The sequence below is a fragment of the Mesoplodon densirostris genome, chromosome 7 (assembly GCF_025265405.1).
Source record: "Mesoplodon densirostris isolate mMesDen1 chromosome 7, mMesDen1 primary haplotype, whole genome shotgun sequence".
Classification (NCBI taxonomy): domain Eukaryota; kingdom Metazoa; phylum Chordata; class Mammalia; order Artiodactyla; family Ziphiidae; genus Mesoplodon; species Mesoplodon densirostris.
Genome location: NC_082667.1, coordinates 33686254 through 34262969, shown reverse-complemented (window position 1 = coordinate 34262969; position 576716 = coordinate 33686254). Strand labels below are relative to the sequence as shown.

General features: G+C 36.1%; 1 protein-coding gene, 1 non-coding gene and 2 pseudogenes across 2 annotated transcripts; 3 read left to right on the top strand and 1 right to left on the bottom strand.

Moving 5' to 3' along the window:
* Window positions 1–90337: 90337 nt before the first annotated feature.
* LUZP2 (leucine zipper protein 2) lies at window positions 90338–565899 on the top strand (the record flags this gene model as incomplete). The annotated part of the gene is made up of 12 exons (XM_060105175.1): window positions 90338–90600; window positions 317712–317829; window positions 321575–321645; window positions 335508–335589; window positions 342219–342281; window positions 430809–430871; window positions 443856–443918; window positions 504541–504615; window positions 515424–515591; window positions 541340–541432; window positions 564954–565031; window positions 565801–565899. Coding segments are annotated over 12 exons (1236 nt in total), but the record flags the coding sequence as incomplete, so codon positions are not given.
* Window positions 415238–415361, bottom strand: LOC132494496 (small nucleolar RNA SNORA70; annotated as a pseudogene).
* LOC132493200 (NADH-ubiquinone oxidoreductase chain 5-like) lies at window positions 478153–480240 on the top strand (annotated as a pseudogene).
* LOC132494508 (small nucleolar RNA SNORA15) lies at window positions 489218–489301 on the top strand. Its single transcript, XR_009533087.1, has one exon. It is a non-coding gene; the product is annotated as a small nucleolar RNA SNORA15 (small nucleolar RNA).
* Window positions 565900–576716: the final 10817 nt, after the last annotated feature.

Here is a 576716-nt window from a genome sequence, read left to right as displayed (position 1 = left end):
TCTCCAGTACTTCTACACCAATCCATTCAGCAAACTATTGCTAGTCTAAAATGTCAGTTTGATCTTCCCTGCTTATAAGTTTTAGTTTTAGTTTTTTTTTTTTTTAATTTTTCACATTTGCCTACTGAATACTGCCTCATCTCCTTAATATGACAAGCAGGGCTTTTTGCAAACTGACCACAAACTTCCTTTACAACACTATCATACATTCCTTTAGGAATCTGCTCTACCCAAGTTAGAAGTGATACATTCTCTTCATACCAATTTGAAAAAATGTCTGAGCATCAAAGTCTAAATAACCACAATTAACTGCTTTTAGGTCTTTTCAAGTGAAAATGGTATTTTATTTTTTAAAAAAGTGGTTGATTTGGCTCGTAAATCAAACAAGCAAGTATGTGTTTTTCCTTGAGGCAACCATCGTACTCTTGTTTGCAGAAGTGTTTTATGCATACTTCCTGTTTAATTGCCCAAAATATAAAAAGGAGTTAAGATTTAATGCAATTAATAATTTCACTTCTTCTTCAGAGCAATTTAAGTGAAGAATATTATGGCTATTAATCGAATCTGGTGCCACTATCTAGATTCAGGCTGTAGCACCCAACAGTTTATCTTTTATTGTTTTTGCATCATAGTGCAGATATCAGCACAGAAAAAAAAGACAAATAAAATCTTAGTATTACTAAGAAAATAGTTTTTCTCAACAGACCCATTAAAAGATTTCCAGGGACCCCTAGGACTCCATGGACCACATTTTTATAACTGTTGCTGTAAACACTGAATTAAGGTCTTCAAGCTGCTTCTATTAATATCTTTCTCAGAAACCCCAGGTTGTTGCTAACAAAAGACAAGAAATCACTAGCTGAAGAGAAGAAAGGTGGAGCCAGGGACCTTATGTTCTGGTGTTCCATGTTGTTTGCTCAGAGCTTCAATCATGTGTCTTCTCTCCCATGTGTGACCCTGGACCTAGGCCAAGATGCTGCTCCTCTCTGGAGCTTTACTTCAAGCTTTCCATTTGTGTTTCCATAGTATTTTTATGTGGCATATGAGAGTTTCCATCATATTGCTTATAGCTATTAATTTGCATGTTTTTGTCCTTTAGTAGCAAGTGAGCTTCTGAAAAGTAGGAAGCGTGTTTTATTCATCTCAGCACCCCAGTACCTAGGGTTGGTACATAGTAGATGTTAAAAAAAAAAAAAGAATGAAACAGTTTAGTGACAGTGGAGTTTCGGGCTGTGGTTAAATTTTTATTGCAATAACTACTGATTGAAATAATAATGGTAGGCATCTTTTATGGAGGGCTTACTATTATATATTACCAGCATGGACTTAAGTGTTTTCCATATATCTCTTTTAATCCCTATACATTTTTTTTTACATTCATCAGTTATTATTCTCAGCTCCTCCTTATCTGTATTTTGTTGAAACAGACATTGAGGGCTAAAAGGACAAGTGAATTTTTTCCCTGAACTCCCCCCACTAGCACATATTGGAGTCAGTATTCAATAATATGACACTTATCTGAATGTTAGAGACTTCACATATAAGAAACAAAGCTTGTTTCTGGGGGCTTTATTGTGGACCTTATTTGTTTGTGTCATGACAACATCATCTGTGTATATTGATCTGAGAACATATGTCAGGATCAGATAATTTTTTTTTCCACCCAGGTAGCGAATTGCTAACTATTAGATGACTGAAATTTGGTTTACATGATGTCTTTATGGCTCTGACTTGTTTTTCTGTGATTTTTATTGAAATATATGTCTGTATGAAAACACTTTTCTCCTGATCCTATTAGCCTCTTTGTGCAAAACAAGTCTAAACTTTTGTCAAATAGCTTGTCTTACTGCATTTAGCTCAGGGACCTTACAGCTTAATGATCAGTGGCCAAGGCTGAGAAAGAGAAAAAACAGTTTTAGAAGCAGAATCACTCCTGATTACTGTGAAATAGGATTTGAATGGGCTTCTCCTCTCCAGAGACTATAATGTTCTTATTATCTAGATGCAGTTATCTCTGGTAGCAGACTTCCCCAAACTAAACTCAGCTTAGAGAGACAAATAAGCCAGGATTCCACATGTTGCTACATGTAATGGAAAACATTCCTTCTTAATGATGGGGATATCCAAATTCCTGATGCAGGAAGCAGTTTTCTAGCAGGGAGATATTTAGATAGGCAGATTTTTCATCAGGGGTGTATGTAGTAATCCTGGATTATAATAGTTTGGGAATAATATTGCCCTTAAGGTCAAAGTGAATTAGTCATCTCCCACTAGATTACACAGTGAATTTCTCTCTAGGCTACAAAATTCTCAGGAATGTTTATATGTTTATTTGTTTTTTGTCTTTTTTTTGTGGTATGCGGGCCTCTCACTGTTGTGGCCTCCCCTGCTGCGGAGCACAGGCCCAGCCGCTCCGCGGCACATGGGATCCTCCCGGACCGGGGCACGAACCCACGTCCCCTGCATCGGCAGGCGGACTCCCAACCAATGCACCAACAGGGAAGCCCTGTTTATTTGTTTCGTTTTGTTTTTCAAGCAGCATACCTCCTCACTATAGTACTGAATTCCATAACAAAGTTCCTTCTCTGTATTCTACCCTTCTAAAATGAGCACTCCTCCTATGTTCACCTCACCCTTCTCAGCTCAGGCACTGCCATGGTGATACATGATCAAGAGGGTATCTCATTTTTACCACCTCACACTGGTCAGAATGGCCATCATTAAAAGTCTACAAATAACAAATGTTGGAGAGAATGTGGAAAAAAAGGAACCCTCCTACACTGTTGGTGGGAATGTAAATTGATGCAGCCACTATGGAAAACAGTATGGAAGTTCTTCAAAAAACTAAAAATAGAGTTGCCATATGATCCAGCAATCCCTCTCCTGGGCATATATCCAGAGAAAACTCTAATTTGAAAGGATACATACACCCCTATGTTCATAGTAGCACTATTTACAATAGCCAAGACATGGAAGCAACCTAAATGTTCATAAACAGGTGAATGGATAAAGATGTGGTTCATATATATAATGGAATATTACTCAGCCATAAAAAAGAATGAGATAATGCCATTTGCAGCAACATGGATGGACCTAGAGATGATCATACTAAGTGAACTAAGTCAGAAAGAGAAAGACAAATACCATATGATATCACTTATATGTGGAATCTAAAATATGACACAAACAAACTTATCTACAAAACAGAAACAGACTCACAGACATAGAGAACAGATTTGTGATTGCCAAGGAGGAGGGGGGAAGGGGATGGATTCGGAGTTTGTGATTAGCAGATGCAAACTATTATATATAGAAGGGATAAACAACAAGGTCCTACTGTATAGCACAAGGAACTATATTCAATGTCCTGTGATAAACCATAATGGAAATGAATATGGAAAAGAATGTGTGTATATATATATATATATATATATATATATATATATATATATGTATAACTGAATCACTGCTGTACAGTAGAAATTACCACAACATTGTAAATCAACTATACTTCAATAAAATAAATTTTAAAAAGAGAGAGTGCATCTCATTTTGCTTTCAAAGCATTCAGTAGCTTTTTAACCATGACCCACAGGAAGACACACATTTTACATAATGATCCACATAAAAACGGAATTTCACAAAGGAACTTTTCTCTTACAAAGTGTATTGTACTTTGATATTCTCTTATATATTCTTTCTACAAGTTCATTAAATTGATTATGTGTACACTAATATGTCATGATCCTCAGTTTGAAAATGATAATCTATTCTAAAGTAGTGGCTCTCAAAGTGTAGAAAAATTAAAGAAAAACTATCTATCATTCATGAATAAAAATACACATTTACTATAAGAAAACCAATAGTGCACTGTTTCTAAAATTTTGCCATGCATCAGAATCACCTGGAAGACTTGTTCACACATTCACAGATTACTGGGCTCCATCCCTGGAAATCTGATACAGTAGATTGGTGAGCAATCCAATAATCTGCATTTTAAATAAGTTCTCAAGTAATGCTAATGCTGCTGGTTTGGGGGATACACTTTGAGAATCACTGGTCTGGGGGAAATCAAGGATTTCCTCCCACTGAGTGTTGATCTTATTCCATCTGTCCTCAGAATTCTAAGAATGCCCCCTTGTGGCAAGCCAAGGTAAAAGTTTGGAAGACAATGCATCCAAAATAGCAGTGATGAAAGCAGCAGAATTAACTGCTTAAAACATCCCCTCCATCTCCCTCAGGAAGGAGAACAATGACTATTGTAAACAGTAAAACATAGCGCTCAAAAGTCCAGAATTTAGTCAGATGAACCTGGGTTCAAAGCTAACACTTTAGTATATAATGTTGGGCAAGCTACTTAACTTTTCCAATTCAAAGACTTCTCATATATAAAGTAGCATAATGATAGCACTTTACATGTATTAATATTATTGTGAGAATTCAGTGCATTAATATATAAAGACTGGGGTATCCTGATGTACAGTTTAAGGTGTGAATAACTGTCCTCTATTTAACATTCTGAAGTGCAACATTTGAGCCCACTCAAACTCACATCTCCATTGTCAAGCATTCCACCTAATGCATCTTTCCCTAGATACATCCAGAAAGAAGTACTTACTATTCATGCCAAATAACGAGTGTGAATTCAGAACTCCAATATACCCCTTGTCTCTGCAGGATTCTAAAACTCCTCTTGCCGCCTGAAGTTTGTTGCTTCAGAACAAGCCATTGTGCTACACAAATCCTGGCTGATGTCAAAGCCAAAGGCTGATTGACACAGCTGATGCCAAGACATCCCCAGGGATCATCTTCTATTGCTGCAAACATGTCTCATTTATGTGGTTAGAACTGAGTCCCATGCCCGGGAACCTGCCAGTGCCACCAATGCAGGTGTCCACCCCAGGCTCCAGTGGTTATTTGAGGTGTACAATTAGGACAACCTTCCTCTCAGTGCTGTGCTTAGTCACAGATGTACAACAGTGACTTGGGCCTGAGCCTCCTGTGCATAGATCTTGTTTTTTTCTTTTATTGAGGTAGAGTTGATATACAATATTATATAAGTTACGGGTACACAATATAGTGATTCATAATTTCTAAAGGTTATACTCCATTTATAGTTATTAAAAAATATTGGCTAGAAATATTGGCTATATTCTCTGTTATACAATATATCCTTGTAGCTTATTTTATACATAATTGTTAGCTCTTTAGATGCACCCAATAATTTTCATGCACCACAATCACATAAACTAAAAATATTCATCCTTTAAAAACAAAACTAAAAGTCATCGAACACCAAAACAAAACTTTTTGCTTTTTAAAAAAAATACTAGGGCACATCTCTTTGATTAGTAATATTTGCCTATTTTCTCATTATCTGAAAATAATGAAAGGAAATTAAAACAATCAATTCCTGCCCTAAAGAAGCTCACTGTATAATTGAGGAGATAAACACATATTGAATTTCTTTGATCTAAAGAATTTTTCCCACATTCAAATATTTCTAAGATCTAGTGACATTTTAAATGTAGTAATGTTCATTTTTCTCTGAAAGTAAAACATTAATAAATCAGTGCCATACTTATAATCTGTGGCATTTCAGAATCAAAACCAGGAAAGTCAGAAACTATAATACAATAAAAGAGCGTGTGTAAATGTCTGGCCAGATATTTTTAGGTTATTATACAGCTAATGGGAGTCAATTTTGAGTAACAGAAATCTTGAGAATGGAAAATGTAGACACTGACTTCTACACACACACACACACACACACACACACACACACACACACACAATGTGCCCTAATACCACCACCAATATTATTGCTACCATCACCATCACAATTCATAATTATAAATCTTACAGTGTTTTTATGTGAAAGGTGTCTATTCCTCACCTCTAGGAACCAACAAACCTCAAAGCAATATTAATAAGCATAGAATAGTACTCAAGTATTTATAAATGGTAATATAAAAATGAATCTCAGCAAAATATCCATAAATTCCAACTTAAAATATTATAGCATGTTAATAAAACACAAAACCTGCTTCTGTATTATTTAAAAAAAAAGAATGTCTCTTTCTTGATACAAATAAATTAATGTGATGTGTAAAGTTTCAAAATTTAATCTTGAAATTTTAATTGCAGGACTGAGGATGAAAGAATATCTGTATATTTGGTTAGATTGGAAATTAAAAAACAAAAAACAGAAAACACAGCTTTACTTAGAAGCTTACATTTGCCTAGGAAATGATAGCAAAAAATGAATGATGTTGTCTGAGAAACAATGTCATTCATGAGCAAAGGGTGGCATCTGGACCTGCTTATAATCAGGCAGCTCTAAGCTCTGCAGTCAAACTGAAGCCTTCTGTGTGGTTTTAAATATCCACTTCCAAACACATACACAGTTTTAGAAATGCACAATGATTCTCTGAAATAGATGCCCAGAGTTTATCTGCACATTTTTAAAATCTGTGATATCAACCAGGAGAAAAGTTTCTAAGTACTGTAAAAGCATTTTCCTTTACAATGTACATTTTATTTCTGTCTCATTTAGTAATATAACAATCCCACTGTGTGTTGTTGAAAATGCTTATGAATGGTGCTCAGTTCTCTATTGGGATAACTCATTCACTATACATAAGCAGAGGCAAAATGCATTAGACTTATTTACAGAACTACAAAAATAAATCTATATAATACAGCATGAGACTTTAGGCTTGGCATTAAAATTTTCCAGCCTTTGGGTAGATCATTTAAACCACCTAAGTCTTGGTTTTTTCATATCTAAAATGGGATAACAATATCAACCACATAGGTTGTTACAAGTATTTAATAAATAATCTATGCAAAATGTTTTGTCTGGCACCTGTTAAGAGCTCAACAAATTGCACCAGCTTTATTATAGATACTCAAAATAGAGTAAAATATATACATGGTATGAATTAAATGATCTGCTTATCTAAAAATATGTACAGGAAAATCTCCATAAATAAAAATTATAAATGCCCAAAGAAAACATATTAGAGAATGATTACCCTTTTACAAATGAATTCACTAGAAGATTTATTTAAATATTACATTCCTTGAACTCACTTAAAATCTGATTTATAACACTTTGATTTGTATAGAACTTTTCAGGAACACACATCATACGAAGCATGGTATTTCTGTCTTTTCAAAATGTCAAAGTTCATATGCTTTATAGATCTGTAAATTCAAAGTTATCTTCTCCTGTGAATATGCCTATGTTTCAGAAGAACTTTTCATTTATAGGAACGGAAATTTTACAGTAAGTATCTGTTAGATGGATGAAATTTGACAACATCCAGCTATGTAAACTGTACACACGCGGCACACATACAATTGTTACTGTGGCTGGGGGTCTGGGGGAGGGGAACGGAGGAGGCAGACCAGAGTGAACAGAATTCCTTGTCTTTTACAGATTTGCAGCATGTCAGAGCATAAATGGAATTCCAGCTGGTGGAGTTCTCTGAGGGTTTCTTATTAAGGGACACTACAGAGATATTCACAAATAAAAAATGATTTTAGTTGTGTATGCATACAAGATTTGGCCAAAACTGGAGTTGATGTGAGGGAACAGTGTGATTTCAGAGTACTCAAGACTTCTAATTATCTTCTGGTTCTTCCTACTTTCACTTTCCCCATTTTCTCCACCTAAGAACTGAGGCCGGTATGGTGATGTACCAGGAAAAGAATGAAAGGGTTAGGAAGGAGAGAACGAGGGAGGGGTGAGGGAGAGAGAGAGGGAGAACAATGACTAATATTTCAGTACAACAACATAAACACAAAAAAAGCTGCCTTGGGAGTCTCTTAAGAGGAATCAGGGTAGCTTCACGGGCCACCTTTAAATTCTTAATACATTTATCTTTGAACTTGTCTTTTTCTGTCTATAGTCTGATGGAACAATGGAACATGCATGAGGACAGAGAAGATAGGCACAATATGTGTGACCCTGGTCTTGCTTCCTTGCTTCCACCTTTTGTGTATATCACTCATGATGCTCTATGAGCACAGAATTATGGGAGACCCATGAGTTTGGAGATACTCAAAGTCAGCACAAGGTCAGCATGTTATGTCTACTACCTAAGTCAGGGGTGGGGAGACTTGCTTCAGATCCAGAAAGAAGGCAATGGTGTTCTAAGAAACATGAATAACCAAGTAATCTGGTCACATTCTTTCTTACTCATCTAGTTTTCCTATACTAGTCAACCAGTGATCTCGAAAAGACAACAGAAAGAAAGAAAAGGGGAAAATAGGGCAACATGTAGTTCATTTTCTTTGCAGTCCTTTACTCATCAGTAAACTGAAGGTAGAGAGTATCAGCAGGACATGCATCAAAAGGTGAAATAAGAACTGAGTAAAGTTTGTGCATTTCCACTGCTATGGTAAGAATAAAACACATATGCATGTGGGAGCTCTGAAACACAAACTGTGTAATTTCAGTGATTCTGCACAAGAGTGAAGTATTATTTAGAACTTTTAAAAATAATTTTTAAAACATTAAAAAAGGGTTCTTATTTAAATCTCTTAATAGTTTAACATTAAAACATGTAAAATTATATCTAAAGCATTTAAAAATGTGAACAAATATAAAGCATTTAAAACTAACATTATACAAAATAAAGGTTAATGGTAAAATTCATGCTAATAATTTAAAGTTTTTGGTTTTTCCTTACTTAGAATATTATTAAATAATAATTAGAAACCACTATGACAGGTAGAGAAAGAGAGCGTGCATTGAAGAAAGGAAGACATTTCATATTTTAGTATCATTAACAGCATATTTTTGCTGCTTTGTGAACAATGAGCCTTACATTTTCATTTTGCACTAAGCCCTGCAACTTATGTAGCCAAGTCCGTATAGAGTTAATATAAAATCTAAAGGGAAGAGGAGAGCGTATTTTTCTTATATCAGCAGAAAGAGAGGAGTGCTATGCTGTAACCAGAAACACTTGTAAGGAAGCCTCTCTTATGACTTGGCTGGTTTAGTAAATCTCTGGATGTTCTTACACACAGGCAGCCAAATATGGTCCTCCTATCTGCCACATAACCTTCTCTACCTCTCACTGACATTAATTAGTCTCACAGATTTCCATATCTTACTACCAGGGTACCCTTTATGAATGTCACTGCTGCTGTAGTCCCAGGTCTGGAAAGACACAAGTTATCCTATAATAATAGTCTATTCATTTGACTCAAACCATTACTGTCAGTTTCATGTGAAGTTCTGACTTGAGTTCTGCTGGAAGGTGCTGTGAAATCACCCAGAGAATAGACATAAGACCAATACCCACTTGTCTCATCCAGGTCCAGGGTGAGGTCAACAAAATCAGGACATAGATTCATTGCCTGTTTACTGTATACTCTATTTAAACTTTATTAATAATCACAACCAAAAATCTTAAATGTGTGTCCTTGGCCACAGAAGGCAATCAGGGAAATAGCATGAGTTTTGAAGTCTTCCATAGTTTGGAATCAAGATTGAACCAATTACTTGACAAGTTAAGCACCCTCTGAATATACTTCCTCATTAATAATGTGTCAGTTGTATTGTATCCATATGTTATTTTTCTCACAAAAGACAGAAAGTTATAACTGAAGCAAACAATCAGTAGTAAAAGGGAAAAGATAATTAGCTGCTATGTGGATAGTTGCCATTCTTTTGGCAATTGAGAATTTGAATTCCTTTGCAACATTTAGGAACTCTCCTCTTTATGAAACAAAGCCCTCTATCAAAATACAAAATATTAGATATTTACTCTCCTGACCACTCCAGCAGTAAGGCTAACTGTGCTAACACTGTGTCTCCCAATCACAGGCATTCACCCCAAAATTTGAGTAATATGCTATTGACACAAAGGATTGAGGATTGTCCAGAATCTCTTCTGCTGAGGCTGGCATTAGCAGACTCAGGTAAACCAGGTTGCAGAACCATCAGGGGTGATCATTCCAAAGGCAGTGCCATTGTCCAATATCCATGGAGCAAGCTCTGGTGTCCTTTCCCAGGGGCAACAATAGTAATGCCTGCGCCAGGGCAGTACTGCACCATAATTTATAGCATTGTTCCTCTGCTGTATATATATACATACATATATATATATATATATATATATATATATATATATATATATATATATCCCTACTTTGGTTCTATGTATCTCCTAGAGAGTCTAAGAGCTGCCTGATAACCTGTGAATAAATTTTCTGTTTATATTAGCTAGAGTTGTTTTCTGTTGCTTCAATAACCCAAATTGATGTAGCAGCATATATTCCAAGAGGCCTTGACAAATGACACAGAGATAAATAATACTTCTTTTCTAAGTGAAGATTTCTATACTTTAGAAAGCCCAGCCAAATCGTATTGATGACTACACTCTGGAAGAAAAGCAATGGGTGTTTATTTAGTCTTACGTTAGAGAAATAACTACAGAGTGAATGTGCAAGATCACTTTTAAAGGAATAAGCTAGCTTAAGGGAAAGAGTGTCCTTTAAGTTTGTGTGGATTATATAAAAATCCTTATACAATATGGTATTGTTACTTCTGAAAGATGTAACAGTCCCAGGGCCAAGTTCATAGAAGACTCTCAGGAAAGGCTTTTTGACTTGACTCTATAAAGCACAGTATAAGGAAATGTCCTACGTATATTCTTCACATCTCATTTGCTGAACAAGAAGGCTGATATTTCTGATGATCTTTAAAAAGACACCAGGGAATTATATATTTGAAACTCTCTGATGCCTATGAGCCCTCTCCTTTACACAAGAGCATGTGTGTAATGAGTCAAAGAGGAATTGAAAGGGTATTGGGATTTTAGAAACAAGAATACACACATCTCTCTTAATCAAGGTAGAGTCACTAACTCCTTTGTTGGTAGAAAGAAATCCAATTACTACCAGTCTTGGTCATCCTAGCTTTTTCATTGGATTTATTTAACTTCCTTACTTGATCTTGCTCTGGTATCTGTTCCTCTTCCTGGATAGTTTGGTTTGCCTCTTATACCAAGACTCAAATGTACCTATTGGACTATATGTAAAACATTGTTTTCCCTTTGCTTAAAACTATGAGATTTCTCTGATTTGAAATAACACTTAGGGCTTTCCTTGTGGCGCAGTGGTTAGGAATCCGCCTGCCAATGCAGGGGACACAGGTTCAAGCCCTGGTCTGGGAAGATCCCACATGCCATAGAGCAACTAAGCCCTTGGGCCACAACTACTGAGCCTGCACTCTAGAGCCCGCGAGCCACAACTACTGAGCCTGTGCACTACAACTACTGAAACTTGAAACGTGCCTAGAGCCCGTGCTCTGCAACAAGAGAAGCCACTGCAATGAGAAGAGTAGCCCCTGCTCGCTGCAACTAGAGAACGCCTGCGCGCAGCAACGAAGACCCAACACAGCCAAAAATAATAAATAAATTTAAAAAGAAATTAAAAAATAATTTTAAAAAATAGAATACCACTTAGCCACAGGCATTTTTTTTTCCTTTGGACCTCAGATTTCTTCCCCCCCCCCGACCCAGCTCTGCCTCCCTAAGCATCAATCCATCAGCCAAGGTCTCACACCTCTCCAAGGTGCAAGGACGGAACCAAATCCCATACTTATCAATGGAAAGTTTTCATCTGCAAGAAACACCATCTCCAACTAAAACAGATCTAACAAAATAGATTCTGTGTCACTCAATGAGAAATCTACATTAGAAAGATTTAGTCTTGGTACAATCACTTAGCAATAATGTGAATAACTCAGAGGCATCACATTTTTCCACAATGTGTAAAGAAGATTGTCAATATATTTCTTCGTGGTCCCAATATTTCAGCTATATCTCCAGGTATTACATTCTCACAGGACAGCATCCCAAACAGGAAAGAAGGGAGCAGGGATTAAATGGGTTTCTCTCTGTGTGGCTTTCCATTTTTACCAAGAAGGGATATTTTTCTCAGAATATTCTAAAAAGTTCCCCCTTCATCTCACTGTGGAACCCATCGCCTCCATAAAATGAACGGTAAACACCCTGTGACAGAAACATTAGCAGCCAAACAAGAAAGAAAGTGTTAAATATCTTTTGGATACGTAGTCAGTGGTGGGTGTGATACCACGCCTTTTAGCAAGGTATAGAGAAGCAACTTCTAGCAAAAGTCTCAGCTTTAAAATCAGTTTAGGACCATAATTCAGATTTCAGTAAACAGGTTATATTTATTATGACTAACGCATAAACTGTACCATTCAGTGATGAAGGTGGAACCATTTAGTATCTGTGATAAATGTCTTTGCTTCTGTTTCCTTTCATCATATTTGAGCATGATGTAAGGCAGGGATGATTGCAGTAGCAGTGGAGCTGAGACATCCACGTGAAGGAGATGAATCACACCAGTGAATTTGTCTGCAGGATTTTGGATTACGACAGGTGAAGGAGTGAAAACTGCATGTAAAGACAGATGAGACAAAGGCAGATGTAAACATTGCTTTGTCTGAGTCACTCTGCTCTGAAGAGACTGTGGAGACATGGCCCGTGGCGATAAATGTTAAAGAAAAAAGAGAGATTCAGCTGAAAACTATTCTGACTGCACCACAGAAAGTGCTGCCTACTTGCTGGGATATGTTCTAAGATAGAAGGCTTTAGAATAGACATTTAAAACAGAATTTGTTACAGCATAAAAAGTCCTCAATCAATATCCATGGCTGTATAACATAGTTTGTAACTAAGTATCTGTGTTAAAGGAGTAGGTTTCCATTACAAAACAATTCCTACACACTAGAATCTTCTTCATGATCTTTTTACTCTTTCATCATATAATCTGCTCCAGAAAAATATCTTGAACTTGACTCATCAACCTTATTTTATCTTTAATAAGGGGATTTAAAAACCATCAATGTAAAATGACCCAGCCATGTCAGTCACAATCAATTGTAGGCAGTATAACTATTGCAGTAGTAATAAAATATACAGAAATCTTTCACTAACATATTATTTTACTGACTGGAGGAAATAACTAATATCAATCATTTCTTTTTAACCTCATGCTAAGGACCTTACCTCTCGTATATTATTTTTAATGGTTGTAGAAACCCTGTCTCAAAAATAACTGAACCAGCTTAATTTACTCAGGGCTATGCAGCTAGTGAGAGATCGAGCTGGTCTTTCAATTCTAGGTCTATCTTATTTCTAGTAGGTTGCTTTAGAGAAACCAGCATGTCCCATAATACCTGTTAGACTTTGGAACAATAACAGATAGATGTTTTCTTCTCAGGATGCCAGGCATAAGAAAGGAGAAAGGGAGAGGACTACAAAGAAAGAGTTACTGCTTCTGTCCTAAATGAAGGTCGAAGAAAGGACTAGGATTAAGGGTGATAAAATATTGTCTCCATAGCAGGTATAGAAGTCAGGATTATCTAGAGAAAAAAACAGAATAAATAGGATGTGTGTCTAAATATATAGATATAGGTATAGATATAGACATAGACACAGATACAGATATAGATGTATTTATTTAAGGTGTTGGCTCACAGGATTGTAGTGGCTGGCAAATCTGAAATCTGCAGGGCAGGCTGGCAGGCTAGAGACCCAGGAAGAGTTGATGTTTTAACTTGAGTCTAAAGGCAGAATTTCTTCTTCCTCAGAGATCTTCATCTTTTATTCTAAAAAAATTTAACTGACTGGATGAGGCCCACATTATGGAGAGTAATCTACTTTCCTCAAAAGTACTCAGAGTCTATTGATTTAAGTGTTAACCATATCTAAACAAATATCTCTACCACAACATCTAGATTGGCGCTCTACCAAAAACTGGGTACCTGGGGTACTATGGTCTATCCAAATTACTCATTAAATCAGGGAAGTGACAGTTGAAAAACGCTACACAGAACACTGAGAAAACATAAACTGAGACAAATTAAATTATCACCTAATACTTTCTTTTGCTAGTAAATATTAATATATTAATTATATATTGATCTATACTATATATAATTAATATAGTTTATAACGTCAATTTTTATCATTATATACAGTAATATCACTTTCCTTCAATCAAATTAATGCACAGAAACATCTCAAGCAGTATTAATTGAATAATTTAAAATTTAAATATCTAATACATGCCATGAGATATGCCAACACAAAAGGAGACAAAAGGAGTAAAAAAAGACATAGTCTCTGTTCTCAAGGGGCTAACAGTCTGAAGAAGGAAGCAAGGAAACAGAATGCCTGTATAAAAAACAATTAGATCTTCTTTACACTACTAATTTCATTGTCAAGGTCAGGGTTATTACATTCATTAAAGCTGGATGAATTAATCCCTGTCTGATAGGTTGATGAAAGTGAGCTCTGTACCTCCAAGAATATGTCTTCTTATGGATATTTTCCAGCACAAATAGGAATACTAACAAACGTTTTCAAATCAGTAATAACAACTTGTTGGGAACACAATGCATGCACATTAAGGATAAAATATAAACTGCAATGATCTTATAGCTTCAATGGAAGTTATTCTACTAATTATGGATTTACATTAAAGTTTTAAACATCCAAATGCCACATAGGTACTAAATAAAAATGTGGAAAGCACCTTACTCAGAGGATTAAATTAAAGTTATTGGATGTTCCCAGAGTCAGTGGGAAAGCAGGTACTTTTGACTTAGACCTGAGTTCAGGAGTCTGCTTTGTCACCATCAGTTGTGACCTTGAGAAAGTTACTTAAGCTGCAGAGTCCTAATCTATTTTTCCTGGTAATATAATCAACTGGTTGTTGGAGTTGTTGTAAAGATTAAATGTGATCACACATGTGAAAGTGCCAAGCAGCACCTGAGAACAGAATGCTCTTAGTAAGGACTGTTTCCTTATTTGTATTAGATTTGAAACTTAGGATAACACAGGAGAACAGCTCACAGGAGATTAGCTAATGAGACTTCCCATTATATTTTGCATCATTTATATCCTTTCTTTGGTATATAAATTGCTAATGTGATGTGAAATAAAATTGTTTCTATTCCCCACCTCCATCATTGCTGCTGACATACCCATACACAGATACACACAGACACAGACACACATACCCTCCATGTGCAATAGAGCATACAATTCTACATTATGAAATTATCATTGTTAGAGATTCCTACAGATTCTTGCCCTCACTTAAAGGTGTCTCATGTTATCCAAAAACAAAGTACACTTGAAATACACTGGTTTGTACAGGAATAACTAACTTAGAGGCTGTTGAAAATACCAGACTAGCAAAGTGAAGAAAGCAAACACAGACATGAATTGTGAGACTGACCTTTGTTCTTGTAGTTCTCTATCTCATTTCTCCAGCTTAAAGAAGACATTTGCCTCCATATGAGATGGAGTTGGAGAACACTGTGTCCTCTGAAGCTATCCAGTGATGAATGAATGTGCTTTCCATACCTTTGGCTTCATTCTGGAAAGCAAAACAAATTTTGATAAATGTTTCTTAGAACACCATATAAGAAAGGAGAGAGAGTGAGAGGCTAAATATCGAACTTGAGGGCTCTCAGCTTAGCTCACAGAACTTTAGAGATGGATGACATCTATTAGACCAAGCTTCTCTGTTTAGAGATGTAGTGACTGAATTATTCAGAGAACTTTAGGTTAAACTATTGTCAGAGAGGGGGCTTACTTTCTCTTCATTAATTTTAACCATAAAATCATAGATCCGATTTAGAAAAATTGTGAAAATAATTGTTTTGGGGAGTGTAAAAATAAAGCATGTGTTTTCTTAAATAAGGTACATTATTGTGCGTTCCCATATAGTCTTATGTCATTACACAGAAAAAAGTCTCCTACATTTAGGAATTAAACTTCTCTTTAATATTATGACACAAAAGTGTTGATAATATTGTTAAAGAAAAGGGTTAAATCAGATTTATATTTTTAAGTCCCAAGGTTGGAAACTTCCTAAACAAAAGTGTATAACATTAAATTATCTTCTAACCTGTTTCAATTTTATATATTAGCTTGTTACATGTAATTAAGCAATATTTGAATTATATAAAGTAATATGGTAAATATATAAAGTTAATTACAATATATCACTTAGATATGTAAAGTAACTTAAATATATAAAATAAGTTTCACATAATTGGTGTGTATAATAGTAATATAAACACCTGTGAGTACACTAACTTTAAGGATTTTTTCTGAGGCCTTACCTTGTTTTTTCGTTTGGAACACATTCCTTTGTTTCTTCATTTTGCTTAAGTCTCTGTGTTGGTTTTGACGCATTTGGTAAGAAGCCACCACTCCCAGTCTTGAAGGAGTGGCCTCGTATAGGAGATAAATCTTATCCTTCAACCTTGCCCCAGCTCATGGTTGTCCGTCATAACTTTGTGATTGTCCAAGCAGCCTATTTAATTTTTTTTTTTTTTTTTTTTTTTTTTTTTTTTTTGCGGTACGCGGGCCTCTCACTGTTGCAGCCTCTCCCGTTGTGGAGCTCAGGCTCTGGACGCGTAGGCCCAGCGGCCATGGCTCACGGGCCTAGCCGCTCCGCGGCATGTGGGATCTTCCCGGACCGGGGCACAAACCCATATCCCCTGCATCGGCAGGAGGACTCTCAACCACTGCGCCACCAGGGAAGCCCAACCTATTTAATTTTTATTGCCTCCCAGAAGGTGAGGGCATGCGAAGACCTAGCAGTGTCACAAAGAGGAAGATTTCAGTCAGCAACTTGATTCAGGCCAATTGAAGCCAGACCCTCAGGAAGCAGCTTTTTTTTTTTTTTTTTTTTTTTTTTTTTTTTTTGGCCACGCAGCGTAGTGCGTGGGATTTTAGTTCCCGCACGGAACGAACCTGCGCCGCCGCCTGCGTTGGAAGCCGGGAGTCTTAGCCACTGGACCACAGGGAAGTCCCAGGCAGCAGCTTTTAGAGTATGCCAATATATACAGTACTGCAGGACTGCCACCTGTGCCAGGCGATGTAGAGTTGTCTCCTGGTGGCAGTCACAGAAAAACGGGGCACCAGACGTAAAACTGGGCAGCAGACATGCGTAAAATCTTCCCTGGGGAGATCCTGGCGCCCTGGAGCACACAAAGATAGCGCCCTCCAGTCTCTGTCCGCTGAGAGCATCCCAGCGGGCCCCTAAGTGGATGTCAAATCAGACGCCTGCCTTCAGGCCAACACTCCTCGGCAAGTGAAGGAGCTTCTCCCACACAAAGTCTCTGTGCACCTTGATCTGCCGCTTCCACACCGGGCCGGACCAGGTGAGTCCCTGCGAGGGAGCCCTGTCAGAATCTTCTCAGATTGCTTACAGGTGTGTGGGTCTCGTGGGCACAAGTTCGCGTGGTTTTCAAAGCTAAATGTTTTGGGGGCCTGTTTCTCCGGTGTAGGTCTTAGAAATTGGCTGTGCCGGAAGTGGTGTTCAAACCCTTCGCTCCTCAGGGAGAAGCTCCGGTTTTGAGTCCCCTCCCGACTATGGGGCCAGTGGGTAGCTGCGCCAGGAGTGGGGTTTCTGGCAGGATTGTGTCCCAACCTCTCCCACCTGCTTCCATGTGGGCCTGCTCTTGCATAGGTCTTGCTGAGCCAGTTTTTAGCTTTTTTTTTTTTTTTTTTTTTTCAGAGAGATTTTTATTCCTTATGTAACTGTAGATTTGGAGTGTTCTTGGGAGGAGGTGAGTTCAGGACCCTCTTCCATCACCATCTTGAACCTGAACTTGTCTACCTTGAGAAATAGTATTCTTCCAGTATGCTCCCCAGTCCGATCTCATCGTCTTCTCTCCCCCATTCAAGAAGTAGCTGTTATCTTGAATTTGTTTTTTTTATTTTTTATCCTTCCTTTGCCTATTTGAAATAGATTTATCACACATAATGTCCATAAAAACAATATCGTTGAATTTGGCATGTCTTAAAATCTCCATAGAAATGGTTCTATAGTGTATATATTTATCTGTCTTGCTTTATTTAACATTACCCAACACTCTGTTCGAAAGATTCCTCCGCGTGTATGTGTTATATAACACGCAAATGTAAGTTGGCCACAGCCGCTCTCATACTATATTTGCCATCCAGAAAAAGTATTTTATGAACAATATTTTTCTACCTAAGCCAAATAAGGTGTATCAAAATATTTACTTATTGTCACTTTCTCTGTTCATGATCAATTTTGTAGCCTGAAATTCACAACAGTAAATGTTAATTTTGATTCTAAAGGTAGCATCTCCTCCTTCTCAGGCCCAATTGTAAAACAACATCGTTATTTACCTCCCAGGTATTTTGAAGAATAATTCTGACCAAGATTTATCAGCAAGAATAACAATAGTAGGGAATTTGAAATTAAAGTGAAGGGGCATAAATATCTGTGGAAGGTAGGGAAGGCTGGGCTCCAGGTAGAGAATTTTAAAGATGCTATCCAAATTTGAAAATATTATACTTAGCTTTGTGTAACTTAGGTCAGTAATTTTATTTCTTCCAAATTTTAGAATAATTTTATTTTATCACATATATATTGCACATACATAGAAGGTGAAGACAATAATTGGGACAATTTCTAAATGTATTGATTGAAAGGAGTTTTTTTCTGAAAGAATAGATAATAGAAAAATGTCTGTTGTGCATTATTAGTCACTAAAATCCTCTCTTTTTGTTTGGATGACACCACATTGACTGAATTCCATTACTATTTACTTTCTGTTCTAACATTCTAACCACTCCACAAGAATACATTCATATTCTGATTTCCTTTTAGATGTCAGGCACTGGGGGGTGTTCTTGCAGCAGGAAATAAGAAATAATGAAGATAGAAGTAGTCATTAATTGCCTTTGCAAAAAACCAAGCAGACACTGCCTTATGTGGGTTTCACTGGGACAAGTCATTTTTACACTTAGTTCACCTAAAAATCAAAAGAGAATACTCTAGAGTTAGAGCCTCAGCCCTGAAACATCAACGTGGCAGGTAAACTACTAATCTGCCAATCCTTAGAGTTATATTCTTGAAAATATGTGCCTGGTTTATAAGGAAAGAGTGCACTCTGTTGGGGACAGCGGGACACATTCTACAATGGAAGCCGGCTCCTGGCAGAACTTAAGACACTTTTGTCCTGAATAATTAAGCGCAGACTCCGAAATTGAATACCAACAATTTATTAAAAAAGAAAAATATTACAATTAACCAAGATGATCCTCCTTTGACTTTCCTAACTGTATTAAAGCTCTTTATACATCTGATTTAAATATAATTTCATTATGGTCATGTACTGCGTAGGGCAAGTCATGCAGTTTTGAATTAGTGGACTGTGCTTTACCTTACACTGTCCCATCCAGAGTTCCCATAATTTTCTTAGCTCTTTCCATCTTATCGGACACTCAAGTAATCTCAAACATTTGCTCTCTCACCACTGAAGGCTGCCCTTAGCACTTAAAAACATATTACAGGGCTTCCCTGGTGGCGCAGTGGTTGAGAGTCCGCCTGCCGATGCAGGGGACGCGGGTTCGTGCCCCGGTCTGGTCTGGGAAGATCCCACGTGCCGCGGAGCGGCTGGGCCGGTGAGCCATGGCCGCTGAGCCTGCGCGTCCAGAGCCTGTGCTCCGCAACGGGAGAGGCCACAGCAGTGAGAGGCCCGCGTAACGTAAAAAAAAAAAAAATATATATATATATATATATATATATATATATAATTACAGGCAGCAAAATGAATGAACTGCAGATAAAAAGAAGGCACTCTGTATTCAAGGTTTACCACTAAGAAGCCAGTAAGTGGGTGAGGACACTAATGATCTAGGCTTCAATAATAAGGATAATTCTATAACATAAATCCCATTCAACAGAGCCAGGCCAATCCAGGGTTTGGCAGGACAAAATTAACACATCTATAGCCAATCAGTTCAGCTCAGGGTATGAGAACATGATAAGGAAGGTGGGTTCCATTCTGAGGCCAGCAAGTTTTGTAAGTTTCCAGACAAGTAGAGAAACTGAAAAAGAGGACCACAGTTCTGGAAACAGATTCCAAATAAAAACTTCTGCTCTGAACTACCTCTCCAAGTAATAAAACCACTTTTTAAGATCTACTATTTTTAAATACTGACTACTAATTGTACTGCTATCATCAACCACTATTGTAAACATCATCTTAAGATGATGTTACTTTTTTAAGGTCCTAGTATATGCCAATCACCACAAGACTCACATCCCATATTCTATTTTTTCATAATCTGCAGAACTAGTTCACAAAGTATATATTATAATCCCAACTTTATAGGGAAATAAACTCGATTAGTTCATTAATTGTTTATTTCATTTAATTGACTTCACATCATTCTGATTTTATCTCACATGGTAACTGCTTAGGCTTGAAGAAAACACATGTTTATGCAGTCACAATGGTATTGCCTCATATGCTCCATGTCTAATTTCTTATATACTGTTTTTCTCTACCACATGCATCAATGTCTATCATATTTTTTATTCATGGCAATAGGTATTTTATGAAATTATTTTCAAACTGTTGGCTATTTCTCCCACAAGAATGTAATGTCCTTGAGGGGAGAGAATATGTTTGGTTGCTGCATGTTCAGAGACTAGAGCTGCGCTGGGCACATAGTTGGCACTCAGGAAATATTTGTTGAATTAATGAAGAAAAGAATATCTTGAATAATAATCTGGTAAGTGGCAAGCCAGGATACGAGCAAACTCAGGTTTTCCTGAGTGGCCAAAGCTTATATTTCCTTTTATTTTCTTTCTATTAATACTACATTTCACATTTTACAGCCTCTTAGGGTTATCAGGTTGTATATATTGTGACATCAAATTCCCCAATAATTGAGGAATTTTGTCTGTTTCAAACAAACCCAGCCCTTCAGGTATGAGAGAATTGCCACAAATTTTCACGTCTGTCACACAGTCACATCATCTGGGTGCATTTGATTCTTGAAAAATGTATATCCTCTTTGAGATCCACTAGATTGTAACCAAGATTAGACAATGCTAGACTCACAGAGGATATGTTAGTCTCCCCATCAGCACTTCAGTCACAATAATTCTTGAGAACTCCAGGGCTGGAGCTGAGTTCAGCTACCAGAAAGTTTAACATGGGGCTTTAGTTAACTATACCATTAATATCAACTGAAATGGTCAAATAATTATAAAAATAGATAAATGCAGGTTGCATTAAAAAATACTCTTTCTAAACCAACATTTTGAATTTATTACAGTTTGCAGAAGCCATCTGGGCAAATACTTTCATTCAGTCATATGTTTATTCCTTACATAAATATTTATTGAGCACCTACTATGTACTTTTTACAACACTGGGAACAGTGTGTAGTTGCAAATGCCAAATGTCAGAGGTAATGTTAATTCATATAATAGATTAATGAAACTGTCCAAACAAATCTTATTTAATTTTCTGTCTAATCTGGAAATAAAATTGTCATCAGTCTACAGCTGGTGTTCCATATCCACGGGTTCTGCATTCTATATACAGTTTGTTGAATGTGTGGATGCAGAACCCGAGATATGGAGGGAGAACTGTACTATGTAATTTTACATAAGCAACTTAAGCATCAGAGGATTTTGGTATCTGCCGTGGGCCTGAAACCAATCCCCTGTGGATACTGAGGAACAACTGTATATTAATGTACTTGCTTTGTGGATTTTGGTAATTCTTTTTTTCTTTTTTAACACCTTTATTGGAGTTTAATTGCTTTACAATGTTGTGTTAGTTTCTGCTGTATACCAAAGTGAATCAGCTATATGTGTACATGTATCCCCATATCCCCTCCCTCTTGTGTCTCCCTCCAACCCTCCCTATCCCACACCTTTAGGTGGTCACAAAGCACCAAGCTGATCTCCCTGTGCTATGCAGCTGCTTCTCACTAGCTACCTATTTTACATTTGTAGTGTATATATGTCCATGCCACTCTCTCACTTCGTCCCAGCTTACCCTTCCCCCTCCCCATGTCCTCAAGTCCATTCTCTACATCTGCGTCTTTATTCCTGTCCTGCCCCTAGGTTCGTCAGAACCATTTTTTTTTTTTTTTAGATTCCAGATATATGTGTTAGCATACAGTATTTCTTTTTCTCTTTCTGACTTACTTCACTCTGTATGACAGACTCTAGGTTCATCCACCTCACTACAAATAACTCAATTTCATTTCCTTTTATGGATGAGTAATATTCTCTGGTATATATATGCCACATCTTCCTTATGCATTCATCTGTCGATGGACACTTAGGTTGCTTCCATGTCCTGGCTATTGTAAATAGTGCTGCAATGAACATTGTGGTACATGTCTCTCTCTCTCTTTTTTTTTTTTTTTTTGAATTTTATTTTATTTTTTTATACAGCAGGTTCTTATTAGTTATCTATTTTATACATATTAGGATATATATGTCAATCCAAGTCTCCCAGTTCATCCCACACACACACACACCCCGCCACCTTCCCCCCGCTTGGTGTCCATACGTTTGTTCCCTGCATCTGTGTTTCTATTTCTGCCCTGCAAACTGGTTCATCTGTACCATTTTTCTAGGTTCCACATATATTACGTGTCTCTTTTTGAATTATGGTTTTCTCAGGGTATATGCCCAGTAGTGGGATTGCTGGGTTGTATGGTAGTTCTATTTTTAGTTTTTTAAGGAACCTCCATACTGTTCTCCATAGTGGCTGTTTCAATTTACATTCCCACCAACAGTGCAAGAGGGTTCCCTTTTCTACACACCCTCTCCAGCATTTATTGTTTGTAGATTTTTTGATGATGGCCATTCTGACCGGTGTGAGGTGATACCTCATTGTAGTTTTGATTTGCATTTCTCTAATGATTAGTGATGTTGAGCATCCTTTCATGTGTTTGTTGGCAATCTGTATATCTTCTTTGGAGAAATATCTATTTAGGTCTTCTGTGCATTTTTGGATTGGGTTGTTTGTTTTTTGATATTGAGCTGCATGAGCTGCCTATATAATTTGGAGATCAATTCTTTGTCAGTTGCTTCTTTTGCAGATATTTTCTCCCATTCTGAGGGTTGTCTTTTCTTCTTGCTTATGGTTTCCTTTGCTGTGCAAAAGCATTTAAATTTCATTAGGTCCCATTTGTTTATTTTTGTTTTTATTTCCATTTCTCTAGGAGGTGGGTCAAATAGGATCTTGCTGTGATTTATGTCACAGAATGTTCTGCTTATGTTTTCCTCTAAGAGTTTTGGTAACATTTGTGTCTGACATGATAATGTTGTTCAGTCATTTGTCCCATAACAATACCTGCAGGACTTACCAAAGTTCCTCCACTTCTGATTTGCTTGCTTGTACATTCTTCATTTATTTACAAAGTTGAACTTAAATCTGATTGTCCATTTTCCAGGCTCAGGCTATGCATTTAAGTCATCACTGCTTGCTCAACTTCAGTAAGATCTTTTGCTTATAGAACAGACCTAGGAATGTGGATAAGAATTAGTAAGCCTTGGTGATCTCTAAGTCTTTCTTATTATCCCGTCTTATTTGCTCTTGTAACTGTATCCTCTGAGGTCTTGAATTGTAACATCACCATCAATCTAGTTATTTGGGCTTGACCACAAAATCATTTTTACTTCTACCCCATCCAATAATCCTCGTATTTAAGAGAATCTATCATTAAAATTTATCTCAAGTCCTGTCCTTTATCTGCCTCCTTAAAGACTGCCTCAATCAGTCTTTCTAGAAATGTCCTGAAGCAAGGCATGGAAGACCCTTCATGACCTGGCTGTATCCTAACTTTTCACTCTCGTCTTTTGGAGTCACTTTCCTGTGACTCCTTCAAAATATCTGCTACCTCCCACCAAACTCCATCCCACCACACACACACACACACACACACACACACACACATACATACACAAGTACACACATACACTTTGTGCTCTCTTTACATTCATTTCCCCCATCTCCATAACTCCATGGCTATTTTCCTTTACTTAGGCTCTGTCTGATGAATTCCTATTCATGCCTTTAGACTGACACCCTGGCCCAGGTACCACTTCTCATGAGACTTTTTCTAAACTAAGTGGCTTTGTGGCAACCTGTATATTTGCCTATTACAAAAGTTACCACATTTATTTTGATCATTTTCTTTCCCCTTGGCCTCTTTTATGGCACAGACAGTGTGCTTTTCTTCATTGTGACACTATAATACTTAGAAGAAGGACTTGTGTATATCTGATAAATATCTCATGATTGAATTAGACTCTAACAAGAAGATGTCATAATTCCTTCAAGTAGATATTCTCTTCAGGTAATTCAATGTGAAATTAATTTTAATTTAAATGCTATCACAAAAAACAACAAATACATGCTATAATTTTCTACACAAAGCATATTTTTCTTATATTTTATTAGTGTGCCAGGGTGAAAATGAAAATATTTTAGGGAGTGTTTTACTACAGAAATATCAATGTTTTAAACAATGATGAAGCTTAACTTTTTGATTACCTTGTTACTTACTTAGAAGTTAAGTGCTTAAATACTGCTTACACCCAGGTGCAATATACTATTTAAAAATCTCTGTGATAAATAAGTGAAGAGAAAATTTAGTTCCAGGAAGGTGATATGAATCAGATCAATGGATAGAGTCACACTATATGACATAAGAATTTTATGGGCTTGAATTTACATTTCCAGTATGCAAAGTACTGTAAAATTATAAATTAACAAAGCACTCTAGATGAAATACCAAAGAAACTAGGAACAATTTTGAGCTCCAGGAATATTATGAATTTATATCCTTTTGTTTATGTGCATATAACTCACCAGGGAGGTATAGCTGCTTTGACTCTACAATCCACATATTCTAGGCAAATGATGTTTGGGAATTGAGGCTAAAGGCAGCAGCTACCGTTGCCTACCCTTAAATCCACTGCAAATCTGCTTTCCCTCACATTAAAAAAAAAAAAAACTGTTACTCTCCTGATTGCAATTGTTCAATGCTTCCTAAAATATAAATGAAAACTCCTTAGGTGGTATAGGAGGCTTTTCAAAAACCAGTTCCTAGTAACTGACTTAAATCATATCCTGGCACTCTACACCTCACATGTTATGCTTGAGCCATATTCTACTGCTTGTAGTGCCACAGTTTGCTGTGATTGCAGACCTCCATTTGTTACATGCTATTATACCTGCCTGACCTTGCTTGTCTACTCAGCAAATCAAATCTAACTTTGGAGTCCCCTCCCTGACATAGCCTATGCTCTTGCACTTATTTTAAAAGTCCATTATAGGGCTTCCCTGGTGGCACAGTGCTTGAGAGTCCGCCTGCCGATGCAGGGGACACGGGTTCGTGCCCCAGTCCGGGAAGATCCCACATGCCGTGGAGCGGCTGGGCCTGTGAGCCATGGCCGCTGACCCTGCCCGTCTGGAGCCTGTTGCTCTGCAACGGAAGAGGCCACAACAGTGAGAGGCCCGCGTACCGCAAAAAAAAAAAAAAAAAAAAAAAAGTCCATTATAATAATAATAATTATCCTTCATTATTATTTGAATATCACTTTTTTTTAAACAAGTGCCTACTACATGCTTCCTACCACACTAGAAACAAGGGATAGAGTGATGAACCAAAATATTTGTCTTCTCTGATCTCTGGGTGCATATAGATCCCATTCAGCCATTCTGTTTTCTACTTTCGGTACAGTATTCAATAAATGACATGAGATATTCAACACTTTATTATCAAATAGGCTTTGTGTTAGATGATTTTGCCCAATTGTAGCTAATGTAACTGTTCTGAGAATGTTTAATGTAGGCTACGCTAAGCTTTGCTGTTTGGTAGGTTGGATGCATTAAATACATTTTCGATTCATAACATTCTTAACCTACAGTGGGTTTATCAGGACCTAACACCATTATAAGTTGGGAAGATCTATAATATGATAGAGGAGGTGTGATATGAAATTATAAGGCAAAGAAACCAAACCAAATGAGAGATCGAGTAAATTTCTATGGAAATGATGTTTAAGTTGAGATCTAAAGTGAAAATAACTTATATAGAGACTTGAATTAATAAATAAAAATACCATTTTCCTCAATATTCTATATATTTCCTTATCTTTGTGAAAAACTAATATTTTATGGTTATCATAATTTACTTCTTAATGAAAAGTTGAAAAATATGTTTTTAAACCTGAGGGTTTATGGTCTTGTAAAGGTATAGTTCCACTGTACTGTAGGTTGAATGTGGGTCCTCCCTAAATTCATGTGTTGATCAAATGAGAAGAATGGTCTGTGAATAGACACATTAATATAATGGTTTTTATACATCTAATTTATGATAAACTTAGTTCCAGACTCCAAAGAAAGGCCCATGTGAGCATTATAGAATGTTCAGAGGGAAATATTTTAAAACTATCTATAAAGATCAACTTTAAGACTTTGAGATAGAGGAAGAAAGAACATCTTGAGGAAACCTTATCTTTGACCTTTCTCTTGGAGGAACAGTGTAACTCAAAAGGGACAGAATTTAGAATATATAAATATAAATATATACCCAAAGGAAATGACAAAAAGGAAGCTAGAAACTGTAAAATTTTTATTTGATGATCTTTTTTTCTACTCCTACTTTTCCAGTGTTAAAAATGTTGCCTTAATTAAGGGAACTATTCCATCCAAATATGAATTCTTCTAGATTGGTCATAACCATGAAAGAAATATGTCCTGGTTTGGTATGACTTGAACACATTTTAATAAACTTTGAATTTTTAAACATATTTCATTTTAAAAAATATGTATTTTTCCAGTCTGCCAGAGATGCAAATCAATCAGTGGTTAAATTAATTAAAATACCAATATTCTTAAATGCAATTACTCTAAGGCAGTTTGAAGCTATAGTAAAGAATTGCTTCGAGTGAGGCTACTTGTGTTTAACATGGAAAGACTCTCTACTTACAACAAGGGCACATAATTATAATTTCTTGACTTAATGCCTGTACCTTAGCACATAGAGGAATTCAGGTTTTTATAAAAATGTATATGAGAGCCTCCTATCCTGGGGGCGGCTAGTGGTTCATTACTAGACTCTGATTCTGCTTTCTATAATGAGTGCCTTCACTCATTTCCCTCCACAACATTTGAGTACAGTCTATGTGAGTTTTTTCCATCTCCTTTCTATACCTTGCCATATCTGTAGTAGATACTGAGGCATATATCCTCCTTGGTAAGTAGTGTAGAGTTCTCAGCCTCCTTATTGCTTAAAGAAAAATAATGACTCAAGAGAGTGTCAAGCCTACATGAATCTCTGGAGTTTTTAGTCTAATAGTTTCTTTGGCACTTGAATCTTAGTTTGACACTTAAAACTTATTTTAATTTTTTTCTTTTCCTTTTTATCTTATAATTATCTCCTTTTCTCTCAGTTTTTGGGGGATACTTTAAGACTGTCTAATATCTGTTGTATAGCTACACCTTTACTTTGACCTTTGGCCTGAGACACCTTAACTCTCAGTTCCTGAGGTCTCAGTTTCTCTCTACTTGGTCCTCTACATGGGGCTCCTAAGAGTCCTCATGGCAGGGTGGCTAGCTTCTCCCAGAACAAGCTGTCCAAGAGAAAAAGGCAGAGGGTGCTATTATTTGTATGAAGTAGCCTTGGGAGTCACACACATTGTTTCTACTGTTTGACATTACTGACACAGAGCTACCCTCAATTTAATGTGGTGGGACCACAAATAATGTGAATACCAGAGGCAAGAATAATTGGGGGCCAGCTTGGAGGGGAGCTGTCATAAGGACTGATTTTTATTCTGGAAGAGTTCTTGACAAGGACACCAGACATGGCCACTCTCTGGCCTGGTGATTCTGCTTCAGGAACATTGGCTGAGAATGTCTGAGTTGGAGTGAATTTGAATGCCAAGTGTGGGTTAGGAGTGTAGCTTTTGCAGGGTCATATACCAGCATCCTTACATCAGCAGTGAGGAGAATGTTAGCACTGGGGATTTGGACATATTAATGTGCCTCAAGGTGGCAGAAAAAAAGTATTGACTGGAGTTTGCTAACAAGAATCTGGTATTTGGAATATTAGGGGAGAGGATGGGTGACACCTTACTGTCCACCTAAAGGGAAGCTGATTGCTTTGACATCTTATCCATTTTATAGCCAACCCAAAGGAATTCTAAGATTACACATATTGAGAACCTTTTAATTTATTTTAGGCCTGAGATATCAGCCTTTCCATCAAGGAATCTAGGTTTAATAAAGCAAATAATATCATGATAAAGTTTTGCTTATTATAGGTACAGTGTTATATAGTAAAACCTTAACTTGCAATACTCACAGAATTCATGCAGTGAATGTTATTCCTATAAAATAGCAGGGTGTTTCTTCATCCTTTAATGCAATGAAACCTACTGAAGTCTTATGTATGACCTAAGTAGGGACTCCGATGATAGAAAGGACAAATAAATCTATAGAATTTATTTATTTTATTGTTTATTTACATTTAACCCCAGAAATATTATCAGAGTGTATTTTATTATGGTGATAGAGAAGGGATATATTTCATTACACGTTTACTTAGCTACATGGCAGATGGGGTATACATTTTTTTCCCCAGATTGCATTTTCCCCTTCCCTAAGGTAACTAATTCATACTATGACCTACTGTGTCAATATTTTCCAATGGCTTTTGTACCCTCCCCAAAGTCACAAAAGATATTTATGTCATTAAAATAAGCAATTCAGTAATTTCCCTGATCTCTCTTTATATTGATTCACAATGTAGTTATTTAAATACTTTTTATGTAAAATAAAACTCTTTGAAGACTCCATATGTTTATAATATAAAGATCAGATAAGAATGTTTATGACTTTTTCCAATAAATTATTGCTGCATTAAAAATCTCGCTTAAATGTAATGGCTTAATAGAATATCATTTATTTTTTGTTCATGGATCTGAATTTGGGGCTAGACTCAGAGGGGATAGTTCCTGAGTTCTATGCCACATCATTTGAGGTGGCGCAACTGACCTGACTCGCTCACCACAAGGCTGGCAAATTGGTGCTGGCTGTTGGTTCCTTTCCATCTGGGCCTCACCATGAGTTGCTTCTTCCATAGTATTGTATACATGGTCCAAGAGTAAATGTCCCAAAATACAGGGAGTGGAAGGTAATAGTCTCTTAAGGTCTTGGCCTAGAAACTTCCAGAGTAGTTTTACCAAATTCTATTTGTCAAGTAGTCACAGATCCCAGATTTTAGGGGAGAGGATACAGATCTACCCCACAAGGAGATCAGCATCAAGGAATTTGGGGAGCCATGTTATAAAGCTACCACATGATGCATTCATTTAGTCACTAAGATGGTTGTAACTACCCACTGTATTTGTTTTTAACTATTAAATCTTAAAATATTTCATTCTTAGAATAATGTTTTAAAGTTAATATGCATTTTGGGACATTAAATATTGGAAGAAAAATTAAAACTGATGTTGGATGCCATGGAATAATGAGAAATTTAGTAAGGATAATTCTGCAAATTTATAGCAGGATGATTCTATCAGTATTAGTTTCCTATTGCTACTGAAATGAAATGCCATAAACTCATTGGCTTATAACAACACAAATTTAGTACTTTACAGTTATGGAGGTTAGAAGTCCAAAATCAATCTCACTAGAATGTTAGTAGCTCTGCATTCCTTTCTAGAGTATCTGTTTCCTTGTCTTGTCCAGCATCTAGAGGTTGCTGGCATTCCCTGGCCTATGACCCCTTTTTATATCTTCAGGCCAGTACTGTATCATCCACAGATCTCTCTCTGTCTCTAACTATGATGCCTGCTTCTCTCATTCCCATCTCCTTTTCTAATTTTGGCCCTCCTGCCTTCCTTTTATAAGGACCTTTGGGATTACATTGGGTTCTACTGAATAATCCACCATGCCAAAGTCTTTAACTTATTCATACCTGCAAAGTCCATTTTGCCACGTAAGGTAACATAGTAAGAGGTTTGGGAGATTAAAATATGGACACCTTGGAAGTATGGGCATTGTGCTATCTAGCATACTGTTATTGTCCAAAATCATTCACTGAGGTAATCAGTTAAAAAATATTTAAAAAAATATTTTACCATATCAAACACTGATACTAAAAGTAGAAAATAAAGCAAATATTACAATTTATTTAGCCTTTAATCTTTTTTGAATTATGAACTTTTAATTTTTGTTACTGAAAAGAGTTTATAAATAAAAGCCTAAAAAAAATTCCTGAGTAACCTCATCAACTAGAAGCAAAACACACAAAAACACTAAAGAAAATTAGCTCATTTATTATTTTTTTCAGAAAATAAATTTTTTTCAAACATAAGCTAATGGAAGACATCAGGCCTTTTTTTTATTCAAAATTTTAATTATGGGAATTTTGTAAGTTTCCACTGCTCAGAAAAACTCTTGCTAGCAAACTTCTTTTTATTTAATTTATTTCCTGTCTACAAATGTTTATATGTCTATAGAGAGTCCCTAACTCTTCACATTTTATTTTTAATTTTGACTACTAGATTATCTGTTTCTCAAAGAAAGGTTTGGCACAAATCATAATTTGAGATTCAGGTTTTTGTTTTTGTAAGCTCACTGGGAGCAAACTCTCTTAAAACATATATATGTTTTATTTTACTTTCAGATTTTACATTCAAACATGTTTTCCAAAACATATTATTTACGTGAATGTGGTATTGTCTAGCACTAGAAGGGTCTTAACAATTATTAATATACTCCATGCTATGTCTGTTCTCTACTTAAATTTTCAGTGTATCTGAGTACTCTGTATGTACATAGATTCAGCATGTTTCACTTGAGGTAAAATTATAATATAGGCAGTTTATCATCTTCTCCTCTTCCCTGCCATCTCTGATAAATTTTCCTTAGAGCTCTCTGTATGATAAAGTATAAATGAACTCAACTGCTTAAATGTACATTTATCAGATATATTCTCATTTTAAGACAAATCAAAAACTGTAGTTAGTGGGTCTTAGTGAGACAAACAAGCACCTGCACAGTGATGTATTAGAATGTAAGAGGTAGGAGGCAGGACGTTTTAGGCATGGGCAGAGCCTAAGCCAACATCCAGGGCTCATGATACATCATAAAGGGACTTAAAACAACTTATCTGAATTAAAATTAAATGTTAAAAAATAATAAAATACTCAACAGAAAAGACAGAAAAGAGGAAGCTGACAATTTTTTAAATTGAAGTAACAAACAAAATAAGATCATTAATTAATCATTTTGTCAAATGTAAATGGTGTAAATACATCAGCTAAATGACAGAAAATGTCACATGAGAGTTCTTCTAAAAGGAGCAAACTTCATGCTGTCTACAAGAAATCTGCTTTAAATATAAAGTCATAGATGAGTTAAAACAAATGAATTAGGAAAAGACACACCATAAAAATACTAACCAAAGGAAAACTAGAGTGGCTATATTGATATTAAATAAAATAAACTTCAGAACAAGAAATATTACCTGGAATAAAGGCAGACATAATGTAATGATAAAACAGACAATTCCCAGAGGACATTGTGATCCTAAGTATGTATGCACCTAACAACAGAGTATCAAAATAGATGAAGCAAAACAGATAGAAATGAGTGAACAAATAGACAAATACACAATTTTATTTGGAGACTTCAGCATCCATATTTCAATAATAAATCAAAAAGTAGAGAGACATAAGAAAGCCTATAGAAGCAGAACATAAACAATCAATCTGACTTAATTGATACTGATAAAGCTCTACTCTTAACAATATCAGAGTACACATGTACACTTTTTTTTTCCAGTGCACATGATTCGTTCCATAAGGTAGACCATAATATTCATAATAAAATAAACCTTATCAAACTTAAATGAATTGAAATCATAAAAATACATTCTCTAACTATAACAGAATTAAACAAGAAATCAATAACAAGAATATAACTAGAAATTCCCACATACTTGGAAATTAAAGAACATAATTCTAGGACAGTAAGGTTCCTGGTTGGGGAACTAAGATCCTGCAAGCTGCATGGTGTGATAGATAGATAGATAGATAGATAGATAGATAGATAGATAGATAGATAAAATTTAAAAAAATAAAAAATGACTACTTGACAGTATCTTTTAAAAAAATCATACTCAAGTAAATAAGTTGATGAATTTATCAAAATCAAATTTTCTAATTTTCGAAAGACAATGTTAAGAAAAATAAAGGACATGCAACAGATTGGGAGAAATATTTGCAAATCAAACACCTGACAAACTATTTGTATGTGGACTATAAAAAGAACTCTCAAAACTCAATAAGGAGAAAACAAACTGCTCAATAACAAAAAAGCAAAGAAAAATTTTTTTCTTTTTTTTGAATTTTTTAATTTTTTTATACAGCAGGTTCTTATTAGTCATCAATTTTATACACATCAGTGTGTACATGTCAGTCCCAATCGCCCAATTCATCACACCACCATCCCCAACACCCCATGGCTTTCCAACCTTGGTGTCCATACGTTTGTTCTCTACATCTGTGTCTCAACTGCTGCCCTGCAAACCAGTTCATCTGTACCATTTTTCTAGGTTCCACATACATGCATTAATATACGATATTTGTTTTTCTCTTTCTGACTTACTTCACTCTGTATGACAGTCTCTAGATCCATCCACATCTCAACAAATGATCCAATTTCGTTCCTTTTTATGGCTGAGTAATATTCCATTGTATATATGTGCCACATCTTCTTTGTCTATTCATCTGTCGATGGGCATTTAGGTTGCTTCCATGACCTGGCTATTGTAAATAGTGCTGCAGTGAACACTGGGGTGCATGTGTCTCTTTGAATTATGGTTTTCTCTGGGTATATGCCCAGTAGTGGGATTGCTGGGTCGTATGATAGTTCTATTTTTAGTTTTTTAAGGGACCTCCACACTATTCTCCATAGTGGCTGTATCAAGTTACATTCCCACCAACAGTGCAAGAGGGTTCCCTTTTCTACACACCCTCTCCAGCATTTATTGTTTGTAGGTTTTTTGATGATGGCCATTCTGACCGGTGTGAGGTGATACCTCATTGTAGTTTTGATTTGCATTTCTCTAATAATTAGTGATGTTGAGCAGCTTTTCATGTGCTTCTTGGCCATCTGTTTGTCTTCCTTGGAGAAATGTCTATTTAGGTCTTCTGCCCATTTTTGGATTGGGTTGTTTGTTTCTTTAATATTGAGGTGTATGAGCTGTTTGTATATTTTGGAGATTAATCCTTTGTCCATTCGCAAATATTTTCTCCCATTCTGAAGGCTGTCTTTTTGTCTTGTTTATGGTTTCCTTTGCTGTACAAAAGCTTTTAAGTTTCATTAGGTCCCATTTGTTTATTTTTGTTTTTATTTCCATTACTCTAGGAGGTGGGTCAAATAGGATCTTGCTGTGATTTATGTCAAAGAGTGTTCTTCCTATGTTTTCCTCTAAGAGTTTTATACTGTCCAGTCTTACATTTAGGTCTCTAATCCATTTTGAGTTTATTTTTGTGTATGGTGTTAGGGAATGTTCTAATTTTATTCTTTTACATGTAGCTGTCCAGTTTTCCCAGCACCACTTATTGAAGAGACTGTCTTTTCCCCATTGTATATCTTTGCCTCCTTTGTCATAGATTAGTTGACCATAGGTGCATGGGTTTATCTCTGGGCTTTCTGTCCTGTTCCATTGATCTATGTTTCTGTTTTTGTGCCAGTACCATATTGCCTGGATTACTGTAGCTTTGTAGTATAGTCTGAAGTCAGGGAGTCTGACTCCTCCCGCTCCGTTTTTTTCCCTCAAGACTGCTTTGGCTATTCGGGGTCTTTTGTGTCTCCATACAAATTTTAAGATTTTTTGTTCTAGTTCTGCAAAAAATGCCTTTGATAATTTGATAGGGATTGCATTGAATCTGTAGATTGCCTTGGATAGTATAGTCATTTTCACAATATTGATTCTTCCAATACAAGAACATGGTATATCTCTACATCTGTTGGCAAATAAACACATGAAAATATACTACTACATATTTATTAGAAAATGTAAAAGCACAAATGAAAACAAAAGACAAAACGGACAAGTATTGACAAGGATGCATAGCATCTGAACTCTCTTATATGATGATGCTGGGAATGAAAAATGGTACAGCTCTTTTAGAAAACAGTATTTCTTTATGCAGTTAAACATATGCTTACTATGCTTCCAAGAAATCCCATTCTGAAGTATTTACCTAATAGAATTGAAAACTTATGCTCATACAAAAACATGTGTATGAAGGCTAATTCAATGTGTAGAGCAGTTCTATTCATAATCACCAAAATACTTGAAACAAGCCAAATGCTATTCCACTACTGAATGGATAAACAAAATGTAATACATCAGTAAAATAGAATTTGTTTGAACTATTTGAACTATAACTTATCATTCAAAAGAAATAAACTACTCATTCATGCAATGACATAGATGGATCTCAAAGAAGTTAAAAAAAAAGCCAGAATCCAAAGCCTGCACACTATGTGTCCATTTATATGATTTTTGGAATATCAAAGTTGTAGGAACAGAAAATAGATCAGTGGCTTCCTGCTTAGGTATGGGGATGAGGAGCTGACTAAGAAGGGGAAGGATTAGGGAGTTTTGGGGGGTGATGGAATATTCTGTACCTTGTTTGTCATGGTTACACAACTGCATACAATTATCTAAATTCAAAAAACTTGTACATTTAAAAGAGTGAACTGTGGTGTATGAAAAAAAATTAGTGGAAAAAAACACTGTATAAGCACCTCTGGAGATATTGATAACACAGTACCCTCAATCCACATTCACTCCTTAACTTCTACCCTATCTGATCCAAAGCAACCACAACCTAAAACTTAATGCATCAGATGAATGGCATGCTTCAGATAACAGATGCTAGTTTAAGAATGATGGAGGAGTAGAATGAAAGGAGCTGAGTATCAGATATACAAAATATAGTTCTACATATTAAAATTGGCCATAAGAAATTTAGAGAGAAGGATAGAACTGAAGTTCTTAAATGACATTGTTGTCTGAGCTTACATATAGATCTTCTAAGGTATCTCAACCCTTACCTTTCAGCTTATCATTTCTCCCTTTTATTCAGATTGCATGCTGAGTTTTATATGCATCACTGCTTAGATTTGGCATCTGTTTACTTGATTCTTGAAAACCTATTATATTTTAATTTAAAGATTCAAATTTCTACCCTGTAATCTGACATTCTGGGATTTCTAGGTTCCAAGCTTATGTTGATAGGGTGTAGGGGTTCCATTCCAAGCACAAGTCACTTCTGCCTTTATTTGGCTGTTTTTAACCTGTTGCTTAGGTGGGTTATAGCCTCAGCTGAATACTTCATTCATTCATTTTATCCAGCTCAGCAAAGCTCCTTTATGGATTTTCTTCTAAATGTGAACATGTATATATTTGACCAGTCTTCATTAGTCATTTTGTCATTAATCCAAATAAGTGTCCTTAGCTTTGGGTGGTAATTTTCAGGCTGGTAACTGTCTTAAGATAAAGATACTTTCGGCTGTGATCAGTGAGAGTGGTTGGCAGAAACTGAAGTCCTGCCTATCTCTGCTTCTTAATCACAGCAGAAAGGCCATTTGGGAATTTCGTTACCATCTACAACAATCTTATTTGAGCAAAAACTGCTGCTTAACATGTCTTGGACTGCAAAGAGTCAGAAGGAAAGAATTGATAGCAAGATACACGGTTAAGATCAATTAAACAACATAAAACATTTTATCTTAATAAATTAAAAATCTTATGACTATAAATTAGACAATGTTTTTACTTGCTTTTGTGTATAAGAAAAAGCAACTTTTTTAAAAGCCAAGGAGATAACATAATATTAGAATTTGTCTTTGTCTTTAAGTTATATGTAAAAGGAAAGCTAACAGAAAATGGCTTAAACAATGGAGGTAGTTAACCCAAGTGATTTGCAAATTTAGAAGTGTGGTAACAATCAACATCTGTTTGATCCAGTACCCTCAACTGGTGACATCCAAGGACCAAAGTTTGTTGTTTTGCTCTGCTCTACCTTGTTCAAGTGTCACCTTGCTCTCTTGTTTCTGTTGATGGCTAACGTCCGCTCCAGAAACAACATGCTTCTCTGCCTAGGTTCAGAAAGATTGCCAGAATCTCGTCTTCAAATATCAAATGAAAAGCCATGGTTTCAACCACAACCAAAAATCCTAGGTGCCTACTTCTGAGACAGTCATTGTGGCTATTGACTGACATGAACCAGGGTTATAAATCCCTAATGGAAACTAGCACTAGCAATAGCAAGGGAGATGGGACTTTATTGACTGGAAGGGCCCATAGTGTTCCAATCCTTGTAGCTAACAGTAGGTTTAGTCCCACCAATCATTATGTTTGCTATACTAAAATGAAGAAGGGTAGCTGAGTAGACAGATTGTTCACCACATCCAAAAGGACTTTCAGTAGGTTGTAGACAAGACTTTTTATTGGTGTAATAAATTAATTAAATTAATGATCATTGTAGTTTTGCCAGTTAGTAACAATATGGGCAAAACCCTTCATTATTCAACTTTTGTGTTCTCATTTTAGAAATGAACTTAGTAACTTCCTTACAGAGTTGTTATGAAAATTGAAAAAGATAATGCATGTAAAAATCCTTCAATTGAAATATGCTATTTTTGAAATAATTTTTTAAAAGTATCCAGACACTATTTTGTAAACTCATTTGCAATATAGCACAGCTTCAAATTTTGTTAAAATTGAAACATTCCCAAATACAAAAAGCTTATTTTTTAATGACAGAACTTTCAAACTGATGCGCTTTAAAGCCAGTACAATAAAATAGAAAAAATATCCAAATTAGTTTGCAGAAGAAGTTTTCTCCTTAAGTGCAGAGTGAAACAAAAATTCAAGAAATTTATATCTTTTTGGCAAGAACTGCACTTTTATTTTTCTTAGAAATAAATAATTGTGAAGGATGATCAAATAGAGAATTGCTTTAGAAAAACATATTAGTAGAAACTTGTGTGAAATGAGTATACTTATTTTTTTAAGCATCTCATTGCATATTTCCTTGCTTTTTCGGGGGGGTCAATTTTTCTTTAGTTTCTAAATTCCACATCTAAACTAAAAATTGGAAAATGCAAAGAAACCAAAACCAAAACAGACAAAAAAAGCCCAACTCCTAAAATGAAAAATTTATCTCTGAGAATAGGCAAATCATCATCATAATTGTCCTTTTTTTAAAACCAGTTTAAATAATCCTTAACTGAAGAGTCATATCAACAAAAATACATGAAATTTATCTCTACATACACTGCATATGAGTGTGTGTATACATCTACATACACGTATAAAGAGTCAAATAATCAGTCTAACCCTTAACAAATAAATAGTCCTTTAATCTTATGTTTTAAGAATTATGCATTTTAATTCATCTTCCCTTATAGAATTAATTTCAAAAATAGGAATAAATTTGCACTGGATATGAATCATGATATTTTAGAATAAAGGCAATTTATTAGCTTGGTTATTCAGGGAGATTTTCATAGACAAATACAAACAATCAAATATATTAAATATAAATAATTAACAGTATGCTCACTTCAATTTCTCATAATTTGATTTCTATCTCTAATTTCACAGCAACACTGATTACCAATAACTTTAAGAATGAACTTGAGAACAGGCAGTTCTTGGAACAATTAGAGAGCTTGATTAAACAGAGAATGGTGGAAGGTTTTTTTCCTTTGGCCTATGATGATATCTGAGATACCTGAAGACACTGAGCATAACAAGAAAAACATGCTTTAAGAGTCCAGGAAACAGCAATGCATGGCAAATGTACAGAAGCTCATAGTATGGGAAGTCAGTACTTCTGCCTTTTAAAAATTAAAAGTGATTTAAATATCAAATGTAAAATAAAGGAAACATGACTGTATTACTGAGAATCCATCTATTAGGCATAATGATTAAATCATTAAGAAAAGGAATTCCCCGCTAACTCACACTAGCCATGTGAATTTGGGCAACTTACTACTTAAACTACTTGCATTTCTGTTTTCTCACCTGAAAATGAAAAATAATGACCTACCTCATAGGTTCTCATGAAAATTACATGATATAACATGTATGAATAATCTCCCAATTTGGGCCTTGGAAAATCATAGGTGCTTACATAAATAGTAAAATTTTATTATGTTAGATTTAAAAACTGTAAGTGGGCTTCCCTGGTGGCGCAGTGGTTGAGAGTCCGCCTTCCGATGCAGGGGACACGGGTTCGTGCCCCGGTCTGGGAAGATCCCACATGCCGCGGAGCGGCTAGGCCCGTGAGCCATGGCTGCTGGGCCTGCATGTCCAGAGCCTGTGCTCCGCAACGGGAGAGGCCACAGCAGTGAGAAGCCCACGTAATGCAAAAAAAAAAAAAACAACTGTAAGTAACAGAGTAACATTTTGCTAAAAGTCAAAATTTTGTTTTAAAGAAAAAGACAAAAGAAAAAGACCTTGGGATAGGTACATCACAAAGTACTGTTCTTTAGTGTGCAGAAAACCAATTTTATATTTTTTGAACTTTTTTATGCATCAGGGCTCTATGTGGTTATAGGATATTTGAAAAGTTAAGAAAACAAACCTCTTTCCTCAGGGAGCTCACAGGCTAATCTATACACCAGAATTTTTGACTGGACTATTTGGTATAAAACGCTTTCACAGCACTTACCCAACCAGTTGATGGATATTTGCGATTGAACCACTCCTGTACTGAAGATTGTTTATTTTATTGACAGAGTAATCAATATAGGAGATCCAGTGTGTTCTTCTACACAGTTATAAAAGCTTTATTCATCTTATTCTTAATGAGGGTTATTTGTGGTATCTTTGACTGCATTTTTCTATTCAAAGGGGGAAAGAATGCTAACACACAGAAGATGGTTTGTAACTCTGGTGAGTCTTGGCACAATCCAAGTCTCATTTATATTATAATAAATCCTTAGAGCTAATTTTGCTCTGAAGATTTCTCATGTGGAGATGTAGCTCTTAATTATGTTGTTATGAGGCATCTTATGCTGGTGCTAATACACATTTGAAATTGTTGTATGTTGTTCACTGAAGTTACAATGCTCCTTCCAAATCTATATGATGTTAGATTTTCAGAAGCAAAATATTTTAAAATTTAAAAATTTTAAAATGAGTCCATATTTTAAAATGAAATGAAACAACTCTTGAAAAACTAGATAATAATTGTAGTGCCATACAGTACCAGAATGTATAAGGTTTGACATTTTTTCTACATTTTAACATGAGGTATATTTATAAAATTTGTGATTATTGAATTATTTACTTCCCCCAAATATCAATCTTCATTCTGTGCCTCAGTTACTCATCTGTAAAATGGGAAAAAGACTTACCTGTTTTCCTCATCAAAATTTTATAAAAATCAGATGAGTCTTTGCATTAACCTAATGTCAGACTAAGGTTTTCTAGTCCAGTGCTCTTTTTAACCCTAATAGATCTACAAAAGATTATCCTGCAGATTAGGTGGAGAGTGGCCCAGTAAGCCAGGTTTTTTTTTTTCCTTTTTGTTTATGGTTGGTCTCCTCCCAATGTAATCAAAAGTTTCACCAATAATTTCTTCCAGAAGTTTAAAAAGCTTTTTAAATTGTATTTGGCTCATATAAATCTTGGAGTGTATCTATGCATGATTTGAGTTAGAGATCTAATTTTACTTTTCTTCCATATTGATAAGTAATTTTAATAGTGCTGTTCACTAGAATGCATACTTTCCTGCTTATTTGTAATACGGCTTTCATATATAATTTTCCTTACACAGATAGGTCTTTTACTGGACTCCTTCTTCAGTTTTATCACTTAATTTGTCTATTCTTGTGCCTAACCATGCCATTTAAACTATTCTAGCTTTATTATAATCCCTAATATCATTAGATAAGTCCTTTTGTTATCTTCTTTAAAATTAACTTGTTTATTCTTGGGCTTCTACACTCCTATGAATGCTATGAGCAACTGGGTAGGAATTCTAATTGGAATTGCATTGAATTCTGAATTAATTTGGGGAAAATTGGCTTTTAGCCACGTTGAATCAGCACACATCTGAACATTATATATCTGTTTTTCATATTTTCTTTTATGTCCTTTATTCCTATTTTGTACTTTCCCCCAGTAAAGTCCTTTTAAAATTTTTATTGACAAAGATACATTTGTTTCTTGGACAATAAGTAGCAGCACATAGTTTAACACTTTATTCTGGATTTTGCCAGAAATCATATTTTTCACTTTTCACATTATATTTTTCAATTTTCAGCAACAATAACATTTGTTTTGAGATTTTGCCTAATATTAATATGTGTGTAAGAAGTTGTTGAGATTAAATCATGACATTTAGCTTCTTTTATAAAGTATTTTAAATAGGTAATATCTACAAATTGTAAAATAATGGTAAAAATTATGAAAGACAGGTAATAAAATGATTCCCTTCTCTGTTGCTTTACAATGTAGATTTTATTATTATTCAAGTCTGGTGAGGCCATCAGATCAGGAGAATACTGACATTAAAATGATTGTTACTCACAGGTCTCAGAGGGGATGCCATGCCACTGCACACGTGGCCATGTGGGGAGGCACCAGGGGTGGCCAGGAGGCAAAGGGAGTGAGAGTTAAAGATGGGCAAGAGCCTTTAATGTGGTTTCAGTAGGAAGAAATAGGAGAGGTAGGATAAATAGATTTAGGATTGGCTAGTTTGAATAATGTCTGGGGTCTCTGGGACAAAGGGGATATCCCTAGTTGCCTGGTACCTTGCCCTGAGGTTATTAGAACAGAATAGTGGCTCAGAATCTAAGAGTCTACTAGACTCTGTGCTTCTTTGATTTGTTTTACGAGTTAGTTTTGCAGAATATCATTAGATTGATACATTATGATTTATTTGATCATTCTTTTAAAGAAGGACACTTAGTCTGCTTTAATCTTGTATTATCACAAATAACACTATAAGAAATACATTTATTCATTTGTAATTAACAATGTATGATTATTTATTAGAAAAGATAAAAAGTGCTAAATTAAAGGGGCATGCATTTAGAATTATGATATATAGACACATTTTCCACATAGAGATCATACCAATTTGCACACTCACCAACATTTGTAAAAGCCTGTTTCCCTCACTCTCAGTGTCACACTAGCAAAGTACTTATCAAAGTTTTTATCTTGAGATAAACCATATTTCCTATATCTGTGTACCTATATAAGCATATATATAACACTACACTATATATAATTATTAATATAGTTATATATTTAATAACATTTTATTTAGGGGTTTTATAGTTTTGATAAATATATTTGCCTACTATATTCCCTTTCTCATATTCTCCCTTTATGGTTTCGATTTCAGTGCCCTACTGGTTTCATAAAATACTTTTAGGAATCTTCCCTCTTTTTAAATTCTTTGAATATATAACAGGGATTATCTCTTTCTTGAAGATACATTAGAAATTGCCTTAAAATTGTTGTGGCTTGTTCCTTAAGTTACAACATGTGGCTTATATGAATCCATGTGAGTCAGGATTTATGACTCTCACCCATGACTTTTATCTGTTTTCTATTTCGGAATTTTGCACGTAGTTTAAGTTCAAGACATTTTAATAATGCTGTAAGTCAAAGTTTAGAATTCCATGAGTTGTCCATTTATTTTATTACAAAAAAAAATGGTGCCCAAATTAGAGAAACGCCTTGCCCAAGAATAAATAGATTATAATTTTCTTAATAAGGAAACTCACAATCCCTCAGTTGTTCACACACACACACACACACACACACACATACATATACACACAAATAATGTTACTAAAAATCTCTTAGTGGCACTAAGTTTAAACCACTAAGCATATTTTCTTTGGAGTCCTCTTTCATGTATTTTTCTTTTTGTTAATTTGTTGGTTTCTGGGAGATAGATTATGCAACTGGATAGTATGGTTCTATCAGAAATATTTTACAAGATACCAAAGATGCAACATGTCACAAGTAAGCATATTCTCATTAACACATTAAAATTAAGTTTATGATCCTACCCTAGCTAGCTTTGCTCTCTGAACTTATCCCACTCCCCAGGGACTCAAGAGGAGGAACACCATTCCCCATAGGATGTATTAGTCACCATCACCCCATTTTGTTCTCAAGATTGAGTTCTTTATTTTGTTTTTAAGTGAGGAAGTAAAACCTCTGCTACAGATGACTGACAGCAGGAATGAGGGATGTTATCCTTTAATGCTCCCCTTCCTAAGTAAGTGGGCCTTCACTTCATTACAGGTCCATTGACATTATAATAGCTTAACCCAACAAAATTGCCACAGAGCTTACAAAATATTTTGCAAAATATAAAACAAAGTTTTCCCAGTCACAAAGTTTCACAAATAAACAAAACAACTTTTTAAGAATAATAATAATAAATTACCTGCATTTGTACTCTTGATATCCATTAGAAATAGCACAGTTCTAAAAGGATGTAAATTATTATTATTTTGATTTTTTTTTCTGTTTTTTACAGAGAAAGAAGTGAGACTCCTAGAGGTTTACAGGTTTACAGAAGTGCCATTTAGTGAAAGGCTGCTTTTTTTTTTTTTTTTAGCGAAGGCAATCCAACTTCAGCCAGGACAGTGACATCAGCACACTTAGGAAGCCTTGACCTGTGAATTACCTTTTATTTTTTATTAATTAATTTATTTATTTTTGGCTGTGTTGGGTCTTCGTTGCTGCACACGGGCTTCCTCTAGTTGCCACAAGCGGGGCTACTCTTCGTTGTGGTGCGTGGGCTTCTCATTGCAGTGGCTTCTCTTGTTGAGGAGCACGCGCCCTAGGCACGCAGGCTTCAGTAATTGTGGCTTGCAGGCTCTAGAGTGCAGGCTCAGTAGTTGTGGCACATGGGCTTAGTTGCTCTGTGGCACGTGGGATCTTCCCAGACCAGGGCTCGAACCTGTGTCCCTTGCATTGGCAGGCGGATTTTTAACCACTGAGCCACCAGGGAAGTCCAAGACTGCATTTTTTTGACCCTCTAGCTGGGCATTCCTCTGAGTTCGTCACACTTGCATTGTTATTATTGTTTTTTTTCCCAAATATAAGAAAGCAGGGTGCTTAGCTGCATTTATAATCAAACATCAGCTGAGAAAAATCTTCCCCTTTCTGACAGTTCTATCATAAATATTACCCCTGTACAACAAGAGAAGCTGAAAGAATAGTGAGGATACATCAGATATGATTAAGCTGTATATTTGAATACCTTCACTTCTCAAGTCTTATTCTAGAGTATGACACTATTTGTGGAAAGTTAATAGATACAAATTCATATTTAATGTGACGTGTCACAGTTTATTTATTTTTTGATGCTGAAATTATTTTCCTTAGACAGTGAGAATTTAGTAAGATATAAAAAGCAAAAGCTGTCCTTCCTTTGGAATTTCAATGGATTAATGTGTGGTTAAACAGTGAGTTAATTATGTAAGGATGCCAGAGATCATATTAATCAATGCATTTGTAGTACAGGAATTAAAAAAAAAAGAGTTACACCAGTGACAGTCAAATCCACTGACTTGGTTTAATTTTTAGAGCTGAGATTCAGAACAGTTTGGCAGCCAAATACTGCCTTTATAAGGACATTTTTCTGCCTACCGTTGTTTTAAGATGCCAAATTTCAAGGGCTGTTTGCAGGCTCCATTTAGGGGACAAGTACTTAATGCCCAAATTGGTTAATTGCACCCATTAATAATCAGCAAACATAATTAAATTATAATATACAAACGAGAAAGCTGAAAATGTGTCCTCATCACTTTCTCCTAGGACTTCCTACACTGGAAGTGACATTATTGTTATTTTAATAAGTAGAAATTAAATAATCTTTTCTTCTTCCCCATTTCCAGCAGCATAAGTTTTTTTTCTTTTGCAAAATTAATGACAAAGAGGAAGTGCTTGGCTCCAGTACCAAGGGATACCACTCCAGTGACTTTTAACAAAGAAGGACTGGCTAGACTAGAATGAGTGAAAACATCTTAGGCTATTCAGACCCAATGAGCCATGAACCCAAATGTGGTGCCACTTTGCTATTAGATGACAAAATCTCTCTTCCTTTTTTTTAGTTTCTTTCAAAAGTTGTTCTTTTCTATTTGATGAATACATGTTTGCAAATTATTTAATAGTTTAAATAAGTTATAGCAAGTATTAACAATGATGCATAATTTCTTGTCTAATTGAACTATATATGTAACATAAAACTGTGAGTTTTTTTCAGACAGTAAGATATCTTCAGAATCATCCAGCCAAAATCCCATGTTTTACAGAAACAGAAACTGAGGCTTAGCAATAAAAAGTGACTTCCCAAGTTCAAATATCTGGAACCTACAATCCTGCTAATTATGTACTGCTTTCTATTCCCTGACCATATATGTGCTTTAATTCCCTCTGTAGCTCTGCTACCCAGTTGCATATACCTAAAGTCCACTCTACCTCTTCCCCCAACACTATAATGTAGGCCATTTTAAATGTCCTTTTTAATAAAAGCTTTTCTTACCCCCCTTCTAATTCCAGTAGGATGTGATTTATCTTTCCTTTATTCCCCATAACTCTTTGTTATTTAACTTTCAGGATCTAAGATCCACTCACTTTTAGTATTGTTATTTGTTTACTTACCTTAATTCTTTTTTTCACCCTCCTTAGGCTATAAGTTCTTTGAAGGCAATTACTTTATTTACCTTTGATGTTCTCGATTACATCTAATATAACATCCGACATTTAAAACAATAAATAAATACATCTGGGGTTTTGGGTTTTTTATTGTTGTTGTTGTTTTTTGTTTGGTTGTTTGGATTTTGCTGCTACATTTTAAGTCAGGACCCTGACTTCTGACTGTCAAAGCAATGTAGCTTTTTTTCCCACTAATCCGACCGTATAGTAGGAAACACCACCAGACAAGTCAAACAGGGTTTATGACTATTGCAGTAGAGGAGAGAGACTAAACTCAATTCCTCCCTTGAAACAAAAGGCAGGATTGTTTTTAAGCACTAGGAAGACCTAGTGGAAAAGTAGGGTATTAGTGAGGATTTTGGTGAATGTGTTTAGGTTATCTGTTTGCTAAGAAGCTCCTATCTAACTTGGGTTTCCACACTCCTACAGAAACTGGGAGAGAGGAGTGCCTTTTTTTTTTTTTTTTTTTTGGTAGTTATATTTCAAAGGATGGCTCCCAGCTCCTTGAGAAAGACTTTGCTGTGTTTTAAAACTGGCAAGAGGCTGGGAGAAGTTTTACACTGCCAAGGAGAAGAGAAAGAATTTAGAGCTGCAAGTTTTCTAAAGTAAATGTTCCAAAAAAAGGAAGGTCTGTGGCCTCCAGTCAGGGAGAAACCTGTCTAAAGGTTAGTTAAGCTGAAGAGAAGGTTAAGGCCAGTGGTCACCATCAAGTGTGTTACATTAACTGTGATACTGTAATCATTTTTGATGCAAGTAATAGAAAAATCATGTCAAAATGGCTTAGTTAATAAAGCCATTTTATCCCTTCATATAAGCGGAAGTTCCAAGGCAGTGTGGGTCCAGGATTGGTTAACAGAGTAGCCTAAGGATGTCAGTAAAGACTGTTTATTTCTAATATCCTGCTCTGGTATGACCCCCATGCTGGCTAACTCCTTCTCATGGTCACAAAATTAGAACTGAATTTTCAGGCACTGCTTACAATGGCAACAATATATTCCAGATTAAAAAAACGTCTCTTAATCAGCTTCTAGGAAAGATCCTCTCATTGGCTAGAATTTGATCACATTTTCCTTCCTAATCTGAACCTAGAAGGATGAATCATAATCTCTTGATTGTTTTGGCATTATAAAGATTTACTCCTAAATTCTTTGAGGAAGAGTGGATTAAAGAAAATTTTTGTTTTTTATAAGAAAGAACACAGAAATGATTATTGGGTAAACAACCAACAGTGTTAAGAGAAGACACTAAAGAAAGCTATTAAGAGCTAAGACTCCTTTATTGTGAGAATCGGGGAGGAGGTATTAATCAAAGGGAACATAGTGTCACTTATGCATGATGAATTGGTCCTAGAGGTCTACTATACAACATAGTGCATATAATTAATAATACTGTAGTATATACTTAAAATTTTGTTAAAAGGATAAATCTTATGCTAAATATTCTTATTTAACAAAGAAGGGAAGAAACTTCTAGAGGTGATGATAAGTTTTGGGCATTTAACTCATCAAAATGTATATATTAAATATGTACAGCTTTTTTGTATGTCAATCATAGCTCATATATATTTTAAATATTTTTTTCTATTGAGTTGTCTGCATCTTTTTAGTTGATATAGAAGATTATTATATATCCTCTGTCAAGCTCTTTGATGACTATATATACTACAGAGTATCTTCATGCAATCTATGGCTTGTTTTTTATTTTTTAATGACATTTAAAAAAATGAACTTAATGTTTACATAATCCAATATTTTAAGTTTTTCTCTATATTAGTTAATGCTTTTCTAATATTGTTTAAGAAACTTTTGTCTACATCCAAATTTTGAAGATATTCTATACTATATTCTAAAAGTTTTGGTTTGTTTGTTTTTTATTAATCTACCTTTGACATTTAGGTTTAGATTTACAATTCCTCTACTATTGATTTTTGCCTATGGTATTGTATTAGTTTTCTGTAACTGATGTAACAGACTACCACAAATTTAATGCCTTAGATATACAAATTTATTATCTTATAGTTCCATAAGTCAGAAGTCTAGGTCTGGTCTCACTGGGCTACAGTGTACCAGCAGAGCTGCATTCCTTTCTGGAGACTGCAGGGGAGAGTCTGTTTTCTTTTCCTTTCCAGCTTCTAAAGTCTAATCTCATTTATTTGCTCATGACCCCCTTCCGTCTTCAAAGCCAGCAAAGGCAAGTTGAGTCCTCCCCATATTACATCACTTTGACCTCTTGTCTCTCTCCTTCCACTTTTAAAGATCTTTGTGATTACACTAGGTCCATTCAGAACTATAGGGTAATTTTTAATGTCAGCTGACTAGGCACCTTAATTTCATCCATAACCTTAATGCCCTTTGGCTAAGTCAGGCAACATATTCACATTTTCCAGGGTTAGGACGTGCACGTCTTTGGCTGACCATTTTCTGCCTCTCATAGGTACAAAATAGAGTTTAAGTTCCATGTTTTTCGCATATTAGTATTGAATTGACCCAATATCACTTTATTAAAGATGCATTGCATGGCTATATGGAAAATTAGGGGTTTGGTTCTTTTTCTTAACCTTCTTTTCTGTTCCAACCTGTCTATTCTTGTGTTGACATCATGTGATCTTAATTATTTCTCTTTTTTTAAAATAACTCTTTGTATCTGATAGCTCTGCAGCTAAGTTATTTTACTTCAAGATTATCTTGGCTTATCTTATGATTAAAAATATTTTAGATTGACATTGTCAACTTCCAAAAATTTCTAGGATTTTTATATATGTATTAAATTAAATTTTGGGGAAAACTGACATCTTTGTAATATTGACGTATTTAGATCTTCCTTACATTTCTTCAATAAAATTTGTATTTTTCAGCGCAGAGTCTTCTAAGTTAGTCTTCTAAGTGAGATTTATTCATTGCTGTTTGATGCTTTAGGATGTTACTTTTAAATTGTATCTTTGTTTTTCAAATTTCATTTTCTGTTTGTTGCTGATATATGAATTGCAATAAATGTATCTATACTGACCTTTTATTCAGTGATCTGAATATATTCATTTATTATTTTGAATAACTTCTCTATGGACAGCCAAACACCCTACTCTGATCTTAAGAAGTTTTTAGCTTAACTTTGTAGGCATTTTAAACAGGAAGCATGAGAATTAAGCAAGTGTTATAACTGGACACCTGAAAGGATAATCGATTCTCTAATATTTTCACCAAAAGCTCTGCTTTTGTATCTCAGCAGCTTCCCTCTACCCAAGTAAAGCTTGTATTCTCAGCCTCCTGTCCAAGACCAGAATCAACAAATACTCCCAGGGGAAAATTGCAGGTCTAGTTTTTGTTTTCTTTTGACAACTGCCAAACCGTTTTCCAAAATGAGAGTACCATTGTACATTCCTGCCAGCAACGTGTAAGTGATTCAGTTTCTCTGCATCCTGCTAGCATTTGATTTTTGTCAATTAATAAAAAAAATTTAATCATTCTGATAGGTATGTAGTGATATCTAATTATATTTTCATTTGACTTTCCCTAGTGGCTAGTGATATGGGACATTTTTTCATGTGTTTATTTACTGTTTATGTTTGTGGGTGAAATGTCTCTTCCTGTTATTTTGTCCATTTTCTGATTGGATTTTTTTGAGTTTTGAGAGTTCTTTCAATATTCTAGATACTTGTCCTTTGTGGTATGCATAGTTTGCAAATATTTTCCTGTAGTCTGTAGCTTGTCTTTTCACGACCTTTGCAGAGAGTTTTAGAGAAATAGTTATTTTTAAGATTTTGAGTAAAGTTCTACTTAACAATTTCTTTCTTTTATAAGTATCATACTATTGATGTCAAGGCTGAGAACTCTCTGCCTATCCCTAAATCCTGAAGATTTTATCCAATTTTTTCCCCAAAGTTTTATATATTATGGTTTATATATAAGTGGGGTGCATTCTATACCTCCTAGTGGGAATAAATCTCCTGGCTTCCTATTTTATCTTCTCTGACACCACACTGGCAGATGTTTTGGACACCTCCTCTAAGCTGGTTAGAATGAAAGTCTAGGCTTCCTACTCAATCTTGCCTAGCAGGGGGTGGAGGGGAGCCACCATTTTTTCTGTGGTATTCGACTAGACTAGAAGAGTTACTGTCCAAACATTTTCTTTCTTGCTCGGCTGCCTCTTTCCTGGTCTTGGCTAGAAAGAACATACTTTTGTTGGGCTTTTTGTGTGTGTGACTGTTGGCATTTCTGTGTTGCCAGCTTCTTCAGCTCCAGGTTAGGATATCTGAGGCAAAAAGAATACTCAATGCACTCTCCAATCTTTCGTTCCTTGGCTCACAACATCCCAGCCTGTCTTCTCTCCACTTTTTGTAGTCTTCTTGTATTGTTTTACATATAATGTACTTGGTGGGAGGAAAAGAAAAATGTATATCTTTTCTATTTTTCCAGGATCTTCCAATGGTATTTTAAACGTTATGTGTGTGTGTGTGTGTGTGTGTGTGTATTGTGTGTGTGTGTGTTCTATTTCCCAGGTATTACTTAGGTATTTGAGACCTGATGTATTGTTTTACGGCTTGGCAGTTGTATCATAGCACCTGAGTTTATGGTTGTGATGGATGCTATTGGTTTGACAATTTAGCCTTGCTACTTGGCAACTGTCAGAAAGGTGGTCCTCTGTAGTCACATCTTTGCTACCAGACACTGTTCTTAAGGCCATGACTAGACATTTGACTCAATTTGGGCCATTTGAAGTCCTAAGAGATTTAAATAAAATGCAAAGGTATATGGGAGGAGGATGAGTGCAGAGATCTATATAGAGAGATTAAAAAAGATAACAAGATTGTTTCCATATCTTCATGTAAAAAGAACTTTAGAACTGAGGGTAGCTGTATTCTTCCATGTGGGTGAAGAGGGCAGTCTCTAGAAAGAAAGAAAATGAAACCAATGCACAGGAAAACCAGGGCAAGAGACACACACAAAGCTCACTGCTTAGGTTGCATGATGTGATTAGATACTTGTTCCAGATCCTTCCAACAGCAGGCAACTTTTCTACCTCATTTTTCATGTTCCTTGTTCCATCCTTTTCCCACTATAACTACATTTAGTTTCTTCTATTAGTGCTCAAATAATAATAAATAATTCAATATCTTATACACATTGGATGCACATTTTTAAACTCTGTGGACATATATTCCATAGCTTCTCCTACTTTCACTTTGATATCTTTTCCTTTTATAGTGGCTCTTTCTTAGTTTATGTTGACAATAGAAGGGTAGCAGCATTATAGGTAGAGAACTAGTAGGAGAATATTTCAGTTTCTTTTTCCCACTTTTGTGAGTCTTCCACCCTGAAGACTCACAAAGTACATAATACTTATAAAATCTTGTCCATATCTGGAGTGACTAGCAGGTAACAGTACATTAAAATCCATCCATTACTTGGAAGCAATGGCAGACTGATGTTCATTCAGTTTGACAATACATATCAAATTGCCCACTTATTATGAGTGCAGTAACATTATAGACACTTTAGAGCTATGAAATATTTATATAGAAAAGCCGACTCATAATTTTAAATAGATGCACAAAGTATGTTTTGAGGACCTTATGACATTTGGAATTTATCATTATTTACTTCATTTGGAGGAGGGATGTTAAAGATATTTATCAAAAGTTATGAGAAAGGGTTCCTCTTCCTGTAAGTGTGGTGGTTCGTGAATTGATGGGGGAATTGCTCTTCTTCTGACACAAGATTTGGTGGAATTATCAGTAATAAGCTCATAAAAGTCATAGGTAAGATCTAGGATCTTTATTAATGTAAATCTAAGATGTTTTCTTAAATAAGAAAATACATTGCACAAAGGTACTTTTAAAACCTATTTAGAAAATTCTCTCTGTCTCTTTTTATTGTTTAAGAGAATCACATATCAGCAACATAACCTCATTGGATCTTCAGTATATTCGTTACTGTGATATTGTTTCCTTCTGGAAATTATTTATATTTTAAGGTATTATATTATACTTATATTTTAGGTTTCGAAAAGGGCTAGGAAAATGTCATTATCTAGAAATGAAGATGAGAGTCACATGTAATTTTAATTCTAATCATGATAACATGGCGTGCATCTCCTTTACTTTAATCTAATTTAGTTCACAAGACAAAGGATACACAGGTACAACTAACCAAACAACAATAATTTATGGAGCAGGAACTATGTGCCCAGCATGGTAAAATTAATTCTCTGTATTCACTGCCTCCCCTAATTCTCACAAACACCAGTGAAGAAAGGAGTACTGGCCATTTCACATATGAAGAATCCAACTGTTATAAAGAGGTTAAGCCACCTTGTCCACAGTCATGGACAGGAAACAGCAGAGCCAGGTTCTGAACTCAGATCCCACTACAAAATTTGTTGTGTTAATCAAATTGCTATATTGTCTCTTTGTGAGTGCCACAAAATATTTTTCTTCCCCCAACCCTTAGACTGTTTCCATTCTCAACAAAGAGAGCTTTCCCAGGAGTTAATTTGTGGTTCAAATTTCTAGCGTTTCTCTTTTTTAAAATTAATTAATTAATTAATTTATTTATTTATTTTTGGCTGCATTGGGTCTTTGTTGCTACACGTGGGCTTTCTCTAGTTGTGGCGAGCGGGGGCTACTCTTAGTTGTGGTGCGTGGGTTTCTCACTGCTGTGGCTTCTCTTGCTGTGGAGCATGGGCTCTAGGCGCACGGGCTTCAGTAGTTGTGGCACATGGGCTCAGTAGTTGTGGCTCACCAGCTCTAGAGCACAGGCTCAGTAGTTGTGGCCCACGGGCTTCGTTGCTCCATGGCAGGTGGGATCTTCCCAGACCAGGGCTTGAACCTGTGTCCCCTGCATTGACAGGCAGATTCTTAACCACTGCACCACCAGGGAAGTCCTAGTGTTTCTCTTTAATTCACAGTATCCTTCTGGAATTCTCTGTTTTCATTTTAGAAAAAAAAAATTAAAGGGTTTATGAATGATAAGAATATGACTAGTTTATCTCAGGCATTCATCAAGGATAGGGAATTGAATTTCCTCAAACGTTTAAGCCACCGTGCAATTTTAAAAATCGACTCCTTCATCCAATCTATAATTTTCATTCATACACGCTAAGCTTTAAAAGGCGCATTCTTTACGATCCTTGTATTTTGCATGCTTGGAATCTTAGCGGTATAGATTTCACCACTTTGTTTTAGAGGAAAAATTTAATAAAGACAGCAAGAACACACTCAATTCAGTTGAATACATACCAAATTTGCAAACAATATCCATGTAGCCCAGCAAACAGCAAGATACAGGCCCTGTACCCCCAAAGAAAAAATGTCCCAATAGTCTATTGGGATGACAAACTATTATTTCAAGTGTTACAAATACAAAAACTATTGTGTTTCAAAAGTGAATAAGATCACATCTGACAGAAAGATTGAGAGAGAACAAGCAGGAAGTCTCCACAGAGGAGATATTTGAGATGGGACTTGAAGGATGAGTGTGATTTCAGCCATAGTGAGAAGGTTCATAAGAGAAAATAAGATGCTCTTGGAAGAGGGATAATCATGAGGAAAGGTATAGATATAGGAAAGGCCATGGAATAAGGCATCAGGTACAGTAAATCTAGAGCAGATTACCAAGGTGACTAATGTAAAATCAAGTCATGTTGAATGTCAGACTGAAGCTTTTGCATATCATTTTATGGGAAGTATTGAGGAAATTTTGGGCATTAGTTCTTTTGTTTTGTTTGGAGATGGGGTAGTCCAACCTTACAGGAGTGAATGGTCACTTGCATAGGATAGTTAACCCAAGCTGAGGTGATGAAGCATTCTCTAGCCCGGCCATAAAACATATTACTTGACATTGATTTAGGGGGAATAGTAAATCAGGGGGAAGAACCAATGCCAAATGCCAGTTGTCTAGGAAGCAGAGAATATGTGTCTACCTAAAGGTTTAACAGAAATGGAAAGTGAAAGATCTGTTCTGGAGATAGGATAAAGTTAAGAGCCTTGGGTCTTGGCAAAGATTATATGGAAGGGACAGAGAAAACACATGCATTCATAAGCACTCTAACAAAACACTAAAAAGAAAACACATGTGTGAAGCTCTCTTTATTCTTAGAATCTCTCCTAAAATTAGTATTTATTACAATGAAATACATGGAAGTAATGGAGTTGGAATCTAACAGTACTCCAGGAATTGTTATAATGCCAAACTTCATAAAGACAGGATGATTCATGATCCAAGGCTGTGCTAGAGGTCAGAAATTTGTTGATATTTAATTTAGGACTCTGCATTATCATCACACAGGCACTTTGATACTACATGTCTTGGTTTAGCTTTTTTTCAGTTCCCACTGCAAAATAATAATCTCTCCAAACCTACATTTTGAATTCTAAAGGAATGGAATATATTGGGTCTATTTTGTACTCCTTCATGCCTACTGTCACTTCTGTCTCACAGGCCACCAACCAGTGAGAACTGTCAGAATCATTTTTGACTAGGAATAGTAAAGTCTCAAAAAATAATGATTTAAACAAAGCAAAAGTTTATTTCCTTCATGTTAAAGAAGTTTGGTGGTAAAACTGCCTGGAAGATGTGTCACGGAAGCAGTATCCTTCTTAATGTGGCTTCTATTTCTGGGATAACTTCAAAGCTGTGACGCTTTGGCCATTATGTTTACATTCTATGCATCAAGAGGAAGAAAGAAAGGGGAACCTTCTTAACTAGAAGGAATTTCGTGCATCTCTTGTTCATTCATCTAAGAAGGGAGAAAGATAATTGATATTGGGAGGCAAATAGTAGTCTCTGACTTAGTTTCATAATAGATTGGCTGATGGGTTAAATGCCCACCACTGATTCGAACTGTTGTAGTTGAGTCAAACCAGAGTAAAACCAGCTACAGACCTGCCTATGCTGCTCTCTCACTAAGGGACTTTCAGGTTTCCTTAGACAAAGACCATAAGCAAAAAAAAAAAAACAAAAAAAACCCCCAGCATTATGATTGGCCTGCCCAGGACAAGGAAGTCAGGTAAGGAGCAGGTCTGGGGTATAACAAGCTTACAGGGTACAACAGGGAAATTGATGAGATCAATTTTGTCCTCATTAAGTTTTTACTGATGGCGGGCACAACTGCCCATTACTCTGTTTCTGCAGGCCAAATAAAATTATTGCAAACTAAGCTATAATAACAATTATAACAGTAACTTGGAGTCTTTGCAATCATAGTCTAGTACACAAAGGGAACAGATGGCCTCTTATAATATGTGTAGGCACAGAATTGCTTTCACTTTCATTCTAGCCATAGGCTTTTCCTGCACTTTCACCTCTGAAATCACATTTAAGAACTCTACATTTACTTGCAAATGGTAAATGGTATTTTGTATGAAGGTTTCAGTCTTATTACTTCCCAATGCACACTTCTGCTTCACAAATAATATGACAGGGGTTAGGACCATGGCTTATCTGTGCCCTCATATGAGCTAAAACGGACAGTGAGTTTCCTGAGTCCAGAGGCAATTTCTTTTATTTTTTCCTTAGCAAGGGCTCTTGTCAGAGAGGCCAAATAGTCAAGACAGCCTGAAGTGAGGAGGTACCTGCCCCTCCCACATTAAAATTTGGAAACATTATCCCCAACCAGTGAGTCACATAGGAGGCTGTACCCAGAAACACACAGAAGCCATTGGAAGAAACTTCAAGATAACTTGGAAGACTTACCTTTGAGGATTTTTGTTTGGAGCCTATCTTTTAGGCTCCAAATTTTAAACAATTTTTATGTTTTATACACATACTTGCACACACATAGCACATACACACACACACACACGTCCTTCTCCTAATTGTGAGTTAATCCAAATACCACCCTACCTCTTATATTCAAAGCTCGACTTCTCCATCTTGTTGAATTTGACCTGGTGCCATATTTATTTCTTCTTGGTATTGTCATGTCTCTCACTGTAAACTTAGTATAACTTATTTTGCTCCTACTCACTCTGTAGCAAGCATTTTTGACTATACATTAGAAATAGTGTCTAGTACAAGTTCACTTTTTGTTATGGTGGATATTGTTTTTAGTTTTTTACATTTTTATTTGTGTTTATTTTTTAGACTCTTCATCCTCATAGCTTTTGTATATGCACAGAGAAAATAAGTTTGGGTTCATCCAACCATGTTGTAATTCAGATTTGTTTCATATGATGTTCTGTGACTAGGAACTGCTGGGTCAGGTAGACAGATGAGTGTGTTACTACTTGCAACTATGTCAAATAGTTCTTATAGTGTATCCATTTACTGTGTTTTGCGGTGAAGATTTTATTACATTTAAAATAAAGAATCACCTGAAAGGTGGTATAAATTTTCAGAAGCATTTATGGAGAAATGCTGTAGGGCGAGGAAAGTCTGTAGTTTATGTGGCTACTCTTAACATAGCCCCATGAGCTGAAGAAGCAGTAGTTCCTGCCACAGCTGTCTCTCCCTCACTCCCCAGCAACAATAATAAATAGCACGTAAGCTTTTATCTTAGACTCCATTTCCTGGAAACTTGGACAATTATCTCCCTAGGGCAGCATGAGTAAAGAAAAAGACATAACTAAAAAGTGTCCTCTAACCTTTCCCTTATCTGAGGTACCTGTCCATCTTCCACTTACCATTCATAAAAAACTCAACTGTCCTCTGTGTCTCCAGTGACTTATTAGATTCATCAACTGTTTCCTTCTCTGTTGTGTGGCATGAGAATTGCATTTAAGGGAAAGATCCAGCTGCCAATGCTAATTTAGCCAGAAATAGAAGCCCCTAGTTAAATATTATCTCTATTTCATTTTTAACCTTCCTTAAAGTTACCTCCTTTATTCCACCTGCTAAGAGCCAAATGGATCTGACCTGGCCTGAATTGCCATTCATTCTCAGTTAGCCATGACTAACAACAGCAATAAAAACATGTCTTCTCTTTGTGTTAAAACTCTGAACAACCAGTATGAAGACTCATTGCAATCAACCATGAAAGAAAGGATTTAAAGATGGAGAAGCCCATCAGCCCTTCTCAAGCCATAGGCAGACTTAGGAAGGATGTGTAGAGACATGAAATAAAAGATTGAAATTTATTCATTCAACAATTTTTTTAAAGTGCATCCTATTTGCCAGGCTTTTGAGCATCTGTAATTCAATAGATGCATAACATGAGTACTACATGTGTATAAGAGTAGTGATGGCTACAGAAGCTCTGGACTAGCAATAAAAAGGCACTGCTTTTAAGTTAAGTTCTGCCATTGACCTTGAACAAATCAACCATCGACTCAGGGACCCACTTGTCTCATCCATAAAATAAGAATGTTGAGCTGGATAAAACCCAGGAGTCTTCTCATCTAAAATACAGTGATACTAGTTCCTTTGTGTGACATTTTATTATTCATTTGCAAAATGAGAAGATTTGCAAGGGTGGCTTACTTCAGTGATGGTAAAAAATATGTTTTTCATATATACTGAGTGCTATATAAATGCAAAGCAGTTGTGGGCGGGTTTAGATATGTTTAATGCTTTGCTGTTAGCTTTCATAAAACCACTACAACATTTGAGCATCTGTTATATTTCTTGCTGTATATTTATATACTAGGAAAAAATAGAAAATAACCTGGTTAATAAACATGTACTTCCTAGAACTGGTCTAGAGCATTTGTTCATTTTTCCTGGAAAAAAAAGATTGAAAAATGGAAGTTAAAGCCTACTGTTACATTTCTGTTTGTTTGTTTTTGCTTTTTTTAAAAAAATTCATTTCTTATATTTTTTCTCTTTTCTTGCTGCCTTACTGAAGTCTTGTGGTGAAATAAGGCATCCTTTTCACTTTGTTGCAAGTGACTTTTTTTACTGTCCAGAGGCTGACTTTATCTTTTGCTCCTGAAAAATTTGCATCTTTCTCCCTTTACGCCTGTACTCTTGGTGTCAATTGATTCGTGCTATTGGGGGTTCTGAGATGACTTTGCAGGGAATAATGATATGGGCTGAAAATTCATTGAACATTGAATTACAGCTATTGAAAGTTCTGTCGAAGTGTTTTTAGGTCTTGTGCTAAGAACATCTGTTTTCTGCTGCAACCTCCACCACTAGATTCTCATGTACTTAGACAGTTTTTTAACACTTCTCAGTCTCAAATATCTTACTAAAAAAATTAAAATCCTAACTCTTTTGTTTTTTGGGATGTTAGGAAAAAGTAGTAAGTACTTAACAGATCACTTCATATGTTGTAGATGATCAGTAAATATAAAGTTGCTCCCCCTCCCTCAGCATTCTCAATCCCCTTGCCATGTGTTTCACTTTTTATTATTATCACCTGTGAAGCATAAAGCTAAATATGTATCAAACACATAATTATTGACTTGCGTATTGTCTGTTTCTTCCACTAAGTTTCCAGGAACGTGGATATGTCTTGTTCATTGATATAGTTCCAGTCTCTCTGACAGTGTATAGAACAAAGTAAATTTTAAATGTTCATTTGTTAAATAAAAGGTGATCTATATATGTATCACGGTTATGGTTATTATCAAGATTACCATAAAAAGTATCAAAAAGTTAGAATCTATGCTGACTTACACGTAAAACAAAAATTAATGAGGAACAAAAAGGCACTGTCAGCTCTTGTGTTCTCAGTGTTTCATACTAACTGGCATTATAATTTTAAGCCAGTTTCAGAGTTGCTATGTGGAGAAGATCAAACTAGATAAAAAGGGGGAGGCAATATTTTCTAGTTTTCCACTGTTTTTTCTCTATAACCCTACTGGTATATAAAAGTATTCAATTACTGAATTTTAGAGCTGGCAGGGACCATGGAATCCTCAAGCCATTATCATTTTCATCAGTACGCTTAACCATTCACATATTGATGGAGCACTTATGTCTAGTGGAAAAAAGCTAGTCAGAGAAAGCCTGTCTCTTCCTCTTTGTCCTTTTAAGGTTTGCACTGTAAAAGACACAGATAAGGTTTGCACTGTTATCACACACACATGCATTTATTGTGTGTCTATAAGTCTGTTTGGAGCCAGACATCTTGCTATATGTTTGAGACAAAGAGATAAAATAAACTGTCCCTTTATACAAAAGTTTATTGTCTGGAGAAGGGGTCAAACACATAAACCAAAAATCATTACATAGACTAATATAAGCAATAACAAATAAATAATAATAGGGAGGCAGGAGAACAAGGTGTGGTGACTAGCAACAGCACAGTGGATTATGTAATATATGAGCATAATCTTAAAATGCATGTAAGATTTAATTAGATACACAAAGGGGAAAGGGTGATCAGTCAGAAAAACCTGAATGGTAAAGATAGAAAGGTGAGACTTGGCATGTGTTTGGTGATCCACAAGGGGTTCTATAAGCATGAGAGGTAGGGAATTCTGGTAAGTCATAGGTCGTAAGGCTGGAGAAGTAGGCAGGGTTAACTAGCTGAATCATCTAGCGTGTCAGGCAGAATTCCAGCTTTATATTATATTTCAGGCTCTGAAGCCAGGTAGCATGGTAATGTGATAAAGCAATATGGAGGATGGAATGGAGAAAAGGAAAGTATGTTAGTGACCTAGACTTCTAAAAGAAAGAGCAGGTGATTCAAAAACTAAAACCACAGACAAAATAACATTTGGAATTAAGTATACAAATTTTAAAGACTGTATCTTGGAAGTAGAATATGAAACGTGGTGGGTGATAGGATACGTTGCCAAGATCCACCTTCCAGAATGAAGGTGTAATATCCCAGCTGCTGGCTGACAGATCTCAGTTGTCAACTTCTTTGGGGATTGCCTTTAGGGTTGAAGTGAGTTTTGTTGCCCATTGAGCTTGCTACCCTAGGTCTACATCCACAGACCGAATGAATTTGGAGTATAAAAGTCGAACCCTCTTAACCCAATACTGAAAAAACTCTGAAAAGCTTTGAAGGGTCACACCAGCTTCAGAACTCCCCATAGGGAGTTTGGGATTGACATGTACACACTGCTATATTTAAAATTCATAACCAACAAGGACCTACTGTATAGCACAGGGAACTCTGCTCAATGTTATCTGGCAGCCTGGATGGGAGGGGAGTTTGGGGGAGAATGGATACTTGCGTATGTATGGCTGAGTCCCTTTGCTGTGTGCCTGAAACTATCACAACATTGTTAATTGGCTATACTCCCATATAAAACAAAAAGTTAAAAAAAAAAAAGAACTCCTCGTAAGATCCCAGTGAACCACATCATAGCTCCAGTTCTCCCTCTGCTGAACATGGCTTACTCCCCTTCCTTTAACAAATGTAACATTTCCTTTAATCAGTCTCTTGCACAGTGACTTTCATCTCAGAGACAAGTTTCCAGTACCGAGCAGGAAATGTAAAATTTTATTTTCCATATTTTACGTTTTATGAAATGTTTCTTTTCTTCCACTAAACTCGATTTACTTTCAGAACCAAATATTTCTATTACTCATTATAACTTAATTTACTTTTTATAATAGGTACTCATGTCAACCATCCAGCAACAAAATTTAAAATGTTGTTGCAATCAAATTGCTGTTTAATCAGCTCACAGAATGAAAAAGCTGTATCTTATACCACATAGGAATAGCAATAATCCCATATAAAGATGTTTAATTTCATAAGCATCACTCTTTTAAAAAAATTCAAGTGTGATGGGACAGGCTAGAAAACAGTTACAAAAATCCAGAGAGAACAATGGATGACAAGAGTCCTAACAGGATGTGTGGCCTTTGGTAGAGGGACAGGGACACAGTCAACACTCGGAGGATACCACAGGTGGAACTCAGTGAATAAAAAGTTCAAACATTCTTCTTGTCACTTGGGTTATCTTTCTTATTCCTTCAGTTAAATACAACCAGAAGCAAAGGGGCAAGAAAAACTGCTGACATAACATCAGCCTTCTTTTCATCAGAGCATGATGGAAAAGAATGGAACATGGATTTAAGGGAGAAACAGAAAATATCAAGCACAAGTCACAAAAAGCTAAAGTGATGGATTTTTTTTGGAAGAGATCTGTAGTAATGAAACAGATGAAATAGATGGTAAGCAACCCCCTAGTGTTTTTAACTCTTCCTTAACACAATGACCACTCAGTACTATAATGAGGTACCCAATCAATATTTGATGGATGATTAAATTAATGAATAAATAGTTCCATTTTCCTTCATCATAGCTCCAGGCTCCAATTCTTATTATGGACTTGATATGAACTTAATATGGACTTGGTTTTGGGTTACATATCTTCTAATTATGACAGTTGGCTGGTTGATATCTCTGTCTCTCCCATCCAGGACTGATTTCATCTGTCCTTTATCCACATTTCCATTCAATTGCTATGTCTTGCATTTGATATTTTAAATAGCTCTTTCACCTGTTTACTTCTCTAAATTCCTCCTGTCACTGTCCTATTTCACACCACCATAATATTTTCCCTGGCAGACAGACTCCATATTTGACTCCTGTAAATAGTTTAATTATGCACCAATCTGTACTCCACACGGCAATCCTAGTAATTTTCCAAATTTGATCATAATATTTTCCATTTAACATCTTTCAGTGGTTTCCTTTATGGTAAGATAGTAGAGGACTATTGCAGTTCTCTGCAATCTGGCTTTTGATTTATTCTTAAGTCACATATCTCATCATTCTCCATTATCTTTTCTGATTCTCTCTGATTTTGCCAAGCTGAACTTACTTGATTTCTTCAACAAAACATGCTCTCTCTTATTTCTGCTGCATGTGGATGTCCTTCTTCCTGGAACAAGCCCCACTTCCATCTCCATCCATCCACAGTTTCCAGATAAACTTGTTATTGCCTATGTGATGTCTGTCTTTTCTGAGAGATTTTAAGTTCCATGGTCTCTCTTACTGTCTCACCTCCTCTGTCTCTTTTTCTTCCCCCCTCCTTTCTTACTCCTATTTCCCAAAATTAGTGCAGTACCTGGTATATAACTTTTACTTTTTTAGTTAATAAATATTTGTGGAATAAATTATGTCTTCCTAGAGAGGGATTTACATTATTTTTTATAAATGTATTGAAATATATTTTAATTCCAAGGAACTAATAAAAAACATAAAAATAGAGATGGTATTTAGTGAGCAAACTTGACCTCTTAACATTCATCTACAGTAAATGTTACAAAGAAGCATCAACTGCTTGAACTAATTTTCAGATATTGATATCTAAACTATACTGACAACTAAAGTAATTTGTATATATTAGGAAACACAAATACTCTTGTGAATAATACAAGTACTATACATTTAAACTGTTTTCACAGAACTTCTATCATCCTAAACCATCTGTATACCATAGAAGATACTTTGCTTCTCCTTTTACAAATTCATTATTTCAACAAATTTTCATTGAGCAACAAATATTGCCATACCAGATATTATTCTAGATAGTGGAGATAAAATCCTGATCAAAAAGAACAATGATCCTGCTATTACAAAGTTAATATATTAATTTAGGGATATAATCAAGAAACTCAAAAACTAAAACATAGTAGCTGAGATGTGGATAAATAATGGCAGAAAATAGATCAGAGTAAATGTATCAGACAAGTCCTAGTCAAATGAAACAAATGACATCCTTTATGTAAAAAAGAAAATAATGTAAAGAATAACTAGGTAAATATTCTTAATTACTGAAAGAGATAAAAGAAAATTCTAAAGTGTAGCAAGAGTTGCTATAAAAAGCACCTGCTACCACTGGGGCTGAGGAAAAATTGAAACTTTGAGGAAGGTCCCCACAAGATTGATATTAAGACCACTAAAGAGGTGGTCAACCTGCTGCTCAAATACATTGCCTACTGCCACAGTAAAGAGGAAACTTTCTGAGGTCATCCAGGATCAGGAAGAAGAGCCCACTACCACAGGAAATGCTAAAAAGACTATTCTGAAATTGTCACTGTAGAAAAAAACAGAAACATGAAGAAAGAAACAGTAGTCCTTTCTTCCTCTATTCTTGCCTTCTATTCCAGTGCCTCCTATTGTCAGAACTTGACAGAGAGCCAGCTGGCAAAAGAAAAATATAGTTTTTGGCAACCAACTTCCGTAGCAAAAAAGTAGGTCATAAAAGGATGGGTGTGGGGTTAAGAGGCAATAAATTAATAAGTAGCATGACTCCCTGTTAATGTGGGATTTCAGCAAAGGTCTGCATGAAGTAAGGAATCCAGCTATAGGTTTCACTGGAGAAAAAAGATTGCAGGCAGAGGAAAGAACAATTTCAAAGAACCAGAAGTTAGATCACATTTGATAGGTTTGATGAAGAGCAAGGAAGTCAGCATTGCTGGAAGGGACACAGATGAGTTCATAAAGACAACAAGGGAACAGATCGTGGACAGGACAGACTCTTGCTTTGAGTGAGGTGAGAATTGAGCACCAGAGGGTTCTGATCAGCAGAATGATGTAATCTTAATTTATTTTAAAAGGATCACTTTAGCTTCTGTGTCGAGAAATGATTATGGGTGGTTATGAAGAGAACTAGAAAATAAAATAACCAAGTGTGAGAAATGAAGATGGTTTGGTTTGAAGTGGTTATAGTGGAGGTCATAAGAAGCTGTTGAATAGAGGATGGAAGGAAAAGTTGGCAGAGTACAATGATGAATATGTAGGGGAAATATGTGAGAGGAAGAGAGAAATAAATAATGATATTTTTTTCTTGACCTGCTGAAGGGATGCCATAGAACTGTGATGAGGAAGCTAGTAAGAGTTCCAGTTTTGGAGTATGGAAACATCAGGAGTTCAGTTTTAGATATTTTAGTTGTGTTGTGCCTGTTGGACATCCAAATGGGATGTCACACAGGCTCTAAGATATATTGTGTGCAGAAGAGTGGTCCAACCTAGAATCTATTTAAAGTCATTGACTTAGAGACATTATGTAATCTATGACGTTAATATCGCCTAGGGATCAAGTGTAAATAAAAAAAGGAAAGTTTGGAGAGTAAGCTCAGGGACGTGATAATATTTACAGGTTGGGTATATGAGGAGAAACCAACAAAGAATTTGAGACATGTTGGTCAATGAGGTCAGATGAGAACCAAAGAAACACTGGTATTACAGAAACCATGTAAAAAGTTATTAAGGAAAAATGGTCAAACATGGCAGATAGGGAAGTAAGAGAAGGATTAAAAATTGACCATTGTATCCTTTTGCTACGCACATTATTATTTTCTTTAACTATAATTTGTGCTTTCCCTATATCCAAGTTAACAACCAGTTAGATGCAATCTTTTCCTTGCAAATGATCACAAAGTCAGATTTTAAATGGCTGCATGATTACTCAGCTAGAGACTGCATTTTCCAACTTCTCTTGCTTTGTGACTATGTACAGCCCATGGGATTTAATGTAAGTGATGTGTTTCTATTTCAAGGTCAGGTTCTTAGAGATTCTTTTCCTCATCTTTCCTGCTGTTTTGGAAGTCATAATTACTGGAGCAACCTTGAAATCCATGTGTTGAGAATAGATGCCCACCAGCCCTGAATTATTCATTCTGTAAATTGTGAGAGATAAATAAAACGTTATTATATTAATCCACTGTATTTGGTGGTCATTCTATTATGGTAGCTTAGCATGTATCTCATGTAAGTAGCAATTTTTGAGCTTCAGAAGTTTAAATCCTAGAGAATAATGAATCATTATTCAAGTGACTGCTAAAGGAAGGTCAGAAATAAAGAGTTTATTGAAAGCCTGTCACCAGGGATCTAAAATGAGATCAGGGTCTATCCTAACACCCCAGCCCCCATACCCCAATGAAAACCCATTAATTATTTTAAATATTCCCATCGTCAGAGGCATCTAATGGATGTCTATATAATGTGGTCTGATGTTCTCTCTTATACTAAGGAGAACTGAAGTAATTTAGTGTCTTTATACTTTGCCCTTAGAAGAAATGTTTATAAATAAACTCCTACTGTTTTCTTAATTTCTTTCCTTTTGTTAGTGTATTCCAGTGTTAATATCATTTTGATATATGTGACTGAGTGATTTAAGATAAATTAGGGTAATACTAAGGCTTAAGATAATGGCTCCCTGATACTGCTTTTTCTAGAAACAAAACTTAATTTGCTGAAGGAGTTAGGGAATAGTTCCCATTTACTTCTGGCATCATCACAATTTCTAAGACAATTTCCTGTGTGGAATTTAGGTATTTCCTTTGAAAGAGATAGCTAACATATATCAGAAAGAGTCCTGATGATGCCTAGAATGAGAAGATCTAGTTTTGTGAGAAACTAAGTGGTATTTTTAAGTTACCTTCAGGCAGAAATCCCCATAAACACATGAAGGCCTTAAATACAGGTCCAGATGTCAGGAAAAATGATAGCTCCAGGTGATAGGACCATCTCTGTTCTAAGCCATGTCCCTGTTCCAACCACCTGATTGCATTATTTGGGTTCAAATCATGGGTCCCTCTTTTCACTGTAACTTTCAGAACTCACTTAGGCAGGCTCTTTCTGAGAGAAGCCAATACTGGGTTTCACAATACTGTATTGTGACACTGTTGCAATATTATTCATACCTCATCTCTCTTGAAAATATTGTGCTGTTTATCCCAAGGTGCTGCTTGACCTTTGTTAAATTTGAGATCCCATTAGACTACATATAACAAGCTAACAAACTTATATGTGAGATACTGTTTTAATTACTTTACTCCTTTAATCCTCACAACTCTATAAATTAGGTACTATTATTATTCCCATGTTACTTACAAAATAAATAAGGCAAAGAGAAGAGGGTGAGTAATTTACTCAAGGCTACACAACTAATATCTTTTAGGGCTAGGGTTTCATAGTTGGCATCAGATTCTGAGATTTTAACTCCAACTTTATATTTATATTTAAACTGTAAAATAGTCTACAAACTCTTATCATTACAATTTGTCTTTAAGTACTTGTAGCTTATATAGGGACTTAGTCAAGATTGCCCTTGAAACTTCTAGAAAAGTTCAGGAATTGTGTTCCCTGACTATGAAGAAAGGTCTGGGGGATTAACACAACACCTTGATTTTATTTGTCATCATCATGTGTTTTGGCTGAGAAGCCACTTTATGCTGTTTTTCCCCAACTTCATAACAGGAGGTTGTATATTTACTTCATGTGGCATCTTTCATCTAAGAATCTCAAAGGGCTCAACAAATGCTATCTCATTAACCATCTCATCATCTCTTTATCATACAATCTGTCCCTGAAATTGAAATCGAAACTCAGATGTGTTACTTGACTTATCCAAGGTCACAGACCCAACCCATCATAAACAACAAAGAAAAAATGTGTAGGTTAATTTATATTCAGTGCTTTTGCTGCATAATCAGCCAAGGCCTTTCCTCAATTATAGTCTTGAAGCAGAGTTGCACCCTTATTTGATACATCCTAAGATAAAAAGTTAGATCTTATGTTGGCATCTCTCTCTTTGGTACAGTAATAATAGGGAAAATGTTTTATGTTTGTGTGATAGTTGGTAACAATTTGGTCACTTTTATTGCATCATTTGATATTCCAGATATCCTAGGAGGTAGATGGGGTAAGCGTAATGATCCTCACCTTTCAAGTGAAAGCACTGAGACTTAGAATAATGATTACAAGTTTTATTGAGTTTTTACTATATGCAGAATGTTTTATAAGTTGTATCTCTTTTAAGTCTAAAAAAAATTAGGTGAAGAAACTAGAAACTGTGACTCAAGTAAGTTAAATAATTTGCTGTGATTGTAACAGGCTGCATTTCCCAATACTGTTTATTTAACCCCCATGCTGCAGGACATGAGGTCCCAGGTAGTCATCAGTAGAGTTAACTTTAGAGGTAAATATCATCACTGCATCACACATACACCCTTCCCTATCATCATCATTATCAGTGTCTTAGATTTGGTTCCCTGGAAACAGACTGAGACAAACTGTTGCGTGCAGGTCTACTGGAAAGAACTCTCAGGAGGTTTACCTGAAAGGAAGTGAAGAAAGCAGATTGGACAAGTGAAGAAGGTGGCCTGAAATACCACTAAAGCTTCAGTGGATACTTTGAGGAGCTTTGTTGTTGAGAGATGGCCCTTCAGAATTTTCCCAAGTTGAGCAAGGAAGTTGAGCCTTGATATCCAGACATGAACCTGTAATTGGCCAAAAGCAGCTCATGGAATAAGAAAACTTTGGACAAGGCAGTTTTTGGTGGTAGAGAGCAGTTTCCTCTGAAAGAAAGAGTTGTGAGCCATTGCAACAGACTTTTCCAGCAGAGAGATTGGATATGTGGGCCTTAAAGAAGGGTTCTGAGCAAAGCTCCACAGTGTTTATTGCAATCAGTAATATTCATTAGGCATGTACCTATGTCAGGTACTGTACTAAGATCTTAAATGCATGATCTTATCCAATCTTTACAACTTTAAGAGGTGATTGGTATTATTTCTCCCATTTTACAGTTGATGAAGTTAAAAATATTTGCCCAAGACTATACAAGTGTCACTTTTTGCACTTAACCACCATTGTTTACTGCTTACCTATGTTCAAATTCCTATTCCCAAGTTTTACAAGTGTCTTAATTTCTTGGAAATTTCACTGATACAGCGTCAAGTCAAAGTTGATTTGGGGGCAGGTTAAATGAAATTAAGTGAGACAACAAATATAGAGAATGTTACATACTGTCTGGCACATAGAATGTATTCCAACAAATGGTAGTTCATTTATATATTCATCTGTCTCAGAGAGATGGGTTTTAATTTTGCCTACTTAGGACACAGCACTTCCCCTCTGAGCTATATAATATGAAGATCTCCAAATCAACTTAGATAAAAGCAATTATACTCTAACAAATAAATGACTTTTTTTTTCATTTTTTTTATTAGTTTCTGCTTTATAACAAAGTGAATCAGTCATACATATACATCTGTTCCCACATCCCCTCCCTCATGCATCTCCCTCCCTCCCACCCTCCCCATCCCTCCCCTCCACAAATAAATGACTTAATTTGTATTTCTTGTTGCCTGAAACGACCAGATCACCTTTCACACCTGAGATATAATTCAGGAAGAGGATCTAAGAGCAGAAAGTCATCTCTCCACCACAACCCTCTCCATGCAGTACAACACTGAAATTATTGCAGCCTGTCTGTGCAGTGAACCTTAACTTGATTCTTTAGGCGCTCTCTGTTGTGCACCAAGAGCTTTCATTGTCACCTTGAGAAAAGAAATTCCTGTGTCATGATTAGAAGAATCTGAAATCCATGACTGAAAGAAATATAGAATTTCCTAAATAGAAATAGAAGATGAGGAGAGACCTGTAGACTAATTAGGCAACTTTGTTTCTAAGTTTTTATATGGTACTCAGTACACATTAAAATCAGGAAAGGAAGAAAACTAACAAAGGTTTAAGTTCCATCTCTGATATGAGATGCCACATTCTTCATATTCCTTAACAAAATGCCTAACACATCTGGTACTTAACTAAAACTAATTATAGAGCAATAGTGGTGATTAGGACAGTAAACTGATATTCTTTTTTTCTATATCAAAATCCCAGATACCTTTTCAGCATCCAGTGTGACCTTAGACGTCACTTACTTCTTTGTGTTTCATTTTTCTATCCACTATAATAGTCCTACTTGTTTTTATTTCCTACATACTTTGAGAGTTTCAGAGTATTGTAAAGGCCAAGTTTTATTATCCAATTACATTTTTATGCCATCACAAACAAAAATCTGGCAGTTTCTTTCAAACAGGTACATTTTCTATTTGAACCTGATTGATTTTGCAGTGAATTGCTGAGGTCTCAGCATAAATCCATGTAGTTGTTTAGTGGACAGCTGGATTTCCATAGACATCATGAAAATGTAGACTTAAGTATTATGTGGGCTTTACAGTTACTTTCACATTCAGATGCTGAAGTGCTAAAATATATTGAAGGAAATGTACCTGAGATAATTCCAATGAAGCATTGCATGCAAATAATAGAAATCTCAATATTTCTAGCCAGAAAACAGAAAGAAAACACAACTGGAAGTTTAGGGGAACAGTATGGCAAATAAATCTGGAGAGCAGTTTAAAGTGAATGTAATGAATATCTGCCATAAAAAAAGTTGTCATAGCCAGTTACTAACAGAGTAGGGAAAACAGAAGGCGATTTGCAATAGATATCCCTTTTGAATATCATAGAAGTCACAAAACTCAAGTAAAATGGAAGTTCAAAAGTGGTCTGGAAAGGCTTAACAGGCTGATGTGATGTTTGAGGCAAACTGATGTGTTATGGATTTTTATACATGGTGGCTTTATACACACAATAGCCCATCCTAAGCTAATATTGTGACCAGAGTGTAGAATATGCTGATTAGGTATACCTGGAGGTGAACATCTACTTCTGAAACCAAGACATTTTGTCAGCCCCATTCAAATCACAACTGAGAGAAGACAGAGGTGTTTTGCCAAAGGAAAACTAATATTTACTTATAGAGCAGGATAAAGGGCAGCAGAGCAAGCAGGAAAAACAGCAAATATCCACTAAGACTGAACATGATCCCAATTATTTATATGTATGTGTATAGAAATAATTATATATGTATGTGTATAGACATTATACAGTATTTATGTATGTATACCATATATATTATGTGTATAATATAAGTATCATATACAAGTTTACTTATTTCCTACTCAGAGAAAGTAGTGAAGCAACAAATACTTGGTGGTCATATCTTTATACAAGTTCAGGTCATCTTCAGTTGTGGGGGTTTTTTTTTGTTTTTTTTTGTTTTGAGTTTGTTGGGTTAATCTATTTACCATTTCTGGTTCTCTTCCTTTATTTTATTTTTTTAACATCTTTATTGGAGTATAATTGCTTTACAATGGTGTGTTACTTTCTGCTTTATAACAAAGTGAGTCAGTTATACATATACATATGTTCCCATATCTCTTCCCTCTTGCGTCTCCTTGCCTCCCACCCTCCCTATCCCACCCCTCCAGGTGGTCACAAAGCACTGAGCTGATCTCCCTGTGCCATGCGGCTGCTTCCCACTAGCTATCTATTTTATGTTTGGTAGTGTATATATGTCCATGCCATTCTCTCACTTTGTCACAGCTTACCATTCCCCCTCCCCATGTCCTCAAGTCCATTCTCTATGTCTGCATCTTTATTCCTGTCCTGCCCCTAGGTTCTTCACAACGTTTTTTTTTTTTTTTTTTTTTTTTTTTTTTAACATTCCATATATATGTGTTAGCATACGGTATTTATTTTTCTGTTTCTGACTTACTTCACTCTGTATGACAGACTCTAGATCCATCAACCTCACTACAAATAACTCAATTTCGTTTCTTTCTATGGCTGAGTAATATTCCATTGTATATATGCGCCACATCTTCTTTATACATTCATCCGATGATGGACATTTAGGTTGCTTCCATCTCCTGGCTATTGTAAATAGAGCTGCAATGAACATTTTAGTACATGACTCTTTTTGAATTATGGTTTTCTCAGGGTATATGCCCAGTAGTGGGATTGTTGGGTCATATGGTAGTTCTATTTGTAGTTTTTTAAGGAACCAGCATACTGTTCTCCATAGTGGCTGTATCAATTTACATTCCCACCAGCAGTGCAAGAGTTTTCTCCACACCCTCTCCAGCATTTATTGTTTCTAGATTTTTTGATGATGGCCATTCTGACCAGTGTGAGGTGATATCTCATTGTAGTTTTTTTTATTATTATTAGTTTCTGCTTTATAACAAAGTTAATCAGTTATACATATACATCTGTTCCATATCCCTTCCCTCTCGCGTCTCCCTCCCTCCCACCCTCCCTATCCCACCCCTCCAGGCGGTCACAAAGCACCGAGCTGATCTCCCTGTGCTATGCGGCTGCACCCACTAGCTATGTACCTTATGTTTGGTAGTGTATATATGTCCATGCCTCTCTCTCGCTTTGTCACAGCTTACCCTTCCCCCTCTCCATATCCTCAAGTCCATTCTCAAGTACGTCTGTGTCTTTATTCCTGTTTTACCCCTAGGATCTTCATGACATTTCTTTTTCTTAAATTCCATATATATGTGTTAGCATACGGTATTTGTCTTTCTCTTTCTGACTTACTTCACTCTGTATGACATACTCTAGGTCTATCCACCTCATTACAAATAGCTCAATTTCGTTTCTTTTTATGGCTGAGTAATATTCCATTGTATATTTGTGTCACATCTTCTTTATCCATTCATCGAATGACGGACAATTAGGTTGTTTCCATCTCCGGGCTATTGTAAATAGAGCTACAATGAACATTTTGGTTCATGACTCTTTTTGAATTATGGTTTTCTCAGGGTATATGCCCAGTAGTGGGATTGAAGGGTCATATGGTTGTTCTATTTGTAGTTTTTTAAGGAACCTCCATACTGATCTCCATAATGACTGTACAAATTCCCATTCCCACCAGCAGTGCAAGAGTGTTCCCTTTTCTTCACACCCTCTCCAGCATTTATTGTTTCTAGATTTTTTGATGATGGCCATTCGGACTGGTGTGAGATGATATCTCATTGTAGTTTTGATTTGCATTTCTCTAATGATTAATGATGTTGAGCATTCTTTCATGTGTTTGCTGGCAGTCTGTATATCTTCTTTGGAGAAATGTCTATTTAGGTCTTTTGCCCATTTTGGATTGGGTTGTTTGTTTTTTTGTTATTGAGCTGAATGAGCTGCTTGTAAATTTTGGAGATTAATCCTTTGTCAGTTGCTTCATTTGCAAATATTTTCTCCCATTCTGAGGGTTGTCTTTTGGTCTTCTTTATGGTTTCCTTTGCTGTGCAAAACCTTTGAAGTTTCATTAGGTCCCATTTGTTTATTTTTGTTTTTATTTCGATTTCTCTAGGAGGTGGGTCAAAAAAGATTTCGCTGTGATTAATGTCATAGAGTGTTCTGCTTATGTTTTCCTCTAAGAGTTTCATAGTTTCTGGACTTACATTTAGATCTTTAATCCATTTTGAGCTTATTTTTGTGTACGGTGTTAGGGAGTGTTCTAATCTCATACTTTTACATGTACCTGTCTTTTTTCCCAACACCACTTATTGAAGAGGCTGTCTTTTCTCCAGTGTATTTTCTTGCATCCTTTATCAAAGATAAGGTGACCGTATGTGTGCAGGTTTATCTCTGGGCTTTCTATCCTGTTCCCTTGATCTATATTTCTGTTTTTGTGCCAGTACCATACCGTCTTGATTACTGTAGCTTTGTAGTATAGTCTGAAGTCAGGGAGCCTGATTCCTCCAGCTTTGTTTTTCGTTCTCAAGACTGCTTTGGCTATTCAGGGTCTTTTGTGTTTCCATACAAATTGTGAACTTTTTTGTTCTAGTTCTGTGAAAAATGCCAGTGGTAGTTTGATAGGGATTGCATTGAATCTGTAGATTGCTTTGGGTAGTAGAGTCATTTTCACAATGTTGATTCTTCCAATCCAAGAACATGATATATCTCTCCATCTATTTTTATCACCTTTAATTTCTTTCATCAGTGTCTTATAATTTTCTGCATACAGGTCTTTTGTCTCCTTTGGTTGGTTTATTCCCAGATATTTTATTCTTTTTGTTGCAACGGTAAATGGGAGTGTTTTCTTAATTTCATTTTCAGGTTTTTTATCATTAGTATATAGGAATGCCAGAGATTTCTGTGCATTAATTTTCTTTCCTGCTACTTTACCAAATTAATTGATTAGCTTTAGTAGTTTTCTGGGAGCATCTTTGGGATTCTCTGTGTATAGTATCATGTCATCTGCAAACAGTGACAACTTTATTTCTTCTTTTCCGATTTGGATTCCTTTTATTTCTTTTTCTTCTCTGATTGCTGTGGCTAAAACTTCCAAAACTATGTTGAATAAGAGTGGTGAGAGTGGGCAACCTTGTCTTGTTCCTGATCTTAGTGGAAATGCTTTCAGTTTTTCACCATTGAAGATGATGTTGCCTGTGGGTTTGTCATATATGGCCTTTATTATGTTGAGGAAAGTTCCCTCTATGCCTACTTTCTGCAGGGTTTTTATCATAAATGGGTGTTGAATTTTGTCAAAAGCTTTCTCTGCATCTATTGAGATGATCATATGGTTTTTCTCCTTCAATTTGTTAATATGGTGTATCACATTGATTGATTTGCGTATATTGAAGAATCCTTGCATTCCTGGAATAAACTCCACTTGATCATGGTGTATGGTCCTTTTAAAGTGCTGTTGGATTCTGTTTGCTAGTATTTTGTTGAGGATTTTTGTGTCTATGTTCATCAGTGATATTGGCCTGTAGTTTTCTTTCTTTGTGACATCTTTTTCTGGTTTTGGTATCAGGGTGATGGTGGGCTCGTAGAATGAGTTTGGGAGTGTTCCTCCCTCTGCTATATTTTGGAAGAGTTTGAGAAGGATAGGTGTTTGCTCTTTTCTTAATGTTTGATAGAATTCTCCTGTGAAGCCATCTGGTCCTGGGCTTTCGTTTGTTGAAGATTTTTAATCACAGTCTCAATTTCAGTGCTTGTGATTGGTCTATTCATATTTTCTATTTCTTCCTGATTCAGTCTTGGCAGGTTGTGCATTTCTAAGAATTTGTCCATTTCTTCCAGGTTGTCCTTTTTATTGACATAGTGTTGCTTGTAGTAATCTCTCATGATCTTTTGTATTTCTGCAGTGTCAGTTGTTACTTCTCCTATTTCATGTCTAATTCTATTGATTTGAGTCTTCTCCCTTTTTTTCTTGATGAATCTGGCTAATGGGTTATCAATTTTATCTTCTCAAAGAACCAGCTTTTAGTTTTATTGATCTTTGCTATTGTTTCCTTCATTTCTTTTTCATTTATTTCTGATCTAATCTTTATCATTTCTTTCCTTCTGCTAACTTTGGCATTTTTTTGTTCTTCTTTCTCTAATTGCTTTAGGTGCAAGGTTAGGTTGTTTATTTGCAGTGTTTCCTGTTTCTTAAGGTAGGATTGTATTGCAATAATCTTCCCTCTTAGAACAGCTTCTCCTGCATCCCATAGGTTTTGTGTTGTCGTGTGTCCGTTGTCATTTGTTTCTAGGTATTTTTTGATTTCCTCTTTGATTTCTTCAGTGATCACTTCGTTATTAAGTAGTGTATTGCTTAGCCTCCATGTGTTTGTATTTTTTACAGATCTTTTCCTGTAATTGATATCTAGTCTCATAGCGTTGTGGTCGGAAAAGATACTGGATACAATTTCAGTTTTCTTAAACTTACCAAGGCTTGATTTGTGATCCAAGATGTGATCTATCCTGGAGAATGTTCCATGAGCACTTGAAAAAAATGTGTGTTCTGTTGTTTTTGGATGCAATGTCCTATAAGTATCAATTAAGTCCATCTTGTTTAATGTATCATTTAAAGCTTGTGTTTCCTTATTTATTTTCATTTTGGATGATCTGTCTATTGGTGAAAGTGGGGTGTTAAAGTCCCCTACTATGAATGTGTTACTGTGGATTTCCCCTTTTATGGCTGTTAGTATTTACCTTATGTATAGAGGTGCTCCTAATTTGTGTTCATGAATATTTACAATTGTTATATCTTCTTCTTGGATCAATCCCTTGATCATTATGTAGTGTCCTTCTTTGTCTCTTCTAATAGTCTTTATTTTAAAGTCTATTTTGTCTCATATGAGAATTGCTACTCCAGCTTTCTTTTGGTTTCCATTTGCATGGAATATCTTTTTACATACCCTCACTTTCAGTCTTTATGTGTCCGTAGGTTTGAAGTGGGTCTCTTGTAGACATCATATATATGGGTCTTGTTTTTGTGTCCATTCAGCCAGTCTGTGTCTTTTGGTGGGAGCACTTAATCCATTCACATTTAAGGTAATTATCAATATGTATGTTCCTATTCCCATACTCTTAATTATTTTGGGTTTGTTATTGTAGGTATTTTCCTTCTCTTGTGTTTCTTGCCTAGAGAAGTTCCTTTAGCATTTGTTGTAAAGCTGGTTTGGTGGTGCTGAACTCTCTCAGCTTTTGCTTGTCTGTAAACGTTTTAATTTCTCCATCAAATCTGAATGAGATCCTTGCTGTGTAGAGTCATCTTGGTTGTAGGGTTTTCTCCTTCATCACTTTAAATATGTCCTGCCACTCCCTTCTGGCTTGCAGAGTTTCTGCTGAAAGATTAGCTGTTAACCTTATGGGGATTCCCGTGTGTGTTATTGGTTGTTTTTCCCTTGCTGCTTTTAATATATTTTTTTTGTATTTAATTTTTGACTGTTTGATTAAATGTGTCTTGGTGTGTTTCTCCTTGGATTTATCCTGTATGGGACTCTTATGTGCTTCCTGGATTTGATTAACTATTTCCTTTCCCATATTAGGGAATTTTTCAACTATAATCTCTTCAAATATTTTCTCAGTCCCCTTCTTTTTCTCTTCTTCTTCTGGGACCCCTACAATTTGAATGTTGGTGCGTTTGATGTTATCTCAGATGTCTCTGAGACTATCCTCAGTTCTTTTCCTTCTTTTTTCTTTATTCTGCTCTGCAGCAGTTATTTCCACTATTTTATCTTCCAGGTTACTTATCCGTTCTTCTGCCTCAGTTATTCTGCTATTGATCCCTTCTAGAGTATTTTTAACTTCATTTGTTGTGTTGTTCATTTCCTCTTTAGTTCTTCTAGGTCTGTGTTAAATATTTCTTGCATTTTCTCTATTCTGTTTCCAAAATTTTGGATCGTCTTTACTATAATTATTCTGAATTCTTTTTCAGGTAGACTGCCTCTTCATTTGTTAGGTCTGGTGGGTTTTTATCTTGCTTCTTCATCTGCTGTGTGTTTTTCTGTCTTCTCATTTTGCTTATCTTTCTGTGTTTGGGGTCTCCTTTTTGCAGGCTGCAGGTTCCTAGTTCCCGTTGTTTTTGGTGTCTGTCCCCAGTGATTAAAGTTTGTTCAGTGGGTTGTGTAGGCTTCCTGGTGGAGGGTTCTAGTGCCTGTGTTCTGGTGGATGAGGCTGGATCTTGTCTTTCTTGTGGACAGGTCCACATCTGGTGGTGTGTTTTGGGGTGTCTGTGGCCTTATTTTGATTTTAGGCAGCCTCTTTGCTAATGTGTGGTGTTGTGTTCCTGTGTTGCTAGTTGTTTGTCATAGGCTGTCCAGCACTGTAGCTTGCTGGTTATTGAGTGAAGCTAGTTGTTGGTGTTGAGATGGAGATCTCTGGGAGATATTCACCGTTTGATATTACGTGGAGCTGGGAGGTCTCTTGTGGACCAGTGTCCTGAAGTTGGCTCTCCCACCTCACAGGCACAGCCCTGATGCCTGGCTGCAGCACCAAGAGCCTTTCATCCACACGGCTCAGAATAAAAGGGAGAAAAAGAAGAAAGAAAGAGAGAGAGAGAGAGAGAGAGAGAGAGAGAGAGAGAGAGAAAGAAAGAAAGAGAGAAGGAAAGAAAGAAAGGGAGGGAGGGAGGAAGGGGATAAAATAAAATAAAATAAAGTAAGAGAAAATAAAATAAAGTTATTGAAATAAAAGATAATTATTAAGAAAAAAAATTTTTTAAGTAAAAAAAAACAAAAACAAAAAAAATCCCTGGACGGACAGAACCCTGGGACAAATGGTGAAAGCAAAACTATACAGACAAAATCTCACACGGAAGCATACATATACATACTTATAAAAAGAGGAAAAGGGGGTGCTTCCCTGGTGGCGCAGTGCTTGAGGGTTCGCCTGCCGATGCAGGGGATGCGGGTTCGTGCCCCGGTCTGGGAGGATTTCGCATGCCACGGAGCGGCTGGGCCCGTGAGCCGTGGCCGCTGCGCCTGCGCATCCGGAGCCTGTGTTCCGCAACGGGAGAGGTCACAGCGGTGAGAGGCCTGCGTACCGAAAAAAAGAAAAAAAAAAAAAAAGAGGAAAAGGGGACAAAATAATATATCTTGCTCTCAAAGTCCACCTCCTCAATTTGGGATGATTCGTTGTCTATTCATGTATTCCACCGATGCAGGGTACATCAAGTTGATTGTGGAGCTTTAATCCGCTGCCCCTGAGGCTGCTGGGATAAATTTCTCTTTCTCTTCTTTGCCTCTGGGGTTCAGGTTTGGATTTGGCCCAGCCTCTGCGTGTAGGTCGCTAGAGGGCATCTGTTCTTCGCTCAGACAGGACGGGGTTAAAGGAGCCTCTGATTTGGGGGCTCTGGCTCACTCAGGCCAGGGGGAGGGAGGGGCACAGAGTGCGGGGAGAGCCTGTGGCATCAGAGGCCAGCAGGACGTTGCACCAGCCTGAGGTGCACCGTGCGTTCTCTGGGGGAAATTGTCCCTGGATCACGGGACCCTGGCTGTGGCGGGCTGCACAGGCTCCTTGGAGGGGAGGTGTGGATAGTGACCTGTGCTTGCACACAGGCTTCTTGGTGGCGACAGCAGCAGCCTTAGCATCTCATGCCCATCTCGGTGGTCCACGCTGATAGCCGTGGCTCGTGCCGGTCTCTGGAGCTCCTTTAAGCAGTGCTCTGAATCCCCTCTCCTCGCGCACCAGGAAACAAAGAGGGAAGAAAAAGTCTCTTGCGTCTTCGGCAGGTCCAGACTTTTTCCCAGACTCCCTCCTGGCTAGCCTTGGTGCACTAATCCCTTCTGGCTGTGTTCACGCCGCCAACCCCAGTCCTCTCCCTGTGCTCCGACCGAAGCCCGAGCCTCAGCTCCCAGCCCCGCCCACCCCGGCGGCTGAGCAGACAAGCCTCTCACGCTGGTGAGTGCTGGTCGGCACCGATCCTCTGTGTGGGAATTTCTCCGCTTTGCCCTCCGCACCCCTGTTGCTGTGCTCTCCTTCGTGGCCCTGAAGCTCCCCTCCTCCGCCACCCGTGGTCTCCACCCGTGAAGGGGCTTCCTAGTGTGTGGAAACCTTTCCTCCTTCACAGCTCCCTCCCACTGGTGCAGGTCACGTCCCTATTCTTTTGGCTCTGTTTTTTCTTTATTTCTTTTGCCCTACCCAGGTACATGGGGAGTTTCTTGCCTTTTGGGAGGTCTGAGGTCTTCTGCCTGTGTTCAATGGTTGTTCTGTAGGAGTTGTTCCACGTGTAGATGTGTTTCTTATGTATCTGTGGGGAGGAAGGTGATCTCCGTTTCTTACGCTTCCGCCATCTTCCCCCTCTCCCCCGTTGTGTTTTAACATGAAATTTTCAGCTTTGATTTCAGCAGGTGTACAGAGACATGTTTGATATCTGAGTTAGTAAAATGCAAGACTTTGCCAATATGACTGAGAATGATTATATTTCTTGGTGTGCCTCTTTGGAATAAATGCTATAATCACTAGCAAAGTGTATGGTTTAATTTGGGGGTTTAGTAGAAAAGAAACAGGAATGACTAAGGCAAATGTATAACTTTTTTAGAAATGGGAAAATAAAATAACATGTATTGATAGTTTCTTCAGTACTATTCTAATGTTGTAGATTTTTAATTATCATATTTTCCCCTAAAGAGGCTGCATTTAAATAAAACCAAAATAGTGCATTTTTATAAAACTGAGAAACAGTCAGTTTTTACCAAAGAGCGAGTGGGGGGAATACTGTATGAACATCTTTAACTGAAAAAATTTAAATATGGTAGAGCTTAAGTAAGTTAGAGAACTTGTATATTGGTTATTTATAACAGGTACTATAGCTCTATTATTTGGCACTTAATGTGTTTGAATAGCATTAATGTAATTAATAAGCATCAAAATATGAGTGTAGATCCCAAAATGTATACTTGGTTTACACAATGCTATATTTTTAATCAATAGTGCAGATGAGGTTAAAAAAACAAAAAAAACAAAAGACCTAATTGCTTATGAAGGAAGTGTGATATAGAGAAAAGTTATTTTTAAGTAAAAACAGAAAACCAGATTGGAAATGAGAAAACTTGAGTTCACATTCTCCATGGCCATCAGTGACTTTGGCCTATTTACAAGTTCACAGTTTTCCTATCTCTAAAATAGATAAATGGGATTCAGATCCAAGAGCTGATTCTTATTAACTGTATGATTGTGGACAAGCTGTATAACTTCCTGAGCTCAGCTTTTATGTCTATACACTGGAGATAAGAATTTCTACCCCACAGAATTGTAGTGAGGATTACATGAATTCCTATTCTTCAAAAGCACTTCATAAATATTAACACAGGCCATGGAAGTTAGCACTTTCTGTTAAAGCATATATTGTATCCTTGAAAAAAATTAACAAATAGATCTTCAAAGTGTTTTGCAGTTCTAAAATACTAAAAATTCAGTAGAATCTAGCAAGTAATAGGTTAAATTCTGTACCCAAAATAAATTATAATATAAAAGTTTTAAACACACCTCTGGTCATATCACAGATTGATATTATCTATTGGATAATTTCTTGGATCATAAGAAACTACTATAAAGTGTAGCATCATAAAACAATCTCAGTTTCTGTTGGTAAGGAATCTGAGAGCAGCTTAACTGACTGGTTCCACTAAATTCTGCTTATGGTTTCTCATGAGTTTGCATTCAAGTTTTCGGCCAGGGTGCATCATCTCAAGGGTTAATGGAGCTACAGGATAAACAGAAATGACTTACCATTACTATTCTACGTTTCAGTGGCCTGAGATCTACACCAGTATTATGTGAGAGAGAACTAATTACCTTCTTTAAGAAGGTTCCTTGACTTCAAAAGCTGAATTAGAACCCTTGAATAGTAAATTTTGCTTGCTCTTTCAGAGAATGTACACAATTGCTTAGTAATACCATAATTACATTAATTGCAGCTCCACTGAAATATTCATATCATCTGTAATTGACTAGGATGCTCTTAATAAATATTGGTTGAATGGATGGATATATGGGTGTCTGGATTGATGGATAGATGGGTGGATGATGTCTTCACGAGTGTTTTATTACAAGTAAAAATGACTGTCATAAGTAATCCTATTTTATAAGTAAATTTTAGGTAAAGTGAAATACATAGGTATTAAGTGTTAAATTTTATGATTACGCCACAAAAAGCTGATAAAACTGTTAAATTTTAAAAATTTGATGAACTTTGGAAAATTTAACACCTTTGTAACCAACACCCTAATCATGATATAAAACATTTTGATTGACCAAGAAAATGTCCTTGTACTTAATTCCATTCAATAAACATCCTTCATTGGCAACCACTGTTCTGATTTTTATTACCATAGATTAGTTTTCCCTATTGTTGACCTTCATATGAAATAAAGTACTATGAACTTATTTTGGCTTCTTTGGTAATAACAGTGATTTATTTATTTTTAAAACTATGAATAGACCTCAAATTTGCACCCATTCTTGTACTGATAATTTTTTAAATTGTTTACAAATGTTGTCTAGTTATTAATAGAGCTGCTATACATGTTATACAAGTCATTTTGCAGATGCATGCTATCATATGTATTGGATAAATGACTAGGATTGAAATTGCTGGGTCATGGTACCTGCATATGTTTTAAGAAGTGGCCAATCTGAAGTGATTATGTCACTTTATATAGTCTAAATATATGAGTTCAAGTTGTGCCATATCCTTGACAATATTTCATTTTACTAGATTTTGCTTTAGACATTCCAGCAGTGAATTTCTCATTTCTAGTGGTGGTTTCTCACTGTTGTTTTATTTTTCGTTCCTTTGACGAGTAAAGATGTCGAGGACACTTTGTGATGTGTGTGTGCTTGGCCTTGATACCCTAATGTCTTCTTTTGTGAAGTACATGTTCAGGTTTTTTTCCAAGCTCTTTATTGTGTTGTTTGCCTTTTGATTGTTCATTTTAAGTGTCATTACATAGTTTTGTACAATTTCTTTCTTAAAACTATATTGCACATTTCTTCTCCCAATCTCTGCCTTGCCTATTTATTTTCTTAATGGTTTCTTTAAAGATCAAACGTATTTCATTTTTTGAAGTAGAATTTATCAATGTATTTTCTCTTCTGGTTTTCACTTTTGTACCCTGTCTAAGGAATATTTGACTAACCTAAGTCATAAAATAATTCAGTTATGTTTTCCTCCTTTAAGGTAGTGTAAGGATATCCTCACTTAATTCTCACTTTTACAGGAAAGCACTCAATCTTTCCAGCCCTGAATATAATAAAGTCTTTTACAAATATCCTTTATCATGTTGAGGGTTTCCCATCTATTTCCAGCTTGATGAACTTTATTTTCATGAATGGGTGTTAAATTGTAATAATTTTCCTACATTGATTGAGATGATCATATAATTTTTCTCCTATCTTCCATTAAAGTGATAAAAATATTTTAATTTGAATGTAAAACTAACATTGAATTTCTACACAATCCTCCACCTGATGATAATGTTTTGTCCTTTTTATATATTGCCGGATTAGGTTTTATAATATTTTCTACAAAATTTTGCATTACATGTTCATAAGAGAAATTGCCTATAACTCTATTTACATCTTACAAGTTTTTTTGGCTTTGTTACCAGAGAAATAATAATCATAAAATTATCATAGAGTATAGGCAGAGCAGACCTATCCTCCTCTAACTTCTGAGATAATTTGTTTAAGATTAGTATTATTTCACATTTCAACATTTGATAGAAATAATCAGTGAAGCCATCTGTAATATCCCTTTTGGGAAAGCTTTAAATAAATTAATTAAGTTACTTTAGTAGGGCTATTTACATTTTCTAGTTCTTCTTGGGTCATTTTTGTAAGTTTTTTCATAAATTTGTTCATTTCATCTAAATCGTGAAATATACTGAAGTATATACTGTTATCATTAATTTAATATCTGTAATATCTATAATACTTATCTCTTTTATTCATGATGTTAGTACTATGCATTGTAACTATTTTCTCTATCATTAATTTCTGCTCTAATTTTTATTATTTCCTTCCATGCAATTTATTTGAGTTTAATTTGCTCTTCTTTTTATAGCTTCTTATGGTGAAAACTGGATCACTCTTTTTAAATATTTCATCTTTCTAATACAAGCATTTATCTTTTAAACATTTCTCTCATTGTTTTACACAACTGTTGATTGTATTTTTCATTTTCATCTGAATCAAAATCTTTTCCAGTTTTTCTGTTATTTCTTCTTTTATTCATTGGTTACCTAAAATATCTGGAAATTTTGACATTAAAATTTTAATTTAATTCTGTTTGATCTGACTATATGTTCTGGAAGTGTCAACTTTTTTGAAATGCATAAAGAATTGTAGCCTGACATATTGTCTGCCATGGTTAATGTGCCATGTACACTTAGAAAAATGTGTTTTCAGCTTTTTGGGTGAGGCATTCTATAAATGTTAACTAGGCAAGTTTAGTTAATAATATTTATCAAATATTGTATATCCTAACTGATATTTTGTATAGTTTATAGATTATTGGAATGGTTTCTTGAAATATCTGTAATTGAAGCTGTTTTTTTCTCTCTTGAATCCCTTTTCTTCTTATATTTTATTTAAAACATTTGTTTTTAAATACATACACAGTTAAAATTATTATATCTTTCTGATGATTTAACTTTTTTTATCAACATGAAATATACCTCTTTATCTCTAGTAAAATTCTATATCATGAAACATTTTTTTTCTATTATTAACCACTCATGCTTTCTTATACAGTTTTTATTTTTTTATCTTTATATTTAAAATAAAATTTTGTAGATAACCTTTAATTGTATATTTATCCAATATAACAATCTCTTATTTTTAATTTAATTTAATTAATTATTAATACAGTTTTTTATGTCTCGTATTTTACTATTTGCTTTCTATTTCTCATATCTAAGCTATTGTTCCTCTGTTTCTTTCTTGCTCCTTTTGTATTAATCTTTCTTTTTATATTTGTTCTTTTTCTATACTGTGGAATATTTGCTGTATGAATTTGCACTTTGTTTTGTGGTTACTTTAGTAAATATTATGCATTCATATTTTTTTTTTTTTTTTTTTTTTTTTTGCGGTATGCGGACCTCTCACTGTTGTGGCCTCCCCCGTTGCGGAGCACAGGCTCCGGACGCGCAGGCTCCGGACGCGCAGGCTCAGCGGCCATGGCTCACGGGCCCAGCCGCTCCGCGGCATATGGGATCCTCCCAGACCGGGGCACGAACCCGTATCCCCTGCATCGGCAGGCGGACTCTCAACCACTTGCGCCACCAGGGAGGCCCGATGCATTCATATTTTTCATATTCTTTCTAAAGTTAATGTTTTACAACTTCCTATAACAGGGCAAAGATCCTTCCATTAGTATAATTCCTTTACCGTATCTATCCTTTATGTTATTTTTGCCATATATTAATTTTATATATTCAAGGCACAGAATGTAATGTTACTGGTTTTTATTTTTTCATTAAAAAATTAAGAGAGGGCTTCCCTGGTGGCGCGGTGGTTGGGAGTCCGCCTGCCGATGCGGGGGACTAGGGTTCGTGCCCCGGTCCCGGAGGGTCCCGCGTGCCGCGGAGCGGCTGGGCCCGCGAGCCATGGCCGCGGAGCCTGTGTGTCCGGAGCCTGTGTTCCGCAACGGGAGAGGCCGCGGCAGTGAGAGGCCCGCGTACAGCAAAAAAAAAAAAAAAAAAAAAAAATTAAGAGAAACCACAGCCCTTTGTATTCATCTAAATATGTACTAATTTTGGAACTCTTCATTCTTTTCTATAAATTTGCATTTTCATATTGTATCATTTTTCTTCAGCCTGAACAATGTCTTTTGTGATCTGTGATAGAGCAGATTTTCTTTTAAGAATTCTTCAAGGTTTATTTAGTAGAAAATGTCTTTATTTTGCCCCCATTTTTTAAGGATATTTTTGTTGAATATAAAATTCTAGATTGACAAGTTTTACAGCATTTTATAGATACTGTTCCACTGTCTTCTCCACCCTATTGTTTCTGTTGAGAGTCTCTCATGAGTATTGAGATTACTTTGTATATTATGCTCCTGTTTAAGATTTTCTCTTTTTCTTTTCTTTTCAGCAATTTGAGTATGATACATCTAAGTGTGGTTCTCTTTGGATTTATCCTGCTTAAATTTGATGGAACTTCTTGAAGATGTAAAGGTATGTTTTTTAAACATACTTGGCATTTTGGTCATTTAAAAATATAATTTATGTGCTCTAATCTTTTTCTCTTATCTCTCTAGAATTCCAAACATATGTTTATTAGACACCTTGATATGATATCCCAGTTCCCTAAATCCGTGTTCATACATTTCTTCAACTATTTTCTCTCTCCTTCAGATAGTATTATTTCTATTTATGTGTCTTCAAGTTTACTAACCTTTCATTTTTCAATATTCAAACTGTGCATTTTTCTATCATATATCATGTTTTCAGTTCTAGAATTTTCAGTTGTTTTTTTTAGACTTAAAATTTGTATAGTCCTTATCTACTAATTTCAAAATCTGTGTTGCTTTGGTTTCTGTTTCCACTAATTACTGTTATTTTTTAATATTTTAATATGAGTACCCTTTCATGTTTCTTCATGTATCCAGTAATTCAGACCTACGCTTGGCATTGTGCTGAACACACTGTAGAGATTCTAGATTGTGTCATCTTCCTTTAATGGAAGCTGAATTTTCCTCTCTAAACAGTTAAATTACTGGTGGCTCTTTACACTACTGTCAGGTTTTTAAAAATCTTTTTACAATGAATCTCTATCAGTTTTGACATTAGTTCTAAATACATCTTTTATACCAAGGCATGGCTCTTACTCCAAAAGTCTGGACTTTCTGGAATTTCAGTTAAACATTTGGTGTGTTTGTAAAGTGCTGTTAGGGCTTTCCAGTCTGGCTGGATAAGAATTCTAATATCACAGTAGTTCAAGACCTTGGATATCTCTATTCCAGACTCACTGCAAATGCAGGATAGCAGAACTTGACCTTTCAGAGTCTGGACTGCATTCATGAAGCCCAGTCCTTGGCCAAGGATCCATAGTAAATCCCCATGCAGTATGTTGGAGGTTTTTGCAAAGCTGCTTCTTCTCTGGGTATGATTTCCCACAAATCCTAAACACTTTAGCAGATCAAAACTCTGCTTACTATGCTTACTAGGCTCAGTAGGACTATTGTTTCCCTTGTTCTTCACCTTCCTATGGCATAGTAGGTAAAATTCTCATCTTGAGAAAGCTGGTGTGAGCATGGGCTCGCTTTCTGTGATCCTGCTCTTCCTATTTCCCAATGCTTAAAATAGTCATTTCATTTTCTTCAAATGTTATATTTGTTTATAGTAGGAGGATAAGTCTTATACCAATTATTACTTCATGCCTGGAAGCAGAATTCTCATCATTAATTATATTTTGAGTTAAATATAATGTTGGATGAGAGGATGCTTTGAAAACCATATATCCAAAGTTACATAGAGTGAGCATGGAAAAACCATACCTTAGAAATCTTGGTTTAACAGTGGTTCTATAATGAGAGATAGTCATAGAAGAGGGACTGAATTTGGTCTTAAATTTATCTGTGTTGAGAAATTCACTGAGACAGCCAAATGTGGGCAGCAAAAGGAAACCAGGAAATAAGAGATGCCATTGATTGTTAAAGGTTAGGTGGAATTTAACTGATCCAGTGAATGAATCAGTTCAGCAGGCCAGATTCCTTTGTAAATATACTGCAAAATATGAAAATACTTTTTTTCAAAAAAGAGCTTAAATTTATACATTAAAGCATTGCTCTGCTCATTATGAAATACTTGGTTTACAGAAGGATTCATTGAGGTTTCAGTACTCTGGTGAATTCCCAATATAATTGCCAAAAGCAGAATGATAATTTATCTCCTGCATTTGGATAAAAGAGCAACTGTTGTCTTTATTATTGTGTTTATCTCTTTCTCCAAGTGAATAGATCTAGTCCCAGAGTAATTCGCACACATGGTGTACTGGCAAAGAAGCGGACACAGTATTGTTTCCAGGGCAACAAATAAGACAGATAAGATCCCTGAGTCCCTTTTCCTTCCTGGTGAAGTCCTACTTCAGGGCTCTTGCATAAACTTCTCACTATTTGTGAGAACTGGCAGGATAATTTATCAAGAAGGTGGGGAATTCAGTGGGTTAAGGCCATTCAATGTACACGACTGGCTCAAAAGAACTAGAGGGTATAGGGCTTGGTCTTTTTTGCTTTTGCTTTTGTTTGTTGTTTTCGTTTTGTTTTATTTTTGAATGGAATACAAACACTTGGATTAGCCTTATATTTCTTTTTTGTTTCTTATGATGTATTTGGTTAAAAAAAGGTATAATTGGCCTTCGTAAAGTAAATTTCCTTTGGATAGTTTTCATGAGCAACAATAAAACAATGAGTATGAAAACTGTAAACATATTGTATTTCCAATGAACCATTTAAAACATCTTTTTTTTAGGCCTTTAACCCCTGGGTCGACAAATATCTGAATAAAATTAGTGATTGCGAAAATACATAAATTAAAATAAAATTTTACACCATCTCACCTTCTTTAGCACTGAGAAAAATGAGAAATGCCCCTCTCCTATTCTTAATAGATTTATAGCATAGTAAGGAACAGAAATATATTATTACTAAGTAATATTATAAATTCAATATCAAGGCAATCTGTCACATGCCATAGCACATTTGAAAGGGAGGACTTACCAAGTTTGTGGTGGCAGATGGGTTAAGGACAATATTCTAGAAAGACGTGATGGCCTTGGTAAGGCTTAAATAATTAAAGTAAGTTATAGTCATCCCTCCATAACTCTGAGGGGAATTGGTTCCCGGACACCCATGGATACCAAAATTCTGGCATGCTCAAATCCCTTATATAAAAAAGCATAGTATTTGCATATAACCTATGCAAGTTCCCCAGTATACTTTAAATCATCATCTCTAGATTAGTTATAATACCTAATACAGTATAAATGGTATCTAAATAGTTGTAAATACAATATAAATGCTATGTAAATAGTTGCCAGTGCACAGAAAATTCAAGTTTTGCTTTGGAACTTTCTGGAATTTTCTTTTTCAATTATTTCCCATCCACGGTTGGTTGAATCTGCAGATTCAGAGCTCACAGATATGGAGGGCTGACTATACAGGTAAGGTGGGTAATAGAACATTTCTGGAAGAAGGAATAATGTGAAAAATTTAAAGTCACATCAAGGAAAACTTCTGTTGCTCTCTTAGGAGTAGAACATGGAAGTTAAAGAACAGAGAAGAGATGTGTATTGAAAATATTATTAAGAGTAATTCCCTAGGATCTTTAAGGCAATAAAAATATTTACAGCTTAAGTATATTATATTGGGGGAATGGATTTGAGGAAAATACACCTCTGAGTAAGGAACACACTTCAGAAACAAAAGATAGTGGACCCTAAATAAAGCCCTGGTGACAGGTTTAACATAAGGGTAGGTGATTATTACAAAGCAATACTTAGTAAAATCCTTAGGACTTGTTGATTGACCAAATGTGGGAGAAGTTAGAGCTAAAAGTCATGATGATTCCCAGGTTTGGGTGACTGACTTGATGGACATATAAAGGAACAAAAAGAAAGATGATCAGATGGTGAGAAGAACAAAATTTCATTGTGATTGAGTTTGACTTTGAGGTGCCCAAGAGAAATCTATGTAAGAGCTCAGTGAAGAAATCTAGGCTGAAGACTAACCACATTATAGATAGTAAAACCCACAAAACTGTAAGTTCACCATGGAAAGAAAAATACAGAATTTTAAAAGAGGAGGATCAAGGATGAAACTCTAGGAGATGTTGGAGTTTAGAACATAAAAGTAGAAAAGGAAATGCAGAAATGATGAAAACATATTACTCTGAGAGAGAAGAAATAGCAGAACAATTAAATGGGGGAAATAATAACCTTTTCAACAAATGATGATAGGACAACTAGATACCCACATGCAAAGAATTAAGTTCGACCCCTCTCTCTTACCATACACAAAAACAAACTCCAAATGGATCAAAGATAAAACAATAAAACTCTTAGAAGAAAATATAGACATAAATCTTCATGATCTTGGGTGAAGCAAAACCTTCTCAGATACCAAGAGCACAGTAACAAAAGAAAAAGACATGTTAATTGGACTTCATGAAAATTAAAAACTTTTTTGCTGAAAATGACACCATCAAGAAAATAAAAAGATAACCCATGGATTGGGAGAAAATATTTTCAAGTTGTATATTTAGCAAATAAATTGTATCCAGGATGTATAAAGAACTCTTATAATTCAGAAATAAATCATAAATGACAAAATGGGCAAAGAATTTGAAGAAATATATCTCCAAAAACTGTATATGAATGGCCAACAAGCACGTGAAAAGATGTTCAGTAAGATTAACCATGAGGTAAACACAAATCCAAACCACAATGAGATACTACTCATACCCACTAGAATGGCTATAATAATGATAATAATAATAATTAAAAATACCAAGTGTTGGCAAGGATGTAGAGAAATTGACATCTTCTTGTACTAATAGTGGGAATGTACAATGATACAGTTATTTTGGAAAGCAGTTTGGCAGTTTCTCAAAAAATTAAACATAGTGTGATTATATGACTCAGGAATTCCTCTCCTAGTTATATTCCAAGAGAATTGGAAACAGATATTCACAAAGGAAACTTTATATGGATGTTCATAGCATATAGGCAAAACATGGAAACGACCCTAATGTCTATCAATTGATGAATTGATAAATACAACGTGGTATATGTCTTCAGTGGAGCATTATTCCACAATAAAGAAGAATGAAGTACTGACACATGCTACAACATAGATGAACCTTGAAACGATACTAAGGAAATTAGTTACACAAGGACATATGTAGTATGATTCAATTTATATAAAATGTCAAGAATTAGGCACATCCATTAGCGAGAGTAATTAGATTAGTGGTTGCCAAGGATGGGAGAAGAGAGAAAGGGAGTGGTGGGTGACTGCTAGTGGGCATAGGGTTTATTTTGGGGGTGATGAAAATGTTCTGGAATTAGATAATAGTGATGCTTTCAAAACCTTGGCAATATATTAAAAATCAATTATATACTTTGAAATGGTGTTTTGGGTACCTGAATTAAGGTACACAATAAAGCTGTTTAAAAAAAATAACCTCTGTGTCTCCCATTTCCAGCATTTATGGAGACTACCCTCTCAGTGAAACTGCATGGGCTTTCTTCATGTTCTTTATCCAGACTTGGGTATAGTTACTACAAAAAACTTTTGCTGAATTCAGTGTTGCAACTCAGCATAGGACAAGTAGTTTCAGCTGAGTCTCCTGTCTGCACTGCTACATTTATAACATTCACATACCAACTCTCTGAAGCCATAAAATCAAGTCTGGATTTGAGTTTTCCTGTGACAGTCTGGACAGAATGTCATGGGTGATGGAGACATGTTCTTGTAGTTCCCTAAGAAGAAATGTCTTCTGCTGGGAGGCAGATCTATACTGGAATTCATAATATAATACTTCAGTCCTCTAAATCTGCAGGAATTTCCACAATCCCACTTAGCTTCACTGTCCAAGATATGCTTGCCTGATGCTCATGTGCCCTCCTAAGTTGGATATCTTTTTTTCTGCTTACAGAAAATGCATAAAGGTCAACAAACCTTGTGGCTTGTTATTGATATCCAGTGCAGTGGCACAACATAACTGTGAAACACCGTCTAAACAAAGTTCATTTTGGTGATTCCCTTTCTTGGTTGACAGTCTACAGTAGTCTGTTGTTCATGTTGCACATCTAATTTAAAGTAATACAATATAGGGTGGGGAAAAGCTTTTCTTATGTAAGCATATTATAAAAAACCCTTTCTCAAGAAAACAAATGTTTTGAAGTAATGCAGACTGAATTTGAATGCCATGTCCACTGTAGAATTTACTGAGGGACCTTGAGCAAATTACATAACCACTCAGTCACCTCAACCGCAAAAGAGGAGAATAATAGGAATGACTACCACGCTTGATTCCTATGATTAGCACACAATAAATTCAAAGTTGTTAGCTAAACAAAAATGTGTTGTACAAATATGAGTGTTATTCCCCAGAGAGTAAGCAGTCATATGTCTTTGTTGAGTATACAACTCAAATGATCACCTTCTAAACTGAGCAGAGAATCTATTGTTAGATAATTCTAGCAGAAGCAAACTGAAACACATATTTTTCTTCGGAGTCAGAATTCTGTTTTAGGAAAGTGTAGTGCAATTTTTCTTTGTAAATGACATGCAATTCACAAGTGAGTTGATTTGTGTATTCCTAGTTATATCTGTTGTGGATTTTACTATGGCCCAAGAGGGTGGTATCCAGTTTACAAAAGTTATTACTCATCTATTTTGTTGGCTTAGGCTTTTTAAAGTAATATCTGTTCTGTATGAGTGTTTTAACTCCAATCCCATTAGAAGCAAAAGCAAAAACAGATCGGTAAATTAGGCAGTTAATTCTTTAAATCGGTATCCTCTTTAAAATAAAGCTTTATAACAAATGTATTTTTCCTACAGATAATGTCTCAAAAAATAGACTAAAGGGGAAGTTTCATCTAAATTTTACTGTAAATGGCTAGCCCCTGAAAAAACTGTAATATGAGCTGAAACATCTGGATAGGAATTCCTGGAGAACATCTGACCTTTGCCCTCTAGGGTCTCTGGTGCAAGTCAACCTCTATTGAACATCAACTTTGTGTTAATCACTGAGTTTGTTATGCTAAGTATGATGTTCCAGGCAACAGTAGGGTTTGCTTAAGATTTAGAAGAACACAGTTCTTTGTTGAAAAAAAAAAAATACAGCTCAGATCTCGATGAGATCTTTCCTCATCTCTATGATAGGGACTATTTATATTTCTCTAGGTTGGCTCTTGAAACAATCAAATGAAACAGTGCATGAAGTAGTGCTTTACAAACATTTATTTAACAAGGTTATCCTGCCAGAATACCCTTGTTGTAAAGATCCTAGAATTGAATGTCTTAGTAGATGAAGTTGGCACTATTTTCTAGGATTACTTTTGCAAAATGTTATTTTCTATTAGAGTTCTATTATTTCATTTTTCTAATTAATTTTTCAAAATAAAACTTACTAAATATCAGATGTTCATTATAGAAAATTTGGAAACTACAGAAAAAGAATGACAGATAAAAACCTTCTGCCTTCCAATACCACCACTCCGAGTTAATTACTAACATTTTGATGATTTTCTCAGTTATGTTTCCTCACCTGAAGAAAAGCCACCCTTTATGTGAGTGAACCTGGGTCACCAACTCCAACCCCACTACCAGTTGGTGGTACAGAGTCACATTGAAATTATAGGAAGGTCAGAAATTTTCAAATCACAGAAACAGCAGACGTCTTAACTGTCCGGAAACCTCTTTAGAGTCCACGCTTGCGGACTTAGAAGCTTGCAATTGGAATACGGTCTCAGGGTGCATTTCTGGACGCTGCTCGCTCCTACTGTCCTTCCATTCGCATCAAATGAGTCATTATGAATTTTTAATTAGAATAATATTTTAAACATTCTCTCCAGAGCAACGTTTTTACAAACACTGTTTAATCAAGTGAGGGGCGCCTGCCCATGACTCTAGCCTCCGATAGTCTTTCCCAGTGAATTCTGTTTCACCTCCTGCCGCGAACGCCGGTTCAGTTACTGGCAGATTAGATTTCTCTCCTGGCCCCCGCCTCGCCCTTCCCCATCCTATGGAGAAGCGGGAATAAAAAGATCAGCCCCAGGCGGGCGTGTAGCCGGGTGAGTGCAGCCCGTTGACCGGAGCGCGCGGGTCCATCACTGGGCACCCCCTCCCTCTCCCCGCGCCGCCTCCAGCGCGAGTGACAACGCGCCCTCGGGTCTCGGGAGCTGCGGCAGCGAACAATCCCGGGCAGGGCTCGCCTCGCCGGTGACATCACTCCCGAAGATACTCCCCACTCTCAGCGCCTGCTTTCGTGAGGCGTCCGTCCGTTTGTCCGTTTCCTTCCATCCGCTGCTGGAGAGGGCTCATTGCTGGCCAGGGACAGAGCCGGGCACTGAGGAGCGACAGGACCCGGAGGAGGAGGAGGGAGAGCGCAGGCAGCGAGGAAAGGAGGATCCCGGCAGGGCAGGTGACAAGCATGAAATTCAGCCCAGCGCACTACCTGCTGCCTCTCCTGCCGGCGCTGGTCCTCAGCACCAGGTGAGTCCAGGAGCGTGAGTGACCTGAGCTGAGGGGAGTTGCCGGTAGGTTAGTCCAACCGCAGGTCACCTGTGGAGGCCAAGGACAGACACTTCAGCTATTTGCATCTCCCGCCTAAGTTAGGGGGGTCTGTCTATAATTCGGGCTCTGAAATCCTTCTGAGGGAGTAGAGCCCTTTTCTAGTTATCCTAGCCCTTAAAGAAATCCTTAGTATTCCTCCCAGTGAGGGGACCAAGTGTTCCTTCCAAAGCCATGTTTCCCTCCAGCGCTAGTAGTAGCAAACAGATAACACGCGGTAAGAGACGAAATAAAGAAAGGAAATTAGACAAGGAGAGTAATGTCACCAGGCAGTCTCTGTATGCAACAGAGCTGTCTTAATAGCCACAGCGCTTACCTCCTCCCCCAAGTGTGTCTGATTTAAGGCACAGGAACCAGAGAAAAATGACAAATCTTGGGAGATGGTTAGCCTTGCACAAAAGTTCCTGGACTTGTGAATCAGACTGTTTTAATGTCTTGAGTAGGCTTAGTGGTAGGCATTTTCCTTTGGCTGTCTTGTGAACAGGTCTAATTAAAGAGCACACAAGACGATTAAAAGTTAGAAGACACTCTCAGAGTGCTGATGCAAGGACCGTAGTCAGAAACAATTAAGTACTGTATTCCATCCCTGGCCATAGATGGGACTTTAAGCCCAAGCACAGAAGAGCTATTTTAAGTGGAGGTTTAAAATGTGTTGATTGAAAAGAGTTTTGTGAGTCCCCACTGTTGATCAAGTCCCAAAGCTGGTGATGGGTTTTCATTCTTCTTCCACAAGAGCAGTACAAAGGTGGACTGTTTCATTGCCCAGGACTGAGCCTTTATTCTGCATGGCCTGAACATCATACTGGCAGCAACCTCTCTGCCTTGGCTACTATAAAATAAAATGACCCACACAGGATAAGGATCTTTTCAAATCTATGTGAATGGAAACATTATCTGATTATGTTTCTGCTGGAAAATGAAGAGGGGAAATAGGATTATATCTAATTCTGAAATTGAGAAGTATGAAGGAAACTCATTATGTATGAAAAGTCAGGGCAGCAAAATTCTTGATTCCATTCCTAACTGACACACCCTCTTTCAGGCTCTTGTAACCAAACTTCCCTTCTAGTGTGAGGACTGTTTGTTGATGAACTTAGTCTTTGCTTGCAAACAAAGCCCAGGTGACTTTCCCAGACTAAAATGCAATATGAGCTGTATTCTTTATTTTCTTTTAAGGATTGCTTGTCACTTGAGTTCACAAACGGCAGATGGTTTTAAAATCACTTTGCTTCCCGGTACTATAATAACTTGCTCCAATAACAGCCCATTTTAGTATTTGTTTCTAGCTCTACACTCAGTGCTAATCATGCATAATTGTTTTTTTGTTTTGTTTTGTTTTTTTGTTTGTTTTTTTTTTGCGTTACGCGGACCTCTCACTGTTGTGGCCTCTCCCGTTGTGGAGCACAGGCTCTGGATGCACAGGCTCAGCGGCCATGGCTCATGGGCCCAGCCGCTCCGTGGACTGGGGCACGAACCTGTGTCCCCTGCATCGGCAGGCGGACTTCAACCACTGCGCCACCAGGGAAGCCCCATAATTGTTATTTTTTTGAAGTGTCTTGCTATTTACTCTGAACTCTTGTGTTGTGGTTAATAATTACTTGTGAATTCTTCTAGAGAAAGGAAATTCTCAAAGTATGGGGCATTTAAGTATATGCCTGTCAATATATGCAGAGAATAATAAATATTTAAACAATGGAAGCCCTGCCCACAATGATTTTTAAGCACAGTGAATCTCTAGTGTTCCAAAAGTACACTTGCTTTTTAAGGATACTATAATTTAAGTGGCTAAGAAATCGAAGTTGTTTTTTTTTTTTTTTTTTTTTTGCGGTATGCGGGCCTCTCACTGTTGTGGCCTCCCCCGTTGCGGAGCACAGGCTCCGGACGCGCAGGCTCCGGACGCGCAGGCTCAGCGGCCATGGCTCACGGGCCCAGCCGCTCCGCGGCATATGGGATCCTCCCAGACCGGGGCACGAACCCGTATCCCCTGCATCGGCAGGCGGACTCTCAACCACTTGCGCCACCAGGGAGGCCCAGAAATCGAAGTTTTAATGTTGGTTATATACTACAAAAACAAAGAGCTACCACCTTATAAAAGTGTTAATTTTTATAAGGATAAATTTAAAAAAATAGTCAATGCACTTTTCACAACAAAAATCGAATTAGTCTTTCCTAGTTTACTTTAGATATGAAACTTCTGCAGTGTTGGTTGTATGTGAAAACTGTGAAAAGTCTTCTTTAAATTTTCTCTCTTGCCAACTCAACCAAAAGAGCATGCTGGGCTTAAAAAAGCGAAACTTTTCCTAATCGGTGACATGTCTTATTATTGTGATTACTCTGTCACAATTTATTGTACTGGATACCCAGATTACCTTGTGACAGTGAGAGAACTTGACAATGAATTGGGTATTATCAATATGTCATTTTGCAAAGAAGAGCTTATGTTTCAATGGACTCTAACAGAAGGCCATTCTCTTTGTAATATTTAAGAGTTCTTGTACGCATTTGGTTAATGTGTGCATTAGAACCAAAACTGAAGAGGTTTTCAAGAACAATTGCATTAGTAGAGGTGCACTTATTGCCCGGCTGAGAAAAACTGTGTGGCTGAACCATGACCACCTGTGACAGTAGGCTTTCTAGCCAAAGACTTATGCTAACTTAATTTCTTAGTCAGTGGTCCTGTATGTGAAGCAAAAGGCATTTCACATGCTTCAGTTGTGTTGAATGCACTAGCAGAGGGTGGCAGTTGCTAAATTTTCCTATTGCCTTCGGGTGTTATCACTTGTCTTTTATTATTAAGTTCTTTTCAAAGTGTGGAGAACACAGATCTGAGACTCTTGGTGCAAAAAAAAAATTATTTGCTTCAACATCTCTTTCTGGGCATAGCTCTTTAATACCTTGCTTTTATCTTTCCAATAGGTCTAAGTTCAGTTCTGTTTTAAGGTTAGTGAATGTGTTCACTAAAGTAAATGCTGCAATTAGAGAAAGATAGTTACTGTAAAATAGTATTCTACCCACAGGGATGGAAACTCTAAAACAATTCTCTTTTAAATATGAATTTTTGAATAGCTTTCTGTTTTTATTTTTTCCTTATCCCTGCGTTTTCTGTAGCAACTTTGTATGCTGAAGCACAAAAATTCCATAATTTTCACCAAAGTGAACAACATCTATGCCCCCTCAGTCAGAGTTCCTTCATTTGTCCTGAAAGAAAGCTAAATGTTCACCTTCAACAATAGCCAAGAACTGTTCTCTGTTTTACTGCTGAACCCCATAGAGGTAAAAAGAGCTGTAATTTCCTGGCATATTGTCTTTCCTGTTTATAAAGTATATATAAATTCAAAAAAATAGAGTTAATTTAATGAATGATGTAGCTAGTGCAGAAATCCATTTAACCTGTACACAAATAAATGTGGTCAAAGAAAGCAAACATATCTTCAGAATAGAATAACTGTACTTTTTAAATAGCCTTATTCTGTAGAAGCATTAAATTGTTGTTCCAAGGCAGCCAGCAATTCACTTCAGAAAGAAGTAGTATAGGTATTGAAAGGAATAGTAGGGTGAAAAAATCTTTAGAAGTTCTTGGTGAAAAGGGACCTGTGGAGTGCTGGAGAAGGCTTGTGCTTTAGTCTGCTGAACCTCTGTTCCTTTATGCTGTGATCCTACTCTTGATACCTTTGGTTTTAAATGACTTAATGGGAGAGAACATGGTAGGGGAGGAGTGAAGGTCTACTGACTTCTGGTGGTTTTCCATCAAGCAAGAACTTTAAGCAGATGGTCGGTTATAGTCCTCCCAACAGGAGTCACCTTACAGGTCTGTCCTCAGCCCTCTGATCAGCAGTCACACCACATGTTTACTTTGGAATGTACTTTTAGATGGTACTATATACTGAAGATGCCCCAGGCTCCTATTTGCTCTGTGCCTCAAGCTCTCCTCAGAATCAAGTTGATGGATAGGATAAAGGAAAGACAAGAGTCACAATAAGAACACAATAAGCACCAAAAAATTTTCATTTTTAAGCAAATAAATTTGATATCAAAAGGAGTCTTACTTTAATTCCCCCAAACTGATCTGAGGTACTATATTTTTTTTGTCCCAAGCCCAGTACACAAAGAGTCTTACCCGACACACACGTTTACATGACCCTGCATATATTTCTTTGTAAGAATTTCTCCATTCTGTGTAATTGAGTTAGAGAAATGTCTCTTCCAGGCTAAGAAGATATTGGCAAAAATGTTTTGACTTTTTAAATCCCTTTTCAGGGCCTTAGTTGCCTAATTACAATAGCAGTTCTTTTTTTTTTTTTTTTTTTTTTTTTTTTTGCAGTATGCGGGCCTCTCACTCTTGTGGCCTCTCCCGTTGCGGAGCATAGGCTCCGGACGCACAGGCTCAGCGGCCATGGCTTACGGGCCCAGCCGCTCCACGGCATGTGGGATCTTCCGGGACAGGGGCACGAACCCGTGTCCCCTGCATCGGAGAGCAGACTCTCAACCAGTGCCCCACCAGGAAAGCCTGCAATAGCAGTTTTTAAAATGACTTATTTGTGGAATATCTTTGTGCACTAAGTTTTCTTTATAATTAATGAAAGAGACACCTCAAGCATTTATGAATTGACTGAACAATTGTCCCAGACCAAACTCTATGTAATTGAAATCACTGGCGGTATATGGGTGTAATGAAATTATGCTTTCTCATGTGTGTTATGAGAGTGCTTGTGTGTTGTGGGTGCATGTGTGCTATTTTTAACTGACTTCTAGAGGAAAATCTTTTTTAATAAATAGGACTGGGCCTCCCTGGTGGCGCAGTGGTTAAGAGTCCGCCTGCCGATGCAGGGGATACGGGTTCGTGCCCCGGTCTGGGAGGATCCCATATGCCGCGGAGCGGCTGGGCCCGTGAGCCATGGCCGCTGGGCCTGCGCATCCGGAGCCTGTGCTCCGCAACGGGAGAGGCCACAACAGTGAGAGGCCCGCATACCGCAAAAAGAAAGAAAAAAAATAAAAATAAAAAAATAAATAGGACTAAATCATTTAAGTAACCTGATTAAACAGATAATGTTTAATATTAAATTTTCTTCTCTAGAAAATCCAAAAAATTCCATTTGAATTTATCTTCATAACATTCAGAAATGTTTTTGATGTTTTCATTATCACACATCAAAAGTGTACCTGCAATAAATCAGTTGTTACATAAGACATCAAGGCAATACAATAATATATTAGTTACAAATACATGTACCTATAATCTAGTCACATTCAGAAATATTTATATATAAGGTAAAGTTGGATAAATATTAACAACAAGGTTTTAAACAAAGTTTGAAGTGTGAATAGAGGAAAGTGCAAATAAAGTCAGTTAAGCAATATCAAAAATAACTTTTGCTAAGGACAATGAAAGAAATGATATTTTGTAATTGACATTAGTATATCATGCAACATTTGCTAGTTGTGTGATGTTAGGTGAATTGCTTAGCCTTTTTATCCAGTTTTCTCATGTAGAAAATAAGACTACTCATAGGAACTACCTGAGGGGGCTGTGGTAAAGACTGAATGAGTTCATCTAAAAACAGAGTTTACCATATTCCCTGGAACACAGTGAGTACTTGACAGAGGTTAGCCTGTGCAGTTATTACTATATAGTTGTTATTATTTTCATGAAATTTTTGTATCTGTGATTGATCTGGACATAGCAGAATAAATGAAAACTTGGATGCCAATCAATTGGACGGCACAAAATTAACAAGAGTGACAGTCGTCATGCAAAAGAAAGAAAAGATCGCCGAAGAAGAGGGGAAGCAGGAGAAATAATGAGGATTACCTGGTAAATCGGGTGGGTCTTTGAAAAGTGTTTTGGTTCCTGGATGGTACTGTGCACTTTGGTGAACACCATGAAAAATTGTGATATTTAATTTTACCATATAGAATATGATTTAGCACAAAAGTGTATGATTAGCAATATTTAACTTATATAGCTACAAGTAAATTTAAATTTCATAAGTTGTACTATCAAATCAAAGCCGTGAGCATAAGCATCAATGAATAGAAAAGGAGGCTTTCAAGCTACATAGGCAAGATTGATATAAAAGTTTCTACAACTTTATTTTCTACTTGTTAATCAATTTCATCATCCATCAGCAAGCTATAAAAGGTAGAAACATTTAGAAAAATTAAGGGAAGAAAATGTAGATTTTTTTTCTACTATTGAAAACAATTTGAGAACTGCTGATATAGAAAAAGGTCAACTGTTATATGTCTTAAGAATCATCACATAAAAGGGACTTTATACTAAACCAATTTTGAAAAGAGCTTTGGAGATCATGTACTCTCAACTAGTTTGCACATAGTTTATCATAAACTCTTCATAGTTGTGCTATGAAATTCTATTAACTGAAAAAGTGTGTATATTTTTGCCATAGATTACTGTGTGTGTATGCATATGTGTCATCATATGTCAATTGAGTGAATCATAGAACAGGGTATAATTTGCTGCTAATGGAAAAGAAAAGACATAGATCATGTTAAGTCTGCATCAGAAAGGGGCACATGTTTACTGGGACATTTAGAAATGTTGCTTCATGTTCATAAGATGCAAAAAAATATATATCGAAAGTAAACCATTCCATTCAGACACAATCTAAAGTTCAACCAAATAAACACTGTGCTCTGAAAATGCTTTCATGAATACTAGGAGACATCGTTATACCATAGGCAGTGATTGCATTGCAAATTATGTCTGACTTGCTTGATGCTGCTTTCGAGTATTTTAATCTCTTTGAGTGTACTTTAAAGAGTCTGTTATTGGGCAACATGCTGTGAATACAAGGTTGTGTTCTCATCCAAAGCCCTTCATATTAGAGGTGAGAAAACTGAGGTCCAGAGTGACTGAGACTTCCCTAAGACCACAGAGGAAAAGCAAAACAAGAACCCAGAACTTTCCCTAGTGCTCTCTCTCTTCTATCATATGATTACTCTCCATGTCATCTCTTCTGTAATTAAGCCGCATTGGTATAGTTGGTACCTACCTTATATCCAGAACTATTCTAGTTATTGTAGAGTATAAGGTAATTTAAAAAATTCTCCAGCCACGTAGAATCATGATAGAACAACATGGTACAGTCAAAGGGAATTACAATAATGAGCTGAAGACCATTTGTTCACCTGTATTCAGTTGTTTTTTGAAGAGTGAGTTGGCCTGAAAAAGATTTCCAGGTCATTTTCAAAACCCAAAGCAGAGGACCTAGAGTCTGTCATACAGAGTGAAGTAAGTCAGAAAGAGAAAGACAAATACCGTATGCTAACACATATATATGGAATTTAAGAAAAAAAAAATGTCATGAAGAACATAGGGGTAAGACAGGAATAAAGACACAGACCTACTAGAGAATGGACTTGAGGATATGGGGAGGGGGAAGGGTAAGCTGTGACAAAGTGAAAGAGCGGCATGGACATATATACACTACCAAACGTAAGGTAGATAGTGTGGGAAGCAGTCGCATAGCATAGGGAGATCAGCTTGATGCTTTGTGACCGCCTGGAGGGGTGGGATAGGGAGGGTGGGAGGGAGACGCAAAAGGGAGGGGGTATGGGAACATATGTATATGTATAACTGATTAAATTTGTTATAAAGCAGAAAAAAAATTAAAAAAAAAAAAAAAAACAAAGCAGAGTCACTGAGTTCTCAGCTTTGCGCAGTTTACCTTGCAAGAGATGCACCTATAGTGGTTACTGCTGGCTTTTCAGTTCTATTGTAGGGTGATATTTTTGGTACCTTTGGGATCTTTTCATTGAAACTCTTTCCTATAAGTGTAGTTCCTGGGAGACATTTGCTTATTTATATTACTCACCTATTAAATCTATACTGCAACTGTGTAGTATTGTTCAATGGGTAGCATACTGAACTATCTTACAAAGACGAGTTCCTAAATATGTTCATATCTAGCTTTAATTTATGGTGATATTACGTTTCATTTGGTTTACATGCCTCTATACTTTCGTCATAGCCTGTCAACAATTTTTAGTTATATAACATTTTTTAGGGCAAAGTGGTAATAGATTTCATTTTACACATACATATCAAACTCCCTGCCTTTGGATAGGTTTCTTAACCATTCTGAGACTTAAATTTCTCATCTATAAAATGGAAAATAATAATGTCCAACATTTAGGGCCATTAAGATTGAAGAAAGTATATTAAGTTCTCTCTCAGTACCTGCATATAGCTGTACTCTTAGTCCTTCAGGAAATCCTAAGACATGATGGCTATTATTATATGTAGAAATTATTACAATTCAGTGTGTTGATTTTATATTGGATACCTCAAGCAATCAACATTTAATTATTTTATTAAAAATCAAAGTAAATTAATTCCTTAAATGAATTTCAAAGTTCTTTACTGACTCAGCCAAAATAATAAAATCATAGTTTATTCTTGATATGATTCTTCTAGGGGTAGGGTCAGGAGAGAATTGAGCTCAGTGAATGCTCCTTAGGAAAAATGGAACAAAAAGCATGCAATGACCTGCTGCCTTCCAAAGCAGTCCTTTCAGCTGAGCTAAGGTATCGGCAAAGGCTAATGTAGATTCTGGGTTATCCTTTATCTCATGTCCCTATGGAGGATATGACTTTCTGTGACTTCCTCCTGTTTATCCTCAAAAGGGTTTCTAATTAATTCCCCATCTTTTAACTCTGTTCAGCACACAACTCTGAGCATCTAGAAGCACTTACTCAGTGAGTAGCTTGAGATGCATGGGGTAGGGGTTACAGGAAATGTTTGTGCTGTCATATGTGTTAAATCCAAAGAATATGGAAACAAACAGACTTTGAGTCAGCTTTACTAGCTAAATGATTTTAGAAATGTCAATTAACATCTCTTAGCCACATTTTTCTCATCAATGAAAATGCAGTAACATTGCCTCTCTCATATAGATTTGTCAAGAGGATCAAATAAGCTAATGTACAAAAAGAATAGTGTCTAGCACAGAGAAATACAACTCAGTATATTGCCAATTTTATATTACCTGACTTAAAGGATTAGAGAGATTTTACCCTACCAGAGTGTATTGCATTTCAGAAAGAGCAGTCCTTAATAAAAACTTTTACTTGGTATAGGCAAGACGAAAGTGTTGGTGAACAGATTTTGGAACTCAGCCTTATCCTCCCTTATTACAGATGAAAAACAACAACAACAACAACAACAAAAACCTGAATGGAGAATGTATTTTCCTCCAAGTTCATGTGGATGATTTGAGACCAATGTGAAAGTCAATTCCAAACCATCCTAACCAATTCCAGTTAGGAACACTGATTTAAATACTTGCAATACCCTCAAGAAAAATAGTATGGAAAACTAGTATGACATGACCTAGCTTCTGTTCTGAGTCTGAAAGCTCCCAATTATGTTGCTAATAATTTTGCTAATCCAGTTAAACATTAAATATAGTTATTGAAATTATATTACCATATCACACTAATGCCTTTAAAGAAGGTTCATTTTTCGAGTTGACCTAAAGATGGCAGGACCAAAAAGATGTATCTTAAAGTAGGACAGCATAAACACCAACAATCCTTTGGACAAGTAGAGGATTCTGGATTTTAAAATTAAGTAGTCTCACAATGGGTAAGGTTGGTCATGATCTCCATAGAATGGTGGAGAAGGGGCTGGAATGGCAGAGAGAAATAAAAAGCCTAGCACCCTAGGGCACTTTGAATGCTGTGTGCATGAACAGAGATGGTAGGGGTAGAAAGGAAAGTCCCCAATCACTGGCCTTCCTCTTTTCCTTGTTTTTTTTTTTTGTTGTTGTTGTTATTTTGTTTTTAATTTTATCTTTTCTAATGCTGGCAGTCATTCATTTCTGGTCTTTGCAGTAAGCTACGTTCTTAGCATTGGGCAGAAAAGGCGGGGGAGGGGGCCGCTTTAAATTATAAAAGAAACAAGAAAATGCATGAAGAATTTAAGTGACATGTTGGCAAGAAGCAGATATGGTTGAGTAAGCTTTATATTGTTGAGAACATGTAGCTTTTTCCTTCAGATGCCACAAAATGAAATGTGAGCTCATTCAACAAAAAAAGAAGTTCACATAAAAATGGGGGAAAACTGTTTTTTTTCTGACACTACAATTTAGAAAAATATTGAAAGATACTGAATCCCTTTTACACATTGTATGTATGTCTTTATTTCAATTGGTATTTTATATGACATGTAAGTTACAGATTCAGCCAGTAATGTTGAGGACTAATTATTTCCCTGGAAGTGTGCTAGATGCTTACTCTCTGTCACTCAACCCTTACTTCCTTGCAACACATTATACTTATACATGTTTTATCACTAGGGAGAAGGAATTTTGGACATATTAAATAATTAGCCCATATTTTCCCACCTAGAAAGTGGTCAGATCCTAGCTCATTTTTTTCTGAGAATCGTTTTGTGAATGAAACTATAGCTATGTCTATAAAATCTAATCTCTGTATAAATACACACTGAAGAAAGAAATAACTTATAATACAAACAAGAATGCTGAAGCTAGACTGTGTTGGCAAATAGCTGCATGTTTGCATGAGGCGGGACAGGCTACATTAAAAACATTCTTAAATAAAGCAGCCAAAGAAATTCATTATTTTTAAACCAGAAGCCTTTATTGAAGCCTTTATTATAAGTACAAAATTTGCAAGCTAATTTCAATATTCCTATGCAGAAAATATATGTTTCCTCAGATCAGTATTTCTCAAAGTACACTCCTCAGTGTACCTAAATCAGAATCCCCTGGGATGCTTATTAAAAAGGCTACTTCATTGTCCCTACCGTAGATATATTAGATTAGATTCTCTGAGGAAAGGGCCAAAGAATTTTCATTTTAATGTGGAAATCAGATGCTTTCTATCTGAAAATTTGGAAACAATATTTGAAACTGTAGAGTCTAGAACACTTTGATCTCTTGAGCATTTGCTTAACATGGACATTGCAGCTGAAGTCAAGAGGATGGAAAGATGGTGATGTTTTGGCAAAAAAACCCACTTATTTTCACATGTATATAAATGAATTTAATAGGTGAGAATCTTGTCACATACAAAGGCTGCATTTATCAATCAAGTTGCATGGAAAATAATTCTCTGCCTCCTGTGCTTTTCTACAGAGGGCTAAGAAACTAAAACTAAACTCAAATAAACTAAATGGTATAAAACTATATGACATGGATTTATCAGGGAACATACTTTATTTAGAAAGTACTTGACAGCAAGGTGAAATCTTACTGATAGCACTGAAAAGAATGAAAACTCCACTTTCTCCTTCACATTTTAGCCTGGAAAAAATGAAAATTTTGATCCCCACCTCCTTCATTACTAGCAGTTGGTTTTAACTGACGTGGAAAAACAGATTTTGTTTCGATTAACTTTATGTGTTAAACAGAATGTGCAACTATGTCAGCCATATTGCCTGCTTCTCTTCCTCTCTGCAGTATCAGTTAGTTCTCCTGAAATAATAAAGAAAGGAATCAAAAGATGATATGATAATTAAGAGCTAACATTTACGTAATATCTTAAACCAGGTTAATCCTCACAGTAGACTTCTTGTGAGGTGGTGGTTGTTGTTGCCTCCATTTTATATCTGTGGAGACTAAGGCACACAAGGGTTAGATCACTAGCTCTCAGTTATAAAGTGGTAGGTAGTGGAGTCTAAAGTCAAACTCCAAATAGTTCTCTAGCCCATGTTCTTAATCACTGTGCTACAGCGCCTCCTAGTGTGTAACGTAAAACACTGGGCATGACCCTAAATCTGCATCAGCCTCATATGTGGGTGCCAATTTACACAGTGAGAGGACAGAAAAATGTAACTTCCTCTCAGGTTTCCTCTAAGTTCACAACTAAATATGACAGAAGGTCCTTTCTTTAAAGTTCCAACTAAAATAATGTTCATTTTATTTTGTTTTCATTGTGAAAGAAAAATAATCATGAATTTGTATAATATGGTCTTTATTTGTGGATGTTGTTTTTCCAAGTCACACCAGGGACCTGTAGTGTCCTACCGTCTGGCTCCAGATGGCTTCCATGTTTCAGCTGTGGAGCTTAGAAACATGTGGTGGGAATCAGACTGACCTGCGTTCTAACTGCAGCTCAGCACTTGCTACCTGTGTGATCCTACCTAATAGTAGGTAAAGGTTATTGTTTGGTTTTTTGTGTGCAAGAATTGTACTACACATTTCTTTAGGATTACTTTATTTAATGATTTTTTGTACTTCATGAATGTGCTTTATAGATTAGGACATTGAAGATTAGAGAAGTTAATATACCTAAAGTCACAACATTACTAAAGGTAGAGGTGAAATTTGAACCCACAATTTAATAGACATAACCTCAAGGTCAGGATCCTAATACAGTAAAGTTAACACTGAAATTCGTGGTGTCAGGCATTTGGGAGATAACTCAGAAACAAAGGAGCTGTTGAGAGCCACATGCAGACTAGTGTAAAAACCAGACTTGTGTCATACACGCACATGGATGAGTGAGCTAAGGGGTCTGGTGTACGCAACTCCTCAAAATATCCCCATGTCATGAATAGTGTCACCTTTTGTTTTACAGATGTCAAAGTTAACAGACTCATTATTTGAACTCAGCCTATCCTGATACCTAACCTAATAATAATAATTATTATTATTATTATTACTATTATTATGGCAGCCAGATTTTCCTTAGAAAGTTTGTCGTTGTTTTACTGGAACTGCACTTCCATTGGTAGTCAGAAGGTGGCACTGTGAAGTATGAAGTACAGTACAGTCATCTCTGTTCTAGATTTAACCTGTTCATTGACTGACACATTCATCTCAAAACTGATGTCTAAAATAATCTGGCTTCATTTCACATCAAAATAATTACCAAAGATAAATGTATGTATATTCATGTACATGTATATATGCATGTATATATATGATATATACTATATAGTATACATGTATTTTATAATATATACCATTATAATAAATTATCTATATATTACACATAGTTATTTTACAGTTTTTTGAGAATTTATCCTTGAAAATAGGCTTTGTTTGGAAACACAGTGCTGTTAGCTTGATCCCATTCATCACTACAGTGATTCCTACAAGTCTAGTTTCCTCCTAAGTGGAATTGGACCTGAAAATTTAATAATGGACCCATTTCCCCAATGTACTCTTAATTAAAAGAGTTTTCCAGGACGGACTTTAAGGGAAGTAGGCATTATGTGAGGGAGACAAGGATATCTGACATATAGTATTTAAATTTTCATTTTTATACATGCTCATATCTTTTCATTTCATCCTGTGTAGCAATTAGTAATAATAACTCCTTTTTATAGATGAGGAGACTGTTAGTAATGACAGGTAGGTGGCCCAGAGCCAGGTCTGAGTTTGGTTTTCACAACACCCAAGTTACCTTGGGACCGGGAAAGTTAGACTGTAAAGGAGGCAGAGTTGCCTTGTCTTAGTCTGCTTTGGCTCCTATAACAAAATAACATAGACTGACACAGACACTTACTGACACAGACACTTAAGCCACAGACACTTACTTCTCACAGTTCTGGAGGCTGGGAAGTCCAAGCTTAAGGTGCTGGCAGATCCAGTGTCTAATGAGAGCACTCCTCCTGGTCTGCAGACTGCGGTCTTCTTGTTGTATCCTTACCTGATGGATCAGAGAGACAGAAAGCACAGTCTTGTGTATCTTCTTCTAAGAGCATTAGTGTCATCATGAGGGTTCTACCCTCATGACCTAATTACCTCTCAAAGGCCCCACCTCCTAATTCCATCCCAGTGAGGGGTTAGGGTTTCAACATATGAATTTCAAACGGACACAAACATGCATCCATAACATGCCTGTTGAAAGATGAAGCAAAGGCTGTCAGCCTGGAAGGATTTAAAGGAGGTGGTACGTATACAATATTTGATGTTTTGTCATGTGTGATTTTGGTCCTATGTTAGCATACCTTTCATAAGTCGATGTGAGTACCTGCCTATAGCCCTTACGTCTTTAATCAGCTAAGATGCAATTTCTTGGTATGTATCAGAAAATGCCAAATAATAGTGCCTTAAGCAAAACAGAAGTTCATCTCTCTCTCACCTAAGATATACATAGAAGAGGAAATGCAGGGTTGGTTGATTCTCCTGTCTGGCATAGTTTTAGTCTCTGTTACAAAATAGATGGTGATTTTTTTGCCACCTGAGATATTAGTGTGATTTTTATTTCAATTGATAGAGACCAGCTAACATCACAAGTTTCTCTTAAAGATAAATAAATGAAAATTGTATTTGCTGACATGCCAATTAACCAAAAATGAAATCACTTTTGCCTGCTTTTGAATTCACAAAAGGTTTGATCATGTCTGAACTGGAAACATCTATACATAAAAGAAAGTCTACACAGAGTCATAAGATGATTAGTCAGGATCCTATAGTAATTATTGGTAATGTTTTATTTTATTTTTATACTCAATGTAGCAAGAGAAAGAAATGGATGAGATTTGTCCCAGGCCAACAACTATGTTTTAAAGCACTTTCAGATATTTGGAAAACATAAATTTATCAATAGCCATTTTAAAATTATGTTTCTATTTTGACTATCTGTTTAAAGAATTGAAAGTGTAAGGATTATTTTTTTAATATGCTCAAGACCTGTGTAACACAAAACAAATAACATTTTGTCTGTGACTCCTTTCTATCCATCATTCCTTACAGCTATAGTAACTTTCAGGGCCAAGATTTGGACCCTAGACTCTGATTCCACAGCCTAGATTGTACGATGAAAGATCAGTAGATGAATCCCATCAGTCCTAAGCAAAGGCTAAATTCTGGTAGCAGTGTGTGAATTCTTCTTTCAGGAAATCACCAGCTTTTGTCTACTGTAACCTTTCAAACACTGAATGTAGAGAGTGTTTATCCCAAAGAAGTGCTGAAAGGGTGATAAGCTGGGAAAATAAAAGTTGCCAGACAGAATGCTAAGTGGAGGGCAAAGTGACAATGGAACCGATTTAGTGTTTTGATGCAAGTATAGTACATTCTGCACATACAGTTAGGATTCCCTGGTGACTTTTTGTAATAAGAAGTGCATCTGGGGAAAGAAAAAAAAAAAAAACAGACCTTTGGAAAATAGAATGTTTTAAAGATGAGTGATGAGCGCCGTGACCATAAACAGATGCTCACAGTGCGTCACTGGCATTGAATTAGAGTTTGTGGAGGAGGAGACTAGATTGTTGGGAGAAAAAGTCTCCACTGAATGCAGGCAGTGACTGTTTTCTGTTGTTTAGGAGGTTAGTTTTGTTCTGGCTATAAAAAGGACATAAAAGACAAACTGTCAGAAAGAGGGAGATAAATATTTCGTGGGGATGAGTCCCTTATGCCTCATTCATAGTGAAACTGAGAGTGTAGTAACATGAGAAGAATGGATTCAGAATAAGTGAGTTTGCCTTATAGGTGAGTGATCCTAAGCAAATAAAACAGTCTCTACATCTCAGGAGAACTGAGGAGGGGGTAGCGGAATGAGGAATGTGAGGGAGACCAAATGTCAGAGAGTAAAGTTTCCCATCTCTGGGAATAGAGAAGAGAGAGTTGTAGAAGGTGTGACAGAACTACATGATTTTCAACACTTAAAAGTTTTCAAGAAAAAATTGTTTAGGAAAGTAAATCTCAGAAAGAAGACAGCTATGTATAAAGGCACTAAGATTAATAGTAATAATAATAATAATGATAAAAAATTCAAAGTTATAGCTTCTAAGCAGAATTGTAAAAAGTTAGTGGAAAATAGGTGGTCCATTTGCCATTTCCATACTAAAAACAAAAAAAAAAAAAGAAAAAACCCTTCTTATGTTTATATAAATTTCAATGAAAATTGTCACATAAATGAACTTTATGTGACTTGAGGACGTCAAGCAAATTTTATATTAAGAATTTATATATCAAAAAAACAAACAACCCAATCCAAAAATGGGCAGAAGACCTAAATAGACATTTCTCCAAAGAAGACATACAGATGGCCAACAAACACATGAAAACATGCTCAGCATCTCTAATTATAAGAGAAATGTGATTCAAAACTACAGTGAGGTATCACCTCACACCTGTCAGAATGGCCATCATCAAAAAATCTACAAGCAGTAAATGCTGGTGAGGGTGTGGAAAAAAGGGAACCCTCTTGCACTGTTGGTGAGAATGTAAATTGATACAACCATGGTGGAGAACAGTATGGGGTTTCCTTAAAAAACTAAAAACAGATCTACCATATGACCCAGCAATCCCACTACTGGGCATATATCCTGAGAAAACCATAATTCAAAAAGACACATGCACCCCAATGTTCATTACAACACTATTTACAATAGCGAGGTCATGGAAGCAACCTAAATGTCCATTGACAGACGAATGGATAAGGAAGATGTGGTATATGTATACAATGGAATATTACTCAGCCATAAAAAGGAATGAAATTGGGTCATTTTTAGACACATGGATGGACCTAGAGACTGTCATACAGAGTGAAGTAAGTCAGAGAAAAACAAATATCGTGTGTTAACACATACATGTGGAATCTAGAAAAATGGTATGGATGATCTTATTTGAGAAATAGAGACACAGACGCAGAGACCTAACGTATGGACACCAAGCGGGGAAGGGAGGAGTGGGATGACTTGGGAGTTTGGGATTGACATACATACACTACTATGTATAAAATAGATAACTAATGAGAACCTACTGTATTGCACAGAGAACTCTACTCAGTGCTCTGTGGTGACTAAATGGGAAGGAAATCCAAAAAAGAGGGATATATGTATACATATAGCTGATTCATTTTGCTGTATGGTAGAAACTAACACAACATTGTAAGGCAACTATACTCCAATAAAAATTAATAATAAAAAAAATAGCTTAAGATTTCTGTGGATGTTTATCCAATGTGAAAAGAAGCCTGTGAGAGTAAAATTGATCTTTTTTTTATAAGAATGTGTCATTTAAAGAAAAAGTACACCAGTCAAATCTTTATAATAATTTGTTTAAAAAAAGAATTTATATATACATAATGTATTGTAACTAAGGTATTATCACTATCTACAAATACATTTTTATAATTCTCAAATAGAGTAGAATACTTTATTGGGTTCACAAATAAGTGAGACAGATCTGCCTTTGAGCAGGTAATACACACACGCATGCACACACAGACACACACTCATACACACCCGAGTGCTACATCTTCAGCCTTGTATAAAATTGTGTAATAACTGTACAGTCTTGCCTGGGTTGAGGTGGGGAATCAGGTTGGCCAGAAATTTTTCAAGGTTAAGTTCCAACCCCCATAAGAGAAGGAGAAAATTAGAATGCAAGGAAAATAACATAGTCTCATGTTCCAGGGAGTTGACAGGATATCAGTTTGGTCCAGTATCCAACATCCCAGCATATGGAATAGTCATATGGAAAGATAACATATTGTAACAGATTTCAGAGACTGTAGTAGATCTTTTTGGTGCCTGGTCCATCTTCACTAGGAGTGCCCCATTTGCCTATTGCTTTTTCTGGTACCAATTGCTTTTGGTGCACCAAATGCTAATGAATAACCTCAAAAACTACAGAAAAATGACCTTAATGAGATTTTTTGCCTAATCCTGGGTTTTATTCATCCTCTCTTTCAGCAACACCTTCTCCTATCCCTAACCTCCCTTAATGGGGTCCCTCTCTCTACCCCTGGGTACTGTGTATTTTCTCCCCCATCTCACCCCCAACCCCGTGCCTAATTAGGCTTCCTCTCCCACCCTGGGTGTGATACATCCTCTCCCTCCATTGTCCCCCAACCTCCTCGTGCCCTATCCCCAGTCTCTACAGTCAACAACCATGTGGATCTACCTCTGTGGTGCAATGCATGCTCCAAGCTTCCCTAGGGACCAAGGGAAGCTAGTCTTCTGCTGGGACCACTTCTTTGCTGAACATTTTTGTTCTATCATGTTTCCGTCTCAGCTTCTTTTGAAAGTACTCACTCATTGAGATAAAATCAGTTTCCAAAGGAGGCCCCTCTTAGGCTTTACTTTTGGGAAAACAGGCGTAAGATAGAGGCTGATCCACCTCGGTTGAATCCTAGTCTTCCACATTACTAGCTATGTGACCTTGAATGAGCTGTTGAAAATTCTTTATGATAATTTGTTTCATTTGAATTGGAAAAATAACCAATCTGGAAGTCCTGTTGTGAAGATTAACGGATAACAGATTTAAAACACCTGCCACGGGCTTCCCTGGTGGCACAGTGGTTGAGAGTCTGCCTGCCGATGCAGGGGACACTGGTTCGTGCCCCGGTCCGGGAAGATCCCACATGCTATGGAGAGGCTGGGCCCGTGAGCCATGGCCACTGAGCCTGAGTGTCCGGAGCCTGTGCTCCGCAACGGGAGAGGCCCCAACAGTGAGAGGTCCGTGTACCGCAAAAAAAAAAAAAAAAAACCACCTGCCACTTATACATATTTAATATATGATACTTCTTTACCATTTAATTATGGAAATTAATGCAAAACCTAAAGCTATTTTTGTGAAATGTGAGTAGGTTTTACGTGAATATGAAATTCTGTGGCCACTCGAGGTGGAATATCTATGATGCAACCTGTGCCTCAAAACTCTTTGTATGGCTTCTTTGTCAGGGTTTGATAATTTCTTCTTACCTTATATATTATATTTCTCTTGTAATCCTCCCTAATACAAAATACATAATTTTTTAAAATCATCTGTGTTCTAAGTTGAACCATATAAATGAAATCTTATTTGAAAAGGCAACTGCCTGTCCAAAGAATTACTGCTACATTTTAAGAATTCTATACATCTTTTATGTAAAAACTTTATCCTATTTATTCAATCTCATTTTTATTTTTTCTTACATATCTATTCACTCCAAAAATATCAATCACCTCAATGTGGGCATCGATCACATCACTTGTGTAAGTTTAATTTAATTATTTGAGCCAATTTCTATAACTGTTTTCTTAAAAATCCATTTAAGGAGGTTGAATTTATCAGATGGTATAAGGTAGTTATGTTGCTGCTCAAAGTTATTTTTATGTTGTGTTTAACACTTATGGTATATGAGAGGCTGTTTTTAATTACATCAAAGTCCTGCCTTTTTATCACTGAGCAAGTAATTTCCCTCCCATTAAAAAAAAATTACTTTATCTTTGGGTTTCTAAGATGACATATTCCAAGAATATTTTTTGAAATGTGGGGTACTTAACACTTTGTAGCGATTAAGGTTCTACTGACTTGGAAAATAAAATGGGAATGATGAAGGGGAAATGATTCTTTGAGAAGAAGGGATTAAAAGGGCTTTAATTCATCATACTTTATTAGTGAATAAAATAATAACAAATACTAATGGAGAATAATTAGCACTTATGAGTTAGATATTACCTCATTTAATCTATTTTGCCTAATTAATTTTTTATATACAATATATAAATGAGTATATTACAGTTTAGCTAAGGCAAGAGGCTTCAGCTGGCCAGCTGGTCAATGATGGAGCCAGAAGGTTGGAGCCCAGGGATGTCTGAAGCTAAAGTCTGGGTTCTTTAACACTTTAGTCATGGCTGTTAAAGTCCTTTGAATATTTTGAGGAAAAATCTGATGTAGCTATTTTTCCTTTGTAACATTCTATACTTACAGGTTGGCCTAGCACAAAATAAATAGCTACCTGAAGGTATATTATCCTTTCTATAAATCATCAGGGAGAAATCTTAATTCACTTGATTTTAGTGTTGGCTTCAAATGCCTGTCTCTGTCTTTGTCTCTCTGTCTCTATTTCTCTTTCCAATTCTTTCTCTCCCTCCCTTTTTCTCTCCTGGCTTCCAGCTCTGGCAAAGGGAGCCACCTCTCCCCCACTAACTTAATTGTTTTTAATTGAGTGAGAATCTGAGTGGGTCCATAGATTCTTAAATTTAGGAGTTTGGGATAAATCAGGGTATATTCTAGGGACAGAAGATTATAGTTTCAGAAGCAAGAAATAATTTACCTCAAGAAAGCATAAGGGGGCCTCCCTGGTGGCGCAGTGGTTAAGAGTCCGCCTGCCGATGCAGGGGATACGGGTTCGTGCCCCGGTCTGGGAGGATCCCATATGCCGCGGAGCGGCTGGGCCCGTGAGCCATGGCCGCTGGGCCTGCGCATCCGGAGCCTGTGCTCCGCAACGGGAGAGGCCACAACAGTGAGAGGCCCACATACCGCAAAAAGAAAAAAAAAAAAAAAAAGAAAGCATAAGGAAGTACCATAGCCTGAGAAAGAGAAGTGTGCAGACCCTTCCTCCTCCTTAAACAAATCTAAAAGAAACTGCAAAAAAATTATTAACGGATATGTTTATTGATTGTCCCTAATATAGTTGTGAGAATATTAAATTGATAATTGAAGCATCAGAAGATGATAGTGTATCATCATGCAAACTATTGAGTTGTTCTTTTTTTGGTCTTTCCACTTTTTATTTGTTCGCAGGTCAAAGCTAGTCAGCAAATGGAGAATAGTTCATAAACTGGTTTGCTCTCACAGTCATCATCATCTTCTTTTCTGAGGTCTTGCTTTATACTTTGACTACAGCTGTTCTTCAGACAATTGTATTTAAGGACTGTTAACATCCCCACTCAAATACTCTAATACTTTATTCTGAATGAGTCTTGAATTTTGGAGAGTCTTGCATGTCGTTGAATAATGCAGTCTGTCATCTGAGAGAATCTAGCAAATTGGATGTAGGTTTAGGGGAAAAAACAAAGGTTTGAATTAAAGATTCCTTCTTTCAAGGTTTTATTGTTTTTATATGTTTACAACACTTTGAGCTTAAGTCTACTAAGAACAAAACTGAAGAAAGGAAGCATGAGATTTCCAGAATCAGGACTGGATTGTGAACATATTGGAAGAACAGACCTAATACTTCTCCCTCTAAAACTTTCTCTGCAAAAAGTTGTTGGCAGGGCTTCCCTGGTGGCACAGTGGTTGAGAGTCCGCCTGCTGATGCGGGGGACGCGGGTTCGTGCCCCGGTCTGGGGGTATCCCATGTGCCGCGGAGCGGCTGGGCCCGTGAGCTGTGACCGCTGGGCCTGTGCGTCCGGAGCCTGTGCTCCGCAACGCGAGAGGCCACAGCAGTGAGAGGCCCACGTACCGCAAAAAAAAAGAAAAAAGAAAAAAGAAAAGTTGTTGGCAAAGAGGTTTTGCATCTTTCCAGGATATAGTTTCAGTGAAGCAGGTCTGCATGTGTACTGGAATGTGTTGTTTTCTCATCTCTTAGTTTTCTTTGGATTTCATTTATTTATCGTTTGTTATATGAGAAGTTATACTTCATACTTTAATAAAATATTACTGCCTCAATATAATTAATTTATAGTAATAATAGGTGCTTTCTAAAAAAGAATATAAACAACTGCATTTTTTCAAGAAAATATTTTGGTCTTTTTAAATTTGTGAGTGAGCATAATTATCAGGGAGTTTTTCATTTTAGTCAAGCTTTAGACATGAAGACATTGCCAGCACAGGCCTGGGATATATCTTTGCTCCTCTCTGCTAACTCAGTGTAACAACAGCAATAGCAGCAAAAACAACAATAGCAACAGCACCTGTTGGTGTCAGGCAGCTATAAATGCTTTACTTTTAATATCTGATTTCTTTAGTTTCACTAGTTTTCTTAGTTTATTATCTGATTTCAGAAGTTTCATAGTTGTGCAACTGTGAAGTAGCCCTACAATGTATAAAATACCTAATATCTAAGATCTTTAATTTTGCAGAATTTGAATGGTAGGATTTTGAGGATTTCACTCTCAGAAGGGGAAATCTGGTGGAAAGACAGCTGTCAAGATGCAATAAAATTACTACCAACAGAACTAAATGAATCACACTTTACAAAAAGTTACTATCTACTCCAAAACTCACTAGTGTGTGACCTAAAGGAATGTTTGAAAATGGAACTGTTATCAACCCGAAGAGAAGGCAGAATTGAAAAACGATTGAAATGAATATTTGTGTGTGTGATCGCATTCGAACATCACTTTGAAGCACTCTCGGCCATAGAAATCAGGTGTGATTTTTATGTTTTCCCATCCAGGGGAGCCATATATATAATAAAAGAATGTAATAGCATTGAGATTGCACAAGAGAATCTTTGTATATAAATTTAAAATTCAGTAAGTTGCTGAATAATAGTTAATGGAACTTTTAACAATGGAAAGGAGATTGGAAAATGTGGTCTTATCTCTCACACACATTTTCCTGTGTTCAGTTATCCTTTTGGAGGTGGGGGAGATGGGGTACAATGAACATAAATCCAACATAAATCCCACTTATACAAGAACTGAAACCTAGGCCAAACTAGATTTAGGAAACCTGAAAGTTTCAGTTAGATAGTCAATAGTAGTGCCACTGAAATGTCAGATACTTATTTTTTGTGAGCATACCCCAAAATAAATCAAGTCAGCAGAGAAGATAACTCACATTAGTTAAACATACAAGAGGTTGAAATATATAGTTCTGTTACTGTCACTGAGGAAAAATAAAAATGCAAGGGTGATTGATAGATACTAATATTTTCCAATCATCACCTTACCCCTCTGCAGACAAGTATTCATAGTTAGCCAAGTTATGATCAAGTCATAAAGATAATGACAATAGTAGCAGCTATTATCTTTTCCTTTTGAAAAAAATTGTCTTGGGTCTTAGCATTGTGCTAAGTGCTGTAACTCTTCATATATTTTATTCTCTTACAACTTCACAACATAGGTTCTTTTATCACTGTCATTTTATGGTTGAGGAAACTAAAACTTGGGGAAGTTAAGAATTTGCACAAACCTCACAGATGGTCAGTGCCACAGGTAGGAATTAGAGACATGTCTTTTAGTGGTCAGGTTAAGAACGGGCTTTTTTACCACAATCCATGTGAGTTTTAATTGGAAGTAGAAGATGAGCAGTCCTGAGAAATGAGTCATCCAAGACACACTATAGCTTAATAGCTCATCTTCCATTTATGTGAAGGATATCTAAATAGTGGCTCATTAGTCACATTACATGTTTCCTTTAGCTAGTGAAAAATATTCCTTTTTTATTCTTTTTCCTAGCCTATGGACTGAATAATTCCAATTTTTTAACTTATAGTCCTAGGTATATCTAGCCTTTGTGATATTATATTTAGATCACTTTGAAGGAGACATGCAAATCTCACCCTCTTATTCATACATTCACATAATCATCTAAAATACCTGTTTCATCATGACTGGGTTTCGCCCAGCTATCTCTGAGGTAATCCTATTTATGTCATCTTCAGGGCAAAGCTTTGTCATCTACTCCATAATTGATTCAGGGTGGCTCTCATCATTAGAACCATAATATCATCTATTGGACTCAAAGCCTTAATAAGAGGAATTTGCCCAGGTAACCTTGGAGGTCTTGTTTAAAGTGGATAATCTAGACTGCATATGTTTAAGCAGTTACTCAAAGACTGGTGAAGTTTTTGGTTCTTAAACTGACATGTAAGTTGGATTTTATGGCAAACACCGTACCAAGGGTTTTCCAGGATTGCAGTCAAGTCAAGAAGGTGAAGATTCTGGCTCTGTATACACCACAGCCAGCCACAATAGTCAGTTCTAGAATGAAGAAGGACCATGTTGAAAGTAGACAGTATGTTTTTAATTCCCTAGATACGTGTTTCTACAATTAAATGTCTCTGTGAATGGGCACTGCTATTTGCTGTAGCCTTTTAAGAAACTGTTAAGAAGCTGCTGTAACCTGTTAAGAGACTGTTATACAGCAATATGCTTATACTTGAAGACAGAGGGAGAATAAAAAGCAGCTAGACAATCTCTATGGCAGTGTTTTTCAGGGAGGAAAAAGAAGCATAGCATTTCAATGTTAAAGAAGGAAAACTTGGTGATATACTTTGTAGATGTATAGTATACCTTCTTTATGAATCAATTTGCCATTGCCCACCTTGCTTTTCAAAAAGTAATGAGAAAACTTTCATAGAAATCCCCACATTTAGTTTAATTAAAAGGAAATATATTTGGAATTACAAGTTTAATAACTTTAGTTCCAGTGAAGCAGACCACAATGAGGGAGCAGCTGGTTTGCGATTCAAAAACAGATGGTGCCTTTCTTTTTCTATTTGGACTTCCCTTTTGGAAATTATATGTCCATCGAATATCAATAAAGCTATGATTTCAAGACTTCTTTGTCATGAAACACTTTCTGGAAGAATGATGTTAGCAGTGTCTTATAGTTTGCATGCATGTTTCCTTTGACCACTGATTTGTAAACATCACCAAATACTGGAAATGATTTTTTTTTTCAAAAATGGAAGAAATCAGAAAGTTCAGAAGAATCTTTTTTGAATAGTTTAATATTTGGCAATAACTGGCCCAAAGTTTATCTAATAAGTACAAATAGCTGATTTTATTAGGAAGGTATATTATCTATGAGGAGAGCATTAAAGAGAGTGGTTTGAAAGAAAGCTATAGAACCTACTTGCTCATGAGGCTTTCACAATAGAGCACACACCCTTAATAAACATGCCTTTAAATTCATAACAGTACTTAAGACACTTTATGTCAGTAAACAGTGAATAGTAATTGGCATAAATATTCACATGCTTTTATTAACCTAATTCTAAAAATTGATTTTTATCAAGTCTTTCTTTCATATTGCTATGTCTTTTTTTTTGTATTTTCCTGAAAGAAGCAAAGTCTGTTCCATTCATCTAATTATACAATACAAATATATGAACACAGCCATGGAACCTGTTAAGTGCATCTGTAAGCGAGTCCTGGATGTCTGAGCAGGCTGGTGGCTCCACAGGTAGTCTGAAAGTCCTTTGAGGGCAAGATCTCGGTCTTAGGCTTCTTTGTGTCCAGCATAACTCATTGTCAAAGCTTGACCCATGTGCTGAATAAATATATAGTTTGATAAATTGTCAGCTTGATTTCATTCAAGGTGACATTTAAATTTTTTCACAATCCTAAAGAATTTTATGTTGGCTTTTCTGTAATCAGGTATGGAATGATGTGAGAGCAAATAGGGCTGTGCAATCATCCTTTTGACAAGAAGTTGTTTGGGCTTCTTTGCTGGATTTTTGGCTTTGATGCAACTCAGAATGACTATGATCGTATAAAACAAGATTTACTTAGTAAAAATATTCTATATGTATGATTTGGATGAGTCAGTAAAGACTCTTTAAAACATAATCTTTCTATTCCCAATTTCTACACTCACTTTTCTCTCTCTTTCTCTCTCTCTCTCTCTCTCTCTCTCTCTCTCTCACTCACACACACACACACACACATGCACACACAAACAACACATGGTTATGTTGTACCTTTTTTCCTACACACAGATAATAATTTCAAACTGAAAGTTTCCCCTGAAATTTCTCTCCATCAATCCATACTTAATGTTTTAGCAATTATCTCATCTTATTGTGTCTGAAAAATTGTACTTAAAAGTTATTCTGTAATAAACCTTCCCTGATTTGCCTTCAATCAGCATCTGGCTATACTGTGAGAAGCCCTCTGGTGTGTATTTTTATTATGTTTTTCCTTATAGTTGCTTTTTAGTATAAGAAATCTAAGTGTTCTCCAAGATCGAGGTCTCTATAGATTGTACTTAAGATGACAATCTCTCATCAGATTTGGGGCTTAAGGAAGTAACTCCTTTTTATTTGAAGTAACATTTAATTTTCAAAAGAAAAATATTTTTATTTTTATAACATTGTAGACAATGTAGAAAATATGGAAAAGAACAGGTGAAAAAACTCTATTCAATAATATCTTTAACATTTTGTATAAATTCTTCGTATACCAGGGATCACGTACAGTGAGTTTAATGGTGGTTAGCGAATAAATTAATACATATTAATTAACTTAAAATAGCAAGCGCTGGTGTATTTTAAAAACAAACAGTTAATTTGTAATGTTAATTTACAAATAAGAATATTACACTGCAGACATTGGTAATGGTTTTCATTTTGTCAGGTTAGAGTATTTAGATTGCCTACTTAGCTCTAAATCAAGATCCTGGTAACCAGTATTCACAGGCAAATGAACCATAAGAGATAACAATACTACTTTAATTGAGGTCCTACCTAATCTCTCTGAGTAGGTGAAGATTCAATGGACTTGGCTTTTATTAGAAACCTGCATCATTGCTTTGTAAGATATTAACTCTGACCCCAATGAAATCTTTTATCAAGGGTTTTAGAGACAGTGCTGCATAAAGCATTAGATAAGAGTGAAAATGTTACTCATTTTTTATACAATGCAAAATGAAGATTTCTTAATGCATTCTTTTTGTGGTAAGCCTTCTTAAAAACAGAGGTCAGGTGAAGCATAAAGGCAGTGTAAAGCTGAATTGATACCTCCACTCATTTAGCTCATGAATGAGTCAGAATTTAATTTACCCTAAACAAAAATGTTGGACAGGTGCTGAAATGGGATAAGAGTCTAGTTTTCAAATTAATTTTCTTGGTTACTGGAAGTGTTTCAGAAATTGAGCTGGCCAGTTCCATCATCTTCTGCCAAGTGATGAAGGTGCTAAATGCTACATTTCATTACAAAAACTAATATATTAAATATTTTTAAATTAAAATATTGTTTTATAGTCTGTACATTGCCATTCAAGTCACAACCCCTGGTCTCTTGTGCTGGTCACCCAAGGTAATATAAGATGACTAATGTTAAACATGCATGGCTCGATTATAAGGATGATATATCCTCATGAGAATTTAAGCTTTGATGAAACATGCAGGCAACAAGGGCTTTATAGCCAAGAGCTCTTCTTTAGAAAGATTCCATTCTATTGAGGCATCTAGTTACTTTTTTTCTTTCTAATTCAGTTTAAATTCTTTAGATAGAGTTTAGGTGGTGATAATCGACCTTTCCCTGAAATCCACTGTACACCATAGCAATGCTATTTTTACTGAGCAAGAGCAGTGTTTTTATACTGTAGACAGTAAACTCTTTCAGATTCTTTGGCACATTTGTGTAGAAAGAAATTAATAATACACTTACCACAAAGTAAATTGATTCATTTAATTATGAGATATTGTACAGTAGTTTTTTAAAAATTAAAATGAATGGGGACACTATTGCTGGGTCAGTGAGGAGAATATGAAAGTTCTGGCCTTCAGAATCATGTCATTTAAATCAATTTTATATCAGTTTAGAGGATCAAGCAAAGTTATATTTTATCCTTTTCTGATGTTTTCATATCATGATCTCAAAGTCATTGAATCACAAGCATTCGACTCTGAATAGTCTACAGTTTACAAGGCTTATTGAATAAATCCAGGGTCATGAAGCAGGTACAATGAAGTGTCCTTGAAAAGACCCCAGGCTTCTCTCTGTCTGTGCTAAACGTCCCTTCTGTTAATGTTCAACGTTTTGATATGGGGCCTTCACTGAATAATAACCTCTGCTGTAGAGAAATTGACACAGGTCTTACCATTTCAAATTCCCTTCAATTTGACATGCTGTGGTGGTGATATCATTTTCAGAATTTGAAGGAACTGTAATGATAAGTGAACCTCTTTAGTCCTTAGTCACATTCTCATTCTCTTTCCAATAACTCAACAGCTACTTTTAGTTTTGTTTTACTTTCATTTATGGTTTAAGGTGGCTTAAATATAGATAGATATAGATTGTGTGTGTGTATGTGTGTGCGTGCAGAAAATGATATGTATGTAGGGCTAAAAGTTAGTAAGACAACAAAAAATAAATTGTAAACATTTTTAAATTAAATTGATGACCTATTGAGGACAACAGAAAAATATGGACAAAAAGATACAAAAATATGGAAAAAATACAAGATTAAACTAGAAAGCTTGCTAGAAGTTGACTATAAAACTAGTGCTAAATGTTTGGTAGGAGGAAAACACACACACATACACACAGAGAAATTGCTGAAATTATATAATTTACAGTTAATACATAACTAAAGCTTACTCATTTTTTTAGGAAGGTGCACTTGTGCCTGTTGCTGAGACCAAGAAAACTTGGTTTCATGACTTCCCTGAGACAGAGTATACCAAGCAGTATACTCTATACTCAGGTATGGGATGGAAGTGACTAGGTAGGTAGATTAATGGTAACAAGGGATTTTTGTGGTGATGGAAATATTTTCTATCTGGGTTACATCAGTGTCAATAATCTGGTTTTGATATTGTACTATAGTGTTGCATAATATTACTATTGGAGGAAACCAGAGAAAAAGAACATGAGATCTCATTTTTTTCTAACAACTGCATGTGAATCTATATTTTTTTCTCAAAATAAAAATTTTAACTAAAAAATAAACAAACCTTAGTGGGAGAAGGTTGCATGCTGGAGGTTATAAATTAGGTTTTCTTGGTCTATCTAGCCTAACTGAAGAATATATTTCAGTATTGTTTTCCTGTAAGATTTTCTCGATGTTATCCCTCCTTCCTGGTAGTTTATCAACTTGTAACAGCAAATAGAGAAATATTCTTCCCTTAATAGTTTTCTTTAACCCAACTTATTTTTTAACTTAAGGACACTTATTTTGAAAGAAACTTTAATATTTTTGCTTATAAAGCAAAACAAATGTAACTTATCATTACAAAAGAAGAAGCTATAGAAATGAATATATAACTATTCCATGTTTTTAAAATTTATCCTCATAGTACTTAAAATCTTCACAAGCACGTATACAGTATTTTAAGAAATACTGCATGAGAATATTAAATTCTTTGAAAAATCCTTAATTTCTAGAGTTATATTACAAATATTTTCTACATGTTCATTTTTGGAGGGTATGGAAAATATTTCATGACTCAGAAATGATTATAAACACTGATACATAAGAAGGTATGGAAAGTACAGCATTTAGTTATAAATTTCCCTATCCCTACTAATTTTGAGAATACTGTTAGCAATGGTTACAGTTATAGGTACCAGAAGTGTCAATTCATTTGTTCACCAAATATTTAATAGTGCCTACTATGTGTCAGGCTCTCTTTTTGGTAGGGAGGAATCACCATTTTTAAGAAAAAAGGAATCACTTTCTTTTATGGCGTTCACTTTTTTCATTGATAGTGATTAAATACTGCGTGTTATGGTTAACTGGAGCCATTGTATCATATTCTATAGCCATTTTTCTTCAATTCATGGAGTGCAAAATTTTGAGAACTAGAAAGGGTGTCAAACTCAAAGGAAAGATACCATTGACTAAATGAGGTACATGCTTTGAAGTCAAATAATTTTCTACTTCAAACCTAATTCAGAGAGAGTATTTTATAAGCATTTTTGTAAGCATAAAAATATCTATACTATCCCAACTTTTCTACCCTAATTTCTACATTTTATCTAACACTTGATACTAGGGCAAGGGACAAAAGAATTAGAAAAAAAATTTACCAGGAAAGATGATGATTTGGGGCTGTCACCACTGGCCATCGCCTTAATAAATACTATGTGAGTTCTTTAATATTCCAAGTAGGTCACACCAAGTCTCAAATATCACAAAATTTAAATTTTTATGTATCAAATTAAAGAAAAACATGATTTGCCTTTCAACATATAAGCTTTGTAAAGGTGCAGATTTTAGAGGCATTTAATTTTTTTTCTTTTAAGCAATCTATCTTAATTAGCTAAGTATGAAAAGAACAAAGGAAATCCAAGCAAGGATGAGGCCATTCAGAACCATTCTGTCTTACAAATTCCGGCAGAGGGTATCCCAAAGGGACAGATTGGAGTTTCTTTCTAATTTCATTTTAATATTAGACCCCTGTATGAGTATTAATGTTATTCATCACCACGGAATCATGGGTTTTAATAGTCTGACCAGAAGTGGGTGTAGCTGACGCTCTGAGGACACTAATAATGATGATGTGCCAAGCCATCTTCATGTAGTTGTGAGCTTCTGCAAACGTAATGGCCATTACGAACACTGTCACACGCTTGACAGAGTTAAGGTGTTAACACTTGACCAGAGCTAAGTGACATGCTAAGTCTTAAGAAAAGGAGGATTATGATTAAAAGTTCTCCTACTGTATACCTCCAGATTTCCAATCCTGGTGAGCACTCTACTTCCTTATAGGAAGACCTAACTAATAATAACAACAATAAAAATAATGATAATAATCATTGTCATAGAAACATTAATAATACATTTGATCATTTTGACTTACCAAATATTGCACTACTTTCCACTAATTAGCACATTTAATCCTTACAAAAAATCAAATATAGGTACTACAACTTGACAAATGAAGAACCTGAAAGTGAGAGGGAATTTTAGCAAATGTCACAAAGTCACGGCAAGAACAGATCCAACTACAAACCCCAATATTTTAGCTTCTAGGCTGTGAAGTAGATACAGAAGTTATTTGATGACCGAGATTGGTAGTCTTTTAATTAGTCTTCCCAGTCACCACTACTTCCCCTTCCTCTCCCTAAGTCATGACTGAGGCCTAAGGGAAATGACACAGAACTAAAAGATGAAATGACACAGAATGGGATTTGGTCAGCCCTTCTTCACAATCGTTACCTAATAGAGGCTAGAAGGGGAAAGCGCAGGGTGAGGATTGGGAAAAGGTCTAGGGAAAAATTAAGGAAAGTGGGCAAATTTTTTGTTGTTGTTGTTCACTAATGGATACAATCAATATCCAGGACTGTGATTCTCCATCTATTGTTCAGGCCTTTTCCTCTGTCCAAGACAGTTCTGCCTCTTGAATAATGCCTGTCTCAACCAATACTTAGCATTCTTCTTTTTTCTTTCCTGCTCTGCCCCAAACACTCATTCTCCACATATGTATTTTTCCTTGTTATTTATTTATTTAAATAGTGCTCATGGGGAAAAGAGGCATTTCTGGGAATTATGTTGCATTTCTTTTCCCAAAAATAACTTATCACCCTCACACAATCCTACAGACAATAGAGTGGGATTACCTGAAATTTCTAATTTTATATTAGTTTTGATATTATTATGTCTTTATGCAGACATGAATCTAACCCAGAGCTGGCTTTCAGGCAGAGAAAATAACTTGTGCAAAATATCAGTTCTCATTTCTGGTAGCAAAATTAAGTTCATATGACTATAGCATTAGGAACATGCTGTCACAGGTGGGATCAGATTGGGGTTCCTTTAATGAGATGCTGAGAAATTGGGACTTAGATTGATGCTAATGAAACCAGGGAAAGATAATAATAATAGATATGTTAAGGTACTACTATGTTATTTTTTCTAATTTTCACTCTATTAAAAGACTTTCTGCTCTGAAAATTCTCTGATATGTTATTGATATATTCTCTGATATGAGTAGTCACACATACTCATATACAAATAACCTTCCTAGGCAACAAATGTATATTTAAGGAAGGGCCTCTAGGAAATCTGTATATGTTTTTACATCATATATTACTTGAGTATAAAGTAAAAACTTGGATTTAAATATGAAGTAAGTGGGTGGGATCAAGGCATGTATGCGGAGATGCTTAGAAACTAACAGCGCTGACCTTATTTATTCATTAGATTTTATATTACGATGCATCTACAGAGGCTCTTTTTTCTTTTTATCCATCATTTTAATGAAACATCTAAACCAAAATAGCATACATATTTCCAAATGCCAAAGGGGCCAATTTAATATTTCCCTTAAAAGTGTATTTCCTTCCTCCCTTCCTCCCTTCCTTCCTTCCTTCCTCCCTCCCTTCCTTCCCTCCTCCCTCCCTTCCTCCCTTCCTTCCTTCCTTCCTTCCTTCCTCCCTCCCTTCCTCCCTCCCTTCCTTCCTCCCTTCCTCCCTTCCTTCCTTCCTCCCTTCCTTCCTTCCTTCCTTCCTTCCTTCCTTCCTCCCTCCCTTCCTTCCTTCCTCCCTTCCTCCCTCCCTTCCTCCCTTCCTTCCTTCCTCCCTTCCTTCCTTCCTCTGTCTTTCTTTCTGTCACATTTTTTCTCTAGAGGATGAACATTGTTTTAAGGGAGATATCCATCGCTATTCATGGATTGATCTGTATCTCTTAGTGGTTCCTAAAGCAATCATTCTACTATGAAGTGCTTAACTTCCTATAGGGCTCCGAAACTAATAAATCAATTAGCAACAATTAATCAGTTGTATGACACCCAGGGGAAATTTGCATATTACCACTCTTTTACTGACAAAGCATTTCTAACTGAAACTTGATTCATCCAGGTTTCATTCAGGTGTGATTTATTGACTCAAAAGCTATGGTTTTAGTATAGTTAATGATTAAAGAGGTCTAACTTTAGTTTGAGGATGCAGTTTTTACCCCCTTCTTCACCGTTTTTTTCATAAAATATAATGCCAAAAGGCAATTTAAGAGCTATCAGTTATAACCTTTCACTGCTTATTTTGGTCATCATGATCTTTGATTACAAAACTATATATATATATTTTTTTCATTTGACTGTTTAATGTGATTTTGTTAAATTGGTGTTCTCATGCTTAAAGACCATTCAGCCAGATTATTTTAATACTTGCTAGTGCTTGACAGTTCCTATGATGTATTAGAATCTAATGATTAACCAGGGTTTTATTTCTATTTAAGGACTTATCTTTCTGTGCCAGGCCTTACTTTGATGTTTTTAGTCACACTGGGGCAGAAGTTTCAGTTCTTCAGTGGAAATGGACCAATCCATTAAAGTGTTCCTTTGTCCCTTTGCTCCCCGTTACAGTGCAGCAATATTCAGACAGTACTTTAAGAGACCCCACTGTGTGTCTTGGAGGTGGGATTCTACACTTCTGTAGATGGTCTTAGACATGGACTGGACTAGTTCACTTAAACGTGGGGATCGAAATCCCAAAGATTTTGCCCATAGCTAAACTCTGTGGGGAATGTGATTCTGATGCTTTTTATTATCTTTATTGGAGTACAAGCAATGAGTCAGTGGTGACCTCCAATCATAACTCCCTTATCTCATATGGGATTCTGGAAGCCAAGTTTCTTTTCTTTAATGAAAACATTAAAAAAAAAACTAGCATTATTACCAGTCATAGAGGATCTGAGCAATATATTCTGAAGATACTACTTTTGTTTTTCCTCAGTATGGTTTATCTTTTGGAAAAGAGATAAACGTGTCTTGGTATACATTGCAGAAAAGAGAAGACAATAGTTAGGGCTTCTCTGAATGTCTCCATAAGAATATAGATGGTGATAATTGCTAAATGGAAGTTTTTTTAAAAGTGATTTTAATTAATTATATATTAGTTCAAAAGCATTTTTATTTATTAAAGTATTATAGTTTTTCCAGACTTTAAGGGTAAAGAGTTATAATCACATTCTCTCCCTGACAAGTAGCTGTGTGTCTGTTTATGTTTTTGAATATTTCAGGCTATACTAGTTTAATGCTGACTAGGATATGAGAGTCTCCCTTTACTTTGGTTAAATAAGAACCTCTCTCTCTCTCTTCTCTCTTCTCTTCTCTTTCTCACTATATATATATTTGTCTGAGTGTTCTGTCTCCCTCTGTCTCACATACACACACAGTTTGTAATTTGTTGACATCTTCTGCAAATTTCTTTCTGTTCCTTAAGTGTCTTTATTCTTTATTTCCCACCCTTGCCTCCCACGCAAGCCCCGCTTAATCCAGCCTTGAGAAAATCAGTCTTCACAGGGAGCATGCTCTTTTTTTCTTACAAAGTGGGTCGCTCAACAGTCTGCTTCTGGGTCAGTGCCTCATTTTCTTTGCAAATGCCTCACTCTTCCTTAGGGCTTTAAAAATTTCTCAGAGAAGAGCCTTAAAAATCTTTCAAACGCAAAGGTCAGAATACAAATAGAGCTGAATGGAGCACAGTTTATAATTGGTAGTGCTGGAGGATTTGGATTTGTGACCATAGAGAGCAGCATTCTAAGAAGCAGGAAATTGCAAATTCCCAGGTCTGGACTTCCGTTCCCTGTTAGATGTCTTTGCAGAGGTCTCTCACAGTGACTGTTATTGAAAATATGGCTCAATCCTCTGTTCGCAGTAGGTGGGGGCATTTTGCTTTGGTGGAGGAGGTATAAAAGTTTCCTTTCATGAAAATGTGAGGGCTAATTGAAAATGCAAAAGGAAGTAAATGATTCTTTAGAGTCAAAATCATCTTTCTCAACATATTTCAAGGGACACTAGTTTCAGTAGACATTAACAGGCATTAAATGAGCAAAATAATCCTCTTGGAGGAAATGCTGGGTTTAGGAAAGTTAAACAAATTTCTTTATTGCAGGAGTTTTTATAATCTTTGATATAGTAATGCAAATGAACCTCTAAGGAGTGGATAAATATGTAGAAATTACTAAATTAATTTAGCCACAAAGAACATCTCATGGAAGCACAGGTTCTTTGAAGCATATTTTAGGAAATGCTGTTATAAATGCTGATAGCATAAATAATATTTTAAGGATGGTTATAACCTGGAGGAGCTTTTCTTTTTTTTTTTTTTCTGGAGCGAGGTAGTGACCTGTCTGAGGTCAAGCCAAGTTCCTTATTAATACTCAAGAAAATAATCATTTCATTTGCTCCTACCTCCTGATCCTTTTCTATAGAGTGACCATAACAAAGCAGCTTGGAGAGTCTGCTTTCTGTAAAGATGAGCTAAAATGTATTGAAAACAATATCCACCCATTTAAACTCCGGAATCCCGCCAAATAAATTACCTTACATGGCTTTTCTAGTCATATTTCTCTGCTGCTAAAAAACATTAATTCCTAATTGCCGTCAATATAAGGTCCTGAAAGACAGAGGTTCTATCCGATGTCATATTGCATTTCCTTTACGATTTCAGTGTTTTATACATAGTAGGTCATCGGTCAGTAGCATGAGGGGTTAAATCTAAATTAAACTTCAAAACATTCTAAATATTCTTCTTCAATTTTGTACGTAACTTGGCTTTTGTCTGACGGCTTAACATATTCAGTGATATCTGTTCCCACCCTCCAATCCTAATCAGTCAAAACTGTCATTTTCTTCCATCATCCTATATTCATCCTCCACGTCATAGAACTCATTTCAGTTTCTAATCATCTAATTGTTGCTATAATATTGTGGGTTTTTTTCCCCCTCTACAGGACAGTAAGTTCCACAAAACAGACTATATCTGTTTTGGTCCTTATGTCTTTATACATAAGATCTAGCCAAGAAACAGGTATATTGTAACCATTCAATAATTAGAATGAATGACTATTCAGTAATTACAATGATGAATGAAAATATGAATGAATGTATAAATGTAGTCATGCTTTGTCTTTATCTGTGTGTTCAGTTTATGAGATCAAATTACTGATTCAATCATGTAGCAAAAAACTCTTTATACATTAGTTTTCCAAGGGGGAAACACATAAATACTCATACATGAATGCTAATCATAGTCCTCCTAAAAGTGTCTGCTATACGTTCTGACACCAGAAAAGCAATCTTAAGTAGTGCTTTTTGAGAATCACATTATAGTATAAACACATATAATTAATATTCATCATTAGGAAGAGACACTATTTCTGCCAATAAATTGCCCTTTTCAAACAAGGTTAATGTATGCTTGTCCAAGGTCAGGAATCAATGGGTTGAAGGCTTTTAACTGCCAAATTATAAATTATAAATTAGATAAATTAAAATATTGTTTGGCTCGAGATCACTGGTAGTACTCTAGCAGTTCTCCACAAGTGGTGACATTTACCTCATTTAATAGGGCAAATGAGTATGATTGTTTGATAAACTTAAGCTATAATACAAAATTCGGTGTCAAAAGTTAACTACAGATGATCTGTCAAGTTATATAAATCCATCTGAAATATTTTTAAATTTTCAGTTTTATTTTCTTTTTGAAAAGTGATAATATTATTTTTGCATACTTCTAATAGGTTATTATAGACTACTAGAAATATCTCCATTTTATCTTCAAAATATTCATGGATCTCCAAACTATTTCGGGAAGAGAAGCCATCTAAGTTTTCTTCTTTTTATTCCTGAAAATAAAAATGCATTAAAATTTTGTTTTTACTTTAGCCTTTTTTTCTTGTGGAAGTTTTGATTGAAATGCCTACAAATCTTGGCCATTAACATACTTTAATTCTTTTTCTTTTTCTTCCCTCCATATCCTTGCTGCAAATTTTAATACTAGTACCTCTCTTTGTTTAATTTATCTAAAGTATTCTAATTCTAATACTAAAGTATCTAAAACGTCAAATGTAATACACACAATTATGAATTCACTGAGAAGATTTACATTATTATCATCACTTTGGGGATTCAGGGCAAGTTAAATGAATAACTTCAGCATTAGCATATTTGACATGCCAATTTTTCTGCTTGACATCTGTAACAGTTGTTAGGTCTGAAATTTGATTTTAGATTAAACTATCACTCGTGCTAAGCATCAGACCACTCATCGTATGCATATATACACAACAACATATATACATACATGAAATATAAATATAAATATGTAGTATCTTCTATTGTAAAAATAAATACTCTTTTTTAGTTTCACATTCTTATCTACCTATTGCCCCCATTATATAACTCTTAAGAAAATACTTCTAGAAAAAAAGATCTGTATTTGATTTTTTAAAAATTCTGTACCAGGTACCATAGCCTAGTCAACTAGTGCTCCAATTGATGAACATCTGAGTTGTTTATTCTCTTTCACTTCACTGAATATCCTTGTGGGTACATCAATTCATGTTTTTACCAGCATAACTTTGGGACACATTTTGGGATATAATTTAAAATTTTAAAATGCTTTGCATTTTTCACTGATTATGTTAAATTTTCAGTTAAGATTATATAATAAATTTCTGTTTAGAAATAATATCATACTAAAATTGTATAAATAATGATAGTCTTAGTTATGTTAAACTTTGACTTGTTTAATAAAATTAGGTACCCTAAAGGCAAGATCTTTTACAGTCAATTTGTTCTATATATTTAACCTGAAAAACATAAATCATAACACCCTGAACAATTAGTGTATATATAAGACTTTTCAGTTTAAAGTCCCAGAGTTCATATTATATGTGTGTGTTTAGAGAAAATGTGTGCTCAATGATTTTTCTCTTGCATATGGCAATCCATTGGCTGCTTCCTTCCTCACACTTACCAAAGGCAGGATCTTCCTCTATGTCTTCACCAGGTTGCTTATTGTGTTTTAAGAAGTTTCATGAAATTCTGCACGTGGAAGTTTCCATCTATTTTGTACTTATATTCTCCAGCATTGGTCAGGCATTCCAAAGTGTTTGATCTTTCATATTTTTGTGAAAAATAGTTATGTCCCAATCATTCAGATTTCTTTATATTGCTTTGGAATTGATATTTTCATATGTTTGTTTACATTTTTGCCAAAACAATGCTTAGTTGTTTTATTCTTAGTTTCCCTTAAAACCTCCAAGGTCCTAAATCATTTTACTTGCCTTTCAAACTGTCTTCTCTGTTTCTCTGATATACTTTCAAAAGGATATACCTGGAATTTAAAATATTTTAGTCTCCTGATATAAAAAATATGAACCTAAAATTTGTTCTTGCTGACTTCTGTTACATATTCCATTTAACTCTTCCCTCCGTTATTCTCCCAGGGCCTTAGTCAGGAGCGTCTTTTAACGTTTTTTAAAACAATCATCATTTGTTTTTGTAAGAGTTTAGGAGCTTCCACTTAATAGCTCTTTGTAGCAGTTTCTTTAAATTATGTTTCATTCTTAGTGTGCACATAAATAACATACAGCATAATAATATCCATCTTGCGGAGTATTAGGATTACATGAAATAATCGATGCATAGCACATAGGCATTCAATATGTTTGCATCTTTCCTTCCTACCTCCCCAGTTTTTACTCTTTATCTTTCTGCTGTTTTATCTTAAATAGTTTTTATAAATATTAAAAATATTTTAAAACATTATTTAAAAAACACAGGAATAAAAAAAAAAGTCCATTAGGACATATATGAATCCTTAGGCTCCTTTTAAAAATGTGCACCTATTTAGTTAAAGTACAGGGACTAAAACTTCTCCAAATTCAAATCAACTCTGTGGGAATGAAAAGAAAATTGCCTCACCTTATTTTCTGTTTGTTGAACACATGTCTCTAAATCTTTATAATATCTTAATGACAGGCTAGTATTTTTGAGGTGTTTTCATCAAGTTGATTTTTTTTTTTTTTTTTTTTTTTTGCTATACACGGTCCTCTCACTGTTGTGGCCTCTCCCATTGCGGAGCACAGGCTCCGGACACGCAGGCTCAGCGGCCATGGCTCACGGGCCTAGCCGCTCCACGACATGTGGGATCTTCCCAGACTGGGGCACGAACCAGTGTCCCCTGCATTGGCAGGTGTACTCTCAACCACTGCGCCAACAGGGAAGCCCCATCAAGTTGATTTTTAGAATAGTTTTCTTTTATATTCCACCTTTTTCTTAAACACTTTTGAGGTGAGATACAAATTTAACATATGTATGTTTTACAAATACTATAGTAATATATATATATATATATATATATATATATATATATATATACACACATACACACACACACACACATACACACATATTTTGATCTAGCAATACCACATGAGGACTTAAAAAGGAAGAGATAAATAGTCTTGACAGAGGAGGTAATTGAATACTAAATGTTTTTGAACTTCCTATGTCTAGGAAAGATAAGGAAACCACCTATAAATCTCTTAGTATATGATCACAAGGAGATACAAATTAGTCTTTCAAGAAGAAGATAGTTTTTTAATGGCATTGAATTATAAAAGCAATTCTCATATAGGACCTTCTTTAATAGTTTGGACAATGTGATGGACAATGTCATCTAAAAATATTTACAATAAAGATGTTACTATTTATTTTGATGGCCCTTGGCAATGCAAATTATTGAAAGTCTTAAAAATTGAATTTCTAAAACCCCCTTTAGGGGGTTTTCTCACTACAAAAATATGTGAGGATGAAACTTCTCTCTTTAAAATCTGTTTGTACAAAGACACTTAAAACAAATTAATATATTGACTTACATAATACTACAAATCTAAATCCAATCAAACACTTGAATGGCATAATAATGTACTGAATAAATGCATACAGTTGAGTAATTAAGCACAGATCTACATTCTAAAATTCAACCAGTGGTCACTAAAAGACACTTGTCCTACATGTGTAAAATTTTACATAATAGTTATTTAGTTCTGATATTCTAAGTTCATTTCTCGAAGTATGTTTCTAAGACAATACTGAAATTATATAATGAACTGAACCCAAGATTTTTGTATTAAAATGCATGTGCCCTATTTAAGTAAAATACATATTTATTCAAATCACAGATTCTTTTCATATTTAGTAGTACAGAGTGGGTACTACTAATAAAGAGACCTTTTTAAAAATATCTTGTCATCACTTCTGAAGGAAAATTTGTTAGATTTCATTAAGGTATATTCTAGAAGTTAGTTTCACTCTAGTCTGTGACATTAAAATGAAAAAAAAAACTTTTATTACAAATTATTACAAATACTTTTTGCAAATACCACTTACCACGATAGTTTAATGCAAAAGAGTCAACATATCATGTGACAAGAACTACCAGAAATGGAGCTTTATCCTTAAATAAATAAAACCTACCTTTTAATTATGAAGACCATATTTACTACCTTGCTTTAACTTAAAAATTTTAAATAAGAAACCTGTGTTAGTTAGAAGAAATATAATATTTTGCTACTTGTGTGGTTGTATTTCTCGCTTAGTTTGCTTCAAGGTCACTTCTTTAAAAGAAAGTGCATTGGTATACTTCCTTCATGCACTCAAAAACTACACACACACACACACACACACAAACACACACACACACCAAAAACATGAATAGGCAATACATAGGTGAAGATATAAAACTGAAATTAAACCTATGAACATATACATAATCACACTTATAAGACCATAAGATTAAGAGCAAAACAAATCTGTGTTCATATCCTGCCTATGTCATATGATCTTACACATATCTTGTGACCTCTGATTATCACATGACAGGCATAACAATGAAAACCTGTAGTTTAATCAAAGATGAGCATAAAGATAAATATAGCCTGAAATTCTAAAATCATCATTAAGCAACTTTACCATCTATGGCATAACTATATTTAGGCTTCTATTTATGTTAAAAAATGCTTATTTAAATCACCATAATAGGAATTTCTGTTATTTGTAATCATACACATTTCTGAGAAATAGAGTAGGTCTATATTTCAGAGAATAGATGGTGCATGAATGGTTAATTAATTGAGTTTAATCATATAAACATGCCAAATAAATATGTAAATGGTGTGCCCTTCCCAGTAATGCATGCTGAAAAGAGAGAGAGGCTCCCAGGAAGCCAGGGATAACATGATAACATGATCAGGTTTAAAAGTAATAGAAGAAGAGTGATGACAGAGAAAATTAAGGATGTTACATAACAAAATAACTACAATATTACCATTTCTACCTCCTCACCCCTCCTTACCACAATACTCATTGTATGGTCTCCTTACTAGAAGAGAAAGGATCCGAGTTGAATGCCAGAATTGTGGGGGATTCTAGCATATAGCAGATAACAGACCATATAAGACAATCTGTTTTATTTTAAAGGTCATGAAGTGGTAACCACAACCAGTGCTTTAGACAAGATCACCCCTTTAGATGTAAGAAAGGGGAGAAGTATGCCCAGGGGAATTAACATTTGGTTTTCATATGATATTTACCAAACTGATAGCTATGTTTTTTCTAATGTTAAATATCAATTTGGAGAATATTTCTTTGTGCAAAAGCTATTATGAAAAGTGTATATGGGGAGAGGCGGTGGAGATAGTCCCTCACTTTCCATAGTCAGTGAAACAAAATAATATGGATAAACGCTGGGACAAAGCCCTCATTTGGGTGTTACCTGTGATTATACAAAACAGTTATTGGCAATATGCTAGTTTGCTAGTTTGAATGATTATCACTTTCAGTCATAAAAATAGATGGTCCATCATTTTTTTGAATGGCTGTGTCATTTAACAATTTAGCTGTTACTCACAGATTTGTGGTGAAGATCAATGCAAAAGACTATTTAGCAGTGAAACTTAAGGAGATATATCCTCAGTTAGGGTTGCCCAATATGTTGGTATTTCTTTGTTTGGACTGAAAGAGGGAATCTTTATTACCTGTCTGTCCCTGTTCCAGGAAGATCGGACATTACAGTAAATATTATAAAAGTGGACAATCATGACTTTTGGAAAAATTGTGTCAAAAAGTATTAAGGGGCGAGTTGGCTTATTTGTTTATTTTTGAATGTACATATTTTTAATGACAAAGCAAAATGATCATGTAGATCATTTAAATTTGTATACAAGAAAATTGATATTTAGGAAGAATCAGAAAATTTGATTTATTTAAAATATGAGGAATGAATTAATGAAAGGGATACATTGACTTATTCTAGCTACTTTAACAAGCCAACTGGTATTTATATAGGAGAACCACTGTAGATAGATCATGGGTCCTAAAAATCTAAATGCACCTTTGTTTTATTCTCAAATTAGCATGACTACATCTATGTGACCATGCTCTGGTAGGAGATGTCCCAGACTTTGTGCACCATCCCAGTGCTATTTGGAATCTTCCAAAGAAAATGGAGGGCTTCTTAACATTTCATTTGAAAATGGCCATGAGCCCAGATGCAGCCAACGTGAACTGCAATATTTCTGGGTAGCCAAATTCAAGTATTGCTGAAGTAGATAACTTTGAATGAGACAAATGATATGACTCTAAATGCTCACAATTTTAGCTAAAGACACCTAAATGTTCATGTTGCTGTTTATGGTAGTTTTTGGTACATTTTTTAGAAGATTCCATATAATACATATAAACAAAATTACTGCTGTTTAGAATGGAGAAATAAGAAGGGGTCCCCATGCTATGGGCTAGAAAAAAACTATGGGTAAATATAGAAAGGAGAAAACTCACCATCTCATGAAATGTCTGACTTCTAAATGTATATCCTGTGAGACTTTTTAAAAAATATTCACAGAATTATATAAAATCTAAATGTCTGGGGTTTTGAGAACATTTATCAATCTAATTCCCTGTTGTGTAGAGTAACATGTCAATCTCATTACAATGACTCAGATGTGCTAACTCTTCTGATACTCATTGCTAGATATGACAGTGTACTAGAAATTTTTAAAAATAGAATCTGCTTACTTTTATGTATTTAAAACACAAGTCTAAAGCATAATTTAAAGAATAATTTTTTAGTTTCATTTTGTCTTATTTTTAAATCTGTACACTGAGATGTAATGTACAACATGAATAATATAATTAACACTGCTGTATGTTATATAGGAAAGTTATTAAGAGAGTTCTCATCACAAGGAAAAATATTTTTTTCTTTTTTTTTGTATCTATTATGAGATGATGGATGTTCACTAAACTTATTGTGGTAATTGTTTCATCAGGTATGTAAGTCAAATTATTATGCTCTACACCTTAAACTTATACAGCACAGTGTGCCAATTATATCTGAATAAAACTGGAAGAAAAAAAAAGATCTAGGAATAGCAAAAAACAAACAAACAAAAACTCCAAACGGTACCCTGGTTTAGGTAAGAAATCAATGCTCACATTATTTCAAGTTTGACTAACCCAATTATAAGAGAGGGATTGATTTTATTAGCTGAATAGGTTGTTAGAGATGCTTAATGGGGTATTACATTCTAACAGTGAAAGAGTATTTGGTTTTCTTGCAGTCCAGACCTGAGGCATCTACCTAGACTTGAGGTGTCTCAGTGTATATCAGATGCCAATGCAGCCTAACCACTTCTAGAGGCAAGGAATATATTCCACTATTGAAAATTTTTAAATGCTAGTAAATTGAATATTTTTAGTGTACTAAAACAGATTCCTCCCTCTAAATGTCTTTCCTCACTAGTTCTACTTCTACGTTGTGGAACAATATAAATACCACTATTTTTAGTGCTTTAAACCTAAATAGAAACTGTTTTATGTACATTTAAATAAAACAGTAAATAAATTGAGGATGGCTATCACTTTATTTTTGAGATTTTGACTGCAGTTTTTCATGAGATTATTTCAAATTTCAAAATCAACTTTGTTGTTATCTAAGATTAGAAAATTGCCTTAGAATCCTAATTTGCATAATTTAGGAGAATAACAATTCATAATATTCATATATATATTGTGAAAGAGTATAATTAAATTTATTGACAAGAGGATAGATTTTTTTTTTCTTTTGTGGTACGCGGGCCTCTCACTGTTGTGGCCTTTCCCGTTGTGGAGCACAGGCTCTGGACGCACAGGCTCAGCAGCTGTGGCTCACGGGCCCAGCCACTCCGCCGCATGTGGGATCTTCCCAGACCGGGGCACGAACCCGTGTCCCCTGCATCAGCAGGCGGACTCTCAACCACTGCACCACCAGGGAAGCCCGAGGATAGATATTTTTTAATCCTCTATTTGGGTACTAGAAAATATGTTAAATGATCTTTTAACATATATTAAGATAAATCATAAACAAACACAAACATCAAACAACAACACAAACATGAAGTACAGCTCAGATGTCTTTACACACAAATAACTCAGTCTTTACACACTACACATGAATTCTACCATACTTTCCAAGAATGGTTAATTTTTATATTATATAAGCCCCTCTAGAAAATAGAAAAAGGCCAGAAGTTAATCAGTTTACATTATGAAGCTAGTTTAATGTGGTGGACAAAACTTAATAAAGAGAACTAAAGAAAGAAAAACTGAAAGCCCATTTTTCTTCTAAATGTAGATGTAGCATCTTAACAGAATCTGCTAAATTTACACAAAATGTGTAATTAATGTTTTATAATCAAATAGCATTTAACATAGAAAGTCTAAGCTGTTTAAACTTCTAAGTATGAAAGTCACATGAGGAAAAATAATTGATACATTTCAATACCTTTTAATGATACAAATTCTTAGCAAATTAAGAATAGAGGAACAATTCCCTAACCTGGTAGGGTTTTGTCAAAACACTAAAGAAAACAGTACATAAACAAATACACAGCTTACCATTATGGCCACTGTTTAACATAATTTTAGAGGATATGGTCACAGCTCTAAATAAATAGTATTCCTTTTTTCAGAATTGTAAACAAAGAAATAGTTTTTTAAAAAGTATCTTGACTGCATATAGGACATTTGCCTGGAAAATAATGGCATAGTATAGTGGCAATTACCATTTTTCAATCCTGATTTAGATCATATTTATCTCTATCCTAAACAAGGTTTACAAGGCCTTCAAGGATTTTATTCCAACCCTATCTTTTGTCACTACCTTCCATTCTTGCATGTATATACTCTCTGGCCATTTGATACTAATGTCACTTCCCCAAGTCTTCCCCCAAATCTTCCAAGATCTTTCTAGCTTTTTCATTTGCTAATATCTCTCCCTGGAATGTTCTGAATTTTCATCCAGCCCCTGCACTTTAATTTTCCCTGGCTAATTTTCTCTTATCTGTTCACATCTACCATTTCACTCAAAAACCCTTTCCTGATGTCCCATCTAGTGAAACTTCTCTGTGCTCCTTTACTATCCTGAATTTCCCCCCCCCATGGAGGATTCATCCCACTGTGTTGTAATTGTTTACTCATCTTTATTGTGCATCATAACATAGATGTATCATGGCAAGAATCATATTTCTTTTGCCTCCAGAACTCAGCCTTGTTGTTGGCTAGTAATAGATAAACAATGTTTTTGAATCAGTGAATGGGTGAGTGAATACATAGTAGAAATATCAGCATCTTGCCCAATTCTGAGTTAATAGAATGTCAGTATATCCTGTTCGAGCCTAATTCCTTAAGGGCTGCATGATTATGGTTCTGAGCAAAGTGACATGTACCTGTACCTCAAGCACTTCCTTGCCTATGACTGTCATTAGAATATAATGGCTGAACAGAAATCTCTCTTGCATTTCAGTCAAATTGAAGCAAATAGAAAGCATAAGTATGTGAAAAATTATTAAGAAGTAATGTAAATGGAAGGAAAAGGGTTATTTTGCATTAAATATCAAACAAAGGCATAAAAAATCCAAATCTTGGCCAAAAAAGAAATATCAAAATCAATACCTGCAGGAAAAAAATGAAGATTGTAACTATTTTATTTCATTAAGGTATATATCAAATTGAGTAATGAATAATGTTCAGTATTGATAAGTGAAATTCTAAATAAATGTGTTGTTATTACTAAGGTGTTTTCTATTGAATATTTAAATAGTTTTTAAACATTTGTGAAAGCAACTCTGCTTATTACATTTGTAGATGGTACAAAGTTAGACATGTTTCCTAATATCCTGGAATACAAGCAAAATAACAATCTGGCAAATGAGAAAATTAGTCACATATCTGGATAATGTTATTTTGAAGGAACATGGACGTAGGCTTCAGATAAAGCAATGCAACCATAACATTCTAAACAACTGGCTGAGAATAAATGTTACAGTATCAGGCAAATTTTGTAGGTTGTAATTGACCACAATTCAAGTCAGAATGTATGGAACTATACTGTATTAAAACAACTTATGATAATCAGACCTTCTTTGAAAAATATAATTTAAATGTAAATATATTTAAGTATATAAAAATATACATATATGATTATAATACAAATAATTTTATAAAGCAAATAAAAATGTACTTGATATGGAGAGGTAAGCAGAGGCCAAATAACTAAATATGTTACATGCCATGATTCATTCTGAGAGCAAAGGGACCTGATTGAAAAAAGGAAACAATGACAAAGTCAGATTTCCATTGTAGAAACCTCACTATGAATGTGTAAAGAAAACATCAGAGACAAGAAAGACAGGCAGGACAACACGTCAGATTCAACACTAGGTGCACTTAAGAATTATCTGTGTTTTGTAAATAAGGTGATTCTTAAGTGCACCTAGAGTTGAGTCTGACGTGTTACAAAACAGAAATAGAGTCACAGATGTAGAAAACATACTTATAGTTACCACAGGGGAAGGGAGGAGGGAGGGATAAATTTGGAAAATGGGATTGACATATACACACTACTATATATAAAACAGATGACTAATAAGGACCTACTGTATAGCACAGGGAATTCTACTCAATACTCTGTAATGACCTATATTGGAAAACAATCTAAAAAAGAATGGATATATGTATATATATAACTGATTTACTTTGCTGTACAGTAGCAACTAACACAACATTTTAAATCAACTATACTCCAATAAAAATTCAAACAAATATAAAGAATCACCTATGTAATTTTTAAAAATACTAATACCTTAACCTCATCATATTTCAAATGTAATGAAACTGAGGCCCATCATCTGAGTAGCAGAACTAGAATTCAAATCCTGATCCTCTTAACTATTCTTTAGCTTATATGGGGAATCCTAAAAGAAAATGATACTAATGAACTTATTTATAAAACAGAAACAGACTAACAGACTTAGAGAACAAACTTATGGCTACCTTACCGGGGGTGGGGGGAGGGACAGATTGGGAGTTTGGGATTGACACATACACACTACTATATTTAAAATATATACAAGGACCTACTGTATAGCACGAGGAACTCTGCTCAATATTGTGTAATAACCTAAATGGGAAAATAATTAGAAAAAGAATAGATACATGTATATGTATAACTGAATCCCTTTGCTGTACACCTGAAACTAACACAATATTGTTAACTATACTCCAATATAAAATAAAAATTAAAAAAGAATTATGCTAAGGGAACCACTTGACACAGATGAGATTCCTAAAAAATATGAAGACTGTGTAAAGTTTGCCAAATGAAGAAAGATAGGAAGAATAATCCAGAAATAGGGAAGAGCGTGGCTGGAAAGTAATATGAGAGGGAGAAAAGTTAAAAATAAGAGTGAAGATGTGGCTGAGGGTTACAGAATGAGGGCTTTATGTGGGGTGTTTAGATTTGTTTTTTGCACTGAAAAATGGGATAGAGCAGATTTTAAAACACAAAAATTAACAGAGTGAGTTAGATAAAGAATTAAAAATATGGAAAGTAAGTGTTTTATAGGAAAGCTTTGAAACACTGAAAGACATTGTGGTTCTATACTTAAATTGGTAGGGCATGCTTTATAGCATAAAACGAAAGGTGGTAAAGAACTCAGAATTGAAACGATACCTCTCGTTTGAGGGGTAAAGAGTCTTGGTTGTAACTCAGTGATAGTTTCTGAAAGGAGTATCCTCTGTATAATAGGACACGGGGCCAGAGGATACATTACAGTCTAATTTTTATTTCAAGGGCAGAACTTTGATCTCAAAAATGAGTCCTGGCAAAAGATAATAAGAAACACAACTACAGGAGGGCTTTGAGACAGCAGTAAGCCTACTAGGGCAAGAATCTATCATCAGTAACCAATACAGAAAGGCTACAATTGGCAACTGGGTCATGAGATAAGGAATGATGAAAAGGTGTGATTTATAGGGCTTAGGAAGAAGATAAGAATCAAGTAATTAAAACTAAGGTACTGCATTCATGCAGACTAGTTGAAAAGATGGCTTGAACATATGCCCTGTATATGTATTGGAGCTGATTAATCATCTTTTGATAAAACGATTTGTCTTTGGAAAAGTGAAATGAGATGAAACAACTTATGAAAACTGAAAAGGTTCACCCATGCAGAGGACAAGCATGTGGAAGCTAAGAACAAGGATGTGTGTGACAGTTTCCTTATCCTGTTTGAAATTGGAAAGAGTCTTTGGGAAATCAGTGTAGCAAGTGAAGAATGCAAAAGGCATATCAAAGCACAATTCATAAAATATGTTTCACATTAAGGTACAACCAGTTTATTTTTATGGGATAGGAAAAAATGAACACTTCGGTGACATTGATAAAATTTATGAAAAATTCATTTATTAAATGCATATTTGTGGAGTATCTACTCTACAAAGATGCTCTTTTAATTTTAGAGACGCAAAAGTGAACTTAAAGAGACCCTGATCACATGGATCTCACATGTTAGTATGCCTCAAATTCTTCTGTTTTAAGTTAGGGATAATTTTCTACGTTGTTGAAAAGACTATGTAGAACTGTGTCAAATTTCACATAATTTCAGCCACTTCACGCCTCCCTTATTTCATAGTTCCTTCTGTCCCTCTGATTGTCAGCACAGTCATATGGTGATATGCATTATTCTGGTAATTATTTGACCTTAACCTCAATTTCAAGGAAGCCAGCTCTTCTTTATTAGCATAGGAAAATGGAAGAAGATTAGGGAAAAAATGGGGTGTGAACATAGAAGAATTTTTAAAATCTAGTATAATTATAAAGGCGGACAGCTCCTGCTCTATGATTTTACTCTATTTTGTTTATTTCACATAATTTTAGAATTGTGCATTTATAACTATAATTAGAGTTATTTGTGAAGCAGAATGATGATTAAATAGAATATATCTTAGTCTCTAAAATGAACTCCTCCATTTTTTCCTTAAAAGAGGAAACAAAAACCTAGGGAAATTAAATTAGTTGTTGACGTTCAGAGTTCAAAGTAAACCCAAGAACAGTTCAGTTAACTTGGCTTTTAATCCACTGAACTATCCTGTTCACTTGATTGCCTCTCCTAAGGTGCTACTTCAAGATTTGAAAGTGTGGAGAGCTTGAGGTTTGAATATATAATTTTTCCTCTCAAAGGTATATATTCAAATAAAAAACAAGCTTTTCACTCTAGGTGTGAACCCTTTCAAAGCACTTTGCAGACTTTAATATGCAAATATACAAGTTCTGAAATTCTGAAAGTTTTTCTCCTTCCTCATTCAAAGAGTAAAACCAGTATTATGTGGCATCTAGCCACCTGATTTTAGAATGTTAGCACAAAGTGCATCACTAAAAAGGAAAGTTTGGATTTAATAGCAGTGAAATTAGGATTTAGGCTTATAATAAGACATCAAAGACATCATTTTACTATCATAAAAATATAACATTCTGTTTGGACTGTTAAAAGAATACAAAATAATTTGGACAGGCCATGATAATAATTCCTTTTAAAGGTGATATTCTCAGGCACTATTTTATGTTGAATATTTCATTCTGGTCTTATGTAAGCCTTCAGAAAGAGCAGCATATTTGCATGCCCCAAGCCAGAAATCAGAGCAAAATGGGACAGTTATTCATAGCTGGTCAGTCTCATTTATCTAGAAGCTGCAGCTAGTATAGCACCTGAGGGGCAATCAGGGCTTTGCTTTTAGGTAACGTGTAGATCAATAATTATATCTGTAACCAGTAGAAAGAAAGTTTCTCACAGTTTTTTTTAAGTGATATTTGATCTTTTCGGCTAATAATATCTTATGATGAGTAATCAAGGGACATTTTCTCATTTTGGTTACCAAAGATAAACTTTGTTAGTTGATTCTTATGACTTTGTAAATGTATATATTTAAGATAAATTAGGTCTAGTGCTCCGTAAACAAATGGATTTCTCAAAGAACCCTGGGAAAAATTCTATTAAGACCACCTAATTTAGTGATCCAAGATCTGAATATAAGGATAGGCATGAAGAAAATGGTGAAACCATTGAATTCACAGAATATTATTTTTATTGCAGTATGCACTACACTTAAAAAGTAGGATGTGAAGATTTTTTAGGTAACAACTAAAGGCATCCCCTGTCACACAACTGGATTGTCACTGATATGCAAGGCAGATAATCATTGAGGAGACTAAATATAATCACCCTCTGACTTTGTGTACAGGCCTGGCTAACAAGAAAGCTTAATGAATATGCTAGCCCCAGAGTAGCAGATTCATCAAAAGAAGAAAAGACCTGAAGACATGAACTATTTTAAAACTGTCCTTGATGCTTAAGATCCAAAAGAGATTCAAAATAAACCATTTGGATAGTGAAGGGGACTGAGGAAATTCTACTCACTATCCTTGTGAACGTATACAAGCACAAAAATAAATATTTGGAGGGTAGATAACAAAACAAATTCTAGTCTAAGAAAATTTATAATGGTAAAGAACAATAAAGCATTTGTTAGGGTCACATATTCTTGAATAGCATACTAAAACAAATAGGGAAAATATTATCACATATACAGTAGCAGGTAACTTTACTGACACTGTACTTCTAAGGTTCTCACTGGTTACCAAATCAATATTTTTAAAGTACAAAACTAATAATCTAAGTGGAAAAAAGTTTTAATTACAAGAATAAACATTATTACAAATAAGTAGGCAGAAAAAAATACCAACAGCGAAATAAATACTTCATCACTAAACAAAAACAAAGTAAAACACTTTAACTATAAGTGAAGAAATATCAAATTTTAAACTTCCTCTCCACAGTATTAAAATCTAGAAGATTCATACATTATGGTTTTCAAGGTTAAAAGTTTATTTATAAAATGGTTCTTTAGCTAGTGAAATTAGTCAATCATTTTGAAGAAAAGGAAAGATAATTCAATTTATCGAGAGATATAGAATCTATCAATATAATGCAAAATAATTGCTACATAAATTATGCAAAATGTCCAGTTTCTACAACAACAAAAAATTATGAAGCACGGACATATAGACAAAATATAACCCATACACAGGAAATAAAGCAGAGAATAGAAAAAACTTTGAGTGGACCTAGATGTTGATCATAGAAGAAAAATTGACAGAGGAGTTGAATAGACATTTTTCCAAATAAGGCATACAGATGGCCAACAAGCACATGAAAAGATGTTCAACATCACTAATTATTAGGGGAATACAAATCAAAACCACAATGAAGTATCACCTCATGCCCATTGGAATGCAAAAAAGCAAGAAATAAGTGTTGGAGAGGATGTGGAGAAAATAGAACCCTTATACCCTGTTGGTGGGAATGAAAATTGGTTCAGCAACTATGGAAAACAGTATGGAGATTCCTCAAAAAATTAAAAATAGAGCTATCACATGATCCAGCTCTTCCACTTCTTGGTATTTATCTGAAGAATACCAAAATACTAATTTGATACATGCACCCCTGTGATCATCACAGCATTATTTACAGTAGTCAAGATATAGAAAAAACCTAAGTGTCCATTGATGAATGAATGGATGAAGAATAAGTTGTATATGTATTCAATGGAATACTACTCAGCCATAAAAAAAGATGAAATCTTGCCATTTGTGGCAGCATGGGTGGACCTTGAGGGTATTAAGCTAAATGAAGTCAGATGGAGAAAGACAAATACCATATAATTCCATTCATATTTGGAATATAAAAAAATAAACAAAACATAAACAAACACATTGATACAGAGAACAAAGTAGTGGTTACCAAAGGGAAAGAAGGAGTAGGAAGAGGGCAAAATGGGTAAAGGGGGTCAACAGTATGGTGATGGATGGAAACTAAACTTTTGGTGGTAAGCATGGTGTAGTGTATACAGAAGTTGAACTATAATATCGTAAATAGGAACCTTGTATAGTGTTATAAATAATAAAAAATGTTTAAAAAAGTAGTCTGAGACAAAATAGACTTTAAGATAATAACTGTCACACAAGGTGAAGAGAGACATTTAATAATGATAAAAGGATCAATCCATTAGGAAGATATATCAATTAAAAACATGTATGCACCTAAGAGCAGAATCCTAAAATCTATGAAGCAAAACCTGACAGAACTGAAGGGAGAAGTATACAGTTTAACAATATACTACAACAGATAAAATAAACAAAATTCTCAGGAATGGAATTTTATAATAATGTTATAAAATTTTATAATGTTTTATTATATATATATAATATATAATCATAACATTTTATATAATCTTATAATGTATATTATAACAAGCTTAAGAAGACTATAAATGGTAATCAAACATTTCTAGTTAGGGTTTGTTCTCAGTTCCTCAAAATGTTTTTTTAACTATGAAAAAGAAAGGTTTAATACATGGATATGGAAAAAAATATGGAATTTTTATCTTTGGACCACCTTCTGCCAATTTCTTCTCTCCCCCAGCCCTCTACCTCTGGTAACCACAAGTCTGAGCTCTTTTTTTAAATGTGTTTTTGTTTAGTTGGTTGGTTTTAATTTGTTTTTTGTTTTGTTTTGTTTTGTTTTAGAGTCCACATATAAGTAAGATCATACAGTATTTGTCTTTCTCTGAATTATTTCCCTTCAAGTTTCAACCATGTTGTTGCAAATGGCAGGATGTCCTTGATTATTATGGCTGAATAATATCCTTTTGTAAATATATACCACAACTTCTTTTATCCATTTATTCCATTTATCCATGAGTGTATACTTGGATTGTTTCCATGTCTTAGCTATTGTAAATAATGCTGCTGTGAACATGGGAGTACAGATATCTTTTTTTTTTAACATCTTTATTGGAGTCTAATTGCTTTACAATGGTGTGTTAGTTTCTGCTTTATAACAAAGTGAATCAGTTATACATATACATATATCCCCATATCTCTTGCCTCTTGCATCTCCCTCCCTCCCAACCTCCCTATCCCACCCCTCTAGGTGGTCACAAAGCACTGAGCTGATCTCCCTGTGCCATGCGGCTGCTTCCCACTAGCTATCAGTTTTACACTTGGTAGTGTATATATGTCCATGCCACTCTCTCACTTTGTCCCAGCTTACCCTTCCCCCTCCCCATATCCTCAAGTCCATTCTCTAGTAGGTCTATGTCTTTATTCCCATCTTGCCCCTAGGTTCTTCATGACCTTTTTTTTTTTCTTAAATTCCATATATATATGTGTTAGCATACAGTATTTGTTTTTCTCTTTCTGACTTACTTCACTCTGTATGACAGACTCTAGACCCATCCACCTCACTACAAATAACTCAATTTCGTTTCTTTTTATGGCTGAGTAATATTCCATTGTATATATGTGCCACATCTTCTTTATACATTAATCTGTTGATGGACACTTACATTGCTTCCATGTCCTAGCTATTGTAAATAGTGCTGCAATGAACAATGTGGTACATGACTCTTTTTGGATTATGGTTTTCTCAGGGTCTATGCCCAGTAGTGGGGTTGCTGGGTCGTATGGTAGTTCTATTTGTAGTTTTTTAAGGAAGCTCCATACTGTTCTCCATAGTGGCTGTATCAATTTACATTCCCAGCAACAGTGCTAGAGGGTTCCCTTTTCTCCACACACTCTCAGTATTTATTGTTTGTAGATGTTTTGATGATGGCCATCCTGACCGGTGTGAGATGATATCTCATTGTAGATTTGATTTGCATTTCTCTAATGATTAATGATGTTGAGCATTCTTTAATGTGTTTGTTGGCAATCCATATATCTTCTTTGGAGAAATGTCTGTTTAGGTCTTCTGCCCATTTTTGGATTGAGTTGTTTGTTTTTTTGATATTGAGCTCCATGAGCTGCTTGTAAATTTTGGAGATTAATCCTTTGTCAATTGCTTCATTTGGAAATATTTTCTCCCATTCTGAGGGTTGTATTTTCATTTGTTTATGTTTTCCTTTGCTGTGCAAAAGCTTTTAAGTTTCATTAGGTCTCATTTGTTTGTTTTTGTTCTTATATCCATTTCTCTAGGAGGTAAGTCAAAAAGGATCTTGTTGTGATTTATGTCAGAGTGTTCTGCCTATGTTTTCCTCTAAGAGTTTGATAGTATATGGCCTTACATTTAGATCGTTAATCCATTTTGAGTTTATTTTTGTGTATGGTGTTACGGAGTGTTCTAATTTCATTCTTTTACATGCAGCTGTCCATTTTTCCCAGCACCACTTATTGAAGAGGCTGTCTTTTCTCCACTGCATATTCTTGCCTCTTTTATCAAAGATAAGGTGACCATATGTGCCTGGGTTTATCTCTGGGCTTTCTATCCTGTTCCATTGATGTATATTTCTGCTTTTGTGCCAGTACCATACTGTCTTGATGACTGTAGCTTTGTAGTAAACTCTGAAGTTAGGGAGCCTGATTCCTCCAGCTCTGTTTTTCTTTCTCAAGATTGCTTTGGCTATTCAGGGTCTTTCATGTTTCCATACAAATTGTGAAATTTTTTGTTCTAGTTCTGTGAAAAATGCCAGTGGTAGTTTGATAGGGATTACATTGAATCTCTAGATTTCTTTGGGTAGTAGAGTCATTTTCACAATGTTGATTCTTCCAATCCAGGAGCATGGTATATCTCTCCATCTATTTGTATCATCTTTAATTTCTTTCATCAGTGTCTTATAATTTTCTGCATACAGGTCTTTTGTCTCCTTAGGTAGATTTATTCCTAGATATTGTATTCTTTTTGTTGCAATGGTAAATGGGAGTGTTTTCTTAATTTCCCTTTCAGATTTTTCATCATTAGTGTATAGGAATGCAAGAGATTTTTGTGCATTAATTTTGTATCCTGCTACTTTCCCAAATTCATTGACCTGCTCTAGTCATTTTCTGGTAGCATCTTTAGGATACTCTATATATAGTATCATGTCATCTGCAAACAGTGACAGCTTTACTTCTTCTTTTCCGATTTGGATTCCTTTTATCTCTTTTTCTTCTCTGATTGCTGTGGCTAAAATTTCCAAAACTACGTTGAATAATAGTGGTGAGAGTGGGCAACCTTCTCTTTTTCCTGATCTTACTGGAAATGGTTTCAGTTTTTCACCATTGAGGATGATGTTGGGTGTGGGTTTGTCATTTATGGCGTTTATTATGTTGAGGCAAGTTCCCTCTATGCCTACTTTCTGGAGGGTTTTTATCAGAAAGGGGTGTTGAATTTTGTCGAAAGCTTTCTGTGCATCTATTGAGATGATCTTATGGTTTTTCTCCTTCAATTTGTTAATATGGTGTATCACATTGATTGATTTGTGTATATTGAATAATCCTTGCATTCCTGGGATAAACCCCACTTGATCATGGTGTCTGATCCTTTTAATGTGCTGTTGGATTCTCTTTGCTAGTATTTGGTTAAGGATTTTTGCCTCTATGTTCATCAGTGATAGTGGCCTGTAGTTTTCTTTCTTTGTGACATCTTTTTCTGGGTTTGGTACCAGGGTGATGGTCGCCTCGTAGAATGAAATTGGGAGTGTTCCTCCCTCTGCTATATTTTGGAAGAGTTAGAGATGGATAGGTGTTAGCTCTTCTCTAAATGTTTGATAGAATTCGCCTGTGAAGCCATCTGGTCCTGGGCTTTTGTTTGTTGGAAGATTTTTAATCAGAGTTTCACTTTCAGTGCTTGTGATTGGTCTGTCAATATTTTCTATTTCTTCCTGGTTGAGTCTCAGAAGGTCGTGCATTTCTAAGAATTTGTCCATTTCTTCCAGTTTGTCCCTTTTATTGGCATATAGTTGCTTGTAGTACTCTCTCATGATCTTTTGTATTTCTGCAGTGTCAGTTGTTACTTCTCCTTTTTCATTTCTAACTCTATTGATTTGAGTCTTCTCCCTTTTTTTCTTGATGAGTCTGGCTAATGGTTTATCAATTTTGTTTATCTTCTTAAAGAATCAGCTTTTCATTTTATTGGTGTTTGCTATTGTTTCCTTCATTTCTGTATCATTTATTTCTGATGTGACCTTTATGATATCTTTCCTTCTGCTAACTGTGACTTTTTATTCTTCTTTATCTAATTGCATTAGGTGTAAGGGTAGGTTGTTTATTTGACATGTTTCTCGTTTCGTAAGGTAGGATCATATTGCTATAAACTTCCCTCTTAGAACTGCTTTTGCTGCATCCCATAGGTTTTGGCTTGTGTTTTCATTGTCATTTGTTTCTAGATATTTTTTGATTTCCTCTTTTATTTCTTCAGTGATATCTTAGTTATTAAGTAGTGTATTGTTTAGCCTCCATGTGTTTGTATTTTTTACAGATTTTTCCTGTAATTGATATCTAGTCTCATAGCATTGTGGTCGGAAAAGGTACTTGATACAATTTCAATTTTGTTAAATTTACCAAGGCTGATTTGTGACCTAGTATATGATCTATCCTGGGAAGTATTCCATCAGCACTTGACAAGAAAGTGTATTCTGTTGTTTTTGATGGAATGTCTTATAAATATCAATTAAGTCCATCTTGTTTAATGTATCATTTAAAGCTTGTGTTTCCTTATTTATTTTCATTTCAGATGATCTGTCTATTGGTGAAAGTGGGTTGTTGAAGCCCCCTACTATGATTGTGTTACTGTTGATTTCCCCTTATATGGCTGTTAGTATTTACCTTATGTATTGTGGTGCTCCTATGTTCGGTGCATAAATATTTACAATTGTTATATCTTTTTCTTGGATTGATCCCCTGATCATTATGTAGTGTCCTTCTTTGTCTCTAGTAATAGTCTTTGTTTTAAAGTCTATTTTATCTGATATGAGAATTGCTACTCCAGCTTTCTTTTGATTTCCATTTGCATGGAATATCTTTTTCCATCCCCTCACTTTCAGTCTGTATGTGTCCCTAGGTCTGAAGTTGGTCTCTTGTAGACAGCTTATGTACAGGTCTTGTTTTTGTATCCATTCAGCCAGTCTATGTCTTTTGGTTGGAGCATTTAATCCATTTTAAATTATCGACATGTATGCTCCTGTACCATTTTCTTAATTGTTTCTGGTTTGTTATTGTAGGTCTTTTCCTTCTCTTGTGTTTCCTGCCTAGAGAAGTTCCTTTAGCATTTGTTGTAAAGCTGGTTTCGTGGTGCTGAATTCTCTTAGCTTTTGCTTGTCTGTAAAGGTTTTAATTTCTCCATCAAATCTGAGTGAGATCCTTCCTGTGTAGAGTAATGTTGGTTGTAGGTTTTTCCCCTTCATCACTTTAAATATGTCCTGCCACTTCCTTCTGGCTTGCAGAGTTTTTGCTGAAAGTTCAGCTTTTAACCTTATGTGGATTCCCTTCTATGTTATTTGTTGTTTTTCCCTTGCTGCTTTTAATATTTTTTCTTTTTATTTAATTTTTGATAGTTAGATTAATATGTGTCTTGGCCTTGTATTGATCCTGTATGGGACTCTCTGTGCTTTCTTGACTTGATTAACTATTTCCTTTCCAATATTAGGGAAGTTTTCAACTATAATCTTTTCAAATATTTTCTCAGTCCCTTTCTTTTTCTCTTCTTCTTCTGGGACCCCTATAATTTGATTGTTGGTGCCTTTAGTGTTGTCTCATAGGTCTCTGAGACTGTCCTAAATTCTTTTCTATCTTTTTTCTTTTTTTTTTGTTTTTGCGGTATGTGGGCCTCTCACTGTTGTGGCCTCTCCCGTTGCGGAGCACAGGCTCCGGATGCGCAGGCCCAGCGGCCATGGCTCACGGGCCCAGCCGCTCCGCGGCATATGGGATCCTCCCAGACCGGGGCACGAACCCGTATCCCCTGCATCGGCAGGCGGACTCTTAACCACTTGAGCCACCAGGGAGGCCGTCTATCTTTTTTCTTTATGCTGTTCTGCAGTAGTTATTTCCACTACTTTATATTCCAGGTCATTTATCCATTCTTCTGCCTTAGTTATTCTGCTATTGATCCCTTCTAGAGAATTTTTAATTTCATTTATTGTGTTGTTTATCACTGTTTGCTCTTTAGTTCTTCTAGGTCCTTGTTACACTTTTCTTGTGTTTTTTCAATTCTATTTCCACGATTTTGGATTATCTTTGCTATCATTTATTCTGTATTCTTTTTCAGTTAGACTGCTTATTTCCTCTTCATTTGTTAGGTCTGGTGGATTTTTATCTTGCTCCTTCATCTGCTGTGTGTTTCTCTGTCTTTTCATTTTGCTTAACTTACTGTGTTGGGTGTCTCCTTTTCACAGGTTTCAGGTTCATAGTTCCCTTTTTTTTTTTTTTTGGTGTCTGCCCCCAGTGGCTAAGGTTGGTTCAGTGGGTTTGTGTAGGCTTCCTGCTGGAGGGGACTAGTGCCTGTGTTCTGGTGGATGAGGCTGGATCTTGTCTTTCTGGTGGGCAGGTCCACATCTGTTGGTGTGTTTTGGGGTGTCTGTGGCCTTATTATGATTTTAGGCAGCCTCTCTGCTAATGGGTGGGTTTGCATTCCTGTGTTGCTATTGTTTCGCATAGGGTGTCTAGCACTGTAGCTTGCTGTTCGTTGAGTGGATCTGGGTCTTGGTATTGAGATGGAGATCTCTGGGAGAGTTTTACTTTGATATTACATGGAGGTTGGAGGTCTCTTGTGGACCAGTATCCTGAACTTGGCTCTCCCACCTCAGAGGCACAGCCCTGATGCCTGGCTGGAGCAGCAAGAGCCTGCCATCCACATGGCTCAGAATGAAAGGGAGAAACGAACGAACGAAAGAAAGAAAGAAAGAAAGAAAGAAAGAAAGAAGGTAAAATAAAATAAAATAAAAAAGTTTTTAAAATAAAAAATAATCATTAAAATTATTTTAAAGTAATTTTTTAAAAAAAAGAAAGAAAGGAAGAAGAGAGCAACCAAATCAAAAAACAAATCCACCAATGATAACAAGCGCTGAAAGCTATCCTAAAAAAACAAAACAAAACAAAACGGATAGACAGAACCGTAGGACACATGGTGAAAGCAAAGCTATGCAGACAAAATCACACACAGAAGCATACATATACACACTCACAAAAAGATAAAAAGGGAAAATATATATATATATATATATATATATATATATATATATATATATATATATATATATATGTTGCTCCCAAAGTCCACCTCCTCAATTTGGGATTATTTGTTGTCTATTCAGGTATTCCACAGATGCAGGGTACATCAAGTTGATTGTGGAGATTTAATCTGCTGCTCCTGAGGCTGCTGGGAGAGATTTCCCTTTCCCTTCTTTGTTTGCACAGCTCCTTGGGTTCAGCTTTGGATTTGGCCCCGCCTCTGCATGCAGGTCACCTGAGGGCATCTGTTCTTCGCTCAGACAGGACGGGGTGAAAGGAGCAGCTGATTCGGGGGCTCTGGTTCACTCAGGCCCGGGGGAGGGAGGGGCACGGAGTGCGGGGCGAGCCTGCAGCAGCAGAGGCCAGCGTGACGTTGCACCAGCCTGAGGCATGCCGTGCGCTCTCCCGGGTAAGTTGTCCCTGGATCTCGGGACCCTGGCAGTGGCAGGCTGCACAGGCTCCCAGGAGGGGCAGTGTGGATAATGACCTGTGCTCGCACACAAGCTTCTTGGTGGTGGCAGCAGCAGCCTTAGTGTCTCATGCCTGTCTCTGGGGTCCGCGCTGATCGCCGCGGCTCACGCCAGTCTCTGAAGCCCCTTTAAGCAGTGCTCTTAATCCCCTCTCCTCGCGCACTAGGAAACAAAGAGGGAAAAAAGTCTCTTGCCTCTTAGGCAGCTCCAGACTTTTTCCTTCCGGCTAGCCATGGTGCACTAACCACTTCAGGCTGTGTTCACGCCGCCAACCCCAGTCCTCTCCCTGGCATCCGAGCTCCGAAGCCCGAGCCTCAGCTCCCAGCCCCCGCCCACCCCAGCGGGTGAGCAGACAAGCCTTGGGCTGGTGAGTGCTGGCCGGCACTGATCCTCTGTGCGGGTATCTCTCCGCTTTGCCCTCTGCACCCCTGTTGCTGTGCTCTCCTCCGTGGCTCTGAAGCTTTCCCCCTCCGCCCCCTGCAGTCTCCGCCCACGAAGGGGCTTCTACTGTGTGGAAACCTTTCCTCCTTCACGGCTCCCTCCCACTGGTGCAGGTCCCGTCCCTATTCTTTTGTCTCTGTTTTATCTTTTTTCTTTTGCCCTACCCAGGTACATGGGGAGTTTCTTGCCTTTTGCAAGGTCTGAGGTCTTCTGCCAGCATTCAGTAGGTGTTCTGTAGGAGTTGTTCCACATGTAGATGTATTTCTGATGTATTTGGGGGGAGGAAAGTGATCTCCACGTCTTACTCTTTTGACATCTTGGAGCTCCTCCAGATATCTTTTTGAGTTAATGCTTTTGTTTCCTTTGGGTATATTTCCAGTTGTGAAATTGCTGGATGATATGGTAGTTCTATTATAATTTTTTGAGGATCCTCCATAGTGTTCCATAGTGCCTGTATCAATTTGCAGTCCCAGCAATAGTGCACAATGTTTCCGATATCCAGTGCCAACATTTCTTATCTCTTGTCTTTTTGGTAATGACCATTCTAATAGGTGTAAGGTGATATCTTATTGTGATTTTAATTTGCATTTCCCTAATGACTAGTGATGTTGAGCATCTTTTCACGTATCTGTTGGCCTTTTGTATGTCTTCTTTGGAGAAATATGGTACTTGAGTCCTTTGCCCATTTTTTTTTTAATTGGCCTACTTGCACTTTTTGCTGTTGAGTTGTATGAGTTCTTTATATAGTTTGGATATTAACCGTTTGTCAGATGTATCAGATATATGGTTTACAAATATGTTTTCCCATTCCATAAGTAAGTTGCCTTTTCTCTTTGTTGATAGTGTCTCCTTCTGTACAGAAGCTTTTTAGTTTGATGTAGTCCAACTTTTTTTTTTTTTTTTTTTTTTTTTTTTTGCGGTAAGCGGGCCTCTCACTGCCGTGGCCTCTCCCATTGTGGAGCACAGGCTCTGGACGCGCAGGCCCAGCAGCCATGGCTCACGGGCCCAGCCGCTCCGCGGCATGCGGGATCTTCCTGGTCCGGGGCACAAACCCGTGTCCCCTGCATCGGCAGGCGGACTCTCAACCACTGCGCCACCAGGGAAGCCCAGTCCAACTTTTTTATTTTTGTATTTTGTTGCTTGTGCTTTAGGTGTCCTATCTAAAAAACCATGACCAAGACCTATATCAAGGAGCTATATTTCTATTTTTTCTTCTAGGAGTTTTACAGTTTCAGATCTTACATTTACGTCTTCAATCCATTTTGAGTTAATTTTTGTGAGTGGTGTAAGATAGGGATCCAGTTTCAACTTTTGCATGTGAATATCTAATTATGTCACCACCATTTATTTGAAGAGACCCTCTTTTCTCCCTTAAGTTTTCTTGTCTCCCTTGTCAAATATTAGTTGACTGTATATGTTTCGGTTTATTTCTGGACTCCTGATTCTATTCCATCAGTGTACTTGTCTGTTTTTATGCCAGTACCATATTCTTTCTGTGACTGTAGCTTTATAGTATAGCTTGAAATAAAAAAGCATGATGCCCCCAGCTTTGTTCTTCTTTCTTGGGATTTCTTTGCCTGTTTGGGGTCTTTTGTGGTTCCATACAAATTATGAGATTGTTTTTTCTCCTTCTTTAAAAAATGCCTTTGGAATCTTGATAGGAATTGCATTGATTGTATAGATGGGTTTTGGTACTACTTCAACAATATTCTTCCCATCTATGGACATGGGATACTTATCCATTTATTTGTGTCACTTTCAATTTCTTTCATCTGTAGTTATTAGAGATGAAATACTCCTCCTCCTTAGTTAAATTTATTCCTAAGTATTCTATGGTTTTTGTTGCTATTTTAAATAAGATCTATTTATTTCTTTTTCAGAGAATGTGTTGTTTATAGAAATGATACTGATTTTTGCACATTAATTTTACTGAATTCATTGATTAGAGCTAAAATTTTTTTGAGTCTTCATGGCTTCCTATATATAAAATCATGTCATCTGCAAATAGAGATAACTTCATTTCCAGTTCTGATACCTTTTATTTCTTTTTCTTGCCGATTTCCTTAGCTAGGACTTCCAGTACTATATTGCATAGTAGTGGTAAGAGTGGGCACCCTTGTCCCATTCCCGATCTTTGTGGAAGAGCTTTCAACTTTTCATCATTGAATATAATGTTAGCTGTGAACTTGTCATATATTACCTTTATTATGTTGAAATATGTTCCTTCTATATATAATTTGTTGAGTTTTTATATGAATCACTGTCGCCTTTTGTCAAATGTTTTTTCTGCAACTGGTGATATGATCAGATCATTATTTCCTTTCATTCTATTAATGTGATATATCACATTGATTGATTTGCATATGTTGAATTGTCCTTGCATCCCAGGGATAAATCCCACTTGATCATGGTGAATGGTCGTTTAAATGTGCTGCTGAATTTGGTTTGCCAGTATTTTATTGAGAATTATTGCCTTTCTTAAAATGATTGAATAGATTGACTAGATTACTGGATGAATTCAACACCTGACTTTTTTATCCGTTGCGGTTCAGGCCATCAAACATATAGCATTTAACTGTATTATTAAAGGGTTAATCATTTAGGATAGATTATTTTTTTTCTGTTACAAAGGCAGGAAAAAACCCTTTATAGTGAAATAGTTTGCACATCTTTAATCCAATTCTGAAGTTGACTAATTTTTAAAATGGGAAATTTATTGAACGCTCATCCTCCATTTTGACAAACTGGGGCATGTCCAGAAGAGAGTGAGGTGAATTAAAGCTATCTTCATCAATGGCTGAAATAAACAGATAATTCACTTTTAGAAATAGTACAGAAATTTGCATCTATACACATATGTCTTGATTTTTCTCAGTCTGTCTTCTATATAGCTTTTGACTACTACAGATGTATTCCCCTGACAGATTTCTAAAACAGCCAGTGGGGAGGCCAATGGGGCACCGAACTTTCCAGTAACTTTTCGTACATAAAATATTTTACTACTAAATTGTTTTTTAAACCTTTTATTTTATAGATTAGGAAACTTAAGGTCAGATAAGAAAGGCTTTATCTGAAATTATACAGTTAGAGGAGACATGAAGGGTAATATGGAAGGTAAAAACCTATCTGCAAATATTGAAAAAGCTAACATGTGAAAGGAATAAAAGCCATTCTCTGGATTCCCATGGGTTAGCAATAGTGTCAGTGGATGAAAGATTAAAGTTTTAGGCAAAAAGACCTCTATTCTATTCAAAAAAAAAAAAAATCCAACGGTTATGCTTCTTAAAGATCAGATGGGCTGCCACAAGGAGCATTGATTTCCCCAACTACAAAGATATTGAGAAAGAACGTGGAATTCCACTCTTGGTGGTGGTATGAAAAATGGATGCTTCTGATCAAAGGTTGTATGAAGTGTCTCTTAAGACACATTTCAACTCTAAGAGTTTGTGATTTATTATGTATAAGAAAGTGATCTCCTTTAGTGCTTCGCAAGCAATGGAAGGTTTGCTAAAAACAAATTTGAAATTGTCCTGTGCTCCTTGTCCAGACAGCCTTTCAGGGTTTTCCTCCAGTGAATACCTCTTATACCTCTCACCATACCCTAGGAAAGGCATTTACATATCATAAAAATATGTTTCCCTGCTCACATTTTGTGTTTATCTTAGCAAATACGTTTAACTCAAGTGCTAGCTCCAAATCAGAGTTAGTAGCTGTCTCTTGGTTTGTGTTATAAATAATTCTAAGTGTAGTTTGGGTTCAAAGTTGGTAGTCGAATTCCTTAAACCAGGTATTAGGCATCCCTGCTGTAAATCAGTGAGCAAATTAGTAGTTAATTTCGTGTGTGAAAAAAGCAACATGATTTAATAGGTTAGAAAAAATAAATATAGTTGCCTTAGGCATGTATTTGTTTTTACTCTTTAGTTATAATTTTTGAAGTTTAAAAATTATCTTTTTAATTTCTTTAGAAGGAAACTATTGTCTCCTTGACTCTCCTGCTGATTTTACTAGGCTTTTGAAAGCTTTATCCATCTACTGAGATAAGGAAACCATAGGGTGTGATTGTTAGACTATTACTTAGCCCCAAACTTTTCCATCAGAATGATATGCTTCTTATTCCTTTAAACCATCTCTAAGAAGGCATTTCCAGGAATATGATATCAGTATAGAAACTCTTATGTATAAATTTCATTATCTCTTTTAGAGGAGTGAACTGGGTGTCCATTTGTGCTGCTCTGTCTATACTGCTCTTTGTTAAACTGTGCAAAGTTGTCTTTTAATTCCATGTTAGTAAATGAAGACAATTATGTGAATTTTCAGTCTTTAAATCCTGGAGATTGATGTACATATGCACACAAAGTAGCCATTGGATATAACCCATAAGAACAATAGCCGATGGTGGATGTATGGGATGGGAACACAATAAGTAATATTCTGATGATGTCAGGCCATCATGCTACTCCCCTTAGAACAAGCATATAGCAAGTTTCACTGTCAAACTTAACTATCCTAAATGAGCTGAATTATTTCAATTTTCAGAACATTGTAAAAATCTTATTTTATTCTTGCAAATTACTCTAAAAGTATAATCTCTGTTGATTAGATTTGCTGATTCAGACCTAATAGTTTTCTTGTCATTTTTTATCATAATAAATAAACTATAATATTAATTAAGATTATAAACAATTTTGTTTACATACTTTTTTTCTGGAAAACAGTAGAGATTTTACTCTGAAGATTCATTACAGTCCTGCTTTGCCGTGTATAAATATGGGGTTTATTATTCTTTATGTAAACACAAAAGTGCTAAATGCAGAAAGGAAAGGGAGAACTTTATTTCTAAATCGGACAGTTCGCAAACCATAGACAGCCAATTTTCTGTTCACAGTTCATCATCTCATATGTGACTTCTCTGTGTGCAAGGGTGGTGGCAGACAAAAGCTGAAAACAAAATTGAAGGGTGAAGCTTTTATCTGTGAGGCAACTGATATCTGTTCTGCATCAAGAATGGCAGATAAAAAATATCCTCATTCACAATTTAGACTGGAATGTTCTCTAAGAGGTCTAATTGCTCAGTTGTAAAATATTTTTCCATTATCTAAAAGCATAAGATATTTTGTGCTTTCCAAAAACTTGTGCAGGAAAAAGATTCTTTCTCTCTTTTTAAGCACAGGGGTACAACTGAACTTGCGAAGATTTATCCTTAGATATCAGACACAATTTTTTAACCTCTTTATTGAAGTATGATAGACATGTAAAAAGCTGTACATATTTTATGTAAACAAATAGATGTTTGGGGATAAGTATATACCCATGAATCCAAAATCACCATCACAGACATAACCATATCTATCACCTCCCAAAGTTTCTTCCCACCTCTTTTATTAGTGCATGTGTGTGTGTGTGTGTGTGTGTGTGTGTGTGGTGAGAACACTTAATATAAGATCTACCCCTAGGCTTCCCTGGTGGCACAGTGGTTGAGAGTCCGTCTGCCGATGCAGGGGACACAGGTTCGTGCCCCAGTCTGTGAAGATCCCACATGCCTTGGAGCGGCTGGGCCCGTGAGCCATGGCCGCTGGGCCTGCGTGTCCGGAGCCTGTGCTCCGCAACGAGAGAGGCCACAAAGGTGAGAGGCCCGCGTACCGCAAAAAAAAAAAAAAAAAAATCTACCCCTTATCAAATTTTACATATTCAATTCAGTATTGTTACCTAGAGGCACTATGATGTATAGTAGATCTCCAGAATTTATTTATCATGTATAACTGAAACTTCTACCCTTTGACCACTACCTCCTCATTCCCTCCTCCCCTCAACCCCTGGCAACCACTATTCTACTTTCTGTCTCTATGAGTTTTTAGACTCCACATACACGTAAGATCATACCATATTTGTCTTTCTGCAGACACAGTTTTATAAATACTTAATCCCATGACAAAGAATATAATGGTCTTTAGTTGACTTTCAGCTAATATGTAAACAAAAAGCATCATTAACCAATAATAAATGGGAAATAAATAAATAGGTATATAAATAATTAAAAATAAAAAATATTTTTTCAAATGTACTATTTTAAAGCAGAAAGTTGCCCAAGTAATAATCATTGGCACTTAAGGATAAAAATATTCTTGAAAAGAAATACCTTATATATTGTAAATGCTCATTTTTACATACTCCTCTAGTGCATGAGAGTCTTCTTCACGGTTATCATAGAGATTGCAAAGCTGGTGTCCTAACTCAGAACTGGGACATCATACTCATTTGGATTTACATTCCAACTTTGCAAATTACTAACTCTATGTCTTCTCTAAACTTCTGTTTAAAACTTGTAAAATGGCAGTTATAATCAGGGCTTCTCAAAGTTTTTGTGAGGAGTAATTCTTAAGATGTATGTGTAATATCTTGAAATTGTATATTATCACGCTAATTAGGAGTTCAATTTTGACTTTACACTTAGTTCTATTTCATTACTTTATATATTCAATGCACCACAGTTAGTTAAGATTGGGTATTTAAAGGTGTTGGAAGTTTTCATTAAATTATTCAGCAAAGAATTGTTCATCTCCTCATCTTTTATGGTATAAATCATCTAGGACAAAATACTTTGTTTCTTTATGAACATTCCCAAGAATATATGCACCAGGAGTAGAAACTAGAACTCCCTCAGATCATTTGTTTCAACATTTTATTACATAAGGAAATCTTTATTAAATCTAAATGCATTCTTTTCTATTTTAATTTGTGCTTGAGCTTTCTTTCTTGCTTGCTTTCCATTTTTCTTAGCTGTTTGTGTGTGTGTGTGTGTGTGTGTGTGTGTGTGTTAAAAAATAAGCATGCAGTTTTTGCTATTCAGGAAAGCAAATGAGTTAATATTTTGGGGAACTAATGAAATTACTGTCGAAGAAAAACTGCACTGGAAAACTTAAACAGGCCAGGAAGACTTCATTAGACTATTGCAATTAGGAGAGAGTGATTAAAAGGAACTCCACTGAAGTAAAAGGTGAGAGAGTTTTTAAGCACTGGGGTGAACTTATGGAAAAGTACTGGAGTGTGTTAGAAAGGAGTTTGGCCAGTGATTAGGCCGTTTACGTTTGCCAATGGGCAGTTATCAAAGTTAGGCTCCTACTCTCCCACAGAGCCTGGGAAATAGGGATGCTATCATTCTTGATGATTAAATTTCACAGAGATGGCTTCCAGGTCTTTGAGAAAGAACTTCCTGGGAGAAGATTTACAGCTTAAAGGGGCAGAGAAAGAATTTACAGTTGCAAGTTTGTAAATGCCTAAGAAAAGGAGAGTTAGGACCATATAGGCAGGAAGAAACCTGTCTAAAGTTTAGTCAAGTTGAGGAGAAAGTTGAGTTTGTCTTAATCATTACTTTATAGATTATTCTTTGCTAAGTTAAAGCATTTCTGTCACTTCCTCATGAACACTTCGTTCTATCATTTTCTCTCACCTTTTGAAACTTTGACTATTTTTGATTTAACTTCGTCTTTTTAAATTCAGGTAACCATACCTGAACCAGGGCTCTATTGAAGGGTGGGCCAACTAAAAAAAAAGAAAAAAAAAAGAAAGGAAGGAAAGAAAGAAGGAGAGTCAGCTTTCAGTGTGCTTATCCTGGCCCCCTCTCTAACTACACTTTTATTATTGTCCATCCTATTTCCTTCTAATAAATTTCTCTGGTCAGTTCTCCCTTTTTCTGTATTTGCATGGCAGATTGCTGTATTTTGGAGTTCCTTATTTAAGCGACGTATTTTGGGTGAAATTGCTTAGTATTTAAAATAATAAGCTCATTTAATTTGACCTTATTGTCATATTTAATTGACTTGGTCTTGATTTCCTCATTTATATTATAACACAGATTTAGGATAGAATGAGTGTCAAGACATACAGAGGAAAAAATGAGATACTGACAGAAAAAGATTACATGGTTTGTTAGTATAAGAGCCTATAGTCATGATCAGATGTATCTTCAACCACATACCAAACTTCTAATCACCTCAGGACACCACCTCATTTTTTTCATCCTTTTTACCTTTCTCTCTTCCTTGCAGGGATAACTCCCTTTCTTTGTTTATTCCCTTTCATTTTGTTTCATTCTTTTCTCTGGCATCTTTTTCTCTTTCCCTATAATATGCTAAGGACAGGAGATTCAAAATTCAGTTGAGCAGGGACCCTACACTCAAGACATTCACAATCTCCATTTTTATCACATACCATATATGGATTTTGATAACCACTCAATAATTCTAAATAAATCAATGAATGAATTAAATGAAACTTTACTTAACCTAAGGAGAGTTCAGTTTCTCTACCACATTTTTCTGGTTAAACATATACTGAAAATAATGTCTAACCTCTCAATTCAGTTTTAACTCAGGGGTATTTGGGGGTTTTTTTTTTTTTTTTTTTGGTAACCTGATATATTTACTTTATATTACAAATGTTTTAGTTATCTATTAAGTGAGATGGGGAATGAATAATCATCAAGATTTGAGGCTTTCATAAAGACTTGTTAAGAGAAAACTTACGTGGATAGACTATGCCTGATGGTCAATGTCAAAAATTGCTGCTTTAGAAGTAACTGACAAAGTGAAAATCAAAAAGTACCTAAATTGCAAATGGAAAAGAGTCATCCAAATAAACTAAGAATATTAATATATTCTTGGACTTCCCTGGTGGCACAGTGGTTAAGAATCAGCCTGCCAATGCAGGGGACACGGGTTTGAGCCCTGGTCTGGGAAGATCTCACATGCTGCAGAGCAACTGAGCCTGTGTGCCACAGCTACTGAGCCCACGTGCCACAATTACTGAAGCCTACGCGCCTAGAGCCTGTGCTTCGCAACAAGAGAAGCCACTGCAAAGAAAAGCCCTCACACTGTAACGAAGAGTAGCCCCTGCTCGCCACAACTAGAGAAAGCCTGTGCACAGCAACGAAGACCCAACGCAGCTAAAAGTAAATAAATAAATAAATTTAAAAATATATATATATTCTTTTCCAATGAATCATAGAGAATTGACTTTTAGAGTATACCTATAAAAAGATAGATAGATAGGGCTTCCCTGGTGTCGCAGTGGTTGAAGGTCCACCTGCCGATGCGGGGGACACGGGTTCATGCCCCGGTCTGGGGGGATCCCTTGTGCCACGGAATGGCTGGGCCTGCGCGTCCGGAACCTGTGGTCTGCAGCGGGAGAGGCCACAGCAGTGGGAGGCCCGCATACCGCAAAAAAAAAAAGATAGATAGATAGAAATAGTTGAAAAAAGAGGAAACTGATAAATATACTTAATCAGTAAGTTAATTTAGTTATTTATAAAGATAGGTTGCATGGCATATTAGATATACATATTATAATAAACCTATTGTTAACCTCTATGATTATTAGAAATATAATTATAATGAATATAATTAATCTTAAAAACAATCACTTATTAAATCAGAAGAAATTGATGACTCTGTTTAAAGAAAAACATCCTACAAACAATGATAAATGGGGGCTTCCCTGGTGGCGCAGGGGTTAAGAATCTGCCTGCCAATGCAGGGGACACGGCTTCGAGCCCTGGTCCAGGAAGATCCCACATGCTGCGGAGCAACTAAGCCCGTGTGCCACAACTACGGAAGCCCGCGCGCCTAGAGCCTGGGCTCTGCAACAAGAGAAGCCACCACAATGAGAAGCCCACGCACCACAAAGAAGAGTGACCCCTGCTTGCCGCAACCAGAGAAAAGCCTGTGCGCAGCAACGAAGACCCAACGCAGCCAAAAATAAAATAAATAAATGTAAATAAATTTTTAAAAACCAATAATAAACCATACATCTCTTCACAGAACGTTTAAGAGTTCATGCTTTTGACATTTATGTGTTCAATCTGATAGATTTTACTTAAAATTGCCTCAAAATAATTAACAACTTTGCTATGGTGAATATCTTAATTCTGTATTTGAAAAAAATCAGCTGCTGCCAAAAATAACACCTTTTAATATCCTTTTTTTTAACATCTTTATTGGAGTATAATTGCTTTACAATGGTGTGTTAGTTTCTGCTTTATAACAAAGTGAATCAGCTATACATATACATATATCCCCATATCCCCTCCCTCTTGGGTCTCCCTCCCACCCTCCCTATCCCACCCCTCTAGGTGGACACAAAGCACCGAGCTGATCTCCCTGTGCTATACGGCTGCTTCCCTTTAGCTATCTATTTTACATTTGGTAATATATATAAGTCCATGCCACTCTCTCACTTCGTCCCATCTTACCCTTCCCCCTCCCCGTGTCCTCAAGTCCATTCTCTACGTCTGTATCTTTATTCCTGTCCTGCCCTAGGTTCTTCAGAACTACTTTTTTTTTTTTTTTTTTTTTTTAGATTCCATATATATGTGTTAGCATATGGTATTTGTTTTTCTCTTTCTGACTTACTTCACTCTGTATGACAGACTCTAGGTCCATCCACCTCACTGCAAATGACTCAGTTTCATTTCTTTTTAGGGCTGAGTAATAAATAACCTTTTAAAATCAAAATATTATGACATTATTCACTTACAATAGATAAATTCTTATATTGAACTTAAATAATATTTTTAAATTCTGTCTTTATGAAAACTTTTGTGCATCTGCTTTTGACACATTCTTTTCTATACTTTGAGGTGAATAGAAATTTTCACTCAGAGGACTTTGCGAGTTTGTAAAATTAGAGCAAATTTTTTGGGAAAAAAACAACCCTTTAAAGAAAATACATTATGCATTTCTTCCAATATACCAGAGGCATCGCATGTCCTCTAAATTCTGTTTCATGATTAGATATATTGTTAGAGTTAAAAATAAAAATAGAGATGTAACAATACAAGATTGACCCTATCTTATAATTAAGTAATCAAGTATCTGAATGTCTGCTTTGATCCATCAAATGTAAAATACAAAGATTTAAAAATAAGAAATTAAAAAAGGACTTGCTTTTAAGTATGACATAAAAATAAATAATAAATGCAAATTGTGTGGCAGGCATTATACTAAGCAGTTTATTTATATGTGTTTTTTTAATTTAATTTAACTCCCCAAAATTTGTAAACTAATTATTGCTATTGCACCTTCTTTATAAGTGAAAGAAACTGAAATTCAGAGGTATTGTGATTCATGGTTACGCCTGTAGTGATGCAGTTAGTATATAAGTTAAAAATTACACTCAGGGGCTTCCCTGGTGGCACAGTGGTTGAGAATCTGCCTGCTAATGCAGGGGACACGGGTTTAAGCCCTGGTCTGGGAGGATCCCACATGCCGTGGAGCAACTGGGCCCCTGAGCCACAACTACTGAGCCTGCGCGTCTGGAGCCTGTGCTCCGCAAGAAAAGAGGCCGTGATAGTGAGAGGCCCGTGCACCGCGATGAAGAATGGCCCCCGCTTGCCACAACTAGAGAAAGCCCTCACACAGAAACGAAGACCCAACACAGCAAAAATAAATAAAATAAATTAATAAACTCCTACCCCCAGCATCTTCTTTAAAAAAAAAAAATTACACTCAGTTTCAAGAATGAAACTTATAAAATGGTGGCTTTAATGATAGCTTTGTTTGCTCATATCATGAGAAGTCTGAAGGAAGTCATTCCAGTCCTTGCGTGATGGCTCCGTGATTCCATCAGGATTCTGGACTTCTTTTTTCTAATAGCTCAACCATCCTCAGCATGGGCTTTTTTTCCTCATAGTGAAATCTATCATGTAAAATCTATCAAATTTTATATTTTAGAAAGAAAAGGAAAAAAATTCAAAACATAAATGCTGTTATTTTACCCTTTCATTTACCCTTTCATGGCTTTCTCAGAAACCTTAGGAAACAACACCTTCAACTTGCATCCCATTGTTCAGAAACATGTGATAAGGAGCATAACATACTTTTTTGTATTCACACCTTGCTGTCATCAAAAATATCAGGATATAATGAAGAAAAAAGTGAGACTGTGTTTTTTGGGTAACTAAAAGCCTCATTCCTAGTGATCAAGAAGTGGAGCTAGGATTTGAAGCCAGATTTGTCTAATTCCAAACCCATGGCTACTGATCTTTATTTTATAGAATATCCTTTCATTTCTCTGGCATACATCGATATTTTAAAACATATATAAAGAATAGTAGTGTGTTATATTAATGCTATATTGAAAGTTTCATTATGTGAATTTGAAAAGTATGGCATATTTATTAACTCATTAGGAATTAGAGGGATCTTGGAAAGCTGTATAAATGCATTGGCACATACTACATATATGAATATTTTAACTTTTTATTTTATTTTTATATTGTTTTATAACTAGAACTTCTAATTTTTTTGCAATTTGACAGATTAAACTTTCTTAAGTCAATTACCCTTGCAATATCAAATGACCATTTTGAAACTTCAAGAATGGAAGAAATACACCCTGTCAATAGGACACAATTGCCTTTAGGTGTTGAATAATGTTAAAGACTAGCATAGCAATTTTGATTGGTTATAATCTCCATTCTCCTATTTTTGTGGAGCATAGAAGCCTATTTCTGCAGAATTGCAGAGCGCAAAGTTATTGCAACTGCTCAAAATGCTTCTAGTTTTAACTTTTAATTCTTTGTTTTCCATACTCATACATACAAACCCAATTATTCAACTACCAAATAACGATAGAAATGAAATGATTGTGTGATCGTATAGATTTTTGTTCTTAGACCTTGTTTAGAAGCCAAATAGTTCAGATGACACCTATTAGTAGACTGACCTCTAACAGCAGTTAGAGGTCACTTGGAAGTGAGTTAATAAATTCCACAAAATACAAAGATAAATTCATTAAAAGGAAAATCACTTGGGAACATTACGGTGTAGAAATATCAACGTAAGCAGTTTTATCCCCTTAGAAAAAAAGAAAATAATAAATCCCAAAACTTCTTTATGTTAAAAAGTAAGAAATCACAGAAATTGCCATATATTTTGTTAATTCATCCATATCACAAATACTATTTAAGTACATATTTTACACTAGGCAGTAGTCTTTTAACCTGATGAAGACTGTCTTTATCCCAGAAATAGCCTACAAAATGAGCTGCAAGGGATTTGCAGGCAAAAATGTTAATCTGCTCATTATACCTATGTTTATAGCATCAGTTTAGCGGCCAGTATGAAATAGGTACACAATATATATGGATAAATTAGTAAATAAATTTATTAAAATTAATTGGTTAAAAACCATTTAAATATTTAAATACCCAGTTTGGCTTTTTTTTTATGATTCTTAAAAGAAGTACTGGATAGCTTAGCTGTTATTTTCTGTTTGGTAAGACTTAAGATTTCCCTAGTTTCCTGATGTTTAGTGATATTCAGATATAACCCACAGGTCTTTATACACACATCTGCAAACCCTTATTTATTCAGTTCTGGAAGGCCAGTTAACTTACTAAGAAGAAACTTACTTTATATTTTATTACATTCTGCTTCCACTTAAGGACAGCACTGTTTAAGTTCTTTCTAATTGTTTCAAAAGTTGTAGATCAGGCAATTAGGTGTAAAACAGCTGTGTATCTGTTGCCTGCAATACTAGAAAGATTCATTTTCTTTATTGCCTGTCATATCAAATAAAGAGGCTGAGAGTTTATCTGTGATAAGTGCACTCTCTTTAATGCAGTGGGACTGTCCCTTAATTTGAGCACCTAGCATGGTGTCAGCCTAAATCTCCTTTTGCTGGCTTAATTAGTAAAAGCTCCTGTTAATCACTTTACAATTAAACTTTTTGAGTCTCACATTGAAAAAATATAATCCTTTCACAAAACAAACAAACAAAAATTTAGAATGAGCTCAGTAATAAAAATAATTTGCTTTTTTTAGCAAATGTGTTAAACGGCTGATGAATTATTCAACACTTGGTATTGGTTCTGCAGACTTAATGAGCCTCTCTAATTTGACTTCCCTATCAAATTATAAATTTTATTACGTTTATGAATTGAAAAGTGTTCATTAGCAAAATACATTCATCAATGTACTATATACTGTTAATAGGAAAGATATATATATATATTTTTAAATTTGGCTGGGAATTTTGTTTTAGTATTACAAGCAGAATTACTTCAACTGATAAAAATATTGTTTTTGCTATTAGTTGTTTTAGTGCCATATATATTATGAGCAAAATATAAGTGGAAATCTACTCATTTTTATAATTTTGGGTTTTTTCCTAGATGTCACATGTTGAACAGTCTCATAGAACCCAATTATAAATCTATTTCTCTAAGCCCTGAGGCTGTTTTGGCTCACCTCAGTCTTGAGTGGCATGGTTCAAAGTTCTAGCTAGCTGGGACCCTGTATGTACAAAGCTTAGTATCATAATATTTCTACAAAAGGGAAAAAGGATTTCTCAATTCTTGGATGTACACTGTTTCACTGGAAAAATAACTGTTTAATGATGAAGAAAGTGTTCTCATTAAAAAAAAAATGATCCTGGTTGTGCATTTTAAAAACACTGTATTACATTTAAAATGCCACAGATGCGCCACTAATCTAAAAATAACAGGAGTCTACAAATATTTGCTAACCTGTGTTGAGCATTTGCTCTGTACCTGGCTCTATCTTAAGTGCTTTCACACATTTCTAGTTTGATTCTCACAACACACAAGGTTGGGAGATGGATGTTATTGTACTGTCATTATGATGAGTTGAAGCTCAGACAGTTGAGTCACTTTCCCTGAAAGTCAGCAGGTCACTGGTGGAGCAGGAGTTCAAAGCCTGTCCAGGAGGACTGCATAGCCCAGGCTAATAACTCCTAAGCACTACTGACCGCCCTCTTAAACCATACTAGACATGCTTCCTGCTGAGCCACAGCCATTATTCTATTTCACATGATTTTATTTCGGGGAATATAGCTTTGTGCACTTCTACCAAATAATGTTAATAAAATGGTTCATAAAAGGATTAAGCAAATTCTGAAGTCTTCTAACAGGAACAATGCTGGTCATTTAACAGATCATCTAATTATAACACATTTCTGTGTAATAAACATTTTTTTCATGAATTTTTTCCAGGTGTGACTTAGACAGACAATTTTCAAAGAAATATTTTGGCTTATGACAATTCCTAGATATTTTTCTGGCAAAGGGCTGATTTTAGAAATGGATGGAAATGGAAAGTTACTAAAACCACAGGACTTAGAGAGATGTGTGTCTTACATTTCACTGTAAAATTTAGATTTAGGATTTTCTAAAACAAGTTATACTGACCCAAATTTCTTCTTTCACTTTTATTATTTGACTTTTTATGTAAAATAAAAATTAATTCTTAAGAATATAGTTCAAGTCCTTGCACATACCAAGAGCTCAGTAAACATTGGTTTCTTCCTGCCTTGCTTGAAACTTCATAAACGATGTCCAGTGGTAGTGAATGTAATTAGAACTGTGGTTTTCTATTAAATATATTTCTATTTTTTCTATAGAAATAAATATATTTCTATTAAATATGCAACTATTATTCATTTCATAGGTCTGGAAAAATGTGTGTTTGACTCCAACAGTTTTTGTTTGTCTTTGTCTAGGTTTGTGATTTTTTTTTAACCTTTTCATGTATTTGTTTTACCTTGTATGAAGAGTCATAAATGAGGCTACTTTTCTAGTCAATCCTAAGAGAATAAAAAGGAGCATATAAAAGAAGGCCAGATACTCCAAGCATATTTACATTTGGAACAGGGGTCTAGAAGAGTAGACATCTGATAAGAGCAGCCACATGCAGCCATTTCTCAGATTTGACTCAGGTTGGCGATGGGCAATAAAAGCATGAAGGAGAGTATCAATAAACTGTCTCATGGATGTTTCTGCATTAGTTATCTTCTTGTATCCTGTCTTCCTCAGAGTTTTTCTAGTAATGTATATATAATCATTCTAGAATTATATATATATGTGTGTATATATATATAAAATCATTATTATATTGCATATAGTAATGATACATGTTATAAATAATCATTCTAGAATATGTGTATTTTTTCACATGAAAAAAATTTGGCTCACTGCAATTCCCAGATACATACAATAGCCTAGAGCTATTTTAACTCATATCAGGGTTAATAACAAGCAAACATGATCTCTTAGCCATTTACCAGGAACTGGAATACATTCTTTCTCATTCTGTACTCTGCCAATATGTCCTGTTTTTTTGTACAAAGGTCTGGACTCCAAATAGAAGGTCTGTTCTAAGAGAGACAGTATAGCATATTAGTTAAGAGCAGGAATGCTGAGATGTGCCTGGGCTGTGTGAGGAACCTATCTGGGTATACACGACCACTTGCTGCTATGAAATCTCTTATTTCAGCCTTTAGTATTCTAAGTAACCAAAAAAAAGTTTATTTGGCACCCTATGCCCAACACACCCAGACTCTAAATTCTAGATTTTATTTCCCTAATAGGGAAAAAACAAACATTTTTCATTTTTCTCTTGTTCAGACTTATTTAGAAAGAAAATAAAGCAGATAATAACTTTAGGTAGAGCGACCAGGAAAGGTCAAGATGTGCCAAGCTTTTAAATTACTGCTAATTGTGTTATTTTGTTCTTTCATTAATTTAAATATATGCATACATATTGAGTACCTACAATGAACTAGACTCTCTAAAGACTGTCAGTGAGTGAAATAAAGTCCACCATCTGGATACCAAACCCTGGACTTGTCTGAAGAGATCAAATGAAACTTGCCAGCTTTTTAAAAATCTGTCCCACGCCACCTATAAAACTCATAACCCCTCTTTGAAGGGTGATCACTTTGTGTCCAAAATTCTGGTATGATATCCAGTAAACTTTTAGTATTTGAGATATTAGAAAGTTGTTCTTTACATTTAGCTACCAACTCCTGTGCTGAAAATTGGCAACCATTTATTTCTGTTCACCAGGGTAGAAAACAGCTGGACACTTTCCATTCTGTAATTATACATCTGATCTACTGCTTACTAAGTGGTTAAGTATAGATAAATGATTTACTATCTCACAATCAAACAGAGTCCTCAATAATGTTTTGTTGCAGTTATGGCTTTTTCACAGTTGTTTTGATCTCCTAAGAGAAGTCACTAAATTCAAATTATCTTTGTATGTATTAGTAATTTACATGCGCTCTGGTGTGTGTGTGTGTGTGTGTGTGTGTGTGTGTGTGTGTGTTATGTGTGACTTCCTTTGCCACAGGGTCTGTAGTGATAGTATCTGCAGAACTGACCCTACTGCCTGCAAATGTTGTTGCTTAATATATTTTTGCCAATTTATATGATAATGTCATAGGCAAACTGCAAAAATGAAAATTAGGTGTTGATTTGAAAAGGGGCTAGAAGAATCCATTTAGTAATCACATATTTAAGCCTCTGCTTTTGTTAAAGTTACAGTTGTAAGTCTGGAAATGCATAGGTGATGACAGGTATTCCTTTCTTTTGTGAAATTCCTAATTTATTTTAGAGAGGGGATATGAAAACACACACACAGATTCCACCCCAACAACGAAATCAAACACGACAGCCATATGAGATAAAATTGCAGGGCATGAGTATGTAGCATGCTACTTGTGATTTTACACGGTGTTTATTTAAGGAACATATGAATAAAATGCCTCTACTGAGTAACTTACTACCTCTGATGCTTAGCTAAGAGTCAAGGCCAGGTTCTTATGAATACTCTACTAAATACACTTCTCTCCTTAATTATTGAGTTTTTCTGGTTACTTCTAGTTAAACATAAGTTTTTTGTTTTTGTTTTTGTTTTTCCTCCTAACTAAATCTTCATGGAATAAGAATTCATCAAAGCATTTTCTTTTGGAAAGATGCTGCTTTCCTCTTGGAAAAGAGGAACCTCTGTGTTCTTCAGTAGTTCGGTATCACCTTTGTGGTCATTAGCAGAATTGAAACTGGGCCAGACTTATTTCTGAAGTGTATTATTCAGAATCCTATTTCTATTAGTTATCCTTTGAAAACAGATTCTATGGTCAATTAACTTTTGGAAATTCTATACTTTATGTTCCCATCTTGAAAAATCAGTGAATGGGAGCATACTGAACAAAGTAACAGAACCAAACTTAACTTCAATTAACCAAATATTTCTTAAACCTTCTTTATTATGCACTTTCTTTATTTCCTGTCTTCTGTTTATAGCTTGAACAACACAGGTTCTGAAGATCATCTTAAGTTATCTTAGGCTGAACCTGTATCGATAGTAGCATAGTTTTGGCAATTTATGTTATTAAATTGTTATTTTAGCCAAATGTCCTATATCAGCCCTTTAATTTGCCATTTATTATTTTCCTTAAGAGTATAGTGGTGAATATTCCAGAGGATTCTGGCTTCTTAACTTCCAATGTTTATATTTCAGAAAAAAATGACAATTTACCATTTAAGTTATACATAATCACTGTTAGGTTATCAGTTTGATAAATACAATAGATTTTACACCTTCTTTTTATGTTTATATACACCATACAGTTTTTAGAGTACGCATTTAGGTTTTTGAGTAGTCTGGGTCTTGCCCTTGAATTTGATTCCAATTAAGCTGTTAGTCAGGGACCTTTCTCCTGTATTTCATAATCATACATGGTTATAGCTTATTCTAATAGGGAAACCTGAAAAGTGGAGATGGCTTAAAAATAAGTAAATAAAACCTCTGAAGAAAGCTTAGGGGACTTGAAACTACAATTGAGAAGACAAAGAAGAGACACAATTGATCCTAACCGGCCAGTAACCTCCCAACCACATTTAGAGTTTGTAGCTAAAAAAAAGCTGCTGTTCAAAGAAAACTAAAAGGAGCTAAGTACTTGTATGCATGTCACCTATAAGATCTAATTTCATTCTCCTGACAACTCTTTAAATTAGATGCTACTATACCTATTTTATCATTAAGGGCTTCTTTTCTTTTTTTTTTTTTTTTTTTTTTTTTTCTTTTTTTGCGGTATGCGGGCCTCTCACTGTTGTGGCCTCTCCCGTTGCGGAGCACAGGCTCCGGATGCGCAGGCCCAGCGGCCATGGCTCACGGGCCCAGCCGCTCCGCGGCATATGGGATCCTCCCAGACCGGGGCACGAACCCGTATCCCCTGCATCGGCAGGCGGACTCTTAACCACTGCGCCACCAGGGAGGCCCAAGGGCTTATTTTCTAATGGTCATATCTAATAAGTGGCAGAGCCTGCCTTCTTTGGTCAGCACCTACATGGAACACTTAGATGTTCTCTTTGAGTGGCGTGAATGCTGAAAAATTACAAGGACAGTATAAACATGAGTAAATATAGTGAAAAATAGAGAAAACAAGTAAACAGACTCTTTCACTCCTTCAGATTGTATTCAGTGTTTAGTTGACTTGCAAACCTTAAAACACAGTAAGAAGACCTCAGTATTGCTGTTTCTAAAGAAAAAGTTCTGCTCCATACATTCAGTAAAACTGTATTTGCTTAGACTTGTCCAGCTGCCATCAGCCAGAATTCAGGACTGAGGATTGCTTGTGAATCAAGTCAGTGTCAGGTCCAAATTGAATTTTATTGCTGTTAGTTTCTTGAGTCATCACTTATGTCTCACTACATTGCTTAAACCAACAGAAAGGATTTTTCCAACTTAGCTTTTCTTGTTTTATTTCACTCATCTCTGCACTTCATAAGCTGTTTTATTTATCGCACTCCTTTTTAAATAAGTGGCATATAATCTTTTTAAATTGAGAATATTCACATACTTCTTTTTTGTGTGTTCCTTAATCTTCTGCTGAAAATAATTCTTTCTCTGTGGGTCCTTGGGAATCTTTTCTAGGCACTTAAACATAGAAGTGACATGCAGATAAGGGGTGAATAAAATGATAAATGTGACTCCCTTACCTCCTTTTTGAATTGGATTTTTCTTAAAGAGCTGCTTTCACACAGACGTATTTTGTTCTAGGTTTTGTTTTACTCTCACAAAAGACTGAATCATTGTAATATGATTTCAGAATGCTGTTTCTAACATTAAATATTAGATGGTTAATGAAGACAAAAATTGGCCAATTTATGATTAATCATGTTCAGTGGGAAAGAAATGAATCACAAGAAACTTCAAAGTACATTTTCTTTTCATTGACTCATAACATTTACCATCCATTCTAAACTTTCTTTTCCAAATCTTTGAATATGCCTACCAGTCCAACAGAATTAACTGTTATCATCCCTCTTTCTTTGTCAAATACCTTTTTGTGGAGGATCAAAGAAGTGACAGAAACCCACAGAATTACTATCAGAAAGGAGGCAATGTTTTCAATGGTGGGTCTCCGTACTTTCTTTAGAAATAGAAAAGTAAGCCAGCAGAATCTATGTGTTCAATCATAGTCTGTAAAAGCAATGAACCTAAGCTTCATCTTTCCAACTGCAAGCTCAATAATTTCATGTCATATTACTCTCTTGCTTCAGCTCTCTGCTCTGGAAGCCATTATGCTTCTTTTCGGTTTTATTTTGTTTTTTAGAGTGGTCTTATTTATGAAATTCACATAGATATTTACTTTACTCCTAAGACATGTGAGGAGCTTCATTTTATAAACAAATTGTATGAAAAATGTATCTTCTTCTCAGGCATAGCAACAAAATCTTCTTAAGATGGATTCAGACCACCCCCCCACCATGAGCTTATTATCTTAGTTTTAGTGATCTGAATTTCAAAGTGGCAATAACCATTAAAAGTCATACATTTTTATGAATAAATCTTGATCTGTTTTCATGCTTAATAAAAGATAAGTGACCTTGTTTGTAATTATTATGACTCAGTACTCCATTTTAAATTAGAAAACTATGAATGGACTAAGGGTGATGACATTAGTGTTAGAATTCAAATGTGTGAAAGTCATGGGAAATAATTAATCCTCACTTGGGAACACATTCTGTATTGCTTATGTAGGAGGATTAAATTACAAATATCCTTTGAGGACATGATTATTGTATTTCTCTTCTTGAATGTTATTAACACTATAGAAGATTCTTTCTAACTAGTTTTAGCTCACTGTATTAATTTAAAGCCCAATTATATTTGCTGAGTTTGAGCTATCAAAGCTTCTACTCATAGGTAGTGCAAGTTAAAAATAAGCACATAGCTTCATTGACTATCCCAAATTATCCATTAAAAAATAAGTCAGGGGAATTTCCCTATGTCATACATCAAAGCAATTTGTATTATGACTTTCCCTTGAAGAGGGTTGGCTAAATGGAGTTTTTAATTTTTAAATTTTCATGTTATAATTCAATTATTGTAAATGTGAACCTTTCTATGTTCTCTGCTTATGTCCAAATGTATTTCTTCATAAGCCTATCCTTGATAGTGTACTCAACATATTTCCCCTGGGAAAGAACCAGAGAGCCTTGGAGTGGGATGTGGGTTGGAGGAGGGCGTTGGTTTGGGAGTTACAAGAGAGAATCAGGTGATGCTTTTAGCCACATATCTCATTTCAGACTTTCCTGCTTTGAATTAGTTTTACCAACCTTTCAGGGTAAAAGAAAGGGAGAGAGAGAGAGACAGAGACAGGGAGAGAGAGAGAAAAAGAGTGAGAGAGAGAGAGAGAGAGATCTGAGTGGAAGCTTTCTTCCTAGACTTTTTTAAAAAAACTTTGTGGTCATCCTATTCCTAGGGTATTCCCATCTATAATTACTAGCACTGGTAGTTAGAGTCTCTCTCAGTTTCATGAAACCAGTTGTGAAATACAACAGTATGAAGGTTATAAGAAAATATTTAGAATGTTTTTCAAAACTAAAAGCATCTTGTGATAAATAAATATACATAACTATTTTCTTGAGTACCTAGTAGGTTCTGAATGTAATAGTGGAGACGGAAATAAATGACACCGCCTCTGCTTTCAAGACATTCTCAACCTAGACAGCTTTTCTATTGTGGTTACTGTTGTTGTTGTTTAAGTAAATGGAATGTATGCGACCAATGCAAAAAAGCTATGGGAGCAGAGGGGAGTAAGCAGTTCATATTGTATAGAAGTATCAGAGAAGGATTTCCAAGTTGTCCCATGGATGCTAGACATTATATGTTCACCTGGATTTTCCTTTTAGGAATGGAGGAGAGGTCATTTAGTATAGATGTCCAGCCAAATGAGTCCAACGTCCAATATGTAGAAAAATACAGAAAACTTAAATGTGCTAGGATAATCTTTTAACCTTTTTTTTGTTTGTTTTTTGTTTTTTTTTTTGCTTGATTTTCATAGATCTATTTACAACTTTGATCTTTCTTCCTTGTCTTCGATCATAATGTGTGTTTTGTGTTTTGTGTCAAATATTTATACTGAAGAGGAAACAATCCCCTTATTAGGTGAATCAGCATCTATTCCTTAATTTGCTGAGCCATTGTTGAGTCGCAGATGATGCAGTTTACAGACACCAGAAGGTGAGGTTTTAAAGGACTAAGTGCCAGTGAATTAGAAACCTCACTGTGAGCAAAGGCAGAGTTTCCCTGAAACGGAGATTGACAGTAATGCATGATCTGTAGTAACCTGTAATTTCATTTAATTGGTCCTTTGAGGATGCCAAGAGAATTGGATTCTTTTTCTTTTAATTAAAAAAAAATGCTTGAAGGAAATGTGAATGGCAAGGAAAAAATACAGCTTTGGAGGAAGAAACCTGGCTTTCTACTCTGTCCCTAGTGACCTTGGATAAGATAGTCATCCAGGAAATATCCCAGCCTGTTATCCCTCTCCAAATCCCAGGTTCAGGCTCACTTAAAAACAAACAACAAATAAATGATATTTTTCAAAACAAAAGATTATATTTAAAATAACAGGGTTTCCTTGGTGATGCAGTGGTTGAGAGTCCGCTTGCCGATGCAGGGGACATGGGTTCGTGCCCCGGTCCGGGAAGATCCCACATGCCGCAGAGCGGCTGGGCCCATGAGCCATGGCTGCTGAGCCTGCGCGTCCAGAGCCTGTGCTCCACAATGGGAGAGGCCACAACAGTGAGAGGCCCGCGTACCACAAAAAAAAATAAAATTAAAAAAAATAATAATAAAATAACAACTTGTGTTCCCTAGTCACCTCGGGCTTCAGCTGCAGTTGAAGTAGTAAATATCCCTGCTTACTTTATTGCTGATGGGTTGTATTTCTGGACCAACCCGGACTTCAGTTAGTAATTTGGCCATTTGCCCATCTCATTCTTCTCTCCCACTTCAGATAAATAAACTTCTGTCCCTCATAAATCCCAGAGCTTATAATGTTGTAGCAATTGGACATGCCATCTGATTGTCTTCTGTAAATGTACTATAGGTTTCTAGTTATTCCTAGATATCTAATCATCACCACTATGGACACCTCTGAATTTTCTCTGACTCTCTTTAAGATCCTGGTGTTTCCCAGGTCTGCTGTTGCCTCCAGTGTCCTGCCAGATACTCCATCTGTGTTGTTTCCCTAGTTACCTTGTCCCTACTTCACAAAGCTACTGTAAGAATAGAGAGATGATGTATGTGAAAGTGCTTTAAAATTCCTTAACTTCCTCCTCGCTGAAATGAAGAGGATTGAACTAGATATGCTCTAAGGCTTCTGAGGCTCACTGATTCCATTCTCTGTGATTTATTAACTTGCTATTCAAGAGCAAGGTATTCTGACATTAGACTTCAAATATCTTAGTTTATTTAGGCAGGCTCTAATAGACACTGTATATACTGAAAGGACAGTTGAATACACTGAAAAGAATTCAGAAGACTCCTTACAGTAAATTATTCTCAACTGGTGCTTACATTATGATTTCTATAAAAAGGCCTTCAAAATTCTTCAAATCATGTGAAGTACACACATCATTGTAGGATATCCTTAGAAAAGACCACTGCTTGAAATTATATATATGAGAGAGAATTCTTTTTCCTCAGTCTGACTTTGACCTGTTGCCTCATTTATTTTCTTTTTTCTTTTTTTATTATTTTAATTTATTTTTAATTTAGTTTTAACATCTTTATTGGAGTACAATTGCTTTACAATGCTGTGTCAGTTTCTGCTGTAAAACAAAGAGAATCAGCTATACATAAACATATATCCCCATGTCTTCTCCCTCTTGCATCTCCCTCCCACCCTCCCTATCCCACCCCTCTAGGTGGACAGAAAGCACCGAGCTGATCTCTGTGTGCTATACAGCTGCTTCCCACTAGCTATCTATTTTACACTGGGTAGTATATTTGTGTCTGTACCACTCTCTCACTTCGTCCCAACTTACCCTTCCCCTTCCACATCTGTTCAAGTCCATTCTCTGTGTCTGCATCTTTATTCCTGTCCTGCCCCTAGGTGCTTCAGAACCATTTTTTTTTTACATTCCATATATATATATGGTGTCAGCCTACAGTATTTGTTTTTCTGTTTCTGACTTACTTCACTCTGTATGACAGACTCTAGATCCATCCACCTCGCTACAAATAACTCAATTTCACTTCTTTTTATGGCTGTGTAATATTCCATTATATATATGTGCCACATCTTCTTTATCCATTCATCTCTTGATGGACACTTAGGTAGCTTCCATGCCCTGGCTATTGTAAATAGTGCTGCAATGAGCATTGTGGTACATGACTCTTTTTGAATTATGGTTTTCTCAAGGTATATGCCCAGTAGAGGGATTGCTGGGTTGTATGGTGGTTCTATGTTTAGTTTTTTAAGGAACATCCATAATGTTCTCCATAGTGGCTGTGTTCTCCACACCCTCTCCAGCATTTATTGTTTGTGTACATATATATATATATATATATATATATATATATATATATATATATTTTTTTTTTTTTTTTTTTTTTTTTTTTTTGCCGTACGCGGGCCTCTCACTGTTGTGGCCTCTCCCTGTTGTGGCCTCTCCCATTGCGGAGCACAGGCTCCGGACACGCAGGCTCAGCGGCCATGGCTCACGGGCCCAGCCACTCCGCGGCATGTGGAATCTTCCCGGACCGGGGCACAAATCCGCGTCCCCTGCATTGGCAGGCCGACTCTCAACCACTGCGCCACCAGGGAAGCCCTGTTTGTAGATTTTTTGATGATGGCCATTCTGACCCGTGTGAGGTGATACCTCATTGTAGTTTTGATTTGCATTTCTCTAATGATTAGTGATGTTGAGCATTCTTTCATGTGTTTGTTGGCAATCTGTATATCTTCTTTGGAGAAATGTCTATTTAGGTCTTCTGCCCATTTTTGGATTGCGTTGTTTGCTTTTTTGATATTGAGCTGCCTGAGCTGCCTGTATATCTTGGAGATTAATCCTTTGTCAGTTGCTTCATTTGCAAATATTTTCTCCCATTCTGAAGGTTGTCTTTTCATCTTGTTTATGGTTTCCTTTGCTGTACAAAAGCTTTAAGTTTCATTTGTTCCCATTTGTTTATTTTTGTATTTATTTCCATTTCTCTAGGAGGTGGGTCAAATAGGATCTTGCTGTGATTTATGTCATAGAGTATTCTGCCTGTGTTTTCTTCTAAGAGTTTTATAGTGTCTGACCTTACATTAAGGTCCTTAATCCATTTTGAGTTTATTTTTGTGTATGGTGTTAGGGAGTGTTCTAATTTCTTTCTTTAGCATGTAGCTGTCCAGTTTTCCCAGCACCACTTATTGAAAAGACTGTCTTTTCTCCATTGTATATTCCTGCCTACTTTGTCAAAGATAAGGGCACCATATGTGTGTGGGTTTATCTCTGGGCTTTCTATTCTGTTTCATTGATCTATATTTCTGTTTTTGTGCTGGTACCATACTGTCTTGATGACTGTAGCTTTGTAGTATACTCTGAAGTCAGGGGGCCTGATTCCTCCAGCTCTGTTTTTCTTTCTCAAGATTGTTTTGGCTATTCAGGGTCTTTTGTGTTTCCATACAGATTGTGCAATGTTTTGTTGTAGTTCTGTGAAAACTGCCAATGGTAGTTTGATAGGGATTGCATTGAATCTGTAGATTGTTTTGTGTAGTATAGTCATTTTCACAGTGTTGATTCTTCCAATCCAAGAACGAGGTATATCTCTCCATCTGTTTGTATCCTCTTTAATTTCTTTCATCAGTGTCTTATAGTTTTCTGCATACAGGTCTTTTGTCTCCTTAGGTAGGTTTATTCCTAGGTATTTTATTCTTTTTGTTGCAGTGGTAAACGGGAGTGTTTCCTTAATTTCTCTTTCAGATTTTTTGTCATTAGTGTGTAGGAATGCAAGAGATTTCTGTATATTTATATTATATCCTGCTACTTTGCCTGATCCATAGATTAGCTCTAGTAGTTTTCTCATAGCATCTTTGGGATTCTCTATGTATAGTATCATGTCATCTGCAAACAGTGACAGTTTTACTTCTTCTTTTAGGATTTCGATTTCTTTTATCTCTTTTTCTTCTCCAACTGCTGTAGCTAAAACTTCCAAAATTATGTTGAATAATTGTGGTGAGAGTGGACAACCTTTTCTTGTTCCTGATCTTAGTGGAAATGGTTTCAGTTTTTCACCATTGAGAATGATGTTGGCTGTGGATTTGTCATATATTGCCTTTATTATGTTGAGGTAAGTGCCCTCTATGCCTACTTTCTGGAGAGTTTTTGTCATAAATGGGTGTTGAATTTTGTTGAAAGTTTTTTCTGCATCTCTTGAGATGATCATATGGTTTTTCTCCTTTAATTTGTTAATACACTTTAACACATTGATTGATTTGCGTATATTGAAGAATCCTTGCTCTCCTGGGATAGACCCCACTTGATCATGGTGTTTGATCCTTTTAATGTGCTGTTGGGTTCTGTTTGTGTGTATTTTGTTGAGGATTTTTACATCTATGTGCATCAGTGAAATTGGTCTGTAGTTTTCTTTTTTTGTGACATCTTTGTCTGGTTTTTCGTATCAGCGTGATGGTGGCCTCATTGAATGAGTTTTGGGAGTGTTCCTCCCTCTGCTATATTTTGGAAGATTTGAGAAGGATAGGTGTTAGCTCTTCTCTAAATGTTTGATAGAATTCGTCTGTGAAACCATCTGGTCCTGGGCTTTTGTTTGTTGGAAGATTTTTAATCACTATTTCAATTTCAGTGCTTGTGATTGGTTTGTTTATACTTTGTATTTCTTCCTGGTTCAGTCTCGGGAGGTTGTGCTTTTCTAAGAATTTGTCCATTTCTTCCAGGTTGTCCATTTTATTGCCATAGAGTTTCTTGTAGTAATCTCTCATGATCCTTTGGTTTTCTGATGTGTCAATTGTTACGTCTCCTTTTTCATTTCTAATTATATTGATTTGAGTCTTCCCCCTTTTTTTCTTGCAGAGTCTGGCTAGTGGTTTATCAATCTTGTTTATCTTCTCAAAGAATTAGCATTTAATTTTACTGATCTTAGCAATTGTTTTCTTCATTTCTTTTTCATTTATTTCTGATCTGATCTTTATGATATTTTTCCTTCTGCCAACTTTGGGGTTTTTTTGTTCTTCTTTCTCTAATTGCTTTAGTTGTAAGGTTAGGTTGTTTATTTGAGATGTTTCTTGTTTCTTGAAGTAGGATTGTATTGCTATAAACTTCCCTCTTAGAACCGATTTTGCTGCATTTTGTAGGTTTTGGGTCATCGTGTTTTCATTGTCATTTGTTTCTAGGTATTTTTTTGATTTCTTCCGTGATCTCTTGGTTATTTATTAGTGTATTGTTTTGTCTCCATGTGTTTGTATTTTTTACAGGTTTTTTTCCTGTAATTGATATCTAGTCTCATAGAGTTGTGGTCAGAAAAGATACTTGATATGATTTCCATTTTCTTAAATTTACCAAGGCTTGATTTGTGACCCAAGATATGATCTATCCTGGAGATTGTTCCATGAGCACTTGAGAAGAAATTGTATTCTGTTGTTTTTGGATGGCATGTCTTATAACTATCAATTAACTCCACCTTGTTTAATGTATCATATAAAGCTTGTGTTTCCTTATTTATTTTCATTTTGGATGATGTTTCCATTGGTGAAAGTGGGGTGTTGAAGTCCCCTACTATGATAGTGTTACTGTCGATTTCCCTGTTTATGCCTGTTAGCATTTGCCTTAAGTATTGAGGTGCTCCTTTGTTGGGTGCATAAATATTTACAGTTGTTATATCTTCTTCTTGGATTGATCCCTTGATCATTATGTATGTGTCCTTCTTTGCCTCTTCTAATAGTGTTTATATTAACGTCTATTTTGTCTGATGTAAGAATTGCTACTCCAGCTTTCTTTTGATTTTGAATTGCTTGAATATCTTTTCTTCCCCTCACTTTCAGTCTGTACATGTCCCTAGGTCTGAAGTGGGTCTCTTGTAGACAGCATATATATGGGTCTTGTTTTTGTATCCATTCAGCCAGTCTATGTCTTTTGTTTGGAGCATTTAATCCATTCACATTTAAGGCAATTATTGACATGTGTTTTCCTATCACCATTTTCATAATTGTTTTGGGTTTGTTATTGTAGGTCTTTTCCTAGTCTTGTGTTTCCTGCCTAGAGAAGTTCCTTTAGCATTTGTTGTAAAGCTGGTTTGATGGTGCTGAATTCTCTTCGCTTTTGATGGTCTGTAAAGATTTCAATTTCTCCATCGAATCTGAATGAGATCCTTGCCCGAGCCTCAGCTCCCTGCCCTCACCCGCTCTGGTGGTTGAGCAGACAAGCATCTCAGGCTGCTGAGTGCTGGTTGGCACTGATCCTCTGTGCGGGAATCTCTCTGTTTTGCCCTGTGTGTTGCTGTTGCTGTGCTCTCCTCTGTGGCTCTGAAGCTTTTCCCCCACCATCGCCCATCTCTGCCAGTGAAGGGGCTTCCTAGTGTGTGGAAACTTTTCCTCCTTCACAGCTCCCTCCCACTGGTGCAGTTCCCATCCCTCTTCTTTTTTCTCTGTTGTTTCTTTTTTCTTTTGCCCTACCCAGGTACATGGGGAGTTTCTTTCCTTTTGGGAAGTCTGAGGTCTTCTGCCAGCCTTCAGTAGGTGTTTTGTAGGAGTTGTTCCTCATGTAAATGTATTTTTGTTGTATTGGTGGGGAGCAAGGTGATGTCCACATCTTACTCCTCCACCATCTTGAAGCTATCTCTCATTTATTTTCAATTTGGCTTATAATTGAATGTTGAACAAGGGCCTTTTCATCTCATCTGATCCCAAACTGAACATTCTCAAATCAAACACTGAATCTAAGACATGATATGATAGCAACTATGTTCACAACTAAAGTACTTGGGGTTTGGGGGAAAAAAAAGTTGAATGCGGTCTCCTTGAGTTTGATATTCTAGTTAGGGTTTCAATACTTGGAATATTTTAGTTTGGATTATGTGCATTTAAAATTATCTGTTTTCTCCTTTGATTCACCAAAATTAAAACTTATCTTCCTGTATGTGTACTTGACATTCAGCTTTCCATCAAGAAGTGTGAATGTTTTATAGAATATTATTCAGTAGAATCATCTACTCACTTCTCAAAATAAATAACTAAAGGTGTATAACTGTAGCAGAATATGAGACTCTGTGTAAACTGTGCCTTGTCATCCTTAACATGGTGATAGAGCTACTGTGTATACAACAACCATATGTGTTTCCTCACCAGGTGGTAATATTTTATTGCATACCATCAATTATTAAAGGCATAGTTAATTTTTATCAGTAATTTTAATTAACTTTATATTAATGACTTTGTCATCACCTTTACCTTGTAATAGAGATAAAATATAGAGATTAATAATTTATAAATATTGATCATCTTCCTTCTTATAAAGTACCGTTCAAAAGATATCCACAGTGTTATTAAAAATTATGTTACCTTAGCAAATAGATTTACAACATCTTTAATTCTTTAAAATAGGAACCACTGTCCTATTTGCAGGTGGGAGAACCAAAATGGAGAAAAGATGAGTACTTGACAAAGATCACACACCAAGTGAACGGCAGAATCATGCTTCAGATCCAGGTCATTCCAAGTACAAATCTCATCTCTTTGCATATCCTCAATTGCTGCCCTTCTGGTTTTAAAATAGTGATAGTTTTGATTATCAGTTGATTCAGTTACCTTCTACTCCTCTAGTTTCTGGAGTCCAGGTATTTTAGTCATAACTCCTGTTCTTCTGTGTTCCTTTGGAGAGATCAATAAGAATAAACTGTGGTAGTGAGAAATTGCAGTAAGCATGGACCTCAGGCCTGACTTTGTCCAAATTCTGACCTTGCGTTTCAGTTGGCTACACGAAATCAGATAGGATGTGGAATCTCTAAAATCCATAGCATGGCTGCTGCTTCACATCAATTGTATGACCTTGAGCCAAGTCATGTAACTTCCCAGCCGTTCTCTTTTGCCATCGAAAAATTGTGATAATAATAGACGATATCTGAATACTATTCTGTGAAGTTGAATGAGCTCATATTCACAAAGCAGACTACACTTTGGGAAGACAGTTGTGGCTGTGGCTTTCAGTGAAATATAAAACAACAATGACTTTTTTTTTTTTTTTTTTTGCGGTATGCGGGCCTCTCACTGTTGTGGCCTCCCCCGTCGCGGAGCACAGGCTCCGGACGCGCAGGCTCCGGACGCGCAGGCCCAGCGGCCACGGCTCACGGGCCCAGCCGCTCCGCGGCATATGGGATCCTCCCAGACCGGGGCACGAACCCGTATCCCCTGCATCGGCAGGCGGACTCTCAACCACTTGCGCCACCAGGGAGGCCCAAACAACAATGACTTTTTAAGATATTTATTTCTACGATATTCACTAAGAATATTTGAACAATTATTGCCCAGGACTTATTTTATTTTAATTAAAAACAAATGCCTACCAGTTTTTATTACAGTCCTTTTCAGCCAATGGTCACTGTTCTGCAGTATACCAATTACATCTCCTGCAGATTAACAAAGAGCTGTTGGAGAAAATGAACTGTGCAGTGAGAGTGCTGACCGAAAATGGAAAAATCCACCAGGGCACATTCTGTGTATGATTACCATTTGGCTATCAACATTTTTTACTGTTAACCTTTAATTGGAATATTGTGCCAGGATCTTTAGATTCACACTTCCTGACAGTAAGCACTCTTAATATGTCATGTCATAAGTTTCTCGGCCTTTCATTCTATCAGATCTACTCTTTTCACCAATCTTGGTAATTAGAATTTGTGGAACATTTCACATTTGATTTGGGATTTTGAGTTTCCAACAACCTTCTAGCAAGAGTGTTGCTAAAATTACAGTGTTTTTAAATGCAATTGTTTATTTAAGAGAACCAAAACAACATGAGCAAAAGCATGTGACATTGGTTAAGAGAAGCTGTGTGTTTTCTGATATTTTTCTAGCTTTATATTTTTCTCAGTTCTCATTGTCTCAATATGGTTGTCAGCATTATAAATGACCTGATATATATCTGGAAGAGTTTCCCAGCCTTACTTAGTACCCGTGACATGGTCTTCTGAATGCTAAACCTTAACAGGAAAGACCTTTGCAGCACAGACTGTGTAATCCAACCAGAGCAATGGGAGTGTGCTTGTAGAGAACCCTTGTCTGGGTGGCACTCTCTGGCTTGGAAGAGAGCACAGTAGAAATGACCATCTAAATATACTGCCAGGGAAGGTTTTACCTAGTGTGAAGAGAGGTAGTAAAATATTCCTTTTAAAAGTCAGAGCTATATAATAACAGGGATAGACAAAGAGAACTAAAATTACACAGAATGAGGCTGGTCTTTCAATAGAATGCTTTGTACCTTTAAGAATAGAATCCATTACAGACATCTATCAGTGATGCACACAAGTCAAACAATACCCATTCTTTGGTTTCCCGCTGTCTCTAATGGACTTTCACTTTTTTTCCTGTGAGATTTGAACAATTTTGAATATGAAACTTTGCCTTTAGAAGCTAATTTTCTTAGTTTCAAAATGTAGTGGAAAAGGTAATGGGATAAATGGGGAATCCTGTTTAGAAGGCTTGTCCTGTTCAGCGTTTTAAATGGTGGTTCACGTTTGCTAAGTCTCAGGGCGCTGGTGGTGATGCTCTCCAAGTAGGACTTGCAGCTTCCCTCATGGATCCTATCCATGCTAGATAGCACTGTTAGATTAATCTGTCTAAAATTTGCCTGCCTCTCATCTGCTTTCTAAATTAGTATAATCAAGATCTTCTATCATATGATTTTCAAATTAATTTGTAACTCTATTTCCTTATTCCCTATTCTTACCACATTATTTACTTTCTCACTTCCATCCTTTTTCTTTCACTGTTCACTGTATCTTCACTGCTTTACCTTCATTATCCCTTCTCCATTTCTGCATGTCCAAGTCTTTAAGTAAATGCTACATCCCTTAAAATGCTTACACTGATCACTGTGGCCCTTAAGCTAAAATCAGTTTTTCTCTGTTCAAAACGCTGTTCAGATAACATTGGATCTCAGTCTTTCAGATAACATTTTATCATTCTCTACATTATAAATAACTTGCATTATAAATGTAATTTACAATCACACATTCTTCGGCATTGTGTACCATTATTCCTGTTATCTTTAGCTAAGTAACAAACTGCCGCAAAAATAATTTATTACTACTTCTCATGATTTTGTGGGTTGACTGGCTTCAGCTGAGTAGTTCTTCCTGAGAGTCTCCCATGAGGTTGCAGTCAGATGTCAACTGAAGGCTGTCAGGATAGCTCAGTCACATAGCTGCTGGTTGATTCTTTCTTGTTGTCTGGGCACTTAGCTGAGCCTACTGTCTGTGATTCTACTCTTAGCTTTTCTTTTAGGGTGACCAATTTGTCCTGGTCTTCCCAGGATATTCTCTATTTTAGCACTGAAAGTCCTAGATCCTGGGTATCCCTTACAGTTTTTGGCAAAGATGGTTAGTCACCCACTCAGCCTAGGCTTCTTACAACTTAGAGGCTGGATTCCTACACTCAGTTATCTAAAGTGTGAGTGTTCCAAGAGTATTTTGCAAAAGGGGCAAGGTTTTTTATCAGCTAACTTCAGACATTACAGATCATCACTTCTGCTGAATTTTATTAGTGAATTTTATGAAGGCCAGCCCCAATTCAAGAGGAAGGGAATTAAACTCCATATTGAAGGAATGGGAAAGTTACAGTGCAGGAGAGAAATTGGGATGGAAGATATTGCTGTGGCCATCTTTGGAAGCTATAATCTGCCAAACCATATATTACCTAATCTTTCAGAGGGCAGCTTTCAATTCACATTTATATTGCTGTCATATATCTCTTCCAAGGCATTTTGCACTAAATAAGCACTTAATAAATGCTTAAAAATAAAAACAAGGAGGAAAATATTTATCCTAAACTTATTATTAATTATTGCTTGGATAAAAAATACATTCAATTTTGTTTAGATCTTTCCTAATTTATGTGGTTGAAAGTAACAAATTTGGATCAGGAATAAGGGAATCCAAAAGAGAAAATGTCACAGAGAATGTCCATGTCAGGCACTGCCAAGACTCTTTTAATGATTCCAAACCTTGGGCAGTGTATTGATAGAGCCATGGTTCGTGTTTGGAAAGGCAGTAACTAACAGCACTGCTGAAAAACTCATGCATTATTTCATGCATCTATCAATACAACTATAGGAATGAAAAATATTAGACAAATAGGAAACTCCCATTTCAGCAAAGTGACTCAATTATACATATACATATATATATATATATACACACACACACACACATATATATATATACCTATATATATACATATATATATGTATCCATTCTTTTTCAGATTCTTTTCCCATATAGGTTATTACAGAATATTGAGTAGAGTTCCCTGTGCTATATAGTAGGTCATTGTTGATTATCTGTTTTCTGCTTTAGCATTTAGATTCACAGTTTTGGTGGCTGAAAAAACATACTCTTCAAGTTATACAGGAACACAAACTTTAGTGTCCCAGTAAGACAGGTCATCCCCCTGTAGATGAACAGCCATACTCTCTCTTACTTGTCTGATATTAGATCCTATGAAATGTGATACATCAAATGAAATGTGATAAATCTCAGGTTCAATTAGGTAAACAACACTATATACTTGTCAACGATTATCAATTATATATTAAACTCTCCTAAGTAGTGGATTTGTCCCTATCCATTAGCCTTAATAAGTTAACATAGAAATTTGGCATTGACTGTAGAGGCTTTGAACACTTCTAAAGATCCTTAAAAAAATTAGCTCTGGGGATGGGGAATGTTGTGCCTCTCAAATTCTAGCAAAGAGGCAGTTTAATCTTTGTCAATATATAGGGCCAATTCTATTAGATTCTTTAAAAAGAGGCAGTCACAGTTTGTGGGCAGCCATCTTTTATTCCATGGGCTGAAGCACAGAAGTTCAGCTCTGATGAGTATCAACATAGAGTACATTTTTCAGATCCAGATGCCCTCTAATTGTTTCACAATGTCAGGTTCTCCAAGCAGGAGCAAAAACGCACAGGCAGTGGAGAACTAATTGGTATTGGGACATGAAGCTTTTCTAGGTCATTGATTTACGTTAGGCTCAGGTCAGTAGTAACTCAGATTCATTCTCAGTGGCAAAGTACTTTATGGGAAATCAGGTCTGGATTCAATCCAATTTCTGCTGGATGGTGCGTCAACCTCAAAACCAAAGCACAACTGTCAACATTGTTGGTATTAGGGGTTACTCATCTTTGAGATATTTGACTTTAATATTAAAATATTGCATTTTAGGAAATGAGTCCATGGTTCACAAAAGCAAGTTAGAAAGGCAAGACTGTGGCTATTTATATATAGTTGAGGGCAGCACCAAGCTGCTCTAGAGACCTCTGCAGAGAGAATGTGAGACATAAAATACAGTAGATTATCACTTTGTTTACTTTAGTGAAGAGATGGCAAGTGATTCTGGCAATGGAATATAAAAGAGCTAATATTTATTGCCTTTGTTTTCAAGCAGGTTACAGTCAGCATAGGACAAAGTTTCACGTCAGTGCCCTGCTCCAGGGATAATTTTGGCTCCTGAGACATGGAACAAATTTAATAATTTTGTTATAACATTGAGAAATTTTTAGCAGATCTTACCTCAGTCTTCCTAAGAGAGGAGACTATACATGCATATTGAGGTGTTACTCATACAACTCTTCTGTAGGCCAAAGTAGCTTAGCTTTATCTGTGTCCTGGAGAGTTTACAAGCTATGGTAAGAGTACCTTACAAGATACCTGGAAACATCTCCATGTTTGTCCACTTCAGCTCCTTAAGGCACAACAGACAGGGATATAATCCCAAGGCAGCAGCTTTATTTTTCTTGAGGTATCAATTCAATAACCTCATTTATAGCCTGCACTTTACTTTTCCTCTAGATATCAAACAATATATTACAATATATCCTAAAACTATTTTGCATGTTCCTACAAATAACCATAGATAAATCAATCAGAATAAGTTCTAACTTCAGATTTCAAATTTTGTGGGTATCTTAAGAGAAGAAAAGATTAAGTCTGCTGGGAGATTAGCTAAGATTTGTGGAGTATGTTGTATTTGAGCTGACCTATGAGAGATAGGTAGGATTTTTGTACCAGTAATAGGATCCAGGGAAGGTAATTCCAGTTTTGGAAACAGTAGCACCATCATCAATGATGATAGAATGTAGTGAATATATCTAGGCAGATATAATATTTATTATTAGGAACAAGGAGATTATTAACAAGTTAGTTAATTATTGGTAGAAGGAGACTGCTGCCTTATTATAGAGCACCTAAAATGACATAAAAAAAATGTTTAGTTAGGAATGCATAGGTAGTGGCAATTAGCAATAGACTCCAATTCTGTCTTATTCAAAATGAAAAAAAAAAATTAAATAATCTCTGTTCCTCAGAGATTCTATAAAAAACTAAAAATCTTGACTTGGAAATCATTAAGAACCAAGTGATCTCCAGCGATGAGAATGTAGACTCAAACTGCAAGAACAATAACATCGGGAATGATCCATTATTGTTATGATGTGCTATCAACATTCAAGATATCCCTGTTCAAAAAAAAAATAGAAATCAACAATGTTAATCTCTGTTTTCAGCTAAAATGTCAAAATATCAGGAGGATATATCCAGTTGTTCTATGTCATCATACTGTTTCATAATTGTGGGGAATGGGACCAATATTTATAATCTGTTTCAATAATGAAGTGGTAATTGCAATAAAGGATTGCCATTGGGAGTGCTAGTAAAAGGAGGAAATATGTCAGGTCAAAAACTATATATATTCAGACATTAAATGAAGTTTAAATATTAAATATGCATGCTGTATATCTGTGCATGTGTATAAATAGATATACAAAGATTGATATTTTATATGTTTTAATTATCAGCATTTTCCTCAAGTTTTTATGTATACACACACACACACACACACACTCTTTCATATTATGCATTTAACTTGAGTTGTTACTCAATTCATAGGGAAATCTTTTGCATATTAATATACATGTTTGCTCCACAATAAATTTTCCTTCAAAGTTTCTCCATATGGGATAAATCATAGTTTAATTTTCTTTAATCTAAATCCTTGGTCACCAGGTAGTTTTATATATTCAGAAGTATGAGACTTTCTGACCCTATGTTCAGTGCTTCCCATACAACATTAGGTGCCATTGGTCTTAAAGATCTTTGAGAGTTTAAGTGTCCAAATGTAATCAGATTAAGAGGGAGAATGGGACATGATAAGCTTCCAAAAGAGAGTAATTACTTGTTGTTCCAAAAATTAGCAAAGCACTAGACTCTAGATGAATGTTAAGACTTCCCTTTTGTCTCAAAGCTGGAAGTTTAATGATAAGTAAAGCAATAAAATTTCTATTTTCTTGTAATGTCCTTTTGGTTAAACTCCTGTCATCTTCCAAGCTGCCCACCTTATAAAGAATGACATTAGAGATGTTTAGACTAAAAAGAGTGGTATTAATTCATTCTTTAGTCAAGTAACAAACATTTAACAAGTACTTGCTTTGTGCTTTGTAGATAGATTGTTAGACCAGGCCCTGGAAATGCAGAAAAGAAAACTGGAATTTCTTCCTTCCAAAAGGAGTTGTGTGAGAAACAAGTAAACAAATGAGTGCCATAGTAAAATATAAGCCATAGAAACATCTTTGCACAAGGTTCTGTACACTAAGAAAAAAATAAAAACAACAGCCTAATTTTGCCTGAAACTTTCATCTGTTGAAACTGAAGTAGGAGAGTTTCCTAAAACTGGGATGAAACAGGAAGATGGTATAATAAGTGGCTTCTTATAGAAGTGGCTGTATGATTTAAAACTTTAAGCAAAATTTGGCATCAGATGGATGCAAAATGTAACTATATTGGCAAGCTGGATGGAAGTAAGCATGGGAGGAAACTAACATGCAAATATGTATATCTCACTGTGTTCAGAGAAAACAAAAATTATGCTTTCATATTCTCCCTGAAAATATGCTAATCGTTTTCAGAGAAAGGATATTATTGAGAAATATGATGACAAGGAAGATTATCATGCCATCTTCAAAGATAGAGTCTTGCAGTAGTCTGAAATCAGTCTGGTTTTGTGTCTTATCTAAAGCATATCCTTATGGTAATGGAAGGCTGTAGCTGCTGACAGCACAGTGGAATGTCTTTGCCTCCAGAGAATTAATTCCAAAGATGGGCTTGTTGCCAGCACTGCAAGCCTGCTGACACCAGAAAGTCAGTGCCAGTGAGGGGTTGGTGTAGTAATTACAGTGAATTCTTTGGGTCTGTTCAAAGGCCACATGATGGTTTTTCATTTTCCAAACCATTCGATACACTTTGAAATCTTTTTTAAGTCAGTAATCTATGTAGATAATGATTGTAAAGTTTGGTGTTATGCTAATTGGATTATCCACTATGTACATAGCTGTCAAATGCTGAGCTTCCTTTTTATCTAGGAATGTTTTCTCCATCAACAAAACAATGAGGATATGAAGATAGTCAGCCTTTGAGTCTTGAGATATTTAGATTTAGGAAAAAAATTACTAACACATAGATTCCAAAGTAAAACTGCATTTCTAGATTTGAACCAGGAGGATGACCTACCATGCTATAGATTCTCAGGTATGGATTCCCAGTTCTCAGTTTAGGAGTGAATCCCCACCAAACCATTACTTCCTAGAGGTCATCTCACTTCTCTTGAGAGTTTATTCCCCATTTGTGTAGAATCCTATCATCTTTGAGCCACTTTGTCAGAATATCCTTATTTTGCCTGCAGTTGTCATCTCTTGAGCTTACATTCTACACTTCTAGACACTGTCTAATAACATTTCTGCTTTGGGTTCTTCTGATATTCAGATTCAAACGTAGCAAGCATGAGCCATTGACCTTCATCTCTCCAGGCTAAGCAACTACTGAATCTTTGACCTCATTCTCATCTGTTGTCTCTTTGTTTGTTGTCTTTTCTTCCTTCTCAGTTGCCTCCTTCTACAGTTTTTCTGTGTTCCTCTTAAAAGGTAGAATCATCTGAGAGTCATTAAAGCTGTGATATACTGACATTTTATCAATAATATTCTTAGTATTTTGGTGACATTACTAAATTTGGGAAGTACATTAAGAAACAAAAACCCGTTGTTTGTACTGCTTGTGTAAAGTTAGTTTTCCATAAGTCAAAATCCTTTGCCATTTTTCTAGGTTTCACATACATGCGTTAATATGCAATATTTGTTTTTCTCTTTCTGACTTACTTCACTCTGTATGACAGACTCTAGGTCCATCCACGTCTCTACAAATGACCCAGTTTCGCTCCTTGTTATGGCTGAGTAATATCCCATTGTATATATGTACCACATCTTCTTTATCCATTCATCTGTCGAGGGACATTTAGGTTGCTTCCATGTCCTGGCTATTGTAAATAGTGCTGCAATAAACATTGGGGTGCATGTGTCTTTTTGAATTAGGATGAATTGGGAGATTGGGATTGACATATATACACTACCATGTGTAAAACAGATAGCTAATGGGAACCTGCTGTATAGCACAGGGAGCTCAGCTTGGTGCTCTGTGGTGACCTAGATGGGTGAGAGGGAGGTCCAAGAGGGAGGGGATATATGTATGCATATAGCTGATTCACTTTATTATACAGCAGAAACTAACACACCATTGTAAAGCAACTATACCCCAATTAAAAAAATATCCTTTGCCATTCATTTTTTTGGTGGAGAGAAACCCAAATGTCAGTACTGTTCTTTGTTTTCAAGTAAACTTATATACCAGCTGTGTGGTCCCCCCTACCCCCAGAGGATATATTGATGTTCTAACCCCTGATATTTGTGAATGTGACTTTATTTGAAAGTAGGATCTTAATGTAAATTAAGATCATAGAGGAGTAAGGTGTGTCCATAATCCAGTGAGCAGTGTCCTTATACATAAAAAGAGGATAGGAGACACAGTTAAAGACACATACAGATGGGAATATGTCATATGAAGACACACATACACAGAGGGAAGACAGTTATATGACAATAGAACAGAGATTAGAGTTACGCTGCTACAAACCAAGAAACACCAAAGATTACTGGCAACCACGAGAAGCAAGGAGAGGGAGCATGGCCCTGCCAACATCTTGATTTTGAATTTCTAGCTTCCAGAACTGTGGTACCACTGTAATGAAAGCACTAGGAAATTGTGTGTGTGTGTGTGTGTGTGTGTGTCTATATATCCCAGTTGTTTCACTGGGAAGATATGTACTTTTCAGGAAATTATCAACCTCTCTCTATTTTTTTTTGTAAGATTTTTTTTTTTGATGTGAACCATTTTTAAAGTCTTTATTGAATTTGTTAAGATGTTGCTTCTGTTTTATGTTTCGGTTTTTTGGCCTTGAGGTATGTGGGATCTTAGCCCCCTAACCAGGGATCGAACCTGCACCCCCTGCAATGGAAGGTGAAGTCTTAACCACTGGACTGCCAGGGAAGTCCCTATCAACCTCTCAATAACAGTGCTCAAATTTGCTACATGAAGATAATGACCATTTAATGGCACTTTTAAAATTAAGTGAAATCATGTGTGTAAAAGGCCTAGTACCTTGGCTGGTGCTGAGGAAATGCTTTATAAAAGTAAGCATGAAGACAAAGTAAGCATGGGGGGCATGATGTGTGCTACCTGTGCATTTACATTACTTGTTATAAAAGATGGTCAATTTTCTAGGCTCAATAAGAAAATTAAGGTCCAGGGAGGTGAAATATCTTTCCTCCTAACTTTACATAATGTTGTTGGCAGGATTTTCACCTCCATGACCTTCAACACCTGCTGTTACTCTTATGAATGTGTTATTTCATATGGCAAAAGGGCTTTCACAAATGTAATTAAGTTTACTAATATATTGACCTGAAAATACAGAGATTATCTTGGATTATTTTGGCTGGCCTCAATTTACTCATCTGAGCTTTTAAAAGCAGAGATTCCTTCCAGCTGAAGGCAGAAATGAAAATAAGAGAGATTTGAAATGTGAGAATTCAAAACATCATTCCTAAGTTGGAGATGCAGAGGTGCATATATCAAAGAAATGGAGACCTTAATCCTACAAACTCAAGAAACTGAATTCTGGGAACAAGTGGAATTAGCTTGGAAACAGATTCTTCCCCAGCTACTCCAGAAAGGAACAAAACTTTACTAATACTCTTATTTTTGTCATGTGAGACCCTAGACAGAAATTCCAGCTATGTGGTGCTGTATATCTGACCTATAGAAGTATGAGATAATAAATGAGTAGTGTTTTGAACCACTAAATTGGTGATAATTTGCTAAGTAGCAATAAGCAAGTGAATGCATATAGCTCTGTCAAGTTAGAATAAAAATAATAACCCTGATTCCCTGAGTTAAGAGATAAACTGAGGCATCTTAAAAGTTTTAAGAGCTTATTTGAGCAAAAATTGATTCCAGTTGGGCAGTACCAAACTGGAAGTGGTTAGGAGCACTGGACCAACAGGAACAAGGAGAAGGACTTATGTAGAAAAAGTACAGAAGCAAAGAAAGGAAAATACTCTATTGGCTATTTGTAATTGCCAATCAGTTGGCTGTTGTAATTGGCTGTCCTTAGTGTTTTCATTTCATAACTTTAAGGCATTTACAGGCTTAGATTTCATTTTGCTTTCATAAGCCACCAGGACATGAGCCACCTCAGCTCTAACCACCTCCCTGTTTAATAATTTAACAACTGTGTTGGTTCTCTATATCAACTTACTTAACAGATTAAATCTTTAATTTTTTTTTATTGAAGTGTAGTTGATTTACAATGTTGTGTTAGTTTCTGCTGTACAGCGAAGTGATTCAGTTATACATATATATATTTTTTCCATAATGGTTTATCATGGGATATTGACTATAGTTCCCTGTGCTATCATTTTTCCTTCCTAGGGGGGAGAAGTAGAGTGATAAGAGGGGAAGGTGGCAGTTTCATCTTCTTCTTATTTCACAAAGAATAAAAATTACTATGTTATGGTAGAATAACTATCAAGGGTAGAACAACATAAAGGTATTCATTCACAGCATGGACAGAATATCCAAGTGTTATGATAATTACAAATTACTGTAATGTCCAAATTTCTAAAGTCAAATTTATCTATTACCTCTTTTTGTTTCACTTCTATATGGTTATGGCACATTTCCTTCCAAATATTCAATAAAAAGCTGTATATTCCGTTCCAGTGGTGTGAGAGGAAGGTTCTTTTTAAGATAATATAGGATCTGAGCTTGACTTGAAATCCCAAGCCAGAGTAGAAAGGTTGGCAAGCTTTCATGAGGTGCAGTCTTCCCATCCAGTCTTGCATCTGGCCCCCATTGTATGATTCCAAAAGTTATTTCTGAGTGACTCAAAAAGTCTCAGCTTTTTTGAAGGGAAGACAGTTTTCTAGAAGATTTAGCTCATTAGCTTACATGTCAGAGGAATCTTTATCTAAGCCTTCCAGATGTTAACATTCTTTTGGGGTATTTGAATATCATCCAAGTGACAGCGAGAAATACGTCACAGAACATTGTGAATTCAGGAGAAATGGTGTATATATGGAAATATAGGACGTGATTCTTCTCATGACCATGCTATTCTTCCCAAGAAATATTTTGTAAAATGTATTGTGAGAGAAACGGGAAACATTTAAATATCTAGAGTATAGATGTGTACTGTATAAACATATAACCCCACATGTAATTATGATTTTTTCTGAGTCTTCATTAGTCTAGTAAATGAAGATGTGATCTTATTTACAAAATACTATTAGTAGATGTGGATATTTATTGCTTCAGTTATCCAAGGGGTGAACTTATGTTCAGGTCCAGCTAACATGTTTTCTATAAAACTTTTCTGTGAGGTAATGAGGGAAGAAAAATACAGGAATACAGGGTTTGTAATCAGTCAGAGAACCTGGTTTCATGTCCTGTTCTGACCATTTCTTTTAACTTTGGGTATTAAGCATATTGCTATATTAGATAACCCCTCTAAGCCTGAGTTTTATCATTTGTAAGGTGAGATTTAAAGGATATTAACTACAACATGTTTAATTGTGGGGATGGATTTTGAGATTTTTCTGTGTAAATTACAATGAAATAAACAAATGTTAGTTCAGCTTTCCTTCTAGCTCAGTATTATATAAAATCAAGAGTGTTACGCTACTCTCTGATCTTCACCAGCATACTGTATCCCATGGTACTTAGCATTTTCTGCCATGTCTTAATGGTGTGGTCCTTACTTTTTCTACTAAAGTGTGTGGTCCTTGAAGGCATAATTTTATTTTATTCATCTTTTATTCTTCATTTCCCACTGCATATATATCTTACATGTAGTATTTGCATTAGTATCTGATGGATAAATTAATTCATTCAAAAGCTAATTATTGAAGATATAACATTATCCAGGTTGTGATGTGTGCTAAATATACAATGTTAAGCAACGTAGAAGTGGAACCTATTATTCCTAAATGGGGAGTTTCAAACTATGACTAAGCAAAAATAAAGTGATCTAACAGTTCAGTTTAAACTAACAATGACATTAAAATACCATTTGACTTTCTCTTCTTCTAGTATGCAATTACATGATATTCTATGGAGAAAGTGAAGACAATGGAAATAAAGTGGTGGCACAGAGAGTCAACACAGAGGGTACCAACATGTCGGTGACACTGACCAACTGAGTTCCAGTTTTAGCTCAGCCATGTACTATCTGTTTGACCCCGGCCACATACTAAATTTGCAGTCTTTTAGCTTTCCCAAAGTAATGAAGTTACAATTAATAACTTTACATACTTCTCAGATTATCCGTCTTGAGAATGTTCACTTATTTGGCTTTTTTCTTTAAGAAGCCCAGGCTTTAAACTTCAGATATGTCTTCTCCAAATGCCCACAATGATTTGGTGGAGACAGTCCCCAGTTTGATTGTAATATGCCTAATATTTAAGGGAGCTATTTTATTAAACAGTTTTTAAAATCCAAAGTTATCTTTGGGTTTTATCCTTTGGAAGGGTATTAATTGAAATTTCATCCTGATCGAGCTGGAGAGATCTGCCAAAAAAGGACAGGGAATATATACTATTAATCATCCCAAAGACCAGCCTGAACATTTAACATTGGTTCAAAGCAGAAATGAGGTTTCTCCTCTCTGAGGGCTCCCCACTGAGTTCTGACTAATAACCAACTTTGAAATTATGTCTCATATAGAGTGACATCAACATGACAGGACCATGCTGAGTTAGAGGTTTATGATGTAGATATTAATCAGAACCATTTTATACTAGAAATCTTTTTTTATAAGCAAACACCATTTCTAATTTGACTCAAGAGATTAAATAAAACAAATAATCATAATTACTTCCGAGAATATTAACTTTACTATACCAGACTTTTGAGAACTTATTATTTTGGGCATTATAATGCCTTGAATGAGCTTTAAAAAAAACTAAAGTTTCACCTCTTTTTTTTAATTTGTCAATGAATTTGTATAAAGCAATAAAGATAGTGTCCCGATATCCTCTCTCCTTCAGTTTTGAAATATCTTTTAATAATTGGAGTATAAAGTAGATACAGTTATCCTATTGAAATGATATTAGATTTCTCATAGAGTTTTTTTTTTCTGCCTTATCCTTTATTTATTTATTTTTTTATTTTACAAATTTAATCAGTTATACATATACATATGTTCCCATATCCCCTCCCTTTTGCGTCTCCCTCCCACCCTCCCTATCCCACCCCTCCAGGCAGTCACAAAGCACCGAGCTGATCTCCCTGTGCTATGCGGCTGCTTCCCACTAGCTATCTACCTTACGTTTGGTAGTGTATATATGTCCATGCCGCTCTTTCACTTTGTCACAGCTTACCCTTCCCCCTCCCCATATCCTCAAGTCCATGCTCTAGTAGGTCTGTGTCTTTATTCCTGTCTTACTCCTATGTTCTTAATGACATTTTTTTTCTTAAATTCCATATATATGTGTCAGCATACAGTATTTGTCTTTCTCTTTCTGACTTACTTCACTCTGTATGACAGACTCTAGGTCTATCCACCTCATTACAAATAGCTCAATTTCATTTCTTTTTATGGCTGAGTAATATTCCATTGTATATATGTGCCACATCTTCTTTATCCATTCATCCGATGATGGACACTTAGGTTGTTTCCATCTCCGGGCTATTGTGAATAGAGCTGCAATGAACATTTTGGTACATGTCTCTTTTTGAATTATGGTTTTCTCAGGGTATATGCCCAGTAGTGGGATTGCTGGGTCATATGGTAGTTCTATTTGTAGTTTTTTAAGGAACCTCCATACCGTTCTCCATAGTGGCTGTACCAATTCACATTCCCACCAGCAGTGCAAGAGTGTTCCCTTTTTTCCACACCCTCTCCAGCATTTATTGTTTCTAGATTTTTTGATGATGGCCATTCTGACTGGTGTGAGATGATATCTCATTGTAGTTTTGATTTGCATTTCTCTAATGAGTAAAGATGTTGAGCATCCTTTCATGTGTTTGTTGGCTGTCTGTATATCTTCTGTGGAGAAATGTCTATTTAGGTCTTCTGCCCATTTTTGGATTGGGTTGTTTGTTTTTTTGCTATTGAGCTGCATGAGCTGCTTATAAATTTTGGAGATTAATCCTTTGTCAGTTGCTTCATTTGCAAATATTTTCTCCCATTCTGAGGGTTGTCTTTTGGTCTTGTTTATGGTTTCCTTTGCTGTGCAAAAGCTTTGAAGTTTCATTAGGTCCCATGTGTTTATTTTTGTCTTTATTTCCATTTCTCTAGGAGGTGGGTCAAAAAGGATCTTGCTGTGATTTATGTCATAGAGTGTTCTGCCTATGTTTTCCTCTAGGAGTTTGATAGTGTCTGGCCTTACATTTAGGTCTTTAATCCATTTTGAGCTAATTTTTGTGTATGGTGTTAGGGAGTGATCTAATCTCATACTTTTACATGTCCCTGTCCAGTTTTCCCAGCACCACTTATTGAAGAGACTGTCCTTTCTCCACTGTACATTCCTGCCTCCTTTATCAAAGATAAGGTGACCATATGTGCGTGGGTTTATCTCTGGGCTTTCTATCCTGTTCCATTGATCTATCTTTCTGTTTTTGTGCCAGTACCATACTGTCTTGATTACTGTAGCCTTGTAGTATAGTCTGAAGTCAGGGAGCCTGATTCCTCCAGCTCCATTTTTCGTTCTCAAGATTGCTTTGGCTATTCGGGGTCTTTTGTGTTTCCATACAAATTGTGAAATTTTTTGTTCTAGTTCTGTGAAAAATGCCATTGGTAGTTTGATAGGGATTGCATTGAATCTGTAGATTGCTTTGGGTAGTAGAGTCATTTTCACAATGTTGATTCTTCCAATCCAAGAACATGGCACATCTCTCCATCTATTTGTATCATCTTTAATTTCTTTCATCAGTGTCTTATAATTTTCTGCATACAGGTCTTTTGTCTCCTTAGGTAGGTTTATTCCTAGATATTTTATTCTTTTTGTTGCAATGGTAAATAGGAGTGTTTCCTTGATTTCACTTTCAGATTTTTCATCATTAGTATATAGGAATGCCAGAGATTTCTGTGCATTAATTTTGTATCCTGCAACTTTACCAAATTCATTGATTAGCTCTAGTGGTTTTCTGGTAGCATCTTTAGGATTCTCTATGTATAGTATCATGTCATCTGCAAACAGTGACAGCTTTACTTCTTCTTTTCCCATTTGGATTCCATTTATTTCCTTTTCTTCTCTGATTGCTGTGGCTAAAACTTCCAAAACTATGTTGAATAAGAGTGGTGAGAGTGGGCAACCTTGTCTTGTTCCTGATCTTAGTGGAAATGGTTTCAATTTTTCACCATTGAGGACGATGCTGGCTGTGGGTTTGTCATATATGGCCTTTATTATGTTGAGGAAAGTTCCCTCTATGCCTACTTTCTGCAGGGTTTTTATCATAAATGGGTGTTGAATTTTGTCAAAAGCTTTCTCCGCATCTATTGAGATGATCATATGGTTTTTCTCCTTCAGTTTGTTAATATGGTGTATCACGTTGATTGATTTGCGTATATTGAAGAATCCTTGCATTCCTGGAATAAACCCCACTTGATCATGGTGTATGATCCTTTTAATGTGCTGTTGGATTCTGTTTGCTAGTATTTTGTTGAGGATTTTTGCATCTATGTTCATCAGTGATATTGGCCTGTAGTTTTCTTTCTTTGTGACATCCTTGTCTGGTTTTGGTATCAAGGTGATGGTGGCCTCATAGAATGAGTTTGGGAGTGTTCCTCCCTCTGCTATATTTTGGAAGAGTTTGAGAAGGATAGGTGTTAGCTCTTCTCTAAATGCTTGATAGAATTCGCCTGTGAAGCCATCTGGTCCTGGGCTTTTGTTTGTCGGAAGATTTTTGATCACAGTTTCAATTTCAGTGCTTGTGATTGGTCTGTTCATATTTTCTATTTCTTCCTGATTCAGTCTTGGCAGGTTGTGCATTTCTAAGAATTTGTCCATTTCTTCCAGATTGTCCATTTTACTGGCATAGAGTTGCTTATAGTAATCTCTCATGATCTTTTGTATTTCTGCCGTGTCAGTTGTTACTTCTCCTTTTTCATTTCTAATTCTATTGATTTGAGTCTTCTCCCTTTTTTTCTTGATGAGTCTGGCTAATGGTTTATCAATTTTGTTTATCTTCTCAAAGAACCAGCTTTTAGTTTTATTGATCTTTGCTATCGTTTCCTTCATTTCTTTTTCATTTATTTCTGATCTGATTTTTATGATTTCTTTCCTTCTGCTAACTTTGGGATGTTTTTGTTCTTCTTTCTCTAATTGCTTTAGGTGCAAGGTTAGGTTGTTTATTCGAGATGTTTCCTGTTTCTTAAGGTGGGATTGTATTGCCATAAACTTCCCTCTTAGAACTGCTTTTGCTGCATCCCATAGGTTTTGGGTCGTCGTGTCTCCATTGTCATTTGTTTCTAGGTATTTTTTAATTTCCTCTTTGATTTCTTCAGTGATCACTTCATTATTAAGTAGTGTATTGTTTAGCCTCCATGTGTTTGTATGTTTTACAGCTCTTTTCCTGTAATTGATATCTAGTCTCATAGCATTGTGGTCAGAAAAGATACTTGATACAATTTCAATTTTCTTAAATTTACCAAGGCTTGATTTGTGACCCAAGATATGATCTATCCTGGAGAATGTTCCATGAGCACTTGAGAAAAATGTGTATTCTGTTGTTTTTGAATGGACTGTCCTGTAAATATCAATTAAGTCCATCTTGTTTAATGTATCATTTAAAGCTTGTGTTTCCTTATTTATTTTCATTTTGGATGACCTGTCCATTGGTGAAAGTGGGGTGTTAAAGTCCCCTACTATGATTGTGTTACTGTCGATTTCTCCTTTTATGGCTGTTAATATTTCCTTTATGTATTGAGGTGCTCCTATGTTCGGTGCATAAATATTTACAATTGTTATATCTTCTTCTTGGATTGATCCCTTGATCATTATGTAGTGTCCTTCTTTGTCTCTTCTAGTAGTCTTTATTTTAAAGTCTATTTTGTCTGATATGAGAATTGCTACTCCAGCTTTCTTTTGGTTTCCATTTGCATGGAATATCTTTTTCCATCCCCTTACTTTCAGTCTGTATGTGTCTCTAGGTCTGAAGTGGGTCTCTTGTAGACAGCATATATATGGGTCTTGTTTTTGTATCCATTCAGCCAGTCTGTGTCTTTTGGTGGGAGCATTTAGTCCATTTACATTTAAGGTAATTATTGATATGTATGTTCCTTTTCCCATTTTCTTAATTGTTTTGGGTTCGTTATTGTAGTTCTTTTCCTTCTGTTGTGTTTCTTGCCTAGAGAAGTTCCTTTAGCATTTGTTGTAAAGCTGGTTTGGTGGTGCTGAACTCTCTCAGCTTTTGCTTGTCTGTAAACGTTTTAATTTCTCCATCAAATCTGAATGAGATCCTTGCTGGGTAGAGTAATCTTGGTTGCAGGTTTTTCTCCTTCATCACTTTAATTATGTCCTGCCACTCCCTTCTGGCTTGTAGAGTTTCTGCTGAGAGATCAGCTGTTATCCTGATGGGGATTCCCTTGTGTGTTATTTGTTGTTTTTGCCTTGCTGCTTTTAATAGGATTTCTTTGTGTTTAATTTTTGACAGTTTGATTAATATGTGTCTTGGCGTATTTCTCCTTGGATTTATTCTGTATGGGACTCTCTGTGCCTCCTGGACTTGATTAACTATTTCCTTTCCCATATTAGGGAAGTTTTCAACTAGAATCTCTTCAAATATTTTCTCAGTCCCTTTCTTTTTCTCTTCTTCTTCTGGAACCCCTATAATTCGAATGTTGGTGCGTTTAATGTTGTCCCAGAGGTCTCTGAGACTGTCCTCTGTTCTTTTCATTCTTTTTTCTTTATTTTGCTCTGCAGCAGTTATTTCCACTATTTTATCTTCCACCTCACTTATCCGTTCTTCTGCCTCAGTTATTCTGCTATTGATCCCATCTAGAGTATTTTTTATTTCATGTATTGTGTTTTTAATCGATGCTTGATTCATCTTTAGTTCTTCTAGGTCCTTGTTAACTCTTTCTTGCATTTTGTCTATTCTATTTCCAAGATTTTGGATCATCTTTACCATCATTATTCTGAATTCTTTTTCAGGTAGACTGCCTATTACCTCTTCATTTGTTTGGTCTGGTGGGTTTTTATCTTGCTCCTTCTCCTGCTGTGTGTTTTTCTGTCTTCTCATTTTGCTTATGTTACTGTGTTTGGGGTCTCCTTTTTGCAGGCTGCAGGTTCGTAGTTCCCGTTATTTTTGGTGTCTGTCCCCAGTGGCTAAGGTTGGTTTAGTGGGTTGTGTAGGCTTCTTGGTGGAGGGGACTACTACCAGTGTTCTGGTGGATGAGGCTGGATCTTGTCTTTCTGGTGGGCAGGTCCACGTCTGGTGGTGTGTTTTGGGGTGTCTGCGGACTTTTTATGATTTTAGGCCACCTCTCTGCTAATGGGTGGCGTTGTGTTCCTGTCTTGCTAGTTGTTTGGCATAGGGTGTCCAGCACTATAGCTTGCTGGTCGTTGAGTGAAACTGGGTGCTGCTGTTGAGTTTGATATTGTGTGGAGCTGGGAGGTCTCTTGTGGACCAGTGTCCTGAAGTTGGCTCTCCCACCTCAGAGGCACAGCACTGACTCCTGGCTCCTCAATTTGGGATGATTTGTTGTCTACTCATGTATTCCACAGATGCAGGGTACATCAAGTTGATTGTGGAGCTTTAATCCACTGCTTCTGAGGCTGCTGGGAGAGGTTTCCCTTTCTCTTCTTTGTTCTCACAGCTCCTGGGTCTCACCTTTGGATTTGGCCCCGCCTCTTTATGTAGGTCGCCGGAGGGCGTCTGTTCTTCGCTCAGACAGGACAGGGTTAAAGGAGCAGCCTCTTCGGGGACTCTGGCTCACTCAGGCCGGGCGGGAGGGAGGGGCACAGAGTGCGGGGCGAGCCTGCAGCAGCAGAGGTCGGCGTGACGTTGCACCAGCCCAAGGCGCGCCATGCGTTCTCCCAGGGAAGCCGCCCCTGGATCCCGGGACCCCGGCAGTGGCAGGCTGCACAGGCTCCCGCAAGGGCGGTGTGGACAGTGACCTGCGGTCGCACACAGGCTTCTTGGCGGCGGCAGCAGCAGCCCCAGCGTCCCACGCCCGTCTCTGGGCTCCGTGCTTTCAGCCGCGACTCGCGCCCGTCTCTGGAGCTCCTTTACGCGGCGCTCTTAATCCCCTCTCCTCGCGCACCAGGAAACCAAGAGGGAAGAAAAAGTCTCCTGCCTCTTCGGCAGCTCCAGAGTTTTCCCGGATTCCCTCCCGGCTAGCTGTGGCACATTAGCCCCCTTCAGGCTGAGTTCTCGCCGCCAGCCCCAGTCCTCTCCCTGCGCTCTGACCGAAGCCCGAGTCTCAGCTCCAGCGCCGCCCGCCCCGGCGGGGGAGCAGACAATCCTCTCGGGCTGGTGAGTGCCGCTCGGCACCGCTCCTCTGTGCGGGAATCTCTCCGCTTTGCCCTACCCAGGTATGTGGGGAGTTTCTTGCCTTTTGGGAGGTCTGGGGTCTTCTGCCAGCGTTCAGTAGGTGTTCTGTAGGAGTTGTTCCACGTGTAGCTGTATTTCTGGTGTATCCGTGGGGAGGAAGGTGATCTCTGCGTCTTACTCTTCCGCCATCTTACCCGGAAGTGACTCTCATAGAGTTTTAATGAACATATATTTGCCTAATTCCTTGGGGTATATCTATATATTTATCCATCTATAAATTTATATCTGTCTATATGTCTATTTTTTATCTCTATTTTAACTTCTAGAGTCATCAACTTGTGAGGGTGCAAAATAACAAATCTAAAGATTGACAGTCTATCTCATCAACCCCCCCTGCTGAATTCAAAGCATTAATGGCCAACTTAGCATAATGTAAATACAGTTCCACAATGTGATAACATAATATCATTAAGCACTGTAGAATTATATGGTGTAGAAACTGAGTGGTTTTTAATAAAGCTCAAAATTTCTGTGCTACTTAAAGAAATAGTTCAGCAAGCTATGTTGGGTTGACTCTATCATTTCTACTCATAAAATCAAAAGGCAACAAAACAACAGCACAATATCGTTACATTTAGTGAAATTTTGTGAATACATTCAGAAAGACATAAGAAGAGCAAGAAGAAGTGATTCAAATGTTTATGCATTATGACCTGAATAGATTTCCTAAGGAGTAGTTTCAGGAGTGAGGATTGTATATTTAATCAGGGGAAAAGTACCTAAAATGAGAATGCTGATACACACACACACACACAAATACAAACACACAGACACACACACACATGCCCCTTTGGTGATTTTTCTGTATGCTTTTGTGAAATTTACACTTAACAAATACAATGATAAAACTAAACACTGTAGACTTAAACCCAAATAAGCTTTTCAGTAAGATACAGTTATTTTACAAGTAATTAAGTATGAAATACTAATTTTTTTTTAAAGAAAGTGCCAAAACCTTTTTCAGAATTACATTTTTCCTACATATATATATACAGGAGTCCTCCAACCAAATGCTTTGATTTAAGATAGTGTTTGCTGCTGTAGTGGGAAGCCTTCCATAGGTGATGGAGGAGATCATTTTAGAAACACAAGATAGAGATGACTTCTGGAATGGTTGTGTGAGGAACCCTGTAGACCCACACCCCAGTGAAGCAAATGTAACTGGGGAAAATGATAAAATTATTTATGAATTTCAGTAAATTGTTATAATAGTGTACAGAAAATAACCATTTATTTAGGGATATCTACTAAAACTTATTGAGAAGAGTCAGAGTTTGTTGTATTCGAGCTCTGATCTGCTTCGTCTTAGCCCTCCTAACTCAGTGTGGTAGAAGCACTACTTTGGGTGGGTGCAGGTAGGAACATAGACCTCCTCTCCTCCCAGATCATAGTCAAGGTCTATAACTATAATCTGGAGGAGAAGGCCGCTAGCTTCATATTGCAGAGGCTCTAACCCAAGCAACAGCATTTGAAAAAAAATCTAGGGCTCTTTTCCTCCATCCAGAGACAGTGAAAGAGACATTCCTATTCCCAATTTTACAGGAAAGGAAACAGGCTCAAAATAAGCTAAGGAACTGTCTCACATTTATCCAGTAAGTAAGAGAAATAAGATGTTATCCCTTTTCCATTTACTTTTCCATTCTAAAATCCAGTCTTGGGCTTCCCTGGTGGCGCAGTGGTTAAGAATCTGCATGCCAGTGCAGGGGACACGGGTTTGAGCCCTGGTCCAGGAAGATCCCACATGCAATGGAGCAACTAAGCCCATGCACCACAACTACTGAGCTGGTGCACCTAGAGACCATGCTCCACAACAACAGACGCCACCGCAATGAGAAGCCCACTCACTGCAATGAAGAGTAGCTCACTGCAACTAGAGAAAGCCCGTACGTAGCAATGGAGACCCAATGCAGCCAAAAATAAATAAATAAATAAAAATAAAATAAAATCCATAGTCTCTCATCTGTCTTCTGGTTTATTAATGCACTTTTACCCCTCAGATAACTATAGGCAAGGGCTAGAGTTCAGCAACATAGTAGTCTATAAATGGTTAAAAGTCTAAGATCTTAAGGGGTCACTTGTTTCTTCACCGTCAAGGCATAGTAGCGTCTTGGTTTCTAGATCAGCAACATAGAAATCTTGATAAGATATAAAGATGTTATAGGTTTTATTAAAACCCATCTCATCTCCTCTGGGTTCACGTAGGTACCATGCTGAAGCATTAGAAAAACCTTTCACTTGATCCATTCTGTGCTTCTGGCAGATTGTTTTTTTAAATCTCCTGGATGTTGATCCTCTTGGAATACAGAAGCAAATGTGTAGCTCTTTAAGCAAAAAATCTAATGCTTGAATGAGAATCATGTGATTTGTTTATAGAGGTATTGGCAAAAACACAATAACTAGCAGTGTCCTAATCTACTGGAAAAATTAGCTTTAAGTAGAAATTCAGACATGGTTTGGGGTGTTTGCTTTGTGCTTGTACGTGTGTGTCTGCATGTGAATGGTTTTAGGAGGTGGAAATGGTTATCTGGTCTCCCTTGTAATTCCATTTATCTAACCAGCCTTATAAATATACCTTGGGTTCTGTGTTTGTCACTTTCTTTATAAGGTGCAAAAGGCTCTAATGTGTTCCCTACTCTGAGGCATTATTTCCTAAGTTCTGTCTCTGACTCAGTCAAGAACCCAAAAGAAAGAAAACACTAAAGATTATGTCAGAGAGAATATAAAAGACTATGGCATTTTTTAAACCTGAACTTACATTTTCAGAAGCTTCAGGGACCCATATAACTGATTTTTAGAAGATGTAATTTATGGGATTTGTAATCAAGTAGAACTTGAATTCCACCTGCAGATCAAACTGACTATAGATACTTGGGTAATTAACTTAACCTTTATTAGCCACCTCTGCAAAATGTACATAATAACACTTTCCTCCTGCTGATACAGGGAGTTTTAAATAAATTAATCCATTTGGTGCCCAGCAGAAAGCCTGACATCTGGTGTATGTTCTATTGATCCTACTTTCCTTCCCTTTCCACACCATTGACAACCTTGATTAGAGTCATATTTTATGCACACATTGATATATTCCTAAAACTGATCACTAAAAAATGACATTTTCCCTTTCCATGAAACAATCTTGCTACTCAGAGCAAATTTCTTACATGGATTCTTCATTACAAGGTCAGAATTATGCCTCCTGTGTGTCACAGCAAATGTACCATGACATCAATAAAGATTGATCATCTCTGTTATCTTCACTGATGTGGTCAGGCCTTGAGAGTAGATGCTACGCTTTAGAGAGATTGCTAGTTCAATCATAAGTGATCATTCCCACTCTCTTTAAATGACACCTGGCTTTATATGTCAGTGGACATAAACTATATAACATAAATATATTGCGTAACAAAAATGCTTGGAAGGTCATACATCGACAAGTGTGTAGACCCACAGTTATCTTATTTAAGTAAAGTGGCTGCTATGTGGGGAATCAGAAATTCTCTTTCTTATTTTCCAGAAATTTGAATTTAAAATAAACCATGAAAACAAAACCTAAACAATTAAGTTAATGTCGTAAGACTAATGTTATCTTTTAAATCAGGGTGCCCAGTATCAGGGCTCTTTTTTTTTTCTTAATCTGATGAGTTGAATTCAGTTCTTATAGGGTACAACACTCTATTTTTAATTATTCATTTATTATTTTTTTCTGTTCTAAAAATTTAAAACAATATTTTTCCTCCTATAAGGACTGTGTCACGTACCAGGGTGGTACAGTGGAGAAAAATGCTGCTAAAGAGACAAGAGATCTAGGTTTTGGTCTTATCCTTGACCCTACCTAGCCCTGTGATCCTATAGTCAGTGGCAAAGATTAGATTATATATTTCCAGCCTTGGCCTATTTTCCTGTGTGTAAAATGTTGCTATTACCTTGCTGGAACCATTCAGTAAAATTATCCTAAGACTCAAGTAAAGTATGATGTTCCCGCTAGAATAGAAAGAGAGATTGACTTACAAATTGTTGGCTTAAAGTCAGTTATGATTTGTAATTAGTTGAACAAACTTAGAAAATTACTGAACTTCTCTGAGACTCATTTCCCTCTTATGAAAAGAGATTGAACTTAATCTCCAGTAATTGCTCTGGTTCTGACTCAAATTTAAGATAAATATATAATCACACACACACACACATACATACTTAAATAGAAATATAAAATTTTATCTAAACATTTAATTGTTTAATTATGAAATATGTACTTTGGAATCTGGAAAAGTATGTATTTGTTGTGATGAAGATTAATTTATGATGCATTGTACTTCAGTAATCCAGATTAACATCAACATATGAAATGAGGTCTGAGTTTGAATATAATCTTAGTTATTTACTATTTTGTAAAATATAATAAGTCACTTAAGCTCTTTTAAGGTGTTTCCTCATCTGTAAAATGAGCCTATAAAAATATCTTCGAGTTATCAGGAGGATTCTATAGAACCACACATGTTAGAACCGCACATGTGACAACTTTAAGAGTTACAAATATTTGGCTTTCTATCCTAATTCTATTCATTGGTTGGCATGAGTGGCTGTCCCAGAGCTCGCCATCCCTTCATCTCTCACTTTCCGTGGTTCATCGCCCACTCCTAGAGGAAAGTCCAGAGAGTGATGCTAGCAAAGAGCACCAGGAAGTTCAAGCTGAGTCTGGGAGGAACTGTCTAGAGATGAGACAGAGTAAATATAACTCCTACCCTAGAGGGTTAAATAAACAGTGATAAACATCTTTCTCAAATCAAGATGACTGGAAACAGGAATCAAAGGCAAAAATGTTGGAGGACACCGAATGCTGAAAATATGCAGGATTTAGGAGTAGGTGTAAAAGCAACACACAGAAGTTAAGACCATTTACCCTATAAAAACCACAAAATAGGTAGCTTTGTTTATTACTGGTCAGCCATACTGTTTTAGAACTTCAAAGAACTCTGTTCTCATTAATCTCATAGATAATTCTGTGTTGTAGCACTCTAACAATTACTTTCTGTAGATCCAAATGGGAGGAAATTTTAATAGTGTGATGAAGGCAGAAAAATTCATTTAGGAAGTAGGGATTTGGGGGAGACCCCAAGATCATGGGGAGTGACAGCCATTTCATTTTCTGTACTTAGAGCTGGTTTTTTTGCTATGGTCAGTTCTGGTGAGCATCAAATGTATCTTAAGGAAGTCTTACTTCCTTCCCATGAAGACAGTAACCACAAAGTCCTCTGTGTATTACATTAAAGAAAAACAGAACCACAGAGATTATTCAAGGTGCTGCAACTGGCCATCACATATCCAGCCTCATGTCTTTGCATTCTTAAGAGGGACATACTATCTTTCTTAGCACTGAGAACTCAGCTTGGCCAACATGAGTGATGGGACTTTTCACTGGGTAGGGGCCAACAGTAGATGTAAAAACCCTCTCCCTGCTGCCTTGCTATCCATTACTAGGAAGCTGACACATGGGAAATTTAGATTGAGTCATTACAAGACAGCAAAGTGTGACTTGAGCTGATTGAATGTTGTGTCTCTGCATGAAGTGACACGTTGCCCACAGAGGTATTGATTAGCTTCTAGTGCTGCGAGAGCTCAGACTCCATTTCTAGTTCTGGTCTATTGCTCTAAGGCCAGTGAAAAGTCATCAAGAATTTGCTATACCAGCAGCAACTTAAGGTGTTTAACAATCCATTTGCAGGAACTTTAGATAATTTTAGAAGGCTGACTCTGTGGCTTTCTGGTGAAGATTCTGAACTTTGATAAATAGAGTTGGGATGATTTACAAAACAGGGAAACAACTAAAGTGTGATAAAGGGCAGACAGTGGCATGTAAGTAATTGTGGGCTGGGGAAGGAGTCCATATGATATAGACACATTCTCATTTGTGCTTTTTAAAACAAATATTTTTCTCAGTAACTCCCTTTAAATAACTTGTTGGATGTAAGTGCTACTCTGAGTTACAATAACCCACTTTCATTAAAAATTCTGTAGCTGCAGTTTATTATGTATAGAATTCAGTCCAACTCTGTAATCATTTACATAAATGTAGCCATGGGCCAGTCAATATACTAGGTGATTGGGATATAATGATATTAACAATAATAATTAATAATTAAAGAGTGCCTACTATTGTGTTGTCTTACTTGATCCTTATGAAAACACAGTGAGGTAGGCATCCTTGCATCCCCATTTTACATATAAGGATTCTAGGAACCTTGTTCAAAATCACACAGCTCATAAATGATGGAGTCTGGGCTTGGTGTCAATTCTGCCTGACTCCAAAATTATCTTTAAAACAAAATCATGTATTCCCATTGAATGAAGAAGACACATCTCTTTGATCTCAAGGACTCACTACGGAGTGGGAGAGTGAGACATATAAACAAATCACTTTCCTGTTTAATCTTCTCCCTGGCTTCCGAGTGCTCATAAGAGGAAGTGCCAAAGTCCCCCACCATAGCCTCTAAGTTCCTTCATGGTCTGGTCACTAAATCCTTCTGGATCTTTACCTCCTTTCACCTTCTCTGTACTTGCTCAGTTCCAGCCATACTGATCCTTCTCAATCTCTCTCTTTTCTCCTCCACCCGGAGCTCATCTCTCTGGTTCAGTCTTTATTATTTAACTAGTATGTGACCTGGGGATTGCAGTTTAAGTATAATTTCCTGGACGGGCCTTTCTAAAGGCACAGATATAAGTTAATTCATACTTCTGTATTTTCTCATATCACTACCACAATTTGTAACTATATGTTTCTTGTTATTTTTTATTTATTATGTGTTTCCCCGGTAACCTTAAAATTCCTGTGGGGAAGGATTATGTATATTTATAATTTATAAGTGTCTAATAAAAACACATTATACTAATGAGTGTGTTACCAGATAAGTAATTTTTTAATTTCTTATATTTAAGAATGTCAACTTTAGGAAACAATGTCTTTGATGATAATCCAAAATAAGTGAAATGTCAAATCTCCCAAAAAGGTAAAAACATGGTCATACTTTGCTATATGTGAGGGAACTGTGATTAGATAATGTTGATGAATAAGTAAACATTTGCTGAATGAGTTAATGCATAAATCAATCAATCAATGTATTCAGGCATCCTTGCCCTGTGAGGAGACATTTGTTTATGGTGGCACAAAAAGGACATCAAGGACATAAGTCCCCACAGAATGCACTGATTCTAATTATATTGTGTGAATTGGTTCACTTAGGTGCTAAACCTCTCTTCTATGTTCATAGCTTTGAGGAACTGAAGATATTAAGGTAGCTGAAAAAGAGCATAATAAAAAAGAATCTTTTGATAATATTATTGGAATTTAGGACTAATGGTGCTTTTTTATCTACTAGGGATACATTAGTATTACACCTTTGTGATAGGTTTTATGTCTTGAATTTTTAAAATATCCCTTATTGACGTAACTTTTTGGCTACATAAGCTAAAATGTATATGATTTTCACTTGTCTTACATTTCTAAATCTTGTAAAATTAAAACATTTGGATAATTTTTTCAAAAATGTTCAATCCTGTGTGCCAAAGTTGCATTAGCTACTGAGGATATAATAATGTCAGTTTTCACCCTTAAGGAGCTCAGAGTTTAAAGGAGAAAAGTAATAACCATAACTAGCACTCTGTAGTCCACTATTCAGAGGAATTTACATAGTTAACCCATTTAATCTTCATAAAATCCAGTGAGATAAATACCATTTTACCCCCATTACTTATACAAACACAAAGACATATAATGTATAAATATTTTGTACACTAATGGAAATGTAAACATTAATGTTGCAGTGTGACATGTGCTGTAATAGATGTGGGTGTGCTCAGGCAAGATTTATTATATTGTGTCCAAAAAATACTGAGTCAGAGTTTGCCAAGTAGAGAACTATGGTAAAAATGGAGGATGTTATTGGAAAATAAAAATGGCATTTACAAAACTATGAATATTGTTTTTCTTCATTATGATTAGTTGTTGTCATCATATGTCTAGTATTTATTGAGCACTCACCATATGTCATGCTTATCCATAATGTTATATAAGAATTAACCCTTTGAATCCTCACAGCTACCCAAGATGTGGCTGCCAAATTCATCATCAGTTTATAAATGATAAAGTGAATGCATAGAGACATGACTGTTATTTATATGTTCTGGCTTTCATAGCAGCATGGCATGTCTAGGAAATGGCATACAATTTTGGGTGATTGAAATATTAAGATAATCATAGGGGATAAGGTATATAAAATTAGCCCTGAGTCAGACCATGTATATGATGCCAAGAAATCTGTCATTGTAGTTTCATGAAATAGCATGTTAAGATTCATGTGTTTTCAAAGACCATGTGGTATAAAATGTGAGCAAGAGAGGCTGATTTGGAGAAAATTATAAAATTCTAAGTCAAGAAGGATGAAAGTTGAAACAGGGAATAGTTTTGAGGATAGGAAAAAATGAATTCAAAACCAATTAAATTTCACATAGAATTGACAAATGTGATCATTTGGATGGCAATGAGTTAGAAGAAAGAAAGAAAAATGTTGATTACACAGTTTCACACTTGGACAAACTGGTGGAAGGATGGGGTCGTTATCAGAGGAAATGCATGAGAGAAACAAATTTGATTGAAGTTAATTATTTTAGTTTTGAACAGATTGTATTTAAAATGTCTGTGGTGTAGGAAGAATGAAATTCTACAGCTGCCAGAAGCTTATTTTATTTAAAAAATGACTTTACAAATCAATACTCTCTGTAAGTAAAGGATTATTTTGCCGTGATATAATTCCATTAAATGCGATCTACTTTCAGTTCCTATTGTAATCATGTTTACATTGAAGGTAATCTATTACTACTAGTGTCTCCTTTCAGAAATATAGTTTGGCTTAGATCTCAACTTTGCTTGAACACTGCAGCAATTTTGTGAATGGTTTCCTTTCAAACAGAACTGATGGTTACCAATATATCTATAAGTAGGTGAATAATATTTAATTCATATCTTTTCTTCTGGATAGAAACTTTCCAACTGGATAAGAATATTCTTCATCATCTAATCCATGTTTCTTTACATAATTAGTTATACTTAATGTCCTCTGTGCAAACAGATTTTCATGCCCATTCCATGGCGTACTCTTTTAAGGATAGAAAGCCTGTACATTGGGCCTATTTCTTTAATTTTCTTTAGTGAGGTACATCTGTCCCTTTCTCCCATAGAAATCTACCCACTTTTTAAATTCTTTAACTTCATCTTTGCTTCTTACGAAGTTAGGGAAACCTAGTGATACTAGCATTTGTTAAATTTAATGTTTAGCAAACAATCATCTGAAGCATCTTTCTGAAGAATCCACAGGAACAAGGGTTCCTGCCATTTCTACTCTAGGAGCACACTCTGAATGTTAGCAGAAGAGATCTCCTTCAGCAGCCATCTCTGTCTCTCTAGTTACCTACAGACCTCTGTTTGTCTTCCAAGACTGTAACAGCTACTTGGATATTAATTCTGTTGTCATTGTCAATAGTATTTCTCTGATCTTTGGATTCCAAGAGCTAATGAAATTTCAGATACATGTTCAATAAAAGGGTGACTTCATTATGACACAGAGGGGATGATTTCGTATTTGATCAGGAAAGGACATTAAAACCCACACACTTGTACACACACACATTCTTTTCCCCTTTCTCTAATCTATTTAATACTACTAAAAGGGTAATTTTAAAATCATAAAAGAAAAAAAATCATGGCAGAATAAAAGATTGAATATATGTCGTTCAGTTTAAAAACTTATCACATTTACTTTTTTCATTATTCAAACTTGGAATGAGGAGAATTTTGTCATTAACAAGTTCCATTTCAATTCTTCTGGAAGAAATAAGACCTGTGCATGTTGAATTTGAAATGCATGTGAGAGAGGAAGCAGCAAAAGTCAAGAATTAGCTGAATCTACATTACTTAGAAAAAACAAATTCAAATAAATGTGAACAATGAGTATTTCTCACTTAAGGACTAGAGAAAGGGAGAAAACAATAAAGTGGTTAAAAGAAAAACTTAAAAAAAAACAAGGAAGGAAAGAAATTACAAAGAGAATGGTGTTAAAAGATCACAAGACTATCATTCAAAAGATATTTCTAATTCTGACTCCATCACTAGCTATTTAGCAAATCTTTGCTTTTTCCTTTGTTTTCTCACTGTTTTGAGAAACTTCCAACACCCCCCAATATGTGAAACCTCTGTGCATCTTAAACACACAATAAAAATATTTTCTTAGTAAATTTAGCGGTCATTCCTAATCTCCAGGCACAGATAGTTGCTTCCTCTGTGTATGTTCTATTTACCTCTATGGTACATGTTGCTATCAGTCTGTTTCCCTTGCTACCTTAAACTCCTTTATTGTCCAGAAACATAGCACTTGTCATATGATGGCCTAATAGACCATAACAAATGTTTGTTGAATAAACATATAAATCAATTCTTTCAAATCTAATTTTAAAATAAGTACATTATATATCTGTCTAAGCAAAAACCAAGAAATTTTACTTGATTCCTCTTTCTCCTCCCACTCCATCCAGTCCATTCAATCTTCTGTAAGTCCTCTCTATTCTAGAAAACATAGCTTTAACCAACTTTTTCTCATCTCTACTACCTCTTCCACCATAATTTGAATCATCATATTTTTCTTAGACTTCTGTAATATATTTTAACTGATCTTACTTCCATTCTGGAAAATAGAACCTTCCATAAGTTAACCCTGGCCAATCTCTCTGATGTCATCTTCTGCTTATTTCTTCTTTATTCACTCTAGCCACAATGATCTTTGTGTTCCTCAAATGCATGGAAATAGTTCCTGATTAAGGTCTTTGTGCTACGTTTTCTCTTTCCTGGAAAAACTTACCCCAGAACTTCCTATGACTCAGTCCTTTGTGTTTTCTGTGGAAAACATTACCTGATGACTCACCTAAAAGTAGCCTTTCTTAACTGTCCCTTACCCATTACTATAACAGCATCACCTTATTTTACTTTCTTTATTCTTGTACTCATAATCATTTAAAACCACTTTGTTGGTTTGATTACTTCTTTAAAATTTATATCTACAATTTCAGTGTAATTTCTTGGTATCACACATTTTATCTGCCTTGTGCCTGGTTCTATCATAAGAATATAGAACAGTGCCTAGCATATAATAATAACACTCAAGAATTACATGTTGAATGTATAACTGAGTTGATGAATGTACCCTCAAGTCCTCTTTAAGGTTCAGTAGTTAAAGTTTAAAACTTATTAAGAGATCATGAAATTTTAATTTTGGAATCACAGTTAATTTTATTACTACTTTCAAAATATATCTTATGGGGCCTCCCTGGTGGCGCAAGTGGTTGAGAGTCCGCCTGCCGATGCAGGGGATACGGGTTCGTGCCCCGGTCTGGGAGGATCCCATATGCCACGGAGCGGCTGGGCCCGTGGGCCATAGCCGCTGAGCCTGCGCGTCCGGAGCCTGCGCGTCCGGAGCCTGTGCTCCGCAACGGGGGAGGCCACAACAGTGAGAGGCCCGCATACCGCAAAAAAAAAAAAAAAAAAAAAAAAAAAAAAAATATATATATATATATATATATATATATATATATATCTTATGGATTTACTTATTTAATTAAACTGTTTTTTTTTTACTTTGAGATAATTGTATATCTATATGCAGAGGCAATAAAAAGGAATCCTACTTACCTTTATCCAGTTGCTCCGATGATAACGTCTCACAAAACTGTTATACAATACTATGATCAGGATATTGACATAGAGAATATTGAGACAGAACAGTTCCATCATCACAATGATGCCTTGTGTTGCTCTTTTATCCTCATACTCACTAACCTCACCCACACACCTCTGACCTCAGTTCCTGGCAACCTTCTAATCTCTTCTCCATTTATAAATTATTGCTATTTGAAGAATGATGTATAAGTGAAATGACACAGTATGTAAACTTCTGAGTTTGGCCTTTTTTTAAAATTCACTCAGCATAATTCTTTGGAGGTTCATTCAAATTATTGCTTGAATTCATAGTTTATTCTTTTTGTTGCTGGGAATTTGGATGTGCAACAGTTTGTTTAACCATTCATCTGTTGAAGGATATCTGTGTTTTTTCCAGTTTGGGGGCTATTACCAATACAGATGCTATGAACACATGTGAACAGGTATTTATGTGAACATAAGTTTTTATTTCTTTGGGATAAATGCCTGGAAGTGTAATAGCTCGGTCATATGGTAGTAGTATGTTTAGTTTTCCATGGAACCGCCAAACAATTTTGCAGAGCAGCTGTATCATTTTACCTTGCCACCAACAATACTTTCCTTTTGTTGCAACAACTTTTTAAAATTATGTTTTGGCCATTCTGATAGGTATGTGTTTATAGCTCATTATGCTTTCAATTTGCATTTCTGTAATGGCTAATTATGTTGAACATTTTTTCATGTGTTTATTTGCTGCCTGTATATTCTCACTGGTAAAAAATCTCTTTAGGTCGTCTAATTATATTAAGTTTTTAAGTTAGAGTTTGTTTCAAGAATTCTTTATATATTCTAGATCCTAGTCCTTGTTGTATAAATGGTTTGCAAATATTTTCTCCCAGTCTATAACTTATCTTTTTTTTTTTTTTTTTTTTTTTTTTTATTTTATTTTATTTTATTTATTTTATTTTTTTTATTTTACAAATTTAATCAGTTATACATATACATATGTTCCCATATCCCCTCCCTTTTGCGTCTCCCTCCCACCCTCCCTATCCCACCCCTCCAGGCAGTCACAAAGAACCGAGCTGATCTCCCTGTGCTATGCGGCTGCTTCCCACTAGCTATCTACCTTATGTTTGGTAGTGTATATATGTCCATGCCGCTCTTTCACTTTGTCACAGCTTACCCTTCCCCCTCCCCATATCCTCAAGTCCATGCTCTAGTAGGTCTGTGTCTTTATTCCTGTCTTACTCCTATGTTCTTGATGACATTTTTTTTTCTTAAATTCCATATATATGTGTCAGCATACAGTATTTGTCTTTCTCTTTCTGACTTACTTCACTCTGTATGACAGACTCTAGGTCCATCCACCTCATTACAAATAGCTCAATTTCTTTTCTTTTTATGGCTGAGTAATATTCCATTGTATATATGTGCCACATCTTCTTTATCCATTCATCTGATGATGGACACTTAGGTTGTTTCCAGCTCCGGGCTATTGTAAATAGGGCTGCTATGAACATTTTGGTACATGTCTCTTTTTGAATTATGGTTTTCTCAGGGTATATGCCCAGTAGTGGGATTGCTGGGTCATATGGTAGTTCTATTTGTAGTTTTTTTTTTTTTTTTATAGTTTTGTGGGGTTTTTCCTCCCATTTCTGGGGAGTGCTAAACATTTTTATTTTTATTTTTATTTTTTTTTATTTTTTTATTTTTTCTTTTTTTTAATTTTTTTTATTTTTTTTTTATTTTACAAATTTAATCAGTTATACATATACATATGTTCCCATATCCCCTCCCTTTTGCGTCTCCCTCCCACCCTCCCTATCCCACCCCTCCAGGCGGTCACAAAGAACCGAGCTGATCTCCCTGTGCTATGCGGCTGCTTCCCACTAGCTATCTACCTTACGTTTGGTAGTGTATATATGTCCATGCCGCTCTTTCACTTTGTCACAGCTTACCCTTCCCCCTCCCCATATCCTCAAGTCCATGCTCTAGTAGGTCTGTGTCTTTATTCCTGTCTTAACCCTATGTTCTTGATGACATTTTTTTCTTAAATTCCATATATATGTGTCAGCATACAGTATTTGTCTTTCTCTTTCTGACTTACTTCACTCTGTATGACAGACTCTAGGTCCATCCACCTCATTACAAATAGCTCAATTTCATTTCTTTTTATGGCTGAGTAATATTCCATTGTATATATGTGCCACATCTTCTTTATCCATTCATCCGATGATGGACACTTAGGTTGTTTCCATCTCCGGGCTATTGTAAATAGGGCTGCTGTGAACATTTTGGTACATGTCTCTTTTTGAATTATGGTTTTCTCAGGGTATATGCCCAGTAGTGGGATTGCTGGGTCATATGGTAGTTCTATTTGTAGTTTTTTAAGGAACCTCCATACCGTTCTCCATAGTGGCTGTACCAATTCACATTCCCACCAGCAGTGCAAGAGTGTTCCCTTTTTTCCACACCCTCTCCAGCATTTATTGTTTCTAGATTTTTTGATGATGGCCATTCTGACTGGTGTGAGATGATATCTCATTGTAGTTTTGATTTGCATTTCTCTAATGAGTAAAGATGTTGAGCATCCTTTCATGTGTTTGTTGGCTGTCTGTATATCTTCTGTGGAGAAATGTCTATTTAGGTCTTCTGCCCATTTTTGGATTGGATTGTTTGTTTTTTTGCTATTGAGCTGGATGAGCTGCTTATAAATTTTGGAGATTAATCCTTTGTCAGTTGCTTCATTTGCAAATATTTTCTCCCATTCTGAGGGTTGTCTTTTGGTCTTGTTTATGGTTTCCTTTGCTGTGCAAAAGCTTTGAAGTTTCATTAGGTCCCATGTGTTTATTTTTGTCTTTATTTCCATTTCTCTAGGAGGTGGGTCAAAAAGGATCTTGCTGTGATTTATGTCATAGAGTGTTCTGCCTATGTTTTCCTCTAGGAGTTTGATAGTGTCTGGCCTTACATTTAGGTCTTTAATCCATTTTGAGCTAATTTTTGTGTATGGTGTTAGGGAGTGATCTAATCTCATACTTTTACATGTCCCTGTCCAGTTTTCCCAGCACCACTTATTGAAGAGACTGTCCTTTCTCCACTGTACATTCCTGCCTCCTTTATCAAAGATAAGGTGACCATATGTCCGTGGGTTTATCTCTGGGCTTTCTATCCTGTTCCATTGATCTATCTTTCTGTTTTTGTGCCAGTACCATACTGTCTTGATTACTGTAGCTTTGTAGTATAGTCTGAAGTCAGGGAGCCTGATTCCTCCAGCTCCGTTTTTCGTTCTCAAGATTGCTTTGGCTATTCGGGGTCTTTTGTGTTTCCATACAAATTGTGAAATTTTTTGTTCTAGTTCTGTGAAAAATGCCATTGGTAGTTTGATAGGGATTGCATTGAATCTGTAGATTGCTTTGGGTAGTAGAGTCATTTTCACAATGTTGATTCTTCCAATCCAAGAACATGGTATATCTCTCCATCTATTTGTATCATCTTTAATTTCTTTCATCAGTGTCTTATAATTTTCTGCATACAGGTCTTTTGTCTCCTTAGGTAGGTTTATTCCTAGATATTTTATTCTTTTTGTTGCAATGGTAAATGGGAGTGTTTCCTTGATTTCACTTTCAGATTTTTCATCATTAGTATATAGGAATGCCAGAGATTTCTGTGCATTAATTTTGTATCCTGCAACTTTACCAAATTCATTGATTAGCTCTAGTAGTTTTCTGGTAGCATCTTTAGGATTCTCTATGTATAGTATCATGTCATCTGCAAACAGTGACAGCTTTACTTCTTCTTTTCCCATTTGGATTCCTTTTATTTCCTTTTCTTCTCTGATTGCTGTGGCTAAAACTTCCAAAACTATGTTGAATAAGAGTGGTGAGAGTGGGCAACCTTGTCTTGTTCCTGATCTTAGTGGAAATGGTTTCAGTTTTTCACCATTGAGGACGATGCTGGCTGTGGGTTTGTCATATATGGCCTTTATTATGTTGAGGAAAGTTCCCTCTATGCCTACTTTCTGCAGGGTTTTTATCATAAATGGGTGTTGAATTTTGTCAAAAGCTTTCTCTGCATCTATTGAGATGATCATATGGTTTTTCTCCTTCAGTTTGTTAATATGGTGTATCACATTGATTGATTTGCGTATATTGAAGAATCCTTGCATTCCTGGAATAAACCCCACTTGATCATGGTGTATGATCCTTTTAATGTGCTGTTGGATTCTGTTTGCTAGTATTTTGTTGAGGATTTTTGCATCTATGTTCATCAGTGATATTGGCCTGTAGTTTTCTTTCTTTGTGACATCCTTGTCTGGTTTTGGTATCAAGGTGATGGTGGCCTCGTAGAATGAGTTTGGGAGTGTTCCTCCCTCTGCTATATTTTGGAAGAGTTTGAGAAGGATAGGTGTTAGCTCTTCTCTAAATGCTTGATAGAATTCGCCTGTGAAGCCATCTGGTCCTGGGCTTTTGTTTGTTGGAAGATTTTTAATCACAGTTTCAATTTCAGTGCTTGTGATTGGTGTGTTCATATTTTCTATTTCTTCCTGATTCAGTCTTGGCAGGTTGTGCATTTCTAAGAATTTGTCCATTTCTTCCAGGTTGTCCATTTTATTGGCATAGAGTTGCTTATAGTAATCTCTCATGATCTTTTGTATTTCTGCAGTGTCAGTTGTTACTTCTCCTTTTTCATTTCTAATTCTATTGATTTGAGTCTTCTCCCTTTTTTTCTTGATGAGTCTGGCTAATGGTTTATCAATTTTGTTTATCTTCTCAAAGAACCAGCTTTTAGTTTTATTGATCTTTGCTATCGTTTCCTTCATTTCTTTTTCATTTATTTCTGATCTGATTTTTATGATTTCTTTCCTTCTGCTAACTTTGGGATGTTTTTGTTCTTCTTTCTCTAATTGCTTTAGGTGCAAGGTTAGGTTGTTTATTCGAGATATTTCCTGTTTCTTAAGGTGGGATTGTATTGCCATAAACTTCCCTCGTAGAACTGCTTTTGCTGCATCCCATAGGTTTTGGGTCGTCGTGTCTCCATTGTCATTTGTTTCTAGGTATTTTTTAATTTCCTCTTTGATTTCTTCAGTGATCACTTCGTTATTAAGTAGTGTATTGTTTAGCCTCCATGTGTTTGTATGTTTTACAGCTCTTTTCCTGTAATTGATATCTAGTCTCATAGCATTGTGGTCGGAAAAGATACTTGATACAATTTCAATTTTCTTAAATTTACCAAGGCTTGATTTGTGACCCAAGATATGATCTATCCTGGAGAATGTTCCATGAGCACTTGAGAAAAATGTGTATTCTGTTGTTTTTGGATGGAATGTCCTATAAATATCAATTAAGTCCATCTTGTTTAATGTATCATTTAAAGCTTGTGTTTCCTTATTTATTTTCATTTTGGATGACCTGTCCATTGGTGAAAGTGGGGTGTTAAAGTCCCCTACTATGATTGTGTTACTGTCGATTTCTCCTTTTATGGCTGTTAATATTTCCCTTATGTATTGAGGTGCTCCTATGTTGGGTGCATAAATATTTACAATTGTTATATCTTCTTCTTGGATTGATCCCTTGATCATTATGTAGTGTCCTTCTTTGTCTCTTCTAGTAGTCTTTATTTTAAAGTCTATTTTGTCTGATATGAGAATTGCTACTCCAGCTTTCTTTTGGTTTCCATTTGCATGGAATATCTTTTTCCATCCCCTTACTTTCAGTCTGTATGTGTCTCTAGGTCTGAAGTGGGTCTCTTGTAGACAGCATATATATGGGTCTTGTTTTTGTATCCATTCAGCCAGTCTGTGTCTTTTGGTGGGAGCATTTAGTCCGTTTTCATTTAAGGTAATTATTGATATGTATGTTCCTATTCCCATTTTCTTAATTGTTTTGGGTTCGTTATTGTAGTTCTTTTCCTTCTGTTGTGTTTCTTGCCTAGAGAAGTTCCTTTAGCATTTGTTGTAAAGCTGGTTTGGTGGTGCTGAACTCTCTCAGCTTTTGCTTGTCTGTAAAGGTTTTAATTTCTCCATCAAATCTGAATGAGATCCTTGCTGGGTAGAGTCATCTTGGTTGCAGGTTTTTCTCCTTCATCACTTTAAGTATGTCCTGCCACTCCCTTCTGGCTTGTAGAGTTTCTGCTGAGAGATCAGCTGTTATCCTGATGGGGATTCCCTTGTGTGTTATTTGTTGTTTTTGCCTTGCTGCTTTTAATATGATTTCTTTGTGTTTAATTTTTGACAGTTTGATTAATATGTGTCTTGGTGTATTTCTCCTTGGATTTATTCTGTATGGGACTCTCTGTGCCTCCTGGACTTGATTAACTATTTCCTTTCCCATATTAGGGAAGTTTTCAACTATAATCTCTTCAAATATTTTCTCAGTCCCTTTCTTTTTCTCTTCTTCTTCTGGAACCCCTATAATTCGAATGTTGGTGCGTTTAATGTTGTCCCAGAGGTCTCTGAGACTGTCCTCTGTTCTTTTCATTCTTTTTTCTTTATTTTGCTCTGCAGCAGTTATTTCCACTATTTTATCTTCCACCTCACTTATCCGTTCTTCTGCCTCAGTTATTCTGCTATTGATCCCATCTAGAGTATTTTTTATTTCATGTATTGTGTTTTTAATCGATGCTTGATTCATCTTTAGTTCTTCTAGGTCCTTGTTAACTGTTTCTTGCATTTTGTCTATTCTATTTCCAAGATTTTGGATCATCTTTACCATCATTATTCTGAATTCTTTTTCAGGTAGACTGCCTATTACCTCTTCATTTGTTTGGTCTGGTGGGTTTTTATCTTGCTCCTTCTCCTGCTGTGTGTTTTTCTGTCTTCTCATTTTGCTTATGTTACTGTGTTTGGGGTCTCCTTTTTGCAGGCTGCAGGTTCGTAGTTCCCGTTGTTTTTGGTGTCTGTCCCCAGTGGCTAAGGTTGGTTTAGTGGGTTGTGTAGGCTTCTTGGTGGAGGGGACTACTGCCTGTGTTCTGGTGGATGAGGCTGTATAACTTATCTTTTTCTCTCTTAATGGTGCCTTACACAAAGGTAAATTTTGAAGATTTATGAAACAAAACATAAATTTTTCCTTGTATGAGTAATAGTTTTGGCATCAAGACTTTGTCTAGCTCTAGATCCAGAAGATTTTCCTCTATGTTTTTCCTCTATGCTTTTTGTTCTTCTCATATACATTTTACAGTTAATTCCATGATTCATTATGACTTAAATTTTGCATAAAGTATGGAATTTAAGGTTGAGTTTTGTTTTTGTTTTTGTTTTACCCATAGATGTTCAGTTGCTCCAGCACCATTTGTTGGAAAGGCTGTCTTTCCACCATTGAAATCACTTTGCACCTGTGTCAAAATCCAACTGGGCATATTTGTTTGGATGTATTTCTGAGTTCTCTGTACTGTTCCACTGATCTATATCTCTATTCCTCCTACATCAATACCACACGTTCCTGGTTACAGTAGTTATATAATGTCTTGAAACTGGGTAGACTGATTCCTCTCACTTTATTCTTCTTTTCAAAAGTGTTTTATCTGTTCTACATATTTTACCTTTCCATATGCACATCTACATCTATGAAAAATTGATAGGGTTTTAATAAGAATTGTGTTAAACTCGTAAATCAATTTGGAGAGAATTGCCATTATGTTGTGTTCCAATCCATGAAAAAGGTAAGTCTTTCCATTTATTTAGATAGTATTATTTTTCATCAGCTTGTGGTATGCGGGCCTCTCACTGTTGTGCCCTCTCCCGTTGCGGAGCACAGGCTCTGGACGCGCAGGCTCAGCGGCCATGGCTCACAGGCCCAGCCACTCTGCGGCATGTGGGATCTTCCCAGACCGGGGCATGAACCCATGTCCCCTGAATCGGCAGGCAGACTCTCAACCACTGCACCACCAGGGAAGCCCTCATCAGCGTTTTCAAATTTTGAGCATAAAAGTCCATACATCCTTTACTAGATTTCCACCTAATTACTTCTTTTCTTCCTATTTGTAAATGGTATGGTATTTTAAATTTTACTGTCAACATTTCACTGCTGGCACATAGAAATAAAATTAATTTTTGTATACTTGTATACTGCAACCTTTTGAATTCACATATTAATGCTAGGACTTTATTATTTTATTTCTTGGGATTTTCTGTTGATAATCATGTTATCAGCAAATGAGGACAATTTTATTTCTTCCTTTCTTATCTATATGTTTTTTTGAAATTTTCTTTTCTTACCTTATTGCACTGGTTAGAACATCCAGCACTATGTTAAATAAGAGCAGTAAGAGTGGATATCTGTGCATTATTTCCAATCTTAGGGAGAAAGGATTAAGTCTCACCATTAATTGTAAAGATAGTTATAGGGTTTTTTTAATAGATATTCATTATCAGATTAAGGAGACTCTCCTTTATTCCAAGTTCCCTAAGAGTTTTCATATGAATGGGAATTGAATTTTGTCAAAGAAAATTTTTGCATAAACTGATATGATTGTGTGATGTTTCTTTTTTAGTCTGAATTGCATTGAGTAATTCCTCAGTAGTTAACCAGCCTTTCATCTGAGGACTAAACACCACTTGATCATGGTATATAATTCCTCTTATATGTTGCCAAATTCTATTCTTTAATATTTTCTTAAAGATTTTTGGTCTATATTCATGAGGGATATTGATCAGTAGTTTTTTTGTTTTTGTTTTTGTTTTTTTTCCTTTGATGTTTTAACTACTATATTGTCTTGTTTTGATCATCAGGGTGATACTAGCTTCATAAAATAAATTGGGAAGTGTCCCCTTCTCTTCTGTAAGATATTGTACAGAATTGGTGCTCATTACTTCTTTAAACATTTAGTAGAATTCTTCAGTGACATCTTCTGGGGGTGGCAATTTGTTTTTGGAATTATTAAGTTACAAATAATATCTGTTGTCTTTAATAGTCATAAGACTCTTCAAACGATATGTTTCATACAAGGTGAGTTTGTGGTAGTCTGTACTTTTTAAGTAGTATGTAGAGTTCATCGAAATTGTCAAATTATGTTTGTAGAGTTACTTATAGTATTCTATTTTGATATCTGTATGGTTTGTACTGATATCCTTTGTTTCATTTCTGATATCAGTAATTTGTGTCCTCTTCTTTTATGTAGTCTTGCTGGAAGTTTGTCAATTGTTTAGATCATTTTAGAGAACCAGATTTTGAGTTCATTAATATTCTGCATTATCTTTTGTTGTTAATTTAATTGATATATACTCTTACATTTATTATTTCCTTCCTTCTACTTGATTTAGGTTTATTTTGTATCTATTTTTTTTATTCTTTTGGTAGAAGCTTGTATATTAACTTGACCTTTTTCCTCCTTTCTCATGTAAGTATTTAGTCTTATGAAATTTCCTCTTGGCACTGCCTTAGCTGTGATATGTAGTAATTTTGATATGCAATAATTTCATTTTCATTCAGATCATTGCATTTTATAATATTGCTTGTGTTTTTCCTCTTGTTATTTACAAGTATGTTGTTTAGTTTCTAAGTGTTTAGAGATTTACCTATTATCTTTCTGTTATTTATCTCTAGTTTGATTACCTTCTGGTAAGAGAAACACACTGTGTATGATTTCTAGTCTTTTAAAATGATTGAGGTTTATTTTATGGAAAACAATATGGTATGTATTGGTATAGGTCCCATGGGTACTTGAAAAGAATATTTATTCTGCTGTTGTTGGGTAGAGTATTTCATAAATGTTGATTAGATCCTACTGGTTGATGATGCTGAGTTCTTCTATGTTCCTGCAGATTTTCTGTGCAGTAATTCTACCAATTGTTGAGACAGAAATGCTAGGTGTCTTGTAATGGTTTCAAAGGCTGCTGAAGCTTTGACAACATTTTTCAGTCTATTTTCTCTCTGTTACTTAGGGTAATTACTACCATTCTATCTTCATGTTTGCTGATTTGTTTCCTTTGTCCTCTTTACTCTGCATTTGAGCTCATCCATTGCACTTTTTATTTTGATTACTGTATTTTTAAATTATAAAACTCTATTTGGCTCTTCTATATAACATCTTTTTTATTTTTTATTTCTTTGCTGAGAGTTTCTTTTCATTTGCTTCAAGTGTGTTTACAATTACCCATCGAGGCATTTTAATGATGGCTTCTTGAAAATCACTGTCAGATGATTTTAACATCTCTCTTATCTCAGTGTTGGTTTTTATTGTCTTTTTCATTCAAGTTGAGATTTTCATGATTCTTACTATAAGTGATTTTTTTCAAACCTGGATATTTTGGGTATTATGTTATGAGACTCTGAGTCTTATTTAAATCATCTGTTTTAGTGGGCTTCCTCTGACACCACCCTGGTAACATAAGAGGACAATGCCTTGTTACTGTCATGTAGTGGAAGAAATACCAATTCCTCACTAAACCTCCTTTGACAACCTAGGGGAGAAGGGGACTTATTACTGCTGGACAGGTGTGAGAGTTTTCACTATCTATGCAGCCTGCACTGACATCACTTGAGGGGTGGGGTATGTGTGGCATTTTTACCTCTGGGCAGCAGTGAAACTCTTGACTCTCTACTAGGCCACATGTGACAATACCTCAGGTGGGAGTGGGAGAAGAACTTCATTACTGTTCAGTGGGGTTTAAGTGCAGGCTCCCCACAAGTTTCCATTGACACGTTGGGGAGAGGTTGCCACAACCCACTGAGGATGAAAGTCCTTCTCTGACATTAACGTGTTGCAGAGTTTAGACTACTTTGTACAGCCTGGCAAGTATGGAGGTTAGGCTGCTCACAAGTCTTTCCCTGGCTCGAGTTAAGATGGGACCACGGTTTTTTTCTGCTATGCTTGACTGTAGTTGAGAGGTATTGCCTATAGTTTTTTTGTGTGTGTTTGGTAAGCTGTCCCTTTTCACATCCTTTGGCTAGAGACAGTAAAATTTTGTTGAAACTTTTATTTCCTTTGTTCCTTTGGAGTTTCTGAGTTGTGGCTTTCATAGTTCCAAGTCTGAGATATATAAGGACAAAAGAAAACCAAGGAACTTACTAGCATTTACTTCCTTGAGTTCCACTTTGACTAACCCATCTACTTTCTTCTCTCCATCTTCAGAGTCTTTGTATGTTTGTTTTGTATATAACTACCAGAAACTTTAAGTTGCACTTACTGGGAGAAATAGGAAAAAGTACATCTACTCCATCTTTTTGGAAGTAGAAGTACTTGTAATTTTGTACAACTGCTTACTGAATAACCCTGGATAATTTATGCAGAATTTCATTTTATAAAATGAAAATTTCTCCATGAAACTTGACATCATGCTTCAGCTAGAAGGAACCATTACACTCTCAAAAATATCTTATCTTTGCCTTTCATATGATTTTTTTTACAATTGTAAATCACTCAGAACTTTGCATGAAGTTTATTTTGTATGCATGTGCAGCATCTTCTGTACTAGACTGACAGCTCCTTGAAGAACAAAACCAGATTTTGCTTATCCTCAGAGCACCTGGTCTAGTGCCTTACACATGAAAGGCACTTGCATGTTTTTCTGAAAAATGAGTTATTTGTACTTGCCAACATTTTATTAGAATGTGTAAAATGGTGGAATTTTTTTTTTTTTTTTTTGCGGTATGTGGGCCTCTCACTGTTGTGGCCTCTCCCATTGCGGAGCACAGGCTCCGGACGCGCAGGCTCAACGGCCATGGCTCACGGGCCCAGCCGCTCCGCGGCATGTGGGATCTTCCCAGACCGGGGAACCCGTGTCCCCTGCAGCGGCAGGCGTACTCTCAATCACTGTGCCACCAGGGAAGCCCAATGGTGGAATCTTTATATCATATTTATAAAAAATAAACAGTAGTTATAAAAATTGTAGTTAAATATTTCCAAAATCATTAGTAATTTTTATAAATAATATGAGTATTTTGGAGCTATATTTGCTAAAATAGCATTGTTTTTATTTCTGTTCTTCTCTGTCTCTCATTTGGAAGGCTTGACTTTATTTTCTGTAATGCCAGAAGTACCTTGTGGATTCTAGTTTCAGGTTTAATTAGACACATTTTAGTTAGAGAGTCTAAAGCCAAAATATAATTACCTGTAATTCCATAGAAAATAGTCAACTTAAATAAAAAGCTTTTAGGATGAGTATTTGACTCTGTCACTTGTGTGTTTTACCAACATCAGGAAATAGTAATTTCCAGACCTTTACGTTAAAAATTGAAATGAGAATTCTTACCCCTTTTTAATTAAATGTGTGAAAGCTCTTTAATCTTAAAATTCTATGTTCAAATAAGTTAAGAAGCATTTTTCAGTCCAGAAGTATTGAATATCAGTTGAGTTTCAACAAGATAGTGTATCTCCCTGGTTCTCGATTTTCTCCTATGTAAAGTGAAGATAATGATAATACCTGCTCCTTTTGGCACAATGGCAGTATTATGACTTAAGGAACTCACTTGAAAATAATTTATAAATTATTGAATTCTACACTGCCTATCTCTCCATGCAGTTGTGTGAATTGAATAAGGTGAAAGTGCTTGCAAAATGTCAAAATAGCAGTATGTTATTGTCTCTGAAGGGTGATCCATTTTAGATTAAGGACATGGTGGCAGACATGATGCCAGAATAAGGTAACAGAATCTCCAAACTCTTGAACAGTTAATTCCATCATATAACATACATTGTTTGAACATTTGAACCATCTGTGGATAGTTACAAATAAGTTTTATGGGAGACACACACACATACACATACGCATACACACACATTGTCACATGTAACCAACTCACAATGGGAGTGGGGATATTAAATTACTACAAAGTAAGTTAAGGCAAAAATCAGTTATGTCTTAATGTGTGAAGTGAAATAGATAAATAGGCTAATAGATTGTGGTAAAATGAAGATATCAAAGAATAGTAGAAGAAGAGCAAGACTAATGAGAGAAGGGAGTGAGAGAGAAGGAGCAATGAATACTCATGGTGAACATGAGATGTTGGAGATTAAGATTTCATAAGTAGAACATTTGAGAGAAATGACAAAATCCAGATTCATCCTCCGTTTGCTAAAGTGAAGGTGAAAGTCCTTGGAGATAAAACTGTGTGTGTGTGTGTAATGTATATATATACATACATATAGTATATATAGTACATATATATATATATATAATGTTGAGAAATAAATAACTCATAGTTATCCACATAGAAATTAAAATTTTCTAACTCAGGACCAGAACCCTCAATTGAAGGAGGAGAATAATGAAACCCACAAATACTACTTTCGAAAAGGTTTAATAGAGAAGATGAGCTGGGTGGCATGAGAATTAAAGGATATATTTGTATACATGAGGATGGCGATGTAGTGAGCAGCAAGCAGTGAAAGTATCTTGGAGAATGCCAGTGTTTCCAATCCCCTGGCCTTAGGGTATATTGGGAGTGGGAATATGGGTAGTTAAGAGCCAGAGTTTGGGGATTCAAAGGTTGCTGCATTATCTAGCTTTTCAGCCTTGAATCATTTACTTAGGGGCTTTAGAATCTCAACTTCTGTTATAAAACGTCAGCCTCATATGGTTATTGTCTTTATAATTCAAGCTAGGTCTATCCATTACCCTCCTCCATTGAGAAAAGCTGGGCACGAGAGTGGTCCTGGAGGAGAATTCCGTTTCAGCTAGGACAAGGAATATAATAGAAGAGTTTGTATTCTCTAAATTGTGCCATCCTATCATCTACAAAGAAATTCAGAAACATCATTGCAGCATGTTCCAGTGATCAGAAGGCTTTAAAACATTGACATACAAGCAGGAGTTAGCTTAACTTGAATCTTCCCTGAAAAATAGAATGCTTTGAAGTACTGGGGATTCAGGTGTTTGAGCCTACAGTGGTGAGACTAGAGCCTGGGCTGAGATAGACTTACAGTGTAACGCCACACGTCATGCCTCTTGGATGACAGACAGTAGGTGTTTCTTGTCAATCTATGAAGCATACAGTATGGCTCATTCTTCTCTAAATGTAATGCAGGAGACTTGAGCCCCTTCCCTCAATATGTGTGTGCGTGTGTATTTAACTGAATTGCGTTAATTATTCTAAATAGGCTAATCACAATCAAAGCTGGTAAAACAAATTAGGCTATGATATATTTACCATCTGGGGAATTTTCAGGTTTGGGCACTAATTGAGCTGGTAATAGGTCATCCATGCTGAAGAAATTATAAAGTAAATTATACTCTGAAATAAGAAGCAGGGATGGTTGGCACACTTTATATTTTCATGCTTTTAAATTTTGGAGCCAAGATGATTCTTGTAAAATTACCACACACACACACACACACACACACACACACACACACACACACCCCTCCACCACACAGTTGGGAAACATGCCTTGTCTGTGTTTGTAGCTTATGTTTATCCTTAGGAAACATGATGGTCTTTGGCCATTTATGCTTTCCTGTCTTGTTCAAAGCACTGCAGGAACTTTTTCAGTAATGTACCATGGATTTCCATGGAAATGGGAATGAGAATTGGTTTCTTCCCTGTTATTTCATGTAGACCCATTAACTAACACATTTAAGACTTTGACTGGAATCATGGTCCTTGAGGTGCTTCTTTCCTTTCTCAAGTTAGGTGCAACGGGTCCTGATTTATTTATTATAAACAATGGTATTTATTACAAGGTTATAATTTTGTATAAGTCTAATTTATTAATTATAAATATACTTACATGAATTATGTTAAAATATAATTATATATAAATTTATATAATACTTATTGTAAAAGTGTTTTTTAAGTAATTAACTCATGCTGGTTTGGTCTTATATGTAGAAAATAAAAAGAAGAGAATATGTGTTTGATTGTACATACATACATGTACACCTATATATGTATTCATATAATATACATATACATGCATATACAAAGCAATATGCTAAATAAAGGAGTTAACAGATTATATATACTATGATTAATATATAATACCATTGTATATTACATATAAACAAAGCAATCTGCTAAATTCTATAGGGAATGAAAAGCTTTCTTTGACAAATTTATCTTCTCAGCTGAGAATACAAATTAGTATAGGAAAAAGGACACGTGAATATAATGTACCAATCTCTAAACCTGACCCCACTAGCACATAGCCTACTGCTGCTGCCTATTTCTGACACTGGACGTGATCTGAAATGGGAATGTGATACAGCTAGGATTTTGTTGGTTGTTAGGGAGGTGAGGCATTTATAGGTATTGGTATTTTATATTACTTTTCAGAATAAGTGAGGCTATGTCAATCCCTACAAATTTACTAAAAGCCTATAAGATATTTCACTTTTAAAATTATGTTACAAAAATATGGATTTTATTTTCTCTCATAAAATGAACCATTAACTTTTTTGTTAACCACATATACAATAATTATCATCATTCACTTTAGAACCATACTTTTGACATCTTTCAATTTTTTTTTTTTTTTTTTGCATTACGCAGGCCTCTCACTGTTGTGGCCTCTCCCGTTGCAGAGCACAGGCTCCGGACGCGCAGGCTCAGCGGCCATGGCCCACGAGCCCAGCCGCTCCGCGGCATGTGGGATCTTCTCGGACCGGGGCACAAACCCATGTCCCCTGCATCAGCAGGCGGACTCTCAACCACTGCGCCACCAGGGAAGCCCACATCTTTCAAATTTTGAGAAAAAGCATAAACATGTATTTTAAATTTTAAATGGTGAAATACTCGTGTCTGTCTATTAAAAGACAAAAAAGTCTAAACTAGTTTAACTATTAGAGATGGAAGAAGTTAAGAACATAGACTCAGAAGATAGGATACTTGGGTTTTATACAGCAAGGATCAAAACTTACTAGAAGTGTGATCTTGAGCAAATTAATACTCTGTGCTTCAAGTTATCTTATATGTAAATGAGTTTTTTGAGAATTATATATTGATAAAGACTTAGAACAAAGTCTAAGAAAATAAAGCCAAAAATTGAATAAAGTAACATAGTAAGAAAAACAAGGTAATTTTCAAAATATGGTGCAGAGATTCTGTTCATTTATTTGTATTACCTGCCCGCTTGGTCCCTGTAGGCAACTGAGATTGCAAGTAAGAAGTAGTAGGGGAGTGTGTTCACAAAATTAAAGACATCACTGACCTTTTCTCCCACTTCTTTTATTAAAATAAAAATAAAACATCAAATGGAACAATTGCTTTACTATTTGTTTCTTTGTTGTTGAACAGTGAAGCAAAGATGAGTCTATTTTGAGTCTAGCAAAGATGAAGGATAAGTACTAGAGACTAGATGTATGCACTCGTAACTCAGTCTCTCAAGTAATCAGTCTCTCCTTTGGCCTGTTAGTCACCACAGTATCTTTAAACATAATATAAAGTATCCTTGTTACTTCAAAAATTATTATCAAGATGAAAGTGAAATAATAGTTCTACCAATTTGACTTTTTATTTCTGTGAATACAAGGAATGATACTATGTATACTTTGTTAAAAATTACCACCAAAACCCAAATGCAAACACTTGCTTTCATCTTCCCATTGCATAGCATGACACAAAAAACTTTTGTTTTGCATATGTATTTCATATATAATATATGAGTTCAACAGCAGATCGGAAAATGGTGTGTATGTATTTACAATCCATAACATATAAATAAATTTCAGTCTACAGTAAAACATATTTTTTCACCAAACTAGACAGAGACAAGTATGTCATATTTAATATATTTGTTTACAGGGTATGCTATTTTTCCCCTAAGTTATTAATTTAAATTAAACTAATGCTAATTTGGTTAAAGATGTCAGAATACTGGCATTTCTCAATGACTTCTATAACACAATTGAAAGGAAACTGAAAGAAAAAAAGAAGGAAATTTATCTTTTATGAAACTGGGAGAGAAGAGAGGCTGTCAGATGCTTTGAAACTTGGAACAAATCACCACAGGGTGCTAGGGAGGACATTGGAGGCACACCACAGCATTGACTAAAAGTGGATCTCAATACCCTGAGGGACCCTATAGCAACACTTTACTTGAAATACGCAGCCTGGGGTGCAGGCCGGCTTTGAAAGCCTATCCAAACACTAGTGACATTGCAGAATGATAAGAAAAGTGGGGCTGGAAAGAAATGAACTACAGAAAGATATACCATCCTTACCAAGAACATATAGCTAGTAGGCAGGACAAAGGAGACACACTGGGTGGCAATCTACTCTGGAGCTGCTAATTACAGTCAGCTGAAAAGAAGTAAATTGACTGTGAATTGCTACTCCCAAAATAAATAAATAAGCTGGGATAAGTGAGATGACTCTGGGAACAGGAAGATTTTCTTATTTGTCTAATGGGACTGCAGGCTGCAAGAGAACACTGTGTATCATCTGCCTAACTGATGACGCGTGCTGTTGTTCCGAGTAAGCGTCAGCATCTCAAATTGTAGATGCTTTCAGCCACAGCTTACTCCTCAGTTCTATGTCATTAATACAATACTTTTCAGGGACTATCTGATCTGGTAGGAACATCCTCTATTCAAAAATAGTAAGTAATAACTGGAAAGAACCAGGATGGAATCCCAGCATAGATGGGCATACATAGTGCAATATACTTGTAGTATATGGTTTAAGAGTGTGTATTCTGAACCTACACTGCCTAGGCTCAAATGCTAGATCTATGTCTTTTGATTTGAGTCACTTCTCTGTACCTTTTCCCATGAATAAAATGGGGGTATATAGTAACTCATACCACTGTGGGAGTACATGATATGCTAAACATATTTGAAAAAAACCTTAGTAGGTTCACACACATTAAAAACGTTATCTTCTCTTGATCTACACAGCTAACATTCTAGTTTAGCCCACAGTCATCACCTGCTAGGCTACTTTTAAAGTTACTTAAATGTTCTCTACTGTTCCTGCACCATTCTGAACAGTCCATTCTTCAGAGATGAGCTCATACACACACACACACAACACACACACACACATAAACAAAACTAGAGATATAACAAAAGTTAGAAAATAAAGCAAACTTTAAAAACAAACTATATTACATAAAGTAAAATGAAAGAACTAAGACCACACATACTTGTAATTTTAATGAATGAAAATAGGATAAGTCCATTTTTATTATGAAAAAGATTTTAAGAAACACTAGCAAAATTTGAGTCAATAAGGTAGAAAGTAAAAATAGTTGGTTAATGACTAGAAAAATAATATCAGCAGTCTGAGTAAAGTCATAAAATCTTTTGGCTTAACAAGCATAAAAATTCATAAGCAAAAGCTGTACAGAGTGAATGGAGAGTTACAACATTAAAGTATTATGAAACTATCTTATTTAATTAGCTAGGGACAAAACAAAATTGTATGTATGAAAACAGCATTTTTAAAAACATAGCTTCAATATATAGTGTATTAGCTTAGGTAACTAGAAATCAGATAAATACTTTCCTTAAAATTGTCAATAAAATATGTATAAAACCAACATAAATTCCCCAGAGTATAACTTGTACAGATTAAACTCCTATCATCTACAAAAAAAGTGGCATTAAAAATTAATAACAGGGCTTCCCTGGTGGCGCAGTGGTTGAGAGTCCGCCTGCCGATGCAGGGGACACGGGTTCGTGTCCCGGTCCAGGAGGATCCCACATGCCGCGGAGCGGCTAGGCCCATGAGCCATGGCCGCTGAGCCTGCACGTCCGGAGCCTGTGCTCTGCAACGGGAGAGGCCACAACAGTGAGAGGACCGCGTACCACAAGAAAAAAAAAATAATAATAATAACAGAAGTTTTAAAAAACAGAAAAATCCAAATTCTAAGATATTTTAAAGAAGAACATTTTCTAAAATATTACTAGGGAGAGGGCTTCCCTGGTGGTGCAGTGGTTGAGAATCTGCCTGTCAGTGCAGGGGATACGGGTTCGAGCCCTGGTCTGGGAAGATCCCACATGCCACGAAGCAACTAGGCCCGTGAGCCACAATTACTGAGCCTGCGCGTCTGGAGCCTGTGCTCTGCAACAAGAGGGGCCGTGATAGTGAGAGGCCCGTGCACCGCGATGAAGAGTGGCCCCCACTTGCCGCAACTAGAGAAAGCCCTCACACAGAAACGAAGACGCAACACAGCCATAAATTTAAAAAAGAAAAAAAATTCTAGGGAGAAAGTTGCTTGACAGAATCACTCAAGCTAGATCGCAAACCAGCAAAAAAAAAAAAAAGAAAATTCAAAATTTATAGAATTTAATAAATGGCTAAAGCAGGGCTTAGATTATATTTCATAGCATTAAATAAGAAAGAGAAAAGAAACATTTGAGCATTCTATTACCTCGCTTGAATAAATTCTCAATCACTGCAGTTCCATTTACCCTAAAACCTCTTTTCCTTCCTCGCTCCATTATCATCTGGTTGTGTATGTAACATATCTGATGATTTTATATGAACACTGAGATTGTATGAGATATATCTGAATAAAAGTTTAGATGATTTACAAATGTCCATAAAAGCATGGGATATATCCAAAAGATAGAAAATTTGTGTTTATTTAGATACAGTTTTAGCATATCAATTAAGGTGTGAAAAATACAGTGTCATTTGTAACAATGATGTAAAAGCAATGTTAGAAATTTGTAGGAGTTCCAGGTCTTATTAAAGTTGTTATTGAAATATGCTTAAGCAGACATGGGATGTTGTAAACATAAGCATTAGTAGTTATGAAAATGTCACTAACAAAATGTTAATGATATAAATTATGGATTTTATTGTTTCTAAATTGCTGATTTTCTAAACTTATTTCTAATGAAGTGCAACATGATTTACAGAATTTCCTTTTTATATTGAAGTGCATTGCCTCTTCTGAGAAAAGGTAGTGGTGCATATTTGTCTAATGAGACAAGAAAAAAAAATCACTATTTTTTCCAGAGGAAAAAAAATTCATTACTTAAGTGGTTCTCTAATATAGCATGATTTCTCAACTTTCAGGAGATGCTCATACTTTTAACAGTCTAAATGAGCTCAATTTGAAGATTCACACTTGCAGAGTTACCACCTTGCTTAGTACACAATTCATTTAGGAAATTGAAAGAACATATGGTCTCAACAAGAATTTTACTTTTATAATTTTGGGTGAATATATGAAAAAAATCAGAAATACAGTTTCTGAGATTTTTTTCAGTGGCATTGTTGGACATCTCAAAATGTTATCATTGCATTTTCAATGGACATGCTCATCCTGAAAAAAAAAAAAAAGTTGGTTGAAGAACTATTCGTCATCTCCCTTAAAAAGGAGTTTAATTAAAATAATTAAATAAAGTGAGTAGGACATATTTAGTGTTTCAACAGTAACACATAAAAAGACATTTTTGTTTCTTAAAAACTTCCAGATCAGTCTAACTGAAGGCCATGTTGCTACTTTTAGTTTACAGGTACCAAATGTTTTATCATTCACAATGATTTATCTTCAAATATCGGAGATTCTCGTGACACTGAATATACAAATTAAAGTACAGAAATAAATGTTTATAAGGTTGAAATTATTATTTAGAATAACCAATTGCAAAATATTGTTAAAATCAAATGGTTCTAAAATAAATTACTCATTAGCTTTATAAACAGGTAAAACTTTCAACATTTTAGGATGTATGATTTTTGTTAGTAAACATATGCCTTTATCTGGTATAACTGTAGTACAGTTAGTTTGTTTTTTCACATTCTGCCTTTCATCCTGAGATGCCCTGATTTTTTTTAAAGTTGTATACATTAATGTTAACTCTTTGAACAGTAGATTCTATGGGTTTTGATAAATTTTTAGTATCATGTATCTGCAAGTATAGTATCATTATCATACAAAACAGTTTCACCACCGTAAAAAAATTCCCTGTGCTTCCCCTATTCAAATCTTCCTTCGATACACTGAAACTTCTCATATCCAATTTTATTTGAATACATAGTCCCACATCTAGAACTGTTTGGAAACCTCTTTTGTGGTGTGGGGGAGGAAATAAACGTTCCTTTACCCTTGTAGTTTCTTCTGGCTGATCTAAGAATTAAATTGACATGAGACAGATTGACAGGAAAAAATCAAATTTAATTATGTATGTTTGGGGATTTCATAAGAACATGGGGCTCAAGGACAAGTTAGGCAATTGAAATTTATATGCCATCTGAGAGAAGGAGAAGGGTATGGGACTTCAAAGGGAAGGAGGGTAATTAACAGGAAGATGCAAAAAAGCAAATGTTTGGTAAACAAATGTTTGCTGGGCCATGCAGAGACAAGACCCTCTCTGGGACACAAAGAGGACTTTTGATCAGAAAGGCCTTGCTAAGTTTCCCCCAGTCTAGCACAGCTAATTTATTTTATACTTCAGTTGTTTATGGTGATAGTTCTTCCTGAAACAGGCCCTTTATCTAAATTCTTTTAGATAGCTAAGGTGAAGAGGTAAAACCTCTACCTGAGTCTTTTTTTTTTTTCTTTAAAAACAATCAGCCCCAAATAATTTTCAAGCCAAAGAGACATATATAGGGGTGGCAAGTTTTGTTCCCCTGCAGTAGAAAGTCGGGAACCATTAAATGATTTTATATGAGAGGGTAATATTCTCATAGTTGAATTTAAATATCACACTTTCACAGTGGGGCAGTCAAGAGAATTCTGAATGGCTAAAGTCTAGACAAAATATGATGATGCTGAAATTATTAGAATTGAAAATACGGATTGAAATGGGATTAAGGATGCACAAGAATTCAGAAATACTTCAAAATTAAAAGCAGGACAATTTTTTTTAATTAAAATTTTTTTTAACATTTTTGTTGGAGTATAATAGCTTTACAATGGTGTGTTAGTCTCTGCTTTATAACAAAGTGAATCAGCTATACATATACATATATCCCCATATCTCTTCCCTCTTGCGTCTCCCTTGCTCCCACCCTACCTATCCCACCCCTCTAGGTGGTCACAAAGCACCGAACTGATCTCCCTGTGCTATGCAGCTGCTTCCCACTAGCTATCTATTTTACATTTGGTAGTATATATGTGCCCATGCCAGTCTCTCACTTTGTCCCAGCTTACCCTTCCCCCTCCCTGTGTCCTCAAGTCCATTCTCTAGTAGGTCAAAAGCAGGACAATTTGATGGCTGACTTGCACTAGAGAAAGGAAAATAGCTCCATAGGTACAAGAATTATTGGTAAAGCCAGAACTGGGAACTGGTTATTTCCATTAGATTACAAAACAAAGATACATGCCCCATGTAAATACTACTAGGGAAGTGTTCATGTTCTTCCAATGCACAATGCATATTTTGGTATCCCTTAAAACTTCCTACCTCATGCCAACTACACGGGCCCTACTCATTGACCTTGAGAGCCAGTGAATAATCAATAACAAGGTTGGTCAAATGATAATGAACAACTCCTGGGCACTTGCTTTGTAGGGCAAGTAGGAGAAAGTAGATTTGTCGTGTTATCCTTATTTCATATTTAATACACAAATTAGTCGCTAATTGTTGGAAGAGACATCTAAGATGGAACATTCTGTACAACATCTTTGTTGGAGTTTCTTGTTGAATACCTCCAGTGATAGGAAACTCTATGTTCCCCATGGTTGTACATTTCACTCGGGGATAATTTTAATTAATAGAGTATTCTTACTACATTCAACACTGTAATTGTCCTCCACCTATACAGTTGGTACTAGATCAGCCTAAACTCCAGGGCCACATAAGACAAATTATATTTCCTCTTCCACATGACACTATTCCCAAATACACAGGCAATTTTTACATTTGTCCTCCATAACTAGTCATCACTTGTGTAGATTCAATAACGCCCATCCCAGGACTGTGTATTCAGGGAAAATAATTCCACTCCCTCCTGCTTTCCTTTGAAAGTATGCAAAACCCTAGACTTACATACTTTTCAGCCAACACTTCTATTGTCTCTTCTTTGGATGAAATAAATTTTTGGCTCTTTCTTGTGTTTCTACAATGTCAATTCCTGGCAGCTGAGCCTGCTTAAACACTAACAAGTGCAACTATCAGATAAGGGCTGTAAGAACAGCAAGAGGGTGAATCCTTCACAGTATGCTTTTCCTGGGATTTTCAGTACAGCCCACTCAGATGCTCTTTACAACTGTGCCATGAAGGGTAAATCCTCATCTGTTACCCTCCTCCTGTTCATGCTGCATCAAGTAGAATGCTACACATACTCTCCCCTTTTCCAATTCTGTTTTTTTTTTTTTTTTTTTTTGCTCAGCTATCCAAACCATATGGATGCAGCTAGAATGGATGGCTAAAATGATAAGTTGATTTGCAGTGAATCATTTGTTTTATGCACCTTTTTTTTTTTTTACCCTACAAGAAGATCACAAGGCAAATGAAAGAACTATCAAATGGAGGACTCAAACAGGGGATAGACATTCATGAACATTGACACTAGCGTTTGAGTAGGCAGATCAATAAGTATTAGATCACAGGAAACTAAATCAGAAAGGAAGACAGGTCTTGACTATGTCAATATATAAATTTCTTGATTCTTTTTTTTTTTAGGTTGGTTTGTGTCTCTGTCTTATTTCTTTTTTGTCACCTCAGTGAAATCTTGCTAGAACCAAGTACAGGCAAAACAGCAAAAGTGAAATACGTACTAACATTTAAGATAAAAAACAAAACACTTGAGAAAGGTAAAGCATACATACCTACATTTTTATTGGGCTGAAGACTCAGGGATAGTGACTATTTAATGGAAATCACTTCATAGACCAGTGATTTCAATGCCTATTTTGTTATCTTTCCTAGCTTGTGTCTTTTTATTTTTCTAACTCTAATTTAACATTTTTCTTCTAAATTCCAAACATGCTTGTATATAGTTACGGTGTAGACTGCTGACATTGTGTCCAGTAATAATCTGCATTCTCAGCTTACTATCAAACTAGTTATGCCTGTTGCAAATTTGAGAGAGAAAGAAAATATATTTTCAAAGAGAAAAGCCATAGACAATGGTACAGTCAGATATTCAACAATCTTCACCTTTTTTACCCTTTCCATAGGTAAACAAAAAATTACAGGATTTTTTTTAATATATTGCAGCACAATTATCTCATTTTGTTTAAAGATCCCCTTCATATCAAATTAGTTCTTTGCACAATTATAAGATGCAGGCCTATAGCCACTCACGTTCCTTTAAAATGTAAGTTGTCAGGGGTTTCTTGGGTACATAGGGCTCTGGAATTAGGCTGTAACAACAGGAGAACCTTTAAATCAAGAAGAGCATTTGACAGCTGCCATCCTTGTGCTCAAACATTTCCAGAAATTTTAGGATCCAAAACAAAGAGAAGCATACTGTGTCCAGTTTATCTAATTAGCAGAATACCTGTTTGGTCTATTAACAATCTGCCAGTACTTTTATTCCTTAAAATAGCTTTCACAAAAATTAAAACATATATATGTTACTTGGCTGTTTCCAATTTCAATGGTGCGAGTATTTGGCACTTCGTTATGCTGTTATAGTTATTCCCTGAGACAGTATTAAGTAATAATTATGTAGACAACTTCAAAAAGAAAGCAAGAACACTTAACTTGAATATATAAATTGTGTGTGTGTGTGTATCATTAGAGAGGGTCATTCTGTTTTCCTCTTTTTCCATAAAAAAAGTGTACGTAAACTCTCATTAATTTGGTCCATTAAACCTTATATAAGTAAATGGCTCATTCATTGTAGGAGGCAGAGGCTATACTAAACAATGATTAGAAGCAGGCTCCCTGGAGGAAGACAAACCTGGGTTCAGACCCAACTCATTACACTTGTGTGGCTTGGGCTGGTTACACTCTGAACCTCTGGTTCTTCATCTGTAAAATATGAATTGTAATAACACCATCCTCATAGTGTTGCTGAGGTGATTGTATCAAATTATTATAGCTTTAAAGACTAGTTTGGCTTCTGTAAGAGCCCAAGGAATGCTGTTTTCTGTGTTTATGTTCATTGAGCTCTGAGCACAAGCACTGTGCACATTTAAAAATGATAAAGCATAACTGGATATTTGACATTTGATTTCCAAAACAAAAAAAAATGTCAAATACTTATAACACTTCATTTTATTAGTGTTTAAAATATATATTAGTGTAGTTTTTTAATTTTACATGACAAAAAGCCCAACAAGGTCTTAACACATTGGGTTAAATTTCTTCATCTAAACAAGAAGTCAAGAGGTGTGTTGTTACTGGCATTTGTTCAGCAGGTCGATGATAGCATCAGGATTTTCTATCTTTATGTTTTACCATATTAGGATTTGAACCTCTGCTCTTCTGTTTTATGATCTCATGGTTGCAAGATTACTTCTTCCACTGAAATCACCACATCCATGCTCAAGGAAGAAAGAGGGGTTGACTGTGCATGGTACCAATCACTTCTCGTCCTCTTTCATCAGGAAAGCAAATGCTTTCCCACAACCCTTCAAAAGACTTTTGCTGATGTCTCATTGGCCATATTTGTCTCTGATGATTCCTCCAAGGTGCAAGGTAGCTGAGAAAGCAAGTATTTAGTGGGGGATCATGGTCCCCACAATGTTATTATGGTTATGTTAGCAGGAAAGAAGTGAAGGAATGGGCATCAGATGAACTCCTTTAGTAGATGCTGTAGTAGTCATCATGAGAAACAACAGTATTTTGTTAGACTTCCATACACTCATTCTATAGTTTAACATTTATTGTTTTAAATTAAATTGCATATGAAGAAGTAGCACCATTAACTTTTTATTACTTAGCACCTTCAAAGTTCTAATTCAGTTCTAGTAGAGGGGTTATGTATTCTGCAGTTGGGATTTTTATGAGTTGTGTGTGTGTGTTTCTCTTTTGCCTCAAAAAAGAAAAAAAAAAAAAATAGGTGGGCCGATTGCCACGTGAGGAATTTTTTCCCATCTCATTTCATTCCACTCTTCCCCATGCTCATTGTGACTTTCTCTTTCTGTTTCTTGAATATGCTACACCCATCCTCACTCAAGGGCCTTTGCAGTTGTTTCTTCAGTCTGAGATGTTTCTCCTCCATTCTCCTACATTATTCAATTCATTTAGCACCTAGTTAATTCAAGCACGTTACTTTATCTTTCTGCCTTTACTCACTGAGGTTTTCTTTTTTTAATTGGTAAAATACATTAATCAAATTTATAGAGAAATAAAATTATGAGGACTTAACATGTAGCCAGTGATTAAATGAATGAAAAAGAAAATAAAATTCCTACTGAATAAAAACTCATGGAAAACTAATAGCATTGTTTTTCCAAAGAATAAGTGCTTAATCAATACATGACAATCCCAGGGAAGTTCTGGAAATTATTTTCTCTTGTGAAAAAGTAGATTGTTTTCAACTTGATGAAATAAGGTAAAATGTAATTATATGCTAAACATTTTACTAATTGCAAATCACTCACACAGAGAGAAACAAAAATCAACACCACTTTGGGTATGTGGCTTATGCTGTTATCTAAGTTTCTCTAATTAAATTATTGATCTTTTTTGTTCTGTTTATTTTATCTCGAGGATGATAGCTCTCCATATGACTGTCTCATTATTTCTGAGATACTATTGTTGTTTTGTAATTTAATTGTTTCAATCATTTTGCCCTTTATATTTTAGCCAAAATATCAAACAACTATATATATATTTTATATATATATATATATATATATATATATATATATATATATATATATATATATATATTAATCTTGTGTTTTCACTCTGAGTACTCTGCTATTCAAGAACTATATAGTACCCCCCATCCTTACCACCAATCATTTTAAGGAGGCAAGGTGGTTGGAGGAAACAGTCTTACCAAACCATCTGTCTTCATTTCCATCATTGTTCACTGGTGTCTTATCTTTAGAACCTCCTTTCTCCACCTGCTGTGTCGGTCCCTTTTTACCACTGAGAATCCATTCTTGGCTATGCCAACCTCCTTCTGCACAAATCCTATGGCTTCACTTATCTTCTCTAGTATGACTTTTAATTCTGTAACCTAATTCTGATCTTAGTGCCAGATTAATGTTCACCACTGATGCAAAAACATTTTGCTGTTTAATTGTATACGTTATCTTCAATTCAACATTCCCAAAGCTGGTCTTCCCTTATCTTTATAAGCCTAGAGCTTCCCCACTTTTTAAATTTCTGTTGACTGCACATGTATTCATGTGCTTATCCATTATGCAACCTGCTAGTTGTGACTACTTCATCCCTTTGTTTCACCGTGGTGGCAAGTTGTTTTTTATTAACATTAGCCTTCAATATCATCTAATTAGCACTAATAAACACAGGTTTTTTTTTCCTAGATTAAAAATCTATTTTTCAGCCTCCCAGGTCTCAGTCTCTCCCTGATCCCTTTCTTCTTCCCCTCCCCTTTTTCCTCCTTTTCTTTCCTCCCTTCCCCTTCCCCTCCCTCCCTCCCTCCTCTCCTCCTCCTCCTCCTCCTCCTCCACCTCCTCCTCCTCCTCCTCCTCCTCCTTCTTCTTCTTCTTCTTCTTCTTCTTCTTCTTCTTCTTCTTCTTCTTCTTCTTCTTCTTCTTCTCCTTCTCCTTCTTCCTCTTCTGTTTCTGCTTCTTCCTCCTCCTCCTCCTCCTTCTTCTTCTCCTTCTCCTCCTTCGGCTTCTGCTTCTTCCTCTTCTGCTTCTGCTTCTCCCTCTTCTCCTCCTCCTCCTCCCCTTCTTCTTCCCCCCTCTCTCTCTCTTTCATATATATATATATATATATATATATATATATATATATATATATTACACATTCAGAGGATTAGTTCTAAAATAATTCAGCTTGATCTGGTGTGTGTAGCCAGTGATCTCCCTTCCTACTACCCATCCAATAATTTACATGAACAATCTTTAGCATCCTGTGAAACTAATACATGAGGTAGATTACATATAAATTCTAAATTTATATGGCCATATATGGTCAGCCTGAGATGGGAAGTTATTTCCAGAAGCTAAGGCGCAAGTAGAACTGCAGGCCTCTGAGAGTGAATGTGCCATGGTGAAGGAGTCAGATATAAGAGTGAGAGTCCATAGTGGAGGCTATGGATCAGAACTGGGTAATGATCCTGAGAACAATGTAAATACTAGAAATTGAAAGTATAAGGGCTCTATGAATAAATTAAAATGACTGTTATTAAATTGTCCTATCTACAAAGTCAGGCGAGCAAGAAATATCCCTCAATTTGCTTTTGTTAATGGATCCCTTCAAATATTTTCCAACAAACCAATGAGGAATTGATTTTCAGTCATTATTGGGGTTTCCTCTTTCCAATAAAGGGATTCTAGAGAATGTGTTTCTCTTCCTGTTACTAATCTCTTGTAATATAACCAAGAATAAAGCCTGAACAGCTACTTAAAAGTTAAGGAAAGGCAAAATATGGGAAGGACATAACTTAAGTTAAGTGGGTTTCCCCCACTATCTGAAGGTAGAGTGTCTCTATGAAACCTTTTGTAAGCTGAAATGATTTAAAGCACAGAAGCAATTACCTTAGGACACATTTTGATAAAAGATGCACAAAATAAATAGAGATAAAGCACAGATGCTCAGAGACACAGATGAAGGCTATGATGACGTGATACCGACATGCTGAGTATAGTTACTGGGAAGGAGCTTGGTGATGCCACTGTCAGCGCTGGGGGTATCTCTATGCTGTTTACTTTGCTTTGTACCTTTTCTAAAGGCAAAAATCCTCTTCAAATATCTTTCAGTTAGTGAAAACAAGTACTAATCTAGGTCTTGTGTAAAAACAAAGTGGCGTAAAGCAAGCTTGCAAAAAGCAGGATACATGTACTTTGACGGATTTTTCTCCTGTATAAAGCTTTTCTGAATAAAGAAAACTAATTTCCATTCTTTGGACCTTACCCTCCCCACCAAGAAATAGTGACTGGTGGATGGCCAGACTGAGTCCTCCCAGTATAATCTGTCCCACACACTTTAAAGTGCCTGGCTAAATAGGTCATATTTCCCCAAGGAGCCCAAAGAGCCCTTTTGGGGTAGTTTGGATCATAGCCATCTTTCTTACTTATTCTCTTTAAGGGCAACTTCTCTTGAAGAGGCTAATTTTTATAAGTGTTGGCTCAATCTGACCTCACTTGGAGCGTATCCTGAGTCTGGTTAAGCCTTCTAAATGGTTGGGGAGTGAGGAAGACTTTGGCTTAATGGAGTCTGTGTGAGTATTAAATTTCCAATTTCAGATGGTCTTATTGTGAAGGACCCTCAATCTGAATCTTCAGTCATATTCTCTTTTTCATAAATTTCTCATCACTGATGTACTATTTATAAGTGTTAATGAACTTGAAGTCTGGGCTTTTCAAGTGTTCAAAGAGTCACTGTCATATTTTGGCTTTAGGTAATTTACATCTCTGTTCTACTTCGCTACTGTGCCTTCAGTAATAGTCATGGGTGTCATCTCCTAAGTCAGGAGTTTCATTCCTGGGGTCTCGGTGGTGGGGCTACAGTTCTGATAAAAGGTTATTTCTATCAGAGGCAAAAAGTCTTCCTCTCAGTCTGTTTTAACTTTTAATCTCAAGTCACACATTGCATTTCCAAACTTGGGATAATATTATTATTATTTCCTAAATTGCTGGAAACTTGAGTGACCATATGTCCTCCTCTTCAGAAATAAATTCACTTCATTTTCAGGAATTTATAGAGTTCAACTGATTTTTAAAAAGCACTTCTCTGCCCTTTCTGCGCTTATATTTTCTTGAGGACCAGCGATAAATTAATCTCTGTAGCAAATACTGAGATTGCATTTTGCTGCTTTCTTAACTTCTGCTGACCAGCCTATATCTGTTCAGGACTATTAAGGCTTTCTGGAAAACAAAGTCAAATTCCTCTATTCACAACCATTTGTTACTTCCCAAATTGTACTGGTCTCACTTCTGCAACCAAATTTTCATCAGTGTCATGGCCTTTTGCTCAAAATGAATTGGCTAGATGTGGCAATGTCTCCATGTGAAGGAGAGATACACATATCTTAGTCAGCCTGGAGGGTTAGTCCTATCAGTCTGTCTCCTCATGAAACAGAAGTGTGAGTCAAAAATATCAGGTGAGCTAAAATAACATTACTTTTATTTAAATCACCTTAAATCCATTATCCAGGTACTTAGTACATTCCACAAAAAACTAGCAAAATTCCTCTTATTTTTCAAATCATCAAAACACATTTCTCTGATATTCAGGGTGGAGTTAAGCACCACCCCAAGACACACACACACAAACACCAAATGAACAAGATAAAGAGGGCAACTGTAACTGTTTCATTCAGTTCATTTTAAAACATTCTGAGGAGCCATCATAGAATTAATAGGAGGGAGCTCTTCTGTGGTGTAAAATTGAAGAGGCAGAAGCCAGTAGTGGAAGACGTCAGATTCCTGAGGCCAGAAACAATGAAGCCCAAAATGATTAATGAACACTCACCAAGTTATCCCTTAGGGACTTAAGAAATACTTGAAGGTTCTTTGCACAGCTCTGGATTCTTGCATAAGTATGTAGGATTTAGATCCAGCAAAATTTGTGTTTAAACGTTAAGATGAGAGCTTGTGACTTCTTAAACTGGAAATCTGAATACTTTTGGATTAATGTGCATCATAAACACTCTGTTACCTTGGGCAAATTTCTTAACTTCTGTAAGACTCAATTCTTCGTTTCTTATAAAAGAATAAATAACTTGTGAAGTGCCCAGTACAGGTTCTATAGCCACTTAAAAGCTCTTTAGTTCCTTCTCTCCCTTCTTGTTCTCAAACACCAAGGCCACTTCCTTCTCCAAGTCTTTGTTCTTGTCTTTTCTCCTTCCTTTTCATATCACTTTATGCTTTCCAGCAGTTCAGTGATTATAAGTACATGCCTGTTTTGCTTCATTTACTTTGTAAACTATATTTCAGTAGCATTACACAGCTTACATTAACTGACTGGACCATGAACTATACTCTGAAATAATAGGCAATTATTTTCAACGTGGCATCTTTTGATATATATTTTTTTCCTTGTTTTCTATTAGCAGCATATTAGTTCATTCTGTAGGAGCTCATTAGCTCACTGAGAGTAGGAATTATGTTTTTTGTTCTACTTGCTAAAGTGCCTAGATCAGGGATGACCATATAGCTGCCAAGTACATAAACATGTGGACACAAACAGACAAATACACACACACAGATAAACTAAAACAGGCCCTGTTAGGTGTATTGAATTTAATGGGCTTTACCAAAGACTGAGGTGGAGGGGTGATTTTTGCTCAATACTTGCTTTATTACTGGGCCAGGCAATTTTCATATGCTGTGTATTTAAGGCTTCACAATAACCAGGTAAAATAAATTTAGCTGTCTTCATTCTAAAAATGGAGAAACTGAAAATTAAAATTTTTCAAACATAGAATTTATAATGATTAATTTTTCTATTTTTTATTTTTGGTTGTGCTGTGCAGCTTGTGGGACCATAGTTCCCCAACCAGGGACTGAACCCGGGCCCGCAGCCCGGGTTCTGTGAAAATGCAGAGTCCTAAACACGGGCTCAGCAGGGAATTCCCTATAATGGTTAATTTTGTGTGTTAGCTTGACTAGGCCATGGTAACTAGAGGTTTGCTAAAACATTATTCTAGATATTTCTGTGAAGGTATTTTAAAAATGTGATTAATATTTAAATCAGTAGATTTTGAGTAAAGCAATTTACCTTCCATACTGTGAATGAACTGCATTCAATCAGTTGAAGACCTTACTAGAGAAAGACTGACTTCCCCAAGCAGGAAGAAATTCTGTTAGCAGACTGCCTTTGGACTTGAACTGCACCTGTTCTTTGGTTTCTAGCCTGCTCGCCTACCCTATTGATTTTGGACTTGCCAAGGCTCCATAGTAGAATGAGCCATTTTGTTTCAAATCTCTCTCTCTCTCTCTCTCTCTATCTATCATCTATCTATCTGTCTATCTGTCTATCTACAAACAAACACATACACACATCTTGTTGGTTCTACTACAGTATTTTATCTTCAAAGAGGAATTTTAACCAAAGTCTTTTAAACCTCATTATTGAACTATAATTGACTGACATATAAAAAACAGTACATACTTAATGTATGCAACTTGTTGAGTGTGGAGATAAGATACATCAGTGAAAGCATCACCACAATCTATGCTATAAACATATTCATCACCACAGAAGTTTCCTACTGGACTTTTTGTTTATTTGTTTATTTGATTAAAAAATTAACATAAGATTTACCCTCTTATGGAGCCTTTAAGTCTACAGTACAGTGTTGATAAGTATAGGCAATATACTGACCAGTAGCTCTCTAGGACTTATTCATCTTTCATAAGTGAAACTTTGTACCCTTTGACTAATATGAAACCAATGTCCAAGTTCATTGCATTATATCTTCTGCCACAGAGATTCCTTTAAAGCATCTTATTATTAAGTTAAGAAGATATGAATAATTCCAGGAAGAATATGTTAAAAGACTTAAAATTTAACAAGTGGATCTTCAGAGGACAGGTAATTCAAAATGAGAAAATTAATAGAGGAGCTATCATCTTAGGTAGACTGTGAAGAATATTTCATGTTTACGTTCATGTAGAAGGAAGGAAAATATTATTCCACTTGTAGGAAAATTAATGAGAAAAGATCAAATGTGAAAATCTGTAGATTTTCACTGTGCATATGTCCTCATGACAAAGTGAAAGATAAATGAAAAGAGTTTGTATTAGTAGGAGGTAAGGCTAGAGTCATATTCAGTATTCTAGGTGAACAGTGATTGAAGCCTCAACTGAGAGATGCATAATGATTTCATAAGGAGGAGTTGAAGTTGATCTTTCAGGACAGTGATTCACATATTAAAAAGTCTTCAAATTTGTTTCTATATAATAAATATTTATTATGCTTTGAATGTTGACACTTTTTACACTTGCAGATGATGTCATCTCAGATGCATAGCAGAGGTCAAGCCACTTGATTGTAAAAGAGCTAAAGTGTTAGCACTTTAAATAACTTGATTATTGATTACTGATTATTTTTTACTATAATAGTAATATATGTTTATTGTGGAAAATTTATAATTGTATCAAAGGTTGGAATTAATGAACTAGGTCAGAAAAGGAGTAGTGGTGGGGAGGAGATTATCTGGGGCCTCGGAGACAAATAGGAGTTCTGATCAGAGGAGAGATGGGGTGTGACACTGATTCAGAAATCACTCTAACTGCTGTTCTGAGAATAGCCTCTAGGTGGAGCAGGGAAGGAGCATGGGGGCCAGCTAGGAGTCTAAAGCAATAAAATAGGCAAGAAAAGATGATGGTAGTTTGGATCATAATGGTAGCAATGGATATACGTTATTAGATCCTAAATATATTTTTAAATGGCTTTCGTGATAGTTTTGGTCTAATTGAATATTAAAAGTGAGAGGGATGAGTCAAGGGAAACTATAAAGGTTTTCTTTTTTTGGCCTGAGTAACTAAAAGTTGTTGGTATTATACTCAGAAGACGAATATTGAGAGAAAAGCCACTAGGTTTGGGGGACTTTCCATGTTTTACATACCCATTATGCATCCAAGTGAAGACGTCAATAATCACTTCCCTACATAAGTTGAATTCAGGGAAGAGGTCCTACGTGTATTAATTTGAGTCTTTAGCATAGCTGTGGCATTTACAGCCATGAGATTAGCTGAGATTATATAAAGAGTGAGAGTAAACAGAAGAGAGAAGTCCTCTAACTGATATGGGGCATTCCTAGTGCCCTCTATCCCTAAGGTTGGACACATGAGAAGGAAATACAGCAGAGAGTAAAAAGTAATGCACATTGAGACAGGAAGAAAGACAAAAGTGATCAGATCGTGAAAGCCAAGTGAAGAAAATTTTGAGAAGAAGATAATATGGTATTGTATACTAGAAATTTGCTAAGAGTAGATCTTAAGAGTTCTCAACACACACACACACACACACACACACACACACAGAGAGAGCTAACTATGTGAGCTGATGGATGTGTTAATTATCTCAATCATGATATCATTTCACAATGCGTATGTGTATCAAATCATCACACTGTACACTTTAAATATACACAATTCTCTTTGTCACTTATTCCTTAATAAAGCTGGGGAAAAAATGTATGTTGCCCATGGGTCAAAGTAAGATGTGAATTGAGACCTGACCATTCGTTTCAGTAATCTAGAGATCAGTAGGAATTTTCTAAAAATGTATTAGAAAAGAGCCCTGGGATGAAAGCACAAATGATGTGAGTCTGGGACAGAGTAGGAAAAAAAAGATATTGGATTATAGACAATTCTTTCAAGAAATTTTGTTACAAAATGAACTAAAGATATTGGACAATAACCAGATGATACTTTGAGGCTAAGAGAGTTTATTTGCTTGTGTGTTTGTTTTCCTAAGATAGTTTTTTAATGGCATATGATTTGTGGCAAGTCTGTGTTTTAAGAAAAAATATTATATAGAAGAGAGAGTGGATAATTTACTCTCCCTATGAAGTGATGTCCACACAGGGAGGATAGAGTATCAGGTACTAATGTATTTACTGACTTCATTTTGAAATTTAACTATTTTAACTTGAGTTTGAGTAAAACCATTGAAACAATTTTAGCGATTCTCTGGATATAATCTTAGCTCTACTACTAAGTCATTGAGCAAAATGTGGAGGAGAAGAGGTACACATGTAAAGAGGTAGGCTCAAGATAGGAAGTAACTGAAAGGACGATGATATATAGGTACAGAAACCAATTAGTAAGACCATATGGAGATTCGTTTAATATTCAGTAATATATGCTTCATATTTTACTTAACTAATTTCACATAGTGTACTATTAGAAAATGCTCTGTTGAACGTCCTTGTAGCTGAAATATTTTCATCATTAAAAATTTCTTAGAAGTAAAAGATTAATGATTTTACTTTTATAAACAAATACATTCATTTTTTTCTTAACTTTTTGAATGTATTGAGAAATAGATAAAGTTCTTCTTAGGAAAGTGAAAGAAGTACCTTGGTTTTTAATCTACCTTTTTTCACATTTGGGGGGAATATTTATTCTGAGTCATCTATAATTAACATGAAATGAGCCATAAATAGACAAAACCAAACTCCTATATAATTTCACTGTGTCAAAATATATAATTTCACTGTATTGAAAGATTAGTGTGCTGCAGAAAAAATATAAAAGAAAGACTCATGATTCATTTGAACGCAAAGCTGTTTTATTGTGAAGTGGCAAATAAACCATGGAAAAGAAGTTTTCATTTTGACCTCTTCGTTTCAATTTCACACTGGTATAATTAAGACCTTGAGCTCAGTTGTGCCAACAGGGACTTTTGTCAGAGGTTGACAAAAATCGGTCTTTTGTTAAATGTATGCATGTAGTTAGAATTATAATTTATGCACGATTTCATTATTTCAAGCATCTTAAAAGAACTGATAAAGGACTTGGGAAACAGCTGTCTGTGCATGTTCTGACACAATGATATCAATATTGCAGCTTTTCTGTTTTAAAGCGTTTTGCATAACTATGTTGTGCATAGAGGTTCAAGGGATATTGTGGATTATGATGTGGGAAATGAACTGCAAGTGAGATTGCCAGGTGATGTTAAACATTCAGGGTCTAGAGCTCATAATCTCTTTAGATTACAGGTACTTAAGAGGGTGTTAATAAAAAGTAATAGCATGGAAATTGTTAAAATATTAGGTTGTTGACTATTGTACTTTGAGATTATAGAGAAATGTGTGCAGAGTTAAGAGATAACATTGCTGAGTTTCTGTGCTACATAGGAAACCTCAAGAGAAAACGAATGTGTGGTCTGGAATGTCAGAATAGAGTGTCAGTGTTTAAAATGCAGTGACCAACCCATCTGTCCACTGAAGTTTGCTGTTTCTAAGTGGTATTTTCCCCTGTGACTTGTTCAAAATGCTTTGCTATGTTTCTTACCAATCCCTGGGACACATTTAGAAAACTCACCCTTTTTTAATGCTTCCTAGGTGTTGGACAGTGCTCTGTGAGGAATTTTCCTAACTACTCCACTAGTTAAAGATTATCCTAGTTTTACAAATGAGGATTTGCCCACTGTGCAAGGTTAATGAGATTTGAAAAAGATTCTGTTGGGCCTCAAAGTCCTTATTTATTTCTTTAAGAAATGAAGGCACATATTTAAGAACTGGCTTGCTATAATTGTTTAAAAGTTTTTATTATTCTTTAAAGGTAAACAGGTAAAATTCAAAATGAGGAATGTTCCTCTGTTGATACCAGGTTCCTAATATTTTAAATTTGATCAGGAGTATCCTAACTTTCTAGGAAAAATGCATTTAACTATTGATTGGCTACTAAATCATGTGCAAGTAAATACCTCCATTATATTATATTAATTTTCAATTGCTTTGCAATTAGAGTAAATAAGGAATGAACAAGTTGGTAATCAATTTAGAGATGTACCTAGGGCTAAATGGGACATTGTATTGGTTCTCTATTGCTTCTGTAAAAAATTACCACAAATTTAGTGGCTTAAAACAATACATATTTATTATCTGACCATTCTGTAGATCAGAAGTCTGACACGTGTGTTACTGGCTAAAATCAAGGTGTCGGCAGGGTTTTGTTCCTTCCTGGAGGCTCTGAGAAAGAATCTCTTTCCAAGCTTATTCCAGCTTTTGGGATAACTGAGTTTCATGCTGTTGTAGGAATGGTTCCTTTTTTTCTTGCTGGATATTGGCTAGCTGTCATTCCAGATGCTGCCCTCATTCTTATGCTTGTGCCTCCCTTTCTCCAACTTAAAAGCCACCAACAGAAGGCCCAGTGTGCCTCACACACTGAACCTCTGATCTTTCTGTTTTTCTTGCTTCATCATTCCTCTGCTAACAGCCAGAGGAAGTTTTCTGCTTTCAAGGACTCCTGTGATCAGACTGAGCCCGCCTAGATAATCCAGGATAACCAATCTTTTTTTTTCTTAAGTTTTTAACATCTTTATTGGAGTATAATTGCTTTATAATGTTGTGTTAGTTTCTGCTGTATAGCAAAGTGAATCAGCTATATGTATACATATATTACCATATCCCCTCCTTCTTGTGTCTCCCTCTCACCCTCCCAATCCCACCCCTCTAGGTGGTCAAAAAGCACCGAGCTGATCTCCCTGTGCTATGTAGCTGCTTCCCACTAGCTATCTATTTTATATTTGATAGTGTATTTATGTCCATGCTACTCTCGCATTTCATCCCAGCTTACCCTTCCCCCTCCCTGTGTCCTTAAGTCCATTCTCGACGTCTGCGTCTTTTTCCTGTCCTGCCACTAGGTTCATCAGAAACATTTTTTTCTTTAGATTCCATATATATGTGTTAGTATATGGTATTTGTTTTTCTCTTTCTGACTTACTTCACCCTGTATGACAGACTCTAGGTCCATTCACCTCACTACAAATAACTCAATTTCATTTCTTTGTATGGCTGAGAAATATTGCATTATATATATGTGCCACATCTTCTTTATCCATTCATTTGTTGATGGACACTTAGGTTGCTTCCATGCCCTGGCAATTGTAAATAGTGCTGCAGTGAACATTGTGGTACATGACTCTTTTTGAATTATGGTTTTCGCAGGGTATATGCCCATTAGTGGGGTTGCTGGGTGATGTGGTGGTTCTATTTTTAGTATTTTAAGGAACCTCCATACTGTTCTCCATACTGGCTGTATCAATTTACATTCCCACCAACAGTGCAAGAGGGTTCCCTTTTCTCCACATCCTCTCCAGCATTTATTGTTTCTAGATTTTTCGATGATGGCCATTCTGCCTGGTGTGAGGTGACACCTCATGGTAGGTTTGTTTTTGTTTTTGTTTTTGTTTTTGTTTTGCAGTACACGGGCCTCTCACTGTTGTGGCCTCTCCCGTTGTGTAGCACAGGCTCTGGACCTGCAGGCTCAGCGGCCATGGCTCACACGGCTAGCTGCTCCGCGACATGTGGGATCTTCCCGGACCGGGGCACGAACCTGTGTCCCCTGCATCGGCAGGTGGACTCTCAACCACTGTGCCATGAGGAAAGCCCCTCCCTGTAGTTTTGACTTGCATTTCTCTAATGATTAGTGATGTTGAGCATCCTTTCATGTGTTTGTTGCTATCTGTATATCTTCTTTGGAGAAATGTCTATTTAGATCTTCTGCCCATTTTTGGATTGCGTTGTTTGTTTCTTTGATATTGAGCTGCATGATCCGCCTGTATATTTTGGAGATTAATCCTTTGTCAGTTGCTTCATTTGCAAATATTTTCTCCCATTCTGAGGGTTCTATTTTCATTTGTTTATGGTTTCCTTTGCTGTGCAAAAGCTTTTAAGTTTCATTGGGTCCCATTTGTTTATTTTTGTTTTTATTTCCATTTCTCTAGGAGGTGGGTCAAAAAGGATCTTGCTGTAATTTATGTTATAGAATGTTCTGCCTTTGTTTTCCTCTAAGAGTTATATAGTGTCTGACCTTACATTTAGGACTTTAATCTATTTTGAGTTTGTTTTTGTGTATGGTGTTAGGAAGTGTTCTAATTTCATTCTTTTACATGTAGCTGTCCAGTTTTCCCAACACCACTTATTGAGGAGGCTGTCTTTTCTTCATTGTATATTCTTGCTTCCTTTGTCAAAGATAAGGTGACCATATGTGCATGGGTTTATCTCTGGGCTTTCCATCCTGTTTCATTGATCTATATTTCTGTTTTTGTGCCAGTACCATACTATCTTGATTACTGTAGCTTTGTAGTATAGTCTGAAGGCAAGGAGCCTGATTCCTCCAACCCCATTTTTCCTTCTCAAGATTCTTTTGGCTATTTAGGGTCTTTTGTGTTTCCATGCAAATTTTGAAATTTTTTATTCTAGTTCTGTGAAAAATGCCATTGGTAGGTTGATAGGGATTGCATTGAATCTGTAGATGGCTTTGGGTAGTGTAGTCATTTTCACAATGTTGATTCTTCCTATCCAAGGACATGGTATATCTCTTCATCTGTTTGTATTATCTTTAATTTCTTTCTTCAGTGTCTTATAGTGTTCTGCATAAAGGTCTTTTGTCTCCTTAGATAGGTTTATTCCTAGGTAATTTTGTCTTTTTGTTGCAATGCTAAATGGGAGTGTTTCCTTAATTTCTCTTTCAGATTTTTCATCAATAGTGTATAGGAATGCAAGAGATTTCTGTGCATTAATTTTGTATCCTGCTACTCTACCAAATTCATTGATTAGCTCTAGTAGTTTTCTGGTAGCATCTTTAGGGTTCTCAGTGTATAGTATCATGTCGTCTACAAACAGTGACAACTTTATTTCTTCTTTTCCGATTTGGATTCCTTTTATTTCTTTTTCTTCTCGGATTGCTGTGGCTAAAACTTCCAAAACTATGTTGACTAATAGTGGTGAGAGTAGGCAACCTTGTCCTGTTCCTGATCTTAGAGGAAATGCTTTTCTTTGTTCACCATTGAGAATGATGTTGGCTGTTGGTTTGTCATATATGGCCTTTATTATGTTGAGGTAAGTTCCCTCTCTGCCTACTTTCTGGAGAGTTTTTCTCATAAATGGGTGTTGACTTTTGTTGAAAGTTTTTTCTGCATCTATTGAGATGATCATATGGTTTTCATCCTTCAATGTGTTAATATAGTGTATCACATTGATTGATTTGCATATATTGAAGAATACTTGCATTGCTGAGATAAACCCCACTTGATCATGCTGTATGATCCTTTTAATGTGCTGTTGGATTCTGTTTGCTAGTATTTTGTTGAGGATTTTTGCATCTAAGTTCATCAGTGATATTGGCCTATAGTGTTCTTTCTTTGTGACATCTTTGTCTGGTTTTGGTATCAGGGTGATTTTGGCCTCGTAGAATGAATTCGGGAGTCATCCCCCCTCTGATATATTTTGGAAGACTTTGAGATGGATAGGTGTTAGCTCCTCTTTAAATGTTTGATAGAATTCGCTTGTGAATCCATCTGGCCTGGGCTTTTGTTTGTTGGAAGATTTTTAATCACAGTCTCAATTTCATTACTTGTGATTGGTCTATTTATACATTCTATTCGTTCCTGGTTCAGTCTCAGAAGTTTGTGCTTTTCTAAGAATTTCTCCCTTTCTTCCATATTGTCCATTTATTGCAATATAGTTGCTTGTAGTAATCTCTCATGATCCTTTGTGTTTCTACAGTGTCTGTTGATACTTCTCCTTTTTCACTTCTAATTCTGTTGATCTGAGACTTCTCCCTTTTTTTCTTAATGAGTCTGGCTAATGGTTTATCAATTTTGTTTATCTTCTCAAAACTAGCTTTTAGTTTTATTGATCTTAGAAATTGTTTCCTTCATTTCTTTTTCATTTATTTCTGATCTGATCTTTATGATTTCTTTCCTTCTGCTGACTTTGGGATTTTCTTTTTTTCTTTCTCTAATTGCTTTAGATGTAAAGTTAGGTTTTTATTTGAGATTTTTCCTGTTCCTAGAGGTAGCATTGTATTGCTATAAACTTCTCACTTAGAACTGTTTTTGCTGCATCCCATAGAATTTGGGTCATCCTGTTTTCATTGCCATTTGTTTCTAGGTACTCTTTGATTTCCTCTTTGACTTCTTCAGTGATCTCTTGGTTATTTAGTAGCGTATTGTTTAACCTCTATGTGTTTATATTTTTTACAGCTTTTTTCCTGTAATTGATATCTAGTGTCATAGCATTGTGGTCAGAAAAGATACTTGATATGATTTCAATTTTCTTAAATTTACTAAAGCTTGATTTGTGACCCAAGATATGATCTATTCTGGAGAATGCTCCATGAGCACTTGAGAAGAAAGTGTTTTCTGTTGTTTTTGGATGGGATGTCCTATAAATATCAATTAAGTCCATCTTGTTTAATGTATCATTTAAAACACGTGTTTCCTTATTTATATTCATTTTGGATGATCTGTCCGTTGGTGAAAGTGGGGTGCTAAAGTCCCCTACTATGATTGTGTTACTATCGATTTCCCCCTTTTATGGCTGTTAGCATTTGCCTTATGTATTGTTGTGCTCCTATGTTGGGTGCATAAATATTTACAACTGTTATATCTTCTTCTTGGATTGATCCCTTGATCATTATGTAGTGTCCTTCTTTGTCTCCTGCAAGAGTCTTTATTTTAAAGTCTATTTTGTCTGATATGAGAGTTGCTACTCCAGCTTTCTTTTGATTTCCATTTGCATGGAATATCTTTTTCCATCCCCTCACATTCAGTCTGTATGTGTCTCTAGGTCTGAAGTGGGTCTCTTGTAGACAGCATATATACGGGTCTTGCTTTTTTATCTATTCAGCCAATCTGTGTCTTTTGGTTGGAGCAGTTAATACATTTACATTTAAGGTAATTATCGATATGTATGTTCCTATTACCATTTTTTTAATTGTTCTGGGTTTGTTATTGTAGGTCTTTTCCTTGTCTTGTGTTTCTCGCCTAGAGAAGTTCCTTTAGCATTTGTTGTAAAGCTGGTTTTGTGGTGCTGAATTCTCTTAATTTTTGCTTGTCTGTAAAGATTTTAATTTCTCCCTCGACTCTGAATGAGATCCTAGCTGGGTAGAGTAATCTTGGTTGTAAGTTTTTCCCTTTCATCGCTTTAAATATGTCCTGCCACTCCCTTCTTGCTAGCAGAGTTTCTGCTGAAAGATCAGCTGTTAACCTTATGGGGATTTCCTTGTATGTTATTTGTTGCTTTTCCCTTGCTGCTTTTAATATTTTTCCTTTGTTTTTAAGTTTTGATAGTTTGATTAATATGTGTCTTGGTGCACTTCTCCTTGGATTTATCCTGTATGGGATTCTCTGCACTTCCTGGACTTGATTGACTCTTTCCTTTCCCAAGTTAGGGAAGTTTTCAACTATAATCGCTTCAAATATTTTTTCAGACCCTTTCTTTTTCTCTTCTTCTCTTGGGGCCCCTATAATTCGAATGTTGGTGCATTTAATGTTGTCCCAGAGTTCTCTGAGACTGTCTTCAATTCTTTTCATTCTTTTCTCTTTATTCTGCCCTGCAGCAGTTATTTCCAGTATTTTATCTTCCAGGTCACTTATCTATTCTTCTGCCTCAGTTATTCTGCTGCTGATTCCTTCTAGAGAATTTTTAATTTCATTTATTGTGTTGTTCATCATTTTTTGTTTGCTCTTTAGTTCTTCTAGGTCCTTGTTCATTCTCCATTCTATTTCCAAGATTTCAGATCATCCTTATTATCATTACTCTGAATTCTTTTTCAGGTAGACTGCCTATTTCCTCTTCATTTGTTTGGTCTGGTGGGTTTTTACCTTTCTCCTTCATCTGCTGCATATTTCTCTGTCTTCTCATTTTGTTTAACGTACTGTGTTTGGGGGGTGTCTCCTTTTTCACAGGCTGCAGGTTTGTAGTTCCCATTTTTTTTGGTGTCTGCCCACAGTGGTTGAGGTTGGTTCAGTGTCTTGTATAGGCTTTCTGGTGGAGGGGACTGGTATCTTTGTTCTGGGGGGTGGGGCTGGATCTTGTCTTTCTGGTGGGCAGGGCCACGTCCGTTGTGTGTTTTGTGGTGTCTGTGACCTTATTATGATTTTAGGCAGCCTCTCTCCTACTGGGTGGGGTTGTGTTCCTGTCTTGCTTGGTGTTTGGAATGGGGCTACCAACACTGGAGTTTGCTGACCATTGGGTGGAGCTGGGTCTTAGCGTTGCAACGGAGATCTCTGCAAGAGCTCTCACTGATTGTTATTATGTGGGGCCAGGAGGTCTCCGGTGATCCAGTGTCCTGAACTCCACTCTCCCACCTCAGAGGCTCAGGCCTGACACCAGGCCAGAGCACCAAGACCCTGTCAGCCACACGGCCAGGTACATGGGTATTTTCTTGCCTTTTGGGAAGTCTGAAGTCTTCTGCCAGCATTCTGTTGGTGTTGTGTAGGAATTGTTCCACATGTAGATGTATTTTTGATGTATTTGTGGGGAGGAAGGTGATCTCCCTGTCTTACTCCTCTGCCATGTTGAAGGTCCGCCAACATCTCTATCTTTAATGCCTGTAACCTGACTTACAACTTCAAAGTCCATATTGCCATGTAGTTACCCACAGATACTGGGCATTAGGGCATGGAATCTTTGTCAGTGTTAGGGGCAGAGTGTGGGAAATGATCCTGAGAAGTGTTCCACAGACATGATGAATGGTACTGGATTTTTTTCTTAGTGTAGTTGTAAACCAGTGGAGTCATCTATGCAGATGTAAGACCTGAGTTGATCTATGTTCTTGAAAAAGATAATGATATATGGAGGAAAAAGCAAACACAAATACAAGAGAGAGAAGGCTATTTAGGATGCTTTCACAATAGTCATTTGAGAGATAATGAAGACAAAATTTTTGGGGATGATGGAAGTGATTGAAGTGGTTAAATTTTGGATATATTTTGAAGGGAATGCTGACAGGATAAATTAGATTATTAGCAAAAGTAGAAGCAAGATGAGTTCTAAATTTTGGACTGAGCGATTTAGGAAATGGTGCGCTTTTAGAACAAGGATTTTTAATCTTTTTTTGTTCCATAAATCATTTTGGCAGCAGTGAAGCCTATAGAACTTTTCCGAGAATAATGTTTTTGTTTTTGTTTTTGTTTTTTGTGGTATGCGGGCCTCTCATTGTTGTGGCCTCTCCCGTTGCAGAGCACAGGCTCCGGACGTGCAGGCTTAGTGGCCATGGCTCATGGGCCCAGCCACTCCGTGGCATGCGGGATCCTCCCAGACCGGGGCATGAACCCATGTCCCCTGCATTGGCAGGCAGACTCTCAACCACTGTGCCACCAGGGAAGCCCTGAGAATAATGTTTTTGAATACATAAAATAAGATGCCCAGGAAAAAAAGAACCAATTTATTGAAATATATTTATCAAAATATTACTAAAATGTGATATTTTAATATATGTGTTTCTTCATTACTGTATTTTGTCATATGGTAGGAGGGATTCTAGGATGATCCCAAGATTCCTGTCCCCTATTGTATAACCCACTTCTCCTTCAGTATGAGCAGAATATGAATATGATGAAGGTCATTTCAGAGATTAGGTTACATTATATGGCAAAGGTGAAGAGATTTTTGTAGATGTAATTAAGTCAGTAATCAGTTCATTTTGAGAAACCAAAGGAAGGATTAACTTGGGTGAGCTTGACCTAATCATGGACCCTTTGAACGATGGTCTAAGGTCAGAGGCTGGAAGCAGCAGAAACCTTCTCTCCTGCTGATTTTGAAGAAGCAAGCTGCTGCGCATTCTACAACCATAAGAAAATGAATTCTGCAAACCACCAAGTAAGCTTGGAACGAGACCCTGCACCTCCGATGAGATTACAAATCTGGTTTGTTTGCAGCCTTGTGAGCTGCAGCAAGACCTGAGCATGGGACCCAGTTCAGCTGTGCCTGGACACCTGGCCTAGGTGGTTTTAAACTGCTAAGTTTGTGGTTTAAAGTATGCAGCAGTAGAAAACAAGTACACATAAAAGGATCTAGCAATGGGTCTGCTAACTTTTGTGATTTCAAAGTACTAATGAGCATGAATTACATACTTAGATTATCTGCCACCACCATAATGTGATGTGAAGATATCTGTTTTTCCACTAGTGACAAAGTAACAGGAAATGCTAATTCTACTATGATTAGTTGCTGATATTCATAATAGAAGGAAATACTAAATTTTAGCTATAGGTTGGTAAAAATAAAGGTGTAGTTTTTCCTCAACCAGGTTCACAGATACTCTCAATTCTTTGTGAGTTGCTTGGGGAGAGGGTATGGACATAGATGATCCCGGCTCATAAAGTTTCTTTGTCACTAAGATGTGCACTGGGTTTTTTTAGAAAGACTTTATACAGACTATCTATACTGAAACAGAAAATGCAATCATTGTAATCCTCAGTTTCCCAGAAACATTCATTTAAGTAAGGTGTCCTTTCAGTTAATATGTGTTTTATTATATTATTGGGTGCAAATAGAGCAGCAGTTTGGTAATATTTTTAAACTATTCTTTTTTTTTTTTTTTTTCTTTCTGTGGTACGTGGACCTCTCACTGCTGTGGCCTCTCCTGTCACAGAGCACAGGCTCCAGACATGCAGGCTCAGCAGCCATGGCCCACGGGCCCAGCCACTCGGCGGCATGTGGGATTTTCCCGGACCGGGGCACCAACCCATGTCACCTGCATCGGCAGGCGGACTCAACCACTGCGCCACCAGGGAAGCCCTAAACTATTCTTTTTAATTAGACTACTTTCAAAAAACATTTGGGCATCTTATGATAAAAGACATAAAATAATTCTGCTTAAATAAAGACCTGAATTACAAATTGATTCATATGTTTGGTAGATGGAAGAGATAGTTTTATAAAAAATCTAGACACTTAAAATCTCTATATTCTTGTATGTTAAAGTAAAGAAGTGCATTATCTGCATGGATGACCGTTACACACTTCTCAGTAATTTTACTCTATCAAAAACATTGAAACCATAAGTTTGTTCTCTAAGTCTGTTATGGTTACCTGGGGGAGGGTGGAGGGAGGGATAGTTAGGGAGTTTGGGACTGACAGATACACACTGCTATATTTTAAATGGATAACCAAAAAGGACCTAACTGTGTAGCACAGGGAACTCTGCTCAATATTCTGTAAAAGCCTAATTGGCAAAAGAATTTGAAAAAGAATAGATACATGTATACATATAACTGAATCACTTTGTTGTGCACCTGAAACTAACACAACATTGTTAGTCAACTATACTCCAATATAAAATAAAAAGTTAGGGCTTCCCTGGTGGCGCAGTGGTTGAGAGTCTGCCTGCCGATTCAGGGGACGCGGGTTCCCCGGTCTGGGAAGATCCCACATGCCGTGGAGCAGCTGGGCCCATGAGCCATGGCCGCTGGGCCTGCGCGTCTGGAGCCTGTGCTCCGCGACGGGAGAGGCCACAGCGGTGAGAGGCCCGCATACCGCAAAAAATAAATAAATAAATTAATTAATTAATTTAATTAAATAAAAAGTTAAAAAAACCCAAACCAAACAAAACAACAACAACAAATAAAGGATATTAACATTTAAGGAAAAAAAATTGAAACCATACCTTTAAAAAGAGGAGATAATTAACTTTAATACAACATTGTTCTTAGCCACCAAGTTATATGTATAGCTATGTTTTAAAACACAGAAATACAGAAATATTTGACATCATTCTTTTCACTTTTTCTGAAATTTAATGCACTAATAATCTAGAAACACAATATATATTTTTACCTTGTTTCTGTACTTTCCATGGTCTGCAGTCAATAATAAAATATTAACTCACAGGAGATTTGCACCTTGAGTTCCTTTGCTTCACTGCCATGTGATTACTAATTGGAAGATAAATCCAACGTTGGCATAGGAAGTTGAATAAAACTTCATGAAGACTGTGCCAATTTAGAAACACACTCAACATCTGGGGCATTTTGAAACAATTATCATCCATGTTAGACTCTGTGGGTTCTGTTCATCTGGGTCTGCTGATTCAGCAGGTACCTATGTGTTCCACTCTTCGCTCCTTGTCAGCACAGCTGTACTTTCCAGTACATTGGATTTGAGTGTTGCTAGGACCACGGAGCTCAGTTTTCCTTTGTGTTGAAAGCCCATCTTATTACAAATATCCATTAGCCTCTATTTCTTAGGCTGATGTAAACATAGGTTTACATTTCCCTGAGATTCATTATTTAGCTATTGCATTTTAATTAATACTTTTACAAATATTGTGAAATTTAACCATTTGTGAACCTTAGTAAAAGACATTTACTGATTCATTATATTTTTTTTTAATTTTCTTTGATGTGTGTTGAGAAACTAAATAATAATAATAATAATAATAATAATAATAATAATGCTTGAGAAACATGCCTAAATTAGGCATGTACCAGAAAGGAAACAGGAGACCACCTCTTCCTAAGAGAAAACCCCAATCCATGGTATACTCTTTTTTCATTCTCCACAGTAATTTTGGCACTTTTCTCACAATCAGCAAATGCAATTTTTAGTAAACTGAACCAATGCCCACAGACACCCAAACAGGTAATTTAAAAGACTATAGTAATCATCAAATCAATGATCACCAAAAATTTCTGGAAAAAAACGAATGAAAATGATCAGTATATAAGCACTAAACAAAAACCAAAATTAATCAAAAACTAAACCAAAAAAACCCACAAGGAATTAATAAGGAGAATATGAGATTTTAAAATTAGCACAGTTCGTAGCTTCAGAGACATGGGAAGACATCACATCCATAAAACAAAAAGTTTACTATGAAAAAATCATCATTTGTAGATTATAGAACTTACTTACATAATTCTTTTTCAAAAAGTACCTAAAGAGATATTTAAAAGACCTATGCTTGAATATCTAGATTTTAATATAAATAGGTACTGTTTAAAAATTCCTAAATGGCAGAAAACATTAAGCTAGAATATAGATTTATAAAATAGAATATCAGACTAAAATTTCTACCAGCAGTCAGCAGAAAAGAAAAATGAAATTTCAACATAGCTCTATAAATTTCTAGAGGAAAAACTGAGATAATTGAGGAAATAAAATATTCAAAGAAATAATATTATTAAAACATTTTCCGATTATGATAAAAGATCCAAATCTTCTAAGTAGTGGTAGCACACAGAAACAATGCCTGGGTGCCTTAAGTACCTCCCAGCCCCCCAGTCCTCTAATCATTTATTTTATAGGGAAGAATGTCATGAAAAATATCTGAAAATGTGGAAAAATCTCCAGAAAAAAATGATACCAGAGTCTTTATATCAGAGAGATGAAAGTTTCCAAAGAGGTCTCTTCAGCATTGGAAAAGAGGGAAAGAGATGAATAGTCCCTATGTTAATATTCAAACATGAAATAAAATGAATGCAGGGGATATTCTGAGATGATTTAATTTTCTTCCACTATATATAAAAGCTGTGAAACTAAAAGAAAATTATGTAATTGGATCTTTTCCCTTGACTTGGAAGAGAGGTTTCACTCACATAGATTCAGGTTTGAATCATGGGAAGGGCAGTACCCACAGAATGACTCATTAAAAAAAAAATTTGTCCTCAAAATTTTGGAAATCAAGACTTTTTTAGTGTTATTGCTATTATATAGGTGATAAAGAATTGTATCAGCTAAAACACAAAGCTAAAACCAGCATTCTATTGAAAAATTTGGAGAAGAAGGAAAGCATGATGGAAGAATACATAAACTGACTTATACTTGTGTTTTCTTCTAGTCTTTACTCTATTCTTCACTTACTCTATGGCTTTCTACAAGCCATTTAACCTTTTCAGCCCCAGTTTTCCTGCCAAATTTTTTGTGACTACACAATGAGAAAACATAGAGAGAAATCCTTTAATAACAGCTATATATATGTTAAATGACATTATTAATATTGTCCATGAAATCTCCTAACTATTCATCCATATACTCAACATGCACGGTATCTTACTTAACTCACCCAAATTACATACTCTTGAACACAGGCACCCTCTCTTTATTGCGCTTAACTTTATTACACTTCACAGATACTGTGTTTTTTTACAAATTGAATGTTTGTGACAACCTTGTGTTGAACAAGTCTATCGGCTACCATTTTTCCAACGGCATTTGGTGACTTCATGTCTCTGTGTCATATTTCGGTAATTCAATATTTCAAAACTTTTCATTATCATTATATTTGATATGGTGATCTGTAATGAGTGATCTTTTATGTTACTGTTGTAATTGTTTTGGGGCACCAGGAAACGTGCCCATATAAGATGACAAACTTATTAGGGGCTAAAGCAGGTGATGACTTTAAGTTGAAGCTCATTTACCATTTAAAAGGTAAATGAGCTTCATTTAAAAGGACTCTCTAGGGTTCTTAAGAGAGTGAAGTAAGTCAGACAGAGAAAGACAGATATCACATGATATCGCTTATATGTGGAATCTAAAAAAATGGTACAATGAACTTACTTTCAAAACAGAAATAGAGTCACAGATGTAAAAAACAAACTTATGGGTACTGGAGGGAAAGGTGGGGAGAGTGGCAAATTGGGAGATTGGGATTGACATATACACACTACTATATATACAATAGATAACTAATAAGGACCTACTGTATAGCACAGGGAACTCTACTCAGTACTCTGTAATAACCTATATGGGAAAATAATCTGAAAAAGAATGGATATATGTATATGTATAAATTATTCACTTTGCTGTACAGCAGAAACTAACACAACATTGTAAATCAAATATACTCCAATAAAAATGAAAAAAAAAGAATTATGCTAAATGTACTCTGCCTGTGCTCTATAAATGGAACAACAAAGCCTGGATGACAACAGACCGATGGACTCTTGGAATTCAGCAATGGCTTTGAGAAAGCTGCTATTGTAAACATTTGTTTACAACATGGTTTACTGAATATTTTAAGCCCACTGTTGAGAAATACTGCTCAGAAAAAAAGATTTCTTTCAAAATATCACTGCTCATTGACAATGCACGTGGTCATCCAAGATCTCTGATGGTATGAGGAGATTAATGTTGTTTTCATGCCTACTATCACAGCCTGATCCATTCTGCAGCTCATGGATCAAGGAGTCATTTCAAATTTCAAGTCTTGTTTTTTAACAAATATATTTCCTAAGGTTATACCTGCCATAGATAATGATTCCTCTAATGGATCTTAGAAAAGTCAATTGAAGACTTTCTGGAAAGGATTCATCATTCTAGATGCCATTAAGAACACTCCTGATTCAGGGGAAAAGGTCAAAATATCAACATTAACAGGAATTTGGAAGATGCTGGTTCCAACTCTCACGGATGACTTGAAGGAGTTCAAGACTGCAGATGTTGTAGAACTAGCAAGAGAACTGGAATTAGAAGTGGAGCCTGAAGATATGAATGAATTGCTGCAACGGATGAGAAGTTGATTCTTATGGAGGTGTAAAGAATGTGGTTTCTTGAGGTGGAAACTACTTCTCGTGAAGATGCTGTTCAGATTGCTGAAATGACAATGAAGGATTTAAAATATTACATAAACTTAGTTGACAATGCAGTGGCAAGGTTTACAAACACCGCCCTGACCATTCAGCAGCCACCAGCATTGAGGTAAGACCATCTACCAGCAAAAAGATTATGACTTGCTGAAGGCTTCCATTATGTTTAGCTTTGTTTTTTTTTTATCATGAAGTATTTTTAAATCAAGGTATGTGTATTGGTATTTTTAGACATAATGCTATTGCACACTTGATAAACTCCAGTATAGTGTTAACATAATTTTTATACAATTGGGAAAACAACAACTTTACATAACTCAATTTATTTTGTTGTTTGCTTTATTGCTGTGCTCTGGAACTGAACCCACAATATCTCCAAGGTATGCCTGTATATAAATTCAAACATTCAATATGAATGCATGCTATGTTAAAGGAATTAAGAGTATTCACTCTGTAGAGTGAAGTTCATGGTGGGGAAGACACAGAGTTTATATATTCAAAGAGCTAGTTTTCATTCCCAGGATTTCTGACTGGCAGTTCAGATTTCTAAGAGCATTTAACTCGCAGCAGCTCAAGAACCTGAGCAGACATAGCAAGTTATAAATAGGCTTAGTCAAAAAATATAAAATATACCATCTAAGCAGACAGATAGGGTCTTAGAATTCAGCAATGATCTTGAGAAGGCTGCTATTTGTGTTGGCTGAACAAAATTGGCCTCTTAGCAATCCTTGTACCCTAAAACTCAAGTTTTCTGACTCTTTTCAGGACAGTAAATTCTCCAATGCAAAAACTCAAAGAATGAAGAGAGTTCATAGGATAGATACTTTTTTCCCTAAGAGTTTATAAATTAAACTTTACAGAAATGAGAAATATAAAGCAGCAAAACTGACAACAACTAGTGTCAGTGTCAGGAAGGCAAGCATAGTATTAAGTACTGGGGCTTCCCTGGTGGCGCAGTGGTTGAGAGTCTGCCTGCTGATTCAGGGGACATGGGTTCGAGCCCTGGTCTGGGAGGATCCCACATGCCGCGGAAGTGACTAGGCCCGTGAGCCACAACTGCTGAGCCTGCGCGTCTGGAGCCTGTGCTCCGCAACGGGAGAGGCCGCGATAGTGAGAGGCCCATGCACCACGATGAAGAGTGGCCCCCGCTTGCCACAACTGGAGAAAGCCCTCACATAGAAACGAAGACCCAACACAGCAAAAAAATAAATTAATTAGTATTAAGTACTGTAAGGGACAGTACATTTTGCCTTCAAAGAGTTCGTAGTGCAAGTCTGATGTAATTATTATAGGAAAACCACTGTGGTTTTCTTGCCTTTTTAATCACTACTGCTGGTACTTATCTGGAATTTTTTGCTCATAAGTAATAGAAACTCAACTCCAACGCTTAAGCATGAAAAGAGAATTAATTGGTCTCATTGGAGAGTCCAGAGTAAGTCTACTGGGCTTCAGTCATGGCTGGTTTCAGGAACTCCAAGATTGCCCTCAGGATTCAGTGGGTGTTTATCTCTTGCCTTTCGCCATGTAGTTTTATCCTCAAGTTGTCTATCTCCATGTGGAGAAAAATGACATGGAAGCTCCAGAAACATATCTACACAAACTGGCAACACCTGCAGAAAGAGAATGTCCTTTCTTGAAAAACATTGGGAATTAATTACTGGTCAAAGGTATGGAATCCTCTGATTGATTAGCTTTCCATGTGACAGAAAGTCATACAAGAGTGAATCCCCTAAATAAATAATGTGCTTTTTCTAGGAGGGAAAATAGATGTGGAGCAGCAAAACCACAAATGTCAATTATATTGCAGATTCCCTGCTCTCTATTAACTCAGCTTTTCTCATGAGATATGAAATGTACAAAAAATAGTTGAGAAGAAAGGGGAGGCAAGGGTTACATATGACTTTGCACAATTAAAACTTGAGTATACATCGTGTTTTCCTGGATAGTGAAATGTTAATAATGTCCAATTTTCCAGCCATAGGTTTCAAAATGATGTTCAGAATATGTAGCCAAACTTGAGTTTTTCATTAAATTATTTTCCCTTTAAACAGAAGGGCTGTGTTCAGTACCTAGCGAAATAGAATCTCATTACCCCGCCGCTGGCAGGCAGCAAGGTGCAACACTAGAATGGGAAATCAGAACTGAGTTCAAGATCTGACTCTGATAGTAGCTGCCTTGTGACCTTGGAAAAAATGTTCTTTTTGACTTCAGCTTTTTCATTAGTAGAATGGGAGAGTTACGGCAAGCAATGCTTGTGCCCAGGCTCACCCAGAAGCAAAATAAGCAGTTTGCTCCTCCCACACATCAAACATTCCTCTCTTCCAAATTATTTATTATTCTTGTTCCCAGTTGCTTTCAGTTTTACTCAAGTGTACTTTATCACCCAGTACTTTACAATCCTATCCCTGGAATAAAAAATAATTCTGTCTAGACTCTCTAACTGCTTTCCTGATTAGTGTTAATGACTTTCTTTTAAATGATCTGTGAATTTTTATAGAACTGAACTTTAGGGATTACAATTAATGCTATGATTGTTGTAAACCACTAGAGGAAACTGCCAGTGAATCTTTTTTTTTTCTACCCCAAATTTCTGTGTTGTGAAAATGGCCATCCTCAGATATATAAATGTGTTTAGGTTTGTGGGTGGGAGGATGGGATGTTTTAGTTTATTTTAAGTGGGCATATTTTGTAGTAACTGCCAATAGCTACACCTTATTGGTTTTATTAGTACAATGTTCATGTTCAGTGTTTGAGGAATTGTGTTTTGCTAGTGCTATACCTAATAGGCACCTGGACTCTTCCTAGGCTTTAAAAAAGGCAGATTCTTTTAGCTTAGGTCATGAATCTTGAAAAATCTTGTCGTAAAGAAAAGGGATGAGAAGAATAATTTCATTCGAAGACCTTATTTACCAATCAGGTCATCTTTAACCATCCTTGGCTATGACTTTTTTACTTTAAAAGTATAATGGTAGAATACTAAGCATATAGAGACAGAATCAATTGTATGTTTGTCTGGCTGTATTCTGACATAATGATAATTTTAAAAACTGAAAAGTATTTCCCTAGAGCAATTCATTTTAAAAATTTTTTCAAAAAGATTTAATTTTTATTTTATGTTGGAGTATAGTTGATTTACAACATTGTGTTATTAGTTTCAGGTGTACAGCAAAATGATTCAGTAATATATATATACATATATCCATTCTTTTTCAGATTCTTTTCCTGTATAGGTTATTGCACAACATTGAGTAGAGTTCCCTGTGCTATACAGTAGGTCCTTGTTCCAATAAATAATTGTAGTTAAAAACAATGCTATAAGTTTAAATTAAAAGGGTAAAATGTAGTCTAGTTAACATTCTTCAGAGAAGCTTCTTGGTAGAATCTTAAATTTTCATTTTTGTAGTTAAAATACAGTGTTCATATAAGCAACACTAGGCTTGGAGTCAAAAACACTGGACTGAGGTTGCAACTCTGGTACTAAGAGCTCTGTGACCATAGAAGTCACAGAGCTTCACTGCTATTAACCTTAAATAAATTTTAAAAATAGCAATTATTTTATTATCTTTTCTTATGTGATGATTATTGTGGTCTCAATAACCTTTATAGACACTATAAATTATGATGTTATCATCCCCATTTTATGGATGAGCTGAAGCGTCAAATAGTTAAATAGTTGTTTAAGATCAGTCATATCAGGACATGAACCCAGGCCTAATTGACTTCAGTGTGTGAGCCCTGAATCTATATCATTTGTCACATCAAATGCCTACCCTCTCAGTCCAGTATAGACCACCTACCAAGTTGCTGCCTTGGAATTCTTCCTAGTTTGCTGTCATTTGAATGCATGCACAGACGCACACACACATTTATTTTAGGTAAGATATATTATATTTATATTAATACATTTGTAAGCCTGTTTTGATTTCTAGAGTTTTAAATAAATTTGTAGAAAACTCCCTTTACTAAAAATTATTTTAAAAACATGCTTCCAACAGGTTTAGATTTGTATTTCATTTCATTTTACAAATTAGCAAATTAAGTATTCATTTTGGTTTGTGTAAGATCAGTATTTATCGTTATGTTTTTCTCCAAAGGGCTAAGTATTTGTTACCTAGAACTTCTAATTGAATAATCCAACTTCGCCTATTGATTTTGAGTATGCTTGTTTTTGTGTATCTGTCTGTCTGTAATTGTCATTGCCAATCTGAACTGATGTATTTGCATAACGAATTTCCATTTTCTGCTAAATCCAGTTACCCCTCTTAATTCTTTCTTCTCAAAGATGCCCAGACCATTTTGTATATTTTTATCTTTAAAATTTTTAGAATAATTAAAAAATGATTTTCCCAAATCCTACCCAGATGGTAGTTAACATTGATTCAATTCATATTATCAATTTAAGGTAACTGAAATAATTTACATATTTACCACTGTGAATCTTCCATTCCAACAAAACAAGAATATGCCTTTTAAATTATTCAAGTCCTCTTTTATATCTGTGTAGATTTTTAATGTTTTCTTCCTGTAGATCGTGTTTCTTTTTTGTTTAATGTATTCCTAGGGGTTTTACTGTTTATTTATAAATTTTACATAAGATTTTTCTTCTTGGATTGCATACATTCCCCTTGAACAACTCTGTTAATTCCCTTAGTGTCATTTTATTGATGGATTAGCTTACTTCTAATATCTTATAAAAAAAACCTGCTGTGAACATATATGCATATAAACATTTGATTTTGAAATCATTGATATTCTGACAGATATAACAAGACACTACATATTAAAGTCCTATAGATTTTCCTTTCTTTCTTCACCAAAGTAATCTTTCATCATACACACACACACACACACACACACACACAGACTTTCAAAGCAAATTTAAGATACTTAGTACTGCCTACACAAAGACTCTAACATTCCTTCCTGAGTGTCATTTTCAATGTGGGGTAACTAATGGACGCACTGGACAGATGGTATTTTTTATGCAGGAGAATTTAAGAAGATTCCCATTTCCTGGATATCACACTAAACTAGTTGAAATTGTATGCTAAATCTTCCAGAACATTAGGCCTGCCTAACAACTGTAAGATACAAAGGTAATTGATGTAATCAATAGGCTACATAAGTGAGGGAGGAGTATTTTAATTTAGCTCTCAAAGCAAGAGTAAGGGGCATTTATTTATTTATTTAACTTTTCCTTTTTCCTTGCTCTTAGCAGATTAAAAAAACACACTCTGGCATGCCAAGAGCTTATTAACAGACTGACAGCAAATGTTGTGAAGGAATGGGCTTTTCAGCAAAATGTATTCTGGACCAGTTGCATTTTTGATTGAGAGATGTCTCTCACAATGTGATTTATTAAATATTGCGGAATGTACTTTTATACAAATATTGAACCCACTTACACATATATTCTGAACTGTGCAGTGAGCCCAACTTTGAAATTTGGGGCCAGGTAATTCTTTGTTGTGGGGTCCTGTCCAGTGTTTAGCAAATGGGACACATATACCTTCAGTTGTAACAGCTAAAATTGTTCTAGACATTGCTAAATATCCCTGGAAGGGCAAAATTAACCCCGTTTGAGTAGCACTGCATTAGCACCTTCTTTTCAAACAATGTTCTGGGAATGTAAGGTTCATTTTCTTTTTTTTTTCTTTGTTTGAGATGTTATTGACATGCAAAAGTCTGTATGTATTTAATGTATATGTGTTGATGAGTTGATGCCTGTGAAATGTGGCACCATAAACAATTCCATAAACATAACCATCATCTGTAAATGTTTCTCCCTTTCTCTTTTTCTGTTATAAGAACATTTTACATTAGCTTTACCATCTTAAATTTTTTTTAAGTATGTAATACACTATTGTTAACTATAAGAACAATGCTGGACAGTAAATCTCTAGGACTTAATTCATCTTGCATAACTGAAACTTTGTACTTCATCCTTTGACCAACATCTCCCCAGTTTACCCTTCCCTCAGCCCCTTGTAACCACCACTGTACTCTCTGTTTCTATGAATTTGACTATTTTAGATTCATTATATATAATATAAATGGGATCCTATGATATTTGTTCTGAGTCTGGCTTTTTTCTCTTTGCATAATATCCTCCAAGTTCCTCCATGTGGTAGTAAATGGAATGATTCCCTTTTTAAAAAAAAATTCCATTTTATGCATATACCCCCTTTTCTTTATCCATTCATCTGTCTATGGACATTTAGATTATTTCATGTCTTTGTTATTGTAAATATTATAAATATTGTAAAAAATTCTATTTTCAATGAATATGAGAGTGCAGATATATCTTCAAGATCTTGATTTCAGTTCTTTTGGGTATATACTCTGCAATGGAATTGCTGGATCATATAGTAGTTCCATTTTTAAGTTTTTTGAGGAAACTCCATGCTCTTTTCAATAGTGACTGTACCGATTTACATCCCTACTAACAATGTACAAGAGTTCCGTTTTCTCCACACCCCTGCCAACATTTGTTATCTCTTGTCTTTTTGATACTAGCCATCCCAACAGGTATAAGGTGATATATCATTGTGGTTTTGACTTGCATTTCCACTATATTGAACACTTTTTAATATACCTGTTGGACATTTGTATGTCTTCTTTGAAGAAATATTTATTCAGATCTTTTGCCCTTTTTGTTTGTTTGTTTGTTTGTTTGTTTTTGCGGTACGCGGGCATCTCACTGTTGTGGCCTCTCCCGTTGCGGAGCACAGGCTCCAGACGCACAGGCTCAGCGGCCATGGCTCACGGGCCCAGCCGCTCCGCGGCATGTGGGATCTTCCCGGACTGGGGCACGAACCTGTGTCCCCTGCATCGGCAGGCGGACTCTCAACCACTGCGCCACCAGGGAAGCCCTCTTTTGCCCATTTTAAAGTGAGGTTGTTATGGGTTTTTTTTTTTTTTTTTATATTGAGGTGTAGGAGTTTCATATATAATTTGCATACTAACCTTTTATGACATATATGATTTGAAAATATTTTCTTCCGTTTACATAGGTTTTCTCTTCACTTTGCTGATTGTTTCCTTTGTTATGCAGAAGCTTTTTGTTTGATGTAGTCCCATTTGTCTATTTTTGTTTTTGTTGCCTGTGCTTCTGGTGTCATTTCCAAGAAAACTTTTGCAAGGCCAATGTCAGTATGCTTTTTCCCTATGTTTTCTTCTAGGAGTTTTACAGTTTCAGGATTCCTTTACTGCTCTAGTTTCCTTTCTACACATTTACTGCTCAATCCGCCACAATTTGGTTTCTACCACCATCCGGGTACTGAAATTCCTCATTAACATGACCATTAAAATTCCAGTTGCTAAATATCCTTTGAATATTCTGTCTTTCTTTTGAATTCTGAAATATTCAACATTGCCAATACCTTTCCTCTAATGAAACAACTTAAAAATGAATGTTAAGGGGTGAAAATTACCACCTATTATTAACTCAGTATATATTAGTCACTGTGCTGGACCTTTGTTCTACATGTTTTTTAATTATCACAATAACTGTAGAGTGTGAATTATTAGACAGATTTGGCACTGTTGAGCATGGTCCTCTTGAGACCTACTTGGCTTTCTCTCAATCCCAAGGACCTGTCATGGGACCAGACTCTGATTACCAAGAGTTTTTTTTTCTAGTTTAACATATACAAAATGATATTTGCATCCCTTTTATTGTTTTATTTAATTCATATTTAAATGAGTGAACATGTTCATGCACAACCCCGTCACAAATTTTATTTCCCCATATTCCTAAACAACAAGTGCCACTGCCTTGGACATGTTAAAAATAAAAAATAGTAATGATGATCAGAGTTGGATTTCCTGTGTCCAACTCTGTTTCTCCGTCCTTTCCTGTCTTTCCTCTTCTGCTTCCTCCCTGTACAATTCAGCACTTCCTCAAGCAATACCCAAGAGGTTTCCCCTAGTGCCATTGCCCCACAGATGGAATTGGTTGAGAGGCATTTCAGGTATTTTAGTTAGAGTCTTCCCTTTTCCCCATATATCAAGGAAAATATGATGTTGCAATTTTAACTTAAAAATATAAGCTCAATTTTCACCTAGAAATATTGTTCACATCGTGTATATTATGGCCTGACCCGAATTTTTAGCCAGTTGCTAGGAAGTGAGCCAAGCTTTTGAAACCTACCTCCTTAAGGGTAGAATCCATGATATAGTCCCATCTTCACAGTAGACATGAACTTGATGTTTGTTTTTTATTCTGTAATCACTTTAAGAAAATTAGGCTGTAGTTCAAGGACAAAGTATATCATAAACACTTTAAAATAGGATTGGGTTATCTGAACAATAATTTTATACCATGGACCAATGTCTCGGTGAAAAACAGACTCTGTTTTCTCCCACAGACTTGTGAAAAGAAACATGTTTGGCATTTCTGAACTTTGTACTGTGAAGCTTTCAAAATATGCTTTCTATTAAAGGAATAGAAAATGACTCAATTTTTCTGACAATTTTTATGTCAATTTTAGGGACTGTAGATGATTTTGGATTATTGTTATAAATTATAAAGTAATTTTCATAAGGTCAAATTTTTGATCATTTGTGTAGAATTTCAACATTATGCATAGAAGGCTATAAATGCTGAATCATTCAACAGAAAATTAGTTCACTGTAGAGGATTTTTGAAATAGAAACATCATGGTTGAGAATGGAATATTTTTCCTTTACCCAACATCTACTATATCAGCTTTTAAATAAAAATTACTGTATTAATTATTTTTTAATATGTGGTGACTCAATTGCTGAAATAAGAAAACTTTTAATTCTTTGAAAGATACCTGATGAGCATTTAAAAATTATTATTATTAATATCTCTGTTCTATAAAATTCCCAATATTTTTTTTCATATTTCTGAAAGCATACAAAACCCAACAAAATGCCAATGGCAGATTTTATTCTTTATCTTATGTGGAAGGATTGGAAGAGAAGATTAGAAATCAGAGAAATAATATTGGATTATGAAAGAGCTTTCAGAGAGTAGTTTTTATGGCTGAAATTTTTCTTGTGAAGCCCAAATGACTCCATGATGTAATTTCTGAAAAGCCATATAAATAATTTGTAGATGATCTTTCGAAGACATCCTTCTTAAGTGGGTGTTTAATATTTTTTTTCCCAAATCCCAAAGCATTAGTTAGAATATACCTCAAACACCTTAAATAAAAGCTGTTTACACTATCATTAAAATAACAATTCAAGGGATTGGAATAAAATAAATTCAATAGGACACATTAACTCTAGTTAACAGGTAAAGAAAATGAATGAAGCTGGTTGACCTAGTTAGGATTAGACAAATTTCATTTGATGCAGAAGTAGCACTAAAATTTCTTAGGAATATCTGATTTTCTAATATCCCTTAGTAAAATCTCTCATAGCTTTTATAAAAACATAACTCTAACATAATATTATAAATAACATAATTGAAAATTTTTCTGGAAAATACAAGTAAAAGACTGAGTAAGGATGTTCTATGTTCCTACTTCCAAATATATATTAACTCTATTCATTCTTGTCTATTTCCAGTCACCATTTTAATTTATGCCTCCATCTTCAGCTACCTGTCACTGAGTAGGAGACTTCCTATTGCTTCCACTCCAAACTCCCTCCAATCTATTCTGCACTTACAAGCCATCAAAATCTTTGAAATCATAAATTACTCTCTAAAATCACTTCTTTTTGCTCTTAGAATAATGTACCAATACTATTCCAAGTCTCATAAATTCATGTCTGATCCTGTCCTTGTCTGACCTTGCATTTAACTCATGTTGTGCTACCTTCTCCCCTTTTCCAGCCACAGTAGACCCCTTAAATGTCCTAAGATTGCTCTAGCCTCAGAGCCTTCTCACCTGCTCTTCCTTCTTTCTGGAATTCTAAAGCCCTTGCTCTTTGCACGGCAGACATTCTCACATTTTTCATGACTCCTCATGTCACTTTTTCAGCAACATCTTCCCTGCCCACTCTAACTAGGTAGTTCTAATTCTTTTTCTTATTTTTCCTTGTTTGTTTTCTGTAGGTCATCTACCACAATTTGTAAATGTGAATATAAAACATGTGTTGAGAAGGAAGAAATATTCTTCCACCTTTCTAGGTTCTTCTGGCTGGTCTAAGAATTACGAGACAGATTAATAGAAGAACATTAAAGTTTAATAACATTCATATATGAGAGAGAACCAGGAAAACTGAGTTACTCACTAAAATAGCTGAAACCCTCACCTTAAATACCATCTTCAGCTAAAGACAAAAGAGGCTGTTGGGAGCAGTGGTTTGTGACTTCAAAAAGGAGGAAGGCATGGAGATGGAAAAGCAAGTTTTTGGTTAACAAATGTTTGCTGGGCCGTGCAGAGACAGTAAGACACAGAGTGGATTCTGATCTCGAAGAGTTTCCCCACCACACCTAGCACATATTCACTGCAGATATCCCTGTAATAGACCCTCTATCTAAAACTTTCAGGCAGTTAGGGGGAAGGTCAAAGTTTTTTCCTCAGTCTTCTGGGCCTTGATTGTTTTTAGCTGGAAATAATCTACATGCCAGAGAGACAATTTTGGGTCATGAATTTTGTTCCCCTACACATGTACATTTTGTACACATGTACACGTTCATACACCTGTGGATGCATCTGTATCTGTTGATCTATCTAGAGAAGGAGGGAAGGAGGGAGGAAGAGATTGTGGGGATTGGTAGGTCAGTAGGTAGATTGTTGCTTTTGACTTGTTTATTTGACCATTGCTAATTCCCTAAAGGGAAAGACCATACATATTTTATTCACTAAAATATATCCAGTGCCTAGAATGATGCATGACCCATAATAAGTATTCAATGAATTTTTATTAATGAATAAAAAGAATGAATGAACATCTAAGGTCAAACAGCTAGATGATTGTTAACCAGGTTTTAGGAATTTCAGTCCAAAACTTTCTACTATGCAACTTTGGACCCCGAGTCACAGCAGAATGTCTACCTCTGATGTATAGCTTTTCCTTAGTTTCTCCTTTTCACTGTATTCCAAATGTGTTTGTTGTAATTGTCCTAAAATCAAGTGTTTATTAAACACTCTAATTATATGTTATGTTTTTATGTTCTCAGTTACTTCTAAGTTACTCAATAAGTAAGCTCTAAGTCCTTAGACATTATTTCCTTTTAAGAAAAAATATCCAAAGTATTAAACATTCATAGTACAGTTTCTTAGGTAGGTAGATTCTTATTTTAATATATGCTTATTAACTTTGAAATGTATCAGAAGAGATCAAGGTTGTCTCAAAGGCAGGACTTTCAGTTCCTCTGGGAAGCACAGTACATCTCCCAGTGTTAATTTAAGCTTGACAAATGAGGGGTGAGTTTATTTGTAAGAGAGTTCATATCATCATTAAGAAGCAGTTATTCTTCCCTGAAAGGTTATTTTCTACAAAATAATATATAGTGCTGCATCCAGGCAACCAGCCTGCTCTGCAAGAGCACAACCCTAGGCATTTAGACTAAGTGTCATGTCCTCTAGCTAGGAAATGAGTTGTGAGAGGTATTTTTTATTTCTAACTTTTCATCGTAGTAACATTTTCAGTAAGCTTATATGGAGACAGCCGCTGCTAAGCAGGTTTATTTTCTCTGAGTCATAAAATAACATATGGGTGGAAAGAATACAGATATTGCTTTGGTTGAAAGAACTTTATGTTATGGAAAGATAGTGGGTCGCATCAGATGAGATGGGTCAGACAGATGAGAGAATGTATCTCAGCTCTGACCTTTATAGTATAGGTGACCTTTGGCAAGTTATTTAACTTCTATAAACATTGTTTACTTAACTGTTATATCATAACTTCCTCACAAAGGTACTAAAAATTTTAATGATATATTAGGTATTTGACACATGGTAACTTGAAGCAATGATAATAATGCAGACAAGTTACATTTCTTAAAACACTATAGAACTGAGATGTGGAAATAGAGATATTTCAGCATATATCATCAGCTATTTTACCCGTTCATTGTTTATTTCAAAAATATTAACTAGCCCTTACTAGGTGAGAGGCACTGACTAGGTATGAATTGTTGAATAAATTGTTGGATAAAAACACAGTAGTGTCTTTTCTCATGGAATTATACTTTACTTTTTATTATTTCATTTTTTAAAAAAATCTAGTTTAGGAAAAGGTTTTATTTTTAAAAGTTTTGGTGAGATTAATGTTGCATTTTCCCAGTTATATTATTTTTGTTCTTTTAAAAGTGGTACAACTTTTGGAATTTGCCCTCAACCTTTGGGAGAATCTTGGGATATGGTGGTAATGCATAGGTGCTTCTCCAGTGTGTTTATGTGGTGATTTGTGATTACTATAAGCCTTACATGCTAAGATTACGATCACTACTTTAATTATCTCCTTTACCAGAATATATACTCTTAGCTATAGAAATTGTGCCTGCCTTACTTACTATGATGCACATATAATATGCACTAACTAGATAATATTGAGTGAGTTCATTGATGGATAGATGAGTATTTCCCATGATAACACATGCTGTGTGAGATATGTATGATTATACATCCTAGAAGTTACCATCTCATTCTGAAACACTGATGTAAACAAGAAAAGAAAAAAAATAAGTATGAAAATTCAAGGATCTACATTCATGACATTTTAAAATTACTCCCACTAAAAATGAAAAGTGATACGTGTTGGAAAGTAAGGTGCAATTAGTCTAACATATTTTCAATAAATTGTCAGATTTTCAAGGAACATTTAGGAAATCAAGATTCTCAGATAAACAAGACCCCTAAATCAGTAACGCTGACCCTCTGTATTACCTACTGATGTGTGGCAGGGATAAAGTGACTAATTCAGCTCTGAAATAATCCTTTAAGTACTCACCATCTTTAATTTAGTCTTTGCTCAAGAAATTTAGAAATCTTTCAAAAAAATAGTGGTGACATGAAAGAAGCAGCAAGAGTTTCAACATGTTTCTTTGTCTAGCCTGCTGGCCTGCCTTCTAATAAGTAAAAACAATTGTGTAAATATTGGTTACAGAACCAAAAGAAGAAAACTGAAAATGTAGATAAATCTCCTTTAATATATCATGTCTTGACTAGTTAAGAGCTGGTATGATGTTAAATGACAGCATATGCTTGACTTTCCCATAATTGCTGCTATCCATAGTCATAAAGTACCTTCCTTAATTTGGATACAAAGATATAAATATAGACTGAACCCTAGTGAATTTGCATTTTTGTTACATGAATTTGTGTGTAACAGATAATGTATTATTCATACAGTCTTCACTACATTCACAGTAAAAGATGATGAATATGGAACATCTTGGAAAATTTCCTGTTGTCATTAACTCTACTTGTCTTTGCTGATTCTGAGGTGGATTTCTTAAAATGTCATGTAGATAAGGAAAACCAATGGAAATCATTTGTTGTGGGGCAGAAATTTTTCTTTCTGCCTAAAGAAAAACTACAAATGTTTCTACATGCGTTTAGATGTTTTGGATTTTATTCAAAGTAACCATTAGCTTAGGGTGATGTTTTCTTATTTCAAGAATGCAACTTATTCTTGGAAAAATGCCGTCAAATCACATCAAATTAGTTTTGTGATGCCTGATGAACTAATGCAAATAGTGTGCAGTACAAATAAATTGAAATAGATTATGAATTCTGGGGAAAGTAAAGTGAAGGTTAAGCCATTTCATATTAATATAAACATTTGCACATATTCAGTCTATTAATTTGAGGTGTGTTGAAAATAAAGCTATTTTTTCTATGTAGCTCACCTCTATCTGATAATGAAAAGATATGGATGAATCCAAAACATATACAATTGGACCAGACAGGCTAGATAATTAATCAACAATATACATTGAGAATCTAATATCTATTGCTTTCCTACTACTATCTACTACACATGAAGTTGTAAGATAGGGACATTATAAATAGAAGCTAGATGGGCCATAAGAGATTGAGATTTCTCTTAAGATTGGGGAAGCTCAAAAGAAATGCCTCTTCTCTCAGTTCTTAACTCCCATAATTATTAACCTCCTAACTCTTGCTACTTTCTCAGCAAGTAAAATGCCTTAGACCCTCTCTATGAAGAAATTTTTGAGAAGATTCTCAAGATCATAGATTCTAAGAAACATGGTCTTTTAGAGCAATTAATGAAATCACAGAGTATTTGTCAAACTCCACTCCCTTATTTTTGCACGACACTTGATGTTACAGTAGGCCAAAGTTTGAGAGGCAGTTCTGAGTGTTGGAAAGAGTATGGACTTTGGAGTCAGAAAACCTGGGTCCAAACCCGCGTTGAGCTAGTATTAGTCTTGTGACCTTGGATAAGTCAACTGCATTTAAAGTCTAAGCCTTAATTCCCTTATCTAAAAAGTATGGAAACTAACATGTCTTTTATATGGATTTTGTGAATATTATTCAAGACCAGGTGTGTAAAGTTCCTGGTCAGTCATTATGGCTGTGTTGAGTGGAGAGGTCTGTGATCACTGATCCCCCAATAAAACCTTTCCAGTTAAAGATCTCACAGCACAATTAAGAAATCTAGTCCAGCGATGCTACAGACAGAAAATAGAGGAGATGAAGACCCTTCTGTCTACCATCTTGCTCCCTGTCTGACTGTGAGGCATTTACTTTCTTTCAGTCCACTGATCATCACTTTTCCCTTGTAGGAAATGAAATGGTTAAAGAAGGACCGACACAATGGAAAGTCTAAGTTAGACCAGAGCTGCATTTCCACTAAGGAAGCAAGTTCAGGGCACTGTTAATCCTGCTCTGTGAAGGAGAGGCCCTGGGGTGATCTTTTAAAAAGATTTAAAAACCTTCTGACATGTTTGCCATCTAAGCAAGTCTAGTGCTGCTACAGAAGCAGCACAGAGAACCTGGGAGCAACTTTAGAAAGAGGAAAAATACCCGAAGGGTGTTAGCAACTCTGTGCCCTCTGTCTTGCATGCCTGGAGGGGAGAATTTACTGTTGATACTCTTCTTCTTTTCTTTTCTCTCTCTCTCTCTCTTGTTTTCTTATTTTTAGCTTTTTTTCCTATTCTTCTATCTCCCCCACTACCAGTCAAGTAACATGAATGGATCGTCTGCTCTTTTTAGGTCCCAGTGATATCAAGGTATACAAAGAATGGAAATATTAACTGCCCTTGTTAGATTCCTGTCAGCATTTCCTTATAGAGGGCAGTGTATTTCTAGGGAATATTACCTCATCTCTCAGCACTGCCTAACGTGGTCCCTTGCCTTTAACTAGGGACATTTGGTTTATCTGTTCTCTTATACATCTTATTTATTTCTCCTCAGTGGCACCCACATCTTGCCTACCTGCCAGCAGTGCCTCTTGTATTTGTCACTGTCTGTAAGCTAACTCAGCTCATTTCCCATTAAAGGTCTAACATGATTAACCTCAGTTCATGTCTTTTCACTGTCTGGAGGTCTAACCATCTTTGCAAACACAGAAGATCCAAAATAGAACTCACTCTCCCTTTATTGTTATCTCCATTCAGATTGCAGAATCCTGTCCTGAATTCTTGATCTCAGGGAAGAGCACCAACTAGCAACCTTTTTTTTTTCTTTGCCTTATTGTCTACGTCAAAACACTAGCCGATTCTTGAAAAGTCCGCCTCTGTAATATCCCTCCCTTCTTGTCTAAATTTTTCTCCATCTTTCCCAAATCAAATCCTCATAACTTCTCTTCACGATGTTTTCAGTAACCTTCTAACTGGCTTCCTAATCAATGTTCTTTTCCCTTTTATTACACTGTCTGTCTGATTACCCACCTGACCTTTCTGAAGGTTAGTTTTGTTTATATCACCTTACTGCTCAAAGCTGTTATTTGCTCCTAATTGTCTACAGGGGAAAATAATAAACTTCTTAAACTAGACCTCTAGATTATCTTTTTCCAGTACTATTTCATCAAGACTTAAACTGCCTTTAGACTTCAGAACTACTTTGAACATTGTCCCTGATTTCCCCTGAACTTTCACATCTATGTCCATTTGCATATACTGTTCCCTCTGTGCTACAGATTTTTCTCTCCAGTTTCCTTAGGCCTAGTCTGATCTTCATGGTTTTTGCAAATTATGTGTCTGTGCCCTGGACACTTTGTGATTCTGATTCACACTGATAGCATGTCTGAATCCTAAGGGAGTTGAGACCACAAAACACAGGAGCAGCTGCCCTCAGCCAAAGATAGATAGGCGCTGGAAGAAAAGTACCCTGGTATATTAGTCTGGGTTCTCCAGAGAAACAGAACCAATTGATGTATATGCACTATAATATATACATGTAAAGAGATTTATTATAAGGAATTTACTCACATGATTATGGAGGCTGACAAGTACCAAGATCTATAATCAGCAAGCTGGAGACCCAGGAAAGCCAGTGGTATAGTTCCAATCCAAATCCAAAGGCCTGAGAACTAGGGTATCTGATGGTATAAATTTCAGTCTGAATTTGAGTTTGAAAGTAGAAGACCAGTGTCTCAGCTCAAAGGCAGAGAGAGAGAGAGAGAGAGAGAGAGAGAATTCTCTCTTACTCCACCTTTTTGTTCTATCCAGGCCTTCAATGGGTTGGTTAAAGCCCACCCACGTTGGATATGGCAGTTTGCTTTTACACAGTCTAAGGACTCAAATGTTAATCTCATCCAAAAACAACTTCACACACCCACCCAGAAAAAATATTTTGTTTTGCTTTAATTTTTTTAATTTAAAAATTGTTTTCCAGTTTTACTGAGGTATGGTTGACATAAAATTTGTATTTATTTAGATTGTGTAACATGATAATTTAATATATGTACATATTGTGAAATGATTGCCACAGTCAAGTCAATCAATACATACATCGTGTCCCATAGCTACCATTTCTTGTATATGTTGTGAGAACACTTAAGATTTACTTTCTTACCAAACTTAAAGTGCTCATTAGAGAATGATTAACTATAATCACCATGCTGTACATTAGATCTCTTGAACTTATTTATCTTATAACAGAAAGTTTGTACACTTTGACCAACATCTCCCCATTTCCTGGTAGTCACCATTCTAATCTCTGATTCTATGAGTTTGGCTATTTTAGATTCCACATACAAGTGAGATCATGCAGTATTTGTCTTTCTGTATCTGGTTTACTTCACTTAGCATAATAACTTCCAGATTCATCCAAGTTGTCACAAGTGGCAGGATTTTCTTTTTATGGCTGAATAATATTCCACTGTATATCTATACAACATTTTCTTTATGCCTTCATCTGTCGATGGATACTTAGGTTGTTTCCATATCTTGGCTTTTGTGAATAATGCTGCAATGAGCAGGCAGATATCTGTTCAGGGTACTGCTTTATTCCTTTGAATAAATACCCAGAAATAGAATTGCTATATCATATAGTAATTCTATTTTTAATATTTTGAGGACACTCCATACTCTTTTTATAGTGGCTGTAGCAATTTACATTCTCACTAACAATGTTCAAACGTTCCCTTTTCTCTAAATCCTCACTAACACTTATTGTCTTTTGATGATAGCCATTTAACAGGTGTGAGGTGATTATCTTATTATGGTTTTGGTTTGCATTTCTCTGATGATTTGTGATGTCAAGTACCTTTTCATATACCTGTTGGCCACTTGTATGTCTTCTTCGGAGAAATAGCTTTTCAGGTCCTTTGTACATTTTGGGTTTTTTTGCGATACGGGGGCCTCTCACTGTTGTGGCCTCTCCCGTTGCGGAGCACAGGCTCCGGACGTGCAGGCTCAGCGGCCATGGCTCACAGGCCCAGCCGCTCCGCGGCATGTGGGATCTTCCCGGACCGGGGCACGAACCTGTGTCCCCTGCATCGGCAGGTGGACTCTCAACCACTGCGCCACCAGGAAAGCCCTGTACATTTTTTAATTGCATTATTTGTGTTTTGTTCTGCTATCGAGTTGTAAGAGTCCCTTATATTTTGGATATTAAACCTCATCAGACATATGGTTTGCAGATATTTTCTCCCATTTTTTAGATTGCGTTTTCATTTTGCTGATTGTTTTTTTTTGCCGAACAGAAACGTTTTAGTTTGATGTAACCACTCACATTTGTCTATTTTTGCCTTTGCTTCCTGTGCTTTTGGTGTCATATCAAATAAATCATTGACAACACCAATGTCAAGGAGCTTTTCCAGAATAATGTTTAACCAAATATCTGGACACCCTCTGACCCAGTGAAGTTGACACATAAAATTAACCATCACACCTGGTTTCCTTCCCTTACGGGAAGACAACTGTGAAGTGTTTTCTTTATTTCTAAGGTCTGTTTTGATCTCCAGTTCCTCACAGTGCCATTCTGTCCCTTAAGTCAACTCTACTAGTTTCTTCCCCCTACCCATCTCACTTTCTAGCTCCCCAGCTCAGGCTTCATAAGATCACACAAACTGTTTACACACAGATCCTAGTTTCAGGGTTAACCAAAGGCAGTAGTCGTTCTTAAAAAGTCACCTCCATGCAGCCTTCCTTGATTTCTGCAGCTTGGGAATGGTTTCTACCATTTTGAACCCTTATGTGACTCTCTTAAAGAGTCATCACGTCCTTTATTTTACATTTGGGTTTTCATTTTGTCTTTCCTGATATTGTTAGATTTCCTACTAAGCAAGAAGTACACCACTTTCAACTTCATATTTCTCATATTCCTTTGTCAAGTATGTGACATATTTAGTGAATTCTATTTCTCTGTGTGTGTGTGTGTGTGTGTTTGTGTATATGTTTGCCCTACTTATCCAAGTGTTTTCTATGTGAGAGGGCTGTTTGATCACCTGGGTCATTGCTTAGGGGAAATATCTCAGGAGATTCAAAATCAAAATGTTCATTGACAAAAAATTTTGGGGGGCAGACTCTAAGGATACAGTGAGAAGTAGGGACACACTTGTCAAACAGCACTAGGGTCCCTATGCAAGTGCAGTTAACTGATGCCTCCATATTCTCTCATCCTCCAGTTGCAGAGAGATGTCCCAGTGCTTATTTTCTTGGAAGAGGTCACTTGTTAAGTTTTATACAAGTTAAATTTTCATTTGATATGTAAAGCAGGATCATCTTTTTAAGTTTCTTTAGAATCTTGGTCATTGACTTGTTGAGGCTCCTGTTTCAACTACCCTTTTAGATTTTATATAGCTCTGTCATTTAATATCCTCCTGCTATATTTTTTACTTCTCCCCACACACAATTCTGCACATGCCCCTGGAACATTAAATCTTTTTCTAGTTCAGTGGATTAGAGGCATAGTTAACCTCCCTCTGGTGATGCAGTTATTGTGGTGTAGATCAAATGTCAGATACTGCTTTCCTTAGTCCTCGATTGTTTGGATATTTGGATATTGTTTAAGATATCTTAGATATCTTAAAAATTGACTCACACTCCCATCTCACAAATGGAGAGAACTCGGTACCACCTTACTGTCATTAATATTTCTAGGAGTCTTCAAGGCTTATGTTTTTGTTATAATACCTTGCTCTGAATTTCTTCTTTTGCTGAATTTCCATTCTCACACTGTAGCTCTCCATTTTGCTTTATTAATTTTAATCCCTGAAAATACCACTTCAACAAAGGATTATATGTCTCTGAGGTTTTACTGAGGATTTTTAAGTTATTAGAACATGATAGATAGCATCATAACACTATTCACGATGTATATTAGATATTTATTTCCATATAATTCCCCAAATTGGATACAAGGAATGCCTTATTGGCTGGATTTTCTCCTAGAGTCCTGCCCTCTTGACATTTCTAAAACCCATCCTTGCTTTAAACCTTACTTATCTTTATCCTAAACACAACCTTCTTACCTAAGCTTCCATTAAGAAATTTCTTTCTCTTTATTTTGAAAAGTTTTTTGCACATACCCACCAATGCTCAGATGAATCCTAGGGGGATGACAGACAAATATATGTCAATGTCACTCTAGGAACAAAAGTCAAAGTCCATAGCTCTTCATGATCTAGCACCCACCTACCAATCATCTCTCATCTCTTACCTGCTCCCTGCCCCCACATGCCTTCCTGTCTGAAATGTTAGCAGGTCTCTGAGGTACCATACGTTCTTCTCTCTTCCCATGCGCCTTTGCATGTGCTATTAACTTCTAGCTGTAACAAGGTATCCATTTCCTCTTCTCCCATACTGTTACTGATATCAAACATGAGTATCCTTTTAGAACACTCTGTAATTGCCCACCTAACATATTCTATTTTGAGTATTTCCCCACTCTACTCCTATAGCACTCTGGTCATACCTCATTTTCCCCCTGAAATATCATAGGCTAAGAGATTTTTCTTCATAGCAGGGATTATGGTTTGTTTGCTGATGTGTCATCAACTCTACCAAAATGATGGTTTATGGAATGTATGGTAGATAATAATAAATGCTTGTTGAGGGAATGAATAAATTGTTGAATGAATAAATGAACTGTAAGTCTAGGTTACCTTATGTCCCTCTTTGACCTACTCCCAAATATTTCTGAAGGAGAATTAAAGAAAATATTAGACGACTCCATATTTAGTAGAACTAGAACTGAGAAGTATCATGTTTGATCGACACTCTCATATATCGTTGTAGTCACTCCTCCCAAATTTAAGAAATTATTTTGCACTTCATTGTTGAAGTCTATGTAAAATCAAACATGTTAGTAATTATTGAGATTGGGGAAATTCATCCTAAGCTTTTATTTTCAGTATGCAGGAAAGTAGTGTGAAAAGATACCTTGTAAAACATCTGTAGTCATGTTTTCAGTAGAATTTGAAAAGAAAAAAGTGAACTCTGGAAAACAAAATTTTGGCTGAATTGTTTACTTTATCATTTGAAGCTTACTGTTGCAACTTCTAACCTTCTCTTCCCTAAATCATATTCTGTTTAACTGTTATGACATTTAGTGTTTGGAGCAGTTGCTCACAAGACAGTGTCCCAACATAAACAATTCAAAGATATTTTGGCCTACTTTCATGCCAGGTACAAGATATAATAGGAGGCACCTTCTATATGTCCTTTGAAGAGCTTACCTCCCAGTGAAACAGTTAATTGTGTTTTTCAAAATGACTCTCCCACAATGTTCTTATTCTAAATGTACGTACATCTGTCCAATATACATCTGCATCTGCCTGACCATTGAAACTGTTCTATGCCATCCACCTAATTAGTCTCCCATCTGTCATTTGTAACAGAATATCTACTACTTCTCAGGAGTTTGGCTTCCCACATGTGTCCAGCTCTGCTGGTAATAGGGACTGCCCAGTGCTCCTGAAGGCAGTGACTTCCAGAACTCAGTCACTTTAGGTGAATGCTTTATGCTTCTCATTACCTTAACTGTCTCAACCTCCTCACTCCATAACTGGAGTCCTTCAACATTTAATGCTGAAGAACTGACTCTGCTCACGCTCTTTCCTTTGCCCTCCCCAGAGTTGCCTTTTAACGTGAAAATTCAGGTTTGCGACTTCCCAACACAGTGTTAGCTATCACCTACAAGGCCAAGGGGACCAGCTGGGTTGCACTTAATACACTGGACTATGATGAAGTTTTCTTGTGCCTGAGATAAAATTAGGAAAAGAAAATAAAAACACTGCACTATAGAGTTATCCATGAAGTTAAATTTACTTTCTTTAAAGGATAATGTTTACATAGAGATAATGTCTATTCTTACTATGGTTTTGTGTTCCTAACAGTTTGGAATTAAAATATCCTTATTATATAAAGTTATATTGATATAAGTTTATAGTTCATTTTTTAAATATAATTGTTTGGCAGATTAAACATTTATCAAACCTATATTGGCCACCAAAACATGTTTTGAGGGCATTTTGTCTGTCTCTGAATTTCAAAGGTAGAAAAATTATTGTCATAGCTAGTAGTCACTCTTGAGAAACAATGTACAAGTTAACATTACATAGAATTTACTATTTGCCAAAGCCTGTCTTAAATCTTTATCTATATTAACCCATTTAATCCTCACAATAAACCTGTGAGGTAGGTAACTTTATTAGTTCACTTTACAGTGAACACACCGAGGCTTAAAGAGACTGTATAGTTTGCCCTAGGGTACAGACCTGCTAAGAAACAGAGATGGGTTTTAGCCTGGAAGAGTTTCGTTGTGGCTATGGTATCTTTAACTGTTTGGTTAAATTGCTTCAAAAAGCAGAACTTATTTGCATACCTTGTAGCCCTAGCTGGGGTGTTTATGCCAGCTTAATCTTTTCATTTATCCCACTCTACTTCCTGAATTCATAGACCCTCCCCTACTTATGGTCAGGCTTAATTGTTCATTTACATGTAAGTCACAATCCTCTCTGAAACTCAGTGCAATCTGAATGTCTTTGCCCCAGAGCTGGTCTGAAGGGTTAAATGTATTTGAATTAGTCCACATAATGTAGAGAAATCACTACATTACTGATAGGCATTATCATCCTTTTTCAAAGGGAGGACTTACCCAAGTCTCACTTTCTTTTTATGTAGACTTTATATTTTTTAATTGAGATTTAACTATTATACCATAAAGGATACATGTATTAAATATAGGAGAGTCTTTATACTCAAGTAACCACAACCAAGATCAAGATACGGAATATTTCCAGCATCCTAGAAAGCTCCCCAATGTCCTTTCCCAGTCAACACCCACTCATACTTTCCAAGGGATAACCAACCACTACTCTGATTCTACCACCAGAGGTTATTTTTGCCAATCATGAGCATAAGTAGAATCACTCAGCATGGACTTTTTTCATCTGGCTTCTTTAGTTCAGTGTAATGTCTGTGAATTTTCTCCATGTTGCTGGCTGTGGCAATAGTTTATTCTCTTTTTATTGTTGTATAGTTTTCCATTATATGAATATACTACAATTTAGTTATCCATGTTCCTATTGATGGACACTTTGGTTGTTTCCAGTTTTTTTTTCCCTATTATAAATGAAGTTACTTAAGCGAATCTTGTGTATACTATCTTGTGGACATATATATACCTTCCTTCTGAGAGAAGAATTACTGATGTATTGGACAGCTACATATTTAGTGTCCGTAGATGTTGATAAAGTATATTCCAATTGGTTGAACAAATGAACACTCCCACCAGCATACATGAACATTCTAGTTCCTGCTCTCCCCAACAGTTGGTCCTTTGGGACATTCATATGAATGTGTCCACTTTCTTATCTAAGCTCTCACTCTGCACACAGCACCCACTTATCTCGCTGTCTGGAGACTGGTTTCTGCTTAGATCTTGATTCTGCTAAAATCTAAATCTTTTTCTTTTGCCAATGTCATTTTTCTCTGGGGCTATCCACCTGTCACATACAGACCCTACCTTTTTGCCAAAATTAAATGTCTAATGATAATAACAATGGCAACAATAAAAGCAAACATTTACTGATTGTTTACAAAGGATCAAATTCTGTCCTCATGCATTATGTACTTAATGCCATGTAATCTCTCTGTATTATGCATGGCCTAGAATGTTGGTTGGTGCTAACTACATGAGTGGCACCCTGTGAGCAGCCAAATGGAACTCTTTTAATCAAAATTTTTTGTGGCTTGGGATCAAACAGAATCATAAAGTGCTGAAAGATGTCCCCAGAGGATTCTCCTGTCCCAACTACACCAAGATACTAAATGCTGGCAAAAGAAAAAATTGCAAGTAGACAGTAAAACTATGAACAAGAAAAGTAGTAAATGCCCTGGCAGGAATATGAGGTTCATTCTAGCATTAAATTAACATTTTCAAATCCAAGCTTTCATTATCTATATAAAGGAGCAAGAAATATAGACAAAATATTGTTTTTATGTTCTTTGTCAGTATTTATATATATATATACATATATATATATATATATGTATATATATACCAAAAATGTTGAGAACAACTTGATATCTAGTCTCTACAACACATTTAATGCTATTATTTCACGTTTAGCACAATTTACTCATTGTAAAATTACCTAGCTAAAAAAAATCAACAATTTTTACCAAGCACACACCATGACATTTGGCTGCATATTGCCAAAAAAATTTAAAGGTGTGTGAATTTTTTTCTTACCCTGATAGAGCATACACATGAAGTCAACACAAATGATGCTAAGTGATACCTTTAAATTCTCATTTAGGAGAATATTAAACTGCTACTCTCTAATCCATGAAACAAGGAAAATACTCTTGGGTTAAAATCATTTGGCATTTCCCCTGCAAATAGCTACATGGGAGTCTATTTGATTTTCACAACTGCTATTCTATTTATTTCATTGACAGTAACTCACTTTTGAGAGACAGTAATTTTTATGTTTCTCCTGGACTTTACAAAAAGAGGCTAAATTGTTCATTCCTTAATAAAAGTGAGTAAAAGTCCTTTTTTTTTGGTATACTGGGTACCATTGAAATAATTGATTAATAACTTTCTTCTATTTAGTATATTGTTTGATTTTTGCAGTTTTATTTTACTTTCTAATTTTATTCATTCTCCTGTACCCCAACACTCTTTATGCTTGATCAGTGTCTTTCGTTTAAGAGAAAAAAAAGCATCATGATCTTTCATGGTCTTCTACAGCACTGGGTGATTTATTGCACTGTTACACTACTAGAATGACAATACTTTTTGTGAATTTTATGAGAATAGATCATAAAGACAGTTCCCCCCGCCCCAGGAGGGTCTAAGCAATAAATCTTCAAAATTGATAGGATAGAGTGTTTTAAAGATGGAAACTTGAGGACAACCAATATATGGGACATGAGCTTGAGCTACTCCTCCACATATATTTTATCTTAAATAAAATGTATGATTATTCATGGGCTTGGAAGGAAATTAAATTTTATGTTGATTAAAATGAAACAAACAGAGCATTTTATATTCATGCATAATAGAGCATTTTTTTTCCAATGGAAACTGTCTTTGCTTTTCATTTAAAAAGCCCAACCTATTTCATGTATTATTCCTTTGAAAAAAGACTTCTTTTTGTTATTGTGTATAAGCTAGTTGGGCTTTTGTGGAGTCTAGAATTTATCAGAGAAAAGCAAAGACAAAGGGCAAATTCACTGTACTTCATGTTTTTGAAAGTGTGCTTAAGGGTTATATATGAATAGATTTTAAAAGCTGAGTATTATCAATACAAAATAAGTTATTCAGATACAGAAGATATAACAATGGTCAATAAGTATACAAAATTACATCTACTCTCCCTAGTTATAAGAAAAATGCAGTATAAAGCAATCATATTAGAAAAAAATAAATAGAGGGTTGATAATAGCCAGAATATACTTAGGATGAGGTAGAAGAGAAATTTTCGTATACATTATTGGTAGATATGTATAATGATGAAAAACTCAGTGGTCATACAATATGATAGAGAAATTTCACATATTTTTGTTTCTGCTCAAAACCTCCTAATGGTTTCAGATTTCAATTATAAAGGCAAAGGTTTTATAATGTTCTAAAAGCCCTATGTTCTTTGGACTCTTGGACCTTTTCTCCTCCTCAATGCCCACTGCTCACTGATCAAGCCACCTAGGTGTCTTTGATGTTCCTCCAACATGTTAGGTGTGATTCCAGCTTAAGGATTTGTTCTGATTTTTCTGTCTAGAATGTTCTTCCCCCATATATATGTTCAACTAATTTCTTTACCTGCTTTGGCCTTTTCTCAAATCTCACAGTCTCAAAGAGGCTTACCTTAGCTATCCCACTCAACACTACATGTCTCCCCCTATCCTTTTCCTCTCCACAGTGTCAGTCTTTTTTTTCACAATGATTTATCCCAAGTGTCTAAACCTACCTTAATATATACACTTATTGATTTAATAAAAGCAAAAATATATACCAAGAAGTATGCACAAAAAGTGTTTTTTTATTTTAGCATTGCTTAGTGATAAGAAAAATCTAGAGATACCCTAAATATCCATCAGTATAAACTATGGTTATATGCATTCTAAGAAATATTATACGATATTTAAATTAATGCGGGCAATTCATACGTTCACGTGTGGAATGATATCAGAAATGTATAATTAAGTGACTACAGTGAGTTTTAGAATTAGTAAGACATGACCTAGTTGTATGGAGGGAGGGAAGCATCTGCCTTTAAATTCTATGTAATACCTAAGAAAAGCTTTCTAAAGATGTACTTCAAACTGGTAACAGTCATTACCTTTGGGAAGGGAAGTGTGGCAGGAAGGGAAAGTACATGTAAAGTAGGCACTGCTGAGTTATTTTCAATAGAATATAATGGTATGTGTGAGTGTGTGTGTGTATTAATGCTAAAATAAAAATAAAATGAGTGATTTGATAAGTTCAGAGGAAGACCAAACCTTTTTGGGATGAGATAGCATTTGAGTGGAAACTTGAAATATGCATGCACTTTAAAAACAAAGCCTGTGAGATGAAGAAAGAAGGGAAGAATAGGGCATTTGAGATAGAAGTTTACACTGGTGTATACTTTCAGTGGTAGAGGTAACTAAAGGAATGACAGATATACAACTTCAACATGATTGGAAGCTTCTAGTATGACCATGAATTGCTCAGATGTGGGAAAGAATTGTTGAGGCCCAGTTGTAAAAGACTTTGCATACCAGGCTAAGGATTGGGTAGCCATGGGAGGTTGGGGGAGCTATATTTGAATAGGAAATTATGTTGTTAAAAATAATGCTTAAAGAAAAATAGATTGACCCTGTTGGGCAGAGCAAGGCAGTAAGAAGAACTCATTTTTCCCCATCCCAACTGGATATGGTTAGAATATGCTAACAGATCTCCTGACAGGGATGAGAGCTTCTGAGGACAATAAGTCATAGCACAGACAGACATGACCTTTTACTTTAAAACCAGTAGGCAAATATATCTGTTCATTTGTGGTTTTTTTCCCCTTTATATCTTATCATACAATATTAACATTATAGTCTCCTTAGAATAGAATTTACCAAGCATAATATTAGGGGTCACTGCAGTCACTAATGTAAGCAAACTCTGATACTTCAAAATATTATATATTCCATTCTTGACAAATTGGATTTTATTTCCCTTCAGTTTGTAATAACATATTCCATTCATTTCTTCAGTTATGTATTAAACAAAAATTACTGTATACCTTCCATGAGCCATTGACTCTGGTAGGTTTTTGAAATAAAATGATGAAAAATAAAAATAACCTAAAAAACTAAAAAAAGGTGGAACTGGAATCCAGTAGGAAAGATACACATATGACAATAAATGAAAAAAAAAGCAATTTTTTAAGGATGTGAAGACCAAAAATTAAGGAAAAAATAAATGCAGATTGTAAGAATTTCTATAAACAACATTAACAGAATTTTATGATGGAAAAATATATGAATGGATAGTTTATAAATATGACCTCTTTAATAAGACAACGTAGATGTGATATATATGTGTATGTATATGCATATATATATATATATATATATATATATATATATATGGAATATTAGCCAGCCATAACAAAGAATGAGTTTTGCTGTCTGAAACAATGGACCTGGAAAGTATTGCACTTAGTGAAGTAAGTCAGACAGAGATAGACAAATACTGTATGTTTACACTTATATGTATAATCTAAATATATAAAGCAAACAAACAAATATAACAAAATAGAAACAGACTCAGGTACAGGGAACAAAATAGTGGTTACCACTGGGGAGAGGGGTGAAGGGAGGGGCAAGATAGGTGAAGGAGATGAAGAGGTAAAACTACTAGGTATAAAATAAGTTACAAAGATATAATGTACAGCACAGGGAATATAGCCAATATTTTATTATAACTTTATATGGGGTATAATCTATAAAAATATCAAATCACTATGTTGTATATCTGAAATTAATATAATATTGTAAGTCAGCTATACTTTAATAAACAGACAATGTGTAAACTATTATCTAAATATGTAAGCAAACTAGCCATGCACAGATGTAGGGAAAAGCCTCTAACTGTACAAACAGCAGTACAAAGGCTTTATGATACAGAGAGGACTGAGTTCCCTTAAGTTTTTTTGGAGATTAGTGTGACCAGAATTTTGGAGCTAGGAGAAGTGTATGAATGAAATATGAGATGATAAAAGTCTGTTTAGATCACAGAAAGGACTTTGGATTTTATTCTAGATGCATTCTGATGCTAACTAAGAACATTAATTGGGGGAAAAATTACCAGATTTACATTTTGAAAAAAAATTATCCTGAGAAAAATACTTGTGCAAAATTGATTGAAGGAGTAGTCTTCTATGTAAGCAGAGAAACTAGTTAGGAGGTTATGGCTGATCTTAGGTGGGTTGGAGTATGAGCAGACAAGCTAAGAGATGTATGCATATTTGAAACATATCTTGGAGTTAAAACCTACAGAGATTACTGATGGATTAAATATTAAAAGTAGAAAAATTGAGATATCAAATATGACTAATTGTGTTTGGGTTGAGAATTGGGAGGATTGTTATACTATTCACTATGATGGGTAAAACAAAGGAAAAATACAAAAGTTTTATCTAGGACATGAAAAGTCTGAGACCTAGATGAAAATGTGAGGGCAGAAGGATGTATAGATACAGAGCTTGGAAGAGTAGTCTTGGCTAGAAATATGTATTTGGGAGTTACTAGAGGAGAGATGATACATAACACTGTGGAATGGATGATACTACTAGAGTGCACTACTAAAGAGTATATTATGAAAAGAAGAGAGAGTCAGAATTTTGAGCACTGAGGAACCACAGCATAGAGTTTCTTTTGGGTAAAAGCTAACAACAAGATGATGGTAGGAACTATCAGTGAGGAAGAAGGAATGTGTCAGGCATAACTCTACTTCCCCAGTTTGTAATTACCAGTCCCTCATCCTAAAAAGCTCTTCTCCAGGTTGCTGTATGACCATTTGCCTCACCCTTTCAAGTCTTTTCTTAAAACTCACCATCTTAGTGATGTTTCCCAGGTCACCTAATTTCAAGTCAACCACACCCAGTATACTGTTACTCCCTATACTTTTTTTCCTACTCTAATTTTCCTTCTAGCACTTACCAAAATCTAACATATTATGTAGTTTACTAACTTGTCTATAAAATGTCTCTCCTCATTAGGATATATGACCCAAGAAAGCAGGGATTTTGTATTTTTTAATTTTAAGAACTGCCACAACCTTAGAACTTAAAACAGTGCTGAACATATTGGGATGTTCAATAATTTGAGGAATTATATGGAATTAACACTAGAACTAAATAGAAATAATAATGTTTAATAATTTGTGGAGGGCCTCCCTGGTGGCGCAAGTGGTTGAGAGTCCGCCTGCCGATGCAGGGGATACGGGTTCGTGCCCCGGTCTGGGAGGATCCCATATGCCGCGGAGCGGCTGGGCCCGTGAGCCATGGCCGCTGAGCCTGCGCGTCCGGAGCCTGCGCGTCCGGAGCCTGTGCTCCGCAGCGGGGGAGGCCACAGCAGTGAGAGGCCCGCATACCACAAAAAAAAAAAAAAAAAAAAAAAAAAAAAAAAAATTTGTGGAATTGAATGGAAAAAATGCTACTGGTTTAGTGGATACTGATGCAAAATTGAAACACTTTTAAGAATGAATGGGAGTTGAGGAAAAGGAGACTGTATATAACCAGCTGTTTTGGGTACTTTTGTTATTAAAACAAGTGGAGGCATAAGCCTTACTGGGAATAAGGAACTATCTCCACTCTAAAAGGAGAGAAGATATGTGTAGATGAATTCAAGGGTAGAGATTAGACTTGAGGAAGATGAGACAGTTTCTCCATGTCTTCAGTTTTTTCAATGAACTCCTTAACCTGGTGCCAGTGAAGCAAGAGTAAGATTCGTGGGGGAAAAGAAGAAAGAAATGGAATTTACTAGTAATTCCAGAAGATGAGGTTTGAAAGGGAAAAGTGGTAGGATGGCCAAGTGGTGTGGATTTTCTGTGTGCATTTTGTCATTTCTGATTTCAGGTAAGAAGATCTAATTTGATTATGTCATCATGACCAAATTCTTTATTCTGCTTAGGTGAGAAGAGAAGGTGAGGTCTGTGTTCAACCAGATAGGTTTTGCTAGTTAATTGGAGCACACAGAAAGGGGTGAAAAATATATATATAATTTATTACATAATTAATAAATATATTATTAATAATGTATGGTATACATTATTATAATGACAAACATGAAATCTATGCTTGACAAGCAAATGAAAACAGGAGCATAAAAGATACTAAAAAAGTGATGAACGTCAAGAATTATACATCATTACTGTGAGGTCAGATAATTGTAGCAGTGAGAGTGATAGAACATATGATTTTCCAGTAAACATGCTAAAGATATTTATTTTTTAAAACAAATCCCTTAGCCCCTGATCTAACTGTCCATCATCTCTGTCAGATTCCTGGGAAGATTTCTCCCGTTGGTTTCTTATCAGTTCACAGAGGCAGTTATTCCTATATACCTTGGAGTAACCAGGCAAGACCACCAACAACTAAGTACATCTTAAAAATACATGTATCAATATATATTACAGGTGGTCTGGTGGGCTCATTCCTGAAGATTATACTCAGAGATTAGCAATTTAATACAAAAGTCAGAAAGAAAGTGACACTGTTTTTTGGTGGGGTTGGGGTGAACTTCAAGTATGAATAGCCTGATTTTAGAAGGCTTTATTCATAACAATGATAAAAAAGGACACTAAAATAGACACGGTAGGTGAGTTTTCACACATCATCATGAATGAGTAAAGACTCATTCACTATGTATTTTAATGTCTCTAACTGTAAAACTTATAATCTTGGGCTCAGTCATGTAGATGTAAGGCATGCTTTAGTAACTTGAGTTGTAAAAAAGAAAAGAATGATATGATTTTCTAAGCTAATTGACATTTTAGAACTGATATAAATATAAAATTTAATCAGAATAAAAATAAACATTGATCTTAGATAAATGTTTTTCAAACCCACCCGCAAAACGCACACACATGCATACGTGCTCGCACGTGTTCTAATATAGAAGCACGTGGGCACTAGGTTGTCAGGCTATCCTTATGCTTTAGAGTCTTCAGAGGGGAAAGGGAGAATATATGAACCAAACATGATATAGTCATTTTAGGAAAAGCTACAAAAAGTTGAACTTATATTTAACTATGCTTTGCTAAGAAAAAGAATAATAATAATCAATGATATTTATTTTTTCATTAATGTTACACTATCATCCTTAGGAAGATCCCCATGGATCTAATAACTTTCTTTTGTTTGGCTGTTTGTTTTTAACCAATCCTCTCATGACTGTGAGCAAGACTTGTCTCTCCAGAATTAAAATTATCCTGCAGCAGTTTGCCTCTTAGAACCTCAAATTGCTCCCATGAGCCCTGGTTGCTGTCAAATCACGGCATGTTACATGGTCCAGACTGTTAGGGTCCATACTAACTTGTAAAGTAAATTAGCAGAAGTGGAATAGCTTTTCTCTCCCTCAGGATGGGTGGAGAATAGCAGGAACCTAGATACTAATTCAGTCCACCAAGCAGTTTCTGGTGTGATTTCAATTGAAGAGTCATTCTTTTTTTCCTCTCCTTGAAGATATTGCTTAGTGAAGTTTGCTCAGAATAGGTCTCTGCCACCGCAAGTGATTTGCTTTTCATGAATGGAGGGAAGATGGGAAGATCCTTACATCTAGGAGCACTTTGGAGCTTGTCACAAATGTCCTTTAAAGTATTATTACTATCCCCTGCTTGCCATGAATACTGAGCAAGGTCAATGCATTATCGATCAATTTTCTCTTTTCTACAAATTAACAATATTTCTATACTAGATTCTAGTTTTTCTTTCATGTGTTAGAAAAATAATTCAAGTTATTATTTCCACATATATTTTGAAAAATTTCTTACACATACTATGTAAAAGAAAAAATATAACCAGACTGTGAATGAATACCCTATTTTAACTTTTTTTTTAATCATGGCATTAAGTACTTTGAACTTATATTACCTTGTCAGAGTCAGGAATGTCCATCAGTGAGTTGAATGAGTATACATGAGGGACTTTAAAGTAAGTGCCCTGTGATATTACTATAATTATTGTTTCATAATCATATATTCAAATTCATACATGCCCTAATATTTCAAACAACTACATTTCTAAAGGAACACAATTATGCAAAATTTTAGTCCATTTATTTTTATGTTGAAATGAATGAAGGACAAAAAGGATTATGTAATTCTCTAAACTTCCTGAAAAAAAAATCACATTAAAAGTGACAATGAAGGAATACACATAGTACTAAAGTGACTTATCTGTAATCACAGAACCTCTACAGATATTTTAACCTGAAAAGAAACCTTCAAGCAGAAGATATATTATCCTCAAAATTTGATTATCAAATTTTGAGCCTTTGACTCACATATTTTTAGAATGAGCAATCATGTCTGTCTGTCTACATATATACGTGCACACACACTCATATACTTATGTTTACTTGATCTATAAACTGAAAGCTCTCACTGTATATGCAGGACATTACTGTTTTCTTGATATTAAACTAAAGTATAAAATAAAACCATGCAGCTGATCCCTAATACTAAGAAAAGTGAAGATCAAAAACCTTACCTTACCTTTCTACAACAAGTTTTGTTCTAGTTTAGAGTTTTGTATTTTAGGTTGTTCTTGCCTCTTTAAAAAACCATAAAGGAGAAGGAGATGTGGGCAGAAAGAGAAGGAAATATGAAAGAGGGCATGTGGCAGGGCATTTCAAAGTCCTGTTTCCCTTTCCTTTAATTTTTTTCCAACCCTGTTAATCATGTTATGGAAAATAAAACTGATCTGGATGTGATGAAGGCTAACAAATGATTTATAAGTTTATAAAATCACAGAACTAGTATTGTATTCTAAGATCTTAGGCTGGGGGATTTAAAGATTTGGTTTCAATATCTACTGAAATTAGACTTTCCTCTGTACATTTGTTGAGACACATTGATAAAAAACAAACAAACACACAACAAACAGCTGTTCCAGGTGAAAACTATTTGCGGTAGCAACTTGGTGACAACAAGATGACATGTAAATTGCCCAGTCTTTAGAACAGAAAGTTGGGGAAAGAAGCTGAACGCTTGCAATAACAATGTTGTAAATGGCCTCCACCAATTGGGATGTTGTCCACTGACACTGCTGCTCACCTTGATTAATAAGCATCTCCTACAGCTCCTGGACCATCAGAAAGTGACATTTTACATTTTCAAGCTTGGCTGTCAATTTAATCTATGTAAACATAGATTCATAATTTCTGATGGACATGCCCGTAATTTCAAATAAAAGTGGCATATGCAACTGTGGAAATATGACAAACTGGCCACTCAAGATTCCAGCAATGAAAAATGTGAAATGTGTGCTCATAATGCTGAAAAAGAAAAAGTGTCCTGAAGCTGATTGCCTTTTTAGAAAGTGCTGAGTGAAAGCTTAAACTAAGGTTTGTAACCTCCAGGGTGAGACTACCTCCTAGGGCAGTGGAAAATCTTTTACTGTGAGCTGTGCAGTGACTGATACTTGACACTTCTTCCCCAGATGAAGGAAGCAATAGTCATATTCTAAGGTACAGAAAATTGCCTGGAAGTGTATGTCCTGTTTTATAATCTGCTCACATGAAAAAGATGATGATGAAGATGATCATTACCACTTTTTCTAATATTTTGACCAGGTGAGGTGAGGAATAAAATATATATATATAACATTTATTAAATGTTGGGAGCATATTATTTATTTTATTATAATAAATGTCAGCTATGTGGAAGTTGCCAAGATGGCTGATCTTCTCTTTCATATGTATTTAAAATTTTTTGAGTCTCCATTCCATCCCACAGGAAGAGGGAAATCCAACGTGTCTCTCCCTTTAGTAACACCAGGACTCTCTGAGGTCTTCCCCTTTTCTGAGAATTGTTTGCTGAGATTCCTTGTTTCCACTAAACACTGCACACTGCCCTTTTCTCTGTTCTCTCCATATTTGTTTTCTCTCAGTTCTCTAATCTCTTGTGTGTAGTGACCCTTGTGTAGAGGGCAACCCCTCCTCTAGGCAATGCTTCACAGAGTACAACTTACATTAAATGGATCCTGAAAACTGTGGACAATGATGGGGTGAGGCACTAGGCACAGCTCAGAAGTCAATGCAACTGTTAACAATGTATAAGCCAGTCTTATTTTTGAAAGTCTCTCTTTCAGCCTGATACTAGGTATTTGCCATATACCAAGTTATTTTCCTTAGTTCCTGGTTTCCCACCGTTTGCTGAATAAATTCTCTCTCTTAAATCTCTTCACTATTATCTCTTCTCTTCTCTTCTCTTATCTCCTCTCCTCTCCTCTCCTGTCCTCTCCTCTTCTCCCAATATGTACAAATATTGAAACATTATGTTAAACACCTGAAATTAATATAATCTTACATCAATTATACCCCAATGAAAAAATACCAAATGGAAAATACAGAAGAGTGTATTGGCTGTCAAATGTTGTTAGATGAACAATTAAAACTTTTCTGAGTGTTATCATGACATATCTTTTTTCAAAATGGATTAAATTCTGTTACATATTACATCTCCTATCTTCCCCCCACCCCACAACACTTCTCACACATTCTTTTTGGATGCCACCATTGCAGACATGGCCTTGAAAAGTAGGTCGTTTAGCTTTTGCCTAATTCATCTTTTGTTGGTAGATTGTTTATTGGTGGAGGATTCTACTAGGCATAGAGAGTGCAGTGCAAAGGGAAAACACACTCTTACAGACCCACCTAAGTAACAGCCTTTCCTTGGACTTCCACAGACGTTTTATCATATGAATGTGTTAAATATACCAGAAGGGACTGTAATAGAGTATATTTATTCACATGTTTCTTATTTATTTTTTTTATTTCCAGCTTCTAGCCCATTTTTAACAGAATGTACAGAAACATTGTACATACTTGAATAAGAGAGAACAGGAAGGGGAGTATAAAGAAGATGTGATTTAACGTTTAGTTAAGGCATCAGACAAATTGACTTTTTTCTCATAACAAATAATTATAAAACACTGAATCAGAAATAGAAGCAGTCAAAATTCCTGAATGGTTGATTTATTGAAAACACACACACACACACACACACACATGGCCAATAGCACATGAGAAATCTCAGCTACATGAGTAACCAGGAGTCCAGATTAAAGATGATACGCTGTTTTTTTGTGAATCACTTGCAATTCTTAAATCTATCTTCTCTCTCTCTCTCTCTCTGTAGTACATTGAATCTTGGAACTAAAAAGATATATCAATGTCCTAAGCTCCAGAACTTGTGAATATGAATTTATTTGGAAGAAGACTCTTTACAGATTTAATTAGGTTAAGGATCTTTTTTTTTTTTTTTTTTCCGTACGCGGGCCTCTCACTGTTGTGGCCTCTCCCGTTGCGGAGCACAGGCTCCGGAAGCGCAGGCTTAGCGGCCATGGCTCACGGGCCCAGCCGCTCCGTGGCATGTGGGATCTTCCCGGACCGGGGCACGAGCCCGTGTCCCCTGCATCGGCAGGTGGACTCTCAACCACTGCGCCACCAGGGAATCCCTAGGTTAAGTATCTTAATATGAGTTCATCCTGGATTTGGTCCCTGTAAAAGAAAGATAGAGGAAGATTTGAGACTCAGACACAAAAGGAAGAAAATCAAGTGAAAATGGAACAGAGATTAGAGTCATGCAGCCCCAAACCAAGAAACCTGCATGTTGGAGCTTCTGCAACTGGTCCTGCAGCCCAAGTATATCATTAAGTACCAATGCTATTTTTACACATCAATTACCCATCTCCAGCAAGCTACCCTCTCATCTATCTTTAGGAATGATGTGTCATGTTCCCAAAATTATTGTCACATCTCTAGAAGTAGGAAAAGGGAAGGGGAAGCAAAAGATTGCCAAGACTGTAAGATATTTCCTTTTTATCTCTATTTGTGATAGATAAGAAAAAAAAAAATTCTGAAGACCCCAGAGACTCCTTCCTAGCTCTCATTGTCTAGATATGTCACATGACATAGCTGTCCCTGTTGCAGTGGAGGCTGAGAAAGTATATATGTGGTGTTTGCAACCTCTAATGTGGGCGGGCTCTGCCAGTATGAGAAGGAAGAAGGAACTAATGTCGAGGCAAACAGCTATGTCTAGCACATTCTAGAAGGATAAAAAAAGGAGTTTGTCTGGTTAGAATTAATCTAAATAATATTCTGGGAGAAGAGAATAACATATACAGAGATACAGTGTTATAAAAGAGTACAGAGTATTCAAGAAATGGAACAAAACGTATTTTGACTGAAATATAGAGCATAAGGAAGGAAACTGTTGGGGAGATGAAGCTGAAGAGAGAGGTAAACATACTTTTGTCAAATGTGTCTACATTTTTATCATATGCCTGTTCACATTTAGTACAAAATTATGCCTTAAGTGATGAATAAAGGATTCTATTTCAAATTTCCTAGTACTTCTTAAGAATACTCTTTCTAGGTAGAATCCTCCTTTGCTGATGGGGTCCCACTAAATAGTAGATATTGGGGGGCTTTCATGGCAGTCCAGTGGTTGGGACTTTGCCTTCCAATGCAGGGGGTGTGGGTTCGATCCCTGGTTTGGAGCCTGGGATCCCACATACCTTGCAGCCAAAACACACAAAAAACATAAAACAGAAGCAATATTGTAACAAATTCAATAAAAACTTTAAAAATGGTCCACATCAAAGTATCTCTAAAAAATAGTAAATATTGGGTACAGCTGACAAGCATGCACACTGCCTTCCTTTGCACCTTCATTCTTTCTGCAAGTGTAGCCATACTTTTATATCTGTGGTCCTCAAAAGCAGTCAGAAGGGAGGAACTAGGTATTATTGGGAGAATTTAGTTGGGTGGTCTTCCCTTGTTCACCAGCAGTGATTATATGGAGAGAAGCTCATGGATTAAATACCTGCTGTAGTGTTTGCCTCTCTCAGCCACTGGTTTATCAGATCCCTAGAACATGAAAAGTTTAAGTAAACATGAGCCAGGATTCAGTCCTATCTCTGGAAGTAGTAACAGAAATTCACTCCTCTGGCGAGAGGGTTTTCTTTTGCCCCAAGTTAACTATGATTATCATTCACTGGGATTGATCCATTTAACATTTTAATAGGCCTCTACCACTGTCTTCTAGAGTGAAAGAGAAAATCAGCAAGCTGGGATTTCTGAATCACTCTGAAGTCTTGACAGGAAAAAAAAATACTGATATAAATGAATGGTGGTGATTTTATTATTCTAGAGATGCCTTTGGAGTTTTCCCTCTGCACAATCAGAGATACCATGCAAGCTTTTTTTCCCCTCTTGCTTTAGAGTCTCTCTCTGACCAGATACAACTTGAACGATAGCAGGATCTGAAACCACTTAGCATATGAGGCTTACAAAATCAATATAATTCCTATCAGTCACAGACACCAAGCAGAAGATTCATTTCCTGCATCAAACAGAATGCAAAGCCATGGATTCCTCTACTCCTAGTGAAGTTTCTGTATAGATACAAGAAGTTAATAAAAACCTAACACATTGATCGTGTATTGACAGGGATTTTTTCTCTGTGATTAATAGTCTCACATTCCATGCCAATGCTATAGAAAGCCCTTCTGAAAACTTCTACTACTTTTAAAGTAGCCATCCTTTCTCTGGTGTGGATTGTCTTAATCACAAAGGATTTCTACTACTTGAATTATCCATTAAGAATACAACCTGACCTCTCACTACCACTGAACTTAATAAATCTCTCTAGCATAAATTTATCACATATTTTTGCGATTATGTGTTTTAGACTAAGAACTCCATTAAGGCAATAACTATGTTTTAGACATTTCTGATTTTCAGACATACCTCAAAAACTTATTTAAAAAAAAAAAAAAAACAAGAAAGCACAGTGTGTTTTACTTAGCTTGAATGAAGAAATAATGCTGATATTTATTGAGGGGGGGCAGGGTCAACTAAAATGGCTCCATACCTTTCAAGAACAAGCTAAAATTCCAACTATACTTTAAAATCTAGTGATAGATATTTTTCTAACTGGCTAGTTAGATAGTTAACTTCTGTCACCATGGTCATTAAGCAGCGTCCATTACATTCAAGTGGGAGAAGCAGTAAGGGAAACCTTTCCTCTGTGTGATCATTTAAACAATCTGGGGGACTTCCCTGGTGACACAGTGGTTAAGAATCTGCCTGCCAATGCAGGGGACATGGGTTCGAGCCCTGGTCTGGGAAGATCCCACATGCCGCGGAGCAGCTAAGCCTGTGTGCCACAACTACTGAGCCTGCACTCTAGAGCCCTTGAGCCACAACCACTGAGCCCATATGGCACAAATACTGAAGACCGTGCACCTAGAGCCCGTGCTCCACAACAAGAGAAGCCACCGCAATGAGAAGCCCATGCGCTGCAACGAAGGGTAGACCCCACTCACCGCAACTACAGAAACCCCGCGCACAACAATGAAGACCCAACTCAGCCAAAAATAAAATAAATTTAAAAAATAAAAATAAAAACAATAAATAAACAATCTAGGGCAAAATGGGACCAATATCTTTTCCCCTTGGATAAACTCTCCCTGCACATCACAAACTTCTAAACTCTCTGCAGAGATGAGCGTTTCTTTCTGAAGCTACCACTGGTAAAATATTTTGTAAACGTTTTGCCCCTCTTCAGCTTAAGTCACCACTGACTCCAAGAGTCACTTTATATCTGGAGAAGATTTTGAAAAACAAAGTAACTAAGGATCCCAAATGACTCTCTACTTTTAGATCAGGGGTTCTCTATAAGGAGACTATGGCTTATGAACAGAAGTCTGCAGTGGCATCAGAGTGTTCTTTTCCTACAAGGAGTTCATGTGCCTTTTGAAATTTTACGTAAAATTTTGTCAGTTTATAAGTGTGTGGAAATTTTTCTAGGGACAGTTTTCATATTTTTGCAGGAATATCAAAGAGGCTGACAAACCCACAGAAGTTTAAGAAACACTGCTTGTGAGCTATCACAGTGGAGATAAGCATTCAAATTCTAAAGTCAGGATGTAAGGCAAAGTTACTCTTAAATTTTCCTGAATATTCCATACAGAAAATATACTTTTCTCAGTTAGTCCAATAGAAGTATATATTTTTTCCTTTTTCTCAGCATCGAAAAAGATTGCTGTTTCTTTGCTGGAACATCTGATGCACTCAATATCTTATATTTAGGACTGCGTTGTCATTGGGAAGGGGAGAGGTTGATTCTTTGAAAAAATCACATCCAGCATCGTGTACATCATGAGAGACAATGCCTCTCATCTCACGCTTCTTTCAAGGCATATGCTAACTAAATGATGGGCATAATTATTAGCACTATAGATTTCTCTCTCTCCCCATCTCTCTCCTATTTTAGAGAAGTTAATTGAGTATTTTGGGGAAAATACAATTAAAATATCTTCCCAAGCCGGAAAACATCTCCACAAAGATAGAAGAGAAAGAAAACTATTTTATTATTGAATAAGCATGTGATCTGCATCACAGACAATCTGCTAAAAGTTTGCAAAGAGAGCAAGAACTCTCATCTTTTTATATAACTGAGCATATACAACCTATTACATTTTCTCAATATAAACAATAATTAGTTCTCAAATAAGCAGATTTAATAGTACTATTGGTCACACACTGCTCATCCTAAATTCACTTGGTAGTTGGGATATTCATCTGCATTACCTAATTGGCTTCATCCAAAGGAAAAATAAACATCACAACTCTATGACAGGAAGTAGTTTGTAACTTAAAGGGAGGTGCCTACTAAAGTTTGGTTCCTACTCAGAGAAACCGGAAGATAGGGATGCTATCTTTCTTGATGATTATATTTCAAAGAAATAGTTCCCAGGTCAATTAAGAAGGACATTTTTGGGTCTTAAAGATGGCTAGTGGATTATTATAACGTTAATGAAGATTTACATATATTTCAAACAGACAAAGAAAGAACTTGAGTTTTCTAAAGTAAATGCTCTGAGAGGGAAGAAAAATGTCTTTTTCTTATTTCAACAGGAAAATTTAAGCCTCTTACTTTAAATTTCCATTTGCCCTTACACTATAAAATTAATGGTATTCTCATAAATTTTTATCAATTTGTGAAATTTAAATTAATCTATATATGTCACAGATGTGGAAACTGAGACCTAGAGAGTTACAGTGATTTTCTTGATGTTAGTGACAAAATCTGGAACTCAAATTTTTGATTTTCAAATTTCATAACTAATGAATATGCTAAAACATGCATCATGACAGTGATATTTTTCTACTCTTTATATCCTTTTTGTATCTCCCATGTCTTTATTCTGGAAAATATTGCTCTAGTAAGGATTTTCTTTTGTAAGAATAGATATCAAAAGATTCATACAATGCCTACTTAGCTGTGAGCGATGGTTGTGAGGATGGAGATATCAAAGTCATATGTCTTCTTTGGTGTGTTTATTTATAAAAATTCAGTGACTTAAAAAGTTTCTTAATCAAAAACTTTAACTTGATTTTGTTATACACATATGCATATACACATAATTTTATATAAAGGCAGCACAGTCTATTTTTTCCTTTTTCCTTTTTGCTTGCCTTTCATCTCCTAAATTCCCTCTATCTGCAACCCTCCTCTGCCTCTGTTAACCCATTCTATTTCAAATTTCTGACCTTAAGCTATAATTTTATGTAGCCATACACAGGCACAAATACACTCACAGGGCATTATCATGGCTAGTATTATATACAAATATATAAATGCATCATACTCTACATTCTTTCTTTTACTACTCAAAAATGTTTCATGGAAACCCTTCCAAGTCATCTGGCATAGCTCTAATTGTTGTATAATTGAATCTTAAAATAATGTCATGTTGTCAGAGAAAACCCAGTCTGGACACTAGTTAAGAGAGAAAAACAGATTTTTTTCAAGGATTATTGCAATTGGGGAAAAAGAGATCTCAGTATAGAACAGTGCTCAATCCTGAATACAGCTTCAACACATAGGGATTTATAGCTATAGAGCAGAATGGGAGTAAGTAGATGGTAAATTACTAAGAGGAAACATCAGGGGTAAGGGAGGATCCTGACTAACCCAAGGCGACAGGATTCTTGCTGAAAGCAGGTCAAAGTTGTTCAGATATCACCTGGGCAATAGCGGAGGATAAGGAACTTGATCTGATATCAAAGATGATGAGATATTGAGGGGGGTGGGTTCTGGCTAACTGATTTAGCAAGATTCTTGCTACACCTGGCTGATGTGGGCCTGACAAGGATGGATGCCAAACTTGCTTAGCTGAGAAGAGGGCTCAGAGGAATCTGAGTGAAGTTTGGTCAGGAGAGCATCTTTGCCAGTGTATGTAACAGTTTATTCAGGTCTCATTTTATTTCCAAATGTTTATCTATGATTAATGCTGCTTTAAATTTATGCTCTTAAGGGCTGGATAAATAGATTCCCAGCTGTAGGATTAGTGGGAGAAGAGTTGAATATTTTTAGTTTCAAGTAATCTTGCCAAAAGGCTTGTGATACTTCCATCTTTGACTATATTTGTATGAGAGACCCTCCTTTCCTAAAAGATAGATTTCTAGACTTCTGTACATAGGGACACAGAATGAATTCTGCCACACATCCACAGTGGGCTTGGGTTATTCTCTTAGTTTACATTGGCAGGCCTTGAAAGAAAAAGACTATGCAAATACGCTGGTTGTCACATTGAATGTTGGGTCTGATACAAAGAAAAGGAAAAGAATGGCTTCAGATAACACAGATGCCTCTTAGCAAAATAATCTGTGGCCTTTGAGCCAAAATTCAGAGGAATTCTACAGCTCTCTTGAATTTCTTGGAGGAAAGCATTGCAAATGTTTCCCAGGACATAATTCTCTGTGGTCGCCAATTTAATATCCTGACCAAGCCAAGTAAAAGTCACTTTTATTCAGTCTTTTTGACTATGAATAAATAAGAATCTACACTTTGGAATAGCTTTGACAGCTGTTGTGGGGGGAGGATAATTTAAATATTTCTTCTTTTTGATATATATTTGAGTTGGAAACCTGACTATATATATTCCTAAATATATCTTCTTTAGTGTTTCACAAAGCAGTAAATTTCCTATATAAAGCATTCAAAACTTTTGAACATGGCATTCAAGGGTTTTGATAATTTGAATCTTTCCAACTTTTTCAGGTCTTACTCAATAGCCCAGTAAGTACCCTATATGCAATTTAGACTATATTACTTGCTGATTTACAATTTATACGCACTCAGCACTTTCTCATTTGCATTGTCATCACTCATATTGTTCCCTCTGCTCAGAATATCTTTTCCATTTACTGCATTTAATAATCCTATGCATCATTCAAACCCCAACACAAATATCTTTTCTTCCATGAAATTTTCCATGGTTGTTTAACCTGAAGTTGATCTCTCCTAATGACTTAGTCATATCACCTTTTGCCATATGTTATCCTCATTTCCATATGTGTTCTATTTTAGCTATATATTGCAAGCCACTGGATTAGGGATGACGTATTGCTAATGTTGATCATTTTTTCAAAGATTCCTACATGTAGAAGGAACCAAGAAAATATTTACTGGGTTCATTTATTATAATGAGACTACATAATGCAATATTTTGTCATCAAATATATCTAGAGTTGAAGACTACCTACGTGATATACTATCTGTGTGACCTTGGAGAAATTACCCTGCGTCTCTTCTTTCTTGCTTGTAAAATGGATTTATAATGTCACTTACATTTCAGGATGATTATGAGAATTAATGATATGTGTGAAATATCAGCCACATGTCTGACATATAGTTGAGCATAATAAATATTAGATATTATTTTTTTAAGAACAAATAACATGAAACTACAGTTTTGGCTGCCATAATAAATGATTCTTTATATATAGGCAGAAATGCTGCAGACAGTTTGAATGGAGGTTTATATTTCTGCAATTATTGTTGTTGTTCTTTTGGGGGGGAAAAGCAAAGTTTCTTGAGATCTCATAACACTAATCCAGAGCTTTGAATTTTATGAGGTTTAAATCTGGAGGTATTCAAAAAACTCTTGTAGGATTTTTTTCATTTAAAACAAAAACTAAAAAACACTTAAAATGATATTGAAACATTAAAAGACTACTCCATGATAAGTGTCATTGATTTCATTGTATTTGTATTTGGAATAAACATCCAGAAATATTGGTTATGGCAGGTCATCAAAGGAACGAAAAGAATAAGGAAAAGTTCCAAATCATGGGGATAAGTCACAGGATATGAAAACTAGTTTGTAGAGGTTTTCACTGGCCCAATCCAGGACAGTTTAAACATGAAATTAAATAATAATTTTTAGAAAAAAAAAGGGAAGCGATACATGGTTCCAAGCACATTTTATTCTATAAAAGCTGTTGTACAATAACTCATTAAAAAATACTAACTCTAACAATTAATTATAAAATGAAGAAATGGACAGAATAAATGATCTGCAAATTCAGAAAAGGAAGGAACTATATAGTTCTAGGAGGAGATTTCATGGAGGAAGTAAGATATGGCAATTTTTCTCTCTAGATTGGCAAACAGAGTAGGTAAATGTACCCCAGGCTGATGTAAGTATTCCATCAAAAGCTAGAAGTGAGAATTCATTCAGCCAAACTACATTTATTAAGTACTTCACAATGTGCTAGCAAATAAAAACAATCTGGACTTAAGGAAATCACTTATTCAAAAAACTATTGCAATAAGAATGCTCTAACCATTAAATCTTCACCTTAGAGTGAAGACAGAAAAGCCTTTCTTTTATAGACAGAAGTAACACAAGGCTAGAAAGAAGTGGGTATGGGCCAGTGGGGTGAGCAGGTGGTGTGATCAGACAAGTGAACAGGAAATGTTTCTTAACCATTGGCTGATTCTCAGAAGGGATTGTTAAGCTGGGGAGAGGTGGTGTGGTGTTCCTTGTTCCAATGCTTGCTTAAGTTCCCAGTACTTGCTTAAGCTCAAAACGGGACAACCTTCAAAGGGCCTTGGGGCAGGAAAGAAACCTGGTGATAATTGGATCAGATGAAGTAGCAGGCATTTTGTCCACATTGGTCAGTGGGGGCAAATATTTCAGCTTACTAATCATTTATGAGGCAAATAATGGGCTTTGGAGGATCTATGTTTGACTTTGTCAAAGGTTGACAAGGGGATCCTCTGTGAGTCTGATCTAAGTCATATGGGAAGGATCGTTTTTGGCAGTAAGACATTTCCTAGAACACAAAGTTTGGGGTCAATTTCTTAACCACTGATAATTTCCAGGAGCACAGGGCTCAGGTACAATTTAACATTGTCAGTAGAAAATGCTGTGCTAGGCAATAATAGTACTAGACAACATTCATGCAATCAAAGATTTCAATTTTGTGGTGAGACATATATGTACACGTAAATAATATACATAAATCATACATACATAAATAACATACATGAAGATACATACATAAATAATATCCTATTAATATAAATGAACATTACATATAAATAAATATTATAATAAATTACACTGTTAATATAAGACTCTGAAGGGAGATGGAGAATAGAGAAAGAGAAGAGACTGGCTTGATGTATGTAGAGGTTTCATGTTGTGAAATCAAGTGTTAAGACTAGAGTATGACGTTTTTTGAGGGTTTTGGCTATTAGGAAGAATTTAATATATGATTATTAGGGGGATTTATTTTAATTTCAGTTTCAGTTTATTCATACAAATGAAAATGGACAAAAACACATTTAGGGACTTCCCTAGTGGTCCGGTGGTAAAGGATCTGCCTACCAATGCGGGGGACGCGGGTTTGATCCCTGGTCGGGGAACTAAGATCCCACATGCCGCAGGGCAACTAAGCCCGCGTGCCACAACTACTGAACCCTCACACCTCAACTAGAGAGCTTGGGTGCCGCAAACTGCAGAGCCCCCACACTCTAGAGCCCTCGCGCCACAACTACAGAGCCAACACGCTCTGGAGCCCACGCCCTGTAACTAGAGAGAGAGAAAAAAATTTTTTTAATATTTTCAGGAAATTCTCTTCAGTTGCTAATTAACCAAACACAGGACACATAAGATGAAAGGGATCAGCAAAGGAAACTGAAGGAATATGAAGATAGTTTCAAGCCAGAAGGCAAGCAGCCTTGACCTTGACATAGCCCAAGGAACTACCTGTTTTGAACTATAAGTGGATCCAAATAGAACTTTAAGTTTAGAAAGTCTGATTCGAAATCAGTGTATTAAATTGATTGGAGAAGCAAATAAGAAGTCAATTAATATAGTGCTATAAATATTTAGATAATGAAGAATTGAACTGACAGTAAGATTGGGTAGTTGCAAATAAAATGGTTCAAATATTCACTAAAATTTTCATCTTTAGTGAAATTAGACAAGTTTGTTGTCAAACAATTTTAGAGCCAGTGAAAAAACTGGAAAAAAAAAAGTCAAAGAAAACACTTTGAAGGCATTGGAGAACCACCAATGCACAAGGTGGAAAGTACTCAAAGGACCAATCCCTGAGAAATGAAGTACAGGAATTAACTCAGCAATTGTGGTTATGTAACAGATCATTTGCAAATATGACCATAATCATTCTTCGCCTTACATACAAGCTCATTTACAAGATGACTTTTAAGCTTCTCCCATCAAGAAGTAAAGTGTATTTCTTTACCTCTTGAATCTGGACTGAACTTGTGACTTGTTTTGTGACCAGTATAACATGGCAGATGTGATATCTTGTGATTCCAAGATTAAGCCTGAAAACATATTCCTTTACCTCTGCTGATTCTCTTAGAACCCTGATGAACTGCAATATGAGCAAGGCTGGCTAGCTTGCTGGAGGAAGAAGACATATGGGCCAGTTGTCTTCACTGACAAACTGACATCATGTCAATCGCAGTGCAGAGACATTTAGTTGACCAGGGAATCACAGAAACAAGAGTAAGTCCAGCCAAGATGAAGACTGCCCAGTTGCGCTCAGACCAGATTGCTGACGCCTAGAATCATGAACCAAATGAATGACAATGAAATGGACAAATTCCTAAAACTCATGTGTCTTCCTAATATTGACACAGGACAGTTAGGATATCTGAATAATTAAGAATATGTTAAATCACTGAATCTGTGAATACCTTCCTACAAAGGATACTGCAGACCATGATTATACATATCGATTCTACTAGTTTAGGGAAGAAATATTACCAATCATACAAAAATTCTTTCAGATAATAGGAAAAGAGGGAATACTTGCCAATTTGTCTCATGAACTAAACATAGCCTGTATCCCAAGCTTTGTAAGGATATAATGAGAAAGGAAATTTACAAGTGAATTTCTCCCATGAGAATAAATGTAAAAATCCTAAACAAATTATTAGCAATCTCACAGAATTATATATAATAAAGAATTAATTTCAATAATGAGAAATTTACTTAATGCAATCATTTATTATACACATAAGATGTATATAATTCAGCATATTAATAGTATAAAAGAAAAAATGTAATTCAGCATATTAATAGTATAAAAGAAAAACTGTGTATGATCATCTCAACAAATGCATTCATGAGACAAGTTTTTGATGTGATACTGCTACATTACAAATTACTCCAAAAGTTTAATGGTTTACAATAACATTAATTTTTCAAACTCAGGTTGAAGAGTGACTGAGGTGATTTCTTCTTCAGACTATGAATCAAATTCATGTTTTTTCTCCTTTTTTTTTTTTCTGAAGAATCCTGAAATGGCAATAGTTATCTGGGGGAATTTCTTCTTATAGCCATTAGTAGGAGAACAAGCGGCTAAACAAAATCAAACAATATTTAAAGTCTTTGATGTGTCATGTCCACTAACATTCCATGGGAGTGTCACATGACCAACCGAGTGGTGTTGGAATGTTTATTCTGCCTACGTTTGCAACATGGCAAAGGTAGGGAGGAATGAAAGAATTATGAGTATATAATAACATGTACAGTAATGAAAAAAAACCCTACTCATTTGACAACATTCAAATTCCATTCACAACTAAAACAGAACAGATTAAGAAACCAAGAATAAAAGGGAACTTTTTACTGTTCAGTAAAAAGTAAAAATCAGTAACAATCAGTAAAAAAAACCTGATTGTTTTTAAAAAGTGAATAAAAAGGCCTATAGGAAATACCATATTTGTGATATTGAAATGCTTTCCCCTGCCATCTGAAATATGAAAAGGATGTCTGTATACCTGCAATCTGGTATAAGAAAAGGATATTTATATCGCCAATTCTACTGAACATCGTAGAATAGGTTCTTGGTTCTGATAACAAAGTAAGGTAAAGAACTTATTAAATGATTTAAGAATTGAAAAATAAAGAGAAACTATCATTTTTTACAGACAATATGATTATTTGTGTAGAAAATACAAAAGATTCTACAAATAATTTTTTAGATTGAGTTTGCTGAAAGGAAAATCATACACAAAAATCCATTTTTAAATCCATCCAAAATGGCCTGAGAAAAATCATTTCCAACAAGATAAAATTGGGGGCTTCCCTGGTGGTTCAGTGGTTGAGTGTCCGCCTGCCGATGCAGGGGACAGGCGTTCGTGCCCTGGTCCGGGAAGATCCCACATGCTGTGGAACAGCTAGGCCCATGAGCCATGGCTGCTGAGCCTACGCGTCTAGAGCCTGTGCTCCGCAGTGGGAGAGGCCACAACAGTGAGAGGCCCGCATACTGCAAAAAAAAAAAAAATTGGAAATGAATGTCTAAAAGGGAACGCATTTATAATCAGATAAAAATTCAAATATCTAGCTATTAATCCAAGTGATACAAGACTTGTACACAAAACACTATAAAATGTTGAGAGAATATTTTAAAATCTTTAAATAAATAAATGAAATGTGGGTGAAGCGGAAAATTTAGTATTTTTAAAATGTCAATACACAAACATCTTATTAGTACTGACAGTTATTTTGTTGTTCTTGAAATTGACAAACCAAAAGGTATATGGTAATGCCAGGGGCCATGAGGGGCAAGAGAATCTTGAAGAAAAAGATAAAATTCAAGTTTTCAGATTACGGGATATCTACATTTCACAATTTTATAAACTATATTATTTGAGACAATGGCATTAACAAAAGGATAGATGAATAGTAAAATTTGACGGATTAAATAATATAGGAACAGGCACTTTTTAATTTAGAAAATGAATTTATGAAAAAATGGCATTGCAAAATACAGGGAAGTAATTATAAGTCTAATAAATGGTGCTGAGTTATTTGTATATACATATGAAAATAAATGTATTTTGACCCCTACGTCATTCAATACAAAAAATTTCAGGTGGATTGTAGACCTAAAATGTGAAGAGTTAAATGAATAATTTAACTAATTATTCAATAATTAAGCTTCTAGAAAATAACATAGTAAGTAAGCCTACATTTCTTTATTTGGGTATAAAAGAGACAACTCCTAATATAAAAGGTTAATAATTTGGTCTATATTTGTATTATCAATACAAATATATTTGTAGTCATCAAAAGACACCATTAAGAAATTGAGAATTCAAGCAGCAAAGTAGGGAATTTTTTCATTACATTTAACCAGCAAACATCTCTGATTTGGAATATATAAATACCTCCTATGAATCAGTATTAAGCAATGGACAAACTAATGGGAAAAAGGCAAAAGGCATGAACAAGCATTTTATAAAAGAAAGTATGCAAATATTATCTTTAGTAAAGTGCTTACTTTATGAATCAACAGTAAAATGCAAATTATAGCTAAATTGAGATACTATTACACAACTACTAGAGTGACTGAAATTAAAAAAAAAATACTGGGGCTTCCCTGGTGGCGCAGTGGTTGAGAGTCCGCCTGCCGATGCAGGGGACACGGGTTCATGCCCCGGTCTGGGAAGATCCCACATGCCCCAGAGCGGCTAGGCCCGTGAGCCATGGACGCTGGACCTGTGCGTCCGGAGCCTGTGCTCTGCAACGGGAGAGGCCACAACAGTGAGAGGCCTGCATACCGCAAAAAAAAAAACAAAAAACTGACAATACTAATGTTAATAAGATTGTGAAATGGACTTCTCCACTTCTACTCTATAGCAGTTTGGAGAATTCTTTGGCAGTATTTACTAAAGTTGTACAAAGGCATACTCTATAATAGAGCAATTCCATTCTTAGATATATACCCAGCATACATGTATTTATATGTTAAATACAAGGCATATAAAATATTAATAGCAGCATTATTCGCAACAGTCAAAAACTGGAAAAAAAAAGCACGTGTCTGTCAACACTAGAATACATTACAGCATAATTATTTACTAGTGTACCAAGTAGCAATAAGAAATAACAAACTATTTCTCTACAGAAATTTCGTGTTGTATAAAACAAGTCAAACACAAAAGACATTCAGTGATTGCACTTGTATAAATTTGAAACATAGGCAAATGATTATAAAGTAATAGAAGTCAGAATGTTAGCTCTATTTGGGGAGAGCTTTTGAAAATACACTTTGGGTATTTTCAAAAGTGTATTTCCTGTTTGTAAAATTTTTTGTCATGGGATTGTGCATTTTTTTCTGCATGGACGTTATAACTCAATAAATTTTTTATTTTCAAAACTGGACTGAGGGCTTCCCTGGTGGCGCAGTGGTTGAGAGTCCGCCTGCCGATGCAGGGGATACGGGTTCGTGCCCCGGTCTGGGAGGATCCCACGTGCCGCAGAGAGGCTGGGCCCGTGAGCCAAGGCCGCTGGGCCTGTGCGTCCGGAGCCTGTGCTCCGCAATGGGGGAGGCCACAACAGTGAGAGGCCCGCGTACAGCAAAAAAAAAAAAAAAAAAAAAAACTGGACTGAGAAAAATGGTATCACCTGAAAATTACAGTAAACCATTGCATACATTTTGCTCAGTGGTGAAACATAATTAATACATCTATTTTAGGTCAAGCACAAGATAAAAGACATATCATCATTTTCTCTATTCAACCTTGTTTTGGAGGTCTTAGCCAGTGCAATTAGCAAAGAAAACAAATAAATGTTATAACTATTAGAAAAAAGTGTTGTCTACTTTAAAAAGCCAAATGAATCAACTAAGTAACGGTAGAACTAAGTTTGTTTAATAAGATATCCAGAATCAAGATCAACTTATAAAGTCAATAGCTTTAAAAGAAGCTGACAATATTCATTTAGACAATTGAATGGAAAAATCCATCCACAATAACAGCAATAGGTCTAACAAGAAATGAATAAGAACTCTATGAAATAACTGTAAAACATTACTGAATTGTATAAAATAACTAGAACAATATATGAGACACTGTATGTTTCTGGACCGGAAGATGCCTTATTGTTATCTAGTTCCCTAAATATAACTATAATATGAATGCGATTTTAATTAAATTCCCTGTTGGAGTTTTTGAGAAATTGAAAAGCTGATTCTAAAATTCACTGAGAAGAAACAAATACAGAAAAAAATTTCAGTAAAACTGTGAATAAAACAGTTGGGTAAAATCTAGGAAATATCAAAATATAGTGCACAGTTTCAGTAACTAAACCATGATATGGCTCTGAGACAAATTCATCTATAGATCAGAATAGATATTTCAAAACATACAGTAAAGAGGAATTTGATACATAAGAAAAATGTCATTTCAAAATCAGTGATGAAAGGATTGCCCCAGTTATGCTAAAACAATTGGCTATCCACATCTAAGTTATATTCCTACCTTTTACCATATGTATAAAACATATTCCAAAATTAATTTGGCAGTTTAGCAACAATTAACAATTAATGCATTTTCATAAGTATACACAACCTTTTAAAGAATAGTATTGGGATGGAGACGATCCACCTGTGCAAGAACAATTCAAATGCCATAAAGGAAAATATTTATCTAGAAATATATTTTAAAAATTGTAGGGGATGATAAATTGAAATACCAATAACAGATTTGGAAAATGTTTTCCATATATCAATAATAACAACTAAAAACCATACTGGACCCAGACAGTCTATAAATCAATATGTTAGATAACTGTTATGGATTGAATTGTGTCCCCCCCCCCAAATTCATATACTGAAGTCCTAACCCATCATATGTGACATCATTTGGAGATGGGTGTTTGCAGAATTGATCAAGTTAACATGAGGTCACTGGAGTGGGCTCTAAATCAATATGACTGGTGTCCTTATAAAAAAGGAAAATTTGGACATGGAGTCGCATATAGAAGACAATGCGAAGAGCCATAGAGGGAAGACAGCCATCTGCAAGCCAAGGGGACAGCCCTAGAACAGATCCTTCCTTCACAGCCCTCATAAGAAGCTAACTCTACCAACAACTTGATTTTGGATTTCTAGACTCTAGAATTGTGAGACAAAAAATTCTGTTGTTTGAGTCACCCATCCTGTGGTATCTTATTATAGAAGCCCCAGAAAATTAATACAATAACTAATCCAAAATTTAAATAGGTAAATGGCCTAGACAGATAACTTATAGAGGAAGAAATACAAGTGCTGATTAAAGTAATGAAAATATAATCAGTCTTTCTAAGGAAGTGATTGGAAATTATATCAGAAGGAAGATATCATTGTTCACCCATGCCATCAAGAAATATTACATAAAGGGAGGGAGGACAATTTCCAGTTCAGGTGAAAGTGTTGAGAAGAATATCAGAATACACTGTACTGATAAGAGAAGTACAGACTAGCCTAGTTTACAGGAAGACAATTTACTGTTGCCTATCAAAATTAACGTGTCAATTTTAGAGTGAAATATTTCCACTTCTGGGAACATATGTCATAGAAAATTTTAGGAAAAATATTTTTACCCATTTATATGGACTTCATTACTTTTCAAGAGAGAAAGAAAAATTGAAAACACCTTAAATGTCCAGTGGTGAAATATACTACAGTATGGGCATAATGGAAAGAGCTCCAAGACAAACAAGACAGTTGCAAAACATGACTGCATGAGGGTCATATTTTTTGTTTTATGTTATGGGAAAAAAACATGTATTGGAAGATAAACATGCACTCATTTTGTAAGTGTAAGAAGATCTGATAAGATGCTAACCAATGCTTCTGTCAAGGTAGTTTACTTCTACAGAGTAACTGATTTCCCCTTTCATAAGGCCTTTGAATGATTGAATCTAGAGTGGTGCTATTAACACTTTTGGCTATATTTTTCTGATAAATGATTTCTTCATGGTTCTTAGTGTATTTGCCAGAAAATAAAGGAATTAAAATTGGTTTTCCTTTCCTCATGAAGTTACTTGAACGCCAGATATGAGAATGAAATTAAAAGATGATTATAAATAATTATAAAGGAAATGCTATTCATAATTTTATTTAATGACAAATAATAAATGGCAAATAAATCCAAATACTGAAAACTTATATATGCAACAGTGATGGAAGAAATCACACAGAATAAGTTCTGTGATGGGCACAGTGAACTGTTATCTATAAAGAATTCCTAGCCAATCAGTATGTTCTTAACAGTATAATGGCAAAGACAGTGGACACTGGAGACTGACTGATGCACTTCCTTGATATGTTCTTGGAAATTATTATTCCTATGACTCAATTTCTTCAGCGGTAAAATGGAATTAATACTAGTGTTTATTAATACTAGTGCTTATCTCATAGAGTTGTTCTGAAGATTAGATGAGTGAATGAATATATGTAAGACCATCTTGCATATAATACATTGTCAGTGCTTGTAATCTAGCACTGTGATTTATTATGGTCACTTAAGATAATTTTAGAGATGTGTTTATTGTCACAAATATTCAGGAAAAAAAATCATGTCATGAAGTAAGGTTGTATAATTAGAAGTAGATGACGATGTGCCTTACTGTTCATTATTTGACTTTGCTAGTATGTCTGAAAGGAAACCTGGGGCATTAATAACTATCTTATTACTGTTCATCAGTGAAAATCTCAAGGCCAGGGAGAAATATTGAGGTTCTTGCAATGGAGCATTCCAATTTCCTTCAAACAAGAGGAATGTGAAGAGTGTTAGAAACCCGCATTTAAAAAATGAGAAAAGACAAAGAATTGTAATAGAAACCTATTGCAGATGGCATGCATTTATTAATCATGACTAAGGCCATTGGTAGACCCAGTCACTTTATAATTCTGCAGAAAGACTGTAAATTCATCAAATTTCTCAGTCATAAATATTTTATACTTTTAAAAATGAATTATCTACTGTGGGTTCAAAGACTACATAAGTTGCTGCTAACACAACAATCTGTGTGAGGTCGTGTAGCATTGCATTTTACAAACAAAGAAACTAAAGATGAGAGAATTTGAGCTATTTTCCTACAAGTTTAATGTTGAACTTGTCAACCCAACTTTGACTAAAAAACTGTTCATACAATGGATTCTCTCTTGGTGAAGGTCTGTGTTTAACTGTTGCCTAAACCAGAGACATGGCAACATTAATAACTAACTCCTTCCCACTCTTTCCCTATAACACACATACACATACAAAATAAAAAATTTTAATTATACATTATTGATTCAGTTTTGTTTATTTTGCTGAAATCAAACCAAGCTTTCCTGTCTCTACTGCTTCCAAACTAATGTAGGCCACCACAGTCTTTTCCGTGGCTTATTTCAGTGGTAACTTCCTTAACAGTCTCCTTTTTTCCAGATTTTTCCATCCTCCAGTGCATTTCCCAGTTTTTAACCAGGGAAATCTTTCCAAAACATAAAACTGACCATGTCACTCCCTGCTTAAAACCTTTCAATTGCTTCCCCTTGATTCCTTTTTTTAAATAGATAAGTTCATTTGTCTTTTTTTTAACTTTTTATTTTATATTGGAGTATAGCCAATTAACAATGTTGTGATAGTTTCAGGCATACAGTAAAGCAACTCAGCCATACATATACATGTATCCATTCTCCCCCAAACTCCCCTCCCATCCAGGCTGCCACATAACATTGAGCAGAGTTCCCTGTGCTATACAGTAGGCCCTTGTTGGTTATCCATTTTAAATATAGCAGTGTGTACATGTCGATTCCAAACTCCCTAACTATCCCTTCCCCCCACCCTTTCCCCCGGTAACCATAAGTTCGTTCTCTAAGTCTGTGAGTCTGTTTCTATTTTGTAAATAAGTTCATTTGTATCATTTCTTTTTAGATTTCATACATAAGGGATATCATATGATACCTTTCTTTCTCTGTCTGACTTACTTTACTCAGTATGACAATCTCTAGATCCATCCAAGTTGCTGCAAATGGCATTATTTCATTCTTTTTAATGGCTGAGTATTGTTCCATTGTATATATATATACCACATCTTCTTTATCCAGTCCTCTGTTGATGGACATTTAGATTGCTTTCATGTCTTCCCCTTGTTTTCCAAACAATGCCCATACTCCTAACCATCATTTAAGAGTTTTGCATACTTTTGCTCATGCTCTCCACATCCTCATTTCAGCAGCAAACCTCTCTACCCCCATTTTCTACTCCAAACCTTCTGACATTTATGCACTTATTTTTTAATTCAGTAGGCTCATTTTCATTAGTATTTACATGTGCTTTCCCCCTTTCGTATAGCTAAATTCTATTTATCTTTCAAAATGCATATATTTTATATTACTTTTACCAGGAATTCTTCTCTGGATTCGTGATTCTAATCTCTAATCACCTGTGTGTACCAATTAATCATTTTTAACCTTTCCCTATCAGGTATAGTTCTGTGCTGCACTGACAACTCTTTCCTTGTCTACATTCTTCCCCCACACGTGCATACTTGCTATAATATATATAAATACACACACACACACAAATATACACACTACTTGTTCATTCATTCCTTAAGTAGGATCTTAGGGTAGTAACTTAATTTTTCTGAGCCCAGTCTTTTATATCGGCAAAATTAGAATTACAATACCTGTATTATTATCTTGCAAAGTCCATATGAGAAAAATGGGGAAAAATGTACATATATATGTATGATAATGAGATTAGTCTTTCCTTCCTTGTAATAGATAACAAGTCTGTTCAAATTTCACTGTAATTACTATAGTTATTGACTGATTTTTAGAGGTATTTTCTTTAATAGCAATAGAGATTTTGAAAGGGGTGCCTTTTCAGTGCACTTCATTCCCTACAAACCAAGGGCGAAGCAAAGCCCCTCCATTCTGCCCTGGTTCCACCCCCAAGTTTGTACCCCCAGTGTCAGAACCTGTCTACATCTCTGATCTAACTTGGTTCAAATCAAATCTCTTGCTGTAAAACTTCAATGACCTTAGAAAAAAGTGTGTAATGTCATGGAAAATATCTATTTTCCAAGAGGTATCTGATAAACTATGTTATACATGCAAAAGATGTGCAGTGTTGTTCTGGAAACTCTGTAGCCTGGATAATCCTCAATGCAAAATCAAACATTTCTTTAAAAAACTGGTATTTCAATTTTCCCTTTTTAGATGAACTAATAAAAACAAAACATCCAGGCTTCCCTGGTGGCGCAGTGGTTGAGAGTCCACCTGCCGATGCAGGGGACACGGGTTCGTGCCCCGGTCCGGGAAGATCCCACATGCTGCGGAGCGGCTGGGCCCGTGAGCCATGGCCGCTGAGCCTGCGCGTCCGGAGCATGTGCTCCGCAACAGGAGAGGCCACAACAGTGAGAGGCCCGCGTATCGCAAAAAAAAAAAAAAATCCTAGTAATTAAGGTTTCAGTTTATCTAGATTTTGCTTAAAATGCAAGGGTCTGTGATTATGGCCAAAATGGCTAAAGCCAAGTGAAGGCATTTGGGGGGCCCTCATGCCTTTTCTTTCTGTGTTAGACAGGACTCTGGAGAGCTAGAAAAGCAGCTGAAGCAAGTCTTGAAGGAGCGGAGCACCATCCTCCGCCAGCTGACAAAAACATCAAGAGAACTTGATGGAATTAAAGTCAACCTTCAGGTGAGATGAAAACTAATTTTCCCAGCAGCAAAGGGTAGGGAGTCACCTGGTTTGTCTCATTGGGTTAACATGTAAAGACTTCTGCATTTTTTACCAGTTTTGAATATATTTCTAGGCTTGAACATGGGAGTTATTATTTATTATTATATGAGCTTTGAAAAGAAATGTCATTTGAAATGCAGTCTGGGAATCTGTGGTTTGCAAATTCAGGAATAAGAAAACTGTGTGCTTGGCAAAGCCATCAATTTCTCAGAGTTTCTAAGATCAGTTTGACCCCTGTGTTTTTTACATTACAAAATGATGAACAGCAGTTATGGCTAAGAGTTATAAATGAATATAGAAATGATCTCTTGAAGAGAACTTTAAATTCCACAAAGGATAGTTCTGAAAATTCTTTAATAAACCTCATTACTAAAATGGGTAAATGCCTCGCAAAGGAAAGTGTCATCTGTGAAAATGTATTAGCACTCAGTGAAATCTAAATCAAAAACCAAAGACAAGATCTATATCTGATAAGAAAAGTTTCTGAAATATCTGAGAATATATTTTAATATTTTCCTTTAACATTGTATTTTTTGAATACATACTGTATACTAAAAGCTTTGCATGTATTATAGGATTTAATTCTCATAATATATCAATGAGGGTAGGCACTATAAATGTGAGTTTTCTTGTTACACGTGAGAAATCATGCTTGAATATCACAAAGGAAACCAGAGTTTAAATGCAGGCAGTCTGACTCCAGAGCCAGTCTGTTAGTTATCGCACTGAACCAAGTTTCTGAACCTTGTGTAATCACCATTTTTCTTAGCTTTTTAGTCCCATGATGATGATTATGGTGTTAGCAACCACTACAGTTTATTGAATGCGGTCTCTTGTGTTAGGTCCTCTTTCTCCAATTTTTAATTAATTTTCACATGATGATTATGCTATGATTATTATTAGCCTCATTTTACAGGTGAGAAAACAGAGTTAGAAAAGGGCTCAGAATCTGAGAGCACAGAGAGAGTTAGGAGGTGGATCTGGTATTTTGAACCAACACCCAAGCTCTTGTTCCAGAAGTTGTATTACATCTTGAGAACATGAAAATAACAGAAAAATTACTCACACTCCAGTAGGATACAATGACAGGTAGCAAGATGGTAACAGTGCAGGAATAACAGTTCTATGGTAGAAGTTTGCACAGAGCATTAGGGACGCACTGACTAGGATGAAAATGGGTGCATTGATTTCCATATAGGAAGTTGAGGCCAGAATGCTACCTTTTCATTAAGTAGAAATTCACAAGTTTTATGAGACTTGAAAGAATATTTAAGACACCTGCACCTTCTTAGAGGCATGAAACACCTGGCACATTGAGAATTTTTCAAGCTTATGGTGAAATAAATGCCCATGAGTGGTCAGCACTTCCAGCCAGGACACTCGGTATCTCTATACTAGCAGCCTAAGTTAAGTCAACCTAAGTGTCCATCGACAGATGAATGGATAAAGAAGATGTGGCACATATATACAATGAAATATTACTCAGCCATAGCAAGAAATGAAATTGAGTTATTTGTAGTGAAGTGGATGGACCTAGAGACTGTCATACAGAGTGAAGTAAGTCAGAAAGAGAAAAACAAATACCATAATACCGTATGCTAACACATATATATGGAATCGAAAAAAAAGACTTCGGATTACAGTCTAGGAAATTACTTGAGATAAATGTACAGTTTTTTGGAGTTACTTTTTGAAAGGGTAATACATCTATCAGTAAATGTAATTGCAACCTTTTAAAATGCCTTTTATTTATTTTGTGACAGCCATTGTGCAAGGTGTTTTTTATTTAGTTTTTATCTTATTAAATCCCCTCAACAAGCTTTTAACAAAATAAGATAATATTTTACTCATTGTACAGTGAGGAAACGAAATTCAAAGAGGCTACAGGAATCTCCCAAAGTCATACATCTAATAAATGTTGATTCCAGGTTTCAAACTCATAGTAAATAAATAAATATATTGCCCATTGTACACTTTTTTTCATATATTTTTCCAGTGGGGCTTCATAAAGACATGAGCTTTGAAAGCCTTGTTCATCTCTGTAACCATAGCACCTGGATGGCATCACAATATAGATCCATAAATAAACATTGTATTAATTAAGTAGTAGGTATATCAATCTTTGGTATCCTTAAAGTCATCAAAATTATTTTCCAAGACGTATACCCCACTTCTCTGGACATTGCTGGGGAAATAATAATCAAATACTCATGAGTTCTTCTAATTGGATACATTTTTCAGACCCTCATCTGCATACCTACCCTTTTCATATTTTCATTTCTTCATTTCATGTTTTGTTTTGTTTTTAATTTCTTGAGGATAGTGCCATGCCCTTTTAATCTTTGTTTCCTTCAGAATGCCTGGAGTATAGCAGATGGTAAATTGAATAAGCATATTTTTATTCTACTTTTCACCAAGTGCTTTCACACATCTATTATCCCCTTTGAGTTTTCCAGTAACTGTCTAATGTAGGCTCTTCAAAATTCTCATCCCTGTTTATCATATAAGGAAGTCAAAGTGCAGATTTTGTGACCTGTCCCAGGTCATATGGCCATGATGCACTTTGAACTGTAAATCCCATGATTGGTGATTTTTCCCCCAAACCTGCTTTTTTGTGTTTTATGTCAAGCTACTCTTTTCAAATAAACAGAGCACCTTTTATTGGCTGCTTCCTAATTATGATACCAATCAGTCATTTTAGGGAAAAGGGTTCTCTTGTGATGTTCACCCCACCACATCCATATCAGAATACTTAACTTACTACATGAAAATTGTTTCTAGCATTAGGCTGAAAAATTGGTGAAGGCAGACACTATGGCTTTGTTGTTAAATAAATATTAGGTAAGCAACACGTTTGCCATTCTTGTTATTGTCAGTTCCTTACCTGTCATAGCTTCTCTTTTTACAAACAATGTTATTGCCTCTGTTTCAACTTTTAATATCAAAAAGGATAGGTTACCCTGTTAAATAATATACTAAGTATAAATAAGAAAGTTTTCAGGGAAGGATTAACGGGTCAGATTCTCTAATGAGAAAAGCTCATGTGGGCTTTTTTCTTTTAATTCACGGTCTGTCAATGCTGAATTTGCCAGAGTAAATAAACAGTAATGACTGAGGTGGTATTTTTTTTCTTTAATACACTATCTATACAGAACAGTTACAATTTTAAATGGCCCTAGTTTTCCTATGCACTCTAATGCATTACTCATAAATAATAAATAGACAAGACCAAACAGGTGCATGCCATTTGACTGCTTTCATCCTGATGTATTATTACTTAGCTTATTTAAGGGAGGCCTTTTATGTCCCCTTGTGTTTGTAGAAACTATGCCAGAACCAGTTTAACATGCCTGCAGAGAACATAGTAAAACTTCAAATGAAGAGCAGAAGATATGTTTTATATTCACTTATAAAGAGACCTAGGTATTTGGAGAGTACTTTCTCCTCCACTGAACCTCTAAAGGCTGAATCTCAGTTCATTTCCTTTCACTCACTGTGTAGCACTTGCACCACTTGGTGTCATAAATTGTGCATCCTGAGAGCCTATGTGCATCCTGAGAGCCATGGGGACCATCATGGCCTCGTTTATACATTCTTATTTCAGGGCATAAGTGCAGCCACACCTTGTGCCATAAACACAAAAGTAAAGTAAGCTTCAATTTATCACCTGAATAAGACTTCTTTTTCCCACTTTTCTTATCAGAGTTTGAAAAACGATGAGAAATCTGCCAAAACTGATGTTCAGAAGCTTCTAGAAATAGGTCAGAAACAAAGGTAAGGCTGTGTTTTCCTTTTATTTTCTTAGTTCTTTTTCTCCATAGCCAAACTCCATTCAGAGACTTCACAAGGATAAGTTTATTCTAAATGCATTCATTTCTTTATATTCTTACTTATACTTTAATGTATAAGAATCTTGTTCAAATGTAGATCCTTATAAAATAAGTGTAGGGTGGCGCTTGAGATTCTGCATTTCTAACACGTTCCCTGGTGATGGGTGATCCCGATACTGATGCTGCTCGTCTGCAGATCTCAATTCAACCGTTAAGGATCTGGAGTACTTTCCTTTATTGTCCCACTAAGATGGGCCCACATAAGTCTGCCCATCAATAAATCCAATAACAATGACATCAGTGGGCCGCTGTTTTTTTTTTTTTTTCCAGATTCTGTGATCTTATAACTTGTAGAGGATTTTGGCCTTTTTTAATAGTATCAAAACTTGATCGTGGCGATAGTGGTGGGGGGTGGTAAGAAATGGGGTAAACTTAACGCAGTAGAATTGGAACAGTTTTATTATTGTTGCCATGTTTTTTTTTGTTTGTTTTTTTTTTTGCGGTATGCGGGCCTCTCACTGTTGTGGCCTCTCCCGTTGCGGAGAACAGGCTCCGGATGCGCAGGCCCAGCGGCCATGGCTCACGGGCCCAGCCGCTCCGCGGCATATGGGATCCTCCCAGACCGGGGCACGAACCCGTATCCCCTGCATCGGCAGGCGGACTCTTAACCACTGCGCCACCAGGGAGGCCCCTGCCATGTTTATTTTGGAAGGAAGTGCACTATGAGCTAGATTTCTATGCAGTATTAAAAAAACTATATGACTTGAAATTGCTTCTCAAGGAAAAAAAAAAAAGCCAAGGTATTTTAAGGTAGAAACAAGTCAGCATTTGTTATTTGTTATACGTTTACTAGAGGCTCTACTAGATGCTTTATATTTTTTTTTTCTTGTTTCAACACCACAAGTATAGATTAAATATTATTGTCCCCATTCAGTAAATGGGAAATTGTTGCTCAAAATGCTTAAGTGAGTTGATGAGAGTTGTGTTAATTGGAATTTGCTCTGCTGTGTCTTACCCATAGCCATACCCTTTCAAGATAGTTTACTGATCCAAAGCAAAAAGCTGTTTAAAAAGTTGACAGATGCTACACTATGTAGTCCCTTCTCACCATCTTCTATCTTCTCCACTGACCTTGCCTCTTGATGCAGAAACCTCATTGCATTGAGGGGATGACATGTTAAAAATCAAATTAAGCATCTTATATTGACTCTTGTTATTATTTAAATGGAATCATTATTTATCGAACATGAAATTCTCGCCAAAGTCCAATATTAAAAAGATGTCATATAAAATATGGGTCTGAGCATGTTTCCAAAATTACATGATTTTAAATTATTTTATTGGTTTGAAATAATCCACTTTTTAAAACACCTGTGCTCAATATCACACAAGTATTTGTGATTCACTGAGTTAGTGAAGAATTATAAACAACATTTTCAATAGAAATAGCTAGTCAAAATGTTACCAAGCCTAAGCTTGTACTGCTCCCTGCACAACAGGCCAATAATCGAGAGACGAGTTCTTGAGGCAAGAAATAGTGACTTTAGGGCCTCCCTGGTGGCGCAAGTGGTTGAGAGTCCGCCTGCCGATGCAGGGGATACAGGTTCGTGCCCCGGTCTGGGAGGATCCCATATGCCGCGGAGCGGCTGGGCCCGTGAGCCATGGCCGCTGAGCCTGCGCGTCCGGAGCCTGTGCTCCGCAACGGGGGAGGCCACAACAGTGAGAGGCCCGCATACCGCAAAAAAAAAAAAAAAAAAAAAAAAAAAAAAAAAAAAAATAGTGACTTTATTCAGAAAGCCATAAAAACTGAGAAGATCGTGGGCTTGTGCCCCAAAGAACCATCTTGCCTGAGTTAGAATTCAGGCTCCTTTTATATAATAAAATGGCAGCCTCCAGAGGGGATGTGTTAATTTCTTCTTCCCTGCAGTCACTCACAGGTAGACCTTGTCAGGATGTTTCCTGTGAGCTAAACAAAGGTATTTTAGCTTAATGCTCATTACATGGAATTCAGGGTTCCCAGAGATGGACCTTTATGTATAATATAAGCTTATAGGCAACATCCCTTTAGTGATCAACTTGTAATAGAATACAAAAGGTTCTTCCCTCTTACAAAAACAGACCAAGAGTCATTGAAAATTATCACTTTTTGTAGAGTCTTCCATGTCGGGAAAAGATAATAAACAAAAACATAAAAATAGAAATGACTTCTGCATAATGCATGTGCAATACCAGTGAGAGGGTTGCAGTGACTGAAGAAGACAGATTGAGTCAGGAAAGATCAGAAAATAAAGCTGTTGTGCATAGACTGGGACCACTCTTAAAGGTTAGCTCAGAGTGGACTTCAGCATAATCAACAGAAAACCCATTCATGTAGCTCTGTAAAAGAATGATATAATTAAAGAATTATATTAGGGGAATTATTCTGACAACATTGTTCAAGGCAGAAAGAAAGAGACATAGACCAGGTTGAGGAAAGGTCCCCTAGAGAAGAGACAGAGAGATCTCATCAGTGAGGACCATGGAGTGAAAGAGCAACGAAATCAGCCTTTCTTTATTGCAGGAGAGACACAGATGAAGAGACAGGCTTATGCATGATGTGAATAAGGAAAAACCTATTCCTTTAGCTTACTGATATTTTCTTAAATTATCTATGGTTGTTTCTACATGACACAAAATATCCAGGCAAATGAGGAAAAACATGGTTAGAGTTATTAAGAATTTCAGGCCATCATCTATACATTTGGCATGGTATATAGATAGCCAGATGATGGACCAAGGTTTTCAATGAATGTGTTAAATGGAGCATATATTTTGGTATTGTGATTTCAAAGTTTTATCCAAAATTATAAAATTTGTTAAAATGCATAACTTGTATAATGTACACAAAATCAGCATGGAAAATTCAATAAATCCTAACAATAGGTGACTTCTCAAAAGTATAATACATTTGATATATTAGTTTTTGCGTTTAGTTAGAGTTATAAAAATCATGCTTATCTGAATGTGAAGGAGGCTATATATCTCATTTCCAAAATAAAAGAGATTAATAAACAGTAAAAGAGGAAAAAAATATCTCAGACTATAAAAAGTATTAACTGATGGCAAATTTAGAAGTATTATCAGAGCCTGAAAGACTAAAATGTATTGCAGATGCCATTTGGCTATACACCCAGTTCTCAGTAACTACCTGTCCTCTGGGATCCTTGCCACCTGGCCCTTACCTGGTGAAGTAGTCCCTAGAAGTCATGTTGCTTTTATGTGTCTTTGACATCACTGGCTACAGTTAATTACCTCATAGGTGTCTACCAAAACAAAACTGAATCAGTTAGAAGTTCCTTCTTGGAATTGTAACCAACAGGCAACTAATAAAGTCTCTCTGTGTAACTGTACTAGATTGTAAGTAAGTAAACGCAGAGGATATGGCATGGTCATAAACAACCAGGTAGTGAGAGCAGCATGTCTTTCTGCCAAAGAGGTACAGAGAAAGGAATGTGTATATGTGTGTTTGTGTGTGTGGTGTATGTGTGCGCCTGTGCACATGCACGCATACTTTTACATGAGCAGGAGAAAGTTGCATTGACTCTTGATTGTTACATTTCAGAAATATTTAGACAGCTTAGGTAATATTCGTAGAAGAGTCCGTCGGTTGATGGAGAGACTTTTAAGCCATACTATGTGAAGAGTGAGAGTATGTAACCAAAAAATAGAGACCCTGGGAGATAGGAGAGTACCCTGAAGTTTCTGAAAAGCTGCCTTGAAAATAAAAAGGAATAAAACAGTTTATTCTCTACGGTGGATGGTGGGTAGAGATTTTGAGAAGGCAGTTTTGGACTCTGTGTACTAATGGATTTTAGTATATCGAGTTCTCTGTAAAGGAAAAGAATGCCTGAGACAGTGGCAAGGTTTCTATCTGTGATGTTATGACAATACAATCTGGTAAGCACATGAAAAAAATACCTTCCTGTAGGGTAAGGTATTTTTGTATTTATAATTGGGGATGGAAGATGTGTGAAACAGCTGCCTTTTAAAATCCCTTGTAACCATGAAATTCTAGGGTAAAATGTACTCAACATCCGAGAGACCCTATCACAGTGTCGCTGGAGCCAACAGTTGTTTAGAATTCAAGCTTCAGTTCAGTGCCAAATAGGGCCCAAGAGTAGCTCTACATAGTTTGTGCAAATCCCATTTGGTGGTGGGGGGGGGTGGTCGGAGTAGAACTGAGCAAGTTGTGGGACAGGAGTTTGGGGCCACCTAAAGCATGGGAGCAGTGAGAATGTGCAGAAATAAGTCAGAAAAAGGAGATGGAGAGATTCAGAAGTTTCAAAAGTCCTGCTTTGCCATTCTGTCTGATAGCTTTCCTCGCCATGAAAATGAGAATTCTCTACCTTCTCCAGCTTTTAACAGCTTTTCCAACTTATTTTTTGCTTACTCCCTATTGCCTATAGATGTCAGTATGTGGGCATTTTTGAATATATACATACATATATAAACACTTATTTTAATTTTTATAAAATATATGAATTTTATCATTTAATTTTAAAATATATGTATCACTTTAAAATAAAAATGAGAATTTTAAAATCCAGAAATAATGAATAAGTATTACAAGATTTTATTATAACTTTTTCTAGTTGGAAATATAATAGTCCTATTGCATTTTTATTCAGTACTTGTTGAAGATTTGAGTGTTAGGAATAGAATGTAGATCCTTCCTTCTTTCTTTGTCCCTGTCTCCCTCAATAGGGGTAGTATAATGACTCTCTAGAATTTGAGCACCTAGTCTGCAGAACACAATTACACCACCTCTTTATGTATCAGTTTTCCATTTTATGGAGTGCCTGGTATACTGTAAGCCTACAATATATGTAAATATTACTATTATTTTGTATTATATTATGCCACACATGCTCTTTGTGGAAAATATCAGGAGAAATAATGGAAGCCTACATGTGAAACAATTGTGATAAATGAAACTGGTTTGAGGCCGTAATGGAAGCTGAGAATTAAAATCCACTTTAAGCAAAAGCATGTTAAAGCTTTACCCAAACAAGCATAAATCATCTAAAAACCAAAGTGACTGTAATTAGTTTATAACTTGTTCCTGTTTTACGTTGCCTTGATCAACAAAATTCAGATTGATTCCAGCGATCGTATAGACTTTCATGGATATTCCTAAAATTGAAACTGGGACCTAATAGTTTCTAGAGTAATCATTAACTCCTTCTGAATGAAAGAGCAGCTGGTGGTTGTGCAGGATGTGGTGGTCAAAGAATGAACACAAGGACCTCAAGTGGTGCCAGTGGTTGTGATAATCGTCTCGTGTATTAAGTGATTATTTTCCAGGCATTTGCTAAGCATTTTGCCTATATAACATCTTCTAAACCTCACTATAAACCTATGAGGTAGTTGTATTATTGTGCCCATTTATAGGTGAAAAAAAAAATGAGTCTAAGAACGTGCTTTCCTATACCATAGTCTCTTTACTGTTGTTACACACCAAGAAAATATTTTTGTTCCAGAAGTTGTCTTTTGGCTCTAGACTGGAAATCTTAGTTTGTCTGCTGCTAAGACTAGAAGAGGTTTCTGTTTGGTTCTTGCTGTTGCTTTGAAGGAGTTTATTCCTCTAGACATACTTAACACACACCTACACACACACTCACTCATATACTGTTATCTGCTATCTGAACTTTTTTTTTTTTACAACTTTATTGGAGTATAATTACTTTACAATGGTGTGTTAGTTTCTGTCTTATAACAAAGTGAATCAGTTATACATATACATAAGTTCCAATATCTCTTCCCTTTTGCGTCTCCCTCCCTCCTACCCTCCATATCCCACCCCTCTAGGTGGTCACAAAGCACCGAGCTGATCCCCCGGTGCTATGCGGCTGCTTCCCACTAGCTATCTATTTTACATTTGGTAGTGTATATATGTCCATGCCACTCTCTCACTTTTTCACAGCTTACCCTTCCCCCTCCCCATATCCTCAAGTACATTCTCTAGTAGGTCTGTGTCGTTATTCCTGTCTTACCCCTAGGTTCTTCATGACATTTTTTTTCTTAAATTCCATATATATGTGTTAGCATACAGTATTTGTCTTTCTCTTTCTGACTTACTTCACTCTGTATGACAGACTCTAGGTCCATCCACCTCATTACAAATAGCTCAATTTCGTTTCTTTTTATGGCTGAGTAATACTCCACTGTATATATGTGCCACATCTTCTTTATCGATTCATCTGATGATGGATGCTTAGGTTGTTTCCATCTCCAGGCTATTGTAAACAGAGCTGCAATAAATATTTTGGTACATGACTCTTTTTTTTTTTTTTTTTTTTTTTTTTTTTTTTTTTGCGGTATGCGGGCCTCTCACTGCTGTGGCCTCCCCCGTTGCGGAGCACAGGCTCCGGACGCGCAGGCTCCGGACGCGCAGGCTCAGCGGCCATGGCTCACGGGCCCAGCCGCTCCGCGGCATATGGGATCCTCCCAGACCGGGGCACGAACCCGTATCCCCTGCATCGGCAGGCGGACTCTCAACCACTTGCGCCACCAGGGAGGCCCATGACTCTTTTTGAATTATGGTTTTCTCAGGGTATATGCCCAGTAGTGGGATTGCTGGGTCATATGGTGGTTCTATTTGTAATTTTTTAAGGAAACTCCATACTGTTCTCCATAGTGGCTGTACCAATTCACATTCCCACCAGCAGTGCAAGAGTGTTCCCTTTTCTCCACACCCTCTCCAGCATTTATTGTTTCTAGATTTCTTGATGATGGCCATTCTGACTGGTGTGAGATGATATCTCATTGTAGTTTTGATTTGCATTTCTCTAATGATTAATGATGTTGAGCATTCTTTCATGTGTTTGTTGGCAGTCTGTATATCTTCTGTGGAGAAATGTCTATTTAGGTCTTCTGCCCATTTTTGGATTGGGTTGTTTGTTATTGAGCTGCATGAGCTTCTTGTAAATTTTGGAGATTAATTCTTTGTCAGTTGCTTCGTTTGCAAGTATTTTCTCCCATTCTGAGGGTTCTCTTGTGGTCTTGTGTATGGTTTCCTTTGCTGTGCAAAAGCTTTGAAGTTTCATTAGGTCCCATTTGTTTATTTTTGTTTTATTTCCATTTCTCTAGGAGGTGGGTCCAAAAGGATCTTGCTGTGATTTATGTCATAGAGTGTTCTACCTATGTTTTCCTCTAAAAGTTTGATAGTTTCTGGCCTTACATTTAGGTCTTTAATCCATTTTGAGCTTATATTTGTGTATGGTGTTAGGGAGTGATCTAATCTCATATTTTACATGTACCTGTCCAGTTTTCCCAGCACCACTTATTGAAGAGGCTGTCCTTTCTCCACTGTACATTCCTGCCTCCTTTATCAAAGATAAGTTGGCCATATGTGCGTGGGTTTATCTCTGGGCTTTCTATCCTGTTCCATTGATGTATGTTTCTGTTTTTATGCCAGTACCATACTGTCTTGATTACTGTAGCTTTGCAGTATAGTCTGAAGTCAGGGAGCCTGAGTCCTCCAGCTCCATTTTTCGTTCTCAAGATTGCTTTGGCTACTCGGGGTCTTTTGTGTTTCCATACAAATTGTGAAATTTTTTGTTCTAGTTCTGTGAAAAATGCCAGCGGTAATTTGATAGGGATTGCATTGAATCTGTAGATTGCTTTGGGTAGTAGAGTCATTTTCACAATGTTGATTCTTCCAATCCAAGAACATGGTATATCTCTCCATCTATCTGTATCATCTTTAATTTCTTTCATCAGTGTCTTATAATTTTCTGCATACAGGTCTTTTGTCTCCTTAGGTAGGTTTATTCCTATTTTATTCTTTTTGTTGCAATGGTAAGTGGGAGTGTTTTCTTGATTTCTCTTTCAGATTTTTCATCATTACTGTATAGGAATGCAAGAGATTACTGTGAATTAATTTTGTATCCTGCTACTTTTCTAAATTCATTGATTAGCTCTAGTAATTTTCTGGTAGCATCCTTAGGATTCTCTATGTATAGTAACATGTCATCTGTAAACAGTGACAGCTTTACTTCTTCTTTTCCAATTTGGATTCCTTTTATTTCCTTTTCTTCTGATTGCTGTGGCTAAAACTTCCAACACTATGTTGAATAAGAGTGGTGAGAGTGGGCAGCCTTGTCTTGTTCCTGATCTTAGTGGAAATGGTTTCAGTTTTTCACCATTGAGGATGATGTTGACTGTGGGTTTCTCATATATGGCCTTTATTATGTTGAGGAAAGTTCCCTCTATGCCTACTTTCTGGAGGGTTTTTATCATAAATGGCTGTTGAATTTTGTTGTAAGCTTTCTCTGCATCTATTGAGATGACCATATGGTTTTTCTCCTTCAATTTGTTAATATTATGTATCACATTGATTGATTTGCGTATATTGAAGAATCCTTGCATTCCTGGAATAAACCCCACTTGATCATGGTGTATGATCCTTTTAATGTGCAGTTGGATTCTGTTTGCTAGTATTTTGTTGAGGATTTTTGCATCTATGTTTATCAGTGGTATTGGCTTTTAGTTTTCTTTCCTTGTGGCATCTTTGTCTGGTTTTAGTATCAGGGTGATGGTGGTCTCATAGAGTGAGTTTGGCAGTGTTCCTCCCTCTGCTATATTTTGGAAGAGTTTGAGAAGGATAGGTATTAGCTCTTCTCTAAAGGTTTGATAGAATTCGCCTGTGAAGCCATCTCGTCCTGGGCTTTCTTTTGTTGGAAGATATTTTATCACAGTTTCAATTTCAGTGCTTGTGATTGGTCTGTTCATATTTTCTATTTCTTCCTGATTCAGTCTTGGTAGGTTGTGCATTTCTAAGAATTTGTCCATTTCTTCCAGGTTGTCCATTTTATTGGCATAGAGTTGCTTGTAGTAATCTCTCATGATCTTTTGTATTTCTGCAGTGTCCATTGTTACTTCTCCTTTTTCATTTCTAATTCTATTGATTTGAGTCTTCTCCCTTTTTTTCTTGATGAGTCTGGCTATAGACTTATCGATTTTCTTTATCTTCTCAAGGAACCAGCTTTTAGTTTTATTGATCTTTGCTATCGTTTCCTTCATTTCTTTTTCATTTATTTCTGATCTGATCTTTATGATTTCTTTCCTTCTGCTAACTTTGGGGTTTTTTTGTTCTTCTTTCTCTAATTTCTTTAGGTGCAAGGTTAGGTTGTTTATTCAAGACGTTTCCTGTTTCTTAAGGTAGGATTGTATTGCTATAAACTTCCCTCTTAGAACTGCTTTTGCTGCATCCCATAGGTTTTAGGTCGTTGTGTCTCCATTGTCATTTGTTTCTAGGTATGTTTTGATTTCCTCATTGATTTCTTCAGTGATCACTTTGTTATTAAGTAGTGTATTGTGTAGCCTTCATGTGTTTGTATTTTTTAGAGATCTTTTCCTGTAATTGATATCTAGTCTCATAGTGTTGTCAGAAAAGAAAGTTGATACAATTTCAATTTTCTTAAATTTTCCAAGGCTTGATTTGTGACCCAAATGTGATCTATCCTGGAGAATGTTTCATGAGCACTTGAGAAAAATGTGTATTCTGTTGTCTTTGGTTGGAATGTCCTATAAATATCAATTAAGTCCATCTTGTTTAATGTATCATTTAAAGCTTGTGTTTCTTTATTTATTTTCATTTTGCATGATCTGTCCATTTGCGAAAGTGGGGTGTTAAAGTCCCCTACTATGAATGTGTTACTGTCGATTTCCCCTTTTATGGCTGTTAGTATTTGCCTTATGTATTGAGGTGCTCCTAATTTCTGTGCATGAATATTTACAATTGTTATATCTTCTTCTTGGATCGGTCTCTTGATCATTATGTAGTGTCCTTCTGTGTTTCTTCTAATAGTCTTTCTTTTAAAGTCTAATTTGTCTTATATAAGAATTGCTACTCCAGCTTTCTTTTGGTTTCCATTTGCATTCAATATCTTTTTTCATCCCCTCACTTTCAGTTTGTATGTGTCTCTAGGTCTGAAGTGTGTCTCTTGTACACAGCATATCTATGGGTCTTGTTTTTGTATCCATTCAGCCAGTCTGTGTCTTTTGGTGGGAGCATTTAATCCATTTACATTTAAGGTAATTATTGATATGTATGTTCCTATTCCCATTTTCTTAATTGTTTTGGGTTTGTTATTATAGATCTTTTCCTTCTCTTGTGTTTCTTGCCTAGAGAATATCCTTTAGCATTTGTTGTAAAGCTGGTTTGGTGGTGCTGAACTGTCTCAACTTTTGCTTTTCTGTAAAGGTTTTAATTTCTCTATCAAATCTGAATGAGATCCTTGCTGGGTAGAGTAATCTTGGTTGTAGGTTTTTCTTCTTCATCACTTGAAATGTGTCCTGCCACTCCCTTCTGGCTTGTAGAGTTTCTGCTGAAAGTTCAGCTGTTAACCTTATGGGGATTCCCATGTGTGTTATTTGTTGTTTTTCCCTTGCTGCTTTTAATATGTTTTCTTTGTATTTAATTTTTGACAGTTTGATTAATGTGTGTCTTGGCATGTTTCTCCTTGGACTTATCCTGTATGGGACTCTCTGTGCTTCCTGGACTTGATTAACTTGATTAACTATTTCCTTTCCCATATTAGGGAAGTTTTCAACTATAATCTCTTCAAATATTTTCTCAGTCTCTTTCTTTTTCTCTTCTTCTTCTGGAACCACTATAATTCGAATGTTGGTGCGTTTAATGTTGTCCCAGACGTCTCTGGGACTGTCCTCAGTTCTTTTCATTCTTTTTTCTTTATTCTGCTCTGCAGTAGTTATTTCCACTATTTTATCTTCCACCTCATTTATCCGTTCTTCTGCCTCAGTTACTCTGCTATTGATCCCTTCTAGAGTATTTTTAATTTCATTTATTGTGTTGTTCATTGTTGCTTGTTTCATCTTTAGTTCTAGGTTCTTGTTAAACGTTTCTTGAGTTTTCTCTATTTCCAAGATTTTGGATCATTGTTACTATCATTATTCTGAATTCTTTTTCAGGTAGACTGCCTATTTCCTCTTCATTTGTTAGGTCTGGTGGGTTTTTGTCTTGCTCCTTCACATGCTGTGTGTTTTTCTGTCTTCTCATTTTGCTTATCTTACTGTGTTTGGGGGTCTGCTTCTTGCAGGCTGCAGGTTCGTAGTTCCTGTTGTTTTTGGTGTCTGTCCCCAGTGGCTGAAGTTGGTTCAGTGTGTTGTGTAGGCTTCCTGCTGGAGGGGACTAGTGCCTGTGTTCTGGTGGATGAGGCTGGATCTTGTCTTTCTGGTGGGCAGGTCCACGTCTAGTGGTGTGTTTTGGGGTATCTGTGGACTTATTATGATTTTAGGCAGGCTCTCTTCTAATGGGGGGGGTTGTGTTCCTGTCTTGCTAGTAGTTTGGCATAGGGTGTCCAGCACTGTAGCTTGCTGGTCGTTGAGTGAAGCTGGGTGTTGGTGTTGAGATGGAGATCTCTGGGAGGTTTTCGCCATTTGATATTATGTGGAGCTGGGAGGTCCCTTGTGGACCAGTGTCCTGAAGTTGGCTCTCCCACCTCAGAGGCACATCCCTGACATCTGGCTGCAGCACCAAGAGACTTTCATCCACACGGCTCAGAATAAAAGGGAGAAAAAGTAGAAAGAAAGAAAGAAAGAAAGAGGATAAAAGAAAATAAAATAATGTAAGGTAAAATAAAATAAAGTTATTAAAATAAAAAATTATTATTAAATAAAAATATTTTTAAGTAAAAAAAAATAAAAACCTGACAGATAGAACCCTAGTACAAATGGTGAAAACAAAGCTATACAGACAAAATCTCACACAGAAGCATACACATACACACTCACAAAAAGATGAAAAGGGGAAAAAATAATAAATCTTGCTCTCAAAGTCCACCTCCTCAATTTGGGGTGATTCGTTGTCTATTCAGGTATTCCACAGGTGCAGGTACGTCAAGTTGATTGTGGAGATTTAATCCGCTGCTCCTGGGGCTGCTGGGAGAGATTTCCCTTTCTCTTCTTTGTTCACACAGCTCCCGGGGTTCAGCTTTGGATTTGGCCCCGCCTCTGCATGTAGGTCGCCGGAGGGCGTCTGTTCTTCGCTCAGACAGGACGGGGTTAAAGGAGCCACTGATTCGGGGGCTCTGGCTCACTCAGGCCGGGGAGAAGGAGGGGCGTGGAGGCGTGCCGAGCGTGCGGCGGCAGAGGCCAGCATGACATTGCAGCAGCCTGAGGCACGCCGTGCGTTCTCCTGGGGAAGTTGTCCCTGGATCCCGGGACCGTCGCTGTGGCGGGCTGCACAGGTTTCCGGGAGGGGTGGTGTGGAGAATGACCTGTGCTCGCACACAGGCTTCTTGGTGGTGGTAGCAGCAGCCTTAGTGTCTCATGCCCGTCTCTGGGGTCCGCGCTGGATAGCCACGGCTCGCACCTGTCTCTGGAGCTCCCTTAAGCAGCACTCTTAATCCCCTCTCCTTGCGCACCAGGAAACAAAGAGGGAAGAAAAAGTCTCTTGCCTCTTCGGCAGTTCCAGGCTTTTCCTGGACTCCCTCCCGGGTAGCCGTGGTGCACAAATCCCTTCAGGCTGTGTTTATGAAGCCAACCCCAGTCCTATCCCTGTGCTCCAACCGAAGCCCGAGCCTCAGCTCCCAGACCCGCCCTCCCCGGCAGGTGAGCAGACAAGCCTCTCGGGCTGGTGAGTGCCGGTCGGCACCGATCCTCTGTGCGGGAATCTCTCCTCTCTGCTCTCCACACCCCTATTGCTGTGCTCTCCTCTTCGGCTTCGAAGCTCCCCCCTCCACCACCCGCAGTCTCCGCCCGCCAAGGGGCTTCCTAGAAGGAAACCTTTCCTTCTTCACGGCTCCCTCCCACTGGTGCAGGTCCCGTCCCTATTCTTTTGGCTCTGTTTTTTCTTTTTTCTTTTGCCCTACCCAGGTACGTGGGGAGTTTCTTGCCTTTTGGGAGGTCTGAGGTCTTCTGCCAGCGTTCAGTAGGTGTTCTGTAGGAGTTGTTCCACGTGTAGATGTATTTCTGATGTATCTGTGGGGAGGAAGGTGATCTCCGCATCTTACTCTTCTGCCATCTTCCCTGTCTCTCCTATCTGAACATTTTGAAGTGATAGCTTATGTGATAAAATGAAGGCACAGAAATATAATAAAATTTCTCATAATTGAGAAAATCCTAAACCCTTAAGGGGAATTCATATTTATGGAAATATTTATATTTTTAATGTGAGACAGGGTCCATATGTCCTACTGAACTTGAGACACAGTATGTATATATGTGCAGACGTATTTTTTATTATCCCCAATAAATGAGTCAGCTTTCGCATTAAAAATAAGTCTTTTTTCTCTTTGTTTTTGCAAAAAGTCTCAGACCTCATACAGTATATCTAAAACAATGCTTTAGAATTAGTTAATGTAGAACATCCAAGGGACTGATAATTTTTCCCATCAGCAAGTCTATGGTAACTTTTTTTCTAAACAGCATGTTCACACCTTGGCATGCTGTCACTAAAATTACCTTTCTAACTCTAATTATTATATCGATTTGATTTAACACATTATGCAGTTCACAGATGATTCACACAGTAGGATTCTTATAAGACACAATAACAAGGCAATTTCCCTTAAATACAGCTTGCTTTTAGTGCTTGCATGGGAGAGAAGACTCTTTATTACCAGAGTCCTGAGATACATCTTGTATGTTTAACCGTGGCTCTGTATATTCTAGTTATGTTTCATATATATATATATATATATATATATATATATGTACAGCAAAACCTCCTTTCATCGTATAAATAGGAAATAAGAGATTTATATCATGTCTCTCTTTTGCTCTCTATTTTCTACTAAACAGAGAACAAATGAAGTCTCTCCAGGAGGCCCTGGAAAATCAGCTTAAAGAGACAACTGAGAAAGCAGAAAAACAGCAGGCTACTGTAAGTGTTTCTATTCTGTGTCCTTTGCTTTGGGGCTGGAAAATTGTTAACTTTTTTCCCTAAAATCATTATGGAACAAATACACCAGTGATAAATATAAATGAAAGTACAATGTAAAAAACACAATCAACAAGATTACAAAAATACTTAGCAGCAATCATTCCAAAAAAATATTTTCTTTGTATTTGATTCTTAGGGGTCTTCTGATTCCCAACCCTTATTTATGGATGAAAAACTCAGGGCAAGAGTGTTGGTGTCAGGCCCCCTATCAGTGGCTCTTGAATTTTGGGGTGTGACCTTGAACTAAGTTAAGCTATACAGATCCCTAAGCCATACCCTACATCCACTAAATAGACATCTCCCAAGGGTGGAGCCACACCATCTGCCTATGTAGTCAACTACATAGGTGATTCTGAGACACCCAAAGTTTAAGAATCAAACTTCTCTCCAGATTTTCTCTCTCAAAATGATGTTTTATTGACCCTCACGTTTCAATTCTTATAACTAATATTCACCATGGGCAGGAGAGATGGTGCTCTGGATAATAGTGCTAAAAACTAGATTTCTACCTCATTCCCCACATGCACTTATGTACCATTTATGGAGATTGAACCTTTTATCTTGTGTGAGGACCTGAATCTATTTCAAAATACAGTATATTAATAGAAAATTTGAGGTATAGTAAGACCAATAGATCAGGAAACAATTACCTTTGGAAAGATAGTTTATTTCTCACAGTTCCCAAGAGAGGGGCATGCCACATGACCAGGGACCACGTAGGGAAGCACCAGGTCAGGCACAGGGCAAATGAAGGTGGGGAAACTATGGACAAGAGCCTTTACTGTGGTTTCTGTGGAAAGGAATGGGCTAGGCAGGGTAAGCAGGCCTAGGATTGGCCCATTTGAATGATTTCAGCAGGCTCTGGGGCACAGGGACTATTTTTCTGGTACCCGGCCCTGGGGTGATTAAGGCAGGTGGATAGTCGTCTGAAGTGTGAGAACCCAGTACAAGGGGTGGCTGGAGTTCTAGGCTCTGTATTGGTTAGTGTGTATTTGAAAAGCTTACCACCAGGAAGAGTGGGTGGGGAAGGAGCATCGATGAGGAAGGCAGGAGGTCAAGATAGGATGACTCAAGCATATTATTGGGTTGTCCATAACAAGGCTAGTCTGCATATATGTGTAAGGTAGGTGTTAAAGCATCAAGTTTACAGAAGCTAGAAACAGGACTAATACAAGGTCTCCATCCAGGTTGATTACCTGGGATCCCAGGCCCTTTAAGAATTGTCATCCTGACTTTCTTTTGCAAGTCTTTCTTGAATAATCTGGATTAGGGTATAAAGTTTTGCTTCTGAAACTTAGCCCTGTCTGTCATCTGAGGTACCTGCTTCTTGGAGACAGTCTTTGTAATAATGGCTGTTGATTCTCCTGGGTGCAGGATTATTTCTTGTTAATAAATTCACTGTTATCTGTCCAGCCCACCTGTAAGGATGAGCATCTTTGTTCTTCTCTGTTATGCCATGGCAACACTCACTGCTAACCTACAAGGTGTCCTAGTTTCTGGATCTTTGGACAGCGGGTGTTACATAAAAGAACAGACATATTTTTAGCACTGTCATGTTGATTCCTCCCCTCAGAATCTGACCCAGCATAAGTAGCAACCCTAATTGCAATCCCATTTCTTTCTTGACCTATCACATTTAATCTCAACTTCTTCATAGCCCAGTCACAAATAATGACAGTTAGAACAGATAGAAATATTCACACATACTCTTTTCTCAGATTCTCACAATAAAACTGCACACTACTGTTGTTGTTTGTTTTTTTGTTTTTGGTTTTTTTTTCTGAAAATGAATAACTCTTGCTTGTATTTACACAGCTAGCATTTGGAGAAGCCAAGGCATGAACCTGTGTTTATTCCAATATGTTATGTACACTGTGTCTAACATCCCAAAAGAAGAAAGCTCTAACATTTGAAAGAGCTCAACAAAAGTTAGAAGAGTCAAGTGTGGCAAAAGTGGGGACAAAGGATGCGTAGCTGGGAAGAAGGAGGAGACAGGACTGGCTGAGTCAGCTTTATCCTCACCTCAGAATCCTTGTAGTGCTTTTCTTAAAGTTCAGCATTGAATCTTGAGGGAGGATTTTCCTCTCCCACCCCAAAATACTCTACTAAACCAGAAACACCCTATATGTATTCATAACCTAACATGTGCTACAGAATAAGAATATTCTGGGTTTAAATTCCTAGTGGACAATCTACTATCTGTAAATTTGAGTAAGCTCTTTAACTTCTGCAAGTTTCCTTATTTGAAGAATTTGGGGAATAATTAAAATTAAAATAACATACATAATTTCCCTAAAATTATATCTGGCATATAGTAGATAGTAGAATCTAAACTAAATTTGATCTCAATAGAAAGAAAAAAATAAAATAATAAAATAAATAAATTATCCAATTGAAAGAAAAATGAAGGCAAAAGAATTACTGTTGGCAAAAGTTTCAGTGTATTAGAAATAACAATAAATGGGTTAATTTTAATAATAATTTTTAAAAGACACAGAATAACTGCAATTAAGAAATTAGGACAATATATGCAAATGTGCTAATTTTAACAACTGAGAAGACCACATACTTAAAATAAGCAATACAGGAAAATATATGCAAAACAACATAAAAGAAGTAAATGATTGACAGCAATATTAATGCTGGCAAATAGAATTTAAAGCACAAATACAATGTAAGAGAAAGCATAATATGCTAGCAAAGAAAAATAAATAAATAAAATGAGGTGGTTATAGTTATAACCATCATAAACATAAACATACTTAACAAATCAGCTTCCATATCCATCAATCTATAAATGAAGGGAGAAATAGGCAAATACAAAGATCTTAAAAATACAACTGCTAGTAATTAATATTAGATATATAGAGAAATCTCTAAAAAAGTGACTATATTCTTTTTAAGCACATGCAGAACATCTATAGAAATTTTATAGAAATATAATATGTATAATACAAAAAGCTATACACATTCAAAAATATGACTAGCATATATACTATGTTATTCAATCCTTTTGTTATACAATTTTAAATAAATTTTTATAAATGCTTAAACAATTCTTTATGTTTGGAAAATTTATAACATATTTTCTAATAACCCTTCGGTTAATAAGAAATAAAAGAAATAAAGAAATACTTAATAATAGTGAAGACACTACATGCCAATATAATAATTGAGGTGAATTGATAGCCTTAAATGCATTTTTCCAGAAAAATAAAAGATTAGCAACATAAATTCAAGAAGTTATTTAAAAAGAAAAACAGTGCAATAAAGAGAGTATTATAAAGACTAGTGAAGACAATAATAAAATAGAAAACAAAAAAAGGTAAATTTAAGTTCTTTGCAAAGACTATGATAAAAGACTTTAAGATATGAGAAAGATTAAGAATAGAAAGACAGACTCAAATTTTAAAATGTTGAATTAAAAAAAGAGCTAATCTAAGAGTCATAATTGTAAGAGGAATTCAAACAAATAAGGTATTATGAGCAACAGTTCCCTGATACATATTAAAATGTACATGTAAATTTCTAGATAAATAACTATAAAATGCTAAAATTTCTGCAAGAAGAAATTCAGCACTTGAATAGCTGAACACAGTTGGAATTTTATTTTGCTAAAAGACCCCCTTTCCCAAGTATTTCAAAGCCAGAAGGTTTTCATGGTGACTTCTACTAATTTTTAAAGATCAGTTAACTTCAAATATAGGCAAATATTTTCTGGAAAATAGAAAATAATTGAAAACTTTCACCTCATTTTACGAACTTCATCAGTTCTGATTCCAAAATCAATTAATGGCTATATGTGTAAACTAATAGCTATTTTTCTACTAATGAATGTACATGTAAAAGGTCTATAAGAACAAATTCAAGACTATATTAACAAAATATTTCATCATGATCAATAAATGCAAATACCTGCAGAAATAAATAATACTTATCTTTTGGAGGGAATGTGTTTATGTTTTGAATTGAATGACTGATATTTTCTAAGTCAAAGTCCAGAGGAAGATGACAGAAAGCTTAACAAATATGGGACTAACATATATTTAGTAAAAGCATGATTTTTTTTTTAATGTGCATCTGGTGGGATCTAGGAAAAGATAGATTTCATACTACTGGGACTCATCACTTCCAAACTTTGGTAAAGACTCAAACTGTTTGTGCTTTTTCTCCCTATTTGAGGATTCTAAGTTAACTAAGGATTAAATAAGTATATATTTTAATTGTTGCAAATCATTCAACAATTATTCTTTCTGCTAGGAAGACTATAGCTGATGTAGTTGAAAGTTGGATAAGAAGGGGAGAATGAAATAATTGTAATTGCTCACTCTCAAATAGAGGGAAAACATTTGTATTTGATTCTGTAAATATTGTGCTATTTTAGATTTGAGAGCAGATACTCTTATGTGCTGCCCTTGATTATATATCTAATTACTAAATTGAACTATCTCCCTAATGGGACAATGAGCGTGACTCAAATTTTCAGGTTGCTCCGAGGATCTTCATAATTAAAATGTAAGCTTGGGGCCTCCCTGGTGGCGCAAGTGGTTGAGAGTCCGCCTGCCGATGCAGGGGATACGGGTTCGTGCCCCGGTCTGGGAGGATCCCATATGCCGCGGAGCGGCTGGGCCCGTGAGCCATGGCCGCTGAGCCTGCGCGTCCGGAGCCTGCGCGTCCGGAGCCTGTGCTCCGCAACGGGGGAGGCCACAACAGTGAGAGGCCCACATACCGAAAAAAAAAAAAAAAAACAAAATATGTAAGCTTGAAAATTGTTATGACCAAAATGAGGGACATAGTGGTTCTCAGGCTGCTGCTTCTGTTTTACATGTAGTTGGACCATCAAAAATGTTTTGGTTTAGGTTTTGTTACCTTTTGAGGAAATGGTAATACAAGGACACCTACACAAGCCAGAAAAGACAAGGTGTTAATACGTGTTGTAGCTTTACAGACGCACAACAAATATAATGTACAGAAAGTGAACAAGACTACTATACATCAAGTCCAGGATAGTGGTTACCTCTGGGGGGAGGGGAGGAAGAAAAATTAGGTGGGGCTTTAATAGTACTATAACATTTTCTTTACAAGGTCTGAAGAAAATTGGACAAAACATTTATATATACTTATTCTTAGGGTGGGCCCAGAAGCATTTTACATAGTATTACTCTTGTTATTTGTTTATGTTTGAAAGGTTTCAGAACTATTTTTTTTAATGTGTATATATACGGTAAAAATTAACTTTACTCCTAAATTTGATTTCCACTGACTTAATCTATCTCTAGAGATAATCCACATTACCAGTCTCTTCTGCATCATTCCAGGAATCCTCTAAGACTATGTTATTCAATATATAACCACCAGATACATCAGGCTTTTGAGCATTATAAAATGGCTAGTCCAAATTGAGATATGCTGTACATGTAAAACTCACAGTGGATTCTAAAGATATATTGCAAAAAAAAAGTCAATTTATCATCATTAAGCCATTACATGTCAAATGATACTATTTTGAATATATTGAATTAAATAAAATATATCAGTAAAATTAATTTTACCTGTTCCTTTTACTTTTTAAAAAAATGTGACTGGGAGAAAATTGAAAATTGGAGAAATTAAATGTTTCATCCACTGTCATACATTGACATAAATAGTGAACCCTCAGTGACCATAGAGTCTCATATTTTAGCTACTGTGATATACTGAACTTTTTCAAAGCAGTCAGGCAGATAAAGATGCAGTGTTTATACAGATACAGTTTGAATAACTGGCCTAAGGGTACAGATTCTGACAATATCATATTCAGCAGGAAACATCATGGTTTCTCTGGTACAGTATTTATAACGTTCCATGCTTTTGAGGTCAGGAACATCACTATGCAATTGCTCTAAAACCTGGCCTTATATAAAAATTACCTGGAGCATGTTTTAAGAAAAGAGATTCCTAGGCCCAACCCTAGAATTTAGCTTTGTTTAAGAACCACATTTTTAAAAATTGAAGTTTAGACAAGTAAGTGAATCACAGTCATAACATGCATTTCACAATTTAAAAAAATTTTTTAAACTTTTTTATTATGGAGAATTTCAAACTTACACAAAAGTGGAAGGAGTAGTATAATAAATCCCCATGAATCCATCAATTAACTTCAAGAATTAGCAACACATGGCCAATCTCATCTCAAGCATATCATTCTATTGTCCCCTCTTCATTTTTTTTTTATACAGTGGGTCCTTGTTGGTTATTTATTTTACATATAGCAATGTGTACAGTCAATCCCAAACTCCCTAACTATTCCTGCCCCCCAGATGAACTTATTTACAAAACAGAAACAGACTAAATTTAAAAAAATAATAATCTTTTATTAATAAGAAAAAGTTATGTGATATAACTAGTGGATATATTTATGAATTTGGCAATAAAAATGTGGATAATGAAAATTTTAACCCTTTGTTCTTTTTCAGTATTTGTTGACAAAGAGATAATTTTATTATATTTCAAAAATTGTGAAAATAAATTTATAAAAGCTGTAGAAATGAATTTGAAATATGTCTACATGATATTCTATTTATTTTCAGATTGCTTTTTTAAAGACTGAAATGGAGAGAAAGAACAAAATGATCCGAGATCTCCAAAATGAGGTAAGACATATTTCACGAAAATTTCATACAAGTCAAAGAATATACAGAAACAAACATATTGATTTGCCGTAAGCTCTGGGGTATAATCACATGCAAATATGTCCTTTAGTTAAGTACTAATGGAGAGGAACTATAAGGTTAAAACTTGAGTATATAATCCCTACTTTAACATATATTTGATAATGTTAGTAGTTCATACATCTCCAGGTCATTTTCCCTTCTAATTATATTTTGCTTGGGCAATGTTAAAAATTTTATTTTTATTTTATAAATGTATTTGTCTACCAAATGACATCACAGGCACTGAAGAAGAGAGCTAGTCAGAAATGGACCTTATGTTAGGAAAAGTCAATCTAGAATGAAAAATTTATGTGAGGTAATCTTAGAGTGATGTAGGTTCAAAATAAATAAGCTGTAACCGCTTTCCTTACAGGCTTTAAAATGTAAGGATCCTATAAAATGCTGTATGCTTTTTCCTCCTTTTGACTTTTTGTCTACCCTGTCACATAACTACTTTATTTTCTAAAATTTCTCCATCACATTTGTATTTCCACCTTTTTATTTCTTTTTTTCCCTTGAATGAAATTAGTTATTTAGAACTATTAAACCATGATTAATTAAAGATACATCTTCTTTTATCAATCCCACTAAGGTGGATTTTAAATCCCAAATCAACTGCTTTAGCCATTTCTAGTCTCCTTTATTCCCCTTCCTTCCTCCCTCCCTCCCTCCCTCCCTCCCTTCCTTCCTCCAATTTTTTGAGGCATTTCAAATACAGATGAGCTACATTATTTCTATATCATTTCCACCTTGATGCCCAGGTTAAAAAATAGACTATACAAAGGCCTTGGTATCAAGATTCAGCATTTGTACTCTGATTATGACATTAAAATGGTTTATCAAATGTGAAAATGATGTAAAGAAAAAAGGAACACAAGAAAAGTTTTAAGTGTCTTCTTTATGATTCTATTGTATTTTCATTTCTTTCTAATGATTTTTTCTTCTGAGTCTTCTTAAGAAAGTCTAATGAGATGGACTTGATAATGTTTTCCCTGAGGCCTAAATCTTGGATTTACTGTTTATGGTGGAAAATGTCAGTAAACTAGAGTCACCGAAATACTGGTTGTACTAGATAATTTCTTGTTCTCTGGGGCTCAGAGAGGGCCCGATTACTCAAGTCTAAAACTTTCCATGGATCATTTAAGACAAAGGGAATGTTTAAAACAATGTTAAAGCCAGTATTAAAATAGGAAAAGTACATTTAGACGTGTACACACACATCCATGCACACACGCACATACAAACAACAACAACGTGAACCCCGTTGTATAAGAATGAGAGGATTATGGGCTAATTTATATCTCTGTGTATGTATTATCAGTTAACTTTTCATCTTACATAATTTTTTAAAAATCTAGAATTTAAGGAGGAAGCTCTTTTAAAACCAAACTATAAATTATTCATATCAGGTACCTATGAGGATTAACAAAATATTTTATTTCCTTCCATGGGATCATTTTTTAAGTTTAATATTAATTTTCTAAGTGTATAGGCTAGAATAATTAAAAAAGCAATACAAGTAGTAATGGCTGCCAAATGTAAGCTTTGTAATTAAATTTGCTACTATTTACTTTCATCATATTGAAAATCTGCAAGATGATACTTGATAACCAGAAAAGTCTGACTTCTCTAACAAAACCTAATGGTGAACATATATTGTCAACTGAATGCTTTTAAGTTGACTCCTTTTTATTAATTCATTGAAATTTTAGATTCGTTATTTTGACAAATAATCAGTATGTAGAGGTTAAACAAAATACTTGACCCATACTCTGCACAGTAAAATTATATGGACACTACCTGAAAGATTTTTGTTCAGGAGTAATAAAATAAAAAGGCAAATTGACTAAACAAAATACAGAGAGGCGAGGGAGATCATACAGGTATAAAGGGATTTCTGGGAGAAGATCAAAATCTCCTGAATGACTTCTGAGTGAGGATATTGGGGAAGTCCCAATTTAAGAAGGGACTTTTGAAAAGTTATTAAAGAATGATCAGTATTTTTTTCATATGTGAAGGTAAATATCATAAAAGGCACTTTTATGTTAGCAGCTAGGCATCTAGTTTTTAAGATTTACCTCATCCCTTGGAGGGGGAAAATATTTAGATTTTATTTTTAGGCAAATGCTGTGTAGGGCGGAAAGCATTTTGATTTTTCCATCCAGGCAGTCATATCTGGAATGGAATACATGGGACCCCATTATTCAAAGACTGTGTTCATAACTGGTAAAGAACATCGGAGAATATTTGGAGAATATGGATAGCAAAGTGAGAATGCAAGAGAAAATGAAATAGGAGATTGATTTTTTTTAAACCAAGAAAGTTAAGAGTGAGACTGAAAAGAGTATAGCTATGAGTTAATCACAGTATTTCAAGCTCCTTTATTTTATCTGTCTCGATGGGTATCTATGTCTTCACATGGACATCCCATTTAACCTGTGTCTGGGATTGCTTTTACTCACAGAAGCTTTACTGAGATTTAGGGGGTCTCCAAATTTCAGGTCTAGGCCTTCTGCTTTTCTGCTTATATTCTCTTTCATGAAACATGCAAGTCAAATCTATTCTGCCACAGTGTGTATTTCTTTGTACCAAATCATCTTATTAGCAATTAATAAATGATAGAATGATGTCAGTAAAGTTTGAAAAATTGTGTTGGTTTATATATAATTTTCCCCAACATGTTGAGGTTTGAAGCAATCAGGGGAAAGCCTTGTCAAATTTTATAGAAAATTTTTATCATACAAAGACAAAAGAAAATATGCAGAAGGACCTCCCTTTAGTGCATGTAGTGGTGTTTTAGTGCCTTCAAAACATTTAAAAAAATGTTTCTTACTGCACCAAGATATCTGACTAAACTGTGAATATAGAAGACTCTAAAGCATTCCCCCATATTAAAATAAGAGATTAGTGAAAAATATGTATCAGAAATTAATTCTGATGATAATCTACTTTATTAGCAGTCAATTCCCTGTAGGGTCTACATCTCAAAAGAGAAAACAGTAAATTCTAAGTGTAAGACTGTGCAAAGGATTGAGTATTATTTGGGGGATAAATGCTAGAAAATATTAAACTGTGGTTGTATTTTTATTACTATTGTCATTATTTTGTTAGTATGATCACAAAATTACACAGTAAGTGGTCTTCCTCAATCACAATTTTCTCATACATCCTGTATTTTTTTTTAGTGTACACATTTGCAGAATATGAGATTTCTCACAATGCAAAAATTGATTTATAGTAGCTATCTCACCATTTTTTTAGTAACTTCCTAATCTGTCTCTAATTCTGATGTTTCTTATGTAATCTGTTTTATGCATTCAAGTACTTATTTTGCATTTTGTACTTGGATATTGTATGGTTACAACAAATGTAAAAAGTTATACTGGAAAGCAAAACAAAGAAACAAAAACACTTAGCCTTTCTTCTCTGACTTCCATAACTGCATCATCATATGATATAGACAATCTTATTGACTCCAAACCTTAGAATTCTCTTTGACTTTGCATTTTTAAAACACACTCTCTCTATTGTCATTTCTAATTTTCTTTAATTTTATCCACTGTTTCCCCTAGGATCAAATAAGTTTCTCTATAGTGGTTCCAGATATAAGAAAGGGATAAGTAGGGTAATACATAGATGCTGAAATATTAGATAAATTAAGCATTGAGACAAACATCTCTGATTAGTTTGAAACTCCTTAATGAAATGTGAGAGTTTGATAATGTTCAGGACTTTTCAAAGGAGTACATAGCTACAAATACTTGAATTAGATTAGTATTAAAACATAGTCTATATTAAATTAGTGAATACATAGAGATAACAAAGGGAAGGGAAGAAAAGTGAAAGGAAGAGTGAGAGGGAAAAAGAAAGGAAGAAAGGAAGGAAGGGAGGAAGGAAAGAAAGAAGGGAAGGAAGGAAAGAAAGAAGGAAATGAAGGAAGGGAGAGAAGGAGGAAGGAAGGAAGTAAAGAAGGAAGGAAGGAAGGAAAGAGGGAAGGAAGGAAGAGAAGGAGGAAGACAGGCAAGTTGGGGAAGTACCCCCACCCCAAATCTCTTCTGTGGTGGTTTGTTTTAATTCAGATTCTTATGATTGATTATTTTCCCGAGACTCATTCAAGATAGTTCGAGGTAAGGAAAAAATAAGAAATCACATTTCTAAAATGGTAATAATAAAGTCAGGAACCATAAAAGTGGGCCTTACTCTGCCAGTGATAGAAATCAGAAATTTCTCAAAACTACTCTCCATAGCAGGTTTTCCCTCTCACTATTTCATGGCTCCATTTTCCTTTCTTTCTAGTCTCTCAGTTACTTAGCTCATCTATTTTTTGCATGGCTTGTATAGTTTAATCCAACTTTGAAATACTAATCTGCCTTCTCTATCTCCTACTAATAACCAATTTAATCTTCTTTAATGTTTTGTTTTATTGCTGTTGTTATAAGTGCCTGGGGGGAAAGTCTTGCTACAGGTCATGTCACTGGCCAATCTGTGGGTTTCCAAAGGGTTCCAAATAATCATTGACACATATCCAGGTATATGAGGAATAAAACATGGGTTTTTAGGGGCAATGTGCCAGTTGTGACAAAAAGCAACCTCTGATAAGAAAATGACTTATTAAGCCATTTAGAGGACTCAACAAAATGTTAGGAGAGGTGCATACGCATTTTGTAGGCTGAGCTTAGGAACAACTCCACAAACAAACCCCAGAGCTGTTTGTCTCAAGGCAGGGCTACCTCTGCCAAGACCAGGAAGCTGCCAGCCACCTTTATGTTCCCATCACAGGGAGCTCCGGTATCACATAGCCATATCCCTTGTGCATCAGACCATGGATAACATCTAGCCTGTTTTCCCATATAAGTAATTGCTGTATCTGCATTTTGCAGGGATCATATCTGATTAGCAAAGTCTAAGTCACGTCTGTCCTAGAGCTGCAATGCACTTTAGAAACAGAGAGGATTTGTTTTATTTCTAATTTGTTTGCTTTCATTTTTCCTTGGGAATACGGGTTTAACACTGTGAAAAACTTTCACATCGTGGAAACAGTGTTCCAAAATTTGGTAGCTAGTGTATTAACAACTTTTCTTAAAAAAAAGAAAAAAGGTTAGAGTGTGGTAACCAGCTTTAGTATATGTTATGTCATCACTGAAGGGTTCTGAGTGGTTGAGAGACATGCTCTAACACTGATAGAGTATCCAGTTGTGCATGTGTGTATATTACAACATCTTGTGTGTATACATGGCCTCTTGCCTATCCTTTAACATGTGATTTTAGCTTTGCTTTTGTATGAACTATTTCCTCAACTAGATGCTGACTCTTCAAAGTTAGAATCCTACCTTTACTAAAATATTATAATTCAGAATTTTTTACACACAAAAAAACCACAGGGCCGGGACTCTGTGTACAGTGAAGATAAATGAAAACCATATTAAATCCGTTCTTAGCACCAGTGACTTCAATAAATTAAATAAACATTGGACACTGTGTCCAAATTTGGAGATTGAAGCCGGTTTCCCTAATTTGCTATTCTCTACGATAGGTATAGTTAGAGACCCAGCAAGATATCAGAGAATCTCTGACCATCTGGAAATTATTAAGATGACAGAAAAAAAGTATAGGTGCATATGTGTATTTTTCAAAGGTGAGGATGTAGATTCTCAGGGAGAGTCCATGACAAACAAAAAAAATAATAAAGTCAATAACCTATGGTCTAGAGAAAACTCTAGTAAATTTTAAGAAGAAAACCCATTTTCGTTCAATTCTTGTGGCTGTAAATCTCTGTAAAATAAATTATTCCATCTTCTTGCCTCAATAAGGACACTCAAGTGAAGATGATGGGATATTTCATAATGTGAAAGAGTGCTCCAGGGCCATCATTCTGAAACGGTGCCTGCAGATGAACCTTTGTGAGAGTTTGAGTTGAATACGTACTGAGTCCAGGACATGCTTGAGATGTTTTCAGATAATTCCATCACAACTTTCTTACTTTATTCCTGCTGGTTTACCTTTTTAAATGATTATTTCTGAGAAATTTTGGCCAACTGGTTATTTTGGTTAATTGTATATCCATTATCTAAAGTTTATTATAACCCATTTGTACTAGGTCCTAGGGCTACTGTAATAAAGTAACACAAGCTGGGTGGCTTAAAACAATAAAAGTGTACTCTCTCACCATTCTGAAGGACAGAAGTCTAAAATCAAAGAAATGTCATAGGAGCATGCTCCCTCTGAAGGTTCTAGAGAATAATCCTGCTTTGCCTCTTCCTACTTTCTAATGCCTCCTGGCAATCCTTGACATTCTTTGGCTTGTCAAGAATCTCTGCTTTGTCTTCCTGTGGCCTTCTCTATGTATCTCTTTGTTTTCTACTCTTCTTTATGGACACCTCTTATAGGATTTAGGACCCACCCTAATCCAGTATAACCTGATTTTAACTTAATTACATGTGCAAAAAACACTTTTTATTAATAGGAGCACAACTTAAGGTTCCAGGTAGACGTGAATTTTAGGGTGATACTATTCAAATGCCATTTTGTATATTCCAGGTAAACAGCTTAGGCAATTTTTTTTTTTAAACAGGCAAAGAGAGAACATTTTATTAGGTATAAGTCTTAGCCAATGTTTCAATGGGGAAAGAGGAAAGACTTTTATTAGATATAAACTGTCTATGGAAGTAGTTTAATACTGCTTATTTAGATGCATATATAAGGTTTGTTTATATATTCATTTGTAATAAACATATAACTTAATTCCCCAAATTATCTCAACATTTTGCTAGTTCCTGAGATATATAAATATTATAAATATCAGTGAACACAAAATGATCTCTGATCATGAAGGATGTAAGGAACAGAATTTAATATTGCATAACAAGTAACATATTTTGCCATATAATATGTTATGATACAATAATAATTACACAATTTGCACAAAATATCTATAATAAAAATAGGTTGAAATAAGCATTTTACAATAACCTATTGTAAAGGGGCCGATGAAGGCAATAACCTACTCAGGTGTGGTGGCCACTGAATTTGTCATTGAAGGGGTGGTTTTTGAAAGGAATGAAGTGATTAGAACTTATGGCTATTTATTCATAATCAAGAAAGCAAACATAAAAAAAAAGTAAATACTTCAAAAGTTTCCTTGTAGGTGAAAAGATTGTTAAATGTTTATTGCTGTGAAGAAAGTAGTTAATTTTGATGATTATAGCTGAATCCAATTTCAGGCCAGTTGACTTGCAAAGAGTAAGTAATGCTGTAAGTATGTGTTACAAAAATGGGTTGGAACAGCCAAACAGATTGACACAGCCAAAGAGTAATAAACAGAAGAATAAATCTGAAAATTACCACTATCATATACAATTACATCAGTAAACTTTCTAGTTTGCAAGGACATAGAATTTTTACTCAGTGTTTCTGAAGTAAACCAGGACTGCTGTCTTATGGGAGATTATGGTCTACCAAAAATCTCATTTTATTTACTGTTACAATCAATTAATTCCACCAAGTGCTAATTTCCTGCTTGAGAATGTTGGATAGATGCTGACTTTGTACACAATTTTAGGAATAGTTTTCAGTTGAAATTGTGTCTTTAGCCCGTGGCTGCATCTGGATCACTATTTCTGTTCTGTGATAGAGGAATGTCTAGTATTCTCTGTCATGCTTTAGGTAAAGGGGGACGTTTGATTTCTTAATTTTGCATCTTCTGTAAACATTATTTTATAAGTTTTAAGCACCTCAGAATATTGTTAATTTAATAAATGAGAAAACAATGTGTGAGAGACATTTAGCATATGTTTAGACAGTTAGCTTGTAATAAATGGAAACTATTATCATCGTCATAGTTATTATTGTCATTGGGTTCTGAGGTAAAATTTGTTCATCAATAAGCAATACTATGGAAAACTATTTGCTTAAAAATGGTCTTAAACAAACAAACAAATACACTAAAACTCCATATTTCATTTAAATATAAATACCAAGGTAAGACAGGACTCTATCTAACTACTGGACAGTCTCATTCCATCTCTCATAATGTCTCTCTCCACATGGCAGACAAGAAGTCCAAGAACTGTCTAATTAATATTCTACCAGCTTAGAAACAATAGCCAAGTGAGACCATTTTTTCAGGTTACATGAGCAGAAAAATCCCAGGAAAGAGCCTATATTGTTTGGATGCCTGAGTCAATCATCATGGGCAGGGGAGTAGAGCATTTTGGCCAAGTCTGAGTCACATTTCTATCCTTTTGTTAGATGGGAGCAACCTGACTCAAAACTTGGATGAATTTCCCACAGGAAAGAAAGGTTCATTGCAAAAGATTGCCTAGATATTGGACCAATAACATAAAATGTATAAAGAAAACCGTCAAACACTTCTATTACTCCCTCTTAGCCTCACCCATTTTCTAACCCTCAGATCAGAGCATGTAAGTAATATTTTAATCATTTCAAGTCCCAAGTCATGCATGATGTATTTGCATCACCATATCTTTGTTAGTAATGCTCCCTTGCATATAATTTCACCCTCATTCCAAACATACTAAGGTTCTTTACTTCTCTCATTTTATATTTATTGCTACATTCAAATTCTTAGTAAAGATGACCTAGGGAAGCTTTAGTCATATAGCATTAGGTAAATGATCTTCTCTGTTTGTAATAGCTTTGTACATTAATTGCCAAAACCTTGAAGCAACCTTCTTTTAGTAGGTTAATAGCTAAATAAACTGTGATAATCCAGACAATGGAATATTATTCAACACTAAAAGGAAATGAGCTATCAAGCCATGAAAAGACGTAGAGGAAACTTAAGTGCATATTACTAAATTAAAGAAACCAATTTGAAATGTCTACATGCTGTGTGACTCCAACTATATGACATTCTGGAAAAGACAAAACTATGAAGACAATAAAAAGGCAAGTGGTGTTGGGGGACTTCACTGGCGGTTCAGCAGTTAAGACTCCACACCCGCAATGCAGGGGGCACAAGTTTGATCCCTGGTTGGGGAACTAAGATCCCGCATGTCGCAAGTCATGGCCAAAAAGAAAAAAAAAAAAAAAAAAGCTAAGTGGTTGTCAAAGGATAGAAGAGAGGGAGAGATAAGTAGACAGAACAAAGAAAAATTTTACGCATATGAAACTACTCTGTGTGCTACTATAATTGTGATACATGTCATTATACATTTGTCCAAACTATTAGAATGTACAACACCAAGAGTGAACCTTGTAACAAATGTACCACTCTAGTGGGGGACTTATAATGGGAGAAGCTATGGCTGACTTGGGGTAGGTGGAATATGGGAAATCTCTGTACTTTCCTCTCAACTTTGCTATTTAACCACTCTAAAAATGAAGTCTATTAAAAATAACACACACACATACAACATGTAGTTCACCCTATTAACAAAATTTTAAGTGTACAGAGTATTATTTACCATATATGTATTTGTTTTTTAAAGATATAAGAACAGAAAAGTTATATTTACTTTTTAAATTATTTTATTTATTTATTTATTTATTTATATTTATTACTGTATCTTTTCTGGAAAATAGTAAGAACTTGATAAATATTTGTTGAGTGAATAATAATTATTGCTTCAACAGGTTATATTTATGTAAGTTGTATGGGATAGGCCACTTCCATAATTAATAGTAATGAGTCCCCAAACTTATGAGAGTTATTCCTTAAACCAACTTGAAATGACTTTGAAAGTCCTAGAGAAGCAGAAAACCTCATATTGTCTAGAAGCTGCTAAAACTTGCAATCCCAAGTTGTTTTCATATGGAGCTGGAAGGCAGGGTATTGTACTTTTGGTTCCTCACATGCTGCAATGAAAGAATAAAAGCATGAAAGAAGAAAACCACAAAAAAATAAGTACATAAATAAAAGGAAAAAGAAAGGGAAGAAAGAAAGAATGGAGAGAGGAAGGAAGCATGAGAAAAGTAACTTGACTTGGGCTGATTATTGAGAGAGTGGAGTTTTTACCAGCATCTGGTGATTTTGTCACCTTGGAGAAGTCACTACTTTTATGTGTGTCATTGGTAAAATAAGGGTTTTACATGAAATGATCCCCTTGATTCCTTAAACTCCAAAGTTTATAAATTCTTAATTTGTAGAAACAGTAAATCATAAGCTGTGAGTTAATATCTAAGTACTAAACTCAGGAAAAATTCCAAGAAGATGGTCATTAGTATTTCAAACAAATCCCTAAATAGCTGTAAATTGTGTTTGGATTTACTTAGAGCTTTTTATTCTAGGAGTGTTTAAAAATATTGACCACCAAAATAAGCAGTTCTCTAGTACATGTCATAAATAAATGTAAAATGCATAGTTATCAGACCATCAAGCAAGAATTTTTTTAAAAAATGTTTTCATCATTTAACCTATATTTTTAGCCGTAAAATATAACTTTAAAGAAAGTTGGTTTAGAAAATCATTATTTTAAGGTTTATTTCTAGTGAGTGTACAAGTTCACAGAATGTTGGAAATATTTTGAGTCAATTTCTTAGGCAATTATAAACTATTTTTCCCCCTCAGAGGTGTAGAAAAGACCAGTGCTTAGAAGGACAAAAATAGGTGTCATGGTACTAAAAAAGTTAGTGGTACTAAAACACACCAGCTTCAAGTCATATCTTTGAAACTTACTATCTGTGATACTTAGATGTTATCATCATATAAATAGAAACACTCACATCCACTCCCACAGTTGTTATGATGGTCCAAGGAGATAATAGTTATGAGAACAGCTATAATTGTGTCCCTCCTTGTTCTTCCTAATAAATGTTATCTCTTAATATATGGCTGTCACAAATTAAACATTACTCACGGTATATTTTTTAATGAATTGTTACATGGAAAATACACATAGTAGGCTGAAAAATGGCCCAAAGATAGCAGGTCCCAGTTCCTGGAACCTGTACCTATTTTACCTTATAAGGAAAAAGTGTCTTTGCGTATGTAATTAAGGATTTTGAGATACTGAAATTATCCTGAATTATCCTCGTGGACCCTAAATGAAATCACAGTTGTCCTTATTTGACAAACACGGAGAGGAGGAGGCAGTACAAAGACAGAGCAGGGAGATATTTGAATATGCTGGCCTTAAAGATGGGAAAGATGCAGCCACAAGCCAATGGATGCCTACAGCCATGAGTTGACTGGAAGGGACAAGGAACAAGTTCTCTCCTAGGGCCTCTGGAGAGAGCTCAGCCCTGCTGAAATCAGGATTTCAGCCTGTTGACTTCTGACTTTTGGCTCCCAGAACTGATAGACAATGAATTTCTCGTGTTTTAAGTCACCCAATTTCTGGTAATTTCTTACAGTGGCCTCAGAAAACTAAGACGGTAGGGATTGGATGAGGCAAGTTTCCAGGTTATTATTAGCAATAATTTCTTAAGTGTATCATATGATGGCAGATTCCATTTTCTCCTATTAATTTTGAAACTGAACTGAAGCTCTAGCAAGAATTCCATTCACCCACATGATCCATTTTATAGGTGATGGTTAAATAGTCATCTGTTTTATCTTAAACCATTATTTATTACACACTTTGGTTCTGGGCACTGTACTCAGCAGGGAGGAAATAAAATCAGTAAGATTTTCCAAGCCTTGATTTTTCCAAATTTTAGTCTTGTATGGGAAAGACTTCTCAAAACACAATAAAATGGTGTAATAGTAATAAAACCTGTACAGTCATACCTTGGAGTTACTGCATGTTCTGTTCCAGAACACTGCAATAAAGTGAATTTCACAATAGAGTCACATGAAATTTTTGGTTTCCCAGTGTATATAAAAATTATATCTATTAACTGTGCAATAGACTTACAGCTAAAAAAGAACAATGTACACACCTTAATTTTAAAATGCTGTATTGCTAAAAAGTACTAAAAACATCATCTCGGCCTTCAGCGGGGTATAATCTTTTTTGCTGGTGGAAGGTCTTGCCTCGATGTTGATGGCTGCTGACTGATCGTGGTGATGGTTGTTGAAGGCTGAAATACCTGTGGCAGTTTCTTAAAATAAGACCACAATGATGTTTGCCACATTGATTGACTCTTCCTTTCATGAACGACTTCTCTGTAAATGCAATGCTGTTTGATAGCATTTTACCCACAGTATAACTTCTTTCAAAATTGGAGTCAGTCCCCTCAAAGCCTGCTGCTGATTTATCAATGATGTTTATGTAATACTCTAAATCCTTTGTTGTCATTTCAATAATCTTCATAACACATTCATCAGGAGTAGTTTCCATCTCAAGAAACCACTTTCTTTGTCATCCATGAGAAGCAACTCTTCATGCACTAAAGTTTATCATGAGATTGTAGCAATGCAATCATACCTTCATGCTCCACTTCTAATTCTAGTTCTCCTAGCTATTCCACCACATCTGCAGTTACTTCCTCCACTGAAGGCTTGAACTGCTGAAAGTCATTCATGAGGATTGGAATCAGCTTCTTCTAAAGTCCTGTTAATGTTGATATTTTGAGCTTTTCCTGTGAATCACAAATGTTCTTAATAGCATCTAGAATGCCGAATTCTTTCCAGAAGATTTCCAATTGACTTTGCCACAATCCTTCACAGCTTCCTCCCAGAGGGGCAGGTCCCATCCCTATTCTTTCGTCTCTGTTTATTCTTTTGCCCTACCCAGTTATATGGGGAGTTTCTTGCCTTTTGGGAGGCCTGAGGCCTTCTGCCAGCGTTCAGTAGGTGTTCTATAGGAGTTGTTCCACATGTAGATGTATTTCTGATATATATGTGGGGAGGAAGGTGATCTCCACGTCTTACTCTTCTGCCATCTTGAAGGTCTCTCTCAACTGTGTTAAACATTCTTGACATGTTAATTTAACTGTTATAACAATTTTGTGGAATACATGTCATTGTTATTATAATGATGATGATTATTATTATTTAATAAATGAGGCTTAGAATGTGGTCCAGGGTAACACAGCTAATAAAAGAGATGTTCTGGGATGAGTCTATATTGTTTTACAAAGGAGAATGAAAAAATGCTACTTTGGATGTTTGTATATCCCATACTAGACTATTATTACCTGAATCCTGGGTTATACACAAAATTTTCTTAACTCTATTATTTTTTAAATGTAAGAAAGCGTGTGATCTAATGAAAAGAGCCTAGGAAGAATACCTAGTTCTTCCATTTAATAACTGTCCCAAGTTTGGAAAATGACTTAACTTCTCTGAGCCCGTTTACTCATTTACAAAATGGGTTTAATAACATTTACTCCAAATTGTATTTGTAAGTGCTAAATTAAATAATGTATACAAGTGTCTAGCAATGTCTCAGTAAGTGACATTATAATAGGATGTATAAAAATCTTTTCCTACAAGTATTCAAGGTGAATTGGAAGGATTTATGAGGAACGAGTATTTCTTAATCACTGAGTATTTGAAACCATCAAGAGGTTGGAGAAAAATAGTGAGATATTGAAGCACACACAAGGCAGGTGCGAAAGAAGAGACAAAGAAGCAGGGCAAGTATTGGCAAAGTGAGGAGGCCGTGGGTACACAGGCTATTCAGAGAAAGCCTAAATTTCTAATTAGTCCCCCAAAGGTAGGAAGGTTTTAGGAAGCACCTCCTGACTTCATACTCTTTCCTTTGTGAACATCTCTTGGTTTTGTTCTCAGAAAGAATTAGCTCAGCAAATATTTATTAAGTGACCCACATAGGCCAGGCAGAGTGATAAAAGGGACTTGAGGCTTGTAGTCTGAAGATGTCAGAAAAAATCTCTGGATGTTATCTTAATCTTTGAAAATTAGAGCCAAAGTGGTCGTGGAGATTTTCTAGCCCACCATTTTCTAAACTGTGTGTCTTAGTCTGGATTTTTCCTGAAATGGACCCTGAGACAAAAATCCGAAACTAAGTATTTTAGAAAGAAACAGTGGCAGGAGGTGGAGAAGCAAGACAAAGAAGGGAAGGTAGACAATTAAAAGTGATGGAATGTAATCATCTTAGAGAAAGTTTTGGAGCACATTGTAAAACTTCTCTTGGATACTGGCTGAGGCTAATTCCAGAGATTTCAATTCCATGATATTCATCTCTTGCAACATAAGCAAGAAAAGGGTGCCTTGTCAGAAAGCCCCCCAGCAAAGAAATACAGGTAGTAGGATTCAGATGGTGGATTGACTTGCATGGAAAGGCCTGGATGAGAAGGTACAGATAGGCTGATATTATGATCTGTAAACATGAGTTACATTGATACTAATTTATAAAGAGTATTTAATGGTCAAAAATCTTTGAGAAAAAGCTGGTTATACTCCAAGACTTTTATTTTTCTATCATTTGTGTTTGTGTAGCTTCAGCATAGGAACATTCAGTGATATGCTGGAGCTGGCTCTTATCAGTTGATGAGAGCTGACTGTTAAATATTCAGGAATTTTTTGAGTCAGTTATTAAGCTGTTGGTAGCTTGAAATTGGGTATTGTGGAAATATTGACACCACAGAAATTGGCAAATGTCAGAAATCGGCCTTCATCACACCCAGATGTGTTTATCAGCATGTCACCAAAATCACGCAGATTATCTCAAACTATTTAGACAATCAACACTTAAATTACTGGAACATTGTATGGGATCAGTGTACTGTGTGGAATTCACTGACCAAATCCAATTGTTGCTTTTTACAAATGAGGATATGTTGATATGACTTGTTCATTAAAAACAAAATTTCCATTGTACATAAAAAGAGGTAAAGACATGTGGATCCAAATTATATAGTCAGAAGATATTTATAACCCTGTTGACAATGTTCTTATGGTTTTTCTTTTTTTTTAATCAATTTAAATTACCCTAGTAGTTTTTATTTCTTTAGCTTTGTTTCCTGAAACAAGACTTTGGAATATAGCAGAAGTTGCCCAAGACAAATTTTATTAAAAAGCCTTAGTCCTCTCCTCAGAAGGGTCTCTCTGATAAGGTAGGCTCCTTATACAGTCTTCTATGGAATCACATATGAGTTGTTTGAAGGCTAGGGATTGGCTTAATAATAAAACAATAAAAATTAAACAGACATTTCATTGATAATTTTATTAAACATATTGTAGTGTAAACAGACTGACTTACTACCCTTCAAAGAGCATAGACCAAAAAGAGGAGAGAGGTGATCTGGATACTTCACACCAAGTCACTCCTTGGTTATAGCCCATTAAGATGTCCAGGTCATTGACATTGACAGGAGATGATGGAGCCCAGTGGTTACAGGGTTTACTTTGAAAAATGGAGCTGAGGTCAGAAGAGAAATAAAAACACTGTCATTAAATAGAATCCAAGTCACTCCTTAATTATTTTGAAGTGTGAGTTTGCAGGAAGCTTATGCTTTGCATTGTCAAATTTGTAGGTTAGTCGTGAAACAGAACTTCATATACAAGCAATAGAAATGAAAACAATAATGGATCTTTTGAATTCTCTTAGATTTTATAAAGCACTTTCACTTATGTGATCACCACCAATTGTAAATTAAAAAGTTAACCATGGGGGCCTCCCTGGTGGCGCAGTGGTTAAGAGTCCGCCTGCCGATGCAGGGGATACGGGTTCGTGCCCCGGTCTGGGAGGATCCCACATGCCGCGGAGCGGCTGGGCCCGTGAGCCATGGCCGCTGGGCCTGCGCATCCGGAGCCTGTGCTCCGCAACGGGAGAGGCCACAACAGTGAGAGGCCCGCATACCGCAAAAAGAAAAAAAAAAAGAAAAAAAAAAAAAAAAAGTTAACCATGGAAACAGATGATACAGGTACTATTGTCATGTCCTCAAACCCAACTAGTTCAAATAATTTGGGGGACGTTTAGACAGTATAAATACTAATAATGTTTAGCTCATGCCTTTGTGAAGGTCACTAACATGTTATCTTGTATTTATTTAAGCTTCTAACTAATTTGCAGTGTACTCAGTTCTAAAGGTTGGCAAATTCCAATACTCACATAACCTTTCCTGTAGATATTACCTGATAAAATAAGGCTTAGAAAATTTAATTCTTTCTCTGCCAATCTATAGAATGGAAGAAGAAGGTTTCAAACCCAACTTCTGACTCCAGAAGCCCAATGTCACATTCTCTAGTGTAGATAAGCCTTAGGATGCGAAGCTAAAAAAAATCTAATACATTGATTTAATTAAAGTTCTTATATAGAATTACTCATTGTGTAGGAATAAACCTGTCTGCAATGTAAAATTTAACTGTGTTTACTTATAAGATGTCCTCTACCACTCAACAGGAATTTGAATATCTGCAATCCTTAACCCATGATATATTTAACAGCCACATGTAACGAATCTTGGGTATCAATTCTAAAATTAAGAAAAAGATTTTCTGTTTAAACTCCATATGTGTGTATTTCAATATAGAGTAATCAATTATATAAAATAACAGCTATAATATAGCCAACTACATATAAGAACATATACTTTTTCAGTTAGCATTCAGTGTCATGCTCTACATTTAAGGAGTCCCTCTATTTGAAAAATATGCTGAGAAAGGTCTACACAAAAAGAAATAGTTTTACATGGGATCCTCCTTATTATTAAAAAAATGAAAAGCATCTCCACAATCAAGATTTGGAAAACATACATATAAGTTAAAAAATATAAGGGTGCAGAACCAGATCTGTATAGAAATTTCCATCAATAAAATTAAAGAAACAAAATGAACCCTGACATACTGAGTTATAGAAATGACCACTGAACAAACTGCCAATGGGCTAGAGAACTAAAAGATGACTTTACTCATGATTTTCTTTATGAAGTTTTCCTAGAGATACTATTTAATTTAGAATTACTCTGGCTTAAAGTAGAGATGAGACATTGTTTTAGTGATTTATAGTCATTTCATTTTATTTTGGCAAACAGGTGACATCAGTCCTTTTGGAAAGAGAAAATACAAATCCTTAATCTATTACCTGGTCATTAGCAAGTTTTCGTATTAAGAAAGGATGGCATGGTTTAGATGGCAGAACAAAAGTTTGATATCAAAGAGAGCTGTTTCCATGTGAGCTCTATCACTTATTAAATGTATGATTCTAAAGCTGTTTCAAATCATTTTTTGACAAAATGCAAAATAACACCAAACAAATAAATGAGTGAATAAATTTTTTAAATGCATGTTGCCTTGGAAAATTTTATAAACCTCAAGCTCTTCAAATGTGGAGTCAGAAGGGGATAATCTTAACTTGCGGAATTGCTAAGGAAGCAAATTAGCAACTGGTTGACATGTCACAGGTGATCAGTGAGTTGATTTTCTTTTCCAGCTGTTCACTCTTTCAGCATCCCATTACTGTTCCCATTTCAGCATCTCACCTGAACCTGCCACCTCACATTCCAAGGACACATTTTCTTCCCTCATCATTTTCCCTTAATTTGTGAATATTTAAGTGTGTGGAAGAAATAGACTGCATAAGAATAGTACAATCAATGCTTAAGGTAGATAGGGAATGAATAATAGAGGAGGAACATGTGAGAATTGGCATTCTTAAAATGAGGGGTTTAAATAACTTTTTTTCTTTATTTTCCTCTGTGAGAAGGGACAAAATATAAATTTTTAAATTTTCCTCATGTGTGTCTTTTTATGTGTGTGTGTATGTGTGTGTTTGTCACTGTGAAGTAGTTGGATTTGCTCAGGCGACCACTATATAAAAATGAATTATAATAACATAATACAAGAGTGAAAATGAGAACTTGACTCACTATTTTAAGTATTGTTTCTTTTTACGTTCTTTACAGTGAGGAAAATAGCTATTAAATGCTGCAAAAGCACAGTGAAGTCCACACAAATTGTTTTCCCCACTAAAGTACTGAGTGCCAGCATTTAAACTGCATATAATTGCAGAGGGACAGCTAGTTTACACGGGGTTGTGTTCTGGGTCATTGACAATCCTATTTTTTTGTTAACTTATTTTTGCTTATTATGAAGTTACTGGTATCCATTTGGTTGTGGATTTCAGAATTGGGACCTATATTTGTAAACCTCAGGAAGTCAAAGGAGAAAATTAATTAGCACACATACATACATACACACACACACAACACAGATAAATTTTATTTGTAGATTTATCTAAATTTTTGTGCATTTTTCCTCAGTGGTAGTTAGCATATTAGTAAAGCCATATGACATTGCCATTTTTGTAGGTTAAAAATAACTTAAAATTTCATATGATTCAACCAAAAAGATAAAATAGACACAGTTGTTTTAAGGATGTACATCAAGATATGAGTCATTCTTTGTGTATGGAATTCCATAAAACCTGGCTAATATAATTTGAAAATTTTTAAGCCATTTCATTTAATTATAAAACTGGTGCTTCTTCATTTAGTTCAACAAATATTATTCCATGACTATCATGTGCCTGACTTACAAAACACTATTTAACAGAATAGCCAATATACTTGCTCTCATGAAGTCTGTACTCCATAGGTTTTGCTTCTTTTATTGAATGCTAATTAAGACACTAATCAACCTTTAATATCTAATAGACCTCTCAACTGTAGCATATCCACAACTCACTTCCTGATTCCTTTTAGGACAGACTTGTCATCTTCAGTCTTAGCCAACTTAATCCTTTCTGTTATTTAACCAAAAATCATGGAGCCATCTTTGTTGTTTCTCTTTTATGTGTACCCCATAGTCTGTCATTCTGGAAATCTTGTTGGGTCTACCTTTACAATATACTCAGTATGCAGCCTTTTATTCTTCCCTTGTATGGCACTCCACTGTGGCCCAAGCCACCATCATGTCCTTCTAGAATTAGGTAAGATCATCCATAGGGAGTGAGTGTAGATAAAAGAGAGAAGGGATCCAAGGGGGTACTTCAAACCGAGAAGGAAGAGCCAGAACCATGGGAAGAATTTCGAGCGAGCATGAGAACCTGAAAAACAACAGGAAACCCACCAAGCAACAAAGAAAAAGGTGATTCAAGGAAAAGAAAGCTATCATTTGCCATTTCTTCCAGGACTTATTAATTACTTCACTGGGAAAGTGGGCTACAGTGTTTTATCAGAGTTGCTTACCAGCCTATAATAAAGAGTATGACAGAGCTGTCCTTATAACTTCATTTAGTGGTAGAAATTTGTAAAATATATTTTCATATTATTTTATTGGGATGGATTGCAAGATGATGTTTGATGTAAAAAGATGATGGTATATTATATAGTGAACATTTCTCTCTACATTTCTATGGATATTTCATTGATGTTGAATATCACCTTGAAATTCTTATTTATTGAGTCCACAGGTCAGTGGAAAAGCTTACAAAGAATTAAGAAAAAAAAAAACTGCCTGTCTTAAAAAAGCCATCTTCAATTTCTCTTCTGCTCCTGAGTTCATTGTTTACTAGTAACTAAAGACTCCCAAGCCACATGAAATATCAATAACAATTTGCCAGTTGCTCTTACACATAATGGGCTGATTCCAGAGAGTGAGCTATTATTTTCCAGCTCCCCAGATGAGTCAACTAATCTCTCTTTACCCTTTAAAGATAGGGGTATGTTTTTCCATGGCACAGCTTACAGGGCTAATGTAAATATTGGTGAGATAACATCTGCAAAGCAATTTGAATGTCACACAAGGAAAGGTAAAATTAGATTCTTCCTGTGGGTTTGCATGGATTAGGTATGAAGGTAACTTTTTTTCAGGTAGCAAAAGGGAACAAAATGATATATTTTTGCCTAATGAAAAGATTAAGGAATGGGGCATGCATTCTCAGAGAAATATCTAGTGAATAGATGGTACTTTCACTAGGCATATGCATATCTTAAAGATGCACATGAAATCCTGAATTGCAGTAAACCTAAACATCTGGAATTTGGAAAACAACTTTCATCCTTTTTGTTGTGGTTTGTAGTATACATTACACCATGTTACCTAGGAGTCTTTTCCTTCTTTTCTCTCCACAGTCAGTCCCTCTCCAAATCTTATATACTCTTTCTCCTCGGCATTTTGCTAATCACCTATTGCCACACTGATGCCGTTTTATTTCAGGCTGACTAGTCTTTCATGTTGGCTAATGTTGTCATCTCCCATCTGATCTCCTGACCTATAGTCTTGTATTTCTTTACTCCATCCTCAGTATGCATGGCATACACAGTCCTCCTTGCCTGGTCGCTGTTTTCTTTATCCCAGTCCTATGCCTGTCACTCCAGAAATAGAGCCTTTGCTCCACACATGCTGAATTACTCAGTGCTGTTTTGCATGTCTGGCTTTTGAATGGTTATCATCTGAGACACCTCTTCTTCCTTCTACAGGTGGGACAGCAAAGTACAGTAGACAGGAGCAAAGGTTTGGGCTTGTGTTCAAATACAGCTTCCCACTACATGACTGTGGCAAAGTTCTGAATTTTTCTATGGCTTTACAGTTTGTCGCCTATAAAATTGAGACAATAATAGCACCCACTGCAGTGGCTGTCATGAGGATTAAGTGAGATAATTAGTCTTTGTAAAGCATTTAACACAGTGTTCAGCAGCTAGCAAGCAATTGGTAACACTATTATTATCATATTTTGCCCAATTCCAATTTATACATCGTGTGAATCAAAATTTGCTTCTTTTCTGTGAAACTTTTCAAACATCTATATTCCCCTAACTTGAGGAGAATTAATTACTCCCTCTTTTGCCATAATCTTCTACATTGTAGATAATACTAATGATTAAAATTACTTGTTTATGTATCTGTCTAGTTCATTGGACTGTGAAAACATTTATTTATCCAACCTTGTTTCTAGGTCTAGAGCCTCACACATAAGAGGTAAATACCTCTAAGTATGTATTGAAGGGCTGAATGGCAAGTGAGATCAAGTGGTTTCTATCATAAAAGCCGAGAGAGATAAGAGAGGAGTCCTCTTCTTCATTCCTGGAGAATATGTATGTGGTCCTCAAAGGCATCATGGAAAAAATGGACTTCTTTCTGACACATGTGGATATTCTCTTTTCTTGTGTTGTGAAATTAATTTTCTGTGGAGAGCAGCTCTTTTCCTTTCAGTTTATCCCTGGAGAAACTCCTCCCCTTCTTCCAACTTATTTTTTCATTAACCCACAGAGCTAAAATAGTTTCTTCAGTACATTGTCCCATGTAGCTTATGGTAGTTTCAGCTTATGTTTGCTCAAGAGGAAATATTTAGATTCTAGTATGTTGAGAATTTCTCAGCATTATTCAGGAATCAGTATGAGAACCAAATCAATGATTATTTTTTAAGCTGCGTTTCCTGAACCATATTGATTTCTTAGCTTGAGATGAGAGTAGGAGACAGTATCTTTGTTATTTAAACAGTGGAAAATGTATTTGATTCTCTACAATTAAACCCCTCACACAATTTTTTTAATAAAAGACATATCAATGGGTCTATAACATTATTTCTATAAATAAATTGCAAAATGCTGTTACTGCAAGTTTAAGTAAAAGAATTTCAAATCAATCACTCATCTATTTTTAATTCTTACACTCAGTATTGTTTTTACTCTTTCTATAAATATTTTCTCTATTGACTTTGATGCATGCTGAAAGAATTGCAAAAAAATATATCTCAGATTACAACCAGAAGTTTTAATCAAGAGTTTAGCTTTAGGCATTTTGAAGAATAGTGAATTAGACTTCCTAAGACATTAATACTTGCCTTCTGTGAGGAGTTTTAAACAGCCCTCAGTAATCAGTTTTATCTGATTCAATAATGTAACTCTCCAAGCATTGGGAACATATAAATAAGAGTTGAGGGTAGACTGTATCCAGAAGTTTCTTGCTTCTTTCTGATCACCCTTTAATATCTTAAAATAGCAACATTTCTCAAAGTAAAGACAGAAGAGTTTGTTTTCATCTGCCAGACCCCTCAGCCTCCACTTAGCTCAGTGAACCATCCTCCTGGAGCGCTGACATAGCTCTTCATCATGAATTTTCAAAAGCATAAAGCTTTGTGTATTATTAAAATAACTTGTCAAAATGTCCTTCATAAAAACATGGTAGTGATGCTCAGTTTCCATCTCAGATAGAACAGTTAGAGCCACAGGGTAAAGTCCAGATGTACTTAAATTTTTAATAGCTAAATGCAGTATAATGGATTACGTGCCAGGTGGGAATGCAGAGGTCTCTAACTCAGGGGTGAGGTCGGTTTGTATTGCTACATCTCCCTCCTCTTCTCCTTTTATTTCTAATAAAAGTGTTATGAGTTTTATAAGCCCAGTACTTCCATTTACAAATAAAGTGATTGGACCATGTCAGCTCTAAAATATTTTATCTTCTCAACTCTAACATTTTTATCCCTCTGTTAGTGACATCAGTGAGGTAAAAATTTAGTTTCCAGCAGTGAATGGTGGGATTAAGTGGAAGTGAGTGCTTTTAAGCTCCTTAGAGCATGATTAAGATTTAAAACAATATAGTCATGGTAAATCAGGACAAGAACTTGTAAAATGTAGTGGCACTTAAAGTATTTCTATTTTTTATACTGGAGAAATAGGTTGATCTCATTTAATAATACTAATAAGTATACACACACACACACACGCACACACACACATGCTGTTAATATATTCCCACAAAATATGACAATATAGCAAAAATCTTGCCCCAATCAAAGATTAATTTAAAAAAATTGATGCTATGAAATCAAACATCTGGATTCAGAGTTTACTTTATTATTCAGTAATTTGGTAAGCAGTGTGTTAAGCGCCTTACAAACATTAATGATCTCCCTTACTTCTCATGACAACCATAGTAGTAAGTACTCTTACTATTTTAACTTTGCAGGATGACAGGTGACAGTGCAGGCCATGTAACTGAGATAGTTTCTGATAAAGAAAAGTTTGCTTTTCTTCCATGGTGGTATATTTAAAACTTTTTTTTAGTATTTTATAACAATTATATTAATATTTAAGCTAAAACTAAGAAAGAAAGAACTGATATTTTAACATCCTATCATATGCTTTAAGACAAATCCATGCCCTCAGGGATTACATTTAGAAAGATAAATTCTTACCAAATCACTTGAGAACAATACAGCATGGTGGTTATGTGCTATAAAGTCAGACCTCTGGATTCAGATTTGATCATTTGGTAATTTGGTAAGTAGTAATACTCCCTTGATGATCATTTTCATTATCTGACATATTTTAATTTCACATATTTTGTTATAAGCAATAGATTAATGTTGTCATTAATAATAATAAACTTTAAGATTCATCAAAGTGTAATAACTAAGACAGAAATATCTTTAAAACTTGGATTTCAGATTCTAACTCTGTCACTTATACCTATGTAACTAGGGATATATGTGAAGGCATATAATATCCCTAATTTATAAATGAGAAGCAGTCTGAGAGAGGTTAAATAGGGCAATAAAAATTATAGATGACTAAGTACAGAGTTGAAATCTGAAATCCAGATTTCAAAAGATATTTCTGTCCTCAAAGCCCCCAGACTTTTCAATTAAACTACAAAGATTGGGCATACAAAATTTTGAAGAGCAAAGTGGATTCTCCAAAATCTCTGAGGATTTTGTGAGACTTCATCTTGCTGGAGAAGAAGAAGTGAGGGATGGATACCTATTCAAGTCTGCAGCACAGCGTCCAGATCTCTGTCCTCAGCAAAAATAATACATGGCAGTTTTGTCCAACTGCAGAGTGAAAGGCAGTTAAAAAATAAAAATCCTTGTTCAGGAAATTGAATTAGCAACTGCATCACAATTTCTTATTTTCCTCTTCCAAGTAGAGGCCTGTCATACACTGTGTAATATTTTTTATGTATTATGGACACATCTCCCAAGTCATTTTTCCAAATGTTTAGATAGTAAGATTTATTAGTATGTTTTTCTGGTCCCTCCTGGCATATTACATATGCTTACTAAATTAGTGCTTTAGAAAAATGCCAGGCATGGGCCACATTATACGCAAATAAAGATATTAAGGCACTAGGCTAGAAAATTCCCCAAGGTCTTTGAATGGCAGCAACTTAGTTCCTTAAAACAACTTTAGCTCCATTCCTTTAAATAGATTGTCAAAATAGACTTAGCTATCAGTGGAAAAAAATTCAAAAATCTTTGCAGACAGATGACAAGACGGATGATGTGTTTTGCAGGTGGATGATGGTCAGGTTTTTGTTTCAAGAAGGCAGACAACAAAAGTGATTGCGTCTTCAAGAAAATTCAGATAGAACAATTTTCTTTGCCTTTGTGAGAATGATTAAGTTTATTAGCTAAGTTGAAAAATACTGGACACCTTTTCTTTCTATACCATAGCTAAAAAATGGGATTTTAGAAATTGGCATAGTGCTGGGAGTCTATATATCACATATTCTTCTGGCTTTAATAACCAGTATCCTAGAGGTGGGAGGTGGAGGACAAGAGGAGGCACAATTATTACAGGATTCTTCTCTCAGTTATTTGTATTAAGAAATATTTTTATATTTAAGAGGTAAAACCTGAGCCTTTAAATATTCAATTTCTTTTTAAAAAAAGTGTGAGAAGTTTGCAGAAATTATGTGGAAAGTTTAGGAGAAGTTCTACTTTATCACTGACTTGTTCATTCAGCAAATATTTACTGTGAGCTGGCTACACATCATGCTATGTGTTCTACTTACCCTTACTTCTTCAACTTAAACATCACTTTCACAGAAAGCCTTCCTTGTCCCCTGTACTTGGTCTGACAACTGCAATATACTCTCATAAGCCCTTAATACTCAATCATACATTTTAATGTTATTGCTAGGTAATGTCCATCTTTCCCAATTGTCTGTAATCTTGCAGAGATCAGGAGCTATATCTGTTAATTATCTTAACTCCAGTGCTCATAGCAGGAGCTCAATATTTTTTTGAATATGTTAAAAAGGCATACATGCAAATAATGAAAACGTGAAATAATATTCAATGTAATGCCATTTTGTTAAGAAGTACAACGGGCATACAGGGCAGCCAAAACCTGAGTGTCTGAGAATGTCAAAAATCATTGGGGAGGTAACTCTGAGATAAGATTTGTTTGTTTCTGGGAATAAAAGGTGAGGTAGCTGTAACAGCAGGTGAAAGAAAAGAAAGACTGCTAGCACAGCATGTTTGGGAGACTACAACTGGAGCAGAGAGAGTGAGATGTAGAGTGCCAGGAAATGATCCCAGATTCCAGGCAAGTGGTAGGAACCAGCTTTTGAAGGGCTCTCGATACCACCTATGGGATTTCCAGTGTTTTATAAATATAAAGACTATATATATATATATATAGCCTTGAAAAAGTAAGTGGGGAAATGGTAGGATTTAATTTTTGTGTGAATAAAAACACTCCTGTGGAATAACCACTTCTGACCTCAAATATCCAAACACTATTTGCCTGGAACACAAAGACGGTTAGGTCACTTATATACCTCTGTTGACATCTGTGCCCAGAAACTCTCATGGAAATATGGATTTATAATAATGTCTGATGTTTCAAACTTTTCTGATTTTTTTGTGCTTTATCTAGAGTGCTTTGTCATTTCACCATCTTGAATTACTTTTCACATTTTATATTTTACAGCCCATAAAACAATTATTGTATATAGTGTGATTCTCTCTGTTAATCAAATTCATGTCACCTGCCTGGAAGCTAGATTTTCCCTGCACACAGTCATGAGAGAATTTTTTTTTTCTCACAATGACTTATGAGAGAACGGTTACTTTTTAGTAAGCAACAATATACATCAGAAAGTTAAGTAATACAGTTGCTTAACACTGAGATGCTTCTACAGTAATAATTTCGCCACAAAGTGGCTCTTTTTCTTCCTCTGAAACAGAGTAACATACAAACAAAATACATTAAGTATAAAAAATGAGAATGATAATTCCACCTTAATTTAGGTGTGAAATTAAAATTATTCATATTTTATTAAGTGGACAGGAAGACTGCATGAAGGAGTCATGGAAACTGTGAGGAGGAATGAAACTAATTCACTTATTTGACATTTACTGAGTATTTAATATGCACAAGAAAAATAACAGTTTGTGCCCTCAAGGAGCTTTCAGCCTAGTGAGACAAAGAGGAGAAACCTTTGAAATAAAGTGTGGAAATTGTTATAATAGGTGAACGCAAACAGTGGCAAGAGAACTTCCCTGTGTACTTTAGAGAAAGTTTCGTCAGGGAGGTGGCATCAGAGCTACATCCAGGGCAAGCATGTTATAATAAAATATATGTGATATTCCCATATAGGTTATTACAGAATATTGAGTAGAGTTCCCTGTGCTATACAGTAGGTCCTTGTTGATTATCTATTTTATATATAATAGTGTGTATATGTTAATCCCAAACTCCTAATGTATCCCTCCCCCAACCTTTCCCCTTTGGTAACCATAAATTTGTGTTCTGTGTGTGCGAGTCTGTTTCTGTTTTGTAAATAAGTTCACTTGTACCATTTTTTTAAGTTCCGCATATAAGTGATATCATATATTTGTCTTTCTCTTACTTCACTTAGTATAATAATCTCTAGGTCCATCCATGTTGCTGCACATGGCATTATTTCATTCTTTTTTATGGCTGAGTAATATGCCATTGTATATATGTGCCATATCTTCTTTATCCATTCATCTGTCGATGGACATTTAGGTTGCTTCCATGTCTTGGCTATTATAAACAGTGCTGCAATGAACATTGGGGTGCATGTATCTTTTCAAATTATGGTTTTCTCCCATTATATGCCCAGGAGTGGGATTGCTGGATCATGTGGTAGCTCTATTTTTAAGGAACCTCCATACTGTTCTCCACAGTGGCTATATCAATTTACATTCCCACTAAGAGTGTAGGAGGGCTCCCTTTTCTCCACACCCTCTCCAGCATTTGTTGTTTGTAGACATTTTGATGATGGCCATTCTGACCTGTGTGGGGTGATACCTCATTATAGTTTTGATTTGCATTTCTCTAATAATTAAGGATGTTAAGTATCATTTCATGTGCTTTTTGGTCTTTCCTTGCAGAGGTTGAAAGGAAAGTGCAGAAAACAGCATGTCTGATGTTATGGATAAGTGGAAATATATGTTAGTTTCAAGAAAGCATAGTGTGTCTTTGAGTGTATGTGTGTTAGCAGAAGAGGACAGGTTTAAGAAGTTTTAGGAAAGGAATAAGAGATGAAAATAAAAAGGTAGTTTAGAGCCAGAAGTAGTGTAAAGCCACCAGACAGTTTAACATAAGGAGGTACAACATTTAGATTTGTTCTCAGAAGGGTAATTTCATACTTATGTGGAGAGTGAACTAGGCAGAAAGGGATCTAGGGTTAAACTTGACTAAAAATGAAAGTTAGGGAATTGGCAGTTAGATTAGCATAAAACAGGATTTGAAAATTATTTCCAGGGGGACCTTCAAGATGGTGGAGGAGTAAGATATGGAGATCACCTTCCTCCCAACAAATACATCAAAAATACATCTACATGTGAAACAACTCCTACAGAACACCTACTGAACGCTGGCAGAAGACCTCAGACTTCCCAAAAGGCAAGAAACTCCCCACGTACCTGAGTAGGGCAGAAGAAAAAAGAATAAACAGAGACAAAAGAATAGGGACGGGACCTGCACCTCTGGGAGGGAGCTGTGAAGGAGAAAAGGTTTCCACACACTATATATATATATATATATATATATATATATATATATATATATATATATATACTTATCCCTTTTTCTCCTTTTGTGAGAGTGTATGTTATGCTTCTTTGTGTGATTTTGTCTGTATAGCTTTGCTTTTACCATTTGTTTTAGGGTTCTGTCTGTCCATTTTTATTTATATTTTTTAGTATAGTTTTTGGTGCTTGTTATCACTGGTGGATTTGTTTTTTGGTTTGCTTACTCTCTTCTTTCTTTCTTTTTATTTTTAGTGTTTTTCTATTTTTTATTACTTTATTTTTTTATTTTTAATAATTTTTAATTTTTTTTATTTTAATAACTTTATTTTATTTCTCTATATTTATTTATTTTACTTTCTTTCTTTTTCTTTTCTCCCCGTTCTTCTGAGCCATGTGGCTGTCTGACAGGGTCTTGGTGCTCTGGCTGGGTGTCAGGCCTGAGCCTCTTGAGGTAGGAGAGCCGAGTTCAGGACATTGCTCCACCAGAGACCTCCCAGGCCCACAGAATATCAAACAGCGAAAGCTCTCCCAGAGATCTCCATCTCAATGCTAAGACCCAGCTCCACTCAACGACCAGCAAGCTACAGTGCTGGATACCCTATGCCAAACAGCTAGCAAGACAGGAACACAACACAACCCATTAGCAGAGAGGCTGCCTAAAATCATAATAAGGCCACAGACACCCCAAATCACACCTCCAGACGTGGTCCTGCCCACCAGAAAGACAAGATGCAGCCTCATCCACCAGAACACAGGCACCAGTCCCTTCCACCAGGAAGCCTACACAACCCACTGAATCAACCTTAGCCACTGGGCACAGACACCAAAAACAATGGGAACTACAAACCTGCACACTGTGAAAAGGAGACCCCAAAAACAGTATGTTAAACAAATGAGAAGATAGAGAAATATGCAGCAGATGAAGGAACAAGGTAAAAACCCACCAGACCAAACAAATGAAGAGAAAATAGGCAGTCTACCTGAAAAAGAATTCAGAGTAATGATAGTAAAGATGATCCAAAATCTTGGAAATAGAATGGAGAAAATACAAGAAACGTTTAACAAGGACCTAGAAGAACTAAAGAGCAAACAAACAATGATGAACAACACAAAATCCAAGAAGAAGATAGAACAATTGTAAATATTTATGCACCAAACATAGGAGCACCTCAATACATAAGGCAAATGCTAACAGCCATAAAAGGGGAAATCGACAGTAACACAATCATAGTACGGGACTTATTTCTCCCTCCCTTCCCCAAGTGCCTGGTAACTGGTAACCACTGTTCTAGTCTCTGCTTCTATGAGTTTGAGTATTTTTTATTCCTCATATAAGTGGAATCATCCAGTATTTGTCCTCTGTGATCAGCTTATTTCACTTAGCATAATGCTCTCAGGATTCATCCATGTTGTTACAAATGGCAGGATTACCTTCTTTTTTAAATCTAAGTAATATTCTATTATGTGTATATAACACTTTTTCTTTATCCATTCATCTATCCATGGAATTTGTGTTGTTTCTACAACTTAGCAATCATGAATAATGCTGGGAGGTATTGATATATGGGAATGCAGTTATCTGTTTGAGACCTTTATTTTAATTCTTTTGGATGTATATCCAGAAGTGGAGTTGTTGGATCATATGGTAGTTTTACTTTTAATTTTTTGAGCAACATCATACTATTTTTCATAGCAGCTACGTTATTTTACATCCCCACCAACAATGTAGAAGAGTTCCAAATTTGCCACATTCTTGCCAACATTTGTTATCCTTTTTTTATCCTTTTATCTTTTTATCCTTGTTATCTCATTGTGTCTTTGATTTGCATTTCCCTAATGATTAATGAAGTTGAGCAACTTTTCATGTACCCATTGGCCATTTGAATGTCTTGTTTGGAAAAAATGTCTATTAAGGTCCTTTTCCAGTTTTTAAATTGGATAATTTGCTTTCTGATGTTGAGTTTTATGAATTATTTATATATTTTGGATATTAACCCCTTGTCAGACATGGTTTGCAATTTTTTTTTTCCATTCCTTACATTGCTTTCTCATTTCTGTTGATTATTTTCTTTTCTGTGTAGAAGCTACAGTAATTAAAACAGTATGGTACTGGCATGAAGACAGAAGTATAAACCAAGGGAATAGAATAGAGAGCCCAGAATTAAAGCCACATACATACAATCAATTGATATTTGACAAGGGACACAAGAATACACAAAGGGGAAAAGATAGTATCTTCAACAAATGATGTTGGAGAAACTAGATATCCACAGGCAAAAGAATGAAAGTGGATCCATATCCGAACCATACACCAATAAATTTGAAATAGATTGAAGACTTAAACATAAGATGTGAAACCATAAAACTCCTTGAATAAATCATAGGGGAAAAGCTTCTTGACATTGGTCTTGAAAATGATTTCTTGGAAATTACATCAAAAGCACAAGTAACTGAAGCAAAATGGACAAGCTGGACTATGTCATTGTGAAATCGTAAAATAGACAAGTGGGACTATGTCAAAGTGAAAGGTTTTTGTTTTTTATTTTTCTAAATGGCAATCATTTTACTCGAGTATTAGCTTTAAGTATTATTACCAAAGTATCTCTTTACACGTTCCCCATGCTTTGTGTTGGTTATTGTTCTCTTAGGATCCTAAGTCCCAGGAAGTGGCTAATGCTGCAGCGTTGCCTTCTCTTCACTAATGACTGTTATTCAATGGATGACAGTTTTTGACATGGGTCTCAGCATGTCCACCTCTCTGACTCATTATTACCTAGTGATTGATTTAAATCTAGGGCAGTACTTCTCCATATTACTTCTTATCCCTTTTGAGAAATAAATCTATAAGCATGATTTAAAACATAAATCCCTATATTTAGGTGAATGGAGTTTCCAGTAGTTTTAATGATTGTTGATATATCCTAAAATTATTATTTGCTTGTGTGTTAGCTTTAAAATTTGTATTGTAAAATCCTTTTGTTTCCTCCTATTTCCTTTAAGTGAAGAAAAATCAATATTAAATATTCTTTATTGGTTGTACAGATATGGTCACAATCATTTTTTATTCAGCAAACTTTTTTTTATACCTTTTCAATACATATCAGGAACTCTTCTAGAGTTGGTAATACAGTGAAGAACTAGCCAGATAATATTTCTGTTCTCCTGGGGCTTATATTGGAACAAGACAGTCAAGTAGAGAGAAATGCTATGAAGTTAATACAGCCAAGTTACAGGAAACAGGATAATCAGTGGGACAAGTTGTCATAGTAGGTTTCTGTAACAAGCAACAAGATTTTAACTGAATCCTAAACAACCAAGAGGAGGCAGACATATGACACTTTGGGTGGGGCATGAGTGTCAGGAAGAATTGAAAGCAAATTCAAAGGCACTGAGATTGCAAGTCTTGGTGTGTTTTAGGAATACCTTAATAATGAAAGAGTAGTTGACAAAAAGATAATTGAAAGATGAGTTCAGAGAGGTGGGAAAGATTTGCATCATACGGGACCTTAGAGGACATAGAAAACTAAACATTTTGACTTATATTGAGTATAATTTTAAGCAGGCATTTATTATAACCAGATATACATTAACAAAATGATGATGCCTATTTGTGAAGTATAGTTTACCATGGGATAGTAGCAGAAGCAATAGGTCCAATTCAGTGACCTCTGCAGTATTCCAGGTGAGGAGGACAATAACCTAGGCTATGCTAGCAACAGTGAAGATTAAGAGAACTGACCATATTCTGGAGAAAGAATCTATAGTATGCAATGAAGACACAGGGGAGAGGTTTACAAACAGATATAAATCAATGATTTTTTCCTAAATTTGGGGAGTGAGCAAATGAATGGTATCATTTACTGTGATAGGGAAAACTTGGAGGTACTTTTCTTAGAAAAGACATGTAATATTTGAGAAAGAGCCCTGGAAGACAGCTCGGAAGACCTGAGTTATAGTTGTTACTTTTTCTTAATAAATAGTGTACTAAGAAATAAGTCACAAAATCACACTGATCTTAATCATGTAAATTCATTTAGGTGGTTGTAAAGTTTACTTCCAACTCTAAAGTCTTATAATATGATGAAATTAAATAAATTACAAACTCCAGTAGCTTTCTGCTTCAAATGTTCTGAATATATTTATTTTACATAATTATCTGATTCTTAGAAATTTTAGAAAATGCATTCTGTCATATTACAATATGAGTTATGTGCTTTCAAAAATCTCATTTTGTGTTCATGCACAGTACCATGATATTGAACAATAAATCCTTTTCAGTTATGAATTATAATATTAGCAAAATAAATTATAGTGTTTTACATTTGCATGCAAAAATGAAAATTTACTCAGCCATAAACAGAAATGAAACTGGGTCATTTGTAAAGATGTGGATGGACCTAGAGTCTGTCATACAGAGTGAAGTAAGTCAGAAAGAGAAAAACAAATATCGTATATTAACGCATATATGTGGAATCTAGAAAAATGGTACAGATGAACCTACTTGCAGGGCAGGAATAGAAAGGCAAACATAGAGAAAGGAGGTGTGGACACTGGGGGGAAGAGGTGGGTAGGATGAATTGGGAGATTAGGTTTGACATAAACACACTACCGTGTGTAAAATAGATAGCTAGGGGGAACCTGCTGTATAGCACAGCTAGCTCAGCTCAGTGCTCTCTGAAGCCCCAGATGGGTAGGATGGGGTGGGGAGGTCCACTAAGGAGGGGGTATATGTATACATATAGCTGATTCACTTCACTGTACAGCAGGAACTAACACAACATTGTAAAATAATCATACTCCAATAAAAAAAAGTATCTATTAATGGAACAGATATGTACAAATATGATATAGTAGAGAGATTTGTGATTTACAAACACTTTCCCATATGTTGTCTCTAGCTTTTAGAGCAGAATCAATATCTACAACACAACTTGTATGTACACAAGACATTGTATAGTGATTTGTGGTTTAAAAAACATTTTCCCATATGCTATCTTGCATTTATAGCCAAATCAACACAGTAGACTCACTTCAAAAATGCTAATAATTAGAACCTATGGTCTTTTTTTGTGGTTGTGGATAGTAAACACCATCTCCCCTTTCCGTATTTGCACAAGGAGTTTTAGGACATGGGTGCATCTTCGTTAAAAAGTTAACCATGGGGCCTCCCTGGTGGCGCAAGTGGTTGAGAGTCCGCCTGCCGATGCAGGGGATACGGGTTCGTGCCCCGGTCTGGGAGGATCCCATATGCCACGGAGCGGCTGGGCCCGTGAGCCATGGCCGCTGAGCCTGCGCGTCCGGAGCCTGCGCGTCCGGAGCCTGTGCTCCGCAACGGGGGAGGCCACAACAGTGAGAGGCCCGCATACCGCAAAAAAAAAAAAAAAAAAAAAAAAAAAAAAAAAAGTTAACCATGTTACATTTCATTTCACTAAGTTCTGATCATCTTTTGAACCTGTAAAAGTTCTCATAGATGTCCATTCCTCCAATCCTGCATGAATTTGAATCACAGGGAGACTACAGACTCCTACAGTTAAGACTCTGGGCAATGGAATCAGAGAAACTGGGTCCAAATTTTGGCTCCAACCCTTTGTGATCTTGGGTATATTTTAGTTCTTTGCCTATTCGTTTATGTAATAACAGATTCATCATAAGACCTCTCTCCTGTGGATATTAACTGTGATCATCCTGTGCAATTCTTAGCACAAAGCCTAGTACAATGTTAGCACTTACTCATTGTTACTTGTGTTTATTATCGTTACCAGTAATGATACTTTGGACTTCATTGATTTCCATTCCCAGAGCATTTGGTGTCAATATTGAAGGCAAGCACTGAAGCTCATGGAGAGAAAATTTTCTCATGGAAACATGGATTCATCCATCATGTCATTTAACATAAAAACGAACTTTCCTAATTAAAAAAAAAACACTGGATTGTAATTGACCATTTATTTGCTATAATAACAGTTTGACTGAGGGTCAAAGCCAAGTTTACCTAACTGCTCTGGCTATAGGATTTAGTGCACTGAATGACATATAACAGACACAGAAAATACTTAATAAATGGCAATAGCTAATATTAATAGAAAGCTTGTTATGTGTCACATATTGTTATAGTTTTAAATACTTCAAATGTGTAGAACTCTAAAAATTGAGTACTATATCCTCATTTAGAAATGAATAAACTGGGATTTTGTGACCTCTTCAAAGTCTTGTAAAAAAGCTGCAAGTCAGACTCAAGTGGTCTATTTCCAGACCCAGGCTCTTAGCCATTATACTGTACTTCCTCTCAAATAGACTGATAGTCAGTCAAAGGGCTGACTATCTAGCACTTACCATGTCATATTGACAATATTTCTTTATATATCATCGCTAGTGGTGGAAACTACTCAGGAGCAAAACAATATGTTATTCAAGTGGCACAATGTTTGGCTCTTGAACTCAAAAGGTAGAACAATTCTGTAAACTTTGTAGAGGTTTGGTGCAGAAAAGTGCAGTGAATTCATGTGATCATTATGGAGTCATTTCTGTAAGCACTGTTCTTGATAATAATTAGGATCTTGAATGAGACTAACATCTCTGAAGAAGGAAGTTTGGAAAAAGTCAGAAGCTTGCTTTAGTAAAATCAGACAAGATGTTTTTCAGGGAACTTTGAAAGAAAGGACAGGCACTATAGTACATATCCTTGAAAAAAAAAACAACAAAAGAAAATTTGGAAATATATTGTGGATGATCTTAAATATTCCAGAAACTTGTACAGATTACAATTGACTATCTCATAAGATTAGACATAAAGAAGAGTTTAGGGCTTCCCTGGTGGCACAGTGGTTGAGAGTCCACCTGCCGATGCAGGGGACATGGGCTCGTGCCCTGGTTCGGGAAGATCCCACATGCCGCGGAGCGGCTGGGCCTGTGAGCCATGGCCGCTGAGCCTGCGCGTCCGGAGCCTGTGCTCCAGAACGGGAGAGGCCACAACAGTGAGAGGCCTGCATACCGCAAAAAAAAAAAAAAGAGTTTAGGAATAGGAGTCAAGTACAAACTTGATTACTATGAACACTGTAGCATTCCATTTAATAATATATAAATGCATTTCTGTTGCTTGTACCTATTATCTTTAAAACTAAGGGAATAAACCAGTTGTAGTGAGAAGAGAAAGTCCTTAAAAATGCTGGAAAACCCAAAGTAAAACAGTTTCTTTTCCCTTTTCTTTTGTTTGATAAAGAAGTGTTTGTAACGTATAAATCTTTGCTGTGTAATAGTGTGTGTATTATGTGTGTGCTGGCATTTAGGATTCTGGGAAGAGACCAAGATAGATGTCCAGTAGAAGGTAGTCTCAATGAGGACCATGGCACTATACTTACTGATACATCTCTAGTGCCTAGAGTATCAGAAGTTATATATTAGATGCAAAATAAATATGTGTAGAATTAATAAATTAATGTATGAGTAAAATATGAATGTATGCATTTCCTAGGAGCTTTGCTTTAATAGAATTGGATGCAATACAGCAGAGCACTTGCTATATGTAATAGAAGAAAAGAGAAATCAAATCTATCTATGGGGTAATGAAAGTCATTATTGAGAAAATAAACCTTGAGTAATGATAGAACAAAATATGGGAGGAAATTTCACACTAGAAAATTTTGTTATCATTTTACTTGGTGTAGATTTATTAAATGATCATATTATCCTCTGTAATAGCCCTGACCCTCAACCAAAAGTAAAATGAAATAAATAACATTATCGTGCTATTCACAGGGAAATGTGTCATTAAGATAGTGGAACAGACTTTATAAATAATAAATGAAACAGCTCTTATTTTTCCATGTGGGTGTTTTCCCTTTCAAAAAAAATTTGCTTTGGAAATGCAAAATAGAATACTATATACCAGAACTTAGTTTTCTATAATATATTGTTAATGATCCATTCTACTTTCATTCAGAAAAAGTGAAACATAACTTGGAAAATATGCAAAAGTGACATATGATGCAAAGTCATTAGTATCCATAGCAACTGAAGGTTGAGAAATACTTTGGTTTAAACAAAATTTTTATATAATTAGAAAGTAATGTAGTGAGGTGGATGGACCTAGAGTTTGTCATACAGAGTGAAGTAAGTCAAAAAGAGAAAAACAAATACCATATACTAACACGTATATCTAAAAAAAAAAAAAAGTGGTACTGATGAACCTAGTGGCAGGACAGGAATAAAGATGTAAACACAGAGAATGGACTTGAGGACTCGGGGTGAAGGGGGGCGGGATGAGGGGAAGTGAGATTAGCATCGACATATATACACTACCGAACGTAAAATAGTTAGCTAGTGGGAAGCAGCAGCATAGCACAGGGACATCAGCTCAGTGCTTTGAGATGACCTAGAGAGGTGGGATAGGGAGGGTGGGAGTTAGGCTCAAGAGGGAGGGGATATGGGGGTATATGCATGCATATGGCTGATTCACTTTGTTTTACAACAGAAACTAACACAGTATTGTAAAACAATTATACTCCAGTAAAGATCTATTTAAAAAAAAGTAATGAAGTTAGAATATGTTTGCATTTTTTAAAGTGCCTTACTGTAAATTCTAAAAAAGAAGTTTCAAAGATATTGTCAGAGTAGAAAGAAGACACTGTTTAATTGGAAGGATGCCTTACCATATGTTTCTATTAAATATAAATAAATAAAATAGAGTGAATCCATTGTACTTTTGTACTTTGTGTAATGACCATGGTTTAACGGAAAGAACACTCAACTTGGAGGCCAGAGTTCTGGATTCCAATTTCATATTTAGTTCTGACAAACTCCTTGGGTGATTTTTGGACTAATAAATTCACCTCCTTGGGCTTCAGTGACCCTACTGTAAAATGAAGCAGCTGAGCCAGGGGAACCCTGAGTGATATACTGTAGCAGTATTTTGTGATCTTCTGGGTACGGCCATTATTAGCAAGAAAGGAATAAATGCAATAGCATAGATAAACACAAAACAGGAAAAAAAATGTAAAGGTGTCTTGGAATGATAATAACTGAACACTTTGTTGTAAACTGCTCTCTCTCTTTGGTATCATATTTGCAAATCAGAGAACTGGGGAAAAAAACCACATTAATGGTATAACAAGAGAGAGAATTTAATATATTCTGAAAGATATTCATCAGCCAATGAAATTGCTAAAATCAAAACATCACTATTATTAATTTTGCTGAACAAAGTTCATTTCCAGTAAGTGATATTTAGTTTGTTGAGAAAAATATTCTGCATTTCACTCTTAAGGCTATTCAATCTTAAGAGTTCTACAAAGATTGAGTCTCATAATCTGGTTTCCTAGTTAGGTATTTCCAAGCAGAGATTCTTTCCTTCTCGCACAGAGGTACTCAAACTTGGCTATCAATCAGAATCACTGGGACTCTTTTATGTAAACCACCAAGCATACAAAACAAAACAAAAACTTATTTCTGGGCTCTACTCTGGACCAACTAAATCAGATTTTGTGGATGATGGGACTCAGATACTGATATTTTTAAAAGCTCCCCCCACTTGATTCCATTGTGCAAATAGAAGAACCACTGAAAGCTCACTGTCCCCCTCATATATAGTCATTTAATTCATTCAGAGGAGAAGATTAAATTCAGGCTTGGACTGACCGTGCTCATATTTATCACTAACCCTAATAGTGTGGAGACAGCTATTGTGCTCTACCTTTACATTTTCCTTGAATTGCTATTCCATAAGAAAGGAAAGCAAATTATTTGCATTAATCACATGCATTTACAGTTCTTAAAAATGCCACCACTTTTATACTTAAAGTTTTACATTTTATTAAATGTTGAACTTTTAAAGCTACCATATACTTTCATAATCTACTTCAAACCTTGCAGTTCACAGAAAAGAATATTAAGGCTTAGAGAGTGAAAATGGCTTGCTCACGGTAACAGAACCAAAAATTTGCAGAGCTAGATCAGGGTCCAAGTTTCCGGATGCTCATTTCATTACACATTAAACCCTGTTGCCCCCTGACATTTCATATTCCTACCACAGAAAGAACTGAGAAATGTTGTAACTGTTAGGAAGTTTGACATTAGCAGCCTCAGTGTTTTAAATTCCTTAATACAGAATGTGTTTTTGCATATTTGATACCAAAGTAATATGTATTTTATTAACATTTATTAATCTTCTAAGTGAATGTTAACCTATTATAAATTTTACTACTTTATGTCTGTCAAACACTTTCATGAATTATCAAGAAGTTATATATAAAATTTCACTTTGAAATTCTGAAGAAAGATAAAAAAGAAATCTTAATCAGGTCGTAGTATCCTGCAGATAAGTATGCAGATGTCATGAGGCACTCAATATTACAGTAGCTGATAACATGGGCTTTGCAGTCAGAGTTGGTTCAAATTCTGGCTGTTCAACTTTCAAAGTTAGGACTATGGTCCTAACTTTGAAACTGCATGCTTCTGCTATTAGAAAACCTTTGCTGAAGCACTTGAACTTTACTTCTTATAAAAATGAATATGGAGGTTTCAAGCATTTTTGTCAGCACACTGCCATTCACAACAACCTTCTAGATACTTATTTTCTACCTTTTCCTAAAAAGGTGATCGTGTATGAGTTATGTGGCCTGAATATTCTCATTAGCATATGAACAATGATGATGTCAACAACAATGGCAGTATCTGATTTGAGCACTGGTGAGGATTAGATAAGAAAATGTATACCAAGGTTTAGTCCATTGTCAAGCATAGAGTAAGCAAGTTGTCACTGTTGTTTGCATTATCAATAATTATCAAGACCTTAAATTTTTTTTTTTTTTTTTTTTTTTTTTTTTTTTTTTTTTGCGATATGTGGGCCTCTCACTACCGCGGCCTCTCCCATTACGGAGCTCAGGCTCCGGACGCACAGACTCAGTGGCCATGGCTCACGGGCCCAGCCGCTCCGCAGCATGTGGGATCCTCCCGGACCGGGGCACGAACCCGTGTCCCCTGCATCAGCAGGCGGACTCAACCACTGCGCCACCAGGGAAGCCTGACCTTAAATTTTTTATACCAAATAGTATTTAAAAGAGAATTAAACAGATTGAAAATGTAGTATTTAAAAATACTGATTTCCCAACTAGTGATGTTGAAAGTATATCAAGCTTGGTAGAGACCAAGGAGGTTGAAGTGGGTTATCCTAAAGTAGGGAGCATAGGGGATTGGAGTCTGAGCCAAGAAAAAAGAGTAAAAACAAAGGAGGAGAGAAAGTGCAGGGAGTCGGAGCTTGCATGGAGTGAAGAGGGTTTACCTGTAGACAGGCAATAGCAATAACAGGAGATGTCTTATATACAGGGCATTGCTCAAACAGTTAAATATGTAAGCTAAGGGAGGCAGGTTTCTTACTATCTGAGAAGGAGGTTATACAGATGGAAAAGGAGAAAACCTGTGAGGTAAGATTATTATTGGAGTATAACCATGTGTAAGTGCATATGTATAAAATGTGTGTTTTCAAAGATGTTATATATAATGTATATAAGTAAGCATATATATCCATATATCCCCTAGCTCTACCATCAAAAGGGCCTGCGGTCACCTCAGTCCCTCTGTTGGGATCCTCAATAGATGATCACTTCTATGAGCCCATCTAGAACCCAGATCTCAGTTTCAAAATAGTATTTTCCACTATAAAGAACTAAGATTGCTTGGAGAAATAACTAATTTCAGTGCTGGTGTTAGGGGAAGTACAAGATGAACCTAGAAAATCTTATTGTATTAGAAAATAAGAAATTGCTCAAATAATAATCGGGTCATAGAAGAGGACACAGAAGCCAGTGTGAATAGGCCAACTGGCCAAATTTGGGGAAAACCTAGCAACAAAATAAAGAGTGATAGTAATGGATTATAAACCATTATGATAATATGAAACCATACTGGTATAGAAACCATACCACCATGAAACCATACTGGTGTAGAAGGATAGAAGGAGGGAAGGAAGGAAAGAAGGGAGGGAGGGAGGGAGGAAGGAAGGAAGGAAGGAAGGAAAAAAACAATTGGAAGTTTGAGAATTAGGATGCTTAACACAGTCCTGAAATACTTTTCCCCAGAATACTGATTACAAAAGGAAAAACAATAATTTTATAGCAGTGAAGTCTGGCAGATACCACCTAAATCAAAACTAACTTCACCAGTAAAAGGGCATGTCAAATTTACGTGCCATTTGATCGGATGCAATGAGAAAAATACCATTATCTCTGTGATATTTCTCCCAAAATTGCATAGCTTTAATCTTATCAAGAGGAAATATCAAACAAGCCCAAGATAAGGGACATTCTACAAAATAACTAGTTTGTAATCTTCAAAAATATAGAGGTCATGAAATTGACAAAAAAGGCTTAGGATGATTGAAGGACACTAAAGAAACCTGACAACCAAATGCGAAATGTACTTCTGGACTGAAAGTTTTTATAATAAAGGACATTATTGGGACAAATGGAAGATGTTGAATGGAATCTAAGGTTAAATGGTAGCAATGTATGCGTGCTGATTTTTTTTTTTTTTGATGCTTATGTTATATGAGGATATCCTTGTTAGTAGATAAGGCACACAAAAATATCTGTGAGCATTATGTTGGCAACTGACTCTCAAATTGTTCAAGAAAAATCAACTTTTCTTTAACTCTACTTGGAATTTGTGTTACTTTCAGAGTCTAAAAATATAAAATTAATAATAATAAAAATAATGACAGCATCAACATTAACAAAAACACCAACTATTGGCAGCCTTTCAACTGATCCAGAATGGTGGGTAGAATTTAAATCCTTCAATGTCCATTCCATCTATTTTGCCTCTGTGTCCTACCCTTCTCTCCCTGTCCCCTGACATTTCTGACATACAGCAGAGCTCTTTTAATGTACTATATTTATGTTTTTGTGCTTTTCTTTAGGGGCATAAATATACAAAATTCTAGTTAATTGACTTATTAAACTATATTAAATAAGAGATTTTTGTCTGAATATACAGGAAAGGAGGTTTGTAGGTTTTGGACAAGAGGTGTTACTCAGGATGCAGAGTGTTGGCTAAGGCTTCCAAAGAGGAAGCATAGAACACACACCTTCAAATTGGTATTTTCGGATTGTCTGAGACCTGAGAAGCTGTTGAAAGGAGGCCATTATTAACCAAAGACATGTGGAATGGGGACAAAAGTGGGAATGTTATGAGATAATGATCTGGGCTGTGGATAAAATGTATCAGGATGACAACTGCTCTACATGTTTACAATGACTTGTGGGAAAATAATGGCTCAAACACCTATCTTAGTACTGTGCTTTCTCCTTATCAGGGTACTTGATCTTCATAACACCCCTGTGAGTAGTAATCTAATCTCTTCCAGATGAAGAAAGTAGACTGTAGATACAGTTGCAAGATAATTATGTAAAAGGGCAATAAAGATAATAACAGGTAACATATATTGAGCATGTATGCATCAGGCACTACTGTACTCACCTTGTATACCACAACCGTATTTATTATATGTTATTATTTTTGTCACTTAACATGTGATCTAAGACTTGGAAGGAAATTTAAGTAATTTTCCCAAGATCACACTGCTAATATGTAGTAGAGCAAGATAAAACTACATCTATCTGATGCCCAGAATTCAAGGAATTACTATACTCTACTGCCTCATTGTGAGAAATGGGTATATGTTGCCACTACTATTTATAGCAATAATCCTAATTTGCAATATTTAATATTTTATGAAATGTTTATATATATTCTAAGTTATTGTATTCTTACAACCTTGTGAGGGTGAGGTGGCTCCGTTTATCCGATTTTTTTTTTTTTTTAGAGATGAATTGAGACTCAGATAAATTGAATCACTCACTTGTCCAAGATTGTAGATTAGCGGAGACACAGTTCAGGTCTTCTGACTCTGACCATCCGACTCTTTCCCATGCACTCTTTTCTCTGCATATTAATGTCTTTATTACTAACACCTCATTGTGTAGTTTGTGGGAGTAGTAGAAAAGCATTTGGCTGTTGTCCCTCGGAAACAAGCTAAGAGCATTTCAATTCACTTTTGTGGCTGATAATTTTGATTTTGTATGACCATTCAGTTTTTTCCAAAGTAGTTTTCTCCCCAGGTTATTAAGTTAAGCAGCGTAAATGTATGTTTATTCTCCACTTTGCATTCATATAGCATCATGAGATATCCAGTACATCAGGGATTTTTAAAAAGTATTTAGGACCACTAACACTATGAATGAGAAAAGATTTGGACTCTCTTCTGGAAAAAAATATATACATTCAAAAAGGTTAACTACAGTTTTAGGAATTTTGTAGCTTGCATCAAGCCCATACTCGGATTCTGCATTAAGAACCACTTCCCATTCACATTCCTACCACCACTGCTGCTACTTAACTGTTAGCATTTATGTTCCAGGCATTGTTCTAAATCTTTACACTTTATATCTGATTTTATCCTAATAACAGCTATTTGGTATAGTTACAATTATCTTTACAATCTTATATATGGGGAAATCAAATTGTAGCTTGTGTTCTCATGAGTATTTATTTTCAAAAATTATCATATTAGAGTTTCACCTGTAATTGTCTTTCATTTTTTGTGTACCTATTCCTCCAAATAGTTTATTAAAAGGGTGACTCAAACTCTGCTAGAAATGATCCTTTAGGAACTCTATTTTGTGCATTTCTATATCCTTGGGGGAAAAAAAATCTCCTTTATCACAAACCTGGTTTTTGATCACTAAGTTGGTTTCATTTATGGTGTACTATTTTCTGAAATAAGGCCCATGTGAATAGATTAAACATTTTTGTTCTATTTTTTATCTTTTTGTTAAGAAACGATCTACTTTTAGGGAAGCTAAACCTTCTAGGCTGCAGAGACTGAGATACCATGAGAAATGGTGCTAAATATAATCAAGTCAAGTTATAGATTCATTAATATCCCAAATTTAATGTGCTGCTGAATTTAGTACTATAATAAAATCCTCAAGCTTTTATTTTTATGGAATCCTTTGTCACTGCTAAATGATCATTGTAAATGTCCTGAAGACATCCTGATGACTTATCTGCTCATAGGCATCCTACTGTTCAAACACAATTTCTGGGACTTCCCTGTTAGTGTAGTGGTTAAGAATCTGCCTACTCTAATGCAGAGGACACGGGTTCGAGCCCTGGTCTGGGAAGATCCCACATGCCTCGGAGCCACTAAGCCCAAGCACCACAACTAATGGGCCTGTACTCTAGAGCCCTCAAGCCACAACTACTGAGCCCATGTGCCACAACTACTGAAGCCCATGCGCCTAGAGCCCATGCTCCTCAACAAGAGAAGCCACCACAATGAGAAGCCCACGCACCGCAATGAAGAGTAGCCCCTTCTCTCCGCAGCTAGAGAAAGCCTGCGCCCAGGAACAAAGACCCAACTCAGCCAAAAATAAATAAATTAATTAATTTTTTTAAAAACACACAACTTCTTTCAAAGACTATGAATTCCTGTAAAACTAAGAAAGCATTGAAGACATTGTACATTCTAACTTTTGTATGACAGTCAAATTATGGCCACCTGTTTATTGTGTGATCTTTCATGATCCAGAGGAGGGAGTCAAAATGATAGTAAGTTAGGTAGAATATAATGGGAATGAGGCTTAATTTTATTCTTGATACTGATGACACAGCCTAGTAATGTAATTAGAACATTTCTGGACATGGCCCTTGCCATAAATCTCTGTATTGATTGTTGGCTCAAAGATCATGGTGTCTAGCCCCTGCCATATTTTGCCATAGAGAGAGAAGAAAAGTGGTTTACTGTTCCTCTTTAATAATGTTGATAATAATTTAATGAAGATGACAAATATTTCTTAATTTCATGTAACAGCACCTTGAATATGTGTGGGGAAAAAAAGCAGTGATTTTTTTCTCTGATTGTATTTAAATAACAATCTTTTTAAGAAGGAAAATCTTAAGGGCCCCAGATCTGTACACTGTTGGCTTAATAAATAGTTGGGTTTTTTTTTTAATTCCATGGATAACCCTCATTCTTATCCTTCTCAACTTTTCCTTCTTATAATGTCTATACCTCCCACACTTGGGCTTAAATCAAAATAAGACTTATCCCAGTCCAGGATAAATGTCAGCATGCTCTGTAAGAGGAACCCACTATAAATGGGCATAGCCTCGTATAGGAAAGGTTTGAAAGAGAACCAATGTTTCTCTTATTCTGATATTTGTTCAAATTATAGAGTTCTGTAAACATTGGGAAAAAATCATAATATACAAGAGTAGGAAATGATTGTAACAATTATCTAAATCCACAACCCTGTTTTGCAGGTGGTAAAGTCCTAGGTGGGTTGCTTAAATTAGTAGTAGTTTTTAGTCCTGTCTGACAATAGAATTACTCATGAAGCTTTTAAAAATTATCAACATTGGGCCTCTCTCTTAAATATTCTATTTCTGGGCTCTACTCCTGGAAAATCTACTCAGAATATTTGGAGATGGGGTTAACAATTATATTTGTTTTTTAAAATACCAACAAGCGATTCGTATGTGCAGTCAAGTTTAAGACCATAGCATTAAGTAATTTTGCCAAGTCTACAAATGTATTAAATAAATGACAACAGAGAAAGCATATCTTTAAAGTCCCTATATTTGGGTCAAGTCTCATCCCACATCTTTTTAATAAACTGAGTTAATGGCATCATTCTATCGACTGAGACCCATATATTTGCTAACCAAAATGTTAGTGCAACAGTAAACAAAAGTCTCAATGCTTCTGCACCTTGATAACAAATACAGTTATACCAGTTATTTATTGCAAAATTTGTCATTGGGTTTAATATGCCATTGTGTGTCCTTAATTCCTATGAGAACAATGCAGCATGCAGTAAGGTAATGACTTTGAATTGGGAAGGGTCTTTGTATGGGGCAGATATGAGGGGCAAGAAGAATTCAAAGAGAAGTGAAGTAGTAGCAGGAGAAATTCTGCTTCTGACCATGTGACAAATTATATATTCAGTAAAATTCTTCTGCTCAGTACATTTAAATTTTTCAAAAATTAAAACATGTATTATTGTAGATGCTTTTCAAACTCTCAAGAGAGAAAAATCAATTCCCAAGTGCAGATAAACAATTGAAACAAAATTATTAAATGAACTTGAAGTCAAGAGTATCCTAGGGCCAAATGCCACATACAAAATTAACTGGCACATAGACGTTCTAAGCCTTGAGCCCAACAACTAAACTTAAGCTGTTGAATAAAGTTGGGATACTCAAAGGGGCTATACCCACAGTCATTGTGTAGGCTGAGGGTAAGTAAAAGAGACATCTAAGGAAAACTTTCTGCCTCTACACTGTCTCTGGGTTACAAAAATGTAATGACAATGATGATAATAACAATAATATCTCCCCTGAGACTTTGAAGCCTATAAAGTAAATATTAGCATAGTATAAGTAAATCCAAACACATTATCACAATGAATGCAAATAGACTAAAACATCTAGAATAATGTCAATTATATTTAAAAGTACTAATATATGCTGTAAGTACTCAAAATATTTAAAGTAAAAAGATAGAAAAAAAATAAATATACCAGAAAAGCACCAACTAAAATAAGGTCGTGGCAAATAAATTAATACCAGACAAAATTATATTTAAGACAGAGATCATTATTAACAGAGAGAATCCTTATTTAATGTGAAAATATACATTCCAAGGATCATGTAATAATTCCAGATATATATGAATCTAATAATACCTTTATAACTTATAAAGCAGAATGGCTATTAGAGTTTAAAATACTACTCATGAATTAAGTATCTGATAGGTCAATCAGAGAAAAGAGTCAATAAAGATGTATGCTATTTTAAAAACACAGGCAACAAGATTAATTCAATAAGCAAATGTTGACTTCTTCACCCAACAGTTATTTTCAACTATAAATTTAAACTGGTAACCTGGCAACTATAGTCTCTACCCTTATGCTACAAATCAATAACAAAAATACATATTTTTGTTGATAAATAAATACTTTTAAAACACTCATTGGTCAGAGAAGAAACAATGGTGACATTTAAAAAATATTTAAACTGAAGTATAATGAAAATACAATATTAATATGGGTATAATTTAGCTATAATAATAGTCTAAGAGAAAGGTACATTTAAATTTTTATATTAATTAACTTCCCACCAGCAGTACATGAGGGTTTCCTTTTCTCCACATCCTCACTTGTTATTTCTTGTCTTTTTGATGATAGCCATTCTGACAGATGTGAGGTGATATATCATTGTGGTTTTGATTTTCATTTCCCTGGTGATTAGTGAAGTTGAGCATCTTTTCCTGTGCCTGTTAGCAATCTGTATGTCTTCCTTGAAAAATGCCTATTTAGGGGCCTCCCTGGTGGCGCAAGTGGTTGAGAGTCCACCTGCCGATGCAGGGGATACGGGTTCGTGCCCCGGTCTGGGAGGATCCCATATGCCGCGGAGCGGCTGGGCCCGTGAGCCATGGCCGCTGAGCCTGCGCGTCCGGAGCCTGCGCGTCCGGAGCCTGTGCTCCGCAACGGGGGAGGCCACAACAGTGAGAGGCCCGCATACCGCAAAAAAAAAAAAAAAAAAAAATGCCTATTTAGGTCCTCTGCTCATTTTGTAATTGGGTTGTTTGGCTTTTTTAGTTTTTGATACTGAGTTATATGAGTTCTTTATATATTTTGAATACTAAACCCTTATTGGACATAACAGCATTATTTACAATAGGCAAGATGTGGAAACGACCTAAGTTTCCATCAACAGATGAATTGGTAAAGATGTGGTATGTATATACAATGGAATATTAGCCATAAAAAAGAATGAAAATTTGCCATTTGCAACAACATGGATGGTTCTGGAGGATGTTATGCCTAGTAAAATAAGTCAGACACAGAAAGGCAAATACTACATGTTTTCACTTGTATGTGGAACCTAAAAATAAAACAAATGAACAAATATAACAAAATAGAAACAGACTCACAGATACAGAGTATAAAATGAGGTGGAAGAGGGGCAAAATAGGCGAAGGGCAAGAGTTAAGAGTTACAAACTACTAGTTATAAAATAAATAAGTTACAATGATGTAATGTACAGCACAGGGAATATAGTCAATATTTTATAATAACTTTGTATGGAGTATATTCAATAAAAATATCAAATTACTATGTTGTACACCTGAAACTAATATAATATTGTAAGCCCACTATACTTCAATTTAAAAATTTTAAATAAATTTTTACATTAAAAAGATTAGATAAAATAATAATGAGCCAAGCATCCAACTTGAAAAGTTAGAAAAGAAAAAATAAATTAAACCAAAGCAAATAAATAAAAGACAAAAAGAAGACACTAGTGGAAAATAAACAATGATAAATTTAAAAATCTAATAAAATAGCTTCTAAAGCTTTGGTCAAGAAGAGGACTACAATAAATGACCTTATAATATAACTACAAATGCCAAAAGATATTAAAAATATAAACCAAGAGAATGCTCTGAAAAAAATTGTATATTGACAGTATATTTCGACACTTACACAAACACGTGCAGATGTATATAATTATCAAAACTAACTCAAAAAATACAGGGAATTGACATAACCACTACAGAAGCTGGGTCGTTAGAATTCTTCCCAAAGCAAAAAGAAGCAAAAAAAAAAAAAAAGGCCCATTTGGTTTTAGAAATAAGTTTTAACAAACCTTATTAGAACAAGTTTCCTTAATCTTGTACAATTATTCAGAAGATAGATAAGAGTGAATTCTTCCCAACAATTTTAGCATAATATTAGTATGAAAAACATGACAGTGTTTGAAAAGAAAATTACGGTGAGACAGCTTAATTATAACCAAACATTTCTCTATGTTGAGTCAAAATCTTGTTTCCCATGCATTTTACTATTGAGACTACACATCAGAAGGAGGTGAAATCTCAGTCTTTCTAAGCCAAGTTTTCTTGATAGAATCCTGCCATTGTACCTTTACAGATGTAAATTCTTGAAAATGTTATTTTTCTTTCTGTGCATTATGGCACAGAACCTTGTAGAATTGTTGTAATGTAAAACAATGTTAATATATGTAGAGCACTTAGTATGGTACCTGGCAAAGTATTAATATAAGCACTTGATAAATGTGAACTATGATTATTTTACTGTCTTGAGCTGCATTCAGGGGTGAACTCATGTAAATTCCATGAAATAGTTCTGTAATAGTTTAAAGTCATTTAGCATGTTCCCAGCCACCACCTCCTCTTTCTCACCCCTTCAATATATATCTTGTATTTTAAAGCTAAAACCCTTAATACCTTTATCAGATCTTCATATAACCTTGTTTAGACCCAGCAATCTTAGCTTGTCTTCATTGGGGCATATCCTAGTTCAAGTATTTTGAATCCAAGATTCATGCATGGGATTCAGGTAGTCTGTCCAGAAGTATGCATACACTTTTTTTTTCAGAGAGAAGATCCATAGTTTTCATTACATCTAGGAGGTTGTCTCTGGCATAGAATGTCTAGAATCGTGCCTTGAATGAAGCACAACCTTCCACATACCCTATATCTAAATTGTCTTCAGTAAATCCTCTGAGGACCCGTTTTTAAGTGACAGTTGTTGAGTATACTTTTAGGAGCCTATGCTTAGAGTAGCATCCTTTCCCTGTCCTTCTGAAACTGAATTTTGTCATCCAAGCCTTGTTCCCTGCCCAGAATGGAAAATATAATTTTCCATTCTATCTTACTTTTTTCCTGAAAAATTATGACCACTATATTGAGAGATGCTCTCTTTAAAGATAAAATTATTCTTTTCAGACAGCACAATGGTTTCCAAGGCAACTCAAGTAACTTACTAGGACAAAGTTGTTCTCATTTCTCACTGGAGGAGAAAGTTTCTAAGAAGTTGTTATCATCACATCTAGAGAAACAGGAATTTAAGATAATGTCTCATTGCTCTGTATTTCTACCTGTCTTGACTGTCTCACCAGGAGCATTTGGAAAAACTAAAGAGCTGTTGTGAAATGCAAAGAAATTTAATGATCTTTATAAAGTGAGAAAATATTGCTACACCCTTTCCTTTTGAATGATAATATGGCTGTGAATAATATAATCCTTAGGGATGTTCCGATGCAAAGTAGGATGAGATGTAGTTTGAGTGTTGCTGAGCTTGCACTATTTGAGGGGAGGAGACAAACAGCAACAGCAACAAGAAATATAAAAAAGAAGCAAAATCTTCTAAGATGGCCTCAAGTCCATGCCTGCACGTCCATATTCAGGGCTTTACTCTTTGGCTTATCTCACATCCATTTTGAAATGCAATGTTCTTGGGAGATATAGCACATTTGTCACTCATCAATCATAATACTGAACTCAATCACATTTATGTGGCTTGTTATACTCTATTGAGATACACTGTATCTACCTCCACTCTCAGCCCACTAATTAGCCATGAACCCAGTCAGTACAAATGAGCTCCATGTGTGGTGGTCCTGTTACACGTAGATACCTGTCTGTACTCCCTATCATCCCACATCTACCATGGCTTACTTTAACTCTTTCTGTTATCACACTGCTTCCTTACTTCCAGCTAATAACCTTCATAAGTACATAGTGCAGAGCTGATCAAAATCTATTCTAGGGCTTCCCTGGTGGCGCAGTGGTTGAGAGTCCTCCTGCCGATGCAGGGGACACGGGTTCATGCCCTGGTCCGCGAAGATCCCACATGCCGTGGAGCGGCTGGGCCCGTGAGCCATGGCCGCTGAGCCTGCGTGTCCGGAGCCTGTGCTCCGCAACGGGAGAGGCCGCAACAGTGAGAGGCCCACGTACCGCAAAAAAAAAAAAAAAAAAAAAAAAAATCTATTCTAAGAGATTATAATTGATTATAATTATATAATTATAATTCAAATAAAACAAAGTTCATAGAGGCCTAAATTAATATTGGAAGAGGAGGAAATGGAGTTAAACAGAAAGAATTACTCTTTGTTCCAGATCACTTTCTATGTGTATGCACCTTTACTTTAGAGGTTACCACATCTGACCATACATATTACTTTTCCTGAACCTCTTGTCTCCCCTGCTTATCTCACTCAGTGCCTTACCTCTCACCCCCTTCAGCTAACATAGTGCTTTGCCACAGAGTAGGTGTCTAAGACATTTTTGAAAGTGAATAAAGGGCAGGTTTTAATTGGAAACATTGGGAGAAAGGGTCACTTGAGATTAAATAATGTGATTTTTAAAAGGTATTAATTATATTCCATAACTAAATGATTTTAAAGAAATTAATTTTAGTATGGATTTTAATGGTTTTCCATGATCTAAGATTTGTGCAGTCGCAGGAAGACACTTGTTAAGTGTACCATGTTTGCACTGGATCTAAATGAAACTTGGAGGACTTCGCACAGTTCACCCATCGGAAGCGTGTCTTATGACTTAGTATAGTAGCACATCATTATTCATTAAAACTCTGATTTGGCATTCATCCCACACTGAAAAAACTACCCCATTCCTTGTGGCTAGATATCATATACACAAATTATGTCAAAATGGATCACAGATGTGTATATGAGCTAAAACTTAAAAAAAAATTAGTAGAAAACCTGTGAGTAGATATTTGTGACCATGGTTTAGCTAATAGTTTCTTGGATATAGTACAAAGAATAAGTAAAAAAAGAAAAATAGATAAATTGGACTTCATCAAAATTGAAAATGTTTTTCCTCAGAAAACACAATACAGTAAGAAGACAAGATGCAGAATGAGATAAACTGTTTTAAATCATATCAAATAAATGACTTGTATCCAGAATATATAAATAAATCTTCTTCAATAATAAAAATACAAATAACTCAATTTGAAATAGGCAAAGAATAGGCATTTCCTCAAAGAAAATAGCAAATTACAAATAAGGATATTAAAAATTTGCATTAAGGAAGCATAAATAAAAACCACATTGAGGGGACTTCCCTGGTGGCACAGTGGTTAAGAATCCACCAGCCAACGCATGGGACACGGGTTCAAGCCCTGATCTGGGAAGATCCCACATGCTGCAGGGCAACTAAGCCCATGCGTCACAACTACTGAAGCCCTCGTGCCTAGAGCCCGTGCTCCAGAACAGGAGAAGCCACTGCAGTGAGAATCCCACACACCGCAACGCGGAGTAGTCCCTGCTCGCCACAACTAGAGAAAGCCTGTGTGCAGCAATGAAGACCCAATGCATCCATAACTAAATAAAACAAATTTTACAAAACCACACACATTGAGGAGGAGAATAATATTGTTATTGTGGAATAAGTTTTCTATCATCTTCTCCCAGAAGAATGTGAATTTAATCAATCACCCATGGATGAAAGATTCTTTGTGAAAGTCCAGGAGTCCAGCAGGGAAATTCTAACACAAAATTGGAGTAAACATGTCAGAGATGGGACACATTGAAGAGGGTAAAAGGAACAAGAACAAGTTGAGTTTGACCAATAGCTTTGCCACATACCACATTTGTGACCTAAAAACTGTGGGTTAGGTGCTCTAAGATAATCTCACCTGAAAATCGCTGTTTGATGCTCAGCAGAATTTCAAAAATTTAGGAAGTTCTTACTAAATGTTAACTACTGGTTTTTGTTAATACTTAACATTGTTCTCATTTCCAAAGTAGAATAATTTAATCTACCTTAAAATATTTGTTGAGAAGTTTTGATAATAGTATACATATAAACACTTGGCCTGGTCAGTTTGCCCATGGCAAATACTGAGTAAATAATAATTTTTAAAGATTATAATCTAAAGGTCCAAACATTTTGCTGCTTCTTTCCTAGTCCCTTTGAATATCTCTGGCTTGCCCATCCAGCACAGGCTGTGGGGCACAGCAAGTGTAGCATAGTTTGACACTCAGGCTCTGGGATTATCCAAAGCCAACCCCGCCCTTCGCTGCAACCAGCACTCTCTTATTTCCCCATCATTCACACTAAATGTCTTTACCATACATTTCTAGTAATTCCTTTAGCCCTGTGGAATGGCATATTTTTTAGATTTATTTTTGGCAGTGGGCCAAAACCCTTGTTATCCATTTTCTCATCGAATCCTTATCAGTGCTGAAATCAGATACTGATTTATTTTTAATTGTCCCTTTTATTATTCTTCACAAATTGTCATGAACCTTCCCGAGTTGTTTTTTCTCCCCTAATGTCCTCATAAGGCTATAACTAAAGAGCTCCTCTCAATTCCTGGCTCACAAGAACTGAAATAATCCCATGAGGGTAATTCTCTGTATAACCTCCCTATCAGGGAAGGGAATTAGACATATTTCTTGCAGAACCCTGCATTGACTATTCTGTTGGCCATGACAACCAGCCTGGAACAAGATGTTCTAAGAGGAAACTGTTCAAAAGTTTATTTTAGAAGCAAAGTGACATCTGCCAGATTTAATGATCCATTTAGTAACATACGTACAACCGCATTTTTCTGTAACAAATCCATTGGAAAGAGGAGATGTAGTAGATAATGTTTATCAAATACTACTGTGTGCAAAGCACTGTGCTACATGCAGCGAGGAATAGAGCAAAAGGAATCTAGTATCCCACTTATAGCTGTGCAGTTGGGAAGCTAGGTGCATATGTCAACATGATGTGTAAGGTGAAAAAAGGGAGAAGTTGTTTGGAGGTCTTTGGAAATCTAGCAAGGCTTCATAGAAATGGTGATACTTTTACTAAGCTTGGGGGACTTCCTAGGATTTCAATCATTGCAGAAGTGTAGAATGTGAGGAAATGGCAGAAATACAACCACAATGCCTGAGAAATACTCAGATTCATTAGAAAATGAGATTCTCAAAACTCCCAGGAGTTTGGGGAGAGATGAGCCTGGAGCTAGATTGAGGTCATGCTGAGGTGGACAGTTGCTGCTAATGGTATTAATTCCAGTCTTAAAACCTGTTTCCCAGGAAAGCAGCACACCAACAGAAGCTGGGTTAACATCTCTTGGCTTCAAAAATTCTTTTGAAGGGTTAGTAGGCAACTCAGTTAAGAGACAGAGTATAAACTATGGACCATACTTTTTCTTCTTTTCATTTAAGAGGATAAATTAATAAAATAGTACATTTCCACCAAAGAAAGGAGGAAGGATTCCTTTTATTAGCCAATAGAAACCACTTGCATTCTCCTCTTATGATAAAACAAGGCTCCAGACAGGGGGAGAACTTAGATTTGAAGTTCCCAGGAATGTTTCAGGTATAATTTTCATGATTGTCTGGGTTACTGGCTATTCTTAGGTTTTGCTATATTCTTCCTTTTGGCAACATTTCAAAGAAGCACTGGGTTTTACATATATATATACATATATATATATAATATATATATAATATGTTATATACATAATATATTATCTATATAATATATAATATATTATCTATATAATGCATAATATATTATCTATATAATATATAATATATTATCTATATAATGTATAATATATTATCTATATAATATATTATATAGATTATATATATATATATATATATATCTGAAGCTATTCTTTCTCTCATTCAGCCGTGCCATTCAAGTTTTATTTTATTTTATTTATTTTTTATTAGTTTCTGCTTTATAACAAAGTGAATCAGTCATACATATACATCTGTTCCCACATCCCTTCCCTCATGCATCTCCCTCCCTCCCACCCTCCCCATCCCACCCCTCCAGGCGGTCACAAAGCACCGAGCTGATCTCCCTGTGCTCTGCGGCTGCTTCCCACTATCTACCTTACGTTTGGTAGTGTATATATGTCCATGCCTCTCTTTTGCTTTGTCACAGCTTGCCTTTCCACCTCCCCATATCCTCAAGTCCATTCTCAAGTAGGTCTGTGTCTTTATTCCCGTTTTACCCCTAGGTTCTTCATGACACATTTTTTTTTTAATTCCGTATATATGTGTTAGCATACGGTATTTGTCTTTCTCTTTCTGACTTACTTCACTCTGTATGACAGACTCTAGGCCTATCCACCTCATTACAAATAGCTCAGTTTCGTTTCTTTTTATGGCTGAGTAATATTCCATTGTATATATGTGCCACATCTTCTTTATCCATTCATCTGATGATGGACACTTAGGTTGTTTCCAGCTCCGGGCTATTGTGAATAGAGCTGCAATGAACATTTTGGTACATGTCTCTTTTTAAATTATGGTTTTCTCAGGGTATATGCCTAGTAGTGGGATTGCTGGGTCATATGGTAGTTCTATTTTTAGTTTTTTAAGGAACCTCCATACTGTTCTCCATAGTGGCTGTACCAATTCACATTCCCACCAGCAGTGCAAGAGTGTTCCCTTTTCTCCACACCCTCTCCAGCATTTATTGTTTCTAGATTTCTTGATAATGGCCATTCTGACTGGTGTGAGATGATATCTCATTGTAGTTTTGATTTGCATTTCTCTAATGATTAATGATGTTGAGCATTCTTTCATGTGTTTGTTGGCAGTCTGTATATCTTCTTTGGAGAAATGCCTATTTAAGTCTTCTGCCCATTTTTGGATTGGGTTGTTTGTTTTTTTGCTATTGAGCTGCATGAGCTGTTTATAAATTTTGGAGATTAATCCTTTGTCAGTTGCTTCATTTGCAAATATTTTCTCCCATTCTGAGGGTTGTCTTTTGGTCTTGTTTATGGTTTCCTTTGCTGTGCAAAAGCTTTGAAGTTTCATTAGGTCCCATTTGTTTATCTTTGTTTTTATTTCCATTTCTCTAGGAGGTGGGTCCAAAAGGATCTTGCTGTGATTTATGTCATAAAGTGTTCTACCTATGTTTTCCTCTAAGAGTTTGATAGTTTCTGGCCTTACATTTAAGTCTTTAATCCATTTTGAGCTTATTTTTATGTATGGTGTTAGGGAATGATCTAATCTCAAACTTTTACATGTCCCTGTCCAGTTTTCCCAGCACCACTTATTGAAGAGGCTGTCCTTTCTCCACTGTACATTCCTGCCTCCTTTATCAAAGATAAGTTGGCCATATGTGCGTGGGTTTATCTCTGGGCTTTCTATCCTGATCCAATGATCTATCTTTCTGTTTTTATGCCAGTACCACACTGTCTTAATTACTGTAGCTTTGTAGTATAGTCTGAAGTCAGGGAGCCGGATTCCTCCAGCTCCGTTTTTCGTTCTCAAGATTGCTTTGGCTATTCGGGGTCTTTTGTTTTTCCAAACAAATTTTGAAATTTTTTGTTCTAGTTCTGTGAAAAATGCCAGTGGTAGTTTGATAGGGATTGCATTGAATCTGTAGATTGCTTTGGGTAGTAGAGTCATTTTCACAATATTGATTCTTCCAATCCAGGAGCATGGTATATCTCTCCATCTATTTGTATCATCTTTAATTTCTTTCATCAGTGTCTTATAATTTTCTGCATACAGGTCTTTTGTCTCCTTAGGTAGGTTTATTCCTAGATATTTTATTCTTTTTGTTGCAATGGTAAATGGGAGTGTTTTCTTAATTTCAGATTTTTCATCATTAGTGTACAGGAATGCCAGAGATTTCTGTACATTAATTTTGTATCCTGCTACTTTACCAAATTCATTGATTAGCTCTAGTAGTTTTCTGGTAGCATCTTTAGGATTCTCTATGTATAGTATCATGTCATCTGCAAACAGTGACAGCTTTACTTCTTCTTTTCCAATTTGGACTCCTTTTATTTCCTTTTCTTCTCTGATTGCTGTGGCTAAAACTTCCAAAACTATGTTGAATAAGAGTGGTGAGAGTGGACAGCGTTTTCTTGTTCCTGATCTTAGTGGAAATGTTTTCAGTTTTTCACCATTGAGGACGATGTTGGCTGTGAGTTTGTCATATATGGCCTTTATTATGTTGAGGAAAGTTCCCTCTATGCCTACTTTCTGCAGGGTTTTTATCATAAATGGGTGTTGAATTTTGTCGAAAGCTTTCTCTGCATCTATTGAGATGATCATATGGTTTTTCTCCTTCATCTTGTTAATATGGTATATCACATTGATTGATTTGCATAATTGAAGAATCCTTGCATTCCTGGAATAAACCCCACTTGATCATGGTGTATGATCCTTTTAATGTGCTGTTGGATTCTGTTTGTGTGTATTTTGTTGAGGATTTTTGCATCTATGTTCATCAGGGATATTGGCCTGTAGTTTTCTTTCTTTGTGACATCCTTGCCTGGTTTTGGTATCAAGGTGATGGTGGCCTCATAGAATGAGTTTGGGAGTGTTCCTTCCTCTGATATTGTTTGGAAGAGTTTGAGAAGGATGGGTGTTAGCTCTTCTCTAAATGTTTGATAGAATTCGCCTGTGAAGCCATCTGGTCCTGGGCTTTTGTTTGATGGAAGATTTTTAATCACAGTTTCAATTTCAGTGCTTGTGATTGGTCTATTCATACTTTCTATTTCTTCCTGAGTCAGTCTTGGCAGGTTGTGCATTTCTAAGAATTTGTCCATTTCTTCCATGTTGTCCATTTTATTGGCATAGAGTTGCTTATAGTAATCTCTTATGATCTTTTGTATTTCTGCAGTGTCAGTTGTTACTTCTCCTTTTTTCATTTCTAATTCTATGGATTTGAGTCTTCTCCCTTCTTTTCTTGATGAGTCTGGCTAATGGTTTATCAATTTTGTTTATCTTCTCAAAGAACCAGCTTTTAGTTTGCTTGATCTTTGCTATCATTTCCTTCATTTCTTTTTCATTTATTTCTGATCTGATCTTTATGATTTCTTTCCTTCTGCTAACTTTGGGGGGTTTTTGTTCTTCTTTCTCTAATTGCTTTAGGTGCCGGGTCAGGTTGTTTACTCGAAATGTTTCCTGTTTCTTAAGGTGGGATTGTATTGCTATAAACTTCCCCCTTAGAACTGCTTTTGCTGCATCCCATAGGTTTTGGGTCGTCGTGTCTCCATTGTCATTTGTTTCTAGGTATTTTTTACTTTCCTCTTTGATTTCTTCAGTGATCACTTCGTTATTGAGTAGTGTATTGTTTAGCCTCCATGTGTTTGTATTTTTTACAGATCTTTTCCTGTAATTGATGTCTAGTCTCATAGCATTGTGGTCGGAAAAGATACTTGATACAATTTCAATTTTCTTAAATTTACCAAGGCTTGATTTGTGACCCAAGATATGATCTATCCTGGAGAATGTTCCATGAGCACTTGAGAAAAATGTGTATTCTGTTGTTTTTGGTTGGAATGTCCTATAAATATCAACTAAGTCCATCTTGTTTAATGTATCATTTAAAGCTTGTGTTTCCTTATTTATTTTCATTTTGGATGATCTGTCCATTGGTGAAAGTGGGGTGTTAAAGTCCCCTACTATGATTGTGTTACTGGCGATTTCCCCTTTTATGGCTGTTAGTATTTGCCTTATGTATTGAGGTGCTCCTATGTTGGGTGCATAAATATTTACAATTGTTATATCTTCTTCTTGGATTGATCCCTTTATCGTTATGTAGTGTCCTTCTTTGTCTCTTCTAATAGTCTTTATTTTAAAGTCTATTTTGTCTGATATAAGAATTGCTACTCCAGCTTTCTTTTGATTTCCATTTGCATGGAATATCTTTTTCCATCCCCTTACTTTCAATCTGTATGTGTCTCTAGGTCTGAAGTGGGTGTCTTGTAGACAGCATATATATGGGTCTTGTTTTTGTATCCATTCAGCCACTCTGTGTCTTTGGGTGGGAGCATTTAGTCCATTTACATTTAAGGTAATTATTGATATGTATGTTCCTATTCCCATTTCCTTAATTGCTTTGGGTTCGTTATTGTAGGTATATTCCTTCTGTTGTGTTTCTTGCCTAGAGAAGTTCCTTTAGCATTTGTTGTAAAGCTGGTTTGGTGGTGCTGAACTCTCTCAGCTTTTGCTTCTCTGTAAAGGTTTTAATTTCTCCATCAAATCTGAATGAGATCCTTGCTGGGTAGAGTAATCTTGGTTGCAGGTTTCTCTCCTTCATCACTTTAATTATGTCCTGCCACTCCCTTCTGTCTTGTAGAGTTTCTGCTGAGAGATCAGCTGTTAACCTGATGGGGATTCCCTTGTGTGTTATTTGTTGTTTTTCCCTTGCTGCTTTTTATATGATTTCTTTGTGTTTAATTTTTGACAGTTTGATTAATATGTGTCTTGGTGTATTTCTCCTTGGATTTATTCTGTATGGGACTCTCTGTGCTTCCTGGACTTGATTAACTATTTCCTTTCCCATATTAGGGAAGTTTTCAACTATAATCTCTTCAAGTATTTTCTCAGTCCCTTTCTTTTTCTCTTCTTCTTCTGGAACCCCTATAATTCGAATGTTGTTGCGTTTAATGTTGTCCCGGAGGTCTCTGAGACTGTCCTCTGTTCTTTTCATTCTTTTTTCTTTATTTTGCTCTGCATCAGTTATTTCCACTATTTTATCTTCCACCTCACTTATCTGTTCTTCTGCCTCAGTTATTCTGCTATTGATCCCATCTAGAGTATTTTTCATTTCATTTATTGTGTTTTTAATCGATGCTTGATTCATCTTTAGTTCTTCTAGGTCCTTGTTAACTGTTTCTTGCATTTTGTCTATTCTATTTCCAAGATTATGGATCTTGGAAATAGAATCTTGGATCAGCTTTACTATCATTATTCTGAATTCTTTTTCAGGTAGACTGCCTATTACCTCTTCATTTGTTAGGTCTGGTAGGTTTTTATCTTGCTCCTTCACCTGCTGTGTGTTTTTCTGTCTTCTCATTTTGCTTATCTTACTGTGTTTGGGGTCTCCTTTTTGCAGGCTGCAGATTCGTAGTTCCCGTTGTTTTTGGTGTCTGTCCCCAGTGGCTAAGGTTGTTTCAGTAGGTTGTGTAGGCTTCCTGGTGGGGGGGACTAATGCCTGTGTTCTGGTGGTTGAGGCTCGATCTTGTCTTTCTGGTGGACAGGTCCACGTTTGGTGGTGTGTTTTGGGGTGCCTATGACCTTATTATGTTTTTAGGTAGCCTCTCTGCTAATGGGTGGGGTTGTGTTCCTGCCTTGCTAGTTGCTTGGCATAGGGTGACCAGCACTGTAGCTTGCTGGTCGTTGACTGAAGCTGGGTGCTGGTGTTGAGATGGAGATCTCTGGGAGATTTTCGCTGCTTGATATTATGTGGAGCTGGGAGGTCTCTTGTGGACCCGTGTCCTGAAGTTGGCTCTCCCACTTCAGAGGCACAGCACTGACTCCTGGCTGCAGCACCAAGAGCCTTTCATCCACCCGGCTCAGAATAACAGGGAGAAAAAGTAGAAAGAAAGAATTAGTAGAAGAAAGAAAGAGAGAGGGAAAGAAAGGAAAAAGGGAAGAAAGGAAGGAAGGATGGAAGAAAGAAAGAAAGGAGGGAGGGAGGGAGGAAGGATGGAAAGAAAGAAGGAAAGAAGGGAGGGAGGGAGGGAGGAATGAAAGCAAAAGGAAGAGTGAATGGAAGAAGGGAGGGAGGGAGGGAGGAAGGAAAGAAAGAAAGAAAGACAGGAGGCAGGGAGGGAGGAAGGAAAGAAAAAGAAAGTTGAAAGACGAAGGGTGGGAGGGAGGGAGGGAGGAAAGAAAAAGAAGGAAAGGAGCGGAGGGAGGGAGGGAGGAAGGGAAGGTAGGAAAAAAAAGAAAGAGCAGGTAAAGTAAAATAGAATAAAGTATGAAATATAGTAGCGTTATTAAAATTAAAAAGTAATTATTGAAAGAAAAAACGGACCGATAGAACCCTGGGACATATGGTGGAAGCAAAGCTATACAGAGAGAATCTTACACAGAAGATTACACATACACATTCACAAAAAGAGAGCAGGTGGAAAAATCAAAAACCTTGCTCTCCAAGTCCACCTCCTCAATTTGGGATAATTCGTTGTAAAAAGAGGAAAAGGGCGAGAAGTCTGAAATCTTGCTCTCTAAGTCCACCTCCTTAATTTAGGATAATTCGTTGTAAAAAGAGGAAAAGGGGGGAAAGTCTTAAATCTTGTCCTCAAAGTCCACTTCCTCAATTTGGGATGATTCGCTGTCCATTCATGCACTCCACAGACGCAGGGCACATCAAATGGACCGTGGAGCTTTAATCCGCTGCCTCCGAGGCTGCACAGAGAGATTTCCCTGTCTCTGCTCTCACAGCTCCCGGGTCTCAGCCTTGGACCTGGCCCCGCCTCTGCGCGTAGGTCGCCGGAGGGCGTCCGTTCTTCGCTCAGACAGGACGGGTTTAAAGGAGCTGCTGATTCGGGGGCTCTGGCTCACTCAGGCAGAGGGGAGGGAGGGGCGCGCAGTGTGGGGCGGGCCTGCGGCGGCAGAGGCCGGCATGACGTTGCAGCAGCCCGTGGCGCTCTGTGCGCTTTCCCGGGAAAGCCGTCCCCGGGTCCCGGGACCCCAGCAGTGGCGGGGTACACAGGCCCCCCGGAAGGCGGGGCGGACAGTGACCCGCGCTCGCACACAGGCCCCGCGGCGGCGGCGGCGGCGGCGGCGGCAGCCCCAGCGTCCCACGCCCGTCTCCGAGGTCCGCGCCTTACCCGCGTCTCGCGCCTGTCTCCGGCGCTTCCCCAAGCAGCCCTCTTAATGCCCTCTCCTCGCGCACCAGGAAACAAAAGGGAAAAAAGTCTCTTGCCTCTTCGGCAGCTCCAGACCCTTTCCCCGGACTCCCTCCGGGCTAGCTGTGGTGCACTAACCCCTTCAGGCTCTCTTCCTGCCGCCAGCCCCAGTCCTCTCCCTGCGCTCCGACTGAAAGCCGATACCCGAGCCTCAGCTCCCAGCCCCGCCCGTCCCGCGGCCGAGCAGACAAGCCTCTCTGGCTATTGTGTGCCTGAGGGCACCGGTTCTCTGTGCCAGAATCTCTCTGCTTTGCCCTTCGCACCCCTGTTCCTGTGCTCTCCTCCGCTACTCCGAAGCTTTCCCCCTCCGCTACCTGCAGTCTCCGCCCGCGAAGGGGCTTGTAGTGTGTAGAAACCTTCCCTCCTTCATGGCTCCCTCCCACTGGTGCAGGTCCCGTCCCTATCCTATTGTCTCTGTTTATTCTTTTTTTCTTTTGCCCTACCCAGGTATGTGGGGAGTTTCTTGCCTTTTGGGGGGTCTGAGGTCTTCTGTCAGCGTTCAGTAGGTGTTCTGTAGGAGTTGTTCCACGTGTAGATGAATTTCTGATGTATCTGTGGGGAGGAAGGTGGTCTCCGCATCTTACTCTTCCGCCATCTTCCTCCGGGCCCCCGCCATTCAAGTTTTAGTGTTCCTTCACCTGCCCCTGCTATTCATTAGAAACTGTAACAGTTCACCGGTTCACCTACACTTTCTACTGAGGTTTAAACTTACTTTAGGTGTGGCTATAGACTGCAAGCTCCTCGGATTTTCTTTGACAAGACTACTTTACTCTCATGGAGACTTGAAAGCCTCCTGTTATCTTTAGGTACCCTGTGAGGCATAGTCTCACTGCTCTCCTTGTGATACTTGTTGGTTAGGGTACTTGGGGCAAATTCTCAGGACTGAAAGTTTCCAGGAGATCTGATGTTTTCTTACCTCAGAATTTCCTTCCACATATACACACAGAGAGAGGAAGGCCAACATCTTACCTTCTACATATCTATATCAGTGGTTCTCAAACCATGGCACAATCAACCACCTGGGCATTCTCTTTAAAATGTAAATTTGGTTCCATATTCCACAACATTACAAGTAACCAGTTCTGATGTGGGAACTCAGTTGAATATCAGTGTAAACAAGAACCTCAGGTCATTCCTTCAAAGATGATACCACCCTCTGAGGAATATATATATTTTTTCATATTATATTATATTATATTTATAATCTAAATCTTCCTGTTCAGATGCAAGGCCAGGATCCCCACAGTTCTGATTAAACCTTGTCCAGCCATCTCAAAAACAAAGGGTTTCTAGTTGTACTCCTCCTATACCTTTGGGACCACCATCATAATTTAAACAAAATCTAGAATGGAATGCTACAAATGTTTTGCCATGATTGGACCTAAGTGTAGCAATTTTAGGGTGAATTAAAAGCCTGCCCCAAAGTGCTTTTAAGCTCTAGTACCACTTGTTATCTGTAGCTGTTGCTATAGCTCCTTTGAACCTTTCTGCCTCCAACTCTTGCTCCCGTGGACTCATCTCACTACCCTTGTCAAAGGCGTCTGGTGGGTATTAAAGATCATGGCTACCTAACTGAAGATTTCTCCCAGATGTAATCAGGAGAATGGAAGAGCAACAAAATAGAATTATAAAAAAAGAGCCAACAGCCATCCAAGAACTTGTCCACATCACAAATACCACTGACTTGGCCATGTGTTTTTTGCATATTTGCCAAGCATCTTTGGGACCTTTCCCAAGTCATCTTTGGGAATCTACTCCAAAAAATGGGAGATTTTCCACCCTATGACAAAGTCTACCTTTGGGAGTTTTGAGAGCTGGTCAGGTAATCTGAGCAGATGTAGAATTGAAAGCACTCAGCCCCACACATACTGACAAAGCAAATGAGAGAACAGCAGAGATTGCAGAGGGCAAAATGGCATCAGTGCTGGATGGGAGCAAAGATTACACTAGAGTCTTTTAAACAGAAGGGTATTTATTTCATTGATCTGTTATGTGAAACTGAAGTTTCTTTTTTTGTTTGTTTGTTTAAGAAAACATTCCCACCCTGTCTGTTTTAACCTTATATGCTCTAAGTAGGTCCCTCCCGTACTTTTTCCCCAAACTACCCTGACATATTTAAATCTCCCCCCTTGCCCATGGAAAAGGCTATGTGTCATTACCAAAAGCTGTTGTTTTCTCTTATTGTTGCCTCATCAAGCCTCACATTTCAGATAATTTCTTAATCCCTGAGCCACTTTTGTCCAGGTTGCAAATTTTTCTAAATTTCTCTCTAGTCCTCTCTAATCCATGCTTAATTTCAGCTTCAGCGCTAGCCTGAGTTAAAGGTCAAGACCTTTTTCTGGCTGAAGGAGAGGTTAAACACCAGTTAGGTTATACTTACATTATGGCCCTGTGTGTGTGTGGTGGGGGTGGAGGTGGGGGGGGTGTGTATCTGAGAGAGAGAGAGAGGCCTACTGTGACTTTCAAAGTAAAATATAAATATTAATTTTTCTGAGAAGCCTTTCCAGCCTCCCAGAAATGCCAATTTTCCCTCCCCTGGGTTCCACGAAACCTAGCTGATATCAATAACTAGCATTTACTGTGTCAGTAGTATAGCATGTTCAATCTATGTCTGTATTTCTCAGTGTATTGCATGTTGAAGGCAGATGGCAGGCCTCATTCATCTTCATAATGTAGCTCCAATCAGGTATATAGCAGAATCACAGTAAATATTATTGGAATTAGAGGGGACTAAAGGCAGATTGAGACACAGTCTATCTATCTAGTATTCCAGATATGTCATCTCTTTAGGGAAATTTTCTTTACAGATATTTTCAGAATTATTAATAGTCATCAGTGATAAGAAGAGACATTGGATATCTTAACTAAGTAGAAAATAATATTGAGAATTTGCTAGTTGATTAGAAAAAGGAGAGTGAGAGAATTGTGTCTCCTCTTAAAGGATAATACCACCCTGGACTCAGTGACTGTCATTCATAGTGAGACAGCTTAGCAGAAACCAGAAAGAATAATCCAAATGAGGAGTGGAATGATAAATTAAGTATAAGCTGGTAAAGCCTAATAGACAAAAGCAGCCTAAGTAGAATTATCCCGCAAGTCATGTAGGCATGATCCATGGATATGAATTTGGGGTAGAAGTGACCAGGGACACCTAATAAAGGGGAGGAGAGCTTGTATTATTGTTACAAAGAACATTATCCTGTGAATAGCATATTTTATGGCTTTGGTGATAGCCCTTGGTGAGTACAAAGCAGCCCTGGAGATTATTGTAGTAAACTTTGTCAATTTTTGGCTTTAGAACATTTAATCTATCTCATTATCTTACTTGCCTTTTATTCTTCCATCTGGAGGAATTTTCCTTTGGTGTAGTCTTACTGCCTCTGCTGCCTTCTGTTTACAGGGGCTGAGGTAGGCCATACCCTTCTGCTATTTGTCTCTTGAACAATCACATTACCTAAACCTCCTGATCATACCTGTTCTGCCAGAATTTTGAATACTTAGAGAATATTTTGGAGGATCCCTTAAGAGTAGCTGTAATGTAATCTTGGTGCCTGTTTTCTAACCCTCATCCTGCAACCATCCTATACCTATCAAAATCTTTGAGTATAGCTCTCCCTATATATATGTATCAATATACGTATATATGCACACATACAAACATTTTTTGTAGAGTATCAAGCACCTGTTTCTGTTACTTGCAACCCAGAAACCTGTCTCTCAAAGGTAGAAGTTCCTGGTTTTTGAGTAAGGATTTGAGTGAAGAAACTTAGAATAAATCTCCTAAAATTATTCTAAATTTTCTGTGTTTTTGATGCTGCTGGCTGAAAAATTACCCAATAAATTTGGTCTGTGTTAGTCTCTGTCACAGACTATCATTTATATAAAAGTCTTAAGGGGATTTCTGTTAGATAATATATTTTATTGAAAACAAAGCTTCATGTGATCGGAGTCTTTATCCTGATCATTTTCTTGGTAAGAAATGCAATAGCTGTTGTTCTCCCTTCGTGTCACAGATTACAATCTAATGTAAGGGAAACAGTACGGAGATAAATTGGCCATGGGATGAATGTCTGTTTATTCAGTTAACCATCTCTTCTGGAAAACATTTTTGTTAGCTCTAGGTTTTGTATTTTTATAAAATATTGGGTAATGAACAACTTTTTGCCTTTTGCTTCTTTTTCCTCTATACTATTTTTAGGCTCATTCTTTAAAAAATGGTAATACTGAGTTACAGTGTAATAAGAATCATAAGACAGTTAAATATATTTTCAAATTATTTTGCAAAAGGGTTATACAAATTTATTATCTCTTTAGTAGTTTTTAAAACTACCTTTTCATTATACTTTCACTTTTTCTAAGTGTTTCATATTCTCTTCAATTTTTATAAAACAAATTTGATGCATAAAAGTGCTATCTTGGGAATTTGAATTACGTTGATTATTAGTGAGGTTGTCAACCACCACAGTCTCCTCTGTGGAAATGGTTGATTAATGACCTTAAACCACTAATACAGTGTTCCTTTTTATCGGGCTATAATTAGTCTCTTGAAATTTAGTCATCTCTCTCATCAGTCTGCTACCATCAACCAGTTGTCATGTATACTTTGTTCCAGGAAGCACCCATTCTGTAAGTTGTGCTGTCAACCTGAATTTATGCCCTCTGGACACTTCACTCTTGAATTTAATTGCCAGAAAGGCCTGAGTTCCACTAGAAGTATCATTACCTCTACACTGCCCATGAAGACTCACCAGACTCTCTTTAAATCAGATTCTGGGCTGTCCTTCAGTAAAGAGAAATATTTCTCAAATTTATTTCACCATAGAATTGTTTGTGATATTATCACAGTTATTATTCCATAGGGCCAGTATTCTATAGAACCCACATTAAGAATTGTTTAATAGCATCTGAAAAGACTAATTCAGAACTTTATGAAGTCAATGTAAACGTTTGTTTGAGAATGACTGACCCACATTTTGGGTGAACTTTATGTGTAATGTGTAATTACTTTAGGAAGTAATTTTCCCAAACTGTAATGTATTAGTACAATGATCTCTTCATTCCTTATCCTACTTTGCTAAGGAAGTGATGGAAACCTGGACTTCCATTAGTTACATCTGATTCTGGTCTTCTACGGTCTCCTCCTCTTCCTGCTTCTCTTCCCCTTCCACTTCCTCCCCCCTTCCTGTCCCCTCTTCCCCCTCTTCTACCTTCTTCCTCCTTGTTATAATAAATATCAAAGATGTTCTGATTCCCTTTCATGTGTCCAGACACTATTTTTCCCCACATCACTCTGAACTGGGCTATTGATTTCTTATCTCTGAGTATTATTGTTTGCAGACTCTTCTCAGTCTTTACTTAAAATTACTGAAAATTCACATTATATACCAGTGCTAGTCTAATTCAGTAGCATTCTGAAGGAGGTTTGTTCCCTCTAACATGCCTTGCACAATGTTTAGCACTAATTATGGGTACTTATTTCCATCTGGAATGATTTCACACTGTATTTGCTTGCTCTATTTGCTTCAGTCTCAGCTGTACTCCCTAATCTAAGCACTTTGTTTCCTGCCCTGGCTGCAGCAGCTCAGTAGCGCACCTATTAAACTATTTAAGGATGTTAAAACATTTTGGAGGATTAAAAGGCATATTTAAAATGTTAATTACATATCAATTCTTTAACACTCCTCTCTCCCTGCTCTGATCCCCCATTTTATACTCACAAAAATGGAGAGTAATTTCAGCATTAGGAAGCAGTAGAAGAACATATGGATTTTTTTAATTAATCAGCAAACTCTGTATTTGAGAACAACCTTACACCTTGTTTTAGTTTATGCTTCAGTCTCAATGATATATGAATATATGGCATATGCAAAATTGCATTTTTTATATTTACAAAACACTTGTACCTTTATTGTTTCCTTTTATTCTCACACTAACATAGTGACGAGGCAGACATAATTGTAGATGGAGAAACAGAGGTTCAGAAATGTCACAGTACAGATATGTCCACAGTGACAGCTTATAAACGGGAGAACCAGGACTAAAACACATGCATTGTGAATTCCATTCCATGTTCTTTTTTCCTCTTCAACACTCCATCAAATAAAAAGTGAAAAATTTTAGTTTTGACTCTAAGGCAAACCATATTAGAAGACTTTTTTCCCTTGTTCTAGTCTAATCAGCCAAGCACAGGTGCACACTGCATGAGCAGATGGAAATGCAATTAAAACAGATGTGATGACAGTTTATTCACAGACTCTATTGCTTTAAAACCCCAGTGCTGGTCTAAAAACATGGAGCACAGCAGGCATACTACAAGAAGAATCAAATGTGGGCACGAGATTTGTACAAGCTGTAGGTCTTTCCAAATTTTGAAAGTGAAGTGGCATTTAGTGATTTTGAAATTCTACATCTATTCATAACTTCCTTAAGTAGTGAATATTTTTTACATTGTTGAATATAATTTTTAAAAATAAAGGTAAATGCAGGCTCATTGATTATTTTTCTACTATAAGCCCAGCATGAGATAAGTCAGAATGATAGAGTGACAAAAGCTTTGGTCTTCAGAGTGTGAGCTGTTATATCTGTATTATGTGAAGAGCCTAGATTAGTGCTTGGGGCAGGCATTCAGTATTACTTTATTCCTTCTTCCCTCAGGAAAACCATCAGACCTTAGATATTATTTTCATCATTAAAAATTGCTATGTAGGACTTCTGGTTGGGATAAAGTACAGGCACTGAGGAAAGAGGTGTCAAGATGAACATCTTCATGGGTCCAATGTGGCAAAGCTGAAGCCAACTGGTGGTTAGGCTTGAGACTATGCCCTCAACCTTCTTATTACTTGGGAGACAGCTGTAAGAAGGTGCAGAATAGCAAGAACTTACAGTCATATAAAGATCTCCATCCACCTCTGTGTGGCATTGTGCAAATCTCTTGACCCCTCTGAATGTCAGTTTAGTTGACTTGTCTGTTGAATAGTAATACTGCATTTTGCTAGCTACCTCACATCATTAAGAAGCTTGTAAAAGATAATAACTGTGAAGGTCTGACTGTTTTTAGTGAGTCTATATAATTTCCTACCATAATATTTGAGCTCCTACACCTGCCAGGAATTAATAAGCATAGGAAGACCGACCCGCAGATACTGCAGAAGGACAGTAATAGGAGGTCATAAGAGAGAGCCAGAAAGAATTTAAATCTATCTACTTCTACTAACAAGGACCTACTGTTTAGCACAGGGAATTCTACTCAATACTCTGTAATGGCCTATATGGAAAAAGAATCTGAAAAAGAGTGGATATGTGAATATGTATAACAGATTCACTTTGCTGTACATCTGAAACTAACACAATATTGTAAATCAACTATACACCAATAATTTTTTTTTAAATCTATCTATTTCTTCCTCTCTGCAGTGGTTTTAAAGTTTAGTGTGCATAAGACTCACCTGGGAGTAATGCTAAAATATAGGTTCCCGGGCCACATTACCAGAGATTCTGATTCACCCAGTTTAGGCAGGAACCATGATTGATTTATTATTAAATACCCTATGTGGTTCTGAAGGTGACTTGAGGACCCTAATGTGAGGAATATTGACTAAACCCTTCACCTATGGTGCTTTCTCGCCAGATGGATAATAAGTGGCTTAGGAGAAAAATTCATAATTAATTGATTTTTGCAGACTCATAGAGCATGAGGCAGTAGGTGGACTAATGTTTTCAGCTGAAAAAAGTGCTTCTCATGTGTTCTGCTAATTAACTTTAGTGCTAAAGATTTATTATTTACCAGTTTTCACTTCCTATTTTAAGAGTTAAGATCCAGGTTCTAAATTAAGGTGAGAGAAGGGTGATTAAATGTGGCAAAGATTGATAGTTCTTCCCCAAAGCTGTTCTCTCTGTTTTAAAAAGATACTCTACTTTAATCTGAGCAAATTGACACCCAGAATAAGCATTTTCCAACCTCCTTTTCAACTGTCTAAGCCATGTACCAGCCCCATGTTCTGGCCACTGTTCTATAAACCAAGGAGATATATGCTAGCTTCCAGGTTGTATCCATAAAGGAAATGAGTTTACTCTTCTCTTTTTCCCACTCCTTTGATGGTAAAATGTAAATATAGAGGTGAAGATATAATGGACCAAACAGTCAAGGGCACCATCAGTGAAGTGGCAACACATCAAGTGAGAGGAGTCTAGCCCTTAACACCTTCAAGGGATAGAATCACATGGCTTTGACCTATGCGTCAGAAAGGCAGAGAAAAGAAACTTCTATCTTGTTTAAGATTCTGCTCTTATGAGTCTCTACCACACAGAGCTAAACCCAGTTTGTTCTAACTAATAAATGCATCAAATAAGCATGCAGGATTAGGACAATGCAATATCATAGTGTGAAATACACAATCTTAGTTGTCTAACTTGCAAAATGAATATTCTAGCACCTCCTAAGACTATTAGAAGAACCACAAAATAAAAATATGTGTACAAATTGCATGATAAAATGCCTATGACTTTCTAAATGAACAGTCTTATATTGATTTTTATTACTAATGAGTAATTTATAAATCATTATTTATGACTATAAGTCATCAACTCTATGATAAAGATACTATACTATGGTTAGTAGAGTAACTGAGATAGAAAAAAAACTACCTTCAACTCTAAGCTTTAAGTGAGACTTGAGTGAACTCCAAGCCAAAACACCTTGAATGGAAAACACTAGCTCCGTCTACATTTGACATCAGACCCCTGATGAGTTTGCTGGAAAACATAACTGCAAGTCAAGCAGGGGCAATGTTGAGGTCCAAGACCCTTACAAAATACAAAGGGAATGTCTGCAAAAGTGGACACTAGAAAGGTTATTTGGATGGCTGATTTACTATTCATGGAGAGTATACAATGCAAGGTTTATGTTAAAGGCTTTTTGAATCATATTCCCATCATCATGAAAAATAACCCCATCACAGTACTGCAGCCAGAAAGATTTATGTGTGTGCTTTTACCATATTTTAGCAGGCTGCTTAGTAACAATGCTAGGGTAGCATTTGAAGGTAGCCATGTGTCACTCAGATAATCTGTATTATTTAAAATCATTCAAGGTGGGGTGGTGAAGGTGAAAGAATGGGAGTAGTCAACTTAAAATATTTTATATGATGTAAACGAGAGAGATTTAGCTGTGAGCACAAAACCAGAAATGGAATGCTCACTAGATTGTGTCTGTATAAATCGGGGGTAAGTTATTACATTTGCTTTCAGCAGTGCTTCTCAAACTTGAGTGAGCAGCAGAATCACCTGAAGTGCTTGTTAACATGCAGATAGCCAAACCCCACTCTCAGAGTTTCTGTTTCTGATTCTGTGAGTTTGGGTCATTTTGGGCCCAATAAGTATCCAGGTGATGCTGCTGCCAGTGAAAACATATTTGGAGACCCACTGGCTTATAGGAAGTCCCTAGTAAAGTTTGGTAGGTAAGCAAGTAGGTGTTGATGTCTTTCAAGGTCGTAGGGTTCCCCTCATTCTCTATCCACATAGGGGTTAGATTGTAAAATCCTAGATGGTGAAGACTGCATCTCGTTTGTTATAGTAACTCAGGCTTTGCCTAGCACTGGACATTTCTTAGCTGCTTTGGAATTTTTTTTTTTTTTTAGAGGAAGACTCCCTGCCTTCTTTCTTCTCTTTTACCGTGGCAACCCTGCAGGCAGCAGTACATTCTTTCAAACGTGTCTGTGTTGTGGAAAGTGCTCTGTATAGCATGACAGTAATTGCTTCACAGGAGAGAATTCCTCACGCTATGTTCATAGCTGCATTTTGGGGTCGGAGGCAGGGGTAAGGCTTTTATGAGCCTGGACCATGGAGACGGGATCTGATGGAGGTCAGAACCTGGGTTTGAATCTTGGCTTTGTTTTTTATTTGCCCTGTTTGTTAAGAGGTTCATTTATTCTATGTGTCCTTACTTCACTGTTACATGGGTTTTATTATTTGGAATATTCATAACTTACCTTATAAATGACACATCAGTATTTAATGAGTTAATGCATTTAAAGTTCAACTATATTAATTTTCATTCAGCGGAAAGATTTTTAGTTCTAGTTTAAGGGAAATAAAAGTTATTCTTGGTAAAGATATTTAGCAATAATGAAAAGGAATGACTGGGTACTTGCAAAAAAATAGAGGTGGAACAGATGTCTTATCAAGATAGGTTTGTACAATGGAACAGATATGAAGCTAGATCTGACTATCTCTCTGTGTCTATAAGGTGGGCAGGATGAGTGAGTAATGTGTAGGGGGGCTGTTGGTATGTGTATAATGACCAGAGAAGATAAATACAATTGATTGTAAAATTTTACTTTTTTAAAATTGTACATTTGTAAAAATATCTCAATTTGAAAAACTATTAATATTTTCTTTAGTGTGCTTATTCATTATTTTTAATAAACAACAAAATTAATATTTATAGTTTAATTTGTGATCTCTGTTATACTGTCCATTATTTCAATAGACCGTAAGTTCTTAACTATTAATCTGCTACTTTAGGAACTTTCAAAGAGCTCTCTACGGTATAAGACCACTTTATGAATATTAAGGTGGTTTTATTATAAAGTTTTAAAATTTTTTTATTAATAACCATCCAGTTACACAATCATGCTGATATTCCTCAAGGAATATATATTTTATATGGAAGATCCAATATACTTGGTTTAAGTGGTGAATATACCTATTATTTGTTTATTGCTTTGTTGATTGTGAGGTCAGATATTGTTTTGTTTTTAATAAAGTTGAACAGATTTGTTTCCTCATTTTCATAGATTTTATATTTTCATAGATTTTATATAATTTCATAGATTTTATATTTTATAGTAGTTTCAGTTTCACAGCAAAATTGAGCGGAAAGTACAGATACCCATATATACCCTATATCTCCATACACCTGAGGCCTCCTCCACTATCAACATCCCACACAAGAGTGGCACATTTGTTATAATCAATGAACCCACGTTGAAACATCATTGTCACCCAAAGTTCAAAGCTTACATTAGGGTTTACTCATGGTGTTGTATATTCTATGGGTCTTTACAAATGTATAATTACATAACACATCCCTGCAGTCTCATAGAGAATAATTTCACTCCCCTAAAAATTTTCTGTGTTCTGCCTATTCACCCCTCCCTCCCTCAGACCCTTAGCAAATAAAAATCTTTTCACTGTCTCCATAATTTTACCTTTTCAGAATGTCATATTGTTGGAATATTATAGAATGTATACTTTTCAGATTGACATGTAATGTTCATTTAAGTTTACTCCATGTCTTTTCATGGTTTGACAGCTCATTTCTTTTTAGTGTTGAATAATATTCCATTGTCTGGATATACCACAGTTCATTTATTCTTTCATCTACTGAAAAATATCTCGGTTGCTTCCAAGTTTTGGAAATTATGAATAAAGCTGCTATAAACATCCTTACGAAGGTTTTATGTGAACCTAAGTTTTTAATTCCTTTGGGTAAACATTGAGAAGCACAATTGCTGGATCATATGTTAAAGAAGGTATATAGTTTTATAAGAAACTGCCAACTGCCTTCCAAAGTCATTGTATCATTTTATATTCTAACAACAGTGAATGAGAGTTCCTGCTGTTCCAAATCCTTGGTAGCATTCGGTGTACTCAGTGTTTTGAATTTTTGCAATTCTAATAGATATGCGGTGGAATTTCACTGCTGTTTTAATTTGCAATTCCCTAATGATATATGACGTAGAACATCGATACATATATTAATGCCTTTTTTTACCGACCATACATGGGTTACAGGAGCACTTATTTAATATTTAAAGAATAAATAGATGAATGATTAAATGAATAAAATCAAAACAAGGTTCTGACTTTAGTGATGAAATTTCTGGTACCACTAGAGGCCAAAACTGAGAGGAAGAGAAGTAAATTTGACATGAAATCCTTCAGCAGCATCATGTGAGCAGCTGCCTTGTCCACAGCATTCAGAGTGCACTCTGAACACAGACGTTTCCTCCAAGAGCAAAATACTCATTCACCTGCACTCTAAATAGTTTTGATAATCATAAGTAGGGGAGCTTTTGTATGAGTTGTCCCTCTGTGAACTGTCCTTCTGTGAACACCCTTAACATGTTTGATCTAAGCCACAAGATCATGACTTCAAAGCATACTTTCTTTTAGTATTATAAATATTAGAGAACCTGAAGAACAGGTAGAGCCAACTGGACAACTACTAGGCAAGTACTGATGAGCAGAAATAAAGAAAATTAAAACATAAATAAATAAATACTCCATCACAAAATGAATCTACATACCAAATTCCAAAGTACATAAAAATCCTAGTGCTAAGAAAGACAGTAAATAAAATTAACAAATAGAATTCAGTGTAGATAATTTTATAGAAGAATCTGACAAACATTTTATTTCATTTAATTTTACATGAAGAGGATTCATTGGTGGCTGTGAGTAAGGAGGGGGCAGTGTCAAAGCCCATACTAGTGCAGAGCTTGCCTTTTGTCCAAGGGGTCACAACTGGGGATATGTGTGACTCGAGGTCCTTCCTGGAAGAGCCACTTTTCAGACACCATCTCTTCAAATGCACTCACATTAAACTGGTAAAGCCCTGCTTCTTGATGATGTGGAATTTATGGCAGCCAGGGGACTTGAAGTTAGCCCTGCATGGAGCCTCAGTCACATTGTTCTCGTTATGCACGTTGGTGTGGATGGACATGATGTCTTAGTCAATGTGAATCCTAGCCACTGTGCCCTGGTGGTTTCCATAGGCATCCTGCATACCTGTCTAAAGTCTAGATTGGGAACAGCATGAGGTCACATATGGATGTCCACTGGAAAGAGCTATTTATATTGTCCCTTAGGGCAACCTGTATAAGCAACAGGCTACATACACTACTATTTGTAGCCTTTGCACCCGGGCCTCTATAGGGAAAAAAGTACAATTGTCTTAATTGGCTGTGCAGATAAAAATGCTAAAATAAGCATTTCAGGAAAATCTAAAAGATAAATGCAAGAATATGAAAAATATCAATTATTTGTAAAAATGTTAAAAGAGAAAATAAAGGAGGGGTGGATATAAAATTTAAAAGTTATTAACCTTGAAAAAATGTGCTTATAAACATTGGAATAATTTAAAATAAAAATAAAACTATTTTAGAAACAAATACTCTTGTCTGGACAAGTTTGAAAAGAGAAATAGTAACTCATATTATAATTTGAGGAATTAGAATTTCACACAAATAAAAAGGTATGTTTGTGCATGTGTGTGTGTCTGTGTGTGTCTGTGTATAAGTGACATGGATAAAAGATTGAGAGTCTGTAATATGTCTCTTAACAGGAGTTCTCGAAAAAGAGACTGGAGAGAATGATGCAGATGCAATATTTAATTCTGTATATGTATCTTATCATGAAGCCAATTATATGTGTTGAGTAACTTATGTACATAGTGACAAAATGGGAAGAGTCAAGAATGCTCCAAAATTTTTAGCAGGAAAAATCAGAAAGTTGGTACCATCCTTAACTGAGAGAGAGAAGACTATAGTTGAAGAAAGCTTGGGGAAAAGATGATACTAATTTTGGATACCTCAAGTTTGAGATGACTACATATGATGGATGAGTTAGCCATTGGATTTGAGAAGAGATTGTATTTAAAACCATGAACATGGATGAAATCAATGAGGTAGTGAGGATAAAGAAAGAAAATGTCCTAGTACTCAGCCATGAGTTACTCCAGAGTTGAGATGTGTGAGAAGTGTTGGAGATTGACAAAAGACCATTGAGAATCTTAAAAAGAAAGAAAGAACACAAAACAAAGAATGAGGTGTTCCATAAGACAAGTTGAAAAAAGAATATCTCAAGGAGGGGGAATGTGTCAAATCCTTTTTTAAAAAAATTATTTTCTATTGGAGTATAGTAGCTTTACAATGTTGTGTTAGCTTCTACTGCACAGCAAAATGAATCAGACATACCTATACATATATCCCCTCCCTTTTGGATTTTCCTCCCATTTAGGACACCACAGTGCATTAAGTAGAGTTCCCTGTGCTATACAGCATGTTCCCATCAGTTGTCTATTTTATACATAGTATCAATAGCGTATATGTGTCAGTCCCAATCTCCCATTTTCTCCCACCCCACCCCTTTCCCCCTTGGTATTCATGCATTTTTTCTCTATGTCTGTGTCTCAGAAATTTCTGCTTGTACCATTTTTCTAGATTCCACATATATACGTTAATATATGATACTTGTTTTACTCTTTCTAACTTACCTCACTCTGTATGACACTCTAGATCCTGATAATAAAACAAAAAAGACAAAAACCAGGATTGCCCCACGAATTTAGCAGCAGTGAGATCAAACATTTTTAAAAAGTGCAAATATTGCTTATGGATATATATACATATTGAATTGTATACCAAATTCAGGCTAAAATATATGAAAAAAAAACTTGGTCTCTTTTTCACTTTAATAAGACACATCCCTTATTAGTGGAGTCAGATTTATGGTAATACTAAAACAAAATAATTATTCTGTCAATGCCCCTATCACTTCAACGTGTAAAACCATCAACATGACTAATTTATGTCAGCTTGGAGCATAAAAGCAAATGGTAATCCTATTCTTCTTCCTGCCACATCTCATAGGAATTTTCCAGTGATCCTGGGAGGAAAACAGAAACCCCAAGTATTAAATAAATTATCTTCCTTTGAATTTTAACAGTTAAACTTTATTGTCTGGCTTGAACTATAACATCAGATCTTTGCTAGTACTAACTTTAAAAGGAATTGCTCACAATAGTCAATATTTGGCAAACTTCAATTAAATCATAAATAATAAACTGGGTCCAAATTTATTCTTGTAAGTAAGATTTGATGACCTTTAGTCATTACAAATACAATGGTGACTGATTAGCAAAGATGGAACAAAACAATTTTTAAACTTGATGACATTAGCTTTAAATGTCATAGTGTTGATATGTCTTATGCAGTTGTACCACTTGTATTTGAATGTGTAAATATGTTCCAACACTTTTTTTTTTAAATCCCGGGGCTGAGGAAATGGTAAAATAAATTTTGGTAAAACTCCAAAAAAAGAGTTTTACTCATTTGTTATAAGTCTCTCAGGTGGATTCCTAGGATGAACTGGCTTTTTTGGGCTGGGAATTCCCAGAACTGCAAAGAGAGGGTGGCAGGTGTTCAAGTCTTAACTGGGCAAAGCAGGAAGAGAATATTCTCAGGAGTAATTACAAGTGAATTAGCTGATCTTTCCTAATGATTTCACAACAAATTTACCTTGCCTTGTTACTGCTCTAGGGGCAAAGTTAGTTTATAAGCCATAATTTATTTTATTGCCTGGAGGGGTTTTATTGGCTGGTGAAAGTGCATGTGTCTGGAATTAAAAACTCAAAGACTAATTCCATGTTTATGTACATTTTGGTTATTGCCCATGCATTATTCAGTAGAAATCCAGGACTTGTCTTTATTGTTTTTTGCTTGTTTGTTTGTTTTTCCACAAGCAGAGAATTAGTAAAAAACTATACATCATGATGAAGATCATGGGTTCTGGCAGAGGTTGAATCTGGACAAATCCCAGCTCTACTACTTAGTGGCTGCTTGAACATGGGCAGGTTAAATAACATCATTAAGCCTCAGGTTGGTCATTTCTAACATGGAAATGATTAAGAATGTTTTGCCTGTAGGACTGCTGCAAAGATTCAATGAAATAATGTAATATATGTAAAGCACTTTGTACAATACCTGGCACAGAATAAGCATTTAACAAATGCTAGTTTAAATACACACACTCAACACTTAGTGATTTTTTTCCAGTTTTATTGAGTAATAATTGTAACATTGTCTAAGTTTGTGTGCAGCATGTTGACTTGATACATTTATATATTGCAGTATAATTACTACCATAGCATTAGCTAACACCCCCATCACCTCACATAATTACCATTTCTTTTTTTTGTGGTGAGAATATTTAAGATCTACTCTCTTAGCAACTTTCAATTATATAATACAGTATCATTAACTATAGACCACAATATTGTGCATTAGATCCCCAGAACTTATTCATCTTCTAACTAGAAGTTTGTATCTTTTGACCAATATCTCCATTTTCCCAACTGTCCAGTTCCTGGTAATCACTATTCTACTCTCTATTCCCACAAGTTTAGCTTTTTTAGATTCCACATATGAGATATTATGCAGTATTTGTCTTACTCTATCTGACTTATCTTACTTAGCATAATGCCTTCAAGGTCCATCTATGTTGTTGCAAAAGGCAGGATTTCCTTCTTATGAATGAATAATATTCCAAAATGTATGTGTGTATATATGGGTTGGCCAGAAAGTTCGTTTGGGCTTTTCTGTAAGGTCTAATGGCAAAAACCCAAATGAACCTTTTGGCCAACCCAACATCTAGATCTATACTCAATATGATATCTTCTTTATCCATTCATCCATTGACAGGCACTTAGGTTGTTTCCATATCTTGGCTATTGTAAATAATGCTGCAGTAAACCAGGGAGTATCTTCTCTATGTCCTGCTTTCATTTCCTTTGGACATACACCAGAAATGGGATTGCTAGATCATAGGGTCTATTTAAACTCCATACTGTTTTCCATAGTGGCTGCACTAATTTCCATTCCCAGCTTTAGTGCACTAGTATTCCCTTTTCTCCACATCCTCTAAAACACTTGCTATCTCTTATCTTTTTAATAACAGCCATTCTAACAGGTGTGAAATGATATCTCATTGTGGTTTGTGATTTTGTTTTGCATTTCCCTGATAATTAGTGATGTTGAGCACCTTTTCATGTACCTGTTGGCCATTTATATGTTTCTTTGGAAAAATATCTATTCAGTTCCCCACTCTTTTTTTTTAATTCTTTTTAAAAAATTTTTATTGGAATGTAGTTGCTTTACAATATTGTGCTAGTTTATACTGTACAGCAAAGTGAATCAGCTATACATATACATATACCCCTCTTTGTGGGATTTGCTTCTCATTTAGGTCACCACAGAGCACTGAATAGAGTTCCCTGTGCTATACAGTAGGTTCTCATTAGTTATCTATTTTATACGTAGTATCAATAGTGGATATATGTCAATCCCAATCTCCCAATTCATTCTACCCCCTCCTTTCCCCCTTGGTATCCATATGTTTGTTTTCTACGTCTGTGTCTCTATTTCTGCTTTATAAATAAGATCATCTATACCAATTTTTTCAGATTCCACATACATGCATTAATATACAATATTTGTTTTTCTCTTTCTGACTTACTTCACTTTGTATAACACTCTCTAGGTCCATCCATGTCTCTACAAATGACCCAATTTCATTCCTTTTTATGGCTGAGTAATATTCCATTGTATATATGTACCACATCTTCTTTATCCATTCCTCTATTGATGGACATTTCGGTTGCTTCCATGTCCTGACTATTGTAAATGGAGCTGCAATGAACATTTTGGTACATGACACTTTTTGAATTATGGTTTTCTAAGGGTATATGCCCAGTAGTGGGATTGCTGGGTCATATGGTAGTTCTGTTTTTAGTTTTTAAGGAACCTCCATACTGTTCTCCATAGTGGCTGTATCAATTTACATTCCCACCAACAGTGCAAGAGTGTTCCCTTTTCTCCACACCATCTCCAGCATTTATATTTCTACGTTTTTTGATGATGGCCATTCTGACCAGTGTGAGATATCTCATTGTAGTTTTGATTTGCATTTCTCTAATGATTAGTGATGTTGAGCATCCTTTCATGTGTTTGTTGGCCATCTGTATGTCTTCTTTGGAGAAATGTCTGTTTAGGTCTTCTGCCCATTTTTGGATTAGGTTTTTTTTTTTTTTTGATATTGAGCTGCATGAGCTGCTTGTAAGTTTTGGAGATTAATCCTTTGTCAATTGCTTCATTTGCAAATATTTTCTCCCATTCTGAGGGTTGTCTTTTTGTCTTGTTTACGGTTTATGCTTTCCTTTGCTGTGCAAAAGCTTTTAAGTCCCATTTGTTTATTTTTGTTTTTATTCTCATTACTGTTAGGAGGTGGGTTAAAAAAGATATTGCTGTGATTTATGTCAAAGAGTGTTCTGGCTATGTTTTCCTCTTAGAGTTTTATAGTGTCCAGCCTTACATTCAGGTCTTTAATCCATTTTGAGTTTATTTTTGTATATAGTGTTAGGGAGTGTTCTAATTTCATTCTTTTACATGTAGCTGTCCAGTTTTCCCAGCACCACTTATCGAAGAGGCTGTCTTTTCTCCACTGTATGTTCTTGCTTCCTTTGTCATAGATTAGTTAATCATATCAGAACTCACTCATTTTTAATCAGATTTTTTCTTTTGTTACTGAGTTGTATGAGTTTTTAATTATCTGTACAAAATATTGCCTTAAACTTAACTGCTAAGTAAACCTATATGGGGACAATCTTTAGGTGTTACTGAACTTGAAATCCCAAATTCTTCCTACTTTATTTTTCTAAAGAGTAAATCTGATCATGTGACTTTCATGCTAAACATTCAGTGCCATGGCTTCAATGGCATACAGGGCCCTGTTTGACTAACCCCAAAGCTCCTCTCCCATCTTATCTCTCAACTCTTTTGAGCATCCTGTGGTCTAGCACACATACTATTCTCTCTCTCTTGCCATTTCTTATTATTTGGCTGCTCCTTTACACTTCTAAAGACAGTTCAATATCATTCCCTGAGTAGGTGCCTCTCCAGAGACTTTGAGTGCCACTGTCAGACTCCTTCATGGATCGTGAACTCCTTGAAGAGAGGGATTGTTTTAGCTACATTACTAGTACATAAAAAGTTTGTATAACTGTTGACAAGAATATTAATGCTGGGCTTCCGTGGTGGTGCAGTGGTTAAGAATCCACCTGCCAATGCAGGGGACACGAGTTCAAGCCCTGGTCTGGGAAGATCACACATGCCGCAGAGCAACTAAGCCAGTGCGCCACAACTACTGAGCCTGTGCTCTAGAGCCCGTGAGCCACAAGTACTGAGCCTGCATGCCACAGCTACTGAAACACATGCCTAGAGCCTGTGCTCCGCAGCAAGAGAAGCCACCACAATGAAAAGCCTGTGCACCACAGCAAAGAGGAGCCCCCGCTCGCCACAACTAGAAAAAGCCCGCGTGCAGCAACGAAGACCCAATGCAGCCAAAAATAAATAAATTAATAAATTAAAAACAAAAAAAGAATATTAATGCTTTCTTTCATGAAGTTATTTCTGGAATGAATGGCATCTCATATATTTAGCATAATTTTTTAACCCATTAGAATGAGAGCTCTCTGATAAGGGAAGGGTTTTTGTTTTTTGTTTTGTTTTTTTCTGTACGCGGGCCTCTCACTGTTGTGGCCTCTCCCGTTGCGGAGCACAGGCTCCGCACGTGCAGGCTCGGCGGCCATGACTCACGGGCCCAGCCCCTCCGCGGCATGTGGGATCTTCCCGGACCGGGCCACAAACCCATGTCCCCTGCATTGGCAGGCGGACTCTCAACCACTGCGCCACTAGGGAAGCTCAGGGAAGGGAGTTTTAATGACAGCAGAAGCAGGTTCTATTTCCAAGAGAATTGTCTATTTTAAAGGAAGACCAAATCAGACTTAAAGAGAAATACTACTGAGAGCAGTGACTTCCACAATAAACTTTTATCTGTATGAGAAATTAGAGGGCTCAAGAGCTAGAATCTTTTTTTTTTTTTTTTTTTTTTTTTTGCGGTATGCGGGCCTCTCACTGTTGTGGCCTCTCCCGTTGCGGAGCACAGGCTCCGGATGCACAGGCCCAGCGGCCATGGCTCACGGGCCCAGCCGCTCCGCGGCATATGGGATCCTCCCAGACCGGGGCACGAACCCGTATCCCCTGCATCAGCAGGCGGACTCTCAACCACTGCGCCACCAGGGAGGCCCAAGAGCTAGAATCTTATCTGTCATCTTCTAAAATAATAGTATATATAAAAATTGAGATGCCTAAACTCTGAACCTTCTTGGAATGCTGTCATAATCATCAAAAAGAGTATTCTCTATTTTTGCAAGACAAACTGAATTTTATTGAAATAATAAGAGCTAATATTTATTGAGCACTTACCATATGACAGTCATGTTATAAATGTTTTGTTTATATCGTCTCACTTAATACAACCACCCCATTGGTCATGATAGTTACCTCATTTTACGAGTGGGAAAAACAGAGGCACCAGAGGTTACGAGATGCATCAAAAATCACAGAGCTTATGAAAAAGTGGGATTTAAATACAGTTGTTCTGTCCTAAGAGCCCAGCCACTGTGCCATATTATATCCATACTATTTGAAAAGTGATCTTGTAGGTATGGGATATTCTCTGTGCTGACTGGCACAGAGAATATCTAATTACTATACTTGGTAAATTGGAATGTATTATAACTATATTTTAACTGACATCAGAAAAAATCATCATCTCACGTCCCTCATGTCCCCTCTCAACAGTCCTGAAGCTGCAAGAAATCTGAGATATTCTTCATTATTTCACACATGTTGACACTGAGTGTCTAGGGGTTAAAGGACTTACACTAGATATTAGAGCTAGTTTTGTGCTAAGAATAAAACTCTCACGAATCACTCTTAAATTTTCTAATGAATTAGAGCCAAGTTCAGTATCTCAACCTATTCCTGAGATAACCTCAATGAGGAAATCTTTGAGCACTTGTAAAACTTTTGTTACACCTGCAACAAATTTAGAATTCAAGTTGGCAAGGCCAACATTCATCTGGGGTATCTGCCATCACTTGGATAATTGCATGGCTGTAGGGTGGTTTTAAGTGTTTATAGAATGATCCTATCACTCATGTCTACTCAATTCTAAATCTTTCTGTAAAAATGTAAATCTTAATTAAAGTAGCAATGAGTCCACATATAGATTTTAAATCAGAACATTATATTTAAACAAAGGAATGATTTTTTAAAAGTAGTGTAAATATTTGGTTTTCAATGAAGCATCTTTCTTGCTGCCTACATTATATTTTACTATAATTTAAAAGAGAATATCTAAGGGTTTTTCTTGACCAAAGGTCTAAAGCTCTGTATTTTTATTTTAATATATATAGGTGGCTGATTCCCTTTGGCCTTTTTCTCCATTATCGATTTGACACTATTTTATAGACAATTTTATCTTTATCCATTTTGAAATTCTACTTTTTCCTTCTGTGTGGCTTAGCATAAATAAAAAGACCTTATACAAATTTCTTATTTTCCCTAGTTCCTATGCAGCTGAGTGTTTCTCCCCTTTATTGATCTCTTCACCCCTTATTTTAAAACAGAAATAATCTTTAAATTTTAAGGAGTCATCAATCATTAAAGTGGATTGTGACTTAACAACTTCTTGGGGTAGAGGGAACCATAAATACTAAATGAAAATTGCATAATGTTGTATGTAGATCACGTCCTGATTTTAGAAACATTAAAAGGAGAAAAAATTGTGCATTCCAAGAATTGATGAAATACGCATTCATTGTTTAGATCTCAGTCCAGTAACCCATCCATTTCCTGAGATGTTCTCAGAAAGAGACTGTTAGGCAATTTATAAAATATTATAACATCTGCCAATATTTTAGAAGCAAAGTATTTAAGTCACATCTTACCCCTAAACTCTATTGCTTTTCTTTATATGGGTTATAAGTTTTCCAGTTGCAACCGTATTTGAAAGGACATGTCCATTTTTCAGGCATTTTAAAAACACATTTAAATTGAAACAAATGTGGCTCTCAAGCATTCATATATAGGGGTTTATGCACAGTTTTAGGAAGTTTTAAAATAGGAAATGCTTCCTGCAGTGAGACACAGAAATCTCTGGTTTTATTTTGAATACCACTGCAGGTGTTTTTACTTTTGGTTTATACTTAATTGCACTTTGGAGGCAACAGATGTTTTCAGCTGCCTGGCAGTAGTCATATATTTTATTTAAGTCCAGAAAATAATGTGACAAACACATTTACATAATTTACTATATTTGACAATCCTAAGTGTCCCCAGATTTTGACTTTTACCATGAAAATTCATTGAGACCTCATCAACCCACTTTGTAATTAAGTACACTGATTTACAGCCTCTCATTCAACTGTCACAGTAACTCTATTCCTGTCTTATAATTATGGATACCTCCTCCTACTTGGTTCTTGCCTATTTTCTGAACCTTATTCCCCAAGTTTTCTCTTTATCCTACATGAAATCTTCACAATAAATTCGTGCTTTTCTTGATTTAGCCATTATTGGTTTCTATTATTTGCAAGCAAAAATCATATTTAATACCTAATTTCAGTTGACAGAACAATGTAAAATGGAAACTCATAGTAATTTTGGATTTTTTACATTTATGTATTGTAAGATTATAGAGATTTATATCTCTTTCTGTTTTGTAACCCAGAATGTCTGTTGGGTTGGAGCTACCATGTAAGCTATACTGAAAATGTGATGTTTTAAGTTCCCAGGCAAAAATCAAAACTAGATTAGCAGATCTAACTATTAAAAATATTTTGTTACTATCAGATTTGAGTTTGAGTTTTATCATATAGATAAGGGGAGATATTAAATAGCATTTTAGGTAGATTCCCAAGAAGCTGGGTTCCTAAGAAGGCTGTAGGGACATTTGTTTTAAGCCACCCCAAATTTGTACAGAATCCAATTGGGAGACATTCCTTTAGGGGGTAGTAAGCAGAGTCTGCCTTTCATTTAGAGAAGCCAAAATAGGTGGATATGTTCTCTGCCCACATCCTGATAAGCATGAGCATTAGATATAAGCTTGGATGTTTGTTTTTTTTGTTGGAGGGAGTGGCTACTCTGAATCTTAGGGCAGTGACAGAATTAACGATTATGTATGTATAGGTGGACAAAAAAGATTTAAGTATGGTGTCAAGAGAACAGAGCAGCTGGTGCTAGAAGCATGTAGCTGAAAAATCCAGGAGTATACCTACTAGCTTCAGGCAAGTGTAAAACAGGGGAGAGGGGCCAAGAACATCAGCAGAATTCAGTATTTCTCTATACTCGTGTGTTCTTTTTCTATGTTATATTCAGTCTCAGGTGGGTTCTGACATAGTGATGACCCTCAGCACATTTTCCTCAATAATTCTTGAAAATGAAAGTTTTATATTTGAGTCTCACTAGCAAATTTTATGTTACTTTACCAGATCTGGATCAAGCCTCTGATTGGCTGAGCTTGAGTTTCATCCTTTCCCTTGATAGAGTGGGTAAAGTTAATGTCACACAAGCCATGTGGAATTAGCATGGAAAAATATTTCTCACAAGAAAAAGCAAGGTACAGTTATTAGAAGAAGGGATAGTAGAAGCATGACAGGCAAGAAAAACAGACATCTAAACATTTTATAATTCTTTTAATCTACTTTTTCTTATGTCCCCTCAAGCGAGGCATCATCATTATTGGATCCTAGCATTTTGGGCATAATTACATGTGTACATTGTTATTTTAGACCTTGTAAAAGCACCATTAAGTTTGATAAGGATGAGATCCATTGTTGAGAGGGTAGATAAAATGATACAAGTCTGATTACAAAACTGTAAAGACTATGTTTTTTTGTGTGTGTGTGTGTGGTATACGGGCCTCTCACTGCCACGGCCTCTCCCGTTGCGGAGCACAGGCTCCGGACGCGCAGGCTCAGCGGCCATGGCTCACGGGCCCAGCCGCTCCGCGGCACGTGGGATCCTCCCGGACCGGGGCACAAACCCGTGTCCCCTGCATCATCAGGCGGACTCCCAACAACTGTGCCACCAGGGAAGCCCAAGACTATGTTCTTAATGCCTAAATGATAACAAGTCAGTTCTTTGTGGGATTAAAGAAGAATATGATCACTAACATTGAGTGGAAAGGTTAAATCAGTGAATTGTCTGAGAATCAGCATTCCCACTCCAATGTTCTGTGCCATCCATGTTTCTGAAGAACATGCCAGCTAAGAACTGTCTCAATATGGGCCTTGACAAGTCTTCCTTGTATCCCATAATTGGACCCATTATGGGTGATTATAATTAATTATCCCCATTTCTGGATTTATTTCAAAATAGTGAAATAGTCTAATTCTTAAGCTCTGGAAATGATATTTATCTTAATGGAAACATATTGTTTACACAGTTGCCCAGAATTATCAACTGCCACAGCAGACTGTGGACACACAACATAATCACTGCTCATTTTTGTTGTGGCCACAGGATATCCATGTAGGACAATCTTCCTTGTGCTAATCCAGTTGCACTGTCCAAGTCTATCACACATATTTGAAGAGAAATATTCACTGCTTTATCTATCACTTCAGCATTGAACAGAATGAACAAAAGGAAAAGAAAGAAAGAAAAATAAATTAAAGAAAGGAAGGAAGAAATAAGAAAAAAAAGGGAATAAAAAACTTTAAATGAAGATGCAAATTTTAAGTAGTATAGATTACATACACTAATTGTGAGATATGTTATTAACTTTATTATCATTTTTAATAAATTTACTCATGTATGGATGGTTTGTGTTACACATAAGGCCTCATATTAGATGTACTTCACTAATCGTCTCAGTTTTATTTATCATAATTTTATTTTTTAGCTATTTTAACTTTCTATTTTGAGGTAACTGCTCCTCGTTTTATTGAGAAATAATTGACATACATCGCTGTATAATTTAAGGAGTACATCATAATGGCTTGATTTACATATATTGTGAAATGATGACCATAGTAGGTTTAGCCCATCCATCTTCTCATATAGATACAGTAAAAAGCAAAGAAAGAAAGAAGGAAAAATATTTTCCTTGTGATCAGAGCTCTTAGGATTTTCTCTCTTAATTTTTCTATATATCATACATCAGTGTTAGCTATAGTTATCATATTGAACATTACGTCCCTAGAACATATTTATCTTATAACTGGAAATTTGTACCTCTTGACCACCTTCCTCCAATTACCCCTCCTTGTACCCTTCACCTTGGTAATCATAAGTCTGTGAGTTTGATTCTTTGTATTTAGTTGCTCTATCTGACTTATCTTCCTTCAAATTTCATCCATGTTGTCACTAATGGTAGTATTTCCTCATTTTAATGGCTGTTTTACATACATATATATCGCAGCGTCTCTGTTCATTCATCCATCAGTGGACACTTAGGTTGTTTCCATGTCTTGGCTACCGTAAATATTGCTGCTATGAACACAGGGTGGGGCGGGGGGGGTGCACAGATATCTTTTCAAGTTAATGTTTTCTTTTTCTTTGGTTATATTCCAAGAAGTGGAATTGCTGGATCATATGGTAGTTCTATTTTTAATTTTTTGAGGATCCTCCATACTGTTTTCATAGTGGCTGTAGCAATTTACAATCCCACCAGAAGTGAACAAAGATTCCCTTTTCTCTGCATTCATGCCAGCATTTATCTCTTGTCTTTTTGATGATGGCCATTCTAACAGGTATGAAGTGATATTTTATTGTTTCAATCTGCTTTTCCCTAATGACTAGTGATGTTGAGGATTTTTTCATGTACCTGTTGGCCTTTTCTATATCTTCTTTGGAGAAATGTCTATTCAGGTCCTTTGTCCATTTTTTAATTAGGTTATTATTATTATTATTATTATTTTGCTATTGAGTTGTATGAGTTCTTTTTTTTTTTTTTGGTAGTGGAAATAACCATATTCTTTTTTTTTCTCTCTTTTGACTTCTTTTTTTTTATTTAACAAATTTAATCAGTTATACATATACATATGTTCCCATATCCCCTCCCTTTTGCATCTCCCTCCCACCCTCCCTATCCCACCCCTCCAGGCGGTCACAAAGCATCAAGCTGATCTCCCTGTGCTATGCGGCTGCTTCCCACTAGCTATCTACCTTACGTTTGGTAGTGTATATATGTCCATGCAGCTCTTTCGCTTTGTCACAGCTTACCCTTCCCCCTCCCCATATCCTCAAGTCCATTCTCTAGTAGATCTGTGTCTTTATTCCTGTCTTACCCCTATGTTCTTTATGACATTTTTTTTCTTAAATTCCATATATATGTGTCATATATATGTGTCATATATATGTGTCTATATATGAGTTCTTTACATGTTTTAGATATTAACCCCTTATCATCAGATATATGGTTTGCAACTTTTTTTTTTTACCATTTCGTAGGTTTTCTTTTTACTTGTTGATGGTTTCTTTTGCTATGCAGAAGTTATTTAGTTTGATGCAGTCTCACTTGCTATTTTTTTTGCTTGTGCTTTAACTGTCAGAACCAAAAAGACATTACAAACATTGGAGTAGCAAATTAATACAGAATGTTCTCATCTACCTTTACCCCAAACCTCTAATGTAACATCATACAGTGATACTACAATTATTGAGCCAGAAAATTAACATTAATACAATACTAGTAAACAAACTATAGACCCTATTTGAATTTCACCCATCTTTCCACTAAAAAACTATAGCCATAAAAATGGTGAAAATCAAAGTGAATAACAGATCTCTAGAGATAGTAAAGATATATCCCTATGTACAAAAACAATAAGAGAAATCAAAAAGAAAAATAGACAATTTTAATAGAAAAAATATTAAGATTACACATGTCGAAAATATCATAAATAGACATGTACAGAAGGAAAACTAGGGTATTATTTTTAACCTACAAACTGAGCAACACTGCAGAGTTAGAACATCAGTATGTATCTCTTTATTATAGTTTATGAGCTTTTAAATACAGGAATACTGTACATTAAATACTCTTTAAAAACCTTAATCTTGTGTTTTGTTGTATAATGAGCACAAATATTTGCAAGAAAAACCATTACTAAGTGAATCAAGATAACTCCTCATTTGTGTAAAACATTTCAAGTTATTAAAATTCTAAGTAAGTTTTTTACAATTTCAATTCTTAGCTAAAGAGGAAAAGTTAGACAAAGGATTCTTTCAAACTGTGGCAGCTGTACCCACTGTCTGCATGACAGGAAAATAAAATAGGAAATGGTGTTCATAATCAGGTGAGAATTGTGTGTGAAGAAGTCTTTTTTTTGTTGGTACATTTTATTTATTTATTTATTTATAATGTATCTTTATTGAAGTATAACTGCTTCACAATACTACACTAGCCTCTGCCACACAACAAAGTGAATAAGCCATATGCATACATACATCCCCATAACCCCTCCCTCTTGAGCCTCCCTCCCACCCTCCCTATCCCATCCCTCTAAGTCGTTGCAAAGCACTGAGCTGATCTCCCTGTGCTATGCTGCTGCTTCCCATTAGCTAACTATTCTACATTTGGTGATGTATATATGTCGATGCTACTCTCACTTTGCCCCAGCTTCCCCCTCCCCTCTGTGTCCTCAAGTCCATTCTCTATGTCTATGTCTTTACTCCTGTCCTGCCACTAGGTTCATCAGTAACGGTGCAGTAAGTCAGAAAGAGATAAACAAATACCGTATGCTAACGCATGTATATGGAACCTAAAAAAAAAAAAAAAAAAAAGGGTACTGATGAAGAAGAAGTCTTAAATTTGATGTATTCATTCAGTTATTCATTCACTCTGCATAAATTTAATTCAATTGGCTTATGATGCTCATCAAATTGACTCTCTTTAGAGCCATTATATATGAGATGTACTTTCCATTACATTGTTTGCTCCCGTAGAGACAGTACAAAGTCTAAATCCTGTGGGTTTTACAAAGTTTTCTACTCTCCTTTAGCCTGCCTGTCTAAAATAAGAGTAGGTATTCAGTTATGGGACAAAGAAAAGCCTGAGTGTAATGAGGGAGATATAATTGACTCACTGTAAGGGTTTAGATTCAGATGGCTAATACTTTGCTTCCATTTCTAAAGTAACATTCTTTCTATGAAAGAATGTTTCTATGTCAAGTCCAGCAGATAGAGTACACTTTTGAGGCCTGGAAGAAGAAATAGTTTCTGAGCATCAAGAAGCACTTTGAGTGCAATGCACAGGTGTCAGGAATATAAGTGGACTCTAAAACCATAACATTTAAAGGAAATTCAGACCCTAGAGTGTCTATGACTACATTAGACTAGATTCCAAGGTGACCAGCATACAGATGATGGTAGAAATAAATGTTTGCTGTTTAGAGGGGTGCTTTAAGAAACTAGTATCAATTACAAATTTGAAACTAAAATTATTTTATAAGACAACACACACAAATATAATAAAAACGAGTTAAATGTAAGACCAAAGAAAGTTCTGTATTTTCTAATAAATGTGTTAATGCTAATACATCAGATTCTTTATTGAATAAAAGAAACATTCTTTTACATTACAGATTCTACTCTATTGCAAATCCACTACATCTCATATCATGAAGGACTTATCTGTGAACAAAACATAGAGAAATTCTGCTGACATATTTAAGGAAATTTTTAATATTTTATAACTTCTTAGCAATAAAACTATGTTTCTTTCTTCAGAATAAAAGCTTGAAACACAAACTCTTGTCAGGAAACAAGCTATGTGGAATACATGCAGAAGAGGTAAGTTTTCCCTTCTTATAGTTTCAACTGAATAAAAACAATATTAGTGCCAATTTTTTTTGTTAAACCCAGACATCTGGTGACTTTTTTCCCCTAAAACATAAATGCAAACATTGGAATAAGAAAATAAAAACACATTTTAAACTTCTAGGTATTTTTGGATGTTTTAACAGTTCATCTCCAAAACGAAAAAGAAAAATTTTAAGCCAGTTAAGTGTTACTTTCCTAAGTGATATTCTGGATTCCTTCCTTAACTGGATTATCAGGATTTTCTCACTAGCAAACACCTGGAAGGCCATGAAATTTTCACTTTTGGTACCTTCTGTGTGATGTCTACACAGTTTTGCAGTGACAATCGAGTGTCAAAATGAGGATCTAGGACTGACCATAAAACTTAAGAAGCAAATAGAGTCATTGGTTCTATTTGCTGGACAAGAATATCATCTCATACATTTCTTAGGGGGAAAATAGTCATTCTGTTTAGTCCAGGTTTAATTAAAATCAATTTTTTGTCCTCTTGATCTTCCAAATCAATCTGTACTTTATTTAATGTTGTAGAAATATAGCTCATAGTCAGCAATTCTTAGTAATAGTAAAGACATAGTAGAAATAGTACCATAGTAAGTGATTCTTTATACCTCAAGGAGAGGGGACAGCAGTCAATGTAATAGCTGGAGCCTCAAAGAAGCATACACAAAGGAAAGATTAGTTGTGCAATTTTGTTTTAGTGGAAAAGCCTGTGAATGATAAGGAACAGGCATGTTAGCCTTCATACCTCAATGAAGACCTGATGCCTGTGAAGGAAGGGGAAAGGAAAGAGGTTTAGGTAGAACAAGAACAGTGTCTTACACAAGTTTACCCCTTTTCCCATAGCAGACTAGAAGCAAGGTACAGTGCTGGTGAACTAGTTCTACCATCTCCTAAATATGGAGCCGCCTCTCATTCAAAAAGCCTTTTCCTGTTATTACCACCTTCCAGCAGGAGGAACAGGGATTACCCAGTGATTCACAGGCATTGCTCTTTAGGAGTTTATCTAGGAAGTAATGGCACCTATGTCATTGTATCCTATTGGCCAGAACTAGGTCACATGCCTAACTAAGTTGTAGGGAGGCAGCAAAAGGCCATTTAGGTTGGTGGCCATGTGCTTATCCAGAATTTGTTTGTTTGTTTGTTTCTGTTAAAGAAGGTGACGATACTTGCTTGGTGGACATATAAAAGTCATTATTATGAGTGCTGGAGTTAGAGTCAACATGCAATATAATAATCCCTTTATAATGTCTTTATCATAATATACATGAAATGAATAGAACTTTTTAATACATGGAAACTAAATGTTGATAACCCATAAATGAATAATCAAACTGAATAGCATATAGATATGAGCCTGTGCAGTGTTTTTTTCTTTTCATTGTATTTTTCTATTTGGATATAAATAAACTCTTTATATTGTTGATATTTGCTAGGTTTCTAGAAATACTGCGTATGTAGCATGCAGTTTCTGCATGTTACATGTAAGAGCGTAAGCAAGTGGATATGAACTTTGAATAAGTACCACCTGGATTGTAGCTGTATTCTGAGATGGTTGACATGTTCCCAGGTCCCCACAGCACCCATGTACAGGAAAAAGAGGTGTCTCCTAGGAGAAGGTGTCTGTGGTGTTTAGAAACAAACAGAAGAATGGAAAAACAAACAACAGCAACAACCTGGGGCTACCTATATTTTTTAGCCCCTTAATTCAAGAAAGATTCATATTTCTTTCTCATCTCAGTTCCTCAGAGGACATATTATTTCTGTATTCTTATTTATATATTCCTAGATGTTTCACAGATCAGTAATATATAATGTTAAAATAAATTGAAATATGTTCATTATAATTTATTCATTTGCTCTATTTCCTTATTTATTTATTTCAACTTCTTGATTTAATAGGCCAATGCAGTTGGCTCCTGACAGGAATATCTCTGAAAAACTGTGTTTCTAGTGTTTGAACCTCTCAGGGGTGTATCATTTACAACATTTTCAAGAGTCTACTCTAATTGATGATGATTCCAGCATTAGATGATGATTTAATAATTATAACACCATCATAACACAGTCCCCCACTTTGCAAAATCCATTACCTTGCATGGTTGGAAACATTTTGAATGTAATAAGAAACTGAATCACAGTTGCAGTTTATTCACTGCAAGACTCATAAACATTCCATGTAGTCTTGGAAAAGTACATTTTAAACATATGAGAAGGCTTTACTTATCAAAGAGGAGTTTTGTACCAGTACAGATTGCTAGGATATAATAATCCCATGAGGATCCTGGAGTTTATTAGGTACTATGGCCAGCTACTTTTATTTATTTATTTATTTATTTATTTATTTATTTATTTATTTATTTATTTATTTAACATCCTTATTGGAGTATAACTGCTTTACAATGGTGTGTTAGTTTCTGCTTTATAACAGAGTGAATCAGTTATACATATACATATGTCCCCATACCTCTTCCCTCTTGCATCTCCCTCCCTATCCCACCCCTCTCGGTGGTCACAAAGCACCCAGCTAGTCTCCCTGTGCTATGCAGCTGCTTCCCCCTAGCTATCTATTTTACATTTGGTAGTGTAGATAAGTCCATGTCACTCTCCTCTCACTTTGTCACAGCTTACCCTTCCCCCTCCCCATGTCCTCAAGTCCATTCTCTATGTCTGCATCTTTATTCCTGTCCTGCCCCTCGGTTCTTCATGACCTTTTTTTTTTTTTTTTTTTTTTAGATTTTATATATATGTGTTAGCATACAGTATTTGTTTTTCTCTTTCTGACTTACTTCACTCTGTATGACAAACTCTAGGTCCATCCGCCTCATTACAAATAACTCAATTTCATTTCCTTTTATGGCTGAGTAATATTCCATTGTATATATGTGCCACATCTTCTTTATCCATTCGTCTGTTGTTTGACACTTAGGTTGCTTCCATGTCTTGGCTATTGTAAATAGAGCTGCAATGAATATTGTGGTACCTGACTCTTTTTGAATTATGGTTTTCTCAGGGTATATGCCCAGTAGCAGAATTGCTGGGTCGTATGGTAGTTCTATTTTTAGTTTTTTAAGGAACCTCCATACTGTTCTCCATAGTGGCTGTATCAATTTATATTCCTACCAACAGTGCAAGAGGGTTCTTTTTTCTCCACCCCCTCTCCAGCATTTATTGTTTGTAGATTTTTTGATGATGGCCATTCTGACTGGTGTGAGATGATATCTCATTGTAGTTTTGATTTGCGTTTCTCTAATGATTAATGATGTTGAGCATTCTTTCATTTGTTGGCAGTCTGTATATCTTCTTTGGAGAAATGTCTCCTTAGGTCTTCTGCCTATTTTGGGCTTCGGTTGTTTCCTTTTTGATATTGAGCTGCATGAGCTGCTTGTAAATTTTGGAGATTAACTCTTTTGTCACTTGTTTCATTTGCAAATATTTTCTCCCATTCTGAGCGTTGTCTTTTCATCTTGTTTATTGTTTGCTTTGCTGTGCAAAAGCTTTGACATTTCATTAGGTCCCATTTGTTTATTTTTATTTCCATTTCTCTAGGAGGTGGGTCAAAAATCATGTTGTGATTTATGTCATAGAGTGTTCTGCCTATGTTTTCCTCTAAGAGTTTGATAGTGTCTGGCCTTACATTTAGGTCTCTAATCCATTTTGAGTTTGTTTTTGTGTATGGTGTTAGGGAGTGTTCTAATTTCATTCTTTTACATGTAGCTGTCCATTTTTCCCAGCACCACTTATTGAAGAGGCTGTCTTTTCTCCACTGCATATTCGTGCCTCCTTTATCAAAGATAAGGTGACCATATGTGCGTGAGTTTATCTCTGGGCTTTCTATCCTGTTCCATTGATCTATATTTCTGTTTTGGTGCCAGTACCATACTGTCTTGATTACTGTAGCTTTGTAGTATAGTCTGTAGTCAGGGAGCCTGATTCCTCCAGCTCCATTTTTCTTTCTCAAGGTTGCTTTGGCTCTTCGGGGTCTTTTGTGTTTCCATACAAAGTGTGAAATTTTTTGTCCTAGTTCTGTGAAAAATGCCAGTGGTGGTTTGACAGGGATTGCATTGAATCTGTAGATTGCTTTGGGTAGTAGAGTCATTTTCACAATGTTGATTCTTCCAATCCAAGAACATGGTACATCTCTCCATCTATTTGTATCATCTTTAATTTCTTTCATCACTGTCTCATAAATTTCTGCATACAGGTCTTTTGTCTCCTTGGGTAGGTTTATTCCTAGATATTTTATTCTTTTTGTTGCAATGGTAAATAGGAGTGTTTTCTTAATTTCAGATTTTTCATCATAAGTGTATAGGAATGCCAGAGATTCCTGTGCATTAATTTTGTATCCTGCTACTTTACCAAATTCATTGATTAGCTCTAGTAGTTTTCTGGTAGCATCTTTAGGATTCTCTATGTATAGTATCATGTCATCTGCAAACAGTGACAGCTTTACTTCTTCTTTTTTGATTTGGATTCCTTTTATTTCTTTTTCTTCTCTGATTGCTGTGGCTAACACTTCCAAAACTATGTTGAATAATAGTGGTGAGAGTGAGCAACCTTGTCTTGTTCCTGACCTTAGTGGAAATGGTTTCAGTTTTTCACCATTGAGGATGATGTTGGCTGTGGGTTTGTCATATATTGCCTTTATTATGTTGAGGAAAGTTCCCTCTATGCCTACTTTCTGCAGGGTTTTTATCATAAATGAGTGTTGAATTTTGTCGAAAGCTTTCTCTGCATCTATTGAGATGATCATATGGTTTTTCTCCTTCAATTTGTTAATATGGTGTATCACATGGATTGATTTGTATATATTGAAGAATCCTTGTATTCCTGGGATAAACCCCACTTGATCATGGTATATGATCCTTGTAATCTGCTGTTGGATTCTGTTTGCTAGTATTTTGTTGAGGATTTTTGCATCTATGTTCATCAGTGATATTGGCCTGTAGTTTTCTTTCTTTGTGACATCTTTTTCTGGTTTTGGTATCAGAGTGATGGTGGGCTCGTAGAATGAGTTTGGGAGTGTTCCTCTCTCTCCTTTTTTTTGGAAGAGTTTGAGAAGGAATGGTGTTAGCTCTTCTCTAAATGTTTGATAGAATTCGCCTGTGAAGACATCTGATCCTGGGCTTTTGTTCGTTGGAACATTTTAAATCACAGTTTCAATTTCAGTTCCTGTTATTGGTCTGTTCATATTTTCTGTTTCTTCCTCATTCAGTCTTGGAAGCATTGTGCATTTCAAAGAATTTGTCCAATTCTTCCAGGTTGTCCACTTTATTGGCATATAGTTGCTTGTAGTAATCTCTCATGATCCTTTGTATTTCTGCAGTGTCAGTTGTTACTTCTCCTTTTTCATTTCTAATTCCATTGATTTGAATTTTCTCCCTTTGTTTCTTGATGAGTCTGGCTATAGGCGTATCAATTTTGTTTACCTTCTCAAAGAACCAGCTTTTAGTTTTATTGATCTTTGCTATCATTTCCTTCATTTATTTCTGATCTGATCTTTATGATTTCTTTCCTTCTGCTAACTTTGGGGTTTTCTTGTTCTTCTTTCTCTAATTGCTTTAGGTGTAAGGTTAGGTTGTTTATTTTAGATGTTTCTTGTTTCTTTAGGTAGGATTGTATTGCTATAAACTTCCCTCTTAGAACTGCTTTTGAGGCATCCCATAGGTTTTGGGTCGTTGTGTTTTCATTGTCATTTGTTTCTAGGTATTTTTTGATTTCCTCTTTGATTTCTTCAGTGATCTCTTGGTTATTTAGTAATGTATTGTTTAGCCTCCATATGTTTGTATTTCTTACAGATTTTTTCATGTAATTGATATCTAGTCTCATAGTGTTGTGGCCGGAAAAGATACTTGATATGATTTCAATTTTCTTAAATTTGCCAAGGCTTGATTTGTGACCCAAGATATGATCTATCCTGGAGAATGTTCCATGAGCACTTGAGAAGAATGTGTATTCTGTTATTTTTGGATGGAATGTCCTCTAAATATCTATTAGTCCTTCTTATTTAATGTATCATTTAAAGCTTGTGTTTCCTTATTTATTTTCATTCTGGATGATCTGTCCATTGGTAAAAGTGGGGTGTTAAAATCCCATACTATTATTGTGTTACTGTCAATTTCCCATTTATGGCTGTTAGTATTTGACTTATGTTTTGAGGTGCTCCTGTGTTGGGTGCATAAATCTTTAGAATTGTTATCTCTTCTTCCTGCGATTGATCCCTTGATCATTATATATTGTCCTTCTTTGGCTCTTGTAGTATACTTTGTTTTAAAGTGTATTTTGTCTGATATGAGAATTGCTACTCCAGCTTTCTTTTGATTTCCATTTGCATGGAATATCTTTTTCCATCCCCTCACTTTCATTCTCTATGTGTCCCTAGGTCTGAAGTGGGTCTCTTGTATATAGCATATACACAGGTCTTGTTTTTGTATCCATTCAGCCAGTCTGTGTCTTTTGTTTGAAGCATTTAATCCATTTTCATTTAAGGTAGTTATTGATATGTATGTTCCTATTACCTTTTTCTGAGCTGTTCTGTGTTTGTTATTTTAGGTTTTTTCCTTGTCTTGTATTTCCTGCCTAGAAAAGTTCCTTTAGCATTTGTTGTAAAGCTGGTTTGGTGGTGCTGAATTCTCTTAGATTTTGCTTGTCTGTAAAGTTTTTAACTTCTCCATCAATTCTTTATGAGTTCTTTGCTGGGTAGAGTAATCTTGGTTGTAGGTATTTCTCCTTCATCACTTTAAATATGTCCTGTGACTCCATTCTGGCTTGCAGAGTTTCTGCTGAAAAAGCAGCTGTTAACCTTATGTGGATTCTCTTGTGTGTTATTTGTTGTTTTTTCCTTGCTGCTATTAATACTTTTTCTTTGTATTTAATTTTTGATAGTTTGATTAATATGTGTCTTGGCGTGTTTCTCCTTGGATTTATCCTGTATGGGATTCTCTGCACTTCCTGTACTTGACTGGCTATTTCCTTTCCCATATTAGGGAAGTTTTCAACTATAATCTCTTCAAATATTTTCTCAGTCCCTTTCTCTTTTTCTTCTTCTTCTGGGACCCGCATAATTTGAATGTTCATGTGTATAATGTTGTCCCAGGTGTCTCTGAGACTGTCCTCAATTCTTTTCATTCTTTTTTCCTTTATTCTCCTCTGTGGTAGTTTTTCCACTACTTTTCACTCTTCTGTTTTTCTGCCTCAGTTATTTTGCTATTGATCCCTTCTGGAGAATTTTAAATTTTATTTATTGTGTTGTTCATCATTGTGTGTTTGCTCTTTAGTTCTTCTAGATACTTGTTAAATGTTTCTTGTATTTTCTCCATTCTATTTCCAAGATTTTGTATCATGTTTACTATCATTATTCTGAATTCTTTTTCAGTTAGACTGCCTATTTCCTCTGCATTTGTTAGGTCTGGTGGGTTCTTACCTTGGTCCTTCATCTGCTGTGTGTTTCTCTGTCTTCTCATTTTGCTTAATTTACTGTGTTTGGGGTCTCCTTTTTGCAGGTTTCAGGTTCTTAGTTCCCTTTTTTTTTGGTGTCTGCCCCCAGTGGCTAAGGTTGGTTCAGTGGGTTGTATAGGCTTCCTGGTAGAGGGGACTGTTGTCTGTGTTCTGGTGGATGAGGCTGGATCTTGTCTTTCTGGTGGACAGGTCCACGTCTGGTGGTGTGTTTTGGGGTGTCTGTGGCCTTATTATGATTTTAGGCAGCCTCTCTGCAAATGGATGGGGTTTTGTTCCTGTCTTGCTAGTTGTTTGGCATAGGGTGTCCAGCACTGTAGCTTGCTTGTCATTGACTGGAGCTGGGTCTTGGCATTGAGATGGAGATCTCTGGGAGATATTCACCATTTGATATTACATGGAGTTGGGAGGTCTCTTGTGGACCAGTGTCCTGAAGTTGGCTCTCCCACCTCAGAGACACAGCCCTGATGCCTGGCTGGAGCACCAAGAGCCTGTTATCCACATGGCTCAGAATAAAAGGGAGAAAAGAAAGAAAGAAAGAAGAAGATAAAATAAAATAAAGTGAAATAAAATAAAAAATAATTATTAAAAAAATGTTGTATAAGTAATAAGAAAAGAAAGAAAGAAAGAAGAGAGTAATCAAGCCAAAAAACAAATCCACCAGTGATAACAAGTGCTAAAAACTATACTAAAAAAGAAATAAATAAAAAATAAAAAAATAAAAGTTGACAGACAGAACCCTAGGTCAAATGGTAAAAGCAAAGCTATACAGACAAAATCACAAACAGAAGCGTACACATACACACTCCCAAAAAGAGAAAATGGGAAAAAAATATATATATCGTTTCTCCCAAAGTCCGCCCCCTCAATTTGGGATGATTCGTTGTCGATTCAGGTATTCCACAGGTGCAGGTACATCAAGTTGATTGTGGAGATTTAATCCGCTGCTCCTGAGACTGTTGTGAGAGATTTCCCTTTCTCTTCTTTGTTCACACGGCTCCCAGGGCTCAGCTTTGGAGTTGGACCTGCATTTGCGTGTAGGTCGCCTGAGGGCATCTATTCTTCGCTCAGACAGGACGGGGTTAAAGGAGCAGCTGATTCGGGGGCTCTGGCTCACTCAGGCCGTGGGGAGGGAGGGGTACAGAGTGCGGGGCGAGCCTGCGGTGGAAGAGGCCGGCGTGACGTTGCACCAGCCTGAGGTGCGCCGTGAGTTCTCCCGGGACGTTGTCCCTGGATCACAGGACCCTGGCAGTGGCGAGATGCACAGGCTCCCTGGCGGGTAGGTGTGGATAGTGACCTGTGCGTGCACACAGGCTTCTTAGTGGCGGCAGCAGCAGTTTTAGCATCTCATGCCCGTCTCTGGGGTCCCCGCTGATAGCCGCGGCTCACGCCCGTCTCTGGAGCTCCTATAAGCGGTGCTCTGAATCCCCTCTCCTTGCGCACCAGGAAACAAAGAGTCAAGAAAAAATCTCTTGCCTCTTCGGCAGGTCCAGACCTTTTCCCCAGACTCACTCCCGGCTAGCTGTGGCGCATTAGCCCCTTCAGGCTGTGTTCACGCCTCCAGTCCTCTCGCTGCGCTCCGACTGAAGCACGAGCCTCAGCTCCCAGCCCCGCCCACCCCGGCGGGAGAGCAGACAAGCCTCTCGGGCTGGTGAGTGCTGGTCGGCACCGATCCTCTGTGCCGGAATCTCTCCGCTTTGCCCTCTGCATCCCTGTTGCTGCGCTCTCCTCCGTGGCTCCGAAGCTTCACGCCTCCGCCACCCGCAGTCTCCGCCCACGAAGGGGCTTCCTAGTGGAAGGGGCTTCCTTTCCTCCTTCACAGCTCCCTCCCACTGGTTCAGGTCCCGTCCCTATTCTTTTGTCTCTGTTTATTCTTTTTTCTTTTGCCCTACCCAGGTGCGTGGGGGAGTTTCTTGCCTTTTGGGAGGTCTGAGGTCTTCTGCCAGCGTTCAGTAGGTGTTCTGTAGGAGTTGTTCCACGTGTAGATGTATTTCTGATGTATTTGTGGGGAAGAAGGTGATCTCCGCATCTTACTCTTCCACCGTCTTGAAGCTCCTCCTCTATTTTTTGTTTTTTAAGTAGATTTTATTTTTTTAGAGAAGCTTTAGGTTCACAGCAAAATTTAGCAAAAAGTTCAGAGAGCTCCCAGGTTCTCCCTGCCCCCACTCAGCCCCCCATTAGCAGCATCCTCCAGCAGAGCGGTAAATCTGCTATAATCAGTGAAACTGCATTGACACATCATTATCACCCAGAGTCCCTAGTTGAGTTTAGGTTTCATTCTTAGTTGCTTACATTCCGTAGAGTTTGACAAACATATAACGTATAACCACCCTTACAGTATCATATAGAATAGTTTCACTGACTTATTCTGTGTTTGAAGAAGCCCTCCAGGTGATTCTAGTGCACATTAAAGTCTGGCAACCATTTCATTACAGGATAGAATTTTTTAAAGCTAAGTTCAAAAAATAGCCAAGAAATTAAGTCTGTATTAAATCCTACATCTAAACTGAAGGTGTACTTGGTTTATCCTACTTTCCTCTTTTCTTTTTTATTGAGGTATAGTTGATTTCCAATATTATATTAGTTTCAGGTGTGCAACATAGGGATTCAATATTTTTATAGATTATACTTCATTTAAAATTATTACAAAATAAGGGCTATATTTGCCTGTTCTGTACAATATATCCTTGTTGCTTATTTATTTTATGCATGATAGTTGGTAACTATAAATCCCATACACCTGCCTTGCCCTTCCCTACCTCCTCCTCCCCATTGGTAACCACTAGTTTGTTCTCTATATCTATGAGTCTGTTTCTGTTTTTTTATTTAGATTTATTTGTTTTGTTTTGTAGATTCCACATATAAGTGATAACATAGAGTATTTGTCTTTCTCTGTCTGACTTATTTCACTAAGCATAATACCCTCTAGGTCCATCCACCATATTGCAAATGGCAAAATTTAATTCTTTTTTATGGCTGAATAATGTTTCATTGTATATATTTATACCACATTCTTTTTATCCATTCATCTGTTGATGAACACTTAAGTTGCTTCCATATCTTGGCTATTGAAGTAATGCTGCTATGAACATTGGAGTGCATGTATCTTTTTGAATTAGTGGTTTCATTTTCTTCAAATATATACCCAACAGTGGGATTGCTGGGTCATATGGTTGTTCTATTTTTAGTTGTTTGAGTAAGCACCACATTGTTTTCCATAGTAGCTGCACCAACTTAAAATACCAGCCACAGTGTACTAGGGTTCTCTTTTCTCCACCTCCTTGCCAACATTTGTTATTTGTAGACTTTTTGATCATGGCCATTCAGACAGGTGTGAGGTGATATCTCTTTCTGGTTTTGATTTGCATGTCCTTGATGATTAGCAGTGTTGAGCATCTTTTCATGTGTCTGTTGGCCATCTGCATTTCATCTTTGGAAAAGGATCTATTCAGTTCTTCTGCCCCTTATTTAAAAAATTTTTATTGGAGTATAGTTGCTTTACAATGTTGTGTTATTTTCTGATCTGCAGCAAAGTGAATCAGTTACACACATATCCCTGCTTTTTTAGATTTCCTTCCCATTAGATCACCACAGATCATTGAGTAGAGTTCCCTGTGCTATACAGTAGGTTCTCATTAGTCTTCTGCCCATTTTTAAACAAGGTTGTTGTTGTTGTTTGATGTTGAGTTGTACGAGCTATTTGTATATGTTGGATATTAACTCCTTATCAGTCATATCATTCACAAATATCTTCTCCCATTCAATAGGTTGTCTTATCATTTTGTGGATGGTTTCCTTTGCTGTGCAAAAGCTTTTACATTTAATTAGGTCTCACTTGTTTATTTTTGCTTTTGCTTCCTTTGCTTTAGGAGATGGATCCAAAAAATTACTGCAATGATTTATGTCCTGCCTATGTTTTGCTCTAGGAGTTTTATAGTATCCAGTCTTACATTTATGTCTTTAATCCATCTTGAGTTTACTTTTGTATATGGTGCTAGAGAATGTTCAATTTTTTACATGTGACTATTACGGCCAGCAACTTTTAAAATTAAATTTTATTGAGATATAATTTACATAGAATTTTATTGAGATGTAATTTACATAGAATTCATCATATATACTTTAATGGGTTTGATCAGTATTCAGGACAGAGAATATTTTTCATCACCTCCAAAGTTCCCACTTGATATTTTATAATTTCTACCACCAACCCCCAGTCTACATCAGCTACTAACCTGATTTATGTCCCTAGTCTTTTGTCTTTTCTAGAATATCATATATATGGTATTATACAGAATATAGCTTTTAGTGACTGGATTCTTTCACATAGTCTAATACATTTGAAATACATCTATATTGTTACGTTTCAGACTTAATTTATTTTTAAAAATGCCTAACCGTATTTTAGTATTTCATTTCATGGATGTACCATAATTTGTTTATTATTCATCAGTTAATGGACATGTGGGATATTTCCAGCTTTTGACTATTATGAATAAATATACTGTAAACATTTGTGTATATATTATAATTTCTCTTAGGTAGATACCAAGAAAGAATTTCTGTATAATTTATATTTATAAGAAACTGCCAAACAGTTTCCCAAAATGACTAAACCATTTGGCATTCCCACTTAACTATTTTTTCAAATATCATTTTCATGTGACTATGATAATCTATTTGCATGTGTTCTTTTTATCCTACTGAAGAATTAGAACCTATAATCTTACATGTAGAAAGACAAATAATTGAGATCATAATGTTAGAATGCTTGAAATTGAGTCTGCTTTGGAAAAATAGGAATGCTAGATCAGCATCTGTGGCTCACCAGAACATATTCCAAACAGTAAACAAACATGTCTCCTGGGAAAGATTTCTTTGTTATAAGTACTTTTATGTTTGTAATGGTCCTCTTAACAAGTGCATTATTCTAAAGGGCAAACACTCTTCACCTTAGCATCTTAGCATTCTAGCTACTTCCCTCATCTCATGTCACATTTGCTTGCTACCTTCCCTTTGTACGTATGTCAAATTTAAAGTTGATTGTCAACTGAATCTTATGCATATTTAATCTTAAAAAATTCATGTAATTGAAAATAAGCAGTGAAAACTGAGGCATACATATCCATAGATATATTTAGCACCTAAAGGTTAATTGTTGGACATGTTTAGGTGACTCAAATTCTGTGTGTGTTTGTTTTTTTGGCAGGGAGAGTGGAACAAGCTGAAGAGAGGAACAATAAGCCACTTTTTTAAAATATTACCTTTTAAACAATATGCTTCCTTTGAACAGGTTTTGGTTTTCTCTTCCTGCCTAGAATAGCTGGATGTCTGACTCCCAAAGCAAAGATTAAGCTTTTCTGTTTCACTTCCAAACTAGTTGAGCTCTTTTTTCTTTGGCTGCAAAATTCATTCTTATGCAGTTTAAAAGAATTTTAATCTTCAATTTTGAAAATATAAATGAAATTAAGTCACTAATCCTTTTTTTTTTTTTTTTTACAGTCAAAAAAAATCCAAGCCCAGCTGAAGGAGCTTCGTTATGGGAAGAAAGATTTATTATTTAAGGTAAGCATCTTCCTCCCTACCCCCTCCAACTGGCTAGCTCAATACCTAAGCTATCTAAAATATCATTTAGCTTAAATTTAATTTCCAGATTTTCACAAGAATTAAAGTTGTATTTGACTGAATTGAAGGTGTTTTCATTTTATTGCCTACTTAATTAATGGAGATAAGTACAGATATGGTTTCCTAGGTACATTCTTAATCAAAGGCAGGCTTCATTCCAAAGTGTTTAAAGTCCCTTTGTATGCTTCAATTACTTTAATTCAACATTGAGGCATGTCTTTCAGTATATTTACATTAAGGAGAACATATACTGAACAAGTTTCCACAGATGAGGTCCACTGGTGACTTACATTCTTGACTTCCAGAGATGCCTATATAAATCTTCTTATTATAGTCTTCATGTTTAATCATGGTTGATTGATTTTGGTTATTGATACTTTTTAAGACTATCAATGCCTATGTATAGGTAGACATCTATCACAAACTATCATTATGGTTGACTGACTAATGGCCTCCCAAATATATCCACTTGCTAATCCCTGGAACCTGTGAATGTTATATTTTATGGCAAATGAGAATTTGCAGAGGTGATTCAGTTAAGGATCTTGAGATGGGAAGATTATCCTAAGTTATCTAGTATAATCGCACAAGTTTTTAATAGGAGTAAGACAGGACTGCCTAAGTAAAAAGAAGATTATGTAACCATGGAAACTGGGGGAGGAAAGACAATGTAAAGGATTTTCCCCCTATAGCCTCCAGAAAAAACTGCCCTTTCAACACCTTGATTTTGTTCCATAAAATTCATTTCAAACTTCTGACTTTCAGAACAAAAAGAGAATAAATTGTGTTGTTGTTTAAGCCACTTAGTTCATGGTAGTTTGTTATAGTAGCAAGAAGAAACTAATAGAGATATTTCCTTTTATCTCCATTGAGCAAAGGAGATAGAAGCAGGTGCCTTTAATTGTGCCGTCTGCATTCCCAAATGCAGTAGAGTGATAGAGTATTAGGCTCTTAGTAGTAGGAATAATAATTTGTTTAATAAATAAGTGCAAATTACTTTGTGCGTAATATCTATTTTTCAAAAATGTGTTCACTACAATGATCATCCCAATCTATGAATATCAGGTTTAAAGTACAGAAAATTCTTCACGTTATCTAATGGTTGGAAAATCCTTTAATTTTTCTGATTAAAACAGTAAGAAATGACTTCTCACTCTTCTCCAACACATTTATTTTTGGCTTAGAATCATGGAAAGGTGTTCCTGTTATGTAAACCAATATCTATTAAATCCTTATTCCATGCAAGTCATGAATCTGGGCACATTTTTCCATTTAGTCTTTCATAAGTATACTTCCTGCCATTCCTTTACCCTCATCTATAACAAGATATTCTCCAGCACACCAAGAAAACTTTGAATTAATTCTCATTAATGCTTACTGCTGACTCTCAGCACTGCTCATTGCATGTGATAAATAGATAAGATAAAAGTATAAAATCCAAGATATTTGCCTGTGTACCTTCAATCTTTCATACTAAGACTCTTAAGCTCAGGGTATCTTAACTTTTACATTCAGCTTGGCCTTAGCTTTTTGCAGTCATCAATAATAAATAATTGAAATTGGCAAAAAAAAAACTAGTGCGTGTTTGTGTGTGTTCACATTTGCAAAGAAACATCTAGTTCTCTGGTTTGGTTAACTTAATAAGATCAAGAATATAATAAGAGAATTCCAAGCTCCCTAGAGCTGATAAGTTTTAGGTATTAGCCTGGAAGATTTATGTAAGATAGAAGATCATATGAAGCTTTTTAAATTTCATTTCTCAAATTGAAGAGTTATAGAAAGAAAAGTTGGGAGAAAAGCATGAGGAGATCCAATAATTTTCCATGATTTACTTCTTTGTAATATGACAGTTGTTAAATATAGATTAGTAATTTATCAACTTTCAGAAATTACCAAAATCAAGATTTGTTACAAATCTGTATTACTTGAAAAAATGAGACATTATTCGTAAGCCTTGTTATTTTAGGCCACTTTGAGAAGAGCACTTTTATATGAAATCAAGTGAATTGTGTATGAATAGACCATGAAGTTGCATAAATTAGGATGTCTTCCCATATTCTCGCCCCAAAACACTGTTTAATTTTTATTAACTCCAATAACATGAGTTCTAGAAGCATGGCAATTTTAGTAGTTAAATTAACTTATTCAGTAGCTAAACAATGTCAACAAGGACCCAGAGTTTTTTGTTTGTTTGTGTTTCAGACTTTTTCATATCATGATCCTCACATAACTGACTTGTCCTAAGCTTTGATTCGTCATTATATAGTGATAGTGTCTAAAGAACTATATACCTGTGTACAAAGTCAAAGAAGAAAAGGGTGCGGGGGGAGATGCTTGTCCTGGACTGTCATAATTTTTTTAAAGGAGGAACATTTTTTGAGAAGTCTCCCCAAACTTGGGCATGACCCCATGCAAAAGTGAGACTTTGGTGTTTTCATCTTCTACTGTGAAATGTTGCTTCTTTTTAGAAGTAAAGAAATCTAATTGTTAATGGAGAGGCAACCAAAAATTTCTGCTATAATGTACTCATCCACTCATCTTGATGACAACTTACATTTATGTCGTCTCATTTGCTTAGTTTTATATCAACAGTGCACATTTTAAGCATTGTATAAACATATGTTAAATAAATGAATGAATACATCCATACATACATACGTATGTACATGGATACATAAGTAGATAGGTCAGGGCAGTAGAGAGTAGAAGCTAATGTCTGTGACCACAGGAATCCATCCATGCACCTATTAAAATGAGTCCACAAATATTTTTGGCAATAACTTGCTGAATCCTGAGATAAGTAGCAAAATATTTTATTTCCCTGAAAGTACTTTCCTGAGAATCTATTCAGTTTTGAATAGATTTGATGGTTTTTAGTGAAGATAATCTTTGAAGGAGCAATGGCTGCTGCTAAAGCACATGAATTTATCTTAAAAATAATGGCATGTGCTGACAATTGCAAGACATATTGATAAATTCAGTGTCCTTATTAATGTTTGAGAGCTGGCTTTTGATTAGGGAAGGCTACCAGCAGCAGTAAACATTCTGTACTAAGGAAAGAATTGAGGCCCTGCAGATTATTATTTGCCCAGGACTTGAGTTACTTTTTATCTTCCTTGATTCAATTTGGAGTTGATATTCTCTGGAATACCTATCCTCCATTTTGCTCCTCTATTTTACTTTTACATATACTTATTTTTTTAATTTCAGAAGAATTATTTTTTCAGTATAGAACAATTTCAAAACATGTCTAAATGTATAAGGCCAAAAAAAAAAAAACACTTAAAATCCCATCACTTGGAGCACACTCAATATTTTGAAATATTTTGTATTTCTGTTTAGTTCCTTTTGTATTAGGCATAATCTGCTTTGTGATTAACATATGTATGTTAATATAGATTATATATTATACATATTCTGCTTTCTTAAAACATAAAAGTATCCTTTAGTTATAATTTCTTCATAAAAATTTAAAAGTATAATTTTATGATATGTATACCAAAAGTTAATTTTTTCCTTATAAATATATGTGGATAGAGAAGATGTGGCACATATATACAATGGAATATTATTCAGCCATTAAAAGGAATGAAATAATGCCATTTGCTGCAACATGGATGGACCTAGAGATTGTCATACTGAGTGAAGTAAGTCAGATAGAGAAAGACAAATATTGTATGTTATCGCTTATATGTGGAATCTAAAAAAAGTGATACAAATGAACTTATTTACAAAACAGAAATAGACTCACAGATTTAGAGAACAAACGTATGATCACCAGGGGCAAGGGTGGCAGGGGAGATATAGTTAGGGAGTTTGAGATTGACATGTACACACTGCTGTATTTAAAATGCATAACCAACAAGGACCTACTGTATAGCACAGAGAATGCTGCTTAATATTATGTAACAACCTAAATGGGAAAAGAATTTGAAAAAGAATAGATCCACGTATATGTATAACTGTATCACTTTGCTGTACACCTGAAACTAGCACACCATTTTTAATCAACTATACTCCAATATAAAATGTTAAAATTGTGTGTATAATGATTCTAATTTATGCTCTGATGAAAAATGTGTTCTTATTTTTATCTCAAAGTGTAGTTTTTATTGAATGTATGTAACTATAAAGTAATTCACTAAAATTATTGAAAAATTGTAATGTTATTGAAACCTAATACACATTATTTTTGGAGTTTGGATTTTTTAACTTGAATGAGGAATAACTGACAAATATAATCATATATATTTAAAGTGTACAGCATGACGATTTGATGTACAAATACATTGTGGAATGATTACCAAGATCAAAATAATGAACACATCCCTCACCTCACACATAGTTAACTATTTTCTGTGTGTGTAGTGAGAAAGATTTAGATCTACTCTCAGCAATTTTGAATGATAAATACCCCGTTATTAACCACAGTCACCATGCTATACCTTTGATCCTCAGAACTTATTCTTCTTATAAATGCAAATTTGTACACTTTGACATCCATCACATCATTTCCCTCCTCTCTGCTCCTTGCAACCACCATTCAATTATTTGTTCCTATAAAATCAGCCTTTTTTTTTTTGAAGATTCCCCATATAAGTGACAATATACAGTATTTTCTTTCTCTGTCTGGTTTATTTCACTTAGGTTGTCACAAATGGCCTGGCTTTGGTAAGGAAAGACTTTCCCCAAGTGTGGTTGTGAGGGTACCTTTTATTCCTGAAAGAGCACAGCAGAATAGTTTCCATGCATCTCCATCTGCTGAGGTCAATGTTAGCACAGACTGTAGGGGTCCACTGTGCTCACGATGGCCGAGGTCCTGTGGTTGGTGGTGGTGGCTAAGGTTATTGACTTCCTGAGTGGCAAAGACTGCTGAGATTCTCCTATTCTCCTTTTTCACTGTGGGAAGATGTTCTAGCCAAGGGGATCCCTCTTATTGGCTGGTCTGGTGTGCTGGCACTCAGAGCAGTAGTGGAGCCACAGTCCTAGGATCAGATGCATGTGGAACTACAACAGTACCAGGGTCCTGAGGCACAGGTACACTTGTGCAGCAATGGCATTGGTGTCCATTGTGTAAGTATCTGCAGATCTCTGGGGAACTGTAGTCTGAGTCTCTGGGACTCTCCACAGTGACTCAGATTGGGAGCAGGCAGGGAGGATACAGCAGCAGCATGGACCCTGGGATGATAGAGTACACAATGGCTTAGGGTCAGGGTACAGTAGCAGCACAGTCTTGGGATGATGGAACGAAGTCCCAACTTTGGCCCCAGGGGGCAGTCACAGAAGAGCAGTAACATATCCCTGGTTGGACCTAGAGAATGGGGCTCAGACCAGCAGCAGCATAGCCCTGGCACTAACAGTTCAGAGCTATGACCTGGGACCCTAGAGTGGGACTCAGAGCATCAGTCAGCTGGTCCCCAGAAATGATGAGTCAGAGCTGGGAACTGAGAACTCAGTGAGGCAGATCTCAGAGCAGTATAGCAGCTCCAGTCTCATATGAGGCAACATGCTGGGGCATCCCAATCCCAGAGAATGGCTACTGGGGGCTCTTGAGGGCAGGTCTCATGCAACAATAACTCCAGCCCTGAGGAGGAGATTCAGCAGCAGAGACTCTGAGATGCTCCATCATCAGGATCAGTGTTGGTGAAAACTATACGAATCCACAGTGGTGAGGGTTGCAGGGGTTCTCCTGCTCTCCTTTTACCTGTGCGGTGAAGTTATACTGTGGGGACCCCTCCTGGCACTAAGCTGCTCTAGACTGGGAGATGGAGTGATGAAGGTAAAATGCTTCCTATGCAACCATCATCAGTTTTTGAGCTCTACAGTGTTTTTGCTACTTCCTCACTGCAGTCTAGAGCTTTTCCTGAGATATTTTCATCAGTTTATAGTTCCTTTACTATTTTTGCTGGGTTTTTTGAGAGGAGGAGAAAAGCGTTGGGATCTCCTAGCCCTTCATCTTGCTGAGGTGAACTTCCTTAAGAAAATTATAACAGTTGACTATCCCATCAGTGTAGTAAGAAAAAAAAAATTGTTGTGTTTAATTAAGACTTTAGGAATACCCAGAGAACTGGGTATTCTCATTAAAGAAACAAGAATAAATAAATAGGTAAATAAATATGTTAGTCTGCTCAGGCTGACATAAAAAAATACCATGGACACAGTGGCTTAAACAATAGAAATTTATTTTCTCAAAGTCTGGAGGCTGGAAAGTCTGAGATCAAGTCTGGCAGGGTTTGGTCTCTAGTGAGAGCCCTCTTCCTGGTTAGCAGCAGCCACCTTCCCACTGTGTCCTCACACGGAGGAGCACTAGAGAGCTCACTGATGTCTCTCCTTATAAGGACACTAATCCTACAATATCAGGGTCCCACCCTTAGGACCTCATTTAACCTTAATTACCTCCTTACAAGCCCCATCTTCTAGTAAAGTCACATTAGGGGATAGGCTTTCAACATATGAGTTTGGAGGGAGACACAATTCAGTTCATCACAGTAATTTACTAAACAATACATGCAGTAAAGCAGTAACAAACTTTGTTGTTTGAGAAATTACAAAATGAAAATTACTGTTTTAATTTGCCCTAAATATGATTACTGGGCAGCTTAAACATTTATTTTAAAATGAAAGCCACTCAATTTCACTTACGTACTTTTGTTGTTGTTGTTTTGGTCACTTCACTTCATTTATGTAATGCTCCCTAGTCACCAAAAATTAGATTTATCAACTTGCCTATTGAGGTAGGGAATGCGAGACTGTTTGAGTTTTGATACCAGATTTTCAGAAGGAGACGTTGCTGAGTTTAATTGGAAATTATTTCTGAACTCACTTTCATGTTCTATAGGCTAAAGATTTGATACATTCTGGGTGGGAAGCCTTTTGAACGTATATTTTGGCCATGACAACTACCTGGACTGACTTTACCTGTGTGGAGACCGATATATTTATGCCTTTGCTGAAGGTTCTCTTCCACCTGTCATGTTGCTAACATTTGCTCTCTTTAAAGAGCATCATAAGCATCATGTCAGTCCTCATTTAATATTATGTTTATAGTATGTATACATTTATAGAAAATAATATATGATATGTTGATGGTAAATATGCCCCCAAAATTTGTTTCTTTAAAAAATTTTTATTGCTTCATTCTAGACGTGTAACCTTGAATCTGTAGAATTAAAAAATCTCTAGTAATGATAACAGCTGATATATATTGAGCACTAAACACGCTTACTCCTCAAAACAACTTAGGTATATACGTATGATGCATTGAGTATTTGTGTGTGTATATGTATATACACACATGATGTGTGTAATGTGGGGGACGGGTGTGTGTGTAAAGTGAGGCCTAAAAAGTTAATGGTCCAAGGTCATCAATAAAGTAGATATTGTGTATAACTGAGAAAGGATTTACATCTATCATATACATTCATGTTCATGGTCTGTGTCTAATCCTCTCCCCTGCCTTTTTTTTTTTCGTTCTTTCTCTTACTTCCTGTGGTCTCCCTGGTGACTGGCTCTTCATTTTGTTATTTGTCTGTTCTTCACTCTCTAAACTCCTGACCATCTTTCTATTGCTTACTAGTTGTAGCACATATTGAATAATCCATCTTGCTTTGTCCTCTGGTACTTGCAAAATCTTTGCTGATGTCCTGACCTTCAAATGCATAGATGTTTTTGGTCCCAGTATCCATCTTTTTCCCTACATTCCAATCTTCTGAGGCATTCTATTTGGATACATCTAGCTGTTTTATGAAAAGAACTATGACATATTAGATTTCCAGTGAGGGATACTGGTTTTGTGACTATTTCTATTAGTTATCCAATAAAACCAACTTCATAAAAACTATGTGTTTGTTATTCAGTGTTTAAAATACAATAATGAATTATTTAAGTTACTGCCTACATGAAGTTTATAGCCTATTGATAAAAATAATGCCTTATATGTATTTAGCATTTTATACTCTACCCAGTGCTGTGATGTACATTATTTCATTTGATCCTCACTACAATTTCCATGAGACAGAGAGGAGAAGTTGTAGAATCCATTTTACCATAAGGGTAATGAGGCCTTGAGAAGTTTGACAATTACTCCAGGCTACCAAAACATTTATTTGCAAAGCTAATTTATTAACAGATTGAAACCATCACTATTTTATTTATTTATTTTAATATTTATTTAGTTATTTATTTAAAATTGAACTGACTTAGAGTTTCTTGGCTCAAGTATATTTGACAGAAATTTATAGTTATTCCTTTGATAACTATTTCTATAGCATAGTTATACCATTGTATCAAAATTCTGACAATTATTCTGCCGTGTTTGGTGATAGACCAGATAACATTCATTTTGAAACTCTGACATCAAAATGGCATGTGTTCTCATTGGTATTTTCTCTAGAAACCAGATGTGTTCAACTGGTATCTGCTTCTGAAAACAGGAATATTGCCACATGAATTCCTAAGTATGGATCCAACAAGTGTCAGATTATTTTCTGATGATTTGAGTCTTCTATAAGGGAATTTCGTGAAGCGGTTGTCCCTTAATTTTTAAACCCTTGTATAAATTAAGATAATTTTTGTGCATGTGTCTTTCATTAACTTACATTTATCTCATCCACGTGTTAAACCATTTTTTAATGAGCAAAAGCATTTTCAGTGCCATTCATTTGTTATGTGTCAAGTTATCTCCAGTTAAGTGAGTTTGGGCCCTAAAAATATAGGCACCTTACAGAAGAGGTTAAAGGGGTTACTGATTTTATTTTCTTCCATGATTTAACAAACTTTAATTTTCAAAACACATTAATTTGTGCCTCAAAATAATTTTATGAGTCAGCCAGGGCAGCTGATACTGTCACCTTAGCATGTATCAGAAAAACAAGGCCTAGAGAAGGTAAAAGACTTATCTGAAATCATAGAACTAGTAAGTGGCAGAGTTTTATTCTAATCTAAGTCCTGTGACTCTACTATATCACATTTTTCAGTTATATTTCTACTTTGCTTCTTAGGGGGATCTATAGATTATACTTTTCAGAAATATTTTCTACTGTACTAATTCAAAGATTAAAAGGGCAAATATGCGTAGCTGGAAATATAACTTGTTGATATAAAATATAATCTGTTGGTGACTAATATTCAATGCATTTGCTTAACAAACATAAGCATTTTCAGTACAAAAATAGGCTGTTTTCAGTTTAGAATTTGCAACTGCTTGAAACAGAGGTTTTTTTTCTGACTCCCTGTATTATTATTATTATCTAACCTACTCGTTTTTAAAACTATAGTATAGGGCCTCCCTGGTGGCGCAGTGGTTGAGAGTCCGCCTGCCGATGCAGGGGATACGGGTTCGTGCCCCGGTCTGGGAGGATCCCATATGCCGCGGAGCGGCTGGGCCCGTGGGCCATGGCCGCTGGGCCTGCGCATCCGGAGCCTGTGCTCCGCAACGGGAGAGGCCACAGCAGTGAGAGGCCCGCATACCGAAAAAAATAAAAAAATAAAAAAAAAATAAAACTATAGTATAGAGGTATGTTTTGTGGTAAGAAACAGGAGAAATTAAACTGACCTTGTCCAAATCAACCCAACTTTCCAGGCTTGCTCCTTCCATGTTTTAAAGCACAAACACCAGCTAGCCTCACTTATTTTCTTATTATTTACCAGATAATGGAGTATATATGCAGGTTTTAAAAGGACATGCTGGGCTTTCCTGGTGGCGCAGTGGTTGAGAGTCCGCCTGCCGATGCAGGGGACACGCGTTCGTGCCCCGAACCGGGAAGATCCCACATGTCGTGGAGCGGCTAGGCCCATGAGCCATGGCCGCTGAGCCTGCGCATCCGGAGCCTGTGCTCCGCAACGGGAGAGGCCAGAACAGTGAGAGGCCCGCCTACAGCAAAAAAACAAACAAACAAAAAAAAGGACATGCTTCTTATCAGAAGTCATAACAAATTTAAATTTATTAAACATTAATTTTTCTCTGAAAATATTGAGAATATTCCAAATACTGAAAATCACTAAAAGTACAAGATTTCTTAAGAAACCAAGCCTAGAGATTTAAAGTGACTTATCTATGATAACACAACTTCAATCTAAGCTTCCTGACTTCATGTTTATTCATTTCTCAAAAATTATTGATTGATCACGTGTTATCTGTCAGGCACTAAGCAAAGTGTTGTTTTATTTGTTTTTTATGGTTTTTGTTTTTTTTCCATTTCACCAGGATTTCTTCACACTTTAGCAAGGGATTTGAAGTCAGTGGATGAATTTCAGGAAGATATTGACTCCTCAGAATTTTTTCATATTTTTATAGGTTTACAAATGGCATTTTTCTTGCAGAGGAGCTTATATAATTTATCAGATTATCAAATGATCTTTACCTAGCCAAAGTTTAACAGTTTAGGAATCATTGCTTTACATATTGGCCCTCACCTTCTACCATGCTAAACACTTTTAGGCAATGGTAAGCAGAGTTTTCTCTGGTTGTTATTGAGAATACTGTGCTTGTTTCAAGTTTCTGTCTTTTTCTTTCCTACTGTGTTCACTTATTAGAAAACTGAGGTGTATTCTATAACTGCCAGGCTGATGATTATGTTAGAAATTATTTTTAGAAAGTGTTTATAACTTTAAATATGTTTTTAAATTTTACCATTTTAATGAAATTTTATCATTAATTAGAGATTTGAAAAAAATGTTATGACCTATCCCATAGGAAAATAAAACATGTTAAGTGATTTAAGCCAGATATTGTAAATACATTTTAAAAAGTGAATATCTTTGTATGTCCCTATCCCGTATCCTGTGCCTGCCTATCCAATACCTTGCTAAAGGGTCATGGGGTTATTTTCCACTGAGCTTGGGTCTAGGCTTGACATCATCCTCATTCCAATCAGCTCCTAAAAGTCAGTCACGGTTGGTACCTATCTGCCATCCCTGAATGAGTTCTAAATATTTTGCCTATAGCCAGCCTTCAGTCTCTAGAGGGACACTCTGCAGTATTTGCTCACCAACGTCTTTACTATTGCAGTAAATGATAAATGTTATATATTTGCAAAGTCTTTGTAGAGAAATGGTCTAAAGGCTAAGGAATGTTAGGGAATAAGGCATAAGTGTGAATTTTTCTGAAGAGAATCAAAGTGAAGACAATTAACTTTATTTTTTAATGTCTTTATTGGAGTATAATTGCTTTACAATATTGTGTTGGTTTTTGCTGTATAATAAAGTGAATCAGCTATACGTATACATATATCCCCATATCCCTCCCTCTGGCGCCTCCCTCCCACCCTCCCTATCCCACCCCTCTAGGTGGTCACAAAGGACTGAGCTGGTCTCCCTGTGCTATGTGGCTGCTTCCCACCAGCTATCTATTTCACATTTGTAGTGTATATATGTCCATGCCACTCTCTCACTGTGTCCCAGCTTGCCCTTCCCCCCTCCTCATGTCCTCAAGTCCATTCTCTACATCTGCGTCTTTATTCCTGTCCTGCCCCGAGGTTCATCAGAACCTTTTTTTTCTTTTTTTTTCTTTTTAAAGATTCCATATATATGTGTTAGCATATGATATTTGTTTTTCTCTTTCTGACTTACTTCACTCTGTGTGACAGGCTCTATTTGTTGTTTTTCCCTTGCTGCTTGTAATAGTTTTTCTTTGTATTTAATTTTTGATACTTTGATTAATATGTGTCTTGGCGTGTTTCTCCTTGGATTTTTCCTGTATGGGATTCTCTGTGCTTCCTAGAATTGATTGACTATTTCCTTCCCCATGTTAGGGAAGTTTTCAACTATAATTTCTTCAAATATTTTCTCAGACCCTTCCTTTTTCTCTTCTTCTTCTGGGACCCCTATAATTCGAATGTTGGTGCATTTAATATTGTCCCAGAGGTCTCTGAGGCTGCCCTCAATTCTTTTCATTTTTTTTTCTTTATTCTGCTCTGCGGTAGATATTTCCACTATTTTATCTTCCAGGTCACTTTTGCGTTCTTCTGCCTCAGTTATTCTGCTATTGATTCCTTCTAGAGAATTTTTAATTTCATGTATTTGTGTTGTTCATCATTGTTTGTTTGCTTTTTAGTTCTTCTAGCCCCTTGTTAAATGTTTCTTGTATTTTCTCCATTCTATTTCCAAGATTTTGGATCATCTTTACTCTCATTACTCTGAATTCTTTTTCAGGAAGACTGCCTATTTCCTCTTCATTTCTTTGGTCTGGTGGTTTTTTACCTTGCTTCTTCATCTGCTGCGTATTTCTTTTCTGTTTAACTTACTGTGTTTGGGGTCTCATTTCCACAGTGTGAATGTTCATAGCTCTCATTGGTTTTGGTGTCTACCCCCAGTTGGTGAGGTTGGTTCCATGGCTTGTGTAGACTTCCTGGTGGAGGGGACTGGTGCCTGTTTTCTGGGGTGAGACTGGATCTTTTCTTTCTGGTGGGCAGGACCATGTCCGGTGGTGTGTTTTGGGGTGTCTGTGGGCTTATTATGATTTTAGGCAGCCTCTCTGCTAATGGGTTGGGTTGTGTTCCTGTCTTGCTAGTTGTTTGGCATAGGGAGTCCAGCACTGGAGCTTGCTGGCTGTTGGGGGGAGCTGGGTGTTAGTGTTGAGATGGAGATCTCTGGGAGAGCTCTCAGCGATTGATATTACGTGGGGCCGGGAGGTCTCTGGTGGTCCAGTGTCCTGGACTCGGCTCTCCCACCTCAGAGGCTCAGGCCTGACACCCAGCTGGAGCACCAAGGCCCTGTCAACCATGCAGCTAAGAATAAAAGGAAGAAAAAAAAAGGAAGAAAAAGAATAAAATAAAGTAAAATAAAATAATAATAAAATTTTAAAAAGATAAAAAAATAAAAGAAGAGAGCAACCAAACCAATAAACAAATCCACCAATGATAACAAGCACTAAAAACTAAACTAAGATAAACATAAAGATCAGAAACAAATCAGTTTCAGACAGCTAATCCCAAGTCTACTTTTGCTCCCAAAGTCCACTGCCTCAATTTTTGGAACATTTGTTGTCTATTCAGGTATTCCACAGATGCAGGGTACATCAAATTGATTATGGGGACTTAATCTGCTGCTCCTGTGGCTGCACGGAGAGATTTCCCTTTCTTTTCTTTGTTTGCACAGCTCCTGGGGTTCAGCTTTGGTTTTGGCCCCGCCTCTGCATGTAGCTTGCCCTCAGGCACCTTCTCCTGACCAGACAGGAGAGGGTTAAAGCAGCGGCTGATTAGGGCTCTCTTGCTCTTTCAGGCTGGGGGGAGGGAGGGGTACTGTAGTCATAATTGGAACGCGGGGCAAGCCTGTGGTGGCAGAGGCCAGCATGACATTGCAACAGCCTGAGGCACGCCGTGTGTTCTCCCAGGGAAGTTGTCCCTGGATCACAGGCCCCTGGCAGTGGTGGGCTGCACAGGCTCCTGGTGGGTATGGATAGTGACCTGTGCTTGCACACAGGATTTTTGGTGGCTGCAGCAGCAGCGTTATCATTTCATGCCTATCTCTGGGGCCAAGCTGATTGCTGCGGCTCACGCCCATCTCTGAAGCTCACTTAGGCAGTGCTCTGCCTTCTGTGGGCACACAGGGAAGGAATACCGTCTCCTCATGCACCCCAAAACAATGCTCTCTTGCCTCTTTGGCAGGTCCAGACTTTTTCCCTGACTCCCTTCGGCTACTTGTGGTGCACTAGCCCCCTTCAGGCTGTGTTCATGCAGCCAACCCCAGTCCTCTCTCTGGGATCTGACCTCCAAAGCCCGAGCCTCAGATCCCAGCCCCCGCCCGTTCCGGCGGTTGAGCAGACAAGCCTCTCAGGCTGGTAAGTGCTGGTCGGCACCAATCCTCTGTGCGAGAATCTCTCTGCTTTGCCCTCCGCACCCCTGTTGGTGTGCTCTCCTCTGTGGCTCCGAAGCTTCCCTCCCGCCCACCCACCATCTCTGCCAGTGAAGGGGCTTCCTAGTGTGTGGAAACATTTCCTCCTTCATGGCTTCCTCCCAGAGGTGCAGGTCCCATCCCTTTTCTTTTGTCTCTGTGTTTTTTGTTTTTTTTTTCATTTTTCTTTTTCCCTACCCAGGTACCTGGGGAGTTTCTTGCCTTTTGGGAGGCCTGAGGTCTTCTGCCAGTGTTCAGTAGGTGTTCTGTAGGAGTTGTTCCACATGTAGATGTATTTTTGATGTATCTGTGGAGAGGAAGGTGATCTCCATGTCTTACTCCTCTGCCATCTTCCAAACAGCTCGACAATTAACCTTAGACCAGCCCTAGAATGTTTCTCCTTGTGTCCGAGATGCTGGGATGAGCCTTGTGTTGCTGACCTTTTCTACCTATTCTTCTCCTGTCCATCATGTTGCATGTATGTCTTGGCTTAGCCAGCTGTCCTCCCACTCTGAGGGGCCCTCAGCCTTTACTAAGTTCAGTTGACTTTGCACAGGTCCTTGCTTGGAGCATATATAGAGCAGTGGCGCCATCATGAGACCTTTGGGGAAAGTCACTCTTTTCGTGGGACTTGGCTGGTATACTGCTATTTCAGTTCTAGGCACAACAGCCACTAATTGATACACTGGTTCCTTTAGGTCCTAAATGCTTCTATTTTTTAGTACGTTAAAACATTTTTTTTCCAATGACAAACATGTTTCCTCTGGGCACACTGAAAGTTCAACATGTGCTTCTGAGCAGAAATTGTCTTAGGTTCTGAAATTATAGATTAGAAATTATGACCTTTTGTAGAATCAAATTTGAGCACCTAGAAACACTGCTCAGGGACATGTGACATCCTCAGATAGCTTTTCATCTCTAATTAAAATAGAAAGCAATTACAGTAAGATCTCTATTCTAAACATAATTCTTTATTTTGAATATATAATTAAAAGAAAGAACAGTGAAGAAAACACACAGCAATTTCACTCATTATACATTTTTTAAATGCTTTGTTTTCTATATCCTTTATCTCAATGGTGATGCCAACCATAATTTCAGAAAACAAGGGCAAGTTATTTTTCTCCTTTGAGTACTTCTTCTTTTGGTAACACATTTAGATGTTCTCCTTTGTCTTGGCAGGAGACATTTGAGAAGCATATTTGTGAATTTACTTGACTTTTCATTTCATTTCATTGCTGTTACTCAGTTACTAGAGTGTTTGTTGACCTACCCATAATAAAAGAGAAGAAAGCAATTACCACTGAAGGTAATTGCATGGAAAGCTGCTGCAAACAACACAGTTAAGAGGAATTTTAAATAGGACAGTTCTCCATAAATTTCATCGTTTATAAAAAGGAATATACAGCTTATGACGGCGAGAGCAGAATCCATAAGTAGTATACACTGGGAGTCTTTTACCATGGCAACACTATCACTTCAATCATTGAACCTGATACGTCTTTAAATACTTCTTCTTTATCTTCTTCCTTACCATTATAATTTGAATTTAATAAACCTCATTTGAGAAACAAGTCAGATCTTGTTACATAAGTTTTCAACCATGTAGAACCTTCACATTAGAAGGGTCTTGTAATACCTCCAACTCTAGTCTCTTGCACAATATTGGCTAATCTCCCTGACCACATTGTCTCTGATTGTAAATGTTCAGTGATTAAGATTCACAATATTCTAAAGCAGGGTTTTTTCCTTCTTACAAAATTCTGATGAAGAATCCCCTTCTCACGCTCAATTATAGTTGATTTTTTGTATATCTATCTGATTCCCACAGAGATTCCAAGCTCATTCTATACAGTAATGTGTTTTTCCCCACAGTCTCTTCTTTTGGTTCCCTCTTTATTCTTTGTCTCTGTATTCTTTGCCCTTTCTATTCTTCATGCCAACACCACTGAGACCCTTTCAGAAGGAGAATTTAACATGATGTAATTGTTTTTCAGTCCCAGGAACATTTGTGGTTTCTTAGCCAAGAGTAGAACTCAGTTTACTCCTAATGATGAAATAACCTGGGAAGGCAAAGTGGGCTGCATTATTTGAGTAGGCAATGAAAATCACTTCAATGCTTGCAATTCATGCTACTTAGGCAGACACCAAAACTTACAGTCACCAGCACACATTTTTCAGTTTTCTTCCCAATCGCATAATCTCTTCTTTTTTTTTAATTGAGGTGTAATTGACAAATAACATTACATTGGTTTTAGGTGTACAGCATAATGATTTGATATTTGTATATGTTGCAGAATGATCACCAGAGTAAGTCCAGTTATATCCATCACCATAAATATTTACAATTGGATGTGTGTGATAAGATCTTTTAAGAAAGATTATTCTCTTAATAACTTTCAAATATGCAATACAGTATTACTATAATCCCCATGATGTACATTACATCCCCATGACTTATTTATTTTATAACTGGGAGTTTGTATCGTTTGGCCCCCTTTACCTGTTTCATCCACCTCCCACCCACTGCCTCTGGCAACCACCAATAATCTTTTCTTTTGTGAAAGTCACAACTAGCATATCCTCCCACCCTGCTCCAACCATTGCTACTCCAACTCCTCTAGAAGCAGAAGTATGAAAATTCCCCAAGGCTGGGAAAATCTATATGGGTTATATTATATGATGTGCAGAAACTCTATGATCGTATTCTGGGTAAAATCTTTTAGCGTAATCATTGCTTCTTGCAGCAAGTCAGATAAAACTTATAGCACAATTACGAAGCACCTACTATGGGACCTAAGAGTGCTTTGCATGCTGCAAGAGAAAGGAAAAAGCACTTCTGTTTTACAGCTTTGACTAATCTATATGTAAAAAGTCTTATATCAACCCTAAGCCATCATCTACTGAATATTTTGTCCATTTCTTCTTCCTTAGTGAATGTAGCTTGATGTGGTAAAAAGAATGTGTGGTTGCAGTCAGGGAATTGGGTTCTTTATTATCTTTCACTTACCTGCAAACTGAGGTTAAGTAGTCACTTAGCCTTATTGGTTATCAATTCCTCTTTTAGTAAACTATGGATAATAACAATACACACACTTCGAAGTTATTTAACAGAATCAAATGAGATTATATATGCAAATGAATTCTGCGAAATATTTTACACACATTCCATTATCAATGAATTATTTTGTTTTTGTTTCTCCAGAGGGAAGTATGCTTCTTAGGATAATACCAGGTTACTTTTTCAGAGTCTAAACAAATGTTTTTCTTAGTCTCATTCAAGAAATGTGTCACATCTTTTCAACTCAGGCCTTCATACTTTGCAGTCTCTGGGATGTATAAAACTGTATTCCAGGCCCTTTTATTTCTCCTTTAAGATATAGAGTTGACTTGGAAGCCTGGCGCAGATCAGTTCATCTCCTTCGTTTTAGGCAAATATATATTTTAAAATTTTATTTATAAACAAAGGCAAAAAGATCTTCAGAACATTCCACAGAGAAAACAGCTCAGGCTTTTTAGTATTTATATAACAATCAAGGACTAAAGGCATAATAGCTTTTCAGAAATGAAATTGTTGGGATATATATATTTTTTCCTCATAAAGTTTTACATGAGTCTTTTTATTAAAGAAATGGATATAGAGGCCAAGAACTAGATGCAATTTCTTAATATAATTGCAGTTGACCATTGTCTGGTGTCAGAGATATAAAAGATTACATTTTCTTTTCCAACTGCCTTTAACATATTGTTTGCAGGAATAATAAATGGAAATTGTCTCTAATCTAATCTAATTAGTTGTGTAAGAAGCCTTTGCTATAAAAATTTGGTTTCATGCTTGGGTTTATCTTGGACAAATTTGATATGCTGATATACTGATAATTTATTCATTAAAATCTGTAAAATCTTCTAAAATAATAATATTGAAAATAGCCCTCTGGATTTTTTTTGTTTCAAGCTGAGCAGAACCTATGTTAACTTAATATTATAATTCTCCCCTTTCTTCAGGTATTGAATTTGTTTTTACTTTAGATACATTGTGGATAACAGCTATCTTATATTTAATGTTTTCACTTATTTGAGCCCTTTTATTTGCATACTGCTTAGATTTTAATGTTATCTTAATGTGTAAGAGTTTGGTAGCAATCAAGCATAGTCTTATAGACTAACTATTCAATTTTGGCTGTTTTAATAATAATACCCAGCTTTACTGAATGAGGATGGTCTGTTGGTGTTTCATACATTTTAACATGTGTAGGGGTCACCTGTGTGTCTTGTTAAAAGGATATTCTGATTCAGTAAGTCTGGGATGGGGCTTGAGATTCCGCATTTCAAACAAGACCCTAGGCAGTGCTGACTGTATTGGTCTATGAGCCACACTTTAAATTACAAGGCCCTAGTGCATTTAATTAATGATGTGAAAAGGTTTTACTTTTCTTTTTCTCACTTTAAAAATTCTATAGACATTGGTATTATGGAAAGCAGCATTTGAAATGAGGTGATTTGAGTTCCCTTCAGACTTTTCACTTAACTTACTAATGTTTCTTTTGTATATGGACCTCTGAAAGAGGGTATTCACATTTGTTATTTAACATCTCTGCCCCCCCCCACCCCGCCCTCTTTTTCACTCATCACAGCTGACATTTTGTAGCAGGCACAGGGGAGAAAAATTGGATGATAAGTTGCCTTGCCCTCAGTCAGTAAGGGTGATAAGATAGTTTACAATTAACTTTAATACATTATGGTAAGTGTTGTATAAGCACTTTATCTACCACTCTTGTGGGAGGGGTTGTGAAGGAAGGTCAAAGATCAATAGAATAATTACTACATTAGGACCAGCTTCATGGAAGAGTGACACTGGGTTAGATCTTGAGGGCATTGCATCAGAGTCTACACTTGGTAGTTAGTAAATATTTGTAGAAATGAAAGAAAGAAGGAAGGAAGGGAAGAGTCAATGAGTAAGTGAGGAATGCTGTCTTTCTTGAGAAAACAGTCTAACGTGAATTACTGTTTAATAAGTTGTCAGAGGAACTTGCTGAAATGTATGGTAAATGTGGAAAGAGGCCAGAAGATATCGGGGAAAGAAAAAATGGTGCCAAATCATGAGGGGTATTGATGGTGATGTTAATAATTTTGAGAGAAAAGTGTCAATAATTTTATGAATAGTTTCTTCTCTTTGTTACTGGGAAAAATGTTCAAGTTCCTGCTGACTTGTGTTTGGAAATCAGCTTCCCTCTCTGATTCATTCTTCTCCTCCATGGGGCCTGGGCATGACTTATCTTTCCAGTCAGCAAGGTATATGTCAGTAACTACTTGGCACCATGTAGGTGCTTCTGACTGATCAGCAGGCCCACAGGTTCTGGTTCAGTTTTTGTTTTCATTGTTGTTTTTTTCTTTTACTAGTTACCAACTTAAACGTCTTTTGACTTTAAAGTGAATATAGGACAAAAGGAGAGAGGAAAGGAGGCTGGTGATATAGAAGCATTATTCTCAGACAGTACACCAAAAAAAAAAAAAAACCCACATTACAATCTAGAATTTTCATATTTCTTTTTAATAAGCAATTTAATGAAAATGGAAACTGTATTGCTACTTAATGGGGCATAAACATTTTCTCATTTAAAATTATCTACTCGGCTGTGAAAAGAGAAGTGGAATCAAATATTCTGAGTAATGGGGAAAAAAATGGGAGCACTTGGATTGGTCTTACCTATTTTAGGCATTTATTAAGCCTGTATTTTATTCACAACTGTTCTTACTATCTTCATTTCCAACCCTTATAAGAGGCAGGATTGTGCATCAATTAAAAGCAGAGACTCTGGATCCAGGCCTCTGTGTTTAATACTGTCAATTTCAGTATGGCTTTGAACAAGAGAAGAAACATATGTCTCTTCTTTTCTCACCTGTAAAATGAGATTAATGAGATAGCTTCTGTATAATACAGTTATTTTGAGAATCTAGTGAACTGATACGAGTAAATGATCAACTTACAATAGTGTCTGGCACATATTAAATGCACAATAAGTATTATCTATTATTGTTAAAAGAAAAAGGTTCATTCTTTTTGATCATAATATTGATAACCAAGTGTTTGTAGTTCTAACACTAACTTGGATAGAATCCAGGCTCTTTCTACTCTTGAGTTGAATAAACTCTTTGAGCTATTTTCCCAGCTGCAAAATGGTAATCATTACAACACTATAGAAGTGGTGGTTGTATAGATAGTGTACGTGAATCAGCAAGTGCTGATTGCCTTCATCTTCCCTACTAGTATTTTGTTTTAATATATGCAGACAGAAATATAAAGATAAACTTTTTGTCCCCGTTTTTGATGCTGCTCATAAGCAAGCCTGAGAGAAGATTGAGAGGTACCGTTGTTTTTAGGTGGGAGGGTCATAAATGGAATCCTCAGGGTATCACACTGGGCACAGCATCATGAATTCTCTTGTTACCTCAGGGAAATGTGGAAAGTCAATTTTTTCCTCCAGCATCCATATATGACAGTGCTGTGGCACCCTGAGGTGTCAGCAATCAATACATTATACTTCCTAATTCTACCAAGCTTTTTCTCATATCACATTTGGGTTTTACTTTGCTAATTATGATTTTCCAAAAGAGTGCTAAGATATTCATTTAAAATTTTATACAATAAATTATAATAGTTCTTACTTTGAAGTTTACCTCTTTAATCTCTCTGTTGAGTAAAAAGTATATTAATCTCAACCTCTAATTGCACAGGTATGACAAAGAAAAACCAGTCTCTAAGTTAGAGCTAATCCACTAGAGCCAAGCAGAAATTAAAGAGTTCAACAGATGTTTCTCAAATAAATTCTATGTGTCAGACATTATATTAGATGCAGTTTATGTAGCAGGAAACAATCCAAATATAATACTTTGTACAGGGGTTTTATGTCTATTTCAGATAAGTGGAGGCTTTGGGTAATGCCCGGCATTCCAAAGCAACATCATTTGTACTCTGTTTTTGTGATAGAACCTCTAACCGTGAATTCCCACAAAAAAGAAAATTTCTTATTATTTATTTATGTATTCATAATTAGGTCTATTGAAGTATAACTTGCATTCAACAAAATTCATCATTTTTATTGGACAATTCATTGACTTTTGAAATATATACTGTGTAACTGTCAACATAATCAAGACATATTCCATTGCCATAATCTCAAAAATAAAATTTACCTTAGGCCCCTTTAGTGTCAGTTCTCTCCCCCACCTCCAAACTATTGTTTGTGCCTTTTCTAACATGTCATAGAAATAAAAATAGTATAATGCTTTTGAATTTATCCATGTTGTTGCATAAGTCAATCATTTGTTCCTTTTTAGTTTCATTTCATCTAATTTAATTTTCCTAGATGGATACACCACATTTTAAAAAAATTCACCAGCTAATTATTACTTTGGTTGTTTCCAGTTTGGGACTATTGTGAATAATGCTGCTATGAACACTCAAACGGAACTCTTTGAGTGCACATATATTTTCACTGTTAATGGGTAAATTTTGAAGTAGAATAGTTAGGTCACATGGTATGTTTAATTTTGTAAGAAACTGCCATATCGTTTCTAAATTGAATGTACAATTGCATTCCCACAAGCAAAGTATAAGATATCAATGCACTCTACTTTCCTGCCAGTACTTGGCTTGGTCAGTCTTTTAAATTTTACCTTTTCTAATCATGTATAATGGTCAAGCATGTATTTATAATTTGCATTCTCCTAAGGTTAATGATGCTGAATACTTTTCATATGCTTACTTTACATTTATATATCTTCCTGGTTGAAATGTCTATTTAAATGTTTTATTCTTTTTAAAAAAGTGTTTTATTTTTGTATTGGATTGTTATCTAATAATTGAATCAAATGGTTATTTATATATTCTAGGTATAAGTTCTTTATTAGATGTATATTTTGCAAATGATGTCTCCCACTATGTGGTTTGGTTTTCATTTTCTTAGCTGTGGCTTTCATAGAGGGAAAAAATGTTTTTTTTAAAATTAAATCAGAGTTATAAATGTTTCCTTGATATTAGAACTTTTTGTATCTATCTAAGAAATATTTGCCTAATCTAAGGTCCTAAAGTGTTGCCTCTTTTGACAAGGTTTGTGTTTTCTTTTAAATGTTTTATATTTTCTGGCCCTTATAATTGTATCTATGGTCCAACTCATTAAGCTTTGTATAAAGTATGAATTAGTGGATTGGGAAGATTTTTTTTTCTTTGTTGATATTCAGTCATTTCAGTTTCACCCTAATTTATTTAATTTTTTTTTTTTTTTGCGGTATGCGGGCGTCTCACTGTTGTGGCCTCTCCCTTTGCGGAGCACAGGCTCCGGACGTGCAGGCTCAGTGGCCATGGCTCATGGGCCCAGCCGCTCCACGGCATGTGGGATCCTCCTGGACCGGGTTACGAACCCGTGTCCCCTGCATCAGCAGGCGCAGACCACTGCGCCACCAGGGAAGACACCCCTAATTTTTTTTAACATAGTAATGACTGAACTGAGAATTGACCAACTGATTGTATAGAAGCATACCCAGAGTCGTGCACAAACTCTTACACCACTTAATCCATGGGTTCCTACACAGGAAGTCCATATTACAACTTGTTGATTAGAGGTGTGTGGTGACTCCTTGCTCTTATACTGCAGCACAATGCTTAAGTACTCTGAAGCTAGAGCGTCACTGACTAGAGTGATTTTAGTCAAATTATTTCACCTTCTGGGTCTTAATTTCTTCATCTGTAAAATTGGGAAAATTCATAGTTTTGTGCAATGCCGAATAAATGTAAGTTCCTCTTCTCCTCCTCGTCTTCCTCCTTCATCTTTTTCATTAGCATCTTGTTTAAATCAGGGAAAATTTATTTGCCCAATTCTCCTCTACACTACTACAATGTAGTGCTCTGTGCTCAGTTGTCCCATGCTGAGTTTTACTGTAGTTACCTGTGTGTCTGCCATCTTTCTTTATAGAACTGAAAGCTCCTTTGTTTTCGTGAGGGGAATTCATCTAATACTGATGTATTCTAATTTACCTAGTAAAGAAATTGAGTGCCACTATCCCTGTACTAAGTACTTCACCTATGTGTCATGGGCAAAAAAATAAGATATGGTTTTCAATAAAAAATTCCACAAATAATAATAGCAATTACTATTTTAAATGTTGAATATTGACCAATATGCTGCTAACACACATACATGACTATATATAATCCTCCCTTTAAGGCAGTGGTTTCCAAATTTATATGCCCATTAGAATCAGATGAAAATTAAAAAAAAATTCTAAAGCCCAGGCATCACTCCATAGCAATTAAATAAAATGTCCGGAGATGGAACAAAGACATAAGTAGTTTTTGAAGCTTCCCAGTTACCTTCAATGAGCAGACAAGTTTGGGAACCACTACTTTAAGGTTAGTCCTGCTATTATCAACCACAGATTTTAGATGAGGTAATTGTGTGTCTCTAAGAAATTAAGGCATTCTGACTCCAGGACCCCATGCACTCAAACATTATATTACATAAATTGCAATTTAATTAAAAACTCTAAATATATACATATGATTTATGCATATGTAAGATCATATATTCACAGAAATATACTTATAAAATATGTATATGTGCAAATATAAAAACAGATTAGAAGTATATGAGAATTGATATAGAGTGGAGAATAGGAAAATTGGAAAACCTAATATCGTTTTTGGCGATGGTTGGTCCTGTTGTGGTTGGAGCATTTAAGAATCATTTTGAAGACAAAGTTGAGGTTTCATCTGAGTTTGGAAAGAGAAGTAGTTATACAGGTATAAAATTGGAGAAGTTCCTTTGAGGGCATATGGAGCAGCTTGGCTAAATGGCCTGAGGTAGGAGAGAGCATGGGAAGTTTGAAATTGGCAAATAGTAAAAGGAGCTAGAAATGACCTGGGAAAAGCTGAGATATGGAGTCAGAGCTGAAAGAGGTACCTAAGTCAGGTATTTGAGTGTCTTGTATTGCAGGTTAAGGGCTTTAAGCTTTACCATTTATTAGCTTTGCTGAATTTAATTGAAGATTAATACGGGTAGAGTCATCATTAATGCACATCATATGCTCATATCTACATTTATGACAGTTTTGATTTTGAGTACATTGCTATAGACAGGCGTGAGTACCAATACTCCTCTTTAAATCTTGCAGTGAAATCCTAAGTTCTTTGCAGGCCGGAAACCACATTTTAGCATTAATTGCCAGATGCCACTGGCAAGAAACACATTTCCCTGAATAGACTCCTATTTGCCAGTTCCAGAGATTAACAATATAATTGGATGTCAGAATGCATCCTTTCCACATCTTTCTCCACTCCTCATTGCTGTTTTCATAATAGGAAAACCTAAAAGGAATGAAGCAGGTGATCTTGCTTACCTAATTCTGGAACTCAGAAGCCTACAAGAATAGGCAGAGAGATGTTTCCAGCATGACTACACATTTACTTATAACCACACAGAAAATTAATGGTAAAATTTTCCTTCTAAATATTTTTCTTCATTTTCACATTCTTTGTGTTGGTTCAGACTTTCTTCACCTTTCTAGAATCACTGGCAGAGTTCCCTGACTTCAACATTTTACTCTTTCAATCTATCTTCCACACTGTCAAAAGAAGGGTTGTCTGTTTAAAGTTTAAATTTTCCCATTATTCCACTTCTAAATCCATCATTGTCTGTCTAGTCATTATAGGATTAAGTCCAACCTCCTTAGATGGTTTGCAAGGCTCATCCCTATCTATCTATCTCTTCAGTCTCATCAGCATCAAACCCTGAATAATGAAAGTCTTGCATTTCTTGTAGTTTTCCATTTCTTATCTCTGTTTTTCTTAACAATTTGTAAAAGTTTTATTGAGATATACTTCATATAGTATAAAATTCATCTATTTGAATTGAAAAATTCAGTGGTTTTATAATATATTCACATACTTCTGCAACTCTCCAATTTTAAAACATTTTCATCACTACAAAATATACTTATGCTCATTAATAGTCACTGTACATTCCCCTTCCCCCCAGCCCATGGCAACTGCTAGTCTAATTTTTGTCTCTGTTGATTTTCACATTTTGAACACTTCATATAAATAGAATCATATAATACTTGGTATTTTGTGCCTGGCTTCTTTGACTTAGCATAATGTTTTCAAGGTTCATTCATGTTAATAGGCATTAGCTGCACACCTATTCATCAAATTGTAGACATTAGGTTGCTTCCCCTTTTTTGATATTATGAATAATACTGAGACAAAACAGATTTGGTTCTTCCTTTTTAACCAGTCTGACAATATCTGCACTCTGATTGAATTGTTTTATCCATTCACATTTACTATTATTATTTATATGGTTGAATTAAAGTGTGTGTCGCCTTTCTTTTTGTTTTCTGTGTGTCTCACGACTACTTTGTTACTCTTTTGTTACTCTTTTGACTATTTTGATACTATTTTATTGCCTTTTATATAATGCAATGTCTTCTAATGTAACATTTTAATTCCTTTTTATTATTTAACTATATTTTGATCTATGTTTCTAAAGCTTCTTCTAGGGCTTACAATATACATCACATTATTAGTATCTACTTTAGATTTATATTTACTTATTTCCATTGAGGGATAGAAATCTTATACCTACACAGCTTCACTCCCTCCACAAACACCCTTTTCTTTTCTATTATTTTATTCATATCATGACTATACATGTTATCTTTTGTCTTTTAAAGAAGTTGAGAGGAGAAAGTAGAGCAATTAAAGAATTTTAGAATATATTTTATTAGCCTTCTTATATGAGATTTCTGCTTCTCTTTATTCTCATTATTTCTTCCTGTGAATTCAAGTTACCAAAGTTGTCATTTTATTACTAAAATTCAGCTTTGTTTCCACTTCTCTTGTATGCTATTATTGTCAAATGTATTATATTTCCATATGTTACAGGAGCAACAATACAATTTATATATATAATATGTATATATGGAAAATCTTACAAATCTTACAAATATACATATATATATATATATATAATGTATATATGTTTGTGTGTATGTGTATACAGGTTTCCTCTGCTATTTGAAAGTAGAGCATTCCTATGAAACCTGTTCTAAGCAAAGAAACAATTACCTTAGGACACATCTTGCCAATGGATGTACAAAATTAATTGAGATAAAGCATTCACATTTCTTTCAGTTAGGAAAAGCAGGTACGAATGCAAGTCTTTTGTAAAAGTAAAGTGGCATAAAGTGAACTTTTGAAAAGTGAGGGATACCTATATAGTTTAAGCAATTGTTTATAATGAGTTAAAAGAAGAAAAGAGAGAGAGATGCAAATATATTCTTTTATAATCACTAATTACCTTTATCAGTGCTCTTTTTTCCCCCATGTGTATTTAAATCTTTCATCACTTGCTTTCAGTCTAAAAATCTACTGTTAGTGTTTCTTATAAGGCAGACATGCCAGCTCAGATTCTTCAAATTCATTTTTTTCCCTTTATCCAGGAATGTGCATATTTTGCCTTCATTTTTGCAAGATAGCTTTACTGTGTATAAGATTTCTGGGTGACTTTTTCTCCTTCACTCCTTTGGATATGTCATCACACTGCCTTCTGGCCTTCATTATTTTCTTTTTTTTTTTTAACACCTTTATCGGAGTATAATTGCTTTACAATGGTGTGTTAGTTTCTTCTTTATAACAAAGTGAATCAGCTATACATATACATATATATCCTCCCTTTTGCATCTCAGTGGTTTGTTTTATTGGTGTGGTCTCTGGTACTTGATGAGTTGTTCTCCTCTTGGTGCTTTTGATAACTTCTTGTTATGTTTGCCTCTCTAGATTTTGACAGTGATATGTCTGAACTTAGATCTCTTTGAGTTTATTGTATGTGAAGTTTGTTGAGCTTATGGATGTGTTGATTAATTTTGTCTTCCAATTTGGGAGATTTTCAACTATCATTTCTTCGAATATTTTTTCTTCTCCTTTCTTTCTTCTCCTTTCTCTCCTTCCAGTATTTCATTTATGTATATGTCAGTGTGCCTAATTATTTCCCACATTTCTTTAAGGCTCTGTTCATTTTTATTCATTTTTTTCTCTCTGTTCTTAAATTGTATAACTGCTATCAATCTACCATCAATTTTTCTGACTTTTTTCTTCCTCCAAGTCAAATACAATATTGGGCCCTTTAGTGATTTTTTTTCCCATTTGGTTATTGTACTTTTTTTTTTTTTTGCGGTATGTGGGCCTCTCACTGTTGTGGCCTCTCCCGTTGCGGAGCACAGGCTCCGGATGCGCAGGCCCAGCGGCCATGGCTCACGGGCCCAGCCGCTCCGTGGCATATGGGATCCTCCCAGACCGGGGCACGAACCCGTATCCCCTGCATCGGCAGGCGGACTCTTAACCACTGCGCCACCAGGGAGGCCCGGTTATTGTACTTTTGACTCCATAATTTTCATCTTGTTCTTTTGAATAATTCCAATCTTATTATTGCTATTCTCTATTTGATAAGGTGCTGTCATCATACTTTCATTTAATTATTTAAGCATTGTTTCCTTTAGTTCTTTTCACATATTTATAATACCTCTTCTGAATTCTTTGTTTGCTATGTCCACTGTCTGGGCTGCCTCAAAGGCAATTCCTATTGCCTTTTTTTTTAACCTATGTATGAGTTATACATTCCTGTTTCTTTGAATGTCTTACAATTTTATTGTTGAAAATTAGACATTTTAGATAATATATTGTACCAAATCTCAGTATTGATTCCCTTCCTCTCCTGAGGCTTGCTGCTATTGTTTACTTGTTCATTTACTTCTTTGTTTAGTGATTTTGCTAAACTACATCTATGAAGCCTATTTCCTCCCTCACTGTGCAGCCTTGGATGTTCCTGCTCAGATTTTTCTTTTAGATTGATTACCCAGGGGCCACTCCTGGTTTAGCATAATGAACTTGTTGGTTAAAGATGTTCACCCTTTATTATTGAACCTGTAAAATGTGTAACTTGTAAACTGTGTTCATAATTCAAGGAATTTCAAAGTTTGTCTCATGTTCATCCAGGAACTAGTACCTTGGAAGTTTCCTTTTTACTTCATCTGGAGAGGGTATAGCCTTTAGCATGGACAGTCTTCCATTCTTCCAGATCATCAATGATGATTATGATTTATTCATAAACCTTGCTTCCCAGGAGTTGTCCCCGGGTCAGAGTAGCTTGTCATTTTTTTTAGTGTTTGGTCAGAAGTACCTAAGCCCTTTGTGCCGTTGAGGATTCTGTGCTTGGCTGATAAATCTGCTTGTGGCTTAGGGAATGCTTCCAATCTTCTATATCCCACTCTAATTGTTCCTGAGTCAGTGTAGCCTAATACATGAGTATATAGTCTTGACATCCAGATTTGTTTGTAATCCCAGGAGGACTCTTTCAGACTGTCTTTTCCCCTGGTTTTCTTTGTGAAACTTCTGGCTGCTCTGCTGTTTCCCTTTTTCTTAGGAGTATAAGGAGGCTACAAATTCCTTTTTAAACCTCTTCATTATTTTCTACAATGGCTTTGGGCATGAAATTATTTTAGCTCCCTTCTGAAATCAGCACTTTCAGGTATATTTGCAGAGCTCATGATCCTTAAGGCCTGCCTCTCCCCTTAGGCAGAAGCTGTGTACCACTACACCTGGGCTGGAGGTGAAGACAACTACCCTTTTCTCCCTGAGTGACATCCCAGCTCTATAAGTGAGTGTGACTGAGAGTAGTAGCATTTGGTCCTCTTGGCTTGTCTCTCCCTGGATAGAAACTCTGTGTTACAAATGAGCTAAGGTGGAGGGGTTGGGAAGATCAAGCCCCAGCATTCTTGCTTTATCATACTCAAAATAGAGCTTTGACCACACAGTCCTACAGGGTAATGATAAACACTGCTTGCCTGCCCCTGACGGGGTGAAACCATAGTCATAGACTGGAAGCTTAGAGGAGAGGGAACTCCTTCTTCTTGGCTTTACTCTTCTGAATTAGCACACTTAGAGTTTCCATTACACAGAGCTGGGGAGGATTAGAAGAGGGTGGTTCAACTGCCACAGACCTAGCTATTCTGAACAAGATTTAGTCAATTTTTAAAATATATGTTTATTAATTTTCTATATGCCCTTAGGATGATTTCCAGTGACTTTAAATGGCTTTTTTAAAAATAATTTTCACCTGTCAGATAACTACTTCATTGAAGATGTCACAGAACTTATTATGCCAGTATTCTGGAAAATTTGCTCAATTCTTACTCATTGTTAAAACTAGAACTCAGGTGTTATCTTTTCCCAGAAACTTTCTTTATTCCTTTGGTTGAGGTATGGGACCATTCTCTCTTTCTGCATTATACTGAATGCATTTTTTTAATGTTTCTATTCTCAAGTTCTAAGTTCCTCAATTTTTTTCCTAGTCATCTAGCTCACCAACCCTTACTTAGCCTTTCAAATGCAATCAAGTTCCATACTCATCAGCACTTTCTCCTCTTTCTTGGCTCTCAAGTCTGTAGATACTCCTCTATTTTTCATGAGCCATATAAATATAAATATATACACATATGTATATTTCAGTGTTTACTACATTACATTTAAATTTTACATTTCTTTCACCTCACTTGTGTCTGTAAGCTTTTCAATTACATTTTATTTTCTTTGTGTCTCTAGTATCTAGGCAAGCACCAGACACATAGTAAATACTGATGAATTAATTCAACACATGCCTTTTGAGAGAAAACTATGTGCCAAATAGTGTACAAAGTATTGGAAAGACAAAGGTGTACACTAACAGATGGTATACCGACCTTCATGTAACATATGACCTAAAAGATGAAACAGGTATTGAGTAAACAGTTAAACAAATGAATTTTAAAAATGAGAAGTACTGAGGTGAACCTGCACCCAATGTTCAGAGACTTAATAATATCATCTGATGTCCTTGGAGTTGTGATGAGGAAGTGATGACTGACATGAAATAAAAAAGCAAATGCTATTTTACTAGGGAAATAGGATCAATGGGGGAAGAGTTCAAAGCAGGGAGTTGCACATGTCAACCACCCAGTGGTAGAGTGAGCACAGAACTCTAGGATATGAGAGTTTACTATGGCTGGAACAGGCATTGTGAAGGAGGGATAGAGCGGGAGATATAGTGATAGGTAGTACAGTTGACCCTTGAACAGCATGGGGCTTGGGGGTGTCAACACTGCACAGTCAAAACTCCACCTGTAGCTTTATAGTCAGCCCTCCACATCTGCATTTCTGTATTCTCTGATTCAGTCAACTGCAGACCCTGTAGTTCTGTAATACGTATTTATTGAAAAAAATTCGAGAATATTTTTTTGTTTTGGTTTCTTTCATTTTTGGCTGCACCACTCGCAGCTTGTGGGATTCTAGTACACCGACCAAGGATTGAACCCAGGTCCCCTGTAGTGGAAGTGCAGAATTCTAACCACTGGACCACCAGGGAATTCCCTAGCCAATTCTAAATCATTCCATATTTTTGTATAGCCTGTGTGTTAGAAGTGGAATTCACGTTTTTAAATGACTTTTAAAAAATCAAATAAATAATATTTCAGGATGGGTAAAAATTATATGAAATTCAATTCCAGTGTTCAGAAAAACCCCTGGTATTAGAATACAGCTATACTCATTTGTTTATGTACTGTCTATGGCTGCTTTTGCTACCAGGACAGAGTTAAGTAGTTATGATAGAGACCATATGGCCCTACAAAAAATCTGGCCCTTTACAAAAATAAGTTTGTCAACCCTAGTCCTATAGTAGTAGCATATACTGAAATGTTTGAATCAAAACATTTAAAGGGCATATAATCACATAGTCCTGTTTTGTTTTTGGAGGGAGGACAACTTAGAGGAAGGAAGACCAGTTCAAAGATGAGTCAGGAGTCCCCAGGACCATCCCAGGGTTGCATGATTTGCTAGGAAGACTCATGAGACTCAGCATCTAGTCATACTCATGACTATGGTTTTATTACAGCCAAAAGATACAGAGCAAAATAAGCAAAGGGGGAAAAGGAGTGAGGCAAAATCCAGAGGATACAAAGCACTGGATTCCAAGAGTCCTCTTTCAATGAAGTCACATAGACATGCTTTAATTCCTGTATCAACAGGTGTGACAATACATGTGAAATGTTTTCTATTAGAAATGCTTGCCTGAGCCTTGGAGTCCTAGGTTTTTATTGGGGGCTGGACACATAGGCATGTGCACCTCTGCCTAGTACATACAGTAATTCCAAACTCCCAGAAGGAAAGTGAGTTTTCAGCATAATCCATATTGTTTGCACAAAGAGTTTAGTAACTCTGAGCCACTCTTTTTTTTAATTTAATTTTTTTTACATCTTTATTGGAGTATAATTGCTTTACAATGGTGTGTTAGTTTCTGCTTTATAACAAAGTGAATCAGTTATACAAATACATATGTTCCCATATCTTTTCCCTCTTGCATCTCTATCCCTCCCATCCTCCCTATCCCACTCCTCTAGGTGGTCACAAAGCACCAAGCTGATCTCCCCGTGCTATGTGGCTGCTTCCCACTAGCTATCTATTTTACGTTTGGTAGTGTATATATGTCCATGCCTCTCTCTTGCTTTGTCACAGCTTACCCTTCCCCTTCCCCATATCTTCAAGTCCATTCTCTAGTAGGTCTGTGTCTTTATTCCTTTCTTACCCCTAGGTTCTTCATGACATTATTTTTTCTTAAATTCCATATATATGTGTTAGCATATGGTATTTGTCTTTCTCTTTCTGACTTACTTCACTCTGTATGACAGACTCTAAGTCTAGCCACCTCATTACAAATAGCTCAATTTCGTTTCTTTTTATGGCTGAGTAGTATTCCATTGTATATATGTGCCACATCTTCTTTATCCATTCATCCGATGATGGACACTTAGGTTGTTTCCATCTCTGGGCTATTGTAAATAGAGCTGCTCTTATCAGTGAGTAGTGGGAAGTTACCAAAATCCAAGTTCCCAGATGGAAGTCAAGAGCCAGCTTAGCAAGCCAGCATTTGTAAGTATAGCAGTTTCAGTCCTGCCATTGTAACTACTTTTCTGCACGTGAGGTTATTGCAGCAATTGAAGTAGAAATTTCTATTGCAGTAGAAATTGCCCTTCTACTGCCCCTCCCTGAGCAACTCAAACAAATAGTCTAAAAACAATACTCACCATAGCCCTGCTCTTACTCTCATTATTGGCAATTTAGCCTGGCCTATGAATGAACTCAAAAAGGACTAGAATGAACTGAATATGGTATTTAGTTTAAAACAAAACAAATGATTTCAACTCATTAGATTATGACTAAATTCATAATTACCAAGTGCCTTTAGTATATATAAATATTATTATAGCTTTTACAGTATCTCTTTGTAGGGCTGCTAATATATCGATCCCACTTAATATCCTAACTATTATTTCTAGAAGGCATAACATTATCGCTATTTGTAATGGCAACCCTAATGATCCTAAATTCACACTTCACTTTAGCCAGCATAATACCAATCATCTTATTAGTGTCCGTAGCCTGGGAGGCTGCACTCTGATTATCCTTACTAGAGATAGTATCAAACACATATGACACCAACTGCGTACAAAATCTTAACCTCCTCCAATGCTAAAATTTATTGTCCCTACGATTATATTAATACCCCTAACTTGTTTATCAAAAAATAATATGGCTTGAATTAATGCTATAGCCCATAGCCTGCTAATTAGCCTCACAAGCCTGCTCCTCCTTAATCAGTTTATTAATAGCCTTAATTTCTTATTAATGTTCTTTTCCGACTCCTTATCTACACTGCTATTGACCTTAACAATATGACTCTATTAATGGCCAGCCAATCTCACCTGCTCAGAGTCACTGACCCGAAAAAAACTATACATCACTATACTAATCATATTACAAACATCTGTAATTATAACATTTAGTGCCACAGAAATAATTTTATTTTACATTATATTCGAGGCCACACTAGTTCCTACACTCATTATCATCACTTGATGAGTTAACCAGACAGAACGCCTTAATGCAGGACTCTATTTTTTATTCTACACACCTGTCTGGTCACTCCCACTTCTAGTAGCACTAGTATATATTCAAGACACTACGGGTTGGGGCTTCCCTGGTGGCGCAGTGGTTGAGAGTCCGCCTGCTGATGCAGGGGACATGGGTTCGTGCCCCGGTCCGGGAAGATCCCACATGCCGCGGAGCGGCTAGGCCCGTGAGCCATGGCCGCTGAGCCTGCACGTCTGGAGCCTGTGCTCTGCAACGGGAGAGGCCACAACAGTGGGAGGTCCGCATCCTGCAAGAAAAAACAAAAACAAAAAAAACGGCTACGGGCTCTCTACATTTCTTAACACTGCAATATTGAACCAAAGCATTACCCAATTCTTGATCCAACGTTTTCATATGACGTTTCATCTCCACCTTTGATTACCCCAATCACATGTAGAAGCCCCCATCGCAGGCTCTATAGTCCTTGCAACCATATTACTAAAACTTGGAGGCTACGGCATTCTACGAATCACAGCGATACTTAACCCACTAACAGAATTCGTAGCATACCCCTTTCTTATGCTTTCCCTATGAGGAATAATCATAACCAGTTCAATCTGTCTGCGCCAAACAGACCTAAAATCACTTATCGCATATTCTTCCGTTAGTCATATAGCACTTGTCATTGTCGCTATTCTTATCCAAACGCCTTGAAGTTATATAGGAGTCACCGCTTTAATAATTGCCCATGGCCTCACATCATCCATACTATTCTGCCTAGCAAACTCAAATTACGAGTGAGTCCATAGCCTAATAATAATCTTAACCTGAGGCTCACAGACCTTCCTCCCACTAATAGCCACTTGATTACTGCTAGCAAGCCTAAGAAACTTGGCCTTACCCTCAATCATTAATCTGGTCGGAGATTTGTTTGTAGTTACATCGTCCTTCTCATGATCAAATATTACCATTATCTTAATATGAGCCAACATTGTAATTACAGCCTTATACTCTATATATACTAAGTACAACACAACGCGGTAAATACACACACCATATTAATAACATTACACCCTCCTTCACACGAGAAAATGCCCTTATAACCCTTCACATCTTACCCCTCCTACTGTTGTCACTAAATCCCTAAATCATCCTAGGCCCTCTGTATTGTAAGTATAGTTTTTTAAAAAAAACACTTGGTTGTGAATCTAGTAACAGAAGGTTGAAACTTCTTATTTACTGAGAAAGTATGCAAGAACTGCTAATTCATGCTCCCATGCCTAACAGTGTGGCTTTTTCAAGCTTTTAAAGGATAGTAGTTATCTGTTGGTCTTAGGAACCAAAAAAATGGTGCAACTCCAAATAAAAGTAATAAACCTATTTTCCTCTTTCGCTCTAGTCACACTACTTATATTAACAATCCCAATTATAATAATTAACACAGATCTTTACAAAAGCAATACAAATCCATCATATGTAAAAAAAAAAAACTGTTTCATGTGCTTTCATTACCAGCCTAATTCCAACCACAATATTTGTCCACACAGGCCAAGAAATAATTATTTCAAACTGACATTGGATCACTGTTCAAACCCTTAAATTAACACTTAGCTTCAAAATAGATTACTTCTCAATAAAATTCATACCCGTAGCATTATTTGTCACATGGTCTACTATGGAGTTCTCAATATGATACATACACTCGGATCCCTATATTAATCGGTTCTTCAAATATCTACTCCTCTTCCTTATCACCATGTTAATTCTTGTTACCACCAACAACCTCTTCCAACTTTTTATTGGGTGAGTGGGGGTTGGAATTATATCTTTCCTGCTTATTGGGTGGTGGTGATATGGGTGAACAGATGCAAACACAGCCGTTCTCCAGGCAATCCTATATAACCTCATCAGGGACATTGGATTTATTATGTCAATAGCATGATTCTTATTTAACCTAAACACATGAGACCTGCAACAAATTTTTACATTCGACTTACATCACTCAAATCACCCCCTCATAGGGCTTGTACTAACATCACTCAAATCTCCCCCTCATAGGGCTTGTACTAGCTGTAGGCAGGAAATAGCTCAATTTGGACTTCACCCTTGACTCCCCTCAGCAATAGAAGGCCCTACTCCTGTATCAGCCTTACTCCACTCAGGCACACTAGTCGTGACAGGAATCTTCTTGCTTATTCGATTTTACCCTTTAATAGAAAACAACAAACATTCAAACAATAGCACTATGCTTAGGAGCCCTCACCACCCTATTCACAGTAGTAGGTACCCTCACCCAAAATGACATTAAAAAAACTGTCGCTTTCTCCACTTTAAGCCAATTAGGCCTAATAATAGTAACAGTTGACATCAACCAACCATATCTAACATTCTTGCACATCTGCACACATGCTTTTTTTAAGGCCATACTATCCATATACTCCAGATCTATTATCCACAGCCTGAACGACAAACAAGATATTCAAAAAATAGGAGGCCAATTCAAAGCTATACCTTTCACCACAACAGTCCTTATTATTGGAAGTTTAGCACTGATGGGAATGCCTTTCCTCACCAGCTGCTAACACGTCTTATACCAACACCTGAGCCCTGCTAATAACCCTAGCTGCCACCACCCTCACAGCTGTCTATAGTGCTGGCGTTATCTTCTTCACACTACTAGGACAGCCTCGTTTCTCTCCCTTAACCTTAATCAGTGAAAACAACCCATTCTTAGTTAACTCCATCAAATACCTACTAATTGGGGCTTCCCTGGTGGCGCAGTGGTTGAGAGTCCACCTACTGATGCAGGGGACACCGGTTCGTGTCCTGGTCCGGGAAGATCCCACGTGCTGCAGAGCAACTAAGCCTATGAGCCACGGCCCCTGAGCCTGCGCGTCTGGAGCCTGTGCTCCACAACGGGAGAAGCCACAACAGTGAGAGGCCCACGTACCGCAAAAAAAAAAAAAAAAAAAAAAAAAAAACCTACTAATTGGAAGTGTTTTTGCCGGATTCATTATCTCCAACAACATCCCCCCCACAACGGTCCCCCTAATAACTGTGCCCCCATACCTAAAATTAACTGCCCTTACAGTAACCATCCTAGGCTTTGTACCAGCACTTGAAATTAACCTTAACACAGAAAACTTAAAGTTTATTTACCCCTCAAATACCCGCAAGTTTTCTAGTCTTTTAGGATATTTCCCCACTATCATGCACCACTTACCTCCCTACTTAAATCTACCAATAAGCCAAAACTCAGCATCCTCCCTCTTAGACTTAATCTGACTAGAAAATATTTTACCAAAAACCACATCCCTTATTCAATTAAAGCTCTCTATGCTAGTCTCAAGCCAAAAAGGCCTTATGAAATGATATTCCCTGTCGTTCCTTATTATCCATATCCTTAGCATGCTTTTATGTAATTACCATGAGTAATCTCAGTGATAACCACAGCACCAATAAACAGTGATCAGCCAGGAACAATTACCAACCAAGTGCCATAGCTACATAATGCTGCAGTCCCCATTGCTTCCTCACTTAGAAAACCAGAATGACCAGTGTCATAAATAACCCAGTCCCCCAGCCCATTAAACTTAAACACAACTTCCACTTCTTCGTCCCTTAAAACATACAGCACCATTAAAAACTCTATTATCAATCCTGAAAGAAATGCCCCCAAAATAGTCTTATTAGAAACCCAAACTTCAGTATACTGCTCAGTAGCCATAGCTGTCGTGTAACCCAATGCAACCAGTATACCCCCTATATCAAAAACACCACCAAGGGCCTCCCTGGTGGCGCAGTGGTTAAGAGTCCGCCTGCCGATGCAGGGGATACGGGTTCGTGCCCCGGTCTGGGAGGATCCCATATGCCGCGGAGCGGCTGGGCCCGTGAGCCATGGCCGCTGGGCCTGCGCATCCGGAGCCTGTGCTCCGCAATGGGAGAGGCCACAACAGTGAGAGGCCCACATACCGCAAAAAAAAAAAAACAAACAAACAAACAAAAAAAACACCACCAAGACTAAAAATGAGCCACAAAAATTCAACACAGTCCCGCACCCAACACCACTACCCACAATCAAACCAAAATCCCCATAAATAGGTGAAGGTTTTGAAGAAAACCCCACAAAACTAATCACAAAAATCACACTTAAAATAAATACATGTCATCATCATTCCCACGTGGATTCTAACCATGACTAATGGCATGAAAAATCATCGTTTTCATTCAACTATAAGAACACCCATGACCAATACCAGAAAATCACACCCACTAATAAAAATCATCAACAATGCATTCATTGACCTCCCAGCCCCATCAAATATCTCATCATGATGAAACTTTGGTTCTCTATTAGGTATTTGTTTAATTCTACGAATCCTAACAGGCTTGTTCCTAGCAATACATTACACACCAGACACAATAACTGCCTTCTTATCAGTAACACTCATCTGCCATGACGTTAACTACAGATGAATCATTCGATGTATATGTGCAAATGGAGCTTCCATATTCTTTATCTGCCTTTACATCCATGTAGGATGTGGCCTATATTATGGATCCCACACCTTTCTAGAAACATGAAACATTGGAATTGTTCTGATATTTCCAGTTATAGCCACTGAATTCATAGGCTATGTATTACCAGGAGGACACATATCATTTTGAGGAGCAGCAGACATTACAGCCTTCTCTCAGCAATCCCATACGTTGGCACTGCTCTTGTCGAATGGATCTGAGGCGGCTTTTCTGTAGATAAAGCAACACTTATGTGATTTTTTGCCTTCCATTTTATTCTCCCTTTCATCATTACAGATGGAAATGGTAGTAACTTGGACTGAGTTTCTGAAGTGTAAATGGAGAGAGTGGGCAGAGTTGAAAGATATCTAGAAGGTAACATATAGATGATTTAGCCATGACCTGGATATGATAGGTGAAGGGTAAGAAGATACCAAGGATTATGCAGGAATCTGGCTTATGAGTAGATGTTGGTAAACTGATCTCTTCTACAGTTCCATAGTAATTCCAGTTGAAGAATAAACAGATGATGGAGTAAATATCTCATATGATCAATTTGGTCATGTCAAATTTCAAGAAGTGCTGAAATTTTATATATGTATATGAATATATATTTAGTTTGGATATGCATATATATATATATATATACATATATATATACATATATCTATGTGTATGTATACAAATATAACTTGGAGGTTTCCCTGAAGATAATATTAAAATGATACTTTTCATTTTTATGTTCTGAACCAGCTGAAAAATAGCACAGCTATCAGAAGAATGGAAATCTAATAGCATGCTTATTCCAGGATTGGAGGGTGGGATTATGATTACCAATAGCCAAATATGAGACCTTTAATACTGTCCTCACCCCAGGCCACTCCCTAAAGTCACACTTGCATAAGAGAAATTGGTGTGTGAGGCAGATATTAGGCTAGCTATAATGCAAACCACATCTTCATGTATAAAATCCCAAGAGCAGGGCAGGGTTGGCTCCACAATTGGTTATGAAAACCACACCCTGGGCCTTACATTTCCTAAAGCATAGCGGTCACAGGGTAGAAAGGTTTATAAAAGGCTATAACAGGATAACAGGAAGCAGATCTTAATCCTGATGAGTATAGAAAAGTGAATTTTTAGAAATTTCGCAGTTCACCACTCATAAAATCCACACGTCCCCCACTCCTTGATTGGAAAACAGTGGAGAGAAAATCCAGGAAACTACTCCCTCTGTGTTCCTGACTCTTGGAGACTAAAGGGGAAGCTTCCTTCTGAAACCACACACACACCCACATGCACACACACATGCAGATTTGGTTTATTTTCAATTGACAAACACAGAGTGAGGCAGTTCCAAAATATATTGTTTTTCTCTTCACTGACACCAGCAGTTGTACTGGTTTAATTTAAGCAGCTACATTTATGAAACATTTTGAGTATACTGATGTTGAGGTGACCTCTGTCTTGGGAACATATGGGATTTATACTACTGTTAAGCATGAGTAAGAATGTGTGTGTCCTACTGGGGCATGCCAAGGGAATCATGATCCTCAGTGAACGCCACACTGTACCTCCTCAGAGGCAGTGCTTCTTAATGATGGATTTGAATTGAAATTTATGTGTAGATATTCAAAACACTGAAGCCCATGCTAAGCTACTTGAGATTCTGCCTCAGATGATTTGGGCTGGAGTGCAGTTATTTTCATACACAGTCACATTACTCTAAGGATTCCTGATTTAAATGTGTAGGAATAAGAAATGATTAGATCTTTGGAAATAATCTGAATATCCTTTTTGATTCTCTAACTGAAAGAGTTTACGTTTCTCTGATTTCCTTCTCTGGGATGAGCTTAATGTCACTCTTCTTTGTGTCTCAAATGTCACCCTTAGCTGTTTGGATAGATTACTGGATTGAGTAAGTGAATGGGTGGATGCATAATGGATGGATAGATGAGTGGAGACATGGATGATTGGGGAGATAGATAAGTGGATGGATGTATGAGTCAGTAAATGGAGGAATGCATGGATAATAGGATGGGGGTATGCAAGTGGAAGGATAAATGATGAGTGGATGAGGTGACTAGTAGCTGAACTGATGAATGAGATGAGTGAATGAATGCCACATAAAGGGACACCTAAGGAAGAAGAACAGTAAACCTTAAAACAACTCCTTGCAAAGTTTAATTTACCAAATTGCCCAGAAAAAAAATTTTCCCATGTTCCATAAAACGTGTTATTTAGAAGAGATTTATTGATTCATTCATTATCCAGATATGGGTTTCTCAGAATTAGATGGTGATCACTGACACAGGAATACACTAAGCCCTCTGGAGGCTAAGTAGATAAAGCTAAGTGATAGCTTCAAGACACATGAAATACACATTTTGACCCCCATTTTGACAGCTACAATTACAAGTCATGTAACCTCTCTAACTGTAAGGATAGACCAGTGACATATTAAGAAGGCCAACAGAAAATTTGAGTTTTTTTTATTGTGTTTAGAGAAGCTGTATAGCTAATGAATTGGGCTACAAAGCCCGATTTTGCTGAAACCAAAGTGACAGCTCTACAAGATAATTATTCCAAAGACCCCTCAAAAAAGTTGTGCATCAATTTTTTGCATTCATTACCTCATGTAAGCTTTAGAAGAACCCTTTGACGTTGTTAAACATCTTAGTACTATTTTACTAGAAAGGAAATCCCACAGAGGGATTAAGTTAATTATCTTTGTCAGGTTCCTTGTAGCTCAAAAATTTTAAGAGTATGCTATCCTTCACAAGAAAATTTGATTAATCAAGACATTGATTTGAAAGTTTCTTGTTTTCTTTCTGTGTTATATGTTGTGATTTCATGAAACATTTCTCACATGAAAAATCCAGTTTGTATTTCAGCATTTTTGTTCTTAGTCAAATAGAGGGAAGGAACATGTTTAATGTTCCATTACAGTTTACTATCATTTGGGATACAGTGAAGCCCCAAACAGCATAATTATTGGGGGAAAAGCTGTGCATTATTTTCTTATATAACCTCAGATCAATAGTCTTAATTAGATGAAAGTTTTGGAATCAGGCATATGAGTACCTACTGCCAAATTCTAATAAGGTAACTTTGGGCCATAAAGGCCTCTCACTGTTGTGCCCTCTCCCGTTGTGGAGCACAGGCTCTGGACGCGCAGGCTCAGCGGCCATGGCTCACGGGCCCAGCCGCTCTGCGGCATGTGGGATCTTCCCGGACCGGGGCACAAACCCATGTCCCCTGCATCGGCAGGCGGACTCCCAACCACTGCACCACCAGGGAAGCCCGGTAAAGCCTTTTTAAGGTTTTCTTGCCTCCTTTGCTGAGAGTGGTTGTAACAATAATACTTAAAGAGCTTTGCAAAGTTTAACAAAATAACGTGAGAATCAGCACAATTCTTAGCACATGGTAAATATTCCATAAATTTTCACTGTTACTATTATCCCCATTTTACAGATGAAAAAACTGAAGATTTGAGAAAATAAGGGTATTGGTGATAATCTTAGAGCTAGTAAATAGAAAAGGAAAAACGAAACACAAGTATTTTAAATTATATTTCAGAATGCTTATCAAAACCCTTAATTATAAACATTTAATAGTAAAGATTGGATAAAGGAGTTTATGTGACTGTTCATGTAGATTTGTGCTTAGGAGCCAATTGTACTTTATCCTCACTGGTGATTTTAGTCATTATCCTAATTAGCTCAGTAAAATATATTTAAACATTAGGAAAATAAAATTTGTGTTGTTAGATTACAGAAAATTTTCAGTCACCTTTTTTCACCCAGTAGTACAGTTTGGAAGCTAGCTTTTTTGTAACATGGAAAGAAACTCTACATCCTTCTTGCCATTCGTAATAAAAGTAATTCAAAATTGAAAACCGCCACCAGAACCTTATACCATCCTCTATTGTAGCACGTACTCTATTTCACATGGGAAGTAATTGCTAGTTTATGCATGATATCCCCCCTACAGTACCCATTCTTGGAGGGCAGAGTCTGTATCTTATGCATCTTCATAATCCTCATAATTTGCATATTGACTGGTACAGGATGAATGATAAATATTTGTGGAATCAAATTGAATTTACTTGAATTAAAGTTATCATTTTGTTAACAATTTGGCATTTGTACTGGCAACTGAGACTGGGGAGAATTTTAGATCTGCTAATAAGAAAACTAAATATTAAATAATGCAGCAGTAGCTTGACTAAAAAATGATAATATCTCTCTTTAATCATAATATAAATTTTTATTGTTATTATCATTATCTTTCTCTTTTGTTGGACACCAACTATGTGCCTTGATCACATTTAAAAGTGTTTCCAATCCTTACAAAGACCTTCTAAGTCATGTTGTTGTATAAAGATAATGCATTCGATTAACAAGTTTTTTTGAGAGGTTAGTATTACCAGGCACTTTTCCAGGTGCTTATGAGATTCATCAGTGAACAAAAGTTTCCTACTTGGTTAGAGCTTATGTTCAAGTAGGTGTGACAGGCAATACTCAATAAATAGAAAAATAATTTATGTAATATATGGGAAAGTTAAGTGCTAGAGGAAAAAGGAAAAGTAGAGAGAAATAGAGGATGGGGAATTTCAGGCAGGAAGTAAGGTAGTTTGCAATGCTAAAAGTCTAGAAAAACTCTTTAAGCAGGTGACACTTGAGCCAAGAATTAAAAGAGGTGACGAATTTGAGAGAGATAAGAGTGGGCTTTGGAATCATCAAAATCTGAGTTTGAATTTATTTCTTCTACATATTATCTATATAGTTTGCTGGACCTCCACAAACTTGTTTGCACACCTAGTAAAACCAGAAAAGAACACTTACTTTGTTTAGCTTTTTACCTATTAAATATAGGTGTAAATTGTTTAGAACTTGACCTGCATGTATAAGCACTATTTAATGTATGTTTTAAAAACAGAAGGTGCTAAAAAATGTGGATCATATTATATATAATTGCATGAGGGCTGAGATATTGCCATAGGTTGCGAAGCTCTTTGTTCCCTTTCTGGATGAACACCACACTTCTAGGACTTTGGGTATTCCCTAGAGTGTAGCTTACCCTGTAAATGCCAAATCCTGTGTCTTTTGTTCCACTTTTAAATTCAAGTGAAAAGAACAAAATAGGTCTGTTGGGAAAGAGGCCTTGGAAATATATTAAAAATCCCTACTAAAATGCATTAAAATGAGTTTGAAGGGGAAAAAAAAAGTACACATCTAGAATAGAAGGGAATTTGACAAGCTGGTATGTAGGCCATTTCAATACCTGCTGCTTTCAACAAAATTCACTTAGTGGAATAAAAATTTTGAAAGGATGTTTGGAACATGTATCCAGAGCAGCTGCTGTACTTCGGCAGTGACAACATTAAACAACTGGCTTCATCCAGCCTTCAAATGGCAGGAAGATTTACACAAATAGAGGGGACTATGACATTCAGGCAGATTCATGTAGAAAAAAAAAAAAACTATTCAAAATATTTACCATGGACTTAATCCTGACACCTACAAAATTTTGTTCTGGATTTAATCCACTGTCCCTTCAGCGCTCCTGTCAGTAATGTTATTAAACCATCAATTCCTGTGCCTCTTAGAAGGAAGTGCAGCCATTGTCTGTCATGTCCATTAACTGCCAGAAAAAAGAGATTTACATGATGGCCTGAATGGGCTCCTGGAGGAGCATTCTTTGGACTGTTAAAGTGAGGACTAGAAATCCTCAAAATGTTCAACTAGATAGTGAGTTTTTGTAAACACTGAGGCTCTTCAGACACACATGAGGAAAAAAAATAAAAGTACTTGGAGAAAGATAAGAAGCCTGTTATTTTAGTACAGTAAGTATGTGGTGTTAGCGTCAAATTTACTCATTTGCCCATTTGTCGATCCAATATTTATTACACATCCACCAGGTACCTAGCACAATTTTAACAATTATCTCTTCAGTGGTTGGCAAAATGGAAGCAGTCCCTATTGTGAACAAGACTATTGTCTAGTGAGGGTATGAGACATTAACAATCAGATAAATGGATGGGTGACAACTATAATAAGTAGGGATTAAATTTAACCCGTATACATTAATATAGGTGTGTAAATTGTTTAAATATTAAAGCACTTATGGACCGACTGGAAAATAACCTTTGTCTCCTTCATCCTGGTCCTTCTCCTGGAATCCTGTACCCCCCCCCCCCCCCGACACACACACACTAAGCTGTCATTCATCGATAAATGGCTAACACTTATTGTAGCAAAATGGCTCTGCCATGACCACCTGATAGCCTTGCATATCGCCCCATAAGTCACAAAAACAAGGCTAATCTGAAGTGTAACCCAAGTCTTGGTGGAATGCCCTGTGATCCTCCATGGGACACAGAAGTATAGGTAGTCTTGTTAGAAGCTGTTGAAAGACTGCTTCTCATTTCCCTCTGTACCTTGCAGGAGGCTGTGATGGAGTAACTTCCTGTCTTCCTAATGACAGTGAGGCATGGGACTTTCCATATCACACCACTCCCCCTTCTCTGGGTAAAACTGTAAGCTATAAAACTGCTTTCCTGTAGTTTAGAGTTGAATCACAGTGGCAGAGAGAACCACCACCTGTGTTGTCTGTCATGTGGCACCCCAGGTTTGATGTCATCCACTGATACTAGAGATGTGGATTGCCAATACCATGCTGATCTTCCTTATGCTTTAAGTATGTGTAATAAACTGTCCAAATTGATTTTGGCTCATGTCTCTTTCCTGGCTGAATCTATGAGACTGTGGCAAGTCTCTTAGGAGCTGTCACAGTGCTGCTGCTTAGAGACTACATGACTGCTTGACACCTGTCAAGCAGAAAATTCCCAGGACCCTGCTCCAGCATTGAGAGTAGAGTCACATTTATTGGTTTATATCCGTACCATATCAATCATCTTATATTTTGAATATCACAACTGGTGAAAGTGCTAGAAAGGAAAATATAGTATCTCACAAGAGAATATAAAAAAAATGCTAAAATTATGTTTGCAATTCAGAACTGGATCTTGGTGAGAATTAGCATTTCAACTGTAATCTATGGGGTGAGTAATAACTGACCAGGGGAAACAAAGTAGTGGGAAAATTTCCATGATTCCAGGCAAAAAGAACAGGTACACATGATGACCCTGAGGTGTTTAAGAATATGCTTCATTCAGTGAACTATAAAAAAGGCCAGTGAGACATTATATAGTCCATTAAGTCAAGGTATCTCTTCTCTTCTGACAGCTTAGTAAAATACATGCAATTCTACTAGTAAAGTTGGAGTTCCTGAGATACTGCATAGAATGCCAGTATAATTTTGTTGTTTCACTATGTGGAAGGCACATTGATAGATTTAGTGGGAATACAGAAATGTTTAAGAAGCCCTTTAGACTGTGAGCTTCACAAAGTTAGAAATGTTGCCTTGTGTTGTGTTTGTAACTGATCTCATATCAGAGCACAGAAAACAATATCTGGTAAATGAAAATGTGAGAAAGGGAAGGAAGGAAGGAAGGTGTGAAGGTGGGGAGGAAAGGAGGAAGGGTGAGAGGTCCTCTACTTAGAGGGGTATAAAGATTATAAAATTTCTGGGATTGAGGCCTACAGTAAATATCTATTGAAAGTTTGAATGGGAGAGGAGAAAGATATGATGAAGAAATTACATGTACTGAAACATAATAAAAAATAATTTCCGGGCCTTCCCTGGTGGCGCAGTGGTTGGGAGTCCACCTGCCAATGCAGGGGACACAGGTTCGTGCCCCAGTCCGGGAAGATCCCACATGCCGCGGAGCGGCTGGGCCCGTGAGCCATGGCCGCTGAGCCTGCGCGTCCGGAGCCTGTGCTCCGCAACGGGAGAGGCCACAACGGTGAGAGGCCCGTGTAAAAAAAAAAAAAAAAAAAAAGATTTCCCTTTAAAATGGCTATGATGGTATGCTAAGTTTCTTCATAATATGCCATTATTAAAAGGGAATACAGATTTTAAAAAATAAAATGAATTAATTATAATCTGAAATAATTAACCTCACAATAATATAAATTCCAAATTAATAGCATACATTTGTGATGTACTTCACACCAGCCTCCCTGAAGAATTCCTATTTGTTGGCTTGTTCAGGGCAATTTTAATAAAGAAGATGGACACATTCTAGACTAGTCCCATGTCCAGGGGTATAGGGCAGTAGTATTACTGGCCTAGCTTGGGTGGGGTGAATTGTCTAGTCAAACAAAAATAATAACCTCTATAGATAGTATAGGCACAAACCACAAAGCCTCAAACTCAGTATGAAGGAGTTTGAATTTTATTGTAAAGGCAATAAAGAAAAACTAGAGTTGTTTTTTGTTTTTTTTGATCAAGGAAAGCAGGCTAAAAGAAAGTTTCAAACAAACCAAATATGGTGGAGTATGCTGGATGACTTTTTGTAGGAAAGACCAGAGAAAAGTAGAGTCTAAAGGCAGAGAACATGATGAGACAGTTGCATCAATCTAGTAAAGAATGGAAATGAGACATACCTTCAGTATCATAATAAAAATAGTGGAGAGGGAACAAATAGAATTTATGACTCACTGGACATAGGCAGAAAACTAGTTTTGAGATTGAGGCAGAGATAAAATGTGTGAGACTCACAATAATGATCCCCTAAAGGTATCTATATCCTAATCCCCAGAACCTGTGAATATGTTCTCTTATATGGCAAATGAGAATTAGTAGAGGTGTATAAATTAAGGATCTTGACATGGAAAGGTTATCCTGGATTATCTGAGTGGCTTCAATGTAATTACAGAAGTCTTTATAAAAAGGAGGCAGGAGAGTCAGAGTCAGAGAAAGTGATTGAAAGTAGGAGTTGTGTCCACAAGCCAAGGAATACAGGAAGCCTCTAGAAGCTGGGAAGAAAAGGAATAGATTTTCCCCTAGGGTTTCCACAAGAAATCAGGCTTGTCAACAACTTGACTTTGGCCTAGTGAGATTTAGTTTGGATTTCTGACCTCCAGAACTGGAAATTTGTGCTAAGCTACAAAGCTTGTGCTGATTAGTTACAGTGGAAACTAATAGGAAACCAGTGCAACTTGACATAGACAATAACATAAAGAAAGAGAAGGTTGTGACTTTCCTTTTATACAGGCTGATTTTGAGGAATCAGAAGCACATGACGATTTGACACATATTTCAAGGAACTTAAAAAATGGCATGGAAAGACATGGGCATAGGACTGTTTGATGAGTCATAGGTGTAATAGGCTCTAAACTTTTCATAAACTCTCAACTTTAGGTAGAGACAAGAGGAAGAAGAAGCAGAATATAAAGCAGAGAGGTATCAAGCAAAAGATGAACAGAGTTAGAATAAGTGGAAGATGATGGATGTTTTTCAAGAGGTCCAAGTGGGCAATTTTCTAGAAGAGGAGATAGCCAACTATTACAGATAATACAGAAAGGTCTGGGACAGTGAGGACTGTGGTGAGCCAGAGGTGTCTCAGTCCTTGAAGAATCTTTGGTTTAATGTGCTTGCCCTTTTGTGGAATAAAAAAATATATTTTAGAATATAAATACAAAACATTTTACTGAGAGTAATAGTAATATTCTACAGGATTAAAAATAAAAATAAAAAAGTTGTTTCTTGGGAGCAAAGTGGCATTACAAGGACAGAGAAAGGTAAAGAGGGAGTTAAAACTGTGCCATGGACTAAAATTGTCTATTTTGCAGGTGTACCATAGGGCTTGCGTTGTTAAATTAGGTTTTAAATCTTTAGAGCAAAAGCAGCCCAGTCCAGTATGTTTGGAGTCAGACAGTTTAGTGCTAAAACTTCATTCTAATTCTTTGTTTATTCTATTTCCTCTTTTGTGAAATGTGGGTAATACTATTTACGTCTTATGGTTAATGATAAAATTTGGGAGGTAATGTGCGGGAATGGACATGCATCTGCCACGATGTAGTAATTGTAAAAAGATAATTTTACCAGGTGATAACAAAGAAAGAGAGAATAAGAAGAAAATATAGATTAATATTAGATAAGAGAATATATGTGAATACAAAAAATACCCATAAATACAGTTAAAAAAACAAATATTTTCTACTTATTCTCATTTCACAATTATTTGAGGTGTCTATTCATTTCTGTGATTAATCAGCAAGCTATCTGTGTAGTTTCAAGGGCTATCTCTCATCCCGGATTTCAACTGATACAAGTATACATTGAGTTGATGATATCTGTCTAACAAAGGCACAGTTCAGATAACCTTCATTTCTTCTCAGTCTCTTTCAAATTGATAATTACATAGTATAATGTCATCTGGGTCCATCACTCCTAGCAGTTATCATCTCCTAAAAAAATTAGTGTACACAAAGACAAAATAGATTCATAATAACATAGGAGAGGTTTTTACCTTCATGAAATCAATAAATTCCACAGTAAAGAAAAATGAGATCCTTCTAGATCATGTCTCAAAGCAGTGTATTCAATCCAGGTTTGTATAGATCACAGAAACTCCTCAATGAACATTATGAAAGGAAGCATCTGACATCCTTCTTTCATGAAGGCAAATGTTTTTATTTTTAATGACAGCCATGGTGAATAAAACTTCCAGATATTTTTCACCATGTTTTAGAACTTCTAGATATGTAGTTTAGAGTTTTGGACCTGTTAGTTAAGATCTAAAAAGCTAAATGGAGTATCAAGAAAGTAGCTAGAAAGTCTTATCATGCTTCCCAAGACTAATATAAGCAACAAAAATCTGTAAGAAGCTATTTGGGCATTAAAGATGATTTGCCTATGGCAAATGTCTAATCAGTGAGAGTAAATAGTGAATGGGTGGAAAATCACTCCTCTCTGACTCCATCTTTTCCTCTATCTTTCTTTGATACCAATTCTATATACATAATACTAGTTCCATTGTATATTTAAAAAATTATTTTTTAGTAATATGAATGGCATAGTGAGTTATCTGTGAAGTTCATCTGGCATAAAAGTAAATTTTAAAGGACTCATTTTCTGCTGAACGCTTCATTTCTTCAGCATTATCCTCAGACCTGCATTCAAATTTCTGAGGAGGCAACCTGTCAACTTTGTTGATTCACATCAAAGTTTCTTTGGAATATCTCTGCCCACAAATAAAGGATACTGATAAAATTTGCTAACTGTTGAAAAAAATATGTTCATGGTTCAATAACCCACAAAAAGGCTGAATGAATTCCAAAAAGTTTTTGAAATGGTAATTTCTGAGTGAAAGATAAAACATAAGATTATAAAATTTAAAAGCAATTTGAGAAAAAACATAGATTACTAATATTTAGCAGGTGTCTTTCCACTTACTGAAATCTTTAATGTAATAGTACCATAATTTTACATATGTTGAATTACACCTACCAATTTGAAAAGATATTTAGGAATCAAATTTAAGAAAGGAGCAACACAAAATATATGTAGAATATTAAAAATGGCTCATTTGGTAAAAGTTAGGAAATATAATCAGATGTTATTTTGTCTACTCTAGTACATTAACTGCAAAGCACCCAAGGAAGCATAAATTCCATCATCTTGAAAAGACATTAAGAGTAGTCTACTCCAAAATTCTTATTTTATACAGGGAATCTGAGATCAAACAGTTAGTGGCAAAGGTCATGCAACAACTCTGACTCAGACATCATTAATCTCTCATGGAGTAATTTTTTAGAGAGTTTTAGTGATTAGCCAAAATATTATGGTTAAGTTTTCTAGTGAAGGAAATGGCATTTTATTGTGGTTTTAATTGCTTTGCTTGATAATTAATGATGTTGAACATGTTCTCATAAGCTTATTTGTCATTTGTATATCAACTTATTCAGTTCTTTGACCCTCTGTAAAAAATTGGCTGTTCATACTCTTATAATTGAGTTTGTTTCATTTATATACCTTGGGTTCAGTTTCTCTGTCTGATATATATTTTGCAAATACTTTCAGTTATGACTTGAGTTTTTATTCTCTTAGCAGTCTGTATTGAAGAGCAAAATGTTTAAATTGGTAAAGTCTAATTCATCAATTTTTTCTTTTATGTTTGGATTTTTTTAGTCTTATCTAAGAAAATTTTGCCTATCTCAAGGTCATAAAAATTATCTTCCAGAAGTTCTATAGTTTTATCTTTTACATTTAGGTCTATGATTCATTTTAAATTAGCACTTGTGAATGGTGTAAAGAAAAGGTCAAGTTTGGGACTTCCCTGGAGGTCCAGTGGTTAAGACTCTGCCCTTCCAATGCAGGGAGCACAGGTTCCATAACTGGTCAGGGAACTAGGATTTGGCATGCTGTGCGGTGCTGCCAAAAAGAAATTAACACAACATTGTAAATCAACTACACTTGAGTAAAATAAATTTTTTAAAAAAGGTCAAGTTTGATTTTACATACACATATACATAATCTTCAATTCCTTTATCACCATTTATTGAAGTTACTGTTTTTTACGTTGAATTATTTACATTTTTATCTTTTTCAAAAGTCAAATGGCTATGTATGTTTTCAATTGACTATATTTGTTTGAGTAGATTTCTGGATTCTCTTTTAATTTATTTCAGTATATGTCTATTCTTATGCTAATACTACACTGTCCTTATTAATGTAGCTTCAGAGTTAGTCTTGAAATCAGACAGCATTAAGTCCTACACTCCAGTGTTTTTTAAAATATTATTTTAGATACAAGTTTTAGGACCAGTTTAGTAAATTTACAGAAAAAAAAAAAAGAAATCCTATGGGAATGCTAACCTGGTTTGCATTTTATCTATAGATTAATATGGGGAGAACAGGTATCATAAGAATATTGAATATTTCAGTTCAACAGGATTTAATGTTTCAATTCATAGACATGGTATATCTTTCCACTAATTTAGAATTTCTGCCATTTCTGTCAGTAATGTTGCATAATTTACAACATACAGGTTTTTCACCTTTCATTAAATTTTTTCTAATAATTTTAAATGTTTTATTTCCATTTTTTTCACACTCTTCTTCCATTATTCCAATACACATGTTAGTGTTTTTAATATTGTTCTAAAGATCTCTGAGACCCCCATCATTCATGTTTTTCAAGCTTTTTTTCCTTACAGCTTTTCAGAATGAATAATTTCTGTTGATATCATTTCATATTTAGTAGCTCTTTCTTCTCTCATCTGCATTTTTTGATAAGTCTATCCAGTGAAATTTTTCTTTCTAGAATTTCCATTTGGTTCTTTTTTAAAAATTTATTTATTTTATTTATTTTTGGCTGCATTGGGTCTTCGTTGCTGCACACGGGCTTTCTCTAGTTGCGGCAAGCAGGGCTACTCTCGGTTGTGGTGAGCAGGCTTCTCATTGTGGTGGCTTCTCGTTGTGGATCATGGCCTCTAGGTGCGCAGGCTTCAGTAGTTGTGGCTCACAGGATCTAGAGTGGAGGCTCAATAGTTGTGACGCATGGGCTTAGTTGCTCTGCAGCATGTGGGATCTTCCCCGACCAGGGCTTGAACCCATGTTCCCTGCATGGGCAGGTGGATTCTTAACCACTGAACCACCAGGGAAGCCCTGGTTCTTTTTTATAATATAGTTTTTCTGCTAAAATTGCCTATCTCATCACTAATTAAGAACATGTTACCTTTAATTTTTTGATAGTATTTTTTTTTTTTTTTCTGTACGCGGGCCTCTCACTGCTGTGGCCTCTCCCGTTGCGGAGCACAGGCTCCGGACACACAGGCTCCGCGGCCATGGCTCGCGGGCCCAGCCGCTCCGCGGCATGTGGGATCTTCCGGGATCGGGGCACGAACCCGTGTCCCCTGCATCGGCAGGCGGACTCTCAACCACTGCGCCACCAGGGAAGCCCTTTTGATAGTATTTTTAACAGCTGCCTTACAATATTATATCCAACATATGAGACATCTAAATATTGGCTACCATTGTCTACTTTTTTAACTTCGGGTCATACATTTCATTTCTTTGCATACCGGTAAGATTTTATTTGCTAGACACTGTCACTTATATATCACAGAGATTCTGGATTTTATCTTCAGAAGAAGATAATTAATTTTTGTCCAATAATACAGTTAAACACTGATACTTACCTTGATGTAGAGTTGAGTTTATATTTTGTCATTGCAGATATGTGAAAAGCCCATGATAGAGCTTAAGCTTCTCTCACTTTACTGAGCTAAATCTCCAAAAATCTTCCCCCAGCCCCACCTCCCAGAATCGTATCTAGGTTTTGATTTAGACTTTCTTAAGGCAAGCCTAAAAGTGGACTTTATACTAGGGCAAGACTCAGCAAACTTTTTCTGTAAATTTTCACACAGTAAATAAATATTTTAGTCTTTGCAAACTTATATGGTCTCTATCTCAACTACTCAATTCCACCATGGTAGCAGAAAAGCAACTAGACAATACATAAATAAAGGTGGCTGTGTTCCAATAAAATTCTATTTATGAAAACAGGCAGGGACTTCCCTGGTGGCCTAGTGGTTAAGAATCTGCCTGCCAATGCAGGGGACACAGGCTCAAGTCCTGGTCCGGGAAGACCCCACATGCTGCAGAGCAACTAAGCCCGTGCGCCACAACTACTGAGCCTGTGCTCTAGAGCCTGCAAGCCACAACTACCAAGCCTGTATGCCACAACTACTGAAGCCCGCGTGCCTAGAGCCCGTGCTCCACAACAAGAGAAGCCACCGCAATGAGGAGCCCGCGCACCACAATGAAGAGTAACCCCGCTCGCCGCAACCAGAGAAAGCCCGCATGCAGCAACGAAGACCCAACCCAGCCAAAAAAAAAAAATTAATTAATTAATTTTTTAAAAATGCACATGTTAAAAAAAAAAAAAGACAGTAGACCAGATTTGGAATTTGGGCTGTAGTTTGCCAACCACTGCTCTTGTGCAAGGCTATTAACCTAAAGGCTGTCGCTTTGATGCCTGTGGTGTTGATAACATTTATCTGGCAGCCTTTTGCAGTGCTCAACCTCTAGGGTTTCTGTTCTGCTGAGAGTCATATAACAGTTTCTTTTTGATTAGCTTTGTATAATGTATTGCTCTGTGTATGTGCAGTCCAACTCTCAGCCAAGGACTTGCAGGAACATCTCCCAACAACCTGACTTTTGGAGGCCCTGCCCTGCTCGCCTCACTTTTCTCTGCTGCTCTGCCCCATATACTCCAGCCATTTAATCTGCCCCAAACTCTGATCTCTGCCTCCACAGTTCAGTCCAACTACAGTGATCTGCTTGGACCACAGCCCTTTGCACTTAAGTCAGGAAATTGTCCTCAAGTAGAAAGCTGGAGTAGTCATGAGTCTTACCTAGTGAGGTTCCAATATTTCAAGGTTCACAGCTGGGCATGATTAGCTCATAATTGTTTAAGAGAGGAGGACTAGTCCAAAACCAGTTACTGTGTCATGTCAAGAGTCTTTAATCTTTTTATTCTTAGATAACAAAAATATAAATATCTAACAATAATTTAATTAATAAAAATGAATTTTATTTACTCACAATAACCAAAAATACAAATAACCAAAAATACAAAAATACAAATTCATTTGACTTCAGGTGTGGTTTGACTGTGAAGTTTTCTAAGTCACCAGATCCTATCCTATCTATTTTATATGCTTTGCTTTCGTCTGTAGGACAAGTTTAACCTCATGTTGTCCTCTTTTATTTTATAAATAATGCCTATTAGAGCTTAGACTTAAACATCCTCATACTATACTACCAAGAAAAAGATAATATACTTTTTATTCACTCAGATGAAGAGAGGCAGCTTTCATTGCAGAAGCCACCAGTAAATATCTTCTTGTCTCTGGCCTGACATTAATTAGACGTCCAAACCCAATATAATCGTTTGACTAGGGAGGTGATATAGAGTAATTGCTTTAAGAAATTGCATCCTCATCTCTGAGTGTTGAGATATTTTCTCCTAAAGTAATATGGCTGAGAAAGAGCGTGAAGCAGTCACCTCCAAAGTCTAGGCATTTTTGAGGGGAGAAAGGGAATCGATATCGAGAACATAATAAAAAATTATTCACGATAAGTTTTCTTTAGTGACCATAATCACTACAGTGCATGTACACATACACATAATGGCAATAAGATATTTATAAGAATTTAACTTTGAGAAAAAATATGTATATCTGCTCTTATTTCCCAATGAAAAGCCTTGCTGAACTTTATAATTTTTACATATTAACATTGACTTTTAATAGCACTTATAACCAGACATTATGTAAGCTATTCCTGTGCAATTTGAGATCTTTGTTCCTTTTACATATATTAGTCATTCAATTCCAAGTCTCTCAGAATCATAACCAAGTTATTAATGTTGAAATGAACAGGTGCTGCATCAAACAATCCGATGGCCAAATATAATCTTGGTGCTACAACTTTATACTTTTATGGGAGTGAGCAGAAACAGGCAGGAGTTTTTGACTTTCTGCCTCCTTTACTCAGTGGTAAAGTGGAACATAGAGATGACAGTGGTGGTGGTTTGTTCTATGTTATATCTCTTGAGTATTATCCACAGCTTCTAGGTTAGTGCTGCCAACCAGGGAGCATGTGCTTCATAAATACTAACAGATGCATTGAATCATGCATTTTAAAAAAACAATCCTATTATTATCCTTTCACCAGATACCTAGTACACCCTACTGAGTATTTGAAAACATCTCTGTTATGAATTTATTATCCTCATTGGATGAATAATCTTAAACACACAAAATTCCACCAGTCTTCTAAGTGGTCTCCAAACATTTCTAACCATAAGGCATATTAATAAATTTTAAGCACATATCATTTGATATATGTATATGTATTGGTTATAAATTAGATACACTCACGTCTTTAGTGGTTAGGAGGACCAGCTTTGGATCCAAACTGCCTAGGTTTCAGTTCCAGATCTGTCATTCCCCAGCTGTGTGACCTTGAGCAAGATATTTAATAAATCTGTGTCTCAGCTTCCTCATTTAAAAAGGATGAAAGACATACTATGTACCAAATAGAGTTGTTATGAGGAATATATATATATATCACAAGTTTAGGCTGTTGTTATCTTTTATTATCATCTTATTATTTTACTTCTATATTATGTACATTATAAACATACACAAAATGAAAGGAAAGCAGTGGTGAAACTTAGAAAATGCGTAAAAATAAGTTCTAATATTTTTATATTAGAACAACCACGGAATATTTTAGAATAAAAATGTAGACTACAGAGTATTTTATAATGCCACCTATTTTACAATTTTTTAATCTAAATTAAAATTTAGAATTTCTAATGTTTTCTTCCCACACTCCAGTGGAACTTGTCTTGTACTCACTATCCCTATTTCTGCAAAATTTGCTGCAACAAGCCTGATTGAGGGTTCTTATTGGTACCAAAATGTACAGCAAGTATCATCTTATTAATAACAAAGTAGCAAACATATTGTTAGAAAACTTGTAAAGATTTCTGACCTTGTTTTGCTGATGCCACCTAAAAGCTTATTGTAATGTTGGCTCTTACTTCCAGGCCCCTCAATGACCCCCCTCCCAATCTAGTTCTCTACTGAGTTATATCCTCAACAAATGAGTCACAGTAGTCTTGTAAGATTGCTTATTATAACTCTGTAGTGGCTAAAACACTAGGAGATGGCTCTGTTCTGAATTCCATGTTCAGAGTCTATATAAACACTTCCCTGGGCCTCCCTGGTGGCGCAGGTGGTTGGGAGTCCGCCTGCCGATGCAGGGGATGCGGGTTCGTGCCCCGGTCTGGGAGGATCCCATGTGCCGCGGAGCGGCTGGGCCTGTGAGCCGTGGCCGCTGGGCCTGAGCGTCCGGAGCCTGCGCGTCCGGAGCCTGTGCTCCGCAGCGGGGGAGGCCACGACAGTGAGAGGCCCGCATACCGCAAAAAAAAAAAAAAAAAAAAAAAAAAAAAAAAAAAAAAAAAAAAAAAACACTTCCCTGATCTGGCCCTAGATGGGACCATGTCCAGGTTAGTCTTTCCAAGCAAGAAGCCCATACCAGAGAAGAGTGTGGCTAGACATCATTATGCTGATACCCCTGTGGTGCTTCTTCTTCCTATGTTTTATCAGAAAGTTAAAGAGCTGAGACCTTAATTAGCATTCACAAGTCTGTACTGTCCCTCATCTCTTCTCAATTTAACCCAATATAGTCAGGGATTTAATTTCTTTAAATGTTGTTGACTCATTATGTCTACGGCATTGCTAATTGATAAGACTCAATGGTGACAAAAAAACAAAAGGTTTAATTTCTTTATCTTGGCATCTAAGCTATTTATCAGCCAATTGTATTTCAATCAATCTTATAGAGTGTGTGAGAAAGAGAAGAATTATTGTGCATATCCTTAGAGGAAAGTCAATATTTTTCTGTTTTTTCTTTTTTTAAAATTTATTTTATTCAAGTGTAGTTCATTTACAATGTCATGTTAATTTCTGCTGTACAGCAAAGTGATTCAGTAATACATATTATTTTTCATATTCTTTTCCATTATGGTTTATCACAGGATATTGACTATAGTTCCCTGTGCTATACAGTAGGACCTTGTTGTTTATCTATTCTCTATGTAATAATTTACATCTGCTAACCCTAAATTCCCAATCCATCCCTCCCCCCATCCGTCTTCCCCCTTGACAACCATGAATCTGTTTTCTATGTCATGGAGTCTGTTTCTGTTTCGTAGATAAGTTCATCTGTGTCATGTTTTAGACTCCACATATAAGTGATATCATGTGGCATTTGTTTTTCTCTTTCTGGGAAAGCCAGTATTTTGACTTGCTCCTACTGCTTTCTGTGTCTCGGTGGAAACACACACAAACACATGCACACACACACACATATCAATGTAGCCTAGGTGTTATACTTAGTTTAAAATGAACTGTAATTTTGTGCCACATTTTCTTGGCTCCTGAAAGACAAATTGATTCTCTGAGTTGAATTATAAAATCCATTTGTTATAATTTTATATTAGAACCTGTTGCTTGGGAAAACCCTGCCCCATGTGTGTCTCTGGTGTGTTTACTCTCTTTGGTGATGACAGTTTTGGAGCCAACATTTTTTTTTTTTTAATACCTGGCTCCCGGAAGTCTTGGAACAAATTTGCAGTACAGTCAAGACAAATGGATAGAACTTCATGGCCCCATCATCAGTGCCTTCTTCTTCTGTCGTTACCCATAATCTACTTTCACATCCCATTCACAAGACATATATGCTTTCCGTAGATCTCATGTGTTTAATTTATGTTTAATATTCTAATACATTTAGTGTTAAATTCGTTTCAGGTCCTCTTTAGGTATAAATATTTTCATATGCTACAAATCTCAGGGAAATTCACCAGAAAATTAGAAAGAAAATACCTGGATATTCTTACCTAGAGGGAAGGAAGTGGAAAAGGATTAAGATAATCCTTGTCCCAGTGAGTTTTCAGAAATATTGAATTACACACCTAATGTATAAATAATGAATTAGAACCTTGCAGATGTATATACATTTGCCAAAATTTTGTAAAATGGTTCATTAAAATTTCAGATAAAATTTCACTGTCTACATTATGTCCTTTCTGTTTGCTTCATGCTACGACTATACATTTAGGTTTCTTAGGAAAAAAAGACAGTTTTTGCATTAAATACAGCATTGATTTCATCCTTCATAATCTAGCCCAATTTAAGGTGGATCCTTGAGGAAAAACAGCAAGGAACAGCTCCAGAATTGATAGACCGGACGGCAGAGCCAAGCCAGGCTCCAGTGTTTTGTGATCTATAAAAACTTGGAGCTGTGGAGCTTCACAATTTTTTGAGTAAATTAAAAATTATTATATGGACTCTAGCCTCTCATGTTATAAATCTCAAATGAGAAAATATACTTACATAAAGATTAAATGTTAGGTTTTATTGGTGTTATTCTTATTAGGAAGAATACTCTGACTTCTCAGGCCTCCTCTGTTCTCTATTGCAGCTTACACACACTCTCAGCTTAGCAGTTAGAGTCTCATATTGTGATTTTCACTTCACATGCTTGCTGCCTCGTGTATTTTCAACCTATGTACACAGATGATGTTTCCCTCTTAGTCTGAACAAAACTAATCACTTTATAGATACTTATTCAAAGATTGGATGTGAGTGAAAGCTACTCTAGATTCACGACTACCTCCCCTGAAATAACCCTATCCTTTTTTTCATGTGAATTAAATTGACAAAGCACATAAGTGACTTAAAACAGACAAAATTCACAATCCAGTAAACTCGCCTGTCTTTCATAGGTTTTCTGATGCTTTAAAACCCACAGACCTGTTTTTATTTTCTATAATTTTATAAATATTATATATATATGTATATATATATATATATATATATTAATGTAGCTTCTGATTTATTAGCTCTGGGATGGGACTGTAATGTTTACATTTCTTTTCTCTTTTTTTTTTTTTTTTGCGGTACCCGGGCCTCTCACTGTTGTGGCCTCTCCTGTTGCGGAGCACAGTCTCCGGACACGCAGGCTCAGCGGCCATGGCTCACGGGCCCAGCCGCTCCGCGGCATGTGGGATCTTCCTGGACCGGGGCACGAACCCGTGTCCCCTGCATCGGCAGGCGGACCCTCAACCACTGCGCCACCAGGGAAGCCCCGATATATGATTTAATCCAGTAACTGATCCTTTCAAAACTAAGACCAAAGTATGATAATATGAGTCCAAATCTGCAATTCCTGTGGTTACATTTCTTACTGTTTTTGTAGCCTTTTGTATCCCAAGATCTCTTGGCTAGATTTTACTGAGTTCAATGAATTCTTAGAAGAGGTAAATACTTGAAATCCTGGGAACTAATAGGCAATGAGCTTTCAAAGGCATATTTGCTATTTCTGTTGGAATTCATTCAACCTGTCCTGATACAGGCTTCCTGGATGGCTGCACACCCTGAAGTCATCGTTTTGTGGGAGTCCCTTGGTATGGATGACAGGATTTAGGCTGAAACCCACACAAGGAGGGAGAGGGATGGAGGCAGGAGGACTTGTAACTATACAGACCCCGCTCTCTGGACTGCAGATAATGAATGACAGCATCTTGAGGAGAGAGGCTGCCCACCTAAAGGACCCTGAGTATGAAAATATCATGACATGCTTTGTGGGGGTAGAAAGGTGTTTAAGGCATAGGCGATTTCGGGGCAGCACTAACTCCCTTCCAGCTGGTGACCGAGAATGTTCATTGGCACTGAGGCTGGTGCTGACACTCTCGCCCTCTTCCCACACGAGTTCCCAGGAACTTGCCTACAGCCGCCAGGGGTGTGGGGATGGCCACTATCCCACTAAGGCCCACGCTCTGCCCCTCCCTATCTTCCCTAACTCCTGTCCCAGGCCTAGAAGCTGGGGACAGACAGAAGGACCACTCTTCTTCCTTCTTTTGGGCCTCAGTCCTGTGGACAGAAGCTGGCTCTGGCAGGGACTGCGGTAGCAGGGATTGTCACAGGGGAAGTCTTGAGTGCTCTGTGGTTGAGGAATGCAGCTGGACCCAGGGCAGCTGCAATGCAAGGCCAGCAGAGTGGCCCAAGCCCGGGCCAGGAATGCGAGACTGAGGCCTATGGTCCTGAAGCCCTCCTGATGTGCGGGCAGGTGGCCAGAAAGACAGACAGACAGGCCAAGGGGGGGCCACAGTTCAGAGCTTATGAGAGTCCACTCACTTGGAGGTACCCTCAAATTGGAAACAACCCTCTTCATCAGTCCTGTCTCTCTCTCCCTCATTCACAATGATTTTATTTTTAAACATTATTGTGTATTTAAAAGTGCACATATATATTTCATGTACATGATTATGTTACTGTTTAAGGGCAACAATTGCCTACTGGAAAATTATTGTCCACAAGAGTCAAGTGTGGAAAGTAGCACAGATCGATTTAGGGGATGAAAACTATGCATGGACACAAAGAATGGATATAGGTTTTCATAATCAAGAAAAATATCACATTCTCCTCCTGCCTATGTGCTTACCATAAGGAAAAAAAAAAAAAAAGGTTATTCAAGGACAGTGGTACAGGGTGCTATTTTCCAGACCATGAGGGAGAGAAGGGAAGAGCAAAAGACAAGTAGGCACTTCGGTGGTTGGCTACAGCCTTGTTACAAGCCCACGGTATTGTAACACCCAGGATGGAGATTCAGAATGGGGATGTCCTGGTCACTGCAGAAGTGATGAGCCCCCTCTGCTGACTTCTCCCAGGCGAAGGCTAACTCAATCCCCTTGCCTCACAAGACCATCAGAAAGACCCTCTGTTCCTTCCAGATTTAAATTCTTTTCATTGGCTAAATGTAGGAGACTGATAAAAGCCAGAGGTGTAGCGAGGCTCTGAGGCATGAGGAGAGGCCGGCCCTTCTGCAGATCCTGTGTGAGCCTGCAGAGCATCTCTTTGTCAGTATATAACTATAGTATATACAGTAGCTAGGCATTGGTGGAGGAAGGACTTTAAAACACATCTTCCAAATCTGAGGCTCTTTTCTTTTAGCAGTACAGTTGTGACATTTGCAAAGATACAGAGATATGGTGGGATAGAGTTATACTGGTTTAAAAATAAAAATAGAAAAAGAGTGAATACTATTGTATTGGTCTTCTCAGGGTGCCTTAACAAAATACAACAGAATGGGTGGCTTAAAAAACAGAGTATATTTTCTCATGGTTCTGGGATCAAGGTGCTGACAGATTCATTTTCTAGTGAGAGCCCTTTCTGGCTTGCAGATGGTGACTTCTCACTGTATCTTCCCTCTGTGTGAGGGTGGAGAGAGGTCTCTGGTGTCTCTTCCTCTTCTTATAAGGACACCAATTCTGTGGGATCAGGGCCTCACCTTTATGACCTCATTTAACCTTAATTAGCCCCCTAAAGGCCTTATCCCCAAACACAGTTATATGGTGTGTGGGAGGGGTATAGAGCTTCAACATATGAGTTTTAGGGGGGACAAAATTTAGTCCATAGCAACTAGAAACATGACTGATGGATTTATACCACAAATATTTTCTGGGACATGAGCTGGAACTTTGCAACTAGACATTTTGACCCAGTGAAACATTTAGTGTACATTCATACAGAACAACATTTTCTGCAGCTTAACCAAATGAACATGTAATAGAATATTTTTAACCTGAATTCTAAATGAATTTCACAAGGTTTTTGTTTTTGTTTTTGTTTTTCTAATTCTTTGGCAATGAATGACAGATACTTAAAGTGGAGGGGAAAGGTTATAGAATTTACTAAAAAGATTTACCTGTCTTTCATTTTACAGGCCCAACAGCTTACTGATCTGGAACGAAAATTAGCTGTGGCGAAAAATGAACTGGAGAAAGCAGCTCTTGACCGGGTAAGTTGACATCCATAAGCCATCAGACTTTGGTTGCAGCAGATGAAGCTAGGTGTACTCATTGCTCCTCTTGATTTGTCAATGCAATTGCAGATGCTGTGCATGTAATATGGTGATAGAATTCATGAGTGTTTGATACTTTCTTTGGAACCCAATTCTTTTCTTGTTTTTGCTGCTATAGTAAATCTACTCAAGTTTGAGGCTCTTTGATTGCATGGCTTTATTTTTTACCTTACTGGTACACTTGCTGTATAATACAGTGAATAAACATACTTTAAAGCATCAACAAAGATGTCATGTATTAACTTTGTATGAATGAGTTGTAAAGCAAATGGAAGTAGTCATTGACACTTTTTATTTTGGAAATCTTAAAGTCCTGGAGGAAAAGGCATAAAAAGAAGAAAGTAGCTCTCTTAAGCAACTCTGTTTATACAAAGATAATGCAAGAGTGGCTGACATTCCATCTTTATAACAGCTTTATAAAATTCACATGCCATAAAAGTCACACTTTTAAAGTTCACAAAGTTGTACTATCATCAACATTAATTCCAAAAGGTTTTCTTTGCCTCTCTTTACCTCATTTCATCTACTTCATTTTATTTTTGTTAATGCCTCATTATGTTACAGTTGTACATGCTCAGAATAAACCACAACTCCCATCTGATGCCTACCTTTGCCTATCAGTGCTCTTCATATGAGACATTCATGGAGAATAAGGAGTTGGTATATGGAAAGGAAAATATAATATGGAGGAAGGAATTAGTCATAAAATTTAGAATTATGGTTCTGCTGCTTTATAGTTACAGTATTTGGCAAAATTTCTTAATGCCTCCTTTCATTTTTATTTATTTTTATTTATTTATTTATTTTTTTTTTTTTGCGGTATGCGGGCCTCTCACTGTTGTGGCCTCCCCCATTGCGGAGCACAGGCTCCGGACGCGCAGGCTCCGGACGCTCAGGCTCAGCGGCCATGGCTCACGGGCCCAGCCGCTCCGCGGCATATGGGATCCTCCCAGACCGGGGCACGAACCCGTATCCCCTGCATCGGCAGGCGGACTCTCAACCACTTGCGCCACCAGGGAGGCCCTCCTTTCATTTTTAGATCAACTATTTAAAATTGTGGGAAGTAAATATTCCTTTTTTTTAATTCACTCAGAACAAGAGGGTAAAATGATTTTAAAATTATTTCTTTGTTCACTCAACAACTATTTATTGAATCCAGTGTAGTTTTCTCTAATTCCTAGAACATATATCTAGAAAATATTAATGCAGAAAACTCTAAATCTGAAAATGAAATCATAATATTTCAGACTTGAGAAGACGAAAAACACCCACATTGCTCTCAGTCAGACACATGAAAAGTCTATGATGTAGCAACAGGGCCAATCCAAGAGTAATCTGCATTCTAACAAACATTCAATGCATCCCCTGCCTGAGATTAATTCTTGATTAGATTGGAGTTAGCCATCATTCGGTCTAACAATGGAAAGATAAACCTTCTCTATATATCATCTGGAGAATTTTTGGTTCATTTATACACAATATTTGGCGTATAATAAAAATATTTCTAGACATGTAAAGAAAGAATGCAGTTTGGCCAATATAAATAAAGAAGACAAGAGATGTACACCTGGAGCTGGTTCAGATATTGGAATAAGAGAATAAGTACTCAAAAATTTAACAACTATTATATACATATATATATATATATATATATATATATATATATATGCATAATATTTCTATGGGCATGTATATATCATTACATATATTACAATAAAAGAAATATAGAACAGGTAAAAAGACAAAAATTTTCACTAGACTTGGAATCTATAAAACAATCAACTAGCTATTCTAGAATTAGAACAATATAATTCATGTAATTAAGAATTTAACTCATGTGTTTAATAGCAGAATGGATGATTGGACATAGTAGAACTGAAAACTAGTGAAATGAAAGGAAAATTAATATCAAATACCTATACTAATGTATAGAAAGTACAAATAAATGTAAAGTAAGCAGAAAAAGAATAAGAAATGTATAAGACAATTTCTAAATTTCTAAATTATATAATTGTTGTGCCAGAAGAAGTGACAAATAGAGCAATATTCACAGACATAATGGCTAAATATTTTCAATAACTTTGAAAGATATCAACCACAGATTCAAAAATATAAATAATTCACAATCAGATTAAACACAAAGATAACCCACTTCATAGTCAAATTGTTGGCTATAAAAAGATGAGCTAAAATAGAAAGTGAATAGTGAAATGTTAGATATCAACTTAAGTATGTTAGTAATTAAATTTTTAAATGGTTAACATATTCCAAGTACAAGGCTAAAATTATAAGACTACATTAAACAAAAACTTTATGATTTATACAAAAGACACCTTTAAATATAAAGAAACAAAAGATCTATAAGTAGGGGAATAAGGAAAAAAAGATGAACTCTGTATACAGTAATACAAAGAAACATGTATCAACATGAACATCATTAAAAGTAGACTTGAAGTAAAGACTTTTTAGTGATAAGAAGAGAGTCTCATATGGATCAGTCCAGGAGAAGAATATTGCAATCCTAAATCAGTATGCATACAGCAATATTTCTTTAAAATGTATATAAAATTTTAAAAGTACACTTAAGACCCATGTATTTTTTCATTATCTGCTATATTTCAATAGTTTATTAAAAAAAAATACTTAACCTCACCAGAAAAGTGGAAATGTGAATAAAAACAATAAGATAGCATCTCAACACTATCAAATTGATAAAAATTTAAAAGTCTGGTGATACCAAATTCTGATACATTAGTAATGGGAGTGTAATTATTAAGATCAGTTTTTAAAAGTGTGTACCTTAGAATTTTCACTTATCCATATGTACTTGGAAACGTGCATAAGGACATTAAATACAGCAGTGATTGTATTAATAATAAAAGGAAATAATTTAAATATTTGCTGTTAAAATTAATATATATAATCCATATATTTACTATACTCATTTTCAAATGGTAATCAAAATTTAATATTGATAAATATAAAGATACCTGTATCAATATTGATATATCTATAACATACACTGTGGAATGAAAAAAGTCAGAATTATTATGTACAGTATTTAACAATTGTTCAAATACATGAAACATATTTTGTTTTGATTACATATCATAAATAGAGTAGAAAGATACTCATATCAAGTTTATGGATGCAATCGCCTTTGGGGAAAGATGGAGTGAAATAACACTAGGGATGCTTACAGATATATCTACTGTTTCTCAAATGTTCTATCCTTTTAAAGCTGTATAGACACAGTCTTTAATTTACACATATGCATATGTATATTTCATGCATTATATACATACATTATATCGCATATGTTTTGTATATATATGTTAGTTACATGTAATAAATATATACATGCATATTAAAATATCCATATGCATATATTATCATATAAATGTATTTAATATAATTATGTATTATATATAACATATATTATATGATTAAAATGATGCTTTTTAACATTTAATTCAGGTTTCTATTTACCTGATGTTTGTTATGTCTCTCTCTATATGCCCCTATATTTTTCAAAATAAGCAGTTTTAAAAAATGAAAGGTTCTGTCTGCTGTCAAGGGCTTCTCATTTTTGTGATCAAAACTTAGCAATCGTTTTATTTGGAATAATAAGCAAGTAAGATGATCACATTCATAATTTATTTTGCAATAATATCTGTATACATTTAGCAACTTTGTAAAGAAAGGAGGTTGCCTTCTAATCACCAGTTAGAACCTTCTTCATTTATATGAGGCCAAAACCTCTTCATAGCTAGCATAACTAACATTTCAAACAGGATATCTAGAAAGTGTTGCAGTAGGGGAACTGTAAGCACATTTTGTGAATTATAAATATTTTCCTTCTTAAGGTTTACATCTTTGGGATAAATATGGCTTTTGAATGAATAAGATATTTTAACAACTTCGCTCCTTTGTGATTGTCTCATTTTATATTTATCCAAGTAATTAATATAATATTTAAGAATTTTAGGGAAACCTGCCTGCTTTTTTGTAGACTAGGTCAAATATAATTCATCTTACCAAGATTCCACTTTATGAGATTTCCTTAATTTATAAAAGAAGTTTATACCAATTAGTTTTTAAAAAGGAAACGACTCTTTATAGAATTGGTAGAATCAGACAATCAGAGGTATGTATAATCCTGAAGTTCAATTAGATCATGTTTTTATTTTTCCTTTCTTTGCTATCCCTGTTTTAAGTTCTAGAAATACATTGAATTTCCAAGATTCTGAGGCAGGATCTCCCACTCTGAGTTTTTAACAACTATGACGGTTGGAATGTTCTTCCTTACATTAAATTTTTTCCCTTACTTAACTTCAAATAATCCATTTAGTCAGTGAATGACTATATGGGTTTGAAATGCTGTTTGTGTGACCACTGTGTGCCAGATGCTATGAGAAACAGAAAACACTTATGATACACAATCTTGGGTCCCACATCTCTCACAATTTTGTTGGGCACCAAAAATTAGGAAATAATTATACATTGAGCCAGGAGTTCAGAGAAACACAAAGAGTGAGTATGTGTATTTTAAGTACATGTGAGTTATAAAAACTGGTTTTGTCACATGACGTTTCATGGGCAAATTGTAGTTTGTCCTGAGTCACAGAACTTGAAGAAAATGTAGTTTTTTCTCCTTTGTCTTATCCATCCTTTGCTTTCCTCCTCCCCACTTCTACCAAGAGCACTATGTGCTTAGCCCTCACAATGCCAGACTGGATTCAGGTTGAGAGATTCTATGTTGTAGTGTTTAAATAAATGTCTCCACAGTCAGTCTGTCTGTGTTCAGATCATAACTCTGTCACTGAATGACCATATTCAAATTGCTCAAACTCTTTATACTTCACTGTAAAATGGAATAATAATAAAAATTCACTTTATAAGGGTGATGAGAAAATGATATTCATCAAAAAAAGTAAAGTACTGAGAACTCTTGGCACATGAAAAACATTCAGGAAGCATAGTAATTATTATTATTAGTGAATGAGATCATAGAGAGACTGCATCTCTGTGATAATTTTTCTCTTTAACCTTCAGGATCTTGTCACTCCTTTTGTTACAGTGAACTATAAAAGCATTGCATATTACTGGAGGTTGATTTCAACAAATCTTATGTAAGGTATGTTTGAGGCTAGTAAACTGCAATCATAAAGTCAGGTAGAAATGCTAGCTCACTTCAAAATGGATAAAAACTACAGTTTAATGAAACTGCTCTTCACCTCTCCCCATCATTTTTATATGAGACTTTTTAATTCTCTTCAGGTGTCTAGCTCCAAAGAATGTTATATCTGGGCTTCAAATAGCCTTAAATACTTAATAAATATTATGAAAAGAATATCTTCACATTCTAACTTGGTTCTCATTTCATATTTCTCATGAAAGAAGTCTCAGTTTACTCTCCCAATAAAAGCAATAATAATCTCAAGATCTAAGAGTCAATCTTGGTTGTCCAAACAATCAATTATTTATTTGGCAAAATCTTATGAATTATAGTTAGCCTCAGCTACTGGAATGTAAAAACAACTTTATGGTTTGGAAACTATCTCTCAAATTCTTATGTTAAAAGTTTCTATTGCATCTGACCCTCACAAAATTTCACCCAGGACAGCATGCATTATTACATTGCATTACAGATGACACAAGTTAGGTGATCTGCACAGACTCCCAGGACAAAGTAGTAAAAGAACAAGAACTGTTCTTGCCACAGTGTGTCTGGCATACAGCAAGAGCATAATAAATAGTTTTTGATTGAATAGATAGATGAAGGTAATATAACTTCATAAGTTAACACACATGCTATTCATTCTACATACAAGGGACATAGAGATAACCTAGAGCAGAAAAAATAAACTGCTGGATGACTTTATAGGATTCATAGAGGCAATTTCATGGTGAAATAAAGGTAAGGGGAAAGGCTTTGGATTCACAGTCCTTCACGATCTTTCCAAAGCCAGCTGTCATTGGTACACCCAGATCGCTGAGGACTTCACATCTTCATGTAAATAAATGAAGGTAGACATGAATATTACCTTGTGAACTTTTATTTGTCAGGAAGTGAGAAAGTAGGGACACTGTTGTCTTTGCAATATATATCTTCTTGTTCCCCACAAAGTGCATTTTTCTGAGAAAAGTACTCACATACAGACACACACAAAAAATTGTCTTCTAAATCTCCCACCATCTCAAGATCATATATATAAACAAAAATTTCTTATAAGCTTTATATATTATACAGCATAAGCAGTAGTATTTTAATGTCTAAAATAATACTTTTGTGTTATATAATATACAGGATAAAATGAGAAATATTTCATTATTTTCTCACATAAAACATATCCTCTGGAGGGTTTGCTTTATTTATTCATTTAACAAATATTTGTTGAGTTAGAAACCAGTGATTCTCCAAAAAAATACCAGCCCTACTGTGTAGCACAGGGAATGCTGCTCAATATTGTGTAATAACCTAAATGGGAAAAGAATTTGATAAAGAATAGATATATGTATATATCTAACTGAATCACTTTGCTGTACACATGAAATTAACACAATATTGTAAATCAACTATACTCCAATACAAAATAATTTTTTTAAAAAAAGAAAAAAATACCAGCCCTCAAAGAAATTACATTGTAACAGAAATAGATATAATGATAAGATAATATGCATTTATGACAAGGGCTTCATAGGACATAATTTAAGAAATGTGATAGAGACTTTGAGGAAGATAATATGTGAGCTGAAACATACATTTCAAGTGGAAGTTTCCTATGTAGATGTTTGGAAAGAGGGTTCTGCAGACAGAAGAAACCGAGTGCAAAGGCCCTAAGATGGGAATGAACTTGCAATGTTCAGTGGGCTATAAATAAAGGACATTGTGACAAGCAGGATCTTCACAGACTTTGCATTTTACTAACATGTGGCAAAGGAAGTGGGAAAAGTGTTTTGTTGTGGGGAGAAGATCAAAGGCAAAAATAAGGCTGATCTTAAGGGAGAATATGTTGTAAGATCTAGAGCAAAGTATACTTTATATGGTTTACATTGTATTTCATTAGGTGACATCTTGTTCCAGTGAACTTCAAAGTGAACAGTGACCTTACCTGCAATCTTAAAACAGGCTACAACTAGCAGTACAAATTAAAATGTAATGCCATTTTGATGTAAAAATTGTTATCTGGGTCCTGCTCATGGGATGGGTCAAGCCAAACCTGAGTAGTGTCAGTAACAGGCTCTATTAAGTTAGAGGGACTAACTAGAAAGACATGGGCTTTTTTTTTTTTTTTTTTTTGGTAGAAAGATAACCAAACTGGGGCAGCACTGCTCACAGAAACCTGTGGTCTCTAGTAGGAAAAATTTACAATATAATGAAGGAGAGGAGCCAGAATCTAATATAGGAGGCCAAGTCATAGGCTTGTGATCCCCAAAAAAGAAATGAAATCAAAAGCTAAGAGATTAAGAATAGGTTGAAACATAAGAGCAAAGATAACTTACTACAATGGATATGAAAGGTGAGGAGTTGGAGGTTATATCTATGTGTTGTTGATACTACCATCCAAAGTGACCCTGAGAATGTCAGGAGGCCTGTAGGAGCAGAAGAGGTGATTGCACCAAGTTCAGATGATTAAAATTGTAGCATATATGCCTATCCCATTGACTGTTCCATTGGAAAATTTGTCTTGCCTAAACAATGTTTACTGAAAATGAACTATTAACTTGATGCTGTTCATTATTTATTTTCCACACCTGAGTTCAGCCATTACTCAGGAATTTGTCTATTATGTCAACATATACTTCGTGACTGTTATAGATCCAACATTTACATATATACTGTAAGAGGAGCCATGATATGAATGCAGTGAATAAAATAACTGTCATTACTTCCTGCATTATCTAAGCATTGAAAAGCTACATTTCAAAGCCATGTTAGCTTTGAGTGCTGGCCAAGACCTGCCTGCCCTTGTCACATTAGCTCTATTTCCATTGTCTAATGACAATATAAGAAAATGAAAATATATTTAAATTGTTCAATGCCATCTGGAATATTTCACTCCTGACACAGCACCCAGTGCCATGATCTCTTATTCTATAGTGAGAGAAGGGAAGGGGCATCCAAGATTATAACAAAGAATCAATAGGAAGGGAAATCTGAGCCATTACTTCATTTCTTTTTATTGACATAGCTTGTCAATTTCTTTCCCTGACAAAAGAGAAACAACATTTTCACCTAAGTCATTTATTCAAAAAACTTCTTTTTGTGTGTTCCTTCTAATGTGTCAGGGATTGTGTTATGTGCTAGCTATACAGTTCTGAACAAAATAGGCAACTTATACATATGTATATACATATAAATTAAAATTAATGATAAATTACATGAAGGAAACAAACAGGATCAATCATAGAAATTAATTAACTGGGGAAAGGGCAAGAATCTAGCCACTCAGGCAAGCAAATAAAAGGGACCATTTTGAATATAAGGTTACCATTCAGCTTAGCTCCCTCTCATCCACTTAACAAAGCCCCTCCATTCTAGTTCTTATCAGATTTTTATTTTGTCTTGGACAACTTGACAGGGCAAGATTAATGAGAAGGAGGTACTTGTTTGTCCTATTGCTTATATATTGCCAGTTTCTGCTCTTACTGTTGCCTTTAAAAAAATCTCTTGATATGACCAAAGAGAGCTTTCTTTAACTGCTATTCTAGCAATAGACAATCTCATCTTAAGGATAAATTTTATACAACATATGAGTAGAAAACACAGAGGTGGGCGTTGGGAAGGATCAAAGTCATAGTCACTACTCTCAAGAAATTGACCACAAGGGCTTTATAGGAGACAAGAAATAGGATGGGATGCAATATGCAGGTGTATTCCTGATATCATATATAAAAGGCAGTAGTTTTGTTGGGAGTATACTACTTTGACAGGAAGAGGCAACAGACTTTGCTGCTTCATTGATCCATGGGTACAGTGAAAGGGTAATCTAAGAGATTAGCACCTAATCTCTGACTTCATCTCTCTCACCCCAAAGACCGTATTTCATATCTTGAAGTGGATGTTTATGTGTTATTGTCTTCCTAGGTTCTATGCATGTCCCCAGTTACCACTGAGTTACCATGAGGTTTTCCCAAGGTTGTATGTCTCTCTTCATTTTTGCACCTGGGGATGTCTCTGTCATTTTTACTCAATTTTGTATCATTTTTAAACCTTTTCAGCAATTAAAAATATTTTTAGAAGTGGGATTTGGGTGTTAGATGGGAGTTAGAGATGGTTGTCTGCCTTGGGATGTAAACCTAAAGAAAGAATAGTCTGCAATAAATGCTGGAGAGGGTGTGGAGAAAAGGAAACCCCCCTACACTGTTGGTGGGAATGTAAATTGGTACAAACACTATGGAGAACAGTATGGAGATTCCTTTAAAAACTAAACATAGATCCAGCAATCCCACTCCTGAGCATATATCTGGAGGAAACCATAATTTGAAAAGATGCATGCACCCCAGTGTTCATTGCAGCACTATTTACAATAGCCAAGACATGGAAGCAACCTAAAAGTCTACTGACAGAGGAATGGATAAAGAGATGTGGTACATATATACAATGAAATGTTACTCAGCCAAGAAAAGAATGAAATGATGCGATTTGCAGCAACATGGATGGACCTAGAGATTATCATATTAAGTGAAGTAAATCAGAGAGAGAAAGACAAATACCATATGATATTACTTATATGTGAAATCTAAAAAAAGTGATACAAATGAACTTATTTACAAAATAAAAACAGACTCACAAACTTAGAAAACAAACTTATGGTTACCAAAGGGGAAAGGTGGGGGAAGGGATAAATTAGAAGGTTGGAATCAACATATATACACTACTGAATATCAAGTAGACAATCAGCAAGGATCTCCTGTATAGCACAGTGAACACTACTCAATACTCTGTAATGACCTATATGGGGAAAGAATCTAAAAAAGAGTGGATATATGTATATGTATAACTGAATCACTTTGCTGTACACCTGAAACTAAAACAACATTGTAAGTCAACTATACTCCAATATAAAATTTTAAAAAAATTAAAAAAAATAAAAGTTTCCTTTATAGTGAAATAGAAATAATAATGCCAGTTTCACAGATGTTTGAAGGCATAAAGTTATTTTTGCATGTGAAAGTGCTTAGAATATTATGATATACTATGTTAATAGAAAATGTTGATATTGTCACTTACAATCACATCCAAATAACTCCTACCACTTAACAGGGCCCAGAGAAATGAGTTGTATCAGAAATTGAGTGGAGGTACAGGCCTATCTGAGAAACACAGAAGCCTACATCACAAGAGGAGTGATTTGTAATAAAGAAGGTTGTTGCTAATAGAAATATGGCAGGTTTCTAAGAAGGACATGTTCCACTTTAGAGTGACCCTAGAGTATGTTTCCTTGCCAGCAAAGTATCATGATTGAAATCATGTCAATTCAAGGGGAAAACGTAAGATATGTCTCTGAATTCCAGTGTTCAAAATATATCATGAAACACATTAGCTCCTAAAAAACAGACTGAGTGTGTATTAAATGGCACATCATAATGGAATTTATGTTAGGCAATTGCATTTGAAAATTAATACGTGTTTGTGTAGGGAACGAGTGTAGGCTAGGAGGAAAGGGAGAATCTAATCAGGTAAATGATGACCAGAACCGCATGTAAACATTGTGTTGTGATCTCTCTTGGTTTCATAGGCGTCGCAGCTGAAAGCAATGAAAGAGACGGTACAACTCTGCCTCTCAACAGTTTTCCATGATCAACCTCCTCCCCCTTTGAATCTCTTCAAGCCAAGTCCAACTCGGATATCAATTCCATCCATGCCAAATGACACTAAGATTGCAGATGCAAGAACAAGAAACAAGGTACACTTGTGTTTTGAAAAGTAAAATCGAGTAAGGTACTCACTTTACTTCATTCTGTATTATCATCAAAGTGAATCCTAGTAAGATATCAAATTCATTGAAAAATCAGGAAGTAAATGGGAGATAGTAACCCAGTTTGTAAAGTCTTCATAGTCACTTGGAGAATGTTGGAAAACAACTTTTCTTTAGTAGAGAGCCAGCTGTTTCTTAGGCAGGCTTATTATTATTATTATCATTATTTTACAATAGTTAAAAGAAAATATCTTGTATTACATTCCAGTATACACCAGAGGTCTAATATGGAAAATACTTTCTCCTAAGGTATAACCACCATCCTTACAAAAGTGGATACGTTTTTCAGAAATTAAGTCTGTAGTTCTCAACATCGCCTGTACATTAGAATCACTTGGGATACGTCTTTTAAAAAAATCCTGATACTTGGGACTCACCCTGGACCTGTTAAAACAACTTCTTTCTGGTTTGGTTCCAGTCATCATTAGTTTTTGAGAGTTCCTTAGGGTGTTTTGAGATCAAGTGACTTAAGCAAATCTTCCTTGCAAATCCCTACCACCACTCTACTTTAGACAGGACAAAGCAGGCATTTCAGTCCTACTTTTGTTTCAATCATCAGAACCTTCAATCTGCAGGCTCTACATTTAAATAAATCTTGGCAAACTGAAATAGTTATTGGAGAAAGGAGTTTAATTTCAGGCAGTATACTTGAAAGTGCTGGTTCTCTTATTACGTGCCTCAGGATCACTTGCTATTAAAGTAAATGTTATAGATACCAGTCCAACTTCTAAAGCAAATCTCCAGTGGACTGGGGGAGGGTGGGCAAAAACCCCTGAGAACCACTGTTACAAGTACCTAATGATGCATTACATCTGGGGCTCTCTTACTGCTTCTTTCTGTGATTCCTTAAATTTGGATGAAAGGGGATATGGACAAATTGTAGATTAGGGAAGTACTATTTTCAGGATGAAGAGTCAAAATTAAGTAAAACAAAATAAATCTAATGTTCTGTTTTTGTCTGTAACTGGTCGATTTCTCGATGACACATTAATCTGTATAATCTTGTTTTTCTGTCAAAATCATTTTAAAATATGTATTTCTATTTCATATTATTCTCTTGGTTTTTATTACGTCCTGAAGGATCTCAAAAAATTTTAGGCCAATATTTTTCTCCTTTATATCTTTCTGAACCTCCTTTGAAAACTCTATGTCTACAGTATTTTTTTAATTCAACCAAACTCAGGGAAGAAAGTTGCATAATAATGTATTTTATTTATGTTTAGGAAAAATCCTGGGTAAATTTATTGAAACGAGTCATTAACTGAATGCACAGCTACCCACACAATCTCCCCCACGTGCCAGGAAGCCACATACTGCCTCCACTTCATGTTAGTCTAAGGGAGGAGCAAAGATTCAGCCTTATTAAGTCCAGTGACTTGGGGAAAAGCAGCTTTGTCATTTTATGGGCCCATTACACTTGTCTCCAACTCAAAATACATTTATGTAAGCCCATTATTAAAACTGGGCTTTTTATGACCCTGAATGTTTAGAGGAAATTACTGATTGTTACTTTAACTGATTTATTATTAATAAACATATGTCCTATCATTGAGATAAATAATAAATATTTATTATTTCTCTTGGCTTATCACAGGAAAACATAGGAAGCATTTAGATGCACTCGTCTTAGAGATTGCTCATTTTTCAAAAAATAATAACAGAAATCCAAAATGTTTAAGATAAAGTTCAATAAATCTAAGTAGAGCATTTCATTTTACAGATTAGCATTAAAAGCTTCTCTGGCATTTATGTTTTGCTCATAATCTTTATCTTTTCAATAGTGGTGGAAATTGTATTTTATGTATACTTGGGTTTTGAATCTCTATGCAGGCACCTCACAGATAATATTTGAAAAATCCTGAATAATAAAATGTGATAAGGGTGTATGTAAAAGAAGCAAACAATTTTTCACTGAGTACCAAAAACATAACTTTTAAATGAGGACATTTAACTGCTAAGTCTTCAGAGTTGGCTAATTATAATATAACCACAGTGATATTATGTACCTAACTGGGAGCTGACTGGGAGTGTGTGTGAGTACATCACTTAACCTCTCTGTGACTCAGTTTCCTCAATGCCTATTTCAGAGCATTGTGACATGAGCATTACAAATCATAGTTTTTCTTATTTTCCATGATATATGTGATATATGACTATTCTCATCTACATTTCTTTAAAATCTTCACCTCTTCTTTGAAAGGAGAAGGGTATTTGAATGGTTTTTCCTGAAATCTGTGAAACTCATCCAAGTAAGCAATTTTCAACCTACATTTGGAAAAAAGCAATATAGCCCCAAAAATGTCATTTTATTTTTATTTTCTCTTCCAGAAGATTGGATAATACAGATTTTTTTTATTGTATCATGTATGTGTGTGTATATGTCTATATGTGAATACATATATACATACCATGTATACATATAAATTATATATATATTCACTGTGGATTTTAAAAGTCACAAATTTCATTAGGTAGGCAGTTCAATATTATGAGAATTTATTGATGAAAACTTAAAAAATAATTTACATGTTGGTAATTTTTTTTAAATTCTGGAGCATGTCTGCTACATAATCTTTTAGTCCTACAGCTTAAGTTTCTGCTGAGGAAACTCAATCAGGTTTTTCAATCTCCTTTCCTTCACTGCATTCTCCATTGCTATCATGCCTACTCTATAATTCAAGTGAATTTTTTCTTGCCCTCCTAGTTAGAATTATTTTTTCTATTCTCAGTGTTCTAAGAGCACAGTGTTTATTCTGCATGGCTCTTGGTCATACCTTGAATACAGTGATGACTGCATACTTCTCTCCCCTTAAGGGAGATGGCTGTGCTTAGCTCATGGATTTGCTCTACGTTACTGAGTATCCAAAGCAACGCTGCCAGAGAATTCATTTGAAATGTCACTTGCTGCAATTCTGTTTTAGTCAGCTCAGGTTGCTATAACAAAATGTTATGGACTAGGTGACTTCAACAATATACATTCATTTCTCACAGTTTTGGAGGCTGTGAAGCCCAAGATCAGGGTGCTGCCTTGTTCATTTCTTTATGAGGGCCCTCTTCCTGGATTGTAAACAGCTGCCTTCTAGCTGTGTACTCATATGGTCTTCTCTAGGAGTGTTTGCACAGAAAGAAAAATGGATCTCTATCTCTCTCTTCTTTATAACGGAACTAATCCCACCATGAGGGCCCTACCTTCATGACTTAATCTAATTACCTCCAGCAGGCCCCATCTCCCAATACCATTACACTGGAGGTCAGGGCTTCAACATAAGATTTTGGAGGACACACTCAATCCACATCAGTGTCCCTCTTCTCATTGGACATTTTCCTTATAAGTTAGAAAATAAATATCATTGATTGCTCATTAAGTGCCAAGTATTCAGCTAAATTGTTTTCCATCTGTATGTAAGGACTATGCTCATCACTGGAGACACAAATTTGAAAGGACACAACCCTGAACTCTTGGAAATTGTAGTCTAATTTTCTGTAAAGAGAAAACAAGGAAAATATGCAAAGGGTGTGTAGTAGATCAGGACTTTTTTTGTATTTGTTTTTTTTAACTTTTTATTTTAATTTTCATTTTTATATGGTGTATGGTTGATTAACAATGTTAATTTTGAACAGAGTTCCCTGTGCTATACAGTAGTCCCTGTTGGTTATCCATTTTAAACATAGCAGTGTGTACATCTCAATCTCAAACTCCATAACTATCCCTCCCCCACCATGCTTCCCCCCTGGTAACCATAAGTTCATTCTCTAAGTCTGTGAGTCTGTTCCTATTTTGTAAATAAGTTCATTTGTATCATGTTTTAAAGATTGTGCATATTAGCGATATCATATGCTATTTCTCTTTCTCTGTCTGACTTACTTCACTCAGTATGACAATTTCTAGGTCCATCCATGTTGCTGCAAATGACATTATTTCATTCTTTTTAATGTCTGAGTAATACTCTATTGTATATATGTACCACATCTTCTTTATCCATTCTTCTATTGATGGACATTTAGGTTGCTTCCATGTCTTTGCTATCATAACAGCACTGCAATGAACATTGGGGTGCGTGTATCGTTTCAGACCATGTTTTTCTCCGGGTATATGCCCAGGAGTGGGATTGTAGGATCATATGCTAGTGCTATTTTTAATTTCTTAAGGACCCTCCATACTGTTCTCCATGGTGGCTGCACCAATTTACATTCCCACCAACAGTGTAGGAGGGTTCCCTTCTCTCCACACCCTCTCCAGTGTGGATTTTTTGACGGTAGCCATTCTGACTGGTGTAAGGTGATGTCTCATTGTATCAATAGTTTTCATTTGAATTTCTGTAATAATTAGCAATGTTGAACATCTTTTCATGTGCCTCTTGGCCATCTGTATGTCTTCTTTGGAGAAATGTCTGTTTAGGTCTTCTGTCCATTTTTTGACTGGGTTGTTTGTTTTGATGATATTAAGCTGCATAAGCTGTTTGTAAATGTTGAAGACTAATCCCTTGTCTATCACATCATTTGTATTTGGATTTCCATATTCCAATTAGCTTTGATTAAAGATAAAGACTAAGGAGATACCTGGATCCAAATGCGCATGAAATGATGTCTTTGTTATAAGATTATATATTTTATTATGTATAAAATACTGTTCCAACAGAGAGGTAAAGAGCAAAGATATGAGCTAGGAGATCTGATTTAATTATTTTGTGTAAAATGACTCTAACTGGAGTAGAAACAAGCAAACCACTGACAATTTCACCGATCCAGACAGATGACAGTGACCTGATCTATGGTGCAGAAGTGGAAATGGGATTCCAAATGTAATTGAGGCATAGAACTACAGTGACCTATTGATTAAGTGAGACGCATGAAGGGAGAAAATCAAGAATAATGCTCAGTGCTTGCATTCGTTTGCCGTGAATACAAAAGACAAGAGGAACTTTTTTAGGAAGAACCCAAATTGGTTTGTTTTACAACACGCTAAGTATTAGACATCTTTCAATCAAGTGTCCACATCCAATAGGTGTTTATACATTTAAATCTGGAACTGAGGGACAACATCTGAGTGGAGGTAAAGGATTTGGCATCATCACCATAGACAGCAACTAAATGTTGGAAATAGATTAAATTTCCTGATGAGACAATGTAGAATAAAAAGGTATGAGAATCACAAAGGACACAAGACAAGAGGAATAATTTAAATGGTTTTATGTATAGTATAATAGATGAAATGCTTATGGTAAAAGTGTACTCCTTCCCCTTATCTTTTTCTGAGTTACTCTTTATTATATATTTGAGCTGAGAACCATGACTTTTCCCTGCTTGTTTTACCAGTACAAAAAAACAGAATATGCATGTCATTGTATATATTTAGAATGGTGAATACTCCAGTGGTCTGCTGGAGATGGCTCATACACACTTATAAAAGCTAGCTGTTACATTTTCAGAATTTGTACTAGTCAGCTCTTAAAGTTACTATTAAATATTAATTATATACACTTAAAATTAAGGAAATCATACTAAAAGCAAATGTAAATATCAAATATACTATATCATGCTATTATCTCTGAAGATTCTATGTCTTGAAGGTATTATGTCTTTGGGATCCATGTAGTGGAAATACCGTATAATGGTATTCTACTGGTATCTCTGTCCACCTTCATGTTAATTGATATCACCTTGGTAGATTGAAATTGGTAGTATTTATACTATAGAAATTGGCAAACACTACAAATCAAGGTCCTCCTAACCCCTTTAAAATGGACCTACTGGGCATCACTGATAATATACAAATAATACTTGAGCAACATATTAATTTATCTTTGACTTGTACTGTTTGTGTAGTAGAGCTAAATGCATAGTAAGTGCCCAGAAAAGGGAAAATAATTATTAAAAAATCTTGTTCAATTAATGGCACATTTTGGAAAACTAATAATATATCCATTGTACTGTTTTACTTAATTATATTCATTTTATTATAAAATATTAAATGTGACTTTATATAACTTAGAAATTATATAAATGTAAGAGGAAGAACAGGAAATATATTACTGAGAGGTCTACCCTTTTAGGTGAAAACTATGAATTATTAATACAGCAATGTTGTTGGTGTTTACAGCTGCATGATAGAGGGTTTAAGAGCTAGGATTCACTGTATACACCAGTGTGATATGATATTTACTGCTCATATTTACTGGGAGGATTAAACAAGATGAGAAAAATGCTGGACAAAGCCAGTTGCCAGGCTCCTCCCTTCCTCTCTCCTCTTCCCCCTCAGGGCTGGTATCTCTGCAGGACAGGATGCAGAGGAACCTAAGCTCAGCTGGCTGGGTCTCTGCTCCTCCCTGCCTTGGTCCCTCTACTGGGACAGGGGCCTCAGGAGAGAGGATGTGGCTGCTGCCTGCACCAGGCTCCCACAGGTCTTATGGCTTAGGGAGATGGCTGAGTTGTTCTCCCTCCCACCACGGGGTCGTCTGCTTCCTGGGCTGAAACTCACCAATCACCACATCAGGGCAGGGAACTATAAAAATAGAAAAGGCTTGTGTTTCTGTCCCAAGTGTTCCAGCCAAGACTCTTGAGGGCCCAGAGTCCCTCTGCCTATGTAATTAGGCTGTACTTTTCATTTACATCCAAGAAATTGTGTATAATGAAAGTAAATACAAGGAAAAAAAATTTAGAGAGAGAGATAAGATTCACTAGTCAGACTAAGTAAACATATTTTTTCGACAACTTTCTAATTTTGAAATCTTGATCAACTCAACTTCTCTGAGACTAAGCTTCCATATGTATAAAATGAAGACAATAACAGCACCAACCTTACAGAACTGTTCTGAAGATTAAATATGAAAATTAACAAACAGCATTTAGCATATGTAGTAGTGTCTGACACTGAGAAACAGTCAGTAAGTATATGAAATAAGTACTGTATCTGGAGATGAGGATAACACTTTGAGAAGATTTAAAGGAGGTTTTTGGTAGGATATTAATTAAAACAAAACTATTTACCTTGTTTTATTGTGCAGATGTAAGAACACATTTATTCAAATAAGTACAACTACAGCTTTTTTAGCATAAAAGTATGGATGAATCCTCACAATACATTTAATGTCAGTGATCACAATTGTAAATGCTGTAAAGAAAGGAGAAAATTGAAAGAGAGCAGAAATGAGAAGCAATTAGAAAAATAGTGTAGATTTAAAAAATGATGAAATTGTGTTATGAAAGCTCATTATTTCATTCCCACCCCAGGCAGTCACCATCTTGTATCTTTGTTTTTCTTTCCATGCAACTCACTGCCTTGGATTTAGCTGCAGTTGACATTGGTAAAGGTCACAACCATGGCATCAACTTAATTGGACAAGGATGATTTTTTAAATTTTTTTTCCAGTTTGGTGGAAATGCCAAAGTCATTTTAAGGCAGCAGGCAACAGTGGCCCTATTCAGGAGCTTGAAGGCATCCAAGCAAAAATTGCATTCTGCTTGGTGCCCGGAGGTTTAGAGCAAGGTGGATTTGTATTTCACTTTTTCTGCCAAAAATCTGTTACAAAGTAATTTCTAAGGACTCTCAAAACAGTGCACCTGAAATCATCGTAGACCAAAGGGTCTCAACCTAGGCTGCATTTTTTTAAATCATTGGAAGCATCATTTACATCTGATGTCAATACTTACATTTTAATATAATCCAGCAGAAGTACAGGCTAGTTTGGGGGATTATTCAAAGCTCCCATATTGTTTATATGTACAGCCAAAGTTGGAAACTATTAAAATCCTTACTCTAGGAATAGGAAAGGAATCGAAGAAGTAAGCCTGACCTTTTCCTCCACTTTCCTGCTTCTAGAAGAGATTTCCCAATGAGCCTAAAGGTTTTCAATTTTAGACAGATCTGTTTATCAGCTCTCTGTCCTTAGCTAACCATTTAGTTATCTATAACACCATCCAGTTGTTTGTGTTCTTTCCATGCTAAAAATATATGTTTTATCTCTTTGTATGTCCAGGAGTATTGTGCGAATAAAAATGAAAACACGAGTCTAAAACATTTGTATAAAATATAACATTACATCTAAGAAATTTTGTTTGGGTTTCATTTTTGGTCCTAGGAGGTCATAATTGCTTGCTTAATTACTTCCCAGCAGATATGGCATATATGTGGCAAGGAAGTTAAGTCTAAGTTAAAATTATATCATATTTCACATGTTACTATATAAACATACATATTATATATGCATATAAATATTTTCAACTAACATTATAAATTATGATATATATTTAATCTAGTAAATACAAAAATTGAAGGAACAAGGGCCCTTTGATGCTTTCTTTCTATTACTGGTGTGCATATTTGTACCCTGGCATGGTCTGAAACCAGATTTTCATTTATTCTTCATCCTTGGTATATGTATAATAAGAATATTACTTATAGAAATTGATTAGTTGTATACCTCTATGAACTTCTTTTAAAGACATATGTTAGCAAATGATATAATTCATTTAATCCTTCTGAAATTAAAATGAGAACAAAACATTTTTGGCAGAAATGTTAATTTACATAAGTCTAGGAAGACATATTGATATTCAGAGAAAACACTACCAAATATCTTTTATGTTAAGAATGACCACCAGTTTCCATTTTCCTTTTTTTTCTTTTATAATTGAGATTTTAATGGTTATACACATTTCTTAATGTTTGTAACGAAATTTTAAAAGGCATGTAGTTGTAATTCTTTTTTAAACAGTTATTCCAGTGACTTTCCAGCCTGAAATTTGTATGCAAATTTTTCTTGAGTATATCAAGTACCAATATCTTCAAATGTTGATATATTGTTATATCATAACTCTCACTAATTTACAGTTTAATATAATATACACTACAGACTCAAATTTTCAATCTTTCATAGCACATTAACAAAGTTACTAGGGAAATTGGACTACCACTACTAAAGATGTTACAGAGTACATGTAAGTCTGACAGGAAGAGCTAAGATCAAAGAGTGGTTTTCTTTAGGAAACAACTATACTAAAAAACATGAAAATAGAAATAATTTAAAGTGTTCAAAACATATTCAATGCACAACTGTGACTCCAAATTGTCATTTAGTGTGCTGAGTATTATAGGATATAAAAACTATTGCCCCACCTATGGATGCTAAACTAATACTCAAGACAATCAAAACCTCCCGTATTCAATATGCTGCTCTTTTCTGGTTGTACCAGAGCAAACAAATAAAAACATCACCACCACCAACAACAACAACAACACCAGCAAATAATTTCACCTCTTAAAAACAAAGCATTTACACTTTAAAAAATGTGATAAGGTGAGATTCCCTCCTTCTTAAAAATGTTTCTAGGGCTTCCCTGGTGGTGCAGTGGTTGAGAATCCGCCTGCCGATGCAGGGGACACGGGTTCGTGTCCCAGTCCAGGAAGATCCCACATGCCGTGGAGCTGCTGGGCCCGTGAGCCATGGCCACTGAGCCTGTGCGTCCGGAGCCTGTGCTCCGCAACGGGAGAGGCCACAACAGTGATAGGCCCGCGTACCGCAAAAAAAAAAAAAAAAATGTTTCTAGAGCTACTAAAAAACTTGCATTTAAAAAATAATTGATAAAAATATTCTCCTGGATTGTACAAGAAGGGAGACAGGAACCACTGACATGATATGGTATACATGCTATTAATCAGACTTAGCGTCTTTCTCCCTGCTTCATCAGAGGAGATGGACCCTCCTATTTAGTTTCTCCGTTTTCTGCAGCTAAATATTCTTTATTATCATGATTAGCCACTTGAGCCTCTTTACCTTTTTTTGCACTATTTTTTGGTGAAGATTCATCCATTCCAGCCACCTTTTTTGGCTGCATCTACACTTTTGCATTAGAAGGTTAAATGACACCATCACCACTTTCCTCTTGCAATGCTTGATCACCACTTCCTTTGACAGACCAGACCTTCCTCTTGGGCATCCTGGTGAAGAGGGCTCCTGCTGGATGCCTGGGGCCTGGATGCGCTGGGGGCCTTCATGTGCTGGGTGGCTGGACCACTGCTACTCCTCTGGCTGCCTGAGTGGCTGGGTTATGCAGCAGAAATGGTGGAAGAACCAACGGATGACTTGTTCCATTTTCTTTTCCTGTATTTTCATTAGAAGTTCTTGAATGCTCATCAAATAGTAATGACTTTCATGGTGCCTTCAACCCAATAGCTCATCACCAGTTGGCTGTTCATAAGTAAGACAGATCCCAATATCCCCTCCATTGATTATCAATCCAAGGGACATTTTTTCTCTAACATTAGATATTCTCATCTAACCTTTCTTTTGTCTCTTTAAATGCACTAAAATCTTAATCCTAAAAAAAAAACTATAAGAAATATTTCCTTATAACTCTTGCAGAAGAAAAGGACATCTATATGGAATTTACTCAACTTGCTATGATCATTTTGTTGACAATACTTCTTTCCTTTCTGGAAATTATTCATTCATTTAATTATATATCTTGCAGTAACTGGGAATCTACTAGAAGATTTTTAACAAGGGGAACCTGATGAAATTACAACATTAAGAAGATAATTCCAGTAGTAACAGAGAGAAAGATTAGGAAGACAAGATAATAGAAGCAAACAAAATTATTGGGAGAATAATATTCTTGGTAAGAGCCATGAGACAGTAGCAGTGGGAAAGGAGGCGGGGAGGATAGATTTGAGAAATGTGAAGGACATGAAATTTGAAGGAATTTGTGAGGAAGTGAAGGTGGGAAGACTAGATGATTATGTTAAGGAACTTAGCTGAGAAGAAGAGGAGAGTGGACAAATGAATGGGGGGCTCCTTAGTAGGATGACAGGGGATTGTGTACTTTTTTAGTAAGAGAGAAAGGGAAGAATGAAAAAAGGTAATGAAGACAAAAGTTAGAGATATGTAATAAGGATTTAAAATTCCAGAAGAAGCATCAAGGAATATAAATATGATCACAAGGTGAAGAGTTGGACATGGAGAGGTGTAGGGACATACCAACTTCTGAGTGGGGAGATAAGTTGGTGACGATGAATGAAGGTGTGAATAAATTTTGATTTATGGAGGGGAGTTCAAAAACGGTGATATACCCCATGGCCTGCAGTTTACCAGTGAAAATTAGGTCCTTACTGACTCTGGAGAAGCCTTTTTTCCCAAATGCCTTGGAAAACCTTAGCCGCCTCCTCTCACATGCACACTAGCTCCAATTTCTAAATTCCCTCTGTAACACTCCTGTTAGTGTTCTGCTGTGTTTTCCAATCTTGGTGGGCAGAGGAGGACTTCCTTAAGAGAGATGAAGTTAGAAAACAGGAGAGCCAATGAAACGAAGTGCTGCTTGAAACAAAATATAGCAAAATAAAAGTAATCATTATACTGAAAATGATAGAGTAAAATTTAAAATAAACTCTAAAAAAGGGTAGTAAATTTATGTGTATTAAAGTCAATTTAATTTACTATAGGATTAAACTCACCTAGAATTTACTAATTTCCAGTGTGCTGAAGCTAACTAGGGTTACATTCTAATCTTTTCTGTCTAAATAGCATCATAGTGCATGTAGAGAGAAGCTTAACAAGCTTTTTCAGAGGCAGGCTTATGCTTCTTTCCAATGGTCGTTTTCAGGCATTAACAAGCTCTATTGTGGGCACCCTGAATTTGCTAGCGTCTCTCTTTAACATCACTGTCCTGGAAACCTGTGTTGCAATCTGTTCCTAAATGTCAGATACCCAGTGTCAAGAATCATGTGTGTGATAGCACAGAATTTGGAATTCAATAGACCAATGCACAGAATTTGGAATTCAACAGGCCAATTGTAAATCCTGGCTTTTGCCACTTATTTGTGAGATGTTGAGAAATTGAACCAAAGACTATGATTAGTCTTTTGTGAAATAGAGCTAACAATATAAAGCAATGAGCCTAATAAAATTAAATGCTGAATTTATAGCAAGTAGTATACCTAGTGTTTAAGAGCAAAGACGTTAAAGGCAAATTGCCTGGATTTGAATTTGTACTTTGCCACTAATCAGCTGTGTAACAGATGCAACTTTTTAGACCAACTCGTCACCAGTAACATGGGAATAATAATACCAGTTTCTTCAAAAGCTTGTTATAAGAATAAGCTAAATATTATTATTTTCAGACTTATTTGGTATAAAAAGATATTGTTGTTGTCCATCTCTGCAGAAGTGTCTATCACACGATTCTACATGGAGTTTGACAAGAAAATAATTTGAGCATTCATCAAAAGAATTCCCACAAAAGAATTTCCAAAAGCAATAGGAAACATACTGTCCTTATATTTGCTAAAAGTGATTATATTCTTTGTGCCAGAACTGATGAAAGATCAGAGAATTATTTTTCATCTTGATCTATCAGTGCACTGTGAATTAGATTTAAATGTTTCAAAGAAAATTAGAAGCAGTAGCCTTGATTTTCATTACTATATGAAACATATTCAGGATTTTGGGAGATCATAGACAGTGTTTTTGAGTCCCCTAGAGTGCTGTTGTTAGGCTTTCCCATGATATCTATGGCACTCTTTGGTCTCCTCTTTATGAACGCAAGAATATTTCCTGAGTGTTTGCAGCTACCTAACCTAGGAAGTTATTCACATCAATTATACTCTAAGAGCAAACTTTTCCCTTTTGTAGGCTATTGCGTGGATTCCAATTTATGTTTCCAATTGTTCAATAATAATAATGATGATAGTGAGAAATTTAATTTGCAAAGTTTTTTATGGCTATTGCCGTAAGATGTTTTATTAGATCATCACAATATGTAGAGCAGATCTTACTATAACCATTTTACTTAAAAAAGGATCTTAAACATGAACCCAGGTTTCTTATGCCAAGTCTACTGCACCAAACCACTCTCTCAAAATGTACATTACTTAGAATCTTAGAGATATGCTAACAAAAATGGATGAACATTTAAATATGCACTGCTTCTTATGTTACCACAACACAAAGTTTATAGAGCACTCATTCTGTGACTGACTTACTGCTAAGGGCTTTGCACAAGTTTTCTCAGTTAAAGTAAAGAAGAACATTGTGAGGTGGTACAGTATTCCGATGTTATAAGTGAGAAAACTAAGGCTCATGGAGGCTACTAACCCATCTTAGGTCTCAAAACTAGGTCATTGGCAACAGAGGTTTTTTGGTTTGTTTTTAGTTAATTGAGGTAAAATTAGTATATAACATATTAGTTTCAGGTGTAAACATAATAATTTGTATATAGTGTATATACTACAAAATGATGAGTACAATAAATCTAGTTACCATTTGTTACCATGCAATTAACTTCCTTTACCCAGTGCTTCCATCCCACCCCCTTCCACTGGCAACCACCAGTCTGTACTCTGTATCTATAAGCATGTTTGTTTTTATTTTGTTTGTTTCTTTGTTTTTAGACTCCACATATAAGAGAGATCATGTGTTATTTGTGTTTCTTTGTCTGACTTATTTCACTTAGTATATTGTCCTCAAGGTCCATCCATGTTGTTTCAAATGGCAAGATTTTATTTGTTTTTTATGGCCAAATAAAATTCCACTGTATATGTACCACATTTTCTTTACCAATTCATCTGTCAATGGTCACTTAGGTAGTTTCCATAAATAATGCTGTTAACAAATATAGGGGTGCATATATCTATATATCTTTTCAAATTTGTGGGTTTAAAAAATTTTGGGGGATTAATAGCCAAAAGTGGAATCACTGCACAATATGATAGTTCTATTCTTAATATTTTGAGGAATTTCCATACCATTTTCGTGATGGCTGCACCACTTTATGTTCTCACCAACAGTGTATGAGGGTTCCCTTTTGCCCATGTGTTCTCCAACAGTTGTTATTCCTTGGCTTTTTGTTAATAGCCTTTCTAATACTTGTGAGGTGATATAGTGGTTTTGATTTGCATTTCCCTTATAGTTATGCTGAACATATTCTCGTGTGCCTGTTGCCCAGTATGTCTTCTTTGGAGGAATGTCTGTTTAGAATCTCTGAACATTTTTTTTTTTTGTATTGAATTGTTGGGTTTTCTTGCTACTGAGTTGTTTGAGGTCTTTATATACTTTGGATACTAACCTCTTATATGATATATGGTAATGCATGTACAGCACACTCACAAGTGCTCAGTTAGCATTAGCTTCTTATGGTAGGTAAGAGATTATCAGCTGAGCCTATATTTCCATTATATAAAAGAAATTAAAATCACTGATGCTTCTGGAAATTTACTAATGATGCCACTAAATGTCACATAATGGTTGATGTTTTAATTCAGAACAGCAAACTCCTAGGGGGTGCTGGGGCATATCTTCATTATTAGAGTTCCTCTAATGCTCATCACAATACATTGTGACTAATAGCAAATGTTAGATGAATGAACAAACAAATGAATAAATTAATAAGTGAGGAATCTTGGAGAGAAAATGATCCCACATTAGCCAAATTACAATGTGTTCATGAGCAACCATATCTGTCTCTAAGGCTGTTCACATCCATAAAATAATTCTGTCATGGAGAGTAAATATATTGACTTTAATGACAGCAGTGGCTGTGAATTTTCATGTTAGACACATGTGCTTTTCGTATTTCATCATTAGTCATGAGTATGCCATGAATTTCAGTACCCATGATGGAAACAGCTTTGCCTTAATTCATCCTTCTACTTTGGTTGGTTATCCCATTTGAGGCTACCCTAGAATCAATTGAAAAGTGAGCATGGGGTTCCAGTTATTTAGTTTCCAGTAGACTTTGTAAGATATTCTAATTTTATTTTTAAATAAAACATAAAAGCCGTGAATGCCTATGAATGCCCTTTTCATGGATGGTGATACAACTGCCATATTGAAGTTATCTGAGACACACCAAATAGTTTTTTTTTTACAAAACAGTTTTTAATTTTTTAAAAAAAATAACCTTATACTTATTGTCCAGACCTTGATTAAAATACAGAATGTGACTAGTGAGTCCACTGAATCCCTGGGAACCTTTAATTTTGCCACTGCTCATTCTCCATGGCTAAATTTACTACTGGATTCTAATCTATTCCAGAATCATTCCTGATACAGGTAAAACGTATGTAGGAGAACCCTCTATATCACCTGTGGCACCATGGTATCAATGGATGTAGATAACAGAGATGTTCCCTGGTTGCTTTTATAAAGACACAAGGGGCAACTCCCTCTCTACAAAATTGACCATTTCTAAAACTGGTATTCACCTTATTTTCATAGATTAGGAATTCAGTTTCCCATTAATACTAGAATCAGGATCCTTCCATGAATGCCAACCTGCTTTGCTGAGCATTTAAGAAATCCTGCTGGACGTTTCCCAGGTCTCTCACTTGGGCAAAAAACAATATCCTCCTATTCCCTACGTCTCCTTGAGTCTCTGACCTGAATAAGACTGTGTAATGATAATGGTGCTTTGATTATTACCTGCTCCCAGTAATACTGTTTCATCTGACTGATGTAAACCCCTTCCTACCAACCTCCCCACACAGTTACCCAGCTATGCCTAAAATTGTCACACATATCTGACATTATAAACATTGGACTCCCATCTAGAGCCATTCTTTTTTTTTTTTTTTTTCCAGTACACGGGCCTCTCACTGTTGTGGCCTCTCCCGTTGCGGAGCACAGGCTCCAGACGCGCAGGCTCAGCGGCCATGGCTCACGGGCCCAGCTGCTCCACGGTATGTGGGATCTTCCCAGACCGGGGCACGAACCCATGTCCCCTGCATCGGCAGGCGGACTCTCAACCATTGCGCCACCAGGGAAGCCCTAGAGCCATTCTTCACAACTGAGAAGGTGTCCCTGTATCTCCCTGAAGTGTCAGCCCTCACTTCCTCCTCATCCCTCCTGCTGATGCTGCTGAAGGCCAGCAATGGCCCAGTAAAATTCCAACTTGCATTACATCACTACTGAGACAATCAGAAACATGGCCTTAGTTTCATTAAGTTTTTACTTCCACGATGTTCAAAACAGACCTCCTCTAGCTTCTCCACATGCTTAATATTTCTTTGGCACAAAATAGATTAAATGTTTTAATTTTCAACTTCAAAATATGTGAAAAAACATTCAATAACACTATGTCTGATTTCCTAGGGGTTTTTTTTCTTTCACTTTTAGCCATTTGCTTGTGCTTTGAGATAAACTCCTGTCTTGAACATATGTATGGTATCAATACTTTGTCGTATTTACATGTTCATAGACATAAGGTTACCCAACAATAATCATTTATAATAATATATTAATTATTTTATTATGAAACTAATGCATATTTGTCATGAACAATTTTAGCAAATAATGTTAATAGTAATAATACTAATAGTAGCTGGCATTTTTATTGAGTTGTGCTATACTCATATGAACTTATTTAATCCTCACAGGTCTCTGGAAGGAAGACTTTTTATTATCCTCATTAAATTTTTTTTTCTTTTGAAATAACTTTAGACTTAGAAAAACATTAAGAAAATAGTACAGAGAGTTCCTGTATATCCTTTACATCCCTTAATGTTAACATCTTAACATAGCTGTGACGTATTTATCAAAACTAAGAAACTGGCAATGGTATAATACTGTTACCAAACTACAGACCTACCTTGGGTTTCACCAGCTTTTCTACTAACGTCTTGTTCTGTTTCAGAATCCAATTCAGGGCAACACATTGCATTCACTCATCGTGTCTCAGTCTCCTCTTGTCTGACAGTTTTTCATTCCTTGTATTTCATGTCCTTGACACTTTTGAGGACTAGTGGTCAGATATTTTATAGAATGTTCCCCAATGTGGGTCTGTCTGATGTGTTTTTGTACTTAGATGGGGGTTATGGATTTTTGTGAATAATACCACAGAGGCACGGTGTTCTTATCATCATACCAGGGATATATGACATTATTGGTGATGTTAACCCTCATCACTTGGTTAAGATGGTGCCTGCCAGATTTCTCCACAATGCTAGTATTTGTCCTTTTCCATACCTTATTCTTTGGAAGTGAATCACTAATTTCAGCCTATACTCAAGGGAAGCCTATTCTCCATGTACTGAAGAGGAGAGTGTCTAATATGTTACTGAGAATTCTTCTGTAAAAAATATTTGTCCTTTCTATTTATTTGTCCATCTATTTATTGATTCAATCATTTATTTATATCAGGAGGGACTCGTGGATACTTATTTTAGATTTTAGGTTATAATTCAATACTATAATTTTTTTTCATTTTAAATAGACTGCTTTTCAGAGCAGTTTTAGGTTCACAGCAAATTTAAGCAGAAAGTATGAGTCCCCACATATCCCCTCTCCTAACACACACAGCCTCCTCCATTATTAACATCCCCCACCAGAGTGGTGCATTTGTTACAGCTGATGAACTTACATTAACACATCTTAATCACCCAAAGTCCACAGTGTACATTAGGGTTTAGTCTTGGTATTATAAATTCTATTTGTTCTGAAAGTTGTATCATGACATGGATCCACCATCATACAGGATTATCCTCATTTTTCATATGAGTAAACTGAAGAACAGAGATATTAAGTTGTTCAGGGAAGGTGACACAGTTGGTTAACATTTTATGAGTGGTGTAATGCATTTCTTTAAAATTCATTGCAAAATTCATTTGAATTATTTTATACATTACTTCCTTGTAGATATACACTGCAGTTGATCCATGTATCTCCTTATTTCTGATTTTTTCCATTTTTTTCCAACTTACAAGTGACATTTAGATAAAAATCTGTTTATACTCCACCATAATAATAGATTCTATAAAGACAGAGATCCTGTTTGTTTATTTTTATGTCCTCCTTCCTTCCTCATTCACGCCTTCCACTAACCAAAAGAGTAGGTGATAAATGACTGTTTGCGGAGCAAATGATTACCCAACAAGTTATTGAGCTTAAAGTTTTATCAGGCATATCTTTGAAACTGACATTATGGAGGCCTGATTTCTGAGGTTTCTTAAGGCTACTGTCAGAGGAAGAAATGTGAGCAGAATGGTATATTTTGGTGTCACATACTTTACCTTCTTAAAAATGACTTCAGAGTTTCACATCTTGGAATGTGGTTTTGTAGAATAATATTTAAAGCCTCATAAGGTTTGAGGGTATTTGTAGCTTCCACCTATGTTAACAGCCATCTGTGAACTGCAGCAAGCATGTGATCAAGGCTCCAGACCCTTTTGAAGGGTCACTTTACTCATTTACTCCCACCTAAATTAACTTCCTTTTTCCAAATTTTAATCACACCATATCCATGCACTCTTCCAACCCATTTTCAAATCGTCCTCCTTGTGCATATGGGCCACATACATCCATATATGTGATAATCAGGTTCCTGACTTATTCTAGGATCTGAAAGTTGTCAGCAATACCACAGGGCATAAGCAACATATTTACTGATTATTCTTTGGAAATTATTCAGAAAATAAATTATTGTTAAATGATTCTTTCTGATATAAACAAAGATTTGTATCATTTTGAAATATTAATAGACATTTATTACTTGTCAAGTAATTAGTAATTCAGTTTAGTAGAGCAGTATTCATATTCAAAACACTTTGGAAACACTAATATTCTATTTCTCATGATTAATTTAGAATAATTCTCTTGAATAAACATTTGCTATTATTTACATTACATTTACTTCATAATTCATTACCAACTGTGTTATTTAGAAATTAAGTTTAGAAATATCCATGAAAACTTTTTCTTCGCAATCTCCATAGGTGTTATTTTATAGTATATAAAAATGTGTGTGTATGTATGTACACAAAGTTAACTGAATTGTGTGGCAATGACTGAAGTTAACAAGCACCAACCCTAGGAGTAATTCTGCCTAGGGTTGTCAAGGTGTTAAGTATTATTGTTTATATACCACCTAAGTTCTCCGTTACTTAGTGGATAGAGTCTAAACTCCTCAATCTGGAGGTCAAATCCATCAACTACTTGACATAACTTATTTTTCCACTTTTGAAAGTTTCTCCTTGAAGCATGTTCATGTACTATTTTTAATTCTCACAAACCTCATTTTGTTTTAGAACTCTCTCCTTTTAACCTTTTCTGAGGTCTGAATCCTCTTCCCAAATTCCTCTTTTTCTTATGTCAAAATCTGATTCTATAAGACCGTCCTCAAATCTAGTTTCTAGGCTCAATTCCTCCATCATATTGCTTAAAATTTTTCTGACTAGGATAAATCTTGCTCTTACATATAATATTTTATATTTTTAGCATGTTATTCTTATTTTAGAAATAGTCTATGCTATTTCAGGAAAATATAAACAGAAAACAGCAAAAGATTTAAAAACAGCATAGAACAACCCCATAATTCCTCCAAGTAGGAAAAAAAAATATCTCACATACTTTCTCTCATAAACTTTGCTTAGTACATACTCATTTTAATACACTTTCGCAGAACAGGATGATACTGTACATAATGTTGTGTAAACCATGTTATGTTAACAAAGTATGAACGATTTCCACGTCAACAGATATATTTTGTAACTGACATAACATTTAATTATTTTATGTGTTTACCTAAGTTGTGTACATAATAATAAAACAAACACACATAAGTCCACCAACCAACATAAAAACATGTTTGGGGCATTATCAATATTAATGATATTAGCTGTGTATTCATGCACAGTTCCTATGCTAGATTTTTACTGTTTATAAATTTCTAAGCTCTGTGCGGGTGTGTGTATTGTACCATATTATGTTACCTTCAGGATAGAGAGGGAGATAGAGCAAGGAGAAAGCATTGTCCTTTCAACATTTTTGTTTGTTTGTTTAACACTCTGGGCCATCTTCTCCCAAAATATGTTTAATTATCATTACAGACAATTTTTCTGGTCACTAACTTTGTCTCATTCTATGTACATGAATTAAAGTTAAAGAAGGAATGACTCTGGGAAGATCATGATTGGATGATAAGCGTGCCACCCCTCCTGATGATTTGATCTGTCAACAACCTGTAAATATGTAAAACCATCAGAGATTTTTAGTAGGCCAAAATTAAAGAAGATGTAGGAAAATAAAATGATGTATTTAGCAGATTTAATTAACACATATGGGTATTTGTATTCTTCAAGTAGAGCATAACTTTTACATCCATTATTTTTAAATTTTCTTAAAGCAATTACTTACTTGGTCAAAAAGCATGCTTTAATGAAGTTAAAGCATATTTTAGAAAACTAGACCCTAAGGCGAAGAATACTCTATAGATGTCCTCTTTCTTTTTACCAGTATCTCATAATACAGAAACTGGAGCCCCTGCGGAAAGTTATTATATAATTTGAGAGTGAAGTGGGGGCTTGTAGTAAATGTTGACAAATCCTGTCAACCACTATCACACCTAGTAGAGAGGTATCAAGATGGAGTTGGATGAACAAAGAAATCGGAGTCTGACAGCTTGGATTAAATCACTGGCTCTACCTATTTGATTTTGGTGACTCAAGGGACATCTCAGAGTCTTAGTTTCTTTATTCCAAAGTCTTAGTTTCTTTATTCTTTATTCCAGAGCCTCACAGAGTTCAGATGAGACCTCATCTGAAGAGTTCTGTGACGTTTCTAATCTTTTAGATAATATCAAACATCTTCCTTTAGTCCACCTTGATGCTAGTTGTGAGAAGTTATAGAGATGAAAAAGGTATTGTTCTTGCCTTTAAAATGCTCATGATCTCATTTACTGGTCAGGACCCCTGAGAATTAAATTAAGTCAACAAAAGAAAATAACAATTTCAATCACTTCATTCATCTTTTTGGTCTTCATTACTAGGGAGGTATGGCCCGCTTCATCCATTTCACCCACTATGCCCCAAACCCTACCTCTGGCAACCACCAATCTGTTCTCTGTAATTATGAGCTTATTTTCTTTTTCTGTATTTTTTTAAAGTGAGATAATACAGTATTTGTCTTTCTCTGCCTGCTTGTTTCACTTAGCATAATACCCTCAAGGTCCATTCGTGTTATTCCAAATGGCAAAATTTCATTATTTTTGTGGCTGAAGAATATTCCATAGTGTATATACATATATACCATACTTTCTTTATCAGTGCATCCATTGATGTACACTTAGGTTGATGGGGCTGTATATATCTTTTCAAGTTAGTGTTTTTATCTTCTTTGGGTAAATACCCAGAGGTGGAATTCCTGTATCACATTGCAGTTCTATTTTTAAATTTTTTAGAAACATCCATATTGTTTTCCATAGTGGCTGCACCATTTTATATTCCCATCAACAGCGCACAAGAGTGCCCTTTTCCCACATCCTCGCCAGCACTTGTTATTTCTTGTCTTTTTGATAATAAACCCTCTAACAGGTATGAGGTGACATCTCATTGTGGTTTTGCTTTGCTTTTCCCTGATAATTAGTGATGTTGAGCATCTTTTCATGTACCTGTTGGCCACCTGTATGTCTTCTTTGGGAAAATGTCTGTTCAGATCTTTGGCCCAACTTTTAATTATATTGTTTGTTTTGTTTTGTTTTGGTGTTTTGCTGTTGAGTTGTATGAGATCTTTATATATTTTGTTTATTAACACCTTATCAGATATGTGGTTTGCAAATACTTTCTCCCATTCAGTTGGCTGCATTTTCATTTTGTCCATGGTTTCCTTTGCTGTGCAGAAGCCTTTTTGTTTGATGTAGTCCCACTTATTTATTTTTGCCTTTGTTGCCTTTGCTTTGGTGTCAGATCCAAAATATCTTCACCAAGATCTAAGTCAAGGAGTCTACCACCTAAGTTTTCTTTTAGGAGTTTTATGGTCTCAGCTCTTGCATTCAAGTCTTTAATCCATTTTGAATTAATTTTTGTGTATGATGTAAGATAGTGGTACAGTTTCATTCTTACCTTAAAAATACCTTAGAATTTTCACATGGATTGCACTGAATTGATTTAGGTAGTATAAGCATTTTAACAATTAATTCCTCCAATCCATGGGCACAGAATATCTTTCTATTTAATTAGGTCTTCTGCAGTTTTATTATTATTGTCTTACATTTCAGTGTACAGGTCTTTTAACTCCTTGTTTACATTTATTCCTAGGCATTTTATTATTTTTGATGCAATTGTAAATAGGATTTTTTTCTTAATTTATGTTTCTAATTATTTGTTATTAGTATATAGAAACAAAAGATTTTTGTACATTGTTTTTGCATCCTTCAACTTTACTGAATTTGTTTATTAGTTCTAATGTTTTTTTGAGTTTTTAGGGTTTTCTGTATATAATATTACATCATCTACAAATAGTGACAGTTTTATGTCTTCCTTTCCAATTTGGATGAGTTTTATTTCTTTTTTCTGCCTAATTGCTCTGGCTAGGACTTCCAATACTGTGTTGAATAAAAGTGAAGAGAGTGGACATCCTTGTCTATTCTTGATCTCTGAGGAAACACTTTCAACTTTTCACAATTGAGTATGATGTTAGCTGTGGGCTTGTCACATATGACCTTCATTATGTTGAGGTATATTCCCTCTATACCCACATTGAGAATTTTTATCATAAATGCATATTGAATTTTTTCATGTGCTGTTCCTGTCCGCTGAAACGATTATGTGATTTTATCCTTCATTTTGTTAATATTGTGTATCACATTGATTGTTTTCTGAATGTTGAACTATCCTTGCATCCCTGGAAGAAATCCTACTTGTTCATGGTGCCTGAAACTTTTAGTGTCTTGTTGAATTTGGTTTGCTAAGATTTGTTGAGAATTTTTGCACCCATGTCCGTGAAGAGTATTGGCCTACAATTTTCTTTTCTCATGGTATCCTTGTCTGGTTTTAGTATTAGGGTAATGTTAAACTTATAAAATGAGGTTGGAAGTGTTCTCTCCTCTTCTATTTCTTGGAAGAGTTTGAGAAGGATAGATATTAATTAATTCCACTGTAATTGTTGGATAGAATTCACCAGTAAATCCACCTATTCCTGGATTGTGGTACATCAAGACAATGGAATATTAATCAACACTAAAGAGCTACGAGCTATCAAGCCATAGAAAGACATGCAGGGACCTTAAATGCACATTACTATGTGAAAGAAGCCTATCTGAAAGGGCTACATACTGTATTATTCCAACTGTGGATATTTTAGAAAAGGAAAAACTTTGAAGAAAATTAAAAGACCAGTGGTTGCCAGGGGTGAGGAGGGTAGGGATGAATAGGCAGAACACAGAGGATTTTTAGGGCAATGAAAATACTATGTATGATAACATAAAGATGGATATATGTTATTATACATTTGTCCAAACCTATAGAATTTTGCCCAAGAGTGAACCCTAACATCAACCACGGACACTGGGTGATTATGATGTGTTAATGTAGGTTCATCCTTGATAACACTTGTACCACACTGGTGAGTGATGTTGATAATGGGGGAGGCTATGCTTGTGTGAGAGGTGGGGCTTTATGGACAATCTCTGTACCTTCCTATCAATTTTGCTGTGAACCTAAAACTACCCTAAACAACAAATAAACAAAATTTAAAAGCGGACAAAAAACATACTGCAATTTAGGTGTTCTTGACCTAATTTAGCAGGGCAGCAGAAAACTGAGGCCCTCCAAATTTGTATACATTGTCTAAGGCCCTTTTTTATTTATGTGCTAATCCAGAACCAGAATTCACATTTCTTTAACTCCAAAATACATTATCGTTCCCCAAAATCAGTTCCCATTCTTTGTTAATTCATCAGAATCAATAAGGTTTCTTTCTAAAAGGAGCCATTGGAGCTTCCCTGGTGGTGCAGTGGTTAACAATCTGCCTGCCAATGCAGGGGACACGGGTTCAAGGCCTGATCTGAGAAGATCCCACATGCCGCAGAGCAGCTAAGCCCGTGTGCCACAACAACTGAGCCTTTACTCTAGAGCCCGGGAGTCACAACTGCTGAAGCCCGTGTGCCTGGAGCCTGTGCTCAGCAACAAGAGAAGCCACCATAAGGCGAAGCCTGCACACCGCAAAGAAGAGTAGCCCCTGCTCTCCACAACTAGAGAAAACCCTCACACAGCAATGAAGACCCAATGCAGCCAAAAATAAATAAATAAAAATTTAAAAAAATAAAATAAAAGGAGCCATTTCACTGATAGCAAATGCCTACATTAAGGATTGCATGTATTACGCTTAATGCAACCAGTTCTGCAATTAAATACTAAGGTTTTGTATTTAAAGTAATTTAACTTTTCATGCATTGTTGCTCACATTGGTGAAGTGATGTATAATTTCCTCCAGTTGTTAAAAGTGATTAATATATGTAATTTTTTTTCCTGAAGCAGAGTTGAGATAACTTTCTTAAATAGATGTAGAAATTGACAAACCAGGCACCCCAGTTGTTTAATATATGAGCACAAGGGTAGCCTTTGGCAAACTTATGGAGGAGTAAAGTTGCACTGTCATTCTTTTCCCCCTGCTCTTTCTGAACTTAATTGTAAATGAAGTCCCTTTTATATTTTGTCCAAAATAGCAAAGGCCTACAAAAATAGATAGATAGATGATAGGTAGATAGATGATAAATAGATAGATAGATAGACAGATAATAAATAAACAGATAGATAAAACCTTTTATTCTGCACATATTTCTTACCTAAGTCTCACCACCAAAATCTGGGAGCATTTTCATAAATACACAATATTTGCATAAGAAAATATAATTAAGCACACATTAACATTTATCAATATGGGCATATTTATATTTTAAGGAAGATATTGAATACCTACTCTAAAATGTAATCTCCATCATTGGTGAACCTGGTGTTATTTTTTACAGCTTACCTAGCTGGGTTAGGTTTCCTTCCTGTTGGTTTCAATGGCAAACCTCTATCTCAGCCCTTATGTTGTACTGTCAGTTTTATTTTATTGATTGACTCCCAGTATCATTCAAGTCTCTGTGATTACAAGCAGTCAACATTGAACCTTACCAAGTTAAATGAAGGAGCTTTAATGATAGAACATCACTAGCTCATACTATCCAGGAGAAGACAGAAGTAACAAAGCTGGGAATGGGCAGAAGCAGAGGGTGCTTCAGAAGACTAGGAATGTGAACCATAAGAAGTGTCTCATTGTAGAAACAACTTGGACAAGTCACCCTACTGGAACTAATGTACCTATTTCAGGCCTCTTTTTAATCTAGTCAGTATTTAATTTCAAGAATAAAGTTTCCAAAGACCTAACTTGGATTGTATGCATTGGCATTTCTGTGTAGAAAGTAGCACAGAGAAATTTATAATAATATTTAGGGTTTCTGGAGATATAAAACAGTACTTTGTTAGTGAAGCATTGGAGTGAGTATAATTCTCTCTTGTAAATTACAGTGAGATGTTAGAAAACATCTTATTTCCTATTAAAAAAACAAGATGTGTGCTTATTATTTCCCAGATATACTGGGGCTTAAAATAAAGAGAAACGATAGGATTCCTGTTTTTTTGAGGAACCAGGATCCTTAAAATAAAAGCTTATTATGCAAGAAATAAATATTTACAGTGGGAAAATAATCCCATTGGACAGCACTAATATAAAATTGAATAGAAATTATTTAATTTCACAGTTAATATTTAAGGTACAGTTTTTAAGGTCTCTGATATATATAACTTTTCATTTTATTCTTTATCTTTGAGTGTGATGTTGCCATTGTATCATGCTTTACAATAGTCCTAGGAACTCTCTGTTGAATCTATTTCTCTCTTTTTTTAATGTTCTCTCTCTTTCTCTCTCAAGGCTCAACAAACCACTTCTGAAGCCCATGAGAGCTCTCAAGTTGAGACTACAAAGGAAGAATATCTGAGTACCCCTGAGTGCGATACTCAAATTGTAAGATTAATTTAAAATGTTTTTAACAACATTCAGCATGAAAACAAGGACATAAGCATTTTAACAACCCTAGTTTATGCCACCATGAAACTTTCTATTTATATGTAATATCTACTATCTAAAGAGTGTACTTTTAAATTTGAAAATGCAGATAGATATGAATCATGTAGGTGTTCCACTAGGAAATGTAATCAGACAATTAGGGGTGCTATGAACTTGAATTGCTAGAGAGGTAAGGGAGTCATTCCCACAATCACATGACAGAAAGCTATTAAAATATTAAAAACAAACACAAACAAACAGAACCCCAAACAAAGAATGTGATTCAATAATATTCTCCCCAAGAAGCAAATAAACCCTGCATTATAGAGACATTACATTAGAGGAAGAGAGATTCTTACCCTTCAAATGATAATAGGAAATATGGAACTTTTACTCTGTGCTTTCACTTGTAATAAGTGAAATGAAATTTTAGTTCTGGAACTTTGACACGATAACAGATCTATCATGTCTGGGCTTGAGGAACAGCAAATGACAACAGCTGTATTTAATAGATTCAAAGCTAGGCTTCAATCTAGTTCACAAAATGGAAATTATCTGCTGAAACTCTTCATGATGGAAAAGAAATCAGGTGATAGCAAAGGAAATAAGACAGAATAGAAACATAAGTTAAACAAGTCTATCTCTTTTTCCTCTACTGACTGCCAAAGTAAATTTAGAAATATAAATTTCTCAACAATTTGGCCTTCACATCTTTGTATAATGAAACATGTTCCAAAGCCATACAATTTAGAATTTAAGGTTAGTGAGAAGTAGAAATAAAATATTCTGCAATTTACTTCCAAGGAAGGAAGAAGTCAAGAAGGTTTGGGGCAGGAAGGAACATTTTTGCTGTAGTTTGAAGAACAGATAGGTCTCTGACAGTGTGAGTGAATTTGCAGAGACAAGAAAACATCTGAATAGAGTGGGCTTCCCAGGTGGCGCAGTGCTTGAGAGTCTGCCTGCTGGTGCAGGGGACGTGGGTTTGTGCCCCGGTCTGGGAGGATCCCACATGCCTCAGAGCGGCTGGGCCCATGAGCCATGGCCACTGGGCCTGCGCGTCCAGAGCCTGTGCTCCGCGACAGGAGAGGCCACAGCAGTGAGAGGCCCGCATACCACAAAAAGAAAAAAAAAGGAAAAGAAAACATCTGAATAATATGAGTAGAGAGTAGCATACAGAAAATGGTGGGATGTTGCCTAAGAAGATAATTTGGGACTTAAGTGGGAGGGGCACTGGATTGCCAAGCTAAGGAGTTTGGTTTGAATTAGGGATATAGTTAAGATTTTCAAATGTTTATGTCCAGTTAAATGATAATACCATTGGGTTAATTTTAAGGAGAGTGCCCTTGTTTCTTGATATACTTTCCTAAAACTACCAAAAAATCATTTTGCAGTATATACGTATATCAAATCATTATGTTGTACACCTAAAACTAATACAATGTTACATGTCAATTATATCTCAATTTTTAAAAATTAAAAATAAATAAGAATTTTGGAAGCTTCTGGCCTGCACCCTTATGGGTAATGCTCAGGCTTGATCCTTCAATGTCCTGCTTTGAGCCCTTGGATTAGGAGGAATTCAGTTGCTTTTTTCCTGCCCTTGTACTGGTGTATCCGTGCCTTGAGCAAATCATTCACACCATGAGGTGGCCAAAATATCTGAAAGGACAAAGAACCAGGACTTCGTCAAACTTAACAAACAAACAAAATAGTCCCACTGAAGGCAAACCTGAAAAGTTCTATACGTTTTGCTAAGATTCCCCAAAGCAATATTTTGGTCTACTTTTCTTGTCAAGAGAGAGGCATAAATTCTTTATTTGTTGTTTGTTTGTTCCACTCTCTTTCTACTTTTGTTGTCCTTCCTTGTCACTAGCTGCTCCTCTCCCTTCAGTAAGTCCCATAAGCATCTACTGCCTTGGTGGAGGCCCCGATCTGGGTCCCTTCAAAAAGCTGCCTCCACCTATACCAGCATGAATGCTCTCTCTCTAACCTGATTTCAGTTCCCTAGATTTTAGTCTTTGAAATCTCTACTTCCAAGCAGTTACACTTTCTAGTGCAAAGAGTGCTCAATATTTATAGGCTGTAGACTCAGTTACATTTAAAGGCCAAGAGAGTAATATAAATGAATGAGATAAGCCAGGTGTAAGCAGTAGGAATTAATGAGATTGCTGTGAACATCAGTTTTCCAATTCTACATCAGTAGTTGTTAGCCCTGTCCTCACTGTAGTATCACATGGAGGGTTTTTATAAAATACTGATGACCAGGACCAACCTCAGAAAAACTGACACAAAAAGAAAGAAATTAGAACACTCCCTAACACCACACACAAAAATAAACTAAAAATGGATTAAAGATCTAAATGTAAGACCAGACACTATAAAACTCTGAGAGGAAAACATAGACAGAACACTCTTTGACATAAATCACAGCAAGATCTTTTTTGACCCACCTCCTAGAGTAATGAAAATAAAAACAAAAATAAACAAATGGAACCTAATGAAACTTAAAAGCCTTTGCACAGCAAAGGAAACCATAAACAATACGAAAAGACAACCCTCAGAATGGGAGAAAATATTTGCAAATGAAGCAACTGACAAAGGATTAATCTCCAAAATATACAAACAGCTCATGCAGCTCAACATCAAAAAAACAAATGACCCAATCAAAAAATCAGCAGAAGACCTAAATAGACATTTCTCCAAAGAAGATATACAGATGGCCAACAAACACATGAAAGGATGCCAACATCACTAATTAGAGAAATGCAAATCGAAACTACAATGAGGTATCACCTCACACTGGTTAGAATGGCCATCATCAAAAAATCTACAAACAGTAAATGCTAAAGAGGGTGTGGAGAAAAAGGAACCCTCTTGCACTGTTGGTGGGAATGTAAATTGATACAGCCACTATGGAGAACAGTATGGAGGTTCCTTAAAAAACTAAAAATAGAACTACCATATGACCCAGCAATCCCACTACTGGGCATATAGCCAGAGAAAACCATAATTCAAAAGCACACATGCACCTCAGTGTTCATCGCAGCACTGTTTACAATAGCCAGGACATGGAAGCAACTTAAATGTCCATCAGGAGAGGAATAGATAAGGAAGATGTGGTACATATATACAGTGGAATATTACTCAGCCATAAAAAGGAATGAAATTGGGTCGTTTGTAGAGACGTGGATGGACCTAGAGAGTGTCATACAGAGTGAAGTAAGTCAGAAAGAGAAAAACAAATATCGTATATTAACACATATATGTAGAATGTAGAAAAATGGTATAGATGATCTTATTTGCAAAGCAGAAATAGAGACACAGACGTAGAGAACAAAAGTATGGTTACCAAGGGGGGAAGGTGGGGTGGGATGAATTGGGAGATTGGGGTTGACATATATAAACTATTAATACTGTGTATAAAATAGATAACTATTGAGAACCTACTATATAACACAGGCAACTCTACTTAGTGCTCTGTGGTGACCTAAATGAGAAGGAAATCCAAAAAAGAGAGGATATATGTATATGTATAGCTGATTCACTTAGCTCTAGAGTAGAAACTAACACATTAGCAACTATAATCCAATAAAAATTAATTTAAAAAAAAGAAAAATTGACTCAGCATCTTGGTATGTGGAGTCTAGACATTAATTGTATATATCATTTAACTTCTCCAGGTGATTCTAATGTACAGGCCAGTTTTACTAAAAAATGTGTTTCACATGTACACGATTATTAAAGTCATGTGAGGAGTTTTTAAAAATTAAGATTTTGAGAAATTCTTCAGTAAGTTCTAAATAAATAGGACTAAGGGTAACCATTTTATAACGTGGACTTGACAACACTCTGCCCAGGTGATTCTTAATTTGAAAAACATTGGTTTAGATAAGACATAATCCCTTTAGAGTGTTGTTTAGTAATAGAGTTTCTGCTTCTCAGACTCTGTTATATTTGCATTTAAAGACAGCAATGCCTAAATAAGGCTCTGTAATAGTAGTATGATGTGACTTTTGCTAGTAGTTAGAGGGGGTCCATCCCAGAGTCCTTTGTTTATTATGGAGCCATATATAAGAGAAGCACAGATGTAGGACTGTGAAATTGATCAGGAAGCTGATGTGTGATTTTATCCATAACTAAGCCTTCCCTTGAGAGAGCTAGTGGACCATTATCTCCCCAAGCTATAGTTCTCAGAGTATAATTAACCTTAAGCATGGAGAGCTCTATAGTTCCTTTCTAGCATTCCCCAATAATAAGAGAATAATTCTGATGACTTCCTCCACCTTACAGGAAAAAGTGGGAGGATCTTTGGATCTATGAGAACTGCTGTTACTCAGCTTGTCTAAATTCACCCAAAATATTCTGATTTGTGTTAAATAGCATGAAATGCATTGCGTTCGTTTCAATACAGCAATGTGAAAATAGCTTAAACTTGACTCTAACGAACTGGAGACTCAAGCTCCAGTTTGGGTTGCTTTAATCGAGTATCCAAATAAGATCAAAACAATTTCATAAAGAAAAAACAAAATAAATTTACCTCCTCTTCTGATAAAGGGATTGGTGCATTTTCTGTTGTAGGAAGGATAGTTTTATCATGTTAGGCAGAAGTATAATCTTATTGTCTTTATTTGGAGATTGAGTATGGTTAAAAGATGCATAGATGTGCCAAGTTGATAAAAGATAGATTTGTGATGATTAACTTTATGTGTCAAAATGACTGAGCTAACGGATGCCCAGAGAGCTGGTAAAACATTTTTTCTGAGTATGTCTGACAGGATGTTTCCAGAAGAGATTAGCATTTGAATCAGTAGACTAAGAAAAGATCTTCCCTCTTAAATATGGCAGGCATCATCTAATCCCATGAAGGCCGAAATAGAACGAAAAGATTGAGGAAGTACAAATTCTCTTTCCCTTTGAGCTGGGATGTATACCTTCTTCTTCCCTCAGACATCAGAGCTCTTGCTTCTGGGGCCTTCCAACTCCGGGACTTAACACCAGCAGGCCACCCACCCCCGTTTTCAGGCTTTGGCCTCGGGTTGGGAGTTACAACATCAACTCCCCTGATTCGCAGCCCTTTGGACTTGGACTGAATTATGCCACCAGCTTTCCTGGTTCTCCAGCTTACAGAGGGCATATCATGGCATGTCTCATCTTCCATAATCACATGAGCAAATTCCCATAAAAAAACTCCTCTTAAATATCTATGTATATATTCTATTAGTTCTGCTTCCCTGGACAACCTAATACAATCATTTTTCCATATTTATATTTTGTGTATTTTGTGTGTTTTGAAATACTGACATCAGGTTTTTTATAAAAGACTTTTTTCTTTAATCAGAGATCCATCAGTGTTACTTAGCTTTCTACAGAGAGAAAGTAGATGGTAGTTGTTGAGTTAAATTTTTACTTTAGTGCCCTTACTTGACAAAATTAATAGTTGGCAAATTTATTCCCATTTCTTTTTTTTTTAAATGTCTTTTTCTGCTCTATGAAATTCAAAAATGTAGAAACTACTAAATGAGAAAATTTTTTAAATAATAAAAGTAAGATAAAATAGGGACCTGAATGAAGCCAATAACAAATAATTGAGAGCATGATATAAACAGAATATCAAAAAGAGAAATACACAGGACTTTGTGTTCAAGCAAAGATGCAGGAATAAGGATGAAGTCTAATATGAACCCCAATTTTCATGTTGGCTGACTGGAGCAATTATATTGTTATTCTCAAACAAAATAAACTACTACAGGAGAAATTTTAAGTTAATTTTTGTTTATTTACTTCTGAACAGAAGAGGTTCATACTCTCTTAAAAACTAGAATGGACAAAAATGCACATTGGAGCTAATTATTTGTGAAAAATATCACAGTTTTTAAAAGCATGTTATTTGCATGCTATAAAAATCACACATTTTAACTATATATTTCAATTATTCATTTAATTTACTGAGTTGTGTAACCATTACCACAGTCCAGTTTTAGAACATTTCTATCTTTCTAATAAGATCCCCCATGCCATTTTTTACAGTTAATCTCTATAAAGACAGTCACTAACCTAGTTTCTATCAGTATAGATTTGCCTTTTCTGTAAATTTTATATAAATTGATCATATAGTGTGTGATATTTTGCATCTTGCTTCTTTCATATAGCACAATGACTTTAAGGTTCATCCATATTATAATATGTGTCAGTACTTTGTTCCTTTTTATTCTGAATAGAATCCGTTATATGGTTTTACCATATTTTCTTTATCCATTCACCATCTGATAACTTTTTGATTTTTTCCACTTTTTGGCTATTATGAATAATGATACCATGAACATTTACATAAACATCTTTGTGTGGACATATGTTTTATTTTTCTTGAGCAGATACCCAGAAGTAGCATGGGATATGGTAAATTCTTCCTTAACTGGTTAAGAAACAGGCAAACTTTTCCAAGGTGGCTGCACCATTTTACATCCTAATTGGGAATGTATGAGAGTTTTATTTTCTCTACATCTTTGACACCACTTGTTACTGTGGTGTTATTTTTGCTTAAAAAGCAAATTCTAGTGAGTGTGAAGTCAAATTTCATTGCAGGCTTAATTGTTAATTCCCTAATGGTTAATAATTTGAGCATATTTGTATATACTTATTAGCAAGTCATATATTTTCTTTGGTGAAATTTCTATTCAAATAGTTTCCCCGTGCTCTGCTGGGCTGTTTGTCTTTTCAGTGTTGAGTAGTAAGATTCCTTATATATTCTGGATGTAAATCCTTTACCAAATATATGATTTGAAAACATTTCTCTCCATATGTTTCTTGTCTTTTCATTTTCTTAATGGTGTCTTTTAAAAAGTAATTAAGTTTTTTTAGTACAGTTTTAGATTTACAGACTAATTGAGCAATAATTCAGAGAGTTCCGTATAGCAATCAGCTGTCTTTCTGTAATTTATTTCTAGTTTAGTTTCATTGCAGTCTCATGGCATACTCTACATTTGTTCAAATGCATTTTATGGCCCAGAATGCAGTCTATCTTGGTAAATGTTTCATGTGACTTTGAGAAGAATGTCTATTCTCCTCTTGTTTGATGAAGTATTCCATAAATGTCAATTAGGTCCGTTTTATCTGCAGTGTTGTTCAGATCAACTATATTCTTAGAGGTTTTCTCCCTGCTTGATATGTCCACTATTGATAGAGAGTGTTGAAGCCTTAATCTATAATAGTTGTTTGGTCTATTTCTCCTTGCAGTTCTATCAGGTTTTGACTCATGTATCTTGACATTCTGTTGTTAGGTGCATTCATGTTAAGAATTGTTATATATTTTTGTAGAATTGGCCCCTGTATTATTATACAAATGTCCCTCTTTATCTCTGATATTTTTATTGGTCTGAAGTTGGCTTTGTCAAAGGTAATATGGCTACTCCAACTTTCTTTTGATTAATATTAGCATGGAATATCTTTCTGAGTCCCTTAACTTTTAATCAATCTGTGTCCTTATATTTAAAGTTGTTTTTTTATATACAACATCTAGTTGTGTGCTCTTCTCTTATCCCCTCTTACAATCCCTGTCTTTTATTGATATATTTAGACCCTTCACATTTAAAGTGAATATTTATATAGTTGGATTAATGTCTGCCATAATTTGTAACTGTTTTGGATTTATCACATCTTTCATGGGTTGTGAAACAACCTTATACAGAGAGTATATAGAGAGTATTTCCAGTTCCTCTATTATAACATTGCTGTCATTCATTTCACTTAACCATAAGCTGTAATTACCAAATACATGGTGTATTGTCATTTTGAACAGACTGTTATTCGTTTCATCAGTTAAGAACAAGATAAATAAAAACATTATTTTACCTTGACTTATTCCTTCTAGAATACTCTTCCTCTCTTTTTGTAGATCAGGGTTTCTGAACTCTATCATTTCCTCCTGTCTGAAGAACTTTTAACTTTTCTTGAAAGGCAGGTATACTGGTGACAAATTCCCTCAGTTTTTGTTTTTCTGAGATCTTTATTTTTTCTTCACTTTTGACGGATAATTTTACTGGATAATATTTCAATTTTTTTAACACTAAATATTTCACTTCAATCTTTTCTTGCTTAAATTGTTTTTTTTTTTTTTTTTTTTTTTTTTGCTGTACGCGGGCTTCTCACTGTTGTGGCCTCTCCCGTTGCAGAGCACAGGCTCCAGACGCGCAGGCTTAGCGGCCATGGCTCACGGGCCCAGCCGCTCCGCGGCACGTGGGATCTTCCCGGACCGGGGCACGAACCCGTGTCCCCTGCATCGGCAGGCGGACTCTCGACCACTGCGCCACCAGGGAAGCCCTTAAATTGTTTTTAAGTAGAAGTCTGAAGTAATTCCTATCCTTATTTCTCTGTAGTTAAGTTTTCACCTTTTGATTCTTTCAATATGTCTCTGTGGTTTTCTGCAGTTTGACGGCATGCCTAGATGTAATTTTGTTTTTCTAATCTTCCAGGATTTGTGATTGAGTTCTGTCATCACCTTTGGGGAACTCTTATCATTCTTACTTCAAATATGTCCTCTGTTATTTTCTTATCCTTCTAGTATTTCCATTACCTCTACATTGCAGGTTTTCTAATTGTTTTACAAATCTGGACATTCTGTCCATTGTTTAAACCCTTTTATCTTTACATCTATTTGGTACCTTTCTATCAACCTGTCTTCAAGTTCACCGATTTTTTTCAGTGGGCAATGTCCAGAATATTGATGAACTCATCAAAGGCAGTTTTCATTTCTGTTACAGTGGGGTTTTTTTGTTTTTGTTTTATTTTTAGCATTTCCATTTGATCCTTAGATTTGTCCATCTTATGCTTATATTACCCATTTGTTCATGCATTTTGTCCATTTTTCCCCTTAGAGCCCTTAACATATCAGCCACAGTTATTTTTAAACTCCCAGTCTGATACTTCCAAAACATTTGCCATTTCTGAGTCTGGCTTTATTGCTTTTTTATCTCCTCAGACTGTGTATTTTTCTTGCTTTTATAATACTTCTAATTCTTTCCCAGTTTATTAAAATATAATTGACACATTACACTATGTAAGGTTAAGGTACACAAAGTAGTGATATTCTATATTTATATATTGTGAAATGATAACCATAATAAAATTAGTTAACACGTCCATCATCTTACACAGTTAATTTGTGTGTGTGTGGTGAGAACAATTAAAATCTACTCTCTCAGCAACTTTCAAATATACAATACAGTATTGTTAACTATAGTCACTAAGGTGTACATTATATTCCCAGAACTTATCCATCTTATAATTGCAAGTTTATACCCTTTGACCACCTTCACCTACTTTCCCAATCCCCCCTCATGCCCCCGACAACTACCCATCTGATCTCTTTCTATGGGATTATTTTGTTTTGTTTTGTTAGATTTCATATATGTAAGTGAGATAATGTTATTTGTCTTTTTTTTTCCCGATTTATTTCACTTAGCATAATCCCCTCAGTGTTTATCCATGTTGTCACAAATAGAAGGACTTCCTTCCTTTTTTGTCTGAATAATATTCATATACATATATATTCCTCTCTATATAACACTTTATTCACCTGGAAACTTAGGTTGTTTCCATGTCTCGGATATTATAAATAAGGCTGTATAACCCTCCCAGACTTCAGACAATGCTACAAAGTTACTGTAATCAAAACAGCATGGCATTGGCACAAAAACAGACATTTAGATCAATGGAACAGAATAGAGAGCTCAGAACTAAACCCACACACCTACAGTCAATTAATCTTCTACAAAGGAGGCAAGAAAATACAGGAGAAAAGACAGTCTCTTCAGCAAGTGGTGCTGGGAAAGCTGGACAGCCGCATGTAAATCAATGAAGTTAGAACACACCCTTACACCACATGCAAAAATAAACTCAAAATGGCTTAAAGACTTACATATAAAACATGACAGCATAAAACTCTTAGAAGAGAACATAGGCAAAACATTCTCTGACATAAATTGTACAAATATTTTCTTAGGTCAGTCTCCCAAGACAATAGAAATAAAAGCAAAAATAAACAAATGTGACCTAATCAAACTTACAGGCTTTTGTACAGCAAAGGAAATCATAAACAGAACAAAAAGACAACCTCCTGACTGGGAGAAAACATTTGCAAATGATGCAATCAACAGGGGCTTATTTTCCAAATAAGAGAGGCAACGGGAGAGGCCACAACAGTGAGAGGCCCACGTACAGCAAAAAAAAAGAAAAAAAGAAATTCCTTTGAAAGCAGCTTTGCGTCAATGGTAATTTTGGAGTCACAGGGAGAAAGCAAAGGATGTACCTGCTTCATCCCATTTTCCTGCAGTTTGCAAATGTGCCTCATATTGTTTAATAGCATATCAAGAATTAAAGACATTGAACATTTTATTTTAATTTACACATAGGGATTGAGACTTACTATTCAATGTAGATGTGCTTTACAGTGTTTCTGACTGCTCTCGGTCACACACACTTAACTTTTCTTAATGTGCTGAGGAACCGAAAGGCAGCAGTGGCTTATGTTTAGCACTGGAAGCACTCCTTGCTCAGATTCTTGCCATCACACCTGCTTACAAGTCCCTGACCAAAGGGAATTTATTCAACAGCAAAGCTCTGTCCAGGGAAATGAGAGGAGAAAATGTGCAGGAAATAAACCTAGAGCTGCGAGTAGAAAATTATGCCAGCATTTTCATGCTAAAACAATTTTGGCAGAGATTTAAAAAGTCCTAGTTTGCAATTATATCCAATATTCACTGTGTGTCATTTGATGCCCTGGTAAGCCGTTGGCAGACATTAGCTTAACAAAATTTTCTAGGCAAGACATGCCCTGCTGTAATTGGGCTGAGAGACCATATACCATTGTCATTCTGGGCTACATTCCATCAGACCATCTGAAGAGGTTGGCTTCATACAAGGCATTCTTCATTGTGCTACTGTGGTATTTTTTTTTTAAGAAGGAAAAGGCATGCCTCCAGATTACATGGGAAGTATAGATAGTTTCCTAAGGGCTTTAGAATAAAATTCTGCTTTTTACATTAGATAATAAATTTCCATGTTTACCCTCCTATAACATCTTAATTTTCTTTCTTTTTTTTTTTTTTTGCGGTACGCGGGCCTCTCACTGTTGTGGCCTTTCCCATTGCAGAGCACAGGCTCCAGACGCGCAGGCTCAGTGGCTGTGGCTCACGGGCCTAGCTGCTCCGCGGCATGTGGGATCTTCCCGGACCGGGGCATGAACCCATGTCCCCTGCATTGGCAGGCAGACTCTCAACGACTGCTCCACCAGGGAAGCCCTATAACATCTTAACTTAAAGCATGCAAAATGTTAACTTAATTATTATTTCTTACCAGGAATCATATAGAAACCATAAGAATAATGATTAACTTATAATTTGGAAAATACAAATAACCCAGTAAGCATGTTGATAATTATTATAAGGAAATTCGCCAAACAGTGATGTGCAAATACAAAGGTTAAATTGGTCAATAACTCTTTGACCCCTCCTACCTTCCCTGAGACATAATGATTTTCACCTCTGGGTCTCCATAGTACTTGGTTTATACACATATTTTATCCTGTATCACAGTCCATCTTGCATGTTGATTATTTGTATAAGGTTCTCATTCTGCATTAGATAATAAGCAATTTGAGGACAGAGACTATAAAAGTATTGACATTTCCTTCAGCACCAAACAAAATAGTCATCTTAACAGATGCTTGTAAATATTTTTCCAAAATATCTAAAATTATGAAGTTTCATAAGTTATGAAATTATGAAGTTACTTTTTCCAAAATATCTGAAATTATGAAATTATGAATATATAAAATTATGTGCCACTGGTGGCACAGTGGTTAAGAATCTGCCTGCCAATGAAGAGGACATGGGTTCAAGCCCTTGTCCGGGAAGATCCTACATGCTGCAGAGCAACTAAGCCTATGAGCCACAACTACTGAGCCTGTTGCTCTAGAACCTGTAAGCCACAACTACTGAGCCCGCGTGCTACAACTACTGAAGCCTGTGCGCATAGAGCCTGTGCTCTGCAACGACAGAAGCCACAGCAATGAGAAGCCCATGCACCATAACGAAGAGCAGCCTCCACTCACCACAACTAGAGAAAGCCCACACGCAGCAATGAAGACCCAATGCAGCTAAAAATTTTTTTTAAATAAAATAAAATTAATTAATTAAAAAATAAGAAAAAGAATCCTCCTGCCAATGCAGGGGACACGGGTTCGAGCTCTGGTCCAGGAAGATCCCACATGCCACGGAGCAACTAAGCCCGTGCACCACAACTACTGAGTCTGTGCTCTAGAGCCAATGAGCCACAACTACTGAGCCCACATGCCACAGCTACTGAAGCCTATGTACCTAGAGCCGATGCTCCGCAACAAGAGAAGCCACCACTATGAGAAGCCCGTGCAGTGCAACGATGTGTAGCCCCCAGCTCGCCGCAACTAGAGAAAGCCTGCACTCAGCAACAAAGACCCAATGCAGCCAAAAATAAATAAATACATTAATTAATTAAAAATAAATAAATGAATAAAACTATGAAGTTAGGGCTTCATGTTTCAAAATTTTAACTATTTTGTGTGAAGGATGAAGAATTATGGTTCAGAGAGGTAATGTGACTTGCCTAGAGGAGCCTGGTTAGGAAGCATCAGTGTCAGACCCTGTCTCCCTCCCACTCCTCTATTCCCCTGTTAACTGAATTCAGAGCCATCACTTTGATCCAGCATTACATTTTTAATCTTTGAACTTCTTTTCTAGTTTCTACCCTTTTTAATATTAAAACAGTACTAAAGGGCTTCCCTGGTGGCGCAGTGCTTGAGAGTCCACCTACCAATGCAGGGGACATGGGTTCGTGTCCCTGTCCGGGAAGATCCCACATGCCACAGAGCGGCTGGGCCCGTGAGCCATGGCTGCTGAGCCTGCGCAACCGGAGCCTGTGCTCCGCAACGGCAGAGGCCACAACAGTGAGAGGCCCGCGTACAGCAAAAAAAAAAAAAAAAAAAGTACTAAAGTATCATTCTGTAATAAACATTAAAAAACTCATTTCAGACTTCCGGGTAAGATGGCGGAAGAGTAAGACGCGGAGATCACCTTCCTCCCCACAGATACACCAGAAATACAGCTACACGTGGAACAACTCCTACAGAACACCTACTGAACGCTGGCAGAAGACCCCAGACCTCCCAAAAGGCTGGCCCCGCACTCCGTGCCCCTCCCTCCCGCCCGGCCTGAGTGAGCCAGAGTCCCCGAAGAGGCTGCTCCTTTAACCCTGTCCTGTCTGAGCGAAGAACAGACGCCCTCCGGCGACCTACACGCAGAGGCGGGGCCAAATCCAAAGCTGAGACCCAGGAGCTGTGAGAACAAAGAAGAGAAAGGGAAACCTCTCCCAGCAGCCTCAGAAGCAGCGGATTAAAGCTCCACAATCAACTTCATGTACCCTGCATCTGTGGAATACATGAATAGACAACACATCATCCCAAATTGAGGAGCCAGGAGTCAGTGCTGTGCCTCTGAGGTGGGAGAGCCAACTTCAGGACACTGGTCCACAAGAGACCTCCCAGCTCCACATAATATCAAACAGCGAAAATCTTCCAGAGATCTCCATCTCAACACCAGCACCCAGCTTCACTCAACGACCAGCAAGCTACAGTGCTGGACACCCTATGCCAAACAACTAGCAAGACAGGAACACAACGCCACCCATTAGCTGAGAGGCTGCCTCAAATCATAAAAAGTCCGCAAACACCCCAAAACACACCACCAGACATGGACCTGCCCACCAGAAAGACAAGATCCAGCCTCATCCACCAGAACACAGGCAGTAGTCCCCTCCACCAAGAAGCCTACACAACCCACTAAACCAACCTTAGCCACTGGGGACAGACACCAAAAACAACGGGAACTACGAACCTGCAGCCTGCAAAAAGGAGACCCCAAACACAGTAACATAAGCAAAATGAGAAAACAGAAAAACACACAGCAGGAGAAGGAGCAAGATAAAAACCCACCAGACCTAATAAATGAAGAGGTAATAGGCAGTCTATCTGAAAAAGAATTCAGAATAATGATGGTAAAGATGATCCAAAATCTTGGAAATAGAATAGACAAAATGCAAGAAACAGTTAACAAGGACCTAGAAGAACTAAAGACGAATCAAGCATCGATTAAAAACACAATAAATGAAATAAAAAATACTCTAGATGGGATCAATAGCAGAATAACTGAGGCAGAAGAACGGATAAGTGAGGTGGAAGATAAAATAGTGGAAATAACTGCTGCAGAGCAAAATAAAGAAAAAAGAATGAAAAGAACAGAGGACAGTCTCAGAGACCTCTGGGACAACATTAAACACACCAACATTCGAATTATAGGGGTTCCAGAAGAAGAAGAGAAAAAGAAAGGGACTGAGAAAATATTTGAAGAGATTATAGTTGAAAACTTCCCTAATATGGGAAAGGAAATAGTTAATCAAGTCCAGGAGGCACAGAGAGTCCCATACAGAATAAATCCAAGGAGAAATACACCAAGACACATATTAATCAAACTGTCAAAAATTAAACACAAAGAAATCATATTAAAAGCAGCAAGGCAAAAACAACAAATAACACACAAGGGAATCCCCATCAGGATAACAGCTGATCTCTCAGCAGAAACTCTACAAGCCAGAAGGGAGTGGCAGGACATACTTAAAGTGATGAAGGAGAAAAACCTGCAACCAAGATTACTGTACCCAGCAAGGATCTCATTCAGATTTGATGGAGAAATTAAAACCTTTACAGACAAGCAAAAGCTGAGAGAGTTCAGCACCACCAAACCAGCTTTACAACAAATGCTAAAGGAACTTCTCTAGGCAAGAAACACAACAGAAGGAAAAGAACTACAATAACGAACCCAAAACAATTAAGAAAATGGGAATAGGAACATACATATCAATAATTACCTTAAATGTAAATGGACTAAATGCTCCCACCAAAAGACACAGACTGGCTGAATGGATACAAAAACAAGACCCATATATATGCTGTCTACAAGAGACCCACTTCAGACCTAGAGACACATACAGACTGAAAGTAAGGGGATGGAAAAAGATATTCCATGCAAATGGAAACCAAAAGAAAGCTGGAGTAGCAATTCTCATATCAGACAAAATAGACTTTAAAATAAAGACTACTAGAAGAGACAGAGAAGGACACTACCTAATGATCAAGGGATCAATCCAAGAAGAAGATATAACAATTGTAAATATTTATGCACCAAACATAGGAGCACCTCAATACATAAGGGAAATATTAACAGCCATAAAAGGAGAAATCGACAGTAACACAATCATAGTAGGGGACTTCAACACCCCACTTTCACCAATGGACAGGTCATCCAAAATGAAAATAAATAAGGAAACACAAGCTTTAAATGATACATTAAACAAGATGGACTTAATTGATATTTATAGGACATTCCATCCAAAAACAACAGAATACACATTTTTCTCAAGTGCTCATGGAACATTCTCCAGGATAGATCATATCTTGGGTCACAAATCAAGCCTTGGTAAATTTAAGAAAATTGAAATTGTATCAAGTATCTTTTCCGACCACAATGCTATGAGACTAGACATCAATTACAGGAAAAGAGCTGTAAAACATACAAACACATGGAGGCTAAACAATACACTACTTAATAACGAAGTGATCACTGAAGAAATCAAAGAGGAAATTAAAAAATACCTAGAAACAAATGACAATGGAGACACGACGACCCAAAACCTATGGGATGCAGCAAAAGCAGTTCTAAGAGGGAAGTTTATGGCAATACAATCCCACGTTAAGAAACAGGAAATATCTCGAATAAACAACCTAACCTTGCACCTAAAGCAATTAGAGAAAGAAGAACAAAAACATCCCAAAGTTAGCAGAAGGACAGAAATCATAAAAATCAGATCAGAAATAAATGAAAAAGAAATGAAGGAAACGATAGCAAAGATCAATAAAACTAAAAGCTGGTTCTTTGAGAAGATAAACAAAATTGATAAACCATTAGCCAAACTCATCAAGAAAAAAAGGGAGAAGACTCAAATCAATAGAATTAGAAATGAAAAAGGAGAAATAACAACTGACACTGCAGAAATACAAAAGATCATGAGAGATTACTATAAGCAACTCTATGCCAATAAAATGGACAACCTGGAAGAAATGGACAAATTCTTAGAAATGCACAACCTGCCAAGACTGAATCAGGAAGAAATAGAAAATATGAACAGACCAATCACAAGCACTGAAATTGAAACTGTGATTAAAAATCTTCCAACAAACAAAAGCCCAGGACCAGATGGCTTCACAGGCGAATTCTATCAAGCATTTAGAGAAGAGCTAACACCTATCCTTCTCAAACTCTTCCAAAATATAGCAGAGGGAGGAACACTCCCAAACTCATTCTACGAGGCCACCATCACCTTGATACCAAAACCAGACAAGGATGTCACAAAGAAAGAAAACTACAGGCCAATATCACTGATGAACATAGATGCAAAAATCCTCAACAAAATACTAGCAAACAGAATCCAACAGCACATTAAAAGGATCATACACCATGATCAAGTGGGGTTTATTCCAGGAATGCAAGGATTCTTCAATATACGCAAATCAATCAATGTGATACACCATATTAACAAACTGAAGGAGAAAAACCATATGATCATCTCAATAGATGCAGAGAAAGCTTTTGACAAAATTCAACACCCATTTATGATAAAAACCCTGCAGAAAGTAGGCATAGAGGGAACTTTCCTCAACATAATAAAGGCCATATATGACAAACCCACAGCCAGCATCATCCTCAATGGTGAAAAACTGAAACCATTTCCACTAAGATCAGGAACAAGACAAGGTTGCCCACTCTCACCACTCTTATTCAACATAGTTTTGGAAGTTTTAGCCACAGCAATCAGAGAAGAAAAGGAAATAAAAGGAATCCAAATGGGAAAAGAAGAAGTAAAGCTGTCACTGTTTGCAGATGACATGATACTATACATAGAGAATCCTAAAGATGCTACCAGAAAACTACTAGAGCTAATCAATGAATTTGGTAAAGTTGCAGGATACAAAATTAATGCACAGAAATCTCTGGCATTCCTATATACTAATGATGAAAAATCTGAAAGTGAAATCAAGGAAACACTCCCATTTACCATTGCAACAAAAAGAATAAAATATCTAGGAATAAACCTACCTAAGGAGACAAAAGACCTGTATGCAGAAAATTATAAGACACTGATGAAAGAAATTAAAGATGATACAAATAGATGGAGAGATGTACCATGTTCTTGGATTGGAAGAATCAACATTGTGAAAATGACTCGACTACCCAAAGCAATCTACAGATTCAATGCAATACCTATCAAACTACCAATGGCATTTTTCACAGAACTAGAACAAAAAATTTCACAATTTGTATGGAAACACAAAAGACCCCGAATAGCCAAAGCAATCTTGAGAACGAAAAACGGAGCTGGAGGAATCAGGCTCCCTGACTTCAGACTATACTACAAAGCTACAGTAATCAAGACAGTGTGGTACTGGCACAAGAACAGAAAGATAGATCAATGGAACAGGATAGAAAGCCCAGAGTTAAACCCACGGACATATGGTCACCTTATCTTTGATAAAGGAGGCAGGAATGTACAGTGGAGAAAGGACAGTCTCTTCAATAAGTGGTGCTGGGAAAACTGGACAGGGACATGTAAAAGTATGAGATTAGATCACTCCCCAACACCATACACAAAAATTAGCTCAAAATGGATTAAAGACCTAAATGTAAGGCCAGACACTATCAAACTCCTAGAGGAAAACATAGGCAGAACACTCTATGACATAAATCACAGCAAGATCCTTTTTGACCCACCTCCTAGAGAAATGGAAATAAAGACAAAAATAAACACATGGGACCTAATGAAACTTCAAAGCTTTTGCACAGCAAAGGAAACCATAAACAAGACGAAAAGACAACCCTCAGAATGGGAGAAAATATTTGCAAATGAAGCAACTGACAAAGGATTAATCTCCAAAATTTATAAGCAGCTCATGCAGCTCAATATCAAAAAAACAAAGAACCCATTCCAAAAATGGGCAGAAGACCTAAATAGACATTTCTCCACAGAAGATATACAGACAGCCAACAAACACATGAAAGGATGCTCAACATCTTTACTCATTAGAGAAATGCAAATCAAAACTACAATGAGATATCATCTCACACCAGTCAGAATGGCCATCATCAAAAAATCTAGAAACAATAAATGCTGGAGAGGGTGTGGAAAAAAGGGAACACTCTTGCACTGCTGGTGGGAATGTGAATTGGTACAGCCACTATGGAGAACGGTATGGAGGTTCCTTAAAAAACTACAAATAGAACTACCATATGACCCAGCAATCCCACTACTGGGCATATACCCTGAGAAAACCATAATTCAAAAAGAGACATGTACCAAAATGTTCATAGCAGCCCTATTTACAATAGCCCGGAGATGGAAACAACCTAAGTGTCCATCATCGGATGAATGGATAAAGAAGATGTGGCACATATATACAATGGAATATTACTCAGCCATAAAAAGAAATGAAATTGAGCTATTTGTAATGAGGTGGATGGACCTAGAGTCTGTCATACACAGTGAAGTAAGTCAGAAAGAGAAAGACAAATACTGTATGCTGACACATATATATGGAATTTAAGAAAAAAATGTCATCAAGAACATAGGGGTAAGACAGGAATAAAGACACAGACCTACTAGAGCATGGACTTGAGGATATGGGGAGGGGGAAGGGTAAGCTGTGACAAAGTGAAAGAGCGGCATGGACATATATACACTACCAAACGTAAGGTAGATAGCTAGTGGGAAGCAGCCGCATAGCACAGGGAGATCAGCTCGGTTCTTTGTGACCGCCTGGAGGGGTGGGATAGGGAGGGTGGGAGGGAGACGAAAAAGGGAGGGGATATGGGAACATATGTATATGTATAACTGATTAAATTTGTAAAATAAAAAAAAATAATAACAATAATAAAAAAAAAACAAAAAAAAAACCCTCATTTCATACACAAGAGTGACGAGAGAAAAATTTAGCCAAAATGTGTTTGTTTCTAAAAATCTTGGTCCTTAATTCCATTTTTTCTCCTTTACAGTATTCTGAAAATCATGCTTGTTTTTAGCCTCCAGCTTGTCCCAGATATTAATTAAATATGAAGAATGAGTTGGACTTTTTAACTGTCAGAGATATTTTTTCTTTGTAAAATTTCAGGTTGCCCAGTTATGCATTTGCATTAAGTATTTTGAGTTCTTTTAAAGTTTTAGAGAAAGGTCATAAGAGGAGCACCTAATATGTGCAAAATACTCCTTTAGGAACCATTCTATAGTTTTATTTAATCTAAATCTTCCAAAAATCCTGTCAGGTAGGGATCATTTTGCCTACCCCACAGATAAGGAGTCAGAACCTCCTTAGGATGAAGTAACTTTCCCAAGTGTATACAGCAAATAAGGGCTAAAGCAATTCTAACCTGAGACGGGCTCTTTCCTCCCTTCACCTAGCCGAGTTACCTACATTGTATCATGTCACTTGATGTCAAAATTTTGAATTATCCCCATTTTACAAATGAGGGAAAATTGAGGTTAAATTGGTATTTCCTACCATCATTCCAAGCAGGACAGGTACTGCCCTGTCATGAAGTTTTCAACAGTATAGGAATGTAGAAAATAGACATTTAATAGTCAAATAACAAAATATTAGCAGGTTTTCCATGAATCAATCTCTCTCTCTCTCTCTGCCTCTCAAGAACAATTTCTTTTGACATTGGATCCTTTATATAATTTTAGTATTAAAATGTTATTTCTTTTCTGAAATATTGTTGAAAAATAGCAATATGTTGTGCTTGTTGGTTTATTTGTTCTAATGTTAAAATTTGTTTGTCACTGGTGTTTAATTTTATTCTTCTGTAAAATACCAAAGTTTGGAACCTCAATGTTCATTATCAGAGATAGTGGGAGATGGAGTTGGGACTCAAATTCATTTGTATGTGACTCCTGTTAATTATTAAGGAAACCCCAGTATTAGAGTCTGCCCCACCATTGTAGGATTATGTATTTTTTCCTACAGGGGTAAATAATTAAAAGGGCTTGTCTCAACTAAACTTGTTGTTACTTTGCCTACTTTTGTGGCCATAATATAACATTTTGTCAGATGGTAGTTTGTTGCCCAAAGTGCAGAAACAAACTGGTTTTTCTGGTGGTGTTGGGGAAGACGTATATGTGAGAAAGAGCATGTAATCACTTTAATAAAGATACGTTCATGGCTCATCCCATTTCATAATTTACAGACCCAGCTGTGGTCCTCCCTAGGTCACCTGTATAATTAATAAGTGAGCTGCATACTTAAGTAGCTGAATCTGTGCAGACTTTCCTGATCATTCTTCATATTTTATTACTTGAGTTTCTAGAAATAGGCAGTATACTCATCAGGTTGAATTTTATCTAATTGAGAGAGTATTTTGAAGGCTTGTACCTTCAGGAGTGCTTATATCTGTTGCCTTTCTGAGAAACACTAGGAATTTTATGAACCCCATCTCATGAAGTTTCCACAATGCCTGTGAGGCAAACAAAAAATAAATTTAAAGGTTGTGTTCATTATAAATCAAAATATCAAAAAAGGTTGGAGCTGTCTTCCAGCCACGTAATATTTTCTTTACCGTTGAAATTTAATAAGTATTCATTGTTCAGATCATCAAAGACTTGTCTCAAATAGTCAGCTGTGCTTGCATTAATGAAAGAACATACTCCACCATAAATCCCACAGTACCTTTCTCATGACAATGACCTCAAGTAATAATTCATACACAAAAAACGGTTTTGGGGTCAAATAGATTTGGCAAATGGTTATATCATATCTCCTAAGAGATTTATTATGCATTTGTACACTACAAAGAAGTGGATTTCAAATTTCACTGTGCATTTGAATTGCTGGATTGCTGATTAAAAATGCAAGCCCTATATTTGTAGGACTGAATTATCACCCAGGAGTATTATTTTTTAACAAGCACCTTATATGATTATGCGAGCAGAGCATTCAAGACGAAAGCTTTAAGAAATTGTGTGTTAAAGACTCTTAGAAAAACTACCTTAAATACCACTGTTTAATGTTCAAATAAACTTTTTCTCCAAACATATGTGATTTATGAACTCCATTATTCCAAAATATATATCGGTAAACCTTACACTCTGCAGGTTACTTTCTGCATTCTGAGCTTGATTTAGTACATTTATTTTAGTTTTTTTTCCCCAAGGCTGAAAGCAAATATAATAAAAACAAAGGTCAGTTGTATTATTACAGTAAAAACAAAACAGTTATAATATTCCAGGGAAATTTTAGTTTCTAGGTCTAACTCAAACCCGTACAACATAAAAAGAAAAAAAAATTCTTAGGTAGTGTAGAAGATTCCTCTGTGTAGATGCCTAAAATTCTTTGGACTAAGGCACTCAAGGTTTTGACTACTGATTTCTATTAATATAGTTATAATCTTACTTTTCCACTATACTATAGGCTTATTTTGAAGAAGGGGCTATGCACAACCATTTTGGAGCTTTTATCAAATATAACTAAATCTCATATGAAAAACTCAGGCATTTGTGAAAATTCTAAAGGACTGAAATATTTTCATAGCCAATGTTTGTTTTATTCATTTATTATTTATTTAGTGATTAGATATTGACCACTTGCTATCTAATAGGCATCTAGCTGGGATCTAGGGCTGATACATGTAGCCTCTATCTTCAAGGAACTTACAATATATCAAAGAGTCAGACACGCATATACATATAAAAACATTAAATGTGCTAATGTTTCTAATGCATTGTACCTTTAGAGCAGGAGAGTGTGATGAGCCTACCTAGTGGTGAAAATGTTGTGCTAGGAGGGAACAAGTAGCTGGTCTTCAGGATCTCCCAGTGAAGAGAGACTTTTATGAAGGTGGAGGGAAAGAGCATATTACACAGACACAGAAGGGTAAAGTAACATGAGTGTTCAATTAAGAGCCATGTAGAGCAAGAATAAGGAGCATGTGCAAATGACTTTGCTCTCAGATTTGAATTGGAGTATGCAACTTCTTTATTTATCATCCACTCCTAGAATTTATGGAAAGTTAGAGTTCAAAGCCAGCTTAGGTATCCTCCTTGACTTCAAAGAAAGAAACTGACTTGTTCAAGGTTAGAGTTACACAGTGGCCATGAACTATTAAACTCCCAGTCTCCATTTTATACGTTTTATACAGGGAAAGGATTACAGAAAAATCACTAAAAAAAAAGTACATATTCTTACATTAAACAATTTTTAGTTACTTTAAAATGTGTTTAAAATAAAAAAGATGAAAATAAAAGGAAGAGATGAGGGGAGAATGAGAGTCAGTAAGGAAAGGAGGAGGGAGACGAGGCAGACTAAGGAAGAAGGAAGAAAGAAAGGGAGGATGGAGGGAAGGAAAATTCAATATTTTAACCTTGGTTAAAATGAAAAATGAAGGGCAACTGGAATATGCTGCCAGTAATTCATTTGCTTCAGGACTATTGAGGCTAATAAGTAAGATGAGATTTCCTGGTTAGTAAAATATATGATCTTCTTCCCAGAAATATAATCTTTTTAAGATGTTGAAGTTTTTTGTTAGACAGATTGATGATGTTGACCGAAAACAAATAGACTGACAGACATTTCTTCAGCAATGATGGGTTTGTTTGGGATCAGCAGAGAATTACAGTTTGGAGTCTGCAACTATGGTGAGCAAGGTACAAGTGCCCACAAGGCAAAGGAAAAAGAATTCTTTCCTAGAGGGGAAAAGAAAGTTGGAAGGGCTACAGTAAACAACGAGTCCATGGCTTTTCATGGGCTGAGTTGTTGCCAGGAAAGAAGAGGGGTCTTTCTTCGTCTTGTTGGGCTCTGCTATTGCTGCAAGGTGTGAGAGCGCCCCCTTCTGGTCTCCTGACTCTATTTAATTGTGATTCCAGTTTATTAATTTTTTACAACGATCATATTGTTTAAGTTGTTTCCTGGCTTGCAATATTGATGTCTGGCAGGCATAAAGACCATGGACATATTTAGATCCTAGAGTCTAGACACATCACGTATATAGAATATAGGAGTTTTGTCACTCTTTCCTTTTTAAAAATTTTTGCAAAGAAAGAACTTTCCATTGGAATTGAGCTTTTGTTGTAGGAGCCGACTGTCATAAGCATCACTAAGATTCCCAAATGGACTATGAATGCTTGCCCATTCCCTGGGATCCCACTAATGTTGTGATAAATTTGTCCCTAGTTTGACCTTTCACTTTGTCTCAAAGTGAAGGAAGTTTTCAATGGGAAGATTTCAGAGGAGATCTTCTATTCCCTCCCTTCATTTAATTTAACTTCATTGACCTATTTTCAATCGCAGCTTTTACAGGGGAACACGACCTGTTCAATGAAGCACAAAGAAAATCCTGCAAGCAATGACACTGCAGAATCAGAACCTGTCCCACAGGTATTTGGTTTTGTTTGTTTGTTTGTTTGTTTTGATTGTCAGAAGGCACTTTTTGAAGCTATTGGGTTCCATGATTTTCTCTCTTGCTTTAGCTAAAGCAGGGGTGCTGTATTACCTAATACAAGACACATCTTTCACCTATTGCCTCTGGACCTTTCCATGACCACTGTGACTGCCACTAAGCTTTTGGTTTGATTAGCTGAGGTCCTAGAAGAGCAAGGGCAAGGGAGGGGTCTCACCCTTCCCTCCCCAGCAACCAAGAAGCAAAACAAAAGTAAACAGAGAACAAAAATTATACATATATTCTTTATAGGACAAAGAAGATAAAAAAGAAGACTTGAGAAAGCAGAGAAGGAAGAAAGAAGTACATATCCCCCACAAAAACAAGTAACAAAGAAACAACTCAGGAGCTTAATTCTGAACTTCTATCTGGACTGTTCTACATTTGACCAAATGTATTACATCATAGCAATTATTAGGATTCATTTTACTTAACACATTTTTAATTTGGGGGTTAGATGCATCAGAGTTGAATGGTTTCACCAAAGTTTTCTCAAAATAGTTTTTGAAATATTGCCTTTTGTGGAAAATATTTTATGTGCTTTCAAGAAGTAACAGTGTTAACATATTTACACTTATTTTCTGCCTGGCATTGGTCTTCTGTAAGATATTTGTTGAGGTACATGAGTTATTCTGTTAAGATTTTAATTTTTACATTCAACATTTTTATTTTGACTCTCCTAATTGTCTTTTCCATATTGTTTGACAGAATGTGCCGGTGCTTCCTTGTACTGAATGCGAAGAGGAAAAAAACCCGGGAAAACAATTGACCAGCACTGAAGGGAAAGCAAATAGAGAAAAAAACTGACTGTAAATACCAAGAAACTGTGTTAAAAATATCCATTTGCTATTGTCTTCATACTCTTTTTAGACCACAAGCTTGATGGAAATACTAAGTTTTTAAAGCATGCAACTTTTTCACAATTTTATGTAACTTTATACAGTAGTCTACAAATTTTCCAAAAGATTCCAGCCCAGTGATGATCCTTAAGCAATAACCTAATTAAAATGGATATCCACAGTCATACATCATCATTGTCATCAGTAAATTGCCCAGTATAAATTGGTCTTTTTTGAACTCAAATGCAATATAACATTTAATTCTTCTGGTTCATTTGTGTATCCAGTACTTCCATGATCTTGTTTTTTAAATCAGCTAGAGAATGATTAAATGTGAATCCTCAGCATTCTTAGAATCCAAATTGAAACCATATCCTAAAGAATCTGGTCCATGCTGGTTAATTGGAGTCACTCTCCTCCAGGTTGGAATCTGTACTGACCCGAATATATTATTTATTTGAGTGTGTTCATTGCTATTCTCATTACTATTTAGAACCATATCTAAATAATATCAAGGCAATTCCATCAGGGGTTTAGTCAATTAACAAAATTCTTTAAATATGTTTAGTATGATGTAGACAAAATATCAAGGAAGAATGACTAAATTTCTGACACGATTAGATTTTTGGCATTATATAGACACACCCCTATGGTTGTCTGCTGGAATTACTCCAAGCTATAAATCAAGCTGTTTGAAATGCTCAGTGTGATTTTTGGTATGAAATTGGGTAATGGGATGTGGGATGGGAAGAGAGGTCCAAAATACAAATATGCAAGCAGATAATATACATTTTAAAATGAGGATTTGATGAAAGTAAAATAACCATGTAGAACTAATGAACCCCAATTTGTATATTTTGAAAACAAATGTATTATTAAAACAAATCAGTGGCTGTGGGAACCTTTGACGTTGGGACTCTGCATAGGAATACCACTGATCAAATAAATTCACTCTTGGATACTCTGAACATACCTCATAAGCAAGAGTAATTGACACTGATTGAAACGATGGGTATAGCATCAAACTTATAGACTAAAATTAATTGGTTAAATGATGCAGTTAGTTTGTCTGCATCAAATCTATTCACTTCTGCTGGTTAGACCCATTTTGTAGAAAGCATATAAAACCATTGTTTTTATAGACTGGATCTGCCAAGCCACAATTAATTTGGAGCACAGTATCCTAGCATGATCTGTAATCAATAGGTGAACTTAAATTCTGGAGTATGGTGGCACAACTTTGACCACAATGACATATTCAAAGAAATTTAGTGATCTGGAGAAATGCCAAACTATCATTAACAGTAAAAGTGATACTGTGATATATTCATGTAGCAATTGTACTTGCTGAGTAATTCTGTGTCACTTATCAGTATGTTTCAGATTACAGGCTACCTAAGAAAGAGAACTAGTTTTATAGATGATTTAGAGGGTTTTCGGGTGAAATGACCAGGACAAAAGAAAAGATCAAGGTCTGAAGCTCCTGCTGACTCCTCAGCTATAAAAATCATTTAATTCAATGAGATGGAATATTGCTAATTTCCCAGGTCCTATTCCTTGTAATTTCCATATTGTACCCAGAAACCCTAACCATCTCTAAAGATTTATGAAAGGGAAGCAGATAATTTAGTTTAATTTGGGTTTACTTTCCTACCTCCACCCATGGCCCCAACTTCCCTCCCAGACCATATGGAGCCTATGGAAAGTTAATCACCATTTCACCTTAGCAAAGTATGTCTTGAGGAATCTTTGGAAATAATAAAAATTAGAGTCAGGCTGATATTTTTCCGAAAATTTTAGAGGGTAACATGATGAAAGAGAATTTGGCTCAATATTAATCAAATTTGAACAGCTTCATCTATAAATTATTTTTTCTATGCTCTAAATTCCTATTCTACTACATGATAATATAATCAATTTTCTTCTCTTAAATACTGGCATGATCAAGTGGGCTTTGAATGAATATAATGTACACATTTTTCTTTAACAATAGATAGCTTTATGCATCCTGCAGAGTTTACTGTGGTATATTCACTGTATTATTTGTTTAAAAACAAAAATGATTTGTAATAGAAGAGCTTTATAAATATTTTTAAGAAATATTCTGGGAGTTTCTTTTAACAGTTAATCACAGAATTCTTTTTAGTATGTACTATGACTTGAATTTAATGAATGCATTTTATTTCTCTCAATCCATTAATTGCTGAGGTTTAAAATGCTTTACAAACGTGTGGCTTTTGTCCATAAGAAAGGTGCCATTTCTTATTATTTCTTTTAATTAGCTCCTATATAAATAGATGTTGTTTTTGAGGAGTTAACATTCATAGCCTAACTATCCTCATGTGGAAAAAAAATTAAGCAAAATGTTGAATGTAGATAGTACAATTCTATTATGTACTCGTAACAGTAAGCAGTGGAGAATTATGCTTTGTAGAATATGAATGGATTCCTACTGAGAAACAAACACACTTTCCAGTGGAATAACTTATTTTAATATGAGTACTACCAGAACTAACAATTTATTTCTCTCTATTATTCTGAAGTACTGATATATTCATTCTAAGTTGGGAATTGGTTTTGGACTTTGTGTTTCCTTTTATATGCATTAACTATGTAAACTAGTGCCTAAAATGTGTAAGACCTAAATTAAAGCTGACTGTGTCTATCCCATGCCAACATTCTCAGATGAAAAGTGAAAAATTGAGTAACTCATCTGGATGTGGTTTTCTGTGTGATCTCAAATCTCTGAATACTGAATATCTATGGCTAACTAATTCTTTTTCATTCTTTAGTCATATATTTAGCATTGAAGTGCTATTTGAGAGGCATTTCTGTTTCATACAGTATACTGGATTAGAAGTCTGAGACAGTTATATGTGAAGGAGACATTTACTGCTTTAGATGGACAGTGTGGATAGCTGGATTAAAATAATATTTGTGAACTTTGCTATAATGGAATCTTTTATTTTTGCAGCTCAGGTACTGTAATTAGCGCTACTTGAAGTAGAGGTTGAAATTATCAGTGACACCAGAGAGTAGGGTAAACTGGTCAGACATAGAGAGTAATGACAACATACACTTGTTTACTTAGGGGACATTTTCTTAGTCATGTATACAGTCTTAAATTTCCCCAAACTATTTGTTCATCTGGGTTACGTTATATAATATCGATGGTCAAGTGGTGAAGAATAAAAGGTACTGAAAAATAGCCTATTTTTGCTCAATAAAGGTTTTTTTCCAAAACTACTATGTATATGATCTACCTAAACTAATTGAAAAACACACATTAACTTTTAAAATAGTACTTGCTTCTGTGTTTCATGCTCTAAGAACTTTTTTGAAATGTCATCCTGGAAATTTCTTCAATCTCTCTTTGCCACTGTCCCAGAAAACCCTTATTTTATTTAGTGTTTTTTTTTTTTTAATAGAGTTCCATGTTGGCAGAGATTTCTGTCTATTTGTTTGCAAATGAGTCTCAAGTGCTTAGAACTAGCTGCTCCATAGTAGGTGCTTAAATATCTGTTGAATGAATTCAGAACCTGAAGCATCAATGGAAGAAGTAAAGAAAGCAACAAGGTAACACATTCTAGTATGATAACAGGAAATAAGACAGTCTTTTAGGGAAAGAAAATAAATATCATGTTTTTGTTTTTGTTTGTTTTGATTTTAGGTTATTTTTCCTTTGCATTTTTCTATTGGGCCTGTGTCTGTGACTAAACAGAGTAGATATGGCACTCCTGGATGAATTTTGGAATGCAGCTCAATGTCATAGACATAATTCACATGGCACATATGTGTCTTTAATTGGAACCCAGACTGGATATTCGCCTGAACCTGTGCAAGTCACTCGATTTCTTTTAGTATAAGTTTCTAAGCTCTTAGACCTTAAGTGGTTGGGCTAAGATTTTCCTCTCCATTCTGTTGAGCCCTAGTTTTTTAGCAGACATAAGCCAAGGGCTGCTGAGAAGGTAAATGAATATCTAGAGGATGGGGCTCACTACTAGAGGATCTATTCTTTTATATAATTTATTTGTTGGGCTTACACATTCTGCATATACTTTTAGTGGTGAAAGGAAGCCCAAGTCTAAAGTGATTTGAAAATCACTGAATAACATAATCTTGATGATTTCCTTTCTCCCTTTGTTCATTCAGTCAGCCAGTCATTCAGTCATTCAATAAATATTCTTTGAGATTCTACAATGTGCCTGCCATTCCACTTCTTTTGAAGATCCAATAGTAAACAAAAATAGTAATTATGAATATTAATGTTGTGCTTAATATATACCAGCCACTGTTTTAATTTTTTATTATTAGTTAAGTATTCTGAGGATTATTTAAGATAGATATTACAGTTATCCTCCTTTCACAGATGAGGCAATTGAGGTAGAAAATGTTAATTGAATTGCCCAATATCATACAGCCTGTAAGAGAGAGAAGTAGGATATAGATCTGGCAATGAGTTTCTTGAATCCATGTGCTTAACCATTTCACCACACTGTCTCTCCTGCAAATGTCAGAGTCCTGCTTTCATGGACCTAACAGTTTAGAGAAAGAGACAACCATTAATGAGGGAAGTACACAGAAAAGTGTATGACTGCTACACAGGGTTCTCTTTACAGCATACCATGGGGCAGGAGTGGGGGTGTGAATGTATCATACCTGTGTGAAGTTCTCACTTAGAAAATGGTATTAAACTAATATTAATGAATATATTTTGCATGACTGTCCAAATCTTCAAAAATAAATTTTGTAGTATTTTCAGATATTAGCTAACAATATTTGAAACTGAATGCTTGAATTCAAATAAATGGTTGTGAATTAGTGCTGTTCAAAAAAAGAAAACACCATATGGAAAAAGTGCCATTGCTTTCTATTTCCTGAATGCTAGGATATATGAGTCTATGAGGTATAGATGACAGCAAAATGTAGGTTTCTTTCATAAAAATAGAAATTTTATTTCTCTGTCTCTCAGAAAAGCCATGCATTCAATGTCATGATGATTGACCAGGATTAGCTTGTACCATTACAGCATTTGCATCAGAAATAAAGCAAATGTGCTGTGTGTGTGTGTGTCCCCCTTTCCCCCCTTCTTGGTACCTCCCACTCCTAAATTCCTTAATTCCTTTGAGAACACCATTTCACCTCATACCATGTAGACACAGTGGCATCTTGGGGAGGTCATATAATGCAATATATTTGTTCCCAGAAAATCAGACACTATTTGAGGCTCCTGGAAGAAGCAGTTGACCTCTGCACCTGATTAACTGCTGAATAGGCATACATCTTTGGACAGCATCTCTACCAAGGGTGAGAAAAAGAGAGAGCGTCCTGTGGTGAGTCTTGTCCTCTCTCTGACTATGGCTCATCTTTACCACTTTTTTCATGATAAAGTGCCCAGTAAATCAAGAGATAGATACTAAGCAAAAGCTTCCAGCTCAAGTTTGGTGGATGCAGCACAATAGAGCAGAGGATGAACATCCCTGATAAGTTCCTGTTAAAGTAGCAGCATAATCATGGTGACATATTGGTTATTTTTCCCCTGCAAGTTTCAGTTTGACCCCTTTAGGCTTCTTCAATCTTGGTCCCAAAACTTAAAGATCATCTGGGCTGGAAATCCCCAAAACTACCCTTCGTGCCTTTCTTTGGAATAACACACCAAGTATGTAAATCTTAGTGTACACTGAGCAGAGAGTCTACATAGTTAAATGGTCAAGTTTCCAACATGAGTAAAATGTGCTGCTGACGCTTCGCTCATGAAATCCACTGAGAATGACTTCACCAGGAGATTCTGACATAGTGAAAGAGGAGCAGTACAATATGGGTAAGAGATAGGGACATTGTGGGTAAGAGGAACAGGTAATTTAGAGCATGTTTTAAGTCCACTCATTTAATCTGTGAAATAAATCCCTCTGAAGTAGATGCATAGATGTGGCATAAGTAAAATTGAATGTATTTACTAGATGTGTTTCCAGTCATTTGTTACACAGTGAATATGTAGATGCTTGATTGCGTATTAGCCCACTTAATGTTTGCAACTTTGGAAAGGTGTGAGATAGAGAATAAGCTTTCTCTGAATCAGGAGAATGATGGACCAGGTAGGTATGTTCAGAAAAGTAAATTAGATAGTACCAAGTTGATGAAATGAACTCTATGATCTTTGAAAAAGAAAACACCTTCTCACATTTTATCCTCCTGGTCATAATTAAAGTGGTAAAAAGGTGGAGAAATATGAATCCTTGAAAAAATATCCTCATTCATCTCATAATGGAGACATAGACTAGTTTTTTGAATGAAAATTTAGGGCAGATTTTTCTCCTTTGCAATGTTAATCTCACTTTCTATTTCCCCTTTCATGATCGTCTTATTTGGGGGTTACGCATTTAAGGTTTTGGGGTACTGGAGTTCACAAATAAATTTTAGATATTTCTAGGATGGATTTGTTTTATTCATCATTAACTGAACCTTAACAGTTGCTCATGTATCTTCTCATACACATGTATGTTCACTGTATGCATTTGTGCATGCTCCTGCCTGCATTTGCTCATTGTAGGCATTAACATGGTATTTTCTATATATATTTGTGTTCTATGGCACTTGTGAACATTTTAATTTGTGGATGCGTAAATTTAGTTTATGAATACCTTCATATGTTTACATCTCTATCCATGTACATACATGCCTTGATGCATGTATGTATAGTAAAGTGAATGTCCAGTGCAGTTGCAATAAGCACAACTGTGCTGATCTAGGTTGTGCAAATGGACACACCAAATCAGCATCTCAAATCAGCCATTTGATATGGACAATCATCCCCATCCCTCAAATACAAAGGCTTGCCTCATGTACCTCTTTATGTCTTTTCATTTGTCTATAGTTAGACCTAGAGTAGGGAATTACATTTGGAGTTATTCACTGGATGTTCTAAAAAGGGGAATTTCTTTCAGCATGGTTTCCTATGTACGAAGCCTCAAAAAAAAATCTACCAACTGTCCTTATATTAACCAAAGTATTTTTTATTTGGGGAAAAGAAGGTGAGTAATTATACTATTAATTATACCACATGCCCTGACTGTACTAGAGCATAGGTACAATACACTGTCAGAGAAATAAGATGAAATCATAAGATCAAGGAAAGAGAGGTGTTTCATTTATCTCAAATGTTAATGAGAGAATGTGCTTATGACAGGCATTTGGTGTAAAAGTTTCCAGGTGTGGATTACTTTGAAATCACTACACTTTTTAAAACCAGTGTCTGTTTATGAGGAAATACTTTGCTTAGGTTTGTCTTTTTCTCTCTCTCTTTTTAAGTAAAGTGATGAATTGTTACTTTGCTATCTATGTGTTTAATTTGAAATTTGGGTAAAACACAATTAAATGTATGTCTGTAACTTGCAGAATGAAATACTAATTACTCCATGATACAACTGCCAAGGTTAATTGGCTTTTACTTAAGATCTGGGGTGCTTTGCATAACTTATTTTTTTCTCAGATAATCTGAAGGTAGATTTGTCTGCTGGATTCATACTGCAGAGTTTCTAGAAACTACTTCACCAGGTGACCTGACAGGTAACTATTGTTCTTTAACACATCCGAGATTTAAATGTCGCCTGTTCTTTTCTTAGAGATTAATAATGCAAACTCACTGCTCTTCTCTGAAGGTTAACCTGTGTGCTTTGCTTAGGTCAAGGGTCAGGACAAGCATGGTGGTGGTGGCAGATTTTTTTTTTTTAGGAAATCCTCAGAAGCCTTTGTGAGCTTGGGTCTCAATTTTGTGACTTAAAATATACTACTTTCAGGTCAGATTACCAAAACTTACTTCACTGTGTGCATATATATAAACCTTTAGGAGTGTACACATAACTACACTAGAAGTGTTACAATGTGATTTTGAGCAAAGACTTGCAGTCAGACTGCTTGCATTAAATTCCTTGTTCAGCTTCTTAACTGTGAGACCTCAGACAATTAGCTAACCTCTGTGTGTTTTAGTATCTTCACCAGTAAATTGAAAATAATAAGATGACATACCTCATGATGACAACAGCTATTTCCTTTAAATATTGAATGGGGTCATACAAACAGGACAAACAATAACCCCTTAATAAACACTACCTATTTCTATTTTAAAGGTATCCATAACTGCATGAATATATTCACAAATGCCCAATAGGAAAATTATTATGCATTTGGAATTGGACAGATGTCCATATAAAATTAAATAAAGAATATATAAATGTGAATTAAAAACACAGCAATTGAAATAAATTTTGACCACATGGAAGACCATGAAGAGATCTGCAAACTGTAATGTTGACCAAATATTATAGGTGCAAAGAATAAATACCAAATAATTTTATAAATTGTCATGAAATAGACAAAAGTAATCTCTTTTGTTACATGCCAGGACAATGTTTACCTTTGAGAGCAAGTAGGGAATGGAGGGAGGCTCCTGTGGTGTTTATGTTCTATTTTTTCATTTGGATCGTTGTAATACTTTGTGATTATTTTGTAAGGTCATTGAGGAGTGCACTAATTCTTGAAATTTTCTATTAAAAGTTTCAGTTAAACTATTATGAAAAAAACATGCTCAATCCCACCAGAAATATGAAAAATATGAATCAAAATAATTGGCAAAAATTAAAAACTTTGATTACATTAGTTTTTGGTCAGGATACTAGGGAATAAGTAACCACAAAACACTTTTAAGTGGTACAACCACTCTGAAGACCAAAGAGGGAAGAAAAAGTTTTTGCATTTTTCATATATGCCTGGACAACTGTACAAGAATATTAATTGCAGCAATGTTTAAAATAAGAAAAAATGGAAAGTCATTCAAGTATCTTTCAGTGAGAAAACAAGTACATTTGGTCTATTTTCTTTTTCCAAATAATGAAATTGTATACAGAATTCAAAACTAATGAAACCAGTATATACACACCAACACTTAAAAATCTCAAGTCGGTAATATTGATTAAATATAGCTTGTAGATATTTATAGTATGTTAACATTTAACAACATATTAAAGACATATCTTAGGATCCAAATCTCTCACAATCTGTGTGCACAGAAAGTCCTTACAAATTAGAAAATGAGGGAATGACTAAGTGCTGAGTCCCAAGACCAGTCCAGTGCTGAAAGAAAATTATGGGTGAGATGACTTAGTTAAAAAATATTTCATTGATGAAGTAGGACTTAGCCTGCTTTGGAATTAGATTTAGCCATGAAAAGGCATGAACAATTCTGATAAAGGAAAAATATCTCTTAACTTGATCATCTTTAACATAGAGTCATTTTTCCTTCCTTCTTCCTATCTGTGCCTTCCTCCTCCCCAGTTTCCCCTCCTTCCTATCCTAGCTGTTCCACTGTATGACTTGTGTGTACATTTTAAACCTCTTTATGCTCCAATACAAAGTGGAGCCTACTTCATAAGGCTCATGAAAAAGTAGATGATGTAATAAATGTAAAGTACTTAGAACAATGGAAAGTGCTCAGTAAACTTGCAGTTATTTTATTATTAGTGAACAAGATCATAAGAATTGCCCTCTGTGATAACAATTCCCTCAAATTTGGAGCTTCCATTCCTTTTTGCTATAGTGAGTGTTTGAGTCCAAGGAAGCTCCTCTAAGTTGTATGGGGGTGGGGGGGTGTCCATAAACTTCAGCCATAAAGCTGGGAAGAAATGCTGTGCTCACTTCAAATGAGCAAAAACTACAGTTTGATGAAATAGCTGCTCACCTTTTTCTGTCGTATTTACATGATGTTTTAACCCTTTTTAGTTGTGTACCTCCTAAGAATGTTGTATCTGCACTTAAAATATCTTAAATCAAAACATGAGAACACTTTAACATACCAGAATACTTCTCAACATCTATCTGAAGAATCAATCATAGCTCAGTTTCCTGATATGTATCAGTAATTTTAACCTCTAGATAAAAGAATCAACCTTGACTTGAGTTTCCTCCATATTCAATTATTTATTAGGTAATACCGTATGAAACGTCTTTATTGTGGAAATCTTACTTATACAGAGGTTACCCAAGCTATCAGTGTTTACTGCATTTTTCTGTTACTTTATACTTTTTTAAAACAAATAGTACATTTGACTCATAACAACTTTGCCAGGAAAGGTTCACATTTCATATTGATTTAATCATTTGTGGATAATGAACCTAAAACACAGAGAAGTGAGGCAACTTAGACTCATAGGACCTGAGAGGTATGAAATCCTAACTCTTTCTGCCACAGCCATTACCTAACAGATTAGAAAAAAAAACATATTTATTATTGAATACATAAATGAACACATGAATTAATAAATGAATAGCAATAAACATTAGTCCTGATTAAATCTGGAAGGACTCAACAGATGTTCTAAAAACAGAGCCATCATGTTAAATGACTTTCTAGTGTTCATACAACTCTTTTTTTTTTTTTTTTTTTTTTTTTTTTTTTTTTTTTTTTTGCGGTATGCGGGCCTCTCACTGTTGTGGCCTCTCCCGTTGCTGAGCACAGGCTCCGGACGTGCAGGTTCAGCGGCCATGGCTCACAGGCCCAGCCGCCCCACAACATGTGAGATCTTCCCGGACCGGGGCACGAACCCGTGTCCCCTGCATCAGCAGGTGGACTCTCAACCACTGTGCCACCAGGGAAGCCCCATACAACTCTTTTAATAGCAGAGCTGAAGCAAAGTCTTCTGATCTCCATCGCCCATGATTTTTTCATAGCCAGTGGCTGATTTGCACCCAGATCATTGTGGGGAATTAGTACATTCATTTAAAGAGTTAAAG